General features: G+C 46.0%; 2 protein-coding genes, 1 long non-coding RNA gene and 1 pseudogene across 16 annotated transcripts; 1 reads left to right on the top strand and 3 right to left on the bottom strand.

Annotated features, from left to right (window-relative positions):
• Nucleotides 1-11,281: 11,281 nt before the first annotated feature.
• Nucleotides 11,282-81,514, bottom strand: TBCEL (tubulin folding cofactor E like). 8 transcript variants are annotated; one of them, XM_088843026.1, is made up of 9 exons: nt 81,322-81,514; nt 79,597-79,650; nt 58,584-58,733; nt 56,778-56,917; nt 50,965-51,146; nt 49,410-49,666; nt 46,598-46,724; nt 44,901-45,017; nt 11,282-12,607 (listed from the first exon to the last, which is right to left on the bottom strand). In XM_088843026.1, exons 3-9 carry the CDS (start codon nt 58,714-58,716, stop codon nt 12,289-12,291), a joined length of 1,275 nt encoding a protein of 424 aa, XP_088699152.1. In that variant the 5' UTR covers nt 58,717-58,733; nt 79,597-79,650; nt 81,322-81,514; the 3' UTR covers nt 11,282-12,288. The 8 variants fall into 8 exon arrangements, 7 of the variants coding, with proteins under 7 accessions (XP_088699152.1, XP_088699150.1, XP_088699151.1 ...); XR_016038987.1 differs by adding an exon at nt 37,832-37,993 and having other exon boundaries at nt 12,478-12,607; nt 79,597-81,514; XM_088843024.1 differs by having other exon boundaries at nt 79,597-81,514.
• A 21,913-nt stretch (nt 81,515-103,427) lies between these two features.
• Nucleotides 103,428-103,727, bottom strand: LOC148775568 (ubiquitin-like protein ATG12 pseudogene; annotated as a pseudogene).
• Nucleotides 103,728-124,065: 20,338 nt separating this feature from the next.
• On the bottom strand, nt 124,066-517,040 carry GRIK4 (glutamate ionotropic receptor kainate type subunit 4). 7 transcript variants are annotated; one of them, XM_088843015.1, is made up of 21 exons: nt 516,948-517,040; nt 463,314-463,445; nt 312,860-313,024; nt 295,448-295,545; nt 293,821-293,847; nt 290,721-290,886; nt 280,025-280,203; nt 275,330-275,383; nt 242,694-242,855; nt 237,314-237,466; nt 236,303-236,407; nt 211,545-211,652; nt 206,213-206,416; nt 171,904-172,017; nt 157,586-157,695; nt 153,470-153,643; nt 149,660-149,825; nt 147,933-148,158; nt 143,168-143,296; nt 128,553-128,671; nt 124,066-124,559 (listed from the first exon to the last, which is right to left on the bottom strand). In XM_088843015.1, exons 2-21 carry the CDS (start codon nt 463,393-463,395, stop codon nt 124,200-124,202), a joined length of 2,901 nt encoding a protein of 966 aa, XP_088699141.1. In that variant the 5' UTR covers nt 463,396-463,445; nt 516,948-517,040; the 3' UTR covers nt 124,066-124,199. The 7 variants fall into 7 exon arrangements, with proteins under 7 accessions (XP_088699141.1, XP_088699144.1, XP_088699142.1 ...); XM_088843018.1 differs by lacking the exon at nt 275,330-275,383; XM_088843016.1 differs by lacking the exon at nt 293,821-293,847.
• On the top strand, nt 291,376-294,652 carry LOC129554446 (uncharacterized). The gene is made up of 3 exons (XR_008685600.2): nt 291,376-291,483; nt 293,008-293,136; nt 294,590-294,652. It is a non-coding gene; the product is annotated as an uncharacterized LOC129554446 (long non-coding RNA).
• Nucleotides 517,041-570,174: the final 53,134 nt, after the last annotated feature.

Below are 570,174 nucleotides of genomic sequence, written 5' to 3'. Positions count from 1 at the left end.
ATATTTTTCCCCCCAAATCCTGTGGTAATTCAGTGGGGTTTTTGCCCTACCCTCCATATATATTTACTTTCAGATGTGTCAAATAACTATCTATCTTCCTCCAAAAGGCACATATTTATATAACAGAAAGTCTGACTTTGGGGGTGTCTGTTCCAAATAAAATTAAACTCAAATCCAAGACTCACCTTGAAAAGCATTTTCCTTGCCCAGCCTTTATTAAGGTGTTAGTCCTGTAGTCAACCTAAATGCCATGAAGCAAAATAGTTGGCTCTACTTTAACAACTCCTAGTGCCATAATAACTGTTTTGGTCTTTCTTCGGACACTCACGGACATTTGTATTCAGCCTTTTGATCCATATTAAATGCTTCGTCCTTCTTGAGGCAGAACTGCTTCTGGGTTTAACCAGATACACAAGATGGCAGCATACATGGCTCAGAATGGCTGGTTCTGGGTGTGAGCAAGTGCCGGGTGCCTGAGAACAGACGGGGCTGATATATCACTGGTTGGGCTGGGGAGCCAGTCAGTGAGTGTGTATTTCAAGTGTACACTCAGTGGTCACAGAAAGGAAAAAAAATGACAAAAATCTCTTTTTATGCCATGTCGGCAGGAGGACTTATTTTGTTGAAGGGGTGAAGTGAGCCAAGATTCGACAAGATTTAGACCTAAGGTGGTGTGGGCGTGGCTTGGAGCCAGTAACCGAAGACACTGTTTTTTACAAAGAAGGCATAGATGGATGCTGCTTTTTAGGCAGGAGGAAAGACAGTTCAAACAAAACACAAAACAAAACGTCTAATTCCCTACAAACAGAGTCAGCCTTATACGCTGTTTTTGTTTTCTTAAATTTCTTATACCTTTTGTGAAAGAAATAGATTTGAGCTAGTTTGAAATGATGCAGTGAGAAGTGTGGTAGGCTGAAAGCCTCAAGCTGTGAGCTCCTTCAGCCTCAGCCTCACTGCTGGAGCCAAGGGAGATCCTGCCAGTGACTGGACCACGTGGTAGTGCAATGGCCTCGTCACTTTCCACCCAAAGCAGGACTCCTCTAATGGGCAATTTTGGCTCAAGAGAACCTAGTTGAGGTGACAAAGACAATATCAAGTCTTCAACTGCAGCAGCTCTATTATGCCAAAATCAGGGTCTAATTGGGAAAACCTTGTACTTGTGTATATAATTTTATGTATTAGGATTTTATATATAAATAACTGGGCTTCCCTGGTGGCTCAGATGGTAAAGAATCTGCCTGCAGTGTGGGAGACCCAGGTTCAATCCCTGGGTCAGGAAGATCCTCTCTAGAAGGGAATGGCTACCCACTCCAGCATTTTTGCCTGGAAAATTCCATGGACAGAGGAGACTGGTGGTCTAGTGTCCATGAGATCCCAAAGAGTCAGACATGACTGAGCAACAAGAATTCATATACATAAATATATATTTAATACATATATATACATATATGTATATATACACATATACATATATATACATACATATATATATATATATATATATAGAGAGAGAGAGAGAGGTTTAAATGCCCAAATTACTAGGACAGAGGGCAGAAGAAGAAATTAAAAGTCTCAGAAGAATGAACGTGTTGGGATGTCCACAGGCATAGAATTCCAGGTAAAATAGCATCTGACTAGAGAACCTACTTTATAAGAAAAGGGATGTGACAGTGTGTGCCCAAAATTATAGTAGGAGCCACAGGTTGGAGCAGCATCCCCAAGAGGAGGAATCCACGGGTCCAGGTACCAAGGTGTGGAAGCAGGAGTAGCCCCACTTGTGATCACTCCCAAGGATTATTGAGAGACTTTGGCTCCCCAACCCCTCATCTCTAGGTTGCGCAGAGTTTGACATCCTGGTTCCCAAGAGGGCATACTCTCACCAGAGGTCATGACAAGAGACTAGCAGGAAAGACGAGCCACCATCCCATCAGGAACCCCTGACCCTGATGAGCAGGAGCGGGTGGGGCTGCCGTTGCATGACAGGTTCAAGGGGTAAGGTGCGTGGAACTCAGGTGGCACCTGATGGCAGCTCTTGATACTCCAGCTAAGCTGGTTGTGACTGTGATGGACAAGCACAGCAACCTAAGCCCGAGCAGCATATGGTTACCAGGGATTCAGACTCCTCAGGAATTAGAGTTTGGGAGAAACCACAGGGTAAACCACTGAGACCTGCAGAGGTGACAGAATGGAGGGCGGAAGAGGGAGATGTTGGGTTCCGGTCACGGGCCTGAAACCAACTGCAGGGGCCACGGTTCACTCCTCTAATCTGCCCTTTCTGAGGTTCCCCTCCACCAGAGCCCTGGAAGAGCTGGCCCTGGTCATGGATGGAGAACTGCATCTGCACAGGGCATGGGGTAGACAGTGGTCTGTCCGTGCATCACTCAGATCCACCTTACAGAAAGGGATGCTCTGAAGCCACAGAGAATGGTTAGCTGACAGCTTCCAATGGCTGGCTCCTCTGGTGCCTGCATCCGTGTTCAAGCTGAGGTTATGTTCTTGTGTTCCTCCATCCATGACTGAGAAAAGCTTTGGTACAAAGGACCTGAGTGAGACTCAGAGGCAATCTTTGCTCCAGAGCATCATATTGGGCTTGCAGACCTTGTCAGGTCTATGGCACAGAGTGATGCCCTCTGCTGCCCCATCCTTCTTTCCCCCTTTTCCTTCACAGATGTAATTCCCCAAGAAGCCTTTTGCACTCTTCCATCGCCTTAGCTTCTGCTTCCCAGACAGCTGAATCTGTGACACTGATGTCTTGAATAAACATACCAGCCCTCTGCAACTGATCATTCTGCTTCATTGTGTAATCTGCCATGGAGATTCTACATATTTCTGTAGTGCACTTGTTTCTACCACTGATCCATCGATTGATTAATGTTCAGCCTCCTAGATCTAGCTTGACAAAGTGATTATATCTAAGGCTATTCATTTATTTGGCTGGGTCGGGTCTTAGTTTTGGTAGGTTGGCTTAGTTGCTCCTTGGCATGTGGGAATCTTAGTTCCCTGACCAGGGATTGAACCTGCATCCCCCGCATTACAAGGCGGATTCTTAACCACTGGACCAGCAGGGAAGTCTCTTCATCTAATGTTATGCTGAACGTTCTCCCCGAAAATGGTGGTTAGTCACAGCAGAGTCCTTGAAACGGATGAGCTGATGTAGAAGATGCAGTTATGCTCGTGATGACCTCCTAAATAGTAAAGATGCTCACAATGGCAAGTTCTCAAGAGTGCTGCATCTCGAAGTTTGTTTCTCTTACTGTCTTGGAATCTTTGTTCTTATACACCTGGGTTAACTTTCATAAAATTGGTTCTCATGCAGTCTGTTAGTTTTTCCATCTTAAGAGCAAAATGTTTAAAAACCTGATGTCATATTTCTAAAATTTTTCATATTTAGTAGTATCATGGTAATCATTTTGTAACAGTAAGCTGGAAGCATCAGAAGTTTAAATTGTAGCACAGATGCTCTAGAACCTGTCTTTTTAAATAATTAATATTATTTAATTCCAAGTAATTTTCTTTTTTTGGTGGGGAGGTTTCTCTGGTGGCTCAGCAGTAAAGAATCCATCTGCCAAGCAGGAGATTCGTATTCGATCCCTGGATCAGGAAGATCCCCGGGAGAAGGAAATGCAACTCACTCCAGTATTCTTGCCTGGGAAATCCCATGGACAGAGAAGCCTGGTGGGCTACAGTCTATGGGGTTGCAAAACAGTCGAACACCACTTAGTGACTAAACAATAACATTTTTCTTTTTGTGCTGATCTTAGTCTAGACACTCAACTCTTAATTATGAGAAAAAAGGTATTGACTCTTGGAAGATCACATGGAATAACATTAATGTTTATTAGCTAACTAGCAAGACTTTCTAGATCTCAGATCTCAATAGTAAATGTTCAGCTCTGAAACTTAAACAAGGACTCAGATATTTTCTGAAAATAACTCTAGAATTTATCTCTAGGCAAGGGGTTTGTAATAGTTAATTCTAAGTAGGCCAACATAACCAAAAAAAAAAAAAAAAACCCCACAACCAGTCTTATTCTAACATCCTTGCTAGCACATTAGCAATAAAGTTGAAAAGGGGTTGGGGGAAGACACTTTGTATTCCCTATTCACCAAGTAGTTCTTCTTAGAAGAATTTCACTGGTTGGAAAGAAGCAGTTCTGATTAAAGCTTACTGCAGACAATAAACAGAGGGTTTTAGGGCTATTTGTCTATCACTTTTCAAGGGCACTCAGCTGAAACAAATGCTGGATGAATAGTACATATACCTTCTCCAGTAGAAGTGAAATCTCACTCACCAGTGATTTAACAAGTGCAGATTCCAAGGAAAGATAGCTCCTAAGACCGACAATTTGTATGGCTCATGCAAATCCTTTGTGCGTTGAATTCAAGTGGCTAGATCTGCATGCCTAATTGGGAAGAATTCCATCTAGATTGCGCTAACCAGGAATTACTATCAAGCCCAAGATCAGTAACATCTTTGACTTTGCAGGGATGCGACAAGTAATAAAATCAGAAAAAAAGTTCTTTCACGTAACTCCAGTGGAGAACAGTTTGGCGACATCCACTAAAATTACTCTGAGGGTTTCCCTCGTAGCTCAGTCATTAAAGAGTCTGGCTGCAATGCAGGAGACCTGGGTTTGATCCCTGGGTCAGGAAGATCCCCTGGAGAAGGAAATGGCAACCCACTCCAGTATTCTTGCTTGGAGAATCACACCACAGAGGTGCCTGGTGGGCTGCAATCTATGGGTCGAAAGAGTCAGACATGACTGAGCCACTAAACACACACACACCAAAATTACAAACACTCTGACTTTGGTTGGGAAGATCACCTGGAGAAGGGAAAGGCTACCCACTCCAGTATCCTGGCCTGGAGAATTCCATGGACTCTATAGTCCACAGGGTCGCAAAGAGTCAGACACGACTGAGCGACTAAACACACACACCAAAATTACAAACACTCTGACTTTGGTTGGGAAGATCACCTGGAGAAGGGAAAGGCTACCCACTCCAGTATCCTGACCTGGAGAATTCCATGGACTCTATAGTCCACAGGGTCGCAAAGAGTCAGAAACGACTGAGCGACTTTCACTTTCTCACTTTCTGACCTTTGATTTAGCAGTCCCACTTCTGGGAATGTATCCTACAGCTTTATTTCGAACATGTAAAACAATGTATGCTTTTTACTGCAGCAAGCTGAAACAAGTAGAAAAGAGAGAGGGAGGGAGAGTAAAGAAAGACTGAAATGTCTACCAACAAGGTATTGATCAGGCACTTCCTTAGTGGTCCCGTGGTTAAAACTTAGTGCTTCCAGAGCAGGGGTTGAGGGTTCCATCCCTGGTTGGGGAACTGAGGTCCCGCATGCTATATGGCACACCCCAAAATTGTAATAATAAGGTGCGGTCAAATAAATTATAAATCACATCTAAAATAGAATCCTATATGCGTTCTATGCTCAGTCACTCTGTCCTGTCCGACTCTCCGACTCCATGGACTGTAGCCCACCAGGCTCCTCTGTCCATGGGATTTTTCAGGCAAGAAAACTAGAGTGGGTTGATGATACACTATAAACAAAGCATAACATCATTTTGTATACGGTGTTACAGAGGGATTTCCAAGATAGAGTTTAAGTGAAAAAAAGCAAGGTGCATGATGGTATATGCTAACTTTGCAGGATAAAAAGGGACCAATAAGAATATGCATTCTCATTTGCCATTATTTGTGTTAACTCTGCAAAGACACACAAGAAACTAATAAAAGATGGAGAACAGGGATTAGAGTGTAATTTTCCAACGTATGCTTTCTTTGTATTGTTTGACTTCTGAATCATGTGAATATTTTCTATTTAAAAATGAAATATAAATGACTTTTAACAGATGTATTTTTGTAAACATTGAAATATACACCAAACAGAATTTTAACACAAGCAAAGCTATTCATGATGTCCTAGTAGGATTCTCTAATAGTGGAATAAAGCTTACATCTACTCTCAAATGTATCAGGTAGTTCAGAAAAATTTTTTTCCTCTTTAGCCTATATTCTTTAATGTCTGCCTCCTCTGATTCCCATTCTTATTTATTTAACACCTTAATTGTGTTACTTATAGTGACAAGAAGCATTCCAGGATGAAGAGTCTGTGAAAGACTCAGTAAACTGAAATTGCATTGCAATTTTTGGGCAGATCTAGATCTCACAGATCATAATAAACTGCCTCCTCTATTTTGTAATAAATATTTATATTCCTCACAAGGCCCTGTCTTTAATTTTAGAGAGGAACAATAGTAGTGACAGCCTCTTCCTTTCCCGTAACAAAACATTTGATACAAACTCCATTAGATTACTGCTTCTCCCCCTCCACCCGCACCCATAAACATCAAGTTTAAGTTCCTTTGAACACAGATGCCTCCTTAATAAAAGTCGAAGTCAAAACTGAGTGACTCATTTCACCTTGGATTGTTCACCGAAACAAAGTTTTAAGGCTCTAGAATGTCCTCAGTTTAAAAAGCAAATGATCAGTGTCCAGCATCATACTGTGGGTTCATTTATCCTTGTCAATAGCACCCATGACAAGTGTTCACTGTGGCTCCTCCCAGAAGAGCAAAGAGGCCACTAAGAACATACCAATCAAAGTGTCACAATTCTGGAAGAGGCGTGAGGACAAGTTTCAACTTGGATTTAGAGCCACCAGCCACATCAGGGATTTTTGATATAGAGCAACTCAATTTAGTAAATGAATATTGAGGGACATCTCATTTTAGCGTTTTAGTGAAACATAAAGACTAACAATAATGGTGTGTGTGTGTGTGTGTGTGTGGAGGGTTATGAAGGAGAACTTCAGTGCCAAGTACTGTAGTACAGCTGTCAGCTGCAGCCACATTTCTGGGGTTTGAATCCTGGCTCTGGTGTCATTCATCAACGGTGTGACTTCTGGCAAGTTACTCAGCCTCTCTGTGCCTCATGAGTAAGAAGATGGAGGTAATTAACACCCTGAACCATAGGGGTGTCATGAACACCAAAAGGGTCGAGTATAGGCAGAGCATCTAGGTTGGGCCCTTGTTGATAATAAACGCTGTCAGTGTTTAGAGGAAATATGAGGATGGAAATTATAAGCCTGGATCCCTGGCACTGATTAACACAACCAGGAACTCTCCCTACTTTTGTCTCATCTTCCTCTTGGATTTGGAGAAGGCAATGGCAACGCACTCCAGTACTCTTGCCTGGAAAATCCCATGGACGGAGGAGCCTGGTGGGCTGCAGTCCATGGGGTCGCAAAGAGTCGGACACGACTGAAGCGACTTAGCAGCAGCAGCAGCCCCTTGGATTATGAGTTTGTTACTCCTCTCTTGATATGCGTGCCTTAAAATAGAATGCAAATTGCTCAGGGGCCTAAACTACACTGAAGAAAAGCATAAGATGTTCACGTATATTATAGTTATAGGTCTAGGCAAAAAAACCCCAAACATTTTTAGGGTTATTCTCAAATTTTTGAAGGATACAGAAATTCATTATATTTTAAGGAGATATAATATGGTATGTTATCCCCTTCATGTATTAACTCAATTCCTAAATCTCAAGTTACACTAAAAACTTAACATTAGATGAAATGACTTAATATTTATCATGACCTATGTTTTTAAAGGTTATCTGGCTAAATTTGAATCCTGAAATTCTAAGTTGGAGAACACAGATAACTTCTTTTCCAGAGAAGAGCTGGAAAGACAAACAGGGCTTCAAAGGTTAACCTTCTTGCTTTACATTTATTCTAACAACTGTTAGAAGTTACAGTGCTGTTCAGTCCAGTGGGGTAATGGGTTTCTTGACAAATTTCTCCCGTGTAAGCTTGGAGAAGCTCATAATAAACAGAACTTAGCATAGAGGTTAAAACTACAATTTTTTGAAATTTGAATAAGAGGTAGAAATAATCTTAAACAGATCATGATACTTCTGCATTTCTGAAGAACTGAGAAAAAATTTAATAGATACTGTCTTCTAAATACAGTAACAAAGTATACATAGTACTTGGACTTCAATGCTTGGTACAAGGTTCATTCATAACAGATCACTGAGAAATTATTGATAAGCAGATATGGTTCAGTGCCCCAAACTCTAGTTGCTACACAAAATTATTTTCAAAGGAAAGAAATGTCCCTTGGAACACTGTCACAAAAACTTAATTCATCTAAATGAGATTCTTACTCAAAAAAGGGGATGCCAAATATCTCAAAGGTGGGTTTTTATTTTTAAAAGAGCATGTTAGAAGTATAAAACTTTGCTAACAAAAAAGTAATATTTCCTATGAATCTTTGCTTTGCAGCTTCAATCTCTAACTTTGACAACATGCCAACTAAATTTCTTAAGCTGATCAGATTCTTACCAACTTAGGCCCAGTTCCCCAGAGGACTCAACCAGAGCACTATCGTCGACTTTTTGCTATATAAAAATAAACATGTACTTTGACGACACAACTCCAGAAAAAAAAATCAGAACACAAAGAGAAAGTGGACTTGGATTTTTAATTTTTTTAAAGATTATCTCTCTATATATATATTAATAAAAAGTGCAAAGAATAGACCTTCATGTTTAAATTATATTCTAAAATAAAATATATATATTTCCATTAACTGCAGGAGACAACTGGCAAGTAAAGAGCCTGAGAGAGTCCAGTCCCTCTCCATCACTACAATGGACACATATTCGAAGGAAGCACCTATGAAAAATAGAGTGTTCACAACACACCTGGTAACACAGAGAACGTCTGGGTGTTCTTGGAAGCAGTTGGTTTGCGTTTGCAATCAAATGAAGGGAAAAGTCAAATCCATCGATGGAAAGGACATTGCTTAGAACAATCTATTATTCTGTATTCTGTTTTATTTGCCCTGGAGCCTAGCACCTCCCATGGAGCAAGCCATCCTCAACACATGGGCTCCTAAAAGCTGTCACCTGTGGCCTCAAACAGTTGACAAGTTACTGGTGTAACAAGTCTTCCCTGCTCATAACACTGCTGATTTAGCAACATAGCTGAAACATTTGGTTAGAACCAAACTTTCCTTTCTAAGGAAACAAACTTTTAAAACATATAGCATCATAACATTTGGCTCTGTTACATACAGCTCAAGTTTTGGGCTTATTTTCACCAAAAGGTCTTAAAGGAACAAGGGTTACATAATATCTGCTTTCTTAGGTATTTACAGTCACGGTGGCAATAGGTTACAGAAACAATAGAAACTTCCAATAAGAAAAAAAGATACATGACTCTGAACTTTTTTTTTTTTTAACGCAATGTGGGATATTTCAACAATTCAAATTCAAAAATTAAGTTCCACTGTGGTTTCAGCAGCTCCATGCCCACATGAAAAGGATGCCTCAGTTTTGACTTGGTTTTCTTTTATTACTCCTTTCCTTTTTCGTAACTGAAAAGAATTTCTATTTTAGAAAAGATATGTTCTATACACTGTGCCTGTAGCAACATTATCTGTAATACTGGCTATGACAGAATTTTGCTTCATAAATGTCAATGATATGCTCTCACTGAATCTGGATGAAGTTAACATTAAAACACAGATAAGCTACAATCAATTATGCATAACTTGTTGACTCAAAAATCCATGGTCTCTCTTCTCCTTCTTTTTGGCCTATTATAAAAATAATTTTGGTTACAAGTGTCTACACAGCACCAATTTTATTTCAAGAGCAGCATCTTTACTCGGCCACCCAAATAAGTCTACATGTATATATGCTCAAATAGCTTTTCTCATTTACTTCTGTTCTGTAACTCTAAAAGACTGATAATTGCATTAGATCTTGTCTCAATCAAAAATCATTTAGCAATTATTAGGACCATCAATTACAATGTCCCCCAAATACCCACGGCCATTGAATTAAATGAGAAGTTCCCTTGACATGCAACTGTGTAATTGGAGAATTACGCCTGCAGCTGATGGGCACTGTGTTCTGTAATAGCAGAAGGAACAAGTCTCTAATAGTAAAAAAGCATTTTCATAAAACTTTGTCATATATAAAATATCTTATTAATTGTTACTATTTCACTGATGATTAAAGCGTAACACAGGTGTTCGCTCTGCTTTTTGCTGTGAGACAGTCTTGGGTCATACAACCTTAAAAAATAAGAGCTCGTCTGTTTCCCAAGCTGACAAAAGTGACGGGGTGAATTGCATTGTTTCTCTCTCATACTCATTTGCACTCACACGCACATACACAAAGCACCCACAGTTTTCATCATCATGACACTGTTGCCACACTTTTTCCCACCTCCAAAAATCTGTCAGGAAAATGTGATTGCAAAATAATTATTCTTGTCTATACCCCACCTAGATCTCCATTGTTCATTTTTATGATTTTGAAAGATAAAGTCTGCAACAGAAGGAGAGCTGGCCTCATTCATCTTCCTAAACCCTTTGGTTTCCACCTTCAATGTTACAGTGAATGTAGATTTGACTCAGCAAGCCTGGGTCAAAGGCTTTACAGATACTGAACCTGAAGTGCATTAAGAGAATAAACATCTGCTATTGTGGCCTAGGATGACTGAAAAAGTAGCAATAATAAACACAACTTGGTGTCTGAGAAGGGTTTACAAGAGTCATCTAAAAATTTCATAAGAAATTAAGAGTTTGTAGAAGTGATGGATGGAGAAGGAAATGGCAACCCACTCCAGTGTTCTTGCCTGGAGAATCCCAGGGATGGGGGAGCCTGGTGGGCTTCCGTCTATGGGGTCACACAGAGTCGGACACGACTGAAGTGACTTAGCAGCAGCAGCAGCAGAAGTGATGGAATCATGTAACAAAGGTCAAAAGGTCAAATGCAATCAGATAACAATTACATTCTTTGAAAAATACTTCATGTGCACATTTTCTGCCCCAGTGGCACTAAGTCAATCTCAAGTCTTCCATCGGTAAACACAGTGGATCCAGAAAAACATATATCAAAGAAAGAGACTACAATGATTAACAAAGGAACAGAAGAGCAAACCAAAAGATGTCAGAGCAGGTAAGGACTACCTTTTAAAGGAAAGTGCTTTAAATATGATTGTGCAAAAAACATAACTTGGAGGCAAATCTGAAGTTTTGACACTTATACTTTACTTAGAGATTAGTCAGAGCTGTTCTCCTGTAGGGGCAACTAAGTTGAAACATAAAACGAAAAGAATTAATTATGACATCACAAAATCCCAGGGAAGAACTGAGAATCAAAGATCCCTTTGATGAAAATTTCCCACTTCTAAAGATGCAAAGTGCGACAGCAAAGACTTCAAATGATGCCAGGCAGGAAAGTCACGATACACTTTCTCCCATATCCCCTCTACGTGACTCCCTCATACATACTACCAGGAGTTTATTAGGTAACTCTTAGCTCTCCTGGCATGTGTATCCATTGCACTATTGGATTCTTCATAAAGTCAGGCCTCCATTCCCAACAAAGTAATGAAAAAGACAGATATGAAAAAAATACATTCAAAAAGCAAAAAGCAAAGAACTCTGGGATTTGACCTATTTCATGTCAGTAATGGGTGCTCTACTGGGGGAGGAACAGTAAGACTGGGACAATCACACACACAGAGCTCAGACTGCTCGTGCCTGCGCTTCCAGCAGCTGGTGGTGTTCCTTCACGGACTCTTCTTCCAGACCCTAACAGAAAACTAAAGGTTCCAACTGAGTACCTGAGATCAGAATCAGGCTGAGAAACTCTTGAAACATGAAATTATTTCAAAAATGAGAAATGAAGAAAAAAACTTACCCAAGTTGAGAAATGAGAAGTTAGGTATGGACAGAATAAAACTATTGGGCAAACGTGCAGACACAAGTCAAAAGGAAAAACTGAACTCAAGAAGGAAAGGAGAGAGGGAGGGGGAAATGGAGGAAAAGAGAGAGACATGCCGGCCCTTCCTGGAAAGATTCCTTGTCTCCTGATTTAAGTGCAAGATGCCCTTCTGGGGGGACGCACTGTTCACACCAGCGTCACAAGTGTACTTAAGTGGTCATGACAACCAAGCGGCAGACAGATTCCAGTGAACATAGTTAGAAGTCGGTGCTGCCCAGTCATCTCTCATGAGGGTGGGCACAGGGACTGAGGATGTGGCCAATTCTGGTGGCAGAGCCAAAGGAATTGGCGGTAGAAAATACCAAAAGCAGCCCCCTAACCCATTTTAGAGGGAAATATAGAAAACCCCCAAAACCTAAACAAAACAAAACTAAACAACCTTCTCCCTCCTGAAGAAAACCTCATGGAACAAATGCCCTGCAAGTCCTAATGTGTGTGTTCTCACAAGGCTGGCGGAGGTTATTTTGTCTTGGATTCCACAAAAATTTTGTCTCCATCTCTAATGCCAAAAGAATGCAAGGCTCGAGAGCTGTACTTCATTTCCTCTGGGCCAAAGGGAGCTTCATGGTCAAAATAGTAGAGAAGCATGTTGCTCGTGGGTAACTGAACTAGAGTTTTTAATTGTTTCTTTAGTTCTGCAACTGTTTGGTCCAGACGAATGCTCATCTCTTCCACCTGGTCGTTAAAGTGGACTTCTACTTTTGCACTGCTCTGGGGTCTCAGGTCCACTTCTGCCAAAGGCTCCAGCTTCCCATATTTTGTGATTAGTTCATGATACCTAGAAGGGAAAAAAAAAAAAGCAAAACAGTGATAGCCTAAGCCACCAGAGCAAGAACTACTGACTTTTTCAGAACTACAGGTAAACTACTGTTAGTAGTTTACCTCAACATCTTTCTAATATCCTGCTCTAATATTATATCTGCTTACCTACCTATCTATCTACTGTGACTATGTGGAATCTGTGATCTGATATGGTTGTCTCCTTGAAATCTCAGTAAAACCCCATCCTTGCAGACAGGGGGTTTCTTCTAAAGACAGCTATCACACCTGCTGCTAATAATTACGGAAGAATAGGCTTAGAGAGGAGAGGAGAGGAGAACCTAATAATTATGAAAGAATAGGCATAGAGAGGAGAGGAGAACCTAAAAAGGTAGACACTACAAAGGTTACAGATAGAAGTCCAGTCACTCTGTAGAACCCACTTGCTTGGGCGTCATCATCAAGGCGTGTAGATATCTAAGCCCATGTTTTTTGGTAATAGCTGGAAAGATGGACACAGACCAGCAGTTTCTGACCCCAGAGAAGCCATAACTTACAAACAAAAACACTGTTGTAAAATATAGTTGTATATTAGCTATTAACTCTGATTTTTCAGTGATGCTTTGTTTGAATGGTCCTGCCTAGCCTAGTTGACTGTAATATAAGGAGTTCGTGGAAGAATCAAGAATATGTAAAAGAGTGGTAAATGAGGGATACAAGTTCCCTGATCAAGGCAAGAATTAAAGAGCCAAAGATACTAGGATAAAAGTGAATTATGCAGGTGGGACCAGGGCCTAGAGGACAAGTTTCCCATGTGGAAAATCTTGTCTCGTCTGCCAGCTTTGGAGAATGTAGGTTTGATCTCCCTGCGGAAGCTGAGCAATTTCCTACAAACCAGAGAGGGGAAAAGTGCTGAAAAAGATCTGATATTAGCTTTACTATAACCAAGCTATACTGAGGTTAATTCTGGATCAGAACACAGTGGTCATAAGCTTGCTACTCCCCCACGTTCTCCCCCTACTTTGGCTTTAACTCAGTTAAATCAGTATTGTAACTAGGTTGGTAGAACACTGAAGCTGCAATAAGACCTCTGTGGTCAGGGATGGAGGCAATCATTGCCATGAAGCGGGGGACCAGGTGAAATAGCACCGGTCTTGGAGTCAGAAGATCTGATGTCAGAGTCTTGACTTGTAATTAGTTGTGTGGCTTAGCAACTCACTCAATCCTTTCATATCTCAGATTCCTCACTAGTAAAACTGGGATAATGTTCTTCCTACCTTATAAGACAGTTGTGAGGATCATACAAAATAACAGATGAGTAAGAACTCGTAAATTCTAAGTCCATATACAAATAAGTATTAAGACTCCATTCCTGCTGTCTGGGACTTGTATTATTAAAACACACATACCCTTTAAAAAATATATGACTGAAATCTACTTAGGAAGGACTTCTTGGAAAAGATGGTGGTATGATGAAACACATTACAGAAATTTCTCCCAGGTCTTGTACCCTAAATAATATTTTTTAAGGGTAAAATATTACCAGCAGCAACTAATACAGAAAAAGAGGGAACAGTCTTATTGAAATAGCCTTTTAAAAGGAACCAAAAGCTTTGTGTATGTGATTTTGTTAATAAGCAAGGATCCTAATTCAACCCCTAGAAGACGTTATGGAAAAAGAAGGTAAGGAAACAAAATCCTTACCAAGGTCAGTACCTTTAGTGTACTGACCAATACGTTTTAATTTAGAACAAATGGGGCTGAAGGAGAATGGAGTCAGCTGGGAGGAAGACTAAGGACATCCCTCAGGGATCAGAAGGCGCTACACCCCACTGACAGGATGTCAGGATCTTAGCAAGGGGAAAAAAACAAAACAAAACAGTCCACACAAACAAAAAACAAAACTACCATGACTTGAAATTTTCCAAGGCTCCAAACTAAAAAAGCAAAATGACTCAAAGACCAAGCGTATCTTTCTGTAGCCCAGTCTCCTAGCATATGACTTCAAGTAAGTGAAACTAGGTTATGATAATTTAACAAAATCTTGGGAAAGATAGCAGAACCTAGGGGTCAAATAAAAGCTGAATCCAGTTCTACAGATGTTTTCCCTCCAGACTACAGGAAAGTAGATAGAATTGTAACACCCCAGACTCTCAGACTCTGTCCAGGAGGAACAAAAGAAACAGTGGTGAGGGGGTCAAGGAGTTTACTTATACCAAGTTTCAGTAAAGACACGGGCTAGAGAGAGGGACTCACTCTTAGGCATAAGCAAGAAGATAAGACAAAGAGGCAACTAAGCACATACCACACAGCAAAAGGAATAAAAGAGAGAAACACAAAAATAAAAGGCAGAGGAGAACTCGATCTCAAAGAAAACATCTCAATGAAATGAAAATGCCCCACAGACACTCTAAGGTGCAGAAATTAATAAGTGCATTAATATAATAAAACAGGAGCTCAAAGATAAAGGATAAGCAGCAGAATGAGATGAAAAGCGAGATTTCAGCACCAGTGAAAGAGACTGAGCAAAATAACACATTTCCTACCAAATAAATAAATTAGAAAGCATGACCCAGGAATATTATACCTCACCAAGTTTTGTGTTTTTTTTTCCAGAAATAAACTTAACAAGCAAACTTAGGGAATACAGCACCCTCGAGTCTTTTTGAAAAAGAAAAACACTAGTCAACAATGAGATTAAAGAATTAGTGGTAAGCCCTGAATCTATTTAAATATAAAACTAAAACTTAATATTATAGCTGTATAATGCTATACTTGTTTATACCTGACATTATAGTCAACTGAATTTATCTCAAGCATAAACATATTTGTACACAAAATTATGGCCCATGTGCAGAAATTAGCCTATTTGTTACAACCGGTCAAGTCTATCTACAAATTAAATGACCTATAAATTAGGACACTCTAAGGTCTTAAATAGTTTTCTCAAACTCAACATGTCCAAAGATAATTCATTGTTGCTCTCCAACCTTCTTCTCTTCTAGTCTTTCTTATCTCGGTAAATGGCACCAGAAACTATCTAATCATCCCAGCCAGAAACTGAACAGTCGTCCGGATTCCTTCCTATCTCTCTTCTCCACTTCTCCCACTCATCAACTGCTGTGTCATACTAATTCTATTCCTAAATATTTCATGAGTCTATCTGCATCTCTTTGCCCACTTGTCTTGTAAATTCAAACCACTATCATTAATAACATGGATTGCCACAGCTTTCTTTGGATGCATAAGCTGGATGAGTCTCCTCAGTATTTGTTCCAACGTCATCCTAGAATGCCTTTCTATACGCAAAGATGAAAACTACACTTACCACCCTTCTTTTCAGGTGAGATTTAACTTTCATCAATCTCATTCAACAGCCCGGGGAGAGAGAGAGAGACAGGCTCTAGCAGACATGGGTGGGAACAGCTTGGTTAGAGGCTTCCTAATGATCAGATGGTGGTTCACATAGTGTGTTCCTGCAGTCAACTCCCCTGGCAGCAGCTTGCTGGTCTCCAGGTCATAGCTAAGGCGGTGTGATCCACCTTCAGGGACAGCAGCTTCCTGAGTCTCCCCTTATCGGGTGCCAGTGGAGGAAGCAGCGCCGTTGGTGGCCTAGTTCTGCAATACCACTCTAGAGATAATCCTAGGGAGGCAGCCCTTCCTCAGATTTTATAACATCTTATTCCTTGTATCAAATCCCTTTCTTCTTAAAATAGCTACTATGGCTTCTCTTACCTGAATCTCAAATGATATTCCTTTCAATGGTTTCCCAAGACCTTACAGTGGCTCCGCAATTACTCTTGCCTATATTATAGCCAAAGTCATTGTTACAAAACACAAAGTTGACCACAACATTCTTCTCTTAAAAATCACATAAGACACAGAGAATAAAGTCCTAAGTCTTTAATATGAATAAGATGGGCAGAATTTTGTCCCTCCCCAGTTATCTCCTTCCCTGGTGCTATTCTCAAGATTACATCATGCTATGGGGCATAGCTGATCCTAAAATAGGGTGATTAACTGGATGTCTATGTGCATGCTCAGTCGCTTCAGTCGTGTCTGACTCTTCGCAACCTTATGTACCATAGCCCACCATGCTCCTCTGTCCAAGGGATTCCCCAGGCAAGAATACTGGAGTGGGTTGCCATGCCTTCCTCCAGGGAAATCTTCCCAACCCATGGACTAAACCCATGTCTCTTATGTCTCATACACAGGCAGGCGGATTCTTTACTACTAGTGCCACCTGGGAAGCCCATTAACTGGGTGGGGCCTAATCTAATCATATGAGCCCCTAAAAGCAGAGAAACTTCTCCAGCTAACAATAGAAGAGGAAGTCGGGGAGATTCCAAGCATGAGAAGGACCTGACATGACACTGCTGGCTTGAAGATGAAGGGAGGCACATGGAAAGCATAAGAAGAAACAGAATTAAGCTGCCTGAAAGGTGACGCTTCTCCAGAACCTCCAATAAGGAACACAGCCCTGTTGACTCGATTTTGGCCTTGTGAGACCCTAAGCAGAGAACCCAGTTAAACCATCCTGTGCTCACACTTTTGACCCATAAAAACTGTAACATAATAAGCAGACATTGTTTTAAGCCACTTTATAGCAATTAGTTATAGCAGCAATAGAAAACTAACACTTTGATTATAAAAGTGCCTTCATAATTTCATTCCCATGTAACTTTCCACATTTATTTTGTGTCATCAATATAACCACATCCTATACCTGTTTTCCACTTATTTAACCTTAAGGTTTATTATTGATTTTGAGGTAACATCAGCAGAGTTTTGTATATGGATGAAAGCCTGGATATGGACTATAACAAATACTGACTCTTTATGCTATAAAAATGAAGAAAAAATATTAGAGTCGTGACTCACAATAACTCACTACGTACACTGAATATGAACCCCTAAAAGTTACATAAGTGAAAATCATGATTTTTAAGATACTATGTTTACCCCAAATATCCTTATTTTGGATTATTGTTAAGTAGGGCAAATCAGTAGATACAAAAAAATCATGATTTTACAAAATAACCAGTAAATTTTAGAAACCAATTTCTTAGTCCACCAGCTTAGATATTTTATTCATTGTTCAAAAGTTCATCTAAACAATGTCTGAACTATACCTGCATATTCTGTATTATCTGAGCTTTTCTTATCATCATCAGTCCCAAAGCCATAAAAGGTAAATTGGCTTTTTTCTTCTCAAAGTTGTATGATTTCTGATGATTAAGTAGTCTTCAAAATGAATGATCTCAATTTATAGTCTACCAATCAGTACTTCTACCTGGCTATTAAAAAGTATTTAATATTTGTGAGTCTCACTTCTGAAGTGGGCAAAATGCTATAGGCCTACCTTGGAAGATATTACTGACAAGGATATACTGTAATAAGCAAATGCTAAAATGTAATATATACTGTGTTTGTGTTCAGTAGTTCTGAATACCATTCCCCCATGACCTTCCAACAGAAAATGACCAATCACAAGAGAAACGAAATTTACTACACACAGCATAAAGGCCAGCATGACCACGTGGGCAACTGAAAATGATAAATGGAAACCAAATGCTAGCTGCAACCTTGTGAAGAACACTACCCACAGACAAACTGGCATGGTGCTTTTTTCCTCTTTCTTATTAAATAAAAACACCCACAGAGAGAAAACCTTCTTTCAACTTTAAGAGTCTCTGAATGGTGAGGAATTAGAAATTAGTTACTTGTGAAGTGGGGTTGCGGGTGGCACTAACAAAGGGGGGACTGGAGAATGAAGCCACGCTTAGTGGAGCTGGGTTAGGCACTCCACTCCCAGTGCACATAAACAAGCCTTTACACAAGAGGGGCTGCTGGTCCATGGCACACCTGCCTGATGGGACAGACACAAGAGCGTATTTTAGTAGCATGATGGTCAGGTTGGGAGAGGTATGTCCCTTTCTCCTTACTGCCCATTTTCACTCTTGATTCCTAAGAGAGCTAGGAGCATTTCCTCAATTAAAATTCAGTCACTGGTCTATGAAGCTAGATAAAAGACCTGGCACACTACTTGAAAAAGACTGTAGGTTTCTACCATAAATCTTAGTCTGAGGGTGAATTTATGAAAAAACCTAATCCCCAAAGATGAACAGAGACAAAGGTTACCTTGCAGTCTTATAAACTATCCTAAGGAATATGAACATAATATTTTATATAGTTTTTAGGAACACGGAAGACTAAAAGGAGGCCTAGAAGCAAAGGTTTTAAGCTGGCAGAAAGCGCCCACATTTGGACCTCATGTCTCCAAATCCATAAAAGCAGCAGCTCACAATCTCAAGGAGCATCCTAGATAAAAATGATGAGTCTTAAACATAAAATGCAAGTGCATTACCACAATGGCATTATGGGTATCCCAGAAGTGTTCCATCTCTCCCTTAAAACTATCTGGAGGTGTGCTCACAGGGGCCTATACAGTAGTGTTAAGCTAACAATTCTACTTCTCTACTGAGTCTCAAAAGCAGACTCATATTGAATCAACTGGAGTACTTATTCTAAGTAAAGCTATTTTACTTAAAAATAAGGTCTTCCCTTGTGGCTCAGCTGGTAAAGAATCCACCTGCAATGCAGGAGACCTGGGTTTGATCCCTGAGTTGGGAAGATCCCCTGGAGAAGGGAAAGCCTACGCACTCCAGTATTCTAGCCTAGAGAATTCCATAGACTGCATAGTCCGTGGGATTGCAAAGAGTTGGACACGACTGAGTGACTTTCACTTTCACTTCAAAATAAACCCCTTAGACTGTAAGGAGATCAAACCAGTCCACCCTAAAGGAAATCAGTCCTGAATATTCATTGGAAGGACTGATGCAGAAACTCCAATATTTTGGCCACCTGATGCGAAGAACCAAAGACCCTGATGCTGGGAAAGATTGAAGGCAGGAGGAGAAGGGGAAAACGGAGGATGAGATGGTAGGATGGCATCACCGACTCAATGGACATGAGTTTGAACAAGCTCCGGGAGTTGGTGATGGACAGGGAAGTCTTGCATGCTGCAGTCCATGGGGTTACAAAGATTCGGACTTGACTGAACGACTGAACTGAACTGAAATCCCTAACACAGACATCTCTTTAAAGAATGCAACAAATAAAACATGAAAAATCCCTTATGCTTCTTTCTCTTGGTTGAACAAAATCATTAAGTGTAACTAGAAGAAAACTCGGAGAAGGCAATGGCAAGCCACTCCAGTACTCTTGCCTAGAAAATCCCATGGATGGGGGAGCCTGGTAGGCTGCAGTCCGTGGGGTCGCTAAGGGTCGGACACGACTGAGCGACTTCACTTTCACTTTCCACTTTCACACAATGGAGAAGGAAATGGCAACCCGCTCCGGTGTTCTTGCCTGGAGAATCCCAGGGAAGGGGGAGCCTGGTGGGCTTCCGTCTGTGGGGTCACACAGAGTCGGACATGACTGAAGTGACTTAGCAGCAGCAACAGCAGCAGCAGCAGCAGCAGAAGAAAACTATTCACATAGTTTACTTTGTTTCCCAAGGTATTACAAAGGATTCAAAATACATTTCAAACATCTGATTGCTGTTATTTAATCTCTCTTGTATGGTATGCTTTCTCTGTTTTTTGACATGGTATCATACCATGGCATGGAAGAGGAATGGCAACCCACTCTGGTATTCTTGCTAGAAAAATGCCATGGACAGAGGAGCCTGACAGGCTACAGTCCATGGGGTCACAAAGAATCAGACATGACCAAGCATGCACATACGCACACATATCATGGCATATCAAAGAAGTTACCATAGTAGTCTATAGCTGGGATTTTGCACTCTACTTAAACAGTTTCCTCAAAGTCACCAACATCTTTTAAAACACATAAAACATCACATTTCAGAAGCAGAAAAGATTACAGAGATCATCTACTACATACTTTACAGATAACTAATTGAATTGAGGGCCAGTTTGCTATGCAAGAATGAAAGGTAGAAAGTAGAATTCAGGTCTTGTTCTCAGATCATCGTTCTTTCTCAGTTATCACCATCTTAATGGTTTGCTGCAATAATGAATACTGTTCTATAAATTTTCTTCTCCGTTTACATTACAATCTCTTTTTACAGGTTCTACACTTGGGTAGTACTCAAAATTCACTCCCAGAGTCTCATCCCTTTTCTCTCTGTGATCTTCCATCATGGAGCTCATTCTCTCACTTAAATGAAGCCATAGATGCTTCCCACTTGTCTTCCTCAAGCTTCTGTATTTCACCTACATCCAGAATTACTTATTCTCATCATTCACACAGATCAAAGTGTCTGGAACTGAACTTGGTATTTTTCATATGGTTTTCCATAAAGACTTGGAATTTTGTTTCAATTAACTATTCCTTAAATTCAAGTACTGTCAAAGTTGCCTAGTAAATGGACAAACATCTAGTCATAGAATACTATATTGCAGATAAGTAATACGGCAGAAAGTGAAGAGGAACTCAAAAGCCTCTTGATGAAAGTAAAAGAGGAGAGTGAAAAGGTTGGCTTGAAACTCAACATTCAGAAAACAAAGATCATGGCATCTGGTCCCATCACTTCATGGGAAATAGATGGAAAAACAGTGGAAACAGTGTCAGACTTTATTTTTTTGGGCCCCAAAATCACTGCAGATGCTGATTGCAACCAGGAAATTAAAAGACGCTTACTCCTTGGAAGGAAAGTTATGATCAACCTTGATAATATATTAAAAAGCAGAGACATTACTTTGCCAACAAAGGTCAATCTAGTCAAGGCTATGGTTTTTCCCGTGGTCACGTATGGATGTGAGAGTTGGACTGTGAAGAAAGCTGATCGCCGAAGAATCGATGCTTTTGAACTGTGGTGTTGGAGAAGACTCTTGAGAGTCCCTTGTACCGCAAGGAGATCCAACCAGTCCATTCTAAGGGAGATCGATCCTGGGTGTTCATTGGAAGGACTGATGCTAAAGCTGAAACTGCAATATTTTGGCCACCTCATGCGATGAGTTGACTCACTGGAAAAGACTCTGATGCTGAGAAGGATTGGAGGCGGGAGGAGAAGGGGACGACCGAGAATGAGATGGCTGGATGGCATCACCAACTCTGTGGACATGAGTTTGAGTGAACTCCGGGATTTGGTGATGGACAGGGAGGCCTGGCGTGCGGTGATTCATGGGGTCGCGGAGAGTTGGACACGACTGAGCGACTGAACTGAACTGAACTGAACTGAACTGAATTATTTGATATACATTTATCAATATGATTAAAACCCTGAATAAAATGGTTCCATAAATTCACATTTTAATGCATTTCTGCTCTAAAAGAAGAATAAAATGTATAAAATATGAAAGGGTTGAATTGCAAGAACACATGGCCCAGGCTCAAAAATGAGACATTTCCATGGACCAGAAACTGAATAGAAATACAAAGCATACAACTCAAACCACAGGACCACTGAACTCCAAGTTCAAACCAGGTAGTAGCAGTCAGAAGTTAAGTTCCTGTTAGGCAAAGGTGGTTAAAAGTACCCCACAGGAGGTATAGGAACTTAAGTCAGGATCACTGCCTGAAGTATTAGTAGAGTTAGGGTAATGTGAGGCTGGGCATGAAATAAGGAGGCAGAGAACTGCTGCAGATCAACTTTCTCAGGCTACCTCTTTTGACCAATGGGTCTAGGTAAAGGAAGTAAAAAGATAACTCTTCCAAAAGGAATTGAATCAAATCACCTACTGCTTGGGGTTTCCCAGGTGGCACAGTGGTAAAGAATCTGCCCCCCAATGCAAGAGACGTAAAAGATGTGGGTTTGATCCCTGGGTCAGGAAGTCCCCTGGAGTAGGAAATGGCAACCTAACTCCAGTATTCTTGCCTGGAAAATTCCAGACGGAGGAGCCTGGCGGAGAATGGAGTTAAAAAGAGATGGACATGACTGAGCGACTGAGAACATACACACACACCTGCTGCTTTGGTGACTAGATTTACACTAACTCAGTAATAGTGGGATAGGGTCTCCAAAATCCACTGTGAGAGTTGGTTCTAGATCAAGAGTCTAGGGAGCTGGTTAGAGACAACCGCAAAAACCATTAGAAAGGGAGAGGCAAGCTCGAAAGACAAATGTAAATAACAATACATATATAAGTAGCAATCCTCCGTGTGTATATATCTAGCAAGAGAGCTTCAAGATAATGAAGCAAAAACTGGTAGAACTGGAAGCTGAAATAGACAAATCCACAGTTACAGTTGGAGACTTTAGCAGTCCTTTCTCAGTAATTAACAGAATAAAAATAGAGAAAATTGTAAGCAATATAAAGACCTGGCCAACACTACAAACTTGACCTGACATTTTTAATACACATTTTCTAGCAACATCAGAAAACACATTTTTTTCCTAGTGCATATGGAACTGTCCAAAACAGACCATATTCTAGGCTCAAAATATACCTTTACTAAGTTTAAAATAATTGAAATAATACAAGATAAGTTATCTGACTATAATAAAATTAAATTATAAATCATTAACAGAAATATAACTGGAAAATCCCCAAGAATTTGGAAAATACACAACACATGTGTAAATAACTCATGGGTCAAAGAGAAAGTCACAAGAAAAATTAGAAAATTTTCTAAATTCAATAAAAATACAATATATAAAAAATTATAGAATGTAGCTAAAGCAGTGTTTAAAGAGAAATGTATAAAATTAAATGTTTACAAAGAAAAAAGGTCTCAAATCAATAATCTAAGCTTCCACCTTAAGAAACTAGAAAAAGATGAGCAAACTAAACTCAAACCAAGAAGAAGGAAGAAACTAATAAAGATATGAGCAGAAATAAGTGAAATAGAAAGCAGAAAACCAAGAGAAAAGACATAAAACATAAAAGCTGGTCCTTAAGGTTAGTGAATTTGATAAGCTTCTAGCCAGACTGATCAAGAAAAGAAGACATTAATATCAGGATTAAAAGAGGAGATATCACTACAGACTCTAAAACATCAAAGGCTTGTAATAAATGAATATTATGAACAACTTTATGCTCACAAATTCAATACCTAAGATAAAATGGATAATTCCTTCAAAGACACAAACTATCAAAGCTCATTCAAGAAGGAACAACTTGAATCAAGCTATATCTATTAAATAAATTTAATCATAGTTAAAACCTACAGTAAATATCAGGCACAGATGGCCTCACTGACAAATTCTACAAAATATTTAAGAAAGAAATAATATTCTACACAAACTCTTTCAGAAAACGGAAGAAGAAAGAACACTCACAAACTCATTTTATGAGGCCAGGACTATCCTAAAATTCTAGTATTAAAACAAGACAAAGACATTAAGAAAAAGAAAATGACAGATACATAAAAAAAATCCTCATTAATATAGACACGAAAATTCTCAACAAAATATTAGCAAGATAAATATTCCAATATATCAAAAGATTAAAATTATGGTATAGCCAAGTAAGATTTATTCTGGGAATTTAAGGCTGGTTAAACTTAGAAGCACAAGCTGCAATCAAGATTGCCGGGAGAAATATCGATAACCTCAGATATGCAGATGACACCACACTTATGGCAGAAAGTGAAGAGCAACTCAAAAGCCTCTTGATGAAAGTGAAAGAGGAGAGTGAAAAGGTTGGCTTGAAGCTCAACATTCAGAAAACTAAAATCATGGCATCTGGCCCCATCACTTCATGGGAAATAGATGGAGAAACAGTGGAAACAGTGTCAGATTTTATTTTTGGGGGCTCCAAAATCACTGCAGATGGTGACTGCAGCCACGAAATTAAAAGATGCTTACTCTTTGGAAGGAAAGTTATGACCAACCTAGATAGCATATTAAAAAGCAGAGATATTACTTTGCCAACAAAGGTCCATCTAGTCAAGGCTATGGTTTTTCCTGTGGTCAGGTATGGATGTGAGAGTTGGACTGTGAAGAAAGCTGAGCACCAAAGAATTGATGCTTTTGAACTGTGGTGCTGGAGAAGACTCTTGCAAGTCCCTTGGCCTGCAAGGAGATTCAGCCAGTCCATCCTAAATGAGACCAGTCCTGGGTGTTCACTGGAAGGACTGATGCTGAGGCTGAAACTCCAATACTTTGGCCACCTCATGAGAAGAGTTTACTCATTAGAAAAGACCCTGATGCTGGGAGGGATTGGGGGCAGGAGGAATAGGGGACAACAGAGGATGAGATGGCTGGATGGCATCACCAACTCGATGCACATGAGTTTGGGTGAACTCCAGGGGTTGATGATGGACAGGGAGGCCTGGCGTGCTGCAATTCATGAGGTCACAAAGAGTCGGACACGACTGAATGACTGAACTGAATCATTAAAAAAAAAAACAGTTAATATAATTCACTGTAATGGCACTCTAAATTTAAAAAACTACATAAGTTTCTTAAGAGATGCAGAAAAAGAGGGGGAAAAAAAGAAAAAAGAGAAGTATAAGTTATACAGATTGGAAAAGAAGATATACACTGTGCCTTGTCATATACAACATGACTACCTACAATGAATTTACCAAAGAACTACTAGAGGCAATAAATCTAGCAAGGTTGCAAGATACAAGGTCAATATACAAAAACTAATTGTATTTATATCCCAGCAATGAACAGTTGAAAACTGAAATTAAAAATAGTACTATTTATAATAGGGTTTAGATACATGAAATCCTTAAGTAAAAATGTAATAAAATATGGGCAGGATTTATGTGGCAAAATACGAAACACCAATTACTTAAAGAAATCATAGAAAACTTAAATAAATGGAGAGATATATTGGTTCATGGACAGGAAGACTCAATATTATTAAGATGCCAATTCTACCTATATTGTTCTACAGATTCAACAAGATCTCAAGCAAAATCCCAACAGGAATGTTTTTTCTAAAATTCAATAACTTATCCTACTATTTATATGTAAAGGCAAAGGAATTAGAACAGCCAAAATAACTTTGAAAAGAAAATCAAAGTTAAAATCTATATTATCTGGATCTCAAGACTTATTTTAAAGCTACAGTAATCAAAACAGCATAATACTGGCAAAAGGACAGACACATAGACCAATGGAAAACAAGAAAGAATCTAGACATAGAGTCTACCTACACAGTTTTAATTGTTTTTTCAGCAAAGGTATAAACTTAATAGAAAAAAGACAGTCTTATCAATGAATACAACTAAACAATGACATTCATATTTTCAAATTAAAACAAAACAAAAAATTAATCTATATCCTAAATCATATATAAAAATTAACTCAAATGAATCAATGTGTTTAAATGTAAAACCTAACACTATAAAATGTCTAGAAAAACATAAGAAATCTCTGTGATCTATAAGTTGATCTAAGATTTATTTGATATAACACCAAAAGCATAATCCATAAAAGAAAAAAAATCAGTGAGTTGAATGCCATCAAAATTTAAAATGTCTGCTATTTGAAAGAAACTGATAAAAAATAAAAAAACAAGCCAGACTGAGAGAAAATATTTACCAAACAATTGTCTGATAAGGGATATATAGATAGATAGATAGATACATGGAATATATAAATAACTCTCAGAACTCAATAATAAGAAAAGAACCCAGTACAAAAATGGGCAAAAGATTTTAACAGATATTTCACCGAAGAAGGCATCTGGGTAGCAAATAAGCACATCAGAAGATGCTCTATACTGTTAGTCACTAGGTAAATACAAATTAAAACCACTATGTATATATTAGAATGGCTAAAATTAAAGACAGAAACAAGCAAACTGAAAATACCACGGTGGTGAGGATTTGGAGCAACAGAACTCTCATATGTTGCTGATGGGAAAGCAAAATGGTACAGTTACTCTGGAAAACAGCTTGACAGGTTAAACATATACTTCCCATGACTCAGTAATTCCAATTCTCTGTATTTACTGAAGAGAAATAAGAATTTCTGTTCACACACAAACCTGTGAGTGGTTATAATAGCTTTCTTAATAAATTGCCCAAAAGGGTAAACAACCAGAATGTACTTCAGCTGATAAATGTCTAAATAAACAATGTCCTACTGAACAGTAAAAAGAATCTAACCAGTGATACACATAAGATGAATCTCAAATGCATTATGCTAAGTAAAAGAAACCAGATTAAAAAAGCTACCTATATCTCCTTTTAGAAACGGATAGAGTTACTAGATAGAAAATCAGCAAGAAGAGAGATCTGAAGAAAACAATCCATCAACAGTATCTAATCGACATACAAAGAACACTCCACTTTATAAGAGCAGAATACACAATTTTCAAGCACCCATGGAATAATCACCAAGGTGGGCATAAAATACACTTTAGCAAATTTAAAAGAACTGATATCATACAAGTATGTTTTATGACCATAATGTAACAAAAGTAGAAATCAATATCGGAAAGATAAGAGGAAAATTCCTAAACACTTGGAAATTAAACTTCTAAATAAACTTAATCAAACAGGAAGACTCAAATAAAATAATAATTTTTAAAAACAAAACTGAATGGAAATTAAAATATAACACATTAAAACACATAGGATGCCAGCAGTGCAGACAGCGAAATTTATAGCACTTAAATGTTTTATTAGAAAAGTCCTCAAATTAAGAATCTATATTCCTATGTCAAAAACTAGGAAAAGAGCAAATCAAGCAAAAAGTAGGAAATAATCAGAAATCAATTTTTTTTTTAAAAAAAGGAAAACACTGAAAACTACAAAACACTGTTGAAAGAAATTAATGAGGACATAAATAAGTAGAAAGATAATCCATGTTCATGGATTGAAATACTTCATATTATTAAAATGTCTATACTACCAAAAGCAATCTACAGATTCAACACAATTCCTATCAATATCTCAATAACATTTTTTTGCATATACAGGAAAAATAATCCTCAAATTTATATGGAATCTCAAAAGCTCCTGATTAGCGAAAACAATTTTGGAAGGGAAGAATAAAATTAGAGGACTCACATTTTCCTTACTTCAAAACATATTACTAAGCTACAGTAATCAAAATAGCACGGCACTGGCATAAAGGCAGACATATAGGCCAATGGAATAGAACAGAGAGGGCAGCAATAAAACTCACATATATGGGCAAATGACCCATAAAGGTTTGAAGACCATCCAACAGTGAAAAGACAGTTTCTTCAACAAATGGTGCTGGGAAAACTGGATATACACACGCAAAAAAGAAAAGAAAGTGGACCCTTACCTTCATCATATACCTAAATGAACTCAAAATGTATTAAAGACCTAAATGTAACATCTAAAACTATAAAATTCATAGAAGAAAATATAGGGGGAAGCTTTATGACACTGGATTTGGCAATGATTTCTTTGATACTACACCAACACCAGAGACAACAAAAGCAAAAACAGACTTATGAGACTATATCAGACCTAAAAAGCTTTTGTACATCAAAGGATACAATTAACAGAGCTAAAAGGCAAATTATCAAATGGGAGAAAATACCTGCAAATCACATATCAGATAAAAGGTTAATATCCAAAATGTATAAAGATATCCTACAACTCAACAATGAGAGTTGGACGGTGAAGAAAGCTGATCGCCGAATTGATGTTTTTGAACTGTGGTGTTGGAGAAGACTCTTGAGAGTCCCTTGGACTGCAAGGAGATCCAACCAGTCCATTCTAAGGGAGATCAGTCCTGGGTGTTCACTGGAAGGACTGATGCTAAAGCTGAAACTCCAATACTTTGGCCATCTCATGAGAAGAGTTGACTCACTAGAAAAGACTCTGATGCTGGGAGGGATTGGGGGCACGAGGAGAAGGGGACGACAGAGAATGAGATGGCTGGATGGCATCACTGACTTGATGGACATGAGTCTGAGTGAACTCCGGGAGTTGGTGATGGACAGGGAGGCCTGGCGTGCTGTGATTCACGGGGTCACAAAGAGTCGGACAAGACTGAGCAACTGAACTGAACTGAACAACTCAACAACAAAAAATATAAAAACAGATTTTAAAATGGGTAAAGCACTCAAACAGACATTTCTCCAAAGATGACATACAAATGACAAAAAGCATACAAAAATATGCTTAACATCACTAATCATCAAAGAAATACAAATCAAAATCATTATGAGATACCACCTCACACCCATTAGGATGGATATCATCTAAAGAACACGAGATAACAAGTGTTGGTTGGTGGAGAAAATGGTGCACTGTTGTTGTAATTGTAAAATGACACAGCCACTATGAAAAACAGTATGGTGATTCTTCAAGACTTAAAAAGAGAATTACCACATGATTCCAATCCACTTCTGGGATTCAAAAGAACTGAAAGCTGGGTCTTGGAGAGATATCTGCACATCCTTGTTCACAGCAGCACTATTCACAGTAGCCAAGAGATGGGAGCAAACCAAATGTCTACTGATAGATGTGGCATATACATACAATGGAGTATTATTCAGCCTTAAAAAGGAAGGAAATTCTGTCACATGCTACAGCATGGATGAAACATGAAGATATTATGCTAAGTGAAATAAGTCAGTCACAAAAAGACTATACGATTCTTTTTATATAAAGTATCTAGAGTAGTCAAATTTATAGAGACAGGAAGTAGAATGACAGTTGTCAGGTGGTTGTAAGGAGCTGGAGGGAGGAGCTGAGGAGCACTTGATATTTTATAAATATAGTTTCAGTTTTACAGGAGTAAAAAATGTTCTAGAGATTTGTTGCACAACAATGTAAATGTACTTAACACAACTGAACTGTATACTTAAAAATGGTTAAGAAGATAAACGTTATATATTTTACCACAATTTAAAAAAATGGTTAAGATGGTAAATTTTGTCATAGGTATTTTAATAAAATTTAAGTTTTAAATTGCATTACATGATAAAAAAAGGAAAATTAAGACCTTTACACAATCTTATCTAGAAAACAAAAGGGGAGGAAAAACTTACCAACTCATTTTATAAAGCCAGTGTTACTCTGATATGAAAAGCACATAAATACAGCTTTTCGAAAAAGAATGCTGCATTTTGATATATCTCATGATCCCAGACACAAAAATCCTCAACAAAATACTAGAAAACTAAATGCAACAATGTAAAGAAAGATATACATATACACTGTGACCAAATGGAATTTATTCTAGGCGTGCAAAGCCTTCCAGTGACTTCCAATGGAAGGACTGATGTTGAAGCTGAAACTCCAATACTTTGGCCAGCTGATGCGAAGAACTGACTCATTTGAAAAGACCCTGATGCTGGGAAAGATTGAAAGTGGGAGGAGAACCGAATAGAGGATGAGATGGCTGGATGGCATCACCAACTCGATGGACATGAGTTTGGGTAAACTCCAGGAGTTGGTGATGGACAGGGAGGCCTGGCGTGCTGTAGTCCATGGGTTTGCAAAGAGTCGGACATGACTGAGCGACCGAACTGAACTGATGAAAAGCCTGGTTCAACATTTGAAAATCAATCAGTATAGCTCCCATATTAACTTGAGACAGAAGAAAAACCATTTAACATTTATTGATACAGAAAAAGCATTTGAAAAAAATCTTTTTGATAAAGACTCAGCATGTTAGAAACAGAGGGGAACTACCTGATACAGACTATCTACAAAAAGCCTATAGCTAACATTATACTTAGTGGTAAAAGACTGAATGCTTTTCCTAAGATTGGGAGCAAAGCACTCTTATGCAACATAGGTACTAGATGCTATAGCCACTGCAATAAAGTAAGAAAAAGAAACAATCTTGTACACTGGAAAGTCAGAAATAAAATTTTTCATATTTACAAATGACATGAAATAGGTGTAAATCTAAAAAAAGACTGAAAAGGTATGTTAAAAATTATAAAATGTTTATCGAAGAAATCAAAGAATGTCTAAGTAAATGGAGAGAAACACTGTGTTCATGCACTGGAAGATCCAGTATAGTAAATATGTGAATCTTCCCCACCTGATATAAGTTTAATAAAATTTCTTTCAAAATCCCAGAAAGATTATTTGTAAACAGAAACAAGTTTAGTCTAAGATTTATATATTAGAAAAGCAAAGGCCCAAGAATAGCTAAAATAATCTTGAACAAAGAGAAGAATCATTCTGTGTGATAGTAAAACTTATTGTATGGCTTCATTACTTGGTAGGACAATAAGACACATAGATCATTGAAACAAATTAGAAAACTCCACAGTATATCCAAACAAAATAGGCTCTTTCAATTTTTTAAAAGTTACAAAAGCAATGCAATAAAGAAAGACAATCTTCTCAACAAATGGTGCTGGAGCAATTGCACAACCATAGGCCAAAAAAAAAAAAAAAATGAACCTCAACCTAAACCTCTCACATTGTACCAAAATTAACCCAAAATAGATTATGGATTTAAATGTACAATTTAAAACTATAAAACCTTTGGGGGGAAAAAGCAAAATACTTCACAATGAAACTTTGGAAGTACTCTTTAAAGTGAGGAACAAGATCAAGGAAAATGCCCTCTTTTATTGTTCATTTAAAATATTATACTGGAGGAGGTCCTATCTAAGAAACAGAAAAAAGAAATATAAAAATATTTGCAGATATGATTGCCTACCTAGAAATCCAAAAGAAAGCAAATAGTAGCTATTCTATACATTAGTAAAACTGATGGACAGATGATCAACATATAAAATTAAATAGTATTCCTAAACACAAATTAGAAAGCAGTGACAGAAAAAAAAATATTTCATTTTAATAGCAATAGAATGTATAAGATGTCCAGAAATAAATTTAACAAAGCTGTGCAAGTACATTGTGAGAGAATTAGAAACACTGCTGAAGTACATAAAGATTCTTTGAATTACATGGAAAGACATCTTATGTTCACAGATAAGATGTAACAGCATCAAGATGTCAATTCTCCCAAATTAGTCAATGAATTCAATGTAATTGGAATCCAAATTATAGCAGGATTTTTACTTGATAAGCTAATCCTAAAATTATAGGGAAAAGGATCCAAAATATCTAATCAGAATTAGATTCAGTTAACCTGAATCTAAAAAAAGAACAATTAGGTAAGGAAACATATTCTTACTGGTAATTCAGACTTACTATAATTTAACAATGTAATAGAGCAATTTTGTAATGGTACAGGAATGGACTATACATCAATGGAATAGAACAGGACTCTGACAAAGAATCATGAATGTACATAAAAAACTAGATATAAAACTGAACTGGTATTACAGATCAATGGTGAATACCAATTATCATTGTGTAGGAAAAAAACAAAGTCGTAGATTGCTATTAGAGACTAAACACAAAAATAGATTCCAGACAGATCAAAGCCATAAATGTGAAAGCACTCTTAGAAAAAGGCCCGCAAGATTATGTTCAGTGATCTTTGGAAAGGAAATGATTTCTTGACCAAGATGGAGTAAGAATAAACCACAGAGGGACTCCTCTAGCAGTCCAATGGTTTAAGACTCCATGCTTCCACTGCATGGGGTATGGGTTTTGATCCCTGGTCGGGGAACTAAGATCCCATGCACTGTACAGTGTGGCCAAAAATTTTAAAAAAAAAGTATACCGTAGAACAAAGGACTGATACATGTTATAGTAAATTTTTCAACAAAATACAAACTGAAAATATCAGATTGAAAAGATACACAAGAAACTTCAATGTATATTAACAAAATAGAAGATCCTATTTTATACTTTAATAGCTATATAAAATATAATAAGTAGACATCAACTATATACATCAAACTTTGTCAGTGGTTGGTTACTTCTTGGAGTAAGAAATAGGACTAAGACGGAGACAAAAAGGTACACTCCAGTTTTATCTGTAATATTATCTATTTCAATGAAAAACTAAACGAGTAAAATACTAAAAATCATCAGTTCTGAACCTTGTGAACATAAGTATTTATATATTATTCTCAGTATTTTAATTCTAAAAAAGCAAACAAAAACAATAAAAGATAAAACTGGCAACATACCCTGGCCAAAACAAAAAGTTTAGACAACAAAGAAAATTTCCCCTAAGACCATGATTTGGGAGGGCTGGTTCTCATTCTTTCTTTCCTTTGCAGCTACGTTCAAATTCTCATATATAACTCTAATCAAGATTAGGAAGGCAGCCTATCTTCTGCTGGGCTGGGAAAGTGGAAAGAAGTCACAATCAAGTCCAAGGTAATTGGAATGACAAAAGCGGTAAGCAACAGGGAGAGCTAACATTTCAGAGGCTCTCCATGGTGCGCCAAGCAGAAAGCCCCTTTTGTTTCTCATCAAGACTTGCAGCTGAATGTGAGGAGTGCTGTGTCACGGCCCTTGTCAGAGGATGATGGAGCCTGGCAGTATGGAGAAGCCCAGGAGACTCTGTCCAACGGAGGAATGTTCCCTCACAACAGCAGGTCCTCTGTCTGGAAGGGATATGAGGGAACGACACGGCACACTAGGATTTCTCCAGCACCCAGGGCAAAATAAGCCTTCATTGAGGTGGGGTCCAAATACAGCCTGCTGCCCTGTTCTCACAGTAACATGAAGATACAATCAACTCCATTTAGAAAAGCCATTAGTCTTAGGCAGGAAAAAACATGCTCTCCATATTTTAAAAAGCTGGTTACCACTAATGACAATCCAATAAACATTTGTGGAATTGCTACTATAATCCCTGACATCATAAATAAGAATTTCCCAGGGCACAGGTTAGGGACTCCTTGGGACAAACATAAAGTGAGATACTAAAGAAGGATAAAAGCAAAAAGAAAAGCCTTTAAGAAAACTTTATTTCTGGCTCTGCCACTCTGTCTCTGACAACAGCATTTCTTCCTATCAAATAATTGCTCACTGGAGCTATGCCTCTCATAACTTCCTTTTATGAAAAACAAAATTCCAAAGTCTACAAAAAGACACCCCAAATCAATGCATTTACTTTCCCTGTCTTTAAAAATAAACAGAAACCATTGGACCCCCCCAAAAGATACATGATATGTTGATTTCTAAAAGAAAAGTTAAGATGGTTTTTCTTTTTCTATTTCTCTTTAAAACTAAACACAGGGGAGCTGTGTATTAGTTAAGTAGGAAATAAGTAACTTAAATCAATCTCAGGAAATTAAGAGATAAAGAAAACATAAAATAAAGGAAAAACTGATAAATACAGGCAATGTAGAGAGATGTCTGATAAACAGCAAGGCAAAATATAATAAATAGGTACATTTTAACATGTACTAGATTCATAAATGTGGAGTTTTTCTCTCTAAATGGTACTTTTATACCCCGAGAGAAATCAGACCTATAAACGTCAGAAAACACACAGAATTTCACAATGTATTTTCTAAAAATGGCTTCAAATTCTACAGTGATACTCGGTCCTAACGTGTACCTCTGTAAAGGCAAATAAAGGACCACTGATACACATATCCTCCTTTACTCAAGTCTCAGTTATTAACTAGGTCCCTGGGTCTCTGTCAGCTTCTCCTTCTAAACACAAACCTAAATCTGCCCACATAACTTTCTCACTTGAAGCCTTTCAATGATTTCCCACGGCCCACATGAAAAAGTCCTAGTCCACTGGCATGGCATACCAAGGTCTTAAATGGCCTGCCCTGGTTTCTACCTTCCTCCCCAGTGTTATCTGCCACGATTTCCCATTTAATTGCTCATCATTAAGTCATACTGGAACTAAAGACTTATTTCATACCTCTGTGCCTTAACTTCCCACAAACTCCCTTCTGTTTGGAATATTCTCCCCCTCATCTTCACCAGATTAACTCAGTCACAAGAAATGTAAGTTAGGTGTTGATAAATACAAATAATGGTAGGTTAAGAGAATGACAGGAGACAGAGGTGTGCTGTTTTAGCTAGCTTGGTCAGGAAGGGAGTCTCTGATGCGGTATCAGAGAGAGAGCCCAGCAGTTGATGTGGTACATTCTGAACAGGGGAAACAATGCAAAGGCCTGAGGCGGAGTGTGCTTGGTGTGTTTGATGAATGGAAAGGATTTTTTTCCCCATGTATTTGAGTTCTTATAAACTGGCTGCCATGTGGAGACTTGGGCTTCCCTAGTGGCTCAGATGGCAAAGAATCTGCCTGCAATGTGGGAGACCTGGGTTCGAACCCAGAGCTGGGAAGATCCCCTGGAGGAGGGCATGGCAACCCACTCCAGTATTCTTGCCTGGAGAATCCTCATGAACAAAGGAGTCTGGCAGGCTACAGTTCATGGGGTCGCAAAGAGTCAGACACAAATCTCCAAGAATGGAGAGATGGAGAGACTAAGCACAGCATGTGGAGAATATGGGGCAAGGGTGGATATAGGGAGGCCAACTGTAATAGGAAAGAACAAATCTGACTCCATATTAGATCTGTTATATTTTACTTAACCTTTGTCTTCTATTGTTTTGCTTCAAGTTAAAAACGTTGGCTATAGTATGAAATATAATACAAGTTAGTCCATTCTCATCACTCTGACCTTTAAAAGTGCAACACTTTTCATTGGATAAAAGAAGAGATAAAAAAGCTGCAGGACAGAGAATAGCACTTCTCTCCTTGGAGGTTTACAAGGACATCAGTGACTCAACCTACTCAGACAACTGCAAGAACAAAGGATTACCACAGCAAGAAGTTTACAAAAACAAACCAAATTCCCTCCCCTTTTAATATAAAAGAAGCCTGAATTCTAACTCAAGTAAGATGATTCTTTGGGATGCTAATCCACCATCTTCTCAGGCTACTGGCCCTCAAAATAAAGTCACTCTTCCTTGTCCTAACAACTTGTCTCTTGACTTATTGGCCTGCTGTGCAGTAAATAGTGCAAGCTTAGAGTTGGTAACACACTGGAAGGCAACTATAATAATACAGGTAAGAGATGAGGAAGGCTTGAACTAAAACGATGCTATGAAGCATTAAGATTCTGTATATTTTTGAAAGCAGAATTGAAAAAAACAAAATGGACTAATTGTGGGGTATGGGAGAAAGAAATCAGGGATGATGCCCAACTCTTAATCTTGAGCAACTGGAAGAATGAAGAGATGGAGGGAAATGTGCACAGCAGCAGACAAAGCAGGGAAGGCGAGGGGTCAAAGAAAGGCAAAGAAGGCACCAAAAGTTTGATTGTGGACACATTAGGGTTAAACATCCAGACAGAGATGTCAGGTAGATATCTGGAAATGTTAGTTTGGAATTTAGGGGCAAATCAGAGCTGAATAAATGTGGCAATTATTTGAAATCAAAAGGTGTGGAAAGCTACAGGACTAGATAAAAGTACCTATGGGATGAGTACAGAAGAGAAGAGATGCAAAGATGAAATCCTGAGATAACTAGATTTTTAGAAGTTGGGAACATGAGGAGCCTCCAGCAGAGGAGATATATATCTCTAGCTTAGCCCAGATGGCAACCTTCTTAAGAACAGATACTACTATTTTGTCTTATCTGCAGCTTCTGGCTCAATGCCTCTTAGTTCATAGTAGATATTCAGTAAATAAATTGAACTGCCCTTTGAAACCCATCTAGAATCTAGTTATTTCCTAGAAGGTCTCCTGGTAAAATATGAGCGTCCAATGACTGAAATATGCCCAACCCAGTGAGGACAGCTTTTCAACCACTGGCAGCACCCACTGAACTGATTCTGAAATAGCACACCACTGCCATACAAGCCATGAAGAGACTAGGCAGAGATGAAGACTCTAAAAGAAAATTGATTGATTGGAAAAGCAAACACTATGATGTTTAAAGACCAAGAATCATGAAACAGAAATTTTTCGTCTTCTACTGTTTTACAAAATAAATAAATATGAAACATATGGGCAACTCCTCTGCTTTTTGTGTGTCAGTCCATAATTACCATAAACAGACACAGTAGAGAGGCTAAGCTTCCAGCTCCACCCACCAGTAGAAGGGGAGCACCTGTAAGGAACTATTACACTCTTAATAAGTATGTCTCCCTTCAGTCCTCTAAACATTTTATTCTGTTCATCATAAAAAACTGAAGTGGTACAGGTAACTGGAGCTTATATTTTATTCTGAGATAGAAGAATATGTAAATTTCTGGATCATCTTTAAAGTCTTCTGTTGCCAAAATGACTAATCATATGGAAACAGATGTGTGTGAATAATCCGACTGACTCACAAAATAACTTTGCTACCATAAAGGACACTGAACAGATCATAATGGCCTTTTATTCAAGTTCTCAAAAGACATTTTGGCTAACTTATTTGGTGATTAATGACATAAGACAGGAAAACGAGAGGAGAAGACTGGGGAGCCTAAAAACTGGGGAAGGATGCTGGAAAAGTCAGACTTTATACGGAAATCAAGATTTTAAAAATCCATGGTCAAGTGAAAAGGAATGCTTTCTTCAAAATAAACAGATACCTCAATCCCACCAGGAAACTAAAGCTCAAATGTGATTCTGTATGAAACATTAAATTATCCAGGAAGTCAAATTTTTACCTTTTACTAACTATGAACTGTGCTATTCACTATTCATTGGCGTTTTGGGGAGAAATTATTCATATAACTTGGAAGACAATTAAAGAGATGGTAAGTACAGTACTAATGCCCTGTTTATACATCACTCTTAATTCATAATGAATGCATTTAATATAAATTCCTCTCTGTTATTCACCATTTCATCTTGCATCAGCATGAATGCTATTATATTCTTTAAAAAATGGCTAACACAGCTCCTGGCATATTATAGTGGCTCAAAAATCAGTCCACCAGGAGACTTAGAAGAAAACTACTCGGGAATGTGTACTACAGTGGATATAAGTCAACTTTGGCATCAGAATGTCCTTCTGATTTGAGGGAAACCCAAGACAGATGAGAGGCAGAAACCACGTCCCACTACAGAAGCTGAAGAGTAGGTATTCTCTTTCTCCCCTGGAAGCTAGAACCTGGGAAGGTGACATAAACCTGTCTAACTATAGCTGGAATTTTAAATCCTAAGATGTAATGCAAGGACATGAGGTCTGACAGAGATTACTCACAGCAGATAAGGAAGAATCAAACATTCAAAAGCATGGCGGCAAAATGTCTGAAGACAGTGAAGTCTAGCAACATACTGATGACTGTCCAGTGACCAGTGTAAGAAGGACACTGTTTGTACAGTGAGATCTACAGAAATCTTGGCTGTGCCCACCTTCCCCTCAACCCTGCCCAAGCCTAATTCTCTAATCTTATCAATTCTGAACCCTACATAGTATTTATTATTCTTTTACTAAATTCCTGTTCTACTTAAGTTGGCCAGAGTTGATTTCTGTTCTGTGCCCTAAGGGCCTGCTACTAGGGAGTAGATTCCCCAGCAATAGTACCTCAGGTAATTAAAGGTGATTTGGGATTTGTTTCTGAGGCGGTGGCTGCGCGGGCACAGGAGGGCCAAGAGGAGCTACTCCACGTTCAAGGTCAGGAGGGTAGCCTTGAGGAGATACCCCTCGTCCAAGGTAAGGTACAGCGGCTGCACTTTGCTGGAGCAGCTGTGAAGAGATATTCCACGACCAAGGTAAGAGAAACCCAAATAAGACGGTAAGTATTGGAAGGGGACATCAGAGGGCAGACACACTGAAATCATAATCACAAAAAACCAGTTGATCTGATCATATGGACCACAGCCCTGTCTAACTCAATGAAACTAAGCCATGCTGTGTGGGGCCACCCAAGATGGACGGGTCATGGTGGAGAGGTCTGACAGCATGTGGTCCACTGGAGAAGGGAATGGCAAACCACTTCAGTATACTTGCCTTGAGAACCCCATGAACAGTATCAAAAGGCAAAATGATAGGATACTGAATGAGGAATTCCCCAGGTCGGTAGGTGCCCAGTATGCTACTGGAGATCAGTGGAGGAATAACTCCAGAAAGAATGAAGGGATGGAGCCAAAGCGAAACAAATACCCAGTTGTGGATGTGACTGGTGATAGAAGCAAGGTCCGATGCTCTAAAGAGCAATATTGCATAGGAACCTGGAATGCTAGGTCCATGAATCAAGGCAAATTGGAAGTGGTCAAACAGGAGATGGCAAGAGTGAACATAGACATTCTAGGAATCAGTGAACTAAAATGGACTGGAATGGGTGAATTTAACTCAGATGACCATTATATCTACTACCGTGGGCAGGAATCCCTTAGAAGAAATGGAGTAGCCATCATGGTCAACAAAAGAGTCCGAAATGCAGTACTTGGATGCAATCTTAAAAACGACAGAATGATTTCTGTTCGTTTCCAAGGCAAACCATTCAATATTACAGTAATCCAAGTCTATGCCCCAACCAGAAATGCTGAAGAAGCCAAAGTTGAATGGTTCTATGAAGACCTACAAGACCTTTTAGAACTAACACCCAAAAAAGATGTCCTTTTCATTATAGGGGACTGGAATGCAAAAGTAGGAAGTCAAGAAACACCTGGAGTAACAGGCAAATTTGGCCTTGGAGCACGGAATGAAGCAGGGCAAAGGCTAACAGAGTTTTGCCAAGAGAACGCACTGGTCATAGCAAACACCCTCCTCCAACAACACAAGAGAAGAGTCTACACATGGACATCACCAGATGGTCAACACCGAAATCAGACTGATTATATTCTTTGCAGCCAAAGATGGAGAAGCTCTATACAGTTAGAAAAAACAAGACCAGGAGCTGACTGTGGCTCAGATCATGAACTCCTTATTGCCAAATTTAGACTGAAATTGAAGAAACTAGGGAAAACTACTAGACCATTCAGATATGACCTAAATCAAATCCCTTATGATTATACAGTGGAAGTAAGAAATAGATTTAAGGGACTAGATCTGATAGATAGAGTGCCTGATGAACTCTGGACGGAGGTTCGTGACACTGTACAGGAGACAGGGACCAAGACCATCCCCATGGAAAAGAAATGCAAAAAAGCAAAATGGCTGTCTGAGGAGGCCTTACAAATAGCTGGGAAAAGAAGAGAAGTGAAAAGCAAGAGAGAAAAGTAAAGATATAAGCATCTGAATGCAGAGTTCCAAAGAATAGCTAGGAGATAAGAAAGCCTTCCTCAGCGATCAATGCAAAGAAATAGAGGAAAACAACAGAATAGGAAAAACAAGAGATCTTTTCAAGAAAATTAGAGATACCAAGGGAACATTTCATGCAAAGATGGGCTCGATAAAGGACAGAAATGGTATGGACCTAACAGAAGCAGAAGATATTAAGAAGAGGTGGCAAGAATACACAGAAGAACTGTACAAAAAAGATCTTCACGATGAAGATAATCACGATGGCGTGATCACTCACCTGGAACCAGACATCTTGGAATGTGAAGTTAAGTGGGCTTTAGAGAGCATCACTACGAACAAAGCTAGTGGAGGTGATGGAATTCCAATTAAACTATTTCAAATCCTGAAAGATGATGCAGTGAAAGTGCTGCACTCAATATGCCAGCAAATTTGGAAAACTCAGCAGTGGCCACAGGACTGGAAAAGGTCAGTCTTCATTCCAATCCCAAAGAAAGGCAATGCCAAAGAAAGCTCAAACTACCGCACAATTGCACTCATCTCACACGCTAGTAAAGTCATGCTCAAAATTCTCCAAGCCAGGCTTCAGCAGTATGTGAACCGTGAACTCCCAGATGTTGAAGCAGGTGTTCGAAAAGGCAGAGGCACCAGAGATCAAATTGCCAACATCCGCTGGATCATGGAGAAAGCAAGAGAGTTCCAGAGAAACATCTATTTCTGCTTCATTGACTATGCCAAAGCCTTTGACTGTGTGGATCACAATAAACTGTGGAACATTCTGAAAGAGATGGGAATACCAGACCACCTGACCTGCCTCTGGAGAAACCTGTATGCAGGTCAGGAAGCAACAGTTGGAACTGGACCTGGAACAACAGACTGGTTCCAAATAGGAAAAGGAGTACGTCAAGGTTGTATATTGTCACCCTGCTTATTTAATTTATATGCAGAGTACATCATGAGGAACGCTGGGCTGGAAGAAGCACAAGATGGAATCAAGATTGCTGGGAGAAATATCAGTAACCTCAGTTATGCATATGGCAGAAAGTGAAGAGGAACTCAATGGCCTCTTGATGAAAGTGAAAGAGGAGAGTGAAAAGGTTGGCTTGAAGCTCAATATTCAGAAAACGAAGATCATGGCATCTGGTCCCATCACTTCATGGGAAATAGATGGCGAAACAGTGGAAACAGTGTCAGACTTTATTTTTTTGGGCTCCAAAATCACTGTGGATGCTGATTGCAGCCAGGAAATTAAAGGACGCTTACTCTTTGGAAGGAAAGTTATGACCAACCTAGATAGCATATTAAAAAGCAGAGACATTACTTTGCCAACAAAGGTCAATCTAGTCAAGGCTATGGTTTTTCCCATGGTCACGTATGGATGTGAAAGTTGGACTGTGAAGAAAGCTGATCGCCGAAGAATTGATGCTTTTGAAGTGTGGTGCTGGAGAAGACTCTTGAGAGTCCCTTGGACTGCAAGGAGATCCAACCAGTCCATTCTAAAGGAGATCAATCCTGGGTGTTCTAAAGCTGAAACTCCAATACTCTGGCCACCTCATGCGATGAGTTGACTCACTGGAAAAGAGTCTGATGCTAGAGGGATTGGGGGTGGGAGGAGATGGGGACAACAGAGAATGAGATGGCTGGATGGCGTCACCGACTCGATGGACATGAGTTTGAGTGAATTCTGGGAGTTGGTGATGGACAGGGAGGCCTGGCGTGCTGTGATTCATGGGGTTGCAAAGAGTCGGACACGACTGAGCGACTGAACTGAACTGAACTGAGAGGCCAGTGGATATCACAATATTCATGGGAGGGATTCTGCAAGTCCTTGCCATGGAGTGGTGAAATAACTAATTATCACTTGAGTTCACAAGGAGACTGAGAGAGTGCTACCAAGAATAAAACACATGAAGGGAATGAACAATTCAAGACTATGAGCACCTGCTATTCTAAACGTACAAAGTAGAGAATATTACATAAAGAGAATGTTAGTGTCAAATTCCTATAAAGGATCTTTGCTCTCTTACAATAGAGCTGAAGTAGCCATAAAAACAAATATACAGGATTTTATGCTCTAGGTTGCTGAATTATAGGTCATTTTGCATCCATATTGGAACTATCCTATGAAAGTTGGAGCACTGATGGGAGAGACACAGAGCATATGTTGAAATGGAAGTACATATAAGGAAGGACTCTGAGGACTTGGGAATATCCTGAAACCCTAAATCCTCACTGGGTCCAATAAGACTGTTCCTCTGTGGCTTGAAAAGGCAGTAAAATCCCCTTGCCTGAGGGAATTACCTTGCAAGTGTAACCTAATTCCCCATTTGCCGCCTCCTTCCACATACACACTCTACTGCACCACCATCAATCAAATCACAGTGTTGTCTGTGGGATCAATTACAAAAACATCAAAACATTTACAAGTCTTTTGTCATTTATATGGACAAACATATGGGAAATGAATATAGAGAATATAAGAAATAAATTGTGTTAACCAAGGTGAAAAAAAGCAATTCTAGATCTGGCTGATTTTGTGTAGGTATATTACCAAAGGTTCTGAATTTTAAAAAACCTAGTGGCTAGCTTCAATGATTTAGAATCATTTAGAGTGGTTCTAAGCTGGCTGACTGGAAATTGGACTCAATGGTGGTGGTCTCTGCTAAAACAAGTTGAAATGTCACAAATTCTTTGAGCTAATGTGGAAGGGGGAATTCAGAAACTTCAAGACACAGGAATGAAGGAAATTACTGTCATCCTGCTACCACTTCACCCATTCTCCACCCATGGACCCTACAAAGACCCAGAGATACTTCCTTCCCCAAGGCCTTGCAGAATACATTAATGAGCAGAGCACACACATCCTTGGAAAACATTTTATAGGCCAGGGATGCTGGTGGGAGACACTGAAATCTGGTTGCCTGTTTCAATATTTCAATATCAGGAAGGAAGGAAGAGACCAGGCAGTAGCATCGAGCCACTACTACTAACTGTAACTACTTACTACTAGTGAGTGAGAAAAGATGCATAATTACAAAAAAAGGCATCAAGGCCAGAGCGGTAACTAAAATAGCTTCACTGCATAAATCTTTGGTAGTAGGTAATTGATCACAGTCTAGGTAGGATTGGAATAGGTTATCTCATTACAAGGAGAAAGAAATGAGTTTTCATTTGTATAACAAATTTATTAGGGTAGGTAAGAAAAGAAATGTTTAATACATAACTTTGGAGAAAAGGTATGTATCTAGATGTTAATCAAAGTAATCTCTTGTCAGACTATAGTAAATGTTCTTTTCGTTGAATTGCTCCTACATGGGAAGAAGTCCCAAGATAAGAGGAAGCAAGATTATTACTTCTCACTGCAGCAGCCAAAAAGGAACAGATAAACCCACTTCTTATCTCTGGGGAGACAGAGTATGGGCACATGCCTTAAACACAGCCAATCAATTGGTCAGATGCATAGGTCTGAACTTAGGCAATGAAGCAAGGGTCAGTAACAAATTATTTTCACTGCTAATAGGGAAACCAAAAGTCCATGGCACTGCTGCAAGTGTTCAGTGGTAAAGTCCAGCACAGTGTGCCAACAGAAATTTATAAAGAAGACTGTAAGAGGAAACCTTGGCTATCCTTGTCTTCCTTCATGTCTTAACTGGGTTCTCTAGACCATCTAGTAATTCTTTTAGTTTCTCAATATCCTTCCAATAAAGTCCTCCCCTGGATAAAGATGATTTCTATGACATGCATTCAAGATACTGATTACTACAGAGGCATAAAAGCACTTTAGGAAAACTACGCCATCCGGGACAGAAACAATTTACTGCCATATATATACTACTTCCTGTAGCAGACTGGAAGTTAAGTAACCTGTCATGACAAACTTACGCTTAAAGCCAGAATATTTACTTCTAATAATACATTAGATTGAATCAAATGAAACTATAGATATCAGACTATAGTTTTCTTAACCTAAAAATTTTTTTTACATGGTTTAACTTAATATTTCTGGGTTGGGCTAAAGGTATAGCCGTATTTCTTCCTAACTAGCTGTTCTTAGCTAGTTTTAAAAGTTTACCTTCAAAATCTTTACTTGTCTAACATTTTAATCATTTAAGCATTAAAAGTCTACTGCTAATACCACAAATCTCTTACACAGCCCTGGTTGAGCCTTACAGTATGGAAACTCTCTTAAAGTCTGTAAATAACAGAGAACTCTGGGGAAAAAAAATGTTCAGTAGGAATGATTTAGGACTTCCTTGTAGCTCAAATGGTAAAGAATCTGCCTGCAATGCAGGAGACCTGGGTTCAATCTCTGGGTCGGAATGATTCTCTGGAGAAGGGAATGGCAACCTACTCAGATTTCTTGCCTGGAGAATCCCATGGACAGAGAAGCCTGGCGGGCTACAGTCCAGGTGGTCGCAAAGAGTCGGACACAACTGAGCGTTATGTGCCAGATGCCAGGAATGAATTAGAATCACAGAAATCTGTAAACAGAATGTGCTTTGACTCACGTTCAGTCTTAACTTGCATCTTGTTTTCTGAAACTCCTCCTATTGAATGTTATTCTTAAACTCTTTAAGAAAAGAATAACTTTTGGGGTAACTGATTCTAGTTTCCAATACACTGAAACCTGTTTAGGGAGTCTTTTCCCCTTTATGTTTACCTATATAATATCTGCTACATTTCCTTTACATTTATAGCATATTAGTTTCTCACCAAACAATATGTATTAAACCTTCTTATTCAGGCCTCAGCATTTCTCTTCCAACTCAACATCCTCATTTCTTTAATATTTCCTATTTAAGGAGTCTATTTTCTAGTCCCTTTCTCATAATCACTAAACCTCATGTACATGTGCCAAGCCTTCCAAGCTGCAGAACATAGTAGAGCTTAAAAGCAGATGCAATGTGAAAAAAGAGACCAGTTTTGGGGATGGGTGAAAATGTGCTCCTGGAGGAAAGGAACAAAAAGGAATCGATGATATGGAAGATGGAGTGGGAACTATTGGAAGCAGTCAAATACTTATCCAAACATTCCTAATACAAGTGCAAGGCTAGAAGAAATACACTATGGAGAATAACATAAAACAGGTTTGCTTTTTGTTTCTTCCTTTATTTTTTAAACCTATCACCAAAGTCTTCTAAGAGGGTCCAATAACAAGTTAGTAGATTTTGCTCTAAAGCAATAGTTCTTAAGTTGCCATGGACTGGAGCCTACCAGGCTCCTCCGACCATGGGATTCTCCAGGCAAGAATACTGGACTGGGTTGCCATTTCCTTCTCCAGGGGATCTTCCCAACCCAGGGATCGAACCCGGGTCTCCGGCATTGGAGGCAGACGCTCTGAGCCACCAGGGGAGCCTTAAGTTGCCTCAATGCTTGCTAAAGTGTTGCTAAGCTGATGAGCGGTTTTTACCTGAATGGCACTTCTTCCTGTGGGACATCCACATAGTAACGGATAAAAAATCTCTCAGAGTCTTCTCGCTCACCATCAGTAACAACACTGCCATTAAGTTTGGAGACCGATGGCAATCTATAAATAAAAAGCAAAAGATACAATAAAATGATTGGCTTGAGCCCAGTCTTATTCTCTTACATAAACTAACGTGATAGAAAATACACAAATGAAAAATATCTCTAAAGTTGCATTTTTGGAAGTAACACTGACCTTTTATAATCACACCTCACCTTTCAAAACAAGATTCTATACAGCACTGTCCAAATTTAAATATGATAAAACCCACAGATGTAATTTAAATTCTCTAGAATCCACATTTTAAAAAGTAAACAATGAGATTAATTTTAATACTACATTATATTTAATATATCTAGGATATATTTCAACCTAAATTCGACACTAAAAAGTAACTAAGATGCTTCACGTTCTTTTTGTTCATATTAAGTGTTTGAAATCCAGTATGTGTTTTTTCATTTATAGTACATTTCAATTCAGACTAGCCATAATTTCAAGTGGTCCAAAGTCACACATGGCTTGATGGGACCATACTGAACAGCACAGGTCTACAGAGCAGTCAGTACAATTTGGTCACATAGTTCAGGAATTCATTTACTGTATTTACAAAAGAATTGTGTAAAGAAAGCACAAGGTATGTAAGACTTACTCTTCTTATAAGAAAAGTATGCTGAAATTTATTTCCTCAGTAGGATATTAACATGTACGTTAACAATTGGAAAGCAGTAAAGACCTGCTTGGTATTAGCTGGTCAGAAAGATCAAAGCAGTTTACAGAATCACTCTTCTTTAGGGAATCTTCAAGATTACTGTTCCTCTGTTAACCTACTATGTATTTTATGTACATCTACTATGTACATACTATGTATGTACAAGAGGACAGAGAAAAGCTCCACAGCCCTTTACATCTTAGCCAAACCTTAATGCTATTAAAGACACATACATACAAAAATAAACCCTCATGGGACATTTCAGTAGTCTGAGGGAGGCAGAGGCTGAGACATGAAAGGCAGGACAGTTGGAGGAAGAAAGTAACAACGTGGTGGTCAAGTTTTCTGCTGCTGCTAAGTCGCTTCAGTCGTGTCCGACTCTGTACGACCCCATAGACAGCAGCCCACCAGGCTCCCCCATCCCTGGGATTCTCCAGGCAAGAACACTGGAGTGGGTTGCCATTTCCTTCTCCAGGTGGTCAAATTTAGGTCAATCTAAATGGAAGAAAAAACCACAGATACTGCTCTCTTTGAGTTTTACACTAATAAACAGCCCAATTTCCAGGGATTGACACTGTAAATGACTTCTGTGTTAACAGAGAAAACAAGGAATTGATTCCCAATTATACTTACTTTTCCCTCATGACCCAAAACAAGATTTCAAACATTGTAAATATCAAAAAGTACAAAAATCGAACAGACTTGTGAGGAAATTTTTCAGTGGTCTTGGCAGATGAATTATATTTCATATTTTTCATATCATATTACGTTCCTTTTCTTCTAGAATTTGGAGCTGCAGAAGCTCTAAGCACAGTCTGTTCTAGAGATGGACAAACACAGTGTTCTTCCTCCCACCTTCCAATAGTGCATAATCCCTTAATGAAACAACAAAGCACCGAGGAAAGAGAGCAGAATAATCAGGACAACAGACCTGGCTATTACCAACTTCCTTCGCTCCTCAGTGGTGTATGGCTGCAGAAGAGGAATTCCTAACAATCTCACTTCTTCAAGTTTAGGGAATGAGTTTAGTTTGTCAATGTCTTCCCAGGACTGCAAACCTAATTTGAGAAATATATTAAGTAAATCCAGAAGAGCATACAAATGAGAAGATAAACGTCACCAAACAAATCATTTCGATTAATAAGTTCTGAAATGCTAAAATGATCACAAAAGCTAGTTCTAGATCCTGAAATTTTTCTTTATCCAAGGAAAGAATGGAATAAAACATCATAAAACTTCCCTACAGCCTTTCCTTTCTCTGTGACCCCATGTTCAAGGGATCCCCTTTACTCTCCAACATTCACTCATCTACTGATTCTCTATCCAAAAGGCTGACAAAGGGGACCACCAGTAGTTTAATAAGCAGGATGGATGCCATGATTACAAAATTTTAAAAGTGAGGTGATCAACTCTTTCATCAAATACAGACTTAGAGTATCTAAGAGTGGATACTGCTAGACTAAATTTTTACTTAACGAGTACTAAAATGGGCAAGGTCCACAGAACCAGAAACTAAATATTATCTTTCAACTATCTCCATCTTGGGGATAAGGAAAACAGATTCAAAATTTAAAACAAACAAACTGAGACACAAAAAACTTGAACCCCTTGGGCAGGAAAATAGGCAACAAATTAACACTGGTCAGTCCTAAAAGTTAACTCTTCCTATGGTTGTGAACAAATGTAGCATCCAAGTCTGTACTTGGCACTGGTAAAAAAAATACTCCTGGTCAGTTTTATAATACATTAATTAAATCCATTGCAGAGAACAGCATGGTCCCTTTCTTCCCTTCCTATTTCTATCAGCCTTCAGCAAGGGTAAAGGCAGAGGAGCAATAAACTGGTGCATAACCAACCCTGGTCACTGCTATCCTCTTCAGAACAGCATTCTGTCTAGGAGGAAGAATGGAGTTAGCTCAAGCGGTGTCAGCTGTGAAATAAACAGTTTCCTTATGCAAATCACTTGTTTTTAAAAAAATTTTAATTGGAGGATAATTGCTTTATAATCACTTGTTTTTGAGACTTAATTCCCACCCTTAAAATCTCCGTGGTGAAATAAATTGTGTGGTTTTTCAGTTACAGGTCAGAATTATTTTTCCTTATATAGTTGGTTTCTTAAAAAAAAAAAAAAACACGGCAGAAATACAATGCCAAGAGAATGAGAAGAAAATCTACAGACTGGGAGAATATATTTGCTAAAGGGATATGGATAAAGGATTGTTATGCAAAATACACAAAGAACTCCTAAAACTCAACAATAGGAAAAATAACAATCTGATTGAAAAATGGGCAGAAAACCTGGACGACAACTCAGCAAAGAAATACAGACAGCAAGTAAGCATATGAGAATATGTTCCACACCATATGCCATCAGAAAAATGCAAATTAAAACAATGAGATACCACTATACACCTGTTAGAATCGCCAAAAGCCAAAACACTCACAGAACCAAATGCTGACAAAGGATGTGGAGCAACAGGAACTCTCATTCATTACTGGTGCAATGCAAATGGTTCAGCCACTTTAGAACAGAGTTTTGCAACTTCTTACAAAGCTACACATACTCTTACTATATGATCTAGCAACTATGCTTTGTTATTCACTGAAATGAACTAAAAACATGTCCACACAAAAACCTACACATGGAGGTTTTCAGCTTTATTAATTAAGCCAAAACGTGGAAGAAACCAAGATATTCTATTTATGAGTAGATAAATAAACTGTGGTACATCCAGATAATGGAATATTATTTACCACTAAAAATGAAATGAGCTATCAAGTCATGAAAACACATGAGGGAATTTAAACTAAGAGAAAGAAGTGAATTACTCAGTTAAAGAAGCCAATCTGAAAAGGCTGCACACTGTATGATTCCAACTATATGACATTCTGGAAGAGGCAAAACTATGGAGACAGCAAAAACATCAGTGGTTGCCAGGGATTAGGGAGGCAGAAGGGATGAAAAGGCAGAGAACAGAGGATAGTCAGGGCAGTAAACTATGATGTACAGTACTACAATGGTAGATGTGTGTCACTTACACATTTGTCCAAACCCACACAATGAACAATACCAAGAGTGTAAACTCTGGACTTTGGATGATGTCAATGTAGGTAAACTGAATGTATCACTTTGGTGCTGGGATGCTGATAGAAGGGGAGGTTTTGCACGAGTAGGGGCAGGGAGTATATGGGAACTCTATGTATTCTCTGTTCAATTTTGCTGTGAATATTAAGACTCCAAATAATAAAGTTTACTCATTTTTAAAATTAGGCTAAAATATTCATTCCTGTTATATGCAGAATCAAATGGCAACAAACTGATAATCAATTATGCAAATACTAGAAAAGATAAGTGAGAATTTGAAAGGACTGGGATTCCTTAACCTAAATCCAGACAAAACCATCTTGTTTGTAACTTTTTGTACTCTTTTACCCTTCCTTTTACTACCCAATTCATCAATTTCATTTCACTTCTTTCATAGCATGGCCCCTCTAATATATAAAATATTAATAACTAACATAACACTATGCCAAGTGAATATTTGATAAATATTGATATTTACCAGAGTATTTATGAAAATGAATGCCTTAAATTTAGCTAATCAATAGGCATCTACATGTCACTCTGTAAAATCATCCTATAAGATGGCAGAGCTATGATGGAAAGAAATACACTTTCACTGTATTTCATGCATAAGTGCAGATCAATTTGCATGTAGAATGAGAACAAGCATGTCCCTCACCTGACTTGTGGAGGCTGATGGATCGCAGATTAGGAAACAATCTGGCCAATGAATCATCAGGCTCCTCGATAGCGTTCAAATGGTTGTTGGCCAGGACAAGGGTATCCAGTGAGGGAAACATAACTCCTAACTTGCGTATTTCAGTCCAATCTTGGAGGTTATTGTCTGTTATATGTAGTAGCTTAAGAGAATGACAGCAAATAGAAGGACAAGACACTGTTTCATAGTCATTAAGGCACAGGAAGAGTTCTTCCAAACTGCAGAGAAAAAATGAAATATTTCATTGTTTAAAGCAGTCAAGTTTCTACTTTGCACCTATTTTTAGTCACTCAGTAAATAAGCATCTACTACGTATGAGACTCTGCTAGGTATAGTAGAACAAACATAAAGATGTCTTCCTGAAGTTTAAAATACAGTTGGGAAGACAAACCTAAAATACATGAAAGAGCAGAGAATGATATAACCCAGTACTAAAGTAATTTTATGCTTAAATAAATAAATGCTAAATGAAGCAGCACTGTAAATGCAATACCACTTCATACAGGAATGGAATGGAAATTGTAGTTGGAACAGTCAGGAAAGGATGCATGGCCTTGAAGAAGGGGCAGAGTTGGGTAAATTGAGAGGAGATAGAAGAAAATTCTAGAAACAACATGAACAGTGTTTAGAAATAGAAATAATAGCTATCATTTATTGAATTCCTACCCTGTATCAGGCCCTGTGAAGGTGCTTTATATACCATACTTCCACTTCTGAAATTTTAATTATGCCCACTTTATAGACAAGAGATTAATAAGCTTATCAAAGGTCATATGGTTAGGAAGTAGAACTGTGATTTAAAGCTCATTCCATGCTATGCTAAATGTTGCATGCAGTGAGAAAACCAATCTCATTAGAGGGAGAGTGAGAAACTAAGATGGAATAAGTGAGTTGAGACCAGATTCTGAAAGGCTTTAATAATTTCCGTATTTAGACAATCAAGGAGACTACAGCTTCATATATTTCTTTAAACTATTTCCTTTGAATATTTATGTGCATATACAAAGATAGATATAAACAAAACATAAAAAAATTTCTAAACCAACAAACAGAAGTATAATTTCCTGCTTAATTATTGAAAAGAATATGAGGTCCATTTTCCCATCATGCCAGCTAGGCATCTACTTAATCATCTGAGTGTTAATATATTTTAGAGACACTATGATTCTTTCCTCCCAAAGAAAAGGGCCAAGGCAGAATTCTGGAACCAGGTAATCAGAAGATTAAAATGGAGAAAGGCTGGGTTGATCATGAAATGATAAATGCTTCTCAGGGATATTTTCTAGCCAAAGGATGACATATCCTATGTCGTGGTGCTACTCAACACTGTACAAGTATTCCGATGAAAATGCTACTAGATTACCCTCACACCCTCATTTAATTACTTCATTTTTCTAACCTCATTCTCCATTCAATCTGCAGTTCTAGTATTTCTGAGGTGGGAGGCCAGCAGTAATTCTAGGTACTAACACAGACGGCAACATAGTTCCCTCTCCATCATGCCCTTTGGGCTTACTCTGGTAACTCCTGCAGTATCGTGTGGACTGTCTCCCAAGAAGCTTTGCTGTTGTTCAGGACAAGTTTTCGAACCCCAGAGAAGGACCCAGCACATGTTCTTTCTAAAACTGATAAATTCAGAGGGTTGGAACTCAGGTTTAGAAACTCCAACTGGGGAACATTTGACACAATTTTACTGACCTATGGAGAAAAAAAAAAAGAAAAGCACATTAGGCAATAATTTAAACAGCAATCATAGTCAAGAAAACCTAAGTGAGTAGGTCTCCAGGCAAAATGCCACTTTTATTGTGGAGTCCTATTTAGAGATGGTATGCACAGAGAAGCATAAATAATTTCAACAAATCATGGCAAGTGATTTAATTCCTTTCTATAGCAACACTGAAAAGTAATGGTATAAAAGAAAAATTTTCTATGTTGCCTTTGGCAAAGTTTTCGATTCTGCTCTGTACAATATTCTCTTTGATATCGCTATATGATATTTTGGAGAAAATATCGTTTAGATGACATTTTCTAAAGAGCTGAGATTGGGTCATGTACAAGTAATTCTCTGTGAACATCTCTTTCTTCCATCCTCAGTACAATATTAAGGCTAATTAAAGGTTTATTGAAGACCACATAGTAACAATTCAGGAATTCAAAATTAATTACATAATCATTTAGAAAACACTTTCAGCTTGGTCCAAAGATATACCAAACTTTAAAATATATTTACTCAAAAATAAAAAGCATCTGTGACTATATCACAAAAGAGAAAACATGATCATCAACTTAATGATTTAGCGAGTAACTTGGTACACAAGATAAAAAAAAAAAAGGAAATGAGCTTCATTGATTACTGACCTTAATTATTCACTATGCACTGTACTAGGTTTTTTAGGGCTTCCTGGGTAGCTCAGGTGGTAGAGAATCCACTGCAATGCAGGAGACCCTGGGTTCAATTCCTGGGTTGGGAAGTTCCCCTGGAGAAGGACTGGCTACCCACTCCAGTATTCTTGCCTGGAGAATCCCATGGACACAGGAGCCTGGCAGGCTGCAGTCCATGGGTTTACAAAGTCGGACACGACTGAGTGACCAAGCACAGCACACTAGGCTTCAGTTTAAAATGCAAGAGATTCATACCAGTTGGCATATATTCTCCTGTTTGATCTCTTTTGTGATCAAATGGTACCAAGCATTTGGGTGATATTTGCCTAAGATTTGGAGTTTAGTGTGTGGCCACAACACAGCTGAATATTCCACACATGGACCGATCCTTTAATGCATTCTACCACCTGGATACCAATGATACAAAGGCCTTTCACACAGAAGATGATGACTAGCTATGCTTTAAGGACAAAAAAAAAGATGAAAAGGAACTGGCTCCAACTATAGCATGAAGGATAAGTTCTAATTTTAGTACAACCCCAGTTAAATAAACAAAACATACACCCTGTGCTAATCACCACCCTTCATATTTTATTTTTATAATAAAGAAGAAAACTTCCCCAAAATGGATACTCTCAGAGTTTTTGAAGCAATTTCTGAAAGAATTTCCAAAGCTAGCAGATACCTGATGTGATCTTCTTCATAGTTTGCATCTACACTACTATCTAACGAGAATAAAGATTACATCACCCATTGGCTATCTATTTTACATATGGTAATGTATATGTTTCAGTGCTATTCTCTCAAATCATCCACACTTTCCTTCTCCCACTGTGTCCAAAAGTCTGTTCTTTATGTCTGTCTCCTTTGCTCTGTGAAAACCAGGAGGGATGGGGTGGGGAGGGATGGGGGAGGAGGGTTCAGAAGGGAGGGGACACATGTAAGCCTATGGCCAACTCACGTTGTTATATGGCAAAGGCCATTCAGTTCAGTTCAGTTCAGTTGCTCAGTTGTGTCTGACTCTTTGTGACCCCATGAATCACAGCACACCAGGCCTCCCTGTCCATCACCAACTCCCAGAGTTCACTCAAACTCATGTCCTTACAGTACTGTAATTATCCTCCAATTAATTAATTAATAAAAAAAAAATGACTCAGCCCTAGAATATCCTAAAAAACGTAATGTTGGACTACAAATGAATAATCCAAATGTTATTTGTAAAATAATACATGTTAGAAATAAATATCTTCTTTAAAAGATTAAAATTTAAAAGGATTTTGGGTCACCTTAGATTAACAATATTCTGGAAAATATTATAGTGATTACACAGGTAGGTTTATTCATGGCAGAAAAATGTCTTAATAGTAAAGGCTGATATTCAGTGAGTATCTCAGGCTTCTCTTTTTTAAATTCTAAACTAGAAAACAAGACCCATCGATCTGAAATGAGTTCAGGATACTCATATGCAGAACATGGAGATGGACTCAGACCACCTCTTTGGTCTCCACAGCTCTATGACTTAACAGGGGACCCTCTACTTTTGAAAAGGAAGAAACTAAGGTTTTAAGAAAAATGGGCAAGGGTTGTAAGATAACAATCTGTAATTTATACCAAAGCTATTCTCTACTTCACCCGAGTGGGGGATTCCTCCCTCCTAAATTGCTTAATTTCCTTTATAAAATGGTTTTCATAAGGAGAGGAGGATAAAAGAGATACTTTGGGAAAGGTCAGACAAAAATCTACTTAGCCAAATATTCAAATCAAAAGCTAAAAAAATGCATCTCTTTTTTTTATACATACAGATGCCCAGTTTTAGAAGGGCTGGAGACAAATATTTGCCTCTCCCCCAAGTATTACACTTCTCACTCCTATTTATATTAGCCTCTGAATAGACAGCAGCCAGTTGTTTCAAGTATAAAAGAAGCTACTTGTAACATTAATGACCATTCAAAAACACTGAAAGGACAAACTAGATTATTCTATTCCGTACTGCTATATCAAATACTGGCTGAAATAAACTTAGTTAATGGCCAGGGACAAATGATCTTTTTGGTAATCAAATACATGTGTTGCAATGGGCTGGAATGTAATATCCTAAAACTGTGACCTATGAGGCCTTCTGTAGCTTGGTACAGAGTTTAATCAATTCTAAAAAAAAATCAATATTCTTCCACTGTCAGTATTTCTCCCACATCTCTGTGTTCTGATATATATTCTAGAAAACTGGGATGAACTACAGTTAAGGGGAAGTACAAAATATAAAGGAAAGATGAAAACAAAAATAAATTGGAAAATGGAAACTTGAAGGGTAGCAGCAAATATTCATTTGAAAACTGCCTGAGATCAGCCTATAGGGCACTTATAGGAATATACAAACTGAGCATCAATATAGTGCAAATAAACATGTGGTGTGAGTGTCGTCTCAGCGGTGAGCTCAGTCCTGTCCAACTCTTTGAGGCTCCATGGACTGTAGTCCACCAGGCTCCTCTCTCCATGGAATTTTCCAGGCAAGTATACTGCAGTGGGGTGCTATATCCTACTCCAGGGATCTTCCCAACTCAGGGATCGAACCCACGTCTCCTGCATTGGCAGGTGGATCACCAGTGCCGCCTGGAAAGCCCAAACATGTGACCCTCTGGCTCTATCTGTCAGTGTGGGTTGGAAAAATGTTCAGTGTAGATCTCTGTCTAAGCAGAGAAAAGGCTGAATTACCTAGTATAAATTCTGTGTTCTGATCCATGTTGACACAAATCATCCTCCTGAGGTAGCAGTTATATCTCTATTAAACTGTTCCCATCAGTTAGCAAAAGCTTATGTATGTGGTCAAAGCACAAAGTACAACACCTCTGTGAAATTTATACTGCCAAAGACATAAATTTAGGGGAATCAGCTTGTGAACATAGGAGCTGCAATGATTCAGGGTAAGAGTTGGTCTGACTTGTCATCCACACAGGTCAAAAGTCTCACCAGAGATTCAGCAGGAGGACTGCTGTGGGAATCCTGGAAGAAGGAAGATTAACAGGTAGTTCTTTTTGCATCTGTACAATGTGGACAGAGCATACATGTCAATTAAGCATCTCAAAGGACCCAGTAGGCACACATTGTAACTTGTTGAACAGTGAACTGTAAGAGTTGTTTGTATAAGTGAACCAATCAATAAATACATGGATAAGTAGAGATTGTTTCTTGGAAACAGCCAGGTAAATCTGTATATATTAACATATGATTTAGAAATCAAGTGGCGTACATCTCAAAGAATTTTGGCAAACATATTAATAAAAGTAGGAAATATAATGGGGAGCACAGATAACAGATTAAATAAGACTATGAAATGGATGAATATAAGAAACACTAAAGAAAAATAAGTTATAGATAGATTTTTCTTTAACAAGAAAGCAGTCTTAGAATTTGTATCACATTTAGTATCTACCAGGTGTCTTGATAATTAATTTTATCTGTAGCCTTGTCTTATAGATGATAAAGAATAAGTGAATTTCTTAAGATTACAGGAAAAGTTAGAGCAACTGGGCCTGATCAAACCTCAAGATACAATCATTTATTCTTTAATGAACTCAGCAAACATATGAATGCCTAGAATGTTGCTGTTTGCTGTTTAGTCACTAAGTCATGTCCTATACTTTGTGACCCCATGAACTGCAGCCTGCCAGGCTTGTCTGTCCATGGGATTTACAGGTAAGAATACTGGAGTATGTTGCTATTTTCTTTTCCAGCCTAGAATGCTACTGCTGATGATAAAAAAGAAAGCCCTGAAAAAGCTCATGGTCCAGCAGAAAACTGTCAAGTAAGCCAGTGACTGCACTACACTGTGATGAATTCTTTCACAGCAGCATGATATATGACTTAGGATAATCTAATTCTGCCTGAGTGACAGTCAGGGAAAGTTTCAGAGAGAAACAACAACTTGGGCCAAATCTTGAAAGATACACAGGAAGCAGCTGGGTAGACAGAAGAGAAAGAGAACAGTAGGTTCAGAAGGAATAAAAGCAGGGAAGTTTTCCTTGTCAAGATTTATCATGAACTGCAGAAAAGCACATGGCTAAAGGTGGAGAAAAGACTCCGGAAATAGCAAAGGGTCACATGATGGAGGGTCACACTTAGAGAGTTCAAACCATTGTTTGTAGGCAGTGAATCAGCGAAGAGACTTGAGGCAAGAGTTTCATAATCACGTTTCATTATTTAAAGGAGTCTGGTAGCATTGCAGAAGGTAGCTTAGAGGAAGCAGAGTACAACCAGAAGCAGAAAACCCATTAAGACACTTTTCCAGTAGTCCAAACAAGAAGAACCTAAATTAAGGCAAAAAATCAAGCAGGAAGAACTATTTTTCTCTTAAAGATACCTTCTATCAGGTCATGTTATAATCAGGTAGTAATGTTATATATAGTAACAAAAGAGAATGTCATAATACTTTTATTTGTGCAACTTAAGAGTTATTCTGAGGTCAAAGGCATCAGTTATGTCAAATCACCAATAAGACTTAATAAAATAAGGAAAAGTTCTAAAATATTTGGAATAAATTTCAGTATCAAGAAAAAAATATTTTTATAACCTTAGTTTTGAGCTCCAGCAATTTTTATGTCAATTTATGGTAATAAATATTGAAGTAGTAGCAGAGAATGAACACAGGATATGTAAACTAGTGAAACAGTATAGAATTTAATACACTGTTAGCAGTCTAAACCTCTGTGGTCTTATTAACCTCTTGATGCCTTATTCGAATAAAGTTTCTCAGTATTTTTCACATTAATGAAAAACAAACAAGCAATAATCACTATAGAAACAGTTGAGACAGTCAGTTATTTCTCTTGAGACATTCAGACAAGAATCCCAAGTGAGAACCAGAATTCAGCAACATACATAGCAACACAGACAATAATACAGCAAGTCACTGCTGCCCTTCACCAAAATTCAGCAATATAAAAGCTTTACCTCATGCCAGTCTTCAAGTTTGTTGTCAGAAAGATCTAGTTCTGACACGTGAGCACAGAAGGCAGCAATTTCTTTTTCATCTCCTGCACAGGTTATTCCACAGCTGTTCAACACCAGTACGCTTGGGAGGTTGAGGCGATCTGAATCATAAGGGAAATGAAACATGTTCTATGTCAGCCTAATTCTTGCCTACATACATTGAACCACCAGGAATCAAAATCAAATTATGTGAAATTACACAAGGCCCTGAAAATACAGGATGTGATGGAATCCAAGGGTATTGAATTTCAAGGGGGAGATAGCAAAATATGACTGAGGAGGAGACTAGAAGTACTAGACTGAAAAGTCCTGGAGGCTTTACTTCCTGGCAGGATTGTTTAATTCAACTACCAACAACAGAACCATCATCCATACTGTCACCTTATCATCTGACAACAGATCCATGTGATTCACGTCAGGGCTACCACTGTCTTCTTATTGGCCTCAATTCCTTCTTTTTAAAATTTAGTTCAAAAGTATCATTCTGGTTAGCTCTTTTCTCAGACAGACTGATTTGTATTTTCACCTCTTGTTGCCTTTGAAAACTATCTCAGACCATTAGATAGGTATATCGGCTAAATCAATTCTGTTCTTCAAGTTCATATCAACTCAAGGAATCTTCCTCACTTACATGAATCCATTTAAAAATCTACATCTTTCTCCCATACTTGTCCATCAGTCAACCCCCTTTCATATTCACGTAGAATTTGTCCCTTACAAAAATGAGACTTTCAAAAATATTTAATTATCAGAGAACATGGTTCAGAGTCTTAAACCATTCAATGAATTCAGTCAAACTACTGCTTGTTCAAAAATATGCCAATAAAAATCACTCTTCCTATCTCTAATAAAAAGGATCAATATGATAATTCAGCCACTTTCCCTATTTGGTATAAACCAAAGACTCACAAAAGTATATTTTATGAATGGAGGCCTCAAATAATATGACTTTTCAATTTAGTGCTTTTCACAAAATCAATTTTCTTAGGATAGAAGTGGATCCTAAAAAATGATCAAGTAAGAAGTTCACTTCTTTCTGCTGTTCCAGTTTATATGGAGAGGTAAGATAGTGGTATTGAGAAATAACAAACATTTAGTAACCTTTGGACACAGGAACTTTAAAACACTGTTTAATATTAACCTCCCATAATGACAAAGCACTGTTTCCAAGAATAGTTAATTACAACATTAAGTTAAAATGCAAATCAAACACACACACTGCCTGTTTCCAGTTGTCGATGACTGCTCACATCAGCCCCCTCCTAGAATGTCTTTATCCCTTCTCTAACCAAAGTTTACTTTCTTGCAGGATTAGTTCAAATTTCACAATTTTGAAATCTTTCCTGCTCATATTAACTCACTCCCTAAATTTCTTTCCCAATCAGTGTGCCATTCATTTGATTCAATATAAACTACCTTGTGTCATTATATATTTTTATAAATGTGAGTATCTTGTAACCCAATAGGCTGTGAGGTCATTGAGGGCACAGGCCAGGCTTGTACTATCTTCTACCTTCCAAGTTCTTTGAAACACTCTCATTCAAATATTGCTCTTGCCCTATGAGTGCAACTAAAATGCCTTTTGGCCAATCTGGAGGAAGATAAATCCTTTCAGGTTTTCCAAGAAACTGAAATCATAGAAAGGGAGAAAGGCTATTCAATTCATAATTCGAAATAAAGGGAATCATTTGCAAATAAGGCAATAGTCTGGTTTAATGTCCTAAGTAAGTTCCAGTAAATAAATGTTTTATTTCTCATCTTTCTTACCTTTCATAGGAGAGCCCTGAGGTGTGGCTGGGACATGGACTCCCATCCCAGGACCACGGCGATAAGGAAAGTTTTCAGGACTGTATTTTTCACATAATACTTGCATAAAACTCCTCCCGCTAGGTTGATCCATCTTCCTTTCCTAAAATTCTATAAGAAAGCAAAAATCATCACCATTTGTCTATTGATTCACACAGGAAACATTTATTGAGAATCAGTTATCCACACGGTGCGAAGTGAGGCCCTGCCAACACAGGAGACGGCCACTGGCCCCAGGAACTTGCGCTGTGGCGAGAGCTCGTGACTCAGGGAGGCCACACAGGCAGACAAATGGCAGAAGCACAGTGCAGCATATGGTGACTGCAATTCAGATGAGAAGAGAGACAAGGTTGAGAAGAGAGGGCCGTCGACCAAGTGTAACAGGAAGACATCTGGCTGGTGCACAGGTTCTGTGGCAGCAGGAAAGGGGGCCAAACAGGAAGGCGCAGATTCAACACCAGACTAAAGAACTGGGAGGAATACTGTGACACTGAACTGACATTTGTCACTTAAAATCCTCTCTTCTTCCACAGCTACTTCTACTGAGCAATGAGTATATAGGTTCTAGTTGATGGGATAAAAATAAAGAATTCTGTGGAGGCTTCTGGGAATAAGCCTTAAAAGAGAGCCAGTGTGCCCTTTGTCCTCCTTCCCTGTCAACTTCTCAGTTCTACTGCTTGGAAACAGATCCCTGCTCCATGAGACCAAGAGACATCCTACGGAAGGTGAAACAAACAGCTCAAACGGACCTACGTCCCTGAGGATGTCATGGAACTGAGGTGCCAGAATGCTGCTGAGTGCATTATCTCTGGAAATTTCAGTGAAAGAGGAATAACCTTGTTTCATTTCAGCCATTGTCCTCAATTTTTCAGTTACTTAAAAATGAGCCTAATCCTAACCAAGTCAAAGTATCATTAGCACTACTGTATTAGTATTAGTATTGCCAAGGTCAAGTCTAAGCTCAGCTAAGGGGACAAACATACTCTAACGCCAGCCTACTCCCAGTACTCACGCATAGGTTAAAAAGGTAACATCAAACAGCGTGGGCCTGCTTACCATTATCTGGAGGAACTGGCTTTTGATCTGTATTAAACATAAATCAAAATATAGGCCACTAATTGTCTTCTGTAGTTCTGCCTATTAGATACTGAGCTTTTTACTAAAATAATCAGAAAAAAAAAAAAAGGAAGAAGGATAAAGAGTACTCTTCGAGTACTTAGAGCAGAGAGAGTGCACAATGGTTTAAAGGAGTAACCAGAAGAGACACAACAACAGAGAGCATCAGGATCACCTAAACAGGGATCTCAGACTGAGGAGACCCTGTTTGGGAGAGGATTCAGATGCTGCAAAGTACGGGGGTGACATGACGAGAGCCCAGTGATACAGTGTAGACACATAGATTCAACATCTACTTAGAAAGCAAGCTTTCAGGAGTTTCAGCGGCCGAGGGGAAGATGGAGTCAAGGTTGACTCCCAGGTTTCTAGTCCAGGTGACTAGGTCACTGGTGATAACACTAAGTAAAAAGAGAATGCAGAAAGACCTAGTTTTAAGGAGGAAAATGATGAATTCTATTTTACACATGTTCAATCCGAGGCAACTGATTCAGGGAAACAGTCTGAAGTTGGGTGAGAAAAGTGAGCTGGAGGTGAGAACTTGGACCGCATCAGGAAATATCATAAATAAGGACAATCAGGCGACAGAACTCTTCAAGACACTGATATTTAAGATCCAGGTAAAGGAAGCAACATCATGAAGGAAAACAAAAAGGGACGAGAGTGGAGTGTACAGCTAACACTTTGAGTAGTTCTGATGAGACGGTGAGGAAGAAAACGAGCTGATAAGGAAGGGAGGAATAGGACAGAGTAGGGGTCAGGTAAGCAAGTGCCCAAGATTTTTCCTCTTAAAATAGGAGAGACCTGACACAGTTTAGATTATGGAGAAGCAGCAAGTAGAACTGGAGAGTATGAAAATGACTACTGGTACCTGGTCCTAGGAAAAACCAGAAGGAATGAGCATTAAAAACTTCTAGAAAGCTGTTTGGTACTAGCTAGGTAACACTCCAAACTGTTTACTATTGGCAGTGATATACTTACTTCACTGTGCTGCACCGAGTTTGCCTTTGCTTTCACAGTCTAATTATACTGATGTTAGGTATTTTCCTCATGTGACTGTCCTGGCTCCACCATGGCATTATAAAGGTGAGAAATGCTATGCAATTCTGCTTCTTCAGTACTGATTCACAGCATCTGGCACAGTACTCTACACACAGTCAAGGCTCAGTAAATGTCACCGAGTACTATTAATAAAATAACTAGCTTTTGGTATGCCGAGCAGAAAGAGCAGAAGATTCAGGATCAGGAGTAGATATAAGTCCCACCCAGTTCTACCACTTAATACTTTTGTGCCACTGGGCAAGACATTGTATTTCTCTGGGCTTAAATGTCCTTTCTGTAAAAGACAATATTAATATCTATACTACTTGTAGTTCAGGGTTACCATAGAGCTCTGAAATGTACAAATGTGTTATTTAGATTATAGTGCTCTTATAAATCTCTAAAATACAGAACTGTTACTAACTATAAAAGGAATTTGTAATGTGGTAAAAAGCACACAAACACAGAACACTTCGACTGTGTCAATTGCTAGCTGGGAAAAACATCAACTAGTTTATCTAACCTCTTTCTACTTCAAATTTCCCCACTGTGGATGAGCTAAAATTTTCCTCTTGTATTTGCAGTAGGAATGTAAAAACGACATGAATATAAAAGTGGTCTTTAAACCTGGCCCATTTTCTAGATTACTACCAGGACCACGTCTTCGGTACTTTACGAAACCAATTCACGAACGAGAGCAGAGTAGACACTCATTGACCACATGTCCAAAAGCTTTATCTGTGCAATTTATTGAAGTTTACACAGTGGAAATGCATTTCATAACAAGTATGCTACAAGTAAACTTGAAAATATAGGGCTGCCCTCTGTCACGGTTGTCATTTGGGAGCTTAAGAACAGGGTCTGTTTTAGTACAAGAGAGCTTGTTCTTTCTATCCACATGGAGTGTTAAGTACATGCTGTTGTCCTCTGTCCCAGCACTGTGTCAAAACCGAACTCTTCGTTTTCATCGATGACTCCAGAAACCTCCAGGTGGAAAGGTTCTTTCTCAACGTAAACTCATCACCGACAGCAGACAACACAGAGCAGGTGCTATGCCACTAGTGACAGGTACCACAGTTCTGATCAAAGACCTGTCTCAAGCAGAATGCCAAGAGAATTTTCAGAAATGTTTAACAAAAAGTCAAAGAAGTTACATTGCTATCTTCCATTCAACTGGCAGTTCAAAAGAATAAAAACTGTGGGAGGGTGCTGAACTGTCAGTGTCAAAATAATAGTCACCAAGATTAAACAGCATCTTTTAACTGGAAGCTTCACATTCACTTAATCCTAAACCTCTTCATTCAAGGACAATAATCTTAATCACAGTTAAAATATAGACAAGCTGAGTGTGGAATTAAAGAAACCTTGGCTAAAAGTGGAGTCTGGACAGGGCTATAGGCAGAGCTTTCATCCCTGCCATGAGACATTAATTACTCCAAACAGGAAGAGATGCAAGCCTTCATCTATGACAGGAAGATGTTGCCTACTTTACTAGCCAGCAGGAAGAAAAAAATGCTCTGCCCAGTGACAACCCAGCCAGAGACTGAAAACAGCCCAACCAACCTCCATACTTTGGACTCCCAGCTTCCTCAATATATAACGCCAGCCTCTTCAGCTCCCCTCATTTTCCCTATAAAAGCAAGTTCCCCTTCCTTGAATCTGCCTATGGTCTGCCATAGTTTGCATATCTCACATTGTAAATCCTCTGGCTATTCCCGAATAAACTGGATTTTGCTGGTTAAGTAACTGGCTATTATACTACTAAAACTGATATGAGGAAGGTAAGGTTAGAAACATGTACAAGTTAAAGTTAGTGCTGGTAAGCAAGCAATCGTGGGAACTTAAAAGTTATTCCTCAAAGCCCCATGCTTTAAGTTTTTCTAAGTAGTCTGCTTTTTTTTTCTCTAAAGACTAAAAAGCAATGTCAGGCACCTTCATTGGTTATTTTCCAGGATACTCTATTGGAACAGCTTTCCATGAATGCAGATAGTGTACGCATTGATACACAGGTTTTGAATCAGAACACTAAGACTGCAAAATGGATCAGTAACATAAATCTACCCAAAATCTGTTGGGGCACTTGGAGGAAGAACAGCAGGTGGGAAAGGAAAACTGAAAACCAAATAGACTGAAAAATGAGGAAATACAGGATGGAAAAAGACCTTTAACTGGAGCCTTTTAAAAGGTTTTTTTGGAGGTGAAACGATAATCTAGGATTATGGAAAAAATCTGATTACCTTCTACAGTTGCAGAGCTCTAATAAATTCATAGAAGTGTTTTGAATTGGTGCTTCAAGCCAGGGAACCAGGAATCTGGGGGTGATGTTGTTTGGTTCCCTTACCAAGTCATGGAGTGTGCCTGTGAAAATCTTAACCCCTTTGTGCCTCAAATTCTGACTATGCTCTATGCTGTTTTTATAAGCCCCTGGTCAAAGTGCAAAGCTCAGTACACTTTTGCCAAATAGATTAATATCAGAACAGGACACCCAGTTACCTAAGTAACCTTAATTGCTATCAATTTGACTCAAGATCAGGTCACAATTAGTATGAAACTCAACACAACTGGAAACAGAGAACAGGCCATATCTGACCACTAACAGAGGAAGATATACAAGATATAGCCTTTTGCGGGTATGCAAGACCAATATTTACTTCACCAAAAAATTTTAAGGTAGAATACTACATTTTATATAAAGTATAAACACTATTAATACCAGCCTCATTCACAACTTCCAAAACTATCCCAGAGTCCCAAAACAAACATTTTAAATCTTATTCAAAAATAGGTTAATCTGTCTAATATGTATAGACTATCTCCAGAAGGTAGACTATCCAGAAGGATAAAACAGAAATTAGTAAAATTCATGCTGTGGTTGACTCCAAAGAGCAGAAATGAGGAACAAAGTGAGAAGGAGATTGGTTTTTCACCGTGCACCTATCTGAACCACCTGAACTCACAGATGCATACATCACCCTTTCTTTTCCCATATATTCTTTTCAAAATACAAAACATTTTTAAGTGATAATATCTGGGACTGACCTGATCTGTCAAAGTGTTTTTTAAGTTCTCATTATTGTCAACTGTCTTTGAAAAAAATACGCCAAACTTGACTATGTGGAATATAAAATTTTAAAAGAAATAATAATAAGTTTTAAAGGAATTGGGAATTGAGAAAGAAAAGAAATAAAATGGTAGCTAAATGGGAATATTTTTGTAAAGGGTATTGATACAGAGAAAGGGCTTCCCTGGTGGCTCAGAGGTAAAGAATCTGCCTGCAAGGCAGGAGAAGCAGGTCCAATCCCTGGGTCAAGTAGATTTCCTGAAGGAAATGGCAACCCATTCCAATATTCTTGCCTGGGAAAACCCATAGACAGAGGAGCCTGGAGGGCCACAGTCCATGTGGTTGCAAGAGCTGGACACAGACTGAGCAACTAAACAACAAAAAGGAAAGCAGAACAAAACACATCTGAGCCTCAGAACTAAACTACCATCAAAATGAGAGGCTGGGTTGAGATGAAGCGGGAGAATGACTATGATGTGTACAGAGTGGTGGGAAGAACACCCTCCGGTCTCCAGTGTCATTTCTCTTGCTAACCAAGTTAAATGTGTTAATAAGTTACCCAAATATTTCATCCAAATTACCCAAATGGTATCCAAACCACTGACTTAAGGAACCACAAAAGATCCAGGAATCAGAGGTTACAAAGCCATGGCCTAAGGATGCTTTGGAGCTTCAGGCCTCCCAGTTGCCTCCTGCTGTGGAGACTAACTAAAGACTGGGGCTTCCTACAAGATGCAAATTACTGGAATAATAAATAATGGCGAACTGACTTACAGTTCTCAATAATAAATCGCAATAATTCAAAATATGCATTAATGTAGGATGAAGCTAAACATTCAGGAAGTTTTCACAGTATAAAAATAATAAAGAAGAGGGAAGCACTCCCAAGTAGCTTAAAATTATTTTCAGCCATCTGACACAGACCCATGTAGATACAATATACAACTAACCAATCTTATCTAACCATCAGAGAAGGGCAGGAGAAAAACACACTTTAGAGCTACCTGCTAATACTTTGCTACCAAATATGTGAAAATAAAATTTAGGTTAAACATTTTGGCCAAAGTCTCCACAATTTCACCTTTGGAACGGTTCTGTTGGTCAGATGACATTTCATTTCAGGCATTTTTCTCTTCTCGGGTACCTACTTCCTTTACAAGACAATCTGAGAATAAGAATTTCTTCACCACTTGTTTAATAAAAATGGAGACAACAAACAAATATATCCAGTTTTCACTATCTCTTTTTTGCATGTTATCAAGGGGTCCCAATTAGGCTTATTTACGCGTTCATTTATTTATGAAATGTGTGCCCTCACAAAGTTTATAGTCTCATATAGTTCCATTCAACAAAAGTGAACCAGACACCGAATCTGTGCCAAGCAAAAAGAAAGCGAGAAAATAAAATACAAACTCTGTCCCTACGGCATCCACAACCTAGAGGGAAATTCAGGGAGATAATACATACCTCAAACAGGGCACCCAGAAATAGTGAATTCAAATACAAGAAGTGATGAACTTTTGTAAGTATAATCAAGGAAGTAGGAGGTGAATCCTCAGCCATTTTGAAAAATGACAAAGATTAGGTCAATGGGATAAAGAGCATTTCAGGCACAGGAAACAACTGAAGATAAACCTCACAAGACACATTAAGTGGTTTCGTTACAACATAAAATTTGCATGGGGAGCAGACCAAAAAGTGGATGGTAGTCAGATCATGCCTGACCTGGCTCAGTTTGACTTTATCCTATAGAAATAAAAGAGAAGTTTTGACAGATTGCTGTCAATATTGCAAGGTTGGGGTTACCGATCTTCATGTAGACTATCAAGAGGTCAAAAATGATCATTTTTAAAACCCTGAAAGGACTGGGCAAGTAGGAGCTTGCTTGTTCACCTTGGAGGAAGCATCTTCAGTACAGACAAGGGGATAAAAACCATAGTTTAGAGAGTTAAGGAAATAAATAAGTGAAGACAGTTAAGTATAGACCATGCCTTTGAGATGCTTAGATGAAAACAGAAGAGATGGGACAGTTGATGAAGAAAAGTGAAGTGTTCAGAGATAGAAAGCTGTTATATCTTGAAACAGGAATTTATAGGATGAGTTTTGGGGTGTGGGTGGTAATGGCATGGAGGAGGTAAAAAAAAAAAACTAACAAAACAAAGCTAAGGAGGAAAAACTGAGTAGTGTCAAAGAATCTCTTAGGACTACTGCTGCTGCTGCTGCTAAGTCACTTCAGTCGTGTCCGACTCTGTGTGACCCCAGAGACAGAAGCCCACCAGGCTCCCCCTTCCCTGGGATTCTCCAATCAAGAACACTGGAGTGGGTTGCCATTTCCTTCTCCAATGTGTGAAAGTGAAAAGTGAAAGTGAAGTCGCTCAGTCGTGTCCGACCCTTAGCGACCCCACGGACTGCAGCCTACCAGGCTCCTCCATCCATGGGATTTTCTAGGCAAGAGTACTGGAGTGGTACCAGCTTTCTTAATTTTTGGAAGCTTTTTCAAAGCCCGTTTAGCTTTTTCTTTGGGATTCCTAACCTCATCCCCAGAAAGCTTCCTGTTTTGAAAGATCCCCATTATATCCGAACTCTGAAAGATTCCTGGACATTTTAGGTAGCTGGGACTTCAGCTTGTTGTTTTGTTTCCTAAGTCTTTCTGATCCTCAGCAAGAGTGTACCCCAGTAAAACATAATTACTCTGGGAAAGCATATTTTATTTTACATATTTCTACCTCCAGGAAAGATTAAGAGAACAACAAAGCAAAGAATAAAGAAGATGTGATGCATACATACAATGGAATACTATTTAGCCAAAACAAAGGACAGAATAATGCCGCCTGCAGCAACATGGGTGCAATCAGAGATTAGCATACTAAGTGAAGCTGGTCAGAAAGAGAAAGACAAATACCACACAATATCACTTACATGTGAAATCTAAAATACCACACGAATGAACCTATTTACAAAACACAAACAGACTCTCAGACATAGAGAACTGACTTGTGGTTGCCGAGTGGAGGTGGGATTGACTAGGAATTTGGGGTTAGCAGATGCAAACTATTACATTTAGAATGGATAAATAACAAGGTTCTACTGTATAGCACTGGAGAAGGCAATGGCAAGCCACTCCAGTACTATTGCCTAGAAAATCCCATGGATGGAGGAGCCTGGTAGGCTGCGGTCCGTGGGGTCGCTAAGGGTCGGACACGACTGAGCAACTTCACTTTCACTTTTCACTTTCCACTTTCACACATTGGAGAAGGAAATGGCAACCCACTCCAGTGTTCTTGACTGGAGAATCCCAGGGACGGGGGAGCCTGGTGGGCTTCCGTCTATGGGGTCACACAGAGTCGGACACGACTGAAGTGACTTAGCAGCAGCAGCAGCAGCAGCAGCAGCACTGTATAGCACAGGGAACTATCTCTAATCTCCTGGGATAAACCATAATGGAAAAAAGGACACTCAAGGTTAGTTTCTAAGGCTTATCTCAGTAACCAATCTTCAGATAAAGGTCAGATGCTCCATAATGTACAACCAGGAGATTAACACCAGACTATAATCATTTAATGAATGAAGTCAGGTGACTTGGGGTGTACCAGGCTTTATCTAATGAAAGTTCTTGACTTATAATTCTTATTTTACTAATAACTGCTAGCTATGGCTGTATTATTTTCTATGTCACTTGTTGCACTGAGCCTGTGATATAATGCTGAACTGACAGCTCCATGTGAGATCAATAATTGTAATAATGTGACTCTGGGTATGGAAAAAAGCAACAAGAGGAAATATTTTCCTGGACCAGGAGGCCAGTAAGACAGTGGTCCAGAGACTTTTGCTACTTGCAAGGCCTGGTCCAATTTTAGCACACTGAGTGGCCCATCACTTCCCTAGACCTGGGAATGAGCCTTCCCAACACCGCGGGACACCATGGCCATGAAATGGTGTCACATGGTCAGATATGTGGCTATGAAGGGACCCTGCTGACTGGAAGCTGGCACTTGCCAGCTGCCTCTACAAAGATTACATCATGACCATTGCAAGCTGCTGACCTTCAACACCCCCTGAAAGAAGTTCAGGGTGAAAATCAAGAATGACGCACTCTGTGCTCTGGAAAAAAAAAACTGGCAGAACAGGCCTTCAGATAGTTAGATCTTTTCAGAAAAAGGTTTTATGAGTTCCAATTCTTGCATCTTCTCATACCTAGAAAAACACTGACGTCATTAATGGTGAACTCTGCTTTGGCTATTAAAAAAAAATTTTTTTTTTACAATTAAAAGTCAAAATAGCGTAGCTATGGTTCAGACATCCTGGGAAATAACTATTTCCCAGATATCCTGAAAAATTATATTACGGGTGTGATTTCAGATTAGATGCTGTGACCTAATGTATAACTTAATGCTCCTGTAATGCATTTTTGCTTCTGTACTTTGCTTGCTGCTCGTAAAACCAAAGTTACTCCATTTTAAGATAAGGTTGTTTTTAAGTAAAAAAATACATAAATAAATAAATGTCTATTGACAGAGGAAAGGAAAAAAAAAACCATAATGGAAAAGGATATTACAGAAGAATATATGGCAGAAATTAGTACAATGTTGTGAATCAACTATACTTCAATTAAAAATTATATTAAAAAATAAAGAGAAAAGGATCTACTGATAAGCTTTTTTCTAAAAAAAATTGCTTAAAAATACTAGTGATATACATTCTGAATTTTTAAAAATTACCTATTGAAAATAAGCCAAAAAACTGTTACGTCATGTGGATGGAGTTCCACTTTTCACTAGCTAAGCATGTAAATGTGTGTTATCAAAAAGCTTTTCTTATCTGAAGCATATTTACAGCCACAGCCATACCAGGAAGCTTTGGTTGACAGATTTAGAAAGTAGATTAAAAGCCTGAGGATGCACCTTATGGTGTGTATTTTTTTCAGACCATTTTTTCCATGCTATGTAGATACATGCTTTTTCACATAAAGATTACTTTTAGATATATAGCTCTGTAACCTGCCTTTTCACTAAATAGCTCATGAAAAACTTTCTATATCCATAAATAAATACCTATATAATCATTTTTAAGGTCTGTAGAACATTCCATTAAAAAGTTTTTGCTGCTGAACTCATGAATGACAGTGATCTCTCCCATAGAAACACATTAAAGATATCGTCCAAGTCACATACTTAGGCTTGCCAGTCTCCTTCTGTATGGCACTTCTGCTTTTCCTTATCATAAAGTACATATACAGGCAACTCTACCTCAGTTACCTCCTTGAACATTATGTAATATACCTAAGCAGATGCCTTCTTGGGATGAAAAGTAAGGAAAATAAACTAATTCTAATAACCTTTCAAAGCTCTTCTCAAGAATTATGGCTTACCAATTCACCAATTGACTCTGAGCATGCCAAGTGCAAAACCTGAGTACAGCTGATAAGTCCATTATCACACACACCATGATCTCACACCCTACTATGAATCACCCTATTTCTCAAAGTCTCCTTCTCAGCTGTATACTGAGCTACACCCAAGTATAACAATGTGGCACATCAACTTTTCTTGGTAGATTTTTTCAAAAAACCCAACACTGCCGAATGAAATGTGAATTTAGTCTCCTGGTCAGTCTCTGAATTGGACTATTAGTAGGGCACTGCTATCCATTTCACTCATCACAGCACGGTTCATTCTCCTTCAAAGGACCACAGATACAAAAATATCTAACCCAAATTCTTTATGTAATTATATTAGTGGCACCAGAGATATATTAAAACTGTGACTCTATGTTATCAGTGAGTATGGCCTCAGAGCTATCCGTATTTTTTTTTACTAAACAACCATACTGCATACAAGGCACATTTGATACTGGACAAAAGACAAACTTCCTCTTCTACAGCTGCATATTAGTAACCAGGATTGACTCTCATGCTGGTAGTCTGTTCTGTGCAGCACTCGAAATTTCTGATCCAAATGAACTAGCCCAAGAACACTATTATTTTAATGAGAAAGTACTTGAGAGGAAAAAGATTAAGAAAATATTGCTACTTAGATGTAAGCATCTCTTTATATGAAACTATTTCTAAGAACTTCTTTCTTGATTCCCACAGCTTCTGTTGAGAAATGTTGGGTTACACCAATTATCTACATCCCTACTAAATCAGGCATTTTAGAATACAGAAAAGCACTTTCCATCAACTTTCAGCAATAACAAAAAGTTTAACGTTCACCTCACCTGTTATTTCAATCAATTCCAAGAATTCCACCCTTATCCCCCACTTTCCAACTCCTTTACAAACAAATCTCCAACAACCCCTACCTTTCCACATGGACCAGAAAAAAATCTTGAGGCTTTTATGTTGCACTTACTCAAAATTCATGAGTAGAAACATTTACTCTTGAATCGATGCTCCCTGAAAGCTGAGTGTCCCCGCACTGAGATTAACAATCATTTTAAGGCCTAGTAATTTTCCACAGGCACCTCAAACAGACAGACTGACACTTATCTGTATTTACACAGGACATGAAACTGAGGTGACCTGCTCAGGTTTCTGTGGCCCAACCAGGATGCTAAGTCATGCTTTCTGTATTCCTAATCTATTGAGCCATGCTGTGTTTACTACCAAAAAAAAAAAAAAATGCATGTCAATAGTATATGGCATCATGCATAAATCATAGAAATCCAACTTATTAAAATATATGAAAATCATCACACCCAAAATACCTCTTGTAACTACATCAAAGTAACTGAACCACAAAACTAAGCAGCTATACTGATTGGTCTAGTCACCAAAGGGGGGAAAATATTCTTAACTTCCCCTTCCTCCCAAAAAGCACTAAATATTAGTTTGTTGAATGTATCGGTTTTCACTAGAAGAAAATTATATATGCACACTGTCTTTCAGCTGTGAATACACAAGCTTAAGGTCACTATTCAGCTGTTTACAGACTACCCCACCATCTCTACTTGTGTGTGCTTACCTATCAAGTTTAAAGCAAGGTCTCATTAGGAATGGACTACTAGCTCATCACTCCACAGCCTTCTAGAGTTTACAAAGCATTCTTGTAAACAGCCACACAGAGAAGTTGCAAAAGTTTACAGGTTATTAAAAAAAATTTGCTAGCCCTTGCCACTTTGTGCTATAGTAGTATTATTGCCCTACGGTGGTATTGCCTGGTGGTAGTAAGGGCAACCAAACTGCCTGGATGTAAATCATGACTGAATCCACCAGTCTGTATTTTAGCAAGTTACTTTGGTTTCTATTAATAAGTCTCCTCATTCATAAAAGGGGTAAAAGATAGCCCCTAACTCCTAGTTAACAGGGCTGCTGAATGAATGGAGGTAATATGGGTAAAACATGTTTAGCACATTGCCTTGCACAGGAAGAGCACTTAAATACTGGCTTACTATTACTCCTCCTGCTACTCCGATTATTCCTCTCATTACCATTCATGGACACATTAATGTAGGGCTGGTGGACTTATTTACAATTACTGTTAAATAGTTTGGATTTAACATTTTTTGGTCCCAGGTCAATGCTAATTAATACCAATTAATGAATGTCTGACATTTACGTCATTTCTCCTTAACTAGGTCTTCCCTTCTCCACCTGTCTTCAGTTTTACTCATTCTTCAAAGCCCTACTCAGAATACTTGGAGATGAAGACTTTTCAGTTATCTCCCGACATAATGCTTCTTTTGAGCTGAGCTCAGCCTATCCATTACCTAAGACATTCAGTGGGTGATTAATTATATATGGGCATGGATTCTTTTCACTTTTCTCCCATTATTAACTAATGCATAGTGTTGTGATTTTCATGTGTTTATGTTTTAAATCCTTAGTATAGTTCTTGAGGCTAAGAATCATATCACAATGCTTCTTTCTACCATGGACTGGAACTTTGTGCATAATCCATACTCAATAAATATGGTAATAGATGAGTTTTTTAATCACTTCTGATTTTTCATATCAAATGTATTTTTTTAAATATGAAAGGCAGGGATACAACAAACAGATTAGTTATGAAAATGCTTCTTAGCTACCACTGAAATGCTAATTATGTCTACCTCTCCATGGGGATTCCAAAAATAAGACAACACATGATAGAGCAATGAATCAGTAGCAGAAAAATTCTCGCTTCCAAGCACAAGCTGAATTCTTCCACAAAATCTAGTAGTCATCACTCTGCCACAGTAGATTTAATATTGAATATATGATTTTGGTATCCATACTACACTATACTATACTGTACATCTCATATGTAAGATTTAATAATTTATGCCATTCTTCAGATTAACAGGCACAGTATAGTAACTAAAAATGAATATATGTGCATTGCTAGTGAGAATGTAAAATGGTGTACTTGCTACAGAAAACAGTACGGTAGTTTCTCAAAAAATTCAACATGGAATTACATATGATCCAGCAATCCCATTTGTGGGTACATATCAAAAGAATTGAAAGCAGGGACTTGAACAGGTATTTGTACACAAATATTCATAGCAGCATTATTCACAAAAGTCAAGGATGGAAATTACCTAAACCTTCACGGGCAGATAAATGGATAAGGAAAACGTAGAATGTATACATAGTGGAGAATCATTCAGCTTTGAAAAGGAAGGCAATTCTGACACATGCTTCAATAGGAACAAACCTTGAAGACATAAACCTAAGTGAAACAAACTAAACACAGAACTAGTACTACATAATTCCACTTATACAAAGTGTCTTAAGTAGTCACATTCACAGAGATAGGAAGTGTAATAGAATGATGGTTGCCAGGGGCTGGGGAGAGTGGGGAATGGGGAGTTTCAGTCTGAGGACATGAAAAAGCTCTCGAGAGGGATGGTGGGGATGGTTATACAACAATGTGAACGTACTTACTGGCACTGATACATACACTTAAAAACAGTTAAAATGGTACATGTTATATATATTTTACCACAATAAAATTTCAAAAATCAAGGAATAAAATATACTTTAAAAAAAAGATGAATACAGGTCAAGTCTAAAGTGTCTGGTTCTTCCTCTCTCAGCATACTTACCAAATTGATGCCAACAATTCACTTAAGGATCTTCAATAGTGAGTGAGGGATAAATTAGCCAAGTCTCAATAAACGCATTTGTAACAGATACGATTTATAATGTACACAATCGTATCTTTTTTTGGACTCCTTTACTGATGTTCACATGGGAAAATGTCACTAATGGATGAGGGATTAATAGAGATAACATTTAAATTACAATCTCCAAAGGGACTTGCCTTTATAAAATGTTTGCCTTAAGTTACTAATAGTACCTATGAGAAAATATCATCCTCATGCAAGACATAATAACATGGTTTAATAATCTAGACTTGTTTTCAGCATTTTAAAGGTCACAATTCTTTCCTAAAATTCTCTATTCATTTACCTATGAACTAAATAACAATGTAATAATAATAAAAATATTCTCAAAAATGAACTATCTTCATTGAGATAATGCTGTGCTTACTCGCTCAGTCGTGTCTGATTCTTTGCGACCCCATGGACTGTAGCCCGCCAGGTTCCTCTCTTCATGGGGATTCTCCAGGCAAGAATATCAGAGTAGGTTGCCATGCCCTCCTCCAGGGGATCTTCCCAACCCAGGAATTGAACCCAGGTCTCCCACATTGCATTTCTTTACCGTCTGAGCCACTCGGGAAGCCCACTGAGCTAATGGCATCCGTCAACTACAACTCAGTATATGACAGAATCATTGCATTATATCATTCTTTTAAAATAAAATATTATAAATGTATGCGTAAGCATAAGAGGAAAGGGAAGGTGCTAAAGTTGCTGAAAAACTGTCTACCCAGATTTCATAATACAGTAGAGCCTCATCATTAGCAAATTCTTTATTTGCAAATTCACCAACTCAAACTAATTTGTAACTCCTAAATCAATACTTGCAGCATTTTCATGGTCATTTGCAGATACTCTCAGCAAGAAAAAATGAGTCACCTGACAGTATGTTTTCAGCTGAGATAGAAAAAAGGCGTCACTCTGCCTTTTTGTTTCAGCTCTCATACTGTAAACAAGCGTCCTTTTCAGGATCTATTTAGTGCCAGGTTTTTTATATTTTTGTGCTTTTCTGTTGATCTTACTATAGGAAAAGGCCCCTCAGCACATTGCTGTGTGCCTAAACACAAGAAGATTTTGATGTACCTTATGGAAAAAAACAGGTGTTAGATAAGATTTATTCAGGCATGAACTATTGAGCTAATCACTATGAATCCAAAGTTAATGAATCAACAATATATACTGAATACAGTGTCTTTAAACAGAAATACATATTAAATAAGGTTAGGTATTAATCACTTGATGAAAATGTGAGCAAAGACTGGCAGGACCCTAACCCTACATTTCCCCTGGGAACAATGGTTACAAATTTACTAATTTGGTGTTTATGGCAACTTTACATAAGTACCATGAATAACAAGAATCAACTGTACTTTGCAAAGAAACCTCAGGAGGGAAAAAAAAAAAAATGGATCAATGGACTTGAATGGATAGTCCAGAAACAGGTCTATGTAAACCTGGCTGCAGGCAGCATAGAGATTAGCAGGAAAAAGTTAAACTACACAAGAACTGCCCCAGGACAAGAGAATACAGATCTGGGAAAAGTGAAAGGGGAATTCCTCATCTCACAACACAGAAAGGTTCAACCCAGCTAGAATGTTGAAAGTAAACTTTACCCCAATGAAAAAAAAATAGGTATTTTTTAAAAATAGGAAAACAGCTCTAAGATCTTGATTTAAGAACTATTTCATAAGCAAAACACAAAAAGAACCCATAAAGGAAAAGTAAAATGAAAAACTTTTGATCATCAAAAGATATTAAACACAGAAAAAGATAAGCTAGAAACTGGAAAAAGATACTTGCAACACATGTAATTAATATAGAGAACTAAAACCAGTAAGAAAAAGGCAAATGATGCAATAGAAAAACGGACAAAAGACATGAACAAGTATTTAACAGAAGATAAATTTCAAAAGACAAATAAATGTAAAAGATGTTCAATAATATTCAAAGACAGAAATTAAAATCTCAATGAACTATCATTTTACAAAAACTAGCAAAACCTGAAAACTCTGACAATACCAAGTGCTGGAGAAAATGTGGAAGAATATGAACTCTTCCACTGCTAGTAGGAATACAAATACCTTGGAAAACCATTTATCTTCATCTAGTGAAGCTGAATATGCACATTTCCTGTGACACAGCAATTCTCAGTGTAACTTTACAGGAAATTGTAATGTGTACCAGGAGAAAAGTACAAGTGTCCACAACAACAGTATTGTTTGAAATTACAAAAACCCTGGTGAAAAAAATGCCCTTACATCCAAGAATACACAGCTGGATAAATTTCGTTATATTCGTTACATAAAATGTTTACATAGCAATGGAATTAATAACTGGTCATTTGTTATGACTGTTTCCTTATCAATTCAAAAGACTTTTAAAAACACTGTTAAATGGATAAAACAACCTATCACAAGAATATATACAGTATGCTGCTAAGTCGCTTCCAGTCGTGTCCGACTCTGTGCCACCCCATAGACGACAGCCCACCAGGCTCCTTTGTCCCTGGGATTCTCCAGGCAAGAATACTGGAGTGGGTTGCCATTTCCTTCTCCAATGCATGCAGGCATGCTGAGTCGCTTCAGTCATGTCTGACTCTGTGCGACCCCATGGATAGCAGCCCACCAGGCTCCTCTGTCCAAGGGATTCTCTATAATGCCACTTAAAATTCAAAACATAGGAAATTAATCATTGCATTGTTCAGGGTTACATGCATAGGTGGTAACTGTAAAGAAAAGTTACGAGAATAATAAAAAATTCAGAATTGTGGCATCCTTGGACAGTGGGGGTGAATAACCAAGGAGAGGCACATAGGAAACAAAATCAGAATTCTTAATTTCCTCAAATTTGCTCCTCTTCCACTAGTTCCCAAGTTATATTTTTCTCTTCCTCTCACACCTCCTGTAATTAATCAACCTCTGTGTGTTAGTTACTCAGTCATGTCCGACTCTGTGATCCCATGGACTGTAGCCCACCAGGTTCCTCTGTTCATGGGATTCTCCAGGCAAGAATACTGGAGTGGGTTGCAATTTCCTCCTCCAGGGGATCTTCCCTTCCCAGGGATCGAACCCGGGTCTTCTGCACTGCGGGCAGATTCTTTACCTTCTGAGCCACTAACACCCCAATTCTACCCAATTTTTTCCATTTCCTCTACTTTACTCTGGGTTAAGCCTTCATTAATCTCTCACTAGGACTGTGGCAATAGGTTCCTCTTAAGTCTCTCATGACTGTATAATTCATTCTCCAAGATCATCCAAGTGATCTTTTCAAAATGTAAGTCATGTCCTTTAAACTCTCCAAAGGCTTCTCTCCACAATCAATAAAATTCAGTCTTTACCACAGCCTTCAGAGCTTCATTTTACCTGTTCTGTGCTTACCTCCTCCCACCCTTTTCCTAGCCCACTAAGTTTCAGCTGGCTTGGCTTTCTACTTCTCAAACCTGCCAAGTTGATTCCCCCTCTTAAGGCTTTTACAGGAATGCCCTTTTCCTGGCTCTTGGCTTAGCTGGCTTCATCTCAGCATTTAAATCTCAAGTAAATTTAAGCACAAATGCTACCTTCTCAACCAAGTTGCCTCTGACCACCTCATTAAATATGGCAACACTGCCGCCAGCAAGCACTTATCACTTCACTCTGTTTCACTCTTTACAGCACTTATCACTATCTGTTAAGTTAGCATTAAATTCCACCAGAACCCAACCCCCACAAAAGCAGGGATCTGTCAGTTCAGCTCAGTGTAGTACAAAGCAGTGTCAGGCAAGTGGCAACAAATATTTGTTGGGTGAATAAAACAGTGAACTTTACTTTGAGTAAACATGAAGTAGTGCTTTCTGACAGTGATATAAAAATCAAGAAATGAGAAGTATTACAGATGCAAAGGAATTTTGAAAACTATGTGTCTGTGAAAGTGTTAGTCCCTCAGTCAGGTCACGATTCTTTGCAATCCCATGGACTATGTAGCCAACCAAACTCCCCTCTCCATAGAATTCTCCAGGCAAGAATACTGGAGTGGGTTGCCATTCCCTTTTCCAGGGGATCTTCCTGACCCCAGGGGTGTGTCTGTGTGTGTGTGTATATATATATACACACACACACAGAAATTTGCACTCTCCTTCAGGGAGATGGGGGGGGGCAGAATCTAACATGCTAATTTGGCATCAATTGTTCTAAAGAAGGAAAAATCACATTTTTATGACTTTATACGCCATACAGATCCATCAACTGTCAGTCTACAATGGAAAATGAATCTTAAACTTGAATTCTTAAAAACAGGAGTAATTTGTGTATTCACAATGACTGACATAAAGTCTATTCTCATTTCATTACTTTGATGACCCCTATTATGATCAACATGACAACAGTACATAATACCTATTGAGTTCACTATGTGCTTGGTACTATGTTGTTTTACAGATGTTATTATTCAGTTCTCATGACACCTTTATCAGAGGTAGTGTTACTAACCTTGTTTTACACATCAGAAAACTAAAGCAAAGAGAGGCTAGTCAGATGGCTAACGAGTGAAAGACTCAAATCTAGGCTGTCCGACTTCAAAGCCCTAAAAGTAAACCATCTACTGAACTGATACTGCTCAATTCACTTAAATTATTTGCTAAAAAACTGTATGTGTATCTACTGAAATTTCATGCATCATGCTAGGTCAGCAATTCTTAAACATTACTGTACATTAGATTCACCTCGGCAGATTCCTAGATTCTGATTCAGTAAGTCTAGGGTGGAATTTCCAGAGATCCACAATTTTAACTGTCTTGATCCATGAACTGTACTCAACTCTGTGCAGGGTGTTCTACAGGTTTGAGAATATATGAGCCTCCTGTCTCAATCAGTTTACAATCTAAAAGGGACAGAAATCAGACACACAATTGGTAAATATACAGCGATACAGGAGATGTAGTATCAACAAAGCAGCAAGAAAGACTTCAAGGAAGAGGGATCAGCTGTAACGAAATGAAGATGAGCAGGATTTCATGAAGGAAGTCCTGCAGACTTTCAGGAATAATGCTACATGCAAAGGAAGGATCGAAAAGCAGACAGCTTGGCAGGAACAGAGGCTCTGCATTTAGGGATGGAAAAATAATGTCAGTAAAAATGCTTTCAATGTCAACCTAAACACTATGGGTTTTATTCAGTGCTGGCTCTGGGAAACTGCTAATGGTTTTTGAGGCGGGAAATGACAAATCACAGCAATATTCTTTGGAAGAGTACTCTGATGAAGTTATGCAAGATCAAGTATATCGAGAACAACAATGGGAATAGTTAGGCTGGCAGTGTTCCAATCTCAAAAAAAACAAAATCTAGAACATGGTACTGGAAAACATGAAAAAGGGAAGAATGGTACCTCTTAACAATGAACTGCATGTGGGGAAAAGGCAACAATCACAGCTATTAACAAATGATTTCTTCACCCCTTAAGTCCAAGTTGTATTCCGACCAGTTTCATGTTACTTTTTACAACTTTTTCTTACACAACCAACTAAGCTCCCAAATAGAGTTCACTTATTCAAAACACAGCCCATGACTAAGAAGTCAGCAAACAGGCCTGCAAAATACATGTCAAATAGTTCATACACTAAAAAAAACAAAGTACATGTATATATATTATACCTAATATATAATATATATAAATGAAAGAACATTAAGAGCCATATAAAATCATTTTACTCAAAGTTCTAACAAAGGTAAGCATGTAATTTCCAAACCCACAGCAGTTCAGAAGCAAAAATTAGAAGGGTAAAAGAGGTTGCTATAGACAGGTGGAAGAAGCTGAAGAACAGAAATGAAAACCATAAAAAAAAAAAAAAAAAAGCACACAGAATCACTCAGGGTAAATTCTCCACAACTGTTTATTGAAGATACACGATTCCCAGAAAAATGGAATTAATGAGAATCTTCCTTAATGTCCCAAACATCAACCACACAAAGAAAACTTTTAAACATTTTAAAACAAATTTTTACCTGAGTAAAACATAACTTTTAAAGGATGGCTGATACATGCAGGCAGAACAACCAAGAGATAGTCAAAAAAATAAAGGGAAGAAAGATGTATTTTATAATACACTAAGTTTGAAGATAATAAGAAGGCTTTCATAAAACATCGACTCAAGAATGTGGCCCCAGTGGTAAACTTTACTTCAGGCAATATTTTCCTGATGTCTGTGCTTTTGAATTCCAGGTTTCATATAATATGAGGGCATCTTCAACAAAAATTAAAATGACTGAACTGGTCTTAAATATAACCCATAAATATGTACCTACTGAAATCAGGCAGCATCATTTGACACTCAATGTCCTGTAACAACAGGTCATGTGACACTTTTAAAAGGACATTAAACATCACAACACATGAAGGCTTCTCACTTTGGTCACCAATACTCATTAACATTTATTATAATACTACTCACACAAGGACCTTATCTGTTTCAAAAACAGATGAAAATGTCATTTTCATGGGGAGAATTAAGATGTTAATTGACTGAAAGATATCTTAAGTTTATGATTAAGTCACTAAAGCCAGGAACCTACACCTTAAATCATGCAGAAAAAGCATACTATACATTAATTATTGGAGTAGGAAGAGTATGGGTTTCAGTTTGAGATTTTTTACACCACAGAAAGGCAAATTAATGCATAACATTGTAACGTTAAATAAAATTACCTTAAAGATGTTGTAGGAATGAATCAACTGTATGGAACTAGGCCTCTCATATTTCTCAGATCCAGCAAAAAAAAGAAAATTAAAAGCACATATTTATTTCAAAATTTCATCAACTGATCAGGCAAATTAAGACTTCAAAGATTATGGTACAATTTGCTACACCTTCTCATAGGTAAACAAAGGTAGTCAATTGCACCAGGGGGGTTCCACTCTCCCTCCCTACCCATCTCCTTATTATCATCTTTGTTCTCTAGAATCTTACAGGAAGACACTAATTGAAGCCAAAAAAATGTGCCCTGGAGACAGTTTGTCACACTGCAATTTATGACCCGTGTATCAATTTAGTGCATTTAGTTAGCATTTCTTAAAGAAAAAGAACTAAATATAATAGCAATTATCAGTATGCATCATTAGTAATGAGTGAGTACTGCTTTGTGAAACTTCTTGTTCCTCTGTGGGTATGTACTAGATGATAATGAAAAACGTTATTCTTACTGTAATTTTTTTAAAAAGTTTGAAAGCTCCTAACCTAGAGATTTAGGTCAAATGTCTCTGGACCCAAAGGCATTCATCAGCCCTCAGCATCTACACAATCTCTTAGCTCAAGATGGGTTACTGCTGCTGCTGCTGCTAAGTCACTTCAGTCGTGTCCGACTCTGTGTGACCCCATAGACGGAAGCCCACCAGACTCCCCCGTCCCTGGGATTCTCCAGGCAAGAACACTGGAGTGGGTTGCCATTTCCTTCTCAACAAGATGGGCTGGTGGAAACCAATTCAAGAGCTCCGGGCAGCCAAAAAAGAATGAGGACACGCCTTAACTAAGCCCGAATTTGGACCTGAAAGAACTAACTTCCCCAAACACCAGCCCTAGGCGGTGCCTACAAGCTTCTGGTAACTTGGCAACCTTCAGAGAGCTCCTCCTCCCTCCACTGACTAGAAATAGTTCTACTCTTCCAACCAACTTTCCGGAACTACAGCTTCTAGAATCACTGTGCCCCACGGCAGTATCACCTCTCCTTCTCGCTTCACCAATTCCCAGTATGTCTTCCTAGAAAAGGACCTCGAACTCAGCAGAGAATGAAGCTCCTCACTGATCCTGACCCTTCTCCTCTCCCAGATCTCCGGACAGCGTACCCTCCTCCCAGGTCCCATCTTACTCCAACCGCCTCACTGTCAGTTAGTTGTCCTGGAGGCAAAACGATTCACTCAAAAGCCCTCTTTAAACTGCCGCTTGCTTGCTTCTACAGCCCCCGGAAGGATCAGGCCTGGTGTCCCAGGAGGTCCTAACCCAACCGAACCTCCCTGGGGACACGTACTCTTTTCTTTTTTTGGATTCAGTAGTTCAGAGGCAAGTTTCCCATTTCCCCAGCAGCCCCAGACATCTCCAATCTCCATCTCCTACCAGCCATGGGGCATCTCCTCGTCCCCCAGGCCCCGGGGCACAGCGGGAAGCCCTGATTCTCCCAGGAACTCAGACACCCCCAGACGGCCTCCTCCAACTCAGGCACCTCTCCCAGCCCAGGGCCTCCCCGCGCCGCCGCAGCGGAGGACCGGCCCCATCCTCCCTCCGGCCCCAGCAGGTGTCCCATCCTCCCCTTCGCCCAGGCAGGCCTCGTCCCGCTCCGACTTCTTCCTACTATTTCCTCGCACGGCACCCCAGCTCCAGAGCGGAGCCCCTCGGGCCTCGACAACCCGGCGGAGCCGGCAGGCCCGGGCTCCACTCACCCCTCAGCCCGGGAGGCAGGGGAGCTGCTGCGGCTGCTCCTCAGCCTGCGCCTCTCCTCCCCCCTCCCGGCCGCCGCCGTGGCCGCCGCTCAGCCTCGGGCCTGCTCCCGGCCGGCCCCGGACCGGCTCCGCTTCACCTCGTCCCCGACTCCGGCCGCCGGAGCCCTGTGTCCTGCCTTGACCCGGAAGCAGCTTTCCCGGCCCAACAACAACACGTGACCCCGCCGCACGTGTCACGTCCGCTGCGTGAATGGGAGGGGGCGCCGGAGGAGCTGGTCCTCCCGGACCAAGCTGAGGTTGCCGTGGCGACGGGGATGTCGCGGCCGGCCGGGTAGTCGCTAGAAACACACTTCATCATCTGCTTTTTCTCTTAGCCGTCATGGGGGGACACCCTGGGTGCAAAGGAGGAGTACAAATTGTCGCATTAGAGTGGAATAGGGGCAAGTCAGAGCCGAGCCCGGGACTCTGAGAAGCTGCTGTCTTACAGAAAGGAGCAGCAAGCCGAAAGTTTCCAGACTCAGCTAAAAATTTGTCCTGATTCTGTCACTAGTTTACTGGTGACCCTGATCAGTTCCCCTCCTTTCTATGTCTTCAGTGTCCTTACTCGCGAGCTCTAGGCTGTAATCGAATACTATCCCAAGATGCTTTTGTATAAGGATGTGGTAGCACTCTGACCTTTATTTCGTGTCCTTGTCACTAGGTCTGCTGCATCCTGAGATTTCAGCGCTCCAACACCAATGTAGTGATTGCATCTTTCACTTATTGAGCCCCTTCTAGGTACCAGGCACTGTATATAAGCTACTTCCGATTTTGTATGACCTTCCCAAAGTAGGTGTTTTACAGAATTGAAAACTGAAATTCACAAAGGTTAAGTGATCTACCCAAGACAATTAGTAAAAGTGACCAAACTGAGGTCGGAATTCAGGTCAGTCAGGCACCAAAGTCAAGTGCCCGCGCTTCACATTATGCTATACTGCTGCTCCAGCTCTATACACATTATATCTGACTGTTGGGCTGTGATGGTTTATGTACTTCTTTGACCATTGCTTTTGCAAGAATAGAGATGGTACTGACTGAAAGCACCATCCCTAAAAGACTGAATTCTCTTCAGTCTTTTTAGTTGAAGAGCCAGGAGTTGACAAGATCTTCATGTATAAGGTGTGTGTGTTTTCATGTAGTGTGTGCTAGGAAGCCGGTAAGGGGTTATGATGTGCATACAAGGGTATTTATTGGTTCATAGAGTGGAGAAGACAAAATTCTTTGCAAGGGACTTGGTGGCAATTCCTGGGGACTTAATTCTCTTATTTTGTTTTGTTTTGACTTATCCCATAGGTAAGCCTTAGGGGAGTTAAGAGAGGGGCAGGAAAAGAGTTGATTAAAGAAAATGTTCTGAAGATCAAGGAGAGGGTGAGCCAAGAAACTGTGGGGGGGGGGCAGTTTCCTCCTTCTGCAGAGCACAGAGGGTCTTTCTGGGGTGAATGGCTTTGGAAGTATTAGGGTCACTGACATGACCAACATCTAGTAGTTTCAGTGACAAGGACCATGAGAAGAACTGAGTGAAATATGCACAGAGGAGAAAGAGCAAGGTGGATGCTACATGGATGCTTTACTGATAGACATACTTGTGAGCTCAGGTACCCTTGGGAACACCCAGAGATATTTAAGAAGGTAGATGTCCTATGAGCAACTAGGGGAAAAGGCAAGAAATGTGGGGTCATTATTGCTCACAAATACTGCATACAGTGTGTATAAATATATATGAATACTGTGTAAGATTGGGTGTGATTAGTTACAGTCAGCCCTTTGTATCCCAGGGATTCCATATCCACAGATTCAACCAATTGCAGATAGAAAATATTCAGAAAAAAAGAAAATTCCAAAAAGTAAAACTTGAATTTGTTGTGTGTAGACAACTATCTGGGCTTTCCTGGTGGCTCAGATGGTAAAGTATCTGCGTACAATGCATGAGATCTGGGTTAGACCGCCTTGGAGAAAACAACTATTTACATAACATTTACATGTATATAGTATTCAACCATTTACATAGCAGCTACATTGTACTAGGTATTATAAGCAATCTAGAAATGATTTAATGTATATGGGAGGATATGTATAGGTTATATGCAGGTACTACACCATTTCTATGAGAGACTTGAGCATCTGTGAATTTTGATATCTAGGAAGAGCCTAGAACAATCCCCCGCGGATAAGGAGAGATGACTATATATAGTTTTCTTCTTTGAGATGTCCTTGACTCACTTTTCTTTCATTCCCTTCTCTCCCCTTGTAGAGCATACTCCTAAAGACAAGATCAACGTCTCTACCCATCCCTTGTCTATCTCCACAAGATAGACAAAATTATCTTTCTAAAATTCATGTGTAGGGACTTCCCTGGTGGTCCGGTAGTTAAGAACCAGCTTTCCAATGTGAGTTCAGTCCCTGGTGGGAGAACTAAGATCCCACATGCCTCAGGGCAACTAAGCCCATACACCACAACTGGAGAGCCTACACGGGACATATTATATTAATTTTTAAAAAAAACCTCATGCGTGATCATGTTGTTCCCTGTGTATTCTTATTCTGTCCATGCCCTGTTCAATCTGATAGGCACTAGCCACATGTGGTTATTTAAATTAATTAAAATTGCATTTCCTAAGTCACATGACACTAGCTGCATTTCAAGAACTCAGTGGCTGTGTGTGACTGGGGTTATCATATTGGCCAGATCCCACAGAGGACATTTTCATGATCACAGAATGTCTGTTAGTGCTTCTACCCCTTTCTCAATCCCTCCTGTTTATGTTCTATGAGAATTTGCTCTGCTAAGCCCTTTGCTTCAACATTCTTCTTCTACCTTCTTGAGACTGAAAATGGTATTTGACTGCTTATTTTCTTGTCTCCTTGACAAGCACTTAAACCTCCATGAAGGTAGGAGATAGCTCCATTCTGTTCATCCTGGATTCCCCATTATCTCTAAAGGACTCTTATACACAAAGAGATGGTGGACAGGGAAGTTAAATGAGAGGATGTAACAGAAAGATGGTCATTTTATTAGAAATTGTTGGTAATTTGATTGTTTTGACCTACAAACGGCAATTTCATATGGTTCAAGCTAATAATAAGAAAGAACTTTTGAAGAATTGGATTGCTTTAGTCCATTCCAATGAGTTCCCTGTTACTTGGATAGGTTAGGCAAAGAAGAATTCTGTTAGAATGGTATATAATTCCTGTATCAGGACTTCCCTGGCAGTCCAGTGGTTAAGACTTCGCACTTCCAATGCAAGGGACATGGGTTCAGTCCCTGGTTGGGGAACTGAGATTCCACATGCCATGCAGTGCAGCCAAGAAAAAGTAAAAATAGTAGTAATAATAATAATTCCTAGATCAGTTGGGCTGGTTAACCAGTCAAATTCTAAGATTCTAAGTCTATGGTCCTCCAACCAGTTATTTATTTCAAGACAGTGTGCTATAACAATAATCATAGCTACTTCCTGAGCTTTTATTATGTGCCAAACATGCTCAAGCTATTTCACATAGATTATTTCCTTTAATCCTCACAGTGATTCTTATGAAGTACATTTGGTGCCAGCAGATTTGCCAGTTAAGACTCTAGAGAGATAAGATACCAAATAACATACAGCTAGTAATGACAGAGGCTGAATACATTTTTAGGTCAGTCTGACACCAGAATCTGAGTTCACAGTAACACTGCATTGATGAGATGTAATTCAACAGGAAGTTTCAGTCAGATTTTTGCATGCTTTTCTAATTCAACAACTGGTTATTTTGTCATGGATATATGTCTTGCACCTAGCTAGGTGGTATGGGGAAAACAAAGATCGATAAGGCATTGTTCCTAAAATGTAGTTGGAAGATAATGCTTATACCCAAATAGCAGTGATACAGGACAGTTAAATATCTTATTTTCAAAGGAGGGTGGGTTAGCGAGTCATCATCTTAGCTAAAAACCTCTCCCAAGTAGGCAAAGGATAAGGACAAAATTATATGAGAATTCAATGTGAACAACATCAGTACACAGATGGGAACAGAGGGGAAGAGAAAAGCTACTGCTTCCCTTGCGAGAATAACAGCTCCGGGAGTTGGTGATGGACAGGGAGGCCTGGCGTGCTGTGATTCATGGAGTCACAAAGAGTTGGACACGACTGAGCGACTGAACTGAACTGAACTGAAGAAATTGAAAGTTTGCAATACTAGTCCTGGTTTTTGCACTAACCAGCCTTGTCACTTGATCTATTTCTACTTTAGAGCTTTATCTATCAGATAACCTGAATTGAATAAGCTGCCATGGTGAATATATAGAATATTTTACATGTATGTATTTTCAAGAGGAAGTGCCACAGTTTCCATAAGATTCCCAAAGAAATCACTACTCAAAAAACGTATAGGCTACATGATAGCTTTAAATTCTGCAATTCTGAGATTCTGTATTTTATTTTTGTCAACATTATTGATGTCTCTGTCAGGAAATGAACTGTTGTGCCAAGCTCAGTGACCAAGCAAAGAGCAGGGATACTTTTATTTTAGACTGGAGACTCATATCTAGAACTATTTAGAAAATATCAGGATTTTCTTACTGGGCAGAATATAGTCTTAAAAAAAATTAGTTTGCTTTTCTGAGATGTACATAAATGGATCAGTTGTAAGAAGCTTAATTAATCAAGGAGGCTTTACCTTTATTAAGATTGCTTGCTTCAAATTGCTGGAAACTTCACTAAACCCTCTTAGTTTTTATATTTTTGTATGTATAATTTATACACAGAAAACTGCACATACACAGTGTACGTATATGAACAGTTCAATGAATTATCACAAAGCAAAAGCCCATGTAACTACCAGCCTGTCAAGTCATAGTACAAGGCCAGTTTCCCAGTCTTCCCCAGTCACTACATCCACCATTCTCCCTAAAGTTACTATCCTTCTAATATTGTAGCTTATTTTTTCCTGTTTTTACACTTTGTATGTGTGTGCTAAGTGGCTTTAGTTGTGCCCAACTCTTTGTGACCCTGTGGACTCTAGCCCACCAGGGTCCTCTATCCAAGGGATTCTCCAGGCAAGAATACTGGAGTGGGTTTCCATGCCCTCCTCCAGGGGATCTTCCTGACCCAGGGATTGAATCCATGTCTCTTGCATCTCCTGCATTGGCAGGCAGGTTCTTTACCACTGGCACCAACTGGGAAGACCAAACTTTATATAAATGAAATCAAATGAGGTGACTTCCTTCATTTAACATTGTGAATCTTCTACATTTTTTTCAAATAGCTGAATAATATCTTTGTTGCTAAATGGTATTTCATATTATAATCCACTATAATTTATCCATTCACTATTGAAGGATGTTTGGGTTGTTTCAAATTTTTTATTATTATTCATAATGCTGCTGTGAAGATTCTTGTACTTGATTTTTAGTGCACATATATACACATTTCTTTGGGAATATGAAGTGAAGTAAAGTGAATTCGCTCAGTCGTGTCCAACTCTTTGCGACCCCATGGACTGTAGCCCACCAGGCTCCTCCCTCCATGGGATTCTCCAAGCGAGAGTACAGGAGTAGGTTGCCATTTCCTTCTCCAGGAGATCTTCCCAACCCAGGGATCGAACCCGGGTCTCCTGCATTCTAGTCAGACGCTTTAACCTCTGAGCCACCAGGGAAGCCCTTTGGGAATATACTCAGGAATAAAATTGAAGGGTCACAGCTTTAGATCAGCACTGTCTAATAGAAATATAGTGCAAGTCAAGTCACATCTGTAATTTAAAATTTTCTAGTAGCCACATTAAAAAGTTTAAAAAATGAATATTAATCAGGCACTTTTTTGTTTTAATATGTCCAAACTATTATCATTTTAACTTGTCATCAATATAACAATTGTTAATTAGATAATTTACATTATTTTCACATTTTGAATTGCCAAAATTCAATGTGTATTTTACATGTATTGCAGTATGGACTAGCCATAGCTCAAGTGTTCAGTAAACAAATGTGGTACTATTACTACTACAATGTTGGACAGTGCTGCTTTAGAAAACACTACCAAACACTTTTCCAAAGTGGTTGTGCCAGTTTACAATTCTGACAGCAGTGTATGAGAATTACATTTGTTCCACCTCTTCATCAATACTTGGTACTGCGCATCTTTTTAATTTTAGCCATTTTGATGATCATATAGTAGTATCTTATTTTGGCTTAATTTGCATTTCCTTAATGATAAAGATGGGAAATAGATGGAAAAACAGTGGAAACAGTGTCAGATTTTATTTTTTTGGGCTCCAAAATCACTGCAGATGCTGATTGCAGCCATGAAATTAAAAGACGCTTACTCCTTGAAAGGAAAGTTATGACCAACCTTGATAATATATTAAAAAGCAGAGACATTACTTTGCCAACAAAGGTCCGTCTAGTCAAGGCTATGGTTTTTCCCGTGGTCATGTATGGATGTGAGAGTTGGACTGTGAAGAAAGCTGGTCGCCGAAGAACTGATGCTTTTGAACTGTGGTGTTGGAGAAGACTCTTGAGAGTCCCTTGTACTGCAAGGAGATCCAACCAGTCCATTCTAAGGGAGATCGATCCTGGGTGTTCATTGGAAGGACTGATGCTAAAGCTGAAACTGCAATACTTTGGCCACCTCATGCGAGGAGTTGACTCACTGGAAAAGACTCTGATGCTGGGAAAGGTTGGGGGCGGGAGGAGAAGGGGACGACCGAGAATGAGATGGTTGGATGGCATCACCGACTCTGTGGGCATGAGTTTGAGTGAACTCCTGGAGTTGGTGATGGACAGGGAGGCCTGGCGTGCTGTGATTCATGGGGTTGCAGAGAGTCGGACACGACTGAGCGACTGAACTGAACTGAACTGAATGATAAAGAGGGCTTCCCTGATGGCTCAACAGTAAAGAATCCACCTGCAGTGCAGGAGACACAGAAGACGCAGGTTTGATCCCTGGGTCGGGAAGATCCCTTGGAGGAGTGCATGGCAACTCACTCCAGTATTTTTGCTGGGAAAATCCCATGGAGAGAGGAGCTTGGCAGGGTACAGTCCATGGAGTCTCAAAGAGGTGGACACAACTGAAGCGACTGATCACACAGTAATAAGGAGGTTGAGTACCTTTTCCTATGTTTACTTGCCAATTGATATTCTCCTTCACGAACAGTACAGGCCCTTTTTTGTCTGCTGAGTTTGTCTGTTTTTTTCTCATTGGTCTGATAAAGTTAGTTGAAAAGTACTCTCTTTTTCTATTCCCTGCAAAAATGTGTGTAATATTGACATTATTTATTTCTTAGATAATTGTTTGAATTCTCTGATGAAGTCATTTTGACCTAGAGTATTTTATATAAAAAGTTTTAAATTACAGATTCAGTTTATTTCATAGTTAGGCATTATTCAACTTTTGCTACTCTCCTTGCATCAGTTTTGGTAAGTTATAGAAGAAGATTTAATTATTGTAGCTTTGAAATATAGTTTGAAATCAGGACTTATGATGCCTCCAGCTTTGTTCTTTTTGAAATTGCTTTGGCTATTCTGTCTTTTGTGATTCCATACAAATATTAAGACTTTTTTTCCCTTTCCATGAAAAATGACACTGGAATTTCAATAGTGATTGAATTGAATCTATAGATGGCTTTGAGTAATATGGACATTTAGCAATATTAACTCTTTTGATTCTTGAACGCAGGATATCTTTGCATTTTTTGTGTATCTTCTTCAGTTTCTTTTGTCACATCTTATAGATTTCTTTGCCACAAAGCAAGTCTTAGCACATTTGAGATAGAATTCATGCCAAGGCTAATTGCAATTATATGAAACTAGAAATCAACAAGGGGAAAACTGGAAATTTTACAGACATGTGTAAACTAAAGAACACAGCCTAAACAACTAATGGGTCAAAGAAAAAATTAAAAAATAAAATTTAAAATATCTTAAATGAAAATTAAAAGACAGCACACTAACACCTGTGGCAATTCTTACAAGCAAGTTTATAGTGATAAACATATATTTAAGAAAACAGAAAGATCTCAAGTAAATAACCTAACTTTACACCTCAAGGAATTATCAAAAGAATAACAAACTAAGCCCAAATTTAGCAGAAAGAAAGAAATAACAAAGATCAGAGAAGAAATAAGTGAACTAGACACCATAAAAATAATAGGTCAAGGAAACTAAAATCTGATTTTTTTGAAAAGATGGACAAAATGGGCAAAGCTTCAGCTGGTTTGAGCAAGAAAAAAATGAATGAAGACACAGATAACTAAAATCATAAATGAAAGAGGAGATATTGCAACAGATACAACAAAAATACACAGGATCATAAAAGACTACTATGAACAACTATGTGCCAACAAATTTGATAAATTTATCCCCCCTAAAGTGGATAAATTCCTAGATATATACAACCTACCAAGACTGAATCATGAATAAACAGAGAATCTGAACAGACGAATAAGGAGGTTGAATTAGTAAGCAAAAATTCCCAACACAAAAAGCCCAGGACCACATATTTTCATTGTTCAATGCTATCAAATATTTAAAAAAGAATTAATGACAATCTTTCTCAAAAATTCGAAGAGGAGGGAACACTCCCAGACTTATTTTACAAGGCCAGAATTGCCTTGGTACCTAAGTCAGTTAAGGATACTTCCTACAAGGAAAGAAAACTATAGACCGATATCCGTGCCAAATATAGATGCAAAAATTCTCAACAATATATTAACCAACTGAATTCAACAGCACATTAAAAGCATCATACACCAAGTTGCAGTGGGATTTATTCCTGAGATGCAAGGGTGGTTCAACATATGCAAATCAATAAATGCGATAGATCACATTAATAGAATGAAAGATAAAATTCATATGATCATCTCAATAGAGCAAAAAGACAGCATTTGATAAAGTATGTCTTTGATTATGAAAACCCTCAACAAATTGGGAATGTAAGGAACATATCTCAATATAATAAATAAATATAATTAAACAATAGTATGACACACCTACAGCTAATATTGTATCAACAATGAAAGGTTGGGTGTCCATTCTCTTATTCAACACAAGATTAGAAGTCCTGGCGAGAGACGCCCGGCTCCGGCGGCGCAGACGCGAGATACGCCCAGCTCCAGCGCAACCGACCACATGCAGAGTCGTGGCTGAGAGGAGCTACCCCGCGCCCAGGGTTAGGACGGTGGCCGAGAGGAGCTGTGCCACGTCCAGGAGGCGGTGGCTGATTGGGCACCAGAGGGCCGAGAGGAGCCACATTCGGAGCAGGAGGGGCGGCCTTGAGGAGATACCCCTCGTCCAAGGTAAGGTACAGCGGCTGCACCTTTCTGGAGCAGCTGGGAAGAGGTACTCCACGACCAAGTGGAATATAAGAATCCAGTGTTCTGGGGAGGAAGGAACAAGATGGTGGAGGGATAAGACAGCGAGACCACTTTCTCCCCCACAAATTCATCAAAAGAACATTTGAACGCGGAGTAAAGTCCACAAAACAACTTCTGAATACTGGCAGAGGACATCAGGCTCCCAGAAAAGCAGCCCATTGTCTTCTAAAGGAGAGAGAAGAAATCCAGCTCCACCCACCAGAACACCGACACATGCTTCCCTAACCAGGGAACCCGGACAAGTCACCCGTCCAACCCCACACACAGCGAAGAAACTACATAATAAAGAGAACTCCACAAACTGCAAGAAGAGGGAAAGGCCACCCCAAGCAAAGCAATATAAGCAAGATGAAGAGGCAGAGAAATTCCCAGAAAGTAAAGGAACAAGATAATTGCCCACCAACACAAACAAAAGAAGAAGATATAGGGAATTTACCTGATCAAGAATTTCAAATTTTGATGGTGAAAATGATTCAAAATCTTGAAAGCAAAATGGAGTTACAGATAAATAACCTGGAGAAAAGGATTGAGAAGATGGAAGAAAGATTTAATAAGGACTTAGAAGAAATAAAAAAGAGTCAATATACAATGAATAATGCAATAGATGAGATCAGAAACACTCTGGAGGGAACAAACAGTAGAATAACAGAGGCAGAAGACAGGATAAGCGAACTAGAAGATAGAATTGTAGAAATAAATGAAACAGAGAGGAAAAAAGAAAAACGAATTAAAAGAAATGAGGACAATATTAGAGACCTCTGGGACAATGTTAAACGCTCCAACATTCGAATCACAGGAGTCCCAGAAGAAGAAGACAGAAAGAAAGACCATGAGAGAATACTTGAGGAGATAATAGTTGAAAACTTCCCTAAAATAGGGAAAGAAATAATCACCCAAGTCCAAGAAACCCAGAGAGTCCCCAACAGGATAAACCCAAGGCGAAATACTCCAAGACACATATTAATCAAATTAACAAAGATCAAACACAAAGAACAAATATTAAAAGCAGCAAGGGAAAAGCAGCAAATAACACATAAGGGGATTCCCATAAGGATAACAGCTGATCTTTCAACAGAAACTCTTCAGACCAGAAGGGAGTGGCAAGACATACTTAAAGTGATGAAAGAAAATACCCTACAGCCCAGATTACTATACCCAGCAAGGATCTCATTCAAATATGAAGGAGAAATCAAAAGCTTTACAGACAAGCAAAAGCTGAGGGAATTCAGCATCACCAAACCAGCTCTCCAACAAATGCTAAAGGATCTTCTATAGACAGGAAACACAGAAAGAGTGTATAAACTTGAACCCAAAGCAATAAAGAAAATGGCTACGGGATCGTACTTATCAATAATTACCTTAAACGTAAATGGGTTGAAATTTTCAAAAAGGCTAGGAAACAATTCTCATAGCCATCAATAGTTCAGTGTTGAGTTCATGAATAGTTTTTAAAGTTTGGGACAAACTGTAGTATTTGCTATTTGAAGTACTATTTGTAATTGGCATATTACGATGTAACATTGGTCTTCATTTCCAACTTAAAATGCCTAAAAATGCCTAACAGGTTTTTAGATTTGTGAATTTTAGTTGAAATGTATTTTACGATGTTACTAAACCTGCAGAAATATTGAAATATTTCAGAGAACTTATTCACTGTACATTTAATTTATTTTATTTATAAAAGTTATGAACTGTAGAAAGTTTTACTTGTTGGGTCAAATGCTTGTTGCTTCAAATGCTTGCTGCATTTGAAGTGCTAGTTACAAGAAAATCAAATACCTTCAATGTATAAATGCTATTAAGTTTTTAAAGGACTCTGGAGTATAAGTAAGTTTGTTTAAAGAAATTTAGTCTGTTCAACTTGAATCAGCTCTGTCAAACATTAATTAAAAGCCTCATTTAAAAATAAAAAAAAAAAAAAGATTAGAAGTCCTAGCTAAAACAATCATTCAAAATAAAGGCAATGAAATATGAAAGGAAGAAGTAAAATTGTCATTATTTGCGAATAATATAATCTTATACATAGAAAATTAAAAGCCTTGATATTAAAAGTTGCTTCCTCCTTGGAAGAAAAGCTGTGACTAACCTAGACAGCATATTAAAAAGCAGAGACATTACTCTGCTGACAAAGGTCCGTCTAGTCAAAGCTATGGTTTTTCCAGTAGTCGCGTGCGGATGTGAGAGTTGGACCATAAAGAAAAGCTGAGCACCAAAGAATTGATGCTTTTGAACTGTGGTGTTGGAGAAGACTCTTGAGAGTCCCTTGGACTGCAAGGAGATCAAACCAGTCCATCCTAAAGGAAATCAGTCCTGCATATTCATTGGAAGGACTGACGCTGAGGCTGAAACTCCAGTACTTTGGCCACCTAATGCGAAGAATTGACTCATTGGAAAAGACCCTGATGCTGGGGAAGACTGAAGGCAGGAGAAGGGGATGAGAAGATGAGATGGTTGGATGGCATCACCGGCTCAATGGACGTGAGTTTCAGCAAGCTCTGGGAGTTCGTGATGGAAAGGGAGGCCTAGCTTGCTGTAGTCCATGGCGTTGCAAAGAGTCGGAGATGACTGAGCGAATGAACTGAACTGAACTGATACACAGAAAATCTTCAGACTCAACCAAAAAATCTGTTAGAACTAATCAACAAATGTAATAATGTTGCAGGATATAAAATCACACAGAAATCAGTTGTGTTTCTATACACTAGCAATGAAATATCTGGGAAAAAAAAGTATCCCATTCACAATAGCACCAAAAATAATAAAACACTTAGAAGTAAATTTTGCATTCCAGTCCCCTATAATGAAGAGGACATCTTTTTATTTCTACAAGATCTTTTAGAACTAACACCCAAAAAAGATGTCCTTTTCACTATAGGGGACTGGAATGCAAAAGTAGGAAGTCAAGAAACACCTGGAATAACAGGCAAATTTGGCCTTGGAGTACAGAATGAAGCAGGGCAAAGGCTAATAGAGTTCTGCCAAGAGAACGCACTGGTCAAAGCAAACACCCTCTTCCAACAACACAAGAGAAGACTCTACACATGGACATCACCAGATGGTCAACACCAAAATCAGACTGGTTATATTCTTTCCAGCCAAAGATGGAGAAGCTCTATACAGTCAGCGAAGACAAGACCGAGAGCTGACTGTGGCTCAGATCATGAACTCCTTATTGCCAAATTCAGACTGAAATTGAAGAAAGTAGGGAAAACCACTAGACCATTCAGGTATGACCTAAATCAAATCCCTTATGACTATACAATGGAAGTGAGAAATAGATTTAAGGGACTAGATCTGATAGATAGAGTGCCTGATGAACTCTGGATGGAGGTTCGTGACATTGTACAGGAGATAGGGATCAAGACCATCCCCAAAGAAAAGAAATGCAAACAAGCAAAATGGCTGTCTGAGGAGGCCTTACAAATAGCTGTGAAAAGAAGAGAAGCGAAAAACAAAGGAGAAAAGGAAAGATATTCCCATCTGAATGCAGAGTTCCAAAGAATAGCAAGGAGAGATTAAAAAAAAAAAAAGCCTTCCTCAGCGATCAATGCAAAGAAATAGAGGAAAACAACAGAATGGGACTAGAGTTCTCTTCAAGAAAATTAGAGATATCAAGGGAACATTTCATGCAAAGATGGGCTCGATAAAGGACAGAAATGGTATGGACCTAACAGAAGCAGAAGATATTAAGAAGAGGTGGCAAGAATACACAGAAGAACTGTACAAAAAGATCTTCATGACCCAGATAATCACGATGGTGTGATCACTGACCTAGAGCCAGACATCTTGGAATGTGAAGTCAAGTGGGCCTTAGAAAGAATCACTACGAACAAAGCTAGTGGAGGTGATAGAATTCCAGATGAGCTATTTCAAATCCTAAAAGATGATGCTGTGAAAGTGCTGCACTCAATATGCCAGCAAATTTGGAAAACTCAGCAGTGGCCACAGGACTGGAAAAGGTCAGTTTTCATTCCAATCCCAAAGAAAGGCAATGCCAAAGAATGCTCAAACTACTGCACAATTGCACTCATTACATGCTAGCAAAGTAATGCTCAAAATTCTCCAAGCCAGGCTTCAGCAGTATGTGAACCATGAACTTCCAGATGTTCAAGTTGGTTTTAGAAAAGGCAGAGGCACCAGAGATCAAATTGCCAACATCCACTGGATCATTGAAAAAGTAAGAGAGTTCCAGAAAAAGATCTATTTCTGCTTTATTGACTATGCCAAAGCCTTTGACTGTGTGGATCACAATAAACTGTGGAACATTCTGAAAGAGATGGGAATACCAGACCATCTGACTGTCTCTTGAGAAACTTGTATGCAGGTCAGGAAGCAACAGTTAGAACTGGACATGGAACAACAGACTGGTTCCAAATAGGAAAAGGAGTATGTCAAGGCTGTATATTGTCACCCTGCTTATTTAACTTATATGCAGAGTACATCATGAGGAACGCTGGGTTGGATGAAGCACAGGCTGGAATCAAGATTGTCGGGAGAAATATCAATAACCTCAGATATGCAGATGACACCACTCTTATGGCAGAAAGTGAAGAGGAACTCAAAAGCCTCTTGATGAAAGTGAAGGAGGAGAGTAAAAAAGTTGTCTTAAAGCTCAACATTCAGAAAACTAAGATCATGGCAACTGGTCCCATCACTTCATGGGAAGCAGATGGGAAAACAGTGGAAACAGCATCAGACTTTATTTTTTTGTGTTCCAAAATCACTGCAGATGGTGACTGCAGCCATGAAATTAAAAGACGCTTGCTCCTTGGAAGGAAAGTTATGGCCAACCTAGATAGCATATTAAAAAGCAGAGACATAACTTTGCCACAAAGGTCTGTCTAGTCAAGGCTATGGTTTTTCCAGTGGTCATGTATGGATGTAAGAGTTGGATGGTGAAGAAAGCTGAGCGGCGAAGAATTGATGCTTTTGAACTGTGGTGTTGGAGAAGACTCTTGAGAGTCCCTTGGACTGCAAGGAGATCCAACCAGTCCATCCTAAAGGAGTTCAGTCCTGGGTGTTCTTTGGAAGGACTGATGCTGAGGCTGAAACTCCAATACTTTGGCCACCTAATGCGAAGAACTGACTCATTGGAAAAGACCCTAATGCTGGGAAAGATTGGGGGCAGGAGGAGAAGGGGACGATAGAGATGGCTGGATGGCATCACCAACTTGATGGTCATGGGTTTGGGTAGACTCCAGGAAGAGGTGATGGACAGGGAGGCCTGGCATGCTGCAATTCATGGGGTCGTAAAGAGTTGGACATGACTGACTGACTGAACTGAACTGAACTGAGAAGTAAATTTAACCAAGGACATGAAAGTTCCATAAATGGAAACTACATTAATTGATTTTTAAATGTTAGACCAGCCTTACATACCTGGAGTAGACCAGGTGTATAATATAATTCTTTTTGTATATTGTGAGATTTGATTTGCTAATATTTTGTTGAGTATTTGCACCTATGTTCATGAGAGATCTTGGAAGTTTTATTAATCTCTGACTTCATGCAAGAAATAAGAGTGTGAATAGATATGGGAACTTGAGAGAATTTTAGTGAGCTTAATAATGGTAGCTAAACTTGCAATGAGGTCTTGCTAAGAGCCATATATTATTCTTAGCTTTTCATGCACTTACTCATTTAGCTTCTAGAGATAAATTTTATGCATGTTCAAGTCATTTTTCTCCAGTAAGGATTAATCATTTAAAAGGGGAATCTCTTTAAAATTGACACACTTCTTCTAGATCTATAGTATGCTGATAACACTCAGTAACTAGCTCAAGAGTCGGCTGTGATCGTTCGTCAACAAAATTGATGGAATAAATGAATTAATTAATAATATTATAACATAATTCCACTACTAATTGTATTATTGAGTTATACTCCAAAGAACCACTTGGAGACTCAATTGAGGGTGCATAAAAACATTTAATCAAGTTTTCTGAGGCATGTTTTAAATGTTCCGGGGCATGTTTATTTTGGGCTCACAATAAAGCAGCTACTTGGCTGCCCTGCTATTCTCTATTCTCTGTAAATGTTTAGCTCAGCAAAGTTGTATCACAGTAAGCATTGCTTCCAAGCCAGGGTCTTGTCATAGGGTAAACTTGGCTTTCCATTAAGATTAAATATTGCTCATAGGCATCCATCTGTTTTGGAAGGTTTAGTTGCTCACCTACCTCTAGAGGCTCCAGTGAACTCTGTGAATATGTCATTTTTAAAAATGACACCAATTTTAAAATAAGACTGAGTGCAATTAAATCGTACATAAGTTTAATTCAAAAAATTCAGCCAACTATTAAGGCACTAGAAAGGTAATTCTCTTGAATACAAACATTTCTTGTTATTTATTTGTTAGAAGTTTAGAGCTAGTTATGTCTAAAAATCTTCAATGGGTCTTCCCTGGTTGTCCAGTGGTTAAGATTCCTAACTTCCCCTGCAGGGGTAAATAAATAAACCAGTATTACTCATTATTTAAAAAATAAATAAAAATTTAAAAAATAAAAATCTTCGAGGTACTTTCATATGACTCATTTAAACTTGACTTTTCTCCTGCAAAATTTTAAACAAAGGACGTAAGATAGACTACAGAAATGGAAAACTAAATGAGCGAAAGAAAGATTCAGGGAGAACTCTGGAAGAACAGGTAGTGTAATTCCATACATTTTACATGTAAAATTGTATTGCAATGGACATCACCTTAGTTCTAGTAGACTGGCATTCCTTATTTAATAACCTGATTCACTGATGCTTTGGTAGTTTTAAAACAGGCTACAGGGACTTCATGGCAAATAGATGCAGAAAAAGTGGAAACAGTGACAGATTTTATTTTTTTGGGCTCCAAAATCACTGCGGATGGTGATGCAGCCACAAAATTAAGACACTTACTCCTTGGAAGAAAAGCTATGACATACCTAGACAGCATATTAAAAAACAGAGACATCACTTTGCTGCCAAATGTCTGTATAATCAAAGGAATGGTTTTTCCAGTAATCAGGTACAAATGTGAGAGTTGGACCATAAAGAAGGCTGAATGCCAAAGAATTGATACTTTTGAATTGTGCTGAAAAAGACTCTTAAGAGTCCCTTGGAGAGCAAGGAGATCAAATCAGTCAATCTGAAAGGAAAACAAGCCTGAATAATCATTAGAAGGACTGATGCTGAAGCGGAAGCTCCAATACTTTGGCCACCTGATGTGAAGAGCCGACTCATTGGAAAAGACCCTGATGCTGGGAAAGATTGAAGGCAAAAGGAGAAGAGGGCAGCAGAGAATGATATGGTTGGATAACATCACCAACTCAATGGACGTGAATTTGAGCAAACTCCAGGAGATAGTGAAGGTCAGGGAAGCCTTGCATGATGCAGTCCATAGGGTTCCCAACTAGATAGCAACAACAACAAAAGTGAGTTTCTATTGAATGCTGCTGCTGCTGCTAAGTCACTTCAGTCGTGTCCGATCTATTGAATAGTCAAAGCTTAAATGAAACCTTTTGACTTTTAAGTTTGAGCTCATGTGTCAATTTCTCTGTGAAGACATCCCCGTCCATCAAACAAAATCAAATAACTCCTTCTATTATGCTTCCAAGTATTAATAGTTTTCACATTATTTTATTATAGCTCTTAACAAGCAACTTATGATATACATGACCCTTATTAGACCTCAAATCCCTCAAGGAAACCATTTAAGCAAAGGCCTCACAGAAGGAAAAAAATGTCCTTTATTTGTCTCTTGTGTGAGTGTATGTGTGTATATATATGTATATGTATGTGTGTGTGTGTGTCTCCTGCATATAAACCTTCAAGTTACAAACGTTTAAACTTGTGAACATGCATTCTCATGTCCAGTCACATAAGTAGGTTCACGTGTCTGGTGTACCTTATTAGGCACATGGATCGTCTACAAGTGGCTGTCCTTTTGTGTACTTTGCTGTACAGAACTGTGTAGAGGGTAGTAGTTCAGTGTCTTTATTTCAAGGCCAGAATGTCCAGAAGCAATCAGTAAAACAATGATGATGTGGCTGGTGTTATTGTATTTTTCACAGTGCTGTTCTGTAAGATTAAAGATGTTTTATTTTTTGTGTTTGTTTTCATGTATTATTTATGTGAAAAGCATTATAAACCTATTATAGTACAGTACTAGCCAATTGTGTTAGTTGGGTACCTAGGCTTACTTTGTTGGACTCAACAAATGCGCTCTTGAAATGGAACTTAATTGTATGTAGGGGACTTGCTGTATACATATGTAAGAATATGTGTTTGTATATGCATTTGGTATATAACTACATCAAATACCATAATGGGGAAAAGAAAGTGAACAATTCATTAGATGGCTATGACTGGATAAGGCTCAAGAATTTACAGAACCTCAGTTTCTGTGGAGATATTGTTCTCCATTCACAAACTTAAACTTTGTAAATTCGTTCAGTTCAGTTCAGTTCAGTTGCTCAGTCGTGTCCAACTCTTTGCGACCCCATGAATCACAGCACGCCAGGCCTCCCTGTCCATCACCAACTCCGGGAGTTCACTCAAACTCATGTCCACAGAGTCGGTGATGCCATCCAGCCATCTCACTCTCTGTCCTCCCCTTCTCCTCCCGCCCCCAACCTTTCCCAGCATCAGAGTCTTTTCCAGTGAGTCAACTCCTCGCATGAGGTGGCCAAAGTATTGCAGTTTCAGCTTTAGCATCAGTCCTTCCAATGAACACCCAGGATCGATCTCCCTTAGAATGGACTGGTTGGATCTCCTTGCAGTACAAGGGACTCTCAAGAGTCTTCTCCAACACCACAGTTCAAAAGCATCAATTCTTCGGCGACCAGCTTTCTTCACAGTCCAACTCTCACATCCATACATGACCACGGGAAAAACCATAGCCTTGACTAGACGGACCTTTGTTGGCAAAGTAATGTCTCTGCTTTTTAATGTAAATTCGTTAAGGAAACATAAATGAACTGTGGAAGTCCTGTCAGGAGAGATGTATGCTTTCTATTTGTTCATTATTGTCCATTGTGTATCAGCCATTGTGGTGGATGCTGTACAATTTAGATTCCATGGTCCACTGTTACATGCACTCCCTTGCAAATATCCCTAACTTCAGTGTCTCTCTTTTTCCTCTGTCCTTGTCTGGCAAACTCAAGGATGAATTTAACCATGCCAATTCTACAGAAGGTGAGTACTGCTAGAGAAATTCACATACCTGAGCTGACTTTACTTCTGACTTTTAACAGGCACTCAGTATTGCTCACTCACCTTGGTGATTTTTTCTGATTTCCCACTCCTTAAGATTCCTTTCTCTCTGTTGTCTTCCCTCCTGCTGAGCAGATGACTTCACTTCAAACTTTATTAAGAAAAGTAAACATCATTGGTGTGAACTCACTTGTCTTCCTATACATTTCCCTAAAAGTCAACCCACACCTGTCCCCATTTCTTCTGCTAAAATGGAGACCCTGCCCCTCCACCTACCAAAGGCCAACCCTCCCTTTGTGTTCTGGGTTTCTTCTGCCCTCATCCATTCAAGGTCTCCCACCCTTTGGTTTCCTCCTTTTTTATATGCTTCACAAATCTCTTGTCTACTGGGTCATCCCCATCACAACAGGAACATACTCTAGTATTTCCCATCTTCTTGACTTTACATTCTATGCCCCTCCTCCTACTGCTCTATTTCTCTGTCCCTGTCTCAGCAAAACATCTTTAAAATAATTGTTATACATGCTGTCTCTGTCTCTCTCAATATTCACTCTTCGGTTTACTCCGATCTTGGTTCTTTTTCCACCACTCTCCACTGAAACCATTCTTGTGAGGGTCACCAATGAGTACTTCTAGTACTTCTGTTTTCATTTGAAATTCATAATAGCATTTGGTTCACTTAACCTCTCCCTCCTTTTTGGCCTCTGGGGCATCCTTTAGTTTTCCTCTTTCACACCTACTGTTCCTTCTTAGTCTACTTGACTAGTTTATCCTCCTCTATCTTACCTCCAAATGTTAGACCTTCTTAGGGTTTATCCAAGGCCTCTTCTTCCCTTTCTGTCTCTAGTTTTTCCCTATGTCATGTCATCAATTGCACTTGTTTAAATAACATCTTCACACTGATGAATTCTTTATTTTAAAAAAATTTTTTGAAGATTTTTTTAATGCCTTAATTTTTGAAGTCTTGAATTTGTTACAATATTGGTTCTGTTTTACGTTTTTTGGCCACAAGTCATGTGGGATTTTAGCTCCCTGACCAGGGATCAAATCTGTACCCCTTACATTGGAAGGCAAAATCCTAACCTCTGGACCACCAGGGAAGTCCCCAAGCTGATGAATTCTATATTACCAGCCCAGATTTCTCTGAGCCCCTAGGCTTTCAAATTCAACTGCCTTTTTAATTTAATTGCCTGTATAACAAACAATAGAGAAAAGGTGTCTATTTGCCCAGTCAGGAAATTCTGGGACTGGTTGCTGGGAGTTTTACAGAATGAGAAGTTGGTGTTCTTGTAGGGTAAGAAGACACTGGAATGATAGCAAGCTAGAAAGAAGAGGGAAAAAGATCTCCCCGGCTTCTGGCATAGAAAGGAAACTTGGCCTGGGGGGGTAGATAAGAGTCAAGGTGCTGAGATCATTCTGAGTCAGTGTATTGTGGTGTGGGGGAAGGATGCTCTCACAGGATAGCTATCAAATCCCTAGAGTTCACACCTTGGGAACTTCCCTCAGCTTTTTTCATAGAAGGCTTTGTAAACTCAGAGAGCTAGGAAATGCCTTGGGGAGCCTATTTAAAGGACTGAAGCATCTTAAGAAGAAAAGCAGCACTGAGGTATGTAGCATGGAGGTTAGGGGTAATACTGAAGCCCCAGAGAAATTTTATAAGCCAGAGAGCACATATAAGATGAGGACCCTGCCAGTGAAAGACAGTCTTGCAAAGGTGAGTTTCCAGGCCCTCATGTGCCCAAGTTGCTGCAGGTGCTTTCACACACACACACACACACACACAGAGCTTTTTGTTAAAAATTATCTGGGGAAAACAGCATTTTCTATTACCCACTTGGAGAACCACCATACCTATTCACCTTAAATGGTCCAAAAATTTCTGCAGTACATAAAAGAGTTTAACTATTTCATGAAGCATGTTCCAAACATATTTGGTCTCAGAGCCCTTTGTCATGAAATACCTTATAATGTGTCACTGAACCCAATTGTTCCCCAAAACAGAGGACCACAGGGAGACAATGTTTCCTTGGGCACAGACTCAGACTCCGTGGGTCCCAGGGAGTTATTTAAGAGGGGTCTGCAAATCCCTGTATACCCCAAACACTCACTGAATAAACAACAGTTCTCAAATATACACATACTACTTTTTAAAAATGTGTAAATATGTGAAATTTTAAAAATACTGAAGAAGGAATTCATAGGGCCTGGACTCCATCTTAGGCCTGTTCATGCTGATGATGCTCAGCCACCTTTCCAATGGACTCTGAACTCTGTGTTTAGTGCCTATGAAACCGACAACAGAAGGATAAGATCCCCTCCAGACAGGGGAACCTTGAAAATCGTATCTAGGTTACTCATTGCCTAAGAGGAAACATACACTAATCACCCCTTCCTCCAGACAGGCCGTAAATTTTTCTGTATCTATCAGAGTGTAACCTCAGGCTTATTGATTATTGGCTAATTGTTTGACAGTTTGAGCACTTGAGCACACAGTACATGAATGATGGGGTTACTGGGGTTGTATTTTCCTTGGTTTATGAAAGTCTCAAGGAATTTGGAGTGGTGGGGTATAAAAGATTTTCACACATGTTGGTCAGGGTCCTTGGCTAAGAGGAGACGCTGCCTTGGGCCCGTCGGTGTAATAAACTGCACTTCACTATCTGAATTGTCCTTCTGAGTGAGTTTGTTTCCCAGGACGTGTGGCTACAACAATACTAACTCTGTATAAAATATATAGCTAGCGGGAAGTTGTTGTATAGCACAGGGATCTCAGCTCGGTGCTCTGTGATGACCTCGAGAAGTGGGATGGATGGGGGTCAGGGAGGTTCAGGAGAGAGGGGACATATATATACTTACAGTTGATTCATGTTGTGTGACAGAAACTAACACAGCATTGTAAAGCAATTATCTTCCAATTTAAAAAATTAAAGATAATTAAAAAATAAAAATACTAATTCTTAATTATCCCATGATCCTATTATGTGGGAGCATGAAGAATATTTTCTTTAAAAAAAAAAAGTTCCAAAAAGCAAAATTTTAATTTGTTGGGTACTGGCAACTGGGTGTTCACTGGAAGGACTGATGCTAAAGCTGAAACGCCAATACTTTGGCCACCTCGTGCGATGAGTTGACTCACTGGAAAAGACTCTGATGCTTGGAAGGATTGGGGGCGGGAGGAGAAGGGGACGACAGAGAGTGAGATGGCTGGATGGCATCACCAACTCGATGGACATGAGTTTGAGTGAACTCCGGGAGTTGGTGATGGACAGGGAGGCCTGGCATGCTGTGATTCATGGGGTCGCAAAGAGTCGGACACGACTGAGCGACTGAACTGAACTGAACTGAACTGAAGGTATCATAAGGGATCTAAAAGTGATTTAAAGTATGGGAGAATATGCACAGATTATATGCAAATATGCCATTTTATATAAGGAACCTGAGAATCTACAGAAGATGGTCCTGGAATCAATCTCCTCCCCCACCTTGGGTACCGAGAAACAAATGCTCTGTGAATTTCTGTAGGGAAATGACCACCATTGGTTTCATACCAACTGTTCTGAAGCCACAAGTTTCAGGAACCTTTTGATGAAGTCAATGAGTCCTTGGATGGTTCGGGTTCGCTCTACAGCCCACTTCTTTGTTTTCTTTATAGGAGTGTCTCCCACAGCCTTTAGCATGATGTCGATTTTTTTCTTGGTGTCACTGACAGGTTCCTCTGTTCCCAGAGAGACTGCTGCTGAAGAAGGGGGCTCTGGGGTGGCTGTTTCTGGGGAGACTTCCTTATGTCCTTCAGCTTCAGGAGCAGTTGAGGGAGGGAGCTGCAGCACAAACTCCTCAGCCATCTTGCTTGGAGGGTGAAGAGTATTTTCTTATTTAAAAGAAAAAAATGGAATTTCATAAGTAAAAGTTTGTGAATTAACCAACCTTAAAATGATTTTGATCGTATACATAATAACGGCTGATATCTTTTGGTGCTTAATATTCAGTTTCTGTGCTCAATGCTTCATAAAGATTGTCTCACTTAATCCTACAGCAATTCTACGAGGTAGGTACTCATTATTATTCATATCGTATAGTTGAGAAAAATGAGGCTTAGTGAAAATAAGTGAAGGCACTTGTTGAACATCACACAATAAAAAGTGGTCAAGTTGGGATTTCAATCCAGAGTCTGACTCCAAAGCCTACACCTTAACCGTTAGGCTGTCACCCCTTATCAGGACACTGTGTCCTGGGGGAAATAAAGACAAGCCATAGTTTCAGCTTTGTCAGGGAAGAATGGAGATTTCTGTGTTTACGGCAGCTGATTCTGTTCCTGCGAAACTTGTCCACGGACCTCTCCTTCACCAGACCACACTCTGTCCTTCTCTTCATTCATTCTTCAATTTAAAAAGGAAAAAAAAACCCAAAAAACCAAATTCAACATTTTGAGGAAAATGAAGGCATGAGAAGAGACCTTTCCTCAACTTTTTTCTCTTTTTAAAAAACCATTTATTTTTACGTGTTTATGTATTTGGCTGCCCCAGGTCTTAGTTGCTGTATGCAGAATCGCTGTGTGCAGCACATGGGCTGTCGATCCCTGACCAGGAATTAATCCAGCACCCCTGCATTGGGAGTGCCAAGTCTTAGCCACTGGACCACCAGGGAAGACCCTCCTCAATTTTCTCTCAGGTAAAAAAATTACTGCATTTCCCTCATGAAATTACACCCATCTCCACAGCACCTCACCGGGATTTGACCCAGAAAAAAATTGAAAAAAGCACATTTCAACAGAATTACCAAGAAGCAAAACAGTCCTGGGGGAGGGAAGCCTCAATGTGCTTTTCCTAAAAGAGGGGCCTCAGCATGGTTCATTTGAGTTCCATCACCTCACTTTTGGTAATAATGCTGAATTATCAGCACTCTTCTCAGTCAGAGACAAGACTTGTGATTTGAGTGAGTTAAGGTGTACCTTTGAACCTATGGCAAGGCTTAATATATATAATTTTTTAAAAGACTGACACACCAGAGAGCAAAAGGAAGGTGGAAAATGTGATAGTGGTCCTTCATGCATAAAGATGACGGTGATTGCCACGTGCGGGTCCTTGACTCTCCGCCTCATAAATGTCTGCTGAGTGCCATTGCCCGGCATCGCGGATTGGCACTGCTTTTGTCTTCCTCTCAACATATGGAACAGATTTTTGCTTACACATAAACACTACCATCCCATCCCAGATAGTATCCCAGCAGGAAAATGGAACATCAAATTGCTTTCCTGAACTGGTTTTCTTTTAGCAAGTTATTTTCCAGAGTTTTCCCAGCATGTCTCAAAAAGCACTTTAATACCTCATCTCCTGAGGGGCAACAATATATTATAAATGATGTATTGGGAAAAACACTCATTTAAGATCTAGATGGGAGTTAATAATTTAACTGCCTTTTAGAGAGCTGCATTTCAACCAGTGTAGATGATGTTTCTGTGGGAAAAACAAAACGTTAAAATAGTCTGCTTAATACAATCAACCCTTGGACCAACCAGAGTAACGACGTTTGGCATAATTTCCTTTATAGATTAGTACGGAGCACTGTATTGCATAGATGTAAGTATTTATATATATAGGTATATATAAGTATTTAAATATAGATAGACAGATAGATGTACCTATATATTAGGGCTTCCCTGGTAGCTCAGCTGATAAAGAATCTGCCTAAGTTATGTAAACCCGGGGTGAATTCATGTCAATATATGGCAAAACCAACCAATATAATATTGTAAAATAATTTGCCTCCAATAAAAAATAAATTACTTAAAAAAAAAAAGAAAAGAATCTGCCTAAAAAAAAAAGAAAAGAATCTGCCTGCAATGCAGGAGACCTGGGTTTGATCCTTGGATTGGGAAGATCCCCTGGAGGAGGACATAGCAACCCACTCCAGTATTCTTGCCTGGAGAGTCCCATGAACAGAGGAGCCTGGTGGGCTACAGTCCATGGGGTCACAAAGAGTCAGACGTGACTGAGCAACTAAGCACAGCACAGTACATCTATGTATGAGTGTTCTTCCAGGTAAAAGCAGGGTGAAGGACTTCCCTGGCAATTCAGTCACTAAGACTCTGTGTTCCCAGTGCAAGGGACCCAGGGTTGATCCCTTGTCAGGGAACTAGATCCTACTAAGAGTTTGCATGCTGCAACCAAAAAAATAAATAATAAATAAAAACAGGGTGAAAAGAGAAGAAAAAAGCAAGGGCAAGAACAAAGATGACTCCAAGGTGAAGCTTAAATAACGTACACAGTGATGACGTACAGTTACTGTTGGGTCTCAAACTGAGTCTCCCAGATTTCATTCAAAAAAGAAAATGAACTTTCTCTGTTCACAGCATCAAAAGGATAAAATCAAGTACCCAAGGGATTTTTTAAGCTGTGTTTGGCACCAAGATCAGTCAGGGCTCTTTCCCTAGAGGTCTGGTAAAATGGACACTGTGTGATACAGTGAGCATCAGACTCACAAATATTCTTTACAATAGAGTTGGTGACATTCACTGGGCTGTTTCTTATAAAGACCCTTCATCACAGCTAATAGCATCTTGCTAAAGGGTAATTCTTTAAGAATAATTCTTTATGGGCCCAGTATAGACTGTATAATCAGTTCTCTGCTGATCAACAAAGGGCAACCAGAAATTGAAACGAGAAAAACCTTTTATTAATAAAATAGACTGGATAGTTATCGCCTAAGTCCAAGAAGTTAGATTTTGCCAGTAAATGCTTTACAGAGTTAAATTTTATTCAGCTTGAAGTCTCCTATGCTTTCCCACCAGCATAGAAATACCTGAATGAGGCTGTAGTTGACGGCAGTGCACAGTAGCGGCTTGGGAAAGTGCCATATCATCATCGCAAGCTCTTCCATTTCTTGGGCCTTTATCACTTACTAAGTTCTATATATATATGGGCTTCCCTGTGGCTCAGCTGGTGAAGAATCTGCCTGCAGTGTGAGACCTGGGTTTGATCCCTGGGCTGGGAAGATCTCCTGGAGGAGGTCATGGCAACCTACTCCTGTATTCTTGCCTGGAGAACCCACATGGACAGAGGAGCCTGGTGGGCTATAGTCCATGGTGTCTCAAAGAGTCAGACATGACTAAGCAACTAAGCACAACACACACATATACATATATTTATATATATACTTTGGGGCTTCCCAGGTGACACAGTGGTAAAGAATCTGCCTACCAATGCAGGAGATGCAGGAGATGTTTGATCTCTAGGTCGGGAAGATCCTCTGGAGTAGGAAATGGCAACCCACTGTCCTGGGAAATCCCATGGACAAAGGAGTCTGGCAGGCTACAGTCCATGGGGTCACAGAGAGTCAGACACGACTGAGCAACTGAACACACACACATATATATGTTCTTCACTTGTATTATCTCTGTAATCCTCCCAGCAATACTGCAAGACATTTTATCAAAAAGACATTGAAGTTAGGGAGTTTGGGATGGACGGGTACACGCTGCTATATTAAAAATGGATAGCCAACACAGATCTACTGTACAGCACAGGGGACTCTGCTCAATGTTATGTGGCAGCCTTGATGGAAGGGGGTTTTAGGAGAGAATGGATTCGTACATATGTATGGCTGAGTCTCTTCACTGTTCACCTAAAATTATCACAACATAGTTGATTATACCCCAACACAAAATTAAAAAGTTAAAAAAAAGAGACTTTGGCGATTATAATCATTAAATAAATTGCCTGAAGCACCAGCAGCTCATAAGTGTTACAGCCAGAATCTGACTCCAGTTCTGACTTTCCATCTCCCCATACAACCTCTATATTTCTATGATTAATTAGGGCACCACCCTCCCCACAACCAACACCACCGATTTCTTGTTAAACCCTTTCTATGTTGTGTGCCTTCTTTCCAATGGCACATAGGGCTAAAACTTATTTGAAAACAGAAACCATTCTGTTGATCTTTTGAATAGGCTTAATACTCCAGAAGAGAAAGAGAGAGAAGCGCTTCTGAATCCTTTACTTTGTTGGGAGTAATAGTGCATCCTGTGTTGTTCTTGGACAGTCTCGATTTCTACTAACACATTCTCATTAAAAACCACTTATCTGCCTTTCTTTAACAAAGTTACCCTTCCTTTCATGCATTTGTAGTAGGGAGTTGTTTTCCGGTTTTGCTTTCCTGCTTGCCTCTGTTTTGTTTCATCAGTACACACCAAGATTACGCCAGCACCACCGCTACAAGAAGCCCTCCATCTATGTCACAGATGCACTCAAACCATGAGATCTTAGAAAAAGTATCCTTGTTGGCCTTAGATCAATAGTTCAATCTCCCATAATATCTAACAGAGGCTGAATCCATATAATTAAGAATATTACTTTAAAGAATGCATGAGTGGTTTTTGTGGTCAATGGTTAAACTTGAGAGATGGCATCTGAAGGAAAACCCCCTGAGATATGGGGATTTTCACTCAATATTATACGGTAAAGACTTATTCATTTATAGAGGCACCTTTACTGTTCCGTTGTACCAATTAAATCATAACTTTAAAAGTCCATCCATTTATTGGTGGACTTTTAAATTTTGTCCAGGTTTTTTATTTTTAAGCCATCTATGTGTTTTGCTGTTATAAACTGCTGCAGTGAATATTCTTGTTCATGTCTGCTTGTGAACATCTGCAAGAATTTTTCTAGAGTATATACCAAGATCTGCAATTGATTCATAGAATATTCCTCATCTTTACCTTTATTGGATGTTGCTAATTTTTCTTTCCAGTTTACACTCCAACCAGCAGCTGAGAATTCTCTTGAGCAAACATCCTCACCAGCTCGTAACATTATCAAATTTTTATTTGTTTATTTAGCCTCCTTGGTAGGTGTGAAATATTATTTTAGTGTTGTTTTGAAGATCTTCTGGTGTTTGAAAAGTAGCTGATTTTGTAGCTCTGTGAAAACATAGCCTTGTTCTAGATGTAGTGAATGATGTGTGAAAAGAATTTATTCATTGTATTCGATAACTGTGGTTAAGGAGAGTGCTGCCAATGCTTTGAGCAGTTGTATTTAAAATAAAAATGTCACTGGTGTTCATATGTTGACAAATGGTAAAAATTTCTTCTCCATTTCCTATGATACTTGCCTTTTTACCTTTTCCTGTTCAGATTGGGTTAAGAATTTGAAGCTACTGATAAATAAGTCAGGGCGGGTGCTCATCTACATGGGGCAAGTAGTTTCTTTGAAATTTGAAGCTTAACTTTAGACTGTGGCCTGCTGCTACTGCTGCTGCTAAGTCACTTCAGTCGTGTCCGACTCTGTGTGACCCCATAGATGGAAGCCCACCAGGCTCCCCCGTCCCTGGGATTCTCCAAGCAAGAACACTGGAGTGGGTTGCCATTTCCTTCTCCAATGTGTGAAAGTGAAAAGTGAAAGTGAAGTCGTTCAGTCGTGTCCGACCCTTAGCGACCCCACGGACTGCAGCCTACCAGGCTGCTCCATCCATGGGATTTTCTAGGCAACAGTACTGGAGTGGCTTGCCATTGCTTCCTTAAAAGTGCTTTAAGATGTCCCAGAGACTTTCCTGCAGGTTCAGTGGCTAAAACTCGGCACTCCCAATGCAGGGGGCCTGGGTTCAGTCCCTGGTAAGGGAACTAGACCCCACATGCTGCAACAAAGATCAAAGATCCCTCTTGCTGCAACTAGACCTGGTGCAGCCAAATAAATAAGTAATAAATAAAATGAATATTAAAATAAATAAGGTTTTTTAAGAAAGACATTCCAGATGCTTGGGGTGGGAAAGGGTGGGGTGGAGGATTTGGCCTCTGCCACCTGAACTCAGGCTGGAAGCTGAGTAGGACGGTGACTGCAAAGTCACCTATGAGTATGGACCATGCTCTGGAAAGCAGCCACAGCCCCTGAGTCTGATTAATTGCTGTCTCTAATCCATGTTTATTTTCCTTTACTTATCTCTGAGCCTTTGGTTGTCCTATGTCATCATTTTAGCCTCCTGCAGCTCTGCCACAGCAAACTAAGTGTCCTAAGTACACTTGAGTCCTTTTGTGAAAGATCAGATTGGCCCCAGAGACAAAGGTGGCAGCAAGAATGATTTGTGATAAAACTCCAAGGTGAAGGTGAATCTTGAGAAGGCAGAGATCTCGTCCAGTCAGTCTAGTCTCCCATTCTCAAGTAGAGATTTTTCCCTCCATTTCAAGTTAAAAGACTCTTGCTGCTTGGAAGAAAAGCTTTGGGAAACCTAGACAGTGTCTTTGGAGAAGGGCATGGCAACCCTCTCCAGTATTCTTGCCTGGACAACCCCATGTACAACAGGAACCTAGAGGGCTACAGCCCATAGGGTCTCACAGAGTCGGACATGATTGAAGCAACTTAGCATGCACACATGCAGACAGTGTATTAAATATTAAAAAGCAGAGTTATCACTTTGACAACAAAGGTCAGTATAGTCAAAGCTGTGGTTTTTCCAGTAGTCATGTACAGATGAGAGTTGGACCGTAAAGAAGGCTGGGCACTGAAGAACTAAAGATTTCAAACTGTGGTGCTGGAGAAGACTCTTGAGAGTCCCTTGATCTGCAAAGAGATCAAACTAGTCAGTCCTAAAAGGAGATTAATCCCGCGTATTCATTGGAAGAACTGATGCTAAAGTTAAAGCTCCAGTACTTTTGCCACTTAATGCAAAGAGCTGACTCTTTTCATTAGAAAAGACCCTGATACTGGGAAAGATTAAAGGCGAAAGGAGAAGGAGTTGACAGAGGATGAGATGGTTGGATAGCATCACCAACTCAATGGACATGAATTTGAGCAAACTCTGGGAGATAGTGGTGGACAGATGGGCCTGGCAAGCTGCAGCCCATGGGGTCGCAAAGAGTCAGACACCACTTAGCGTCTGAACAACAATACATTTTTATTAAAGGAGACTGGGTGTTTTTCCCACTTAGAATTTCCCACATAGGCTTCTGGGACAGGTGACTCCTGGCTGACCCAGTTGTGCAATAAGCTTCCTAGTGCTTAACTTCCAGGGACTTGGCATGATGTCACAGAGAAAGCAGGGTCTTTGAGGCTGGCCAGCTCTTTTTTTTCACATCTGTACTGGGAGAGGTTGGTGAACTTTTGCAAATTACTTCAATTCCCTGAGCCTCCAACTCTTTAGCTCTAAAATGAGCGTGAAAAAGATTACCTGAGAGGGTTGCTGGGAGGATTAAATATAATTTATGTGAAAGCACCTAGTGTCATACCTGCGACACAATTAAAACGAAAGAAACATTAGTTTCCTTGCTCCCCTGCCCCACCCCACCCCCATCCCTCCATCTCTGGGACCAGCTTTCCCATAGACCCAGCACCCCCAGAAATCCCAGAATCCGTGGAGGCAGGAACCTTTATAACCTTCATAAAAGTTGACCTCTCCCAGACCTTGCTTCTGCTACGGTGTCATTGACTTATAATGATTAACTCAATGTCATACCTGTTGAACCCAAAGAAGCCACTCTACTGACTATGTCAGGTATCAGAACAGGTTTATGGGGGACACACAGTCTGAGGGGATAGTTGGAATCTCATAGTAATCAACACTAACGTCCAGGTCATACCACTTACCTTCCAGAAAAGCCTTGGTGTTCAGTTTTGAAGTGAATGGATTTTTCTCTCAAAGTCCCTGGGGAACAGTCACTGCCCTTACTGCCCTTACAGTAACTGAATCTCCTCACTGCTGAAAAAGGTTTAGGATCAATAGATGGGATTATGATTATCTGTGACGCTCTTTGGTATTAAATTAAAATGCTTTCAGTAGTTGATGGCCTGCTTAGGTGGCCGCCTATGGAACCTTTCGTGTCTGTCATCACCTTTCAAGGTTGCCCCTGCTATGGCATTCTCAAGGAAGAAGGCAGCCTCCGATAAGGAATTCAAGTGGGGTCTCAGCCCTGTGCTTACCCATGGGACACTCAGCTGACTGGAAACATCCTTCTTTCTGGCACAACAGCTCCTTACTGGCAGTCTCAGTGGAGAAACTGAAGATCAAACAAGTTTAATCTCTGACCTTCATACCGGCCACCGAGCAGGGTTCTGTCTTCAGGGCAAGAGGGATCTGAAATAATTCATGTTGCTCTCATCACAGCGTTCTGCCTCTGCAGGAGACTGTCAGCTGCTTGGGGCCATCAATATGACATACCTTTCTAGTTTTACACGGGACTAAAATACCATTTAAATCTTATTCCAACATTTCTCAAATCAGATGGGTATTTCCAAGCATGAAGTCATCATCTAAAAAACTCAATTTAAAAAGGTTAGTTCTTTGGGAAAAAATAAGAAAGAACATTTCCTCCTGTTTACTCTGAGATTTCCTTTTTTTTTTCAATAGGCTGGTTATTGTGCCTGTCTTAATCTTTGGAGATTAAGCTTCAATTTTTCACCTTGACTCCAATTTGCTCATAAATCTCTTCATTTTGCTTAATTTAAATGTTTTTGCCAACTTCATGGTTTAATAATGAGAAATAAAATTGGAACCTTAATGACTACTAAGGAGGGTATTTTCATTTCATCTGGAATTAACAGAACTGTGGAAGGGGCAGGCAGCCTGTCAGACCAGCTGCCACAACCTGAGCTGAAGTACACCAAATGCGGCTTGATGTTACACATCTCTTTATACCCAGGGTAATTCTCCAAACCAATTACGTGAAAATCCTTCAAATCCAGCTCTACTTACATCCACCTGATTGCTATGCCCCTATTGATTAGCTGCGAACTGTTCATTGAATTCAGGCCATCTGAGAAACCCCCATGTCCCCAAAGTGTCCCTCCCACATGCTGCCCATTGTAGCCAAGGCACTCAGCTCCAATACACTTCAGCACAAGTTGTATAACGGGAGCTCCGGGACCACAATCATCAGATAACTAGGCAGGAGAGAGTATGGTTTCAGCACTTCCCCCTGAGCAGTCTTTCACTTGAAGGAGAGAAAGAACTCTAAAAAAGAGTTTTAAAACCCCTTCCTCATACGTTTACCACTGGAGAAAGCTATCCATCACGAGGCTGTGTAGCCTAGAATTCCCTCCTTATCCCAGAACTGAGAGGAAACACTAGCTAGGTACTTTCCCTTGTGCAGGGAGAGGGGCTCTGGTTTCTTTTGCTTGTATAGAATATAGCAGGTCCTCTGAGACTGTCACTGGAGAGGCCACTTGGCACCGAGTAGAATAATGGGAACCGGCTAGAGACAGAAAAACCCATGTCTATAGGGAGCCTATTGGATGGTCAAAAAAAATTAAGCTCAGCTTCTTCCACCCTAGTTATAACCCCACAGGTATGTCCCAGGCCATCTTTCCTCACCATGAATCATTTCTTTCTAAAAAATATCCTGCTGCTGCTGCTGCTGCTAAGTCACTTCAGTCGTGTCTGACTCTGTGCGACCCCAGAGACGGCAGCCCACCAGGCTCCCCCGTCCCTGGGATTCTCCAGGCAAGAACACTGGAGTGGGTTGCCATTTCCTTCTCCAATGTGCGAAAGTGAAAAGTGAAAGTGAAGTCGCTCAGTCGTGTCCGACTCTTAGCGACCCCATGAACTGCAGCCTACCAGGCTCCTCCGTCCATGGGATTTTCCAGGCAAGAGTACTGGAGTGGGGTGCCATTGCCTTCTCCGAAAAAGTATCTTGCAATGACTCATTTAGTATTTAGCCATATGTTGGCTTTGCAGGGGCGCTAGCGGTAAAGAACCTGCCTGCAATGCAGTATACATAAGAGATGTAGGTTCGATCCCTGGGTCAGGAAGATCCCCTGGAGGAGGGTGCAACCACCCACTCTGTATTCAAGTATTCTTGCCTGGATAAGCTCATGGACAGAGGATCCTGGAAAGGTAAGGCCCATACGGTCCCTAAGTCAGACACAACTGAGGTAACTTAGAAGGCATGCATGCAAGTCTTAGGGTAAAATGTTTTGTGCAATTAGAACTTTAATATGGACTGTCAATTCCTCAAAGGTGGAGAACTTTGTTTTATATTTTGTGTTCATTCATTGATTGATTGATAATCAACCAATTCATGATTCTAGCACTTACTATGCTGACAGAACAGTGCAAACTTACTTGTATGTAGTTCAAGGACTCCAGGAAAGTGTGGTATGTAATTCCTGCCTTCTGCTAGTTCAGAATCTTGTTGGATAAGCTCATGTATATGGAGAGAAAGTTAGGTAATAATGTAGTAGCATACATTAAAATCATAATGATTCAAAGATAAATAAAAATGACTAGAAGACAAAATTTTAAAAATGAAGACCTTTAGTTATTGACATTTGGGGTAGTTTTTTCCTATACTTTTTGGATTTTCCAAATTTTCTGTAATGCATGTGTACTACTTTGTTAATCACAAAACTCTGAACCTTAAAAGTATAAATTCGGTTGAAAAACAGTAACAGAAATGTCCCCAAATCAAATTAAGATTCAGAGTCAAATGAGCAGCCCAGAAAATGAGTTCCTTCAGTTTTAAATGCCTTGTTCTTGTATCCTTCAGTATCTAGACAGAAATGTGCACGCAAGAGTGTCAACTTTTTGGACATATAATAATAAATTCTTGCTAAATATAAGGCTTGTTGATGAAATAATTCCTTATTATGTCTTTTGTAATCCCATTTTTCATCCTTAAATAAATCTCTCCTATTAGTTTGTAACTGTTTCGTATTTCTTCAAAAAGATCATACTATTTTGTGTTCTGTATTATCCCCCCTTGCATTATGCTGTATATATTTGTTTCCTCTTTTAAGTGACACTTTGAAGGCAGACCCCATGCCTGACAATCATAGGATCTCAAAGTTGAAATGAAAAAGACTTCGCTAAAATTCCAGTGGTCATGTATGGATGTGAGAGTTGGACTGTGAAGAAAGCTGATCGTCGAAGAATTGATGCTTTTGAACTGTGGTGTTGGAGAAGACTCTTGAGAGTCCCTTGGACTGCAAGGGGATCCAGCCAGTCCATTCTGGGGGAGATCAATCCTGGGTGTTCATTGGAAGGACTGATGCTAAAGCTGAAACTCCAATACTTTGGCCACCTCATGAGATGAGTTGACTCACTGGAAAAGACTCTGATGCTTGGAAGGATTGGGGGCAGAAGGAGTAGGGGACGACAGAGAATGAGATGGCTGGATGGCATCACTGACTCTGTGGACATGAGTTTGAGTGAACGCCGGGAGTTGGTGATGGACAGGGAGGCCTGGCGTGCTGTGATTCATGGGGTCGTGGAGAGTCGGACACGACTGAGCGACTGAACTGAGCTGAACTGATCTACAAAACACAGAGCATATTATCTGGCGATTATTAAGTACTCAATAAAAGATAGAATATTACTATTATGATCATCTCCCTCTCCTATAAGGGATCATTATAGTACATCATCTAGTCTGACATCACAAAATATAACCGTGTTGTTAATCCATGAGATATTTCTGATATCATCAACTTTGCATACTCACAATGACGGGGAACTCAGCATGTGTTTACAAGTTCTTCTTTCATTGATCTGTATCCTGTATCTCAGCAACATACACAATTAGTTCTAGGGGTTACAAAGGATAAAAAGTCCACACGATCTCATTCATCTTCACATCCCTCAACAGCACCCACAAACCTCCCACCCTTCCCATCAGGGCAAATATAACACTTATTAAGGTTTTATTGGTTTGAGTGGTCAGAGTCACCTCTTTGGTCACAGAGGCTTGGGTATCATTTTAATTGTAGGGTAAGAACTAAAATGGAGTACATGACTACTGAATAAGAGTCCTTCCAGATTTACAAGTCCAGGGGGCAAACTTCTAGATCCACAGGGCTTTATGCATAATTTTCCTCTACAATGTTATCTCTGATCACTGAACAGGACTCTCTCTGTAATCAAAAACAGAGCAGCTGGATGTTTGCATCAGCTAAATGACCATTCTGGTTCATTGATGCATGCCGTATTAAAGCCATCAAACTTCATTGTTGTTAATAATAAGAAATATCACCAGACAACCTAATAAAAACTCTCCTCCTACTGAAATTCCATCTCTAAAGTAATATATTGAGCATCTCTGATGATTTCTCAGTATTGAAGTGGGTTGTTTCAAAACGAATGCAAAATATTAGTAGTGAAGAAAGTTGTAGATTTAGAGTGATATGTCTGCTTCAACAACAAAAAAGCAAGAATCCTAGCTAATAAAAAGCAAGCATATGCAGAACCCTGTCTGTAAGTTCTATTCTTCCTGGAGGAAAACCCCCCAGATGGGATCAGGTGATAGGGTGTAATGGGAGATACACTGGTAAAGTACACAGACAACTGGATTTGAATATTTGCCTTTCACTAAGAGCTTTGTGTTTTACCAGCTGTGGAATTTTGGGTATGTTATTTAATTTCAAAAGCCCTACATTTTTCTCTCCTGAAAATAGTAATATTTAATTCAGAAGAGCTGTCACGAGGATTAAATAAACAAATGTTTGTAGTGTATTTGGTATGTAGCAGATACTGGAGAAAAGCTGGTTCTTTCTTTCTGCTCCCTTTCTACTTCTTTGATCTAAACACTAACTTCTTTGATCTAGAACAATTTTAGGAAAATAATAGCATTTTTCTCAGCTCATCAAAACTGGCCAGACTTCCCAGAATGGTAATCCACATGCTAGAGCTCTACTTTGTTAACTTTTAAACCATTATGATGTTTTCACATTTAAAAAGCAAATCACCAAGAGGAATTTATTTCAGCTTTCCTGGTAGTTAGGAGGAAACTGAATTTGGTTTTGATTATTTTGGTAAAGATGACTGCATTTCTCCTGAGCAAGTACTACCTTGATGGGCTTATACTGAAATGGAGAGCCCATGACCCACGTTTTGATAATTTTATTTTGGAGCAGAAATCACTTTTTGAAAATAATGAGAGAAGGGAGAAGGATGATTGATTTTTTTCCAAAGCTGGTGTGGGAGTCAAGAGGCTGAATTCTTATCACCTGTTTAGAAGGCATGTAAACAACTGGAAGAAAACATCCCCTTGTACCTCTCAATTGGAACCAACTCTCCACCAGCTAACGAACATTATCAACCTGCTGTCCGCATCAGGTTCACATCCAGTTAAATAAACGAAGTAATACTTTTGCCTGGTGTAAAATTTTAAGTTGTTCTGTGCACAGTTGCTTTAAATCAGGAATGCACTAGCGTATTTCTGCTACTTGGTTTCAAACTTGCAGCGTTTTTATGTACATTTGCTCTCAGCTGAATTTGCCTCATTCATTCATGGGAACCAAATATGTGCAAAGAATCCTATGCACTGTGAACGAATTAAAGATGGAAAAGGCATTTTCTCTGTACATTAAGGGCCTTACTTACTCTGGGAGATGGGAGTAAGCATATATGATTCAATGTAGGAAGTGATTGGGCTTCCCTGGTGGCTCAGACAATAAAGAATATGCCTGCAGTGCATATTCCTTTCCATTTTCTAGGCTAGAATACTGAAGTGGGTTGCTATTCCTTTCTCCAGGGGATCTTCCGGATACAGGGATCAAACCCGGATCTCCTGCTTTGCAGGCAGATTCTTTACCATCTGAGTCACTGGTGACTCATACATACAGGGAGACTTTGACAGTGGAGAGTTGAAAGAGAAGGCCGGAGCTGGGAACTGCCAAAGTAAAGGCAGAGAAGAAAAGCATGGCATGGAGAGGACATACATAGAGTAGAAAGCAGCGTGGTTTGACTGCAGGGTGGGAAGGAGAGAAGGTGAGAAAAGTGTCAGGAGAAGGTTGAAAGATCATCAGGGGCTGAATCAACAAGGAACTTACATCCTCTAGAAATAATGGCAGCCTCAGCAAATTTGTTGTTTTATTTGTGACAGAAAATAACTAAATGAAAACGTTGCTTCAGATTTCTATAGCTCACCAGTCAACTTAACCACTTACATTTTAACAATTTCATTGTGTGACCTTTCTGAAAATTGTTTCCTGCCTACAGTGGACAAAGTGATTGACAAGTGTCAAGCAGAGGAATGTCAACGTGCGCTGCTCTTGTTCTCACGAACTGAGTTTCATTACATTATCACCAGAACGCTTTGCCTGGTCAGTTATTCATGCTGGAGGAGTTCTGTTTTGCATCTGATGGGAGTGGAGGGCGAAGAGGTTTTAAGAAGTTAGCTCAGGTATCTTATCCCTCAACTGGGAATGGGGAAAAAGCACCTTTTACTTCATGTATCTACATATATGTTGGTTTAGAAATAAATTACATCCAAGACCGCTCAGGGAGAACTAAGCCACTAAAAGCCAGAAGATTAAACCCAGGAATATTATCTAGAAGCACTGACAAACCCTGAAGTGGTTGTGGAAACTGTCTTCGCTCTTTCAAAATAGACATAAGAGCCCTGATGGGAATCTCCCAGTCTGTGCTAAACTCACACACACACACACACACCAGCTTAGCTTGAAGAAATGGGGCAAAAGAAGCACAGAGAAATAAATTTAAGTCTTTCTGTGCAGAAGTATTTTCCATTGGATTCTCTTTAAGCTACTTTTTAAGTACTGTCGCCACACTTGAGTGTGTAGGTATGAACATCTCCAGTAATGCTGTCCTGTGTGTGCGCGTGCGCGTGTGCGAGCGTGTGTGAGTTATGCTGCTTGCGACTGTCACATGTCACCTGGTTTTGGTGATTTAGCATGTTTCTCTATGCCCACTTGGAGTATAGGATTACAGATGATGTAGAATTGGAAGCTACATTCTGTTATTTTTCATGGAGAAGCTACTAAGAATCTAATCAGAACAATCCAAGTAGAATAATTTTCCATGCAGACTCCATGGGCTTCGGTTACCTGGATGGTTCAATGGACCATCATTCTGAATGTTCCTGTACATCAGAAATTTGGCCATTTGGTTCTGTATTAGTTTTTCACATTGGTTCCACACTTTCAGTTCTGTATTTCACCCTCCTTCCCCCCAATTTAAAAAGTATTTAATCTTTTTTAAAAAGAGCTCATAATCCACTTCAGATCATCTCATTGCTTGTTTCACAGTTAGCCTTTCTGTATTCTGTAGGTCGAGGCTGTTTGTCTCTATAACTAATCCCACTAATACAACATGAAGGAGCCCATGAACGAGCTAGTGGTGAAAATTTCTAAACAATACTGGCAGCAAATAGGAAGAAGCGTAATAGGTGAGCTGGAATCCTGGGAAAAAGAACGCTGTGGGTGAAACAAAACAACTGCCTCAACAAGCTATCTCTTATCAGAACGGTGCTGAATCCATCAAAATGAATTAACCATATTTCATTCCCAGAAAAAGCGAACTCTTGTTTTCCTAGATGTCTAAAATTAATTAATTAATTAGTTAACAACCCCAAGTTGCAAACAGTCCTGCTTCCTCCACTAAGCCCATCTCAATTACCTGGAATCTTCAGTCTCTCGGAATGTCTACATGCTTTGATTCCAAATCGCACACTCCACCACTTGACTATGCTGTGCTTTATCTTTGCTGTTTCTTGCAGGTAACTGTTGTCTTCTCGGACAGAAGACAGACACAGACTCTAATGTGGGGCTGTAGACTGAAGAAACACCCTCTCAAGGTCACTCACAAATCTAAGAAAAATTCCCAACAGGATGAGAGGCCTCTTAATCCCTGTTCCCCTCTGACTTTTCTGCCATAGTCAAGAGAGAACACTGGATTGGGTACAAGGGATTCTGAAGGGTGAGCAGGATTCTTTAGCTAATTTTCTGGCAGGAGGATCATTGCGCTTATGTGTCTGACCTCCATCCTCTATAATACAGACTCTACATATTTGCAGTAAGACTCTATACAATTTACCTTTGTAAATAAGTTCAATTCCCCAGATACAGCTCAGTTATAATGCACTGGTTCTCTGACTCCTTTTCTTCAATCCTGACCACTAAAATATTTACATGCATGGTCTCACTTAATATAAGAGCAGATTATATGCTCAACTCCTTTTTTTAAAAAGTCATTATTGAATTTGCTGCAATATTGCTTCTCTTTTATGCTTTTTGGCTGCACATTACATGGGCTCTTAACTCCCTGACCAGCGGTCGAACCCTCACCCCCTGCACTGGAAGGCAGTCTTAACCACTGGACTGCCAGGGAAGTCCCTACACTCAACCTCTTTATGTCTCTCCTTAGGCCATCGACTTTTCTGCCATTTCTGATCAGAGAGTTTGTTTTCCATTCTACTCCCTTCACAAACGTTTTTCTTTCTTGATCTTCGTGCTAGTTCTTATGGTAACATTAATGTTCTTTTCATTCAAATTTGGAAATTAGTACGAAATTAATAGAATTTGAAGGATAACATTCTGTTGATAGTGACAGAATTGCTCTTTCCAGGTTGCCCTTTAATTTCAGTGGGGTTGTTGACTTCCTCAGTTTTAAAACTTAGAGACATTTTTCTCTGCAATCAACACCTGTTGTGAGAGACAGATAGATAGAGTGGGTCTATATTATTTCTAGCTTCCCTGGTGGCTCAGACGGTAAAGAATCTGCCTTTCAATGCAGGAGACTTGGGTCAAGCCCTGGGTCGGGAAGATCACTTGGAGAAGGAAATGGCTACCCACTCCAGTGTTCTTGCCTGGAGAATTTCATGGACAGAGGAGCCTGGTGGGCTACAGTCCATGGGGTCGCAAAAGAGTTGGACAAGACTCAGCGACTAAACAGCAACAACAAATATTTTTTCTATGAGAGGAGTTCTCTAAAGGCACGTCATCACCAATCTTTGAGGCATGTGGTAGGATCCCCAGGTTGTCAGCCCCTGAGGACACTCCGTTTGGCTATTGTTGGAGGATTTGCCTTTGGGGCTGCGGGGAGAAGCCACCTTTCACAGAAAGACAAGCGAACAACTCAAAGCAACTAAAGGCTTAATTTTTCTCTTTGAGAGCCCCCATAGGAAGCACTAGCTTTAAGTGAAATCTTTATGAAAGGATTCCTTCTCTGAATTTTCCCAACAGGCCTCTTTGTTATTACCTAAAGAGAGTCGCCTACCCATCAGGGAACCAAATCCCCCTTATCGTGTCCAGACTGCTTTACCGCTGTGCACACACCACTGGAGGGAGGGTTACAAATGGTTCTCTCAAGCTTCACTCAAACCACCAACCTGCCGAGTCTGAAATGCCCCAGCCCTTTCTGGCCTTCTACACCATGGGAAGTCCCCCTTGGATTCCGAAAGAAAATTAAACTCCTTGGAATTCCAAACTAATAAACTTTCACAGAGCAGCCCTAGGCGGATTGGTTATCATGATATTTCGGTCTCACCTAACCAATAAGAGGGCCGGTTGGCAAGTTCCCAGGATGAATATTCTCATATGAGCATTGGATTAGAGGAAGCCAAAAGATTTTTGGCCATCTATGTACTCAACTTACACCCCACCTGGGTTCTGAGGTAGAGATCTTGTGACCGTTGGGGCCCTGCAAGGCAATTAAAAGAAATAAAGCAAAGTATTATATTTTAATTGATGTAATCTTCAAGCTCCCAGTGGAATCTGGGGTGATATCTGACTAGAGTTACCCTAGGTATCAATAGATGACTATTCTGTGAAAGTGCATTTAGGAAGACAAAGCCCTATGAATCCTGAACTTCATTAACATGTGTATCCGTTTGGGGGTGGGAGGTGGGGATTGCCTCTGTCTCCGGGACTACAAACTGAAAGAAGCCACCGAGATTTTTCTGGGGTCTGAACAAAGAGCCGAAGTGGGTGGGAACTGGAGAGAGGGCAAGAGAGAAGGGCAGGAGGAGGGGAAGACAAAATGTGGGTTTATATTTTTATTTGCTTTCAGAATACCTGGATTTTAGACACACCAAACCACTCTTTCGAAACCCAGACCGCTTTCACCCATCACTAACATTTCAGGGTTTCTTTCTGTTTTATTGTAAATATTCCAGTCGAAGAAAGATAAACAGACAAGAAAAAACAGCTTTATACAGTATACAGAGGCAGATAGAAAATACAGAATGGAAAAGAAAGCCAACAACCAACAGATAAAAAGTGGAGATGAACCAAGGAAGAGAACTAGCTGGTTGCAAATTCACTCAGCAGCTTGAGCGAGGTGCGACAATGGTTTCTGCAGCTGATAGAAACTGCCTTGCGCTGTCAGTCTTATCTTTATTCCATGAAAGAAACAGACTTTATAAATGATTCATGGGGACATTTACTTCACTAATCCATTCAAAAAAGTTTGTTATTGATCAAGACGTCTTGCTCATAAAAATGAGTTTTGTCTTTTTTTAAAAAAAGCAAACAAACAAACAAAACCTTCCTGCTCCACATGTGATCTGACAGTAGGGACCACATTGTCAGGAGCAAGGGATGGAGTTGAGGGCAGCATGGCACCATTTTGGTCTGCAGTCTGTCGGGCTCCAGGTGCCCTTCCCACCAAATCTGCTTCTTCAGGTGGTTCAAGCAAGCAGGGTTTAAAAAAAAAAAAGACTAGTGTCTGCAGAGCTTGCTGACATTTGATGAGTTAAGAGGAAAAAGGAAAAGGACTCAAATTCATGTGAGAGAAGAGGTCAGCCTAGGACAAAACCGGTATCCTTTATTTGACTCCTCAGGGTACCCCCAAGACGGCTGCTCTGACCAACTGTCCTGGCACAAAGAAGATGTCAACCTAATGTTGAAGGCAAAAACATGGAATTAAGCTCATCGTCTTCCAAAGGTGTCTTTATGTTTGTACATTCAGAACAGAAACAACATGAGGACAATTTCGATTCAAGGTGTTGACGGTGGGGGAGGCAATCGTCGTAGCTATTTAGCTCTCTCTCCCTCTGGATTTTCTAAGCTGACAAACAGAAATTGCATAGAATTTGTTTTCCATCAGAAAATGAAAACTCTGTGTGTGAAACTCCCAATTGGAGAAGCCAAGCAAAGGTAAAGTGGCTGCTGGGAAGGCTGCCCCTCTAGCCAGAAGATGCCATGGACCCTGCAAGCATCTCACAATTAGAGAAGCACTTCGCAGGCATCTGACAGCCTGGAAAGTATCAGTAACTCTGTGCAAATGGAAGAGAAGTGAGATGCTTCACGTGAAGTCATACAAGGGGGCTACTGCCCACGTGTCGGTAAGAACTCAAGAGTTCCTAGTTCCCGGGCCTGTGCACTGGCCACAAGACTCTACCTCTCTCCCAGGAACCTGGCAAATTCTTGATTATTTATGGTCTTTCTATATAATAAACACACACACACACACATACATACATGAGTGCTTGTACCCAGGTCTCCCATCTAGTAGCAAGAAGTCACTCAATCCAGGATAGCTCTGGCTTCATAGGCATCTACTGAGTTTTGTTAAAAAGAGGTGCAGGTGACAAAGGATGCACCAGACCAGTAGGCTGGCCCCATCCTCTCCTCACCCCCCACCCCGTGAACACCGAGCCAAGGCCACTGTCCAGGAAGTTTGCATTCACCCTCTCTGCTCCTTAAACCAGCCCTGGGATAGTCAGTGTCTTGTGCGCTCCTCTCTCTCCTCTCCTCTTCAGAGATCACTTTCACCAAAGACCACACCAAACCCAATCACAGTGAAAGTCAAAAAGAGAAACAGAAAGAAGGGACATATTAACCTATCAGGCATTTCAAGTTCTCTCAGTCAACTTGGAGTTCATTGGTTTGGGACGTTTTAAAAATTACTTTAATGGACGTTTATTGGAGACTCTCCGCCTAATTCGTCCCAAGAGCCTTCTCCTCCACGCCCCTGTGTCCCTGGTCACCACACAGAAAGGAGAATTCAGCACCTGGAGTTTGATGCACTGGCTGCTCCATATCCTAAAATTTAGGGAAATGGTAACAGAGATTATGGTGACTTCCAATCCCTAACCCGCCTCCCCAAGAAAGCAAAACAAAGGAAGAGAATTGGGACAACAAAGGAGGGAAGGGCAGCAAAAGAGACAACAAAAGAGCATTAACAAAAATATACAAATCCAGAAAAGAAAAACTTCCCTGTTGAGTTTAATATTTTTTTTTCCAGTAAGAACTAGACCCAGGGTACAATGGCCCCTTCCTAGGGGGAAATTCCACTGACGATGCCACCAATTCATCTGACAGTCTGGACAGGGTCCCCCACCCGAACTCTGTAGTTTTGGCGGGATGGGAAGGCCCACTGGGGGGAGTGGGGGCTTGTGGCTGGGAGGCTGAGAGTCCCTTGCCACTCGGGCGCATCGTCTCTGGGGTGGCCCCAGCTCCCCGGACCAGGGCGCCTTCTCCGGCTTGGGGCGTCAGGCTCTTTGATCTTTTTGTAAAGTTACTGGATCCAAAATCCGGAGAGAAGGGTGGACGCTGTACAAGTCCGAGGGCCCGGCGGGCAGCAGGCGCCGGCCCGGCGCATCCCGCCCCCGCAGCGGGCCGGGGAGCCGAGCACCTTCGGCGGCGGCGGGGCTACTCGGGCTCGCTGCTGTTGGTGGTCTTCTCCCACTCCAGGCTCTCCTCGCTGCGCGCCGGGGACGGCCGCGCCCGCAGGCCCTGGAAGCGGCGGCACTCGGGGCACACGCGGATGTGCGTGCAGCCGCGGGCCACCAGGGCGGCCTCCTGGGCCAGTCTCTGCGCCAGCTGGTCGGGCTCCCCGGCCCCACACAGCTTGCCGTTGCTGAGCGTCACGGTGCCCCGGGGCCGGCGCTGCTCCTCCGGGATGGGGGGCCGGGGCGGCGGCAGCCCAGAGCGCCGCCGGCGCGGGTGGACAGTGTCCTGACATAGGATGATGTTACGCAGCTCGCTCACCATCTCCTGGCAGACGGACACCTGCAGGACATGAGGAGGTCACAGCCCCATCTCTCAAGAACAGCCCTATAGGGTCCCCTGTGTGGTAGGTCGGGCAAGCGATCAGGGCGCAGAGTTTCAGAATTTTATCATCTTAAATGATCGAGGGCCTTTCAACTCATCCTCTCACTTCCACCCGCTATTTAATATTCAGACATCCTCCATACCATCGTGTGCAACAGCCCTACCAGCTGGTTGTTTCAACTTTGAACACCTTCAAAGACAATGATCTTACCACGGTGGGAAAGCGCCCCTACCAGTTTTGCATATTTCCCTTAAACGCTGCTTCCTTCTACTGACTTAAATCCTCCCCCTGAAATTGTCATCCATTGATCCCAGTTAAATTTGGACCTTGAAGCTGACTAAATAAGTAATCCCTCTACCAGATGTCAGTCTTTCAAGTAGTTGAAAAAGCAGCCGTGTCTTCACGAACATTCTGTTCTCAGGCTAAAAAGTCTCATTTCTTTTAATCAGCTGGTTATGGCTGGAGAGGCTGCTATTCTTACAAGAACTGTACAACAGCCATCTACTCCTGCAGCTCTCCTGATAAGAAACTCTTGGGTCCAGCTGTGTTTTAGAATATTTTGGATTTGGACAAGGTAATACAGTGAACATAAAATATATTATATATCTCTTCCAGTGGGCTCTGGGGAAGACCCTACATTCAAACACATTAAAATTTCTGTAGCAAAAGGTATATATGCTGACACCCAGTGAGAGAAAGACCATAAATATCAGCCTCATACAAGTCCAAGTCTAGGTCTGTCACCACATACGCTGGCATCAAACATAAAAAACCTGTAACTTTCTGAACTGGGCTTTTTAGGTTTCAGAATTGTGAATGAAGAATCTTGAACCTGTACCATGACAACCATGTGCTGTGCTTAGTCGCTCAGTCATGTCCGACTTTTTGCCATCGGTGGATTGTTCCCTTAATTGTTCTATTAGGGGAGTCTACTTCTCTGTAGCTGCTTTAGGTAGAGGGTCTGTGTAAGCTGGGTTATTTTCCCAAGAACTTGCCCGTGGTCTGGATGTACCTTGAAAAATTCAGTGAGGAGTTCAAGCTCTCCCAGGTTCCTCTGTCCATGGGATTCTCCAGGCAAGAATACTGGAGTGGGTTGCCACGCCCTCCTCCAGCGGAATCTTCCCCAACCCAGAAATTGAACCCAGGTTTCCTCCACTGCAGGTGAATTCTTTACCATCTGAGCCACTAGGGAAGCCCATGACTATCATGGTTATACCCATTTCATAGATGTGGAAATGGAGGCTCAAATAATTTATATACCTTACTGCTGCTGCTGCTAAGTCGCTTCAGTCGTGTCCGACTGTGTGACCCCATAGACGGCAGCCCACCAGGCTCCCGCATCCCTGGGATTCTCCAGGCAAGAACACTGGAAAGGGTTGCCATTTCCTTCTCCAATGCATGAAAGGAAAAGTGAAAGTGAAGTCGCTCAGTCATGTCCAACTCTTCGCGACCCCATGGACTGCAGCCTACCAGGCTCCTCCAACCATGGGATTTTCCAGGCAAGAGTACTGGAGTGGGGTGCCATTGCCTTCTCCGATATACCTTACTAGACTTATTCAACTAACAAATAGCTGAGCTAGAAGTTGAATCTAAACCTACCTACCTACTTCAAAGTGAGCACACGCTCTGCTGTGTTCTCTACTCTGTGCTGGAAAGGACACTTTCTCCCCAGGATGGGAGAAGGAACTTTCTGTTCTTTCATGTTTTCTCTTCCAGTCTTCCCATTCTATCAGCAGAAATGGGAAGTTGCTTTGCCATAGTCAAATAGTTCATGTAGCCTTTACTCTTCTTTCTAGAGGTTGGGAGTGCTTGAACTCCTCACCGAATTTTTCAAGGTACATTCAGACCATGGGCGAGTTCTTGGGAAAATAACCCAGCTTACACAGACCCTCTACCTGAAGCAGCTACAGAGAAGTAGATGCCCCTGATGGAACATGGCCTGAGTCAGGACTAGACTCAAGATTGTCAATAAATAGCAGAGACTCTATGCAAGTCTTGACTTCTCTCTGCTTCTAATAATAATGATAACAAAAGCATCATCTCCTGCCTAATCTATTATATGTGACAGAATGTAACAATTTATATGTATTCACTGTCAACTAAGTATCAAATACTGTGCTTTGTAGTGGGAATACTGACACAAAAGACTGAGTCCTTACTTTTGGGTAGCAAAATGTCTAGTAACCAGGCTGATATGAAAATAATTGGCACACAGTGAGTAAATGCTGTATGCTCTGGTTACAGGGGTGGTGGAAGGGAGGAGGAATGAGTAGCTTTCTAATTTGGGGGAGAAGGCAGGAGACATGGGGAAGGTTTCACAGGGAAAGGAACACCTGAATGAGGTCTTGGGGAGAGGTAAGAGCATCATTGTTTAAGGAGTAGATGGGGGAAGAGAGCCAGTAATGCTAAAGAGAGAAGGAGGTGGGGAACCAAGAGAGTCTGGAGCAGGCAAGGCAAGGGAGGAAAGAGTTCTAGAAGGAAATGTCCACTTCATCAAGGGCCACCCTGAGGTCCAATAAGGCCCAGTGGGTTATCTTTTGGTTTTGTTCATTGGGAGGGGCCAGGCCTCTTAGCCATGACCTTTCAGGGCAGAGGTGGGGAGAAGCCAGCTGTCCTGGAGTGAGGCCAGAATGGGAGGTGGGAACACGGAGGTGGAAGCAGTTGGATCACCTGGGTTTGCAAGAGGAGAGAGGGAGGGCAAGAGCGACAGTAACATGGCTGTTATTTGCGACTATGGGATAAACGTTAGAGTAGTTGTGGGCTTGGGGGAGAGAACAGGGAGAAAAAATAAAGGAGAGAAAAAGGATAATCCTAGAGGAGCTGAGGAAAGATGGGAATGAGGCGGAGGGGTGACCAGAACATGCAAGGCAGCCCCAGGGGTGGCTCCAGCTGTGGAAGGATTTTTTAGGCGGTGATCTTCAGGGGGGGTTGGTCACTCCTGATCCCTTGGTGAGACAGGAGAGAACATTAGTCATGAAGGAGCAAAGGGTTATGAGGAGTGGGTGATGGCTTGGAAGTCCTAGGGGATATGAGAAAGAGGAAGAGATTGGTGAGCTGTGTTAAATCGAGGCCCTATGTGAGGCTGGACCGCAGAGGTTTATAGGAGCCCTGGACTCTTAGTTATTGTTAGGAGCTGTTTCTCCAGTGTCAATTAGGGAGAGAGATCTTAGGACAATCAGGAGTTGGGAGATTGAGATAGATGCCAGCACACTTTAAAAACCAAATAATGGTAGTTCTATTTTTAGTTTTTTGAGGAACCTCCATACTGCTCTCTATACCATGGGTAACATAGATAGCTAATGGGAAACTGCTGTATAGCACAGGGAACTCAGCTCAGTGCTCTGTGATGACCTAGAGGTAGGGACGGGGGAGGGCAGGGGAGAGGGAGGTTCAAGAGGGAGGGGACATGTGTACACACATAGCTGATTGACTTCGCTGTATGGCAGAAACTAACACAACACTGTTAAGCAATTATTCCCCAGTTACAACAAACCAGTAATGCAGGAAGCATGTAAGGAGGCAGAATGGGGGAACAATTGGATAGTCTTTTTCCTCCTTCTCAGACTCTTCCATCTGTGTGAAGCTTAATTAACCCAGGTTCTAAGTCACAGGTCTGAGAATTAAACTTCTTGCAAGTCTCTGAGAAGGAAGATGCCATTTTGAGCTCTCACGAATTAGGATAATAGCTCTAGACAGCTTTTAACTGCAAGGCGAAAACATACTTAAGATGGAAGAGCCAAAGCCACTGTTTCCATTGTAACCTGGTTACTTTCGCTTGTTTTTCCTTTTAATACTATACCTTAAATCACAGTTGGGCTAAATCCGTGGGCCCCCTACCCTCCTGTGGGATTTCACAGGTTCTGTCTGAAATGACCTTTGTCCCTGCATGAGCCTCTGAACTTTGCCCTGCCTGCCAACACTATATAGGTCATACCCATTAAAGGGTTTACCTCAGTCGCTTCTGAGTGTCGGAGAGTCCATAAAAACTCCAGCATAGCCATAAAAATGGCCACGATTAAGCCACAAATAAGAACCACAAAGATTCCACCAATATTCTCCATTCCTAGTCCTGTAAGAAAGTGAGAACAAACAAAAAATAGAGTAAAAGAGCTGGGAGACATAATTATTCTATGAAAAATGCTGAATGTTATTTGAATTACCAGCACTTGAGACTTGTAGATGCTTTATACACGTTCCCTGAGATATAATTATTCTTTTGAAACAAAAGCAGAGCAGAGCTGGAGGAGAAGAGGGGAAGGGGATGTAGATGCAAATGGAGGAGATTGGTGAGAAGCTTCTTGGGGCGGGAGTGGCGGTCATTTTATGAAAACGGGCTCAGGCAAAATTGGATTTAGCCTATAGATACCAAAGGGCTTCCCAGGTGGCTCAGTGGTAAAAAAAATCTGCCTGCAATGCAGGAGATGCAAGTTCGATCCCTGGATAAAGAAGATCCCCTGGAGAAGGAAATAGCTACCCACTCCAGTATTCTTGCCTGGGAAATCCCATGAACAGAGAAGCCTGGTGGGCTATAGTCCATGGGGGTGGAAAAGAGTCGGACACAACTTAGCAACTATACAACAACAATAACAATCATATCAAAATACCTGCAAATTCTAGCTGTTTCACAAAAATGTCATCAATCTTCCTAACACTGTGTTTGCTTGATATAAAGCCATCTATATCTATGGATATAAAAAAATTGTAACCAAACTGTGGATAGAAAAAAGTTTCTTTTACTTATCTGTGTCAACATGTTACTAAAATACTTACTTGGAAAATAAAACTTTTTATTCCACCAGACCAGTGGTTCCCAAACCTGAAGGCCATCAGAACCATCTGGGAAGCTCATTAAAAACATAGATCCCTAGTCCTTACCCTCGACCTACGGAATCCCTACCTCTGGAAATGATACCTAGGAATCTGTGTTTTTAAATGCATTTCACAGGTGATTCTTTTCCAGCCAGGCCTAAAATTTGTTTGCAAATTGGTATTTGGGAAAGCATCGTACATAGCTAAGTTTCTTCAAGTCAGGAACAATATCTGGTTATAGCCTCACTTCCTAGTATGATAACTGTCCAAATAACATATACTTAACAAATATTTCTAGAATTATAGGGTTGTTTCACTTCTGCAATGTCAAATACCACATTAACTATGTAACTGGATGCTTTTTGTGGGGGAGTGTCGGAAACACATGAAACTCTGATTCAACAGGGGCCACAATCATAAATCTAAAAGCAGCTTTCATCTAGGAAAGGGCCAAGAGCGTGGCTTCCCTCCTGTGCTGTTCCTGAATGCTTGCACGTTTTGAGTGTCTGTTCAATCAGCAGTGCCCTCATGGGACACGGAGCTATGTCGTGTCAAGGAGAGCCAGCGTCCTGCAACGCTGAGATGAACCAGGGTTTAGGAGCAGAAATCTGACGCTGCTTCCTGTACTTGGGAAAGCTGGAAAAATATCCCTGCCTAGCCATTTCAAGATGTCTTGGGTTTCCTCTCACAAAGCCTCAAGTGAGAATGCCTTGTTTTTGGGTTTTGGTTTTGTTTTTAAAATAACACAGCGTGGCACAGCACCTGCCTATACTAATAATCTGCTACTCCAAGGGCTCACATTGTGAATGCACCCAGTGGGTTATACACTTTGGTCTGCAGGTCCACCAAGCCAACTCTTGAGGACCTGCATGAATACAACATCCTCTATTTTGAATAATCAAAACCAAGAGACAACTTAAAAACTCAGTTCTCAGGGAACGCATATAGAGTTTGGAGTAGATTTCTTCCTTTCAGCAGGAAGGTGCTTGGACTCCTTTGATGACCTGTCCCTCTAACCTGGAACCATTTAGGCAGAAGGTTTTGACCACAGGAACATCAGAGAGACAAAAGAGACACTTAAGGGGGAATGCCCCAAGAATCTAGCTGGGGTGTGCAGCCATAGCTTTAGGGGTGGTGAGAACTGGGTTCTAGAACGTGCACCTGAACATCATGGATAACTAGTTTCTCCAGCCGGCCCCTGTGAAGAAAGGGCTCCCCAGTGAAGGGGAAGTGATAACTTGACACCAAGGATGCCCACCTGTTTAGGTAAACAGAGCCCCAAGTGACCGTTGAGGTACCATGGACTTTCCTATCACCTTCAGATAGTTCTGCCTGATACAGAAAAAACACTGTTGTTCAGTCACTAAGTTGTGTCCAACTCTTTGGGACCCCATGGACTGCAGCATGCCAGACTCCTCTGTCCTCCACTATCTCCCGGAATTTGCTCAAATTCATGTCCATTGAGCTGGTGATGGTATCTAACCATCTCATCCTCTGTCACCGCCTTCTCCTTTTGCCTTCAATCTTTCCCAGCATCAGGGTCTTTTCCAGTGAGTTGGCTCCTTTCATCAGGTGGCCAAAGTATTGAAACTTCAGCTCCAGAAAAAAGATTAGGATCTCCTTTTAGGAACTCAACCTCCCCTTGTGTTTCTGCAGAGGAGGTGTTCTACCCTCAAGTCCAGTTCTGCCATCTAGGCTCTAGTGGTTCCCTGTCGCCCTTTGTCACCATCCTGGCCCTCCCCAATCTTGACTTCCCCACTGGTTTTTTCCCTCAGCATGAAAACACACTCAAGTCTTTCCCTTCCTATCAACACACTACTATATTTAAAATGGATAACCAACAAGGTCCTCCTGTATAGCACAGGGAACTCTGCTAAATGTTATGTGGCAGCCTGGATGGGAGGGGAGTTTGGGGGCGAATGGATACATGTATACACATGACTGAGTCCCCTTGCTCCACCTGAAACTATCACAACATTGTTACTTGGCTATACTCCAATATAAAATATTAATTAAAAATTAAGGAAGAAAAATAAAAAATCCTCCCCCCCAGCTCTGTCTAGTGAATACCCTTCTTTTTTCCTTTCTTCCATGGACAAGCTTTTTGAAACAGTTTGTCTACATCAGAACTATTTTAAGACAGCTCTTAAAACGCTTACAGTTGGAGGCCCCATCCCACGTGAAACAAAAAGAAAATGTACCCACATTGTATGTTAAATGCATTTTTAAAATTCTGCTTCTGATGTGATGGAGTGGCAAGCAACAGTTAATGTATAATTGGCTGTGATTTCTTAGCAGTTGTTGTGCATATAAGAGAATGTTTGCAAAAGGAGAAAAATCAAGCTGAAAAAAAATTGTTTCTAAATGTAATGAAGTTTTTATGAATGTTAAATTTAAAGTTAATGAAGTTGAAACAATGTTACATCTTGGAGATATTTAATTACACGTCAACTTAATTTAGCGGTTTTCTTTTTGCATTTTGAAGCTAATAATTTTTTTCAGACCTCAAACATAGTTTTGGACACTCAAGAAAAGCTTTTAGGTGCTAGGTGATCTGTCTATGGTATCTAAAGGAGAAAATGATTGTACTCTGAATTCAGTTTTATCCTCCTGAATATTTACTTGTCATCCCACAAAATTTTGTTTTGTACCGCTAAAACCAAGTTCATCAGGGTTACCAATGAACATTTTATTTCTAATCTATGAGAAAATTTCCAGTCCTGAACCTAAATAACTTCTTGTAACACTTGACATTGTCAACCAACCCCTTTTTTACATTTTTTTCTTTTTTTTTTGTCTATACTGTGAGGTTGTTGGGATCTCACTTCCCCCACCAGGGACTGAACCTGGGCCACAGCAGTAAAAGTGCCAAATCCTAACCATCGAACCATCAGGGAACTTCCTCTTCCTCCTTTTATTCATGAAGCCATTGCTCTCTGTTCTCCCCTAGGCTTCTCAATTGTTTTTGCCTGCTCTGAGGCATATTCTCCTATTTCCCTGCATGGGGTTTCTTGCCTCTCCTCCATGTACTGTCCTGCTGATTTAACCTCCTAAATGCTTTTCAGTTTCATACCCTTTTCTCTGTCTCTCCTACCACTTCCCTAGCTCAGGCCCCCACCATCTCTTGCCTGGACTTTGGCTGAAGATTCCAAAATGATTTCTCTGCACACCGCCTGTCCTTCTCAACTTTATCATCCATGTTGCCCGAGTGATCTTTCTGGTCAGAAGATTTCTAATACATCGTGTATCACTCTAAAACTGCATAGAATAATCATTAATGTAGATACCTTGATTTCCCACTAGACTGTGATTCCCTTGAGAGGAGGATCCATGTCTTGTTCAGCTCTGTAAAACCACAATCATGGCCCATCATAAGAGTCAATAAATGCTTGTTGAAAAAATGAGCTGACAGAAAGAGGATAAGGACATCACAGGTGTAGAAGCCTGCATTACCCAAAACTTTGGATTCATTTTGTGATATGTATGCACTCCTAATCAAATGCTTTTAAATTAATAATAAGGTGGGCCAGCCCTCATCTATTATTCCCAGGTGGCACTAGGGGTAAAGAATCCGCCTGCCAGTGCAGGAGATGTAAGAGACTAATGTGGGTTTGTCCCCTGGGTCGGGAAGATCCCCTGGAGAAGGAAATGGCAGCCCACTCCAGTATTCTTGCCTGAGAAATCCCACGGACAGAGGAGCGTGGGGGCTACAGTCCGTGGAGTCGCAGAGTCAGACATGGCTGAGAGTCTGAGCACTAGCCCTCATCCAATCCTCCTAGCCTGGTGACACAGGCAGATGGCCCAGACTGTACTGAATGGCTGGCCAAAGTGGGACTGAACATGACGCGGATGATTCACAATGTGGACTTGACCGTACGTGATCCTGAGCAGGTCTGGGGGGTGGGGCTGGGGGAGAGTTATAAACAAACAGGTGATCTGTGCTGGGATAATCTTGATCAGGTGAGGGAAAGTTTCTTGGAGGAGCTTAGGTTTAAACAGGGTTCTGGTAGAAACCATGAGTCAGTGAAACACCCCACAGCCTCTCTTTCCCAGCTTCTCGTGTTTCAAGACCAGCATGTTAATCAGGGCTCTCGGCTGAGTGGCCCCATCCCTGTAGGAGCCGGGCTTATATACTGCTGGTGCCTTTAGGAACTCACTGGAAAGGGGAGGCAAGAATAGATTGCTGGCAGAGTTGCAGTTGAGAAACAGATGGAGTTGGGAGCGAGCGGGAAGCAGAGTTAGGAGGGAGCAGCGGTTCTGTTAACATCGTCATTAGTCATTCTCCGAGAAGTCAGACGCCTTCCCCGGCTCACAGCCATCACTCAGAGGAGCCTGTCATGTGGACTCCCTCCAGACTGACCCCAAGGCCCACGATGCACCCATAGATGCCTCCACACCTGTATTGGAGTCATCTTATCACCCCACCACCACCCTCCCTTCTTCAGACAAGACCACACAGAAGCCATCCAGACAGATGGCTTTCAAACTGAGATTTTCCTGACACTTGAGTTTCTGAGGCTCAGTTGGGTCCCATAAGTAAGACTATTAAACTAAAATGGAATCAAACTCTCCCCATAAACTCTCGGTGGATTAAAGACTAACTTTGGTGTCATTCACAGATTGCCCACAAACACAAATGATAGTTGACAAATGCAAATGAAGAATGATGTCTCCAGAACTACAGAGGAGAATGGGCCACCTGCAAGGGAGTATTTCTGAATAGATCTGAATCTCCACCCAGCCACCTGCTCTGCCTTTGGTTCTGACCAGCAAATAGTCACCTCTTGGATTCAGGTGTACATATATCCCAGACCTTAAAACCCGTGCATATCTCCAGATGGTCCTGTGGAAATCTGCAAATGCAAGGCAGGACAATTCCTTTTGAATGGGAGCCTGGGAAGTAAAGAGGCAGAGGCAAGAGGAGTCACGTGGCAGGGGCAGAGAGAGGAGCGACTGGTACCACAGTCCCTTTAGGAAGCAGTGTATTTTGTCTTTGACATCAGTCAACACATCCTTCTTGAGAAGCTCCCATGAGCTGAGCACTATGCTAGGTGCTGAAGCTTGGTGCAATCTTCCAGATTGACAACATTTGATAAGAACGTGGATTCTTTGACCAATATGATTTTCAAGCACTTACTAATTCAGAGTCTAGAAGTTCCCTGGCAGCTCAGTGGTAAAGAATATGCCTGCCAATGCAGGAGACCAGGGTTTGATCCTTGGGTCAGGAAGATCTTCTGGAGAAGGAAATGGCAACCCACTCCAGTATTCTTGCCTGGAAAATCCCATGGAAAGATGATCCTGGAGGGCTACAGTCCATGGGGTCGCAAAGAGTCAGGCATGACTTAGCAATTAAACAAAAAAACAATTCAGAGCCACATTCACCTACATTCATGCAAATATATTAAACAGTCCCATCTCTATAGACTTATTTGTTGTAAATAGCAACTTTACTTGCCCATATATGAGCTGACCTGCATAATCTTTTCAGAAAATACAAAGTGAATACAAAAGCTGACCTTTATGAATGTCTACTATGAGCCAGTTTACCAGGCTAAATGTTTTAATCCAATCCTAACAGTTGCCCTGTGAAATTGGCACTACCCTTGCCTCTATGTTCCAGATAAGGAAACCAAGGTATTGGAGTCAGGTAACTTGCCCAGGACCCCACAGCTGGCAAGCGGAAGTGTCTGACTCAAATGGAAGCCAGAGTCTAAGCCTGTATCCCTACCCTACACCACCTCTCCTGGGAACTGGGGGCCCCCACTGTTCCTCATGCTGCAGAAGCATGATTACAGAACTCAACCTGGCTCCCCATGACTGAAGTCATTCCTAGGACCACTGCCCCAATCCTGTCCCAAGTGACTGGGGAGGGAGGCTGTGCTGTTGTTTAGTCACTCAGTCATGACCAACTCTTTTGCGACCCCATGGATTTGCAGCCCGCAAGGCTCCTCTATCCATGGGATTTCACAGGCAAGAATACTAGAATGCGTTGTCATTTCCTTTTCCAGGGGTTCTTCCTGACCCGGGAATCCAACTCGTGTCTCCGTATTGCAGGTGGATTCTTTACCACTGAGCCAAGGGAAGCCCATGTATGGGCTATGAGTTCCACTTATAAAAACCCCTTCTCTCCTTGGGAACATTACATCAAATGTTTGCAGCAAAGATCCATTGACTTAATCTTGCCTCACTTTGCAGACACAGTGTGGCTGTGGTCTTTATGCTTGCTGACCTCCTTTGATGCAGACACACTGGGCCATGGTTCGCCTCTGTTCCTGACCACACTTTCCACCTCCCCCCACCCCCAATCCCAGAGTTTCCCTGTCTCTGAGCAGTCAATCCAATTTGTTTAGGAAGAGGCTTTCTCTGCAAGCATCACTTTGAGACACTATCTAAACTCCCACATTCAGGTTTCCAGTCTTGGCTCTCTCCAGAGAAACTAGAGAACCAGCATAATAGAGCTGGGCCCCCAGGGAAGAATGAGAAGGGAAAATGTCCCCACAATTCCCCCCACCCCTCTCATCGCTCATCCCCACTCTTGCTAAGATGTCTCACACTTTCATTCCCGCCATGCCAGACAGCAAACTTCCTGCTCTCTAAGGATTTTGTGAGTCAATGCCACTGGCCTCTATTCCATCCTTGAAAGGGGATCCTGATTTTCACAGCCTGGTGTTGTATTTATGTTCCTTTGAAGCCTGATTGTGAGCTTGTGTTTTTCAAGATAAAAGTATTTAATTTCCTTGGAATTCACCGACTACCTTTTTGTCTGGCGATTGCTCTGCAAAGCCTTCGGTAATCCAATCCCCTTGAATGGGGATGTCGGCCCCTGTGAGTGGCTAACGATATTTCTTTTTATAGGAGCTGAGTGAGAAAATAAATAAAATGAGTGTTTTTGAAAAGACAAGGCAGAAGAAAATGAAACAGCTTGGAATGAAGCCTGCGTCTTTTTGTAATGCTCCTGTCCTCCACATGATCTGTGTTTTTCAGCTGTGTATACAGGTCACTGAGTTATAGGCAGGGCAAGAAATGGGGATAGATGAAGCCAAGGGGTAATGTTGTGGTTCTCATCAGAGCCAAGGGAAGACCTGGCAAAAAAACCCAACTCAGATTGGTGGCATCAGCCCAATGTTAGGATTCTTCTCTGGAATTTGGCAGCGATGCTGGAGCTATAATATTGGATTAGAAGTGGAGCAGCATCAGATCCTTTTCTTTAAAATGTATCACATTTTAATAGGATAACACAGTAGAAAAGGATTATACCAGGCACTGTGCATTGTCTGAAACATCCTAATTGATGTCACTCTCAGCTTCAGAGGTCTGTGAGATAAGGACCCCCTTCATAGTTCCCTCCACCTCCATCCCTCTTGGTCTGCTCCATCTTCTCCTCCTGTCTTTAGGTCCATGTGGAAGCCAAGGGATTCCAATCAATAAAAGAAAGATTCCCTAGGAGCTGCTTTGGAAAGTAAATGAAAAGGACTGCCCTTTGCTCAGTTTGAGACTCAAGAAAAAACATGGTCCTGCAGCTCCATTCCTTCAAGGAGGAGAGCTTTGAGGCCATGCTGGTTCCTGTTCTTCTGCCACAGGAGAGGGGAGGTCTGTCAAGCAGTGAGTTATATTCTGGAAGTCTGATGGCTAATTTGTCACACACAAACCACGCAGTGGCTCCGGTCCTTCCAGGTTAGTGCTTCTGGCCTGGCTTGGCAGAGGTCACGTGGACTTTTGCTCAGCCAGAAAGCCTTTCAGCCTCTCTGAGTAATGTCTGCTTGGGTTTCAGCCATGGCAGAAATGGGGCCACTGCATTAAACTGCCACCAGCCGCTGTGGCTGGGCTGGGAACCGAAGTCCCGGCTCTCATGCTGATTTGCACACCATCTCCCACACAGCCCCCTCTTGGACAAAGCACTGATTAATACGGCTCCCCTTCTTGTACCCAAGGACGAGCTCAAGGAGGCAAGTTAGCATCAGCTGGTTGAGAGAACCCGAGCATCTTCTGAAGTACATGAGGCCTGGGCAAGGATGATTTCCACTGTTTATCTTCCCTCTTCATCTGCTCAGTTTTCCTTTCCGTGCCAAGGAACATTCAGTCCCCAATTGCAGAGTGGGGAGAAGCCTCCTGCTCATTTCTTTCCATCATCCCTGGGAGCCTGCTTTCCCTGTCTCTCTCCTCCATCCATTCTGAGTTCTGCTGTCAGACAGTCTTCTTAAAAGCTCTGTGGAATGGGAAAGAATATCCCAAGCCAACCGCGCTGCGAAAACGACAACTTAATTTTCCTATAAAAGTACCAAATGTCTACCTCAGGCTCCTATTTTCACCTGATTGCCAAAAACACAGAAATTTCTTTATGTTTAAATTTCAGGTTTACATTCAGTTAAATACAGTGTTTTCTCTGTTCCCCTTTCATTCCTTGATATATTTTAGGTCTGAGGTTGGCAAGGAGATTATGTCACGGGGGTGGAGTTAGGTGTCCTGTCCTAACGCTGGATTTGACTTAGATTTCCTTGTCTGGGACCCTAGAAAATTCAGGCCTGACCCTGCGACCTCTCTGCCCCTGGTCCCCACGTGCCATCTCTCATGCCCCCACTCCATGCAGCATGACCATATTTCTGGGGTCTGCAAACTCTGGAAGCAACCAAAAATCTCTTTGCTTCTAGGGATTCCCAACAAATCCAGAGTTCTCTCTGGCACTCTCCACCTCTCAACCGGGCATCAGGCTCCTTCTCAGGGACCCTCCAAATTCTAACACATCCTTTCTTGCTCAGAAACTCCCTGTCTCAGGAGGGCATCTTTTTATCTGGTTTGCAGACTGGGTGGCCTGGGTCTTTGAAGTTCCAGTGTCAGCTTTACACCAAGCTTCTTTTCAGGTACTGGCCTTCTGTATTCCAAAATACTTTTTAGCAAATCAAACACCTTGACTTCTAAGAACACTGTATCTGCTGAGTTGGAACAACTTCTTTTAGAACTTAAAGGCAATATCTCCTCTCTGTTCCTCCCAAGGCAATGACTGTCCCCTGGGACCATGAATGCCACTGACAGCTCAGAACTCCATCCACAACACCTGCTTTCTTGATGCCACATCTCATGCCAGAACCTTTGAGGTCTGCCACCAATGTCACCAAGTCAGGCCAGTGTGCTCATGGTATGCCAAGGTGTATGCAGAGCTCTGGGGTGTTCCTAGGACATCTTCCTAGGACACGATTTTACCCAGGGTTTAGGCCAGAAAAGGGTTTTTCCATTACATAAACATGTCCATATTTGGTTGTCAGATGCAAAATTCACATGAGTTTTTAGAACAAAACAGAAGACTTTAAGGATATGCCAAACATGTTGGGCTGTTTGAGATGTTTGTGGCTGTGTCCCCAGACCCCCTAAAAGTACACACTCAGTCTCCTCTGCTGTTCATTTCTTCCATGGGAAAGTTTGGGACACACTGGTTTGCTGTCCACGTGCCTTCACCCAGTTTTCAATGTCCTCTTAACTCCAATCTCACCCTGCTTTTTGAAAGCAATTTCTGAGTGTGACAGCTGTGCTCCATAATCTTACTAAAGCTGTGACTTCCTGGGGCTTCCCTGGTGGCTCAGTGGTAAAGAATCTGCCTACGAATGCAGGTAAGTCAGGTTCAATCCCTATTGAGCCTGTGCTCTAGAGCCCAGGGGCCGCAACTACTGAAGCCCACATGCCCCAGAGCCTGTGCTCTGCAACAAGAGAAGCCACTGCAATGAGAAGCCCACACACAAAACGAGAGAAAAGCCTGTGCAGCAGTGAAGACCCAGCAGAGCCAAAATAAATAAATAAAATAAAAATAAATAAACAAAGCTGTAACTCCTAATGGATGTTTCACAGTCCAGGCCCCATGTCTCTGTAAACCTCCCCTGAATATTGCTCAGAAGTATTGCCCTGGGGTTTCATAACACCTTCTGTCCAGCTCTATGAAAGCATCCCTACGTTGTGACTGTTACAGTGATGATCTGCGCCTCTCTCTAGGTGCTAAGCCTCTTGAGGGCAGGGCCACATTTCACTGCTTTGCATACTTTCAGAGCCCAGCACAGTGCCTGATACACAGTGGTGTCCACTGTTTGTGGGAGGCAGTGGGGGCTCTGTAAACGCTTTCCATCCACTGCCTGAATGTCAGGGCTGTCTGGAGGAAAACAGACCTAGGAAATAGGACCAGGCTGTAGGTCCTTGAGATGATGGCCAATTCATTCATTCCTTTCCATTCCTTGCATCAAGTACTGACGAAATGTCAGATGATATGCTGGTCACTGGGATAGAAAAATACATACGACACAGACCCTGTCCTTAAGATTTTCGTAGTCCATCAGTTCAGTTCAGTTCAGTCGCTCAGTCGTGTCCGACTCTCCGCGACCCCATGAATCACAGCACGCCAGGCCTCCCTGTCCATGCCAACTCCTCGTAGTCCATAGGGAACAACTATTAACAGAAAACTCGTGTCCTATGTGTTGACCTTAGAAGAGCTATGTAGCCTGGAGGAATACAGGGTGGACAGATGCACTTGTGGACACTATTCAGACCTCAACTGCTTATTTAGATAAAAAATTTAGACTAAAATCACTTCTCATTTCCGTTGAACCAGGTGCCCTGCTAAGCATTTACCATAATTTATCTCATTCGATCTCTGCAATAGCCCAAGGAGGGTCATTATTATTTTTAGCTCTGTTTTCCAGAGAAGGAAACTAAGGCTTAAAGACCTTTCACAGTGTAAACAAGGCCATCTATGGAGCAGAGTCCACTTGACCAACTATCCATGATTCTGAACCCTGTGCACACTGCCTCAGGGGAGAGAACCATAGTGGCTGTCGGCAGAACAAACAGGTGTGCAGGGGGGGAAAATGTTTGATAAGCTTCATTCTTGGGCAGTGGGGGGATTCCACTGGACTTTGGGTGAAATCGTGAATGGGACAGAGATGATCTAAACTGAGGTCCCTGAGTGAAAACCATAAGGTCCCAGCTCCTGAGTCATCATTGTGTCCTTGCCACTCTGCTGCCCTCCAAATGTTCCTCTATAGATCACCGGTGACAATAAACACAAGCAAATACCAAGTGCACCAAGGGCAGGGCCGGGGGCTGGGTTTAGTGGCCAGGGGGGAAAGGGGAAACTGGAGAGCTGGGATAACTCAGTAGTGAGTCTCGAGGGGAACCAGGCTCCAAAAGATCAAACAGGATCAGCTTTACAAAGGGAAGGAAAGAGGCAAACCTCACCACCAGCAAGAAGGAAAAGAGGAGGAGGCTTGGAGCAGCCAGAGCTGGTGGGGAGCCCGTGGGAGTTCCTGCACTTCTCTGAGCCCTTGCTCTTGGCCACTCCTGTTTTGATCAACCTCACTCATCTACAGCCTCCCTGCATCCCCGCATATGTCCAGTCAGCTGTCAGAGTCAGGAACAACTCTATGGAGTGGAGAGCTCTGGGCATGAAGGCTACCCAGGAAACCATCACAGCAGTGTCATTCAGCACCTTAGCGTGGCCCAGGGGGCCCGTAAGCGGTGTATTCTGACTGCTATCAGTCAGTGGCTTTAATCACACATCCCACAAACTTTCCCTGAGTGCCTATTATGTGTCAGTCTCTGCAGGGGAGGCCAGGGACACAGAGCAGAGGAGATAGATCCACTCTGCCATTGACCAGGCAGAGGACACCAAGAGTTGCAAAGCAGCATGTTGAGTGCTCAGTCCAAGGTCACAGAAGGCACCCAACCCACCGTGGGAGGGAGAGGGCTGCAGGAGGATCGAGGGCTTTTAGGGTGACAGAAACCTGGACACTTCTCCTGTTTCACTCTGGGTCCCGGGCCCACCTCTCTGTTTCTATTTTAAATTACTCCAGATCAGGACTTCCTCAGTGGTCCAGTGGTTACGATTCCATGTTTCCACTGCAGGGGGCACAGCTTTGATCCCCGGTCAGGGAACATAGATCCTGCATGCTGCAAGGTGCGACCAAAAAAAAAAAAAAAGACGATATTCTAAATGACTAAGGGCTGGGTTGCCCCTGTATTCCTGAGCCCTCTCCTCGCAGGATCAAGATGCACACGGAGACACTTAGGAACACAAAGTCACTCCCTCACTGTCTCATCCTGGATAATCACTCACGCTGAGCCAAGAGGGAAGCACAAGGATCATCCATTTTGCTCCTTTGCTGCCTCCCCGGGGGACAGCGTGTATAGGTAAACTCGCTGCATATTTTAGCAAGGCTGCAGTAGATCACTGGGGTGACCAGATGATTTATTGCTCAAAGCAGGACATTTGGAGAATGAAAGGGCATTCTAAAAATAACTAACAGGCATTAACTGATCTGCAGCAGGTATGTACTCCGAGATTGTCCTGGGTAAGTCGGGGTGTATATTCCCCCGACAGAAAATGCTACATGTTCAGGACCCTCATGCATGAGTGCTAAGTGGTTTCGGTCATGTCTAACTATTTGCGACCCTATGGACTGTAGCCTGCCAGGCTCCTCTGTCCAAGGGATTCTCCAGGCAAGAACACTGGAGTGGGCTGCCATCCTCCAGGGGATCTTCCTGACCGAGGGTTTGAACTCGTGTCTCCTGTGACACCTGCATTGCAGGCAGATTCTTGACCGCTGAGCCACAGAGGAAGGCCCTCCTGAACTTCACGGCAGTCAACGACTGCTCTCTATCTAGCTGGATTTAACAATCATTCAATGCAGTATCCAGGCCCAGTGGACAGCCCTGTGAGGAAGACAAACTCTGCCCTCATGGAACTTATGTTCTAGAAGAGGCAGAAAGTAAACGGACTAATAGAAAATAATAATATCAGGTAGCGATAAAGTCTGAAAAGAGAAACAAAGCAGTTAAGAGGACAGGGAGAGGTGTGCAGGGTGGGGACTTGATGGCCCCTCTGAGGGAGCTTCTAAAGGAGCAGACTTGGGGAATAAGAAGAAAATGGGGGAAGAGATCAGGTAGGTCGGGAGTCATAGAAAGCTTGAGTTTTATTCTGAGTGAGATGGCAACCATCGGAAAGTTTGTCCAGGCCAAAGCTGCAATCTCTTTTCTTCAATGCTGTACCTCACAGCATGAGGAACTTCCTTGACCAGGGATCGAACACACACTCCCTGCAGTGAAGGGGCAGAGTCTTAAGCATTGAATCGCCAGTGAAGCCCCCAAGGCTGCAATCTTATGTGCGTCTTAAAAAGAATTAGCTTTTTAAGGCTCCTGGTGGAGAGAACACTGAGTGTGCGAGTGCGCCAAGTCACCCAGTTGTGTCCGACTCTGTGACACTGTGGACTGCAGCCCCCCAATCTCCTCTGTCCACGGGAGTCTCCAGGCAAGAATACTGGAGTGGGTTGCCATGGCCTCCTCCAGGGGATCTTCCCAACCCAAGGATTGAACCTGAGTCTCTTACATCTAACCTGCACTGGCAGGTGGGTTCTTTACCACTAGCGCCACTCGGAAGCCCCGGAGAGAACGCTGAAGAGGGGCAAAATGGGAAAAAGAAGCAGGCTGTTGTAATCATGCGGTTGTGGAGTGCCAGGGACACAGGCCACAGTGGAAGAGGAGGTGCTGGCACAGAAGTGACTGGACGCGAGAGACAGGGTTAGCATCTCCAGGACTTGGGAGCAGGCGGGAGTGGATACCCTACAGGGAGCCGAGGCCTGGGGACAGGGCTGACCCGAGCCAGTCCCAGCCTGGCCCTGGGCTCCTTTCGAGGCTTGTTTTCAGCCTGTAATGACCTGGGATTCGGAAGCCAGAGACAAGCAGCTCTGGTCTCCCAGGCAGGAGGGGGCCCGGCCGCCCTTACCTTTGGCTCTGTGATCCTCCTCCTTGGGGCACTTGCCCCCTTCCCACCACTTGCGCTTCAGGATTTCCAGGCGGTTGTTCTCCTGTAGCTGGAGAATGGCCAGATCAAACTCATCCCGAAAGACGGAGCCTGGGGGTCACAGGAGAGCCCGAAACACAGGACGTGAGAGCCCCGTCTGCATCTCTCTGCTCCCCGGCCAGGTCTCAACCTCCCTGCCACCCCCCACCACCCGCCCATGCAGCACAGGGGCTGGGGTCCCCGCAGGAGCACGTCTTTCCACTGTGCTCAGGCTGGGACTCTCCGTGGAGAGGACTGCATTCTGGCTTCAAGTAGGGCACCAGGTATTTCTACTTCCCTTCTTTCCATGCTGACTGGCACGCCCAGCCCATGGCCAAGACCCCACTGTGGGTCAAGTGACAGCAGCTGCGCCTCCCACCTCCCCATCCAGGCGCCACTGCATTCTACCTGGGTGAACCCACCTGCCCACTGGCATGCAGTGAACTGGTTGCAGAAGCTCCCCATCCACCTGCCTCCGGGAGGCCAAGGAGGGACATCTTCTGAGACACAAACCTCGCTGTACATCAGCTGCCTACTTTACACTTTATTTAAATTAGTTTCGCTGCCATTTGTAACTCTCACAACATTACACCCAACAACTGTTTACCAGGGGCAGCCACCAATAAGAGAAGAGCCACCCAGAGAGAGGGGTGGCTCTATCTGCATGGAGAACCCATCTGGGGCATCCCCAACCCTCACAGCTGCCTGCTGGGTGCCCCAGAACCCTGATCTTGTCCACCCCCCTGTTTACATTGCTCCCCCCACCTCCTCAAATCAAAGGCTTGCTGCTGCTGCTGCTGCTAAGTCACTTCAGTCGTGTCCGACTCTGTGTGACCCCATAGACGGAAGCCCACCAGGCCCCCCTGTCCCGGGGATTCTCCAGGCAAGAACACTGGAGTGGGTTGCCATTTCCTTCTCCAATGTGTGAAAGTGAAAAGTGAAAGTGAAGTCGCTCAGTCGTGTCCAACCCTTAGCGACCCCACGGACTGCAGCCCACCAGGCTGCTCCATCCATGGAATTTTCTAGGCAAGAGTACTGGAGTGGCTTGCCATTGCCTACTCCAAATCAAAGGCTTAGTTGAGTGCAATTCTTTTTTAAATTTTCAAATGGAATACCGTCAAGGAGCTCTGGTCCCGGAATTTAGATTTAATCACAGAAACAGGCTTAAATGAAACCATGGAAAGCTCGATGCCCCAGCACAGGCTGAGGTCTGAAATCAGTAAGAAAAAGCTGCCAAGAGGCTGGAAAGCAACTAAGCTACCCAGGTTCTTGTCTAAGCTCTGTGAAGGCCTGCTGTGGACAGATGGTCTGGGGGAAAGGGCTCTGGTGAAGGATACAGGCAGGAGTTGGAACAAATAGATGCCTGCGCTCAAACTTTCATGCACATTGGAATCCCCTGGGGATTTTGTCGACCCTGCAGATTCCGATTCAGTGGGTCTGGGGTGACAGCTGAGAGTACATTGCCAACAAGGTCCAAGGTGGTGCCCTGCTACTGGGCCACGAATTGCCCGTTGACAGATAAGGAATCAGATCAGTTCCCAGATCTCTTAGGACTCTAACAGCCATGACTCCATAGATAGAAACTTCCCTGCTATAGATACAACTATGCTTGGGCATTCAAACCCCAAGCCTGCAGCATTAAACGCAAACTGGGTGAATGTCAACAGCACCTCACATATAGCAGGTACTTAACACACATCTGAAGTGAACGGCTACTTGAACTAGCAGATGGTGTTAGATGGTGAGACTAATGAACACTCCAGGTTTAGAAACAAGTATCCACCCGACAAGGTATTTCGAGCAGTTTTCAAGGCATCTTCAGCCCAATCTCTAGGGCACACCAAGGGCCCCAGCAGAGGATTGTTCTGCTTCCTCCGTGTTTGCCTACTTTGCTCCTAAACTGCCTACCCATCTCGTTCCTTGTTCTGTTTCCCTTAATTTTTCTGGGTCCAATCACATTGCTTATTTGTTTACCCCCTTACCTCTCACTTAAGAAGGACACACGTGCTTGTCTTTAGACCTAAATTCTGTCTTATCAATCGACTCTGCAGTGCTCTTCCCAGCCTGAGAAGCTGGGCTATCTCATAGTTCACCCTCCCCATCTATCCTGTCCTGTCCAGCTGGCTACCCTTTTGTCAACACGGTCTGGGAGGCTAAATGCTGGATTTGAGACGGGCACCCTAGGCTCAAGCCCAGTTTTTCTCTCCACCTATTCTGTGACCTTGGACAAGTAACTTACCAACCCTGAATCTCAGTTCTGTCATCTAGGATGGGAAGGACCACATCTACTTTGCAGGTGGAATAAGATTAAAGTAACACAAGCAGAAACAGCATCACTTCAGACACAAAACCAATGCATTTCCCTCCCCTTTTCATTGGTTATCAATGAGAATTTCTAGTCAGTCAGCTTCATGTCAACTCTCTATAGGTTTTTCTCTATGAAAACTTTTGAAACACTCGACATTTCAGTTAAATATGTTAAACTGCTACAGTATTATCAAGGTGCACCTTAGGCTCATTTTGTGGTTCACTCCACCATCTTGAAACAAAATGTCAACCAGTAAATTTCTCAAAGGGGCCCACGATCTGTAATATTAATGGAATCAATGAAATATGATGCTAAGTAGAGAGTATGCAGGTGCCCTGAGTGAGGCTTCTGGTTTATGGAACTACTAGTGTCAGAAATTACAGAGTTCAAGAGTTGAATCGTGTTACTGCCTATGGTCCCGGGCTTGGTTTCTGAGCAGTCTTTAAGAAGTCATCTGCTTTGATCAAGTAACAGAGGGGATGATAGAAAAGATGAGGAGGGTCTAATGTCCCCCCAAACAGGCTAAGTGTGATGATATACCATGGTGAGACCGGATGATTAGGTGTAACCTTCAAGATAACCCTTTGAGAGAGGTATTAGAAACCTGGTTTTAAAATGAGAGGGGCTTCCCTGGTGGCTCAGATGATAAAGAATCCGCCTGCAATGCTGGAGACCTGGGTTCAATCCCCAGGTCAGGAATATCCCTCAGAGAAGAGAATGGCAACCCACTCCAGTATTTTTGCCTGGAGAATTCCATGGACAGAGAAGCCTGGCAGGTTACAGCTTCCATGGGGTGGCAAAGAGTCAGACACGACTGAGTGACTTTCCCCTTAAAATAAGATAATCGAGACTCTGAAACGTTAAATCACTTGTCCAAGGTCCTGCAGTCAGGAAGCAGGGTGCATTTCCAGATCTGCCTGCCTCAAAGCCATGCTCTTTACAAGACACTGGTATAAGTGAGCCCCGTAATTTATAGAGTTTTGAGTTATGTAATGATCCAGAGAAGGGGTGTAACACCACTATATATAAAATAGATAACCAGCAAGGACCTACTGGAGAGCATGTGGAATGCTACTCAATATTTGTTAATAACCTATAAAGGGAGAGAGTCTGAAAAATATATATATATGTCTATCTGAATCACTCTGCTGTCACCTGAAACTAACACACCACTGTAAATCAATTACACTTAAAAGAAGAGAGAAGAATTGTGCAAGATCACAGCAAAGATGCATGTACTGTATATCAATTTTCCCACATGATCTGATTTTCTCCATTCCTGCTTCTTTCCCTGCTGCCTCGCACAGGACAACCTTGTCTGAAGTCAGTCCTGTACCACTTGACCCTCCATGGTGTTGGGGAAAGGGTATGTGTCTGAAACACTTGGGAGACATTTCCAGACCTCTGTCACAACCATGGTGAGCAGTTAACATGCTCCCCCTCATCTTCTGGTGAAGGAGCCATCAGCGAGGGAAGGCCTAAAGCAGGCATTGCCTTTAGAAGGCATAGCTGGGATACCTTTCTGGAAGCCAAGCTTCTCTAGCCTCATCAGAGCTACACCAGAGCTCTCCTGCTCACTCTCGGCTATCTACACTGACTCAGAGTAGACGGATCCATGAGAGCCACAGACGATTTGAAAGCCATCTCCTCCAATCACATCAGTCCCCTTTCATATTCACCTTTCACCACGGACACTAAAAGCAAAATTAATTCACTTGAGTCCTACCATCTCCCTTTCACCACTCGTAGAGAGGTCAGCTAGCAGAGAAATGGCCAAAGAGCAGGAAGCAGAAGCGGGGAGAACAACAGGTCTAAAGAATCCACCAGGGGCATCCGAGTGCTCTTTCATAATCATCCAATTAATAACTAACAAGGGCTTCCCTGGTGGCTCAGTGGCAAAGAATCCATCTGCCAATGTAGGAGACACAGGTTCTGTCCCTGATCTGGGAAGATCCCAATTGTTGCAACTACTGGAGCCTGTGTGCCCTAGAGCTTGTGCTCCATGACAAGAGAAGCCACCACAATGAGAAGCCCACGCACCGTAGTTAGAGAGTAGCAGCTCCTGCTTGCCGCAACTACAGAAAAGCCTGAGCAACACTGAAGACCCAGCACAGCCAAAAATAAATAAACAAAATTATAAAAAAATCTAATCAATTAACCCTTCAGTAACTAAGGACTGAGAACTGATCCCTGATGACGCGAAGTACGAGGATTTGCTTTTTTAAAAAACTAAACAAAAAAACCTTGAGAATGCCTGCCTCAAGTCACTGAGAAATTGGTTCTAGAAACAGGGGCTGTTCTGGGAGGGGCTGTTGACGTGAAGGCTGCCTTCAGTGGTCTGAGCTGCCCTGAGCCTGCCTGGGTGGAGCTACCCGAAGAGGCTGATCCTCTCCTGCATACCGACTGGCATGCCAATCCCATAGCCCTTGGTGTCCAGCAGGCCCCCAATCTGAGTGAGGTTGCAGTTTCGCTGCCGATAGTACTCATTCATGGTGGACTCCAGAAGGAAGGCGTAGTTGGAATTCAACACCCTGGCGATCCCCTCCTCCGTGCTCTTCACGAACACACTCGGCTGCTTGGAATACATGTAATTCCACATGCGCTGGTAGGTCTGATAGCGGGAATTCTGGGGAAAAGAGCACAAGGAAGCAGGTTGAGGGTAGCGAAAGGAGACAGTGGTCTGGAAAGGGAGAGCATCCAAGTGGTCCCCAAAATCCTGGTCCTTCCGCTACTCAGTCCTCTCCTTGCATTCAAGAACCTGCCTTTTCATCTCTCAGCTGCCACTGCTCAATGGCAGGAGGAGAGGGTTGTGATTCTGACATCTTTTGCAGAAAGACAACCCCCGGAGAAGGGAATGGCAGCCCACTCCAGTATTCTTGCCTGAAGAATCCCATAGACAGAGGAGCCGGTCAGGCTACAGTCCATGAGGTCACAAACAGTCGGACACGACTAAGCGACTAAACAGGCACATGCACACAGAAAGACAGAGAAGGAATAGGATCTGAAGGTGCAGCAAACTCCGCCTACTGATTTGATCATTGCTTCTGCCTCATCCACCCTCAAGGGGTCTTCCATTGCCAACCTCCACACGCTGACCAAACTGAGTATGGGTATTCTGGCTGTATCCTCCACTGTCCTTCTGGGAGGCAGCGAGTTCAGATTCATTCTGGACTTCTAAGAGACATCATTCAAAGGAAGACCGCCAGCCCTTTTCTATCAACTCTGAACCAGTCCATCAGTCACATTATCCAATGCTGGCTTCTCAGGTACAAATAAGAAGGAGACAGAGATTTCTGGGGGATTATCCAAACCCTATGTTTGCATGAAGCCTTCATGGTCCCTGTGCCAGCAGCGCTGAGACACGTACGGAAAACAGAAAACCGAAGGCCTTGGACTTGTTTCATGTGAAAATGAACTTCTTGGGTCATAGGCTGCTTAGACAATCACAGACTCCAGGGAAATCTGCTTCCCTAGAGATCCTGAAGCCAACACAAACTGTTTCTGTGCCTAGCCCAGTTCTGGTTGGCCGGCTAACATGCATTGTGGCAGGATCCGCTCCTGAGCCTTGCAAGGGAAACTCAGAGAAGTGAAAACGGTCCCCATCTGAGATCTATATAGTCTAGGATCAGTGAATCCAGTTCAACTTAATCTAAAGTTCCTTACACTTCATTCATTAGTGTATTACTCCAATCTTGCTTTGTCTAAGTACTACTAATAAAATTTAGCTTACAAAAAATTTTTTAAAATATGCATTCACCACATCTTATGCAGTAATATAAGTAAAAGTATAGGTTAGTTTCACCACATATCTTTTCTAGTGCTTATTAAAATAAATATGAAACTATTGCAATTAAAAAACATTTCAATCATTAAAATCATCTTAAGCAGCACTAATCATTCATGATCAACACTCAGGGACAAGGGTGACATTAACCCAATGCTCTGAGGACCTGGTTCCAGGGATATTTTGGGGAGCAGGGGGGGAAAATGAGCCCCATGAGGACCTCCAACCTAGGTGTTCAAAAGGGGGTATGAGATGAGGAGAGATGTTTTTATCTCCAGCAGACAAACATCTCAACTTTATCCTGCCCAACTCCCGACTCTGGTGAGCAACCGTATGGGTTTACTTGGAAGAAGGTCATGCTGGAGCCTCCGTGAATCGTGCCATACTCAATGGCAGTCTGGTCAGCCAGGTCATCCACTGACTCAATGGGCACGTCCATGCGCTGCACAGTCAGGAAGGCTGCCAGGTTGGCCGTGTAGGATGAGATGATGATCAGCGTGAATGCCCACCTACGCAGGAAAAGACCAGGAAGTCATTGCCCGGGTGCCCCCAGGAGTCTTAGCCCCCATCCCTAGTCCTGCTGTGACATGGGAGAAGGCAGGTGGCCCTCTTCTTCTGAAAGAGCCCTCAGCTGAGTGGGGGAAGAGAAAGGAGGCGGGACATATGATGTCAGCAGAAATGAACGGTGCTTGGGAGAGTTGCCTCGAAGAAGACCAGGGCTCTCTCTCTTATTTCCTAAGGGAGGTGATTATTGGGTTGCTACTCAGAAGAGTTCTGTGAACATGAAACATCTTGGGAGACAGTGAGCCACGAGCTAGTGAATGAGCTAAGGGTGTCAGCTCTGGGGGCTCTCTTCAGAGCTACAGCCGGGACACCTCCCCCACGCCCTGTCCCCTCACGATGCAGCTGGCCTTCCGAGGAGCATCACCATGTACTGAGCATCCACGGAGAGCCACACCCTCCAGCTCCTGTACTCCCTACAACTCAGGGAGGTGAAATTCTTATTCTGTAAACCGAGGCTCAGAGAAGCAAAGTCACATGGCCAAGTAACACATGGAGAAATTCGTCTTCTAAAACCAGTTCTACAAATCGTCAGAGCAGGAGCTCTTCTAGACAAACTGATGACAAGCACCTTTGAGCCGCTAAGAAGCCGGAATTAGAAAACACTCTTACAAAGGTCATGCTATTTCAAAATGGAAGGTTGTTTCATTGGGTAGATCGAACTCATTTAAAATTAGAATAGCTCTGCAACTCAGGCAGCACACACACTAAAGTCATTAAAACCAGTTTGTTCACTTAAGTAGGTTAAACAGGACTTCTACCATCTGGTCAGCAGTATGGATCTGCTTTCTAATCCATTTGTTTATAGGGGTTCAAAGATATATGTAAGCATAACTGAGGCTGGCGAATCGCCAAATTCTGAATCAGTGGAGTCTGAATTAATGAGGCTTCAATTCATTACGAAGACATTGCCAACGAAGGAACAGTGTTTGCCATGGGCTGCGGCAGGGCCGCTTGCAGGTGGGTTTGCAAGAGCAGAAAGTCCCATCACCCCCTTGGCCTGAGGGCTTTCTTCCAGGAATGAAAGGACAGGTGCACCCATCAACTTGATGGGCACATCCACATGCCAGCCCACCAGATCCGTGCCTCAGACCACCAGTAAGAGATCTGGTTTTAGTTCTGGTTTTGTCTAATTCCACCTATGAGACCTTGGGGGAAAGCTACACAACTCCTCTGAGGTCATTTGCTTGTCTAATAAATGGGGGATAATAATGCCTGCTTTGTGTTACAAAGCAGTGGTAAAGAATCCACCTGCCAGTGCAGGAGATACAAGACACTGAGGTTTGATCCCTGGGTCAGGAAGATCCCCTGGAGGAGGAAATGGCAACCCACTCCAGTATTCTTGCCTGGCAGGCCACGGTCCATGGGGTCGCAGAGAGTTGGACATGACTTAGCGACTGAACACCCTAATAATGCCTGGTTGGATCAGATCAGATAACATGTCATTAGTGACTGATTATCTGTGAAGGATGAGATGAGCATGAGATACAGAGACAAGTAGAGACAGTCCCATTTCATCAAAAATGGGATGAAGGTCACTTGTCTACCTTCCCTACTGGTGACCTGTAAGGGCCAGGAGTCCCTCCATCCTCAAATTGGCTTTCCTGCTCCTGCCAGAGTTCTTACACCCTCCTGGAAGTTGCTTCTCATGAGCCTCCCCCAGAGGAGGCTGGGGGTGAGTGGTCCCCAGGTGGAGGTGAGCATTCGGAAGTTGCTCTGATCCACTGTTGTGGGTTAATGAGCCCTGGGTGTGGACATGACCTCAGAGCTGGCTGGGGAGGTTCCCTCAACCACACAGCTACACTCTGGCATCTGTTTCACCCTGGACAGCTATGTGGCTGTTTTTGCCAATGGTCACAGGGGACAGTTCCAAGAGCCTAAGTAGCTCATTGCAAACCCATCGCCTCTGCTGAGAAAGCTCCCTCCAGAGGGGTCACCAGAACCTTGCTCCTGTGCCAAAGGGGCATTTTATTGTGAAGCTGGCATTCTTGTTAGAGACATGGCATTTTCTGTCACTTGCTCTGGATGAGGATGCCATGGTACGCCACGAAGGCCAGGTCCTCTGACCTCCCACTGTCCAGGAAGCCAACAAACTGAGGCTGTGATTTCATAACCAAGAGCTCCCAGAGGAAGACGGGCACACCAACACCCCTGGGTCAGGCTGGGAGGGCCGAGCCTCCCTCCCACACCCTACTCTGCAGCAGGGTAATCGAGTCACCTGGGGCCAGCTATTTAAAGCCCTCCTGAGCCAGTGGGCTGAGTCAACAACCTGCAGGACAGGTGGTCCTCTCGGCACCAGGGCAGATGTCCTCTAGAGGAGGGAATTCCTGGAGGTGTGAGCTGATAGGTTAAGGGAGCAGGCAATGGAGCCCCACTTGTGGCACATGGTAACATGCCCCTTTGGAAGGAAAGCCCAGGTAGAAAGCGATCAAAATCTGCAGTTGATGTCTCATCTCCGGGTTTCAGCACAGATTTCCTGGATTTTTGAGAGAGTTCTGCGACTGTGCCTGCCAAAGTCTCCTTTCTGCCGGGGAACGTGAGGCCCGGCTCCCCAGGTGATATGCTCAGTGACTCCTGGGCTGGATGTGATAGTGGGTGAGCATCCTGCCCCAGTGATTTAAATCCTACTGTATTTGTCACTTATCAGTCCCAGTTGTGTTTCCACCTGCTAGGATCAGCCCCAGTCCAGTGACTCCCAGGTAACTGTCTAGACGCTCTACCATCCCCAGCATCCTCATCCCTTCCCCTTTCCTCCAGCTTACACAGGCTGAGAAGGAGGGGAGAGAATGAAGGCTTTAAGTCCTAAAAGCTGTGACACCAAACCCGATTGGTGAGTTTTAAAGTGAGGACGGAGAACTTGCCTCTTAAGGAGACATCGATATTTAATTTCCCCCCAAAATGAATGGTCTAATAGCAATGATCAGTTCAAACATTTATGTGGCACTTCCAAATTTTCAGGGAACTTTCCCACACCTTGAATCATTTCACCCTCTTCCTTTCGCCCTGCCTGATCCAAGAGGAGGAGGAGCTGGCCAACAGCCCTGTGGACCCTGCTATCAACTTAGAACCTGAGGTCCCATCCAACTCTGAGCCACTAAGAGCTTGCATTTTTCCACACCTGCTGAGGTGGACATGCCTGGCAGGCCCAGCGGCAGGAGCAGAGGGACAGAGCTCCAGAAAACTGCTGGAGGAGAAGTGATGTGACTTGGGGTTGGTGGGGGGAGGGCAGGGACTTCCTGCTACACACTGTGCACATTTGCACAAATTTGCACATGACTTCTTAGGCCCTGCATCTCAAATGCCAGTCATTCTCAGGTCAGGAAGTTATAACTGCCTTGCTGTGGGCTTTCAAGGCATTTTCTCACTGGGTCTCCTTTTGTGCCTTGGCTCCTCTCCCATCTCCAAGGTGGGGGTGGGGAGGGGGGTGGGACAGGGAAGGAGAGAAGATGGCACAAAGCGCACCCCCCACTGCACCTCCCCCCACCCCACCCCACCAGCCCTCTGAGCTGGCAGAGGCTGTCCAAGGGCGGAGCTGAGGTTCCTGCCTGCAGGAAGCCGGATCAGGGCTCACCTGAGGGCCCCAGGATCTTACCAGACGCCACTGACACAGCGGGTGGATAAGGCGCGTGGGGCGATGGTAGAGCCCTGCTGCATGAAGCCCCCGACCGGAAACCAGAGGCTGTTGCCCAGGGAGTACTGATTCACAAGGAGGTTGCACCGGCCCTGGGCACACGGGTGGGGGCTGTACCACTCGTAGGGGGTCAGTCTGTGGGAGAAAGGAACACACATCAGTGCCATGGAGGGTGGGCATGAAGAAGAGGTGCTGGGGGGGGTGGGGGTGCTTTTCTTCCTGGCCTGACCCCTGGACCTTGGTAGCTGCCTGTGGCCTTGGGCAAGCCAGCTCCCTTCTGTTGGATTATGTTGGCAGTTTCGGAACTTTCTTTAATCAAAGAAACATCTTAATTTTTTCAAAATAAATCAAGTCACAGGGGTGGATGGCGGGGAAACGCTTGTTCTGTCTTTTTTGGTCCCCCAAAGTGACCACAGAGAGAACCGTAGGGCCCCACAGAGCTGTGGATTGAAAACTCTCAACCCAGAGTGGATATTCTCAAAATGTAACTGACATCAGAATCACCAAGAAGGCTTGTGAAAACAGGGATCGTTGGGCCACAGCCCTGAAGTGTCAGATTCGCTAAGTCTGGGTGAGGCCTACGAATCTGCAGGTTCCTGGGGGAAGGGGATGCCACTGGTCCAGGGACCACACTTTGCAAACCACTGGCCCCAGTGGTTCCCTCCGGCCCTGGTTCTCAACCCTGTGTTTCAGACTCACCCAGGAGGTTTTTTAAAAATGCCAACACCTGGATTCCATGCCCAGAGGTTCTGATTTCATTTGTCCAGATATGGCCTGGGCCTCAGCATGTCTTAGGCTCCCTGGATGAGTGTGATGGGCACAGAGGGTTGACAAGGCACACAGGTTCCTTCGACTGTCCCTCGCAGCCTCACGCTGGCCTCTCTCCCAGCAGTACCTCTGATGTCTCTGATGCCCTATCTTCCTGCCCACCAGACACATGCCCTCCCTCCTCTTCCCCAGCCTGCCTCCCACACAAAGCCTTCCAGCTCTGATGTGGGAGACACATCTGGACGTATGCCAAGAAGGGCAGGTCTGTGTGTTCACACGATGTCATCATCTTCCCCGGCCTTCCTGTCCCTTCACTCAGCCTAGTCTGCAGGTGCCATGCTGCAGGGCTGGTTCACATTTCCTTCACTGCTACTTGTTCCTGATTACAAGGCCAGTGTGCCATCTCTGGCCCCTGCCCCCATATGTCCTCCGTCCTTCCAGGGTCTGTGGTGTTGGATCGTACCCGTGGAGCTTCACCCCAGTGGCTCCCAAGCCCACAGGTGGTTGGATGTGAGCTTCAGAACTACAGATTCCCAGGGCCTCATCCCTAGAGATTCTGAGATGATCTGACTTAGACATTCAAGTTTTTTAAAGCTCCCTGTATGACTCTGATATCAGCTGGCTTGGGAACGGCTGCCATAGAGCAGTGGTTTTCAAACATCTTTTTCCCTCTAAAATCTTACCCAGAAGTACAATATATGAGAGAGAAAAGCGGAGCTGGTCTGAATGAAGACGAGCTGAGGCCGCAGAGCTCTGTGTGCCTAGCTTCTTCACTGCCCCTCCACGTGTCCGTGCCTACCAGGAGCCTCCAAGTCCCAGGGAACCCAGTTTGAAAGACAGTGCCTTGGGCCAGATTACCCTACCCTCAGATATTACTTATATAGGATATTATATGTTTTTTGCTGTTGTTGCTCAGTCGCTAAGTCCATGTTGGGCTGCAGCACGCCAGGCTCCTCTGTCCTTCACTGTCTCCTGGAGTTTGCTCAAATTCATGTCCATTGAGTCAGTGATGTCATCCAACCAACTCATCCTCTGTTGCCCCCTTCTCCTCCAGCCTTCAATCTTGCCCAGCATCAGGGTCTTTTCCAAGGAACTAGCTCTTCATATCAAGTGGCCTGTGTGTCTGTGTGTGTGTATATATATATATATATACATATTGTATGATATATATGATGTATGATCAGACCTCTAGTATAGTTTTTTGGTTCATCTTTTTGTTAATTCTGGATCCTGGGGGGGCAGTGTGTATGTGTGAATGCGGATGGCAGGAGAGAGGGGCTCTTTAAGCCCCCAGGGCTGCTTGAAAAGCTTCAGGCTGTGGCAGGCAGGGTGAAGCAGTCTTGTGTGTGTGTGTTTATGTATGTATCTGATAGCTACGCCCTAATAACACTTCCAGGCCCTAGAGGCCACCTGAGAACCAAGACTTTCTACACACAGGGGCTCAATCAAAGGGGATAAGAGCGAATTCCAGGGCAGCAGAGCCAAGACTCAGGCAGACATCTTCCTGTGAGCTGCCGCAGACAGCCCAGTGAAGTGCAGAGGGGACGTGTCGATGGTGTGCCAGCTCCTGCGCCTCGCCAGTCGACACTGACAACAGATACTTGACAGTGGCCATGGCTACAGGCCCAAGGAGGGTAGGTGGCACCCAAGTGGCAAATGCAGCACCCTGTGATGATGACCAGGTTGTAAGCAAGGCCTTTCCCCCTTTGGCTGGATCTCAGGGGTCGGGAATGACTTCCTGAATGTGGCTTTGATCTCCACTGGAAGAGGCATGGAGTAGGTGATGCCGTGCCTCTTGGGCAGGCTGGGAATTGCCCCAGGGGTTCATACTCCGAAGATCCTTGGGATCCATTTTCATTTTTTAAAATTTATTTTTAATTGGGGGGAAATTGCTTCACAATGTTGTGTTGGTTCCTGGTGCGGGTGTGTGTGTGTGTGTGTGTGTGTGTATGCGTTAGTTGTTTGGTTGTGTCCAACTCTTTGAGAGCCCATAGCCATAGCCCACCAAGCTTCTCTATCCATGGGATTCTCCAGGCAAGAATACTGGAGTTGGTAGCTATTTCCTTTTCCAGGGGATCTTCCCGACCCAGGGATCGAACCTGGGTCTCCTGCATTGCAAGCGGAGGATTCTTTACCATCTGAGCCACCAGGGAAGCCTGGTCTCCTCTGTACAACGATGCAAATCACCCATAATTATACACACATCACCTCCTTCCTGGGAGTTCCATCTTCTAGCTGGAGGGAGCACAGGCTCCCCTTTGAACAATGAATTGATGTGCTTCTGGGGAAGACCCCACCCCATAGAGGTGGAGCGTTCACTATAGAATAGGCCAGCACTGCCCCTGTAGCCCCGAGGCAGAGGAGAGCAGACAGCTGAACCAGAGCCACTGTCAGCCCCCTAGACTCTCACTCTGAGTGGGTCTTGGCTCCTCTGAGGTGATCAGCTGAGCTCTGAGCAGGAAGCAGGGATCTGCATGAATGACCCTGAACCACAGGAGCTGGATCTTCCTCTGGATAGTAAGTGGGCTCTCCTGAAGCCCAACTTAGCCTCAGAGAGAAACAACCCTCTCTGCACATCCTCCTGAGATGCTCCTTGGCTTCTTCCTGGGCTTAGGGACACTCTCTCGTGTCCAGGGAGATGGGGGTGGGGATTTCTTGTCCTTCTCGACTCCCAATCTGGACCATGTGTCTCAACTCAGTGCTCCTTGCCAGTGCTGCTCTCCATCCTGCCCTGCTGCTGCCAGCCGCCCTGCACGGTCGCCATTCAACAAGGCAGCTGTGTTTTCACAGACAGACCCAGGCTGGGGAAGGGCCAGGCCCTCTGCAGAGGAGGCCGTCTCCCTCGCCTGTGTCACCGAGGCTGCCAGTTCCCCACTCCGGATTTGCAGGCTCTGTTTCCTGTCACTCAGCACTTTGTGGCAGGTCCTGGCGAGGACAGATGCCAGGGCAGCCAAAGGCAGGGCACTTAATCAGAGTAATCTTCCCACCACCTTCCTCCCCTCTCTCCCCCAAGGCAAGGAGCTGGAGACTGGGGAACGAGACGGGTAAGAGGCAAGGGGCACAAATTCAGACAAGCTCGCCTGTCTGTGTTGTGCATATCAGGGGACGGGCACGTAGATGGATGGACGGGCAGTGCCCAGCTGACAGCCTGGCCGAGTGGCTCAGGTCCTGAGTCCGTCTCCCATTCCTCTAGTTTGGCACCAAGTTCTTCTCCACCCGCCGCCTCCTGCTCCCCACCCCCGCCGGTGCAGTTCCCAGAGGTGGACACGAGGTGGCGGTGTGAGGACAGGGAAGGGGAGAAGCCAGTACCGAGCCACAAGGAAGAGGACGCAGCTGACGGCCAGATAGGCTAGAAGCATGAAGAGCCAGACGCCCGGAGAAAATGGGTCCAGGAAGGAGAAATAGCCAGGTCTGCGTCCCTGGAAATGGAGACAGAAACGAGATTCATGTATGCATTCAGTCAGCACAGCCCTTGGGCAGGGGAGGGCAGAGGGGTTGGTGAGCTGAGAATGGGCCCAGATTGCACTGCCTTGGGTTATGGGTGACTGGTTTAAATGACACAGGGGCTGAAGGTATAGAGAGGTCTGCTCTGAAACATCTACGCAGCCCTTAACTCAGTAGATGAAACTAAAGAACAGTCCAGGGCCTCATCACTTCCTAGGATGAAGGGGGCTCTGTGCTGGGCAATAGAACAGCCCTCAGTGTCCCTAATATGTGTCCCCATGTCCTCCAGGGGCAGCGTGGATGGACTCTGAAGCACCTTTGAGCTGTTGATGTCCAAGGACATGTAGCCCCGTCTCTGCCACTCACGTCTTTCTTACAAGGATGCTAATTCGACAGGCATCCTTGGTTTTTGGTTTGCAGGATGATCTCACATACAGTGAGACCTTCTCATGTAAACCTCAAACTGGGTTCTGTGAAGCACCCAGATTCTTATTTTCATTGTATTCAGAAAGAAATCAAAGCCCTAGGGCATTCAAGAGATGTGTCCAAGGTTAGACAGCTCATCAGTGGAAGAACTGCGACTCAAATGCGTGCTTGCTGAGACAAAGCCCAGGGCATCTGATGCAGCCCATGATACTGCGAAAAAAACATGGTTGTTCCCAGGCCAGGCAGAGTCATGGGAGCCAAAGGATGGAGCCAAGAACCAGCCAGAAAGCTGGGGACCACACTCTGGCGGGGGGGCATTTTCTGCAGGAAAGTGAGATGGAATGAGAAGGAAGGAATTTCAGAATCTGCTCCTGGTCTTCAGCAGTGTGGTCTCAGGCAAGTGCACACGCCTCTCCAGACTCCACTGGAGCTGATCTAGATCAAAGGTAATACCCTGATGACCTGCAGCCCACAGACCACTTGTTTGTGGACTTGTAGTGTTTATTCATTTGGATAAGCTGTCAACATTAAGTGACTAGGACGTTTCATAGAAAAATCCAGATTTCTGGCTTTAAAAATGGATAATCTGGCCACATTGGGTCTAATTCTCAACTAGCTGGAGCTGAGTGGTGGCTGTTCACTCAAGACAGGCTCCCACTCTATAGCTCCCACTGCTTCCCTGGTCTTGAACCAGGCTTGCTTCTCCCACTTACTATGAAACCACTGGAACAGCTGCTCCCTAAAGACCATTCTAAATAGAAAATGATATGACTTTATGATTCCAGGAATCTAGGAGGTCCATGGATAGGGTAGAAAACCAGTATTAAGCTCAGGGGTGCTATGAACAGGTAAACTTTCAAGTTCAAGGACATATCAGGCATGGCACAACCTGCTGTCAGTATCAAGGTATGTCATTTTGCACTGGGGTTCCCAGAGACAACAAGGGGAGCTATCTATGCCAATACTGAGCTGATCTCAATCAGCTTTCTGGGCTTTTGTTATCCAAGGACAGCCAGACCATGAGATCATGCTGAGAAACTGCAGGCAACAACAGCTGCTCTCAAGACAGCATCTAAGGAGCAGGGGAGACAATGCTGCAAGGTCCCGTTGTATTTGCACAAACCCCCATTGTGGGTGATTTTCAACTGCTCTTCTGGTGAGTTCTCCATCCCTTCCAGTAAGCCAATAGACAAATTCCCAAAACACTTGGGAGTATAATTTTATTCTCCCACAGAGGACACAGTCCAGAGGGTACAGAGTGAAGAAGTCAAAGCTTACCCTCTTCCAGTGGGGCACTGGTTCTTGGATCCTGAAGCCCTTCATCAGTGTGACAGTGACCCCTGGGGTGGTCTGTCTGAAACTGTATTTCTCTCTCAGTGTGGCTTAGACCAGGGAACTGCCCTCTGATACCAATTGCAATTTTTCTGCTCCACGTGTGTTCATGTTGAGCTGCAGAGAACCCTCAGGTGACTGGGAAAATAAAACAGCTTGAGGGACAAAGCCCAGTGACCAGGGGAACAGGAGAGAAATAGGGAGAAGACCATTTGAGTATGTATAGGCCTATCACTAGGTAAATTGTCTAACAGGAAGAAGGATGCAAGAGAGCAGAATTGGAGTCCCGTTAGTCATTCCCGTGTCCATCATGGACTAACCATGCCTTCATCATCATCCTTAGAGCTGGTGCAAATGCAGGAAGATTCAGACTGAGTCCAGAAGGGAATGAAGATGCTCATTACGTCTACACACCTGCTGCAGAAAATCACTAGCTTGGGCCACTCCTTCTATCCCCTGGAGCTTCTCTGGGCAAGTGTACATGAATTCTACACCTGTCACTCATGACTACTTCACTCTGTGTCTCCCAACTGAGAGATATCCAGGAGAAAAAAATTCTTTCATTGTTGCTCTCTGAATCTGAAACCCCATTAGATGCTCAATGTCAGAAATCTATACCTGATTATATCACAACGAATGAAATTGAGGAAAATGACAGCACTATTTAAAGCTGCCATATTTGGTTATGGGTGATAAGAAATGATGCACAGCCATGGGAAAAATTCCTGGAGACTTAAGTTATAAAACATAGCGCATCACAGAAACAAGGATCAAGACATAAACAGAGCTCCCCTGGAAACATATCAGTCACGTTGGCAAGGCAACATCTGATTCCATGTGTGATTGACTGACGCCAACCAGAAGAGCAAGGAATGGGCAGTCATTTGAGATGTGGGTCTGGGCTTGCACAGACTAGGCTTGGACTGAGCCCAAGCTGTTTTTATGATGCCAAAGAGAAGTATGTTACTTGCAAGGCTCTGAACGCCTCCCGTTTTTTTCTATGTGGATGCTTTCGATTGCTTCCTTCCCAACAGACCTCTGAGTTATTGGTGCTGGGGGGTAGATCAGGTGTCACATGCCACTGGCATTTCTTCCTAATAACAGGTTTTCCTTAACCCATTGGATATATGGATATATGATGGTGACACTTTTCTTCAGAAGAACTCAAAATGCTTCACTATGTTCTTTGGATTTCAGTACTCAGTTCTCCATATTGACAAATGGAAGAAATGGGACCCAGGGAGGTTAAGTGCCGTGCTCACATCACTGGTGATGGTTTCAATTTCTCTGGTGCTCGTTTGTCAAGCTGTGCCATAGGGATACCGTGCTCTCCTTCTTTCAAACAGCAGCTGTACCGCATCTTCCTCTCCGTTTTATCTTTACAATTTGCTTCAATAAACTCCCTAATTAATCCCATGCCTTCTCCCCAATGCCAACAGAATCCCAGCCTACTCGATCTCGCCCCCTTAAAGTACTCTAAACATTATTTATTTATACCCATCATCATTGAAGACTCTTGAGAGTCCCTTGGACAGCAAGGAGATCAACCCAGTCAATCCTAAAGGAAATCAACCCTGAATATTCATTGGAAGGACTGATTCTGAAGCAGAAACTCCAGTACTTTGGCTACCTGATGCGAAGAACTGACTCATTGGGAAAGACCCTGATGTTGAGAAAGATTGAAGGTAGGAGAAGGGGGCAACAGAGGATGAGATGGCTGGATAGCATCACCAATTATTGAATTGGTGACACTGGGACATTAGTTTGAGCAAGTTCTGGGAGTTGGTGATGGACAGGGAAGCCTGGTGTGCTGCAGTCCATGGGGTCGAAAAGAATCAGACATGACTGAGCGAGTCAACAACAGCAAACCATCCTCTATTGGGACTCTGTTATTGATTTACACATGTCTCTGTTGACTACACTTTGGGCCTGTTCCTCCTGGTGAAGACAACCACTTTGAAGGTAGATAATTGGTGATACAGAGTCTATGCCCCAAATGTCTAGGACAGGCCAAGCCCTGTAAATGGGGCTGCAAATTAGATGGCACCAAAACGGGAACTGGTTCCTTGATTTTTGCACGGTGCTTCAGACTGACCACATCAGAGCCAGCATCACGGATGCTGTTGGATTGTGAGCGAGATGGGGCCGGTCACCAAACGACTACATCCCTGAGTGGCGAGGCCCTTTGAATGTCAGCAGTGGAGCTGTTCATGGAGTTACAGAGTGGAACTAATCTCCTCTTGCCTGGTGAAAATTCCTCTTATCCTTAAAAAAATCCATAAACTCACTGATACTTCATTCCACATTTACTGGAAGAAATGACATTATAGTAGGAAAGTAATTGCTTGCCCAGAGTCTGGAGCCAAATACATAAGGACATTAAGGCCAGGCAGTACAGGACAGGTAATGAACTAACACACAGACGCTGGAGTCAGCCTGCCCAGGAGTGAATCCCGGCTGCATCATATACAGTTATGGGATCCTAGGCACGTTACGTAAGCTCTCGAGGTCTCCACGTGAATCCCGGCTGCACCATATACAGTTATGGGATCCTAGGCACGTTACGTAAGCTCTCGAGGTCTCCACATCTTCTTCTGTAACATGGGGGTAATCATAAAACCTACCCTATGCACTGTTTTAACACACAGTAAGTGCTAATACTTTGGGGCTTCCCTGGTGGCTCAGAGGTTAAAGCGTCTGCCTCCAATGCAGGAGACCCGGGTTCGATCCCTGGGTCGGGAAGATCCCCTGGCGAAGGAAATGGTAACCCACTCCAGTATTCTTGCCTGGAGAATCCCATGGACGGAGAAGCCTGGTAGGCTACAGCCCACGGGGTCGCAAAGAGTCGGACACGACTGAGCGACGGAACGGAACGAAGTGCTATATAAGTGTTGGCTCCCCCCTCCAAGTCTAATGGGCTTCCCTGGTGGTTCAGAGGTAAAGAATCCACCTGCCAACGCGGGAGACGCAGGTTCGAGCCCTGGGTGGGAAAGATCCCTTGGAGGAGGGCATGGCAACCCACTCCAGTACTCTAGACTGGGAAATCCCGTGGACAGAGGAGCCTGGTAGGCTACAGTCCATGGGGTCGCAAAGAATCGGACACGACTGAGCGACTGAACAATAACTGTCTAATGGTAGGCATGCGTGAGAGAGGTGGGGGAGATGGTGTCTGGCGAAAGAGGGAGCCTCCTTTTATGGCCCTCCCTCATGGACAAGAAATCCAGTTTTCTGTCCTGTAGTAGCACATGCTAAAGATGCTTGGAGGGAGAATTCCATCTGGCCACATTCCCTTTCTATAACTCCTAGAGTTTTTGTGGGTTATAATACATGAATCATGAGGGTTTCCCCAGGGCTCCCCCAGGAAGTGATTAGGGTAATACCAAGTTCTCTTCTGGAAGGCTGGCTCTTAGAAGCCGGTAATTGCAAGCTTTGAAACTCAGTTCCACCTCAGCCTTCTCAAAGAAGTCAAGACACAGTGGCTCAGATGTACAGCGGACTCTCCTGCGTCTGTGTGAGGGCTGGGCACCCTTGTCACCATCTCCTGACACACAGACTTGTGACATCAATGCTCTTCCTTCTCTTTCTCCAGCAGAATTCTTCCCTCTCCAGCAGAACCAGTGACAAAAGCTCATCCTGTCCTCCGTGTGGTCTTGCCACTCTGTAGGACTAAATGGCCATTCATATAGAGGTTTCTTTCCACTACCAATTGTCATCAGTGGTCAGGAAAACACTCTTTAGGGCTAAAGAAACAGATAAGACAGACACAGTCTCCATGAATCCTTCTGGAAGAAGCAGAAGGAGGTGACTCTTGGTCCACCCCAGGAACCCATGGGTAACTCCCTCAGTGTGTCTGCAGTGGACTGTCTTGATATTTTGGTTTAGCGTGCACTTCCCACCTCTGACTCCAAGAGGAAAAAAGAAGTAAGCAATTAATTCCTCTTCACTTAAAACACCCAGATAGGGTTGTTGCCTTTATAATCCAGATGCTGGTATATCTATTTTCACTTTGCTGATTGGGAATCTGGCACAAGAAAACTTAAGTTCTAAACCTGGTCCTGACCTTGACTCTCTGAGTGATCTTAGGTGAACCACTCTGCTTCTCTGGGTGCTGTTTTCTCCTTCTAGAAAGTGGAACACCACAATCAACAAAAGTGGGGATGTGAGAGTTACCATAGTAACATTGATAAAATCCCTGAGCTTCTTGAGAGAGGAGCACTCTATAAGTTACCAATATTAACGTGATTATACATCCAGAGAACCATACTTCCATTATATGGGCTATCAGGTTACTTAGTTTTAAGGAATAGAACTTTATTCATTTTCTATTTTATTATAACAGAGTATTAAGCAGTATTAGAAATGATTCATTGGTTTACTAAGCATTATTCTCCATTTTCCTAGACAGCCTTTCTGAGATGAAACAGACCTTCTTGAAAAACGACTAATACATCCAGAAAAAATGCCAGGTGTTAATTTAATGTTGACATTTATTTCTTGCTCATTTTTTAATTTAATCACTGTTTGCTTTTTTTTTTTTTTACTTTTCTTTAGAGAGATGATTCTTGCCAAGGGTTAAGAAGAGAAAAAGAACAAAGTGTCAGACTTTCACATTTGTCAAAGAGGGAGCAGGACATGGCAGGGGAAAATAATTAACTCATATTTTCTGAAAACTTATTCACTTATTTACCTATTTTTGATGGTCCTGGCTGTGGCACACGGGCACTTGGTTGGGGCATGTGGGATTTCTTTAGTTGTGGCGAGTTGGGGATACTTTCCAGCTGTGGCCTGCAAGCTCAGTAGTTGTGGCTCATGGGCTTAGCTTCCGTGAGCCATGTGGGATCTCAGTTTCCAGACCAGGGATCGAACCCGTGTCTCCTGCATGGGCAGGCAGATTCTTAACTACTGGACCACCAGGGAAATCTCACTGACTCACATTTTCATGGGAGCCTTAGATGCTCTGGCTGGTTCAGGATACTATATGGGATCATAGATAGTATCATCAGATTAGAAAGGGTCTTGAAAGATCACCTAACACATGTCCTTGACACAAAGAAATATAAGTCCTATACCATAAAGATAGATCACTGAAGTATATGGACCTGGAGACTGAAAACCTGGGTTCTGTGCCACTCCCACCATTGCACCATCTTTCTTCTTTCCCCTGCACCACCAGCCATCACTGACCTCACAATCCTTCTGTGTGAAACGAGAATTCTACTGTCTGCCTTGGGGGGTTGCTGTAGTAAACCAGAAATTGTTATGTGAAAGTGCTTCATGAATAAGGAGGCATCAGATGATGTTAGTCAACATGCAAATGTCCTGGACATGCACCCAACCTCCTTGAATATATTGATGCTGAATTTTTTAAACTTGATTATCCATTTGGGGCCTCTATGTGCCAAATGTCAAACCCCAGGTTGGCTTCTGGCATGTTCTGGTGAGGCCTTGCTCCAACAGTAAGTGTGTGCTTGAGGCATACAAACTTTACTTTAATATTAATCTGAGCAAAACATCATTAGGCAAATTGCTGCTGTAGAAAAATAAGAGAGAGAAAACTACATGACATACTCTAACATCAAATGTGAATGTTTTTGATTTTCTGTGCTCTTCTCCCTTTCATTCACAGATATTTGGGAGCTTATAGTATGCATCAGTTCTATAAAACTCTGCACTACAAAATGAACAATTCTATGAACCCCCCTGGACTACAAAATGCTCTTGGGGTTATACTGCTATGCTACATACTGAACTTCTCAATAAGGAATGAGCTAATATGCCAAGGAAATAAAGAGAGTCCTGAACTTCTGATGTCCCCAGTCATTGGACTCCCATCTGTGGAGTACAAGGGGACACTCCAGATTCTAAAGGCTGGGCCCTCTATGTTTGACCTGGAAGCTCATCTGGCTTGTGTCAGGGGTTCTGAGACCTTCTCAGGAGGGTGCTTTGCTGTCTGTGGGATGCGCAGGCATCAGGGCGGGAGGGAGTAAGGGGTTCAGGTGGCAGCTATGTCAGGCCTGACCCGTTGATGGATCTGAGCCGCCCCAACATCTGCTTTCACTCGCTTTTTGTTCTCAAGACCAACAGGGTAAAGGTCAGAAAGAAAAAGAAGAAATCACTTCAGGGCTCTCATCCTGCTGCCTAGAATACTGGACCTCCTGACAGAAGCCAGGCTCCTGGGAGTCAGTGACACAAAGGGAAGTGGTGCTCATTGCTCACAGAATTACAAGATCCCTCATACTTCTCCCCCCTTTCCTTTCTTCCTTCTATACTTTTCAAGTAAATGCTTCATGTTTAGGATGATGATATTTTCCATACCAAAAATCATCCCATAAAAATGTATAGTCTAACACCATATGATATTGGGGCTTCCCAGGTGGCTTAGCAAAGATTCTGCCTGCCAATGCAGGAGACACGGGCTCAATGATCCCTGCTCCAGAAAGATTCCATGTGCCTCGGGGCAAATAAGCCCATGCAACACAATTACTGAGCCTGTGTGCTGCAACTACTGAAGACTGAGTGCCCTAGAGCCTGTATTCCGCAAGAGAAGCCACTGCAACGGGAAGCCTGCACACCGCAGCTAGAGAGTAGCCCCCACTAACTGCAGCTAGAGAAAGCCCACAAGCAGCAACAAAGACCTAGCCCAGCCAAAAATAAAAATAAAGAAAGTACTTTTTGAAAGCCTAAGAAATGAAAAGAAACACCTGCCTTCAAGGAGCATACAGTCTACTGGAATGTAGCAGTTGATGTTAGAGATGAGGAGAGCCTGAACCAAGGCAGAGTGAGCACGAATAGATAGTATATATGAGGATTGTTTAGGATGTGACTGGACCAAATGGACATTCGAGGAAACACAGTGCAGGGCAGCTCAGGTGGCTGGATGGAGATGTTGTGACCTGAGATGGGGCAGGGAGGAGAAGGGAGGAATATACCAAATGCAGTTTGGTTGTGTCACTGTCTTTGAGGTGCCTATGAGATATCCATGTGGAGATGTCTCGCGTGTGCTCAGCTGCTCAGTCATGTCTGACTCTTCATGACTCCGTGGACCATAGCCTGTCAGGCTCCTCTGTCCATGGCATTATTCTAGCAATGATACTGGAGTGTTGTCATTTCCTCCTCTGGGGATCTTCCTGACTCAGGGAGCGAACCTGCATCTTCCGTGGCTCCCACATTGGCAGGTGGATTCTTTATCACTGAGCCACCGGGGAAGTCTGGAGATGACTTAGTAATATATTTAAAATATGCTTCCGGAACTCAGGAGAGCACTTAGGGTTAGATTTATAGATTTGGGAGCAGGTGAGATTATCCAGGCAGAGAATTGGGAGAGTGAGAATAGAAAAGGACCACAGACATTTAAGTGGCAAACAGAGAGAGAAGAATCAACAGAAATGTTAAAGAAGGCAATAATCAGAGAGACAGGGAGCACAGCAGGAGAAAATGGTGATGTGGATGCTAGGAACTGAGAGGGGGTTTTAATAAGCAGGAGAGATTGACAATAACAAATGCCAAAGCCAGCCTCTGAGTGGCAGGGAGTAGAGATCAAAGAGCAAGACAGTCTTCTGATTCTGATCCTAGATATGCCTGGCAGAAATAGATTATACCCCAAGGTTGAGAGAAAGGAAAATATCCCACAATCAACTCGTGATGATCCATGTTCGAGAAAGAACCTAGATAATCTGAGATTGCTGGAAGGGCACAAATTACTTCTGATTATCTTTAGACTTGAGATATACCTGCCACTGCCTGTTATTTTGAAAGGTTCTGAAGAATTTCTAACTAGGCATTTATACCTTATGTTAATTATTTTCACTTTTGCACACTTTTTTGATTTTTGCCAGACGCTCACTTTTTTGGTAACTATCACTCACGACTCAGGTGACCTTGGATATAGAGCTAAGAGACTGGGATCATTATAGATTATAAATTACATTAAATGAATCCTATTTTTGCTCACAGAGAACTATCAGTTAGAGAAAATTTACAAAATAATAAACACCCAGTATTCAACTTTAATTTTATCAGCTTAACACTTATTATGTCAGAGAGAGCTTCTCTATGTATAAAAATTTTAGACTGTGGCACTCATGGTGAACTCTGCTGGGCTCCCCTTCGGTATTAGCTGTTTCTGGCAACCTCTTTTGTTTTAGACTCTGCACAGTTCCTCTCAGACTTGTTCTAACCAGGTCTCCCCCAGTTTAGTTGATTCAGGATTGTCTTCTCCCCAGCTCACTTTCTGATGCTTTCTAAGCATTCTGCTGCACACATGGAATGCAAGTAAATATTTGTTGAATAAATGCATAAACCGTCAGTTCTGCTTAGTGTGAGCTGTTCACACCAGCACTCAATTTTTACTCAGCTTGGCCCCCTGTTAGAAATTAGATCTGAGCAGCTGTGTGACACACTAGTGCCTCAGTAAAACGGCAGGGAGAGGGAAGGCACGTTGATCGGACAGGGGAACTGTGTGGGTAAGGCTCTCCAGAGACAGAGAGAACCAGGAGGGTGTGTGTGTATGTGTGTGTGAGACAGAGAGAACCAGGAGGATGTGTGTGTGTGTGTGTGTGTGTGTGTGTGTGCGCGCGCGCGCGCTCAGTCATGTCTGACTCTTTGTGACCCTGTGGACTATAGCCCACCAGGCTCCTCTCTGTCCATGGGATTTCCCAGGCAAGAATACTGGAATGGGTTGCTATTTCCTACTCTAGGGGATCTTTCTGACTCAGGGATCAAACTTGTATTTCTTGCTTCGCTTGCATTGGTAAGTGGATTCTTTACCAGTAGCACTGAGTTATTTCAAGGAATTGGCTCCTGTGATTGTAGGAGCTGGTAGGTCCCAAATCTGTAGGGCAGGCTGGAAACTCAGGATTTCTACGTGATAGGCTCGATACAGAATTCCCTTTGCTTTGGGAAACCTGCTTTTGCTCTCAAGGCCTTTCACTGATTGGATGAGACCCACCCACATTATCAAGGGTCATCTCCTTTACTTGACGTCAACTGATCATAGATGTTCATCACATCTACAAAAGACCCTTATAGCATCGTCTAGACTAGGGGTTGACAGAACATCTGGGTGCTAGAATCTCTACAAGCTGACACATAAAATTTCATGTCCCAGAACGAATGCACGCGAGCTCATACAGTCCAAGGCATGCAGGTGGTGGAAAACATTTGGCCAATGATCCAGTTAAGGATGTCCAGAGTCGATATTCAGGACAGTGGTGTCCTGGTGGTGGAGGTGGCCTAGTACTCATGGTTCCTCTCAGCCCATCTGATCATGGATGGTGCTCTAGTGCCTTTGGCTTTAATCAAGAAATCAAGGCCAGAGCCTAGTCATGTGACCTGGCCATAGAAATACCATCTGGAGGAAGACTGTGTCTCTGTCTTTTTTGGATCCTCCCTCGGAGCTCAGCTATGGGAGGAGAGTAGGTAGGGGTGGGGGTGGGGGGCTCAAGAAATGGTGCTGGATGGAAAGCTGTCTCCAGGTACCAAGAGATGTGATGATGACAAGAACATTACCCTGTGAATCAGGAGACCTGGATTCCAGACCCAGCTCCAGGTGTGACCTTGGTCTCCTCATCTGTAAGGTGGGAATGATAACACCTCCCTTCTTTCCTCAAAGAACAGTCGTGAGGACCAGTTGAGAACAGGGAGAGAGCCCCACTTACGGGACAACTTCTGAGCAGGTCACACGATGTAGGTGACAGCCTCATGTCACGGTGAAACAGAGCAGGACTTAACAGTCCTTGTCTCTCCCTACCATGCCCTCTGCCTGCCCTGTGTGCGTGGAAAACTTTAGCCAAAGGATAAGTTTAATCAGAGAAGGGAGAAATGCAGAAACAAAACAGTCAAAGCAGACTAAATAGTAATAATGTAGTCATTAAGCAGAGTCAAGAACCTTTAGTTTTTTTCTCAAGGGCTATAGATAATATTCAGAGCCAAACCCTGTGCACTGTCTTACAGATACCAAAACACCAGGTGGAGAAATTAACTACAGGATGACCAGACTGTACCCAGACTCGAGCTGCCACAATTCCGAGAACTGGCCTCAAAGAAATGGAAACAAACCAACCTTGAAACGAAAGATTGGACCTAAACAATCAAGATGCTGCTTCTCAGACCACTGATGACCAATTTAAAGGTGACTGTCAGAGCTGACTGTGCTATTTCTGTGTGCAGCCCCCTGCTGCTGCCGCCGCCGCCAAGTCATTTCAGTCGTGTTCGACTCTGTGCGACCCCGTAGACGGCAGCCCACCAGGCTCCTCCATCCATGGGATTCTCCCGGCAAGAACACGAGTGGGTTGCCATTTCCTTCTCCAATGCAGGAAAGTGAAAAGTGAAAGTGGAGTCACTCAGTCGTGTCCGACTCTTAGCGACCCCATGGACTGCAGCCCACCAGGCTCCTCCGTCCATGGGATTTTCCAGGCAAGAGTACTGGAGTGGGGTGCCATTGCCTTCTCCGGTGTAGCCCCCTACTTCTGTCTATAAAAGCTCTTGCCCCACCTTTCGGACAGACGTCCGCCACCATTCCCCCACCCCAGTTGCCGGCATCTGAAATAAAGCAAATCTTCCTTTCCACCAACCTGGTCTGCTTACTGGCTTTTGAGTGGCAAGCAGCCGGACCCCACCTACACTCTTTTCAGTAACAACAGAGAGAACACAGGCTTGTACCACACCGTTCCTGGGTTTGAACTCTGCTCTTTCAATGAGAGGTGTGTGGGCTTGGCCACGTTTGTAGAAATGCTTGCCACTGTTTCCTCATTTCTAAAATAAGAACAGGATGACTGTACTCATTTACTAGGGCTGCTGTAAGAAGGTGCCACAGACTGGGGGGGAGGGGGCTTAACGCAACAGAAGTGTATCGTCTCACAGTTCTGGAGGCTGAAAGTTCAGAATTAAGGGCAAGTTCTTTCCTTGTCCCTTCTAGCTTCTGGGGTTGCTGGCCATCCTTGGTGCTTCTTGGCTTGTAGATGCATCCCTCCAGTCTGCCTCCAAATTCACAGGATCTTGTCTTCCCTGGGTGTCTGTGTCCAGATTTCCCACTTCTTTAGAGAGACACTGGTCATTGGGTTAGCTCCGCCTCCCCCATTCCAGCATGACCTCATCTTAACGTGACTCTATCTGCGAAGATCCTATTTCCAAATAAGGTCACCCAATTCACAAGTCCTTTTGATGGGGCAGCAATCGATCCGTAACAACAGCCCACATCACAGGGGCCTGAAGAGTGTCTGGCACACAAGAGGTGCTCAGTGAATGGGAGCTATCATTATCATGGAAAAGTTAGGAGGAAGAATCAAAATCCCCCTTCATTCACAAGACAGACACATCCATCACTGCAGGGATTATGACCAGATCCTCACATTTCTTTCTGGCTTAGCCTGGAGAGCTTGGGATTTTGATGCTGTCTCATCTTCCAGATGATGTAGCCTCTGTGTCCAAGCTGGGCAGCAGTAATGATGCACTGAGGCCCAGCCCACGACAATGGTCTTCTGAGCGGCCTGAGTGGACTCTGAGACGAGAAGTCCTTCCTCCTGGAGAAATGGGCCACAGATCCTGATGCCCTGGCTGGGGCTGCAAATATAGAAAACTCCTTTCTCCCAGGGTTGAGACTTGGGGCCTGGGAGGGGCTCAGAAGGGTGGAAGGTCTTCAGCAGGTACATGGGGTGAGCTCTGGGTTCCTTGCTGTTGAGCAGCTTTGTGGTGTCGGGTGCTAGAATACATCATGTTGCATGAACTTGGATGCCTAAAGTGACTAGATCGTTGGGGAAATCCATGTAATAGATGTGTGCTTAGAGCCAGATTGGATAAGGGTTACTATTCCCTCTCCAGATGCTCCCCCCACCAGCCAGTAACTTTGACGTCGCATCCAGCCCCTGCTGCCCATGGGTGAGCTTTTGCAAATTCATTTTTACATTCAGTCCAGTCCTTCCTTTTGAAAGGGAGGCAGAAGAAGCTATAAGTGATATTACATTACCTGCTTTTTGTCCTCCAGTACAGATAATCAAAAGAGGGAGTCTGCATTGCCTCAGTAGGTGCAATGCTCAGAATGAAGAGAAGCAGATCTGAAGGTTGCCAAAGGCTTTGAGAAATCTGGGGTAACTCATCTGGGCTGGGGACCCACCATCTTGGAGGAACCTGAGAAACCCACAGGTCCAGTTGCCAACACTCTACAAACCAAGGGTTGAATGATCGTTCTTGGCCATCCCTATGCAGGGAGGCAGAAGCATTATTTTTACTGGAAAGCCCCCAAGCGTGACTTTTCCATTCCTCCTGTTTGCAAGTCCTCACAGCTGATGGGGGAGAAAATAGCCTGGCACATTCGCATTTAAGTCTTGAAATCTAAATATTTCTGTGAGTCATTCATTATTACCATATAACTCAGTGTTTGCATGCAAATAACTCTAATGCCATAAATGCTTATAAAATAAATCTCTTACCATATGAACTCGGTAAAGAATGCTAATTCCCAGAGTCATGAATGGCTTCGAGAAATCAATCACTTTCTCCCGTTCCGCAGTAATGGTGAGGCCCGCCACGGCCAGATCCGCTTTCTGAAAGGAACAGAGGGAGGTCATCAAAGGGGTGGCCCCATGAGATGGGGGCACAGGGACCTGTGACCAGAGGCCCCAGTGATGGAGAGGTGCCACTCTGGTCTGGCTTGGGGAGTGACTCTAAGTGGCCAGAGGTCTGAACAATTACTCATGAGAGGACATGGATGCTGAAGCTGTAACTCATGTCCATCTCAAGCACGTGTGTGTGCTCAGTCGCTTCAGTCCTGTCCGACCCTTTGCGACCCTATAGCCTGTAGCTCACCAGGCTCCTCAGTCCAGGGATTCTCCAGGCAAGAATACTGGAGTGGGTTGCCATGCCCCTTTCCAGAGGATCTTCCTGACCCAGGGATCAAATCAGTGTCTCCTGCATTACAGGCAGATTCTTTACCACTGAGCCACCGGGGAAGCCCTCATCTGAGGTTGCTGCTGCTGCTAAGTCGCTTCAGTCGTGTGTGACCCCATAGAAGGCAGCCCACAAGGCTCCCCTGTCCCTGGGATTCTCCAGACAAGAATACTGGAGTGGGTTGTCATTTCCTTCTCCAATGCATGAAAGTGAAAAGTGAAAGTGAAGTTACTCAGTCGTGTCCGACTCTTAGTGACCCCATGGACTGCAGCCTACCAGGCTCCTCCGTCCATGGGATTTTCCAGGCGAGAGTACTGGAGTGGGGTGCCATTGCCTTCTCTGCATCTGAGGTTAGACCCCTTTAAATATGTAAATTAGTATAAAAAGGGAGGCTCACTGTGGACCGTTCAGACAGAGACTAAAAACGCCCTAGGCAAGGGAGAATTGGCAGACAGAACTTCTGGATACTCAATAATGAGTAGGTTTTTATTCAACTGATGAACTTGCTCAGCCAACAAACAAGTCCCAGTGTTGTGTGAGCTTTGGTGAGGGAGTTACAGTGGAAAATAAAAATGATGGCTCCTTGGAAATTACAGGCAATCTAATGCAATAGCATTTATCTCCCAGGGAGAAAATGAAGGCCAAGAATTGAGCAAGTGGCCCAACATCACAAAGCTTGTCTTTGTCAGAGGTAGGACTACACCTCAGGCTTCCTGGACCACTGGCCTTATGTTGCTGTCAAGGTCAAAATCCAGGTGCCACAGCAGAACTCTAAGAAGGGTCTCTGATCCCTTTTATGCGAAGTCACCAGATGTTTCTGCACCTCAAGTGCCCACACATGATGAGAATCTTTCTTGAATTAAGATCCCCTGAGAAAGGAAATGCTGTCAGCTCCTCCATATACCTCTCTGTCAGGAAGTTCTTCCTTGTGTCTAACTTCAATCCACCCTGCTGCAAAGCAAGCTCACTTCCTATTGGCCTGCTCCCCTATACATAGAGTGGTGGGAAAGGCCCAGAGTGCTCTTCACTTCTGGCCATGCTCTGCCCTAACTAGCTAACCAACCTAAACTAGTCACTTCACTTCTCTTGGCTTCCTTAATTTCATCTGCAAACCACAGGTGTGGTGTTGAGACAATGCCAGGATCCTTCCAAGCAATTCTCCGACAGTGATTTTCATAGTGTAGTCTAGGATCACCCACATTAGAATCACCTTATTCTTATCAAAGACTAAGAATGTTAAAGAGTAAAGGGCTTATTAAAATGTGAATTCCTGAGTCTCATCCCAAACCTCTCGGATCAGAATCTGGTCATGGGGCCTGGGAATCTGTATTTGTGACAAGTTGCCCAGGTGATTCTGACTTATACCAATATTTAAGAATTATGTTTTATAACCTAGGCATGTATCTCAGACTGGCCTCCATCAAGGTTTACATTTCAGCTTCTTTTACCACTAATTCTGGTGGATCTATTGACACACAAGGTGGAGAAAGAAAGGAGGAAAAGTGAGGTGTTTAACAATTTACAAACAGGCCAGTGGGTTCTGAATGAGAACACACACACACACACATGCTACACATGTGTGCGATTTTTCCTAAATCACTGCAAAGGAAGTGAGGACAGACATGTCACTCCTCACTTTATACACAAAGGGATTTATGATTTGTACACACAGGATACATCCATTGACAGAAGTCAATTTCTTCTCCATCTCAGCTCTGCTCCTCAACCCCCAACTCATGCTAAAGCAGCCACACGATCCAGCACCAGTTAACAAGGTAGAGCCTTATAAAGTGAAAGTGAAAGTATTAGTCTCTCAGTCATGTCCGACTCTTTGTATCCCCATGGACTGTACCCACCAGGATCCTCTGTCCTTGGAATTCTCCAGGCAAGAATCCTAGAGTGGGTAGCCGTTCCCTTCTCCGATTCATGGATTGAACTAAGGTCTGCTGCATTGCAGGCAGATTCTTTACCATCTGAGCCACCAGAGAAGCCCTTACAAAGTGAGGCCAGGCTTTAAAGTGACTAGAGAGCAGATGTAAGAGATTTTTAATAAAAACGAAAAACCTAAATGCCTTTTTGAGTTCATTCTATATTTCTCCAAGAGAGTGTTGATGACTGCTGTCAAGTCAATCAACCCTTGAGAAGGGAGTGAAGTTTGATTAGAAGATTGTTAGTGCCTTCATTCGGAGAAGGCAATGGCAAGCCACTCCAGTACTCTTGCCTAGAAAATCCCATGGATGGAGGAGCCTGGTAGGCTGCAGTCCGTGGGGTCACTAAGGGTCGGACACGACTGTGCGACTTCACTTTCACTTTTCACTTTCACACATTGGAGAAGGAAATGGCAACCCACTCCAGTGTTCTTGCCTGGAGAATCCCAGGGAAGGGGGAGCCTGTTGGGCTTCCGTCTATGGGGTCACACAGAGTTGGACCCTTCAGAGGGTTGTTTGGACCTTTCAGATCTTCAGTCCCTCGATGACAGTGGCTCTAACTTGAGTTCCACTCAAGAGCACATTTGTAAAGCGACAGAAATCAACCACAAAGATGCAGCGGGTGCAATCCTGGTCCTGTGCAGGGTTACGGCAAAACAGCAGTCAAGCCCTGCAAAGACCTTGGGCGGAGGAGATAGGAGTTTGATAGGTTGGAATGAAAGAACTGAAGAAAAGAATAGGAAAACGAAAACTGATACAATGGCCAAGAGGTAACCACCACATCCTGTCATTTTTATGGTTATTAAAAAAAAAAAAGATACATCCAAACCAACAACTCGATCCTCAAGTTTCTTTCCCCTCCACCACCACCAACACAGCCTTCCTCCCAAAAGGGTGAACTTCAGATTGCAATTTAGAAATCATTTCACAAGTTTATAAAGTCGGCCAGCAACAACATTATGGTAAAACAATTCCATATGGAGAGGAAACTAGAAATGGACAGCAGCCCAGGAGGGCGCTTTCCTGGATAGAAGCAGAAAGACCTCACACCCCGGGAGAATGTCTGTCCCAGCCTCAGACAGGGCACTTCTGTCTATTCTCAAATAGGCGCGTCCCCAAGCTAGACCAAACAGAAAACTGCCTCCTGGAGGCGCTGCTGCCTCTTCAGCCCAGCCCTTCTCTCTCTCCTTTGTCTCCACTTGAGAGTAAGCTGGGTGCAGGGGAGGCAGGGAGGGAAGAGTGAGATGCTAGAAGCAGCTATGGAGGTTACATAGTGGATTTTTTTTCCCGTTGACTCAGTAGTGAGCAGCAATCACGCACCAGGGCTTCCGTGCAGCCCGGATGACCAGCAACAACCTCATGGGATCTGCTATTCCAAAAGGCGGGCATGTCTTTTATTTTCACCTTGGTTAAAAAGACATTATCCTGTAAAGCAGGCTTTGATGAGGAGGTCATGTGCCACTAAACCAAATTAACAACCACAGGGGCTGGGGCTGCAGACTAGCAATTGTGGGCACAGGAAATCAAGGGAAGTATAGGCATCACGACGGCTCAGCCCAGCCCTTCTTCATCTCCGGCCACTCTTCGGGGAGAGCCGTGCTCTCCAGTGAAAGAACCACAGACTGGATATCAGAAGACCTGGCTCTCATCACAGCTGGGCCATAAACTCACTGTGATCTGGGGTAAGTGATTCTACTGTCCGGGCCTGAGTTTCTCCTACTGTGAAATGAAAGGACTCAACCAGATGCTCTGAAGCTCTTGCATGTGTGTGTGCTAAGTCGCTTCAGTCATGTCTGACTCTTTGCGACACTATGGACTGTAGCCCGCCAGCCTCCTCTATCCATGGGATTCTCCAGGAAGGAATCTTCCCAACCCACGGACTGAAACTGTCCGTGTCTCTTATGTCTAACCCTGCACTGGCAGGTGGATTCTTTATCACTAGCACTGCCTGGGAAGCCCTCTGAAGCTCTTCCCCAGGTCTAAGAGCCCAGGCTTTCATTTTGCTGGACTAGGAAGGGAGGAACTTCCATCAACTGGTCCCTGTTTGCTCCAGAAGATGATGGTGGTCCCTAGAAACGATGTTTCAGAGATGTCAGGGAGGAGACTGTTTATCACCTTAGTCAGCAGGGAGCAGAGCCCAAGGCAGGAAAGCCAGAAAGGCCAGAAAGATACAATGCCATGTGGAGAGGGCAGATCTGGAGGTGTACCCTGGGTGGGGGGCGGGAACCCAGAAAAGGGTAGGACGCCTGGAGCTAGAGAAAGAAGAGAGGGAGGAATGGGCACGTGAAACAGGCAGAGCATTCTGTAAGCATCACGATGCTCCTGGTTACTGTGTGTGTGTGTGTGTGTGTGTGCACGCGCGCGTGCACAGGGGTGTATAAATACATTCCCTCTGAGAGAAAGACCTCTCTTCTCTTCCCATTTTTGATTGAAAGTGCTCTTTGAAGAGCTTCATGTTCTGCCTCTGAGAGATCCCCTCTTTTATCTCCTGGATGTTTGTGGAATTTACAAGGGGAGGGCAGACTGCAGGCAGCCTGGAGGTGACTTCCAAAACATACTACCCTGTGCCTCCTGGGTTGAATAGGGGGGTCACACAAGACTGCCACCATCATTGCTATCAGAGCCTGAAGGCTCGGGCTGGCCGCGGCTCTTCTCCTGGGATGAGAGGCCTGGCTGGAAGACAGCAAATTCACAGCAGAGCTCTGGGCTGTGCCTGCCCCAGTCCGCAGACCCCACCCCGTGCTTCCCTGAGAACATCTCCAGGGAGGCCTCTGCCCGCAGCACCAGATCCTGAAAGAGCTGAAGGATCAAAGCTTTCCTCTGTCTCCTTTTCCTTCTCTTTTAGGCACGTGCTGCCCCGTTTTGGGCAAAGTTCTATCCCTTGCCCTCAGCAGTGCCCAGGCACCCTGGGCAGACCTCCACTGCCTCAGCTCCCTGCCTCCTTTATCTAAGAGTTCCTCTTTCACATGGAGTCTAGGTAAAGAGAGGACGGGGTGGGTCAAAAGACCTGGCTCTGCCTTTTGCTGACCAAATGCTCATAATGACTCACTTAGCCTCTCTGGGACTCAGCCTACCAGGTTATACAATGGGGTGATGCCTGCCTATCAGTATGTGAGAGTCAAGAGAGATGATGGGTGTGGAAGAGCCCTATGAACTCTGCACACTGTAGAGTCCCCTCCACACCTGCCTGGGGCAATGGAGGCAGTAGACAGGGTGGCTGAGACTCAGCCTTCAGTGTGGGCCAGACCCATCTGGGCTCTGTTATTCCTTACTTGCTGTGTGACCTTGGACAAAAGTTATGTAACCTCTCTGAGCCTCAGTTCTTATCTGAAAGTGGGGATGATAATAGCCCCCACTTCCCAGAATTGCTAAGAAAGTGAATGAGACGATGCTTATAAATGCTGAGTAAGTAACTGATTAATGTTTGACTTTAGATGATACTGATAGTGGTAATGATGATGAACTTGACAATGATGAGAATCTCAAGAGGGCCTCTGGAGACAACATCTCCACGATGAGTTGTAGGAACATCTGAGGGGGCAGCCAGGCCTGTTCCATCTCCAGGTGGGCAGAGGTCTCTGGACATTTGGCCCCTAGTGGCCTTTCCTAGGTGACCTGGGACACACACACAGCTGAACCAAGGACCCTCTTAGGCCTCACACTGTACCACTGCTCAGAAATCTCAAGGAAAAACCTGATACCCAGCTTGGAAACCAAACCCAGTCACTCTCCACAGCCTCTTCCTTGTTACACGATTCTCCTCTGGGGACAACAGATTCAACGACCTCCCCAGTTCCCTTTGAAATCTTGGATCCATCATGCTATCTCTGGTCAGCTTCCAGGTCTTTGTTCTCTGGCCTTTTTTTAACTCGGCCCCCACTGTCCCCCAGTCCCCCAGGGCTCCTAGCCCCTGGGGAGGCCGGCTAGCCTCCTTCACCCACCCTGCCACCAGCTTTCTACTCCTTCGCTGGTCACATCTGCACAGATCTTGTTTCACCTGCTACTCGGGCCCCATGGCGCCTCACATCCTTTGCTGGCATTTATTTAACTCTGTAATTGTGTTATTTAACACTGGAAAGCTTTGGGAGGATACAGTTAGAATGAGAAAATGCTACACAGAATAAGGCTGTATCGAGCATTCCTGGAAGCCTTCATTCCAGGGTAATTGTCTCTGGAGATCCTCTGTATATTGAAAAGGCTTACAGAATCCCAAGCAAGGCCAGGCCTGAGGTGGTGAGCGCGGCGAGGGCATTATCTGTAAAGACCCAGATAGGAAGGAGCCCCAAGTTCACCAAGCCTGGCTTCCCAGGGAGGGATAAAGGATTCTGGGCTCTGGTTGAGTATCTGGGCCCAGGGTGACATGGGACCACGGAGCTCACTGGATCCCCAGTGAGCTCTGCGTCCTGGGATCTGCCCTGGAGTGTGGAATATCAGGGATGGCAGAACCCACTGCCCCCTCCCCAGAAATCCTTCCCTCTGTAATGGCATCCTCTTATCGACCCTCCCAGGCAGGGAGCAAAGTGCTGGGATACAGGGGTAAGCAAACACAGGCAAGGTCCCTGACGGCAGCAGAGGCAGTTGCCAGACTGTTGAAGAAGAAATCTGTAAAATGACAGTGTTTAGTCATCTGTGGCCCCATAGAAGGGAGAACAGGGGTTGACTGAGTCTTCATGGGAGCTTTCTCAAGATAAGACTCAGTTATCTGAACAAGAGCTACCAGTGAGAAGGCCTGGGATGAGCACTCCCACTCAGGGTGGGGGGGGTTGCTGCATGTGCAAAGGCCCTGAAGCAGGAGGGAGCTTGGGGCATTCCAGAGACTAGAAGAGGGCCAGAGTGTCTGAAGCACACAGGGCTGGAATGGTGCTGTAAGATGAAGCTGGAGGGACAGGCAGAAGATGCAATGGCTTGAAGAGCAGCTGTAAGGCCCTGAAGTACTTTAAGCAGAATCAGGTCTGTAATCCTAACATGCTTAATACCTGTAGCCCTGCCTGTTGCTTAATTAGTAAACTGACACACAGGCAGAGCTGCAGGTGTAGCCTGGGAGTCAGGCCTTCATGGTCTTCCCAGCTCTCCAAGTTCAGCCGTATTTCCCTTCAGCACACCTCCTGAAGCCCCTGGGAGTCAAACACACCTCCTATAGCTCTTTCACTTGGAATGTCCAACAGTAACTCCCCTCTTCAGGGTCCATTCAAAGTTTATCTCCTCTGTACAAATTTCCCTATCAGTTTCTCAGGAATAAGCCTTCCCTCCTCTCAATCAAAAAGGGAGCTAAGGGACATTCCTGGTGGTCCAGTGGTTGAGAACCTGCCTTCCGATTCAAGGGACGTGGGTTCAATCCCTGATTGGGGAACTAAGATCCTACATGCCACAGGGCAACTAAGCCTGCACACCGCAACTCCTGAGCCCAAGCGCACTGGAACCCATGTGCCACAAACAGGGAGCCTGGGTGCCACACAAGAGAAGATCCCACCCACCTGCTGCAACTAAGACATGATGCAGTCAAAGATAAATAAACAGAAACAATAATAAAGTGAATATATATGGGGGGAAATGGAGCTAAAACACTGCTTATACCACTTAGGTAGCATTTGCCATAAATTGCCTTATATTAGAACAGGGACCTGGGCTCACACACCAACCTTACCCTTACTGGCTGTGTGACCTTGAGAAAGGACTTACCTTCTCTGTGCCTCAATTTCTTCAGTGAGAGAGTGGACCTAACAACAGTTCCCACCCTCATGGAGCCTCTACAGGAATTAATTGAACACCCCATATAAAGTCTATGCCTGGCACAGAATAATTCTCATTGAATGAGAGCTCTTACTATTATTATTGTGTGAACATTATTATTGTTGTTGTGAACCTTCATGGACATAAATTAGCTCCCCCATTAGATTACAAGAAGCAAGGACCAGATCGTCAAAAAAATTAACTTATGTAGTTGCCATCGGCTCCATTTTCCAAAGAAACTGAGACCCAGAGAGGTTACTAATTTGCTCAAGTACACATAGCCTGGAAACAGAGAAATATGTCTTCAGATGCACAGATTCTCAGGACTGCTTTCTTATGGCTGCTCTGTTCATAGCGACATTCCCAAAGTGGACACACAGTAAGTCTCTAAAACCAGTGCAGCCAGCAGGGCAGGGTACAGGAGGCCAACTTCTCAGACACGGCCTACCCTCCAGCCCCTTCTTGCCGACAGCAGAATCAGGTTGATTTCTGACACATACCTGATGTGCCTGTACCAGGAGGGACTTATTAGGAAGCTGGGTCATTATAACCAAATTCAGGTCATGCTCCGGATGCAAACAGATACACTTCTTCATCCTCCAGCCTAAAGAGGACTGACTCGAAGCTCCACATCCCCACTAGAGGGCTCCCTTCTCCCCCTACCCTCTCCCCAGCCCCAGCTCCCTGTAACTCCACGGCAGTGCTATACAGGCAACCCAAGCGAAAGGCGAATGGGCCTCCACACTCTGTGATTAAGGCAGCCATCAGTGGAGAGGTGTTAATTACCCTCTGGGAAGAAGCGGATGCTGAGGAGGGCCCGGGCTGAGCCAGGCGGGCCAGAAGAGAAAGGACCAGCTTCTAGAATCTCGCCCGCCCTCAGGCCCGTGCTGCGCAGTGGAGCAGATTAACATCTGCAGCTCAGCCCATTTCAAATTAGATTATGTGCTCACTTTCTGTCTTTTGATCCATCTACCTGTTGGGCACCTTGTTCTCCTCTCCTGCCCCCCACCTAGGGAGCTGCTCAGGGAACCTGCTGGGATGCACCAGGGTCCCTGTGCTGAGCAGCAACGGGATCTGAAGGTGCTGGGGAGCTCACTCCCACTCCTGGGTCCCCTGTTATCCACAGGAGCCATCACTTAGACGCCCTAATAATAGGTTTCAGCAATGCACACAGCTGCTCTTCTGTTGCGTGAGGCAGGCGGCTTCCCACTCTACCCGCCGTGGGCTGGGGCTGAGGGTAAATTAATAGGGCCCCATGGCACCTGCACAATGATGGGTGCCCTGTTCACTGAGGAGACTGGGGGTCAACCCCATCCCTTCCTCTCCCTTCTTTTAGGCCAGGATATGGGAACATGGAGGAGGACCAGCTAGTCACCTGTCTCTCTCTCACACACACTCAAATCAGCCTGCTTCCCATTCTGGGGAAGGTCCTGATCAGAGAACCTTTTTGAGTTCATGTGTGTGTGCGTACTCAGTCACTCAATCGTGTCCGACTCTTTGCAACCCCATGGACTGTAGCCCACCAGGCTCCTCTGTCCAAGGGATTTCCCAGGCAAGAATCCTGCAGTGGGTTGTCATGCCCTCCTCCACAGGATCTTCCTGACCCAGGGATCGAACCCACATCTTCTGCAGATTCTTCACCCACTGAGCCACCTGGGAAGCCCTTTTTGAGCACATCTGAGCCCAAATCTGAGAGATTTACTCATGCACCCTGGGCTGAGCCTACAAGGCTCAGAGCCAAACCCAGAGAAGCATTAGCATTCCAGGGAAAGTAGCAATGTCACTGGCGGGTCCAAGGGCTCCCTGGTGCTATTTCTTGAGGTGACAGCCTACTCTCAGGGTTGGATGAATTTCTTTAGAGTTAAATTAAAATCCCCATGAAATATTTAGTTGGCTCAGCTCACAGCTGTGTAATTGGCCTATGTGGGCCGATTTGAGGAAAGAACCAGGCTTAAGTAAAGAAGGGTTGGCAATTCTTTCACGGGTGAAGTTGTGTAGTACAGGGGTCCAAGCTGGGTCAGGAGGCCAAGCAGATATTGTTGACCTTTGACCTCTTGTCACATGCTCCCATCTCTGGCCGTGGACCCTCTCTGCCCTTTCGGGTCAGAGAGATGTATGTCAATCCCAATTCTACAATCCTCAGTGAGCAAATTCAACTTCCTCACCTCTAAAATGGACACAATCATGCCTGTTTATTGTGATCGTTGCAAGGATTAAATCCAGTAACCTCTGTGGACTGAGCTCAGGGGTTGTTCTGCCCTTATAACCCTCTTCCAACTGTAGCCAGGGCAGTGTTTGAGGCTAAAGCAGATCATGTTGTTCTCTGTATTGCCTTCTTAATTTTCTATGCCATGGACCTTCCTCAGCGGTCTGGTGAGGTCTGTCTACCCATTCTTTAAAAATGTTTTAAAATGTTTATTACATTTGCCATTTCATGTGATGTATTACATAATACATAATTACAAGGGACTTCCCTGGCAGTCCAGTGGTTAAGACTCTTTGCTTCCAGTGCAAGAGGTGCAGCTTGGATCCCTGGTGGGGAAACTAAGATCCCATATGCCACATGGTACAGCTAATAAATGAATAAAAAATAAAAGCAAAAAATACATAACCGCATAATTGTGATACATTGACCATGAGAGCCAGAGGTAGGTCTAGCAACACTCTAATGGCATCATTGTTGACAAAGTCACAGTATGCTTAATACCAATAAGGTTTGTTGCCCACATTTATAGATAAAGCAAATATCATATTTCAGTTTGAATTTAGAAAAAAACATAGATATAAAATTTTCCCTTTTAAGTTTATGATCTCTCTTGATGCCCTCCTCAGACCCCTGGGTGGGCATGGACCCCAGGAAAAGAACCCAGAGAGACTTTCCAGTTACTGACCCTGATTCCTCACCAGGCCCACCAGGCATGGTGTGATGGGGCAGTGCTCTGGTTCTCAAATGTGACCGGTTCATTTGCACTGTGGAGTTCTGGCATTTACTCTTTCCTCTCCCTGCTCTTGGGCTTCCCAAGTAGTCAGAGGTAAAGAATCCCCCTGCCAATGCAAGGGATCCAGGCTCAATCCCTGGGTCAGGAAAGTCCCCTGGGAGAGGAAATGGCAACCCACTCCAGTATTCTTGCCTGGGAAATCCCATGGACAGAGGAGCCTGGTGGGCTACAATCCATGGGGTCACCAAAGAGTCGGACATGACTGAGTGGCTAAACACCAATTCCCAGCTCTGCCCTGGCCTCGGTGAGGCTGCTTCTGCACATGGTTCGGCTCTCAGCGTGGTCTTTCCAGATGCTCATTCAAAGGGGCCCTCTCCCTGACACTCTCTGTGTAATTATCCCGAGTGTCTCCCTTCACAGCAAAAATCACAATCTAAAATTGTCTTGTTCATTCCTTCATCTTCCTGTTTATTGTCTGTTTAGAAAGAAGGTTCCAGTAGGCAGGAACCTGTCGTTGCTGTGGCCACACAGCTCTCCAGAGACTAGAACGATGCCTGGCAAGGGATGGGTATCAAACAGATATTTGATGAAGAAAGGCACAGCTGATGCATGAATAGATGAATCAGAGAAAGCAACCAGGAGCTCCTTCATGTGATTTTCTCACCTTGACTCTGAGCTAGGGGAGCAATTATGCACAATTCCAGCTAAGAGTGCACATGCTCCAGCCACCCGTGGCACGCACCAGCCACCATAATCTTAGGCAAGTGACCTAACCTCTCTGTACCTCAGTTTCCTCATCTGGAAAGTGGGACAGTAACAATACATACCTCACAAGGATGTTGTGAAGACTAAACGAAATGATATATGAAAAGCACTCACATCAGAGCCTGGAGCAGAAAATGCTACAGACGTGTAAGCTATATTTTTGTTGTTGCAAGTTAAAAGATCAACTTCAATGTTATTTAAAACAGTGATTATTTCAAAAGATCAATATAGGTTTTGAAGAGAGAACAAAGAAATCCCATGATTGGAAAACCAATGCGTATGATAGATGTTACGCTGTGTTTATGTAGTTGGGATGTGAAAAAGAACTAGCCCTGAGAGTCTGGGGATGCAGGGATTCCCCGGCGAAGCCTGAACTCTGCTTCCTCACACTGTGGCACCATTACCATCGCCTTCATCATCCCCAACCCCCGATTTTCTGAAGATCGACCAGTGATTGACACATCAAAGAAAACGATAGAATCCCCAATTTTCAAGATGACAGGCTCGTTCATAATCCAAATGTTCCTTATTCCCCAATCAAACTGATAAAAATCTCCAGCCCACATGACAATGTGGCCGTCAGTAGGACCTGTGATGAGAGGCAGAGGATTGCTACTGGTGAGTTCACACACTGCTGCCAGGGTCCCACATACCCTGCTGGCTGCCAGAAAAGCCAAAGGTATGGGACGCAGCGTGGGCTCTGACATTGAGCAAGGCTAGCTGGCCCACATGGGGATCAAGCTTGCAGCCCTGACCTTTCAGGCAGAAAACGAGCACTGACCAAGCCAGTTCCACAGCTGCTGGGGCCTCTTCTTTTATTTCCCTTCCCACTTGTCAGCACCATGTTTAGGAACAGCATGATTCACAGGCTGCTATTAGGACTGTTTTTGTTGGGTGAGATAAAGGACCACCAGTTCCTGGGAGCATGGCTGACAGCCACAGAGAACTTCCAGAGGTGACCCCCTTTGCCCCTTCTGAACTCCAGGTCAACAAGCCTCCTCCAGTGATTCCCCCATCTCTGACTGTCTTGCTGGACAGAAGAAACATCTGAACTGGTCTCAGATTGACCCCTGAGCTGTGCCACAGGGTGCCAGGAAGGATGAGCAAAGATCTGACTCATCATATCCATGAACTGGTTAACAGCTAGCCTTCTTCTCATTTCTTATCAGCATATGCACAAGTCAAAGCCATCGCCAAGGGCAGAGAGCATTTTCTCAGGGATCCCTGCTGTTTTTCCCAAGAAGACAGATAGAGGTGCTGTCATAAGCCTCTGGCCCCTCCTCCTTGGTGATGAAGTGCGTTTGGTCTACTTTAGAGAGGTAGGTGCTGACAGGGTTCGCATGTCCCCTTATGATAAACACCCCCAAAATTCTTTTCACAAACTGCATATGAGCTCTACAGCAACCTCAAAGCCAGCAGTAGCCAATGTAGAGATAGGAGAATAAGACAGAGCAAAGATGGTATTCAACTCAGGATGATGGTTACCTTTTGGGAGGGGGGCAGGGTGTAGAGTGAAGGGAGGCATTTTGGCAGGCAGGGGCAAGGGTCTGCAGTGTGCTGGTGTTGGAGTATGTCTTGATCGGAATTGTAATGACATGGGTATGTCCCCTCTGTGATAAGTCAAGTCGATGCTTATGATCTGTGTGTATAGAATATATATATTTCAATTACAATGCTTTTTAAAAAGTTAAGTGATTTGCCCAAATAGAAGAGAGAGTGGTTACCATCAAGCCTGACACTCGGCATCTTGCTGACTCTTTTTTTTTTTTAATTATTTTGTATTAAGGTAGAGCCAAGTGGAGAAGGCAATGGCACCCCACTCCAGGACTCTTGCCTAGAAAATCCCATGGACGGAGGAGCCTGGTAGGCTGCAGTCCGTGGGGTCGCTAAGAGTCGGAAACGACTGAGTGACTTCACTTTCACTTTTCACTTTCACACATTGGAGAAGGAAATGGCAACCCACTCCAGTGTTCTTGCCTGGAGAATCCCAGGGACGGGGGAGCCTGGTGGGCTTCCATCTGTGGGGTCACACAGAGTCGGACACGACTGAAGTGACTTAGCAGCAGTAGCAGCAGAGCCAAGTAAAAATGTGATAATTACAGATGGACAGCAAAGAGACTCAGCCATATATATAATGTATCCATTCTCCCCCAAACTCCCCTCCCATCCAGGCTGCCACATAAAACATTGCCTGCTGACTCTTTGGAATAAAAAAGCCTGGAAGATACATACAGGGCTGCAGTGACTACATTATTTGTGCCAGGGGCTGGTATGTTCAGACATGACAAATCTCTAGCCTATCTCTGTTTAAACATCTGGGTGGCTTCTAATTCAAGATGAGCTAAAAGGAACATTTGGCTGTTTTAACTGGATTTGTACTTTGCATCTGGATGGAAAAAAGTCCAGATCCCTTGTCTGGTGCAAACAACTGGATAGACTGTAAAGCTCTCAGGAGCCAATTCTCTCTTTGCCGTGAACACTGGGCAAAGCCCAGTGACTGGGGGCGGGGGAACCTGGCGCCTAGCTGAGAGCCAAAAACAGCCTCCAACACTTGCCAGTCTCCACTCTAGATGGGTCTTAAAACCCAGAAGGAGACAGCACTCCATCCCATGTTGGATAGCGATGTTTCCACAGTGTTTTGTGGGTCCTGGGTTTAAGTATGTGTCCTGCTAGCTATGTGATCATGGGCAAGTTACTTAACCTTTCAGAACTTGTTTTCTCATGAGTAAAGTATGAATGGCAACAGCTTCTACTTTACAGAGTTGCTGTGAAGATCACATGAGTTAATATCCAAGGTCTGACACAAAGAAAATGTTCACCACTCAACCATGTTTGCTGCTATTATTATTATTATTATGCTCTTTCTGATTCTGGCATCCCATCTCCATCTGCTTGACACTCCCAAGACCTGGCCTTTGCTTTGGGCTGCACCGTCCTGCCTGGTGGGTTTTTTAAAAGTAAATTTTATTAAATTTTAATAATTCTATTTAGCTAGTTGCTTTTCTGTGGTTGCGTGCAGGTTTTCTCTAGCTGCAGCGAGCGGGGGTTATACTCTAGCTGTGGTGCACAGGCTTCTCATTGCAGTGGCTTCTCTTGTTGCAGAGCACAGGCTCTAGAGTACAGGCTCAGTAGTTGTGGTATGGCTTCAGCAGTTACTGCACAAGGGCTTAGTTGTCCCACAGCAATGGGATCATCCTTGTGTGCGTGCTTAGTCGTTCAGTCGTGTCTGACTTTTTGTGACCTCATGGACTGTAGCCTGTCAGACTCAGACATCTCTGTCCATGGAATTTTCCAGGCAAGAATACTGGAATGGGTTGCCATTTCCTCCAGGGGATCTTCTCTACCCAGGGATTGAACCTGCATCTCCTGAGTCTCCTGTATTGGCTGGCAGTTTCTTTAGCGCTGAGCCACCAGGGAAGACCCTGGACCAGGGATTGAACCAGTGTCTCCTGCATTGCAAGGCAGATTCTTAACCACTGGACCATCTGGCGGGGTTTTTGAAGGTTGAACTCTCCTACCTGATTGGCTCCTACTGACTCCCCTTCACTTTTGGTCAGACTGACACCAGCTGACATAATTGCTGATCTGCTGTACTTACTGACCACATCCACCCTCTGCTTTGATCTCCTGCTTGTATTCCACCATTCACCAACACCCGGCAGCCAGCTGGGTCCCCAGCCTGCTGCCATCCAAGACCAGGCAGGTGTGCTCAGGGCGTGTCCTGGATGTGGATAAAGGATCCATTCAGCAAAGGTTGACAGTCTTTCTGGGCTGTTCAAATTCACTGAATGGACCACCTGCTGCCATTTTTAAAGATCTAGGCCTTCACCCTGTTGCCTAAATTGCAAATGTAGACACAGCAGGAGCTGAAGTTTGTCATCGAGCAAGGGAGCTCACCTGAGGACTGTAGAAGGAATAATGCCATAGGTTCTGGAAAGGGCGAGGCAGAACGGGGCTCTCAGACAGCCATCTCCAGAGCTGCCAACACTGCCGTTGGCACCACTGAGCCATTTCTGGTTCTCACGCTGACAAATGGTGAGATGTCAGACTCCTGACAAGCTATAGGATGGCCAGAAGAATAATCTGTGAATAAGCCCCCTAAAGCATATAAGGCTTCTGGCCAAGAACTGAGATGGTGAGGCCAAGCCATGACAACAAGCAAGTTGAAAACACAAGACCTTCTGGTGTGATTTCATTTCTGTGAGTGAGGGATGAATGGTGGAATGACAGAAGCAACTGTCACATATGGCTGCTCTGGTGCAGAGCTATTTATTCCTGGGAAGGCAAGGGGCTTCCCAGGTGGCCCCAGTGGTAAAGATCCTGCCTGCCAATGCAGGAAACTCAGGAGATGTGGGTTTGATTCTTGGGACAGGAAGATCCCTTGGAGGAGGGCACAGCAACGGACTCCAATATTCTTGCTTAGAGAATCCCATGGGCAGAGGAGCCTGGGGGACTACAGTCCAGTGATTGAGTGTGCATGCACAGGGCAAGGGATGAGCAGTGCCCGCCTGCTGGGGTTGGGGGCTGGAGCGGGCAGGGAGTCACTGCAGCAGGACCTGACGACCCAGTGATGGCCGGACGAGCAAACATGGCAGGTGTTCAAGGCGGCTCCCCGCAGGACTCAAGAGGGCACGCTGCAAACCCATTTGAATTTGGAGTCTGATTCTGGCACTTCTCAGCCCCACGATTCTGGACAAATGAATCTCAGAGCCTGTTTGCTGATTTATAAAACAGGGATCAGAATACTTTAATTTGTCAGGTTCTTTGAAGATTCAGTTCAGTTCAGTCACTCAGTTGTATCCAACTCTTTGTGATCCCATGGACTGCAGCACACCAGTCTTCCCTGTCCACCACTATCTCCAGGAGCTTGCTCAAACTCATGTCCATTGAATCGGCGATGCCATCCAACCATCTCATCCTGTTGCCTTGCCTTCTCCCCCTCCCTTCAATCTTTCCCAGCATCAGGGTCTTTTTCAGTAAGTTGGCTCTTCGCAGCAGGTGGCCAAAGAACTGGAGCGTCAGCTTTAGCATCAGTCCTTCCAATTAATATTCAGGGTTGATTTCTTTTAGGAATGACTGGTTTGATCTCCTTGCTGTCCAAAGGACTCTCAAGAGTCTTCTCCAACACCACATTTCAAAAGCATCAGTTCTTTGGTACTCAGCTTTCTTGATCGTCCAACTCTCACATCCATACATGACCACTGGAAAAACCATAGCTTTGACTAGACGGACCTTGGTCAGCAAAGTAATGTCTCTGCTTTTTAATACGCTGTCCAGATTGGTCATAGCTTTTCTTCCAAGGAGCAAGTGTCTTTTAATTTCACGGCTGCAGTCACCATCTGCAGTGATTTTGAAGCCCCCCAACATAAAGTCTCTTACTGTTTCCCCATCTATTTGCCATGAAGAGATGGAACCAGATGCCATGATCTTGGTTTTTGAATGTTGAGTTTTAAGTCAGCCTTTTCACTCTCTTCTTTCACTTTCATCAAGAGGCTCTTTAGTTCCTCTTCACTTTCTGGCATAAGAGTGGTGTCATCTGCATATCTGAGGTTACTGACATTTCTCCTGGAAGTCTTGATTCCAGCTTGTGCTTCATTAAATGAGATAATATTTGTCGAGCAACTATTAGCACTGCACCTGGCATCTAGTAAGTGCTCAAGAAACAGCACCCATGACTATCTTTGGTGCAATATCACCCAAGGAACACGTGAAAGGTCAGCCTAGGGAGTCACAGGGGTTGAGCTCAGAATACAGGAGTCTCAGGGGAGATGACTCAGATGTCCATGAAGCACCTGCTTCATGGAGTACATGGTGTCACTCTCTCTACCAACACCTATACTCGAGGAAATAAAACTGGCAAGCACAAGCAGAGGTTGATTGCAAAGGCAGTTGGAGGGGACATCCTTGGTGGTTCAGTGGCTAAGACTCTGTGCTCCTAATGTAGGGGGCCCAGGTTCGATTCTTGGTCAGGGAACTAGATCCCACATGCCATAACTAAGAGTTTGCATGTCACAACTAAAGATTCCATGAACTGTAACTGAGACTCAGCACAATCAAAACAAACAAAGATAAATAAATAAATATGTAAAGCAAAGGCAGTTGGAAGACAAATGTGTGTGTGATGAGAGTTGAGCAGACAACCATTTAGGCCAACTAAAGCTTAAAGACTGAAGACAGAAGGCTGTGACTCAGAGAGCAAACTAGGAGATGGGGTCAATTTCAGAGTCAGACAACTCACCCCAGACATTCCCACCCCATGAGGAGAGGAAAGAGGGGGAGGGGGCTTAAGCTCCTCTTTCTCAAGACAATACTGGTGTAGGATGCAGGGCAGGGTTGCACATACACCGGGGTGAGCTGAGGGCCCAGCTTTGGGCACCAGGGGAAGGTGGAGCCGGGAAGGGAGGCAGGGATTTGTATGGGAAGTGTATGGGTGCCCATGGCATCTCTGCTGCCCTGTGCTGAATGTGCCAGCACTTCTGGGCCACTGTGGGTTTTTCCTGTTACCAGTCAAAGGGATCATCTGAAAATCGACCACTGGTTCTTGGCATTGGAACGTTCTGTCAAGGCTCTGGGGTCTTTGGGGTCAAGGGCTATAATAGTTCATTCTTTTATACATGTCTTCACAGCATCCCATTCATCTACTCATCCATCCATCCATTTACCTGCCACCCATTCAACCATCCATCTATCGACGCATTTATCTACCATCCATCCAGCCATCCAGCCAAACTTTTATCTAGCATCCATCCATCTGAGTGTGTGAGTGCTAAGTCACTTCAGTCGTGTCTGATTCTGTGCAGCTCAGGCAGACCACAGCCTGCCAGGCTCTTCTGCCATGGGATTCTCCAGGAAAGAATACTAGAGTGGGTTGCTCTGACCTCTTTCAGGGGATCTTCCTCATCCGAGCATCAAGGTTCTTTACCACTAGCACCATCTGGGAAGTCCATCCATCCATCTCCCATGTATTTATTTACCATCCATGAATCCACCCACCCATCCATCTACCCGTTCATCCACCCTAAGTATGCTGGGGGCTGTTCCAGGTGCCATCAGTATACAGATGAACAAGACAGATGTAATTCCTGATCTCAGAGAACTTGCATTCTAGTCTCACAGTAAGCAAGGTGATTTCATTTGGCAACAGTCTCTTTGAAGATCATACAACAAGGTACTGTGGAAGAGAGGGGTTCAGAGACAGGATGGCGGTCTCTTAGGTGGCAGAGAAAGAATAATTCCTGAAGGAGGCAACATCTGGATTAGACCTAGATAACTAGGTAGAAACAGTAGATTGGAGACTTTGAAGGAAAAGGTTTCTGCTAGAAGGAAGAGCACAAACCATATGCTGGAACTGGGCATGCCGCGAACAAGCAGTCAAGAGAAAGACAGAGAGAGGGGAGCCAGAGATGGGAGATGCAGGGTCTTGTGAGCTCTTAATTACTCCTTTAGATGGTAGGGACGTTGGTGAAATTGTGACTGATGAAGGTAGTTGTTATTCAGTTGCTAAATCATGTCCTACTCTTTTCGACCCCATGGCTTGTAGCACACCAGGCTTCCCTGTCCACTATCTCCCGGAGTCTGCTCAAACTCATGTCCATTGAGTTGGTGATACTATTGAACCATCTCATCCTCTTTCACCCCCTTCTCCTCCCACCCTCAATTTTTCCCAGCATTTTCCAATGAGTCAGCTCTGCATCAGGTGGTCAAAGTATTGGAGCTTCAGCTTCAGCATCAGTCCTTCCAATGAATACTCAGGATTGATTTCCTTTAGGATTGACCGGTTTGATTTCCTTGCAGTCCAAGGGGCTCTCCAGATTTTTCTCCAGCACCACAATTTGAAAGCATCAATTTTTCAGTGCTCAGCCTTCTTTATGATCCCACTCTCACAACCGTACATGATGAGTGGAAAAACCACAGCTTTGACTATACAGATCTTTTGTCAGCAAAGTGATATCTCTGCTTTTTAATATACTGTCTAGGTTTGTCATAGCTTTACTTCCAAGGAGCAAGTGCCATTTAATTTCATGGCTGCAGTCACCGTCCACAGTGATTTTGGAGCCCAAGAAGATAAAATCTGTCACTGTTTTCACTCCCCCCCTCCCCATTTGCTATGAAGTGATGGGACCGGATGCCAGGATCTTAGCTTTTTGAATGCTGAGTTTTAAGTCAGCTTTTTCTCTCTCCTCTTTCACCCTCATCAAGAGGTTCTTTAGTCACTCCTCGCTTGATGAAGGTAGAACGTGGAGGAAATGTTTTTGCTCACTGAACAAGGGAGGAAATGTTGGCCCAGGGAGATGTGGCACCAGCTAAAAGCTCAGGGACACCCCTAGACTTCCAACTCAAGGTTTTTTTTTTTTTCCTAAGATCAAGAGGACATGTGAACTTGCCACCAATGCCACCACCTTGTCACCTAACAGAGGCTATGTCTCTCGCAAGAGATGACCCAGAGACCATTCCTCTGGAGGGAATTTCTGTTCCTTGTGTCTGTTTTCCCCAGACAAGAGGGCACGGAGAGGAGGTCAGAACCGTGGCAGGTTCCCACTGATGCAGGTAACCTTTAGAAGGCAGCCAGAGCTCAGGCCACAGGAGCACGACCAGACACGTGGTACTTCAGTTTTGTCTTGATCAGTTAAGACTTTTGTGGTCTCCAGAGAGGTGTGGCAAGGAGAAATTAACCCAATTACCCCAGGCCAGCCTGGGACAGGGAAGGACCCAGCCCTGGAAGCGCACATCTCGCAGAAAGGCAGGCCTATGGACCCATGTGTTTGGGGATGGAAGGAGGAGGGACCGAGGCTTTAGGTCCGGAGAGGAAGTGCAAGCAGAGTCTCATGGGAGAGGCGGGTAACAGACGGCAGGGAAGGAGAGCAGAGATCTGACCTAGTCTGAGAGCCCCAGCATGCCAGGGATACTGAGGACAGTATAGTTCATTGATTTCTCATAATAACCCTGGGGTGGACGCTACTATCTCCATTTTGAGGACGAAGATGCGGAGTGGGGTGGATCAGAAACACTGGCTGGCTTGTCCAAGCACCAGGGGTGGGTGCTGCGGCACGGGGAGAGGGGTAGAGGACAGCTGAGCATGCTCAGCTCCCCCGACTTCACTACCTCCTGCCTCTGACGGCCCTCAAACAGACTCGGGCCCAGCTCTGCCCTCTCGCCGGCCTCCCTCACCCATCTTTCCGCCACACTACATTTCTCCACCTCCAAGTTTGGCCTGTACTTCAGACCCATGTCATTTACTCCTCAACTCTGCCATCTAAAGCAGCTTGTTTTTTCCAGAGACTGTTTCTTAGTTGATGACTTCACCAGGCACTTGTAATCTAAAACCGAGACGAGGAGTCAGCCGGAGTCTCCCCGTCCTACCTCCCTGCTGTCTCTCCATTCAATAACCAAGCCCCATCCATCCTACCTCTGAAACGCCCATGTAGTCCATCACTGCCACTCGGATCTGACTGCTGCTGTCATCACTCACATCTTTACTGGAATTGTTCAGTAGTTTATGCACTGGTCTCATTGCTCCTAGTTCTTCCCCACTCTATCTGTCCAGCTGAGTGGATGCCAAGGGCACTTGGGCTCCTCAAACTTGACCGTGCATTACAACCGCCTGGAGGGCCTGTGAAAATGCACGTTGCTGGGCCCTACTCCTGGACTGTCTGATCCAGCAGGTCTGGATGGGACCCCAGAATTTGGGTTTCTGACAAGTCCTAGGTAATGCTGCTGCTGCTGCTCCAAGGACCACACTTTGAGAACCACTGCTCTAGAATCTATTTCCAGACAAAAGATCTAATCACATCACTGCCCCCCTTAAAGAAACTCCAGCAACTCCTTGTGTGTGTGTGCGTGTGTAGGCACTCAATCGTTAAGTTGTGTATGACTCTTAGTGACCTCATGGACTGTAGCTGGCCAGGCTCCTCTGTCCATGGGATTTCCCAGGCAAGAATACTGGTGTGGGTTGTCATGTCCTTCTCCAGGGGATCTTTCAGACCCAGAGATTGAAGCGGTGTCTCCTGCTTGGCAAGAGGATTCTTTACCACTGAGCCACCTGGAAACCCACAGCAACTACCTACTAGCTTTCAAATATGGTCCAAACCTCCTACAGTGATATTCACAATCTGTCCCACACTTTCTCTCCAGCGTCACCTCAAGCCCTGATCTCTCTTTAACCTACGATGCGGCCACGTTGCTCTATTTGTGTTCCTTAAACCTGTCACATATTTCAAACTCCATGTCTTTGCCCACACAGTTCCCTCTGCCTGTAACTCTTTCCTCTTTAGCTCCTGTCAAATTCCTACTTATCCATTAAGGTCCAACTTGACTATTACTTCCCTCAGAGGCATCACAGAGTGTTAGAATTACCATGGACTTTGATGTCAGGTTTGGCTTTGAATTCTAGAATCAATCAACTTGTTAGCTAGGTTAGTCTCTCTGTTCAGCTGGAGCTAACCTCAGCATCCTCACTATAAACTGTGAATAATAACATTTATCTGTAAGATGGTTGTGGGAGAGGAAATGATGCATAAAAAATGCCTGGCAGGTAGTAGCTCCTCAATAAACAATAGCTATTATTATTGTTATTGCTGCTCTAAAGTCTTGCCTGGCTTCCTGGAGCGGAATAACTTCTTTTTTTCCTGTATTCCTATGAAATTTTGTATATGATCCCACTTTGCATATATCTCATGCTGTGGTCTCATTATTTTTATGCACTGGGCCTCATTCCTATTATAGTTGGGGGCTACTGTACAAATTATAAAAATTGATCCTCCTAGCAAATTTAGTGGGCACATGACTTGGCAAACGAAAGATGTCTTTGCAGAAAGAAAATTTACAGGTGGATAGCAGCTCACACCAGAGCACACGCTTGGTGAGCTGCGTGAGGCTGGGTTTCAGTCCCCACCCACCCCTTTACAATATACAACTTGCACAACCGTCCTTGGAGGCCCCGTAAAGGCAGAGTGTGAACCTAGCGAAAGTAAAAACTGGGTCTTATTCAACCTGAAGTCACAACCAGTGTTCAATCAATGCCTGTAGGGACAGGTAATAGTGCCTGAGGATGGGAAGCACTTAAGTAGGGTGAGTAGGGCCCTGTCCCCAGGTTCAGGAAAAGCATCCTTAACTCCTAGAGGGAAGGGAGGTATAAGACCCAGGGTTAGTAACATCAGAGACTCAGGCTTTGGAGAAAAATCAGCAGCTGAATTACCAGATACTTTGGGGAACAAGGGGCTTCTCTTGTGGCTCAGCTGGTAAAGAATCCGCCTGCAATGCGGGAGACCTAGGTTCGATCCCTGGGTTGGGAAGATCCCCTGGAGAAGGGAGAGGCTACCCAATCCAGTATTCTGGCCTGGAGAATTCCATGGACTGTATAGTCCATGGGGTCTCAAAGAGTTGGACATGACTGAGTGACTCTCCTTTCACTTTGGGGAACAAGACAGAAGATAAGTGTCCTCATGCCCAACCGGACCTCTTCAAAGCACCTCTGACCTCAGACTACAGCCCATAGGTGACACCTCACCTCTGCCATGTGAGGCAGGCAATCAGGACTACAGGACTCTTAGGAGATATTAAGATCCCACTTTTTGCAGTTTCCACCCCCACTCCTGCCCCAAATCAGTTCCCTACTGCCTGGCTCTTCTGTGTCACAGCAAGCCGATCTCTCAGAAGGCTTTCAGATGCCTTAATTAACCCACTTTCACTTACTCTGCAGACCCTCACTCTCCCAAACAGCTGGTACTCGGCTGGGAAGGCAGAAATAATTTCCAAGAAGGGAGACTTCTGACAAATTTCCCAGGCCATTTTCTAGATACCCATGGGGTTTGGAGGCATTCCCAGTCTGGAGCTGCTGGGGTAGCTGTGAACATAACTGAACTGCAAAACCCCTGGGATTCCCATCCATAGCAGCTTCTTCAGTAGAAAGAACCCTCCCGGAATCTCAGGACAGCCAGACAAAGCTCTGCTCTCTTTTCCTGAATCTGTGGCTGATTCTCTGGGCCTCATGTTCCGCGATCCCAGAGAGGGAACCATCTTGACACTGCTTCCTGGGAGATGAGCATGTAAGCTGTGCGCCCTCACAGCTGATGTACACTGTCACTCCCTGGTCCTGCCCTGCTCTGGGCTCCCTTAGCAACCTACTCACCTCTCTCCTGCCCACCCTGGAGCACACGGTTTCTTTTAAGTGTCTGTATTCTGCCTACCTCCGTATCACCTCGCCTGTAAACTCTCAAAGACAGAACCAAATCTCATCTATCCTTTCCCCCCAAACCTCCCTCCAGCACAGTGACTGGCTCACTGTGTTAAATTACTATCTGCTGATTGATTAATCAATCCATGGCCCAGTTTTCCAAGCCTCAGGTTAACAACTGGGTTGATAGAAACCTGCTAAGGAATGAACTCCCTAAGTTTATTCAGGGAACACTTATCACCTGGTCTTGCTCTGCATGACCTAAAGGAACGGTCTGATACACTTCCCTGTGTCCCAGGCACTGTGTCAGGCGCATGTGGATAGCAAGAGGAATGAGATACTGTGCTTGCCCGCAAGGTGCTGCCAGTCTCACTGCCGCTAAGAATCCAGCCCAGCGGTCCCCAACAAGGAGTCATTTCTGCCTCCTGCTTTGTCAGTTGAAAACGATGTAGTTTATATCTATAACAGAGCTTTATTCCATACAACTTGGTGTTAAAATAACTTCTGCCATCTGTCTGCCTTTCCAGTGGGGGAGCCCCTGGAGGAAAGAGACCTGGTTTCAAATCCTAGTGCTTCTAGGTGCTGGCCTCTCTGGGGCTGTGTTCTTAGTCTGCAAAAAGGAAGCAGTTATAACACCCACTTCCCAGATAATGCATTTGAGGATGTAAATATCATCCATGTGTCCCTCTCAATCTGGCCATGCAGCACCTCCTCTTTTTTTGCCATTCTTCTGGTCCAGCCTATTCCTTCCTCTCCATTCTCCTAGCAAGAAGATGCAGAGGACAGGAAGGTTATAACAAAATCACGCTCCATTCCAGCCACCAGTTCTCATGCATCCCTGGTGGTGCAGTAAGACGCACTCAAGACAGGGGTCTGAATAGCGTATGAATCTGGGCTCTGGCTGCTTGCTGTGAGTCTGCGCTTGGGTTCATTGCTGACTCTCTGAGCCTCCATTTCATCTGTAAAATGGAGTAATAATCCCTCTCAGACCATGCACGGATTAAATGAAATAGCATCTGCCGAGCTCCTACATAGTGGCTGCCTTTGTCAGTGGCTGTCATCGTCCTCCTCTCCCTCCTGGGGGCTCAGCTTTGAATAAGGACACGGTGCCTTCATCAGATGACCACTCTCCCCATTCTAATTCTCTACAGAGCCATGGAGAGTAAGAGGAAAAAGTCTGAAGGCCCACGACAGAGCCCTCAGCTGAAAGCCGGTGATGGCCAGGTAGGATATTGCCTGGGGCTCATGTTCATTGCAGGCTGAGGGGCCAGAGGCCCAGCCACAGTCTTCTGGGGGGAGTGCACCCCCGCCCCAAATGTGCAGAGAGGACAGCGCTCACAGAGACAGCAGCACCCAGCTGCACGGGCGGTAGCCGAGACAGACATCTCAAAGAAAGGCACAGCGGCTGCAGTTTCAAAACTGCTTTTATTGGCTTTTCATCGGGTGGGTGAAAGGACTCGAGTCACAGAAAGGAACCTTTGAGGACTCCAGATGAGACAGACAGTTGTAAGGGAGGGTCTGACGAGAGATGGAGAGCGAAGGCGGTTGTGGTCCAGGAAGCAGCCCAGGGCTCTGCCCCTTTTATTCTCAAGGACAACAGCCTGTGGATAATGAACCAGACAAGATGGATTTCCTCCCTTCCCGCGTCTCGGGGGTTGTATGCAGGGACCACTGCTTGACACACATGCCGCAAGAAGCCATTCCAGGAAGGACCTTGCCCAGAGTCAGACAGCCTTCCCTCTTCTGAGAGGCACGACGACCTGCTTAAAAGTCCCCATGAAAGGGGAGCTCCCCGACTCCATAGGTCCTAGAATGAAATGCTGAGACCCCACACTGTTGCCGTTTTCTCCTGGTCATCTTCACTGACGCTGCTTTCATTCGGGCCCCATCCTGCCCCCTGCATCACTGGACCACTCTCTGATAAGCATAACTGAATCCGGTCTTCCCACATCCAGTTCATCCCCATCTCGCCTCCCGGACTAACTTTCCGGGACCAAAGCCAATTACAGCACTCCTCCCCTCCTGGAATAAAACAAACCAACCACCTCTCTCTCTTCAAAAGCTCCCCATTAGCCCTCTGGACATAGTTTAAATATACAAACACATACATCCTGTCACCACTGGCCCCTGCCTAGAGCTCTACCCGCCTCCACTCCCTGCCAGACTCAATGCCAGCCGCACAGAACCGTTTGCACTGCCTGGTATAATTTCAGTATTTTCTGCACCTAGAATATTCTTTTCTATTGAGATGATGCTCCTCCATCCTCAACACTCTGTTCCATGGCCCCTTCCTGGGTGAGTCCTTCCCTGCTCATTCCTGCATATACCTTGTTCGTGCTTCCACCAGCCCTACCAGTGTCGCTCGCTGCCCCTGTGACCACGTTATCTGCTTCGTGACTCAGTTTCCTCACCTGGAACATCTGGTTGTCTTGAAGCAGACAAGTCAAGTGTGTAAAACAGTGCCTGGCCCACAGGAAACAATAAATATCGGTCCTTGTTACCTTCATCATTGGTGTTGTTCAGTCACTAAGCTGTGCTAACTCTTTGCGACCCCACAGACTGCAGCACGCCAGGCTTCCCTGTCCTTCACTGTCTCCTGGAGTTTGCTCAAACTCACATCCACTGAGTCGATGATGCCATCCAACCATCTTGTCCTCTGTTGCCCCCTTCTCCTCCTGCCTTTAATCTTTCCCAGCATCGGGGTCTTTTCCAAAGAGTTGGCTCTTCGCATCAGGTGGCCAAAGTATTGGAGCTTCCGTTTCAGCATCAGTCCTTCCAATGAATATACAGGGTTGATTTCCTTTAGGATTGACTGATTTAATCTCCTTGCTGTCCAAGGGACTCTTCAGCATCTTTTCCAGCAACACAATTCAAAAGTATCAATTCTTCAGCACTCAGGCTTCCTTATGGTCCAACTCTCACATCCACACATGACCACTGGAAAAACCGTAGCTTTGATTATATGGACCTTTGTCAGCACTGTTAGTATTATTAATAGAGCATGTATCACCAGCACTGGAATTCGTGGTTCACTTGTCTCTTTGAGTAGGTCCTGAGCTCCTTACCAGCAATCCCTCCCATCCAAATGGTGCTTGTCAGGGAGTGGGCACTTTGATGAATGAGTGAATGAGTGCATTGCTGAGTTATCACTGGAGCCCACCTCCTCCTATCTGAGTAAACCCAGGGACCAGGCTTTAAGAGGAAGAGGAAGTCCCCGCCTTGAACCTGGCCGTCACATGGGAAAAGAGTTGAGCATTCAGTTTTAGCCCCTGGATCAGTATCTTGAATTCAAAGAATAGAATTCCATGACCTATTTTCAGTTAAAATAGTCTCTGGCTTCAAGGTGAAAAGGAATCCCAGGGGACTAGTTGCTCTTTTTTTTTTTTAGTTCAGCAAAATGTCTCTCAACAACTTTCCCAGTGGATCGAGGCCACAGACAGCCCACCTCACCAGGTCTCGGCAAACCCTCTCCACAATCTTTTCTCCTAGGGGCCCAGGAGGGGAAATGGAATGAGGCATTTCAGCTTCATCTACACTTAATTCATCAAAATGTCATTGGTAAGAGCTATTTGATGTCCAAAGCTTATGAGCCTTGCATCTAAGCCTTCTAAAGCCCCTTTTTCTTTGAACCTAAATGGGCTGTTCTGCCAACCTGGCATTGACTGCCAACAGGGGACTTGGTTCTGAGCTTTGAAGCTTGAGGGGGGCTCTCTCTCTCTTCCCGAATGTGCTTTACTCTTTCCCAAGCTGGGCCCCTAGGATGTGAAATGCAATCTCTCCCCTTCCAGGACACCAGCGCTCAGGGCTGAACCCACAAGAAAGCTTCACACACAATTGGGGGAGAGGAGAAGGGGTCAGAGAGGTCATCCACTCACCTTACAAATAAAGGGCAGCCCCTTTATGGGCCAGAGTCAGACGTGGGCACCAAGTTCTGGGCATCCTCCACAGGCTCTGCCTGGAAAGACCCCTCGGAAGAGAGCACGTTTCATGGCTGGAGGGAGATGAGGGTGTAAGTCCATCAAGAGAGGCCGTGAGGACTCAGGTGCCCATCTGCTGGCTGTGGGACCGGGGGTGAGTCATTTGTATTTCTAAGCCGCAGGGTGTTCACCCATAGATCCACTTCACAGAGCCATTATGGAGGATAAAGGGTCAGTGCTGTGAAAGCAGTTTCAAACATGAAATCAACGCATATGTGTGTTGGGGTAGGGTAGGGGGGTGACTAGGACAACAGCCAGGACAGACATACCCCCGACTGCACTGCTTCCGAGTGACCCATTCATGTTTGGCGAGGACCCCAAGCCCCTTCACGAATGCGCCGTTCCCCCACCCTCTGTCCTGCCCACTGTGATCCCCACCAGGATTCCACTTCAGCCATGTGACCATTCCTGCCTCTCCCCAGTGCCTAAGAGACTCACACACTCTCAACTCCCAGCAGCTGCTTCCACAAGCGATTTCATTGTAAACAACAGCCAGCCTTTCAGCTCCACAGCTCCTTCTAGCTACAGCCCTTTATCTTGCTTTCCCACAAGAGCGAAGCTTCTGTAAAGAGTATTCCACAATGATTCAACCACTGCAGTGTGATTTCAATCCAGCCACCCACCGAAACCACTCTTGTCCATGGCTTCTGCATTCTAAATCTGATGGAAGGCTCTTTTGTGCTTTCTTTCAAGAGGTGGGAAGCTTCTTTACCTGCCTCTCTCAGCAGCCTTCATAGTCTCTCCTCCCTCACCTCCCCCTTGAATGTATGATTTTCTCCTGGAGGGTTCCATCCCTCCTCACAGCTTCAAACCACCTACAGCTCACCAACCACGCCAGCACCTACACCTGGAGCCGCAGAGCCCACTCTAACCAACTCACTGCTGAGCATCTCTGCCTACGTGTCCAAAAGCTTTTCACAGTTACCATTTCCAAAGCAGAAATCATCCCCCTCTTTCCTCCCAGACCTGTTTTTCTCCTGGGTTTTCCGCCTCAAAGACTGGCACCACCATCCACCCAGATGTCCACATCAGCGTCCACATGAGAAACCTGGGTGTCAACCATTCTATTCTTGTCCCCCTCCCACGGGCCAAGTCCATTCAGTCCTTGAGTCCTGACAATGCATCTGTTAAATAGCTTCCTTACCAAATGGAATTTTACTATGATCTCATTTAAGAAAAAAACTTGTAAGTACCTACTCGTTAAGAAATCAGAAGGGATCATATTGAAATGTTAACCATGGGTTTTACTGACTGGTAGAATTACAAGTAATTTTTTTGTTTGTTTTTTAAAACACATATATTTTATTTTATTATTATTAAAAAAAATTTTTTAAACACATATTTTATAAAGATTGTATTTATTGTTTCATCGCTAAGTCTGTCTGACTCTTTTACGACCCCATGGACTGTAGCCCTCCAGGTTCCTCTGTCCATGGGATTCTCCAGGAAGGAATACTGGTGTGGGTTGCCATTTCCTTTTCCAGGGGATCTTCCCAAGTGAGGGATGGAACTCCTGTCTCCTGCATTGGCAGGAGGATTCTTTACCACTGAGCCATTCTATATTACAGAAAAATGGTTACCTTTGAAGACAGCTTTTGAAGGCTTCTTCTGACTCCTAAGTTACTTTTGGTCCTCATCACCTCTTGCAACAGTTCAATCTTCTCCCTGGTCCCCTGCCTCCAGGCCTTTCCCATCCCTCCACCCACCCATGTTCCACACTGTAGAAGGCCATATAGACCACTGCCCACTTCCTAGGCTCACTTCCCACCACGCTCTGTTCCTGGTGTAGTATCCTAAAATGGAAACTACCATGCCCTTTCCTGTCTCCAGGCCTTGGACTCTGCCTGGTTCCCTCCCTCCTAGCTTGGTCTTCTCTCTCCACATCCCTGCTCTCCCTGGCCAACTCCTCCTGGAGTTGTCAAGCATCATCTCCTGCAGGTGTCCTTCCTACACATCAAAGGCAGAGTCAGGAGGCCCTCCTCCAGTCCTCTCACCAGCCCCTCTACCATCCCAGCCTTTCTCACTCTGCTTTTATGCAACTGGTCCTCCATCAAAGAGTGACCTAGTGTCATCTCATTCATCTCTATATCTGAATACCTCCAACAATTTCAATGAAAAATTCACTTTAAATAAATATACTGGGGTGACACAGGAGGATGCTGAGACTGTTCCAAGGGCATCTTCTTCTTCAAGCTTTAGTCCATCTCCTCCTCTCTGCCAAGTACACCTCCACCAAAACACACCATCACTGCTGTGGACTCAGCTTGTGAAGGGTTTGACTGGGGGCAAAATGAATCCAGACCCAAGAGGCTCCCAAACAGACACACTGCACTTTTCCCCTACCCAGACACGGCCCTGGGGGTGAGAGGCCAGTCACCTGCCCAGTTGATGTGAAGCCACTTGTTTTCACTCCAACCACACTCCTACTTTTAACAGGATTTACACCAAAAGACACACTCTGATGATTTTCAAAAGTAAGCAAAAAATATGTTTGAATGCCCTTTCATAACTAACACGCCATGAGTGCAAGCCCCACAGTCTTAGGTAAGCAGGTGACTATGGATATGAAAGACTGAGGCTCTAGAATACCCAGTGGAGATGACCTAGGAGATGACCCTTTACTCTGCACCACTCTGTATCCAGGAGGCTACTGCATTCCTCAAATGATCTAAATAAAGAGATTCCTGTGTGTCAAACTTTCTGTGGGTGTGGGCATGCTCATGTGTGTGTTATTTTAAATCCTTACAAAAATTCTTTCTGGATAAACACTGAAACCCTGGGGGATGGGGTGGGAAGGATAAAAAAAAAGTTGCCCAAGAACACACAGCTAGTAAGTAAGTGAATTGAAATTAGGTTTAACATCAAGATTCCTACTCTCAGACCATGAGCATTGAAGTCAGCTCACTCAATTGTGTCCGATTCTTTGGGACCCCATCGACTGTACCCCGCCAGGCTTCTCTGTCCATGGGGATTCTGCAGCCAAGAATAGTGAAGCGGGTTGTCATGCTCTCCTCCAGGAGATCTTCCTGACCCAGGGATCGAATCCGGGTCTCCTGTATTGCAGGCAGACTCTTTACTGCCTGAGCCACCAGGGAAGCCCCAAGTCAGCTGGACCAGGGCTTAAATGCTGACTCTAAACTTACCAGCTGTGTGATCTTTAGTAGGTTATTTAACCTCCCTGAGCCTGCAATTCCTCATCTGTATGTAACTGACAGATTTAGGTGAGATGACCTCTGAGGTCTCTTCTGTGTGGGACACTGACTAGCCAGCCAGCCCCAAGGCTTTGCTGTTATAACCTCTGATCTGTGCAACTTGGGGAAGGGGTCACACAGTGGGGCTGTGGGCCTTAGGACTGTTGTGATCCTAGGGGACATCAGGGCAGACATATCAAGCACTGAACTTAGATCAGGGCCAGCATATGTATTGAAAGAATGGGTTAATTCCTTAATTAATTAATACTACCCAGCCACGTCTTGATGAGACCAAAGAAGCAGTGTTTTGACTTGAAAGCAGATCTGGGGTGAATTTTAAGATCCCAGTCTGATTGCCCAAATCATTCAGTATGAAGCTGCATGTCCTTGAGTCCCGGATCCTTTCCTCTTCCTGCCAGTCCACGTCACAGCTCATTAAGGGGCTGATAAGGGGATGGCTGTGCACCGACTCCGACATCCCTGAAGTCACCCCACAAGTCACAAGGCAGCCCGAGGGAGCTGAAGACACGACTCAAGGCCGCTGAGTGCATGAGTAAGACAGGAGGAGGATGGGCGGTTCAGCTTTCTGAGGTTTAGCCACTAGAGGGCGCTTTCGACCGGGGGTTCTAAACAATAGGACCGCCTTGGGAGGGATTCTGGAACTTAAGAGTAAGAGCCAAACACCCTTTTTTGCTGAAGCGTGGACATCGTCGGCTAGGAGTTTGAGCCTCAAAGATGGCAGAAGGCTTCACCCCCAGCCTGTCCCTGTGAGAGGCTCTCAGGGCCCCCTGGGCCTTCCATGGTCTTCCATTGATTGCCTGCAAGCCTCACTCTGCCAGCAAGGCCTCCCTCCTGGACTCTAGGAACCGGACAATTCATGGTCTCACTGAACAAGTCTTGCTACTGGCCCTGCTGAGTCACTGCAAATGTTATCAGGAAAACTCCTAACCACCATCCCACCTCAGCCCTTAAATACCTTCCACACGCTTTTGTCTGTATAGAACTTTCCATCATGCATTGCCAAGGACGGCTTATTCAATACCCCTACTAACATCTTTATCCTTGAAGACTGGGATTTAAAAAATGTATCTCTTATCCCAAGTTCGGTACATATAAAAGGTGGCGTGCGTGCCCAGTCACTCATTCATGTCTGACTCTTTGCGACCCCATGGACTATAGCCCGCCAGGCTCCTCTGTCCATGGGATTTCCCAGGCAAGGATCCTGGAGTGGGTTGCCATTCCCTTCTTCAGGAGATCTTCCCAATCCAGGGATCGAACTCTTGTCTCCTGAATTGGCAGGCGATTATTTACCAGTGAGCCACCTGGAAAGTCCATATACAAAGGATCACAATCATGTTAATTTAATAGATAAAGAGATGAGAGGAAAGAAGGAAAGAAAAAAGCAAGCAAAGGTGAAAGGGGAGGAGAATACAAAAGAAGGGACTGGGCTTATGCGGAACTCCTTTGGTAACATCTCCGTCCAGCTGAGGTCGTGTGCTATGGTGGGATTCTGGAGTTAGATGCATCTGGGTTCAAATCCCAACTCTGTCTCACCCTGACAGTGTGCCTTCAGACAAATCATTCAAGCTCTCTGTTTAGGTGGCACATTTGTAAAATGAGGATAACAATGGACTATTAATAAAAGGTACGTTCCGAGAGGATTAGAGATAATGTATGTAAGGTCCCCTACACGTTGGCACTGGCTGGGAGCCTGCAGGGGCTCCTTCTGCACTTGGAAAGCACAGAGAGGGACGGGTCAGTTCAAGGTCACTCTAAGAACCTAGGTCTGTGATCTCTGCATTGGGTGCCGATCACCTACCCTGACGAGAAACACGCAATTGTGGAAATACAGACAGTGAATTAATAACAACTTAATTTTTATAGATGTTAGTAGTTTGTGACAAGAAAACAAGCACTCTGGCCCTGAAAGAACTTTCTAATCTTGCTCTAACCGAAAGATGATTGGCATTCTAGGATGCTCACCTACCTTTTGATCAAGTCTTCACACTCACCCTGAAAATTTATAGCCTTCCCAAGTGCACCTTGGCCCTGGTCTCTAAGGGCACATTAAGGATTTCAGACAATAATACAAGAAGTAAAAAAATAGCCGTAACTGTGATCAATGCTTCCGACAGTTGGTCCCTTTTTCCTTGTTATTTAACCGTGTCTCTTTGACAGCCCTTCTCAAGCATCAAAGCCAGCTGATGTAGGTGTGTTCTACACTCCCAGGATCTGTCCAAGCTCTGCCAGGGGTACTGATTATCAAAAAAGTCATCAAAACTGAAACTCCCCTGGTGGTCCAGTGGTTGAGAGTCTGCCTGCCAATGCAGGGGACACGGGTTTGATCCTTGTTCCAGGAACTAGATCCTGCTTGTGTGTGTGCTAAGTCGCTTCAGTCGTGTCTGACTCTTTGTGACCCCATGGACTGTAGCCCACCAGGTTCTTCTGTCCATGGGATTCTCCAGGCAAGAATACTGGAGTGCGTTGCCACACACTCCTCCAGGGGATCTTCCTGACCCAGGGATCAAACCTGCGGTTCTTATTTCTCCTGCATTGGCAGGTGGAATCTTTACCACTAGCGCCACCTGGGAAGCCCTAGATCCCACATGCCACAGGGCAACTAAGCCTGTGTGCCACAGCCATTGAGCCTGTGCATCCGGGAGCTTCTGCTCCACAACAAGAGAAGGCACCACAGTGAGGAGCCTGTGCGTGGCAGTCAGAGAGTCGCCCGGTCTGCTGCAACTAGAGGAAAGCCCTTGTGCAGCAAAGAAGACCCAGCAAAGCCAAAAAATAAATAATTAAAAAAAATCGGAACAAACAAAAAGCACCTGAATTATCCAAGAAGTGAACCCAATCTCTAAGTCGCGTTTATTGGTCAAAGCCTCTATTCCTTAGACAGGTGATAGACTGGGACCAGAAGAGCCACAGGGCAAGGATCATGGTGGTCTTATTCACCAATGACCAATACCAATGTAGATATACCACCAGTGCCTGGCTCAGGGAAGATTCATGCAATGAATGGACAAATAAATGAAAACAGCATGACTGATTGAATAAACAGAGGGCTCACGAGCATAAAGCACAACCTTCTGTCCTTCCATCACCCTCCACAGCCCACCCTCAGATCCAAAGCACCTGTTCTTTCCTTACCCGAGCGATCAGCTCCCCGACCATGCCGGTCCAGGTGCCATTGGCCTCGGGCACGCCGTACACGCCGTCCCCGACCAGACGGATCTTGTAGTTGAACCGGAGGATCTCTGCCAGCTCCTTGAGCATGTCCACACAGAAGCCCTCGTAGCGGTCGTTGCCTTCCATTTCCTGGTGGTTCCCCTTCAGCATTAAATACGGGTTTTCCTGCAGCAAAACTGGGCAGCTGTCATTCTCATCTTAGCACTGGCGACTCAGCCACATGTGATGAGGGGACTGGGGACACAGGAGGGTGGGGAGACGGGGTGGAGGAGGGAAGTGGCTTGGGTAATGCGACACTTTGGAGGCAGCAGTTAGCTTCCTTTCCTGACTTCAAGGCATTTCTCTTACCAGGAACACGCAAGGGTCTCACTGCACGGAGGGTCCAGTGGAAGTCCCTCTACCTTGTTTAAGGTCATCGTCTGACCCCATCTCCCATTTCATTCCATCCTTCCCCCCACCTTTCCTTTTGTTTATTCCACACAGACTGATCTCAGGGCATTATGAGATGCAAGGATGCTGATGACAGAACAGATGAGGTTCTTAAATGCATCGTATGACCGCAACCCAAGGCAGAATGGGTCCAGCCATGGGTACTGGGAGAAGGGCTGGGTCTCTCAGGTGAAATGTCCAGGAAAGGTTCCATGGAGGAGGTGGGATGCAAGCTGGGCTCCAGAGGATGACAGAACACTGACAGACAGAAGTGGCGTGGACAGAGGGCTGCATGGGCAGGGGAAAGGCAGGATCAAGGACATAATCCCCAGTGAGATGGAACTCATCCCATTCAGCAGATGATGGAGGCGCCCTTGAGTGGGAGCCTGGCTTGTGGGTGGGGGTGGGATGGGAGATAAATTTAAAAAGATGAATTAGGGTCAGCACGGGCTTGGATGCCAGGGCGAGGTACATCACACATATATAGTAGGGAAGCACTCAGAGCTTTAAAGACTCAAGGATGTGAGTGAAGAATATGACAAAGCAAGAGAGGGAGAAGGTCTGGAAGTGAGGACAGACCCTCTCCTGGTAGGAGATGCTGAGCTGCTTTGGCTCAGCTGGGTTTCAGAGCTGGACAAGTCACAGAGAGGGTCAGGTGGATGCCAGGATGGGTGTGGGGCACAGAGGGAGGATCCTCAGACCCTTGGAGCCTGAGCAGGGGACTCAGGATGCTGTCATCATGGCTGTGGATGGTTTGAAAAGGAAGAGGTTTTGGAACATGTTGAATCTGAGGTGCCGGTAGGCGATTCAGGAGCAAATACGCGACTGAATGTTGGAATACGGAGTGAGGGCAGGATCGGGGGCACAGATGGGGCGGTCTCTGGATAGAGGTGGTGGCTGAAGCTGCAGGATATGGGAGACTATGGAGGGGGAAGGACAGCGGAGGGATAAGACCTGATCCGGGGGCGGGGGTGAATGAAGGGCAGCCACAGAGCAGGGCAAAGCAGAAGCAGCCAGAAAAGCCCCAAGTCAGGAAAATGTGGTCATGAAGGTCAAGGAGGTGGGGGTTTTGAGAAGAAGAAGCCAGGCATTCCCACCCAGAGAGGAAGCAGGGCTGTGAAAGGGCAACTGGGTTGTGTCACTGGAGATGTTCAAAGGCAGATTGGGGGCATTGGAGGGAGGTGATGGCAGAACCCTGCAGGGATGGGCGTGGGTGAGAGGTGCACCGGGGAGGGCCCGGCTTGCTGGGCGGTTAGGAGATGAGGCCCAGCCGGCAGAGCACTTCTCCACCCAACCGCTCCCAGCCTCATCTTCTCTTCAAACCTCAGTTCCCCTCAACCAGCAACGGCGACCACCGGCCCCTTGATGGAGGGTCCCCTAACCTGGAGGGTAGTCCAAGGGCAGCAGGGTGTAGGTGAGGTGGTCTTAGGATGGGAGGGGCCAGAGTATACGTGCAGGTGGAAAGGGAGGCATCCCTAGAAAAGGCAAGACAGAGAAGGAAGAAAGAGAAGGGCGAGTGAGGGCAGCAAGGTCCCAGGAGGGCCAGGGTCGAGGCGAGCTTGAGTCCGGGAACTGGGCCTGGGGGTGGAGAGCACAGATGCAGGATCAGAGGGGAGGGTGGAGGGCAGAGGTAAGAGCTGCGCCAGAGTTGTGCTGGGGGCAGGAGGGAAGGCTTGGTTCCTCTGGAGAGGTTTGCTCAGGGGATCCGATGGGGGTGACAGAGAGGAGCCTGGGGTTGCCCAGGTCCAGCTGAGTCAGGAGGCTGAATGCAGAGGGGCAGCTGGGAGCAGGACTTAGAAGGAGAGGTGGACTCGGAGACGGGCAGGAGGTGAGATGGCTGAGCATCACGGTGGAGACAGTTCTAGAAGCCAAGAGAGGAAAGTGCTGAAGTGCTGGTTTGCTGAGCTCAGGCTGAAAGGGGCCTCTGGGCTGGGGAAGATGGAGAACCAGGCAGACCAGAGGTCATGAGCAGAGGAAGCGCGAGAGCAGTTCTTGTGGGTGTGAAGCAGAAGAGGGGAAGGTAGGAGGTTCCGTGCCAGGGGGAGGGACCTCTGAGTTGAAGGTGATGTGATTCTGGTTCATGATCAAGTGCACTGTCCTGTCAATGAGACGCAGCCAGGCTCCCCACCTTCCACACACGCCATCTTTGGCTCAAGGGCTCTTCTCCGTCCTTCTGTTTAACCTAATGCAACACTGTCCTTGGGGTCCCATTTCCTCCTCTGTCGCCCACCCACATTTCAGGATTCCTTCTGTGTTCCCAGCTAGGGTCCCCCCACACACCCTCCATTTTCTAACACCTGCTGCCTCCCAGGCAGGCTGTACGTGGGCCTGGGACGTGGGCCTCCCCACCTGGCTCCAGTGTTCAGCACCTGCGGACTGTGCGGGTAAAATGTGCTGAAATGGCCTCAATGACAGAGCATCGCTGGGGAATTTGCATGTCTGGGTTGGAAGGCAACCTCCTAGGGTATCTTTAATGACCCCAAGAAGTTTCACAAAATTCTTCTCCCTGAGCACTCTTAAGTTAATTTAAAATTCACTGGCATATTTAGAGTGAATAAACAAACACAAGGCCAATGTTAGAGGGAGGAGTCACAGGCATTTTGGAAAGTGCCTGGGGGCTGAGTGCTGGCCTGGGACCCCGTCCTGGCAGGGGTGTTGGGAGAATGGAAGAAAGTGATGCAGGCAAAAAGCTTAACCCGGGTTCTGACACAAGGTAGGGTATTTGCTGCAGCTACTTCGGTGTATTCCTCTGGAGGAAGGCATGGCAACCCTCTCCAGTATTCTTGCCTGGAGAATCCCCATGTACAGAGGAGCCTGGCAGGCCATAGTCCATGGGATCACAAAGAGTTGGATATGACTCAGCGACTAAACAACAACAACAATTCTGTGTATTAGCTGGTGCTAACCAATAAATCACAAGTCCCAACTGCACCCTGTCAGGAGCAGGACACAACAGGACTATGTGCTGAGTTTTAAGGGATAAACCATTCAGGATGACCATTTGCCAAGGATCTCTTCCAAATGGTCACCAGGAACTGGGACACGTGCTTAAGGATGGGCAGCAGGGCACAGACCCAGGAAGTCCTTCGCGGAGAAGGTCCCAGCAATCTTGCTGCGTGCTGTGACCCTCAGCCAGGACTGTCGCTTAGTGTGGCGCCAGCTCAGCCAGGCATGCCCAGATCTCTAGGTGACACCATCACCCCCTCATCCTGCTGACGTTTTCACACTGCTTTGGATGAACTAAGGTTGAGCTGAGACGGGGTGGCAAAAACTCTGTGAGCTGGACTTGCCGCGCCATCCATTGCTGTGACTATTCCCTCTCACCCCCATCAGGTCTCTGCTCAGATCTGCCCTTCTCAGTGAGGCCAGCACCCCTTCCCCAGCTCTGTCTATACCCTAGCACCCAGAACTGAGCCAAGAACACAGGCGTGCCCCCCAAATACTCAGTGAATGAATGGAAGTAGTCAGTGACCCCTGTCTCGTACCACGTGAAGGGAAAACCCATGAGTTGCATTCAAGTCCCTAAGCATTGTGGACCCAACCTACTTTTCCAGCCTCAGGCCTTCCTTCTCTACCTATGCCCATGTCCTAGCAAGCTGCCCTTTCCTGCATTTCCTGAGAGACTGACAAGGCTCTCCTTCGTCCACTTCTACCTCCTTATTTCTCACTGTCTTTTGAGGCCCATTCTCAAGGTCCCTCTTCTTGGAAGGCTTTGCTGACCTCCCCAGTGGGATGGGACCTCTCCTTCCTTAAAACCCCGCAGGGCTATGCATGAGCCTATTTCCTGGCTTTTTTCCTGCTCTGCTCACAGTAGATCAGTTATTCCAGTCCAGGGCTCCTGGGCCCCTGGCGTTTATGAACATAGTGATGGAGGTCCCTGAACTCTTTTTCATTATCTTGAAAGTCTAATCTTTCAAAAGAAAGTCCTTTCCTTAACGGACACATTTCCAGACTTTGCACAGTTAGCAACGATAAGGCAGAACAGACTCACTAATAGTTGGGTCTGTTTGGAGCTGGAATTACATCAATGCAGCCACACTGGTTATCTCTTGCTGATAAGACGCTGGGCCAGACAGGGAAGTAGGCTTTTGATTAGTTAAAAGGAGGTGAAAGAAGGGGGAAAACTCATTATTACTTAAAATATGCAGTTGGTTTAATTGACAAATCTTTAAAAACATGATGTCGTTGGAGGTGGGGGGAGGGGAGAAATAAACGACTTTGGCCATGAATGCACTTGACTCGTGCCATCTCCTAAATTACAGCCTCTTTGAGGACAGAAACTGAGTCTTACTCATCTTCGTGTCCCCAGGAATGAACACAGTGCCTGACACACAGCGGGAAGGGCTGGGTAATCATCGAAGAGAATTGAATCAAATAAAAAAGGCAGATGGTCCCTTTCTCTGTAGATTGAGAACTTTCCTTTGATCGTTTAGAAATGAAGAAATCTCAGGCCATAAAAACCCACTGAGTTCAGGTGTCCACTGGCAGGGGTGCGATTTCTACACGCAGGCACCAAGCAAAGCAGGCTGCCGTGAAAGAGTTGGGGCCACCCTGGTGGACTTCTCCCACCTGTGTCTTAAGGTGTCCTGCCCTTGGCCGTGCACAGCTGCCCTGGTTGTTGGGGTGCCCCCGTTAGAGACATCCACAAACTGCCGTCTCGCCATCCCATCCCGCTTCCCCAGCTGCCTTGGAACTCATCAGATATCATTTCCATATGAAGCAGCAACTTGAGTTTAATTACACTGTCATAAATTGGCCTCGGCGCTGTGATTAGAGCTCCCATCTTCTGTTCCTGGGGAGGCTGCAAGAAGGAGGAGGCACCCCGGGGAGCAGCAGCTGGAAAGCCCTGGGGGCACCCGCTTACCAGGATGGTGGTGACGACCAGGGTGGTATTGAAGAGGCTGTCAGAGATGTTGGAGGCGTACAGGCGGCTGTCCATGCTGAGGCCGTCTGCCACGTGCCACTGGCCAATCTGAGGAGACCAAGGAGAGAGGCTGGGAAGGGTGGGGGGGAGGTGGAGGCTGGGGAGCTGGGGTGCTGAGGTCCCACGAGACTCCAGGGCTGGGGGAGTTGAGAGGCCAGTCCCCTGCCTCTGGCGGGGCTATGGTTAAGTCACAGAAGGAGACAGCCATGCAGAGCATGGAGCAGAGGGGCTCAACTGGGACAGGGTTACTAGGGTTGGGGGGTCAGGGGAGGGGAGGGAGACTGTGAAGGAAAGCAAGACTTAAGAGAGAGGTGGAGAAGAAAATGGGACAAGAAATCAGGAATGGAGGTGACCTAAATGGGAAGGAAATCCAAAAAAGAGGAGATATAGGCCCACACAGATACATACGGCTGGTTCACTTTGCTGTACAGCAGAAATGAACTCAATATTGTAAAGCAACTATACTCCTATAAAAACTAAAATCAGACACAAGAAATCAGGAATGGAATGCGGTTCAGGGACGTTCTCTCACCCAGAAGTGTGGGGAGCCGGGGGAATTGCATTAACTGGGGGCAGGACTGAGCGGCACAGCTCTTTCGCTCTACCCTGCCTTCAGGAAGCCTCATCATCTAAATAAGAACCAGCAAGGCTACCACGTGGCATTTACTCAAGCTCTTCAATAAATGCATGCTGAATGGTTCAATGGATGCATGAGCCATAAGAAGGAAGATCCAGGCTCTAGTTTTGGTGAAGTCACTTGCTGACTGTGAGAGCCTTGGCAGGTTACCTGAATCCCTCCCAGTCTCTATTTCCCCAGTGAACTGAAACAGGGGTGGCAATGTTTGCCCTGCCTTCCCAGAACAAATGGAAATCACGCATATGCCAGTTCGATATTACATTATTAAGCCAGACCCAGGACCTCAGATCTCAACTGCATCACCTCAGAACTGACTGAACTTCTCTGAACACATTTCCTCATCTGTAAAATGGGAATAATACAAACTTCATGAGGTCATTGTGAGAACAGATTTAAGATGAAACTCAATACCTGCTAGTTCCCTTCCTCTTCACTGTCTTGACTAGAGAGGGGGAAAAAAATCCATGACTTAGTTCCACCAGTTCCACTTAGTTCCACTTTCTAAGAAAGTCACCTAAATCGAAATTCAACATCATTGGGTTTTTAGAGAATTTGTTTGTTTTCCCAGTGGAACCCTTTTTATAACTACACATACGTGTGTGTGCTACCAGTATCTTTCTACTAGCTGGATCCCCTGGCAAACCATTTCTGTTGCTGGGTGTTGGAGGTGGGCAGCCAGGAGAGTCAGCTGGCAGCTGGCTAGAAACCCGATGAAATGCACACATCCGCCTTTGCCAGGCATCTCCAGGCACCGGCAGCAGCTTCCCTGGAAAATTCTCACAGGTTCCATGGATGCCACATGGCTCCACCCGCCAGAGCTGGGCTCTGGATTCCTCTTGTGGGAGCTCCTACCACAGTAAAGACTTGTCTCACCTTTGGCTCTGGACCCACCCCGAGAAGGCTGACAGTCACGGGGAGCAGGAACCATCTCTCTGACATCACGGTCTGGAGCTTAAAGAGGGGGAGGGCCAGGCTGGAAACCTCCAGTTCCAGCAAGAGCTCTGATACTCTCTACAAGTGTGCTTTTCATCTGTCAAAGGAGAGATGGGGGCATCCCTGGTGGTCCAGTGGTTAAGAATCTGCCTTGCAATATGGGGGACACCAGTTCGATCCCTGGTCCTAGAAGATCCCACATGTTGTGGGGCAACTAAGCCCTTGTGACATAACTACTGAGTCTACTATTGAGCCTGCAAGCTGTGACTACTGAGCCCATGTGCAGCAACTACTGAAGCCCCCGCACCAAGAGCCTGTCCTCTGCAGCAAGAGAAGCCCCACATTGGGAAGCCCACATGCCGTCATGAACAGTAGCCCCCGATCGCTGCAACTAGAGAAATTCCATTCGGAGCAACAAAGACCCAGCACAACCAGAAATAAATATACAAATAAACAAAAGAGAAAAAAATTTTTTTTTTTTTTAAAAAAAAGGAGCGATGACCAAAAACCCCTCTGCAAGCTTCAGCAAGGATGCCACTGGTGTCTCCACCTCTACAAAGGCAGATAGGTACCGCGCGAGCTCCTGATCATTTTAGTTTACAAGCAGTGTCTCCTGCATATCCACATGGGAAGCCTCGTCTAGATAAAGAAACTGAGGCCAAGATAAAAAAGCCCACCCGACAACTTTCCTGAGGTAACCTCACCATCAGCTGAGACACCCCTGTGCTCTTAGCCCCAGATCGCCTTGCCAAGGATGCCTTCGTGGCCTCCCGCCTGGTTCTTCCAGCGTCCTACTGCATGTTCTGTTACATGTCCGTCTCCCCCGCTAGTCTGTGGGGGAGGGGCTGACTGGTTCAGGCTCATACCCCAGTTTCCTGCTCAGGAACTGGTACTTAGAAGCAGAGGAAACCATCATCTCACACAGGCTGGGTGTTCCTGTTGGTGAGGCAAGAGCAGGAGACAGGTGAGCCTCCTCTGGCTCCCTGAAGTGCCCCCTGGAGGGATCAGCCGGGTCAGGGCACAGCCTGAGCCACCTGGACCCCGCCCCTCTCTCTGCTGGGGAGAGAGTTGGGGAAGATGAAGGATGAACCACAAGATTTTCAAGTGAAGGGGGAAAGGGAACAAGAGTTACCAGACACCTCTTGCGCTGAATGAGCTCTATCAGCTGTTTTAATTTTCCCAGCAACCTCGTGGAGTAGTGACAGTGTGTTCATTTTATTTACAAGGAAACTAGAGCGCAGAGGTTTAATGACCTGCCTAAGGTGGAGGCTCAGTGGTTAAGAACTTGCCAGCCAATGTAGGAGATGGGGGTTCGATCCCTGGGTCAGATGATCCCCTGAAGAAGGAAATGGCAAGGCACTCCAGTATTCTTGCCTGGAGAATCCCATGGACAGAGGAGCCTGGTGGGCTATAGTCCATGGGGTTTCAAAGAGTCAGACACAAGTTAGCGACTAAACAACAACAAAGTCACTTAGTTAGCAGGTGATGCATGATCTTGAACCCAGAGCTGTCTGACTCCTGAATCCAAGACCTTTCTCGTGTCCGCTGCTGTCTCTGGGGTGGGGATGCTAATGCCTCCTTTATGTAAGCAGCCTGGCCAACCTCAGCCATACAGCAAGAACCGGGGACACAGCTTTTTTCTCTCCTGGGTTTTTATATCCACAAAAGCAAGTGAAATGAGTCTGCTTCCCTATCTTCAAGATGGCTAGAACTGGCTCCTGGTGACCTCCTAGGATCAGAAGGGCCAGATTTGAACAGAAAGACCTAGAAAACAATTAGTCTGGATGTCAGCATCTGAATGTTTGGGACAGGACTGAACTTCTCAGAGTCCTGTCCCCTAAGGATACACTTCACACAGACAGGACCAGCAAGGCCTCACCCCTCCCCGACTAGTTTCGTACCCTCATTGTTCTCAGGAGACCCAGTTCTCACTAACCACCTGATATAGCCCCGGACTCCCTGTCTGACCCAAGCCACGAGATAGGTTCGCACAAAACCTAGGGATATAAATGACTTACCCAGAGCCAGATCTGACAGCCTGAGCCATGTCCCCTGCTACCCCCCAACTCTGGGGACATGGCAAGGAAATGTACTACCCCCAAGCTCCAGTCAGGAAATGAATCTCCCCCCCAACCCTCTCATTAGCCCCCAAGAAATTAATAAACTCATCAGATCCAACAAAGCAGCTTGGCAGCTACTACGCCGAACAATCTAATTGCAGAAAGGCAGTGGGAGGGAGCGCGAGAGGCAGAGGATACAGGCTAATTGCCCCACCCACTGGGCACCGTCCATGCCACACACATGCCAGGGGTGGGCAGGAGCTACAGCTCTCATCACTGACAATCTGCGGCTCTGCCTCCAGCCAAACTCCCTTGCTTCACCCTGCTGACACCTGCCCCAAACCTCCTGCAGGAACAGCTGCTTTGTAAGCCTCTTCCACATGTCCACATGTGCCAGCTTGATTATGCTGCAAATAATGTCTTTCTGGGGCTCTCTCTCTGCACTTTCTCTCTCCCACTTGCTCTGCTTTCCCACTAGCGACCCCAGGAGCTGCAAGGAAGGGAGGAGAGGGTATGGACTTGGATACCACCACTGCAAACCTATACAGCACCTTCAGGCAGGTAGGAAAATGACATCCCCCTGGGCCGATGTAGTCCAGGAGGCGCACAGCTGGGCATTCTGATTCAGCCTCCACTCACCACTGAGCATCCCACAGTCTGCACTATGCATGCAACAGCCCCAGTGTTAGAGGACCTGAGTTGAACTTGACTTCTCTGCTTCTGAGCTGTGTGACCCTGGGTGAGTTACTTAGTCCCTCTGAGCCTGTTTTCCTCATCTATAAAATGGGTGTTAAAATAGTAGTGATCACCTCCTAAGGGTTTGTAAGGAGATTAAAGGAGATAATACACTTGCAGAGTGCTAGGGAAGCATTCATTTAATTTGTAATGTCATCGTTTGAGACAGAAGGTGGGATCTCTTCTGTGCCCCACACTTTGCACAGTAGACTTTGGGTTACGAGATTAGACCAGGGTCTCCCTGGTGGCTCAGATGGTAAAGAATCTGCTTGCAATACAGGAGACCTGGGTTTGAGCCCTGGGTCAGGAATATCCCCTGGAGAAGGGCATGGCAGCTCACTCCAGTATTCAGAGGAGCCTGGAGAATACCATGCACAGAGGAGCCTGGCGGGCTGCAGGGGGCCTGGGTTCGATCCCTGGTCAGGAAACTAGATCCTGCATACTTCATAAATAAATAAAGGTCTTATTTGGCCATTTCATTGATGCAAACACTCCCACTGAGGCTGATTTCAAGCTACCAACATGTAATCATGGGACACTGAGTTGGGAAGAAAAGTGTATAACTGGGGAGAGGGGAGCTCTGGCTAGCTGGGCGGGCTGGTTCTAGGACATCACTGGTGGCACCAGACTCAGGTCCTGGGATGGGCGCCCATTTGTGTCTACGAATCTCACTGCCACTCTACTTATGAGTAAGGAAAGTGACCTCTGCATAAGGTAATAATTTATCTGAATCCCAAAGCTGAGACGTGGGAAAAAAACCAGGACTCAAAACAAGGCCAATGTGCTGCTTTATTGAGCTCATGATATTAAAAAAAAAAAAAAGTATATCCCTTCTCGCTACTGATTCTATGCTCTTTGAAGGAACTAGAAGTACTTCATCAAATATGAAAATTGATATCATATGGGATATCATGGGATATTATGGGATGTCCCAAAATATGATATGGGATGTGTCTGCAAGTGCACAGAAAGTATCATTTACCCAATTTCCCCAAAGGACAAAGAATCCATATAAATTAATACCAATCTTGCTCCTTTAAGCACTAAAATTTGGGGGGGTTAATTATTTATCTGAAAGTATTACCCAAAATTCTTTCCAAGGGAATTATATTAAGACTTTCTGCTGTCCTCTTAAACAGGGTGCATGTCTTACCTTAATGCAGTGTCATCCTTGTGAAGGCAATTATTACCCTGCTCTGTGATACAGCGCTGCTTATTGGTTTCTGAAATGTGGTGGCCTCTCACCCTCATTTTCTGTATTTTCAAAAGTTAATTTGTCTGCTTTTCATAGTATCTCTTTTCTCATGGTGAACTGTCATTTCTGACTGCTATCAGGATAGCTGTCTCGAAGAGGCTCTGTCCTTCCAGCAGCTGTGTTTAAGATCCCTGGCTGAGCAACCAAGGGACCAAGCTTGAAAGAACTGCTGTATGAAAAGCAGAGATAAGGTCTGATGGGGCCTAGGGCCTTTAGTGAACAGACTCTGTGACACTGATAAGGGCAACCCACAGCCCCTCAGAGAGGCGACTGCCATACACTTGAATGAGTGTCAGAGACCTGCTTTTGGTCTGCTGCATGACCCCGGGTCAGCATAAGCAAGCTGGTCACTCCCTCAGCTAGGCATCATGGGAAATGCTTGTCCAGGATCCCTGACCCCAGGTGTCCCCTGATGCTTTCTGAAAGCGCTGGAGGTGGTGGAGTCTGGAGATCAGCATTAGCATCCAGCACCGTGACCACAGGGCAAGTCACTTAATTTCTCCAAGTCTCATACTTCCCACCTTCCATCCTCATCCAAGCTCCCAATGAACTTGGCTGGGACTGGGAACCTCCAAGGCCTCTGTTTGTTCTGTTAGACACTTTTCAGCAGCCAGTCATCTCTACAAAGCCTCAACTATGGTCACACTGGCCTCTGCTGAGACCCTTCAACTCTTAAGGATAAAGAGCAGGGTCCTTAATACTAAGCCCTCCACACCCACCGGGCCCTACAAGGCCTGGCCTCTGCCCACCCTCCACGTTTGTCTCATATCCTCTTTTCCGGCCTTATCTGTGCTCCAGGCAAACCTTCCAGTTCAAGTGCAATAAGCTTCTCCCTGTCAGGGTTTCTGTGCCTGCCATTCCCTCTCTGGGACTCTCCATGCTGCCCGACCCCCTGCCCGCAGCCCCATTTCGGCTAGTTCAGGGGTTGGCAGACCACAGACTGTGAGCCGAATTCGGCTCACTGCCTGTTTCAGAAAATAACGTTTTATTGGAACACAGTCACACCCGTTCATTGATGTACCGTCTGTGACGACATTCATCTACAACAGTAAAGCTGTAAAGTCTAAATTTTTACCCTCTGGGGCTGTTTCCAAGAGAAGTTTTTCAAACTTTGATCTAGTTTATCTGTTAACCCCTCAGGCCTCAATTTAGAAATCACTACCTCTAGGAAGGCTTTCTTTTAACTCCCAAAGTCAAACTTCTCCCAGAACCACATTCTTTTCCTTTAGAGCATCTGTCTCAGGCTGTCATTATACATTCACTAATGAGCCCATCATTCACTGCCTGTCTTTCTCTCTGGTCCGCTCTAAGTCCTGCCCAGAGAAGCCATACGCCTCCAGCTCCCAAGCCCTCCTGCTCCCTCCCAACTTGAATCACTAGAGGCTGTCATTTTGCTGCTTTGTTCTCTCCCCAATAGGTAAAAAGGGATTCATTTTTAAAGCCCTGCAGGGTTTCCTCACAACTGTGCCTGCCTCCATGAGTATGCACACGGCTCTGTAACATTTAATATTTCGTGTGCGTTTAGAAGATTGTTCTTTGCACTCAGGATCCAGTTTCTAGACAGGCTGACACAGCTCCAAGGCCGGGCAAGTTCTTCTGCTCCACAGTCAAGAGTTTGCAAACACTTACTGATCACCTTTGCACACCGGGCACTCAGCCACGTGATTTAATTACACAGATTCCCTTGATCCTGCATAACAACTCTGTTAGCATTCCCATCTGAGAAATGTAAGCACTTCAGACAAGTGTTTGTTGAAAGAATGAATGCATGAAATAAATGAATTCATCTGGCTGAATGAATGAATGAAAGTGAGACTCAGAGACATCAAACTTGCTGAGGATCACAGTTAACATGGGATGAAACTGGAATTAAAACTTGGGTTCTATTTACTGCTCCACCATCTGGTTGGGTTAGGACAGAGGCAGGCTACCCTGACCTTAAGTCCTGGGCCTTCTCACACACCTCTTTCATCACCGTGAACTCATTCTTCAGAGATTACAGCCCTGAAGGGATTCTGTGCAAGAATCCACAAGAGTGATCTTGACCAAGGTACAGGGTAGTTTCTTCAGGACTGAGCATAGGTGGTCACAAGGGGAGGGCACCAGAAGACCCGCATTTTTTTAACTCCTCTGCCATGCATAAGCTGTGTGACCGTGAGCAAGTCACTTAACCTCTCTGAATCTTCCTTAGCTGCAAAATGGAAATAAATGAATTGGCCTACCCATAGTACAGCAATACTGTTCCCAGTCAACTGAGCTGTGTGTGTCATGGCTTTTGTGTATGCTCAGTCAGTCAAGTTCGATTCTTTGCAACCCCATGGACTGTAGCCTACCAGACTCCTCTGTACATGGAATTTTCCAAGCAAGGATACCGGAGTGGGTTGCCATTTCTTACTGCAGGGGATTCTCTGGATCCAAGGATCAAACCCTCGTCTTTCTCCTGCATTGGCAGATGGATTCTTTGCCACTGCGCCATCTGGAAAGCCATGATGGCTTTTGATGAGTGATAATAAGCCATGGGAACTTAATAGCACTACAGTCTATCTGGAAGAAATGCAGCTGACCAGAAGTCAAGTTCTGCCCTGTCATGTGCTATGTGGCCCTGGGAAGTCAATTTTGCTACCTATAAGATAAGGCCCTTCTCCTCTTACTGGGATGATATAAGGCAATCACAAAAGTTTAAAGCCCTATCCAAACATAAGCTCTTTCTTCCAGATCCTTGTTTTCTAGGGCCATCCAAGGTTGGATGTCATAACACATGATTCACTTTTTTAGCCTCAGCTTCAGGGTTCAAAGTTGAAGCTTTCACTAGGAAGAATATATACAATAATGTATTAGTGTCTCCTTGAGTACAGAGAACTAATTTCAACATACAGGCAGGAAAAGTGACGGTCTGATGTGAACCACCAGGGGAGGAATTGAGACTAAGTTATAGTTTGGAGTGTCTATAGTGTAGGTCTGGGCCTTGATACGTGACCAGTTAAAAGATTTGTAATGGAAGCCTCCATGGTGAACCCCTGGCATGAAGAAGTAAAATCTTTACCGAATTTAAATCCAGTATCTCCAGTCATAAAACTTCAGTTCACATAGGAGACTGGATCAGAGGTCCCTTGCCTGAGCAGGGTGATCTGGGGAACAAAGGAAGTTATTGATGTTGGCTGACGATCTCGTTCTCCCAGCCAAAATATTCTTCTAGCACAAAATATGTGCTTACATGCAAAATACTGTAAAAACCCAGGATCAAAGGACAACAGTGGCAAATAGCAAAGGTAAGAGATCAAAAACAATCCTGAGGAAAGATGGAAAGACTTCACATCAGATGAGCTCTTTCTGGGCTGATGAAGCCTTCAGCTGAGTTGGTCTAAGGCAGTGTTTTGTTCCACTGTGGCTGCTACCCATTAGTAGGTTAGGAAATCAATTTAGTGGGTCAAGACCTGCATTTTAAAAATGAAATATATATCTAGAACAGAGCAGAGTGCATCCCACACAGCATGGGCAACTACTGTTTCATAAGATTTAGCTTCAATTATGTGGGGGTGGGTGTTAATGTATGTCCTGGATTTACAACCAAAATGCAAATGATGCTCAAAAAGGACAAGAGGGCCCGGCACAGGGGGTTCAGACACTTTGCCTGTTCACTGCTCTATAGTCAGCCCCTAGCAGAGTACCTGGAACACAACTGATACTCAACAAAACACATTTCTGGCAATAATGAACTCCCATCTCAGTCACTTTCAGCTGCAGGACTATGACAAGTATGCAAGCTGATCCTTTTGAGCATGTTGTTGTTTAGTCACTAAGTCGTGTCCGCCTCTTTTGCAACCCCATGGACTGCAGCCAGGATCCTCTGTCCATGAGATTTCCTAGGCAAGACTACTGGAGTGGGTTGCCATTTCCTTCTCCAAGGGATCTTCCCAACCCAGGGGTTGAACCTGCATCTCCTGCTTTGGCAGGTGTGTTCTTTGCCACTGAGTCATCAGGGAAGCCCTTGGAGCACGTGCTGAATGCCACATATGGGACTAAATGCTTTACATTTGTTATTTAATCTTCCCAACTACACTATGACGAAGGTACTACTATCATCCCATTTTACAGATTAGAAAACAGAAATTCAAAGAGGTTAGATTTCTTGTCCAAAGTTCCATAGTTCATGCAGATTTAAACCCAGGCAGGTCCACTCTGCTGCACTGCCCCCAAGATATTAATTTTCCTGGGCTGTGGATGTGTAGTTAAACATTTGGAAAACCTTTTCCTTGCTATTCCTTATTGATTGGTATTTGTTGTAAAGTTTTCCTGGCTGAGAGTCCACATTCCTGGAGTCAGCCTTTGCTTTTCCTTGCCTTTGGTTCTGACTTACATATTTATGAGAGGATATTTAAATAAAGCTTGAGGAAGGGGACAGACGGGTTCATGGAAAAAGTATAGCATCAGGAGTTCTGGCTTCCTGACATGGCTCTGCCATCAACTGGCTCTGATCTCTGAATCCCACATGTGACCACTAGTTCTGGGAGCCCTTGTTTGGGCTCACCAGAGCCCCCTTCCTCTGTGGATGCCCAGCCATCCATAGCCTTCTGCCTGAATGTCACCCCCTTGGGCAGGGCCTTCCCAACCTCTCATTCACCATCACAGACACTCAGGTATGAAGCTCTGAACTTCTCCTTTAGAGCACTCATTGTATAATTATTTAGATAATTATTTATTTTGTATAATTATTTAGGTAATTATTTGTTTCAAGTCTATTTCTTGCACTACAAAAGCCATTCTATGACTAATGGGACTCTATTTTATTCCTCACATATCCCCAATGCCCAGCGTGGAATCAGCACTTAGTAAATATTTGACAATTGCATTAATAAATTCCTCTTTGGAGCTCCAGCTCCCAGAACAGCGCCTGGGTGCTCAATAAATGTGTGTCAAATTGAATTATGAACTTTCTTTCAGCAAGTCCCTTCTTTTTAGTCTTTAGTCATCTTACTTATAAAAGAAGGCTCTAGTCTAGCTCCTTCCAGCTCAAACATGAATTCCTGAAAGTTCCAGGTAGGTGTATAATGCAGCATAATTTTTCAAAGGGCTTTGGGGGAATGCCAGGAAGAGACAGTCCTGAGAGGTACAACACAAAGAGGCCTGGAAAGGTGATTGTAGAAGAGAACTGGAACCCTGGCTGTCCAGGTATGAAAATAAAGCAGGTGGTCACCTATGAGGAGGATGTCAGGAAGGCTGCTCTCCCACCTGCCAGGAATCGGCTCTCTCTGAGCCCTGCGGCTCATGCCTGGCATCCTTTCATTAGAGAGCATGGTCTGAGAGCTGGTCAACATGGAAATAAGTATCAAAATGTTAACACACTATTATTCAATTCAACAGCTATTTATTGAGCCAGTCAGCTGCACACACTACTTACTTACACCTCAAATATTGCATATTGTTCCCGACACCACCCTTTTAGTGGAGCATAGACTAATCCCAGGGACGGCGGAGCCTGGTCGGCTGCTGTCTATGGGGTCGCACAGAGTCGGACATGACTGAAGCGACTTAGCAGCAGCAGCAGCAGCAGACTAACTGGAGTGTGTTCCAAGCACACATCTTCCCTCTTGGCCGAACTTATTACAGTTGGTTCTCATTATTCATGGTAGTTTTGTTCTAACGTTGCCACAAACACTGAATTAGGGAGACTGAACCATTTCTCCTAAGGAAAAAACAGGGTTATGTTCCTATGAGTTTCCAGTCACATTTTGATCAACCAATTAACACATAACCTCGATTTATGTGTGTTTCTGCTGATAGGTATTTTATTTAATACATACTGTTGATTCATTAACATTGACTGAAATCACATTCTAGAAGGAACAAGTAAAGGCAGTCATGGGAAGGATGGATGAGATGTGTGGACCCAAGAAATGGAATTAAGGACAAAAGGGAGAGGCTTCAGAAAAAAAAAAAGATTTCTACCCAAAAGATGGAGAAACTTTCTAATGGTGACACCTTTCTAAGATGGAATATGCTGTCTCTATGGGTAGTGAGTTCCTTGAATGCACTGGAGGATTCAAGCACAGACTCTGTTTTATGAGAACACATTTGCAAGAATCCAAGCATTTGACTAGCACACTGGTCTAGAGGGTCTTATTAATCCTTTTGGCCTCAAGAGTGTGGGATCTCGATCCCATTTCTACATCAGGGGAGTCAGGAGCAAGGACGGGGTATCAGGGGACAGATGAGGTCCTTGGATGTTGGGGGAAAATAGGAGAACGGGAGTATCGGGTAATGAACGCAGAAAGACAGAGTCACTGTAGGAAAACTTCAGCCATTCACGAGCTTGCTCCTTTCTGGTCTTCTCTCCTGGCTGAACTCATGTTCGGTTCTCATAATTCATGGTATTTGTGTTCTATAACATTACCACAAACACTGAATTAGGGATACAGAACCATTTCTCCTAAGGGAAAAACAGGGCTAGGGTCCTATGAGCCTCTGGTCACAAGATTTCCAACAACCAATTAACACATAATCTCGATGTATGTGTGTTTCTGCTGGTAGACACCTTACTTAATACATACTGCTGATTCATTAACATTGAACAACAGCACTAAATGTCATGCCTGAACAATGTTGTTCTAATGCCTGTATTTTCTCTGTAAGGTGCATTGCAGCTTTCTTGCACTTAGGAACACTAGACAGCACTTTGGCAGTAAGTGCAGGGGTCATTTTAAATAGCAAAATCACCAAGAAAAAGCACAAAAAGGTGAAAGATGTGACACAGTAGAGACTATGAAAAAAAAAAATCCTTGTTTATAGTATGAGCCCAAAGAAGAAGGCAGAGCATTGCCGTGTTGGACCCCTGCTGGGAATATGCCAGGTGACCCACTCAAATTTCTCCCTGCCACACACACATCTGTGAAAGCACCATGAGCACTACATTGGGGTTGTTGCTTTTGTCCGACTCTTTGCGACCCATGGACTGTAGCCTGCCAGGCTCCACTGTCCATGGGATTTCCCAGGCAAGAATACTGGAGTAGGATGCCATTTCCTTTTCCAGGGGATCTTCCTGACCCAGAGATCAAACCCTCATCTCCTGCATTGGCAGGCAGATTCTTTACCACTGAGCCACCTGGGAAAGATTGCATTGGGGTTACAAATATATTTTAGTGAATAGACAGATTTGCAAATATGGAATCTGCAAAAAATGAGGATCAACTGTATTCATCTGCACTCGAATGTTTGGCTCTTGGAAAGATGTGACCGAACTTCCATCCCGAATCCCCAATCTCTGGAAAATGAAGTAGAATTGGGCCTAGCCCTCAACACTCATCCTGCCAAAGAGAACAAATCGACAGTGGCTCTTTCCAGGGACTCTGGTGACCAATAAGTACTCACTAGGGCAAGAATAGAGATGGGTTCATCCCACTTGGCTCTGGCTAAGGTCCTCTCCTCAGCAATGCTCTTAAGGAATCTAAAAGACTCTTCAACTAGCTTAGGGTTTCAGAAGATAAATTTCCCTGAGTAGGGCAGTGAGAATGCTCATATTATTTTTCTCTTTGGACGGAAATACTAATTTTGATGACTTCTTTTACCTACATCTCAACTCCCTCTTTTTCTTTATATGGTCAAAAATCTCACAGACATTCTTCTAAACATTTTGGAAGCTCATCAAACTAGCATGTCAGTATACATTCAGTCATGTCTGACTCTTTGAGACCCCATGGACTGTAGCCCCTCAGGCTCCTCTGTCCACGGGATTTCCCAGGCAAGAATACTGGAATGGATTGCCATTTTCTTCTCCAGGGGATCCTCCTGACCTAGGGAGTGTACCCGAGTCTCCTGCGTCTCTTGCTTTGCAGATGGATTCTTTACTGCTTGAGCCATCAGGGAAGCCCAATCAAACCAGCATGGGGTGAGTGCAAGACAGCGATGGTAAACATGAAGACAGCTTCACAGCCCTCTTTCGCCTCCCAAAGATGGAAGGTATTTCAAATTAGCTGCTGAGGAGAGAATTTATCAGAGAGCTCAGGCATGCTTTAGATTTTTCATTTTACAAGAAAATTACTGCCCACGAACACAACACAGTCAGGGCATGGAGAGTGCCTGGCTTCATCTGTTAACTCACCGGGTAGAGAGGTTTCTCAGGGAAGCTGTTGTACTAATAACACACAGCTTTGAGCTCTGAGCGGCAGATGCCAATTGAACTAATGGTTCTAATGAAGCATCTGGGCTGAAGGAAGCTGATCATGTCCCATCCTCCAGGAGTCAGGGGAATGCTGAGAAGGCAAGAGGGCAGAGGAAGCTTTCAAGGATGGACCGAGGACGGTCCGTTGCTGCTCCTAGGCAGACGCAGACTGTGGGTGGGAGATGGCGTGCAGCTGGGCTTCACAGAGCTCCAGGAAGACGGGGAGCTTTCAGGTGGGGGAGGGCAGTGCTGTCAGCAGCTCTTGTCTGGACAGGCTCCAGGCATCCTGGGGATTCTCCCAGGAGTAGAGCCGTGACATCCGGTTTTCGTTTTCACACCCACTCGAAAACTGCAGAGTGGAACTGCTCATACCATCGCGTGAGGGAGCAGACGAAGGACAGAGGTTGGGGGTGGAAGAAGGAGAGGGAAAGGTGGGAGAAGGCTGTGGGGAACCCATCCTGGAGGGGGTGGGCAGCTGGCAGAATTCATTTCCACTAAGCCTGGCTGGCACAGGCTGGCCCTTGCAGCCCTCTTGCAGGACCCTGGAGTTGCTGCTGGAGTCATATGAGCATATGGCTTGGCCCTGCTTCGTCTCGCTCCACCCTGAAGCAGGTGAGAAGTGAGATTCCAGGAATACTGCATGCATAGAGAGAGAAATATAGGAATAGACATCTCCACAAGACACCCGAACTAAATTGTGCCAATAGAGGAGAATCCTCAACTCACATCTATGAAAAATAGTCCATTCTGTTCTCACCATAATTTGATGACTCACATAAAGCAGATACTATGATGACCATCATTCCTGTTTTACTGAGGAACGCTGGGAGCTACAAGAGCTCGGGCTCGGGCTGAGCCCTTCCACAATCCCACAGCGCCCGCCCTGCACACAGCTCCTTCTCACCTCCCTGAAGTTTCCATCCCCCTTCGCCCACCTGCCTGCACTCCCCACACCTCTGGCCTGGAGCCTGCCCTGTGTCTCATCAGAGTTGAGGGATGCGGGCTGCTTCCTGAGACTAAATTAGCAGCTCTCCCTGGCGCGAGTTGGCTGAAGAGGCGCGGGAAGCTGTCACTCAGAACTGGCAAACTTCCCCAGGCTGAGTTCAGGCAGGATGCGTGATCGGGCATATTACAAGAAACAGATTTAAAACACAGCCCTTTAAAATCCCATTCCTCTACCCCAAAGCAGCCCCCTGTTTGAAATTTCAAGTAGCTCTAATTTGTCTGCTGGCTCATGTGTGAATAAGCATCGGCAGTCAGTGACTTTTCCATCAAAGCTGATAAGCAGGAAGACCCTGTGCTTTGGGAGGAAGAGCCAGAAGTCCGTGGGCCAGGGAGGCGGGAGGAGAGGAGGCCCTCAGGTGACACCCTCCCGAAGCCAGCTCATCTGCCCCTTGGCTGTCAGTCACTGTGAGGGTGGCCAGGAGCGCCAGATGCCCTCATAGGAGGGGGTGCTTAATATTAATAGACTTCTAATGAACCAGAGGACTACTGCTGTTAAGAGAACAGAAGCAAATGGAAAGGGAGAAACGTATCAACGATTGGAGGGACTTCCACTCCAGTTTTCAAATTCCAGCTGCCCATGGAGAGGCTTGTCATGTGAAATCTCTCTTGAACAAATGAGGAACACTGGACAAAATCCTAGGTCCCCAGGCTCCCTGCACACTTCCCAGGTCCCAGCCCTGGGCTCCCCACACCCTAGTCCCTTGTTCACGGATGCGTCCTTTTTCCCAGCCCTTGCTGAGTCTCAGTCCCAGCTGGGTGGTCCTCAGCTGTAGTCATGGAGTCCCCAAGGAGGCCTGTCCCTACCCAAACCTGGAGTGACAGCCGTCCAAGCGTGCTACGGAAGAGGCAGCCACAGGGAGCGGGTGAAGGGAGTGCCTGGAGTCTCCCCGAGGGCTTCCCCGGCGCTCCAGTGGTTAAGAATCCACCTGCCAACGCAGGGACATGAGATCGATCCCTGGTCTGGGAAGATCCGACATGCTTTGGGGCAACTAAGACAGTGCACCACAGCTACCGAAGCCAGCACACTGAGTCTGTGCCCCGCAACAAATGAAGCCACCGCAGCAGAAGTCCGAGCACCGCAACTACAGAGGAGCCCCTACCTGCCGCAACTAGAGAACGCCTGTGGGCAGCAATAAGACTCAGTGCAGCCCAAACTAAATACATTAATTGATAGATTAATTAATTAATTTAAGAAGACTCTCTGAGAAGGGGCTCTGTGATCTGAGCTCTGGTGTCGGCAGGAGTAGCCGAGTGAGAAATGGGATTGAGGGCGCATGCGCGGGAGACAGCCGGGTCTGTTGTGCAGTCACTAGGGCGAGGCGTCAGAGCGGTGGGTGGGGGTTGTGCAGGAGGAGGCTCCCAGCAGGCAGGGCCCAGTGCGTGACAGGCTTGCTGTGAAGCTGCCATTTACCCTGAAAGCAAACGGGGGCCACCGTGGGGTTTTCAGCCCAGGACTGATGTTTCCTAAGCCTCCTCTAGTGGGAAAGTTGGACTTGATAACCCTTCACTTCTCCTCCAACCCTAAGAATTTATAAAGTGCTAGGAGATGTTGACAACTGTTTTAAACCTCTCGCCAATTCCCCTTCTCCCAGCCCCTTCATTAAAAGGGAAAAGTGACTTCTCCGGAACCTTCAAAGCAGCCCCCAAACCACCGATCTCTATCTCCTCTCTGTCCTCTGGAGAACCTGCTGCCTCAGAATTTCCTCATCAAAGGCCAAGTCGCGGGGAATGGCCTGCCAAGCAGCCACCCATCCAGCCTTCTTGTCAGGTCCATCCTTGCAGCAAGCAAGGCAGCTGATTTCTAGCCATCAATCCCCACTCCTGTGTGGCTGAGCCGGGACCCACTGAGGCAGCTTCAAAGGATCTGCATATTTATGATAAACTCCCTCCTTGGATGGAAAACGCATTCAACAGTAGCAATCACTGCGCTCTCTGAGCGACTTCCCTGACCAGCAACCTGTCTGAGCCTTAAAGGGTGTTCTCATTAGCGCAGGTGGGACCTGAGCTGTGCCAAAGGCTCATGCAAAGGGGAATGGGGGACAGAACACAGATATGGGGGTGGGGGGCCCTGTCCATGGACCTGTTCATGACTCCCCCCTCACTGTTCCTCCAAGGCTGCGTGCAGGCAATGGCAACACAGACCATCATCTGACAGCATGTTTTGGGGATTTACTATTGTTCTTTGCTTTGGAAGTGGGAGAAGTGATCTGGAGGGGGAGCAGATCCCAGCAGGTCTGCTAAAGTTGCATCAAAGCAATAGACACTTCCTGGTCTTCTGGCTACGAGCGCCAAGATAACAAGTGTAGCTGCCTTTACACTACTCAGTGATGCAGCCGAAGCACGTTCTAGAGTCACAAACACTGGACCACCCCAGCCAGACCACCATGGAAGATGGCAGATGTGCCTGCTGTGGGGTGGGGTAGGGGGCTTCTGCAGGCAAGGGGGCAGCACAGGAGATCAAAGAGAGACATCATATACTCCCAGCAACTGGTGAGACCTGCAGGAACTTCGAGAAGTTGGAGACTGGAGTCCCTGAACCTTCTAGAAGACACTGCATCCCTAATTCTCAGTTTGTAAGAGTGACTCACAAAAGTCATCCTGTCCATCCTCCTGCCTCTGGTTAGCACTATACTCAAGTCATTCCAGGAAATCAGGTCCTTGGAAAGCTGGGTTTGTATCAGCTTTGGAAAACAAAATATGGCTGCCGACTCACAGTGTTTTTATTTTCCTACTCCTGGTCATCTCTGCCAATCTCCATCTCCATACACACAGAGTTAAATGGATCCATGGTCCATGAAAAGGTGGCTCAGGACTGGTTTCTATGAAAAAATCACGTGAAAATAACACTGTATATTTTGGAAGTGGTGACTAGGGGAAAGAGGAGTAATTAATTAATTCCAAGGGCTGCAGTTCAGAAAGAACCAAAATTTGAAGACTAATTCCAGGAAGCAAGTTAACGTGGTGAATAGAAATGGAACGTTTTGAGTGAGGGAGGTCAAAGTCCCATGGTGTTCTCAATTATGTGCCACTTAGCTTCATCTGGAGCCTGGTCCCCACTTTAAAGTCTTTACTGAATTTGCTACAATATTCCTTCTGTTGTTTCATGCTCTGGTTTTTCAGCCATGAGGCACGTGGGACCTTAGCCTCCCAATCAGGGATTGAACCCAAACCCCCTGCATTGGAAGACAAAGTCTTAACTACTGCACCACTGGGGAAGTCCCCGGTCTCATGTTTTAACAGAGCCCCAGACAACTAAAAGGCTTTTATGGTGAGAAATTTGTCAACTGTGTCACACTGGGAATGGCTAGGGGCCACGGTTTGGGGAAGGAAAAAGTCAGAGGGGATGGACAACTCAAGCACTGGACAGTGACTGTTGACTGTAATTTTTACCTTTCCCAAAAGATGAGGAGCTCTGGAAGGAATCATGACTCATTTATCTCACATTCCCAGCCTTTAACACAAAGTGTCAGATTTTATTTTTTTGGGCTCCAAAATCACTGCAGATGCTGACTGCAGCCATGAAATTAAAAGACGCTTACTCCTTGGAAGGAAAGTTATGACCAACCTTGATAGTATATTAAAAAAGCAGAGACATTACTTTGCCAACAAACGTCCGTCTAGTCAAGGCTATGGTTTTTCCCGTGGTCATATATGGATGTGAGAGTTGGACTGTGAAGAAAGCTGATCGCCGAAGAATTGATGCTTTTGAACTGTGGAGAAGACTCTTGAGAGTCCCTTGGACTGCAAGGAGATCCAACCAGTCCATTCTAAAGGAGATCAATCCTGGATGTTCATTGGAAGGACTGATGCTAAAGCTGAAACTGCAATACTTTGGCCACCTCATGCCACAAGTTGAGTCACTGGAAAAGACTCTGATGCTAGGAAAGGTTGGGGGCAGGAGGAGAAGGGGACGACAGAGAATGAGATGGCTGGATGGCATCACTGACTCTGTGGACATGAGTTTGAGTGAACTCCGGGAGCTGGTGATGGACAGGGAGGCCTGGCGTGATGTGATTCATGGGGTCGCGGAGAGTTGGACAAGACTGAGCGACTGAACTGAAGTGGTCAAAAAAAATTTTATGCTAAGTTTCAGAAAAGAATGAATGAAATGGAATCAAATTATCTTTAAATATTTGAAGAGCTGGTAAAAAAAAAAAAGGGAAAGAGAGAAAGAAAGCTGATTGTTTTGGGTTGCTTAATAGGGCAGGATTAGGAGGCAGGTTTTGACTCGGTGCCTGGAAGCTTCTGGAATGTGTCCCTGGGGAGGCACGGAACTCTCTAGCCAAGGATGTGCTCAAGGAGAGGCTGTATGGCGGCTTCCCTCAGGGATGCTGTAGAGAACATTCTTGCATTGGGTTGGAAGATCACACCAGACACCTCAAGGGTCTCCTCCAGCTTGTTCTGGGCCATTCTGCAGAGTGGAAGGACCAGTGACTGTGAAAACAGCTACACCTGGATTCAGCTCTTAAGTTTGGAACTAACTAGCTGAATGGATGGGGACTTCCCAGGTGACTCAGAGTAGTAAAGAATCTGCCTGCCAATGCAGGAGACACAGGAGGTGAGGGTTTGATCCCTGGTCCAGGACAATCCCATGGAGAAAGGAAGGACAACCCATTTCAATATTCTTGCCTGGGAAATCCCATGGACAGAGGAGCCAGGCAGGCTACAGTCCATGGTGTTGCAAAGAGTTGGATGTGACTGAACAACTAAGCAGAACAGCTGAATGGATGAGGATCATGATTTTCTCTCAGTTTCTTTACTTGCAAGATGGAGAGACTAGTTTTATGCATGGTTGAGAAAGGATGAGAAATTTTAAGTACACAAAACACCCAGCACAGCTCACCATGTAGCAGACACCCAGTAAAGGGTATCCATTCTCATTATGTCAGCAGAGTCAGCTTTCTATCTAACCACAGGCGAGCAGAACAGACTGCTATGCAAATCGAGTTTCAGTAATCTTTGAGCTTAGCCAGGCCAGACGTTGAGGGGTTACCATCTTCATCGCAGAGAGGGAGAAAGTTGAGGTACCCTGTTGTGATACACAGTGAGCCAATCGAAAAGTGTTGATCCCACCTCCCTGGCCTCATCCCTCCCTCTCCCAAAGGCTTAATTAGAGCCTGTTAAGCCATTTCCGATCCTCAGATGAAAGGTGTACTCATCTTATTACAGCCCTAACAAAGTCGCTTGGGGCCTGCTCAGAATCTCTGATCTTTAAACCAAGTTAAAATGAAGGAAATTAAGGGCCTGCTGATGCTGTGCTTCATTTTCCCCCTTGCCTCTTTCAAATATGATTTCTCACAAATTAGGCAGGGAGATTATACTATTCTGATACCACCCAGGACATATTTTGGAAGATGGGGAGGGAGAATTTGGGATAGAGATAGGAGATCTCATACAGGCAAAAACTGGGGGCTGAAGCTAGCAAACCTTGTCCAGGTTTGGAAATGTTCCTTCCAGGACACCATAGGGAACATTTTCCCCTAAACAGCCTCCAATGGAAGATCCACAGATGAAAAACTCTCTCCAAACAGAATCAAAACAGTAATTTTTTTAAATGGTAAAAAAAAAAAAAAAACCCTGAAATTCAAAAAGACTATTTTTAAAATGGTAATAATCCCTTAATCAGCCACTGGCAGGGACTATGGTATTTGGTTCAGACATTTTACCAATTACAACCCACTGGGTCCCTGCGTGGTGCTTTCTAAATAATCAAACCCAGCTCTTAACAGTCACTCGCCCAGACAGGAAGAGAAAGAACAAAACCAAATCCAAATGAGAAGATGCCATTACTAAAGAAAGCCCAGCCCAGCAGGTGCCCAGGAGCCAGGCGCCGTCCTGGTTTGGAGCAGGTGACAGCAAGTTAAGGTGTTTTGATCTGGGGGCTTAGGGATTCCAGGAAAGTGAGAAAAGTCAGGAGTGGGAGACCCATGAGCATGGACTTGGGAGTCAGACAAGCCTGAGGATGAACTCCAGCTCTGCGCCCAGAGTCCTTGCTATTTGTGGACTTGGGCCAAGTTCCTTATCAACTCTGAGCTTCGGTTTCCTCACTTGTCAAGCGGGAGTTTTATCTACCTTGAAGGGCTGCCCCCAGATCAGAAGCAGCCTGTGCAAAGCGCTCATGTGTTGTCTGTGGCGCCAAACAGGTCCTCAAGAGGTGTTGCTTCCCTGCTCCATGTCACTCTCCCCTCCCCCGCCAGCATCACCGAGGATGGAATTGGGAGTATAGTACAGCAGTTATCCTGACATACCCCTGACATTCCTCCTACCCTGGAAGAGAAGCCCAACTAATTATCAGTCCCTAAACCATCTATTCATCCTGTAATAAGCAGGGGAAGGACACCTGTCAAGAGGCGAAGGCTGGGTCGGTGATTGGGATGGGACCTGGGGACCAGAGCTGCAGAGCTACATCTGTGCTCATGATACATCCTGCAGGGTTCTCACTGCTGCTCACGGAACACGAGCCAGACAGGCGAGCTGCAAGACAGTCACCAGATTTGTTGAAGGGAAATGGGTAACAGAAGAGGATTACTGTGATGTATTTTATAAGTCCAATCAAGGATGTGTGTCCCTTGGGGTAGCTGAAGGTAAAAAAAACACCATCCTATTTAATGGTCACTTCTGCAGCAGGTTCCATTCAATATTAGCTCAAAAAAGATGAGGGTGGGATACAGGGGGGTCAAGCCTGTTCTTAGAGGCTGCAGTGTGTATTTGTCAAAGGTGAGCCTGTGGACCGGGGCTTCCCTGATGGCTCAGTGGATAAAGAAAGTGGCACAGTGGTAAAGAATCTGCCTGCCAATGCAGGAGACGGGGTTCAATCCCCGGGTCAGGAAGATCCCCTCCAGGAGGAAATGGAACCCTCTCTGTTATTCTTGCTTGGAAAATTCCACGGTGGGCTATACTCCATGGGGTCGCAAAGAATCAGACGCGACTGAGCACACTGAGCACAGCCCATAGACCACCAGCGTGATAATCATCTATCTGGCTGCTAGTTAAGAAGATGCAGGTTCCTGGGAAGCACCCAGCTTTACTAACTCCACGTATAACTTTAGGGCTTAGGAACATACATTTGAAGGCAAGCACCATGGGTCATTCTTGCATACACCTGGGTTTGAGAAGCCCTACCCTCCACCAATAATTAGTGCTGTGGAAGATGGGGCAGCAGCCGTCTCTGAGCAAAACCCCTTGCTGGGTTGGGCTGGGGTTGAGGGGTGGGTGCCGGTGGCTGGAGATTATGTCTCCTAATGACTCAGGCAGTTCTGCAGCCTAGCAGCTGGGAAAAGCAGCCTGAGCGGTGGCTGGTGGAGAAGCAGAGGTAAGGTGAAGAGGTACTTCGAGGCTAATGAGCTGTTCTTCAAGTGGAGGGTGGGATCAGGGCCAACAGTCAACTCCGCCATGGCAGGTGTCGCCTGGTAGAAGTGGGCTCTTTCTGGGGAGCATTAGAAAGCAGGGCTGAAGGCCAAGGGAAGTTTTTCAAAGCCTGAGCCTGGGCTTTCTGTGGAGTGAGCCTGGGTTTGGCATCCTCGTTGTTCTCCTAACTTCTGTTTTTCTTATCCCCTCTTTTTCCTGACCCTGTTTTACTTTTCCTGTAGCCCTTACCTCTACTGATGTATTATATAGTATTTGTTCACCTCCTGTCTGTCCCCTACTGGAATACAAGCTCCATGGAAGCAGACACTAAGCCCGTTTTTAACCTTTGTCTAGAAGCCAGCCTGGCACAATGCAGGAACTCAATATATATATGTGTGTATGCGATGATGATTTAGTAGCTAAGTCGTGTCTGACCCTTGCGACTCCATGGACTGTAGCCCACCGGGCTCCTCTGTCCATGGAACTCTCCAGGCAAGAATAGTGGAGTGGGTTGCCATTTCTTTCTCTAGGGATCTTCCTGATCCAGGAATCAAACCTGGGTTTCCTGCACTGCAGGCAGGTTCCTTACTGACTGAGCTATGAGGGAAGCCCATATGTACATATTGCAAAAAATGAATAAACGTTCCTTACTTCACATCCCCCACTGGGACTCAGGAAGTCAGCCTGACAATTTTCCTACAGATGGGCGACTTCATTTGTTCGGGAATTATGAGCCCAAGGGCACGATTTGAGTTTAATAACCTGAAATTGCACTTATTTTTGCCATGTCAGTCTCTTGCCAGACTGTAGGCTCTCTCAGTGCAGGAACTGTGTCTTTTCCATTTTGTTTCCTCCATGCCCAGCCCAGTGCCTGACACACAGGACAGGCTCACAATCTATGACCATTCTGTGATCCTCCATCCCATAGTTTCCAACTGCCTACCTCACTCCCTCCCTATTTGGGAAGTTATGAAAAACAGTCGCTGATGTCATTGCTTCAAGATCACGGAGCTCCGGCCCTGAGCTGAGAGCAGTCGTTAACATAGCTCTTCTCTCAGTCTGGGACTCTTGCCTTTCACTTTATTGTCTTCCCAGAAGGGTGAGCTGCCCTTGCAGTCGAGCATAATTGCTTTCCTCCTAGAAGGAACTCCATTGGCCCTGGTGAGACAGGCTGAAGCAGAATCTCTCAGACACAGGGACCAAGTAGAAGGATGCAGGTATGATGGCCCTTCCAGCACAGCCCAGGGTGTCACCCAGATCACCTCTGGGGTCTGTTCCCGGGTCTCCGCTAGGTCTACCCAATCAGACTCTTGTGGGGTGCAGTCTAAAAAATCTGCATTTTCCACAAATTGCCAAGGTGATTCTGATGCATAATTTGTCATAATGGTTAAGAACTTGGGCTTTAGAGTCAGAAATGCTTGCATTCAAAACCAGCTGCCATGACTACATTGTTCAAGATCAAGTCAGTCAGTCTCCTGGAGCCTCAGTTTCCTCACTTGCAAAATGGGGATTAATAAGAAGTAACTACTTTGTGGGATTAAAAGGGAAAATATGAATGACATACTTCATGTGGCAAATGGCTCATGGTTAGAGTTTAATGAATGAAAACCCCTATGATAATGATGATGGTGGTAGGAGTGAAAATGATAGAGATGGTGGTGGTGGTGAAGGTGATGGTGATGGTGGTGGTAAAGATGATGGCAGTGGTGTTGGTGAAGAAGAAGATGATGATGATTCTTCTTAATCTCCTGGAAAGGTGATTCTGCAACCTCTTCAGTGGTATGTTTCCTTAGCCACTCTGATAGTCAGGAAGCTCTTCAGTATGTCTGCTTCATGATATAATTAGTGTATCATTTTCTCCTTATAATGTTTTCCTAAGGTTGGAGAAAGGCTACACTAAGAATAAAGAATTTACTATTAGAGTGATGGAGAGGTTGGGAGACCTTCAGAGAGGCACTTGGAGTGACTGCCAGAATCCCTGTTTCCTCTGATGTAAGAGAATCGGAGGAAAGGAGAGTGAGAAGGTTAATGCAGGAGGGTGAGAAAGGCGGGGCGAGTTGAAAGGAGCTCCAGAGGACGGAGCAGCCCTGAGTTGGTCAGGGAGCAGCCAGGAGAGGAGGAGTGTGATTGGCATGGCAGGGGGGCGGAGGTGGGTTGGTCAGAAAAGAGCTGACAGGAGAGAACTGAACACTGAAGGGATTCCTCAGATCCCATGGGATCTGATCTATAGGTGACCAGCAAGCAACCTGGAAACTAACACTGGTCCAAGGATTAGGGTGAGATTAAGGAAGTGGAATAATCCACATGGTAGAACTTCCTCCTTATACAATGCCCCCCTCTCTGCCCTCTCCCGCTATGAAGAACAGTTGCCTCCCTCTTGGTGTTCTGCTGGGGCTGTGACCCCTGATCCACACTGGCTGATCCTGGTGTGGGAAGAGGAGAAGCCTTGCACTGGACACTGCCTGCTGCTCTGGGGAGGACAGCAGGAGGTCATCCTGAGCACTAAGGAGAAATGGGCTGGGGACAGAGACAGGAGCAAGGAGGAGGGATCTGACAGCAGGCTAGGCTTACCTGCCGGAAACCGTTCCTTGTGAATTGCAAGATTTTCAAGGCATAGTTGGACCTCTGGCCTTTGCTGTTGAATTCAATGTGGCCGGTGAGACCTTCCAATTCTACCTGTCCAAGAGAGAGTGAGTTACAGCACCAAATAGGCCCAGCATTCCATGTGGCCTGGAGCAAGCATTCCACCATACTAGTGAAGGATGCACAAGAGAGAGGAAGCCGTCAAGACCCATTCTCCTGTCCAACTCTTGGCCACAGGATCTTGAGACTATGAAAGTGATGTCTCTGGAACCAGTTCAGACTTGGCCGGGGCTGGAGGAGGAAAGGATGCCCCACACCCAGTGACCTCACAGCTGCTGCATAAACCAACTCGGTACTGAGATGCTAGTTTGAGCTCAGATCCCCGGGAGCTCTTCCTCCACGCCCTTGTCTGTGAATAGCATCTATCCTCCTTGGGAAGCTGCTTGCCCATCTCTAAGCTGCAGGAAGTCAGGATGAACTGACTCTAGCTGCAAAGTCCCAGCAGCTCTGCACCAGGTTTCTCTGATGGGAGATGGCTTTTTCCTGGGCTAGAATCAATGTCCATCCCACCAGTGGTGGCTTAGCTGGGAGAACTCTGGGGTAACTTAGCATCAGGCCAGAAGTGCTGAGCCTGCAACTCCCTGAGGGGCCAACATCCATGGCAGCCTTATTCATCCCCATGTGTGCAGAGCTTTGCAGGGACCAGGTCTGAGCCAAAGGGGTCCCAGTTCCAAGCCTAGAATCCAGGGGCTGCCTAACAGTCTAAGGTTCAAGAGCCATTGCCCTGCAAACAAACTTGCCATGGATTCTCAGTGGTTTTTAGGGACTAGGGAACAACTGGGGCTGATGGTCCCCTGAATGGGATCACCACAGATCATTGTTTTACCCATGGCTGTGATATACTGGGGAGGCCTGCAGCTGGGGTGCCTTGAACAGTGTCCCCCCGTCTCTGCCCCTTGCAGGCTGGGCGTGGTCTGCAGGGTCCCCACCGCCCCTCACCATGCGCAGGTAGTTCATGAGGCTGGTGCCGTGCTGCCAGATCTGGGCCGAGCCGCAGGACAGGGGCTTCACACCGATCTCCTGGCTGCGGTTCAGCTCCTGCACCGCGGTCACCACGGCATAGACGGCGTCAAACAGCAGGGCCGAGGACAGCTGGGGCGGAGAGATAAAGCGGTGAGTGTAAAGGAGGGAAAGGAAAAGGAGGAAGAAAGGAGGAGGGGGAGGAGGAGAAAGCAAAACAAAGAAGTGAGGGAGTGTCTCTGCTGCCCTGGGTCCACCTCTCCCTGGAGACTTGCAGACACAGCTCGCCACGCCATTTCTCGCATCCTCCCACCAGGCACCAGGCTCTTTCCTGCCACATGGTTGCCACTTCCCATGTCGTCTGGGATGCGGTTGTCTTGGCTGATGCTCCCTCATTAGCAAACGCTCCAGATGCCGAGAGATCGGCATGTGCCTATCTGCAATATCCGCTGGCATTTGGCCTTCGAGATTCTTCAGGTGCTTCTAAGTAATTACAGCTCCAACAAGGGCTGCTGGGGGTGAGGAGGAGGAAGAGGATGGAAGGACCATCCTCAAGGTCCCTGTCTCCACTCCATCTGTATCTTGTCTTCAGAGAGGTGACCCAGGCAATGCATCTATCCCCAGTGTGCTCTGGGCTTCATGAGTCCTTTCTGCAGTCCAGCTTGGGCTGCCTTGAGCTCCTGAAACCTCCTAAGCCCGGAACATCTTCTTTTCCCAGCTTAGTCTCCAAGGGTCCTCCGTCTATCACCAGACAGCTCTTCTCTCCCAGGCTCCTGGCAATCAGTCCAGGTCTCTCACTGGGATCCTCCAGCAGCTTCTCTGAAACCTTGTGTTCCATCCACACTCCTCCAGCTTATTCCTCCTACCCCATCACCAATTTCACCTCCAAAGGTGTGAGAGCCTGTTATCTAACTTCTGGCTCATCAGCTTTTCCATCCCACTGCAGGTCTTCATTCCGAAGCATCTTTTGGATCTCCCAGTTGCTTTCTCCCTCTACTATTATTTACTAATTTAGCTCTGGAAAGCATTTGGCACTGCAGCTGGGGAAAGTCCTGGTACCCAACTAGTGCTCCATCCATGTTTCCGCTCCTGGGTCTGCAAAGGCCACCATCCCTGCTCCTTCCCGTCTTCCATCCTGTCTCCCTTTGGGAGCCGTCGCTGTCTTTCTGTGGCTTCTGTTCCCCATCCGTGTGGGCATGCCTCTAGGTCGTCTCTGCTTCTCCTGTCCTTGTCTCTTCTAAATATTAAATACCCCCAAACGACTCAATTCTCATTTAAAATCCTCTCCTCTTTCTTGGCTCAAAATGTTCCTTGGCAAACACCCGCGATTCTCTTGTTTTTATATTTTCATTTGTTTCTTCATTGCTATCTTCTTTGAAGCTGTTTGTAAATTGTTTAGGGGAATGAAAGACTGTATAAATTAAGATGAATCAATCTGACTCAAGGAATAGCAGCTGAATCTCTCCCCCATCCATTGGAATAAAAATAAGAGTATCTTTTAAACACACCACTGTAACCCTTATATTCCCCAACACCCTCAGATCACTGGATTCCCAGAGTCCTCTTGGGTGTCCGTTTGTCTCTGAACTTCTGTTGCTTAAACTCTGATCCCCAGCATAATTCCAGGACAGGAACCATTAAAATTTCATGGAATAGTTCTTACAATCTGGGTTTTATTCAATGAAATAAACACTTAATTACAAACAGCTGTTTTAGCCCAAATTCTAATTACTTAATCTAGCCATCTGTAATTTTAATGATTTTCTACGATTTTTGTTCTTTGCTGCGTGATAAATGGGAGTGGCATATGAAATTAGCAGGGACGTGTCTTCCTTCAAGACTGTCTTCTGCTCAGGCAGGCTGCCAGGCAGGCACGGCCTGGTGGGGGCAGCACTGAGCGCTTTTTTTTGGTGGTCACCCTTCTGTACAGCCACTCCCTCTCTGGGCCCTTGGAACTGGGCCCCCATTCCAACAAGCTCCACCTGGAACATCATGGGCCCAATAGGGAAGATGAGGAAGAGAGGGAGACACACTCCCGTTGGGAGAAAAAGAAGTAAGACAGAAGAAAATGCAAAGAAAATGTGGAGTGTGGGAGAGAAGAACAGAAAGAGCAAGAAGGGAAGGAGGTTATAGTGACAGAGGAAAGTGGGAAGGGCAGAGTGAGCGGGGAGGAGACGAGAAGGAAAAAGAGAACAGAACTGAAGGAGGAGGAGAGGATCGCGGAGGAAAGAGAGAGGAGAGTGGTCCCTCCCAGCTGGAGCCTCCCTGTAGGAAGCTGAGTGGTGAGACAAACCGGGCTGTGTGTTCCTGGAACTGATACTTTCTCGCCTTCCAGCTCCCGGCAGATGAAGGAGCTAGGCTGTTTGTGCTGGGAATTTCCGCCCCCAAAGAGCCTTGAGAAAGATGAGCTTCACGTTCGTCAAGGGGAAGAGTCCCTACATCACCTTCCCTTCAGACACTGTGGCTGGAAGGTTCTATAAGCTAGAGTCCAGGCTTCGCTGTGGCACCGTCCTCCGGAGGTCCCCCGCAAGGCCCCCTGGCACTCCTGCACCTCAGTTTTCTCATCTGTTCAACAAGGGGAGCATGACTGAGCTTGTCTGTTATTAGGGTGCCACGAAGAGGAAGACGTCCAGGTGGGACTGCTTCAAGCACCAGTGGTTCAGCATTCTATCTGTCCTCACTCCTTGACTCTCAGTCTGAGTGCGGCTTTCTTTGGCCAACAAAATGAGGTGGAAGTCACAGTGGGCCCATCCTGGGAGCCTAGGACTCAGAGGTCTTGTGCATTTCCACTTGTTCTGCCACCCTCCTGCCACCACCATGAGAGGACATGCCAGGCCAGCCTGCTGGGCTAGAAGGGTAAGAGCTACCTGGAGCCCCAGCCTGGATCAGCCGATTCCTAGGCATTGAATGAGCTCAGCCAGATCAACAGAGCTGCGCAGCTGAGCCAGCTTACATGAGCTGATCCCTGGTTGACCCTCAGATGCACGAGCTCCATAAATGTTCATTGTTGTAAGCTGGTGAGATTTGGGGGCTGGCTGTTACAAAGCTGATGTTGCAAAAGCTACCTGATATACTTACTAATGCTTCTTGAAATATCTGCCAGATAAAATGTTAAATAAGTTCATTCAATGCATGTAGTGGAAGAAGTGGTGAAGTGTTAGTCACTCAATCGTGTCCTACTCTTTGCGACCCCCACAGACTGTATCCTGCCAGGCTTCTCTGTCCGTGGAATTCTCCAGGCAAGAATACTGGAGTGGGTAGTCATTCACTTCTGTGGGTAGATCCTCCCAGGGGATCTTCCCAACCCAGGGATTGAACCTGGGTCTCCTGCATGGCAGGCAGATTCTTTACCATTTGAGCCACCAGGGAATGGTTCTCAAAGTATCCAGCAGATGGAATGTTAAATAAATTAATTCAATGCATAGTTGTACTCTTTACATTATGCAGTAAAATTGAGGATGGAATCATATCGCATTTTATCTTCACAAGAATCCTCTAAGATGGTCAAACCTAATTCCTCAAAATGACAGAAAAAGAATCTGAGGCCCAGGAGGGTTACATAGCTACTTCAGATCACACAGCAAGAGAACAACAGAGCCAGGATTTGAATCCAGGTCCTGTGCCTCCAAAGCCAGTGCTCTTGTCAGCGTATGTGAGCACAGCCAAAGCCGGTCCCACAGCTCTGGGAGTGGCACCGCCTGGCCTGGGTGTCGGGTGGTCATGAACCAGGTGCCCAGGACGGCCCATCTGCCTGTCTGTGGTCAACGTGCATACAAATGGAAGGGCTGAAACCCGCAGAGGGACACTGGCAATGTGGCACCAGGACTTTTGGTGTCACTGGGCCAGGTGCCAAATGTGGACTGGTTTGGCTTGGAGAGGAGGGGGCAGGTTTTGCCTCCTCTTAGCTCAGCTGGTAAACAATCCGCCTGCAATGCAGGAGGCCCCCGTTCAATTCCTGGGTCGGGAAGATCCAATGGAGAAGGGATAGGCTGCCCACTCTAGTATTCTTGGACTTCCCTGGTGGCTCAGCTGGTAAAGAATCCACCTGCAATCTGGGAGGCCTGGGCTTGATCCCTGGGTTGGGAAGATCCCCTGGAGAAGGGAATGGCAACCCACTCCAGTATTCTTGCCTGGGAAATCCCATGGACACAGGAGGCTGGTGGGCTACAGTCCATGGGGTCGCAAAGAGTCAGACACGACTAAATGACTTTCACTTCACTTCACTTCACTTCCTGATACTGTGCGCTGAGCCTCTGAAGTGTGTCAGCACCTCATTACAACACTAGTGTGATGAGTGCAAGACCCACAGACAAGACCAAGGGCACAGGGCTGTGCTCCTCCCAGGAGGGGTGAGCAGGGTCCCACCCACGACCCTGTGCCTGAGGACTCGTCACTGCCTCTTAAGCAACTGGGGGTGCTTCCTTCCTCCAGGTGTTTCGCCCCAGCAAGTCCTTCCTGTGGCATCTTCCCTCTTTCAGGTCTAAAACACCCTGCTAGAATGTGCCTGGTAACCCTGAGAACCTTCTAGCTCAAGTTTTCATGCCTCATTCTCTTGGCTGGTTCCCTGATCAAAGCTTCCTGAGCTTTGCAAGAGTTCTGACCTTTGGAAAGTTATGTGGGCATCACATGAACAGCCTCATGGGGCTTCAGGAGGCTTAAATCTAACCCGGCTAGGACAGCTCTAGAAAGCCATGCAAGCCCACTTCCAGAGAATGTGCCTTGTAATAAATGAACGTGAGCAGGCATCCCTGACAGGCCCCACAGAGTAAGGACATTGGACCCAGCGGAGACCAGCCAGGGAAATCTCTGCCTCCATCACACACACAGAGGGGAATGGCGTGCAGGGAGGAAAAACACAGGTAAAGGCACAAAGGAAGCCTCTCTGGATGAGCTGCACTGGGGGCAGTGGTCCACGGTACAGGGCCAGGAGTATCAGAATCTAGTTTCACTTGCAAACAGCTTGGGGTTTGCCCTTGAACAAGATCCCCACATCCTCTTCTCTCATCTCCATGCCTGGGCTTCAGTCTATCTGAGAGATGAAGGAACAGGTCAGCTAAAGCCCTTCCAATGTAAGATTCTTGGATCCTAAACTCAGTGGGCCTTAGCAACAGCATCATCAGGAGTCTGGCCACAGACAGCACTAAATGACAGTCCGGGGCCTCCACACACTCCCTCCCTGCTGACTCCTCCCCCAAAGAGTCCCTTGTAAGCACTTTCCAGCACTAGTACGATCTAGTTTTGAGCTGGGCCTGGACAAGGCTGGAGTCCTGGATGGGCTATACTTGGGGAGGGGCTGGCTCACAGAGGGGGTGCATGTGGCTGCAAAGGGGCGGCAGGGAAGGGCCTGGTGGGCACTTACTGCGGGCCCCGTGAAGGGCACGTGGTCACAGTTCTCCTGCCAGGACTGGTTGAGGCTCTGTGCAAACTCTTGGAAGAAAGCGTGGGACTGGTTGAAGATGGAAAAGCCCAGAATGTTGACACGATCGTCCATGAGGCTGTCCATCCTCTGGAGCGAGAACTCCTGAAAGACGCAGCAGGCAGAGCAGAGCAGGGTTAGGAAGGGCAGGGCAGGGTGGGCTCTGCAGGGGTCACAGCTGGGGAGTGCATCCTAGCCAAACGGACACCATTTCCAGGTGCTCTGCTGGGTGTCAGGCCCCAGGGAAGACAGAGAGTCCTTCCTCAAATAGCTCACAGTGGAGGGGTGCAGGGAGGGAGAATAGAGAAGTAAGCAGAATTATCTCTAAGAAGGCATGTGTACAATGCTCTGGCTGGAGAAGGAAAGAAAAACACGAATGAGCTGGTGGAGGCAGGATCGTGTGTGCATAAGGTGTGACCCATGAGCTGTTTTGAAGGATGCTTAGGCATTTTCTGGGTGGAAAATGTGAGTGGACCAAGGCTATTCCAGACAGAAGTCACCATGGATACAAAGACCAGGCGGTGACACAGTGTGGGGGCTCCTGCGGTATACTTTCACAGAAGCATCGCTCTTCAAAATGTGTCCACAGAACACCTGCCGTCAAACTCACCTGGGTATCTTGTTTTAAAAAAGTTATGCTGCCTGCATCCCACCTAATACCAACTGAATCCATATCTCAGAAGCTGAGGCCCAGGACCCGGTATTTTTAGCAGGGTCCAAGGTCATATGCACATCAAAGTTTGAGAGTCACTGGGTCAGAACCTGGATACGTGAGTGTGGGGTGACTGTGTGAGATGGAGCAGGAGACGTCAGCAGGGGCCAGAGCACAGGGCTTGGTTCCTGGGTCAGGGAGCTTGCACTTTATCCTAATCGTGATGGGACCTGAAGGCTCAGTCAGCCGAGGAGTGAGAAGATCAAGTTGTATTTCTAAGAATCTCCACCTGAACATCTGCAGGTAGGGCTGTGCCTTCATTTTTTTATTATTATTTTTTATTCATTTCACAAATATTGAAGTGCTAATTACGTGCCAGACATGGGCACAGAGGATGTTCTAGACACGGAATATATATGAACAAGAAACACATTTCGTGATGTCCAGGAACTTGCAGGTCAGGGGACGAGACAGGCTGTAAGCAAACAAATAAGCACATACACTGTCAGATAGGGCTTCCCCAGCGGCTCAGCAGTAAAGAATTTGCCTGCAATGCAAGAGCCACAGGGAGACACAGTTTCGATCCCTGGGTCAGAAAGATCCCCTGGAGAAGGGTATGGCAACCCACTTCAGTATTCTCGCCTGGAGAATTCCAAGAACAGAGGAGCCTGGTGGGCTACAATCCATGAGGTCACAGAGTCGGACGCAACTGAGGCAACTTAGCACACAGGCACTGTCAGATATCTGTGGGGGCTTAGGGTGGGGGTTGCTCCCCGAGATGAGGCAGTTAGGGAAACCCCACGAGGGGCAGTGGCATTTAGACACTCAAGGGAATTCTCCCAGGATGTGTGGTCCTCACCCAGTCACCTGGCTGGAGCCATGGTTTCACTCAACGAAAAGCTGCAGGCATCAGTCTCATGGAGGCCAGTTAGTGTCACAGGGAGAAGCACCCTTATCTCAGGCAGGGCTGAGGTCAGAGTCCTGGACCCCCAAAGTCCCCCTGGTTCCATACAGGGAAACCAGGCAAGAGAATGTGGGCTATTCAGCTCGCCAATCCCCGCTCCTGAAATAATGCCTTCACATGCAGGTCAGGTCATCCTTGTGCACTGAATTCACATTCGTCACGCATTTATTCCACATGCCTCGCACACAGCTCTGCACCCTCTGGCCACATGGTCGTTAGAGCCCAGGACTAACCCATCAGCCACTCCGTCTGACATGACAGATGGCAGGTGCCGTGGGCTAGCTTTGTAGCTGAGCAGAAACACGGCTCTTCTTCAGGCGGCCTCCTTGTCTTAAGGCTTAGTTCCTCCAGGCCCCTGTCACGTCCCTGGCAAACTCACTCACTCACATCCACGGCCACAGCCAAGCCCTCGGGCCATGGGCCTGCGCTCTACCCGGAGTCCAGCCTCATTAGCTGCAGCTTGCAGAGTAAAGTTACAAAGATGCCTTTGGAGTCACCAAAGGCTGACAGCGTGGAGTGGGATGAGGATTAAGTGTCTTTTGGATCCTGCCACAGCCCCGTCAGGGGAACCCGGACGTGTCAGAGAATGTATTGATTCGTAAGCTGATATGTCTCCGTCTCTAACAGGGCAGCTGCCCATGTGCTGTGGGCTATCAGCAGACACGAGGGGGCAGATGGCTAATGAGGAGAGAACATCTGGCAAGGAGGGGGTGGCGGGGTGCAGAGCCAGGCTGCTGTCAGGTGACCGAGGGGCCGCCCCGGCTGTGGTTGCTGTGGGGGGAGCTGGAGATGTCCCCTCTCCCTTGGCTTCTGTGTCAATGTGGGCAGCTCGTCCCCACCACCAACCCCTGCCCCATCCTCACACGCACAGCAGGGTGGAAGCAGGCCCATTTCAAACAATCCCTGATAGCTCAGTTGGTAAACAATCCGCCTGCAACGTAGGAGACCCCGGTTCGATTCCTGGGTCTGCAAGATCCCCTGGAGAAGGGATAGGCTACCCACTTCAGTATTCTTGGGCTTCCCTTGTGGCTCAGCTGGTAAAGAATACGCCTGCAATGCAGGAGACCTGGGTTCGATCCCTGGGTTGGGAAGATCCCCTGGAGAAGGAACAACTACCCACTCCAGTATTCTGGCCTGGAGAATTCCATGGACTGTATAGTCCATGGGGTCGCAAAGAGTCAGACATGACTGAGTGACTTTCACCTCACTTCACTTCCTGATACTGTGTGCTGAGCCTCTGAAGTGTGTCAGCACCTCACTACAACACTGGAGTGATGAGTTCAAGACCCACGGACAAGACCGGGGGCACAGGGCTGTACTCCTCCCAGGAGGGGTGAGCAGGGTCCCACCCACGACCCTGTGCCTGAGGACTCGTCACTGCCCCTTAAGCAACTGGGGGTGAGGACTTCCTTCCTCCAGGTGTTTCCCCCAGCAAGTCCTTCCTATGGCATCTTTCCTCTTTCAGGTCTAAAACACCCAGTTAGAATGCGCTTGGTAACCCTGAGAACCTTCTAGCTCAAGTTCTCATGCCTCCTTCTCTCAGCTGGTTCCCTGACCAAAGCTTCCTGAGCTTTGCAAGAGTTCTGACCTTTGGAAAGTTATGTGAGCATCACATGAACAACATCATGGGGCTTTGGGAGACTTAAATCTAACCTGGACAGATTTAGAAAGCCATACAAGCCCACTTCCAGAGAACTTTTGACATCTTGATATCTAGACTCACAGTGGCAGTAGGAGGGACACAAGTGCTTTGGGTTCAAATCCAGGCACTATACTGCCATGTATGATCTGGCTTCAGATCTTCGTTTAAAGTGGCAACAACAATGACAGCAACCTCAGAGGTCATTCAAGGAACAAGTAACAGGCATGCACCCGGCGTATCATCTCTGGCACATAAGACACGTTCAACATGTGACAGCTTCGAACATGCTACCACAAGACTGTGGGCAGCTGCTAGCTTCCTACTTCTTTGGTTCCACTTGTCTTGGAAACCTGAGTTCAGAAGGTGTTTCCTTGAAATGCATGACCCAAGCTGAGTAAGAATGAATGAATTAATTACAGACAGTTAGAGACAGCCCATCCCAAAGCCAGACAACCTGTCTTCCTGCCTTTTAATAACTACCTTCTCATCCTCCAATTATATCCTATTTTCAAAGGCCCCCTTAAGATAAAAAGATCCAGCAGCTTCCTTGATAATCCATCCTATTTATAATGACTCATGGGAGAGCTTGTGAAAGGACAAGAAAGGGGTGGAGTGTTCTTTTATTGTAATTTCCCAGGACACTTCAGGCTTCTATTCTCTAAGCATCTTCACTGTTAGGAAATGCTTCTTTCTGTCTAAATGTACACTCTCCTGCTGCTGCTGAAGCCTGGTATCTAAGTGAAAGTGGGAAACAGCTGCCCACTGCCAGTTTGTACCCAAAGAAAATCTTCTAAGTTCTAGTATTTCCCAAAGTGTGTTTCTTAGGACAGTAGCTTTTCCAGAAAGTATTTACAGAAGTTTCAAGAAAACAAGGTTCCATGTTCAAATAAGGGGAGCAAACATGGTGTATTCTAACCACATTTTCAAGATTTACAATGCACACTAGCACATTAAAGGGTTAAAGAAGTCCTACTGTAAAGCAGCTTGATTTTGTTTAACCTGAGACTTTCTAGACTCTATGAAACACTTTCCCCACCAAAGCTATGGATGTCTCACAGGAGTGTTCTATACACTGGCCAGGTGGAAATGATGTTTTAAACATGCTACACAGTCATGTACAGATGTGAGAGTTGGACCATCAAGAAGACTGAGTGCTGAAGAATGGATGCTTTTGAACTGTGGTGCTGGAGAAGACTCTTGAGAACCCCTTGGACAGCCAGGAGATCAAACCAGTCAATCCTAAAGGGAACTAACCCTGACTATTCATTGGAAGAACTGATGCTGAAGCTTTAATACTTTGGCCACCTGATGTGAAGAGCTGACTCACTGGAAAAGATCCCGATGCTGGGAAAGATTAAGGGCAGGAGGAGAAAAGGGTGACAGAGGATGAGATGGTTGGATAGCATCACTGATTCAATGGACGTGAGTTTGAGCATTTGATAGTGAAGGACAGGGAAGCTTGGCAAGCTACCGACCATGGGGTAGCAAAGAGTCGGACATGACTTAGCGACAACTGAACAACAACAATTCTGAACATGTTTAGGGAAACATGTATCATAACCCCCAAATCAAGTGATAGGGACATTTGGCTGAGAGGGTATTATATAAAATCAACCAGTTTCAGGGTGAGAGGGGAGAATAGGCCCTCTGGCTCCTGCTTTCCACTGGGAGCTCAAGCCAAGAAGGCACCCTGGCCTCATCCAGGTGTCCTGTGCTCCCCGGGTGTGTTCCCTGGCTGCCTGTGACCTTAACTGAAATGACAAAGTGTTAGGAACCCTGGAGTAGATCAAGTTCTCATGGGGACCTTGATTCTCTTCTTATAAACGTCCTGGGGAGGAAAATCCTAATGTCTCCGCTCCCAATGTGAGTGGATTCCACCACAGTCACGAGACCAGGGAAATCAGGGTGAAGAACAGAGGCTATGGCCACCTGGTGAGGCTGAGTGGTGGCACAGAGGCCAAGACCAAGTCTTCAGTTACTACAAGAGCACGTGGCTTTGTTACAGCACTTGCAATGCCAATATATTCATGTCCTTGGCCTCTTCCTCCCAAGGCCTGTGTGTTCCTAAAAGCAGGGATGTACCTGACCCGTTTATTATTTATTTATTTTTGGCTGTGCTGAGTCTTCACTGCTGATGGACTTTTCTCTAGTTGTGGCGAGTGGGGGCTACTCTCTAGTTGCAACGTGCAGGCTTCTCATTGCAATGGCCTCTCGTTGCGGAGCCCGGGCTCTAGGGCATGTGGGCTTCAGTAGTTGTGGCACTCGGGCTTAGTAGTTACTGCTTGCAGGCTGGGGCTCAAGAATTTGGGCTCAATAGTTGTGGCACACAGGCTTAGTTGCTTTGCAGCATGTGGGATCTTCCCCGGCCAGGGACTGAACTCATGCCCCCTTCATTGGCAGGCAGATTCTTATCCACTGCACCACCAGGGAAGTCCCCCATTAAAAAAAAAAAATTCTGGCTTCGCTCAAGGGTTGCGGGATCTTAGTTCCCTGACCAAGGATCAAACCTGTGCCCCCTTCATTGGGAGTGCAGGGCCTTAATCACTGGACCGCCAAGGAAGTTCCCTGCCTCATTTCTGAAACCTCCATTGCACCCAGCATGGTGCTTAATACCTGGAAGCTGTTTGCTGAATGTTGCTTGAGGCTGTGGATGGAAGATGCTTCAAAGCCCCGGGGTCTTCACGATGCCTGATTCTGCTCAGTCTTATTCCTACAGAAGGTGTAAGAACGTGAGCAGGATGGGGACCATACCTCGATTGTCCTCTGCAAGTTACATTATTATATTTTGAAAAGCAAATTCCTGACAGCTTGTTTTCTTATCACTGGGCTTTCTCATTTAAAAGTTATAGATGCGCACACATTTGTGTATGTGTGAGCATATGGGATTGTGTGTGCATGTGTATCCTTCTGTATACAGTGGTTTTCAGGGGACTGAATAGCTGCAATTGAAGCTATTCAGGTCACGCCCGCAAGTGAATACTGGAGAGTGTTACCTGAGATTGAAGGGCGTTTAGAAGAGGCCTGGGAGGAGCGCCTCATGCATGAAGGATGGAGAGCCGCATGGGTGCAGTGGATCGGCTGCATGGCCCCCTTTGTCCAGCAGCTGTGACACTTCCAGTGTCCTGGTTTGCCCACGGCCTTCCACTCTAGTCAGTTGCAAGGACCACTCCATGGCCCTACAGCCTGCTCATCCACCAGGCCAGGAGCTAGGGCAAGCTGAGTGTGGGCAGCGGGGTGGAGGGGTGAGGGACAAGGTCAGCTGACTAGAGATTAAAAGCACAAGGGTTTTTCATGATCTGGACTCAGCCTCTGTACTTGACTTTAAGGAGAAAAACAGGAAATCAAAACACAGGTCCAGACCATGTCCTGGGGTCAAGTCCATCTCCTAACCCTTCACTGCCTGGGCCTGGATGCAGGTGAAATGGGGGAGTGGGGGAAGGGCATTTCAACTCTCTGCCCAGGAGCCCCTTCTCCTTGGTTTCGTCTCCCAATTTCTGAGCCCCCAAGGGCCTGACCATTGCCAGGGCCACCTAAGCTAGACATTTCAAAGGCAGCCTCCACCCCCTCTTCCATCAACTCTATATCTAGTCAATCCTTTCACATCTGTCTCCTAAATGTGTCCTGTATCTCTATCCCTTCCTTTCCGATCCCGCCAGGTTAGGCCTTCCTCATTTTTCCTTTGTCTATTAAGTAAACTACCCCTTGGATCTTGGGAGACTCAGCCACGACACAGCACAAGTCCCAGCTGCCGTTCACGTGGATGGCAACGTGAATGGCGCCCCCTGGAGTCGTGCCATGTGGCGATCCTATCAGGGGACCGCAGGATATAATGAAAAGAGGTTTTGAAATAAGATAGTCTGTGTTAGAATCCTGTTTTGCCACATACTGTTTGGGTGATCCTGGGCAGGTGAGCAGCCTCGCTGAATTTTGTTCTGCTCAACTGTAAATGCAGATCAGAGCATCCACCTTGCAGGGACAATCCATGGCTTGTGCAGTCCATCCTCCTCGCTGTCCCTTCTCCTTCCTTCTCCTGGTCCCCACACTCCACTTAGGTCCGGACAAAGTGAACTATCTGGCCTGGGGGTTTCTCCTCCCTTCTTCCCTCCCCGCCTCACCCTTCAAGAAGCTATCCTTAGCTACTTGTCAAATAAGAAAAGTTTTGCCAAGTCAGTCACCATAAGGTGTTAATTGCTCGGTATGGCTCTTTGTGTGGAGACAGAAGGCTTGAGTTGCTGTTCCAGACCTTCCAACCATAAATAGTCCTAACAAAGCAATAATTATAATAATAATAACTGTGACAATTTATTGACCACCAACTGTGTGCCTGGCAGAACTACGCTGCATGTGCAGGATCTCAACCCATTCTTACAGCAGCCCTACCCCAGGGGAGTTATCAGGGTCAATTTATAGCTGAAGGAGCAGAGACCCAGAGGAGTGAGTGGTTTTCCAAGGCCACACAGCTGTAAACAGACCCAGACCCAGCGGTTTCTCTTTGTACCCCTGATTCATCCCCGTCAGCGGGGCATCGAAGGTCAAGGGTACTATGAGTTCATGCTGACTGTGCTGTAAAAGAGCTGGCAAAATTGAATTAAAATTCATTTCAGAATACACAACTCGACTTTAAGAGCAATGACTTCTGGTCTAAGATTTGCAGCTACAAAATGAACACTGGTGGTCCAAGAGAGTAAAGAGATTATCCAACATCAAGTAAATCTCTGCCTGAGAAGCATTTTAATTACAAAGGGTCCTGGGGATTGGTGCGGGCTCCTGACTGAGCAACTAAAACTGATCTTGAGAACATGGGAGAGCTGAGGTTTGCCCCAAGCCGTGTCTGTTCAGCACAAAGAATCCCAGGAAGGAATACGAGACACCACCAGGTGTCAGGTGGGGAGGAATTAGAAATAAATGCAGTATGATCGGATAACCAACAAGGACCTACGGTCTAGCACAGGGAACTCTGCTCAACGTTATGCGGCAGCCTGGATGGGAGTGGAGTTTGGGGGAGAAGTGGATACATGTATATGTATGCCTGAGTCCCTTCTCTGTTCACCTGAAACTATCACAACATTGTTAATCGGCTATACCCCAATACAAACTAAAAAGATTTTATAAAAGAAAGAAAAGCATTGCGACTGAAGACATGAACGGCTAACATGCATAGAGAAGTTACAGTCAGCTTCATGAACTTGGCTGACTTCAGTCAGGACAGGTTTAGGAGCCTTGGTCATCCCTGATCACCATCATCTGAGCCACAGAAGCTTTCCTGCTGGCCTGTGGGTGGTCTTGCTCACTGCTGTATCTCTAGCCCAGTGAAACTTGGTGCAACCAGAAGCTGGTTCTTTGGTGTCATTAAATGATGAGGACAGTAACTGTGCTGGAGGGAGTGGGCATGGATGCGGAGTCACAACATGTTAAATCAGGCATGTCTGCTGCTATTTTGTCCTAGATTTTCTTGACTGGAGCCCCAAATTCCAAAAACCAATCTCTGCTTTTTAATTGTTCAATCTTTTTATTTTAGTCTCTTTTCATTAGACAGGATTCTGTTACAAAATAGGGAAAGTCGCACTTCACAGTGTTGGCTGTGAGACTTAAAAGAGATAAGTGATATCTAGGAAAGCGCTATTCAGATAGGAAATATGACAGGAACTCCTTGAAATTATCAGTATTGCTAGTGTAACAGTACACTAGCTCGAGGAAGGCATTTTGGGCGCACTTTCAGGCATCATTAACAGGCAATGAGGAAGACAGGGTGGGGAGGGAGCCTTCTGTCTTCCCTACAGATTTGCCATGGAGGAAGATCTCTCTGATCTTGCATGGAGGCCTGAGAATTCAACATCTCCCTTCCTGCCAGGGCCACAGGCAACTTTTAAAAGTGCCACCCTGATGACGCCTCTACAGCCTCTGCAGTCTCGTTGGATTCCACCACCCAGACCCAGCTGAGCTTGACCGTCCTTCTCTGCAGACTCTTTGCTCCAGACTGGTTCATATTCACACAGTGGTGTATCCTTGTTCCTCTGTTGCTTTCACCCAAGACTCAACCTTTGATCTCTGCACCATGCTCAGGCCTGGCCCCTAACTTCCTGGGAAAGGAGACCAGCAACCTCCTATCACCCAAATCAGAAGCCATTTATTAAACATTATTTTATCATTGAGGATCATAACATTAACTGCTTCCATTGGCACAGCTCTACAAAACTTGTAAGGCGCTTTCGTGCACCTTTCGCTGGTCCTCACCAGCACCCTTGGTGTGGAGAGAGTGGGTTTTAGTCACATACCCATCTGATGGAAGGAGACACTGAAGTGCCTAGGAGTTAAGTATCTTGCTCAAAAGACACACTGGGATTAATGTCCAGGTACCTGGCATTCACGATCAGCACTTACACCTCCATTCCTCCCTACTGGGGCTCAGCAGTAGGCTAAGTCAATAGTAGCAGCAGTGTTAGTCCCTCAGTCGGGTCTGACTCTTCGCGACCCCATGGACTGTAGCTCACCAGGCTCCTCTGTTCAAAGAATTCTCAGGCAAGAATACTGGGGTGGGTTGCCATTCCCTTCTCCAGGGGATCTTCCTGACCCAGGGTCTCCCACACTGCAGGCAGATCCTTCAACATCTGAGCCACCAGTGAGGGATACAGCAAAAACTCAGATGCACAAGCCCTCCACTGAGGCTGTTCATGACTGACAACTTTTAATGTTCTGACCCCAGGAGTACTGAGAACACCAAAAGCTTCCAAATTCTTAAGCCATTATTACGAAGCTGGAATAATGGAAGATATCCTTGACAGTATCACTCCTAAACTTCTACTTCTCATTGTTCCACCCCAATCTAATCCCGTCCCTTGTCTGCCTAGCTGTGAATGCCACCATCACCCACCCATCATTCAGGCTCAGATTCGGAGCTCATTCTCCACTTCTCCCCATCTCATCCATGTTTGCATGCATTGGTTGTGGTCCCTGGAAACGCTGTGCCTCTTTAACACCTCTTGAATCTGTCCCCTGCTCTCCATCTACCGCTTCTGCCTCAATTCAGATCTTCACAAGCTTGTTCTCGGACTTTGAATGAATTGGTTTCCCCTCCTCCAGTTTTGCCTTTCTCCAGCTTCTTCCTTCATGCTATTGCTCAAGAGCTCTTTCTCAACAATTCAATTGATCATGAATCCCTCCCCACCTCCCAACTCCTTACTGCACTCAGGACAAAAACAAACTCCTTAGCTGGACATATGTGTCTTTTTACGCTATGATTCCTGCCTACCCCTCTGTTCATTCATCACCTTGACTTCCTCCACCATCCAGGAACTGGCCACTGTCCTCCCAGGTATACTCATCATCACTTAGAGCTTTTTATCCCATCACTGCTCAGCCACTCATTCATTCATTCAGACTCTAGCCCGCCAGGCTCCTCTGTCCATGGGATTCTCCAGGCAAGAATACTGGGGTGGGTTGCCATGCCCTCCTCCAGGGGAACTTCCCGACCCAGGGATCAAACTCGCGTCTCTTGCATCTCCTGCATTGCAGGCAGATTCTTTACCTCTAGTGCCATCTGGGAAGCTGTCATGAGTTTGTTCAAAGCAACTTCCCAAGGATTGGGTGCTATTGGAAATAATGTATTTACAGTAGCAGCATCTACCCAGGAGGAAAGCATATAGAAAGAAGTCAAGGTTATTGACTGAGTGAATTTAGGAAGGGAGCACCTGTCAGGCTGTTCTTATCTTAATGGATGGACAGCTTGGTCCTTTAACTTTCAAGGCTCTTTCCTTAAGACTAGAGCCATTCATTTTCCCTTGGGGCCCAAAGTATGGGGGAGGCCAGGACCCAAGCCTTTGTCTTTTAAGTGGCCTCTTAGGGACTTCCCTCCTTGTCCAGTGACTAACACTCTGCTCCCACTGTAGGGAACCCAGTTTCGAACCCTGGCCAGGGAACTAGATCCCACATGCCACAACTAAGGGTTTGCATGCTGCGACGAGAATTGAAGATCCCACATGCTGCAACTATAACCTGGTTCAGCCAAATAAATAAATAAAAATTGAAAAGAAAAAAAACAGTGGCCCCTTAGCCTTTCTTGAGAAAGCACTGAAGCCACCAGGAGTCCAGAATCTCCCGGGTCCCTTCACATCCTCTCCCTCCCTCCAGTTACCTGTCTATCTATCTGCATCACAGCCTGTGCTCTCTGCATTCTAGGTGATTGCTTTTTGTGTAACAGGTCTTTGAAGAAAGTAGCAGCTGGGAGGCTAATTCACGCCTGTCAGTGAATTCCATTTAATGGGAGATTTGGTTCTAAACCTCCCTGCTCCCGGCTTTCCTGGATCCTTCTCCCTGCATGTCTCCTCTTCATGTATCCCCATGACCTGAGCACGCACAGCCCTTCCTCCCAGGAACCTTGTCCCTTCTCTGCTTTTCTTCCCCAGCATGAGTCTACAAACAGGACTTCAAAAGCAGACTGTATTCTGTCTTGTCCAGAGCTCTGCTCCCTGCACCTTACTCTGTGCCTGTGCTCAAACATTCATTATACGAATTCATGACCACCTGCAAACATCATCAAGGCAGAAACACCTTTACAAAGACTTCAGTCATTTGCTCCCAGGAAGAAGGAAGGCAGAGGCCAGGGGGTGTGGGGGAACCCTCCCACCTCCACCCCAGCAGCTCTGTCTTCATCTTAGCTTTAGAAATGTTCTGTGCCTCTGGGAACTAAGTAAGTGGTTACTAACTGTGATGCCGAGACCTCAATGGATCAAACTGACAAAATGGTGGAGGCTTCGTGTTCTCCCCTTGGGCTGGGGGGCGCCATTGCTTTTCTGCAGGCCTGCTTCCTCTATCAGGCACTGATGCATCACCTCTGAAGTCCCCTGCACTCAGGGTCCACTGATTGGGCCTTCTGTCTGCACCGTGCTCTCCTTCCCTCCCAACTCATTAGCCTCAGGCTTGCAGAGACACAAGGCCCTCCCTCCCTCATCTTAGCAGGCATACTAGGAGTTGTTGGGGAAGATGAGTGACACTGTCAATCAGCAGCCTCAGCCTCCTCCCCCACCTCTGCAGCAGGACCAATGAGGGGCTCCCACAGGGGTGGGGCATCTTACTGTCTATGACACACTTGAGATCACTCAGCAAGTATATGACTAAGGCTAGACCAGGATCCAAGCTACTGGACACTCAGGAGGGAAATGGACATAACAGGTGATTTTTCAGATCTTGGCCATTTTGACTCACAGGCTATGATTTTTCCAGTGGTCATGTATAGATGTAAGAGTTGGACTGTGAAGAAAGCTGAGCACTGAAGAATTGATGCTTTTGAACTGTGGTGTTGGAGAAGACTCTTGAGAGTCCCTTGGACTGCAAGGAGATCCAACCAGTCTATCCTAAAGGAGATCAGCCCTGGGTGTTCATTGGAAGGACTGATGCTGAAGCTGAAACTCCAATACTTTGGCCACCTCATGCGAGGAATTGACTCATTGGAAAAGACCCTGATGCTGGGAGGGGTTGGGGGCAGGAGGAGAAGGGGATGGCAGAGGATGAGATGGCATCACCAACTCAATGGACATGAGTTTGCGTAAACTCTGGGAGTTGGTGATGGACAGGGAGGCCTGGTGTGCTGCGATTCATGGGGTCGCAAAGAGTCGGACATGACTGAGCGACTGAACTGAACTGAAACAAAACAAAACAACCCAGGAGCCTCTTCTCTAGGACACCCATCATTTTGGGCATCAGGAACATACCAGTGTGCAAACCTATCTCTGTCAAAGTACTTATCCTTAGTGACAAGTGGAGGCAAATCCCAAACAGTGCTGAGTTCAAGTGCCAGGGGCACAGAGAGGGGCAACATGGCCATAAAAATGACTGTTGATTTTCCCAAGCTGAGAGCTCATTGCAAGCTTAGGCCTGAAAGGCGAGCAGGAGTCAGCAGGCAAGGAGGTGCAGAAGGAGCTTCTAAGACAGAGAAGTGGTGGGATGCACAGAGCTGTGGAGGAGCAAGGCACTGGCTCAATGCAGGGCATTGCAAGCCACCCCATCTGGCTGGGGTGCTGGGCAGTAGGGAAAGGCACAGCTAGAGTCAGAAGTCCATTCCAAAGAGACTGCTTTGGGGACTTCCCTGGTGGTGCAGGAGTTGAGAATCCGCCTTCCAATGTAGAGGACACAGGTTCAATCCCTGGTTGGGGAACTAGGATCCCACATGCCGTGGAACAACTAAGCCCACATGACACAATTATAGAAAGTCCATGTGCAGCAATAAAGACCCAGGGCAGCCAAGATTTTAAAAATAAATTTAAAAAAAAGGAAGAAGATGCTTCGGACTTTATCCTGGGGGTAACAGACAGGGAGCTCCTGCAGGGTTTTAAGCAAAAGAGAGCTATCATCAAGAGGGGTGTTAGGAAGATCTTAACTCTTGGCCAAGATAAAAATCCAGCTTTGAAACTCACAGGAGAGGCGTCCACCACACAGGTGATGGCTGGAGGCTTCAGCTGGACAGGCAGGTGTCACACTTACCACCGGGCTGTGAATGGGAGCTGTCAGCACTGCAAACACAGGGCCGGGGGTGGGGAAAGCCTCAGATGGTGATTAATTGAGTGGCTGATGCCTTTGATATTGAGGGAAGCCTGATGCTGGGGAGAGAGGAGCTAGGCTGTTTAATAATAACAGCATTTGCTCCTCCTAATGGTGCTTGTAATACAACTGCACTTATAATGTAATAATAATAATAATATGATTTGCCGTAATGTATTTTCTTCTCAGTCTCTTTATGCTTTCCAAACATTCATTACATCTCAAGCACTCTTCTCAGTGGGGCCCAAATTCCCCAGGGCCAGGAGCCTATGAGGCAACTTCAGCTGTCCCAGAGGCCTCAGTTTCCCCTTTGCTCTGGTTCTGTCTTCTCTCAGGGGCTAGCTTACAGAGCATCATCGGGAGTCACTGTGTATGCCCCCCACAGAGCCACACAGTGGGTCAGCGGAGGGAACCTGGGTCCGCCATCTATCAGGGGATGTACCATTTCTGTCCCAAGCTCTCCAGAGGCTTTTTTCTGGTTTCCTGACAACGTCTCTCTGTGTCTATCCTTTCACCAGGCAGTGGGGGATTGAGATGGGGAGGGAGCAAATGAAATAAACTAATTTGCACAATTAGTGCACGGGGTAGGCAGGATTCTAAAGATACCACGCCTCACATATACACAATCCCTAGGAATGTGAGTGACTGATGAATTTTACTTCCGTGGTTAGGCTATGCAATATCGCAAGTGCATGCTCAGTCGCATCTGACTCTTTGAGATCCCCCGCCAGGCTCCTCTGTCCGTGGGATTTCCCAGACAAGAATATTGGAGTGGGTTGCCATTTCCTCCTCCAGGAGATCTTCCTGACCGAGCTTCTCCTGCAGCTCCTGCATTGGCAGGCTGATTCTTTACCACTGACTGAGCCGCCTGGGCTTCCCTGGTGGCTCAGAGGTTAAAGCGTCTGCCTCCAATGCGGGAGACCTGGGTTCGATCCCTGGGTCGGGGAGATCCCCTGGCGAAGGAAACGGTAACCCACTCCAGTGTTCTTGCCTGGAGAATCCCATGGACGAAGAAGCCTGGTAGGCTACAGTCCACGGGGTCGCAAAGAGTCGGACACGTCTGAGCGACGGAACGGAATGAAACGAGCCGCCTGGGAGGCCCTGGTATATGGTACAGTTGACTTTAAAAGAGGGTGATTATCCAGGCACACTACCTTTTTAAAAACAGTTTTCTCTGGCTCGTTGCAGAAGAGGAAGTCAAAGAGATTCAAAGTTATGAGAAGGCCTGGACTAGAGGCAGACTGTCCGTGGATGAGATGGAGACATCACAGAGCGGGTCATGGACAAGAAGAAGATGAGCTGGAGGGGAAGGAGGGGTCCTGGGCAAGGACTAGTTTCATTTGCTCCCTTCTGCCTCCCCATCACTTGATAAAAGGACAGACAATGAGAGGCGCTGCCAGAGAACCAGGAGCACGGCACTGGACAGTGACCTTTGGATGCTGAGAGCAGTCCCTAGCCAAGAGCTCAGAAGAAAGCAGAGATTCCAGTCCTGTATTCAACCACAAGGATGTAAATTCTGCTGACAACAGGATGAGCCTGGAAGTGGTCCCTGAGTTCTGGATGAGAACATGTCCAGCCAACACCTAAATTTCAACCTGAGTGGAGAGCTCAGCTGTGCGGTGTGGACCTACAGAGCTGTGAGCCAGTCACTGTGAGGTTTAAGCTGCTGGCTTTCTAGTAATCGGTTTCACAGCAACAGAAAACTCATACAGCACGGAAAAGCAATAAAGAGCCGTTTGTTAAAGACATGAGGTGGGCAGGGAGGTCAAGGGCAAATTCTCAGCTGGACCACTTGTGGAGTGAATGACCTCAGTTAAAGCTTACAAACATCTCTGAGCCTCGCTTCCCTGCTTGGTGGAACCGGAGCCCCTACATCGTAGTGGCATTTTGAGGATTTAAGATCGTGAGCATAAAGTACTTAGGATGGTGTCTGGTACTTCGCTGGTACCGTGGGAGCAATGATTGTTACAATACCAGCTAGTGAAAATGGGTAGGTGTTTATGGTCAAACTTGATAGTGGATTATTGGGAATTGCTGGATCAGTGGACAGAGGGAAGGCTGAGGCATCTCTCATTGAATTAATGGGACTATTGGTGACTCAGGTCAAGGTAGGTCTCCCCTCTCCCAAAGCTCTATTAAGCAGAAGGCCTGGGCAGTCAGGGGGGGACATTTCCATTTTACTTCTAGAGATATGGAGCCAGCGTAGTCCCCAGAGTCTAGTTCTTATTTCAATTTGATTTATTTCACAAGCACAGTCTGGTGCACCCCGCCAGCAACACACACAGGCATGGATGTGGGAGTATGTGTGTGTGTCAAGGAAGATGCAAGGAATGAGCTTCAATTCTATTAAATGGATGATACGCAAATATCTCCAACTTGGTGCCAGGAGCCCCGTGGGACCAATGTTCACTGTCACACTATTTGTCAAATATGAGCAAAGGGGCTGAGTGATAATTGGTTCCTCTGACACCAGGCAGGGTTTCTTTGCCTCCACCAGGGTTTCCACACCCCCGCTGAATGCTCCCTCGGTTTTGATTGATTTTCCTGGCAATCCTCATTTTGCTCTCACACCCCCCGCCCCACGCCATTAGGAATCAAGTGTATCTGGAAATTCTAGGCTCACCTGTAATACCCAGATCTCATTGTGAGGCCCCGATGCTGGGCTCCTGGCCGCCAGTCCAGTCCCTAGCTGGGGTTCTCCCTTTAGGCCTGCAGTGCCCATCACCTTGAAGGGGAGAATAGTTGACAGCCACCCAAGTGAATGTGCAGCGTCTCAGGCATTTATGACCAGCTAGCACCACAATAAAGGTGTTAACTCAGGTTCACTTGGGCTTCCCAAGTGGCACTAGTGGTAAAGAAAGTGAAAGTGAAAGTCACTCATTCGTGTCCGACTCTGCGACCCCATGGACTATACAGTACAGTCCATGGAATACTCCAGGCCAGAATACTGGAATGGGTAGCCTTTCCCTTCTCCAGGGGATCTTCCCAACTCGGGATCCCACGTTGCAGGAGGATTCTTTACCAGCTGAGCACAAGGGAAGCCCAAGAATACTGGATAGAATACTATCCCTTCTCCAGGGGATTCCCAACCCAGGAATTGAACTGGGGTCTCCTGCACTGCAGACAGACCCTTTACCAACTGGGCTACTAGGGAAGCCCATTGGTAAAGATCCCACCTGCCAATGCAGGAGACATAAGAGATGAGAGTTTGATCCCTGGGTCTGGAAGATCCCCTGGAGGAGGACACGGCAACCCACTTCAGTATTCTTGCCTGGAAAATCCCAGACAGAGGAGCTTGGCGGGCTATAGTCCATAGGGTCGCAAAGAGTCGGACACGACTGAAGTGACTTAGCACGCATGCAGATTCACTTGTGACTCCCACCTTTCTTCTTTATCTGCCTTTCATAGGACATGGAAGGTGGCATTTGGCTGCCTGTGTGGAGGGAGGTTAGGGCTCTGAAAGTTCCTCCCCACCCCAAAATACCTTCCTCACCAAATCCACAATTTCCCATAGGATCCACTTCCTTGGTAGAGACTTTGGTTAAAATGGAAATGTCTAAGGCATTAAACTGTGTGTTTAGAACATCCATCCCCCTGTCCTCCTCCACCTGACTAAGTAGTGCTTCTTTAGGGCCCACTGGGTGTGGCCTCCTCCGGAAGTTTCCACGAGATTGCCAGGCTCTGGGGATAGCTTCATTATTTTAACCCACTGGTGTTCAGTCCTCTGTTTGGGTTTGCCTCCCACTCCACCCTGACCATCTCAGAGAACAGACTGTATTCCATGGTTGCATTCCTTACAGGCTCAATTAACGCTGACCAGCCAATGCATGGTCAGGAGACTTCTGCCCGCCACTCCTGACTCACTGTGAGAGCTGAGCAAGTCAGGGTCCCACTCCAGCTATTTCCCCTCAACTGTAAAATGATGAGATTCAGTGAGATGCTCTCAAAGGTCCCCCTCAATTTTGTGCTGTCATCAGCCCTTCACATATCGGCATGAACTGGATTTCGAGGCCCTTCGCCCATCAGGGCTCTGAGGAGGTGGCCTGGATGTGGGACGCAGGATAGCACCTTCTGGGCAAGAGAGGGTGAGAGGACCAGACACTCAGGAGCCAGGGGTGCTGCCCTCAGTGGGGGTGGGGGGAACTAGGAGAGCAGAAGACAGTGACGGACAAGCAATCCAGACCAGGGCACCAGAAGCCATGAAGAGGAAAGTCAGAAGCTTCACATGCCCAGAGAATCCATTCATTTACTATAAATTCACCCCCATGAAGTCAACAGAATTTAAGAGCTGAAAGGTCTTTAGAGATCCTTCAGTTTATCCCCAGGGTAGAGAGGACTTCTCCAAGATCACACACGGTCAGTTAGTGGGAGAGCCAAGACTAGCCCTTGGAACTACCAGGCCAAATTCTTTTTAAAAATTTATTTATTTATTTGATTGCACTGGGTCTTTAGTTGTGGCGCTGTGGCATATAACTCTCTAGTTGTGGCATGTGGGGTCTATTAATAGTTTCCTGGCCAGGGATCAAATCTGGGCCCCCTGCATTGGGAGTGTGGGGTCTTAGCCACTGGACCACCACGGACGTCCCTATGCCAACTTCTAATACTAAAAAGTCCAGCAACTTTGCAGGGCAGACGGAATGTCATCTGACAGGAACTTTCCTCTGCCAACTCTGGTTCCCCTCTCTGCATCACAGGTCCTTGCTCCGGCTACAGCAGGCACCCTGCTTTTTCTTTGTCAGACCTACCATGCTTACCTCTGACCACATGCCATCATCCCATTCACCTTTCTAGTGATAGTGTCAGTCATGTCCAACTCTTTGCCCATAGACTATAGCCCTCCAAGTCCCTCTGTCCGTGGAATTCTCCAGGCAAGGATACTGGAGTGAGTAGCCATTCCTTTCTCTAGGGGATCTTCCCTATCCGGGAATTGAACCCGGGTCTCCTGCATCGCAGGCAGATTCTTTACCATCTGAATCACCAGGGAATCCCCTTCCTTTGTAACCTTCCCTCAATAAATGATTCAAAGCAAGCCAAATCTGTAAACCTCTCTCAAAGGTCCCAAAAAAGCACTCAACACTCTTCCTCTGGGCTTCCACTTCTTGCCTCTTTAAGCCACATCCTACCACTGCTTGCATTCCCTGCACACAGCAGACATGTAATAAATGTTTGCTGAATAAGTGGAGTTGACTTCAGCATTTTCCATAGGTAAGTTGCTTAATCATGACTAGCTAATCATTTTATAATGCCATAACTTGGACCAAGGGACTTCCAGCTGTCAGCTCGTTTCCCCAGATGCAAATGTAGAGAATAATTTTCAGTCGTGGCCTCCTGAATCTTTTTCCAATTCTCCCTGCCATTTCCCCTGAACACACCCCCTCTAGCTGTGGCCCAGTTCAGAGAATAGACACAGGAGGGTTAGCAACCAGAGAGCACAATTCTGGAATAATAGCAGCAGCAGCAGCAGCAGCTTCTCTTTAAGATGCTGTTGGACCCGTGTACGCCCAGGGGACACTTGTCACTGCCAGATCTGCCCCCTCTCTGAGTCTGCATTTGGTGGGGGCGGTACCTTGAAAGCTCAGTCAGACACATGGGGAACTTTCATTCCATTACTCTTTTCCTAGTTTCACTAAAAACATATTTATTCACCAAAGTATACTGTATTATGCAGAGTGGTTCTCCTAAAAGGCTCAATAAAGGTGAAATATGTGGATAGTCTTAATAATTTTACAATAAACTACACTTTAGAATCAATTGCTCTGGCACTGGAAAGTTGTCCAACTGATGGATTGTAGTTGTTGGCTAGCTCTCTGTGTGTGTGTGTGTGTGTGTATGTGTGTACACGTGTGGTGTGTGCTTTCAATAAAAGACTGTAAGACATGGAAGAGGCTCACGCACCCTGGGAACTGTAGTTGTAACTTCAATTCGATGAGAGACCAATTCTGAAATGTTTCTGATAGCAGCTTTGGAGTTTTCAAAAGTTAAGACACAGTAAACCAGGACACTGAGGTCTAAGCATGGAAATACTCAACAGGGAAGTGGGAAAGAGGGAAGGAAAGGAAATAATGTTTACCAGCAGCCTAGTAAATAATATTGACAGGATTAGAAATGTTCCATGGTCCTCACAAAATGATGGTATATGAATTTTCATCCCCATTTTACAGAAGGGAAAACTGAGATTCCAGTAGGTTAAGTAACAGGCCATGCGTACAAATCATGCATGGCAGGACCCAGGTTCCAGCTCAGGTCCTCTCTGATCTGAGTCCCCAGCTGCCTCCATTAAGCCATGTTTCCACCCTCTGTGTCATGACACAGTCATAAGGATCACCAACCTTGAGTGCCGAGTCATGGGGATGGTGGACGGGACTAGATAATTTCATAATGACCTTGGAAACCCGAAGCAGAGGTTTTGTTTCAGAGACCCTTGGGTTCTGGCTCAGGAGTGCCAGGAGCTGACTAGAAGAGGCCGCTTGACCAAGGCTGACCCAGGCAAGGTGTGGCCAGCAGAGGAAGCAGCCCCAGGTGACAGGTCACTCAGCACAGTCAGCCAGACTGTCCTTGCACTCTTTTGCCCCTTCTCACTTCTGTGGTCACTACTGGTGTCAACCAAGGGCCACAGGTTTCAACACCACCCTCACTTATCAGAAGGGGCTTCCCTGGTGGCTCAGAGGATAAAGTGTCTGCCTGCAATGCAGGAGGCCGGGGTTCGATCCCTGGGTTGGGAAGATCCCCTGGAGAAGGAAATGGCAACCCACTCCAGCACTCTTGCCTGGAGAATACCATGTACAGAGGAGCCTGGCGGGCTACAGTCCACAGGGTCTCAAACAGTCGGACATGACTGAGCAACTTCACTTTCACTTATCAGAACCCCCTGATAGGGGATTTCCCTGGCAGTCCAGTGGTTAAAGCTTCACCCTTCTACTAAAGGGGTGTGGGTTTGATCCCTAGTTGAGGAATTAAGATTTTTCATGCTGCAATATGTGGCCAAAAAAAAAAAAAAAGAACCTCCTGAAACTCCATGCTTTGGATCCTGAACAAAACCATCCTTGCTGAACTTGCACACCCTTAATTTCAAGTCTGTCCAGCCCAGAATGGAGGAAGAGTGTTCCAGACCAAGTGGTTACCGTGTGGGCTACAAAAATGCAGGCATCCTCAAAAAGAGGGGCACTGAGCCCTGCTCCTCCTGGCTGAGCTGGGGACCTCTGCACTCATTGGGCTTACTTGGGATGAGCTGAATTCCTGTTGGATGAAGGAGATGAGCCTTAATCCTGGCCAGTCATCCCAGTCCAAGAACTCTATAAGGTTGTGAACTTCTCCACTCATTAACTCAGTATTTATTGAGCACCTACTATATGCCAGTAGGCTACTGGGGTATAGTGATGGACAAGACAGACTTGGCCTTGTGTGTGTGTGTGTCTGTGTGTGTGTGTGTGTGCACTTAGTCATTTCATTTGTGTCCAACTCTGCAACCCTATGGACTGTAGCCTACCAGGCTCTTCTGTCCATGGGACTCTCCAGGCAAGACTACTGGAGTGGGTTGCCATTGCCTCTTCCAGGGGATCTTCCCAACCCAGGGTCTCCCACATTGCAGGCGGATTCTTTACTGCTGAGCTACCAGGAAAGCCCAGACTTGGTCTTTCTTTTATGAAATTCAAGATCTGGTGGAAAGGTCAGATGTAGAAGAAGGAATTCCTGCTTGAGATGGATGCTACAAAATACAGAGGACAGGGCGCTGTGAGAGTGTGTAACAGAACTCAGCACAGGCGACGTCAGCGGAAAGTGCCTCGAGGACCTGGCATTTAAGGAAGACCTCAATGATGAATGGTGTTGGCCCATCAGAGAAAGGAGCAGGAGAGCAGGACAGTCAGCATTTGCGTCCTTTGGAATCATTTGTTTCTTCCCTCCCTGACTGCCCTGGCTCCCCTTTCTGTAATAATTTTAGCAATTTCAATTACTTATGGCTAATCTCTCTGACAAACCTCTAGAAAAATAAACACAGGCTCAGTATGCTTGACAGTAACATGGACCCAGAGGAGAAAAATTGGCTGCATATATCCATTCTGCCCAAAAAAGATAGAGACTGGGGCACAAAGGAGTTATTTCTGCAGGACCTGGCTACTCTTTGGGAATCCAGGGAGCTGTTAGCTGAACAGCCATGGGCCCTCGATCTAATGGGTCATCCTATCCTCTTCTCCAGGAAATATTCCCAACCACAGAGTGCTGTGAATTGAAATCCCCTCAACGGTGTGTAGGATGAAATAAGTCCAGGACTATAAAGAACCTCAAAGATCACCTACTATTAATACAACTTCATAGTTTTCAGATGAAAAGACTAAAGCACAGGGAGGAGAAATGGCTTGTCTAGGTAAATTCAGTAGAGTGAGGCGGCTAAAAGCTAACTGCTTGGGTTACTACCTTGAGCAACGTATCAAAATTTTATGAGCCTCAGCTTGCTCATCTCTAAAATAGGGATAAAAGAGGGCTCTCCTAGAGCTGTTGGGTGAGGTTTAAATGAGAAAATAACTGAAAAGCACTTGTTACAGAGTCTAGCATGCAGAGGGTAGGTAATAAATATCAACTTTGACTAATACTGTGTTGACCACTAGTTAGTAGCGGGGCTATAACTATATATGATGAGGCCTCCTGTTCGTATAACCCTTACAATGCAAGTGTAACCCTACAGGTGCTAATATAACCATTCAGGTGCTGGTGCAACCCTGCCTCATGCCTTCCAATACCCAGCCAGCACCAGGTCCTTTCTCTTTAGATTCCCCAAGGGAACAACTCTGAGTTGTTAACTGCCTCTATATACATGGCACAAATGGCATTGTGCCCTCCAGCACAGTGCTGGTGGCAAGAGCCGAACACTCTAGCCCTAACTGGGGCAGGAAAATGAAAAGATGATCACAGCATCCAGCAAGCCATGCTGCCTGCAATGCTGGGAGCAGCCCAGGTGGCCCACAGACCATATAGTTCCCACTTCCAGGGCCCATTTCCTACTTTTTCAGACATTTCACGATTCTGACCCTTACCCTAAATCTCTACACTTCTCCTGCCAAGGCGGTGGCTCCCTGCTTTGGCACCAGGCCCATCTGTGCTCACTGACAATAGATTAGGGTGATTTTATCTTTTCTATTAGGCAGTGATTGCGAATCTCCCTGGGTTCATTAGTAGCTGGATAATCCTCCCAGATTTATTAGCTCAAACTGCACTTCCTCCTTCACCTCCTCTCTTCAGATGGCATCTCTGCTCTCTCAGCGGCCGACTGGGCTTTGCCCAAAGGCCCTTAATTCTTCACATCCTTTATCCAAACTCCCATCAGTCTTCCGGAACAACGGTTCCCACAGCCAAACCTGGAGGCCAACTGGAGGACAGAGTCTGCTTCTAGACTAAAGAGCAGGACGAGCACAGTGAATCCATATCTGTCCAGTGCACGCCCACCTAGAAGCACCAGACAGGACCATCAGGCCAGCAGCCCACCTGGGCAAGAGCACGCAAGATGCAGACCCTTTTAGTTATAAGAGAGCTGACAATTTTGCTTCCCTTGTGGCTCAGCTGGTAAAGAATCGCCTGCAATGTGGGAGACCTGGGTTTGATCCCTGGGTTAGGAAGATCCCCTGGAGAAGGGAAAGGCTATCCACTCCAGTATTCTAGCCTGGAGAATTCCATGGACTGTATAGTCCATGTGGTTGCAAAGAGTTAGACATGACTGAGCAACTTCCACTCACTCACTGACACCTTTATTACAAAGTGTTGGTCTCAGCTAGCCTCTAAACAGACATGCCAGGGCTTAGGTTGCTAATTGCTCTTTTAGAATACAGGGAAGAGACCTGGGATGATCATTAATCATTTGATAATGCAACAGATATGGCTAGCCAGTCAGCATTCCCATATCCTCTTCTCCCTGGGCACACAGGACATGATGTTTCCCCATCTCCCTTGCGGCAGGTGTGAGCATGTGGCCAAGTTTCAGCCAATGGATTAAAAGGAGAGATACTATGGGCCACTTCCAGGCCTGGCCCCCTCAAAACCCTCTTGTGTCTGACCCACTGTGTTTTGTCCCTTTCCTGGCCTGCCAGTGAACACATTAGAAGCTGGAAGAAATCTGGCCTTCCAGATGACCTTCTAGAAGGCTGCCCGATGATCAGAAACACACCTGGGGGACTTTTGAGTGAGAAATAACACGTCTACTGTGTGAATCCATGGAACTGCAGTTGGCATTGCCTACCAGATACAAAGTGTTATCCATTGCTGATTTTTCATTTTACCAAGATTTCCTGAGATGGATATTATGATTCACATTTTACGTATGGGGAAACTGAGGCCTGCCAAGAGCATCAGGGTGCACAGTTAGGAAGCTCCCAAACTGAGGGTTTTCACCAGCTCTGACAGGTTTTATATATATTTACCACTATAAAAAAAAAGAGTTCTGAAAAAAGCAATCAAGTTCTGATACTGCTATAATGTGGATGAATCTAGAAAACGTTATGCTGAGTGAAATAAGCCATACACAAATATTACATGATCCCACACAACAATAATATTGTGACTATACAATAACTGATAAATATAATAAATAAAAACTGGATTTTTACAGCTTCTTTCTCTCATTAGAAAGCTTTCTAATCCGGATTCTCCACTTCAGCCATTCACTCTCTCTTCTTTCAATGGGAAAACTCCAAATAGAAATAAGAAACACATCTGAACACTTCATACCATTAAGATGGCTATTATCACAAAAACAAAAAATAACAGGCATTGGGAGGATGTGGGGGAACTCAAACCCTCATTCATTACTGATGGGAATGAAAATGGTATGGCTAGAAAAGACTGTGGTGTTCCTCAAAAATCAAACACAGAATTACCATATGATCCAGCAATTTCACTACCAGATATATACCCAAGAGGATGGAAAGCAGGGAATTGAACAGGTATTTGCATACCTGTGTTCACTGAGACACTATTCATAATGGCCAAAAGAAAGAAGCAACATTAATGTCCATATTGATGGATGAAGAGATAATGTGTGGTATATATGTAAAGTGGATTGCTGCTGTTGTTCTTTCAGTCACTAAGTCATGTCCAACTCTGTGACCCCATGGACTGTAGCACACCAGGCTTCCCTGCCCTTCACCATCTCCCAGAGTTTGCTCAAACTCATGTCCATTGAGTCAGTGATGCCATCCAGCCACCTCATCCTCTGACACCCTCTTCTCCTTCTGCCATCAGTCTTTCCCAGCATCGGGGACTTATCCAATGAGTCAGCTGTCCTCATTAGATGAGGAAAATACTGGAGTTTCAACCTCAGCATCAGTCCTTACAATGAGTATTCAGTATGATTTCCCTTAAGATTGACTGGCTTGATCTCCTTGCTGTCCAGGGGACTCCCAGGAATCTTCTTCAGCACCACAGTTCGAAGGCATCAATTCTTTGACATTACACCTTCTTTCCCATCCAGCTCTCACACCGGCACATGACCACTGGAAGACCATAGCCTTGACTCTACAGACCTTTGTTGGCAGAGTAATGTCTCTGCTTTCCAGCACACCGTCTAGGTTTCTCATAGCTTTCCTGACAAGAAGCAATCATCTTCTGATTTCATGGCTGCTGTTACTATCTGCAGTGATTTTAGAGCCCAAGAAGAGGAAATCTGTCACTACTTTCACCTTTTCTCCCTCTATCTGCTGTGAAGTAATGGGGCCAGGTGCCATGATCTTAGTTTTTTAATGTATTACTCAGCCTTAAAAAGGAAGGGAATTCTGACGCCTAGATGACCCCTGAAGACATTATGTTAGGTGAAATAAGTCAGACACCAAAGGACAAACATTAGAATTCCATTTATATGAAGCATATAGAAGAGGCAAATTCATAGAGGCAGAAAGCAAAATGGTGGCTGCCAGGGGCTGGGAGGGGGAGAGGGTGGGGAGTTGCTGTTTAATGGGTTTAAGGTTTCAGTTTGAGGATGAATAAAGTTCTGAATGTGGATCGTGATGATGGTTACCCAACGATGTAAATATACTCACTGTACTGAATGATATCCCTAAAATGGTAAATTTTATGTGTATTTTCCACTATAAAAAAGAGTTTAAAAAAAGGAATGAAGTTCTGATACTTGCTATAATAAGGATGAATGTAGAAAATGTTATTATGAATAAAATAAGCCAGACACAAAAGACAAATATTACGTGATTTCACACAATGATAATATTGTGACTGCACAGTAACTGAACTACCTTGTTCTACTTATTATCTGGAAATTAATAAAATGGTATTTCAGGAGTCACTTTTATAGGCCGTTAGAGGCTGGACAGCAAAATAAGTATCTCCTGTTCTTTTTGGTACCTGGGAAACACAAACAGAACTTCCTTTTCTATAATTTCATTTATTTATTTATGGCTGTGCTGGGTCTTCATTGCTGTATGGGCTACTGTCTAGTTTCTGTATTTGGGCTTTTCATTGCAACGGCTTCTCTTGCTGTGAAGCACGGGCTCATGGGCATTAGTAGTTGTGGCACGTGGGCTCAGTGGTTGCAGCTCCCAGGCTCTAGAGCAGGGCTCTTCTGGCGCATGGGCTTAATTGTTCCACCACATGTGGGATCCTCCTGGACCAGGGATTGAACCTGTGTCTCCTTCATTGGCAGGAAGATTCTTAACCACTAAGCCACCAGGGAAGCCCAGGACTTCTTAAAATAATACCTTCCCTTTACTAGACTTGTGTTGTGAGTCAGTTTCTGCGTGGCTATTATCTGCCAGGGTAGGTATTATTAGTGTCCACCCGCAGATGAGGTCACCCAGGCTCAGAGAGACTAAGCAACCCGCACTGGATCACACAGCTGATAGCGAGTCAACCTGGGGTCTTTAGTCTTGTCTACTAATGCAAAGGCCTGCACCTTTGTGCTAACTCTCAAATGCAAATCTGAGTGCCTGCTGCATCACTGTGGCCGAATTTAGAGAGATGGGACATGATGGACATCCTTGAGGAATCAGAAAATAAATAAATAAGAATTAAAGTCCCGGTGGCATCTATATTTGGGGGGAAGGGCTAGAACAGAGGTTCCCAGCCTCCAGGATCTACTGCCTGATGATCTGAGGTGCAGCTGATGCAATGCACACAGTAAGTGTCATGTGCTTGAATCATCCAGAAACCATCCTCCCGCCTCCGGTCCATGGAAAAATTGTCTTCCACAAAATCGGTCCCTGGTGCCACAAAGTTAGGGACCACTGGACTTCTAGAGAAGCACAGACCCTCTAGATAAGGCCCCTCCTGCTCTGGCTCAAGACTCCAACAGCAACTGAGAAGAAAAAAATGGACTTAAAAATAGTTTCTTTACTCCTAATAAAGGTCTGTCCTTCCTGAGAGCCAATGCACTAATGAGAAGTATCCAGAATATTCCCTCACTGACTGATTTTTGAAATGGCTTTGCTTCTATTTTCTTGGCTATTACTCAGACATCATCATCCACACAGTTACTTTTCTAATTTCCTGTTGCAAACTTACAAACTGTGTGAATCCTGTCAATTTCAGATTCAAAGAACTCTCTGAGGAAGGTACCCTCCCAAAGCTCATCTCATTCTGTGTTCACCCAAGAAGGACAAAAGCCCTTTGAAAGCTGAAAGTATTGGAGTGTGACCAAAATACACACTGTCCTGAAAACATATCATATTTGGCAATTCATAACACAGTTTTCTTTATCCTCACATCAACCCTGTAAGATTTCATTATCCCCACTTTCCAAATGAGAGACCTGGGGCTCAGAGAGTCAGTGTGACTCCCCCAAAGTCACACAGCAATTACAAGGCAGAGTGGGGACTTGACCCAGGTCTCCTGCCTTCATGGGTCAGTGCTTTCTCCACAAGATTCATCATCAAAGTCTTTATTAACATTTCGAAGAAGAGGGAGTGGTGGGACATAGCAGTGGTGATGCTTTCTTTTTTACTTTTTTTGATGTGGATCATTTTTTAAAGTCTTGATTGAATTTGTCACAAAAAGTGGAAACAGTGACAGGTTTTATTTTCTTGGGCTCCAAAATCACTGTAGAGGGTGACTGCAGCCATAAAATTAAAAGACCCTTGCTCCTTGGAAGAAAAGTTATGACAAATCCAGACAACGTATTAAAAAGCTGAAGACGTCACTTTGCCGACAAAGGTCCCTATAGTCAAAGCTATGGTTTTTCCAGTAGTCATGTACAGATGTGAGAGCTGGACCATCAAGAAGGCTGAGTGCTGAAGAACTGATGCTTTTGAACTGTGATTCTGGGAAGACTCTTGAGGGTCCTTTGGACTGCACAGAGATCTAACCAGTCCTAAAGGAAATCAACCCTGAATATTCATTGGAAGGACTGATGCCAAAGCTGAAGCTCCAATATTTTGGCTGCCTGATGGGAAGGGCTGACTTATTGGAAAAGACCCTAATGCTGAGAAAGATTGAGGGCAAGAGGAGAAGGGGGTTGCAGAGGCTGAGATGGTCAGATAGCATCACTGACTCAATGGATATGAATTTGAGCAAACTCTAGGAGACAGTGTAGGACAGGGAAGCCTGGCACGCTGCAGTCCATGGGGTCGCAAAGAGTTGACGTGACTTAGTGACTAAATGACAACAATATTGCTTCTGTTTTACAAGGGGTGTTTTTGGCCACAAAGCATGTGAGATCTTACTTCCCTGAGTAGGGATTGAACCTACACCACTGCCTTGGAAGGTGAAATCTTGACCATTGGATGCCAGGGAAGTCCTGTGATGCCTTCTTTTTTGTATATAATTTTATTTATTTATATTTGGCTCTGGTGGGTCTTCATCACTGTGTGTGGACTTTTCTCTAATTGTAGTGAACGGGGGCTACTGCTTATTTGCAATGCGAGGGCTTCTCATTGCGATGGCTTCTCTTCTTGCAGGGCATGGGCTTTAGGCACTTGAGCTTCAGCAGTTGTGGTTCCTGGGCTCTAGAGCACAGGCTCAATAGGCTTAGGCTTAGTTGCTCCATGGCATGTGGGATCTTTCTGGATCAGGAGTGGAACCCATGTCTCCTGCATTGGCAGGCAGATTCTTGATCACTGAGTCACCGGGGAAGCCTCCGTGATGCTTTCTTAAACATCTCCAGGCCAAGCAACCTTGCCTTAGTCTCATTATCATCCTGGGAATTCATCTTTCAAACGACTAGCCTCCTTGCATCTGCAGAAACACTTCTGTGAGTCCTAGCTGCCCCACTCCCTCCTCTTCGGCTACCCTGTCGGCCTAACATGGGGGCATGCTGGCCCAAGGCAGGTGGCCCCTGGCCTGCCTTCTCCCCCTCCTCCCCTCTGCTTCCCAGGCTCCCCAAATGGAACACAGATGGAGTTTAATCTGTCCTTATTCTTCTGCCAACTTGCTGGGCTCCCCCAAATGCCTCCTTACTTCAGGCAAATGCTTTCGCATCACTCTGGGAATAGTCTAATCCTTTTCTTCCCTTTTCCATGTTAATGCCCTGATTTATAGCAGCATTGTGAGATAGAAAAAATAGACACACCAACAAAGCAGTTCCTTCTCCTTTATATTCTGAGGGGCAGTGACTGGGAGGGGGCATGAGGAGGACTTCTGGGGGGTGCTGGCAACATTCTATTTCTGGATCTGGGTGTTGCTTACTCAGGTGTGCTCACTTGCAGAGCGTTCGTTCAGCTGCTCACATATGATCTTTGTGGCCTTCTATCTGTAGGTTAGACCTCAGTTAAAAATTCCAACAATGGAACAGGCAGGTCTGTGGTGGGGGCGTACTAGGCAACAGACAGCTGAATGACTTTTTGGCAAGCCCGCTGTGGAGGGAGTCCCTACACCAGAAGAGAAGCTATACAGGATTCTTCAAGGGGGCTTTCAACTCTGACAGCAAAGACCTATAGGGTGCTTCAGGGTGAACAATGCCACAGAAGCCCCAAGAAAGGGCTGTTCACAAAAGTACTGCTAGAGATGAACAGGGACAGCAGGATCCCGGCTTGTCTCTTTGGGCAGCCCTCTCCTCACCTTTGCAGGACATTTCAGGAGACCTGGCCCTGGCCCCTAAATCCTAGAAGGGACACTTCATGACCCCTAGTTTACCCTACCACCTGTGTTGGCCAAGAAAGTCTTAACTCCCAGGTAACCTTTTCCATTTTCAGATTCAAGAGTCAACTCTGTGAGGCTGAATTCTGCTTCCTAAACACATCAAGGCTCTTGTGGTTCACGGACACCTGCGTGTGTGCTAAGTCGCTTCAGTCATGTCTGACTCTTGGCGGCCCTATGGACTGTAGCCCCCCAGGTTCCTCTGTCCGTGGGATTCTCCAGGTAAGGGAGTGGGTTGCTGTGTCCTCCTCCAGGGGATCTTCCAGATCCAAGGATTGAACCCATATCTCTTATGTCTCCTGCACTGCCATTAAGAATAAGGAACAGCATATTCACATACCTGGAGATTTGAGTCCCTTCTAACATATGGACTGCTCCAGCAATGGGTAAGCCAGTTCATTATTATTCATTTGATGTTACCTGCCTTATATCTTTTAAGAAGGTTACTTTCACAAACGGCTATAAATAGACAAATGAGTAATAATAAACTGGCACTCCAGGTATGTGGGCATGCTGTTCCTTATTCCCAAATGTTATTCTCTTTGTTTGTCTAGGAAAAAGTCTACTTGTCTTTCAGGATGTAGCTTAAAGACCCTTTCTTCTGTGAAGCATTTCCTACCTGCCCCGGGTAGAGCAAGTGGCCCCTGCTCTAGGGTCTAAGCATTTTGTGTCCACATCTCGTGGAATTTGCAACTTTGCAATATGACAGTTTGCAATAGGTTTTCGCTGGGCCAGCTTGGATTCTTATTTCCATTTTAATTTCTAATGCCTGACTCAGTGTCTGTTACATCAGAAGTATGTCTGGCTAGGGACTTCCCAGAATTTGCTGCCAATTCAGGGGACATGGGTTAGATCCCTGGTCCAGGAAAATTCCACAACTAAGCCCGTGTGCCACAACTACTGAAGCTCGAGTGCCCAAGAGCCCATCTCCTCACCACCAACTAGAGAAAGTCCCTGCAGGAACGAAGACCGAGCACACTTTAAAAAAACATTTTAAAAAGTATATCTGGATAAAGGGGCTACTTAAATGATTTGGATATCTTATGCATTTATAAAATAAATAAATAATAATTAAACCTCTTCTCTGAATGACTGTTTATAACAGCTCTACCTGTAATAGCCCCAAACTGGAAACAACTAAAATGTCTCTCCATAGGTGGATGATTAAGCAAACAGGTACATCCACAGCAAGAAATATGACTCAGCAAAAATAAAGGGTAAACTATTGATTCATGCAACAACTTCGATGGATCCTGAGGGAAATACACTGAGTGAAAAAAATTTAACCTCAAAGGTCATCTACTCACGATTCCATTTACATAAAAGTAGAAAAGTTAGGCAAAGCCACGGTTTTTCCAGTAGTCATGAACGGATGTGAGAGCTGGACCCTAAAGAAGGCAGAACACTGAAGAACTAATGCTTTCAAAATGTGGTTCTGGAGAAGACTCTGGAGAGTCCCTGGACCGCAAGGAGATCAAACCTGTCAAGTCTTAAAGGAAATCAACTCTGATTGTAGGCAAAAGGAAAAGGGGGCGGCAGAGGATGAGATGGTTAGACAGCATCACTGACTCAATGGACACGGGTTTGAGCCAACTCTGGGAGATAGTGACGGACAAGGGAAACTGGTGTGCTGTAGTCCATGGGGTCGCAAAGATCCAGACACAATTTAGCAACTGAACAACAACAACACAAAGGTTAGAAATAGAGAACAGATTAGCAGTTATTAGAGATTAGGACTGGCGGGAAGAAGGAACGTGGGTGTGACTATAAAGCAGTAGTGAGATCTTTGTGGTAATGAAATGGTTTTTTCCTAACTGTAATAGGAGTTACACACATCTACATATGTCTTAACTGACTTGATATTTTGATATCCTGGTTTTGATATTGTACTGTAATAACATAAGATATAGCCATTGCAGAAAACTGGGTTAAAGTCACATGGCACCCCTCTGCCATTATCTCTGTGACTTTCTGTGAATCTATAATTATCTCAAAATAAAAGGTTATAATGTTTTTAAACCTGTTCTCTGAGGTTCTTTCTACTGTCTAATTGACAGTGTGTATATTTCACAATGTTTCACATGTCTTAATGCTTTATGATTTCAAAATATACACAGATTAAATTACGTCATTTCAAAATGATAGCAATTCCATAATGTAGCTGTCCTTACACCCATTTTACAGACAAGGAAACCAAAGCTCAGTGCTTGTTTAAGGGGCACACAGCTGGTATGGGGCAAAACTAGAACTCCAACTTGACTCAATAAAATTTCTATAGGTCTGTCTTCTAGGCTGCAAAAGAAGGGAATTTGAAAAAAATGGCCTCTGAAAGTGTATCAGTTGTAACACCTTTTACCTAGGACAGGCGTAATTTTTGAGCTCTAGTGTTCCTAATTCTAAGACAGCCTGCATTAGGGTCTGGCAATGTAGGGACTGGACTGCCAGCCTGTAACTGAAACTATAGAGGAGATGCAACCATCAGAGGGGTCAGCTGGTGGCATCTGAGCAGAGGTATTAGATTCTTCTAAGCTAAGAACTATTAGGATAAGAGTCCCAGGGCTCCTGGGTTTCCATGTGTCTCAAATGCCCTGCTTCTCTGGCTGGCGTCTGCTCCGCTGTTCCTTTTCCCCTACTGCCCATCTCCAGGGCTTCATTCTGTCACACCCCACTGACCCTAATTAATGATACTCTCTATGCCAAAGAGGTGAGCTGTGAAAATGTCTTACCAGATTAGTGAAGATGTATGTGTAATAGGCTGACACCATCCCTAGTTCCGCTGCCTGCAAAGCGAAGAGAAGGAGATTAGAGTGGAAAATAAAAAACCCACTGGAAGTGCATGACTAGGGAGGGCTCCAAGTGTCTGCCCCTGGTCTGGCTCCCCACCGGCAGAGTAGAACATCTTGACTGATTGGTTCTTACACCACCCTCAACCTTGGAGGATGGAGCACGGAAACCCTGGCTTCTAGAGTAGGGTCTCTCTCCCTCCAGCCCACAGCCCCACCCCTGCAGTGACACTCATGGTAGCTGATATTCTCATGTGTACACATTCCCATGGATATAACTGGGGATTATGGAAACCAAAGTGACTTTCCGGGAAATGAAACAAATAACAAAGACTGTAAGAATTATGTCCACAACCATTAACAATACCAATGGCTAACACTTACTCACTGTTTAGTCCGCACCAAGCACCGGACAGCATCTGGCTTGGGTTCACCTGATGAGAAGCACTATTACTCGTCCACCAGCCCCCCTTTGACTGCTGAGGAAACTGAAGCACCAAAGGCTGTGTAGCTTGTCCAGAAGACCACGCATCTCATACATGGACAAGATGAAATTAAAGCCAGGCAGCCTAACACTCCCCTTGGAGAACTATGATATTGACGGAATTACTGACACACTTTTCTTAGGGGCCAAGGCATGGACAGGAAAGTGGTGGCTTGTAGGCAATTCCCAAATTAACTCCACCCTCGTCAGGGTGGGAGTGAGCATGCCTCATAGGCATATCCTTCAGTCTGCGGTAATGCTGGAAAGAGGTGACTCATTTGCAAGCTGCAGTCTCGTTAGTAGTGAGGAGCAAGTTGCTTGTGACGTGCCCTTGGCGACGGTGCACCAGGGAGTCTCAGGCCACGGTCGGGAGCTGATAGTTCAGATGGGCCTCCTTTTGTCTGATCTTTGCAGCATCATACTGCTCCTACTGCTAAGTCACAACAGTTGTGTCCGACTCTGTGCGACCCCATAGACGCCAGTCCACCAGGCTCCCCCGTCCCCGGAATTCTCCAGGCAAGAACATTGGAGTGGGTTGCCATTTCCTTCTCCAGTGCATGAAAGTGAAAAGTGAAAGTGAAGTCGCTCAGTCGTGTCCGACTCTTTGCGACCCCATGGACTCTAGCCTACCAGGCTCCTCCATCCATGGGATTTTCCAGGCAAGAGTACTGGAGTGGGTTGCCATTGCCATAAATACCTCTATCAGCAACCTTCCGTGCAGTGTGCCTGGCTTGGAGTGTGACAGGTGCTATAGAAGCTGACAAGGAGATCATGAAAATAATGAGCCCAGCTCTCCCCAGGGCCCGCATCCCTCCTGACAGTCAGTTAGATCTTCGTCATGTAGCCCGCAGCCCTGGGCCACTAGGAAACCACTTTTGTCATGACTGTTGAGGTGCATGGGGGTTGGGGGGTGGTAAACAAAGCCAGGGATGATTGCCTTCTCCCTTTATATCGTGTTTATCTCCCCAGGGATTCCAAAACTGTGTGAGCATTCTCACAGGGTCCTTGAAGGACAGGTTGGGGTAATTATTAGGTTGGTTGGCCGAAAAGTTCGTTCAGGTTTTCCAAGTTACAGAAAAACCCAGACAAACTTTTTGGCCAGCCCAATATATCACCACCATCCTTATAAGAAATTGAAGCAACTGGGGCAAGATTACAAGGGGTCATGATGGAGCTCAAGGCCTCTCCTTCCTCTCGGAAAGCTACAGTGACGCCTCCACTTTTGGGGAGGGGGGCATGGTGCTCACCTCCACCGCTTCACCCGCCCCTCAAATTATCCAGATAATAATGCCCTTGCCTTTCACCACTGCCTAGGCTGACAGGAGCCCCCTGGTTCTGGGGATGGGTTGGGGGCAGGGGGCTGAGAAAGGGCACCGGTGGATGGTTAAAACCCACTTTGTGAAATCTGCTGTCCTAAAGATAAAACACAAGAGATCCTTGGTTTTTAAGACCTGAATTCTGGGTAAACATGGAATTCGTTGCTGGAACAGCCGCTCAATAAAGTAGGGGATTACTCTGAAAATCCTCCTGAAATCAAGAGACGTGGAGTGCTGCCAAGCTCCGAGGCCAGGCTCATGAGTGCACAGCGAGACTCCCAGAAGCTCCGGGCGCCCTCTGATTGCACTACTTCCCACGCTGAGTCTATCTTCCCTCAAGGCCGGGTTGTAACCTCATGAAGGAGGAACCTGGAGCTTCAGGGAAGCATGCGGATTGAGTCCAGGATGGATACAATGTCAGCCTGCTGGGGCTTCTAGGAATTCAAATTGGGATGAGCTTTCTCAAAACCTCACTGCTCATTGATGAGTTTGGTTCCAAGGTTACATGGGCTGGGGCTGGTCGATGACCTCAGGAAAGCCTGCCGCTGGCCACCCAGCAGAATCATTTGCTAATAGTAGTCTTTACAAGGGAATTTCCTTCAAATGCACAGCCATAAAAAAGAAATTAAAAGCGTTTTTAATGAAAATACTCAGTACTGGCAAGGGTGCTATAAGACACCAATACGCCACTGGTGGGAGTGTAAATCCTTACAGACTTTCTAAAAAGGCAAGCTGGCAAATCATATCAAAATTCTTAAAAGCATGCATACCTTTAACTCAGTAATTCCACTCCTAGAAATTTATGCTCTGAAAATATTCATGAATGTGCATAAAGATTTATGTACAAAGACGTGCATTCCAGCATTATTTATTACAGCAAAGATTGAAAACAACCTGTATCTCCAACAATAAAGAGATGGTTAAATAAATTATAGTACATCCATATGATAAGAAATGATGCAGCCCTTAAAATATTTGTAGAAAAATATGTCATGATGTGAGAAAAAAATGCATGGCATATAATTAAGTGGAAAAAAAAAACAGTTCCAGAAGAGTATGTGCAAGGTGTAATAATTTTGGAAAAGGAAAAAAAAAATGTGTCTCTAAGGGCAGAAAGACTAGATATCAAAATTTCATAGTGGTTCTCTCTCGGTGATGGAATTGTGAATGATTTTTATTTTTTTCCTATGGGCTTTTCTGTACTTTCCGAGATTTCAACAATGAACTAGACATATTTTTTTAAAAGGGAGGGAGGCAACCACATATGCTGGGAGCCAGGAAATATTCCTGGGCAAGGGCTGACCCCAAAAGGCTTCCACCTGGGGGCTGTCCAGGCAGGAATCAGCTACTGCAGGGGAAACATACACTCTGATCTGCCCTTGGCAGGGGGACTGAGGGACATCTATCTTTCTCCCTATTCCTCAGTCCTCCCCACCCTCCTGAGAACTCCTCAGCCTGCATCACTCATACCATGAAACTTAAAGGAGCTCTTCCATCCTTGATGACTTCATTGATCACAGCTCCGGGCACAAGAGAAGGAAGAGAAAGAGGAAAATTGTGTGTTGGAGTGTGTGTCTGTGAGTTGGGTATACCCACACAGACAGACGTGGGTTTGGAGCTGCGGAAAATTACTATAGCAACAGGCTGAAGGGACGGCCCTCAGTACTCAGAGAAATTTCATTCAAATCTCTTATTAATTCTGAGACAAAACTAGCTGGGGTGGGGAGGTGAGGAGACAGCGAGGGAGGACGAGAGAATCATCCTGTGTCTACTGGGCTCCTTGCGGCCCTGCCGAGGTTAATGAGGAACCTCACTCCCCTAGTGGAAGATGGCAGGCTGCACTTAAATGTGCAATTAAAATGGCACTAGGGGAGGCCATGAGCCCAGAGAGGCTGGGGGAGCTGCCGGAGCCAGGCAGGGTCCACTCTGTCTGGGGTTGCTTGCTTAGCCCAGACACCAGCCCAGGACACAGTCCCAGTGGTCCCAAGGATGCCCAGATGATCAAAGCTGTTTGTCCAGCGTGGACCCCCAGGCCCTGACGTTTCTCCCTCTGTCTCCATGTGTGTCTGCACCTCTGTCTCTCTCTCTTGTATCGGCCTCACTCATAGAGCTCCAGTTTCCATGTGTACACATTGACTCAGGGGCTGGTCTCTGTGTCCCCGGGAAGGGGTGGGAGCAGTGGAGAAACGGACTGATTTCCTGTGAAGAGAACTGAGGCAGGCTCTGCGCTGCTCCTCACAGGGCTGGCCTTGGACAAAGCTGCTCATCTCTCAGACTCTCAGTTTCTTCCGCTGCCGGGGGATGCTATCATGTCCACCTCGTGTGGTCACGGAAAGGATTACATTGAAAAATGACACGGCAGCACTCGGTAAACGATAGAACACGTGTAAAGATTACACACAGGGCTGGTATTCAGTAATACACACGGATGAGACAGCCCTGGCTGTCAGAATATGGAGATGCCTCTACTCGGTTTGGCAAATAGCCTCAGCCCCCGAGTAGCCCACCCCACCACCCTTGCTCCTCCTAGGAACCCCTGGACCACAGAGCCCCTGGCAGATCTAGGTGTGGCCAGCGTCTCAGATGGTGGCTGCCCTGTTGCACCCAGAGTTAAACGTCTCTGTGATGTTGCATCATCCTACTTTTTCCTCTTAGCTTTCAGGAGCCGTTCACTGGAACTGAAGCACACTATTAGGGTCAGAGGTCCAAACAGGGCTCCTTCAACCTCGGCCCAGGGGGAACACCCAAGGCAAGAAGGGAGAGGAGTGTCAGCTCAGAGGCAGCGGGAGGGAGGGGGATGCTCAGCGCCCACCAGCACCCGCCCGGCCCAGCGCCCACCTTCAGGAGGATGGTGTGGGACATGGAGGCATTGGCGTGTATGATGATGGTGGCGGTCTTGTCGTCCCGGATCTCCTTGAGGAGCGGGGTGGGGTCCCTGGCGTCATCCAGCATCCGGACCGAAAGTGTGTCCTTGGAGATAAGGAACTGCCGGAGGAGCTTCTCTAGGTTTAAAAGGCCTGGAAGGGAAGAGAGGACAAAGCCCCTGAAGGTCCACGGTGCTGCCTCGGGAGACATGGGAGCCAAAGCCAGAAAACTCAGAAGGGAGGCAGGGTCCTGGGTCTGGCATCAAGTAGTTACGCTGGAGCATTGCACATGGTGAACCCTCATAAATGTTATATCCAGCTTTTATTTCCATGGTGGAGGTCAGGGAGCAGTTCCCTCCAGGTCACAAAGCCCAGAAAACAGATCTAGCAAAACGCTTTGAACTCCTCAGGGCACAGGGGCTGCTCTGAGACAAGGTATTGCTATGATTATGAAAGAACAGGTTTTGAACTGCACCCCAGCAGGCAATCGGGTGGGCCCAGAACAACTGCGGATCCTCAGCTAAGGACTCTGCCAGGCTCTTGCTATTTGCTGCCAAGCACGTGAGAGAAGGGATTCCAGATGGATGTCAGCAAGACACATGGGTCTTAAATGACATCTCTGAAAAGGCAGGCCAGGAGGAGGGTGTGTTCATGGGTGGGGGTCTCCTGGGAAGACAGGGGTCCCAATTCCAATGGAAAGAGATCTACAGGCATTTGCTCCCCAAAGCCAATCAATGACAAGAGTTAACATTCATTGAATTCTTATTGCGTTCCAGGTAATGGGCTAAACATTTTAACGGCTCATCTCGTTTAAGTCCTCCCAACATCATACAAAGCATTCCAATCCCATAGCACAGAGGCGAGCACGAGGCAGAAGAGGAAGAACTCTCCCAGACACTGTCACCACACGTGGTGGATGGTCTGGGGAGGGATGCTCTCTAACCAAAGAGCCCGATGCTCTGGTGTCTGCACTGGTTAAAGGAACAGTAAATGCAAGGAGGTCATGAATATGACCCCAGAGAAGCCTCTTTCCTGTGCAGGTCAAACCCCCTCCTGATCCTTGAGGACCAAAAGGTAAGATGAGGGGACATCTGAAGAGCACTGTAAGGACTTCCTTGGTGGTCCAGTGACTAGGATTCCACACTCCCAATGCAGGGGGCCCTGGTTCCCTCCCTGGTTGGAGAACTAGATCTTACTTGCTGCAGAAAAGGATTTGCAAGCTGCAACAAAAGGTCCTGCATGCTGCGACAAAGATCAGAGATCCCTAGTGCCATAGCGAAGACCCAGTACAGCCAAGTAAATCAATGTTAAAAAAAGAGAGAGAGAGAGAGAGCATCGTACCACCTTCCTCATTTTGTAGAGAAATGACAGGATGTGCCAAGGAAAAGAGCTGGGACCAGAATTCCCATTTCCTCGTCTTCATCCCATCCTCTTCCCAAGTCCAGACTTCCTCTTAGGATAAAACACACCAGGAGGAGCAGGCACAGAACCCAGGGAGACTTGGGTTCACGGGTCTCAGGACTCAGGGGCGAAAGCCTTGGTGTGCGTTGTGAACAAGGGAGAGGGAGCAGGGTGGAGGGAACTAGGGAGCAGGGTGGGCCTGGGGTGATGGAGACCGGAGCCCTGGAAGGTGGGGCCAATCCCTAACTCCCACCCCCACGCTGGGTCCTGAAATGGTGGTCCAAGGAACTAGGGGCTGCGGTAGAGCTGGAGAAGCCCCTGGAGGGCATGTCCTTCACAAAGAGGATTCAGAAATGCAGGCTGTGGAAAGCCCAGAGTCGAGTTGGTTTTTCCTTCCTTTCCAAACAGGCCTCAGCGGAGGCTCGTTAGACCCCCCTGCTGCTGTCTGTGTCCCTCATGGCTTCACAGCACCACCCTCCATCCAGGAGGGCACCGAAGCTGCCAGGGCTCTTCCTGCCAACTTTGATGCAGATCTGGATGCAAGTTCAGGGTCAACTGTCATTAGCTGTGTGACCTTGAGAACCATCTAACCTCTTCAAGCCTAAATCTTCATCTGTAAAATGGGCATAACAGGTGAGAACTCACTGAGATCCTACATTAAAGCAGGCTGGGAGCTGGCATGCACGGAATCAACATTGCTTCTCTTGTATCTCCTCGTTCCCATAAGAACACAAAGGTCAGGAATGGCAGCTTAGTGAGGCAGAAGAGGGAGGAAGGTACTTGTCTGTTCATCCAACACTCACTGTCCTAGTGCCAGGCACTGGGCTGACAAGACACCAGCAGAGAAGATGGGTCAGGTACAGACCCTGCCCTCCAGGGTCTCAGAGGCCAGGCACCTGTAGCCAAGTGTGTGCGTGCATGTTCAGTCGCTTAGTTGTGTCCAGCTCTTTGCAGTTCAACTCTACCCTATGGACCATGGCCCGCCAGGTTCCTCTGTCCATGGGATTCTCTAGGCAACAACACTGGAGTGGGTGGGCATGCCCTTCTTCAGGGGATCTTCCCGACCCAGGGATCGAACCCACATCTTTTATGTCTCCTGCATTGGCAGGTGGGTTCTTTATCACTAATGCCATCTTGGGAAGCCCAGCTAAGTGTATTCCGTTCGTTCCGTTCCGTTCCGTCGCTCAGTCGTGTCCGACTCTTTGCGACCCCGTGGACTGTAGCCTACCAGGCTTCTCCGTCCATGGGATTCTCCAGGCAAGAATACTGGAGTGGGTTACCGTTTCCTTCTCCAGGGGATCTTCCCAACCCAGGGATCGAACCCGGGTCTCCCGCATTGGAGGCAGATGCTTTAACCTCTGAGCCACCAGGGAAGCCCCAGCTAAGTGTATAGCAAAGTTAAAATCATATCCCCAGTATTGTGTATAAAATAGATAACAAGGACCTACAGTACAGCACAGGGAACTCTACTCAATACTCTATGATGACCTATATGGGAAAAGAATCTACAAAAAGAGTGAATATATGTATATGTATATCTGATCCACTTTGCTGTACCCATGAAACTAACACAACTTTGGAAATCAACTATATTCCAATATAAATTTTTTAAAAGCCCCAAATCGTATCCCTATTTTGCTTGGTGGAATAAAAATCTGGTTTTCTATGGGGCAGCTGCATTGCATCCTACACGTAAAATTCAGAGAATAGTCACATCTTCACAGAGATGTTGTGAAAAGCAAAATCACACTTGGACAAAGGTCTGAGCCCCTGATCAAAAGGACAAGGAGATCAGGGAGGCCACAGGACTGGAGCTGCTGGAGTCTTGGCCAGCTCCTTGGCTCAAGGAAAGATTTGTCCTCAGGACACGCTCTAGGGGAGCAGCTGGAGGTATGAGCAAGGGAGGGGTGGTGGGGGTGAACTCCCCACTGGGCCTAGAATGCAGCAGGGAGAACCTTTGGAGTTCGACTGGGAGAGAGGCCAAACTCCCTGGGATCCTTCAGATGGGCAATGAAACTCAGTGGGACGAGACGGAAGCCTGGGGAGTGACAGTACAATTACACTCAGCGTGGAGCAGCCTGGAAAAGGCAGCCCAGGGACCCTGCCTCCCTTGAAAGCTGGCAGGTGCACTGAGCTCCCAGGGAAAAGGTCCCCTAGGTGTCAGGAAATCGGGACCCTGCTCCCATCAATGCCCATGTGCCCCACCCCCGCTGCCCCTTGGGGGTGCTCTGCTGCCCTTTAAACAAGAAGCAGCATCTTATCCAACCCTGTTTGCCAGGAGGCAGGGGAGAAGGGTCCCTGGGGGGTCTGCCACCTCCCCCAGGATCTCCTAGGAGTCCCTCCCCTGCCCAGGCTGCACCGAGCTTGAAGTTGCAAGAAGAGCACAAGGTCAGCTGCCGTGAATCCCAGCTCCCGCACCACCAGGTTAGCTGGTGGGGGCCATTCCCTCTGCCCCCTGCCCCTCTGTGTACTCATCCATGAGATACAGGCAATGACTACCTTACAGGGGGAGTCAAATGAGCAGATCAGTGACTGTCACCTAGAAGGTGCCTCACCAAGCTGGTTTTCATCCACCCCTCCCCCACCCCTTCACATCCTAACTGTCCTTCACCCCGTCCCCTCCCCCTCAAAACCCTCTCTCCCATCTCCATCCCCCACCCTCCCCTTCTCTCTTCTTCCAACTCATTCAGGATTTATTATCCAATTCGCAGGATACAGCCCTTGGTTATAAACCATAAGAAACATTTGATAGCATATGCTTACGCATATATGCATATATTACAACTGATAACATGTAGTCTAATTATTTCACAGCATTGGGTAGGGATCCTATTTCAAACTCTGCAGCTCAGCCCCAGTGTGAGGCAGGGTGCACGGTGCTTGCTGATGGACTGAGCAGAGACCGTGAGAGGAGAGAGAGACTCCCTCCTAAGAAGTCAAGGGAGAAGCAGTGCCAGGTGGGAGCAGACACCACGCCACCTGAGGAGCCGCTGAAGGAAGGGGTGCCTGGCCCGAGGAAGAGGGCAGGGGCTGTCACAAGACAGACTTGCTCTGGACTTATAGTCAAGGACCACCCCCAGGAACAGTGAATGGATGGAAGTCGCAGGGGGCCACACTTAGTTCAATGTAAGGAAGAAGCTCTGCTGGAGCTCTCTAAAGAGGCAGTGGCCTACATCATGAGGGAGTGAGTTCCCCATGGCTGGAGGTAATCAAGACTGAAGCCCCATATGAAGATGGTTGTAGAGGGAATTAAATCAGTGGTTGGAAAGCTGAACTACAAAGATGGTGTCTTTCTAGCCCAGAGATTCTTTATGAATTAGAAAAATATCCTTTTTTTTTTTTATTCTAGGAAGTAGAAAACATCTGCAGAAGAGGAAGGGTGGTTTAGTTACATTAAGCATGTCAGGAGTTTTTCAGTGCAGTCTGGCATTTTCCAATTGTTGTTTACCTTACCTCTACATGTTTAATGGAACCAAGTGTGTTAGTCACTCAGTCATGTCTGACTCTTTGCAATTGCATAGACTGTAGCCTGCCAGGCTCCTCTGTCCATGGGATTCTCCAGGCAAGAATACTGGAGTGGGTAGCCATGCCCTCCTCCAGGAGATCTTCCCGACCCAGGGATGGAACCCGGGTCTCCTGCACTGCAAGCAGATTCTTTACCATCTGTGCCACTAGGAATTCCTTAACGGAACTAAGGTATTTGTCAAAAGCAGCTGCCACCAGAGGGGTTCAAAGCTGCTCTCTCCCCAGCTTCCCCTCCACCTCCACCCTGACCCCCTATCCTGCAGGAACCTTAGCCCACCAGCGGGTCTAGCTGCCAAGTCCAAGGCTGAGAGTGGGCCTGGGGAACCTATTAGTATCGCTCAGGATGTGATGGGATGGATCAATGTGAAAGCCAGCAGGCTGGCTATTCCAGGAAGAAGGAAGGAGGCTAGCTTCTGAGACTGGGAGGTGGGGCAGGCGGATGGACAGGTTGAGAAAGGCACAGCTGGGGTTGGACGGGGCTGCAGGACAAGGACACAAAGACCTAAGTGATGAGTCTGCTGGGGACACAGAGGATCCTTGTATCCAAAAATAGGAATAAGTAATCATTTCCCTCTCCACTGGCTGATTCCCTGGGCTTCAGGCTTTGATCCTGGAAAATGGTAACATTCCCAGCAGGTGAAAGTGTTAGTCTCTCAGTCGTGTCTGACTCTTTGTGACCCCATGAACTGTAGCCCATGTCCATCCTTGCTGTCAGAGAAGGGGGCATCTTCTCTGTCCATAGGATTCTCCAGCAAGAATACTGGAGTCAGTAGCCATTCCCTTCTGGTGAGTCCAGAGGATCTTCCCGACCCAGGGATCAAACCTGGGTCTCCTGCATTGCAGGCAGATTCTTTACAAGTTGAGCCACCAGGGAAGCCCATTCACACTTTGACTTGAAACTCTTGCGGCCGGCAGCCGATGTAACACCGGCTAGAGGATGGTGGTGAGGATGCAGTGAGATGATGAACTCCGCCCGGGGCACCTAAACCTGGTACTTGTCCATTCCCCTCCCCCTGACAGGGGCAGGTGCCTCAGCTGTGTTGTCTTCATGTCCTATTTTTCCAGAGCAGATTCTGATGGAGTAAGAGGGATGAGGGTCTGAGGCGTCCCGAGAGGAGCAGGGGCATGGAACAAGTACAAATGCTTGAGCAGTGGGCTTATTTTACCCACTTTTCAGTTCTGTCCCATCCCACGCCTAGACGTGGTCCGAAGAAAAGACAGAAAGGGCCAGACCACGGGGGTCAGAGGAGGAGACAGAGAGGGGATAGAGGGGCATATGGAGGCTTCTCACTCCCAGGAGGACCGTCTGCTGCCCTGCTTGGCCATCCAGGCTGCCCCCTTCTCTGACAGCAAGGATGGACATGGGAAAAACCTCACCCGGGGACTCCCCTCGGTTTCTCCAGGGTGTTGGTTTGATTGGGCTAGTTCATTGTTGTTTTGTTGCTATTGTTGTTGTTTTTTAATTGCCTTGGCTGCACTGCCCAGCATGTGGGATCTTAGTTCTCCGGTCAAGGATTGAACCCTGAGCCTCCTGCAGAGGATGGAAACGCAGAGTCTTAACCACTGGACCCTCAGGGAAATCCCTGTTTGTTTATTAATTGCTGGGACCCAGCAGGCATCTCTGAGCTGAGACCTGCTTTGGTTGTTTGCTAAGTTTCTTCACATACTGCAGATTTATCCCCACAATGGCCCAGGAAGCAGGTATCATCATTATTCCTGGGTAAAGACCAAACAGGTCAGCCCAGGTGGCTCAGCGGTAAAGAATCCACCTGCAATGCAGGAGCCGCAGGAGACAAGAGTTCGATCCCTGGGTCGGGAAGATCCTCTGGAGCGGGAAATGGCAACCCACTCCTGGAGCAGGAAATGGCAACCCACTCCAGTATTCTTGCCTGGAGAATCCCACGGACAGAGGAGCCTTGTGGGCTACAGTCCAGGGGGTCGCAAAGAGTCAGATACAACTGAACACGAATGCACTGCACACAGAGACTAAACACTGGAACAGGAGAGACGCAGGGCAGAGCTCAGAGCCCACAGGCCGAGCAGGGTCCAAACCCAGGTTTCTGATTGCAAGCTACAGAGGTGGTACATAAGTTGCAGAGGGTGTAGGGGCACAGAACTTGCAGCCACACAAAAAAAGGACATTAAAATTCTTAGAAACACCAAAGCAAGCATGAAAAACAAACAAAAAGATGATTTGAACTATGCATAGCAACACGAGGAAAATACATAGCATATTATGCTTGTGACCCTGATGAGTCAACCCAGAACATTCACTGGAAGGACTGATGCTGAAGCTGAAGCTCCAATACTTTGGCCACCTGATACAAAGGGCCAATTCATTGGAAAAGACCCTAACTCTGGGAAAGACTGAGGGCAGGAGGAGAGGAGGGCGACAGAGGATGAAATGATTGGATGGCATCACCGACTCACCAGACATGAGTTTGAGCAAATTCCGGGAGACAGTGAAGGACAGGGAAACCTGGTGTGTTACAGTCTATGGGATCTCAAAGAGTCGGACATGACTTAGCAACTGAACTGAACTGAATGAAGAGTTTCTGGGTCCAGCCTGAGAGTCTCAAAAGGTAACTCTGTGGCAGGGCTGGGTGATCTCACCAAAGGGGCCTCGGGGACCATGGTGGGGAACACCAACTTTCGTTGAAAGTCTCCTAACAGTAAACTCCCCCAGCCCTGTGGGGGTGACTGGGACAGCCACCCCCGGGTTCCTCACCTCGCCTCCCCGAAGCTCACTAGCACTAGGTACTTGCAGATGTTCTGATTTTTTTTCCCCATTAAAGAAAAATAATGCAATCCACAATATAACTGTACTTGGTCCAAAACCTGCTTATTAAAAATCTACTTTGGGGAAGAAGGAGCGTAAGCAGCGTGATTCCCCAGGGAATGATCTCTGTTATGCCCAATTTTGACGCTAGGAAAATAGAATTAGATTCCTGTTCCTAATTTGACTTGCAGTGTCTCTCGGCCCTGCATTAATAAGGGAGATGGAAGAGTGTCTCCTCCCAAGCTCTGAGTTGCGTTTCCCTTCAGTCCCTCATTTCTTCACTCTTTGATTAGATTTTTAATCCTCTTTGCCCTTGAACTTCTGCTCTGCCCCACTTTCCTTCTGCCTCTGGTAGGCGGGGCCAGTCACTCAGCAGCCTCCAGAGAGGAGTTCTTCTCCTCGGAGCAGAGGCGGCACTGTGTGGTTGATGAGTCCCGCCTGGGCTGAGGGCCGGCCTTGCCAGCACCTGAGCAGACTCATCCTCTCCAGGATTACTGTCTGTGCTCAGCCATCTCGCACCCACTCAAGGGAGGAAGGGGCTGCACTGTTCCAGGGAGATCTCTGCCCTGCCAAGGACACTGTGCCTGCCCTGCAGAGCCCACCCTGAGCCCTCCTGAGCCTGGTGCAGCCCAGGAGGGTGGGAGGGGCCAGAGAGGAAGAAGCCCCAGCTCAGATTTGTCATGTACCAGCTGTGTGACCTTAAGTCAAATCACTTAGCAGCTCCCAGACTCTTTGCTCAGTTCGAAATGACTGAGAAAGAGGGAGGTAAAGTGGGGAAACATAAGTGAAAGTGCTTTGCAATCTGCAAGGAACTGTTTGAATGTCAGAGAATGTCAATTCCAATGGAAAGAGCCCTGGGCTAGGAGGCAACCATATCTAGCATAGTGCTCGGCACACGGCAGGTGCTTAACCAACATCTGAGCAACTCACATCCCAAAACCCGGTAAGAGTTGAAGCAGAGGAAACAGGGCTCAGCTTTAAAGCAAGAGGGACTGTGGCTAGACACAAGAAAGAACTTCCTGTCAGGTTGCTGAGACACTGTAACCCAGGACGGACAAAGGCTGCAGAGCAACCTTTGCCTGGCCATATTTACAGCCTATCCTGTCCTTCAGCATCCCCACTGGATGCATGGGGTGAGCCAGTCCAGTCCTGCCTGAGTGGGCTGGTGGCAGAAATTCCCTGGGGAGAATCTCTGATTCTATCAAACCTTTCAGTGGTGTAAACATGCCACATGAGGAAGGCCACCTGGTGGAACGCAATGTACCCCAACTGCGTTCCATCAAATGCTAGCATCCTGTGTGGGCTTTCAGATCAGCATCCTTTTGGGGGCATATGATCAAACCTATTTGGAAGATGCTGAGGTAAATAGTTGTTTTGGCCACAGGACAACTCAGAGTGCCCATGGTAATGTGTGCTGAAATTCTCCATGAGGGAGAGATAGAATGAAGTGTTATCTAAACATTTCTCTCTCTTTTGGGGGCTACAAAATGCTTCATCCACAAAACCTTATCATCTAAAGCAATGCTGTCCAATAGAACTTTTTCTGAGGATGGAAATGTTCTCTAACTGCACTGTTCACACATGGTTTTTGAGCACTTGAAGTGTGACTAGAGAGACTAAGAAACTGGACTTTAAATTGTATTGAATTTTAAAGTGGGACATTCCAACATTTCCAAAACCACCGGGTTGTTGAATAATTAAAGCATAAAAAAAAAAACATGCATAGGGACTTCCCTGGTGGTCTAGTGGCTAAGAACTCACCTTCCAATGCAGGGGATGCAAGTTTGATCCCTAGCTGGGAAACTAAGATCTTACAAGCTGTGGGGCAACTAAGCCAGTGCTGCAACTACTGAGCCTGCCCACCACAACTACAGAGAAGCCCATGAACCGCAACTAGATAGCCTCCATGCCACAACTGAGACCTGCCACCGCCAAATAAAACCAAGAATATATATTTGAAAAGCATGCATAGTTGGGACTCAGTTACTTTGTTCCTTGGGTAGCACTGAGCAAGTACTCATTTTGTATTAAATAACGAATGTACAAGCGGAGGTAGTGAGGCGCAAAGGTCCCTTGAGAAATGGGTCTGGTCTTTGGCAGGGGCGGGCTTCTGTTCTCAGATGCTGTGGCATTCCAGGTTGGAGGAGGGACTTACCACACTGAGCAGATCTGAGAAACTGTAGAGGGCCGAACAGAGATGGTGCACCGTTGCCCGTGAAGCCCACCCAGACCCGCACAGTAAAACCTGCACAGGACACAGATGCTGGGGGCTTGCACTCTGGGCCCCGGTGGGAGCCAGTGGCCAGCACCTGCCTGACTGCATGTGGGTGCACAGCTGTCACGGGGAGCACACAGATGCACAGATTTGCTGGAATGTGCTGGCTTAAATTAGCTAAATCTCCTAAACACTAAATTTATGTCGCAAATTGAGAGTCAGAGAAAACACATTTCTAAAACCTGCATTTGTAAGAGAAAAAAAAAAAACCTTTACCAGGAATTGACCTTGAACCTTGTTCCATCAGCCAAACCCGATCTCCAAGGAAAGAAGCTCTTCAACCCATCAAATACAAATGCATCCAATTTTATATTTTCCCCCTCTCTCTCTCTTTTTGTAGCTCCTTAACAATGAGGCTGAAAATGTGGGAATTGCATTTGCAGATGCAGAAAGTCTTGGCGGTTGGCCAGTCTCCCTGTAAACGAGCTCGCCGCTGTTCGACCCACGCCCGGGGAGTTTCTGACAAAGGGGGCCCCTGGACTGCTCTCTCACATACACACACACGGACAAACAGCCAAGGACACCTGGGAAGGCCCGGATCCTCTGGTTATTGTCTCTAAGATCAGAAAGAGCCCTCCCCTGCGCGGTGTGGTCTCCAGCCAGGGAGGGGCAAACCAGTCGGGTTGGCACAGACAGGGCCTGACCGACAGGACCTGACTGTCCGGGCGCAGCCAGCCTGGGGAAACTTACATTCTGCTTTGGCACAGATGAGGCAGGCGGTGGTGCAGTTGAAGAAGTTCAGGACCCCAGCCACAGCCACGCTGATGTCGGTGTTGCTGGGGTGGAGGTTCAGGGTTGTGAATCTCTGGAACTGGAACTTGATAAACTCCTCTGGGGCCACTTTGAAATGAGGGACCTGGGAGGAGGAGCAAAAAAAAAAAAACGGGTGGCGGGGAAGATTGGAGAACGAGTGAGAGCAAGAGAAAAGAGGGACAGGTGCGGTAAGGCTGCAGAGGGCGGATTATCCCATGAGCGACCTTTGCCCGGTCGGACATGGGGCTTGTGGGGGTCAGGGCACCCACGCCATAGGGGGAAGATGAGATGGCATCTCTGACAAAGCTTGGGACCCAGGATGGGAAACCGTGCAGCCAGAGACCTGGATAAAAGGACTGTGGACTGTGGAACAGAGTTCTGTGGCCCCGAGAAGGCAAAACAATAGGTCTTTATTTTCAGCTGCCCACTGCCAGGCAGAGAGACAAAGGGCTCTTGAAGGCATAATCCTTATATTATTTGTAGTTAATGAATCAGAGCAGAGATGGCAAAAACAGAAAAATATTGCCCTAGGGACTAACCAAGGGGCCCCCTCAACCTAGCCTGGCCAACAGATGTATAAACCAGCTCCAGACAAAATTTCTAGGTGAAAGCCTGGGATGTGTTCCTCGGAAGACACACGTGACGATGGGAACCGCTGCACGGCTGGGAAACCAACTAGAGAGCCTCTGAATGGAGCCAGGTAAATAAATACCTGCTTTGGCTTCATTAGGACAGTGTCAGGTTCCCTCTGCATCTATTACTGACATTTCCGGGAGGCACTGCCCCTGCCTTCTGCCTCTGTTCTCCCAGAAATAGATATTAACAGGCTGTGATGGCTGCTTTATTGGCGGCTTAGGCTATTGGGTAGGTAATAGGAAAGTTAAAATGTAATAAGCTGCCATCCTCCTTGATTGCATTCTGTCACCCTGGTACCCAGGGCCAGAAGAGCTAAAGGCTGTCTGTGTTTCTACCAGAGATGGGGCTGAAACTTCATCCCTCATGCTCACTTAGGGTGCCCAATGTAAGGGCCAGGTTACTATGAGTGCACATTCAAACTAACGTGAAAGTGAGCAAGATTGGGGGTAGACAGCAAGAAGAACTCCCCGATAGTGAACTGGTTGGTTCCTAGACTGGGTTATTCAGGCACGATTGCAGAAATAGTCTCTGCCTGGGCTAGCCCAGAGTCTAGGATGATGTTGACACGGTCTCTGGAAAATTCTGCTAACATATCCTTTTAAGCTTCTGGAAGAAGTCAGCCAGAGACCAGAGTTCCCCTGAGACTGGGATGAGGGGAGGGTAAAGACTTAGCAGAAACTAGGGAGAAAATTCCTGAATTCAACTAGAATTAGCCCTTTAACCATAGAGAGAAGGCAACCAATATTTTCCAGCAGAGATTGAAAAGCATAGCACTGGGGAGAGAGCCTGATGAGTAATGACAGAAGATGTTGAGAAGTGACATTGACCTGGGGTGTGTCATTAGGGGTCTTTCTTCCCACCGATATTTTGCAACCCTTACAATCTGTCTTAAATGAATCATAAATGAACTGTGAATGGAAAAAAGTTCACAGAGGGGTAAGCTGGAGGCCCAGGGCTGGGCAGGGTAGCCAGGCTGGCTGGCTCACACACTTGAGGATCTCTGCCCAAGGCCCTCCCTGTGTGGCCATCCAGCCTACTGGGTTCCATCAGCAGTTAACTTACCCCCCATAGAAAGCACCTTTAGAGATTCCCATGGATCTACGGATCCCAGAAATGGAGTAGGAAAAGACTCAGGAAAGTGAAGGCTCAGAAGAAAGAGTTTTCGAGTTTGGGTTTGCATCCAGGTTCTGCTGTGTGATTTGGGACAAACTGCTTAGCCTCTCTAGGTTTCATTCATATGGAGAAACAACAGTTATTTCTTGAGCTTTGGGAGGATAAAATGAGACCCTGTGTGTGAAGCATGTACTAGCTGAGTGCCTAACATGTGGGACAAAGGCAATGTCTTTTCTCCTTCCCTTTTCCCTTTCTTCCCAAATCTTGGGGCTGCATGTACAGGGGGTGAGGGTTGAGGGGTGTCCCTAGGAAGGGGCTGGTGGGAAGTCTCCCATAGTCCAGCATCTTAAATGCTGCTGTTGAAGCAGCCAGACACTCTGATGGGTCCAGGTGGGGATGGCCAGGCCAGACCTGCTGACTCTCTCTTGGACAAAAATCAATCGGTAATTGATCTGCAATTACAAATGCATCCCAGGACATCACCATGGAGGTGTGGATCACGGGAAGAGGTGAGCAGCCTGGAGGAGAAGGGCAGTGAGGCAGAAAGCCACCAGCCACAGGACCTGCAGAGATGTTAGCAGCATTTAAAGGGATGAACTCCTCGGTGAGGACTCCATTTCTTTTTCCTGAAGCTGAGGGGAATCAGTGTAAGGCAGTTCAGTCTCATAAAATATTAAAAGAAATGCATAATCTGAATGGAAAGGAAAGGTTGCTCTGAAAGGAACATGACCAGACAGATGAGGGCTAACTGTCTGGTGGTTCCCTGGGCAGCACAGCCTATCTGGCTGGTCAATGACATGGGGTCCCTGGCAGCGGGATGGGAAGATGGGTGCAACTCGGGGTCTCCGCCTCTGGCCTGAAATGCCAGGCGGGGTTAAAGGATGTGATTGCTGAGACAAAATAACCACTGAACCTCAAGAGGAGGCCATTCTGGAGTGGAAACTGGGGGGAATGACTGCAGGGGACAGAGATGAAAGTGCTGGGGAGGAGGGAGAGGGGAGAAAATAAAAAAGAGAAGACAAGAGACAATGGGTAGCTTGGCAGCCTCACTTGGTGAAGATCACAGTGAGCTGGAAGTAACAGCCTGCCATAGATGTGAGCTGTTACTTGGAGCCAGCGAGAAAGATTTAAATTAAACATCAGGTCCAGCTCACGGGGGCTGAGGGCTGTGAGATGCTGGAAGGGACTGCGGTGGGACAGAAGCTCTTTTTTTGGCCTGGGCTGGCGCAGGAGTCATCTTTGAGGATGGCTGGGAGTAGGGATGGGGAGTAGCCAGCACAAACCTTACCTCCGGCATGAAGCTCAGGGGCTCCACCTATAGGGAGGGGTAAGAAAGACCCATTGCAGGACCGGGGCTGGGACCACAGGGCATTCTACTGTGCTGGTACCAATTCTTAGAGTGGGCTCATAACACAGAGAAGATTCAATGTTCTTCTCAAAGCCTTGGGGACTCACCAAGCCCTCTGATCGTAAGAGAAGTGCAGGCATCAAGGAAGTGGCTTCCAGAGAGCCTCCTGGGGTGGGCAGAGGTCAATATGCTGCTCCACTGCCTCCGTGAGGGCAACTCACAAAGCACGTGACCCGTCCTGCTGTAAGAAATGGACCCTCCCAAAGCTAAAGCTTCTGGAAGTCTCAGCCTCCAGGCTCCTATGACAGGTGCAAGACTGACCATTCCATTCCCCAGTCCCTCTGCTCTGCCCCCTCCCCAGCTCCTGACCATCAAGCTCCATCTGTTCCCAAAAGACCTGTCTAGAAGTCCACTGGGAGGCCACGGTGTCACTTTGCCACCATCTCCCAGGAATATATCTGAAGGGGAAGGACTGATTGATTACAAGAAGGACTAGGAAAGCTTCCAGCAGTAGAATCTCTGAAGGTTCCAGTTTCTTTTCTCCTTTGGGAAAAGGAGGGAGAGAGTTGTTGGAAAAGGGAGCAAACCTTCTCTCAGAAACTCATGCCCAAGCATCTTCTTTTTCTCTCTTTTACATTATTTTACCCATTAAGATTTTAATATAGGTGTAAATAATTCTCGTTTTAAAAGTTTCCATTTTCTTTTTTAGAATAAAGATTTAGTGTGCAAATATAGTCCAAAGCTTCGCCCTGTCATTTCCCTAAGAATCGAGCATTTTTATCTCCTGGAGAACAAGAACTAGAGGGAATGGACACAACACTTTAGAGAAATAAACATTGGAACTGGTGAATGAAGAAGAAAGCAAAATGAAATCTCTTTTCTAGAGAACTTATGAAATAGAAGTAAGTTTTCAAACTTCATTTCAGCACTAAAATGTAGCAAGTGGAACTGTTAGTCACTCCATCGTGTCTGACTCTTTGTGACTCATGGACTATAGACTGCCAGGCTCCTCTGTCCATGGGATTCTCCAGGCAAGAATACTGGAGTGGGTTGCCAAGCCCTTCTCCAGGGGATCTTCGCGAGCCAGGGATCAAACCTGGATCTCCTACATCATTGGCAACTTCTTTACCATCTGAACCACCAGGGAAGCCCCCAAATGTAGCAAGGCCTGGCCCCAAAGGCATTCCTCCCCAGAATCCCAATATCTAAACAGATATTCTGGAACATTCTTGTGGGACTCAGACTTTAGCCCTCTCAGCCTCCCCTGGACCACCCTCCCCAGCCTCTCCCTCTACTCTCATCCACCAAGGGACCCCCTCTGCCCTGCCCGCCACAGGGCCCCAAGACTCGGAAGAGCTCAGCTTGAATGCCTTGTTATGAAACTTTTCCTCTGAGTCCCCTCCATCCAAACAAACTGAAAAAAGTAAGTGCCTACCAAGGCCCACTTCTTTTATTTGTATGGTTGTTATTAGTGACACCACCATCCTTAAGAGTCCATGATTTCTCTGGGCTCAAGGCACAGGCTGCCAGCCCACAGAGAGTGCCCCCAGCCCACCCCAGCACTCACCTCCTTCTCCCCACAGATGTTGCTGATGATGGAGCTGGAGGCTGGGCTGGAGGATGGTCCCAGGACAGCGACCACGCCCTTGGGGAGAATCTGACACACTGCAGCCAGCAGCAGGACAGAGCGTGGGGAGCAGGAAAGGAAACAAGGTGCTCATCAGGTAGGGCGTGGACTTCAGCCTCAAGTCCTCTGATCTTCCCCTGATGGCCCCTCACCTCCCACCCACCCGCATCCTGGTCCCCTCTTCCATCCTTCCAAACCCAGCGCCTCTCGTCCCCTGGACCACTGGGCTCCAGGACATTTTTATTAGAGTTTATGGATGGCATTAAATGAGGAAGTGACCTAGGTTATTTCAACATATGGCCTCCGCCAACAGGATGTATAAATTGTCTGGGCTGTCACAGAAGGACGGAAGTGCACGGTGAAAACCTGCACATCGCTCCCCCGCCCTCCCCTGGCCTGGCCTGTGGGATGGGTGCTGGGAGCCCGGACACGGCTGCTGCAGGGGCCGAGGACTCAGTTCACAGAAGAGCCAGCCGGCGTACAATCTATTACTCCCCACCTCCCTGAAAGAGAGAGTCTAGAGAGCAGGAAAGGCAGACAAGCAGAGAGATGAAAGACAGTGAGGATGCTGCAGGCAGACAGAAGAAAGCGGCTCAGTGAAGGTTAAGGGGAGCAGGAGAGAGAGCAGGAGAAAACGAGAGAGTGCAGAGAGAAGCCCCATCTTTCAATGCCACTCACCTTTCGCCCGGCCTGGAACCTGACCCAACCTACCCCCCACCTTCCCTGAACCCAGCAGGTGCTTTCCTGACCAACCAGCACACTCTATGACCTTGTACCTCTCCGGGGGGAGACAGCCGTCACCCATCTCCCCTGGATGCTCGCTCACTCACATGTCAAGGAGCATCTCAAATGCCACCTCCTCCTTACCCTTGCCTACCTCCTCTAAGTGGAATTCATCCTCCCCGGGGCTCCGAGGCCCATGGATTGTCCCCTGGTTCTAAGACACTTGTAAATGGGTCAGTTTCAGTTTGCCGTTTAGACATGTTACTCTTCTCACTAGATTTCAAACCCCTTTAAGGCAGAGCTGAGCCATATTTATCTCTAAATCCCCATTTGACGTTTCCCTGTCTCCAGCACGATGTTTCTTCCAGGGGCCCAGTTCAAGTTTGTTGAATGAATGACTGGGTGGATGAGGCACGTGGTCGGAAGAGGAGAGAATGTAAGATTTTAAAATGCTACAGGTTGAGAAAGGAAGTGAGGGAAAAAGGAGAAAACAGATGCAGAGAGAACGTGGGACGAGTCTCAAGACACCCGCGGTGATACGAGAACCAAAGAGCCGCCCCTCAGATTATGCTCCGTGATTCCCAGCTGTACTGTAAGACGTCCTGCCCTACAAAACTCAAAGCCTGGCTCTGGACACATTTTCCTCCTACTCAACATCAAGAGTCAGGGCAGGGACTTCCCTGGTGGTCCAGTGAAGAAGAATCTGCCTGCCAGTGCAGGGGACACGGGTTCGATCCCTGGTCCAGGAAGATTCCAGATTCCTTGGGTCAACTAGGCCCATGAGTCACAACAGCGGAGCCCGCGCCACAAGAGAAGCCACAGGAGTGAGAAGCTCGCACACCATAACCGGAGATTGGCCCTCGCTCGCCGCGACTAGAGAAAGCCTGTGCGCAGCGACGAAAACTCAGGGCCGCCAAAAACAAATAAACAAAAATTTAAAAAGCGCCGAAGCACACTGAGGTTAAGGAATCAGCCCAAGGATCCTAGTGGAGTCAACTGCAAAGCCACACCTGCAACCTGGATGCTCTCTCTCCTAAAGCAGAGTCCTAACCACTGGCCTGAACAGCCGAGGCCTGGCTCTCATGGGGCACGGGCGGTGGGCAGAGCACCAGGGTTCAAATCCTGGTGCCGTGGTTTATCACACAAACAATAGATCTGTGGGGGTCTTCTTTCGGCCCGAGGCACAGGCAGGGGTCCAATCAATACAGTGTCACAGATCTCAGCTGATGGACATGCTGTGGGCGGTGGGTGCCTGGGGGGGGCTCATCAGTACTGTCAGAACCATCCCCAGAGACGGAGTAGCTGTGGGCCTGCTTTACGATTGTTTTTTTAAGTATTTAATCTTATTCAAGTGCACCGGGTCTTAGGTGCAGCACGTGGGATCTTCGCTGTTCATTGCAGCATGCAGGATCTTTATTTGTGGCATGTGGCATTCCTGGTTCCCTGATGAGGGGTGGAACCCAGACCCCCTGCATTAGCAGCATGGAGTCTCAGCCACCGGACCACCAGGGAAGTCCAGGGCAAGATTTACCTTTGGAGAACGCTCATCAAAGTTCACTTCCACGGAAGTTAGAGCACGTGATCTCAGCCAATTCAACTCTTACAGCCAGCGAGGGGCTCTGAGTTCACTGGCCATCAAATTCCAGCAGACCCAGGGCTGAAGCTCAGTTCCTGACTTTACCAATAAGGAAACAGCATCTGAGGGATGTTAAGCGACACCCATGAAGTCACACACCTGATAAAGGTCAGAGTCAGTGTTGGAATTCAAGTCTGCTGTGATTGCCCCGCTGCTCGCAGCCACCTTCCGTGTCTGCCCTCCTCCTTGCAGCCACTTCGTCCACCTCTGTTCAACTCCTTACAGACCAGGTCCCCACCCCTTGTCATTCTGCTGTACCTGCTTCCCCACGGTCACCAAGGACCTCTTGGCAGTTCTTATCTCTCTTTTGCAGCATTTGACGCTACCGATTACATTCATTCGTTTGAATTTCATGATACCTTCTGGTCCTGATTCTCATCTGCTTTTCTGAAAGGGGTTTCTCACTTCCTTGGCCACTGCCTCTTCCCTCTGCTCCCCACTAAATTTAGATGTTGTCCATGCCTCACCCTCCCTGGGCAATCTCATCCTTAGCTGTGGCCTCCACTCATCTCTGCCCAGGCGACCCTACACTCTGACAGATGTCCTGGGTTTAAAACAAGTTCCAACCACCTGCTGGGTGCTGCCCTAGGGACTTGCCTCTGGTGTCCTGCAGTAAGCATATCAGTACCACTCTAAGTGTGTGTGTGTGCTCAGTCATGTCTGACTCTTTGCGACCCCACGGACTGTAGTCCACTGTAGTCCAATCAAAAGGACTCTTAAGATTATTCCCAATACATCATGTCTGTTATATACTTTTAATATATAATCTGACTTGATCACCATGCTTTCAGGAAGATTCATTAGTACCCCCACTTTACAGATGGGGAAACTGAGGCTTAGAAAAATTAAGTAGCTTGATCAAAGTCACACAGGTCATATATGATAGTGTCAGGCTTGAATTTAAAGCTCCATCTGGGTTTCCCCGGTGCCTCAGATGGTAAAGAATTTTCTTGAAATGCGGGAGGCCCAGGTTCAATCCCTGGGTCAGGAAGATTCCCCTGGAGAAGAAAATGGCAACCCACTCCAGCATTCTTACCCGGAGAATTCCATGGACAGAGGAGCCTGGCAGGCTATAGTCTATGGAGTCGCAAAGAGTCGGACATGATTGAATGAGCAACACTTTCACTTTGGGCGTCAAAGCCCAAACTCCTAACCACTTCATTTTACCATCCCCTCGCCTCCCCCACCTTAGCTCCTGAAGTTCAAACCGTGTTCTCTTTGACTCTTCCTTGCCTTCTCTCACTGAATCTATTCACGAGCTACAGCAGCCCGCAGCCAGGTTCTGACCATTTGACCTGCTCACCCCCCACCATCCTCTCCTTCTCACTCCCATCACCAGTTCCATCAGCCCTCTTACTACCTGCCTCCTAAAGGCTTTCTCTGGATTCTTCATATCCAATCCGTTCTCCAAACCAAGGCCAATTATAATCCTAAACATATGTCTGTGTGCTCCTACAGACCAGAAAGCTTGTCTTATTTATCTCTGTGCCCTCCACACCGAGCAGGGTGGGACTCAAGAATTATGTGCTCAATAAATAGCCACTGAACCACACTGGAACCCACTCAACTCTTACCACAGAAAATTGGAAATAAACTAAATGTCCCATCATAAGGAAATAGTTATCTAAACTGTGGGTCATATACCCAAGTGGAATATTACTTAGGCATTTAAAATGCTTATGAACAGTTTATAATAGTATTAAAAATATTTATGAAATAATATTAAGAGAAAGAAGCAGGATATAAAATTATATGTGTATTTATATGAAGGTTACAAGTAAGCAAACACAGAAAATAGTTAGGCACTGAGGAGTGATTGGAAGAAGAGGTTATTAAAACCCATATTTATTAAGTGCTAATTATGGCCCATTCTAAGCACTTCATGTGAACTGACTTAATTCTGGAAACAACCTGATGAGAGAGCTACTATCATCTCACCTTCATTTTACAGATAAGAAAACAGAAAAGTTAAAGGGCAGAGTCAGGATTCAAACCCCCAACCCCTAACTCCAGGGTCAGTTCCTTAACCACCGTACCACACCACCTCCCTCGGCCACGAGTGATTAACCGAGATTGCAGTAGAGATTGCCTCGACCAGTGGAACACTAAATGATGCTCTTTTTTCCTTCTCTCTACTTTCTAATATAAATGGGCGTGTATTCCTTTCATAACACATCATTATAAAAAATAAAATTTCATTATCAAAAAATGTCTTCTGATGAACAAGTAAACTCCAGACGGGTCTGATCTCAAGATATGACCCTTCTGGCCCTTTCTCCCATCACGTCGCCTCTCATTTCACACAAGCTCACCTGGTTCACACTCCGCAATTTCTTACCTGAGCCTGTTCCAAGCTGCTCTCTATGACCAGCAGTCTTAACCCTGCTGCCTGAGATCTATGGGCAGAAGTCAGTGGTCTGTGAACGTTTGGGGGAAGAAAAATGGCATTATTTTCTCTAACCCCTAACTGAAATTTAGCATCCCCTTCAATTTGGAATAGAGGCCATAAACCACAGTATATTAACAGTAACTGTGACTCTGTCATTGATAGACATCACAAGTGTTTTCAGATCATATTATAGTATTGCACAGATCTTGAAATACCATTCATATTCATAATTACTTTGAAATTACACTAGTAGTTAGACCTGATCCTAGGTCTGGCTATTGAGTACATTAATAAAGAAATACATATATTTATATATCACTATCAAAATATTTTAACTGCATGTCTGTCACAGGAAAGAGAGTGGAGCTCAAAAGCATGGGTCACATTCCAGGTCATGTCAGAGACCCTGGGACGGCTGCCAAGTGTGGGTTCCTGGATTCACACCAGAGAGAATTCAAAAGCGAGTCACAGCAAAGTGAAAGAAGCTTTAGTCACAGAGTAAACACACTCTACAGGCAGAGTGCACGCCACCTCGGAAGACAAGAGAGGCTCCAGGGTAAGGGGTGGTCAGTTTTTAACGGGGTGGGTAACTTCACAGGCTAAATCCCTTATGATTATACAGTGGAAGTGAGAAATAGATTTAAGGGGCTAGATCTGATAGATAGAGTGCCTGATGAACTCTGGACGGAGGTTCGTGACATTGTACAGGAGACAGGGACCAAGACCATCCCCATGGAAAAGAAATGCAAAAAAGCAAAATGGCTGTCTGAGGAGGCCTTACAAATAGCTGTGAAAAGAAGAGAAGCGAAAAGCAAAGGAGAAAAGGAAAGATATGAGCATCTGAATGCAGAGTTCCAAAGAATAGCAAAGAAAGATAAGAAAGGCTTCCTCAGCAATCAATGCAAAGAACTAGAGGAAAACAACAGAATAGGAAAAACAAGAGATCTTTTCAAGAAAATTAGAGATACCAAGGGAACATTTCATGCAAAGATGGGCTCGGTAAAGGACAGAAATGGTGTGGACCTAAAAGAAGCAGAAGATATTAAAAAGAGGTGGCAGGAATACACAGAACTGTTCAAAAAAGATCTTTATGACCCAGATAATCACGATGGCGTGATCACTCACCTAGAGCCAGACATCTTTGAATGTGAAGTCAAGTGGGCCTTAGGAAGCATCACTACGAACAAAGCTAGTGAAGCTGATGGCATTCCAGTTGAGCTATTTCAAATCCTGAAAGATGATGCTGTGAAAGTGCTGCACTCAATATGCCAGCAAATTTGGAAAACTCAGCTGTGGCCACAGGACTGGAAAAGGTCAGTTTTCATTCCAATCCCAAAGAAAGGCAATGCCAAAGAATGCTCAAGCTACCACACAATTGCACTCATCTCACACGCTAGTAAAGTCATGCTCAAAATTCTCCAAGCCAGGCTTCAGCAATATGTGAACCGTGAACTTCCAGAGGTTCAAGCAAGTTTTAGAAAAGGCAGAGGCACCAGAGATCAAATTGCCAACATCTGCTTGGTCATGGAGAAAGCAAGAGAGTTCCAGAAAAACATCTATTTCTGCTTCATTGACTATGCCAAAGCCTTTGACTGTGTGGATCACAATAAACTGTGGAACATTCTGAAAGAGATGGGAATCCCAGACCACCTGACCTGCCTCTTGAGAAACCTGTATGCAGGTCAGGAAGCAACAGTTAGAACTGGACATGGAACAACAGACTGGTTCCAAATAGGAAAAGGAGTACGTCAAGGTTGTATATTGTCATCCTGCTTATTTAACTTCTATGCAGAGTACATCATGAGGAACGCTGGGCTGGAAGAAGCACAAGCTGGAATCAAGATTTCTGGGAGAAATATCAATAACCTCAGATATGCAGATAACACCAGCCTAATGGCAGAAAGTGAAGAGGAACTCAAAAGCCTCTTGATGAAAGTGAAAGAGGAGAGTGAAAAAGTTGGCTTGAAGCTCAACATTCAGAAAACAAAGATCATGGCATCTGGTCCCATCACTTCATGGGAAAAAATGGAGAAACAGTGGAAACAGTGTCAGACTTTATTTTTTTGGGCTCCAAAATCACTGTGGATGCTGATTGCAGCCATGAAATTAAAAGACACTTACTCCTTGGAAGGAAAGTTATGACCAACCTATATAGCATATTAAAAAGCAGAGACATTACTTTGCCAACCAAGATCCATCTAGTCAAGGCTATGGTTTTTCCAGTGGTCATGTATGGATGTGAGAGTTGGACTGTGAAGAAAGCTGATGGCCGAAGAATTGATGCTTTTGAACTGTGGTGCTGGAGAAGACTCTTGAGAGTCCCTTGGACTGCAAGGAGATCCAACCAGTCCATTCTAGAGGAGATCAATCCTGGGTGTTCATTGGAAGGACTGATGCTAAAGCTGAAACTCCAATACCTTGGCCACCTCATGGAACGAGTTGACTCACTGGAAAAGATTCTGATGCTGGGAGGGATTGGGGGCAGGAGGAGAAGGGGACGACAGAGAATGAGATGGCTGGGTGGCATCACCGACTCGATAGACATGAGTTTGAGTGAACTCCGGGAGTTGGTGATGGACAGGGAGGCCTGGCGTGCTGTGATTCCTGGGGTTGCAAAGAGTAGGACACGACTGAGTGACTGAACTGAATGAGTGGGAGGAGTATTCCAGCTATTTGGGGGATGCATGGGTGATCAGTTGCATCCGACTCTGCAGCCCTATTGACTGTAGCCACCAGGCTCCTTTGTCCATGGGATTTTCCCGACAAACATACTGGAGTTGGTTGCCATTTCCTTTTCCAGGGTTGCTTCCTGACCCCAGGGATGGAATTTACACCTCCTGCATAGCCATTGAGGAAGACCAACTTGGGGGAAGGAATGGGATTAGGGAAGGGGTGGGGATTTTCGGAAATTGGACCACTGCCCACTTTTTGACCTTTTGTGGTTGTCCTTGGAAACATCATGGTGCCTGGGGTGTGTAAATTAGCTTGCGATGTGTTACAATCAGCATATACTGAGGCTCGAGGTCAAGTGGAAGGGGCTTTTCTGTCATCTTGGATCTAGTTCATTCTAATCAGTTTATGTAGTGTCCTTGGGCTATGTCATTCGTTTAAAGGTGCCCTGCCCCTTTCCTGTCTCATTTCCATATAATTGGTTTCCCTCCTCATCCTATCTATGCAATTCTATTCGTTTAAAAACTCTTTTCTGAGAAGGAGTACTTTAGCACCCACAGACTACCACGGTTTATGTCTCCTCTTGCCCTTCTGTCTGGAAAACTCCTATTGATCCTCCAGTGCCCAGCTCAGTTCTTGCCAATTGGCAAGAAAGCACCGCTCCCTCTCGATATTCACATCCCACTGTGGTTCTAAGTCAGTTCTATGCTGGAAAGATCAATTTCCCTGTTCTCTGAATTCCTGGCCTGCTTCTGCCCAAGTTAGGTCTTTTTGCCAGTTCTCAATACGGAGAAAAGTGAAAGCGAAGTTGCTCAGTCGTGTCTGACTCTTTGTGACCCCATGAACTATAGCCCACCAGGCTCCTCCATCCATGGAATTTTCCAGGCAAGAGTACTGGAGTGGGTTGCCATTTCCTTCTCCAGGGGACCTTCTTGACTCAGGGATCAAACCCAGGTCTCCCGCATTGCAGGCAAACGCTTTTACCGTCTGAGTCACCAGGTAAACCCCAATACGAAGAACCTTCTCCTAAAAAAAATTCTTAGAGAAAGTCACAATCCTTTATTCTCGATTTCAAAATCCCAAAAGCTCTGACAGTGGATGGTTTCATCAAACTCATTTAGTGGCAAAATCTGATCTAAATAGAGAGATGTGAAGATATTTATAATATGTGACTATCTGAATGTAAAGTGAAAGTGAAGTCACTCAGTCGTGTCCGACTCTTTGTGACCCTGTGGACTGTAGCCCACCAGGCTCCTCTGTCCATGAGATTCTCCAGGCAAGAATACTGGAGTGGGTTGCATAATGTAAGTATGCATTTGATTTTGAGTGTGGGGTTCAGGCCCAAGCCCCATCTGAAAAGTTATTTAATGTATAGTATAAGCAGGACATGACCTTTCTAGTATCTGAAAAGTTCTGAAATCTAAACACATCCGGTCTCAAGGGTTTGGGGACCGGTGCCTTTGTGAGTATCCATCTCCCATTTCCCACTGCATCTGAAACTCCTTGAAGGTAGGGGTCACAGCTATTCAGTCATGGCAAAAAGGAATTACTCAATAGATGTTTGCTCAACAGAATTGAAATGATCCAAAATGAGTGCAATGAAAGTGAATTATCATCTTCCCAGCAGCTGGGGCCTGGGGAATTCCTGGGTCCTGGGAATTGTTCTTTCATTCCCTATGAAGGATACCTGCTTGGTAGAAATGAAAATCGCTTATAAAGGACCTCAGCTCTAAGACTTCCTGAACCCCAATGCTGCAGGCCCCGGTCATCCCATGAGGATCTCTGAGCAGTCTGAGGGATGGAGGGGAGGGAGGGGCACTCTCCTTCTGCCTCCTGGGGAGCACTGGAGATGTGAGTGATGTTGCCATGGCAACCAAGTTTCCCAGCCAGCAGAGGAGTTGGAAGGCAACTGACAGAGCAGCTGCAGGAATAAGACACCACGATGGGGTGCTGTAAGAAGGGGAAACTTCTTCCCATGCAGACGCCAGCTCAGGCCTGGATGCGAAGTCTCCTTAGACACCTGGGCTGGACCGCAGGAGCTTATGGGAACTTAACCGTCTCTGTGTCTTCACAGGGAGGGGAAGGGTCTGGCTATGATGCAGATGGTCCAGAGTGGTTACTCATAGGCTCGCTAACTTCAAGCCCTCCAGGGAAGGGGTAGCCTCCTGGGTGGGGACGAGAAAACTGGGGCCTCTTCATTTACAGTACGGTACTCTCTGAGCTCCTGTGATAAACTCTCAGGGCAACGGGGAGCTGAGAGCAATGTGGAGCAGAGGCCGGGAGAGCTCAGAGTCCTGCATATAAAAACGCTTAGGGCTCTGAAGTCCGAGTGGAACGCTAGTGCAAGGTGTCTGTGTGCCTGGTCATGCTGTGCGCTGAGCCCAGAGCAGAGCCCTGACCGTCCGAGCGAGGCAAACAACCGCCTCCACCAGCACCAAGGTCCGTCTGTCTCGTCCTTGTGCCAGAGCCTCCAGAGCATGGTCCACTCTCAGCTCTATGAGTGCACCAGGACCTGAAAGGATGGCTTTGCTGACTTCCAAGCCGAGAGGGGAAATGGGAGGGTGGAGTGCCAGGTCTCTGCACCTTCATGCCCCAGGATGGATACTTCCCTGGTCAGAGTGACCCAGAGTATCTGAGATCTCAAAACTGCCACTGGCTGTCACAGGGATGAAATGAACAACATGGGGAATATAGTCAATAATAAGGCAACATCTTTGTATGGTGACAGATGGTAACTAGACTTATCATGGCGATCATTTTGTAATACATAGAAATATCAAATCACTGTGATACACAGCAGCAAACAATAGTGTTGCAGGTCAATTATCTTTCAAACACAAACAAACCAGCTCATAGAAAAGAAATTAGATTTGTGCTCACCAGAGGTGGGGAGTGCTCCGAGGGGGAATTAGATGAAGATTGTCAAAAGGTACAAACTTTCAGTTACAAAAAAACTAGGCAGGTAAAGTACATGATTAGTATAATTAACAGTGCTATATGTTCTATATGAAAGTCAAGAAAGTAAATTCTAAGAGTTCTCGTCACAAGGAAAAATTTGTTCCTGTTTCTTCAATTTTGTATCTATGTGAGATATGGCTATTCAGTAACTTTACTGTGATAACCATTTCATGATGTACGTAAGTCAAATCATTATGCTGTATGTCTTGAACTTATACAGTGTGGTATGTCAGTTATATCTCAATAAAACTGGAAGGAAAAGAAACACCTTTCTTTGGCTCCTGACACCAATGACGTATCCCTGAAAGCCTCAGCCCTAGATCACCGCAGAAGCAGCAATACCTTTTATAGGGACTTTACACATGCAGGCACCAGGGACCCCAAAGTCTTACAGGCATCCCATGAAGGAGGGGTTACAGTAATAATTCTATTACTGATAATACTACTAATAGGTGAAATTTATCAAGAGTTCGCCTGACTCCTGGCACTGCTCTGTTTTCTAAGAGCATCATCTCAGTCCCTGCAGCAACCTCATGACGTAAGAACTCATAGTCTTCCCATTTTACAAATGGGGAGTCTGAGGCTCAGGTGATAATCCCATGATGCTGGTAAACCCAAGATTAGGGTCTTGGCCACTATTCCATACTGCTCTCCAGTCCTGGCCATCACCATAGCCCCCATAAACACTCTCTGTTTTAGCCATGCCCAGCTGTCATTGTGCCCCAAATTACCCCATTTTTTCCTTCCTCAAGCATACTATTAAGCCTTCTGTGTGGATGTCCTCTGCCCTTTGCCTCATCTGTCAATCATTCCAAGGGTTGGCCCAGAGGCCTTACCTGACCACCCAGTTATACCCATGACTGATTTCTAATCTCCCTCTGCTCCTCTCTGAGCCACTCCGTGGCAAGCCCACAACAGAGTTACTGAGATTTATGTCACTTTTCAGATGTGTGGTTTCAGCTGTCCTCTGGGAAAGACTGTGAGCCTCAGTTTTCCCCTTCTTAAAAGGAGGCAGTTGGGCCAGGTGGTTTCTTCAGTTCAGTCGCTCAGTCGTGTCTGACTCTTTGAGACCCCATGGACCTCAGCACGCCAGGCTTCCCTGTCCATCACCAACTCCTGGAGCTTGCTCAAACTCATGTCCATCGAGTCGGTGATGCCATCCAACCATCTCCTCCTCTGTTGTCCCCTTCTCCTCCTCCGTTGTCCCCTTCTCCTCCTGATTTCTTAGCACTATAATTCGATGTGTCTCTGAGTCCCTATTATGTGCACGTGATGTGGGCAGTTGAAGAAAGGGGAGCAGGGAACACTTGTCAAATGACACATCGCTATTTGGATGCCTTCTGTTCTGGCTTCTCACCTTCTCCCTTATGCTGACTTGGAGTCTTTCTAGTGAGCTGATGGAGGAACGTCATCCCTGTTGCCAAAATCTTGACTCTCTGTGCACCAATGCCAAACAGAAACACGGAGGCAGAGTTATAGAGGAGAAGGAAAGAGTGGCTTTATTTCTTTGCCAGGCAAAGAGGGAGCACCATAGGCTAATGCCTCAAGAACTATGGCCCCCTCTCTGGGTAATAGGGAGAGGTTACCCAGTCAGGCAGGAGTATCCGATCAGGATCAAGGCAGTAACAGTCTTGCATTCTTCTTTCCTCTTCAAAGTTTCAAGAGTGGGGTTGCTGACAAGATTAGGGTATGTGCAGGATCTTAGGTGGTCCAGTCTACTCATTGGAAAAGACCCTGATGCTCGGAAAGATTGAGAGCAAAAGGAGAAGGGCGTAGCAGAGGATGAATTGGTTGGAGAGCATCACTCAAGGTACATGCATCTTTGCAAACTCTGGAGTGTTGCTGTCGAGTTCAGTTCCATTCAGCTCAGTCGTTAGGTCATGCCTGACTCTTTGCAACCCCATGGACTGCTGCACACCAGACTTCCCTGTCCTTCACCGTCTCCCAGAGTTTGCTCAAACTCATGTCCATTGAATCAGTGATGCCATCCAACCATCTCATCCTCTATCATCCCCTCTCCTGCTGCCTTCAATCTTTCCCAGCATCAGGGTCTTTTCCAATGGGTCAGACACGACACAGCAACTGAACAACGACAGGTGGTTTCCTGCCTGCTCCTCTCCTGATGAGCAACTGTTGTGCCCTTTGGAACTCAGAGGTCATGGAGGCTGGAGCCTTGCCTACAAGAAATGAGGGGTAGAAAGGCCTCCATGCCCAGGAACCTCACAGGGCCCTGCTCAGCATCAGCCCTCACTTACTAGAAACAGCTCTGATCGCTAGAGGTCGTGCCCGTGGCACCTTTGAGAAGCTCAGAAGCCTGTGCAGAAGGGGCATCCAGGCAGCTGGAACCTCACGCTCTGTGCCCATCACTGGGGCCTCGTGGGGCCTGAGAACCACACACCTCTGGGTTTCCAGGGGAGATGGTGTGGACAGCGGATAGCATGCTTGGCCTCACAGGGACAAACCCAGTCAGAGGTGAGGGGCTGACAGGAAGGCTCCTGCTTTCAGCTCTGCAGTAAATTAAACCTCAAACTGGCTCTGACAGTAGCAAGCACGGTGCCTCCGGGTGTCTGGGTGATAAGGGGGTGGCGCTTAGTTAAGCTCTAATATGTTTGCCACAGGAGACATAGGGATCTATAGGAACAGAGGACGGTGAGGCCTGTGGGAGCTGCCTGCACAAGAAAGGCCGAGATGGAGATAAGATACGGGAGGAAGGAGGGAAGGGACAGGCGGGCCAGGAGGTGACCTGATAGGTCTTGTCCATCCCTCTTACTTCAGATCTGTGGGCTGCGCAGAGGGAGCCGGGAAATCAAACATCAAGAAGCCCGAGGCGATGATGGTGGCCAGGCAGAGAGGTGGAGGGGATCAGACGTGGGTCTGAGGGAGCTTTATAGGTGACCTTCACTTTAGATAAACTCACTGTATGAAAATCTATGTGAACCAGATAGAAGCGAGGTAGTTTGCTACTTGTATCTTTCCAGTGTCCAAGTGACTGAAAGTGTTGGTCACTCGGTCATGTCCGACTCTGCGATCCCATGGACTGTAGCCCACCAGGCTCTTCTGTCCATGGAATTCTCCAGGCAAGAATACTGAAGTTAGCATCCATTCCCTTCTTCAGGGGACCCAGGTTGCTATTGATTAACATCCCATATGATACTTTCCGTCTCCCAGTCTCCCTTTCAACCATCAAACAAGGAGGCTGAACTCCAGACCCCAGCATCTTTAGTTTTACACTTCATCATCTTTGATTCTGAAATTGCCATTGCTTCTCTTGAATGTCACAGCTGCCCCAAGTGTGACTCATTATTTGTGCAGTTTTTGAAACTTGCCTGTTGCCAAGAGCAGGCACAAAGGTACCCTGTAGGATTGCTACCATCTTCACTTAACCCAGAGCCTCTGCTTTCTACAACCACGAATGTCATCACTAGGATCTCTTTCATCTCCTTGAAGTAGAGTCCCCAGGCACAAGGTGACAGATGTGAGGTTGGGGTGTTGGTCAGGGCCCCAGAGCCACTCAAATGGACTTAAATTAACAATGCAAATCAGCCATCAGCCCAGGGAAGACACCACCACCCCAAGACTGAGCAGTAGCTGGCTCTGGGCAGCATATCATGACTTCCAAAGGCTCAGAACTGTCGGATGCATCAACCCAGTAAAAGGGAGAGTGGAATATTCAATTATGATCGAGGCCCCAGGGGGCAACAGACATTAAGACAGGCCATGTGAGAGGAGGCTGGGAGGTAGACTGTGCTGCCTGGGAGGGATGGCTGAACTCTGAGACAGAGGAGAGAGATGATGGTAAGAGGGAGAGGAAGCCAGATCCAAGGGGGCAGGGGAATAAGGGACGTGTGGAGAGAATAGTGAAAGTGTTGGTTGCTCAGCTGTGTTCAATTTGGTGACTCTCCTGGACTGTAGCTTGCCAGGCTCCTCTGTCCATGGGATTCTCCAGGCAAGAATACTGGAGTGGGTAGTCATTTCCTTCTCCAGGGGATCTTCCCAACTGAGGGATCAAACCCGGGTTTCACGCATTGTGGGCAGATTCTTTACTGTCTGAGCCACCAGAGAAGCCCGTGGAGAGAATAACCCAACAACAATATCCATAGCTGCCACTTCCTAACTACTTGGTATGTGTAGGCGCTAATGAACTCACCTGCACTGTCTCCTGTTGTGTTCCTAATGACCCTAGGAAGTGTTATCACCGAGGCACCAAATGGTTAAACAGCCTGTCCACAGTCACACAGCTCATAGGTAACAGAGCCATGTCAGTCTGATGCTCCTACTCTGTCCCACAGTCTCTCCAAGTAGGGACAGCAGAGCTGTTATTCCGCCTTCATCCTGGAATCCTGCTGCCTTCCAAACTCCTTCCCCCACCCCACCACTGACCACCAGTCCCGCCCCACCATGCTTCAGCTAAAAGTGCTAACCCACCACCGCTCTCTCCGCCTTACTGAGGGAGGGGAAAGTGGGGCTGGACGCTTTCTATGAACTATCTGGGTGGTATTTAATCCATTGTGGGGGAGCAGCTTTGGCTTTAGATGAAAAGTCTTTGGGGTAGAAAGATCCAAAAACCCTCTTTTCTAACAAATGCTAATCATGCCTCAAACACAGTGAGATGTAAAAGCTGAACCAAGGGCCACTTGTTAGTAAAATACTTGGTGCCTAAAAGAAGGGCCTTAGAAAGATGCTCCAAAGCTCTGTATCATGGATTAAAGATATGCTTCCTTTATTCCCCTGATTCCTCTGGTTTAATATTTTAGATGTATTGACCCTGCTATGCCTGGGTCATTGGGAGAAGAAATTTACATCTGCTAACGACCCCCATCCTCATAGGGCAATCCACGCTTTCTGTTCCCCAGGGGAAAGTGTGAAGAACCAAAGAAGAAGGGGGAGCTGTTTTTTCCAAAGAACAGACTATGAGAACTATCTAGAAATCTGGATTCTTGTCTGAGACATGCCCTCCTGGACAAAAAACACACCAAAGTATATTCAGGACAAGGAGCCTCACAGGAAGTCATTGCTCGTATTCCCGCTTTCCTTTGGAAGATCCTGAGAAATCTGAATCTTCCTTTCACTGTACTAGAGATTAACCTCTGTGATCACTGGGATGTCTGTCTCTGCCTTACCCCCACTGTCTAGGATAGAGTACAGCAGGCACCCTCTAAATACTTATTGACTGACCGAGTGAATAAATGAATGGCGATTCCAAGTACCTGTTCCCCCAAGCTTCCTTCTGCAGGAATCTGTGTCCACAGATCCCGCTGGCCTCAACAACTGCTTCATATGATAGGAATCCACCCTCAGTTTTTAGGAGTGGACTCTCTCCCCAGAAGTAGTTCTCAGGTCAGCTGGCCAATGTCTGTGGCTTGTGAGACCAGCCAAGAGAAACTGGACCAGTCGGATCCTCTGCCTTGGAACTCCAAACCAAGAGGCACTGGGTGGGGGTGGGGTGGGGGAGGCTGCACACGGAAGACAGGCTGTCAGCCACCCGAGGGCGGGGACCCTAGCTATCTTGTTTTCTGCATTGCTCCCAACACATGGTATCCTGAGTTAGGCCCGAAATAGAGCTAACGCTCAGTAAAAGTTTCCCAAATGGATAAACAAACTGTAAACTGGATGGCCATCATGGGACATGATGAATGAGCCAGGGAAATGAAAGTGGCAGAAGGAGCAGAGCATGGATCTGATACAACAAGAGCATTAAAGAAGCTATGATACAGAGGGCCACTGCCTTCCTCCCTTCCTGCTCTCTTTGGATCCACAAAGTATCCTACCGATTGTACGTAAGCTAATATAAAGACGTTTCTTCTCTTGCAATATTAATAGTCCAGATTAGAGCATCACTGGGCCCAAATGCAGAAGACCACATGTCTGACATACCCACGTAAGCAAGTTGTTCTTTGGTTTGGTTTGGTTTTGCCATTGACTCTCACTAAAGGTTGATATGGATGGGAAAGGAAGAGATGGGACTTCAGAGTCTTAGGGAACAAAGGTCATCATTTCTTTGGGCTGAGGGGCTCCCCTCCTTCCTTCTGAACTGGCGCGGTTCATCTACAGCTAAGTTACAAGCCATCGCCCCACTAACCTGGAAGCTCACCTTGTTAAGCTGTCTAGATAATCCCAGAAACACACTCGAGAAGCGCAGGGGAGGTGGAACAGGTAAGGCACTGGACTGGCAAGGTTATGATGCAAGTTCAGGGTCCAGGACTTGCATCTGACTAGCTCTGTCCCTGAGCAAGTTATCCGAAGTCTTTGAGCCTCAGTTTCTTAGTAAAGTTGGAATAACAACACTTAACTTTCTGGTTGCTGGAAGAATTAAAAGCAGTGCCCAGCACATAGGAAGGGCTCCATAAGTGTGACTGGAGTGAGCCACTGTGTATGTCTGTAAAGCACTGCAATTCACAGAGACCTTTCCTATTTTGTAAGTCATTGAAATCTCACAATGACTTGCAAAGTAGAGCCTAGCATTCCCATTTTACAGATGAAGAAATTGAGGTTTAAAAGAATCACTGACTTGTCCAAGGTTATCCTCAAGAGCGAGTGGCCGAACTCCAGCCCAAGTATCAGCTTCTTCCTACAACACTGCCTTTGGCACAAGAAATCAAGATAGGAAACAGATGTGTCACGACTCTGCTTCCCTGGGGCTGGCCAGATCTCTCCTTTCTTAATACCACACAAGGTTTCATTTAGGGATTTGTGCACAAAATATCCAGGAGATGAATGATTCAATACATGAAGGAATGAATGAGTGGGTAAAATGAAGAAATGAGTAAATTTCCTCTCTCAGCTCTACCCTACATATGATTTACAACAAAGCCTGGGATCTTATTCAGACTGAGCCCTACAGGGCCTCCTGGTGCACGTTTCTCTTCCTCTCTCGGGAATCCCTGCATCATAGGTCTGTGGATGGGTGCGGCTCACACCACCAGCCCCTCCTCTGCCAGCAGGGGAAGCAGAGGGCAGCCCTGCCCGTTCTACGTACTGGTTTCTGCAGTCTCGTACTCGCTGTCTCTGAGAAGCTCAAAGATGTCCACTTCGACCTTGGCCTTGCCCAGCCTCTCGGGAGCGCGGTTGATGCGGTTCTTGGCCAGGGTGATGGACAGCCGCTCCCCTCTGCTGCATTCCATGGGGTCATCCAAGATAGCGGCTGTGGGCAGGCAACCACATGGACACAGTTGGTACCCTCTACCGTTATCCTCCTCTGCTCCAGTCTCCCCCACCCACTGCCACCTTCCACCTCCACCCTGCCATCCTCAAAACTGTCCAGAAGCAAGTCCTCTACCTGCTAAGGGTCTAGGCTTGTAGTCTGGTGTAGCGAGAACTCTGATGGGACTAACCACTTCAAGAACCCTGCAATATCACGGTAGGCCACCAGGGGTCCTACCTGCACGAGGACCCTAGGTTCGGGAGTAGCGATGCCCTTGGATATAGGTTTACCGGCGCACACAGGCACACCCGTGCAAAAGAAGGCAGACGGTGGCTCTGCTTTGAAAACAGTACTTCTGGGCATATGAGAAACTGTCCTCGAGGTGATACAGGGTTGAAGGAGGCCCGGTGTGAGAGGGAGAGCTGTAGTATCAAAGAGCAGCTGGAGGTCCTGCTGATCTCTGGCTCTCCATGCTTGGACACCGATGAGACATGTCACCCAGGGAGTAGTTTCTGTGAACTTTCCTCACTGGGCAGGGATAGTATCAATAAGACAACCTCGCAGGGTCAGTGTGAGAATTCGGTAAGACAATGTATATAAGTGGCACACCACTGAAATGCAATCATCGTGACTTAATCAGGGTGAGTGATTGGAGTGGCGTGGCACCAACAGCTGCCCAACTTCTGGAAGCAGTGTATGTGTATTAAGAATATGTGTCAGCCTGAGTTCAAATCCCAGCCCTGCCTGTGTTAGTTATGGGGCCTCAGTTTCCTCACTTGTAAAATGGGGAGAGAGCCTATTCCTTGGGCTACAATGAAGATGACAAGGATACTATGTGTGAAGTGCTCAGTGCAGAGTTTGGTGCACGAAAAACAATATATCTAGCCATTGATATCATTCATTCGCTCAGTAGAGGAAGCTACACAACTGAAAATCTCTACATCGAAACTTGTACACAGAAGGGTGGCTGGAGGGATATACTCAGGCATTGGGATTGACATACAGACACTGCTATGTAAAACAGGTAAACAACAAGGGCCTACTGTGCAGCCCAGGGAGCTAAACTCAGTAGCTTGCAGTACTGAGGGAAAAGAATCTGAAAATGACTCACTCTATATGTGTGTAACTGAATTGCTGTGCTTCAACACCTGAAACTAACACGGTATTATAAATCAACCGTACTTCAATGTTTAAAAATTACAATAAATCATAAAAGTAGTTACCCTGTCTAAACATAAAGAAACGTGTATGCAAATGTTCCAAGCAGCATTATTCATAATAGCCAAAAAGTGGGGACACTCATCCATCAGCTGATGAGTAGACGAAGGGAAATGCAGTGTCTCGTTACAATGGAGCATTATTACAAAATAAAAAAGAATAAAGCGCTGATGTGTGCCACACCACGGATGGACCCTGAAAACATGACCAGTGAAAGAAACCAGACACAAAAGACCGCATGTTCAAAGACACCCTCTATATGACACGTCCAGAACGGGTGAACCCACAGAGACAGAACGTAGATTAGTTGTTGCCCAGTTGTGGTGGTGTGGTGGGGAGGTTAGGGGGAAGGAGAGTGACTGCTAATGCATACAGTGTTTTTTTTCTGGGGTAGGGGGGAGGGTGTGACAAAAAATGTCCTAAAATCGATCACGGAGATGGCTGCACAGCTCTGTGAATATACTAAAAGCCGCTGAACTGTATACTTTAAATGGGTGAGTTATGAGTTATATCTCATAACTATGTGTCCTATATGAATTATATATATCTCAATATAAAGCTGTTACAAGAATAAAAAAAGAAAGATCGAGCTTATCTCGCCGAGGTTGAAGCCTCAGAAGAGCAACACGGAGAATCAAGCCAAATAGATTTCGCTGAAGTGAGGCCCCGGAATCCCTGTGGCCAGTGTGAGCAGAGACCCAGGTTCTGTGCTGTCTTTTCTGTATAAAATTCCCCTGTTTCCCTCTTGTGACCCATTTTCCAAACCAAAACCAGGACACAGAATATGACAAAGCAATTTTTTTTCCTGATTTGTGGGTTTATTTATAGGCATAGCCTTATTGAGTAATACAGATTAGACTTCGTTTACAATGGTTGGTAATACATGGGGCTACAGAGGAGCACCCCTAGAACTAGGCAATGAACTTCCGTGAGTCAAGTGGCAAAATCCATGCACACCTGAGAGAGGGGCCCAAGGACCTTAAATGTATGACTGATGAGCCCAGGGACACCTAAAATTCCTAGCCAGGTTACCTTAGGGAAGCAAGACCAGAATGAGATTATTATTCATGAAGAGGAAACCTGGACACTTACACTGTGCTGTCCCTGAAGAAGACTTTGGGAGTAGAAGGGAAGTGGGGCAGCCCAGAGCAGTGGTTCTCAAATGGTGTTCTTTGGAGGGCCCCTGTATTCCTTCAAGAAGGGGTTCATGGAGGTCTCTAGCTTCACATCAGCTGCAATTAATACAACCTCCACATATGTCAGTTTTAGATACTGGAGTTCCACAAAAAATGTGATGTGGGAAAAAAAAAGGTTTCACTGTTAAAAATATCATAGAAACCATTAGCCCAGACCTAGTGCATAGAAAAGAGACACCTAAAAACTGTCAGGAATTGACAATGCCGTTTCCTGGGAAAGAGGCATGGGTCCATGGCTTGAATCTAATGTTAATAGGGACACATTTATCCAGTGACCACTTTAGGGTAAGTCCTAGTGGACACAGTCTCACTTACTGCCTCTGAGAATTCCATGAGAGTGTGTTTTCTGTGTTGTTCCCATTTGGAGATGAAAAAAAACCAAAACAGATCACAGAAGGCAAGCAACCTTCCCTCACTCACAGGGCTGGTGAGTATAGAGAAGGGAGGGGATCACAGGTGGGTCTCATATGGACCCTGTGCCCTTAACCATAGGGCACGTTCCTTCTAATGAAACTTGTCTTCCCAGGGATTTGCTGCTAGGCAGGTGTGTCTTAGCTCACACAGCTATAAGAAAACACCATCGAGTGGGTGGTATTTATTTCTCATTTTTTTCTGGAGGCTGGGGAGGAGACCAGTGTACCAGCATGATGGTCTGGAGTGGGGGCCGGCTTCCTGCTTTGCTGAGGGCTGTCTTCTCCTGATGTCCTCACACGGCAGAGAGAGGGAGATCAGCTCTCTGGTCACTCTGAATAGGGCACTGATCCCATCATGGGGGCCCCACCTTCATGACCTCACTGAAACCTAATCACCTCCCAAAGCAGGGAGGGGTAAATCAGAAGTTTGGGATTAACAGATACAAATGACTATCTGTAAAATAGATAAATAAAGGGCTTCCCAGGTGGTGCTACTGGTAAAGAACCTGCCTGACAATGCAGGAGATATAAGACAGGTGGGTTCAATCCTTGGATTGGGAAGATCCCCTGGAGGAGGACATGGCACCCCATTCCAGTATTCTTGCCTGCAGAATTCCATGGACAGAGGAGCCTGGAGGGCTACAGTCCATAGAGACCCAAAGAATCAGACACTACTGAAGTGACTTAGCACACACCTAACAAGGAACTATAGTCAATATCTTATAATAAACTGTAATGGAAAAGAATCTGAAAATGAATACATGTGTGTGTGCGTGTGTGTGTGTTTTGGCCAAAAGTTCATTTGGGCTTTCCATAAGATGTTATGAAAAAGCCAGAATGAATCTTTTGGACCAACCCAATATATATAACTGAATCACTTTGCTGTACACTAGAAATTAATACAATAGTGTAAATCAACTATACTTCAATTTTAAAAAAAGATGTGTCCTATGGACTGAAATATGGTCCTCTCCCCAATTCACTTCTTAAAGCCTTAATCCTCAATGTGACTGCGTTTAGAGATACGATCTTTAAAAGGTAATTAAACTTAAAAGAGGTTATAGGGTTGGGGTATGATGAATACCCTTAGAGAAGGCTCCTTCTCCCACCCCCAAGCCAGGAAGCAGGCTGTCATGAGGAACTGACCCTGCTGGAATCTGGACCTCAGACTTGCAGCCTCTAGAACTTGAGAAATAAACGCCTGTTGTTGAAGCCACCCAGTCTATAGTGTTTTATTATGGCAGCCCAACCTGACATAGACAATGTGTTAATATAAACCCTGATGTGCAGGACACCAGCCCGCCATGTGACACAACACAGTGAACTCACCCAGGGTCATAGGACACACTTTGAGACAGAAGGATCACGGCCGGGGAGGGGAAAAGGCAGTGTGGAAACTGGACACTGAGGGGCACACGAGAGCCCCTTGGCAGGAGGCACTCAGGACCCGTCCTCAGAGGAAACTGGCAGGTTCTCACCAGCCCTCTCTTCCCAATTCCCATGCCTTCTTGGGCACCAGTTTTCATTAGGTTTTAAGTTTTAGACAGTGATGAATTTCTGACTGGGAACCACCTCAACTGGGTGGTTGGCTGTCATCAAGTGTTATCGGGAGTGGAAGAATTAGGATGAAAACAAGAACCAGATTCCCAGGTTGTGGGCAACAAGACAAGGTAAATGCTCAGGCCTTCTTGGGACATCAGAGGAACACGTCTGCAGCAGGCATTACCGAACGGCACACTTGCGTCCACCTGTCGCCTACAGGGTCTGGGGGCGAAGGAGAGCAGCTGGTTTGTGACTGCACTGGTAGCGGCTGCCCCTGATCGTCATCCCCAGGCCTGGATGTGCAGCTGGGCCAGGAGGCTGAGTCCCCAGCCGCCACCCAGGGAGGAGTCTCATCATCTGGTACATCCTCCATCCCTGGGGACTGCTCTGCAGCCACGGTGAGATTGGGGGTGGAGGGGGGTCTGGCTCTGCAGCAAAGGCCAAGCTGATTGGGGAGACACAATCAGGGATCAGGGTCTGCCCCCTTTTCAGCTGTGTTGTTGTTTAGTCACCAACTCGTGTCTGACTCTGCAACCTCACAGACTGTAGCCCGCCAGGCTCGTCTGTCCATGGGATTTCCCAGGCAAGTATACTGGAATAGGTTGCCATTTTTTCTCCAAGGGATCTTCCTGACTCAGGAATCGAACCCATGTTTCCTGCATTGGCAGGCAGACTCCTTACCACCGAGCCATCAGGGAAGCCCTTTCCAGCCATGGGGACTGCGTAATGACTCTTCAAACCCACATGGACTCAACATGACTCCTTCCTGCCCAGGGAGCCATGACCCGTCACATTTCCACTGGCCTGTCTCCCCACAACCAAGAGCTTTAACGTCTGCTAGCATCTCTGAGTTCTAAGGCAAGGGTGGCCTCCTGGCCCTGACCACCTGCACCCAAGTGCCCTGCCATGTTCTGGGCCCACACCTACATCCACTCTGGAGAGGATGCCTCCCCCAGGGGGCTGGCAGGCTGGGGCTGCCCCTTGCAGTGCTTTCCTACTCACCCCCAGTGGGTGTGGCCATGCCCACCGAGGGGAGGGCGCATGATCACTGACCCCCTCCAAACCCTTAAACCTCCCCATTGTCTGAAGGGTTGGTCCCAATCCAGTCTCTAGGATGGCATCGAATCCTGCACACCTTTCCACCTGCAGCACCCGCCCCCCCACGGTGACCGTGCCTCTGTGACCTGGGCTGGCCTGTTACAATCCTTCCTCCAAGCCTCTGCTGACATGGGCCCTACCCCTTATTCTCCCCTCTCTACTAGACCCACCTGAGACCACCTCTTTCAAGAAGTCTCCCCTGGGGACTTCCCAGGTGGTCCAGTGGTTAAGACTCCTCACTTCCAATGCAGTGGGCATGGGTCTGATCCCTGGTTATGGAACCAAAGGCCCACATGCCATGCAGCGTAGCCAAGAAATAAATAACAGGGCTCCCCTGGTGGCTTGGTAGTAAAGAATCTGCCTGCCAGTGCAGGAGACCCGGGTTCGATTTTTGGTCCGGGAGGATCCCATTTGCCGAGGAGCAACTAAGCCTGTGTGCCACAACTACTGAGTCTGTGCTCTAGAGCCGGTGCTTTGCAGCAAGAGAAGCCACCGCGATGAGAAGCCCGTGCACTCCACTAGAGAGAAGCCCGCACAGCAAAGAAGACTCAGCACAGCCAAAATAAACGAACAAATCAAAAAGTATTTTTTAAAAAGAAACAAATAATTAATTTTTTTAAGAGAAAAATGAGTCTCCCTGACTCCCCAGCCCGCTGCTCTCCTTGGGTTTCCATGCACTACCTTGGAGGGCATTTATCTTTCCATTTCTATCTGTGAGCTTCCTCATCAAGCTTGTGCCTTAAAAGCCCAGAACTAAAAACAGAAAAGCCCAGAGCTATCCTTTCTTCTTTTGAAACTCCCCAGATTCCCCATCCCACATCAATCCCCTCTCCTTCGAACTCCCACAGAAACTTCTCTGTACCTTTCCTCAGAGAGTAACCACTTCTGACTTTCTATTATTTAGCATACCTATTTGTCCATCTTTTCTCCTCCAGACGGTTGGCTCCCTGAGGGTGAAGGCCATGCTTGATTCATCTCTGCAACTGTGCAGTTCCAGACTCACACACGCGTGGAGTCCTTAATGAATGGTGCTGAGTGAATAAATAATGCAAGGCCACTGCTTCTTCATGCCCTACAGCCAGGAGCAGACCTTGGGCCGGGAGCAGCAGGCATTAGACGAGGTGTGGCGGACCCGTGCAGAGCCCTCCTCCCCGGGACTAGGGCTCTCCTGCTCTCCGCTCACCTGCGTCCATCAGAACGGGGCTTGCCCTCCCTCCACAACTTCTCAGCAGCCCACAAGTGACCCCTCAGGTTGAAAAATCTGACTCCTTCCTTAATCCCTTGGTTCTTCCAGACCGTCTGGTGAAGAATTCAAAAAGCTTTGATACTCTTACCTCTTTGAGATTGAAATAAAGAGGTTTTACTAGAGAGTCTTTATAGGCAGTATCTATAACACGGCTACAGCAGTTAGAGCCGCATACTAGCAAGAGGAGGAGGCCTTGTGAGCCTCCAGGGAACCAGCTGACTTTGCTCCAGAGCCAAGCCCCGGGCTGCTTGTCCCCCAGGGGCCCCAGCCCACCTCCACCATCACTCATCGGGTATGCCTCACTCCCCGTGCCCTCCCAGCACCCTTCGTCTCAGTCACCCCTCTGGCTGGTGGCAACTGCACCACGGTGCAGGCTGCTCCCACCACAAACTCACACCCCGCCCCTCACCTGGGGGACAACGCGGCACCATCGCCCTTGTCCTCTCACACTACAGAGTATCTGTTTCTTGGATAGTGCCACAGATGGGGCAGAAACAATAGAACTTGATTTTTCTCCCAGTTCTGGAAGCTAGAAGTTCAAGATCAAGGTGTCGGCAGGTTTGGTTTCATTTTGAGGCCTCTCTCCTTGGCTTGCGGACGGTCGTCTTCTCCTCACGTATTCACTTGGTCTTTTCACTAAGGCTGTGTCTTAATCTCCACTTAGAAGGGCATCAGTCATGTCGGCTTGGGCCCCACCCATAGGACCTCACTTTAGAAGATTTCCTGGAGAAGGGAATGGCAATCCACTCTAATATTCTTGCCCGGATAACCCCTTGGACAGAGGAGCCTCTTGGGCTACAGTCCATGGGGTCACAAAGAGATGTACAGGACTGAGAAACTAACACCTCTTTAAGGACCCTATGTCCAAATACAGTCGCACCCTGAAGTACTGAGTGTTGGGGTGTTAACATAAGAATTGGAGGGGGTATGCAATTCAGGCCATAACATGGACCTTCCTGTATAGCCGCTGCCTATTCTCAACTCCTCACTCTCAGCCCGTTGGCTCGCTAAGCTGAGGCCTCTCCTGGTGACCCCCTCAATCCTGTGCCCCCACCTCCTTCCTTAGGGCTCAGATGGGGGGAGTCTTGTGCTAGAAGACCTCCCACCTGCCCACCTCTCTGTCTCACCATGCTTCCCTGCTCTTCTTTGCCTTTCAGTGTTTTTCCCAGATTCCCTCATTCCTCTCCACTATAACCTGGCCAGGGGACTTGCCTGGTGGTCCGGTGGTTAAGACTCTGTGCTCCCAAGGAAGGGGGCATGGATTCAATCTCTGGCCAGGAAACTAGATCCCACATGCCACAACTAAAGGTCCTCTGTGCCAAAACTAAGACCCGTTGCGGCCAAATAAATAAATAAATTTACTAATCAATTAATTAAATAAACAAAACATAGTCAGAGTCCTCACTTCCCATCCAGACCCCCCTGACTACACTGACCTAGAGGGTCACCCCACACTCCTTTTATTCCACCTTCAACTTCAGCCAGGCTTCTCCAGTGATTACTCAAAGTTTGCTACTCATTCCACATTTTTCTTGACCCCTGATACTCTCCCTTCTGTCCCCACCGCCCCACTCAAACTGTACCCACAAAGTAAATAACCCTCAATAGCCATTTCAGCAAAACTGGTGGGCACAGTTGATTCCCGGTCTAATTAAGTCCTGAGTGGCGTGACTATTTCTATCTGCCACGTGCTGTTCAAACGGCACTGTGTGTAAAGAGCATCACGTGTATCACCTCACTTAATCCTCAAACAACTCTACAACTTACTGTCCCATTTTATAGGTGAGCACGCTGAGAAAGGGGATGTTGAGCAACTTGCCTAAGATTGTGCATGCACGCGTGCTAAGCCACTTCAGTCGTGTCTGACTCTTTGCGACCCTATGGACTGTAGCCCACTAGGCTCCTCTGTCCATGGGAATCTCCAGGCAAGAATACTCCAGTGGGTTGCCATTTCCTCCTCCTCACCCAGCTCCTTACGACAGACTTAGTACAGTCCATGGGCTGCTAGACTGCATCATCATGCTACCTCCAGTATTCTCTGCATCTGAGGGTCCTGAGGGTTCCTTTTTGCCTGAGCCCCTCAGCTTCCATGGCTTCCAGAATCGACATTTCCTCCCACTTCCCTGCCCATTCTCTCAAGGTACACATCTCTTGCCTGCCCTTAAAATACCAGGGAACCCCAGGGATCTGCAGAGCCCTCTTCTCGCCTCACTCCCATGGGCTTCCTCAATGATTCCACTTAGAGTCTCCTCCACAAGGATGCTTGACTTATGTCCACTTGCCCAGTGATCCCAGATGTCTGATATCTCAGACTTGGTAAGAGCCACACTAAAAGCCCCTCCACCCTCGGCATTCTTGCTGCTACATTCCTGAGCTCAGTTAACGGTGGCACCAGCTACCCAGGCATCATGTCTTCACCCCAGTCCCTCAACTCCCAGTTGCTTTTGAATGTCCCTCCTCAATATCTCTCGAATCACTGCTTTTCTCTCTGGTCTCAGCTCTGCTGTTCTAGTTCAGTTCTTTCACTTCAACGATATCACTGCAACCTTTTAACTCTCACTTTTTATTTTTAATGTTTTAATTTTATTTTTTTATTGAAGTATAGTTGTTTTACAATGTTGTGCCTCCAGAGTTTTAACCACCACCCAGCACTCCTCAATCACTTCCACACACAGCTGTCAGTGATTCTTTTGAGGTGCAAATCCCAGCTTTTAGCTTCCAATCTCCAAACAAATGAATTACTTGATATGGCAGACAAGAGCAGGCTCTAGCTCTCTAGTCTTATACTTTGCTTCTCTGTTCATCCATGTCTACCTTTTAGAAACATTGAACCATCTAACCCTCACAGCACCATCTGGTAAACACACACAAACACAGGTGTACACACATGCACACACATATGCACACACACAGGCACACACACACATGCACACACAGGTGCACACAGGCACACACAGGCACACACAGGCACACACAGGCACACATGCACACAGAGGCACACAGGCACACACACATGCACACACAGGCACACACACAGTGCTGCTCCATGTCCCCATACTTTTGCTCAGTCTCCTCCGCCTCCAGCCTCCTCACCTATGATCGCTCACCACTCTTAGGCAGAATGAACCCTCAGCTCAGACCTCTCCTCTTTCTGGAAACCTTCTCTGAACACAAAGGTTGATTAAGTGTTCCAACTATGTACATTTACAGAATCCCATGGATCTTATACTCTAATTAACAGTTTAGTCTTTAACTTTCACTTCATTCATTTTTTCTGTAGCCAGTGCCTGGCATCTTGCCTGATAACACTTTTAAAGGTTTGAGTAAAATTTGTTTTGGCTTTTGAGGAACCAGAGTCGCAAAAGAGTCAGGTACGACTTAGCGACTAAACAACAACAACAACAACGCCTACTTCTATGCTTTCATCAAAATTACTATTCTGAAAAATATCTATGTGGACAACATATTTTAACAAAGATGCAGTGAAAAAATGGTCTTTTCAACAAATGGGGCTGGACCAAATGGATATCCATGAGTTTACAAAAAACAAATTCAAACCACATCTTGTATATGGAATAAACCCCCTCTCATACTATATACAAAAATTAACGCAAAAATAGTGAAAACTATATAGTCAAAGCTATGATTTTTCCAGTAGTCATGTATGAATGTAGAGTTGCACCATAAAGAAGGCTGAGTGCCAAAGAATTGATGCTTTCAAACTGTGGTGTTGGAGAAGACTCTTGAGAGTAACTTGGACTGCAAGGAAATCAAACCAGTCAATCCTAAAGGGAATCAACCCTGAATATTCATTGGAAGGACTGATGCTGAAGCTGAAGCTCCAATACTTTGGCCACCTGATGCAAAGAGTCAAGTCATTGGAAAAGACCCTGATCCTGGGAAAGACTGAAGGCAGGGGAAGGTGGTTGGATGGCATCACCAACTCAATAATCGTGAGTTTGAGCAAGCTCAGGGAGATGGTGAAGGACAGGGAAGCCTGGCATGCTGCAGTCCGTGGGGTCACAAAGAGTCGGACATGACTGAGTTACTCAACAACAACAAAACAGAAAAATAAATCATGGACTTAAAATTATAAAACTTCTAGAAGAAAATCTTTGTAACCTTGAGTTAGAAAAACATTTTTTAGATGTGACACTAGAAGCAAAACCAATAAATTAAAAATGGAAAACTGAACTTTATGAAAATTTAAAATGTCTGCTCCTCAAAAGACACTGTTAGTAGAACAAAAAGATAAGCCAGACTGAGAGAAAATATTATATGCAAAGCATATACCTGATAAAAGACTGGTATCTAGAATATACAAAGAACTCTCAAAACTCAGTAAGAAACCAAACAACCCAATTTTTAAAGATGAGCAAAAGATCCCTTTTCAACAGACACTCCAACAAAGAGGTTATATAGGTGGCAAATAACCTGTGAAACATACACACATCACTAATCACTGGGGAAATACAAAGTTCAACCGTAATAAGATATTGCTGGAAACCCATTGCTGCTGCTGCTGCTGCTGCTAAGTCGCTTCAGTCGTGTCCAACTCTGTGCGACCCCATAGACGGCAGCCCACCAGACTCCCCCGTCCCTGGGATTCTCCAGGCAAGAACACTGGAGTGGGTTGCCATTTCCTTCTCCAATGCATGAAAGTGAAAAATGAAAGTGAAGTCGCTCAGTCGTGTCAGACTCCTAGCGACCCCATGGACTGCGCCCATCAGGCTTGTCTGTCCATGGGATTTTCCAGGCAGCAGTACTGGAGTGGGTTGCCATTGCCTTCTCCAGAAACCCACTAGCATAGCTAAAACTTAGAATTTCAACTGAAGCAACTTGGTTCAAGAAATTGAACCTCGCGTATGCTACTGATGAGGCTAGAAACGGGGTATGAAAGTGAAAGTGTTAGTTGCTGAGTCATGTCTGACTCTGCAACTCCCTGGACAATAGCTTGCCAGGCTCCTCTGTCCATGGAATTCTCCAGGCAAGAATACTGGAGTGTGTAGCCATTCCCTTCTACAGGGGATCATCCTGACTCAGGGATTGAACCAAGATCTCCTGCCATTGCAGGTGGATAATTTACTCTCTGAGCCAACAGGGAAGCCCATCAGTTCAATTCAGTTCAGTTCAGTCGCTCAGTCGTGTCTGACTCTTTGCGACCCCATGAATCACAGCACGCCAGGCCTCCCTCTCCATCAGCAACTCCCGGAGTTCACTCAAACTCATGTCCATCGAGTTGGTGATGCCATCCAGCCATCTCATCCTCTGTCGTCCCCTTCTCCTCCCGCCCCCAACCTTTCCCAGCATCAGACTCTTTTCCAGTGAGTCAACTCGTCGCATGAGGTGGCCAAAGTATTGCAGGTTCAGCTTTAGCATCAGTCCTTCCAATGAACACCCAGGATTGATCTCCTTTAGAATGGACTGGTTGGATCTCCTTGCAGTCCAAGGGACTCTCAAGAGTCTTTTCCAGCACCACAGTTCAAAAGCATCAATTCTTCGGCCATCAGCTTTCTTCACAGTCCAACTCTCACATCCATACATGACCATGGGAAAAACCATAGCCTTGACTAGACGGACCTTTGTTTCATAGCCACCCAGAAAATTGTCTGTCAGTTTCTTAAGAAGTTAAAGATACACCTACTGCATGATTCGGCCATTCCGCTCCTAGGTGTGTACCCAAAAGAAAAGAAAGCATGCTTTTACACAAACATATGTACACAAATGTTCATAGTTACTTGATCCAGAATAGTCAAAGACTGGAAACAGCCATAATCAGGTGAATGAATAAACCAACTGTGGTCTAGCCATACAATGAAATACTGCTTAGCAATAAAATGGAATGTTAAAGAAGCCAGGTCAAAAAAGATGGCACACTGTATGTTTCCATGTTTATGTATTTCTAGAGAACACACACAAATCTGTAGTGCAGAGAGCAGATCAGTGGTTGCCTGGGGATGGGGTTGGGGCTGGGGTAGGAAGGAGCATTGCGAGGAATAATAATGTGTTACCAGGAAACTTTCTTGGGAGTGTTGAAGAAATTTATTATCCTGATTGTCTTTATTATCTTGCAATTCAACCATAAAGAGGAACAACAAAATATCACTTGCAGCAACACAGGTGGACCTGGAGATTGTCAAACTGGGTGAAGTCAGTCGGACAAATTTCATATGATATTGATTATATGTGGAAGCTCAGAGAGGGTTCAGATGAACTCATCTATAAACCAGAAATAGTTACAGATGTAGACAACAAATTTACAGTTATCAGGGGATAAGGGGAAGGGGAGGGATACATTGGGAGACTGGGATTGACGTATATGCACTGCTGCTGCTGCTGCTGCTGAGTCACTTCAGTAGTGTCCGACTCTGTGTGACCCTATAGACGGAAGCCCACCAGGCTCCCCCGTCCCTGGGATTCCCCAGGCAAGAATATTGCAGTGAGTTGTTATCGTATACGCACTACTACATCTAAAATGGTTGTTTTTGTTTAGTCACTATGTTGTATCTGATTTTCTTGTGACCCCATGGACTGTAGTCCACCAGGCTCCTCTGTCCATGGGATTTCTCAGGCAAGAATATTGCAGTGAGTTGTTATTTCCTTATCCAGGGGATCTTCCCAGCTCAGGGATTGAACCTGTGTCTTCTGCATTGGCAGGCCGATTCTTAAACACTGAGCCACCAGGGAAGCTCATATATAAAACAGATAACTAATAAGGACCTACTGTATAGCAGAGGGAACCCTACTCAATACTCTGTAATGGTCTAAATGCGAAAATAACCTAAAAACAAGTAGCTGTATATGTGTATGCATGTATATGTGTAACTGATTTACTTTGCTGTACACATGAAACTAATACGGTATTATAAATCAACTTACTCCAATAAAGTTAAATATATACATGCAGGTTATTGTCTATAAATTATGCCTCAATTTTTAAAACATGCTTTTATGAGGAAAATACTACTATTCCTCCAGTTCCTCTCTGACTTCTCCTTCCCCGCCTCTCCACCTCAGCAAATGAAACATCTTACACTCTGTGGTCCACACCTACTGCCTCCAACTTCTCTGCATCTTCTTCATCCTGAGCTTCCACCATCTCTAGAGTCACCCTCAGAAATCATCAAGGTTCTCCTTCCTTGGTGTTCAGAGTTTTGTAGCTCTCTGAGGTACCTGTGACTTGACCCTTTTCCCTGGCATCATCTTTCAACATCTGTGATATGACACCATTTTGATTTACATTCTGATCTCCCTCCTGCATGCTCAGTCACGTCCAGCTCTTTGTGATCCCATGGACTGTGAGACGGCAGGTTTCTCTGTCCATGGGATTCTCCAGGAAAGAATACTGGAATGAGTTGCCATGCCCTTCTCTAGGGGATCTTCCTGACCCAGGGGTCAAACCCACATCCCTAATGTCTACTGCATTGGCAGGTGGGTTCTTTACCACTAGCATCACCTGGGAAGCCTAAAAGCAAATGACCACCACACAATATGGTATCTGACTGACAAGATCATATTACACTCCAGCCGTAAAGCACCCGCAGGGGCTCACTGTGCTGGAGACTCACAGACAACTCAGACCAGGGGTCCTTGGCTCTCAAACATTTGGCCTCTCTTGGGGACTGGTGGAAGTACAGAGAGAAACAGACCTTCACTATATAATAAAGTCAGTGGTCCCATAGAGAGAACCACAGATTTCCAAGGAAGTACAGACAAAGGAAAACTAAACACTTCTAGGTGATGGAGGGAAGTTTTAGGGAAAGCCTCCTACATTTATGGAACACACATATGGTGAGACCTACTACCTACAAGGCCCTGTACCAGGTTCACAGAAGAGGTAAATCTGAAGGAGGACATTAGTGTCCCTGGAGAGGCCAGGTAATGAAGGGTGTTCCAGAGTGGGGAGCCCCCAAAGGCACGAGGAAGCCTGGGGTGACTGGCTCAGCTGGTGTGAGGGGCCCAAGCCCCTGAGGGGGGAGGCTGGACAAAATGACAGGAGTCTGAGCATGAAAGACCTTGTGTGTCAACGGCAGGGAACTGAGACAAAACAACAGGAGGACTTTCCATAGACAATGATGTCATGATATTAGCATTTTAGAGTGATCACTCTCACAGCACAGTAGATACACCAGACAGAGAGCTGAAATGGGAGCTGAGAAGATCAACTTGAGGGTGACTTCAGTAGCTCAGGAAAGAGAAATGAGGCAGGTACTGAGGGGCAAGATGATGAGCATCAGAGATGGGGCAGGACTTAAGTGGTTAAGACTCTCTGATTCCAATGCAGGAGGCATGGGTTCCACTCCTGGTAGGGGAACTAAGATCCCACATGCCACACAGTGCAGCCAAAAATGAGAGAGAGAGAGAGATGGGGCAGATTCAAGTGAGATTCAGGAGGTGGAATCAAGAGGGGTGGCCGAGAGGAGGGCTGGGAGGAGATGAAAAGGTCTCTGGCTTCATCTGTCATTTCAGTGGCAACATCACTGAATTGGATGAAGAATAGAGGAGAGGGCGATTTTTGTTTGTTTGTTTCTGGAGAAGGTATAGAGAGTGCAGGGTCGTATTCATTAAGTTTGGGGAACAATGTTGAGTAGCAAAGTTGCTGGCCTGGGGTTCCAGAGAACCATCCAGGCTGGAGACCCAGACCTGAAAGACCTCAGGGTTAGGATGGTGATGACAATTTGGATCTGGAATAGGGTGGAGAGTAAGGAGAGGGGAGGGACAGGCTAAGACCCTAAGGACTCAATATCCGGGGAGAGCATGAGCTGATGCAAGAGATGGAGCCAGAGTGGTTAGAGTGGATAGAGGTCAAGTAGAATAAGCACTGAGAATTTTCCATGAGATCTGGCAATCAGGAGGTTGCTGGGGACATTTGCAAGAGCCGTTCCTATGGAGGGGGGGATAGTGTTCAGGCGGCCACAGGTAGAGGAATAGTTGAGACGTGCCTGGAGTCAAGCAGCTTGTCTTCCAGAAATGGAGGGCGATCCAGGCAAGAGGTGGAGTGATTCACACTGCCCAAGGGAGGGTCTTTAATTCATTTACAGGAAAGGGGTTCAGATGAAGGGGCCTACGGGGAAGGAGAAACTGACAATGTCAGAAGAAAGGGGCCGTCTCCAGGCCAAGACAGGAGCACACGGCACCATCTTGATGCTCAAATATGGTCATAAACCACAGAGATTCACAGTTATCACAACCACACGGTCCAGAAAGGAGGCATGGAAGACACAGGCAGCAGCCAGTCTGTCCTCTAGCACCAAAGCTACAGGCACAACCAGAAACGCTGGCTGAAGAAAGTAAACAAACAGTGCAAGCTGTCCAAACTACATAGTTCAAACTCGACTGCAGACTGGCTTTCAAAATGCACAGGCCTGCCTGCCCATTGCGTTTTCTCTCTCTTACTGATATTCTGTCAGTTCACCTATGTTATTACACACGTACATATGCCCTTCCTTCAAGAGTCACTAATAAAGATCAGCTCTCCTGTTTCCAGTGCTCCAAAAGGAAACCAGTTACACAAGGTACTGGGTGCATCAGATGGTCTGGTAAGAATGCAGCGCACGGATGGACCTAGACACTGTTGTACTGAGTGAAGTACGTCAGACAGAGAGACAAACAGATAATATTACTTATGTGTGGAATCTAAGATGAACTTATTTACAAAACAGAAGTAGAGTCACAGATGTAGAAAACATACATGGTTTCAAGGGGGTGTTGACATATACACACTACTACATATAAAATAGGGAGCTAATAAGCACCTAGTGTATAGCACAGGGAACTCTCCTCAATACTTTCTACAACTCAGTACTGAATACGGGAAAAGAATCTAAAATGAATGAATATACGTGTGTGTGTGTATATATATATATATATACATATATAACTGAATCACTTTGTTGTAACCTGAAACTAACATGACATAGTCAACTATACTTCTGCAATATTTTAAAAAAATAAATTAAAAAAAAAGAAGAAGAAAGAGGCCACTTTCTGAATTAAGTCCTGCAAAAAGGCTGGTAGGCAAGAGCCTGGGGCACAGGTTACAGGCTCACCTAGGCTGGGAGCGGGACAGCAAGCTGCATTTTCAGGCCCCCTTGTTGTTGCAGCCCAACCTGCTTTCTAACTCAGGGACACCCAACAGAAATATAATGCAAGCCACATGTGCAACTTCAGATTTTCTAGTAACCACATTGAAAAACTAAACAGAAATAGGTGAAAACAGGACATTAATTTTAACTATATATTGCATTTAATCAAAATTTCCAAATACTACTGTTTCAACATACCATAAACATAAAAATCACTGAGATATTTGGACTCTTGATTTCATACTTAAGTTTCAATATCTGGGGTGTAATTTTTAATATTTATTTATTTGGCAGTGCCGGGTCTTAGTCGCAGAATGCAAACTGTTAGTTTGGCATGTGGAATCTAATTACCCTGATGAGGGATTGAACCTGGGACCCCTGCATTGGGAGCATAGAGTCTTAGCCACTGGGCTACCAGGGAAGTCCCCAGAATGTACTTTTTTAAAGTACTTAAATTACATTATATTTTGAATTTTGGATATAACTGTATTTTCCATTTGCCAATAGTGATACTTTAAAGTGAAAAACCTCAAAACACAAAAAATAATAATGTTTTCTTTTTTAATTTTGGAAAGTTTCCTTGTATTTTAACATGTGATACTCCCTTCATTTCACTAACACAAAGAAGTTCCCCCCATCCAGTGTATATTTAATACTTACAGCAGATCTCAATTTAAGCTAGCCACAATGCAAGTGCTCCACGGCAAGGGCCACCATACTGGACAGCGCCAGTCTACCTAATATAGATTTAGGGGGCAGGGCAGTGAGAGAGACTGAGCTTGAGCTTCTAGTTCCTCTGAAAAGAGGCAAGACCATCGCTTTCTGAGCAAGACTGACAAAGATAGGGTGGGTAGCTTCAGGTGAAGGCGTGGAGTAGGTGCTCTGAGATATAAATATATTTCTGTTTGGGACTAGTTAGAATGAAGAGTGTTGGTGTATCTCTGCAAGTGACCTCAGGGTGGGGAGATGTCAGAACTACCAAAGTAGGAGTAATTAGGTGAGGGGTGGGATGAGGGGCAAACAGTGAAGGGTCTACAGGAGTGCTGATGAGGGTGACGGGCCATGGTCCTCCCACTTGGTGGGAAAGCCAGTGAAGCCCAGCAAAATTGTCCAAACGGTTGGGCCCAGAAGGACTGAAGAATACTTAGGGTACATGGGTGTGTGAACATAGGGAAGAGGGTTGGCAGTGGGAGCAAGATGGTAAGAGCTAGGGGCAAAGATGCTGTTTTCAGATTGTGAGATTTTGAAATGGAAGGTTTTAGAGGCAGAAGAGGACTAGGAGTTGTCACAACCCAGAGTGCAGTCTAGACAGTGACATGGAGGAGGAGCATGTCACGGAAAGGAGGACATTCAGAGTCCCCAGAGTAGTGCAATGGCTCCCCAGTGGCTCCGCAGTCAGGAATCCACCTGCCAATGACTCCTGTATCATTTATCTGGCCTTTGACACAAAGCAGGTGCTCAAAAAAATTTTATGCTAAGTTTCAGGAAAGAATGAATCAAGTGAAATCAAATTATTTTTAAAAATTTGAAGAGTTGGGGAAAAAGAGAGAGAGAGAGAGAAAGCGGATTGTTCTGGGCTGCTTAATGGGGGAGGATTAGGAGGCAGGTTTTGACTTGGTGCCTGGAAGCTTCTGGAATGTGTCCCTGGGGAGGCAGTGAATTCCCCAGCCCTGGATGTGCTCAAACAAACTGTGGAAAATTCTTAAAGAGATGGGAATATCAGACCACCTGACCTGCCTCCTGGGAAATTGTATGCAGGTCAAGAAGCAACAGTTAGAACCAGGCATGGAACAACAGACTGGTTCCAAATCTGGAAAGGAGTATGTCAAGGCTGTATATTGTCACCTGCTTATTGAACTTATATGCAGAGTACATCATGCGAACTGCTAAGCTGGATGAAGCACAAGCTGGAATCAAGATTGCCAGGAGAAATATCAATAACCTCAGATACACAGATGACACCACCCTTATGGCAGAAAGCGAAGAGGAACTAAAGAACCTCTTGATGAAAGTGAAAGAGGAGAGTGAAAAAGCTGGCTTAAAACTCAACATTCAAAAAACTAAAATCATGCTATCCGGTCCCATCATTTCATGGCAGATAGATGGGGAAACAATGGAAACAGTGACAGACTTTGTTTTCTTGGGCTCCAAAATCACTGCAGATGGTGACTGCAGCCATGAAGTGAAAAGACACTTGCTCCTTGGAAGAAAAGCTATGACCAAACTACACAGCATATTAAAAAGCAGAGACATTACTTTGTCAATAAAGGTCTGTCTAGTCAAAGCTATGGTTTTTCCAGTAGTCACGTAGGGATGTGAGAGTTGGAACATAAAGAAAACTGAGCGCTGAATAACTGATGCTTTTAAACTGTGGTGTTGTAGAAGACTCTTGAGAGTCCCTTGGACTGCAAGGTGATCAAACCAGTACATTCATAAAGGAAATCAGTCCTGGGTGTTTACTGGAAGGACTTATGCTGAAGCTGAAGCTCCAATACTTTGGTCAGCTGATGAGAAGAGCCGACTCATTGGAAAAGACACTTATGCTGGGAAAAATTGAGGGCAGGAGGAGAAGGGGATGACAGAGGATGAGATGGTTGAATGGCATCACTGACTCGATGGACATGAGTTTGAGCAAGCTCCAGGAGTTGGTAATGGACAGGGAAGCCTGGTGTGCTGTAGTCCATGGGGTTGCAAAGAGTCAGAAACAACTGAGTGACTGAACTGAACTGAGAGGCTGTATAGTTATTTTCCTCAGGGGTGCTGTGAAGAACAAAGATTAGACCAGATGCTTCAAGGGTCTTCTCCAGCTTGTTCTGGGCCATTCTGCAGAGCGGAAGGACCAGGGACCATGAAAACAGTTAGACCAGGACTCAGGTCTTAAGTCTGGAACTAATTAGCTGAATGGATGGGGGCTTCCCAGGTGGCTCAGTGATAAAGAATCTGCCTGCCAATGCAGGAGACACAGGAGATGTGGGTTCGATGCCTGGTCCAAGAAGATTCCCTGGAGAAGGAAATGGCAACTCACTCCAGTATTCTTGCCTGGGGAATACCACGGATGGAGGAGTCTGGACGGCTACAGTCCATGGGGTCACAAAAGAGTCAGACATAACTTAGTCACTAACAACAACAAAGGCAATGGCACTAGACAGCAGGATCCATGGGCCCTGAGGATGACCAGGGTGGGAGCCAAGGGTTGGAGGAGAGAAAGGCTGTGAGCCCGGAGGAAAGCCACAGATGAGACAGGCAGGTACGAGGTGAGTGGAGGCTTGTCTTGGTGAACAAAGGTGGAGGGTGTTTGTGGGTTGCACTGGGGAGCAGGGATTACAGCCACCTCTCTTCTGAGATGGCTGGAAGGGAAGTGCTGCACCTGACAGATTTAGGTTCTGGCAAGTGGAGGGGGCTGTGTGATGGACTAGACGTTTCCGCAGAAGTGTGGCTCCATGTCAAGCTGACCAGGGTGTGGAGGGAGTTCAGGAGTGGGAGTCTGAGCAGGGGTGGGGAGATCGCACAGAGCAGCGAGAGGACCCATCCCCCCTTGGATGGGTTTGGGGGTCTGTGCACGGGGCTGCAGAGGATGCGTCCTGGTGCCATGGAACTGCTCTCGGAGCTGGACATCCTGTCCCATCTTTCGTGGTCTCCTCCATACCACTCAGAACAGATTCAGGCAAACATTAGGCATGTGCCTTCCAAACTTGTTAAAAGACTCACTCCTAATATATGTTGCTGCTGCTGCTACTGCTGCTGCTGCTAAGTCACTTCAGTCGTGTCCGACTCTGTGTGACCCCATAGATGGAAGCCCACCAGGCTCCCCCGTCCCTGGGATTCTCCAAGCAAGAACACTGGAGTGGGTTGCCATTTCCTTCTCCAATATATGTTAGTTGCAGCATTTTCCAAGCTTCACCTTCTGGTCCCTCTCTTAATCCTTCACACTCCCACAGTCAACAAAAGGAGATGACCTCTAGGGAAAAAATGACTGAATACAGTCCACAGCATAACCAGAAATTACATCCACATTGTGCTGTGTGCTTAGTCGCTCAGTTGTGTCTGACTCAGAAGTAACCTTCCAGGCTCCTCCATCCATGGGGTTCTCCAGGCAAGAATACTAGAGTGGATTGCCATGCCCTTCTCCAGGGGATGTTCCCAACCTGGGGATTGAACCCAAGTCTCCCACACTGCAGGTGGATTCTTTACCATCTGAGCTAGCAGGGAAACCCAAGAATACTGGAGTCGGTAGTCTATCCCTTCTTCAGGAGATCTTCCCGACCCAGGAATTGAACTGGGGTCTCCTGCATTGCAGGTGGATTCTCTACCAGGTTTACTACCAGGGAAGTCCACCTTGTTAATACGGCCTCTGTAAGGCCTCCACCACCCCAAGTATATTCCCAGTTATCCCCATGCTCTTCCTTTCTCTCCCTGGATCTTGCTACCTCCCTCTAGGCTTCCTTTGGGAAGGACAGTCCCCTGTGTTCTCCTCATCACAGGTCTATGGCGGTCCCCTGGCAGTTCTGGCTGGACCAGACACACGATGGTGGTAGGGCAGTGTCCCGCACAGCCACACTCAAGGTTCTCTGCGCACACAGTCAGGTAGGGAGAGAGAAAGAATGGACTGGAGTTGCCCATTTGTCTTTTGCAACAGCTGCCAGTGACAGTCTCCTGGCCGAGTTATGAGATGGAGTGGAATGGAGGCAGAGGGATGGGGAGTGATGGGGGATGCTGGGAATCTTAACAACCCGAGCACGCACCAAGATGCCAGGCGAGGTCTGCTTTAACTCCAGAGGAGAGGTTGAGGCCAGGCCAGCCTCCCGGTGGGGGGCATTCAACCCTTATTGAATCCTTGTCTTGAAGCTAGCGCAGTGGGGTAGATGCATTTGAGAACCCAAGACCCGGAGGCACGAGGCAACCTTGAACCCTGCTCTCAGAGACTCACTGATTAGCTGGGGAGACGGTGGTGAGGGTCAGGAAGGAGGATGGAGAGCACAGCGATGGGCCGGGCCGACTGCAAGGTGGACTCAGCTGGGCAGCTGGTGGGTGCCACCCTGAGTCTCCACTGCTCCATGCCTTCTGTGTCCTCCTGCCAGGCTCCATCATATGATGTCACCACTGCTCCATGCTCCTTCCTTAACGCTAGGGAGGGAGACCTTAAGCCATAATCCCACTGAGGGGTTCTTATCTCCACATTTTACCCAAAGCTGTGATAAATGAGGGTCGCGCCCACCCAAGTCCACAATGCAGGACCTTGTCACCTCCAATCAGAAATGGCAATTACGATGGGAGCTACAAGTCTGACACATTTGGTTGCTGCTAATCTCTTTTCCACCCAAGAAACAGGGTAGAAGAGATAAGGTGAGAGATAAGGACAGATTAGAACTGCTTTGAGTTCTTTGCAAGAAAGTGGCTAGAAAAATCCAAACGGTCATTACTTTGATTGTTTCTACCTTGGAGTTATCGGTACTTTTTCTCAGGAGACCAAAGCACAAGTAATAGATCTGCTTGTCCATCATCATCACCCGGGAAAGAGCCAGAACAGGACAGAGAAGTTTATCCAGGAGGACACGGGGTCAGAGCATCTAAGCGAGGGCCCCACATGGGAGAGGTGTTCTGTTGAATATTTGTTCACCAATTTAACTGAAAAACATTCAGATAATCTCTATTGTGCTCTTTTCCTAAGGTGAAAGGAGGAAATTCACACCAACAAAATGTGTCAAAATTCCAGCTCACGTTGTAATGACTGTTTCTGATTGGCGAGGACAGTCACTGCACGGGGGAGGCCGAGTTCTAGAGTCTACATCCAGCACGTAGGTGAGAACTCTGCTTTGCTGTCTCCTCAGCCTCTCTGAGGCCAGCATGTCCCTGTCACCCCGCCCCCCTCATAATCTGCTCAAGTCTCAACATTCTTTATGGCGTTTCACCAAGACAAATACCTCTCGGGTCTCTCCTTCCTCAAAAACCCATATCAGGCCCCATATTTCTCCTGGAGACCAACTCACTTGTTAGCTGGTGTCCCTTGGAAATCATGTGTGCTGGGCTTTGCGAAGGGACAGTGAGGACTTGATCCCCTGGAGGAGGGCATGGCAACCCAGTCCAGTATTCTCGCCTGGAGAATCCCCATGGACAGAGCAGCCTGGCGGGCTACAATCCATGGGGTCGCAAAGAGCTGGACATGCCCGAGCTCTTTGATAGGGTACATAGCACATAGTGAGGAGTTGGGGTGGCCCCTTTGGGGGAAGATAAATGACTCTGGCCACCTGGAGCCCAGAAGAGCTATCCAGGACAGGGAGGGGAGCTCTCCAGGGTAAGGGGCATCTGCCCAAGTTCTACACCAGAATCCAGTAGACCAGGTCTAGCTCTTCCTGGTAACCGGACACTGACTAGCTGAGTTCCCTAATGAGCCGTTGTTGGCTGAAAGAGATGCTTTAGTGGCTGCTGTCAGAATATTGAAAATGCGTAGAGGGACAAGGGAAAAGACACAGCGCTAACCTGCAGGAGATAAAAAGCAGTCCCATCCTGATGCCATATGCCACAGAAGTAAAAAGCTAGTAAATTTAATTTAGTATAGACCAAGCAATTACCCACTTTAAAAATTAAGGACTGAGACCGTAAACCCAGTAAACTCCAATCTTTATAATGAATGAGCAGTTTAATGAGAGAGAGCAGGAGAAAGGAAGGAGGAAGAGGCAAGAAGAAAGAGGAAGGAGGAAGCAGAGAAGAAAGGGGAGGAAGGGAAGGAAGGGGGAGGAAAAGGAGACGCAGGAGACAGTGAGCAGCAGGAGGAAAGAGGAGCGGAGGCGTGCTCTCCTCCAGATATTCCCCCTTCTCGTGGTCTATTGCCAGAAAGATTTAAAGTCACAATTGTGCACACAGACGGGAACAAAAGCTTACCCTGTGGAACAGAAAATATTCACTCCTGTTTTTTCCTCTCCATTCCCACAACCGCCACCTTAGTTTCCAATAGGGCTTCTCAACCTCAGCACTGCTGACATTCGAGATGGACAATTCTTCGTTGGAAGGGGCGAGCCTGGGCATTGTACAAAGTTTAGCAGCATCTCCGGCCTCGAGCCACTAAATGCCAGGAACCCTCTGCTCTAGTTGTGACAACCCAACATACCTCCAGATATTGCCAAGTGTCCCGTGGTGGGAAAGAGGGAAACTGCTCCCCCCAGGTGAGAATCACCAGTTTAGAGCGTCGTCACATCACAAGTCCACTCTGGTCTCTGACAATTCTCTCTTCTTTCTGAGTTTTGCTGCTCCACCACCATCTACTTAAAGCCAAGAGACAAAATCTCCCAGAGCCCCACTTTGAGGGGATCACTCCACTGTTCAGAAGCACTTAAAAGCATCCCAGTGTCTACCGAATGCAAAAATAAAACCGGACACCTACCATGAGTCAGGTTTTGTTCTGAGCACTGGAAATAGACTGGTAAACAAGACAGAGACCCAGACTCGAGGATCTTATGTTCTGCTGGGGGAAGGCAGACAAAGATTGTGTAAAGAAAGAAATATAGGGTAATTTCAGATAGCAACAAGTGCTGTGAAAAATGGGATCTCAGGAGAGTATAATGAGGGGAAATGGTCAGGGAAAGTGAATCTGTAAAGAGGCATCATCTGAGCAGACACCGAAATGATGAGGAGGAAGAAGCCATTGGGGAGAGAGAAAAAGATTCAAAGTTGAAGGAACAACAAATAGCTTGGCAGGAATTGGAGCGCGGTGGTTGGGGTATAGTGAATGCAGGAAGCAGGGAGGATAAAGAGGGGACAGAGGTGGCTTATTGCCTCCTGGGTCATTTATTCCAGTTGCAATGGGAAGCCACCAGACAGTTATAAACAGCCCAGTTCCCTAACTTAACTCTAAGGCTTCATAATCCAACCTGTAACCCACTCTACCCTCCTTAAACTGCTTCTACTCCTTATATAAAGCAAAGAGTGTACCCATCTCCCCTAAAGCATGTTACAACACTCTGCCTGGTCCCGTTCCCAGAGTTTCTGACTCAGTACAGGTCTAGGGGGCGGGGGGGCGGTAGGCTTCCCAGGCGGCACTAGTGGTAAAGAACCCACCTGCCAATGCAGGAGACACAAGAGATGTGGGTTCAATCCCTGGATCGGGAAGATCCTCTGGAAGACACCATGGCAACCCACTCTAGTATTCTTGCCTGGAGAATCCCCTAGACAGAGGAGCCTGGTGGGCTATATTCCATGGGGCTGCAAAGAGTTGGACAAGACTGAAGTGACTTAGCATGAACGCACAGGTCTGGGGAGATGCCCAAGAATTTTCGCTTCTGACAAATTACCAGGAGCTGCTAACACTGCTAATCCAGGGACCACACTTTGAGGAGCATTTTCTGAACATAGCTGACTGCTTCTAAGATGTCCTCAACCATGTTATTTTCATGCAGACATAACCTCACTTTATCCTTCCTCTGCAACTACTGGGTATCGAAATCTCAGCCATTCTTCAAGGTCTGACTCAAAAACAGAGTCTCACACACACTCCAAGGATCACCCCAGGCAAATGGAACACTCTGTCTGTGCAACCATCATTCGGACACCATCTGTAAGTGATCCACAGTACACACACTGGTGTGAGAGCCTCAATTTCCCTCTAAACCATGACTTCTTCCAGAGCAATAGCCTCATCTTAATAAACCGATTTAGAATCCCGCTCTCTTTTCTGTTTTGAATGAGGTGAGCTATAATTAAATCAATTACTTATAAAATCACTAACACTGTGTCTTCTTTTTTTACCTCACATTCATTTGGATGACAATTATGAAAAACAAAAACAAACTCTCCCAAAAATCAAAAACAAAAAATAACAAATAACAGGTGTTGGCAAGAATGTAGAGAAACTGAAACCCTTGTGTACTGCTGGAGGGAACGTAAAATGGTGCAGCTGCGATGGAAAACAGTATGGTGGCTCCTCAAAACGTTAAAAATAGAGTGACCATATGATCCAGCAATTCCACACCTGGGTATGTATCCAGGAGAATTGAAAGCAGGGTCTCAAGGAGGTATGTGTATATCCATGTCATAGCAGTGTTATTCACAATTGCTAAAACATGGCAGCAACCCAAGCATCCATCAACAGATGAATGGATAGACAAAAAGTGATATATTAGTATAGACAATATTCCTTTGTATATACAAATATTGTCCCCCCTTAAAAAGGAATGAAATTCTAAGAGATGTTACAACATGGATGAACCATAAGGAAATTATGCTAAGTGAGAGAAGCCAGAAACAAAAAGATAAGTACTGTATGACTCCACTTATATGAGATATCTAAAGTATCCAAATTTATAAAGACAGAAAGTATAAAGGTATCTGTCAGAGGCTGGGTGCTGCCAGAATGGGCAGTTAATATTCAGTGCGTATAGAGTTCCAGTTCTGCAACATGAGAAAAGTTCTGGCGATAGATGGTGGTAACAGTTGCAAAACACTGTGAATGTACTTCATATCACACACTCTACACTTACAAATGATTAATATGGTAAATTTTATGTTATAGGCATCTCACCACTATTAAAAATAATTTTTAATGCAAAAATTGTGTTTTCTACCATTTGCCACTCACTTTACATGGACCATAGCCCTCTAGGCTCCTCGGTCCAAGAGATTCTCCAGGCAAGAATACAGGAAAGGATTGCCATGTCCTCCTCCAGGGAATCTTCCTGAGCCAGGGATTGAACCTGCATCTCTTATGTCTCCTGCACTGGCAGGCAGGTTCTCTACCACTAGTGCCACCTGGGAAGCCCTTATAGTTTCCAAAGCACTTTCACACATCTGACCTCATTCGCACTTTTTAATAATCTAGGATGCTTTTGAACCATGCTATTGGAGAAGACTCTTGAGAGTCTTGGACTGTAAGGAGATCAAACCAGTCAATCCTAAAGAAAATCAATCATGAATATACGTTGTAAGGACTGATGTTGAAGTTGCTATGCTTTGGCCACCTGATGTGAAGAGACGAATCATCAGAAAAGACCTGATGCTGGAAAAGATTGAAGGCAGGAGGAGAAGGGGATGACAGAGGATGAGATGATTGGATGGCATCACTGACTCAACGGACATGAGTTTGAGCAAACTCCGGGAGATGGTGAAGGACAGGGAACCCTGGCATGCTGCAGTCCATAGGGTTGCAAAGAGTCAGCCATGACTGAGCAACTGAACAACAACAAAAGGGAATAATAGTAGAATATTAGCATTCCCGTTTAGATGAGTATTCAGAAGCCCAGAAAGATTAAACCAACTCAAGGACACACAGTTGAATGTGTTGAGGGAATAAAACTAAAAATGAGATCCTTTACTACCAATATTCTGTTCAGTATATTCCAATGGTTTTCCTAGAATGTTCTGCATAATAAATCACCCCTTTATGTGGGGGGGGGGTGCAGTGCTGCATTGGAGAAGGAAATGGCAACCCACTCCAGTGTTCTTGCCTGGAGAATCCCAGGGACGGGGGAGCCTGGTGGGCTGCCATCTATGGGGTCGCACAGAGTCGGACACGACTGGAGCGATTCAGCAGCAGCGGCAGCAGTGCTGTATGGCTTTTGGGACCTTAACAAGGAGTCCTAACCACTGGACCACCAGAACATTTCATAAATCACCTCTTAAGTGCTAAGTGATGAATACATACTAGCTGTTTGGTTGGGAGAAACGAAAGAAAGCACAGAGGGGGAAGGGAGAGAAGGAGTTATTTTATTTGAGGGAGATACCTCTCTCATGACTTAGGGAAAGAGGGGAAGCCAGTAATTGCTGGATGCGTCCATGTCCCTGGCAGCTTGTATTTTTTTTTTTTGCATATATATGTTATATATATATGTATATGTATATATATTTTTTCTCTTGACTTTTACACACCACAATCCGATATGTGGGTAATATTTTTATTATTTTTCAAAATGATTATCATTATTAATTTTAATTTACAGATGATGATAAATCAAAGTGCTTAAACCACCTGACCACTTTCACTTCTACTCTGAATCCAGGCCCCAACTCCCACTACTGCAAACACAGCCACCTCCAGTTCTAGAATGATCTGGTTAACAGCACATTCTTGCACTTGACTAATAGTCAACGGATTACTTACCCAACTTACTCTCTTCTTCCTCCACCACCCTAACCAGGGCATTTGCATTTAAAAAGACACTTCCTTGAAATGCTTCCTCTCCATGGGCCCACTGCATAGCCCACTCTGCTTGGGTTCTCAGGGTGAGGAGAGACCAGGCCTGTGGACTTTCTTTTTCACTCTCCCTTCCTTCTGGCTCACACAGGACTGAGTACCATCTCCTGCAAGAGAGGCTGGTTCCTCCTCCCTATCACAGGTCTCACACCCTCCAAGGGTCTTTGCAGAGGACAGGGGAGAGTCATGGTCACCCACTCCTCTGTCCCAGCCCTTTCCCTGCCTCATGAAGGAACACACAACAGAGGTCATGGAGCAAACCACCACCTTCTATTCCTGGGCCTGACGGACAAGCAGGAGAGATGCGACCCACCAAGGGCAGGACTGCAGGCCAGGGTTTCCAGGAGCCCACTCTCTCAACTCATCAAGGCATTGCACTTTGGCTGCCCAAGTCAAAGGCAACATCAGCCTGCCCTGTTATAAGAACCTGGAAGGCTCCAAGTCCCCACTGATTTGAAGCAAGGGCTCATTGACCCCTGTATAATGGACTTGCAAATGTTGTCCAGCTCCTGATTTTCCATCAGACTCTATCCTTTAGTAAGCTTTCATTCCTCAGTATTCAGAACTGATTAGTCTACCAGATATTAACCCACTCCATGAATCTGATGGTAATGAGGTCAACTTTTGCTTTATTTATAATTAACGCTGGCAGACCCAAAGGGTAATTTAGTATTTGAAAAGGCTGATTTTCAAACTTTATGTTGGGGGACATGTTGCCAAATACAGCCTGATAACTGCATCATTAAACAAGGACTCGAGTCTTTATTTAAATTCACGTTCCTCTCATCCCTGTCTCTAAAACATAAGGATGTGTAAGGAGTCAGTCTCTAACTTTCAAAAAAATTTATCCTTCTTGTTTTTCTTCCCCAATCAGTCATCCTGGTGTCTGTGTGTTTGCTGGGGGTCCAATCCTGTCTCTCTCAGACATTTTAAAACTCCTGCCCACCAAAAGGACGTTCATCATTCAGCAAGGCTCCACCTCTTGCCAACAGTGCAAGCAGTGAGAATGCAAGATGGGCATATTCATGGTCCCTGCCCTCAAGGAGGGGGCTTCCCAGGTGATGCTAGTGGTAAAGAAGCCACCTGCCAACGCAGGAGGAGTAAGAAATGTGCGTTCGACCCCTGGACTAGGAAGATCCCCTGGAGGAGGGCATGGCAACCCACTGCAGTATTCTTGCCTGGAGCATCCCATGGACAGAGGAGCTTGGTGGGTACAGTCCACAGGGTCGCACAGCTGGACAGACTAACACTTTCACCCTCTCTCTCTCTCACAGACAAACCCCTGTTGCTCTGGGAAAGTGCTGTGTTGTGAGCAATCCTATGGAGAGAACCGCACGACCAGGTGCTGAAGTGTCCAGCCAACAGTCAGCAAGGAATCAAGGTGTGACCACAACCACGAATGAGCTTACAGACGACTGCAGCCATGGTCAACACCTTGACTGCAGCCCCGTGACAGGCTCTGAGCCAAATCCATCCACCTAGGCAGCCCCTGGCTGCCTGACCCTCAGAAACCGCGTGAGATGATAAACACTGCTTCACGCCACTAAGTTTGGGGTAATCTGGTATGCAGGGGTAGATCGTTTGTATTGCCTAATTGCCCTCCAAGGGCGTCCAGCAACCTCCCAGCTTTGAGACGGAGACTGGAGTCCTGAAGGAGGCTGTCCCTCCCATAAAAGACACCAATGAGAGGCTCCAGACGAGCTCAGGAAACAAGGAAGGGGAACTCCAGCCTTCCAGGAGGTCAGCTTCCTGTCGAGGTGGGACGGACATCGGATAGCACCCTCTCCAGCTCTTGCAGCTCCTGCAAACTGGCGCTCTGACCCACATGGGTCCCAGAGGCGCAGCAGAGCTGTGAGCACACAGCCTGTTGCCTGTTTTACTGCTTCCTCCACCACTTACTTCATGAGCTCAGAGGGTACTGTGAGCACAGCAACAAGAGAACGGAGGATTCAGGGAAGGCTCGGCTCCTGCTGGAACAATACTCAGAGGCTGGCCTTTCGCTGTCACGTTTATGAAGTGTTATTAACGCTTTTAAGCCTCGGTGCTCAGGTTCACAGTCAAACCCAGGCACCTCCTCAGGGAAGTCCCCCTGGCTCCCCATCACACCATGCAGCCTGCCCAGGGGGCCCGAGTGCCAGCAGTGGTGAAAGAAGCCGAGCCTGACCCTAACAACACTGTTCAATTAATTATTGGCATATAATTGACATATTACATTGTGTAAGTTTAAGGCACACAAGGTGTTGGTTTCATATGTTGATATCTGAAAGTGTGACCACCACTGTAGCTAACACCTTGATCATATCACAAAATCATCATTCTTTTCCATGGTGAGCACACGAAGATCCAGTCTCTCAACAAATTTAAAGTTTACAGGATATATGGTTGACTGGTGGCTCAGAAGTTAAAGTGTCTTCCTGCAATGCGGGAGACCTGTGTTCGATCCCTGGGTCGGGAGGATCCCCTGGAGAAGGAAATGGCAACCCACTCCAGTATTCTTACCTGGAGAATCCCATGGATGGAGAAGCCTAGTGGGCTACAGTCCATGGGGTCGCAAAGAGTCAGACACGACTGAGCGACTTCACTTTCACTCACAATCATTATACTGTGCATTAAATCTTCAGGTCCCAAGGACAATAATAAAATCAGCTCACAAACACCCCAAGAGGGTACAGCGTGGGAGTGGGGAGACCCCAGGCCCAGGAGTCAAGCACCCCCAAATTTAAGTTTCGGCTCCACCGTTGAACTTTTACCCTCAGGCAAGTGACCCACCTGTTCTCACTGGGGTTGTCATGGGCTTAAATGAGCAGCTGCATAGCAAGTGCCCACTGCAGGGTCTAGAATACAGCAGATGCTTGCTGAAGGCCTTCCCCATCCCAGGATGATATGTGAAATCCTTCTCCTACCCCCTCCCACTCCAGCCAGTGCACTGGAAATTCCCCTTTCTGCGCTCCAGGCATATATTGAGTATCCTTAAATGGTATATGTTGTGGTTGTTATGTCTTACACTGTGCAAAGCACCTCTGCATTGTGAACTTGTTAGGCCTTAGATGGCCTGGAGAGGTCTGTGGGCAGATACTGTGAGCCCCAGTTTTGCCCAAGTCACACAGGTGGTAAGGGCAGAGCCAGGCCAGAACTTGGCCGTAATTTCTAGTTCTCCTGCCACCCAACCCCAGCGGCCTCTCTGGGCACTTGTCCCTCCTTACCCTCATCATATGTTTCTTCCCCTGAAGGGTCTTCTTGTATGGCTTGTCTGCAGTTTCACCTGTAAGACTCCAGATTATTCAATCTACAGCAGGTTCTAGAAAGCTGGAGCCCTGAGCTTGTCGGCAGATCAGGTGCAAAAGAAATAGAGGCTCGGGGATGTTCCAGAATATCAGAAAAGGAGGGGCCATGCAACAAGGTCCTCCTCTAATACCAGTGAAATGAAATTAGAGTACTGAAATCATGAACCGCCCCGGGTGCGCAGGGCAGAGAAGGGGCAGGGGGAGGCTGCTGGGTGTTCTCATCCTCCTGGCCCACCCACTCCCCTGTCTGTACCTATTCTCATCTCTATCTCCTCTCCTGCCGCGGAGGCAGAGGTGGCTCCCATCATAGCGTCAGCGAGTCCCTCTGCTCTCAATGAGACATCCATTCATCCATTTATTCATGTATTCATGCCCTCTCCCGTGCTCAGCTGGTTCCTCACAAGGCTCAGCAACCCTCTGCCATGGTATTACCACTGTGTCTCTGACTCCCACAGTCCTCAGCTTCCCGGGCACCCTCATCGCCTGACTCTCGGCAGATGACCCTGCCTCCCAATTCACAGGGAGAACACAGACTCTCAGGTTGCATTTTGCAATGGTCAATTCTCTGTGTCAACTTGGTAATGCTGCCCAGATATTTGGTCAAATACCAGTCCAGATGTTGCTGTGAAAGCGCTTTTAGGTATGATTAACATTTAAATCAGCAGACTTTTGGTAAAGCAGATTATGGAGAGTATACCGAATTACTCTCATCCGAAAAATTGAAGGCTTTGAGAGAAAAAGACTGAGGTCCCCAAGAAGAAGAAATCTTGCCCTCAGACCTGCCTTCAGACTCAAGCTACAACATCAATCTTTCCTGGATTACCAGCCTTCTGGCCCGCCCTGCAGCCCCCACAACCACGTGAGCCAGTTCCTTAAAAGAGTATATCTCCATATATATATGCACATGTATACACACACACGCACCCTATTGGTTCTGTTTGTCTGAAGAACCCTAATGCCACTCCCCAGAAATCCCTTTAGCAAGCTCCTACCAACCCATGCTCATGTGTGACCAGGCGGAGGCCTGCCCGGCAGGCAGACCTTGGTATCTTAGACCCTGAGCGCCCTGCAGTGTGAACATGACTGTGGATTCTTGAGCAGCACTTCCTTTTCTCCCCAGTTTTAATTAAATTATTATTTTTTTCTGTGTAGATGCTACTACACTATAGACACTTAGGTTCCTCCCATATATTTTGGCTATTGTGAATAATGCCACAATAAACACAGAAGCGCAGGTATCTCTTAAAGATTCTGTTTTCATTTCCTTTGAAATGAACTGCTGGATCACCTCGTGGTTCTATTTTTAATTTTCTGAGAAAACCTCCATACTGTTTTCCAAAGTTGCTGCACCACTTTACATTCTCATCAACAGTGCATAAGGATACCTTTTCTCTACACTCTCATCAACATTCTAAGATGTGTGAGGCGATATTTTTTAATTTTGACGACGTTGTAGTTTTGATTTGCATTTCCCTGATGATTAATGACGATTGTTGTTTAGTCACTAAGTCGTGTTTCACTCTTTTGCGACCTCATGGACTGTAGCCCACCAGGCTCCTCTGTCCATGGGATTTCCCAGGCAAAAATATTGGGAGTGAGTTGCCACTTCCTTCTCCAAGAGATCTTCTCAACCCAGGGATAGAACAAGCGTCTTGTGTGCCTTCTGCATTAGCAGGCGGATTCTTTACCGCTGAGCCATCAGGGAAGCCCCTTAATGATCAGAATCACTTAATGTTCCTGTTGGCCATTTGTGTGTCTTCACTGGAAAAGTATCTATTCAGTTCCTTCATTTCTTAAATAGGTTGTTGCTGCTGCTGCTAAGTCGCTTCAGTCGTGTCTGACTCTGTGCGACCCCACAGATGGAAGCCCACCAGGCTTCCCCGTCCCTGGGATTCTCCAGGCCAGAACACTGAAGTGGGTTGCCATTTCCTTCTCCAATGCATGAAAGTGAAAAGTGAAAGTGAAGGTGCTCAGTCGTGTCCGACTCTTCATGACACCATGGACTGCAGCCTACCAGGCTCCTCCGTCCATGGGATTTTCCAGGCAAGAGTACTGGAGTGGGGTTCCATTGCCTTCTCCAAATAGGTTGTTATGTGTTCTCTTTTTTTACTATTGAATTGTGACTTCTGTACATGTTTTGGTATTAACCTCTTATTAGATATATGATTTGCAAATATTTTTCCCCTTCCAGAGGTTGTCTTTCCATTTTATTGATGATTTCTTTTGCTGTACAGAAGCTTGTTAGTTTGATATAGTCCCATTTGCTTATTTTCCCTTTTGTTGCCTTTGTTTTGGTGTCAAACCCCAAAATTATTGCTACAATGGAATATCAAGGTGCTTACCCTCTATGTTTTTTTCTAGGAACTTTATAGTTTCATGTCTTAAATTTAATTCTTTAATCCATTTTGAATTGATTTTTGTGGAGGTATAAGATAGGAGTCCAGCTTCATTATTTAACATATGGCTGTAGCTTTCTCAACACAATTTATTGAAGAGATTGTCTTTTCCCTATAATATGTACTTGGCTCCTTTATCATAAACTGACCATATAAGTGTGGCTTTATTTCTGGGCTCTCTGTTATGTTCCACTTATCTATGTGTCTGTTTTTATGCCAATATTATACTAATTTGATAACCATAGCTTTGCAATAGTTGAAAACTAGGAAGTGTGGTATCTCCAGATTTGTTCTTCTTTCTTGAGTCTGATTTGGTTATTTGGGGTCTTTCATATAAATTTTAGGGTTTTTTTTTTCTATTTGTGCAAAATGTCATAAAATTTGGATAAGGATTACATTGAATCTATAGATTGTTTGAGTAGTATGGATATTTTAACAAGATTAAGTCTTTCAACACAGGAGCACTGAGTATGCTTTCATTTAATTATATTATTCAATTTCCTTCATCAAAGTCTTACAGTTTTTCATGTACAGATCTTTCACCTCCTTTGTTAAGTTTATTCCTAAGTATTTTATTATTTTTGGAGCTATTGTAAATGGGATCATTATCTTAATTACTCCTCTGAAAGCTCATTGTTAGCATATAGAAATGTAACAGATTTCTATATATGAATTTTATACCCTGAAACTTTACTGAATTCATTAGTTATAATAGTTTTTTGGTGGTATCTTCAGGATCTTCTAAATATCATATCATGTCATTGGCAAACAGAGTGAGTTTTACTTCTTCCTTTCCAATTTGGATGCCTTTTCTTCTTGTCTGATTTCTGTGGCTCAGACTTCTAATATTATATTGAATAAAAGTGGCAAGAGTTGGTGTGGACCCCTTTGGGTTTGGTTGTTTGGGATTCTCTTTGCTTTCTGTACCTGGAGTCTGCTTTCTTTTCCAGGTTAAGTAAATTTTCAGGTATTTTTTCTTCGAGTAATTCTCTGCCCCTTTCTCTCTCTCTCTTTTCCTTCTGGATGCCAATATTAGTACACAGTATGTTGTTCTAGGAGTCTCTTAAACTAGCCTCATTGTTTAAAATTCCTTTTTCTCTTTTCTGCTCAGCTTGGGTGATTTCCATTACTCTGTCTTCCAGTTCACAGGCCCATTCTCTATCATCTAATCTACTGTTGATTCTTTCTAGTATACTTTGTTTAAGTCACTGTATTCTTCAGCTTGGCTTGGTTCTCCTTTATATTTTCTTACGCTTTGTTAAAATTATCACTGTGTTCATCAATTCTCCCAAGTTCAGTGAGCATCATTTTTTTTGTACAATACATCCTTGAGCCTGTTTTACATTCAATAGTTTATATCTTCCATTTCTTCACCCCTATATTGCCCTCCCCACCCACTGGTAACCATTAGTTTATTCTCTAGATCTGTGAGTACACCTTTTCAGTTATATTCACTAGCTTGTTGTATTTTTTAGATTTCACATATAAGTGATATCATACACTATTTGTCTTTCTCTGTCTGACTTATTTCACTTAGCACAATGCCCTCCAAGTCCATCCACATTGTTGCAAATGGCAAAATTTTGTCCATTTTTATGGCTGAGTAGTATTCCATTGTGAGTGTATATCTTTATCCATTCATCTGTTGATGGGTATTTAGGTTGCTTCCATATCACGGATATTGTAAATAATGATGCTATGAACTTTGGGGTACATGTGTCTTTTTGAATTAGTGGTTGGTTTTTTTTTTTTTTTGGATACAAACCCAGAAGTGGAATGGTAGTTCTGTTTTTAGTTTTTCATTGAGCATCTTTATGATAATTTAATTAACTTGAGTTATTTATCACTTATCTTAATTTCATTTAGTTCATTTCCTCAGGTTTGGCCTTATTCATCTATTTGGAACATATTACTCTATTCCCTTATTTTGTCCAATTCTCTGTGTTTATTTCTATGTATTAGGTAGGTTGGTTACATTTTCCAGTCTTGGAAAAGTGGCCTTATGTGGGAGATATCTCATGGGGTCCAGTAACTACCCTCTGGTCACCACAGTTATATGCTCTGGGGTACCGCCTTATGTGGGTTGTGTGGGCCCCTCTGTTGTGGCAGGGCTGAATACTGTGGGCATGCTGGCAAGTGGGGCTGGTCCCCAGCCTGGTTGGAGGCTGCTGGCTCCCAGCCTGGTTGGAGGCTGCTGGCCCATTGGTGGGCAGGGCCAGGTCCTGGCACAGATGGCTGCATTCCCTGAGGGGGCCTGGGGCTGATGCCTGACTACTAGTGGGAGGGTACAGGTCCCAGGGCAGCTAGCTAAATGCCCCAAAGGGGCCTGGGGCTTATTTTGGTCCACTAAGGGGTTGTAAGTCCCCAGCTAGAAGGAGGATTAAAAAACGGTGCTTGTCAGCACCAGTGTGATAGAACAAGTTCCGAAAAACCGCTGCTGCCAGCACCTGTGTTCCCAGGGAGAATCCCAGTTGCCTCATGCCTTGCTAGGAGGATCTCAAGACAAGGATATGCAAGTGGTTCTGACCTAGGCTCCTTTCAAATTACTGTCTCTGCGCTGATACTCAGTGTGTGGGATTTTGCATGTGCCCTTCAAGGGCAGAGTCTCTTTCCTATAGCCCTCCAGCTCTCCCATCACAAGTCCTACTGGCCTTTAAAGCCAGACATTCTGAGAGCTTGTCTTCCTGATGTAAAACCCACAGGCTTGTGAGCCTGTTATGAGGCTTTGACCCCTAAAGCCTTTCTTTTTCCTCAATGTTAGGTGTTTGATACTACAGACTTTCCTCTTAGAACTGCTTCTGTTGCACCCCATAGGTTTTGATATATTGTATTTCCATTTTCATTGGTCCCAAGATTTTTTTTTATTTCTCTTTTGATTTCTTCTTTGACCCATTGGTTTTTCAGTAGTATGTTGTTTAATCTCCCTGTGTTTGTGAATTTTCCTGTTGTTTCCTAGAGCTGATTTCTAATTCATACCATCATGGTGAGAAGTTTGCTTGATATGATTTTAATCTTTTAAAATTTATTAAGATATGATCTCTCTTGGAGAGAGCACTTGTGAAGACTGTGTATTCTGCTGCTGTTGAATGGCAAGTTCTCTAATATATCATTTAAGCCCATCAAGTCTAACATGTGGGGCTTCCCTGGTGGCTCAGCGATAAAGTCTCTGCCTGCCAATGCAGGATACATGGGTTTGATTCCTGGTCTGGGAAGATCCCGTGGAGAAGGAAATGGCAACCCAGTCCAGCCTTGCCTGGAGAACCCTATGGATAGAGGGGCCTGGTGGGCTACAGTCCATGGAGTTGCAGAGTCAGACACGACTTAGCAATTGAACAATAACAACAACAGTCCAACAGGTAGTTTAAATCCAATGTTTCAAAGCTGCACCTCCCGAGGGTCTCATCCTGATGTCAGTTGTGTCTGCTGACTGTCATTCATGAGGTTTTATCCATGGGAATCCTTTGGAGTCATGGTTGAAGATTCATCCATGTGAGAGGTTTTATGTTTGCTTCTGTGAGAAACTCCAGGAGCATCACCAACTTGTTGCTACTTTTTATTACAGATGCTTCCACTTGGTAATTCTTGAAAGAGCAAGGAGGATAAACTCAAACCTCAGACCCATTAAGGGTCCCTCATGGTTATAAAATCTCAGGGACTATTTTTTCTTACTCAAGAGTCCAAATTATCACCCTGTTCCCATGAGTGGGCTATTTTATAGGTCCCCATTTCACTGAAGACATCATTTTTATGTGGAGTTCTCAATTCTAACCCTCCACATTGCAACTCCAGGGTCTTGACTCCTATCTCTTCATGGTCAATGAAATCCAAACTTCCCGAATCCAAGACTAGCACTGCACTTCTCCACTTACCCACCCAAAGCTGCCATGGCATCACTTCACAAGCTCACCCCTTTAGTTTTCAGCTTCTCTTCATTTTTCGTCCCTGGTGGCTTTCCTTCCTTTCATTCCTGCTCAGTTAGAGTTGGAAAGGGTTTGCTATTATATTTAATCCAGAATTTCTTGGTATTTTCTCAGGGAGGAGTTTTCAATTTATTAGTCAACCATACCGTCAAAATAGAAACCTGCTGAATTTTAATTGTTTATCTGTACATCTATCTACACCAATGGGCTCACAAGTTTCTTGAGACAGGACTCTCAATGGCTATAAGCACCTGCTTCAGAGCACAGGCTGACTGGGTTCAAAGCTTGTCTCTGCCACTTATCAGCTTTGGAACATTGGTTACCTAATCTCTGTGTCTCTAGTTTACCCATCTAGAAATAATGATAACATTGGCACCTGCTGTTATGAAGATTAAATGAAATAATACATGCAAAACTCTTCAAACAAAACAAGCACAAGATAAACACTCAATATATATTGCTATTAGTGTTAGGAAAGCACACAGCAGATAGGAACTCAGCAAATATGTACTGAATTCATTATTTTCAACTTTATATCCTCATCAACAGTAATGCTGGCACATCACAGCACTCGATACATATTTAATGAGCTAATATGACTAGATGAGTGAATGCATCAATATTTATACCCACTTTCCCTCCTGTCCCAGATGAACAGACCCCTCACCTGAGCAAGGCCAATCCTTCTAGCAATATGCTAGATCCCACCCTTTCCTGCTCTTCCCATGCCTTCTCTCCACCTTGTCCCCCAGTCCTCCCCAGAATATAACATGTCCTCATTTTCCCATAAAACACACACACACACACACACACACAGACACACACACACACTCCTTTGACTGTATATCTCCTAATTGCATACCCTGGCCTATAGACCAAGTCCTGCGCATCTGGACCAACTCTTTTCTTGACCTCCTGAGCCTGCGTTAGACACCCTTTCTCATGAGCCACTGTTCCCTGCCCTGAAGTTCATCCTGATCCTTAAGTATCGTGTGGTAATTGGCCATTTACTAGAGGAAGGAGGGGAGAAGGAAATGGCAACCCACTGCAGTGTTCTTGCCTGGAGAATCCCAGGGACAGAGGAGCCTGGTGGGCTGCTGTCCATGGGGTCGCACAGAGTCGGACACGGCTGAAGCGACTTAGCTGCAGCAGCAGCAACAGAGGAAGGAGAGTACAGTTCTTCTCTCGGGATTCCCTGTAGCTAAGCACAGAGCCTAGCATCTGGTAGGTACTGAACAAATGCTGATAAAATAAACGAATGAACAGAAGCCAGTGACAGCACGATATTCACAATACTCATCATCCCTACCCCCAAGAGCTAAAAGGAAGAAAGAAAGAAGCTTCAATCAGCCTTAGCATCATCAAGGTGAGTCAGTTTGTTGTCAGGGTTCCTAATGAGATTTATCTTCATGCTGCCCTGATGAACAGGCCCAGAGAGAACGGAGGATGGCCAGGGACTGGTGGGACAGGGGGAAGCATAGCTCAATGAAAAGAACACACATTTTGACACAGTCTGAACTTCTAGATTCAACTCTCTGTCCCACAAATACTAGCTATGGAGCCACTCTGGGTCAGTTAGTCTCTCTAAGCCTCAGTTTCTTTGCCTATAAAATGGGTTTAATAGTGATGGCACCGGCTTAGCTTTACTGTCTCACAGAGTCTGTGAGAAATGGTGTGTGTGGCTGCACGTGCACACGCTCTATGAATGGTAAAGTGAAACACAAATACTGTTTATTTATTTTTAATTAATCTTTATTGGCATACAGTTGCTTTGCAATGTTGTGTTAGTTTTGACTGTACAACAAAGTGAATTAGCTATATGTGTGTGTGTGTGTATATATATATGTATATCTCCTCTCTTTTTTGGATTTTCTTCCCATTTAGGTCACCACAGAGCCCTGAGTAGAGTTTCCTGAGCCATACAGTAGGTTCTCATTAGTTACCTGTTTTATACATAGTGTCAATAGAGTATACACGTCAATCCCAATCTGCCAATTCATCCTATCCACCCCGCCCTTGATGCCCATATGCCAAACATTGTTTAATATCGCTGTGATTTCTGCCTCTTTCACTCCTTGTGCCAAACCAATCTCAACCACATGCCTGCTTGGCCTGAAATGATCAGAGATACACTGCATAAAATACAAAATTAAGCAAAAATGCATACACAGCTTGAGAAAAAGAAGACCTGAAATTCACTCAAAAGAAAGTACACCCTGTCAGCCAGTCTCCAGCAGGACTGGTCAACAGCAGATCCTTGTTGATTATAAAGGACGGGGCAAGGTCAGAGAGGAGACACGACCTGGTACAGAAATGGGACTAGAATCGAGTTTGCCAAAGAGGGAGCCCATCTTCAGAAAGAATGGCTGGAACCAGAAGCTGAACTCTGGTTGACTTCCCAGCTTAGCTGAGGGTCAGCCCTCATTAACTTTCACTGTGTGGCATAAACAGATGCTGGGAGTTGAGGTCATTTCATCATGCCACGATCACCCAGGCGGCTCTGCACCACAGAACATGGAAAGATTTGTGTGTGTTTGTTTTGGACACCATGCCTTTGCTATAAAGGAAAATCATTCAACTCCTCCTGCTTCCTCTACTGCACCCATGGGGGCTGCAAACCTGGTGAGCATCTCAATGACTGCTTGCTGACTGACTGCAGGCACTCCATTGGGTATAGGCACAAAAGTGGGGGCTCTGTCTTCAGGAAGACCCTGCTAACACGCACAGGGTTTGGTGCTACTTGGAAGTGAGAGGGAGATTCCTCAGACCATTGCCACACTTTTCCAGGATTAGGGTTTTAGCTGGTGTATTGGTGAAGTTGGTAGGACATCAGGGTAGTACCCAGGCAGGGAGAAGGGCAGAGCTGCTGAGAGGTTGATGGAGCCTTTGTGTGCCATGAAGCCTCACAAGAGTTGTGATGCTCACTGTCTATAATGCAGTCACATGACCGCCTACAGACCTTTGAAAGGACCAGGCTCTCAGGGAAGGACACTGAGGTAGTCTCCCCATCCATTCCACCCCTCCCTCACTATGTGATAGCCACGTGGCTTAGGACTGACCCCTGCTCCAGGAATGAGTTCTGATCAGTCTAAACCAGAGGTCAGCATATTATGGCCCATGGGCCAAATCTTATGTACCACCTATTTTTCATGTGGCGGGGATGGGGCGAGGGTTTGGTATGGTCCACAAGTTAACAATGGTTTTGACATTTTTAAATTGCTGGAAAAAATCAAAAGAAGAATATTTCGTGATGTGAGAATTACATGAAATTAAAATATTAACATCCATAAATAAAGTTTCTTGGAACACAGCCAAGCTCATTTACTTATTTCTTGTCCATGGCTATTTTTGTGCTATAAAAGAAGTTGTAACAGAGACAGTAGGGTTCACATTGCCTAAAATATTTACTGTCTGGCCCTTTATGGAACATGTTTGGTCTAAGTCAATCATAGTAATCCCATTTCCCTTACAAGTGCTTTCTCATTATTTTGGTAAAAACCCGGACTAAGCTGGGCAGAGCCAGGCATTTCCCTATGACAATAATTGGTTCTGGATGGTTATATTCTCCAAACCAGCCCAGTAAGACTCGTAGAGAGACTATGCTGTTTCTCACCCTTATACAAGACTTGAAAAAAACTTGCTACTAATTGCCCATGACATAAGGGGGAGCTAATCCCAGAATAAAGCTGAAGGCATGGGCACTGGAGTCAACAAAGCAAAGAGCCCACATCCCTGCTGCCGTCATTGAGACACTAGAATCGACCACAATGATGCCCATGCTACCTCCAGACTTCCTGTTGTGGAATTCAATTCATTTTCTTACCATTAAGCTGCTTGAGTTTGGTTTTCTGTTACTTGCAGCCAAAAGCATCTCTCAACTCTGGCCATTAGCACATACTATTCCCTCTGCCCAGAAAACTCTCCTCTCCCCATCCCATGCCTGACTACCTTCTACTCATCTTTCAAGATCAGCAACTAACAATGTCCTCGGAAGACCCCCTGTGACCTCCTAGACTAGGTGATGCCCCCATGTTGCACACCATCCCATCCACATGCCCTGGACTCATCTTTCTGAAACACACATCATCACATACACAGTGTGTTTATCTCACCCTCCTGGCTAGTCTTGCTGCTGCATTATAGCCAAGAAAACCATGTTGATTTTACTCTCCACTATATCCTAACACAGTGCCTGGCAGCTAGGTGCTAACTAAATTGCATGAAGACCAGCATTTCTTAGCTTCTGTTTTGTGGAATACCAGTGTCCCACTGGTTATTAGGGAAGACACCAAGGCATTCCCATTTATTTACATCCATTGGAGACTAATTAACATTCGGTGATTATTTTAGCTGTCCTCCTTTTCTCTGCAATGGTTCATCCCAGGGTCCTGTATGGGTTATATCATAGATGGAAACCCAACTATTCCAACTAGTGTTCCAGATCTGATATTTAAAAATTCTGACACACAGAACTAAGCAGCTGTCTTTCCTACAAGATTTCTCAGAGAGCTGGCTGCAGTGTTGGGTAAATCTGAGGCCCTGATTCTGTGCTGCTAGGAGGGAAGTGTAACATGCAGCCTTTCCCAAACTCATTTGGTGAAGGTTCCTTTTCTTCTAAACCAGTAATAACTTACTGTACTCTACAGCTTGTGTGTATGTGTGTTTTAAGTTGAAATGCTGGCTGAGAGCTTTTAAGAAAAGACAAATGCAGAGGGATAGCATGAAGAGGTCCTCAGAGTACTCCAGCACAAAGCAACTAGTTTGCTAAAGCACTGCAGAAACACAGGTATCAGGCACAGGGGACCTAGGTCCTCAAGGTGGGGATGCAAGGCAGCAGCCAAAGGTGGGAGTGGGGTGAAGGGGAGGTCAGTGGGCGCCAGGGGAGGTCTCGTGGCCACTGTCTGTTCTCTGGGACCCATCAACGTGCCACTCCTGCCCCTGGTGTGGTGGGAAGGGCACAGACCACATTGACTGAGCCTTAAGGAATGGAGAGTGAATGGGTCCTGATGGGACCCCTGGATGCCAAGTGCAGTCCCCAGCTGGCATCTTACCCAACCTTTACCCCTGGGCTAGGGGCTAAAAGTACTCCCAAAGTTTGAGTTGCGGTCTATGGCGGGAACTCCTCTGGTGAGGTGGGGGCCACAATTCTGCACGGGCCCCCTCTGCTGGCTGTGATGTCAGTCTCCGTGCTGTCAACTGCATACATCATAAGCAATCGACAAAGTCTTTCATTAAGGTCCTGCCAAGGAGAGCTCCCAGAGAGGCACCTGGGGCTGCAGGTTCCCTTCATGCTCTCTTACTGCATCAAGCATGGGGCGGGAGTAGAAGAATCCCATCTTCAGAAGTCCAGACAGAAGGAATCCCACGGATTCCATATTTCCCCCATTCAGACTCCTCCACCTACCTCTGTATGTAAGGCTGAGTCCCTTCACTGTCCACCTGAAACTATCCCAATATTGTTAGTCACCTATACCCCAATACAAAAGTTTAAACAAACTCTCTTCCACAGAAAAAATGGGACTTGGTAACAGCCCTCTGACGACTGCAGAGAGAGGAAGACTGGGTGCTTTGGGCCCGACAGAGAAAATCAGTGTTTAAATGTAGGTTTCCTCCTTTCTGGAGCCCACACCGTATGTTCAGTTCAGTTCAGTTCAGTCGCTCAGTCGTGTCCGACTCTCCGCGACCCCATGAATCACAGCACGCCAGGCCTCCCTGTCCATCACCAACTCCCGGAGCTCACTCAAACTCATGTCCACAGAGTCGGTGATGCCATCCAGCCATCTCATTCTCTGTCGTCCCCTTCTCCTCCCACCCTCAATCCCTCCCAGCATCAGAGTCTTATGTTAGAACTCCCAAAATAAAACAGAGCGGGCTAGATACAAGGTTTCGCTGCCTTGCCCTGACCCCGGGACCTCTTCTCCCTTTCATAGCTGTGCAGATTGACAGATTCTCCAAAAAGAGAGATGAACAGTTTCCAAAGTCTCCTTGGGCCTTGCCTCATCCTTGGTGCTTTCCAAATGTTAAGTAGTTTTGCCTCTCATACAGTGATACAGGTTAAGTCCTATTACTCAGGTAATTTCACAGGTAAGATACCTGAGGCTCAGAGAAGTCAGAGGACATGTCCAAAGTCACAGCCAGAAAGAAATAAAACTGGGATTTGGCAAAAAGTCCATGCTGTTTCCAATAGGCTAGCGGTCCCCAACCTTTTTGGCACCAGGGACCAGTTTCATGGAAGACAGTTTATCCACAGACCGGGGGCAGGGCATGGTTTCAGGGATGTTTTAAGTGCATTACATTTATTGTGCACTTTCTTTCTATTATTATTATATCGGCTCCCCTTGGACCACCAGAGTTAGATCCCAGAGGGTGGGGACCCCTGCAGTAGGTTGTACCACCATCTGGAAAGCCCCAAGGCAGGTATCATGAGCAGGAGATAAAATTCGCCCTGCCCTGCCTGGTGGTCTTCTCTATTCTGCCCCCCTAGAGACTGGTCTCGGGGGTCTGCTGGTATCCCTGTGAGCCTGGTGGCTCCTGATGGCCAAGGACATGCCTCCCAAGGCCTCTGGGGTCCCCCCGGGAGTCCCTCCCCTGCTAGGAGAGGAGGCAGCCCCACCTGAGGCTACTGCTGTGCCCCTGATGAGACTAGACTCTCACGGGCCGTTGAGCTGATGAGGTCTGTTTGGTTCACTCAAGGATGGAATCCTGCACCTCCTTCAAGAGCAGAAAAGCCAGCTCCGCTGAACTGTGTTCTCTGGCAGAAATGAGCTGAGCTCTAGCTGGGATGTCTGGCTGCAAGGGTCTGATGCAGCAGGAGGCAAAGGTGGGAAAGGAGCTCAGTTTTCTGAGCTGCATGAAGCGTGCGTGCGGGGAGGCTGCTGGGAGCCTGGGTCCCAGCCTTAGTGGATGGGGCCTTGGCTGCTTCATGAAACTTGCTTCCTGACTCTGGGGGAGGAGTTCTGGGGTCAGAATCTGAGCCGTGCACCCATTGCAGACCACGTGATGGGACCCCAGGGGCCCACCTGCATGAGGGACTGAAGAAGAGAGGCAATGTGCCCCGAGAGAAAAGCAAATATGGGTAAATTTGGCTTAAGAATGTAAGAAGAGAGACGTCCCAGGTGGTCCAGAGGATAGGGCCACCAGGGTATGCCTGCCAATGCAGGGGACACAGGTTCAATCCTTGGTCTGGGAAGATCCCACATGCCTGGGAGCAACTAAGCCTGAGTACCACAGCTGCCAAGACTGCCCTGTGCAGCAACTACTGAAGCCCGCGCACCTCGAGCCTGTGCTCAACAAGAGAAGCCACTGCAGTGAGAAGCCCATAAACAACAATGAAGAGCAGACCTCACTCGCCGCAACTAGAGAAAGCAGAAACAGCACCAAAGACGCAGCACAGCCGCCCCCCCAGCCCCGGCCCCAAAAAGAATTTACGAAGAACTGGCAGGAAGAGAAATGCGTGAGTCCAGCGTGGCTCATGAACCTAGCCTGCCCTTTGAGCCAAATACTAGAGACTGTGAAACAAAGAACCAGCACGAACAGGACAGAAGCTTTCTCTAGGATACTGAATACTGAGCTTAGAAGGCAGCCCTGTTTCCTTCCCTGGGCAGCAGAGGGCACTCAGAGAGGATCGGGAAGATTATATCCACATCAGGACACCAAGGAGGACAGGGGGTCAGGAGTGAGAGCTAGACCTGGAGCCACTGGAACCCATGGAAGTTCTGGGGTCAGGCTGGGGTGGGGAGTTTCGCCAGCCATTTTGCTGGAGGTGGGGTCCTAAAATAGAGAGTAGGCATAAACAACAGATGTTTGATGGATGAAGATATACCTTCCAACTATTAATCCTCAGAGAGCCCATAGTTTGGTCACGGGTAGAGTAGGTTACAAGTGCTTTGCCATCTGGGTCTTGAGCGTCATCCTTGTCCTAGGGAGGGCACCCAGCGGATAATGCTGGGATTGAGGGGACTGGGATCCAATACATAGAACAGAGCTCAGCAATGCTCGAGGGAGCTCTTGAAGTTCAGTCACTCAGTCATGTCTGACTCTTTTTGACCCCATGGATAGCAGCACACCAGGCTTCCCTGTCCTTTAGTATCTCCCAGAGTTTGCTCAAACTCATGTCCATTGAGTTCATGCTGCCATCCTACCATCCCATCCTCTGTTGCCCTCTTCCCCTGCCCTCACAATCTTTCTTGGCATCAGGGTCTTTTCCAATGTATTGGTTCTTTGCATCAGGTGGCTAAAGTATTCCCAATCCCAACAATTAACAGTTGTCACCATGGGCAAGGCACTGAATCTTCCCAAGTGACAGTGATGATAACAGTTCACCCACCAGTTTATCATAAGGATTAAACTTGATGAAATGTCCTGGGCCCAACAGGGAGGAGCAGAAGGATCCAAGCCAGGCATGCTCCCAGGGTGAGAGGGCAAGGCCCCACATCTCCTGTTAGCATAGAAATGGAAGCCATCAGGGCCCTGAGAAGGTTTCAGAAGCAGTTTATTTCCTAAATAGTTTTCACTGCTCATTTGCTTAGTAAACCCCTTTCTTTAACAGCAGGGTTAGCTCTTCCTTCCCCAGGGTTCTGCCATCAGGGCTCAGCCCATTGGCTGGATGATGTGTTTGTTTGCTCCTCACTGCAGACTGCGGAGAAGGAAATGGCACCCCTCTCCAGTACTCTTGCCTGGAAAATCCCATGGACAGAGGAGCCTGGTGGGCTGCAGTCCACGGGTTCGCGAAGAGTCGGACACAACTGAGCGACTTCACTTTCACTTTTCACTTTCATGCATTGGAGAAAGAAAGGGCAACCCACTCCAGTGTTCTTGCCTGGAGAATCCCAGGGACGGGGGAGCCTGGTGGGCTGCCGTCTATAGGGTTGCACAGAGTCGGACACGACTGAAGCGACTTAGCAGCAGCAGCAGTAGCAGCAGACTGAGGGCCACAAAGGCAGGCTTTGCTCCACTCATCCCTTTATTTCCAGGGCCTTGGCACATTTCCTGACCACAGATAGTCTCAATAACTGTGTGTTGAATGGATGGACTTTGAACCTCTACTCTGACCAATTCCAATTTCAAACTATCAGAGTCCAAATTAATGGGGTTTCAGGGTAATTAACACTGACATTTTTTTGCAGTTCAGATTCAGTTATCTTGCTTCAAAGGATACCATCAAGAAAATGAAAAGACAACCCACACAATAAGAGAAAATATTTGCAAATCATAAGGGACTGGCATCTAGGATATATAAAGAATTCTTACGACTTAATAATAAAGACAAATAACCCAATTAAAAATGGGCCAAAGATCTGAATAGATATTTCTCCAAAGAAGATCTACAAATGGCCAATCAGCACATGAAAAGATGCTCAACATCATTAGCCATGAGGGAAATACAAATCAAAAACCACATGAGAGGATGTGGAAAATACACTGCCAGTGGGAATTTAAAACGGTACGTGGTGGTGGTGGTGTAGTGGCTAAGGTGTGTCTGACTCTTGAGATCCCACAGACTGTAGCCCACCAGGCTCCTCTGTTCATGAGATTTCCCAGGCTAGAATACTGGAGTGGGTTGCCATTTTCTCTTCCAGGGGTGGGGGTCTTTGCAATACGGGGATCTACCCACATCTCCTGCTTGGCAGCCTAATTCTTTACTGCTGAGCCATCGGGGGAGCCATAAAATGATACAATCCCCTCAAAAAAGTTTGGCAATCCCTCAAAAAGTTAGGCATAGAATTACCACGTAACCTATAAATTCTACTCCTAGTTATATACCCAAGAGAAATGAAAAGAAATGTCCACACACAAACTTGTACACTAATATTCAGAGCAGTATTATTCGTAATAGTCAAAAAGTGGAAAAAACTCAAATGCCCATTAACAGATGAATGGATAAACAAAATGTGGTATATCCACATAAAGGAATATTATTTAGTCATAAAAGGAATGAGGTACTGATACATGGCCTTGAAAACATTGTGTTACATGAAAACAACCAGGCACTAAAGGCCACATACTGTATAATGCCATTCGTATGAGATCTCCAGAGTAGGTAAATCTACAGAACGGAAACCAGATCAGTGGTTGCCAAGGGCTGGGAAGGATGATGAGACTGAGGAGCTAACAGGTACAGGGTTTCTTTTCTGAAATGATGAAAATGGTCTAACAGTGATGGTAGTGATAGTGTTACAACTCTGAATATACTAAAAGGCATTGAGCCGTATACTCTAAAGGGGTGAATTGTCTGGTATGTGAATTATATCTCAGCAAAGCTGTTTAAGATAACAAGATAAGGGAATTCCCTGGTGGTCCAGTGGTTAGGACTCTGACCTTTCACTGACAAGGGCACAGGTTCAATCCTTGGTTGAGGAACTAAACCCCACAAGCTGCTGGGTGTGGGAAACAAGGAAACAAGACTAAACAACAAACCTAAAAAAAAATTCAGATGACTTTGTTTTTCTTGAATTTAACTTTCAAGATTCTAACTTTGGAAAACAGGGATCTGAGTGGGATCTTAGCTATCCAATCTTCCATAGACCCTAAAACAGGGATGGAGGTAGAATATCTACTCAAAAAAAATTGTGGAATTGAAACGACTATGTAGTTGAAAAGGAGAATAAGGTATGTAGCCTCTCATTCAAATTCAAAACCATCAGGGTAATCACTCCCTGACATCTGGGACTGGCTAACCTATTTCAGTTTTGTTTAACCACCACTGGTTAGGATGCGTATGGTCCCAATTTTACAGAAGAGGGAACTGAGTGTCAATGAAATTAAATGGCTTGTCTGAGGTTGCACTGAGCAGATAATGGTGCAAGCGGTTGGACTCTGGTATTCACAACCTGTCTACTTCTCCCTTTCCTAAGCAAAGCCACCCCAGCTGACTTCCCCTCCCCCACACCTCCCACACTGTTGTCTGATCGCTCACCTGCCGCCTAGGCTTTGGCAACTGCCTCTGCTCCCCAGCCTCAAGTCAGAAGCTGCGGCGATCCCTCAGATTCACCTAAATGGCTGAATGCAGAGCAGGGCTCAGGTAAATCACTTCTGCTCTGGAGAGAGCTGGGCCAAGCTCCAGAGCTTTCCTGTCTTTCCCAAATCACCTACCCTGCTCCTCACCTCTCTTCTGCCAAGGATGTGGTGGGAGGAGCAGGGACAGCTTCCCCCAGCGGAGCACCCCGAACTCTCAGGCCATCTTCCCCGGAGGCTGCCAGATGCAGAGGGCGAGGAGTGGGCAGGACTGAAGAGGTGGCACCTGGAGGGCATCTTCCAGTCCAGGCTCCCAGCTCTCCTGCCTTCAACCCAGGATTGGGCAGGACCTCCTCTGACCTCTCCCTGGAGAGGAGGCTCAGAAGCCTGCTGTATGTCACAGTCACTGCCACACTTTGTGCGTTGGCTGTGCAGACAGGCTTTTCCTCCCCCTTTAAAGGACCAGAGAGCAGAACAAAGGAGAAGCAAGACAGGAAAAGTGAGCTCTGGACTGGCAGAAGTGGAGGGGTGGGGTGAGTAGAGGTGGGTAAGTAAGTAGGAGGCTGAGCCCCAGTCCCGGCCCCTCAGCAAGGCTATGTGCCCTTGGCCCTCTGACTGCACAGAGAGGGTTAGAAGTCATCATCAACCAACAAAAATGGGAGAACTTTAAGAGGAAAAAGCAAATTTAAAACTGACGACCTTTTCAAGCATCACTCAAAGGCTGACTTTGCTGAACTATCTATCATTATGAGAAGACCCACTGGGCCCAAGAAAGGAGCAGATCTCCCCACTTCTCACCCAAGCTCAGATTACTTCTGCCTTTGCAACAACTCTCAGGTTGTGGGCCAGCCCCACCCCGGCGGGCTGTGTGACTCTGGATATGGCTGGCCCTTTGAAAAAGATGGGGAGAGGCAAGGCACAACCTCTAAAGGAATGGATAGCCACAGCCCATGACATAAATGGTTGGAAGCAACTAGGTCCAAGATGGTAGACAAGGCTTTTGCTAGACATTGTGTCTCAGTATACACTTATTATAACACATCAGCATCTAAATGACACATCCACAGGTGCCATGACAGTTCCAAGGTGGATCATAAGGTCGAAAGTGGGCATGGCCCAATTCCTGGGGGCCAAGGAATTGGGCCCAAATCCCCACTGCCCTCCCCCAAATAGCTGCAATATTCCTCCTACCCATTAGCCTATGAAATTACTCACTCCTATAAGGACAACCCCATACCTTGGGGCCATTTTCACCTTCTGAGATGGCCCATACTCTATGGAGTATGTTCTAAGTAAATCCACTTCTTAACTATCACTTTGTCTCTCACTGAATTCTTCCTGCATGAGCTAAGACATCAAGAACCTGAGTTTTATTAAATCCTGAGACCAGGTGTGTGATCTCAGTCAGAAGGCCATGGGTTCAAGTCCCAGTGTGAGTTGCATGGTTTCATCTCTGCCTCTGACCAAGTATCAGACCACATGGGAGGGGGCTACTGTGAGGATGATTCCTCTTGGAAAGTTACACTCTCTGCTCCCCACTAAATACCACTGAACTCCACCAGAAAAGATGTTGCATCATTTTCAAGGACCTCACTCACTACACTCACTAAATTTTAAATCAAAACTTACTAAATTTTAAATCAAACTGTCCTGCTTCCTAGTTGAGTGACCCTGGGCAGATCTTGGCCCATCTGAGGATCTTTTCCTCCTTTGTCACAGGAAGTTGGTCATCACTTCTTCACGGTTTGTGGGGAGACCTCAGGGTGAGGGCATGCAGGTGCCCTAGGGAGAGGATGCTGTCACCCTGCAGGGAACACCTGGCATCTTATCAGCGCCTACCCCATCACTCTGGAGCTGGGGTCCTCAAAGTGTGACTCCCGATTCCCCAGCTGCATGCTGGAGGTCAGATTCCTGGGCCCCCATCCCGACAAACCACATCAGTCTCTGAGATGGACTGGGGACCTTCTTTGTGACAGGCTTCCCAAGGATTAAACATGGAGAATTGCTGTTCAGAAAGCACAGAGCCCAGGGCCAAAGTCTGGTGGGGCTGCGGGAGGAGAGGGGAGAGACCCTGCTAGAAAAGCTGAGAGAAACCTGCAGAACTGGGTTCTGAGGGAACACAGGGGCTGCTTTTATCGAGTCTAGGTAGCTGCCCTACTGTGTCCCTGACCTGCCTGCTTCCTCTGGAGCTGTACCCTGATGCCTGCCCCTCCCCCAACCCACCGAGAGCCTTGCAGGGAGGGCTCCTGGGGACCCTAAGAAGAACTCAACAAAGCAATAACTTCCTCTTCGGAGCACAGGCTTTGGGAGTCCGCTTGGCAGTTTCACCAGCTCATTCATTTTATTTATTTTATTTCATAAAGCTACAGATAGGGCTTCCTATGCAAATGACTCCCAGATGAGATGCAAATTGGGATTCAGAGCCAAGAACCACCACGGATTTTTTTTTTCTTTCTTTCTTTTTCTTTTTTAATTGCAATAGCACTGCGGCACCTCCTACCTGGTCTTCTGCCCTCTGCTCAGTGGCCTTTTATATATGCTTTCCATGGGCAGCTGCTGGCAAGGCACTGCTCCCTCCTGCCAGGCATCGGTTCTGAGTTTGCCACGGAGAGCTGGTTAACTGCACTCCAGTAGGGGGCCTGGGTGGTGAGCAAGCCTGGGGGCCCTGCCAAGGTGAAAAGGCACCACCCCCTCTCCACTGAAATTCTCTACCTTTCCTCGTCTGCACATTAGGCAAATCCAATACAGGTTATATTACAAGGATGCCTCTGTGCTAAACGTATATACTACAAAAGCCTTGACTGCCCAGTATTTCTTTGAACCCTAGAGATCCATGATCAAATCATGGCACAACCACTCACCAGCTGTGTGACTCTGAACAAACCACTTAATTTGTCCGAACTTCTATTTCCTCATCCGTGATGAGGGTAACAATGCCTGCTTCTTGCCTTGGTAAAGATCACATGGAATAATTTATCTAAAGCACTCAGTACAAAACGGCTGATCAATAGGTTATTATATTATTTTAATAAAAGTATATGAAGTACTTCACTTTGAGGAGCTTGTGCTCTAGACAGCATGATAACAATTGCGCCCAAGAATAAAATACCGAGGAATAAATTTAACCAAGAGGTGAAAGACCCGTACACTGAAAACTTTAAAAGTTTGAAAGAAACATTGAAAGAAACTGAAGAAGACATGAAGAAATGGAAAGACATGGTTATGTCCACAGTACCTAAAGCAATCTACAGTCAATGGCAATTCCTATCAAAATCCCAATGACATTTTTCACAGAAATAGAACCAAAAAATCCTAAAACTTGTTTGGAATCACAAAAGACCCCAAATAGCCAAAACAATCCCAAGAAAAAAGAAACAAAACTGGAGGTATCACACGCCCTGGTTTCAAATTATACTACAAAGCTCTAATAGTCAAAACAGAATGATATTGGCAGAAAAAAAAGGCGCAGAGATCAATGCAACAGAATAAAGAACTCAGAAATAAACGTAGATATAATTTACAACAAAGAAGCCAAGAATATACAATAGAGAAAGGAAAGACTCTTCAGTAAATGGTACTGGGAAAACTGGACAGCCACATGCAGAAGAATGAAACCAGACCACTATCTCATAGCATACACAAAAATTAACTCAAAATGGATTGAAGAATATGAAACCTGAAACCACAAAACTCCTAGAAGAAAACATAGATGGCACATTCTTTGACATTGGTGTTAGCAATATCTTTTCACATCTGTTTCATCTGGAAGGGAAACAAAAGCAAAAATAAACAAATGGCACTACATCAAACTAGAGAGTTCCTATTCAGCAAAGGAAACCAGCAACAACACACACACAAACTAGCCTACCAAACAAGAGAAGGCATTTGCAAATCATATACCTGATAAACGGTAAAAGTGCCCAGAAGAGAGAAGCATGTTGGTCTAGGAGAGTCCTAAGACTTGAATTCTACTGGGTCTGCTGCTAGGCAAACTTGGAAAGGTGATTCTAGGGGGTCAGTTTCTCTTTAATGAAATGAGAGTCTGGGGCCAATTTCTAATGGTAATCATGGAGGGCGTGACAGAGGAATCAGGTTTGGGGTCCTACTGGGAATGATGAGTAGGAATGAGGGGAAGGGGAGGGAATTCAAAAGGAGGAGAGAGCCAGATGCAAACACAGGGCCAGGAAAAGATGAGGCACGTTTCATTCATTCATCTGTCATTCTCTTCACCAACTGTTCATCATTCTCCTGTGTGCAGATGCTCTCCAGACACGGGGTTCCCAGCCACGAGGTCCCCAGTGCATGAGGGGAGAAGAGGGGGCATGGAACCTGTGGGTTCTGGTGCCACCATGTATCTGTCTGCCCAGGACACGTATACCCCTCTCCCTTCTCCCCACAGACGCTGGGGCCGGCTTCTATCAAGGACAGGCTTAAAGGAGATAAATAAAAGCAAGGAGAAAATGAGGTGCAAGAAGAAGACAGAATCAATTATTCCAAGCAAATTAAAAGTGCTCGGCAGGGGGTGGCAGGAGACAGAAGGAAGAAGGTGGAGGCTGGGGTGGTTTCCAGGAGACTCGACAGCCATGCACTTGAGGAGACCCAGGAGGGAGGAGGCACAACCCGTCAGCCGCTTCGCTTCCCTGAGACCACCTCCGGAGACACACACACACCCCAACCAGGCTTTGGAGGTGAGTGGAGAGGCGCCTAGTCCTCAGAACAGCTTCACACTCCCCGATGGTGCTTCTTGGAGAGGATATTGAATTAGCTACAATAATCCAGAAAGGTGCCTTGCTCGGAGTAGCAGTGATAAGCTTGATTAAACTATTTAGTTACTGGATCAGGAGCTTGGGTTACCAACAGCCAAGTTCACGCATCACGTTAAGGATTCAAGCTCACATGGCCCTCACCCTGGGACTTATGTGAAAAGCATACGTGGAGGGGGAGGGGTTTGAGAACTGGTGTGTGTGTGTGTGTGTGCATCTGTGTGTGTGTGTCTGTGTAGAATGATTTTGTACCAGGCTTTGTGCCCACTTCTGGAAATGGTGATAAAATTTTGATTAAATTATCTGATAATAATGTTTGCAATATTAACCACAATACTAAAAATATTAACAGGAATGCTGGGCTGTGCTCAAAATAAATCACTAAACCAAAGTATCACAAACAGGAACTGTGTACAGCATTGGGAGTCCTGGCAGCCTAATTTCTAGCCCCTGTCACGCCTCCCCCGTCTGCCCCAGATTGTTCTGAATACTTCTAAAGCAATTTCTAAAGCTTTGCTATTTGTTTGAGTCTCTCACAAGCCTCAAACCACCTTATCACTCTTGACTCTACATCTAGGTAATCTGTTTATGGGCTTTGGGACTTTTTCCATCATTTCCTGGCCTCCTTCCAGGCATCTTCACTACCTCGAACACCAACTCTGTTTGTTACAAACCCTCAAGGGGGAGGAACCCATGGCGAGTCCAGACAGGCCGGGGATGCTTGGGGATCACTCAGAATGGAGGCTGCCCGGGGCCTGTTAGGACATGCAGTTCATCAGCTTTCAACTACTGTGAACCAACGACCAGCAGATTAATAGGATGTGCTGAGAAAGAGCCGCCCGCTCACCCACTAATTGCTTGTTTATGTAACTGATGAGCATGGCACTCATTAGGGGTTGTTAGCACATCAAGGCAGTGTCTGCTGATACTGGGAAAGGCCTGAGGTTTGTGGATCTTGGTTGTCAGCAGGCACAGTAGCTACTTCTGGGGTGCTCTACCCCCACAGAACTGCCACGGATGGAGAGTTTACTGTTTCAGGCATATGACCTCACGTAATTTCATAGCAAGCCTGTGAGGAAGGGACTATCATCCCTGTTTTAGAACTGAGGAAACCCTGGGTCAGAGACACTAAACGATTTACATAAGGTCACACAGCTCATCCATGGTAAGCTCCACAGCGTTAACCACTCTGCTGAACAGTCCCCACCTCCAACACCTGCCTTCATACACAGTGATGTCATGAATGCAAGTGCTGTCTGCATCTTCCATGCAATTTATTGAACACTCTATGCTGTGTGCTAAGTCACTTCAGTAGTGTCCGACTCTTTGTGACACCATGGACAGTAGCCCGCCAGGCTCCTCTGTCCATGGGATTCTCCAGGCAAGAAAACTGAAGTGAGTTGCCATGCCCTCCTCCAGGGGATGTTGTCTGCATTTGAACTTGCAGAGTGAAGGGCTAAGAGGTGAGAAAATCCATGTTTTGCTGCCTCTCTTCTGAGGAATCTGGGATCCCGGATGATGGCAGAGACCTTTCTGTCTGATGCTTTCCATTCCTAACTATTTCTTGATTTCTCTAGAGTGAGACTAAATAAAAATGGACACTTTAATCCACCTGTTGGGTAAGTGAAGGCTGCCCCTCCCCCTGCCCCATCTGCTATCTAGGACAGTTCTTTGGCTCCTAAGGTATTTTTATGCCAGCACCCCGTGTTCTCTGACCCTGGTCTCTGAGAGCACAAAGCCCTCCCCTCCTGGCCAAGACAGGGGTTTTGAAGAAGGAGCAGTTTGCTCTTCTCGTCTTGCTCCCACGACTTATGTAGTAAGTATGTATCTACCCACCTACCTACTGGACCTACTGGCCTACCTACCTCTCTAAATGCCATACCTGTCTTACCTCCCTGTTTCACCTACCCCTGCTTAATTACCTGTCATACCTATTTATCTTTCTTACATTCTGTTGAGAAATCAGCAGATCACCTCTGCTTAGGTGTACCAAATCAGATGGCTGCTCTCTGGCAAAAGATTCTATTGATCACAAATTTGAGCCCCTTACACAATTGTGTTTCCTTCAAATTTCCAGAAGGAGAACCTCTGACTTAGCGAGGTTTCATGACTTCCCAAGATCAAATGGCAAAGCTGAGAAAACACATACCTATTCTTTCAGTCCTAGGACTGTGAGCACTGTGGTGGAGGCTAGGGGAGGTGGGGGAACACTTTGACCATTTTAAATAAACCTCAGGTTCATTATTAATAAAGACACTAATATTTAAGTACTGCTTTCTACTTTACAAAGCACTATTACAAGAATTATATTTAGTCCTTATTAAAACTGTGTGGTGTGTGTGATGGTCCCCATTTCACCCAGGATGGGGTTAAAAATTGCACCCAAGTCTTAAGTTCAGCAGCAGCAGAACTGAGGTCCCAGTGCTGGCCTTAGACAGCAAGTCCCCAAGTGCCTTATGCATCCTCAGTGCTCCGTGGAGCCTGTTTTCATCACCAAAGGGGGTTATCATTACCCCGGAAACCCTCCCAGGCCACACCTCTGACATCGTTAGTGGGGACAGGGCTTAATGTCCCATGTTCATAACCTGTTCCATCTCCTTCTTGATCTTTGTCATCACCCTTAAATAAGCAAACATACCGATTCCAGAAAGATCATTCATAATGTTGCCCACCTGTTTGACATCATAATAATCCATTTGATCTCCGAGGCACAGGTTGTCAGATCTCATTTTTCAAGGTCAATAATGTTCGGTTGATTCTAATTTAAAATGTTCACACCCTCTGATCCAAATCTTTCGCTTCGAGGTATTACTCTCCAGAAACATCCTACAAGTGTGCCAAGACTCTGGCACAAGGATGGTAACAACCCACATGCCCATCAAAAGGGGCACACTGACTTAATGACGGATATTCACATAAGGGATAAGACTTCCACTTTTAAAGAGCAGGCAGATTTATATAAGCTGACATGGAAAGCTGTTCACAATATAGCGAAAAGGGCCAATTCCAATAGAGTACATATAGAATGATCCCCTGTTTTCTTTTTAAAGAAAAAATATATAGATTTTGATAGAAAAAACTCCAAAGGAATGGTCATCCGTGGTGGTTAACTTGGCAGGTGGAACAGAGGGAAATTACAGGAGTAGCGAGTAAACTTCCCGCAAGATGCCTAGTGGATTCTGGCAGGAACTGTTTCTCTGTCTCCACTGTTTTGTCTCCAGCTGCGACCAAGGAAGGAAGCTTGAGGTTTCCCCCGCCCCACAGTCATATTTGGGCATCAATAAAGATGCAGTGGGGAAGGTCACTCCCATTTACATCCCGACTCAATTCCCTTTAATCACCAAGTCCCATCAGATTCAGAATGAAATCAAATCATAAAACTGAAACACAAATTTATTTACCACCGTGCTAGAGTTGGGCCATTTTTTTCTATCAATTTCCTAGCCCAGAAATTACCTTTTAAACGGATAATGATGATTCCGAAGGTCCAGTTATTGCCTTGAAACCTCACATTTTGATATATCCAATGCTGTTCTCTTATATAAATAACAGTTATTATTGCAAAGTGATTTTTTTTCCCCTGCACTTCCAAAGTGTTCCTTCAGGAGATGGCAAGAAAATGGATTCCATTAATATTCCACTTAGAATGGTTGCCTTTTCCAGCACTAACTTCCACATAAATCTCTTTTGAGTCTTTTATACAAACGCCATCCCTTCGCCCCCGCACCGCCCCACACCCTTCACCCATTTCTCCTCCACCTCTCTCATCTCCTCGTCCCCAGAAAGAGACCCTCCATCCTCTGATTGGTTAGTCAGTGCCTGTGACGATGCCACCACCTGCTTTGCCCAGGTCCTGGCACAGGGTAAACGTGGCTGACATTATTCTTGTCACTGTTTACAATCCGCTCTCCCTCCATGAGCCAGGGAACGAGCCTTTTGCATTCCTTTCCTGACATGAGTTTGAGTGAACTCCGGGAGTTGGTGATGGACAGGGAGGCCTGGCATGCTGTGATTCATGGGGTCGCGGAGAGTCGGACTGAGCGACTGAAATGAACTGAACTGAACTGAAAATCCCCAAGTAAAAGGCATCAGCAACAAAAAGCCTGGCAAACTGACATGAGCTGGGCCGGTGGTGTCCTGGATACAGGTATGCTGAGCAGCCAGGCTTGGTGGGGGTGGGGGGGTGCAGAAAGGAGGAGGCCTGCGCCCCACAGCTTCCTGCGTATTCCCGGTCTCTGTGGGCAGCAGACACCCAACAGCCTCATTAATGCTCCCATCAACCCCACTCCACTGCAAACTGTGTAGGTTGTTGTTATTAGGAAGTATTTATAAAAGACTCCGTCACGGCAAAGTGCTTGACAGTCATTTCACGGGAGAGACCAGGGTACGGGAGAATCAGACTCCGTGCTGTCACAGTCACTAATCTCGTGAGTCCAGTTGAGCACCTTCAGGGTCCAATCCTGTCATTCTGTCCAGTAGCCGGAGATCCGGGCTGCCCTCTGCACACCCACTATGCCAGACTTGCTGGACCAAGTCATTATAGTGAAGACACAAGTTCACATCTAAAACGCGTTCATCCACAGCAAACTGTTTCATCCTACTGCAAGCTTGAAAGGCAGTCAGGGCAGATCTGATTGCTCCCATTTTGTAAATGGGACAATTGAGGCTCAAGGAGGTTGGCTGCCTCGTTCAAGGTTGCAGAGCTTGTTGGTCAGATAAACATTTATTGGTTCTGCCCCTCAGGACAGGAGTGTCCTCTAACACATCATCTTTGCAACAGGAAATGGCAGAGCTAGCCCAAGCCTTTCTTTTTTCAAAATTTTTTAAATTGGAGGGTAATTGCTTTACAATGTTAGGCTGGTTTCTGCCATACGACAGTGGGAATCAGTTGTAATTATATATGTCTCTCCTCCCTCCTGAGCCTCCCCCACAGCCACAGTCCCACCCCTCTAGGTCATCACAGAGCCCAGGCTGAGCTGCCTGTTACCGCAGCTTCCCCCTAGCTCTGATTTACACATGAGAGAGTACATATGTCAATGCTACTTTCTCAGTTCATCCCACCCTCTCCTTCCTCCCCTGTGTCCACAAGTCCGTTCTCTGCATGTGCCTTATGCAGATTCAAAGATTCTAGTACATCCATTGTTTTCTCAGTTCCTGAAATGAGATCCGTCTACAGGTTCCCAAATCAGAAGATCCTCTGTGTGCCCAGGTAGTTCACACACGCTTATCCTGCTGCACCTGCCCTGGGGCGTTGCACATTTACAGAACGAGTCTCCTCTGAGCCCAAGAACTCCCCCAGAGCAAGGGCTGCTTCTGACTCCTCTCTCAAGTCCCAGCATCCACCACGATGCTCGGTGGAGTTCAGGGGGTTCTGGCTGTTTGAATGAACAAACGAATGGAGAGCAAGTCAGTGACTGCCTGTTGACATGAGTACATGTGTATGTGTGAGCACATGCATGTATGCTGATGGCCATAGGGAAGAGGAGTCTTCTGTCTGATCTGAAAGGCGAAGTTCCCCTCTGTGGGCTTCACCTGAACAGAAAGTCCCCCTAGAAAGAAAATCTGCATGTTTATTCTTTGCAGAAAGGCAGGATGGCACCATGGTTAAGAATACACAGCTGTTCTACCACCTTTTAGCTGTGAAACCTGGGGCCAGTTTCCCATCTTCTCTAAATCTCCCAATTCCTCAAATTGTAAATAGGGGTGCTGTGACTGGTAGATGATGTAATGCATGCAGATGCTTTGAAGCAGGGGCCCCCAACCTCTAGGCTGTGGACTGGTACCTCCTGTTAGATTAGTGGCGGCATTAGATTAGAAATAAAGTGCACAATAAATGTACTGAGCTTGACTCATCCCGAAACCATTCCCTGCCCCCCAGTCTCATGGGAAAATCATCTTCCATGAAACCAGTCACTGGTGCCAAAAATACTGGGGACCGCTGCTCTGAAGGACCCCCAGGATCTGGTAAAGTCTCAACGGTGGGAACTGTACCGAGGGGAGTGCAGCAAGGGGCTCTGGAGCACTTACCAGAGACTTGCCCCAGGGCATGTACCTGGGTCTGTGCCCCACACACCAGCTGTGGTCTCTAAGGCCCCACCTCCCTCAGAAGCTTAGGTCCCTGGCCCAGCTGGCAGACCCAGAAACACAGGTGGAACAGTATCAGGATCCTCAGGGCAATCCCAGCCCTAGAGTTCATATAAAACCAAAGGAAGATGGCATGTCCATGGAAAGGTGAGGGTGACATGAGACAGTCCATAATCAAAATATTTTGCAGAGCACAGGACCAGGAAGAGAGAGAGGAGGGCCCGGTAGTTTACAGATGCACTGAGGTTTTCACAGTGAAGGGCTGGCAGATGGGTAGGAGGGACGCTCACAGTGCTCCCATCCATCACCAGTCGCTCAGCTCCATGGGGACACAGTGGCTGAGATGATCTCCTCTGGGCCTTCCCAGGGAGGCCAGGATCCCAGGCAGATCCCCAAGATGGCTATGGTGATCCCAGGTCACCAGGGAATGTTGGATCACTTCCCTGGAAGGTCACTTGCCCTCTCCCTGTGTGGGTGTAGTGCATGGTGGGCCATGATGATCTCTCCCTGGCTGAGGCAGGGCCAATCCATGGGGCAGCTATAGATTATGTGGGGTCAGCAGGATCCTATGGGGATGGCCCAGTCCCAACCCTTACTCTAGCTGGAGTCTCAGTCACTCCTGTGTGTTGGAGGGGAGGCAGGAGCTCAGAGCTACTGCTATGATGACAGGCAAGCTATGATTGTCCCCGGTCCCCTTGAACTTCCAATTAAAAACTGGAAGCACCTACATGGACAGCATATGACTTTGCCAGTGGTCTAACTACAACCCACCACTATGAAAGTCTGAAAGCCTGTTGCCAAATTGTATCCAACTCTTTGCAACCCCATGGACTGCAATATGCTAGGCTCTTCTGTCCATGGGATTCTCCAGGCAAGAATACTGGAGTGGGGTGCCATTTCTTCCTCTGGGGGATCTTTCTGACCCAAGACTCAAACCCAAGTCTCCTACTTAGCAGGTGGATTCCTTAGCACTGAGCCACCAGGAAGTCTAACTGCAACCCACTATTATACTCAGTTATAAGAGGCTGCAGATTCTAAAGTCCAGCCAGGCTCAGGCATTTTATTAAAATAAAGGGGAAGAAAGAACAAGCTACACCTCCATGATGCCAGATATTGGGTTGGATCTGCACAAGCTCAGCTAATTGTCCATGTAGTCCAGATCTCAAGCTGTTCAATGTCATGCAAACCAGCCATCTGCATTTACCAACTGCAGACTTTGGCCACCAGATGGGCTGTCCTGGTGGACAAGGCTGGAGCACATGTGAGGTCAGTTGGCTGGAGCGTAGTCCTACAACACGGGTCCTGGGTCTGGGCTATGTGCGATCCTGTTAGTGTGATTCTGTTTACAGCCACAAAAGTCACCTTTAGTTTAGGCCAGGACCCTAGATATTAGACAGGCATGTGATTGGGCCAGTTCAGGGTAAATGGATCACAGATGCTAGAAAACAATCGCATATGTGTAACTGATGCTAAGCGCTGTTGCCTGAGGACAGAGGGATATTAACAGAGAGAGGGAAAAAAAAGAGGAAAAGAGTTTCATTATCTGTTTCATCCTCCAAAATAACCCACAAAGCAATGTAGAATTTTAGCTCTAACACATATGTATGAGATGATTGAACACTTTGTCTCAGAGAAAAGTATAATAGGAGAAAAAAAAAAAAAACCTCCAGAAGCAGTAGAAAAGGATTTTTTTCCTATGGGTTCATCTACACGACCATCTCTGGGGTCCCTTGCATCTCACGGCTTCCTGGGCAGTGCACATTTGCAGGTTATGGAGCAAGGCTAGGAGGAGGCCGGGCTTCATCTCGCAGTCTTAAACTCCCCAACAGAGAAGGTAAGACCAATAGGAAACTTAAGAGACCAGATCAGCTAAAATTGGCCCCTGCATGGCAAGCCTAGTTGTCAGCACTTTGAAAACACTAACCCATCGCACTCTGCAGCATCTCTATGAGGTGGGCATGAGGAAACTCAAGTCTGCCTCCTCCTCGCTCTGCTGTCCTGCTGGGATGCCTCTGCTCCTGGGCAAGGTGGGTGTCTCCAGGATGGGGGGTCTGTAGCCTCAGTAAACAAACTAGAGTGGGTTGGGGAGACAGACAGATGTAGATCAGGACTCCAAAGCTCCCTTCAAATTGCCAGACAGCTCCGAAGAGGGCACCCAGCCTGCTCTAAAGCTTCTCTGCTCCAACTTTTAGGCTTTGATCCTTGAATGAAAGAAGGGATCTCTTGCTCCTGTCAGCATATCTGAGCCAGCTTCCACTGGCTGTGTCTCCAGCAGTCCCAGCCTGCACGGTGTCTGGACCCTCCTGCCTCACCAAGATGAGAAAGGACCAGTTGTGGCCAAGCTTTGAAGGGAAGGCATGAACAAGACATGGGGAGAATTAATTCTTTCGGCTTTGCCAAAGCAGAGGGAGACAGAGATCAGTAGAACTGGCTGATGGTGCTTTGATCTGACTGGCATCCTCTCAACAGTTGGCTTTTGTTGTCCATAAGCCCAGTGCCCCCTGCCCTTCAGGCCCTGCTCACCCTGCATGTGAAACACCAGCTGGCCACTAGCTGCCCGGTCGCCTCAGCAAACAGGGCTGATCAGAGCAGGGCAGAGGCCAGGGTAATGGATTTCAGCAGAACAGACTGTGTGGCTCATCTTCGGAGCAGAGTGCCCATGCCATGGGGCCAGGGAGGTTGCCCTTCCTGCCTGGCACTAAGACAGCTCAAGGGCTTTCTTGATCCATGCCTCAGCCCCACCCTCCTTTTTTTTTTTCAAGTTGCTAAGTTGTGTTGGACTCTGCCACCCCATGGACTGCCACATGCCAGGCTCCCCTGTCCTTTACTATCTCCCAGAGTTTGCTCAAATTCATGTCCATTGAGTCGGTGATGGTATCTAACCATCTCATCCTCTGTCCCCACCCTCTCCCTGTGCCTTCAATCTGTCCCAGCATCAGGGTCTTTCCCAGTGAGTCCGCTCTTTGAATCAGGTGGCTTTATAGCTCTTTACACCACTCCATATCCCCAGAAACCACTGTCTTCACTGAGTCTCCATCCCGCTGACCATGCTCACTTTAACCCACCCCATTGGGTTGGGTTTCATCCTCACCACTCCAGCACAGCTTCTCCTAAAGTCCTCAGTCATCTACATCGCACCGAGGACCATGAAGCATCTTCTGTCCTCCCTGCACTTAGTCTCTCAGAACCATCAACCAGTGAAATCATTTACTCCACCTTGAAATACTTCCTTCTCAAAGGCCCCATCCTATCTCACTCATCTGTTTATTCACAGCTGTGATTTGTCTTCCTGTCTCAATGGCTCCTTCTCAAACATCAAGGTGCCCCTCGAAGATTCAATCCTGAGATATCTTCCCATCTATGTGCCTGCATGCTAAGTTGCTTCAGTCATGTCCATTTCTTTGTGACCCAATGGACTGTGTACTCCACCAGGCTCCACTGTCCATGGGATTCTCCAGGCAAGAATACCGGAGTGGGATGTCATTTCCTTCTCCAGGGGATCTTCCCGACCCAGGGATGAAACCCACATCTCTTGTATCTCCTGCATTGGCAGGCAGGTTCTTTACCACTAATGCCACCTGGGAAGCCCCTTCCCATCTACACTCTCTTTCGAGTGACTTCATCTTTCCCATGGCTTTAACTTCCAGCTTTAAGATATTTTGTTACCCATTGATTGTAAAATAAAACATAGATGCTGAAAAACTACACAAAATAAATAACTTGGTGGGTGAACAACCTCACAATGACTACAGCTATACAACTTTGCAGCCACCCAGAAGGCCTACTAGTTCCCATCCCAACTGCAGTCCCATCCTCCCCTCCAAAAGTAACCACTTTCTTGACTTTCATAGGAATCACTTCTTGCATAATTTTTCTCCATTTAGGGTTTTATCACCCAAGTGCATTCCCAGATACTGTAGTTTAGTCTTGCCCATTTTGAGGAACTTTGTCTTAATTTTTTAATTTACAAATTTCTCCTTCATCTCTTTCTTTTCCTTAAAATACACCTGTTCCTTTACCCTGTGGGGTTCCCCCACAGTCTGGATTCTGTTGCCTGCACACTCTTGGTACAGTTCAATACACTTTTCTGTCTCTTCATCCTTATAAATTGGCTGCTGGATCCAGAGACTTGGTCAAGCTCAGATTCAGACCTTCAGCTGAACCTCTAATTGATGCTATATTCTTTCATCAGAAGGCACATGATGTCTGCTTTTTATTCTTTTTACAGTATTACCAACTATTGGTGCTCAGTGTCTAACATCTAGATCCTAGGTCCATTCATTCATTTAAGTTTTCACATATCAACCTGAATAATTTTATACAGAGATGCTGCCCCTTATCTATTATTTTGTCACCCCGGGGCACATTTCATATAGGAATGACAGGATAAATGCTAATTTCCTTTTATTTACATGGTTTTCAAGATAATTAATTAGCTCCCTGTCATCCTCCAATGATGAGCAATTAGTTAATATTTCACATGCCGTTATGAACTCATGGATATAAACATATTAAACCCATGTTTAAATGTAGGTTTCAATCCATTGCAGTTATTATCCTTATTAAAGCTCAAATTGTCATCTTTGACCAGTGAAAGACTCTTTAAGTTAGTGCCTAAGTCCTTTGGACGTGACTGCTCCGGTGGTCTTTTTGTACATTTTTCTGCCTAAGCCTGGGATCAGCCGTGTCTCCAAGAAGCCCTGGTTTCTCTCAGTGAGAAATGGAATAGCACGACCATAATCTGGTGCGTCTCTTGATCATAGTCTCTAGGCCTTTTTTCAGTGGACAGAGATAGGGGGCAAAATGAAAAATCTATTTATAGACAGAAACAACAAATATTATATATAGAATAAAATATACAACTTATAAGTATCAAAGTTTATAAGATAAAAATTTCAAGTTCAAGTCTACATGATTTTTACTCTGCCTTTTCTATGACTATATTTATATTTCTACTCTTTCGCACGAAGAATCCGGATTCTCAAGGACACAGGAAAGACAGAATCAGAATGGCCATAATGATTCATTTGTGTTATTCCACATTATACATACAACAGTCTCAGAATAGCAGTAGCAATACTAACAGCACTCCCAGCTATTATGATTATTAAAAAGATTAAAAATGTTTTTGCATATGCCATCTCTTTTCCTCTATTCTTAATAACATATCTGCATTGTCAGATGATATAGCCATTGCATCTTATAATGTAGCCCTGGGAAACTTCACTTAGTTTGGTTGCTATAAATAACAGCTTAATGCTCACCACTGGTCTAACATCCATATCTCTCTGGCCATAGGGTTGTTCAAACTCAATTCTCTAGTAGATTCCTTATGAAGGACTCATGGGAACAATATTCTCTGAGTAGAAAAGTTACAACAAACCTAGACAGCAGATTAAAAAGCAGAGACGTCATTTTGCCGACAAAGGTCAGTATAGTCAAAGCTAAGATCATGGCATCTGGTTCCATCACTTCATAGCAAATAGATGGGGAAACAATGGAAACAAATGACAGACTTTCTTTTCTTGGGCTCCAAAATCACTGCAGATGGTGACTGCAGCCATGAAATTTAAAGACGCTTGCTCCTTAGAAAGAAAAGCTATGACCAATCTAGACAGCATATTAAAAAGCAGAGACATTACTTTGCCAATAAAGGTCCGTCTAGTCAAAGCTATGGTTTTTCCAGTAGTCATGTATGCATGTGAGATTTGGACTATAAATTGATGCTTTTGAACTGTGGTATTGGAGAAGACTCTTGAGAGTCCCTTGGACTGCAGGAGATCAAACCAATCAATCCTAAAGGAAATTAGTCCTAAATATTCATTGGAAGGACTGATGCTGAAGCTGAAACTCCAATATTTTGGCCACCTGATGTGAAGAACTGACTCATTGGAAAAGACCCCGATGCTGGAAAAGATTGAAGGCGGGAGAAGGGGACAACAGAGGATGAGATGGTTGGATGGCATCACCGACTCGATGGACATGAGTTTGAGCAAGCTTCGGGAGTTGGTGATGGAGAGGGAAACCTGCTGTGCTGCAGTCCATGGGGTCACAAAGGGTCGGACACAAGTGAGTGACTGAACTGAAGGTTTTTCCAGTAGTCATGTATGGATGTGAGAGTTGGACCATAAAGAAGGCTGAGCACCGAAGAATTGATGCGTTCAATTTGTGGTGTTGGAGAAGACTCTTGAGAGTCCCTTGGACAGCAAGGAGATCAAACCAGTCGATCCTAAAGGGAATCAGTCCTGACTATTCACTGGAAGGACTGAAGCTGAAGCATAACCTCTAATACTTTGGCCACCTGATGAGAAGAGCTGACTCATTGGAAAAGACCCTCTTGCTAGGAAAGATTGAGGGCAGGAGGAGAAGGGGGCAGCAGAGGATGAGATGGTTGGATGGCATCATCGACTTAACAGACTTGAGTTTGAGCAAACTCTAGGAGATAGTCAAGGGACAGGGAAACCTGGTGTGCTTGCAGTCCATGGGGTCGCAAAGAGTCAGACATGACTGAGCGGCTGAACAGCAAATTTTAATTATATTTGTGCTGTTTGTACTTGAATGTCGGTTTGGGTGAGTATACAATCTTTGGCTCATGTTCCCATTTTCTTTTTTGAGTACCTTTAACATGTTAGTCTGGAGAAGGCAATGGCAACCCACTCCAGTACTCTTGCCTGGAAAATCCCATGGATGGAGGAGGCTGCAGTCCATGGGGTTGCACAGAGTCGGACAGGATTGAGTGACTTCACTTTCACTTTTCACTTTCATGCATTGGAGAAGGAAATGGCAACCCAATCCAGTGTTCTTGCCTGGACAATCCCAGGGACGCGGGAGCCTGGTGGGCTGCCGTCTATGGGGTCGCACAGAGTCGGACATGACTGAAGTGACTTAGCAGCAGCAGCAACATGTTACTCCATTTTTTTCTGTTATAACATATGGCTGTAGAAAAGTCTGAGGACAGTATCATTTTCTTTCTTATGTAAATCACTTACTCCTCTGCTTAGATGCCCAAAGGATTCTTTTCTTTTTCTTTAAGACCTAGTAATGTGGAGGTTCGTGACATTGTACAGGAGACAGGGACCAAGACCATCCCCATGGAAAAGAAATGCAAAAAAGCAAAATGGCTGTCTGAGGAGGCCTTACAAATAGCTGTGAAAAGAAGAGAAGCGAAAAGTAAAGGAGGAAAGGAAAGATATAAGCATCTGAATGCAGAGTTCCAAAGAATAGCAGGGAGAGATAAGAAAGCCTTCCTCAGCAATCAATGCAAAGAAATAGAGGAAAACAACAGAATAGGAAAAACAAGAATCTTTTCAAGAAAATCAGAGTTATCAAGGGAACATTTCATGCAAAGATGGGCTCGATAAAGGACAAAAATGGTATGGACCTAACAGAAGCAGAAGATATTAAGAAGAGGTGGCAAGAATACACAGAAGAACTGTACAAAAAAGATCTTCACGATGAAGATAATCATGATGGCGTGATCACTCACCTGGAACCAGACATCTTGGAATGTGAAGTCAAGTGGGCCTTAGAGAGCATCACGACGAACAAAGCTAGTGGAGGTGATGGAATTCCAATTGAGCTATTTCAAATCCTGAAAGATGATGCTGTGAAAGTGCTGCACTCAATATGCCAGCAAATTTGGAAAACTCAGCATTGGCCACAGGACTGGAAGAGGTCAGTCTTCATTCCAATCCCAAAGAAAGGGAATGCCAAAGAATGCTCAAACTACCGCACAATTGCACTCATCTCACACGCTAGTAAAGTCATGCTCAAAATTCTCCAAGCCAGGCTTCAGCAATATGTGAATCGTGAACTTCCAGATGTTCAAGCAGGTTTTAGAAAAGGCAGAGGCACCAGAGATCAAATTGCCAACATCCACTGGATTATGGAGAAAGCAAGAGAGTTCCAGAAAAACATCTCTTTCTGCTTCATTGACTATGCCAAAGCCTTTGACTGTGTGGATCACAAGAAACTGTGGAACATTCTGAAAGAGATGGGAATCCCAGACCACCTGACCTGCCTCTTGAGAAACCTGTATGCAGGTCAGGAAGCAACAGTTAGAACTGGACATGGAACAACAGACTGGTTCCAAATAGGAAAAGGAGTACGTCAAGGTTGTATATTGTCACCCTGTTTATTTAACTTCTATGCAGAGTACATCATGAGGAATGCTGGGCTGGAAGAAGCACAAGCTGGAATCAAGATTGCCGGGAGAAATATTAATAACCTCAGATATGCAGATGACACCACCCTTATGGCAGAAAGTGAAGAGGAACTCAAAGGCCTCTTGATGAAAGTGAAAGAGGAGAGTGAAAAGGTTGGCTTGAAGCTCAACATTCAGAAAACGAAGATCATGGCATCTGGTCCCATCACTTCATGGGAAATAGATGGGGAAACAGTGGAAACCGTGTCAGACTTTATTTTTTTGGGCTCCAAAATCACTGCGGATGCTGATTGCAGCCATGAAATTAAAAGACGCTTACTCCTTGGAAGGAAAGTTATGACCAGCCTAGATAGTATATTAAAAAGCAGAGACATTACTTTGCCACCCAAGGTCCATCTAGTCAAGGCTATGGTTTTTCCCGTGGTCATGTATGGATGTGAGAGTTGGACTGTGAAGAAAGCTGAGCGCCGAAGAACTGATGCTTTTGAACTGGGGTGCTGGAGAAGACTCTTGAGAGTCCCTTGGACTGCAAGGAGATCCAACCAGTCCATTCTAAAGGAGATCAATCCTGGGTGTTCATTGGAAGGACTGATGCTAAAGCTGAAACTGCAATAATTTAGCCACCTCATGCGACGAGTTGACTCACTGGAAAAGACTCTGATGCTGGGAGCGATTGGGGGTAGGAGGAGGCGGGGACGACAGAGAATGAGGTGGCTGGATTGCATCACCGATTCGGTGGACATGAGTTTGAGTGAACTCCGGGAGTTAGTGATGGACAGGGAGGCCTGGCGTGCTGTGGTTCATGGGGTCGCTAAGAGTTGGACACGACTGAGCGACTGAACTGAACTGAACTGAATGTTATTAGAACAAGTTTTTGTCCTTCCAGATCAATATTCTCAGATACACAGGGTGTTCTTTGAATATGCAGCTTTAAATTTTCTTTTAATTTCAGGAAGATTTTTGAATATAACTTTTATGATTTGCTATTTGCTTTAGTTTTCTTTTTTCCTTTCAAGGATACCTGTTATCTATGTGTTGGATCTGCTGTCTTCCTTCAATATGTCACTTTCTCTCAAACCATGCTTATTTCCTAATTTCTTCTTGGTCTTAAAATTTTCTTTCCTTTATGCCTATTTCTCATAAGGCACTATTTGTAGTGTTTATTTGCTCTCGTGTTCTTTATAGTTTACTCCTTCATTAGAAAATGTTTTCCTTTTGTTCCTCATTCTTTCTTGAATTCAAGAAAGAATGAGACATATAGATATTTCATGTTGTACTATTTTTTAAAAATGTTTGGCTTATTGTGAAATAGCATGTTATAGGTTTTGTTTTTTTTTTTCTGCTGTTTGTTTGTTTTTGCTGCTGTTTTTTGTTTTGGTGTGCTTCCATTGTCTACAGGGATATTATTCTCATTCTGTCTTCCTTACAGTAACTTCTATGGAGCTTAGACACAATCATTTCATTTTTAAGTGAAAAGAGTTTTCCTGAACTTTTAGAAAAAGACTTCACTTAGGTGTCTTTTCTAACTCCACATAGCATCCTCTTCCATTATTTTGTTGTCATTTAGTCACTAAGTCATGTCTGACTCTTTTGCAACCCACAGGGTGTAGCCTGCCCAGGCTCATCTGTCCATGGAATTTCTCAGGCAAGAATACTGGACTAGGTCGCCATTTCCTTTTCCAGGGGATCTTCCCAAGCCAAGGATCGAACCCTTGTCTGCTGCATTGGCAGGCAGATTCTTTACCACTGAGCCACCAGGGCAGCCCCCCTCCATTGCTTTATGTAGTGTTAAAAATACAGTAGCTTCTTTTCTGAAATGTCTTGGTTCTGTTCCCCTCCCCATATCTTTTTCTGGACTTTTTCTTCTTTTCCTTTCCTTTTTATTATCCTAACCTTCCACAATTTGGATTTCACTCCCTACTATCCAGTGGGGACCCCAGCAAGAAGAAGCCCTGGCAGATCAGCTTTGAGAAAACGTGGCAACTGCTCTGGTCTGGCCCCTTCAGTCCACCTGGTGGGCTCCCTGCAGTCACCTGCTACTGTAGTGAGCAGAACCACTGGAACCCCTGCCCCAGTTTCAGCTGTTACTCTCCAAGCACCCCACCATGTATTCTACTGCGTATATCTCTGTGTTGCTACTTGGAGGTTCTTCTGTTCTCGGGTCCACTGCCCCTCTGTTTTCTCTCTGCTTTTCACGTATGGACACAAAGACAAATCTTGTATGTTTAATGATTTCTGCCCATCTTACTGTAATTTAGAGGATATCTTATCACCTAGTTTTACTGTAAATGTTGCCTATGGGGTTTTGGTTTTGTCATCTCGCTGTTCTGTTGTTTTATGTGGGGATTTGGGGAAAGATCCTAAACTATTCAAATACTATGCCACCACTATCTTTCCAAAATCTCTGTGGCTGATAACATTAAAATTTTATCTCCACACTGCATTTCTCACCTGACTTTATATACCCAACTATTAAGTGTTATCTTCATGTGGATGTCCATTTTTCTTCTGGCTGTACCACACAGCTTATGGGATCTTTAGTTCCCCAAGCAGGGATCAAACCCAGACCCAGAGCAGTGAAAGCACAGAGTCCTAACCATTGGACTGCTGGGGAATTCCCTCCACGTGGAGGTCTAATAGGTGAGTCCTAACCATTGGACTGTTGGGGAAGTCCCTCCGCGTGGAGGTCTAACAGGTGAATCCTAACCATTGGACTGCTGGGGAAGTCCCTCCACGTGGAGGTCTAATAGGTGAATCCTAACCATTGGACTGTTAGGGAAGTCCCTCCGCGTGGAGGTCTAACAGGTGAATCCTAACCATTGGATTGCTGGGGAATTCCCTCCACGTGGAGGTCTAATAGGTGAATCCTAACCATTGGACTGTTGGGGAAGTCCCTCCGCATGGAGGTCTAATAGGTGAGTCCTAACCATTGGACTCCTGGGGAAGTCTCTCCGCGTGGAGGTCTAATAGGTGTCTCACACTTAACTTGGCTGAAAGAAGTCAACTATCCTCCTCAAGTCTATCACCTCTCTTAATCTTCCCCATCTCAATAAATGGCACCACTTCCCTCCCAATTGCTCAGGTCAAAAACTGAGGAGTCAGTCTTTTTGCATCAAGACTCCAAAATTAAAACTATCCATAGGCTCTGGCCGTTTTTCCTATACAAAACACATTTCTAGTTCAATTACTAACCGCCATCTCCATGATTTTCCCTGATCCAGGTCTCTACCACCTCTCTCCTGGATCTCTACACTATGCTCCAGGTCTCTCTACCTCCACTCTCCCTTGAGGGCAGCTAGAGTGGTCTTTAAAAAAAAAAAAAACATAAGTCAGATTATACCATTCCCATGTTTAACACAACCCCAAGGCTTCCCACTGCTGAAGTGAAATCCCAACAAGTAACTATAGCCTGTAGGACCTGCATCATTTGGAGGACTCTGGCTTCTTTGATGCTCTCTCCCTCCAGCTTCCTTATATTTTCTAGGTTCCAGATACCTGGCCTTCTTTTTGTCTCCAAAAATCCTATATGATCCCCATCTCAACGCCTTTACCCCCACTAGTTCCTGTGTTTGGAATGCTTTTTCCCTGAATCTTTTCAATACTTCATCTTCTCATTTTCATGTACAAACTCAGAGAAGACTTATTTAATCCCCGAGGTAAAGCTGTTATCTATTTTACTTTCTTCTTAGCACTTATCAGTGCCAGCAATTATCTTTTGCATTTATGTGTATGTATAAATACATACAAATATGGGAATATATACATCTTCCCACCCCCGCCACCATTAGAATTCTCCTTGTGGATGGTGATACCACCTGGCACATAATAGGTGCTCAATAAATATTTATCAGCTGATTATTTTTCCAAATGCCTCTGGATATAGCCAAGGGAACTGAGCCCTGCTACAGCAAACTCCAGAACATGAATATTCTCCTAAAATTGCCAGCTGCCAATCTAAACCTTTCTCTCAGGACATGGTTCTGTCTATACTGCTGGACAAATTATATTGATTACACAACTCTTGGGAAGAGGAGTGGTCTTCAATTCTATTGCAATCAACATTCCTTCTCTATAACCAATATTTTATAATAAAGCTTTTTTATTCCAAAATACAAATTCATTTATAACTGCAAACCTAATTGTTTTTTAATCCACCTTATTCCCCTAATTATAATACAAAGGAGTAATTTAAAAAGTAATTTATGCAAAATAATAAGTATTTCATTATGCAAATGCTTGAGTATGACTAAACTGGAAGACAGAAGGAGGGAGTCAGATTTTTGCACCTTTATGTAGCATCACCATGAACAAAGCAACTATAAATTCAAACTAATACAAAAAGTGTTGTGTTGGCAGCTCAAACACCACAAGCTCCGTTGGCAACAGTGATAAAGGGTGATATGATTTTCCAAAATGTTGACCAACTTTTGGTAAAATGCAGAACAAAACAAGGTACAGTATTCTCAACGTGCTCAGTGAATTTTCAGGGAAAATTCAATGTATACTTCATTTTTACAAAAATATTTTACAAAAATATTTTACATAAAATGTATTTGTAAATGCAGAATATATAAGTTTATACTTTACATAAATTCACAGTAGAAGAGCTAAAAGCCTTGCTATGTCTTCACTGTGCTGGATTCTCCAGAACCTTGAAGAGCACTTGTCCAGTGAATGCCAGCAAAGTCCATTCTTCAATCACTGGAAAATCAGAATTGACCAAATAAATTTACAAAATGCTCCCTGTGTTTATATTATTACAAAATAGCAGCCTTGTTTGTGGTCTTCCAAAACTGAAAAGTCCAAGAATAGACACACTGTGTCCGTCCATACAACAAAATGCCACTCAGTAATAAAAAGGAATAAACTTTTGATATTGGAACAACCTGGATGACTCTTAAATGTACTATGCTAAGTGTAAAAGGCCAGACTGGAAGGGCTATATACTGTGTGTCTTAGAATATTACAGGTTGCTGCTGCCGCTGCTGCTGCCGCGTCACTTCAGTCGTGTCCGACTCTGTGTGACCCCATAGACGGAAGCCCACCAGGCTCCCCCGTCCCTGGGATTCTCCAGGCAAGAACACTGGAGTGGGTTGCCATTTCCTTCTCCAATGTGTGAAAGTGGAAAGTGAAAAGTGAAAGTGAAGTCGCTCAGTCGTGTCCGACCCTTAGCGACCCCACGGACTGCAGCCTACCAGGCTCCTCCATCCATGGGATTTTCTAGGCAATAGTACTGGAGTGGCTTGCCATTGCCTTCTCCGGTATTACAGGTTAGGCAACCTATAAACAACAGAAATTTATTTGTTACAGTGCTGGAGGCTGAAAAGTCCAAGATCAAGGAACCAGCAGATTCAGTGTCTTGGTGAGGGTGTGCTTCCTCTTTCATAGACAGCTGTCTTCTTGCTGTGTCCTCACATGCTGCGAGGGACAGGAGAGTTCCCTGGGCCCTCTTCTATGAGCGCACTAATCCCATTCATGAGGGCTCCATCCTCCCGACCTAATCACCTCCCAAAGTCCTTACTTCCCAAGATCATCACATGGAAGATTAGATTCCAACAAAGAATTCTGGAGGGAACACATTCAAGCTACAGCACTATATCACTCCACTTATAGGATCTTCCCAAAAAAGCAAAAGTAGACCAGAAAACAGATCAGTGTTTGCCAGGAGCTGGGGGTCAGGAGAGGGATTAACAACAAAGAGACACAAGGGAATATTCGGGGGATGATGCAATCATTCTATCCCTTGATTGAATTGGTGGTTACATGCTTGCATGCGTTTGTCAAAACTCATAGAATTGTACACTGCAAAAAATGAATTTTACTGTATGTTATTATGCCTCAAATTTTAGAAGTATTTTAAAAAATAGGTACCTCCCTACTGAAAACTGAGAACTGAGGAGTAACATGGAGCTTCACAGGGTATAAAGTATTTTCAGATGTCCTGGCCACTTCAGTAAGGCTGGGAAGGCTTACTGACTCAGTTTTAGAAATAAGTACTACGGTATGTGGCAAGATTTATATGTGACTTTCTGTGGGAAAACTGACACTTAGGTTGAAGGTCTAGTTCCAAAGCCTGAAATTTATCAGTTGGGTACATTTTGGTATTCAAGTAACTGCTCTCCTCTGAACCTCAGCTTCCAAATTGTTGATCCTTTCTTTGATTTTAACTTTTGAAACTGTTTAACATTTTTATTTGTTTATTTAGGTTGCCGTGGGTCCACCGTTGGATTCTGGCTTTCGCTAGTTGTGGTGAGTGAAGATTACTCTCTGGCACACAGGCTTAGTTGCTCTGAGGCATGTGGGATCTTCCCAGACAAGGGGTCAAACTCATGTCCCCTGCATCGGCATGCAGATTCCTAACCACTGGACCACCAGGGCAGTCTGACCCAGACCTTCTTTGATTCAGCAATTTGCTTGTGGCCAGGGAGCAAGGGAATAGCTGGTTAATGGTAGGCTTCTAGGTCCTGGCTGTTACTCCTTACCCTTGCTGTGCTGATAACTGGCATACTTCTCAGAGGGAAACCCATCAGCTTTTCCCTCCAGCCCAGGGTCAGTGCAAAGGACAGGGGCTGGGAACAAAGCCCAGAGAGCAGGAGGTGGGAGTCACTAAGAACAGGCACTGGAGTCCAGAGCCCACTGCAGGTGGGTCAGAAATTCAGAAGGTGGCGAGTCCAGGAAAGACAACTCTGTGACAGATCGGAAATCAAAGCCATCTGGCTGCAAACTGTCCTGACCTTGACCAGATCCTGTTCCTAATGACCAGCAGCACAGGGGTCCCCAAGGGCTCATTTTCCCTTCTTATTCTACTGCTCCATTTACAGTACACCTAAGGCTCAGTCATTCCTGCAGGCTCCCTGTCTAATCATCTATAAGGGGTAAAGGAAGAAACTTTGCCCCACAGGCTTCCAGAGGGTCTTCCCAGGCTGGGAGCTGAGTCCTGGCATCCTTAAGAAACCCCCGTGGTACCTTTAAGAACAGTTAATACTAACTGAAGCCTGTTATACACACTGGAACCTGAGTCACCCAAACAGAGCTAAAAGACCAGTTATCAGAAGTCAAGACACAAACCCCAAACCTCAATACTTCCCCTCTCCCTCTCCAGCTCATGCAGCCTTTGGAATGTGGACCCATCAAAATCTTTTGTTTATGATTCTGTTGTTGAAGCTCCATTTACTGATGAGAAATGGCTGGTGTCTGAATAAAGCCCTGGTAGTTACCGCCTCCTTGAAACTTCGTTAAGGAAAACATAATTACCAAGCAAATCTCATTTGAATTCCCTGAATGCTCCAAAGGCTTCGGCACAGACTGTTCTTTGCCCCTTCTTTATAGAAAGAACAGTACAGGGGCTTGAAGAGATTCCTTGAAATCTAGAGATGCTTTGTGCGAATGCAAATAAAGAGAGCAATGTTTCTCGGGGAAGCCTGCTCGGCTGCCCAGAGAGGGGAACGCCGGTGCCTTTCAGAACAACCACAGCTGGGAGTCTGACTCCCCGGCGGAATCAAGATGTCTCTTTGGAAAAGCCTCAAAATCTTTCTGATCTGCAGTTAATTCTCCTGTAAAATGCCATTACCTCCATCACGGTGCAAGCCAAGCAGTAGGATCTAATGGAGAGTTTTGGAAAGAAATATGCCACGTAGAACTGCATGAACTTCTCAACTTGCATTAAAATGATCACTGTGGAATGAGGATTCTATAGCCTCTGTTGTGTCTTGCTTGGCAGCTGCTAAGAAGGAACAGTGACTAGGACTACCAGCCCAGTACTCCAGGCCCAGTACTGGCTGTGTGACCTGGCTCAAACTCCTTAACTTCTCTGAGCTTTACTTTCCACGTCTGTAAACGAGTAGTACTTAATTCCTAAAGACGCTGTGAGAGTGGAGATAAAACATGTAAATGACTAAGATGAGTACCTGACATAAGATACTGTCCAACAGACGTTATGTATGATGATTCCCTGAACTGCCTGTGTTAACCATGTATCTGGATGCTTTACATCTGGGGTTTTGCTGACCCTGGAGGAACTGCCCCTCTCAGGCTTACCCAATTCCAAGATATACTAAACAGCTAGCCCATAGGAGCACTTTTCCAAAACAGCCAACAAACCCAGAGCCCACACCATAGCCTCCTCCTTTATTGAATGTTCTCAGGGCAGATATACTCCACACACGGTACACTAGCTTTCTGCCCTCATCACTCTCAGGAGTAGGTACCAGGCAACTGGAGAAAGGCCCTGTGCCCCGGAACCCACTGAGATTATTCAGACTAACCAATCCGAAGCCCATGCATGCTGCCTCACCTGTTCCTCCTTGCAGAAACCACAACAAAGGCTCTTGACCACACTGCCCCCAGCTCCCACGCCCTCCTGACCCATACCGGTGGTTCCCTGTGTGGTCCCTGGTGAGGCAAGGCATGCCCCCGCCTCCTGGGAGCATTGAGCAACAAACTACGTTTTCAATGGCGGTCATCTCCTATTCAAATCATTAAGACACTAGATTCAAACACATTAGCTTTGCCACAGCTTTAATCCTCCCCCAACTGCCCTCTCCCAGGTCGTCAACCATGTCTCATTGCCAACCAGACGAGCTCATCCATGTCTGCTTTTTCTTCTGCACCTCACGATAACATCTGGCTTTGCTGACTAGCTCATGACTTAGAGGTCGCTTGTTCCACTGTTTTCCAAAAAGTGTTCCTCCAAGCCCCCAGCCAGTGCCCCTCTTTTGTGTCCCCATGGCTATTGTAATTGCCTATTTTTGTGACTATAAAGCCTCCATCAGAAAGTCAACTCAGCAGACTTCCCTGGCGGTCCATTGGCTAAGACTCCATGCTCCCAGTGCAGGGGGCCCAGGTTCAATCCCTGGTCAGGGAACTAGATCCCGCATGCTGAAATGAAGATCGAAGATTCCATGTGCCACAACTAAGACCTGGCATAGCCGAAGAAATAAATAAAAATAATTTAAAAAAAAAAGTGAAGTCAGAAACCCTTGAGCCACGATTTCTCTCCCAGTGCTGCTCAATAGCTACTACTGGAAAGAATGAACGAGTAACTGTATGAACAAGAAAACTCATCCAATGCTTGTAACTGAGACTCATGCTTAACTGTGTGTGTCTCTCTCTGTCCCATTTCCCTCTCTTCCTTTCTATCAACACCCACAACTTCTCTATCCTTTCTGTCACACACTGAAAGAGAGCAACACCTTGTTAATCCATCTTCCCAATTCCAGCATCCTCCTCCCCAACCCAGACTGCACGCTGCCACATCAAACTTCTTAAAACATAAATCTTCAGTAGACCTTTCCCGCCCGCCTCTGACCAACCTACACCCTCATAGACTAAACATGAGGCCCAAATTGCTTCTCCTGGTGTCAGCACCTCCTCCCCCTCTGCAACCTCCTCGGCCTCTTCTCCATCTGCCTGTGACTAGACATCACTGTCGCCCACCTGATTATTTCCTTTCCAGTCCTGAGCTGTCCTGACCAAAGCAGGATGATACCCTCAGCTCCCAACTCCCACCCTGCCCAGGCTGGGGGTCCGGGGGCCCAGCACCGTCCCAGAGAGCTTCTTAGCCCTCATAGGTATAGGACTGCAGGGGACACAGCCTTGAGACCTGTAATGTGGTAGGAAAAATCTATAATCATTTGCTAACAGCCAGAGACACATCAGAGGATGTCTGGAGAAAACAGTCTACAATAACCCAGAGTCAGACACAAAATGCAGCGTTGATTGATTTCATGACCAATCCTGCCCCGGCAGACTTCAATGTGCTGTGAGTGTGACCGGCAGAAGTAGTTTTAATGGCCGTGCCAACAGGGGCCCCCGTTTCTCAATTTCACCCTTTCTTTCCCTCCCCTCCTTCCTTCCTTTCTCTTTCTCTCCCTACACACACACACAAACACACACACACTCAACGTGCTCTGCATTCCAAGTACAAGGTAGTGCAGTGCTCCACAATTCAGGTGTACTTTGCCTTTGTGTAGAAGATGTTTCCTGAAACAATATGAATGTTTATATATCACATCCCAGTTTCCCCAAATCTGACTTTTCTGATCCATCTTACCCTTTTCTCTAATTGATCTTTAAGAAACAAAGGTTCCCAATAGTTCCTACTGTTTAAGCCTTTTGCTTTCAGCCTTGCATCTCAGCTTCTCTGTCAAATAGACAATCGCATCTAATGTGGACCAAAATGCTCTCTTAGCAGAAGAACCCTAGAAAACATCATTATGCAAAAGAAGGATTCTTCTGTAATAAGTCTAGCCATTGTCCCTTAATTTTCTTTTTTGTAAATTCCAATTTTGAATATTAGATGGGAGACAAGCTTATCTAACTCAATTCAGATAAATCTGAATATGAAATGAAATACTTTTTAGTGTGAGAAACAGTGTCTACAAATAACTCAGGACTCCTGAAGCCTAAAGGAAATGACGAAGAGCTTCCCATCTCTAGAGAAGTGAGGAAGTGCTAATTGCTCAGTCATGTCTGACTCTCTGCGACCCTATGGACTGCAGCCAACTAGGTTTCTCTATCCGTGGAATTCTCCAGGCAAGAATACTGGAGTGGATTAGCCATTCCCTTCTCCAGGGGGTCTTCCTGACCCAGGGATCAAACCCGGGTCTTCTGCATTGCAGGCGGATTCTGTACCATCTGAGCCACCAGGGAAGCCCAGGAAGACTGGCTTCATATGCTGCATCTCAAGTTCATGTTCACAGTTACAAGGTAGGTGCTATCATTAGCCTGACTTTACCAAGAGAGATGACACTCTAGATGCAAGGAGCCAGGTAGCTGGGCCAGGGATCACACAGGCAGTGAGGGTCAGAGCTGGGGTTTGGATCTAGATCTGACCCTAAAACCTTCATCTTCTTCAAGTTATCTCTGGGAGAAGGCCATCTGGTCGATTCCACCCCCATTTCTACTTAAGCCAGGCAAATTGATAGGAAATTCTGCTTTACGTGCGTGCAGAGAAGTTGCTCTAATCTTCCTATATTGTAAAAACCCATTGTTTCACTTCTCTAAGCACCACGTTAATCTATAAAGGATTCTAAGTAAATCATCCCCATGATTAACAACTCTTATTAAAACTGGGGCTCAGCCCGTCATGAAACTGCTGGGATGAGAGTCAGCAGGGAATGAAAACCTAGCAGAGAGATGGGGAAGGGACTAGAGAAAAAAGGACCACACAGCTGGCTTGGGAAACAGGCAGGAAACAGGGTAAGGAGGGTCCTGCAACAGCCTGAGGTAGGGGACAGGCCACAGAGGCAAAGTCACAGCAGGACCAATGTGGGCGCTGGCCGCTCCTGGGCTGGGAGAGAAGCAACAGCAGCCAGATTGACCTTCCCAAGGCAGCATCCCCGGATACCCATCTGTCCAGCGAGGTGAGGACGAAAGCTCCTGGCTCAGCTGCAGCTTCAGCTTCAGCATAAGGACAGTGTTCAGAATGCGAGCCTCTCCCTCCTTCCTTCCATCCTTCTAATCCCATGCTGGGGCCAGGTTGTACTTACAGCTGGAGGTTAAGAGTCCCCAGCTTAGAATGCTGGAGAGGAGTGGGAGCACGGGGCCCAGCAAATCACTCATTTCAACGGCGTCGTATTCTTTCTTAACCCGAGCCTAAATCCGGCTTGCTGTTGTCTATGCCTATTTCTCCTCGGTCTGTCCTCGGGGAAAACGGAAACTGGTGCGCATCCTCTCCTGAATATGGATGCTTTAGCATCTCAGAGACTTGGTCACATCACTCCTCAGTCTGCGGGAAGCCTGAGTTTTTCTGGAGTGCCTGGGTGAAGACTAGGCATTGCAGATTGACTTACAGATGTGGGAGAGGGGAACATGTGCACATCTGGCGTATGCCAACTTCCTTGGGACTCCAGTGACAGTCACAGGACTGCCCAGTCTTCAATCCTGGTGAGGAGGTGGAGGAAGGAGGGAGTGAGGAGAGGGGAGATGGCAGAAGGGAGACGCACGGCTTCACAGCACCCGGAGCAGCGAGCAAGGGGCATGACCTTCCTTTCCAGGAATCAGGTGTGTGTCTAGACAGACAGACAGTGGGTGTTAGTGTTCGTCGTCCAGTCACGTCCAACTCTTTGCGATCCCGTGGACTGTAGCCCGCCAGGTTCCTCTGTCCATGGGATTCTCCTGGCAGGAATACTGGAGTGGGTTGCCATTCCTTTCTCTAGGGGATCTTGGTGCCTCAGGGATTGAACCCTGGTCTCCTGCGTTGCAGGCAGAGACTTAAGGGGGAAAAAGAGCCAAACTGACTTAATTCTATTTGGAATTTCCTTAGCTCTCTTTCAAAGGGCGACTGCTTCGGTTCGCAGGGCAGAGTGGGGGCCAGGGAGGCGGCCTTGGTGACTTTCTGCCCAGCTCTGTGTGGATGACCCGGCTGCTAGGTGCCCCTGGGGTGGCGACTGGAGCCTGTTCCTGCCCACAAACCGGTCTAAACAAGGCACCTGGGCTTCCCTGGTTCGACCCCCACACACAGATGGTGTTCCCTGTTGATGCACTTTTTTACTACCTCACTCAGCCTCCTCGCATCATCTGTGAGACAGGATGCCAGAGGAGCCTGATTTCTCTTCTTAAAAAGGAAGAACATGGGGACCAAGGAGGTCAGCTGATACAGCCATGTCATGAACCATGGCTAGAACCCAGTTTTGTGGCTTTGGGGGTGCAAATGTCCTGGCCCTACACATTCCTTCTATATAGGCTAGCAGGAGAGGGGGCAGCTGCAAAAGAGAGGAGTGGACCCTGTCTCTCTCCACCATCTCAGCATCACAGGTATGCCTGCATACCTGCAAGTAGGCTCAGCAGACAGAAGGAAGGAACCCAGAGGACAGCCTGTCTCTACCCTGGTAACCACGCAAACATTTCCAGTGGGGGCCTTTCTGGAAGCATCTGTTCCTGCAGCGTTGCCCACCACCTGTCACTTCCTATTTTGCAGTCACTTCCTATTATTTTTCATTCTTCAGCTACATTTGCATTAGCCCAGCCAGGTGACCCCAGCCCCTGGCTCGCATTAAAGCAATGGATGCATTAATGCAATGGACGCAAGGCATGAAAAAAAATTTATTATTGGAGTATAATTGTTTTGCTCCTTAGACAAGGAGATCAAACCGGTCAATCCTAAAGGAAATCAACCCTGAATATTCACTGGAAGGACTGATGCTGAAGTTTCAATACTTTGGCCACCTGATGTGAAGAGCTGACTCACTGGGAAAGACCCTGATGCTGGGAAACACTGAGGGCAGGAGGAGAAGGGGGCGGCAGAGGATGAGATGGCTGGATGGCTTCACCGACTCAATGGACATGAGTCTGAGCAAACTCTGGGAGATGGCGAAGAACAGGGAAGCCTGGCGTGCTTCAGTTCATGGGGTCGCAAAGAGCCAGATACAACTTAGCGACTGAACAACAATGACAGTAATTGTTTTACAATATTGTGCCAGTTTCTGCTATACAACAAAGCGAATCAGCTCTATGTATACATATATCCCCTCCCTCTTGGGCCCCCGTTCCCCCACCCCTCTAGGTCATCACAGAGCACCAAGCTGAGCTCCCTGTGCTATACAGCAGCTTCCCGCTAGGCTATTTATTTTACACATGGTAGCGTATATATATCGGAGAAGGCAATGGCAAGCCACTCCAGTACTCTTGCCTAGAAAATCCCATGGATGGAGGAGCCTGGTGGGCTGCAGTCCGTGGGGTCGCTAATGGTCGGACACGACTGAGCGACTTCACTTTCACTTTTCACTTTCACACACTGGAGAAGGAAATGGCAACCCACTCCAGTGTTCTTGCCTGGAGAATCCCAGGGACGGGGAAGCCTGGTGGGCTTCCGTCTATGGGGTCACACAGAGTCGGACACGACTGAAGTGACTTAGCAGCAGCAGCAGCAGCGTATATATACGGGGACTTCCCAGGAGGCTCAGTGGTAAAGAATCCATCTGCCAAGTTGGAGATGGGGATTTGATCCCCAATTTGGGAAGATTCCTGGACGAGCAAATGGCAGCCCACTTGAGTATTCTCACCTGGGAAATCCCATGGACAGAGGAGCCTGGCAGGCTATGGTCCATGTGGCCACAAACAATCTGACATTTCTTAGCAGCTAAACAGCAACAGTAACAACAGCATATATATGCCAATGCTACTTTCTCAACTAGTCCCACCTTCCCTTTTCCCCAACTGTGTACACAGATACATGGCATTTGACCACCTTAAAGGTCATTCGGTCATTAGGGGGAAATCTCTTGGCTGGACCCAAACTGCCCCTCTGAGTGCTGGAGAGCTGCTTCCTCCATGTTGTCCCTCCTCTTGGGGATAAAGAGGCCCCACAGCAAATATTTAGAGGATTTAGATCTTAAACCCTGCTGTGTCCTCTCTAACCCTCCAAGCTGAAAGCTCAGTCCAGGGCTGTGCAAATGGGGTTTTGTCTAGGGCCCTGAGCCTCTAAATGAGGTTCAGGGGATGACCAAGTCCCAGAACCCCCCTCCTATGAGCCCATCATTAGCTGCTCTGATCAGAGCATCAGCTGCTTGGGAAGGCTTTCTCCTCCAGCAGCCTCTGGGAGAGATTTCCTTTCCCTCCCCTCACTGTTGGAAGGGTTCCTGCACAGCGCAGGCGAGTGGCTGGGGGGGGGGGGTGCCAAGGGCCTTGCTTCCTCCCACCTACTTATCACACCGCCTTTCTGTTTCCCCAGTCAGGCTGCCAACTCTCTGAAGGTAGGGACTGCATCTTATCTTTGCATCTCTTGGTTCAAGTTCTGAGCCTGCAAATAGCAGGCACTCGATTCATGTTGAGTAAATTAATGAGTTCTATAATTGTACAAATCCACGTTTGGGCTTCTGCACATCAGGCTCTGGTTCCTCTGCTTCAGCTCTGATATGTTCTTTCCCATCTCAGAAATGCTGCCAGCCCCCCACGACCTACAGAATTGTCCTAACTCATCCTCATTGCTTTTAGGACCACCACCGTCAGGCTCCAGACAGCCCTGCAGCCTCATCCACTCCCACCCCACCCCCACCCCACCCCCACAATGGGGACATCCCATGTGCCCAGTTCTTGAGCGACCCTGAAGCCCTTTTCCTTCTCAGAACAGTCCTGCCCCTGTGCCTTTGCTTGGGTTATTTCCCCCACCTGGAATCCACACAAAGAAGGGGAACAGGGAGAGTATGTTTAATTCATTTGAAATAAATGAAAGTGGAAACCCAGAGGACGCCGTGTCCTATTTTCTGCTTCAGTCTCCCCGGCTCTATCTCAAGGTGGGACAATCTGCCTGAGTCTATCGGCCCCACCAAAGGGAACCGGCGAGGTGCCCATGGAGCCTGGTGAGAGGTGATGCTGTAAAAGTGTGATGTTTCCGTTCTGGTGGTTTGGAGACACCAGGACTTGAGAATCCCTGCCTGAGCCCTTGGCAAATGTCATTCTCCATACCTGACCGGGAAGTCACTGGGAGAGAAAACGAATGTCTAGAAAAGGAAACAGGAAGGGGGAGGAGGAGACAGAGAGAGGGCAGGATCAGACGATTAGGGAGAGAAAGGGTTGGAGATGTGCTCTCCCTCCAGGGAGGTGTGAGAGAGCAGGGGTCCTTCATCAGAGGTCACCGATTAGCTTCTGAGGAGTTCATAAGGGTCCCATCTCTTTGGTTTATTTTGCTTTGTTTTGGAAAGAAGACCCACAGCTTTTGTTGGATTCCACTGAGACCTTAAAAGGTGGCTTCCATTCTTGAATTATCTGCTTGCCCTCAGAGGTCAGTGCTCGGGGCTCTGTCCTAGGCCCCCTGCCCTTCCCGGCTGTGGCACCCATAACCATGGCTTTGATAAGCTGACTCCCGGTACCTCAGGACTAGCATTAGTGCCTAGTGCTAGCAGAGACATGGTGAATTCCTGTTTCCAGCCTGCACCCCTCTTCTGAGCTCTGGACCCACACATCAAGTTTCCTACAGGACACACCATTCCACTGCCAAGCCCAGAGGCACTTTGGAATCAGCAGGACCCAAACTGCACACCTTCAATTCGTTCTTCTCACTTTGGCTAGAGGAATCTCTCTAAAATAGAAACCTGCTCATGTTCCTCCCTGCTCAGAACTCTGTAGACGTTTCTCCTCGTACTAGGCTGAAGTCCAGGTCTCCTCAACAGGACTCCTTTATGATCTGGCCCCTGACTATCTCTCCAGGCTCATCCCTTTCCATTTCCCTGTTTCCCTACATTTCACAAAAACATCATGTCCTCTATTGCCCCGTCTTTGAACACGCCTCTTCCTCTAACTACACCACGCTTCCATGGTCTCATTACCAGGACTAACTCTTACCTTTTACTGAAACTTCAGGTCTCAGTTTAAGTCATGATTTCCTCTAGCAGTGTGTGTGTCTGTGTGTTAGTTGCTTAGTAGTGTCCGACTCTTTGCGATCCCATGGACTGTAGCCCGCCAGGCTCCTCTGTCCATGGGATTTTCCCGGCAAGAATACTGGAGAGGGTTGCCAAATGCTTCTCCAGGTTCCTCTAGGAAAGCTTCCCTGACACACAGATCAAGTCCCAGGTCTTGTTCAGTGACCTACTGTACCCCAACACCTCCCCTATGAGGATGCATTTGATACTTTCAAGGAAGTTTTAGTCCTTGGTCTCCTCACTAGATTATAAGACTTACTAAGAGGTTAGATTCTAAGAGGTTAGAACCTGCACCTGCCTGTTCACCAGTGGATCATGGTACCTGGAGCAGTGCCTGACACAAAATAGATGCTCAATAAATACTTGCTGATAGGAAAAATAAACGGGAGGGTGAATGAATGGAAGAAGGGAGGAGGAGAGGACAGAGGAAGGGAGGGAGGGGAGCAGGGAGGATTGGTCTTTTCTGAGAGTCCCTTGCCTTTACTGTAGGTTGAAACAGACAGAGGCATTAGTACTTTCCTTACTCCAACCCTCCCGAGTTGTGGATGATACGTCAAGATAAGCCTCCCGGCTAAGTGAATTCCTAACATTATTGAACATAGCTCCTACTGAAAAGCTGGGATAGCGGATCCCATGCTTTGCATCCCACTAGATGCCCAGCGAGGTATCCCACCCACAGCAAGTCCCATCTTAACAACAGAAACCGTGGACGGCCCCCTCCAGGCTCCTCTCCACACCATGCTGCCATGCACATCGCCTCACATGTAAGAGCCAAGCAGAGATGGGCCCTGTGAATGCCGCCGGAGGAGCAGTGTGTGGGGAGTGGGAAGATGAGAGCCCGAAACCCGGAGTTCAGCCCGGTTCTAATCCTGACTTTTGGCAGGACTTTGGATCGGCTGCAAATCCACTCTCGACTCAGTCTCGGCCTCTGTAAAATGGAGAATCCAGCCCTCCTTTCCCTATCTGCCAAGGCTGCGGTGAAGAGATAAGGCCAGGACGGTGCCGTAAGCGCGGGGAACCGTGAATATTCATGCCTGACATCTCTCAGGGCCACCTTCACAGCTGCCACTCATCCAGTCACTGGTTGCCACTTTGCCCCACCACCTTGCAGAGTTCCTAGTTCCAGTTCCACTTGTATCTCCTCTTCCCTTAGAAATCCTCAGCAGCCAGACAGGATGAAAGAGACACATCTATTACCTCCTACAGCGACAGTCATAAATCCCACTGCAATTAAACCTAGCCTGGGAAAGGGCTCAAAACACAGAACACGCTGCTGTTTCACTTCTGCCAATTACAACATGACAGTGATTGAACAGCCCAGTGGCAGTGATGCACGGGTGCCCACTCGGCCTTCCTCCTGCTCCCGTATGGAGCAACCAGACAGGGTCTGGGGGCTTGCAGGTATCAGAGATGACAACACAGAGAGAATGCTGATCAAATCTGCAGGGGCCACAAAACTCAGAAGGCGAGCTCTTAGCACGTCAGGTGACAGAATCCAAATGCAAAATGACTGGCAGAACAGAAGACTGAGGGAAACCAAGGGAATGAAATCTTGGATGGAAAATACAAAGTCTTACATTTGAATTTGAGAAATCAATAGCCGATCTATAAACAGGGGGCACCTGGCTTGGAACATTTATTAAAAAAAAAAAGATACAGTTTTGTTTGTTCACTTGTTTTTGAACTCCAAGTTTGACATGAGCCAACCGTGATAAACTGCTACTTGGAAAAAGAAAAGTACAAACCTGGGTTATATTAATGACAACAGAGTATCTGGGACAAAGGAGGGGATCTTCCGCTCTGATCCCCACTCCAGTCAGGCTAATGCCAAGCACTGGGGCCAAACTGGTCACCATTTTCACAAGGACAATGGGAAACTAGGGAAGGAGAGGGTCCAGGCTAATGACACAAAGGGAAATTAAATCATAGGGGAGGTGTTTGAAGGGGCAGGACGTCTTCATCCAGGGGAAGAGATCTGGGAGGGACATGATTGCAGACTTCAAGTGTTTAAAGGGCCATCAAGAAGAATTAGGGACCTTCTCTGGTGGTCCAGTGGTAAAGAATCTGCCTGCCAATGCAAGGGACACAGTTTCTATCTCTGGTCCAAGAAGATTCCACATGCTGTGGGGCAACTAAGCTTTGATGCTATAACCACTGAGCCGGCACAACCTAGAGCCCATATTTCACAACAAGAGAAGCGACCGCAATGAGAAGCCCTTGAACTGCAACTGGAGAATAGCTCCAGTCGTGGCAACTAGAGAAAGCCGTCGAGCAGCAATGAAGGCCCAGTGCAGCCAAAAATAAATAAATAAAATAATTAATTAATTGTTTTTAAAACGAAGTAGATGCACCTTCCGAGGCCCATGAAAGCCCAACCAGGGCTGCAGAAGGAAGTGAGGAGGCATCAGAAAAAAACTGACTACCAACAAGAGCTGCCACCTCAGAGGCAGAGCATGACCTGTCCTTGCAGAATCCAGGCAAAGGTTGAACTTAGGAGAAAACAAATACAGCAGAGTCCACGACCCTGGATGCACGGGTCTCCACAGAACACACAAATGTCTGAGCTAGAGGATATTTTCCTCAATTGAGCTGGAGATTGTCCCAGATTGCTTTGCCTGAGCAGCTTCAAGGGACCCACATGCCTGCTTCCTTGTCCTCTGTCACTTCCTGGGCTCATTTTTCTGCCATTTTTGCCCCTCCCTGGACTAGATCTGATAGATAGAGTGCCTGATGAACTCTGGACGGAGGTTCGTGACATTGTACAGGAGACAGGGACCAAGACCATCCCCATGGAAAAGAAATGCAAAAAAGCAAAATGGCTGTCTGAGGAGGACTTACAAATAGCTGTGAAAAGAAGAGAAGCAAAAAGCAAAGGAGAAAAGGAAAGATATAAGCATCTGAATGCAGAGTTCCAAAGAATAGCTAGGAGAGATAAGAAAGCCTTCCTCAGCAATCAATGCAAAGAAATAGAGGAAAACAACAGAATAGGAAAAACAAGAGATCTTTTCAAGAAAATTAGAGATACCAAGGGAACATTTCATGCAAAGATGGGCTCGATAAAGGACAGAAATGGTATGGACCTAACAGAAGCAGAAGATATTAAGAAGAGGTGGCAAGAATACACAGAAGAACTGTACAAAAAAGGTCTTCACGATGAAGATAATCACGATGGCGTGATCACTCACCTGGAACCAGACATCTTGGAATGTGAAGTCAAGTGGGCCTTAGAGAGCATCACGACGAACAAAGCTAGTGGAGGTGATGGAATTCCAATTGAGCTATTTCAAATCCTGAAAGATGATGCTGTGAAAGTGCTGCACTCAATATGCCAGCAAATTTGGAAAACTCAGCTGTGGCCACAGGACTGGAAAAGGTCAGTCTTCATTCCAATCCCAAAGAAAGGCAATGCCAAAGAATGCTCAAACTACCGCACAATTGCACTCATCTCACACGCTAGTAAAGTCATGCTCAAAATTCTCCAAGCCAGGCTTCAGCAATATGTGAACCATGAACTTCCAGATGTTCAAACAAGTTTTAGAAAAGGCAGAGGAACCAGAGATCAAATTGCCAACATCCGCTGGATCATGGAGAAAGCAAGAGAGTTCCAGAAAAACATCTATTTCTGCTTCATTGACTATGCCAAAGCCTTTGACTGTGTGGATCACAATAAACTGTGGAACATTCTGAAAGAGATGGGAATCCCAGACCACCTGACCTGCCTCTTGAGAAACCTGTATGCAGGTCAGGAAGCAACAGTTAGAACTGGACATGGAACAACAGACTGGTTCCAAATAGGACAAGGAGTACGTCAAGGTTGTACATTGTCACCCTGTTTATTTAACTTCTATGCAGAGTACATCATGAGGAACGCTGGGCTGGAAGAAGCACAAGCTGGAATCAAGATTGCCGGGAGAAATATCAATAACCTCAGATATGCAGATGATACCACCCTTATGGCAGAAAGTGAAGAGGAACTCAAAGGCCTCTTGAGGAAAGCGAAAGAGGAAAGTGAAAAGGTTGGCTTGAAGCTCAACATTCAGAAAACGAAGATCATGGCACCTGGTCCCATCACTTCATGGGAAATAGATGGGGAAACAGTGGAAACAGTGTCAGACTTTATTTTGGGGGGCTCCAAAATCACTGAGGATGCTGACTGCAGCCATGAAATTAAAAGACGCTTACTCCTTGGAAGGAAAGTTATGACCAACCTAGATAGCATATTAAAAAGCAGAGACATTACTTTGCTAACCAAGGTCCGTCTAGTCAAGGCTATGGTTTTTCCCGTGGTCATGTATGGATGTGAGAGTTGGACTGTGAAGAAAGCTAAGCGCCGAAGAATTGATGCTTTTGAACTGTGGTGCTGGAGAAGACTCTTGAGAGTCCCTTGGACTGCAAGGAGATCCAACCAGTCCATTCTAAAGGAGATCAATCCTGGGTGTTCATTGGAAGGACTGATGCTAAAGCTGAAACTCCAATACTTTGGCCACCTCATGCGACGAGTTGACTCACTGGAAAAGATTCTGATGCTGGGAGGGATTGGGGGTGGGAGGAGACGGGGACGACAGAGAATGAGATGGCTGGATGGCATCACTGACTCGATGGACATGAGTTTGAGTGAACTCTGGGAGTTGGTGATAGTCAGGGAGGCCTGGCGTGCTGTGGTTCATGGGGTGGCAAAGAGTCGGACACGACTGAGCGACTGAACTGATATGAACTGAACTGCCCACCCCACCACATGGCTGAACACCAGGATTCACTTCTCCATCATCTCTGCTGAGAAGCCTTCTCTCGGCCCTCAGAAGCAGGTTAGGTGCCCCTGCACCCCAGCTCCCTTATTGCCCTGTGCTTTGGGCATCAGAGTACTCCCCACGCCACAAGAGTACTGCTTATTTCTAAAATTTATTTAGCTCTGGCTGCGCTGGGCCTCTGTTGCTGCACATGGACTTCCCCTGGTTACTGTGAGCGGGGGCTGCTCTCTAGTTGCATTGCACCCAATGGCTTCTCTCGTTGCAGTGCACAGGCTCTAGGGCATGTGGACTTCAGTACTTGTGTCCCACAGGCTTTGTGGCCCTGTAGCAGGTATTTCCCATACCAGGGGTCGAACTTGTGTACCTTGCATTGGCAGATGGATTCTTAACCACTGGACCACCAGGAAAGTCCGAGTTATTGCTTATTTACTTGTCTAATTTCCCAGCTGCATGTAGGCTGGGGGAAGGCAGAGACCATGTCCAGTTTGCTCATTATTATACCTAGAGCACCCGACACAGCATGCGGCACACTGCGGTACGAAATTAACATCTCTGAGTACCTGAATGTATGAATGAACTGGATTCTAAGTGAAGTTCCCAGACTATAGAAAGGGGAGATTCCATTGCTAGGACGTCCAGGCTTCCTATCCTTAGAGAACCCACCACCTTCTGTCTCCATTGGGCTGTATATCAGCTTTGAGGCTTCTCTGCCCCCACAGGTGCAGGGGAAGACAACCTTTCCCCCTCCAACTGCAACAGGATTCCCACAGCTCCTGGGTGTCTGAGCTACATCTTCCTATCCCAACAACAGACATTTGGGGAAGCTCTTGCCTGAAAAACAGGAAGTATCAATCTGTTTGATAGGGTTTTGCCAGATGGTCAGAGATTGGAGAAGATGGTCTCTGAGGCCCCTTTCTGCCCTGGGAATCTCTGCTCTGGGATTTTGGAAGGGCCTGTCCTCCTGCACTTGGGCTATCCTGAGAGGCCCCTTGAATAGAAATATGCCCCATTCCAGGGTGTGACTCCCAGCCAGGAGATGAATCCTCAGCCAGGATAAGCTTGCTCTTTCTCCCTCCTCACCTCGGGCTATGCAGGTGAGGAGCCCCAGGGCATCTCCAACTTGGGACAGCAGATAAAGGGCAGAATATTCACTCTCACTTGGTCAGCCCATTGAGAAAGGGAAGACCCAAGGAGTTCAATGCCTTTGCCCTGCTTTAGAAATGCTCATTCTGCGCTCAAGAGTTAACAGGGTTGCTCTTAATATGAACATTTTCTCAGTTTTGTTTACCCTCTGCCTCTACGGCTGCTATTGCTGCCATTAATATTTAATGTCTCTTGAGGAAGGCGTGCTTCCGTGACATGACAGCCCCGGTGCAGTATTCATCAGAGACACTGACGGGGAGCTCCCCGCCTCCTGCGGGTCAGCGGGGCCCACGGGGGCCAGAATCCAGAACAGGGCCATGGCTGGCCCGTCCTCCCCACCTCCCGGGGGCATCCTGGCTATGGCTGGGAGGCGGGAGGCTCAGGCTCTGTGCAGCCCTCCAGGGAACAGCAGTCCCTGGAATCTGCTAAAGGCTCCCAGTTTATTTATCCACTTCTTAGTCACTGGGCCTCTAGCAAAGAGGTTTCCAGGCACACAGATTGGAAAATAATACAAATTATTAACATTTAAGATGATAAAGTGATGATGGTTCATCCTGCTCTGTGAGGTGACAAAACAGCTCTGAGAGAGGACACTCTGCAGGGCTCGTCTTTACCCATTAGACAATCTGGGGCAAGTATGGAGGTGGGCTGGTGTCCCACCCGAAAGGGCAGCTGCTCCTGGTTCCCCTTTGACCTCTGTGCTTAGAAACCACCCACACATTCCAATCTGGGAAGAAAGATTATTGTGAATTACAATGCTCAGGAGCAAGGAACCCAAGCAGCTGGAATTGGGGACCAGTTTGCACACACATGATCTTCCCTGGTGGTTCAACGGTAAAGAATCTGCCTGCAATGCAAGAGACACAGGAGACAGGAGTTCGATCCCAGGGTCAGTAAGATTCCCTGGAGGAGGAAATGGGAACCCACTCCAGTATTCTTGCTTGGGAAATCCCATGGACAGAGGAGTCTGGCAGGCTATATAGTCCGTGGGATCACAAAGAGTTGGACATGACTGAACATGCATGCATACATGCATGCACTTGCCCATACAAGGGCCAGACTCAACACCAGTATCTGCTCAGTCCTTGTGGAGCCAGAGTGAGACAATGCCATTTATCAGGAGGGGGTGGGGTGGGGGGCAGAGGCCCCAGTTACATCTTGACTCTTGTCATTAATAAGCCCGTGGTCTTAGCCAGACCTCTTAACCTCCGCTCAGCTCAGTTCAACCCAGTTTTCTCATCTGACAAATAACAGAATTATTTCATTTTAGACCTGGAAGAGGCCCCAGAAAATATCGAGTCCAATCTCCTCTCTGTACAGATAACATCTGTCCTCTCCCCTTCTCAGCATGGCTGTAAGGATTAATTAGAATACAGGGCATCTTCTGTGTTTGTGGGTTTGGGATTTAAGACTCGACATGGGGTCAATCCTTTCATTTTGTTTCTGCCTTGCCTCTTGCTGACCACGATTCAGCAGGGACCTGTAGATAACTCAGAAACCAAGGCACAGAGTTCTCGTTACTCATCGTAATGCTTTGCAGGCGTGTGGTTGCTGCTCAGTTTTCAAAGCATCTCGCTTGCTTTATCTCTTCCATCCCTATGAGGTGGGCGGGGAGGTATCAACATGGCAGACAGGGAAATGCAGATTCTACATCTCATGGGTCATAAGTGGCCAAGAGGGAACTTGATTCCTTAGTCATCTCATTCTCTGCCCAAGCATTTATTTTTTCAGTCGCTGAAAACAAACTCTCTTTGACATCATCAGAAAATCTTAGAAAAAGGTAAAGAAAAGGCTTCAGAAAAGAAGGGGCTTTGGGAAATGGGTGAAAAGCTGTCCAAAGCATTGTGTGTAGGGAACAAATACTTCCAAGACTTGTCTCTTTGCAGGGATAATCAGAGGTGCCATATACAAGTAAACTACAGTTATTATTGAGATCCCACACTGCCAACCCAGATGGCATCAACTCCGCAGAACTCCTATCAAACTGACCTTTTATTTCCTATAAGCTAGTCAGCATTTGTAGAGACTCCCCTTAGGAAGTAATTCTAAAACCCCAGCAGAAGGTAAGGAGAGGTGTCAGGGAAGTGAATCCACATTTTCAGATGATAACACTTAGTCTGAGAATTTCTGGAAACAATTATCCCCTTTCTATCAGATCCCATGTCTTATGTATCCTCATATCTCCGGCACCTAACCACCCATGGCACAGACAGAGGTGAGTGAACTGTTATGTTTGACAGTCTAGAGTGGGGGAAGGGATTACAAGTGGGTCTCAGCCTTCAGAGTTTCTGTAAATCCCTAGGTGCTGTTTAAAAAGCAGATGCCAGATTCAGAGACTCCACTGGAGATTTCAGTAGAACTGAAACCTACTTTCTTTTTCTTGTTGTTTTGAAATCTACATTCTTAATAAATTCTCTAAGTAAGAGTCTAATAGGTGATCCTTGGCTCTTTCTTTGAAAATTATGGCTCAGAAAGGATTCTGCATTCCCAAGCTGGCAGGTCCTCCTGAGGGCTATTTATATACGTCACGTCCACACAGTCTGCCTGAAGGTGCTCAGGTTTTATAAATATCCCCAGGCCAAGCAGGTAAAGGTTACTGCCCTGACTTTGCTTAGGCTCTGGGCCATTAGCAAAAAAGACCCTGATGCTGTGAAAGAGGAGAAGGGGGCAACACAGGATGAGATGGTTGGATGGCATCATCAACTCAATGGACATGAGTATGAGCAATCTCAGGGAGGTGGTGAAGGACAGGGAAGCCTGGCGTGCTGCAGTTCATGGGGTCAGAGACAGGCAGACACAACTTGGCTACTGAACAGCAACAACATCTGGCTTGCTGGAATCCTACAAACAACCAATCTTCCAGGGATTGGGAGGTGACAGACAGCAGGGGACTCTGCATAGCAGCCCCAGGCCACAAAGCTTTGGACCTACTCGAAGGAGAAACTTGAGCCTGAGCGGCAGAAGGACAGGTCTCAGCAACTGCTTTCTGATCTAACACAGCTGAGGGCAATTAACCTTCAGAGGGGTAGCTTCGTTTCAGCATCCAGCAGCTGCCACCGTCTTCTGGAGCCTGTTCGTGTTCCCACAAGGAGCACCAAGCTGGGGGCATCTCCCTGGATGTGGCTCTGTTCCAGAACCCAGAGATTCAAAAGAAAAAAAAATCATAGGAGTCAATCTGCCAGCTGCAGGGGCCTCACCACTGAGCCCCACGCTCATCCTCACCTCTGCCTGCCTGTTAAGTAGGAAGATATTTCTGGTCTTCATCAGGGATTTCTGTTGAGCTGAGCTAGAGGTGGGAGGGGATGGGGAGACTAAACACACAAATCCCATTCGTGTCTTTTCACAAAGGGTCTCTCACTTACATCAAAGAAGCAGATCAGGGGCTTCCCTGGTGGCTCAGTGGTAAAGAATCTGCCTGCCAATGCAGGAGATATGGGTTTGATCCCTGGGCCAGCAAGATCCCACATGCCATGGAGCAACGAAGCCCATGCACCACAACTACTGATTTTATACTGTAGAGCATGAGCCCACACGCCACAGCTACTGAGCCCACATGCCCTAGAGTCCAGGTTCCACAACAAGAGAAGCCATCACAATGAGAAGCCTACTGCAGCCAAGAGTAGCCTCCACTCACCACAACTGGAGAAAGAGCCTGAACAGCAACAAAGACCCTGCACAGTGAAGAATAAATAAGCAGATCTAAAGCTCTGTGCTTCCCCCACCCACACCCCCTACCCTCCAGAGCAGAAACAAGGTCCCTCGTGCCAGTGGCAGGACCCACTTCCTCAGCACCTTGCCTTTCATCCATTACTGCTTCATTGAGCCCCTTAGGGTTCTAAGGATGTGGTAATGTCCAAAACATTGCTATTCCTTCTCCATGGCTCATAAGGAGATGGTATTTTTCAGAAATGGTCACAACAACATCTCCCATCCCACATGCTCTTCCAGTGATGTGACTCCGGACACTTATCCTTGAAGGTGGGGGTGCTTGTGACTACAGTGGAAGTGATACTATGGGACTTCCACTGGGTCAGAAAGGGCAATACAGTTTCCCCCCAGTTCTTCTGGGTTGCTGGGTCTTAGTACATGGCCGCCATGCTGCATGGAAGCTCAAGCAGCCTGCAGAGGAGCCCACATGGTGAGGTCAATTTAGAGAGGAAGAGAGGCCCCCTGTAAGTGCCAACCTGCCGGCCATGTAATTTTATGCACTCGCTCCCAGCTGCCCCAGTGGATGCTACGTGGAGCAGAGATGAGTCCTTCTCAATCTTCCCCGTCAAGCGTTGTTGCCCCAGTTGAAGACTGCGAGCTAAATAAATGATAGGCGATATGTAAAGGCACTACGGTTGCCCAGCCTCCCACTTACTTCCCTTCACCTTTGTCAGTCTGTCACCAAAATGGGACTCTGAGATTACAGAGTTATGGGAGTTTATGTAGCAAGACCCATGTGTGGGATCTGCAGGGGGTAGAGTTCAGAGTTTAGGATGGATTCAGCCCTGACTGACAGGTCCCTCCTCAGGCTTTACCTCTACGATTCACCCAGAGCAGAGTGGCTGTGCCTGTCAGGCTGGCAGCCAAGACTGTGGGTCTCAGCCAGCGAAGTGATGCATGGGGAGCTTGCCGGCTCCAGTTCCCGGGGCGCACGGTTCTGATGCATGTACTCAGCCACTTCCATTGCTCCCTAGGGGTGTTGTCTCCAGGTGTCTGTAAATAAGCATCACCCTGCAGTGTCATCCTGAGATGTTCTCATCTGGTAGGCTCATCCAAGCCTGGGTGTTCAACGTTGATGAAGATAAAAAAGCTCTGCTTGCCTGCACCAGGAACTCTGAGGTGCTCCAGGACCTTTGCCAGAGTTGGAGGAGATCCGTGGCTGTTTATTCCTTTCAAGGTGCCAGACAGAGTGTCAGGCTGTGGTTGCAGTATAGCTATTAACACCTGGCAGAGAATGAGATGGTTGGATGGCATCACCGACTCAATGGACGTGAGTTTGAGCAAACTCTGGGAGACAGTGAAGGACAGGGGAGCCTGGTGTGTTGCAGTTCATGGGCTCGCAAAGAGTCAGACATGACTTAGCAACTGAACGACAACAATGATAATATGGTGACTGTAACAAACAGGAGCAGTGCTTGCAGGAGACAAGGCTGCCAAGTAGGAGGCACCTTTTGACCAAAGGGCAGCCACAGAGGGGGTGGGTGTAGCTGCTTTTGATGCAGCCACAGTTTCCCAGGGTCTTGGTCATAAGTTCCTCTTTCTTAACCTCCCATGTTGTCTTGATATTGCATGGAACTGACTCCCTGTATGTCTTATGTGATAAAGATCCCTGCAGGTTGAGTCCTTTCTAGGCTAGAAATCAACCCTGGACCTTTCGGGGATCCCCTGTGCTCTTAAAACCTGAGCATACCACACACAGCGTATGGGCCTCGCAGTCCAGCCACCCATCCCATTCCCTGTTGTAGGTCTATCCATGGTCTCCAAGCTTTGGTGTCCTGTGGAGGAGAGGGACCAAGGGCAGACCTGAGCAGAGGTTCACATAGAGACATACGAGCATCCCCACTCCTTCAGACCCCCAGCAAGCCAGCACAGTCACTATGAGAGAGGTGGGGGAGCTGGGGAAGAAGAACTGCGAACCAAACAACTGGGGCTGAATCAGCCAGGAGACCAGGAGAAGCTGGATCTGAATGATGACAAGATATCCGACAAGGAGTGGAGCTGGAGGGGAGGGCGGGACAAATTGAGAACCTGGGTTTGACATATGTGTACTACCATGAGTAAAATACATAGCTGGAGGGAAGCAGCTGTATAGCGCAAGGAGCTCTGCTCAGGGCTCTGTGCTGACCTAGAGAAGTGGGATGCAGAGGGGTGGGAGGCAGGCACAAGAGAGAGCGGATATATGCATACATAAAGCTGCTTCACTTCATTGTCCAGTAGAAACACACAAAACATGGTGAAGCAACTATACTCCAATAGAAGATAGAAATTACAGGCAGAGATCAGGGGCAGCTCTAGGACCCTCAGTCCCTTCCCAGGACTTCAGGCTGGATCATCAAGCTCTTGGAAGCAGGCAGGAAGAGGTTCCTGTGTCTCCCCTAAGTGAATACCAAATGGCATTGGTCATGGTGCCCACCTAGTGTCCAAAGACTTCTGGAAAGCTCAGACCCCACTGGATGCTGGGGAAGCAGTTCTCTGGTGTTTAGGCTCCACTGCTGGGAGTGGGATGTCCTGGAGGCCTCACTGCAGCTACAAGAGGATGTTAGACAGTAGCCAGAGACATTGGGTCACTGGGGAAGATGAGCAGAAAATGAGGATTGGCTTTGGGCTTTGGCACTGGACTTGACCCCAAAAAGAGGTCACAGAACTATGGAAAAAATGGCTTTGAAGTTTTTTTAACTGTGATATTGTGATTTATATATTTGGTCTTCATCCCCACTTCCGGCACAGAGCTCTTAAAACCCAGGGAATTTCCTAAGTGATAAGAGCACTGGGAGCATGTTTGGTTCTATTATTTGGTCTTTTAGGTAACAGGGTTCCTGAAACCCTTGTGGTTGCCTGGGAGATAGAAGCATCTTTTGTTCTAATGAGGTGACTCTGGGCTTCCAGAAGCCTCCTGGATGGGGCCTGGTCACCAGAAAGACCCAGCCACGATCAGAAACTTGGAATTTTCAGCACTGTTCCCCATTCACTTGAGAAGGAAGAAGGGCTGGAATGGAATTAATAATTGATCATGCCTGTGTGCGGAAGCCTCCATAAAATTCCTAAAATACAGGGTTCAGAGAGCTTCCAGATTGGTAAACACATTTACATCTGGAGGATAACACACAACTCCTCAGGGACAGAGGTTCCTGCGTTCAGGACCTTTCCAGATCTCACCCTGTGTATTTCTTCATCTAGTGGTTCACCTGCATCCTTTAAAGTGTAAATGTTTCGAGTTCTGTGAGCCGCTCTAGCAAATTAATCAAATCTGAGGAGGAGGTCAAGTTTTTCTCATCCATTAACCATGGCCAGTAAAAAGAAATATACATCACATCATTAACCGGGACCTAAACGTATATATAAAACTGAAACAAACATTTCATGAAACAGTAACTTCTTACTGCCTATGACACTCTGGTAAGTTCTTTTCCATTCTTTCTCATTTTTGCTAAAACTGCTGGTTGTGAACCACTAAATTGATCTCCCAACTTACTAACGAGTCTCGACCCACAGTTTGAGAAACAGTGCTCTCAAGCAAAGGTCGGCAAACTGTGGCCCACAGGCCAAATCCTGCCCCCTGTTTGGTTTTTAACTGAGGTGAAATTCATACAGTTTATATAATTTCATACCTATATTTTATATTATACAATTTAATGATATTTAGTGAATGCATTCAAAATGTTGTACAACAGTCAGCTTTCCTCAGTTGCAAAAATGCTTCATCACCCCAGAACAATACCATATTCTCTTTAAGTAGTAACACACACACCCCATTCTCTCCTACGCTCAGCCCCTGTGTCTCTGGATTTGCCTCCTCTGGGCATTTCACTTAAAGGAATCATAAAATAAGTTTACTTTTGTAGCTGGCTTCTTTCCCTTAGCATGATGTTTCAAGGTTCAAATTATAGCACATATCATTACTTCATTCCTTTTGATGGCTGAATAATATTCCATTGTATATATGTGACTATTTATACATTCAGCTGTTGATGGATAATTGGCTTGTCTCCATCTTTTAATGATACTATAAACATTCATGTGCAAGTTTTTATGTGGATATACATTTTATTTCTTTGGGGTTATGTACTTAGAGTGGGATTGGTCGGCCATATTATAATTCTGTGTTCAACTTTTTGAAGAACTGCCAAACTGTTTTCCACAGCGGCTGCACCATTTTCCACTCTCACCAGCAACATACAAAGGTTCCGATTTCTCCACACCCGTGCCAATACTAGCTATCTTCTAGTATTTTTTGTTTTATATTAAAAGCCATCCGAGTGGATGTAAAGTACTATTTCACTGTTGTTTTGATTTTCATTTCCTTAAAAACCAAAGAAGTTTTACATCTTTTCTCACATTTGTTGAACATTTGGACTTTGGAGAAATGACTATTCAAGTCCATTGCCAGTTTTTTAATTGGGTTGTTTGTCTTTTTGCTGTTGAGTTATAAGAGTTCTTATTATTTACTATCCTTTATCAAATTTATGAATTGCAAATATTTTCTCCCATTCCATAGGTTGTCTTTTCATTTTTTGATAATATCCTTTGATTCACAAAAGTTTAATTTTGATAAGCTCAATTTAACTTTTCTTGCTCATGTTTTTGATGTCACATCCAAGGTCATGAAGATTTACTGCTATGTTTTCTTCTAATAGTTTTATAGGGCTTCTCTGATGCCTCAGATGTTAAAGAATCTGTTTACAATATAGGAGACCCATGTTTGATCTCTGAGTCAGGAAAATTCCCTTGAGAAGGTAATGGCTACTCACTCCAGTATTCTTGCCTGGAGAATTCCATGGACAGAGGAGCCTGGCAGCCCAAAGTCTATGGGTCTCAGAAAGTTGGACAAGACTGAGTGACTAACTTTATAGTTTTAGTTATTATATTTAGGCTTTTGATCCATTTTGGATTAATTTTTACTCAAGGATTGAGGTAGAGGCCCAACTTCATTCCTTGCAGATGACATTTATCTATATATAGAAAATCTCAAATAATCCACCAAAAAAAAAAAAAAAAACCTAACAGAGCTAAGAAACAAATTCAGCAAAATTACCAGGTACAAGATCAAAATACAAAAACTAGTTTTGTTTCAAGATGCTAGCAATGAACAATTCAAAATGAAAACCGAGAAAACATTTCCATTTACAATAGCATTAAAAGCATAAAGTACTCAGGAATAAATTAAACTCAGGAGATGAAAGACTTACGCACTGAGAACTATAAAACCTTGCTGGAAGAATTGAAAGAAGACATAATTAAGGAGAAAGACAGCCCAGGTTCATGGGTTGAAAGACTTAATATTGTTAAGAAGGCAAAGTTGTTGATAGGTTCAGTGCAATCCCTATCAAAATTCCAATGGTGTTTTTTACGGAAATGGAAAAGCTGATCCTCAAATTCATAGAGAACTGCAAGGACTCTGAATAGCCAAGATAATATTGAAAAAGAAAAAGCTGGAAGACTTATACTTTCTGATTCCAAAGTTGCTGTAATCAAAATAGTGGTGCTGGCATAAACACAGATATACAGACCAGTGGAATAGAACTGAGGGTTCAGAATAAATCCAAACATCTATGACTAGTTGATTTTTGACGAGGGTGCAAAGACTCTTCCATGAGGAAAGAACAGGCAAGAAAGACCACTGAGACAGCTGGAAAACCACATGCTACCGGCTTATGTAAATTAAATGTTATCAGAACACACCCTGCTCATTTGTCTGCGGCTGCTTTTGTGCAACCTGGCAGAGCTGAGCAATCACAACAGAGTAGAGTCCCAAAGTCTAAAATATCTATTATTTGGTCCTTTACAAAAAAAAAAAAAAAGTGAAGACCCTTGGATAATAGAGTATTTCTCATGCCCACCTGTGGACATCGCTTCATTTAACAAACACTTGTTCAGCACCTACCACATACTAGGCATTGCTCTAGACAAACAGTGAACAAAAAGACAAAAACATCTGTCCTCCTGGAGCTTACACTCTAGTAGGGGAACTACCCAGGACAGCTCTGCAACTTAAAGAAATCCAATGAACCCTCGGGGAGGAGAAGCAGTGGCTAAAAGTTACAAGTAGACAAGCTGAGATAGAGGCCATGAACCCTCCAGGCATTGACTCATCCACAAGCTCTCTGTTGGTTCTGGTTACATCTCATTTAACTGCATCTTCTGAGCTGGGGCCAGAACTTCCCAGCAAGCAATAAATCCTATGGCTCTTTCAGAGGATCTAATATGTTTAGAGGATTGTGCAGAGGACACTGGTGAGTAAAATACAGTCCCTACATTGCAGAAGACCACAGTCTAGTGAAAAATAAACTAAAGACACAGCATCATAAGAAAAATCAAGAAATGCTATTACTTAAGGGGTAAGGATAAATGAGGACTATGAGTTTAATAGATGGATACCACTATACATAAAATAGAAAAGCAATAAGGATTTACTATATAGCTTAGAGAATTATAGAGGGCTTCCCAAGTATTGCAGTTATAGAATCTACCTGCCAATGCAAGAGACTCAAGAGACGTGGGCTCAATTCCTGTGTCGAGAAGATTCCCTGGAGTAGGAAATGGCAACCTACTCCAGTATTTTTCACCTGGGAAATCCTATGGACACAGGAGCCTGGTGGACTACACCCCACGGGGTCACAAAGAGTTGGACATGACTGAACATGCACACAGGTCATGTAATACAGGTCACAGAGAATTACTTTCAATACCTTATAATAACTTCAAATAGAAAAGTCTGAAAAAGAATATATACACATACATAAAACACTGAATCATTTTGCTGTACACCTGAAAACACAATATTGTAAATCAACTATAGTTCAATAAAAAGAAACACTGTCACTCACAAGCACTGTGCAAAAACTTCTATAGTTTGCATCTCATTTGATGTTCAAGAGAACACACAAAAGATTTGTATCACACTTGAAAGACGAATAAACTGAATTTCAAGGAGCTCAGTATTTTGCCTTTGACCACAAACATAGTGGGTGGACACTTAGGAATCTGAACCAGGACTACAGTGAATCTAAGTTTTGCCATTAAATTATGAAATAGACATTTATGGAACTCCCACTACTTTCGAAGCACGATTCCAGGCTCTACTGATACAAAGATGATCAGACTTGGTGTTCTCTACACTCTGTGCCCACCGTGAACAGGAGACGGGACACAGATAATTCACTTGCCTGTGCTGGTTTATAGATCATTCAGACGGCAGGACACAAACATGAGTGAGATGGTGACAATAATAGCAGGGACATTCTAAGCATCCAAAAAGAGGCTTAAATAATAATGTTTCAAAGCAATTCTCGGATGGGACGGATAGGGTAAACTTCACAGAGGAGAGGGAATAGACAGATGGTAGGATTTAAAAATGGGCACGTACTAGGTACGCTTCCCTGGTGGCTCAGTGGTAAAGAATCCACCTACATTGCAGGAGACATAAGAGACGCCGGTTAAATCCCTGGGTCAGGAAGATCCCCTGGAGAAGGAAATGGCAACCCACTCCAGTATTCTTGCCTGGCGATCCTATGGACAGAGGAGCCTGGCGGGTTACAGTCCATGGGGTCTTTTTTTAATTGAAGGATAATTGCTTTACAGAATTTTGTTGTTTTCTGTCAAACATCAACAAGAATCAGCCATAGGGATACATATGTCCCCTCCCTCTTGAAACTCCCTTCCATCTCCCTCCCTATCCCAACCCTCTAGGTTGTCACAGAGCCCCTGTTTGAGTTTCCTGAATCATACAGCAAATTCACACTGGCTGTCTATTTTACATATGGTAGTGTAAGTTTCCACATCACTCTCTCCGCACATCCCACCCTCTCCTTCTCCCCACCCTCCAGATCCACAAGTCTGTCCTCTCTGTCTGTTTCTCCATTGCTGCCCTGCTAATTAATTCATAAGTACCATCTTTCTAGGAGATCAATCCTGGATGTTCATTGGAGGGACTGATGCTAAAGCTGAAACTGCAATACTTTGGCCACCTCATGCGACGAGTTGACTCACTGGAAAAGACTCTGATGCTGGGAAAGGTTGGGGGCAGGAGGAGAAGGGGACGACGGAGAATGAGATGGCTGGATGGCATCACCGACTCTGTGGACATGAGTTTGAGTGTACTCCGGGAGTTGGTGATGGACAGGGAGGCCTGGCGTGCTGTAATTCATGGGGTCGCGGAGAGTCGGACACGACTGAGCGACTGAACTGAACTGAACTGAACCATCTTTCTAGATTCCATGTAAATGCATCAGTGTATGATATTTATATTTCTCTTTCTGACTTACTTCACTCTGTGTAATAGGCTCCAGGTTCGTCCACCTCATTAGAACGGATTCAAATGAGTTCCTTTTCAGAGTCCATGGAGTCTTAGAAGCGTCAGACACAACTTAGCGACTAAACCACCACCACTCGGTACGCTCTGCCCTCGGGTGCACCCAGCCCACAGAGCCAAGGCTGGGCTGAGCGGCAGAAGATAATGACTATAGGATACCTTGGAGGACCTGTCAACTGGCTAATAAACCTGAGAACTTTGGAGGAGCCCCTAGGTCATATACATTATCTCCTTCTCCAACTCTGCTCTCCCCCAAACACACCAGCTCAGGCCAGCCCATTCTTCTTTGGAGCATTCTACCACCTTCTTGAGGAGCAGAGGATAGTTTGGGAATATTCAAGGCTTTGAGTCAGAAGAAAAACTGAAAGTTGCTCAGTCATGTCCAACTCTGTGACCGCATGGACTGTATGGAGCCCGCCAGACTCCTCTGTCCATGGAATTCTCCAGGCAAGAATATTGGAGTGGGCTGCCATTTCCTTCTCCAGGGTATCTTCCCAACTCGGGGATTGAATCCAGGTCTCTCACACCACAGGCAGATTCTTTACTGTCTGAGCCACCATGGAAGTCCTTTTGAGTCAGAAGACTAGGGTTTAAATCCAGGTTCATTCACTAAGAACTGTACTGCCCATGAATGGAACCACTAGCCACTGGTGGATCTTAAAATCTAAATTAATTTATGTAAAATACAATTAAAGAGTCAGCTCAGTTGTACTAGCCACATTTCAAGTGCTCAGCAGCCAGATGTAGCTCAAAGAGCCAACACAGTAAGTCCGCTACATACAAACCTAGTTTCATGCTTTCAAAGACGCAAAAATGCATTCCCATGTCCGGTCACACATGCTGGTTCACATGTCTGGCAGACACTGTCACGTGTGTACATCCTCTACAAATGGCAGGGGGATTTTCTTGATTTGAGGGGGCACTGTTACTTTTTGAGGCCAGGACCCAAACACAGAAGAGTACATGAAGGATGCAGCAGCCGCTCAGAATGCAAATCAGTGCTGCCACGTCATCCATGATAAAAAAAGAGCTACTACCCAGATACCACTGGATCGTTTTTTCAAGAAGGTAGATAGAACTGAATCCAGCAAGGAACCAGAACCTGTGCCATCAGCGTCAGGTGTGAATGAAATTGCGGCTCGCCCTCCGTCTCCTGTTGCTGACAAAGGCTCAGCTCCACCGTCTCCCCCCTCCTCCCCCTCCCCCGTCAGTAACTCTTCTCGCCTGTTCACTCGATGCCAGCCCCGGCATGCCAGCTGTTATACGGCGCTACCAAACTTTTCAAGGTTCTGTACTATAAATTTAAAATGCTTTATATTTTGTGTTCATTTGCTCTCATGCATTATTTGTGTGAAAAGTATTATAAACCTATTACGGTACAGTACTATCTAACTGACTGTGTTAGTTGGGTACCTAGGCTAACTTTGTAGGACTTACAAACAAATTGGACTTATAAACACACACTGCTGGAATGGAGCTCCTTCACATGTAGGGGACTTCTTGTACTGGGCAAAGTAGATAAAGAATATTTCCATCAGTGCAGAAAGTTCTCTTGGCCAACACTGATTTCAAAGCTCTGGTGGTCCAGTGGTTAAGGATTTGCCTACCAATGCAGAGCCCGCAGGTTCAATCCCTGGTCTGGGAAGATTCCATATTCCACGGAACAACTAAGTCCATGCACCACCACTCCTGAGCCCACGCTATAAGGGCCCTCAAACTGCAACTATTGAAGCCTGCGCACCCTTGAGCCTGTGCTCGTCAACAAGAGAAACCATTGCAAGGAGAAGCCTGCACACCACAACTAAAGAGTAGCCCCGACCCGCTACAACTAGAGAAAGCCTGAGCACAGCAAGAAGAACCAGCGCAGCCAAAGAAATAAGTTAATTTAATTTCATTAAGCAAGTTTTTCAAAAGCCCATGACCTAAAGTTAGCTATGCTTTCTCTTTGCACCTCATTTTCTTTATCTAAAAGTAACCCTACAAATCTTCCACTACCAGGAACTGTAGGTAAAATGAGATAAACTCGAAAGTGTGCTGGTATCTTCCACTTTCCTTTTCAATAAAATAAATATTCCCTCCAGCTTTCTGTAAGCCTGGGGTCCCCAGCTCCACTCAGACAGAAATGCCCCCACCATGGGCACAGTCACCCTTCCCCAGACAATGACCCACAGAACAACAAAAAACATAGAGCATTAAAAAGTAAAGTGAAACAGAAGTCCTTCAGGAGTGGGCCCACCTCTCGGTCCTCATGTTCCTGCATCTCTCAGGAGCACCTGTTAAAGCTCATCACTCTTTCCTGGACTTCCAGGAGACCCTGCTCACCTGGCTTTCCTCCAAAGACTGGTGGCATCTTCTCATCAATTCAATCTCTTAATTTGGAAGTAACCCAGAGCTTTGTCCTTGGACCTCTTCAATACCTCCACAAATCCAGTCTCAGAACTTTAAGTATCTATATGCTGATGGGGGGCCTCCCCTGGTAGCCCAGCTGGTAAAGAATCTGTCTGCAATGCAGGAGACCCTGATTCAATTCCTGGGTTGGGAAGATCCCCTGGAGAAGGAATAGGTTACCCACTCCAGTATTCTTGGGTTTCCCTAGTGGCTCAGACAGTGAAGAATCTGCCTGCAATGCAGGAGACCTGGGTTCGATCCCTGGGTAGGGAAGATCCCCTGGAGGAGGGCATGGCAACCCACTCCAGTATTCTTGCCTGGAGAATCCCATGGATTCTCAGAGGAGAATGGACAGAGGAGCCTGGTGGGCTATAGTACATGAAGTCTCAAAGAGTCAGATAGAACTGAAGCAACTTAGCACTCGTGCATGCCTACACTGATGACTTTCAAGTCTGTATTTCTAGCAGAAGCCAGTCGCGTGAACTCCAGGCTCACACTCCTAAATGTCACCAGATAGTCCTAACAGGTATCTCAGAATTATTAGCCCAAGACTGGACTCAGAGAGCTTCTATTCCCCAGTCAGTCCAGTCTCCCTTTCTATCGCAGCAAATTCCAATTCCATCCTTCTATAGCTAAACCAAAAACTTTGGAGTCACTCTTGATGCCTCTCTTGCTCTCACATCTCATATCTAAACCATCAGGAAATTCCGTTGGCTTTACCCTCAAAATCTATCCAGATTCCACCACTTCTTACTACTGGGCTGCTGCACCTGGTGTGAGTCAACATCATCTTTCCCCTGGATTCCTACAAGTCTCCTAATTTGGTCTCCCTGCATTTTCCCCTGCAACCATAGTGATCCCTTCAAAACTGAAGTCAGCTCATGACCTTGTTTGATGCAAAACCTTCTGCTTCCTACAGTTCAATATAAAACAAAACAACTCATGGGCAGAAGATCTAAGTAGACATTTCTCCAAAGAAGATATCCAGATGGCCGAAAGGCACATGAAAAGATGCTCAACACTGTTCATTATTAGAGAAATGCAAATCAAAACTATAATGAGGTATCTATCACCTCTCACATCAGTCAGAATGGCCATCATCAAAAAGTGATACAAAAAATAAATGCTTGAGAGGCTGTGGAGAAAAGGGAACCCTCCTACACTATTGAGAAGAATGTAAGTTGGGGCATCCAGTACAGGAAAACAGCATGGAGTTTCCTTAAAAAACTAAAATTTGAGCTGCCATATGATCCTACAATTCCACTCCTGAGCATATATGAAAAGTCTAAATCAAAAATATATATGCATCCCAATGTTCACAGCAGAACTATTCCCATAGCCAAGGCATGGAAGCAACATAAGTGTCCATCAACAGATGAATGGATAATGAAGATGTGGCACACACATACAATGGAATATTACTCAGCTATACAAAGAATGAAATCATGCCATTTGCAGCAACATGGATGGGCCTAGAGCCTCTTGGTGAAAGTGAAAGAGGAGAGTAAAAACATTGGCTTAAAGTTCAACATTCAAGATCATGGCATCCGGTCCCATCACTTCTGGCTAATAAATGCGGAAACAGTGGCTGACTTCATTTTTCTGGGCTCCAAAATCACCATGGATGGTGATTGCAGCCATGAAATTAAAAGACGCTTGCTCCTTGAAAGGAAAGTTATGACCAACTTAGATAGCATATTAAAAAGCAGAGACATTACTTTGCCAACAAAGGTCCGTCTACTCAAGGCTATGGTTTTTCCCGTAGTCATGTATGGATGTGAGATTTGGACTATAAAGAAAGCTGAGTGCCAAAGAACTGATACTTTTTAACTGTGGTGTTGGATAAGACTCTTGAGAGGCCCTTGGACTGCAAGGAGATCCAACCAGTCCATCCTAAAGGAGATCAGTCCTGGGTGTTCATTGGAAGGACTGATGATGAAGCTGAAACTCCAATACTTTGGCCACCTGATGCGGAGAGCTGACTCATTTGAGAAGACCCTGATGCTGGGAAAGATTGAGGGCAGGAGGAGAAGGGGATGACAGAGAATGAGATGGTTGGATGGCATCACCAACACAATGGACATGGGTTTGAGTGAACTCCAGGAGTTGGTGATGGACAGGGAGGCCTGGCGTGCTGTGGTTCATGGGGTCGCAAAGAGTCGGACACAACTGAGCGACTGAACTGAACTGAAATATTATCACACTAAGTGAAGTAAATCAGACAGGAACAAATATCACAATTACCCCTTACATGTGGAATCTAAAAAATAATGCAAATTAATTTATTTACAAAGCAGACTCACAAAGAAAACAAACTTCTCGTTACCAAAGGAGAGGAATAAATTATGTTCTTGGGATTAACAGATACATACTACTATATATAAAATAGATAAACAAGGACCTACTGTATAGCACAGGAGATCATATTCAATATTTCAAAAAACCTATGATAGAAAAGAATCTGAAAAAGAGCATATATATATGTGTAACTGAATCACTTCACTGTACACCTGAATCTAACATAACATTGTAAATTAACTATACTTCAATTTTTTTAAAAAAACTTCTGTTTCGCATTTTACTCTAAAGAACCACATGGTCTGACCTTCATAGCCACATCTCTGACCTTGTCTCCTATTGTTCTGCCAGGTCAGCCCCCTGGTTGTGTCTTGGAATGTCAGGGCCCCTCCTGCCTCTGGTCTCCGCATGTTTGCATGAGCTGTTCCCTCTCTGACATGCTCTTCTCCTGGCTCCTCTCTCGCTTTCTTTAAGTCTTTACTCAAACATTACTTTTTCAGTGGGGCTTTCCCCAGCCACCCCCCATCTAACATTTTGACACCCTTTCCCTTGGACCTTTCCTGTCCTTTCCTTGCTTCCTTTTTTCTCCTTAATTCTTATCCTTGAAAGACCACACACACAGTTTATTTTTATATTCTTCATGAGTCAGGGTTCTTGCTTGTTTTAATTCACCACATTATGCTCAGTGCCTGGAACAGTGCCTGACCCCTAGTAGGCACTAAATAAATATTTGCCCAATGAAGGAATGAACCAAGAGCTGGAGGCTGCAGGGAGACTGGTGGCCACCAGCCCCCAACATCCATGGGCAGGACCCCTGGAGGAGCCATCCTGATCTCCCCTCCAAGCACCTTGACCCAGGCTTTGGAGGAATGACCAGGGAGTGTGGGCCACTGAGATAGGGTCAGGGCATTAGGGCAGTGCCTTGCCACTGGGCTTCAAGGCTCACAGGCAGCTGTGTGGATGGAAGCAGTGGCTTCCAATGGCAACAGGAACTATGAAGTGAGAGAGGCAATATGTGCTCAGGGCTGCCAATGAAACAAACAGATGTGAGCAGGAAACCTTCCCAGAGCCAGGTAGGATTTCTCCCTATTGTGTATGGCAGGGAGGGTGATAAAGTATTTATTAAGGGCTCATACCTGGAGGGAGGCCTTGCTGAGACAGGTGAAACCAACAACCCACATCTCGTGATGATCACGTGCATGCATGCTTGCTAACTCACTTTATCATGTCCGACTCTGTGCAACCCCATGGACTATAGCCCACCAGACTGCTATGTCCATGGGATTCTCCAGGCAAGAATACTGGAGTGGGCTGCCACCTCCTCCAGAGGATCTTCCCATTCCAGGGATTGAACCCGTGTCTCCTGCATCGCATGCAGATTCTTTACCACTGAGCCACCAGGGAAGCCTGTGATGACTACAATGCACTGATAATACAGAAAAATGCATGCGCTCATGGTGGGGGTAAATGGGCTCCTGAGAGCTCCACTTTCCCCCTCCCCCCAACCAGGATGGTGCCTATGTAGGAATGAAGGGATATACTGTGATGCTGGAAATCTTCATTTCCAGCACTGTGGTGCAGACAAGCCTAAGGACCTTCAGAGGCTCAGGGGGTCACAGAGGGTGGGGGTTGGAGGGTACTGGGGGAGCAGGGGCCAGGCTACTGGGCTGGCTATATGGGAGCCGCAGAGGTGGGGAAGGGGGAACAGCAGGAGGCGGTCATGGCACAACAGAAGCAAAACTGCTTTCAAAGGTGAAGTACGGAACAAAGGTGAGTTGGAAGGATTTTATGAATATTACCAGGAGATGAGTATCTGGAGCAAAAGACGAGAGAGGGGAAAAGTCAGCCCTGGGTAAAAGGCTTTAAAGTACCGCATCTCATTAATGCCTCTAGTCCACACAGCGGGCAGCCACGGTTCCCTGCGATTTACCAATGAGGGGCCAGGAGCTCAAAGAGGCTAATTCACTTGCCCAAGGTCACACAGCTCTTGGTGGTTGGATACAGAATTTGATCCGAGTTTCTCTAACTCCAAAGCCAGTGTTTCTTCACAGGAGCCCTGTGAGGCTTTCTGAAAATTTGGGGGAATATTTTTTCCTCTAAATGTAGTAGTGTCCAAGCATTTATATACAGGGAGACCTCAGAAATACTGCAGGCTCCACTGTAGACCACCACAATAAACTGAATATCACAATAAACTGAGTCACATGGATTTTTTGGTTTCCCAGTGCATATAAAAGTTATGTTTACACTAGACTGTGGGCTTTTCTGATAACTTAGAGGGTAAAGTATCGCCTGCAATGCAGGAGACTCAGGAGATGCAGGCTCAGTCCCTGAATTGGGAAGATCCCCTGGAGGAGAAAATGGCAACCCACCCCAGTATCCTTTCCTGAAAAATCCCATGGACAGAGGAGCCTGGCGGGCTACAGTCTAAAGGGTCAGACACCTTTAGTAACTAAACACACACACACTATTCTGTGGTCTATTAGCTGTATGATAGTATTATGTCTAAAAGCACAATGTCCATACGTCAATTTAAAAATACTTCATTGCTACAAAATGCATACCATCATCTGAGTCTTCAGAGAGTCATAATTATTTTAACTGGTGGAGGGTCTTGCCTCAATGTTGATGGCTACCCACCACCTTTTGGGGCACCTTAAAATAAGACAAGAATGAATTTTGCAAATCAACGGACTCTTCCTTTTATGAACACTTTCTCTGCAGTGTGCAATGCTGTTTGATAGCATTTTACCCACAGCAGAACTTCTTTCAAAGTTGGAGTCAGTCCTCTCAAAGGCTGCTGCTGCTTTATCAACTCAGTTTATATAATAGTCTCTTTTTTAAGAAGATAGTCACATTCCCTTTGGCTCACATTTTCTTTTTTTTAAATAATTTTTATTTATTTTTGGTTGTGCTGGGTCTTCGTTGCTGTGTGGGCTTTTCTCTAGTTGTGGAGAGTTGGGGCTACTTTCTAGTTGCAGTGCTCAGCCACTCTCATTGTGGTGGCTTCTCTTGTTGCAGAGCATGGGCTCTAGGGTATGTGGGCCTTAATAGTTGTGGCATGCGGGCTCAGTGTTTGTGGCTCATGGGCTTAGCTGCTCCAAGGAATGTGGGATCTTCCCAGACCAGGGATAGAACCTGTGTCTTCTGCACTGGCAGGCGGATTCTTTATCACTGAACCACCAGAGAAGCCCTATGTAATGTTTTTAAGTTCTTTATTGTCATTTCAATAATCTTCATAGCACCTTCCCCCAGGAGTAGCTTCCATCTCAAAAAACCACTTTCCTTGCTCATCCATAAGGAGCAACTCCCCATTTGTGAAAGCTTTATCATGAGTGAGTGAATGAGTGAAGTTGCTCAGTGGTGTCTGACTCTTTGCGACCCCATGGACGATACAGTCCATGAAATTCTCTAGGCCAGAATACTGGAGTGGGTAGCCTTTCCCTTCTCCAAGGGATCTTCCCAACCCAGGGATCGAACCCAGGTCTCCCACATTGCAGGCGGATTCTTTACAAGCCGAGCCACATAGGAAGACCACTTTATCATAAGATGACAGTCATTCAGTTAACATCTTCAGGCTCCACTTCTGATTCTAGTTTTCTTACTATTTCTACCACATCTGCAGTTAATTCCTCCACTGGAGTCTTGAGCCCTAAGGCATCCATGAGAGTTGGAATCAACTGCCTCCAAACTTCTGTTAAGGTTGCTATTTTGACCTCTGTCCATGAATCACAAATGTTCTTCATGGCATCCAGAATGGTGATTTTTTTCCTTCCCAGATTTTTGACTGACTTTTCCAAGACTCATCAGAGGAATCAATGTCTATGGTAGCTATAGTCTTCTAAAATGTATTTCTTAAATAATAAGACTTGAAAGTTGAAATGACTCCTTGATTCATGGGCTGCAGAATGGATGCTGTGTTAGCAGGCATGAAAACAACATTAATCTCATTGTACATCTCCATCAGAGTTTTGGGTAACCAGGTGCATTGTCAGGGAGCAGTAAGATTTCAAAAGGAAACTTTTTTTTCTGAGCAGTAGATCTCAACAGGGGACTTAAAATATTCAGTAAACCATGTTGTAAGCAGATGTGCTGTCATCCAGGCTTTATTGCTTCATTTAGAGAACACAGGCAGAGTAGATTTAGCATAATTCTTAAAGGCCTGAGGATATTCAGAATGATAAAGGAGCATTGGCTCAAACATAAAGTCAACAGCTGCAGAAGCTCTGAACAAGAGAGCCAGCCTGCTCTTTGAAGCTTTGAAGCCAGGCACTGACTTCTCCTCTCTAGCTATGAAAGTCCTAGATGGTATCTTCTTCCAGGAGAAGAGTGTTTGGTCAACATTGAAAATCTGTTGCTTGGTTGTGCTGTGTGTGCTGTACTAAGTCACTTCACTAGTGTCTGACTCTTTGTGACACCATGGACTGCAGCCCATGAGGCTCCTCTGTCCATGGGATTCTCCAGGCAAGAGTATTGGAATGGGCTGCCACGCCTTCTCTGGGGGATCTTCCCAACCCAGGGATCAAACCCATGTCTCTTAAGTTTCCTGCATTGGCAGGTGGGTTCTTTTCCACTAGCGCCACCTGGGAAGGCCTTGCTGTTCGGTTGTAGCCACCTTCGTGAATTATCCCAGCTAGACCTTCTGGATAACTTCCTGTAGCTTCTACAATAGCACTTAGCTGCTTCACTTTGGACTTTGATGTTATGGAAGTGGCTGCTTTCCTTAAACCTCATGAACTAACCTCTGGTAGCTTCAGACTTTCCTTTGGCAGCTGCCTTACCTTTCTCAGCCTTCCCAGAATTGAAGAGAGTTAGGGACCTACTCTGGATTAGCCTTGGTTTAAGAGACTGTTGGCTGGTTCGATCTTCTATCCAGACCACTCAAACTTTCTCCATTTCAGAAATAAGGCTGTTCCACTTTCTTATCATTTGTGTGTTCACTGGAGCAGCACTTTCATTTTCCTTCAATAACTTTTCCTTTGCATTCACAACTTGGCTAAGTGTTTTTGGCTTAGGATTAGTCACCTCAGCTTTTGACGTGCTTCCCTCACTAAAAATCATTTCTATTTCTCTCTATATATATAATTTAATTTTGGCTGAGCTGGGTCTTCATTGCTAAGTGTGGGCTTTCTCTAGTTCTGGCAAGTGGGGGATACTCTCTAATTGTGGTGCCCGGGCTCCTCACGGCGGTGGCTTTTCTCCTGTTGTGGCGTGTGGGCTCTAGAACACAGGTTTAGTAGTTGTGGCACACGGGCTTAGTGGCTCTGCGGCATGTGGGACCTTCCAGGACCAGGGACTGAACCCGTGTTCCCAACACTGGCAGGAGGATTCCTATCCACTGGACCCCCAGGGAAGTCCTATTGCTAGTTTGTGTTTTTTTTAATTTAAAGTAAGAGATGAGCTACTCTTCCTTTCACTTGAACAGTTGGCCATGGCAGGGTTATTAATTGGCTTAATGTCAACATTGTTGTGTCTCAGGGAACAGGGAGGCCCGAGGAGAGGGAAAGAATGGGAGAATAGCCAGTACGTAGGGCAGTCAGCCTACCAGGCTCCTCCATCCATGGGATTTGCCTGGTGGGCTTCCGTCTATGGGGTCACACAGAGTTGGACACGACTGAAGTGACTTAGCAGCAGCAGGGCAGTCAGAACACACACAACATTTACTAGTTAAATTTGCTGTCAGTATTATTTGTGGTGCCTCAAAACCACTGTATCAGTAACATTGAAGATCACTGATGACAGATCACCGTAACAATTACGATAATAATGAAAAAGTTTGAAATACTGTGAGAATTACCAAAATCTGACACACAGACACAACGTAAGCAAACGCTGTTGGAAAAATGGCTCCAGTAGATCTGCTCCACGCAGGGCTACCACAAACCTTCAGTCTGTGAAAAAGAACACAAATATCTGCGAAACGCCATAAAACAAAGCACAATAAAATGAGGTGTGCCTGTACAGAAATATATTTTATTATGTTACTTTCCTTTAATTTATCCTTTTGTATACTTAGCAGCAGCAGCAGCAGCATACTTAGGATACTATACATTTTTAAATCATACATGCAGAAGGGTTAAAGTATTGGTGAATTCCATTTTAGGATGGTAAAGCACACTTTTTCAAATACGAATAAAATAGATTGGATCAAACTGAGAAACATCACACCCTTCAAGGTCAGAAAGGAAGAGTGATGTCACCTCAGCTCTGGCCAAGGCACCCACTCCTAACTCCAGGACCTAGAAGGAGAGAGGGCGGCCAGAGCAGGAGAAGGAAGAGGAAGGGTGTAGCTGTAGCCTGATGCAAGAAGCAGGCAGGGCAGGGGTAGGAGTGAGACTCTCCGTGGACAGCACTGGGCTCGCATTCACCACTACACTGCCAGCCCTTCCCAGAGGGACTGGCTCCAACCCAACTGCCCCAGCCCCACGTGCCTACCGGACGTGTTACACCATGAGGGTTGGCGGTGGTTGGCACACCTGATGATGCCGCTGACAGCCCCGCCAAAGGCTTTCTGTTGAAGTAAATGCACCTTTGTGTGCTCTGTGGCTCATTCCTAGCTCATTTGTAACCTCAGGGCTACCCTGCCCTGCCCTCTGGCTGTTGATGTATGCCAAAGGAACACACATTCTTAAAGGTCAGACTTAGTGAAACCAGCTGGAGCACACCGTGCCATCAGGCATTTAGGATGTGGGTTAGCTGATGCTTCGGACTGTTCATCAGCACAGCCAACCAAAGGCTCTAAATGTCATGTCTTCAAGAACAGCACCAACTGCTGAATGCAGGCTGAACCATCCCGGCGTTAGGTGGGTCTGGAAGGATGTGGTCAGAGAAAGGAAAGGAAAGCAAAGGAAAACACCGGGAAGATGATGGGACTAAGGACAGGTGAGGAGGCAGAAGGCGGATTCTTTCACAAGGGGAGGCAGAGACTCCAGCGAAGGACAGAGGCGGGGACACTGCACCCGGCGCTGGACGCCAAGGTTACAGACGCGGGGATGCCCCTTCACAACATCCTCCCTGGGTCTCGGGTTTCTCTTCCGTAAATGACAGAGCTGGGCCAGGAGACTTCCAAAGGCCTCTTCCGGCTCTGCAGGCCTATGAGCTGGGGAGCTGGATCGAAGGAGGGTGCAGAGAGCAGAGCGCTGGCCCCACAGATGCTCTCTGTCGCCGCTAAAGGCACCAAGGTCTGAGAGTCACCTGGGGCCCCTCCCTCATTCCTGGCCATCCTGTTGCTGCTGCCTTGGCCCCACCCTCCTCATCTCTCCAGCCCCCACCATCTCCCCACCCCCAGCCCATCTGGCTGCCTCCAGTTTTCTTCCAAATGAGAAGCACGAGGGAGCCACCACCGATGCCAGCTCCGCACCGCTCCCAGGACAAGCCTCGACTCCACACTGGGGCACGGCTTCAACCCCCTTCTCCATCCTCAGCCCTCCCACTTTGGGACTCAGTCATTGGGACTTCCCAGGCTCCTCTGCCCCATATCCTCCCCTCACAGGTCTATCTATTAATAGAAACATCTTACTCAAAACTTAGTTCAGACTGCATCTCCCTGGGAAGCCTCTTTTGGGTCCCCGGGGCAGAGCTGAGTAGTCGCTACTCAGCTCAGCAGGTTCCTCCAGGCCTCTGCAGACCGGGTTATAATTATGATCTGTAGAAATCATCTCCCTCATGAGACTCTGAATCCTTAGGACAGAGGGGGGACCCTCACACGGCACCAGATGCAAGGTAGGAAAGACTGGCCTTTCTAAACTCCAAGTCCACTCAGCTCCACCACCAACCAGCTCTGTGGTCTTAGGGAAGTGCAACCTCCTCCCTCCCAGGATTCCTGTTTCCTAATCAGTGCATAGGATCTGAGTCCGAGCTCCGGAGCTGGGGTGAGCCCTGTCCCTCCCGGCCCACCGAGCGGGATTCCGGGGCTCCACGGGGGTGGTGTGAGGCTGGCTGTGTGGAAGCATCTCTTTTCCTGGTCACCACTGGGGCAGACACACTTCAGCACAGATGCACTCACACACAGACCCTGCAGTGATCCATCCTCTGCTCTGCGCTCCCAGGGTTAATTAGCCTGCAGCATCTATAGGGCGCTTTCTCCTTTAATAGCCAATTAGATCTTGTTAGCTCTATTGTCATTTATAGGACAAGTCACAGAGGCACTCCCGGAGCCCGGTGGCCCATCTTGCAGAAGCTGGCAGCCCAGATCCCTCTGCTGGCGAAGGGGAGAGAACCGGAGGCCTGGTCTGGGAAGGAGGGCTCAGGGAAGAGCACTGAGGCAGGTTCGCTCTGGAAAGGAGAGGCAGCTGAGAGCCTGGTGCTTGCTCCTGCCAGCTCACGAAGCAGGGCTCTCTGGGTGAGTGATGGGAGGTCCTTCAGGCTTGTTCCAGTCCTGTCACCTTTGTGTGCACTTGGGGTCTGCATACAGCTGGGTCCACGGTCAGTGGTCTGCATGGCAGCTCCAGCTGCAAATCCTCCAGGCCTCTGCAGGGTGAATCAATATCCAGCTAATGACACCGCATCTCAGCCTGGTCACACGGCTCAAGACGGGCCCGGGCTGCACTAACGAGGCCGGGACAGCTCTGCCCCACCCTGCCTCCCACCTGTGGCCACCTTCTAGGCCAGGGAGGTGGTGGGCTGGCCAGACCCTGCAGGCTGACCTCTCTTCCTCTTCTGCATAAATGAAACTTATGACAAACACAAGCCTCAAGCGCCCTGGCCACGCCAAAGCTGATGTCTTGATGTGGCTGAAGCAGCCTTTCTCTCTCGCTTTGCAGTGAGAACAGAGGGAGTCTTTCTCACAGGCACGTGGGTGAAATATGGCTTGGAGACAATCCCCTGGCGAGTCACGGAAGGCCCATCACGGCAGGACAGGGCAGCCATGCTGGCCGGAGGGAAGCCCTGGAGGCTGGAAGTGAGCGGACAGGATGGCTCCAGGGACAAGCTCAGCGCCAGGGAAGTTGAAGACCCCTGGTCTATTTACAGCGCCTTGGGGGCTGGACCACAGCTGCCTAATTTATAGCTCAACACACAGCTCAGCACCGCCTCTGTCTGCAGGCGCAGGTCAGCTTGTGTGAGAAAGAGCCCCCCGCTCCCCGCCCCGCCCCATACTCCTGGGCCTGCAAGAGCAGGGCTGGCGTGAGCGCTCTTAGCCAGGGGTCTCTGAGTCTCCTCCTTGGGGGCTGTGAATCATAATAGTAAAGGCCTTTGAAAGGGGTGAGAAGCAGATCTGGCTTCAGCTGAGGCTCAAAATCTTTTTTTCTTTTTTTACCTTCCTACACGTGCTGGAGGGGAAAAGGAAATAATAAAGTTCCTGTGATCAAGCCTGAGGATGATAAACTAGGAAGAACGGAACTGCAGGAAGAGATGGGAAAACATTACAGGAGGCTGCAGTGTTTTACGGCCTGTGCGGCTTTTCTTTCTCTCTCTTTTTTAAGGGAACAAATGAAAGGGCTTGGATTTTAATTAGGCTACTGAAAGACAAAAATTATCCTGGGTTTACACAGATGAGGGTGGGCTCCAGGCTGCCTCTTCCGCCTCCATCTCCCACTGACCCGATTGCAATCTCCAGGAGGCCTGAGGCACAGTCTCTCCCCTCCTGCACCCAAGCGAGTTATGAATCAGGCTCCAGGAAGCCAGTGCTGGAGGGAAGGGACCTCTGAAATCCCATAGATTTCTGATTCTCAAACTGTGCTCCCTAGAACACTCTCCTAAGCTACACCTCGGCATTGGGAGGTAGAGGGAGAAGGGACGCCAACCTCCAAGCCCCTGACATCCTGCTTCGATCCCAGTAGCTCAGTTTTTACCTATTGGGATTCTTTATGTAAATGAAAGATGTAACCACTAAAAATAAGTTTGTAGGCCACTGATCTGGTCTGATCATCTCATTTTACAGATTAGGGCCTCCGAGGAAGTCCAAGGAGGAAAGGCTAGTTTCAGGTCATGCTGCAAATGAACAGCCAACCTGAGGCCTGAGCCATGGCATCTTGTTTAGGCCACTGTTCCTTTCCTAGCACCATCCTGTTTGCAATTATTTTGTCTGCTATCACGGTATCCTTGCTGATAACGCCAAAGCTACACTCCCAGTCCAGACCCCAACGCTTGTGCCTAAGACCTGTATGTCCAGCTGTTTACCCGAGGTCTTGAGTACCTGCAGTCCATCACATCTCCCATGCACCCTCTGTCCCTGGTTGAAGTCAACCTCCCAGTCTCCCAGTGGCAGCTCCAGAATTTTTATAGGAGGGAATAAAAGGCAGTCAGGCTGGAAGGGGGAATGGTGCTAGCGAACTTGTCTACAGCTGAGTCTGCATGGCAAGTGAGCTGATTTCTTAGGTTAGATGTTTAATTGGGTGCTAAGGATGCTAATGGAGACCTCCTCCTGACTCAGCCACTGCAGTCATCCCGAGTGGAAATCCGGAGACGTTCTTGTCTCTGTCTTCATGTTTCCCGCCTGCCCCATCCAATCAGTAACCAAATCCTACTAAACTGACTTCTGAAATAATGTTTTACTTCATCTTCTGTCCTCTACCAGCTCTATGTGAAAGGTCCAGGCCTCCTGGCCTCTTCTATGTCAGCTTTGGAGGCCAGGGCTCTGTCTTTTGTGTCCACCTCTATATATCCACACTCATCAAGCACCCAACACATACTTGTCACTCAGTAAATATTCATGAAAAGGACAGATTGACAGATGAACAAATGGATGGACTACTGTAACAGTCTCTTAACTGGTCTCTTTTTTTTAAAGTTTTACCTTCTTTAAATATGCCTTCTATCTTCCTTCTGGGAAGATTCATCGAAGACATAAATTGCCAAGGCACTCTCCTTACTTCAAACCCGTCTGTGTTGGCTCCTTGTTCCTCCCTAAGTTGAAGCTTTCTGCTCCAGCACACAGGGTCTCCACGACTGGGTCCTGGATTCCTCTTCAGTCTCATCTCCCCGGCGCCCTGTCTGCCCTACTTACAACTCCCCTTTGGCGTATCCTTCTTTATCTGGCCCACTTTCACTCTTCTTTTAAACCCAGCTCAGGGGACATCGCCCTTAAAAACCACTCCTGCCACTACCACTCCTGTTCGAGGCTGGTGGGAGCCTTTCTTCCCATTCCACAGCGTAAATCTCCATTCCTGCCATCACTGCCCTGAGCTGAATGATCTGTTATGTGCCATCTACCCCATTAGACTGCTCAGTCCTTGAAAACTAGTCCCCTATCTTATTCATCTGTCTCCCCAACACCTAGTACAAAGACCAGCATGGAGACAATAGTTGTTTTTCTGTTGCTGTTTTTGGACATGCCACACGGCATGTGGGATCTCAATTTTCTGACCAGGAATCAATCCCTGGCCCCCTGCACTGGAGGACTAGAGTTCTAACCACTGGACTGCCAGGCAAGTCCCATAATTGGGTTCTGAAATGAGTAACTGTGCCCCCATGGGGCTGATTCAAAGAAGCAAAGCCTCAGAAGTCTTCCTTACAGCTGAGTGTGCTCCGAAGGAAGGGGTCGAACCAGTTTTTCTCTGTTGCCCCACCCAAGGTCATCGCAGGCACTGGCTATCTCCAGTATTACCTGGTTCTCTCAAGCCTTTCCAAGATACTTGCTGACGGGGCACTGTTCTCGCTTACTCTTACAAAGTGGGCGGGGAGGCAGGGGCAAGGGGGTCAACAGCACAGCGGTAGACCCTCTCCTGCCCTCCAGCCGAGTGGCAGGAAGGCAACCATCATCCCAGGTATCACTGAGACTTGATCAACTTGCCGTGTGGAGCTACCACATCCACCCCTTGCTGCCACCCACAGAGGGACCATGGTCAGCCCAATCCAATGCAGACGCATCACAGGAGGGTACCCTTACAGCCCTGCGATGGGAGCAGGAAAGGGCTGGGCACAGCATCGACCAGTGGGGAAAACTGCCAAGCTCCAGGCTGCAGAATGCTCTCTCTCCAACTCAGAAGTGAGGAGCACAAGTAACCCCAACATGCCCCTTCAGGCCAGTGGCAGGGCATCTGGGGACATAAGTGTCTCACTGCTCAAGAGGCAAGAAATAATCTGCACTCAGGATAAAGGCATTTTGGACCAGAATAAGTGAGGTGTTTTTTTTTTTTTCTTTCTTTCAGGACATGTCAGAGGAAGCGGCTGGTCCCCAGGATGTGGACACACTGAAGATAATGGAAACAGAGTCCTCCCCGTAACGCACCTCTGGGTTCCACTGCTCCCTCTGCAAAAGGATCTCTTCCTGCTTCTTCTAAAGGAGGCTGCAGAGAGTGGGAAGAAAAGACTTTTTGGGGTCATCTCACAGCCTGTGTTCAAATCCTAGATGCGCAGTTGATTAGCCACACGCTCGACGGAAAGTTATTGCACAATTTTGAGCCTCAGTCCCTAACTAGGAAAAGGGGAGTGGTGATATATATTTGAGCTGGTTTACGTGAGAGTTCATGGAGATAATATGGGTGAGGAGTCTTGTGTGGTGCCTGAACATCACAGGCACTCAGCACCTGCTGGCTCTCTCCTTTTACCCTAAATCTTCCTAGGATGTCTCGCCGCCACCTCAAGTCTGAGGATTGGGCCATGGTAAGAGTAAGCCTATTCCAGGGATTTCCCTGGTGGTCCAGTCACTAAGGCTTGGCCTTCCAATGCAGGGGGTACAGATTTGATCCCTGGTTGGGGAGCTGATATCCCACATGCCTTGTGGCCAAAAAACCAGAACATAAACAACAGAAGCAGTGTTGCTGTTGTTCAGTTGTGTCGAACTCTTTGTGACCCCATGGACTGCAGCACGCTAGGCTTCCCTGTCCATCACCATCTCCTGGAGTTTGCTCAAACTCATGTCCAGTGAGTCGATGATGCCATCCAACCATCTCATCCTCTCTCATCCCTTTCTCTTCCTGCTCTCGATCTTTCCCAGCATCAGGGTCTTTCCCAATGAGTCAGCTCTTCAAATCAGGTGGTCAAAGCATTGGAGCTTCAGCTTCAGCATCAGTCCTTCCAGTGAATATTCAGGGTTGATTTCCTTTAGGACTGACTGGTTTGATCTCCTTGCAGTCCAAGGGACTCTCAAGTGTCTTCTCCAGCACCATAGTTGAAAGGCATCAATTCTTTGGTGCTCAGCCTTCTCTATGGTCCAACTCTCGCATTCATACATGAGAAACCATAGTTTTGACTATTTAGGCAAAGTGATGTCTCCGCTTTTTAATACGCTGTAGCAGTATTATAGCAAATTCAATAAAGACTTTAAAAATGAGCCACATAAAAAAATCTTTAAAAAAAAAGATTTAAAAAAATGAATAAGCCCATTCCACAGGAAGGTGAAATTTAGGGTAGGTGATTTAGGAGCAATGAGGCCAAGATAAAAGAGAAACATCCAAGAGCTTCATGGGGGACACAAGCCATGAGTCCCGAAAACAGGGTCTTGACTGCCCCACCCCTGTTTAGGCCACTCTTGGAACACATTCTGAAGTTTGGGCCTTCTTGCTCTTAATGGAAGTAAAGGAGGGAGAGTGAATACCAAGAAAGGTAGTAAAAATGATTAAAGGAATCAGAATTCTTGACCTATAAAGGGAGGTTAAAGGAACATAATATGTGGGACCCAGAGAGCCAGGACCCATGAGGACATGATAACTTCCCATAAATATGCGAGACACAGCCACATAAAAGAAGGGCAAGAATTATTTCAGGAAGCTGGGGACACCATTAAAAGAAGAAATGGCCTGAAACTAAAATAAGAGAAAGTTAAATCTGGGCCTTGGGAACATTGGCTGATGGGGAGGGTGGGGGCCAAGATACCCAGCTTGTTGGTGCAAAGTCATCAAAAAACAAAAGCCACGTCCCAGGGTTACTGTCCCTGTTTGGGGAGAAATGGCCACTTTGGGACCCATCTGGGCCACTCGGGAAGTGTTCTGACTCTCCGAGCTGAACCGAGGTTTCTGGGCATCCAGTTCCTGACAGACAGGGCCCTGGTGCCGGCTGCTGGGCTGTCTGCTATCTGGGCCCAACCTCACTCTTGAAATACAGAGACAGGTGCAGCCAGTGCCTGCTGTGGGCTTGGCTCAGCTGACTGGAGCATGAGGCCAGGAAGCCAAGGTCACAAGTTTCAGTCTCATGTGGGCTTTGCCAAGGCTTGCTGTGACAGAATATGGCTGGACAAGTAAACAGCTATCTCCACTGGTGTGAATGTGCTCCAGAGCACAAGCCCCTCCCCAAAAGACCATTCCAGAACATGAGCCTCCAGAGTGCCCACTATGTGTAAACCAGCCGTAAATGTCCAAACACACTCTCAGGAGACAGCGTTTCTACCCAGGACTTCAACACCACACATTGAAGCTGCTCACCTGCCAGGAGGGCAGGTAGGTCAGGGGACATTGGGCTTGCGGGCATTGGGGCTTGGCTTTGGCCTTGGCTGAAGGCAGCTGTATTTCTGCTTTTAGGGTCTGGAGGAATGGAAGGAGCGGGCAGAGTCGACTGTGAACATTTCTCCCACCTGTTTGCACAGATCTCCTATCCGCCCATAAATCACTTTTACAGTCCTTCTCAAACTTCACGTAAAATTTATCTTGCTTTTTGCCTGAAATCGACTAAAAAAGAAAAAACGCTTTAATTACAAAAAGAGACACCAAGAGCAGAACACATGGAAAGCCCATTCAATACTCATTTATTCATTCAATCAATACATATTTATTGAGCACCAGGAATGCGTGAGGTGTGACGGAGGCCACGAGATGAATAAGGCATTCTCCCTACCTTCAAGGAGGTTTCCCTGGTGGGGGTGGGGGCAGTCACCGACAGACAGAGACACAAAAGTTATAAGATAGGCTGAAGGTGATTTATATGAACAGAGGGGTAGACTATTAAGTAACTCAGAGGAGAAATGAATCATTCTGACAGAGAGGATCAGGGAAGCTTTCAGAGAGGAGGTGACATGTGACCCGGGTCTGGAGTAAAGAGTGGAATTTTATCAGCAAAGATGGCAGGAAAGGGCATTTCAGGCATGGGGAAGACCATGGACAAAGTCATGGGGGCAGGAAAACACTGGTTGTCTATAGGGATAGTGGCCCAGTAAAGGCAGAGAAAGGGTTTCCCAGCCTGGCCCCCAAGTTTGGGCTCTCAACTACTGTCGTCTCTTCTTAGTGGTAAAGAACCTGCCTGGTAGTGCAGGAGACATGAGAAACTCGAGTTCGATTCCTGGATCTTAGGTTCTATCCCTGGGTTGGGAAGATCCCCTGGAGGATGGCATGGCAACCCACTCCAGTATTTTTGCCTGGAAAATCCCATGAACAAAGGAGCCTAGTGTGCTACAGTCCATGGGGTTGCAAATAGTCAGATACAACTGAAGCAACTTGCCACACATACAAAGCTAGGGAATAGGGCACCAGGGTAGGGTTGGGGAAGGTGTCGATGGTGACAAGGCAGTATATTACAGTCATATCGCTAAATGGCTTAATGCATCCCAAGGACTTTGTACTTTTATTTTATAAAAAAAGAGGAATCCTAAGAAGTTCTTGAGTGGTGAACAATAATAGCCAGGTATGCATGTTAGGGAAAAACATATATATATATATATATATATGTTGATATAGGATAGACTCAAGAAGTGAGAGACAGGACACAGGCAAAAAGCTCTCACCAAGCAAGATGTCATTAAAGATCTCACCAGGGGGACTTCCCTAGTGGTCCAGTGGCTAAGACTCTGAGCTCCCAATGCAGGGGTCCCCCGTTCGATCCCTGGTCAGGAAACTAGATCCCACATAATGCAACTAAGGATCCTGCGTGTCGCAATGAAGATCAAAAATCCTGGGTGTCATAACCAAAACCCGGCACAGACAAATCAATAACTAAATACTAAAAACAAATAGATCTTACCATGGAGTGGCAGAAGAAATGAAAACTCCACATTTCTGTAGGATCACATATAAGTTGGGGCTTCCCCGGTGGTGCGAGTGGTAAAGAACCCACCTGCCAATGCAGGAGACGTAAGAGATGCGGTTCAGTCCCTGGGTTGAAAAGATCCGCTGGAGGAGGGCATGGCAACCCGCTCCAGTATTCTTACCTGGAGAATCCCATGGACAAAGGAGCCTGGTGGGCTACAGTCCGTGGGGTCACAAAGAGTCGGACACAGCTGAAGAGATTTAGCATGCCCGTATGCACGGGCATGTTATCACAGCACTGTAGCAGCACATTTCCTCAACCGCTTCCTTCTGCCTAGAACGTCCTCCACCCCATCCAGCTGGTTCACTGCAGAGATCAATCAGCTCAAGCTTTCCCTTCACCCCTAACCCCTGTCCCTGCCCTGTACTCCCGGTGCAGCCCAGACATTCCTACACCCAGTACTACTAGAACTACTATTATTAATTGTTTGGCCACTTGTCAACCTCTGCCACCAGACTGGGAGGTCCTGAGGGTTTGAACTTTGGTTCTCTTTACCTCTGTAGTCACAGGACCTGGGTCAGACTAGGCATTCAGAAAGGGTTCGCTCCAGAAGAGATCATCCCTAGAGCACCCTGTGTGTACAACTGCATCTCCTCCTTTCGTATCCAGGTGCATAAGTTCATCCATTTTGAAACGCGTGTGGACCAGCGTTGTGTCCAGCACCGACCTCTCCAACACGTTCTCACTCTGAGCCCCATCACCTATTTTCAATGTTCGTTATCCCAACTAGCCTCTCTCAACTCCATTAAAATAGGATGAATTTTTTTCAGCTCTCATGCAGCACTCCATATTAGGTGATCTGGGCTGAAACACAATCTGTTTGCTGATATCAAAATGCTGCTGCTCACCCAGGGGATTAACACTCTGACAAAATCATTAGAAACCTGATGGAGTGGTGAGGCCTCCTGAGCTTGCCGAACACTCATTCCTCAGCCTAATGAATGCCTTCCTCCCAGGCCACAGAGTTACAACCCATCCATTTCCCTGTCTTCCGGGCCGCCTGGAGACACCTGTAAATGCCTTGGGGAAGGTTCGCCCCCAGCTGGCTAGGCCACCTCCCAAGACCTCCATCTAAGAACTGCCCGTGTAAGCTGTGGCTTTTTTGTGTGTAGAGAATAAACATTTGATTTCCACTTCCGAGTAGGAGGGGAGAGTCTGAGGCAGATCAATACTTCCTCTGGGAACAACCAGAAATGCTAGATGAAATGCAAAATGCATTTGTGTTAAAGTCTCGTAGGGGCTTCCCGGGTGGCTCAGTGGGTAAAGAATCCGCCTGCAGTGCAGGAGATGTAGAAGACACAGGTTTGATCGTGGGTCAGAAGATCCCCAGGAAGAGGGCATGCAACGCATCTCAGTATTCTTGCCTGAAGAATGTCATGGACAGAGGAGCCTGGCGGGCAACAGTCCATGGGGTTGCAAAGAGTTGGACATGACTGAAGTGACTGAGCACACACATACACATCCAAGGTCTCATAGACCTGCTGGAGCAAGGGGATTAGCGAGGATATAATCACCCAGGGGGAAAGTGAGGAGAGGCAAACTCATATTCTAGAGTTGTTTCTAACCTGGAAGATTTCACCATTTTTGAGTGTAGGACAAGAGGCTGAGAATATTTTACATAGGCACAGGGCTGCTGCTAGGAGAAAAAAAGCCATCAAAGCTTCCAGCAGCATTAGTACTAGAAAGAGAAAATTAGAGGCATGAGGGGCCTCAAATGCATGGCCAGCTTTCCCCTGGGGTCATTTATGGAATTCTGAAAGCTGAATGTAATAGAAGGAGAAAAAAAAAAAAACTAAGCAGAAAGCCTCTATGAAGCAGAGAGTTTTCCTGCAGTATTAAGTTACTGAAAAGACAAGACGAGAATCCAGGACCTATCAAAGGAAGGGATCCTGTGAACACACGAGGCTCTCAATTAGCACTAGCTGTAAAGGAGAGGGACAGATCAGACCAAACCTTATCCAAACACAATTCTGCATGGACTTGGTTTAGTCTTGAGTTGGATTAAGATCACTGGTTGCACTCTGTCTAGCAGAGTAAACTCTCTCTTGAAGATCAGAGCATCCTACAGCCTATACAGTATCTAGCATTCAATTAAAAAAAAAAAAAAAAGGTATATCCAGAGTTAGAACCATACAACCAAAGTCCAAGAAGGGGAAAAAAACAGACAATAGAAACAGACCCACAGGTGATCCAGATATCCAAGTTCAAAGAAATATGTGATACTTTTGTTGTTCAAAAAATAGAAAATTTATATCAGTAGAATAGATTAAAATAAAGAATTTCACCAGAAAACTGGAAACTATTAAAAAGAATCACCTGGCAATCTTCCAAGTGAATCATAATAAAAACTTTTTAAAGAATGACAGTTTTCTTAACAGAGGGAAAATACAAAAGCTGGATCTCTGACTCTGCCTAGATCTAACTAAGAGAACCTAGGGAAGTCACTGAACTTCTCTGAGCCATGGTTTCCACATATGTCAAATAGTAAAATGAGACCTACTCTATCTACTTCAGGGCATCAAGAATATAAAATTAAATAACATACATGAAAGCTCTTTATAAATCATTATATAAATGTAAGGCATCATTATTATAATAGGCTGGCATCAATTCAAAATACAGAGCTTCTGCTCCATCACCAGAGGTATTTTATATCAATGACAAATTATTAGCGTGCCCTTGACTAATTAACGACCATATTGTTATAAGGGGTTTGACCAGAGAAAGCTGAGAGGGATAATAATAAAATAGCCATCTCTCGGTTACATTGGGGTTGATTATTCACTTTGTGGATTATCTCTGGACAGCTGCAATTCTAAACTAGCTTCTCCTATTGCTCAATGCATTTTTGGATCACACCCTTCAGTTTCCCAGATGGTGCATGCTCATGGAATGCAGACTCATTTTGATGTGTGCCTGATGAAACATAATCAACAAGGTAAATCTGAAGCAGAAACATCACAATGCCTTCCAAAGCCAACAGCAATAATGTTGGGACAGTTGGTTATTTTGATTCTCCACATCACTGCTCTTCCATTAGCATATGTAATGGAGAGTAATGTCTTGGCTTTCACAGGCAAAGGTGATGCAGTCCATTCACGACCAGTGGGACATTTGAGCTTCCCTGGCATAAAAGACAGGCACTCTGCAGGCCTTTGGGGGAATAAAACTATTAGAAGGTCAGGAACCTGGTCCAAATGGAGCTTTTACTCTTGTAAGGAAGATGGTATATGCCTAACCAATTATAACACAAGGTATAAATGATTTGAGTATTATAAGAGTAACAGAAATACAGAAATTTGTGCAAAAGCTGATTTGGTGTTGAGTTGATCACAGACTTTGGTGCCAAGGTGGCAACAGAATTTGACCTTGAAAGGCAGCAAAACTGGAAATGATCCAAGCAGAGGGAAGATTATGAGCAAAGACACAGCTGAAAAAAAATGCAGCATGGGTACAGCAAATTCAGTTCGATGACGGTGTCTATCAAGAAGAATTATTTTTTTAAAGAATGACATTTATGAAGCATTTCTAATGTGTCATGCATTTTATATACATTTCCCAATTGGTCTCAAAAATGTTCCTCTGAAGTATTAATAGATATTGTTCATCTCACTCTAGAGGTAAACTGAAACTCAAAAGTAAATTAATTTATTCAAGATCCATCAGCTACCAAGTGGACAACAGGATTCAGGCTCAGGGTAGGTTAGTTCTAAAGCCCACATACTTGCTGCCTCTGAGAGCAGCATTACGGACCCTCAGCCTGAATGGTGCTGTCATCATGGGGGACCTCCCACACATAGCTGATGTGGACGGTGGTCGTATCGAGACGGTAATTACAGCCACAAAGTAGATAAGACAGTCCAGAAAGGGTGAAGGGAGAGTCAAGGGATCAGGGAAGAAGGAAAATCAGAAAAAAAAGATAAAGAAGTAGTTGCTGCTAAGTCACTTCAGTCGTGTCCGACTCTGTGTGATCCCATAGACGGAAGCCCACCAGGCTCCCCTTTCCCTGGGACTCTCCAGGCAAGAACACTGGAGTGGGTTGCCATTTCCTTCTCCAAAAGAAGTAGTTAGGAGTAGAAAAATAGGAAAGGCTAATGGAAACCAAGATCAAGAGAGAGCTTCAAAAAGGAAGAGGTCACCCAAACTGTAACTGCTGCATCGAGGTAAAAGAGGGTGCCAGGATGAAGACCAAGAAAACGCCCTTTGGCTGGCAGTCTTGCAAAGAATGATTTCAATGGAGAGAGAAGTGCATATGTCCAGGTTATGCATGCTGCATAGCTGACCTGACCCAGGGACAGGGACTGCAGCTGGAGCAGAGCTTTCAAAACTCTCCTGATGGCACGAAAGGCATCATCTGGGGGTACATGTTAAAAATATGAATTTCCAAGTGTCATCCTAGTCCCACTAATTGGAATCTCCAGGGAGGAGGGCCTGGAAAGGGGCCCAGAAGGTTCTTAAATCACCAGGACCAGATTAATGTTTCTTAAACTTTAACGAACATGAGAATCCCCTTGCGGAGGGCCTAACTTGTAGATACTGATTTTGTAGGTATAGGGTAGAGTTTGAGATTATGCATTTTAACATAATCCCAGATAATTTCACAAACAGATGTGAGAGTTGGACCGTAAATAAGGTTGAGCACTGAAGAACTGATGCTTTCAAACTGTGGTACTGGAGAAGACTCTTGAGAGTCCCTTGGACAGGAAGATCAAAGCAGTCAGTCCTAAATCAACCCTGAATATCCATTGGAAGGACTGATGTTGAAGCTGAAGCTCCAACACTTTGGCCACCTGATGTGAAGAGTCAACTCAGCAGAAAATACCCTGATGCTGGGAAAGACTGAGGGCAGAAGGAGAAGGGGGCAACGGAGGATGAGATGGTTGGATGGCATCATCGACTCAATGGACATGAATTTGAGCAAACTCCGGGAGATGGTGAAGGACAGCTAAGCCTGATGTGTTCTAGTCCCTGGGGTCACAAAGAGTTGGGTACAACTGAGCGACTAAACAGCAACGATAGGTAATTTCAACTGCAGGCCTGAGGACCATATTTTTAACGACAACGGACTGGACAAAAGCTTACTTATCCCAGAGAGGTAGGTGCCAATACCTGGTTCTTCTTGGCACCCTTTGGTTTTTACCAACTGCGGACCGTGCTCCTGGCTCCTTTCCACACTCACCAATAGATGGCAGCAGATCTAAATGTCATCTTCCACAGAAGTGCAAGCTCAGAGGTTCCATTTCATTCCATCTGACTTCCTGTACAACCTAAAAAGCATCCTTCATTCACTTCCTCAAGATAAACAATTGGATCAGATGAGGACAGAAAAGCTTTCCCCGCTGACTTGGGTACAGAGTGAGTGAGTTCTCCTTCTACTAGGCTCTGTACCACATATAGTCTGCACCATTCACTGGGCACTTAAATGTTTTGTCCTCTTATGGTTATTAAATTGTCCTACACTGTCATTCATTTTTTTCACCTGTGTTAGTACTGTCTCCACCAGCCCTTGGAGGTCAGGAATCAAATATAATCCTTTTTCTTCTTAACCTTGACTTATAGTTGTTTGTTCATAATATTGAGTATGAATGAGAGAATGGATCAGTCAGTCATTAATTAAATCAGATGTACATTCTATTTGTTCCACTTTTCTTTCTTCCAGAAAAAAGTGGGGGGGGGGGAATGCTTACCAGAAAGTGTTAATGGTCTAGAAAAGTTTTGCACTTATTTGCAAAATCTGTGTTCATGATTTATCCCTTGAGAATCCTCCAACACATCACCAGGGAAAACTTTTCCTAGCCTGGCACATGGACACTCAGGACTAGTGTTTATCAAGACCAGGGTGTGAGGTCACAGTGGCTTCATGTGGTGTCAGCTGGTCTACCAAGAGACATGCTGGCCTTTCAAAACCATTCTCCCATTTTCTATGGCTAGTGTACCATTGTTGGCCAATATGCCCCACAGATATAAAATTCAGTTTTCCAGGGACTTCCCTGGTGGTCCAGTGGCTAAGACTCTGAGTTCCTGATGCAGGGGACCTGGGTTCCATCCCTGGTCAGGGAACTAGCTCCCACATGTCGCAATTAAAGATCCTGCATGCTGCAACTAAGACCCACCACAGCCAAATATATATATATATATATATATATGTTTTAATATATGTTTAAATTTCAGTTTTCCATTCTTTCTTAACAGTTAAAATATTTCAGCTGGTTAAGTCTTGTAGGTACTTCAATCAAGTCATTTATTGTGGATTCACTAGACTATGCCTACTTTGCAAAATGGTATATTTCTTTTTTCAGTAAACATTTTAGGCTGCTCAGTCCTAAGGCTCTCCACACTGTTCTCTTCCTAGAAGATGGCCTGATCTCATGGGTGGGGATAACACTTACATGCCAATGATCCCCCTATTACCTGTCTGTCCAAGACCTCTCTTCTGAGATCTACTATCTTATAACCATTTGACTGCCGTGACACGCTGACTTGAATATCTTAACTATTCCTGATCTCCCCTACCCCACCAATCCCAAGGCTGCTCCTATTCCACTCTTCCCCTTCTTAATAAATAACACTTCTGGATACTGAGCTGGTCAAGCTGGAAACCCGGTCATTCCTAACCCTCCAATCAACCTCCACATCTACCTACTACCAAGATTGGTCAATTCAACTTCAAATAGATCCATTTACTTCTTACCATCCCCACAGTGACCACCTAATATAAGCCAACATCATCTCTGGCCTAGGTTATTAAAACCCAAATCACTTTTTGAGCTTTCAAAAGTTTTGAGCATTCATTTGTACCCTCAACAATTTACAGGGTACCCTCTCTGTGTTAGTCAATACTCTCAAAAGAGCACAGCAAGTTCAGGGGAGACTTCCTTTGTGGCTCAGACAGTAAAGAATCCATCTGCCAGTGCAAGAGACCCAGGTTCGAGCCCTGGGCAGGGAAGAGATCCCCTGGAGAAGGAAATGGCAACCCGGTCCAGTATTCTTGTCTGGAAAATTCCATGGACAGATAAGACTGGCGGGCTATTGTCCATGGGGTCGCAAAGAATCGAATACGACTAAGCATGCACAGATGATGGTAAGTCATAAGCAAACCTGTTACAATACAGATGTTGATAAGGCAAGATGACCTAGGAGAGAGTGAACAGTAAAAGCAGGGAGAGGCGGCGCCAGGGCACACTTCCTGGGGAACATGGCCTTTAAACTGGGTTTGAGAGAGTGAGTAGGGATTCATCAGCCAGACACATGGGCAAAATTCTCCTGAGTACGGTGACAGGTAAAGTGTGACATGTTTAGGGGACACTCGGCAGAACAGAGTTAAGAGGGTAGACTAGATCACATGGGATGCTGTTAACTGCCAAACTGGGTCCCCTAAAATCCATATGTTGAGACCTAATCCTCAGAACCTCAGATTGTAAATGTATTTCATGATGCAACTTTTAAAGAGACCACTGAGTTACAGCGAGGTCATGAGGGCAGGTCTTAATTCAATCTGACTAGTGTCCTGGCAAGAAAAGGAAATATGAACACACAGAGAGACCCCAGAAGGGCATGTGCAGAGAGGAAACAGCACGTGAGAAAAGGATGAGAAGGTGGTTATTTGCAAGTCAGGGAGAATGGCCTCAGGAGAAACCATGCCTGGCCAGCACCTTGACCTTGGACTTCCAGCCTCCAGAACAGTGAGAAAATAATCATCTGTTGTTTAAGCCACTCAGTATTTTGGTACAGAAGCCTGAGCAAATGAACATGCACTTGAGTTTGAACCTGGATGTAACAAGTGACTGGGGAAGGGTTTAAGCAGGGGAAAACACTCTTCATCCAGGGCTTCCCTGGTGGTCCAGTAGTTAAGAACCCATCTGCCAATGCAGGGGACGGGGGTTTGACCCCTGGTTTGGGAAGATCCCACATGCCGCAGGGCATCTAAACCCATATGCCACAGCAACTGAGCCCTGGCTCTAGAGCCAGTGTTTCATAGCAAGAGAAAGCACCTCAATGAGAAGGCTGCTCACTGCAACTAGAGAAAATCTGCCCGCAGCAACGGAAGCCCCAGCACAGCCAAAAATAATTTTTTTTTTAAAAGAAAAGGCTCTATTCATCCATCTCTCACTCCCCATAAGCAATGTGGACGCTGTGTGAGGAGCTGGTAGTACAGCTCAAAGAAGGCTCAATCTACAGAAATGACACTTTACATAGAGATGAAAGAAATGGAGAGGAGGTCAAATTATGGTCTAGACAAAGTATGCGTGAGGCTCTAAGACAGGAAGGCGGGGGCCACATTCAAGAAACTGACCTTAGGCCAGTGTGCGCAGAGTTGGGTGAGACAGGAGAAAAGCTCTAAGAGATGCAGATGAAGGGGTCAAGGCCAGATCATGCAGGGCTTCACAAGCCTCATAAGCAAGCATGTCTCTTCTCTGGAGAATTCTCCTGGGGGCCCAGGCTGACTCCCTGATGGGGATGGAAGCTGAGGCCGTGGCCATCTTCCCTTTCACTGAGCAGCTGGAGGAAGCCCTCCCCGCCGTCCGTCTGGCTGCCCATGGACTGCCAAGGTGACACCACCAAATGCATTTCTTCCCAGTCAGGGCTCAGAGAGACACAGGATTTGCATTTCAATTTGACTTCTTTCCGATGATTCCAGCCAAAGCTTGGAAATCACTCCCCCTTGTCATTCTCTCATCAGTTCTGTTTTCCTTTTTTCCTCCCTCCACCCCACGGAGGGCTCTTTTTTTCCCTTGACATCCTGCTCTTCGATGCAGAGAAAAGTCATCCTTAACAGCAGTTTTATTGCCCGGTGATACTAACACAATGAAGGAAATCACTGCTAATTTTTATGAATTATCTCATCATCTGCAACTAATTAACAGCTGCTAAAAAAGCAGGCATCCTGCCTCCCCTTGGAGGCTCTTTACCTCGAGCATGCTTCCCAACAGCCCTACCCTCGCTGTCAAGGAGGGTCCTCTGCTGGAGATGAGCACTTGCCCCCCAGCTCCATGCCCCACCCCCAGCCCCAACTCTGCACTTTCCAGCCTGCCCCAGCGAGGGGAGGCAGCAGTGGGGGGCTGACCAGTTACCCTCAGTCATCGCTGGGCCGCCTGTGATGCGATGATTTAGGCTAGCTGGAAACTTTATTACAATCCAATCTAAGTGGGCCGCCGCTGCCTGTTCTCATTACCCTCCTCCCCAAAATCAGGCCTTGGCCCCTGTGCCTCGCTGAATGTGTCTATAAAACTGAGTGAACAGGCAGCCAACAGCTAAATGGCACTTAATCAGGGAATAATCTAGACCCAGGTGGACAGTAAGTACTGAGCGGGGCAGAGGGAAGAGAGGGAGGGAAGAGAAAACCACGGAGGAGGTGGAGGCACACTCGCATATGCTGCAGCCTCCGGAGAGAGGAGCTGCCCAGAAACGCAGGACCCCGGGCGGGACAGGGCCGGGGGACCATGGCCAGAGACACGGGAGCCCAGAGCGGTGACATGACCCTGGAACATCCAACAGTGCGCACAGCCTGGGGCTCACTCTCCTCCCGGGCTTCCCGCCTGAGCCCCACTTCTCTGAGCACAGTCCTGCCCCGACCTGCAACTTCCCCATCCCTCTCTACTCTTCCTCCAACCTCATCCCTTCCTGAGCCTATCTAAGGAGCCTCTCTTCAAGCGCCCTGGCATCTGGCCAAACCCCAGGCAGCCGCTGGTGATGTCTGCAGAGATGAAGGGAAGGGCTCTGAGGGATGGGGTGAAAAGGCTGGAGGCCAGTCCATCCCACTGTGGGGCAGAGACTCCCTGGGTGGGAGTCGGGCATCAGAGTCACGCCGGGCAGGCGGCCCCTGTGATGCCAGTCCGAGCACACAGTCCTTCTTCTAAAGGTCAGATGCTCCAACGGTGTGCCTGTTAGAATTGAAAAGGCCAGAGACTGCACATCGAGTTATGGGGAGAGGAGGGGTGCAGGGAGGATGCTCCTGGTCTGAGTCTCTTTCTCCTCCTTTCTAAATTCTGAGACACTCGGCCGGTTAACACCTCCACTCCCACCAGAATGTTCCAGGCTCCTTGCTGTTCTGTTTCAGGATGCCTAACTTAGCTCATGTCGTCCCCATTTCCTGCCCCAGGGTCCCCATTTTCAAAGTCACAGGGTACACAGTCCCAAGGGGCACAAATACCTTCTTCATGGCAGCCAGGGTAAGAGCTGAGTCTTTCCTTCATTCCACCAATGTTTACTGAACCCCTGCTATGAGCAAGGCTGAGAGGGGCGGTCTTGGCCCCCAGAGAAACCAATGCCTGAACAACTCTCATCACTATATGCTATGATCCGAAGGCTGGGGTGGAGCTGGCTGCCCACAGCGCACTGTGGAGCAGGGAAGGGCAGACAGCCCTGTTATGGGCAAGGAAAGGACAGTCACGGAAATTTCCTTAGAAGAAGAGCGAGGTTTTGAAGAAAATTCTGCAGGGGGAGTTGAGGTGAGAAGATAAAGCAGATGGAGCAAAGGCCCAGGGGTGAGACACACACAGGTGCTCCAGGGCCCCAGTGTGTCTGGAGGGCAGGATGCCTGATGGCAAGTGTTCACGGGGCAGGGATGGAAATGGGGGCGTGATGATGAAGGCTGGGGCTGTCTGGATGGTCTGCAGCCTACCTGTGAAGCCCTCAGGGGCCCTGGAAAGGCGCTTCTTGAGTTTCCCCTTTAGAGCCCTCCTTAGATGTTGGGGTCGGGGGCATGGAGATGCTACGGCTTCCAATCCTTGGGCACCAGGGCCCAGAAGTGCCCAGGCCCCCACCACCTCCACTGTCAGACGCCCTGGCGGCCCCACCCTGAGGCTTGGGCAAGGAAGCCAAGGAAGCTTGACTCAACATCCTGAACCTCCCACTCCCTGCCCCAACACAGTGGTCCACTCCAGGTGGCCCCAGGTGGCCCTGGGCACAAGGTGTCCTGGAAACTGCTGGCAATTCATCCTAAGCACCCCAGGAGAGCACAGGGGAAGTCAAGAACTCCAGTCTCTGTACTCCTTCCAGGCCTCAGGGACACGATTTCCGTTCTCTTCCTGGACTGTTTACTCAAACAGTTAAGCTTAAGCAAAAGAGGGAACTCCCCCCATGGCTCAGCAGGTAAAGAATCCGCCTGCAATGCAGGAAACACAGGAGATGTGGATTTGATTCCTGGCTTGGGAAGATTCCCTGGAGGAGGAAATGGCAACCCACTCCAATATTCGTGCCTGAAAAACCCATGGACAGAGGAGCCTGGCATGATGTAGTCCAAAGGGTCGCAAAGGGTCGGACATGACTGAGGGACTGCGCACACATCCATGTAAAAGAGGAGAGGACAATGGTTCTGAAGCAAGGCAGGGAAGTAATAATGAGTATATGGTCTCCAGAGGCAGACAGGGTGTGGGTTTTAATGCTGGTTCCAGCCTCATACCAGCTGTGTGATCCTTGGTAACTTATTTACTCTCTGAGCCTCAGCTTTCTCATCTGTAAAATGGACACGATGGCAGAATTAAGTGATTTTGAACAGCATAGTCCCTGGTACATAACAAATACTTAATAATGTTATTATTATTATAAGGCTAGATAGTTCTGACTTCAAAAGTCCCAACTCTTACTCTTACTTTACACTCTTTTTTCCCTTTTAGAGTGTCCTCTCCAACTCCCATCTCCACTCCCTCTATTTCAAAGGATTTCCCCCCCTTTTTTTAAAAAAAAAAGTACTCCTGGGACTTCCTGGTAGTCCAATGGTGAAGACTCAGTGATTCCACTGCAGGGGGTGTGGGTTCGATCCCTGGTCAGGGACCCAAGATGCTGCATGCTACGCAGTGTGGACAATAATAATAATAATTTAAAAATACTCCTGGCAGAGCCTGTTGCCTGGTCACCAGTCAAGCCACCTTCACTCTCCTTCCCCTGGGGCATTGTGCTGATCTTACAAGGCAGGGACCCTCCAGGCCCCTCTCCTTGGTGCCTTCCTGGGAGAGAAGGACCGGATACATTTAACAGGGTAGGATAAATAGCAATAATAATATATGTTCAGCCATTAGCCGCATAAGTAATCAAAGATCACTGCCATATGATTCCTGGTTAAACATCATTTGGAATCTAATAAATAGGAGGCTATAAATAAAGACAACGAGCAGATTCGTCCCCTCTGAGCAGCGCAGCCTCTGCTCTTATTTTTAGCCTAAAGGTGCCTTCAGCGCTGCTCCTGTGGTTCAATTTTAAGTTAATTTCTCTCTCTCCAATGTCTGCAAAGGAAACCTGCAAGGGCAGGAGGGGGCAATGACGGGGGCTCAGGCTTGGCGTCTGCCTTCTGCTTCTCTAAAGAAATTAAGGAACTCCCAGCTGCCAATGCAGGGTAGACGGGTTCAATCCCTGGTCTGGGAAGAATTCACATGCCCTGGGGCAACTAAGCTCGTGTACCGCAACTACTGAGCCTAAGTGCTACAATCACTGAAGCCCTCGAGCCTATAGCCCGTGCTGCACAACACAAGAAGCCATTGCAGAAAGAGAGCACCCCCGCTTGCCGTAAATAAAGCAAGCCTGCACGCAGGAATGAAGACCCAGTGCAGCCAAAAAAAGAGAGAGAGAGAGAGAGAAATCAAAGTGTCCCAGGGCTCTTGGGTAGACCTCCTTCACGGTCACCTTCTCCCCACTTCTCCCGGGGGTTCCTCGCAGGGAGTATAGTGGGCACAAGAATGAGAGGCACCTGGTGTGACAGACAGAGCACAGGTTTGGGGCCAAAGAAATCCAGGTTCAAATCCAGGGCCTTCTATGTTCTGCACGGGCGACCTCAATCCCTCCAAGCCTTGGATTCTATACCTACCTACAGACCAGGCTTCATCCAACCCACCTCTGAAGACCATTGCAAAAATTAAGTTATATAACTTGTAGTCAGTGATGGGCACACATTAGCTGCTCAATACATACGAATGTCATTCCAGCCCCTGGATACAGTCCTTGAAAGTGATGGGCCCCCACCCTTTCATTAGATGGAAACAGGTGACATATCAAGAAGGCAAAAAGAAGCCCAAAGTGCTGACGACCATTGCTTAACTCTGGAACTAGCCCATTAGCACTCAAGGCGTTTCTGCTTTGTGCTACCCTGGAGTTCCTTCATGTCTGAGTCTTGCCTTTTCACATTAGAACCTTAACAACAAAGTATAATGTTCCCAGTATTTCCCACAGAGCCTCAGCCCACTGCAGGGCACTGTCACCGTTAAATAAGGGCCAAGAGAAACAAGCTGGATCAGCTTAAAGCTCAGGTTTCCTAACTCCTGATTCATGGCAGTATCTTCTAATATCACATGCTTTCCTAAAACACCAGAGAAGCTGTCCCTTTCTGGAAGGATGACAAGCAGAGTAAGAGACAGTCTGCTGAGACTCTGGGGGGACATAATTCTTTCCTGGCCCCATGGCAGGAAATAAACACATCACTCCAAGCCAAGCCCGGCAGAGCCCACGTGACGTGGCCTCAGATAACACTCCACTTGGAGGCTACTCCTTTGGAACCCTGACACATTAAATCAGCGTGATGAAGAGCTTCCCGCTGCCCAGTCCCTTTGTGACTCTGTCTCCTGTGGCACAGCCTCAGTCACAGCCATGTGGCTGTCCTGTCAGGTTCCTTCTGCCCATCGAGGAAACACATCCGCTTCAGGGCTCTGGGCTGTCTGGTTCTCATGCAGAGTGGTTAACCGTAACAGGAGTTAGGCAATCGGGTCAAGGGTTGGCCTGGGTCCAGTTTCCAAGCACAAGTGTGGTCCCCTGCACATAGCTCTGCTCATGAGAAGGCTTTCAAAAGGCTCAGGCTCCTGTCTTGGAAGCCATCCAAACAGAAGAACAGAATAATGGCCCCCAGAGATGTCCATGTCCTAATCCCCGGAGTCCGCCACCGTGTTCCTTTCCAGGGCAGAACGGACTCTGCAGATGTCATGAAGGTTCCAGACCTTGAGATGGGGAGATTACCCTGGATCATCTCAAGATAATCTGGTGAGTTCTTAAAATTGGAGAACATTTCCGTGGCTGAGGCCAGGGAGCTGTGATGTGAGAGTGAAGTGACCCAGAACTTTGAGAAGGGAAGAAGGGGGCCACGAGCCAAGGCATGCAGCACTTGGGGGGCTGAGAGCAGCCTCCGCTGACAGCCAGTAATAAAACAAGAACCTTGACTTGGTGACTGCAAGGAATTGAATTCTGCCAACAATCAAAATGAGCAGGAAATGAATTCTCCCCTAGAGCCTCCAAGAAGGATCACAGTCCTGCTGACATCTTAGTATTAGCTCAGCCTGACTTCTGACCACAAATTAATAAATTTGTCTGGATTAAGCTACAAATTGTGGTAATTTGTTACGGCAGCAGGAGAAAGCTATAGTAATAATAACTATGGTAGAACTACTTTTAATAACTACTATTTATTGAACTACTAATTATCAGGCACTGTGCTATCCATTTTGGATACATTATCGTGCATAAATCTCAGTATATAGGGTGTGTATAATTACCCCATTATCTAGTAGAAAACAGAGGCTAAATAATTTGCCCAAGGTCACATGCTAATTCATTTTCAAGTTTGTATGTCAATAAAGCCCAATTCCATTTAACAGCCCTGCAATGCCATCCAGAATTACGCCTGCCATAATGTTGGGCAAACTACTGGTTTTTTTTTAAAGAAACGAAAGGGAATTAATATTTACTAAATATTACTAGATGCTACAAACCATGGATGGTACATATGATATTACATATCTCTTTTCAATTAATATGATAACCTCCTCCTGTGGTAAAGCATTATCTCCAGCTTTCAGACGGGAAACTGAGCATGAAAAAGGTTGAATAATTTGTCTAAAGGAACATGGCTAGTAACAGAGAGTCACACCCATGGATTTTTAATTCGAGACTGCCTTGTCCATGATGCTGAGGATATGAAGGCGTGGATGTGAACCCCAAGCTCCCCCAGGTGAACATCCTTATGACTTCACGGTAAGACAGGCACTGAATCAAGGTCCCAAATGAAGCCCGCCAGGCTGCCATCACAAGCCGACAGCAGCAGCCCCCTGCCCAACCCCAGGAGTGGTCCTGCCCAGAGGCCAGTATTACTCTCTGGCAGATAATTCCTGGGCTTCCCTTGTGGCTCAGCTGGTAAGATAATTCCTGGGCAGACAGGAAGAAGTTGACTACGTATAGGGAGAGCTCCAACGGGGGTGAATCCACAGATACTTATATTCACTTACATGCTATTTCATCTCCACCAACTCCACTCATTTCCATTTTAAATTCCTTTAGCACTCAAGGTTTTCCCAACTGGCTCTAAAAGGGAAATTGACATTAAAGGTAAAGGTCCCTTTAGGTTCAGAAACCCCAAGGGCTCCAGGAAGAGCAGGGAATGTCCCCATGATGGGCTTCAGAAAGTACCCTGCTTCCCTGTCCACTGGCCTGGGGCTTCCTCATGGCTGCCCAGAGGTGCGAGGCCACCCACCGCCACTATGCTCCCCCACAGGCTGGGATTGGTGCCTTTCTGGGACAAGCCCTTAGCAGAGCTTCCTGTGGAGGCCCCCAGGGCTATCTGCCTCCCTTTCCTGTCATCTCAGGGAAAATCCCTGTTCTTTCATCTGTGAGCTGAAAGCTCAAAGTCTCATGTTGTTAGATCCCTGGCACTGGGGGAAATTTATGAGTGTTGCCAGCAAAGTGGCATTCCCTCCCCTGCCTGTGTCACTCCCTGCTTGAAAGACCATGTTCTATGAAGGATGGAAAAGCATATCTTGGAAGAAACCACAGGGGTGACACAACTTGGGGAACATCCCAGCATCTGCCTCCTTAACACAGATATCTTCAGACACAGGGGCAACCTGCCGCCGGCTTTCAAAGAGCATCGGTCTGAGGTCAAGAGCAAAGCCAGCCTGAGAGGAGCCAGGGCGGGGGAGGGGGCACGCCTTGCACAGACATAGGTGGAAACCTAGATGGGCTTTTATTTTTTTTAACTGAAACACTGGTCAGTCAGTGCTTGGGTCCGACCAGGGGCTCAGAACCTGGAGACCAGCCCCCATCAGGCTGGAGCATGTTTGGGTGGTGGACAGGGAGAAGATGAGGGAGTGCCTGTCTCTGATTTGGAGACCACATCCCACCTGGAAAGGAGAAAAGAGAAAACCCATATTCAGAGGGCAGTGACCAGGATGATGAGTAGAATCCAGATACGGAAACGGAAGCAACTGTCAGACGCACTCACGATGAATCTCTGAAAGAAAGGAGCTGCTGGGGGCTGTGAAATGACAGGGCTTCAGATCTGAGAGGCGCCGTTGGCGGGAAGAGCACTAGGCCTGCTCTGTCAGCTCCTGAGAGACAGGCAGAGCTCACAGAGCCAAACTGTGGCTCGACAGATAGGAAAACTGATCGTCTGAGCTCTTCAAAAGTGGAATGGGTTATCCTGGGGTTCCCTGGCCACCATCAAGATTTTGTGACTCTGAGGACAGGCAGACAGGCTGAGTCCAGTACTGGGAGAATCTGTGGCAGACAAAAGGCAGGTACCCTGGTCAAAACTGGCAGCTTCAGGAAAGAGCTAGGAGCCGGTGGCAGGGTCCTAGTTGGGAGGCTGGGTCCAGATTCAGGTCCCCAGACTCTAGGAAGACTGAGGCAAGCAAGGCCTGGCCAGACCCCCGGGGGAAGCTCAGACACAGTCAAAATATGAGAGTGAGGTTTCAGACTTGATGACGAGACAGAAACTTGAGCCCTGCAGCAGCCGCACAGCTGGGAGAGGATTCTTAGTCAACAGCTCCGTGTTTGGATCTGAGGGACAAAGTTGGACCAGCAGCCAAGACTGGTTTTGATGCTGAGTCATTAACCTGCTGGCTTGGACTTCCTCAGTGAGATGGAGATTGGCCCTGGAACCGAGGGTTTGCTGCAAGGGTCAGAGAACCTGGGGACAGGAAGCCAGCAGGGTCACTGCACTGTCCTCGTTTAGAGGAACACTTGTTTAGAAGTGCTTTGCGAGTGGGACCATCTGCCTTCCAACAGCTTTCAAATTTGAAGCTCCTCAGGGACCTCCCTCGGGTCTGCATTGCTCACTCATTCAGTAGACATTTAGTGAGCACCTTCTGTGTACCCTGGAGGAGGAAAAGGCAGTCCACTTCAGTACTCTTGCCTGGAAAATTCCACGGACAGAGAAGCCTGGCAGGCTATAATTCATGGGGTCGCAAAGAGTCAGACAAGACTGAGCATGAGCTAGGCAAGATTCTGTGTACCAGGTGCTGCCTTACATGCCAGGGAGACAGCAGAGAACAAAACAAAGGGCTTTGGTTGACAGGAAGATGCATAATAAACAAATAGGACCCAGTTTATCAGATGGTGACAAGTGCTATTAAAAATAAAAAAGCAAGGAAGAGAGAGAGAGAGAGATGGCGGGCATGACCTATAGGAAATGACAGCGTGAACCACACACACATCTCGGTGAAGACTGTCCCAGGCAGAGAGGATACCAAGGAAGCCAGGGGGCGGAGGCTGGTACGGAGTGGGCAAGAGACAGAGGGTAAGGAATGAGGAAAAAAGTAACAGAACAAGGGGGAAGACCGTGGAGGATCCCAAGGGAGGGACCCTAGAAGGACTCTTTCTTTTCCTCTGACTTGAGATGAGAAGGCACTGAAGGAGCTGAGCAGAGGGCTGACACAATCCAGCTCATATTTTAAAAGAATCATCCTTGCTGCCATCCTGAGAAACAAAAGTGACAGGGCAAGAGAAACAGAGAAAGCAGTAGGAAAGCTTTGCAGTGATCCAGGGAGAGAGACTGCTGTCTTGGAACAGGAAGGCCACAGCAGAGGTGGCCAGAAGGGGCTGGGTTCTGGAAGGTGCAGCAGACAGGATCTGCTGAAGGGGAGTATATAGGATATCAGAGAAAGATGGAATCAGGCATGACTCCAAGGGTTGGGACCTAAGTCCAAAGAGATAGGATGCCATCACCATATATGAAATGGAGGAGATGGTATGAGAAACAGGCTTGAAGGGGAACATCAACAGCTCAAGTTTGGACACATTGAGTTTGAGTTTCTCTTAGACCTCCAAGAGGGGATGTGGAGTAGGCATATAAGTCTGGAGTTATGGGGAGATATCAGAATTGGTGATGACATTGAAGAGTCGTAGCATCAAAAGCCACGAAGCTGGATGAGATCATTAGGCAGTGCGTGGAAAGAGAAGAGGTCTAAGGACAGAACCCTGGGGCACATACGTATTCAGAGGTTGGAGACAGGAGAAGGAAACAGCAAAGGAGCCTGGGAGCTACTGAGGGAGGTTAAGAACCAAGATGGAGTGTGACCCAGAAGCCAAGAGAAAGAAGCGTTTCCAGGAAGAGGAAGTGAAAGACTATGTCAAATGCTGCCGGTGAAATGAGTCCTGGAGACAGGTGATTGGATGAGGTCATGGAGGCACCATGGGTGGGAATGAAAATCTGAAAACCCATAGGGAGGGAGTCCTGTGGGTTAGGTAAGAGAGGAGAAGAAATGGAGACAGCTTTGCATGAGAATTCTTTCGCAGTTTCTCTGCAATGGGAAGGAGAGAAATAGAGTTTCGCTGAAGAAGGATATGGGGCTAAGGGAGGTTTTTAAGATGGGCGATCACTCAGATCCACTAGCCAGTAGTGGGGACCATTACCTCAGGGGAAAATGCCCACGACACTGGAAAGGTAAAGAAGATAGAGTCCAATCTCTCAGGATGCTCTTAAGTTTGTGGGACAGATGGAATTCAAATAAGGTTTTTAAAATGTTTGCAAAAACAGGCAGGATGGACCAGTGACATCAGTGCAAGGCATGCGTGATTCGGTCAGCATGCATATCTCCTGTGCTCTGAGAATTCTAGAAAAGCTTTCCAAACTGGGTGCGGATTCTCAGCTTTTAGAAATAATTGAATTTAAAGCAGGATTTAGGAAAGAGAGAAGATACAGCACTTGATGGAGGAGTGGAGAAGGATGCTCCAGGCAGGGGAAGGCTAAGAGATGGACACAGGGTGGCCCAACAGGGCCATTCCCAGTAACAGCTATCACTTTCCCAGCACTTAATACATGCCTGGCACTTTCCTAAGTGCTCTGTAGGTAGTGGTAGTAGTAGTTTAGTCACTAAGTCATGTCCAACTCTTGTGATCCCATGGAATGTAGTCTGCAGCCTGCCAGGCTCCTCTGTCCATGGGATTCCCCAGGCAACAATACTGGACCCTGTGTTATTAGACCCTGTGGTCCAATGCTGGACCACAACAAGACTGGAGTAGGTTGCCAATTCCTTCTCCAGGGGGTCTTCCTGCATCTCCTGAGTTGCAGGTGGGTTCTTTGCCAACTGAGCCACCAGAGAACTCACTGAATTCTCATAAACACATGAGGAAGCAACTACTGTCATCCGTGCCATACTTGAAGAAATTGAAGCACCAAGAAATTAAGTTCTCTCCCAAGGTCACACAACGAGTAAAGGGTGGTGCTCACATCCAAACCCAGGTTAGGGCCCAGGCTCCAGCATCCACCTCTACTCTACGCTGGAGGCTTCCCAGGGCAACCCCAGTGCCACCCGGAACACAGCAGGCTCTGCGGTGTCCAGTGAGCTTGGAATGGCCATGGAAGGCACCTGGTGAGGCAGGAGAGAGCGGGCTGAGGGGAGAGGGGAATATATAAGAGAGCCTCTCAAGGGCCGCACCAGGTGGTCAGCCACCCCCAGTTAGGTTGGCTTTCCTCCTGAATCTAATATGGTGGCGATGTCTCCTGACCAGGGGTTGGGCAAGGTCCCCCTTCATCATGCATCTGCTGAGGCCGTACTTGATGAGTAGGCGCCTCCCTCTGGACCACGCCCCTCATTGATGTGGGTTAAAAGGGTTCCAGAGCCGCCATGAGCTTATCGGCCCCTAACCCAGCTCGAAAGGAAGAAACACACACCAAAAAGATACACAAGGGCTGCTGGGTGACCCGACATGCCTGCAGAGCCGATATGGAACGCGTGCCCCCGCATCCAGACTAATGAGAGCTAAGTGTGACCGCTGTCTCGCCTGCAGCCAAGCTGCAAGGCTGTGAGTGGGATCCGTGCCTCCTGCCCACTCGGGCTCACACACACCCAGGCACTTGGTTGAGCACTGGCAGCGGCCACCGCCATCACCCGTGCATCTCTGACTCCTCAGCAGTGGCATGGGGAGAAAAGAAATGCCCAGGCAGGGATACACCAACCAAGCAAGCAGAACTAGTAGGGCTTCCCTTCTTAACCTGCTTAAGCAACTGCGGCCGAATGGGGTCATGGCTTAAATCAGGCAGATGGCCGCTTCCATTCTAAGCTCTGGTGAGTGGCTGTTAATGAGAACACAATGATAATGGGCTGTCTCCCTCATAGTATGAGAACAAACCAAAGGCTGCAGTATTCTAGTGCAGTATCCCAGCTTGGAAGGGGTCCTGAAGGTAAGAGGTCCAGTCCCCACAGCCCCCCCCCACCATGATGCTAAAGTCTGTACAGCCCAGCTGTGGCCATCTCCAGCTGTGAGGACCTCAGCATCAGAACCCATTCCATCTGTCGGATAAGCATTTCTCTACACCAAACCCAAATCTCTCTCCATGATTTCCACCTCCCCCTGAAACAACACATTCCCCCCACACCCTCCCGCCAAAATAGAGCTAATGACTCAGTCCCCATCCCAAGACTCTTGTAAACCACTTTGCAGGGCTGGAGACAGGTTTTTGAAATTCTGACAAAATATCACCATGCCAGTTCCCTCAAATCGTGTGTGTCTCTGCCAGGTAGGGCTTCCTCTGGCAGAGCAGCAGATAGTGTGGCTCATCGCATGAGTGGAGGGGCCGTATGAGACCCTGGGGAAACTGGGCCCTTCAAGCACCAGTGAACATAGGAAGTCATGCACCAAAACTATTTGGAAATTAGCTCTAGGATGTATGGCTTTGAGTTAGGAAAAAATAACCCCCTCCCTTGTCTCTGATACCACTGCTACTGGGACCTTTCCCAGTTTCCTTCCGGAGATTCACCATGATATGTTTAAGAAAACATAATGTTTCCTGCCATCACCTGCCTGTTTGCTTTAGCTCAGTCTGATTTCTTAAGGTCCGAGGCACTGGCACACTGGCCCTTGTGGCTTTCAGTCTTGCCCACAGAGAACGTACAGTCAGAGGGGAGGACGGGATAAATTGGGAGAGTAGCGCTGACATATATACACTACCATGCGTACAATAGATAGCAAGCGGGGAGTTTCTGTAGAGCACAGGTGCTCTGTGATGACCTGGAGAGGTGGGATGGAGTGGGGTGGGAGGGAGGCTCAAGGGGGAGGAGATATATGTACACATATAGCTGATTCACTTTGTTGTACACTAGAAACTAATAGAACATTGTAAAATAATTATACTCCAATTAAAAAAAAAAGAAGTACTGCGGGACTTTCCTGCTGGTTCAGTGGTTAGGACTCCGAGCTTCCACTGCAGGGGGCATAGGTTCAAGCCTTGGTCAGGGAACTAAGATCCTGCATGCCACTCAACCAAAAAAAGAGGAGAAGAGAGAGAACGCACCAACAGGTTATTCAGGACCCTGCCACCTAGGCTGCCCTCCAGCTTGACTCAAGAGGTCCCCTGTGTCCCCACCCAGACGTCCTCTCTTCTCTTTCCTTTTGAGGCCACCAGTCCGCTGCATGAGAGCTGGGCAAGCCACAAACTCCACAAGCCTCAGACTCCTCTTCTCCGAGATGTGTCTGCTTCTGTCTACCTGGCAGGTTGTTGGGGAAACTGAATTAACACACGTCGGCCACCTGATGTGAAATGCTGACTCATCGGAAAAGACCCTGATGCTGGGAAAGACTGAAGATAAAAGGAGAAGAAGGGGACAGAGGATAAGATGGTTGAATAGCATCACTGACTCTAGGACATGAACTTGGGCAAATCACAGGAGACAGCAAGGGACAGCGGGGCCTGGTGTGCTGTAGGCCATGGCTCACAGAGTCAGACACAACTTCGTGACTGAACAAAAACAACAAAGAACATGTTTTACTGCGTAAACCGTGGCATCGATGTCACCAGGCAGTTGGGAGTCCGGAGTCCTGGCACTGCCACAGTGGCCTTTGCCAACTTGCTTTGCGTTATGGGGACCCCAGTGTGTCTGATCTGTAAAATGGAGCGTCTAGGCCTAATTCATCCCTCTCTTCCTCAGTGGAAGAGCCTATGGCCAGAGGCTGCAGTCCACAAATGGGTTCTGGAAAGCTTGAGAGAGAGGATACACGTCCTGACAGTACCCAGTGCAATGCTCCTGGAGGAAGACCAAGCCACAAGCAAAGACAGATGACGCCGCACAGCACTCTGGCCTGGAATACCTTTCAAACCAAGCCTCCTTCATCCCTCTGAAGAGGTAGAGGCGGCAGGGGTGAGCAGGAAGGTGTGGAGAGACAGCCCTGAGCAAGCACACATGCAGGCAGACACTCTAAAGGACTGCTTTCAGCAAAATAGTTACTCTCCTAAATACCTATTTTGGACACTTAGGGTTAAATAAAATTGGTTGACATTTTTGAGCCCTGACCAACATCTGGGAGAAGAGAGATTTGAAAACTGACAGGTCAGTTTAAGATTCAAAACTCATTGTTAGATAATTCATCCAGCAGTTCCTGAGCATCTTTCATGGGCCAGGCACTGTGCTAGACTCAGGAACACAGACATAATAACAAAGATCCTGATCCCCTAAGGTGGTCAGTAGGGGAGGGATTTGTGTCCCAGAAAGCTTTGTCCATGGATTCTCTCTCTAGATGACAGATGAAGGAGAAAGGCATCAATTTCTATTTGTCCCTAATGTGAAAGACCAACTGATTGCTTATATGGGTGACTCAACTGGGAAAAGAGATGAAGAGTTACACGCTGATCAAAATTTCACAAATCAAATCACGTGATCACATTACACATTATGCAGGGAAGTTCACTACTCAACAAGCCCCTTGGTATGTCCTCTGCAAGGCACAGAATTCCACTGGTATATTTGGATCTTGGTGTGTCCGATATATTTAACACACAGCAGAACAGGGTAAGAAAACTGATTTGTTTTATTCCCCCCGCTTACCTTCCCCAATTCTCTTATTATCTTCATCTTCATAACATTTGAATGCTCTATGTTAAACATTCTCTCTGCAGGACTTGGAGTTCATTGAGGGAACCCAACTCAGTGAAAAATGGAAGTTGTAAAGTGCTTGGGGTCCTAGTAAGACAGAGTGTCGAATAAATATAAGCTCTTGCTGCTTTACCTTGCAGGGAAACCTTAAACAAGAGATTCAACTGCTACAATAACCTGCTGATGTCTAGCGCCACCCACACTGGGCAGAACTCTGTACCACCCTGATCGAGCCTCTCAGATCCCCAGGCCTCAGTTTCCTCATCTGTCTGATGGACTTTGTCTGGGCCCTTAGGAAATTATTTGGGAGTTAAAAACAAAAAAAAGAGTGAGAGCCTATAAAACCAATAATGATTCCATCTTTCAATCCCTTTACCAGACAGAACACAATATATTCCATGTGACTGCTGTGATAATGGAATATCCCAAATGTCTCCAGGGCTGTAGAGCTGCAGTAGAGCAAAGCGGAAAGAGAAGCTCTGGAGACAGACAGGTTTGAATTTCAGTCTCTGTGTGACCTTAGACAAGTTATTTAAGCTCCCTGAGCCTCTGTTTCTTCATCTATAACATCGGATCATTAATTCTGACGTGAAGATGGCCTGAAATATGTGAAACACCTAGCACAGTACCTGGAAGAAAGTGAGGTATTTTCAAGTGGGAATTATTCTGGGGATTATTATTATTTAGCACCAGATCCTCAGTCCTTGGCACACAGCAATCAATAAATACTTGTTGAGTGGATTCATGAATGAATAGGTGAATCCCTGTTTTTACCATTACAACTAACACTTGCCTTAGAACTCAGTCAGGATCTCCAGTCCATTCCTCTTCTCTCTTTTAAGTAAGACAGATAGATGGACATTTTCTCTTTCTTCTCTTTCTCCTTTTTCTTCTACTTCCTCCAATAAGTCTACCTCTTTAAGCACAGGGAAAAGCTGACTCATTGGAAAAGACCCTGATGCTGGGAAAGATCGAGGGCAAGAGGAGAAGGGGACGACAGAGGATGAGATGGTTGGATGGCAGCACTGATTCAATGGACATGCGTTTGAGCAGTCTCAGGGAGATAATGAAAGACAGGGAAGCCTGGCGTGCTGCAGTTCATGGGGTCGTGAAGAGCTGGACATGGCTGAGCGAATGAACAACAACAAAAGATTGGAAGAAATTTTAAAACAATGATACGGAGCATGTTTTGAGGGAACCACATCTTGCAGGGATCATAGACCCATCCACCCACCCCTTCACTGAGCCTGTGTCACACACTCGCATACATCAAGTTTGAGGGCCTGTGTCATGTGCTCCATCTCCCTCGGAAGCCAAACTCTGGTGGGAAAATGCCATAGTAATCAGAGCACAACCCAGTGAATGATGAAACAGGGGAATGGGAGAATGTTTGGGCAAAGATGATCTGACCCTAGGAGGGACAGGAAAATATTGGGAGAGAAGTCTGAGGAGGAAGGGCTATTTACACCAGTGACATTGGCAATGCAAAAGGGGGAGAAGGAGGAGGAGAGAGGAGAGGAGGAGCAGGAAAAGTTGTTTTTTTTCCAGGCAGAAAAAATAGAATGCAAGGAAGAGCTCTTCAGGCCCAGAAGAGGAATGAGAAAAGCCCAGGGTAAACCTCCCTAGTGTATGGCATATTCATTTGACAGTGAGCAGTCATGTGGCTAAAACAGTGACCAGGGAAGGAGTAGCAGACGGCTAGCTGGAAAGCCCCACATTCATTCAGCTGACAAATACTGAGCTCCTAATGAGTTGGGGGCAAGACTTGCTCATATCAGAAACGGGATGGGAGGAAACTGTAAGAGGCAACGACCTCCACCTACTGTTGACGGTGACTCTGCTTCCCCAGTGGCTTAGGGAGCCCACTGGGGCAAAGGAGGGAGCACTGCGAGAGGAGTCGAGGAGACCAGGCCCTAGGGCTTACTGCCACCAGCCCCGCCCCCACACGCCCTGCGACCTTGGCCAAACCACCACCCCTGTGGGTCTCCCTCCCCATCTGCGAGATGAGCAGGTTGGAAAATGGGATCTGCAGAATCCTTTGTGGCTTTAAGATATAATGATGATCCCTTTAAGTAATGGAGGGCTCTAGAGATGGGGAGGGGAGGTCTTCTCAGGGCATTTATTAACTTGTGGCTCTCAGAGTCATCACTCAGAGGACCCAGAGGGACAGAAGCAAAATCAAAAGACATTTCCAGAAGATAGATGACTGAAGCGGGCTGACAGATGTGTGAGAGTTTGGGGAATTTATGCGGGCAGCTTCACCATCATAAATAAAATCCCTTTCTCTTACCCAAAACCTCATTGGGTGGGGGGGTAAACACTGGACCCCGTAATAGACAATTTGGCTGTATCTCCCGCCCCGTGCCTCACTTGAATGAAAAACAGCAGTCCCAAGGCAGGGTAATGGGCTCGGCGCCTCTTTACAAGCATCCATATTGTCACCAGCCGTCAAGCGGGGCTGGAGATGGAGCAGGCGGGACCATTTATCTCCGAGATCCCTGTTCCCTTCATGCAGTCTGGCTCTCACAGCCAGCTACATTGAGGCTGGGGGTTTGGGAGGAACTCCAGAAGAATCAAATGTGGGGAGAAGTGATCCCTGGGAAAGGGAAGGAACAGCAGCCCCTCCCTTTTCCAAGAGGCTCTGGAGAACTTGGGGGACCCAGCGCCATCAACGCTGGTCCAGCCCATCAGTGTGGAAGGCTGCCTGCTGCTCAGCACAGCTACTTGTGTTTTCCTGACCTACTTCTCTCCTCATCCCTGCCCTACTCCAGATCCCCTCCGGAGTCTGAGTAATTAGCACCTTTTCATCCATAAAGCTCCTGGCTCCCAGGATAACCAAGGAGACAGCAAAACAAGCCCGGGCATTGCTGTTTTGGTTTTTCTTTACTTTTCTCTCTCTTTGTTGACTTCCTGGACTCTGCAGGAGATCAGGCTCGGTCTGACCTTGTCCACCAGCAGGGCCCCTGGCTGGAAGTCAGCTGGACGTGGCCTGGCATGAACCACAACCAGCACCAGCAGGGCGGACGGAACTGGACAAGCACCGTTCCAAGTGTGGGGATGGGAGCACAGGGGTCCCTTGGAAGCCCTCCCCTGTCGCGCAGCAGGCCAGCCAGGGATCTGTCAGCTCCACTTTCTGCTTTCCCTCCGAGGGAACAAGTGTCAGGAGAGCCGAGGCCGCGAGGCGCTACTGATTCCGGCTCAGTCTCTTTCCGCTTCCCATTAGTGACAAATGGAAATTGATGGGTTACCGCTTCATCCACTCATTTAGAGGAGAAGAAAACCTCACAGCAAATGCTGAATAACTGGAGGCATCTTATAAATTAAGCATCTTAAGGATATGAACCGTTTTGCATTGCTGCTAAGCTGAATTAAATTAGGTTTTGAAGTTTCAGTAGAACTGAATGGGGAAGAGGGAGGAAAGGGTTTGTTTCCAATTCCTTTTTTCAAGTATGCAGGGTGGTGAGCCAAGGGTGGGATGAGGGCAAGGACTGAGTCACTGGTCCTCATTTCTGATTCCAATTAGCTGTCTCTGGCACATCCATGGAGAAATATGTCTGTGTGCCCAAGACACAGCTCGGAGCAACTTGGGGGCCTCCAACTTAGGCTCTGACCTGTGATGCCTGGCCTGGCCAGGGCCTCCTGACCACCCATCACCACCATCATGCCCACCTCTGGGGCCTTAGAACCAGTCCTAACTGCAGTGGAGGAGTCCAGGACCTTTAGGCCAAGTCCCTGGGATTCTATATCATAGTCTTCATTCTCAAACAGCCTCTAACCCTTTCAGGTTCAAGTTTAGGATCTCAGATCCTACCTTGTGCATAGTATCCACTTTCGCCATCCCCACCCCAGTCTAGACAGAGAGGCCTCGGTGGGCACCTGCCTAGATAACCTACCTGGTGTTTAGGTGCTTTTAAGGCTGTTGCCTGGCCTTGCCCAGGGGTCCCGCTGTTGGACTGGTCTTCTTGTGACCAACACACCTGCCTGGATTCCTCACTGCTGTGCCCCAACTACCTGTCCACACTGACACCCTCCCCCATACACAAGTACACAACCCAGTCCCCAACACCCCACATCTGTCCCAGGCCATCAGCTGACCACACAGTGTCTGCTGGACTGGACTATCTGTCTCTGCAGCTGGAGCCGTGTTCCCAATACCCGGATCACCACTGCCCCACTGCTTAACAGCAATGCCTGAGTTAAGCAGCTTTGCTCAGTCTTGCAGGTGTGAGGGGTAGGGGAGGCAATTGATTTCTCAGGCATTTCTGAACCCTGGAAAGAGCCAAGCCTTCGGCCAGGCACAGGGGTGCTGATGGGCCAGCAATAGCAGTGCCTGCCTACAGCTAGAAGGAGTACCCCCATGGCAGCAAGGACAAGGGACAGAGCAGGTGGACATACAACCCTGAAGTGGCCCGTTCTTCCTTCCCAGAACCAGGCTAGAGCAAGCAGACACCAAGGCCCTGCCAAGCAGCCAGGTCAAGGGCACCAAGAACAATTCATCAGAACACAGCCTCCAGGAAGACTTCTGGGATTGATCAGAGGACAGAAGAGATGAGCTGTGTTCTGTTCTAGCCCTGGATTTGGAAGCCCCCAGTCATTCCCATCCTGAGTCCATCACAGGCTGTAAGAGACACTTATCAGAATCCTTAGTTTCATCACAAGAAGAGCAGGGCAGCTTGAGCAGATCATAGCTGTGGACCTGTCAGCTGCCCCACCACTGCCACCCCTGCCCCAGCCAAACTCAGGAGGGCAGTGTAGGGTCAGATGTGCCCGGAAGACACCTGGGTGTGGGAGGGCATCGCCCAGGGCTGGGCTGCCCCCAGGGTGCCACAGGGGCAGCGCTTACCGATCCTCAGGGAGTGTGGACTGCAGGCGACCATCACGAGCCACGCGGGAAGCAGCACCAAAGGCGCCCAGACGCGGGGCATCTTCTATAAATCCTCATGGAGCCCTCCACTGGTCTGGGCATGACATAACTCTGCGGGGGAGGGGGAGAAGTGCGTGAGTCCCCGTGCTGGGAGCCACCCCTCCAGCACAGCGGCCTCCCCGAGTGGACAGCCTCAGTGAAGAGGACTGACGCTCCCTCCCCGAACCCCTGTGCCTGTGGGGGAGCTCCAGGCCGGATCCAGGCCTTTGCCTTCCCACCTCTGCCTCAGGTTCTAAAGCCATCCTCCACCTTCACCCCCATCAAATCAGGGGCAGGCGGTGTGACTGTGGCCAAATGATTCATAGTGAAAAGTGAAGTCGCGCAGTCATGTCCGACTCTGTGCGACCCCATAGACAGCTGCCCACCAGCCTCCTCTGTCCATAGGATTCTCTAGGCAAAAATACTGGAGTGGGTTGCCATTTCCTTCTCCAATATAGGCAAAAGACTAGAACAAACATTTCACTAGCAACTATATCCAAAAGTTTTGGAGCACACTTGGAAAAGTACTAGGGAAAATACAATTATAAATCTCAATACGTTATCACTATACACTCACCAGGACTTCCCTGGTGGCTCGGTGGTAAAGAATTTGCCTGCAGTGCAAGAGAGGCAGGTTCAATCCCTGAGTTGAGAAGATCCCCTGGAGAACGAAATGACAACCCACTCCAGTATTCTCACTTGGGAAATCCTATGGACAGAGGAGCCTGGCAGGATTAGTCCATGGGGTCACAAAAAAAGTCGGACACTAAACAACAACATACACTCACCAGAATGCCTCAGAAAACTACAAAGTGTTGGCAAAGATGTGGAGCAACTAGAACTCTCCTACGGTGTCACTGGGAATGTAACTTGACGTAACTGTTGTGGAAAACTGGTCTATTAGAACTTTACACACATGTTAATATCCGGCAACTCCACCATAGGTATTTCTAGTAGAAATGTGTGATACACTCACCAGAGACATACTAGAATGCTCGCAGAGGCACTCTTTGGATTTCCCTAAACTGGAAACTACCCAGATGTCCAGCAGCAGGGTGGAGGAATGTAGTGTCCAATCACACAGGGGAATACAACTTGGAAATGAAGATGAACAGTCAACAGCTCCATGCACCTACATGATGAATCTCACAGACATAAGGCTGAGTAGAAGAAACCAGGCACAAAAGAGCATTTACCACATGATTCTACCTAAAAGCAGACAAAACCACCGTGTGCTATAAGAAGTCCAGTTAGTGATGAGCCCTGCAGGAGGGTGGTGACCAAAAGGGGCCACAGGGGTTCTTCTAAGGATGCTGGTGATGTCCTGTTTCTCATTCCAGATGCTAAGCAAAGTGTGCTCAGCTTGTGAAATCAGTTGAGCTGTATATATACTGATGATAATGCTCACTTTTCTGTATGTGTGTATGTGTGTTACACTTGGTAAAGGTTCTATTTTATGACATCCCCCCTTGAGCTGCAACAGCAGCTCATGTTGCAGCCTGACCCAGCACCTTGCATCTTCCTGCACACAACTCCGCCCCTCTGCCTGGAGTGCGCTCCCCCCACACCTTGCAGGTGCCAGAATCGGGTGCCTCTCTACCTGCTCCTAGCAGCCTCTAGTGGCTCTGATGGCAACATGTTTTCCTCTATTGCCCCTGTCTCTCTGTGTCTACACCTGGGCTCAGTGTGGGCTTCTCCAGGGCTGGACCACTCCCAGCTTACTGCTGTATCCCTCGAGGCTACTTATATCAATAGGTGCATGGGACATATTTGTTTAATGGATGGAAGGTCTCAAGCCACTGCCTGATGCAAGGAGACAGAGGGAAATAAAGGATAAAGATTGGAGCAAAGACAACTTTGGTGTTGGCAAATCAGGCTCAGAATCTTTGTTTTTTAATTCACTGGTGTTGGGACTTCCCTGGTGGTCCCTTGGCTAAGGTTCTGCGCTCATAATGCAGGGGGCCTGAGCTGGACCATAAAGAAGACTGAGTGCTGAAGAACTGTGGTGCTGGAGAAGACTCTTGTGAGTCCCCTTGGAAAGCAAGGAGACCAAACCAGTCCATCCTAAAGGAAGTCAGTCCTGAATATTCATTGGAAGGACTGATGCTGAAGCTGAAGCTCCAATACTTTGGCCACCTGATGAGAAGAGCTGACTCATTAGAAAAGACCCTGATGCTGGGGAAGATTGAAGGCAGGAGGAGAAGGGGATGACAGAAGATGAGATGTTTGGATGGCATCACCGACTCGATGGGCATGAGTTTGAGCAAGCTCAGGGAGATGTGAAGGACAAGGAAGCCCGGCGTGCTGCAGTCCACGGGGTCACAGAGAGTTGGACACGACTGAGCGACTGAACAACAAATGCAGGGGGCTCATGCTCAGTCCCTGGTTGGGGAACTAGATTCCACATGACACAGCTAAGACCAAATAATGATGCAGCCAAATAAATTAATCAAATATTAATTCATGGGTGTTAGTGCAGAAAGAGATGAAAGCAACCATGATCTCAAGGGAAGCTTGGCATTCTTATTCATTGTGGGTAAGGTTGACTGTTGAGTGACTGTTTCCCCACTAGAATTCAAGCTCAGTGGAGGTGGGGCTAGAACAGAAATCCTGTTTCTCTGTCATCTCAGGGCCCAGAGCTGTGCCTGGCATATATTACAGCCTCAATAAATTCGCATTGAGTGGAAAATGAATAGGCTGTCAAAGATGGAAGAACCGTAAAAATCTTGCTAGGCTATATAAAAGTAATACTAAATATAATCGTTTCTGTCAAATGCCTTCCATTTATGCCTGGTCAGCCCACTGCACAATAATTATTATGCAGACTGCTAAATAGGTGTCAGATTAGCCTGTGTAAATTTTACTTGATGACAGAACTACACTCAATCCATGAAGGCCTGACGCCATTATTCATGACCCCAAAGGCTGGCTGATCCTGGAAACCACATGTAAGGACAATGGCTCAGGTCCTCAGCTGCTCTTGGGCAAAGTGATGAGAAATAATCTCCCCCCAAACCTTACAGGAATAAAAAGCACCATCATGACACAAGTTGGTAAAGCACAAGGGTTTGCAAATTTTTTTCCATTATCTTTATCTTATTTAATCACAGAACAAGCTCTGTTACTGACAAGGAAGCTGAACTCAAGAAAGGTGCCCAGTTCAAGGTAACACAGCTGTTATTAGGGAATGCCAGGGCTAGCCAGGATTCAGACTCCACTGTGTAGTCTTCTGTCACGTACCTGTTCGCATATGAGAGCAGATTGTGAAGCTTCTGGATTCTTTATCCAAAAACACAAGGAAAGTTGAGGTTTTACTTTCAATTTATATGAATCTGGTCTTAGAACTTAATGGCATAGCCTTTACCAGCTGAAAATATTTTCATAATTTAAGGATAAAACTTTTTTCTAGCAATAGAGCATCCAGCCCCTCTTCCCACTAACATCATCCCTAGGGAATTCCACCTCCACCCACGAGTTATTACCACTGGCATGGTGTGGCTTCTAAATCAGCATCTCAAGTCCAGAACACCTGTCCTGAGATGGCTGCCTCCTGAAATCTCCACCTGGACGTCCCACAGCCCTCCAGACACACCTCATCCTAAAGAGGAGGGCTCCTCTCCACCGATCCCACCATCTGTTTCCCCTCCTACATTCTCCTTCTCAGGGGATGACACCGCAATCCACTAGTCACCCCAGTTAGACAGCAGAGGGTCACTGTAGCGTTCTGCTCCCCCACAGCCCACATCGACTCAGTCACCAAGTTCCAATAGCTCCATCACTTTCTCTCCATCACCATCAACCTGCTCCAGTCCAGACACCCACCAGCAACAGCCAGGACTCTGCAATAGCAGCCGTCTTGATCTCTCTCCCTCTGGTCCTTCCCTCTCTGTTGTGTCTCCAGTGAGTGGCCAGAAGTGAAAAAAAATTGTTATTTGCTCAGTCGTGTCCAACTCTTTGCGACCCCATGAACTACAGCCCACCAAGCTCCGTGGAATTTTCCAGGCAAGAATACTGGAGTGGGTTGGCATTCCCTTCTCCAGGGGATCTTCCTGACCCAGGGATCAAACCCAGGTCTCCTGTATTGCAAATGGATTCTTTACCATCTGAGCCACCTGAATGAGCAGCCGGGAGTTCTTACCACACTGTGAACTTGATAATGACACACCCCAGTCCCAAAGTCTACCACAGCTCTCCACTGCATCGAGAATCAAAGGCAAACTTAACTCCAACAGATAAACCCTTCAAGATCTGGTTCCTCTTTCTTTCTTTCTGTTTTACATTTTTGACTGTGCTGGGTCTTCACTGCTTTGCAGGCTTTCTCTAGCTGTGGTGAGCAGACGGTACTCTCTAGTTATGGTATGAGTTTCTCACTGCAGTGGCTTCCCCTGTTGCGGAGCACAGGCTCTAAGGAACATGGGCTTCAGCAGCTGGGGCTCCCAGGCTCTAGGGCACAAGCTCAATAGTTGTGGCACTCGGGTTTAGCTGCTCCATGGAATGTGGGATCTTCCCAGACCAGAGATCGAACCGGAGTCTCCTGATTGGCTGAAGGATTCTTTACCACTGATCCCAGGGAAGCCCTGGTTCCTGTCTTCTTGTCTCTACCCCCAACTCCACTGCCCCTGATCCTCAGCAGAGCTCCACCTCCGGCTTGCCGCAGCACCCACCCTCTGCCTGGCTGCAGTCTCACCCCGTGATGACCTGAGAACTGTGTCTTCCAGGCTCACTGCATTACTTCCCCTCTGAGGCTTTTTGTGATCCCTTTCCCATCTGCTGCTGCCACATCTGGAAAATTCCTCGTTAGGACACATACTCTGCTCATGATAATGCCTCCTGTCTCCCCACAGAACTGTCAACCGTGACGCCGGGACTGTGGCCAGCACCAACACACTATCTGGCACACAGTAGGTGCTCTATTAGTATTGGCTGAATGAAATCAATGAACAGATGGTGTCAAAAGGCATTTTCTGAGTTTATACCAAGATGAAACAAATTCTCAGTCTAACTGGTATGTTTCATGTTTTGTACATTCACTATAGTTAATACAAACAATCTAAGCAGACAGAACGCTCTAGATCCAGGCATAGGATCGTCATGTCAATATATGTTGAAAGGAGGAAAGTTAAAGTGAAAAGTTAGTCTCTCAGTCGTGTCTGACTCTTTGTGACCCCATGGACTGTAGCCCACCAGGCTCCTCTGTCCATGGGATTTCCCAGGCAAGAACACTGGAAAGGGGAGGGAAACATTTATTGTTTACTTCTGTGGTTGGGGCTTGGACTGACAGTCACAGTTCTTACACAGGATGAGACCCGCACTGCCATGTAGTGGCTGTACACCATGAGCAAGTGAGTTAACGTCTCTAAACCTCAACTTGTCCATTCACAACATGGGGATGATAGAAATATGTCTGTGTTCAGTCACTAAGTCATATTCAACTCTTTGCAACCTCATGGACTGGGGGTCTATGTTCATAGGATTTCCCAGGTGAGAATACTGGAGTGGGTTGTCATTTCCTTCTCCAGGGGATCTTTCCAAACCAGGGATCAAACCTGAATCTCCCACACTGGCAGGCGGATTATTTACCACTGAGCCACCAGGGAAGACCAATGATAAAAGTACCCTCACAGAATCATTAGGAGGAGTGATGCTAAGATGCTTATCCTGTACTGTTCAAAGTAATTAACTGTTCATGGCTATTATACTAACTCTATAAGATGATATTGCATACCCACTTCACGGATGTGGAAGCTGAGGCTCAAAGAGGATCAATCACTAACCCAAGGTCATGCAACTAAACCAGCCGGGCTGAAGTTCAAATTGAAGACCATCTAACCCCATGAGATCACAGACCCCAGGCTCTTCATTCAACTAGAGTTAAATACAAAGGCACTGGCAGAATTTAAGTCCAAAGCAGGCTTCTAATATGGCAGTCCAAATATGCCTTCTAATTTCTGAAGGATTCTGATAGATCTTTCCCAGGCAATTTGAGAACGCTGTTCTTGACACCCTAGAGCACTCATGCCAACCCTAACAAGTGTACAGTTAGGGCCCAGCATGGAAGGAGGCCAGGTCAGATCTGCTGTGGTCCTTAAGGAGGGAACCTCCTGAGCAGCTCCACCCCTTGGAGCCTGTTTCCTCATTGGTAACATGGGGATATGAATGCCTACCTCATCGGGTGACTGGCACCAGGAGAGCAGGGAACACGTAAGAATTTTCCACCTGCATCCCCAGTGCCTAGCACAGGCTGGCCCACAGTGTGAAAGTGTTAGACACTCACTGGTTTCCAACACTTTATGACCCCCATGGACTGTCCTGCCAGGCTCCTCTGTCCATAGAATTCTCCAGGCAAGAATATTGGAGTGAGTTGCCATTTCCTCCTCCAGGGGATCTTCCCAACCCAAGGATCGAACCTGGGTCTCCTGCATTACAGGCTGATTCCTTACCATCCGAGCCACCAGAGAAGCCTCAAAAATACCTGTTGAAATTATGAAACAATTCAATCAGGTTATAGACATGGAAAAAGCTCTGTGGGTGTGAATTATTTCCTAGTGAGTTACTTTCAGAGTCCTTGCCCAGACAGAAAACTTAGTGTTCAGGTGCAGCTCCTCCAGCGGGCACGCTCAGCTCTCCTGCTCCAGACCTCCAGCCCTCACCTGCACAGCACAGGGAGCATCACCCCATACACCGAGTGCACCCTGCCCCATGAGACGTGCTGTGGAATCAGACCGGCAGTTGAGGCTTCTGCGGTCTCATCTCTGCTTCAGCATTTACCTGCCCAGGATGCTTCCTGACCCAAACACCAGAAATTAGTCACATCCAACTCTCTGAGACCCCTGGACTACAGCACACCAGGCTTCCCTGTCCTTCACCATCTCCCAGAGTTTGCTCAAACTCATGTCCATTGAGTCTGTGATGCCATCCAGCCATCTCATTTTCTGCTCCCTCTCTTCTCCTCCTGCCCTCAATCTTTCCCAGCATCAGGGTCTTTTCCAGTGAGTCGGCTCTTCCCATCAGGTGGCCAAGTTACGGAGTTTCAGCTTCAGCACCAGCCCTTCCAATGCATATTCAGGATTGATTTCCTTTAGGACGGACTGGTTTGATCTCCTTGCTGTCCAAGGGACTCTCAAGAGTCTTTTCCAGCACCACAACTCAAAAGCATCAATTCTTCAGTGCTCAGCTTTCTTTATGGTCCAACTCTCACATCCATAAATGACTACTGGAAAAACCATAGTTTTGACTCTACAGACTTTTGTTGGCAAAGTGATGTCTCTGCTTTTTAATATGATGATAAGAGGTCCCCACTTTTTTTCAGAGGGGGTACCTAATTTCCACTGTTTCAGCATCTCAAGACTGCTCTGCTTCCTCAAGGTAGAAGATCCTCTCCTGTCTCTTTCAGACTTCAATGTCTCTGATCCTCTCTCTGGTGCTTGTATTTTGTTTTTTTAAGATTTTTAATATTTATTTTTACTTACTTATTTTGGCTGTGCTGGGTCTTAGTTGTGGCATGTGGGATCTAGTTCTCTGACCAGGGACAGAACCCAGGCCCCCTGCATTGGAAGCCAGAGTCTTAGCCACTAGGCCACTGGGAAGCCCTGGTGCTTGTATTTTTTAATGAAGCTCCATGAGAGCAGAGCCTTCTTCTTCACTGCTACACCTTCAGCACCTAGAACAGCACCCAGTGCAATGCCGCTACAAATAAACAGCAAGAAATGAGAGAATGAATGCATGGTTATTTAACTTGCACGTATTGATGCCCTCTCTCTGTTCCAGACTGTGCGTTCCTGGAAGGCAGGGGAGCATCAGCTCTCTGGCATGTATCTTCCTGATACATTTGTTATGATGCTCATTCTGAATAGAAGCTCCACGAATGTGTGCTGACTCTCAACCCACACTGGTTAACAAGCACAGACAGACACTGCCCACCCACAGCTCCTCATGTTCCACAGCAAACAGTGTCTAGACTCCCTGACCCAGGTGTGCTAAATGACCTCTCCTCTCCTGACTTGTCAGCGGTCCCTCCGCTGGTCTCTCTCGTCCCCATAGGACTATTACACCATCAATCCTGGTTTTCTGGGGTGGGTCTGAGAGGAGGCTGACAGGCACTAGAGAGTGCTTGGTGGTGGGAGGACAAAGGAAATCAGGGGGGCAGCCAGATTAATTACAGGTTTGCTCTAGACTCTGGGCAACAAGATCTTGATTACTCCTCACGATGCTCCAGCCTCCTCAAGACAAATGGACGTGTGCTTCTCTGCTCTTCTGACTCCTCCAACAGAGAGAAACTCCCAACAGCAGCTAGCAGCTTGGATGGGATGTGCAGGTAGTGGGGTGGCACCCCAAGCCATGTGGCCTCCTTGGGGAGTCATCCTATGTGACCTAATACAGTGGGCAACATGTGTAAGCATCCCGTCTCCCTGGCAACAAGTATGTGATGCTTGGATGCAGATCCTGTCCTGGGAGTCAGGGGCCTGGGTGTTCACTAGCTCTGAGCCTGTCTGAGCCTCAGTTTTCCATTTTGTAAAATAAGAGAATCAGACCAATGATCTCTAAGGTTCTATTAAACTCTGAGATTCTGCAGTTCTAGGAAATTTACTTTATGAGAACAGGTAACATTTACTGAATATTTGCTTTCTGGACTTCCCTGGTGGTCCAATGGTTAAGAATCGACCTGCCAACGCACGAGACACAGGTTTGAGCCTTGGTCTGTGAAGATCCCACAAGCTGTGGGGCAACTAAACTTGTGCACCTAGAACCCATGTTCCACAAGAGAAACCACCACAGTGAAAGCCCACGCACAACATTGAAGACCCAGGGTTCAGTTCAGTTCAGTTCAGTCGCTCAGTCGTGTCCGACTCTGCGACCCCATGAATCACAGCACGCCAGGCCTCCCTGTCCATCACCAACTCCCGGAGTTCACTCAAACTCATGTCCATCGAGTCGGTGATGCCATCCAGCCATCTCATTCTCTGTCGTCCCCTTCCCCTCCTGCCCCCAATCCTTCCCAGCATCAGAGTCTTTTCCAGTGAGTCAGCTCATCGCATGAGGTGGCCAAAGTATTGGAGTTTCAGCTTCAGCATCAGTCCTTCCAATGAACACCCAGGATCGATCTCCTTCAGAATGGACTGGTTGGATCTCCTTGCAGTCCAAGGTATCCAGGGTAGCCAAAAATAAATAAACATGCATATTTAAGTACATTTGCTTTCTATGTGCAAAGTACTATTTAAGATGTAATGCTCCTCAGAATTCTGTGAGGCAGACACTCATCCTCCCTCCAGTCCCCAGCAGACAAGGAACCCAAAGGTGGAGGGGTCGAATGGGACTTGCCAAGGTCACTCAGCTTATCAGTGGAAGAACCAGGCCATGGCCCCAGCACCCCGTTCTCATCCACTGCTCTCTACACCTGCCTCTTCTAGGTACCCCAGAATCTGGCACACAGTGGTACCTGAGGAAGTGCTAGAATGTGATGACAGCGACTATCACAGTGTTGAAGAAGACGAGGAACGCAAATAGATCTGGGTCCGTTTGCACACTTTGCCAAATCAGGGACGGGGGAGCCAGCACCACAGGAACGAGTCTAGGAGGGTCTTTTGGCAAAACGATCGGCCCAGATGTCCTCAGCCTTTAGGATTTACTATCAGGAGACGCTCTCAGGAGTCTGTGATGAGTTACAATATGGCACACCAGCCAGGGAGGCTTGGCATCAGCTGGACCAGGTCTGACGCATCAGGATAAACTGAAGTGGAAGGACTGGACCTGCCTGGGCCTGACTTTACGGGAGGACGTCCAGGGAGCAGGGCCACTGCAGGTATCTGCCAGCACTCAGGACACACGACTGTGGAAGCGGTTCCCAATTCTTGGGCACTAATGAGAGAGCCAGGGGGACCCCCAGTTTGCCTTCCCCTCCAAACCACTCTCCGTGTCTATTTCAGACCAAAGCACTCAATCCACGTCTAAACAAAGAGCTCACAACCCTGATTTCCAGTCTCAGCTGTCACTATGCTTCCTTAAGCTAGTTACTTAACCTCTAAAAGCTTCATTTCCACAACTATAAACCATGGGTGACACGAGGCCTCCCTTGAAAAGCTGTTGCGAGAGATCTTAGGTGTAATGCAATCAGTGAATGTGAATTTCCTGTCCCTCCCTTATCCCATCCAAGGCACCCTGGACCACAGCCACATCTTCTCCCAATGAGACGACCTCCCACGCCTCATGCTAAGATTAAACCGCAGCCCTCTCACCTCCAAAATGCTGCTCCAAGTCAGCCCCACCTAGAACCTTTCCCTGAAGAGTCAGCCCTCCTTCCTCACTCAGATTTAGCCTGGCACAGGAGAAAAAAAAGCAGACGCTGGAGGTGGAGAGCTGTGTGACCTCAGACCCATCTCTCAACCTCTCAGAGCCTCCATTTCTTCTTTGGTGAAATGGGGAAACTACACTCCCACCATCTGCCCTTCGGGGTTGCTAAGAGACTCAAAGGAGATAATAGCTGGAGAATTACGTTGTAGGTGAGGGAAGTGCTTTCTAAAAAGAACTGGTGTTTGTTTTTCCTTTACACTAGACTGGCCAAAGCATGCCTGCTGAGTCGTTTCAGTTGTGTCTGACTCTTTGCAACTCTATGCACTGTATCTGTCCCCTGTGTCCACGGGATTTCTCAGGCAAGAATACTGGAGTGGGTTACTGTGCCCTCCTCCAGCGGATATTCCTGATCCAGGGATTGAACCAGTGTCTTCTGTGTCTCCTGCGTTGGCAGGCAGGTTCTTTACCACTAGCGCCACCTAGGAAGCCCAAGCATAAACTAGACTTAATACCACTACATGATTTATACTTCATTCATTCAACAAATATTTCTATTGAGTGCCTACTGGGTGGCAGGCAGTGTCCAATCCCTGCCCTGATGGAGCTTACAGTCTGGGGAGGAGATATTAATCCATATCTAGGTAACTAGATGCCATAATGACAGATGGTGGGGGGAAAGTAGAGGCTACTACAGAGTGTTTGGTGGGGTCCTCACGTGGTCAGAGGGGAAGGCCTTGTTGAGTTAAAATGTTTGACTAGAGTTGGCCAGGTTCTTTGAAGGGGACAGGGGTGAGTAGGGAGGAGAGGAGCCAGACAGAGGAAACAGCACAGCGGAGGAGACCTAGAGGCACTGGTGGAACGCTGCACCACGAGCATCGGAAATGGCAGGGAGCCCACGAGGCTAGAAAGCTGGGAGCACCTTCTCTCTGAATCTGCTGTGTTTCTGTGAGTCCCTCTCATTAGGCATCCCCAGTCTCTCTCTGCTCCAAAGTCCAGGATAAGGCTCTGCATCCACAGTCAACTGCCCTCCTGAAACTCATACTGGACTGAGCATCCTTCACAGAAAAGGGAGGAGGCCACAGCATCCGAATCTCCTCTCTATGGCAAAGGAGGTGGTTAGAGGTGAGAAGAGGGAGAATTAATCACCCACCAGTTGAGGTGAGCCGTGAGAGATGGGAAGAGGATCCTTGGGTCAGGTATGGAGGTCAAGACTGGCTCTGGAATGTGAAAAATGTCCCTGGCATTTATCTGAAGCCACCAGGCTGGGCGCTGGGGAGCCAAGCTCCTAGCAGAGACCACGTGAGTTGAGGCTTTGAAAGAAAATAGCCCAGTGGTGGAGCCGTCTGGAACACATTTAAAGCAGAGAGACCTCGCAGGAGCCTCCACAGAGGAATACAGTGAGCGGGGAGAAAGATGGAGAGAGAAACTGCTGTAAAGGACAGCATCCTAATTACCTCCAGGCAAACACAGCCCTCCCTCCCTCGCTCAGGTTCTGTCTCGGTGTTTGGGAGGAGAGGGGCTGCCCTGCAGAAGCCTAGGAGCAAGGCTGTGCGCACTGCAGACTGCCATAAAGAGATGTGGGAAGAGCTGGGCTCTGTAGCCTGGAGAAGACAAGGATGGGGGTGGGAGATGCATTTGAGTTTAACCATCTGCAGCCAGAGATGGGTTATTACAGACTCACCTGTGATGGAAGACCATCTCCAGCTCCGCTGAGGTCAAAGCCAGAGGACAGCACTCTAGCTGTTATCGATAAGGAAGCTCATCCTGACCTGAGAGTGGCTGGGTCACAGAAGCGAGTTCCCTTCCCTTGGCCGGGTTCCATCTCACTCACGTGGTCAGCTCATGTACACATCGGTCTTTCCAGCGTCTCAGACACTGTTGGCAGGAAGTAAGGCCCTGTCTTCTTAAAGTCCCCTCCAGAGCAGGAAAGAAGGCAGCCATTCCAAGGTGCATGCATTCCTCCAGGAGGCCCAGAACTGGCCCCTCGCTCCCAGCACCCCAAGGCTGGCAGGTGTTGGGGGTGGTGGGAAGAAGTAAAGAAGATAGGAACGCGAGATATTGCACAATAAAGTCCACAGCAAAATAGGTGGCATGCCTGCGTGTTCAGTTCTGACCAACTCTTCACAAGCCCGTGGGCTGCAGCCCAGCCAGCTCCCCTGTCCATGGAATTTTCCAGGCAAGAATACTGGAGTGGGTTGCCATCTCCTACTCCAGGGGATCTTCCTGCCCCGAGGAATCCAACACACATCTCTAGTGCCTCCTGCACTGGCAGGCAGATTCTTTACCACTGCACCACCTGGGTGTCCCCTTCAAATTGCAAAGCGATTGACTTATTCTGCTGGCATCACCCAAGTTCACTGCAAGCTCTTGAAACGGCCTGGAAGTCCCCTCCAGCCCCTGCCCCACCCAGTGCCATCAGCACTGATGGCCATCCACCTGGGGAAGGCCTGGCACCAGGACAGAAACTGCCTCTGGACAACTGCCCCCTGCAGAGAAGGTCCTAGAACTGCAGGCAGGGCAGGTGGCAGACTCGCTTGTCATTCTGAAGTGTTCTTTACTGTTTGCATTTTAAGCTAAAGATTGGATGGCTTTTTCAATTAAGAAATCTAGTTAATAATTTAAAAAACAATAAAGAATTCCAGCTTTCTCCATGACTGGCTCTAAGACCTAGGCTTACTTTACCCCTGAGCCTGCGCCCCCTCCTCTGTAGAGTAAGGCTGACAACACCGATCCCTGGGTCAGGAAGATCCCCTGAAGGAGGGCATGGCAACTCACTCCAGGATTCTTGCCTGGAGAATCCCAATGACAGAGGAGCCCGGCAGGCTATGGTCCATGGGGTCCAGAGTCGGACATAACTGAGCGACTGAGCATGCATACACACCTCGGGGTCAGGTGCTCAGTGACCGCTGGGCCTGTTCAGTGCTCTCACAGTCTCGCTGGACCAACTGTCACCGGTCCAGGTGCTCTGGCTACCAGGAGAGCAGGAGTAGAGCCACTGTTCAGAGATGACCCCAGAGTGTGTTCCCAAACCATAGTCCCTGGCCAGACAACAGGCTAACTCCACCACCTCCTCTCCTGCTGCTTCCACAGTCCCAAGCCTACCTGCAGTTTCCATGCTTACCCAGCCCACGTCCAGCACCTCCAAGACACACAAATGCATTCACAGCTCTGGTTCTTAGCAGGAATCCAGGCCCAGATGAGAGGAGGGTCCTCCCTTGGAAGGAGAGATGGGGAGGGGAATGGGAGCCCCACTATGCCCTTATCTCTGAAGGGGTCAGGGATGCCGAAAACACTCTCTCCAGGAGCTGCCCCAGGATTCCGCGTTAGTCACAGGCAGCAGTAGCTCCCGGGCTTCCCAGGTGGTGCTAGTGGTAAATGTTTCGCCGGCCAGTGCAGGAGACATAAGAGACACGTTCTATCCCTGGATTGGGAAGACCCCCTGGAGAAGGAAAGGGCAACCCGCTCTAGTATTCTTGCCTGGAGAATCCCATGGACAGAGGAGCCTGGCGGGCTACCCAGTCCACTGGGTCACAAAGAGTTGGAAACGACTGAGGAGACTCAGCACGAACACATAGCAGTTCTCATCCAGTCTGTCAAAGCCTCATCGCTTCTCCTCGCCATGGCCTGGGATATCTTCAGGGGTTGAAGTCCAGAGGCTGAAGGCTTTTGAAGTTCCCCTGGGGAAATCCTTGATTTCCTCAGTTAAGCAAGGGGGCTGTTTCTGGACTTAACACTTCCCCCACCACAAGGGCCCAGATGAAGGGGGCACGTAACCATGAAAGCCCAGCTCCAGCGGCCAGAAGGAGACAGGAAGGCTGTAAGTACCACCTGGGGTGGGGGTGGGGTGGGGGGAGGGACCGCCCAGATCCTGGCAACCCTGCTCCATTGTGCCATTGTCCCTGGACCCTTGGGGCCCATCCAGCACTGTGCTGAGCACCAACAGGCTCTCAGAACTCTCAGGTGGGCTGCCTGCCTTCAAGGAACTTACTGGAAAAGTCGGATGTCCTTGTGGGAAAAGTAAATTAAGCAGCACCCTTCGTAAACTCACGGTGCAAGAGAGCAATGGAGCAGCTGTCACAAGACAGGGCAGCCTTCGTCAGCAAACACGAGGAAATGCTGGGAAGACAGAGGCAGAAAGGCCTCCCGGAGCCCGGAGAGCTGGAACCAGATTCTTGGAAGATGCAGGACGTGTGCTGAGCCCTGAGGTATGTGCTGTGCAGGAAGGGAAACCTTCCAGGCGCTCACTGCAGAAGGCAAGAGGAGCTGTCCCAGGGACAGGGAGTAGCCCACCTTGGCAGGAGCACATGGTGTCGGTGGGGTCCAGAGAGAGATAAGCCTTGGGGTCAGAGTCTAGAAGGCTTTTGATGCCAAGGTTAAGGAGCAGGGACTTTATCCTCCAGGTAATAAAGAGCCACTGAAAGTTTCTGGGCAAGGGAGGGCCAGGACCGGAGCTGTGCTTAAGGAAATTGATGAGAACAGGGTGTGCCAGGTGGCCTGGAGAGCAGCGAGGCCAGTTAATGGGCACTTAGCCACGTGTGCATGGATGTGAACGTGGGGAAGCCGACCCTGAAGGGAGTGGACCCCGTACAGCCTGAACATTAGGGCCCTGAATTTTCCTACAAATTTAGGGAAAAGAAAGTTTCTAAGCAGCCGGGCATTGGGTCTGCAAAGGAAGTAGAGCCTAGGCAGCTCCAGAATCAGCCTCAGTAGGATCGAGGGTATGTACCAAGCTTGGAGTAGGCCCAGCATATACGCTGGGCTCTAATGGGAGAGATTCTTGAAGAGTCTGGAGTTGGAGTCATAAGGCCTCTGCTCCAACCTGGCCTCTGTGCAACCACCATCAGATCCTAAAACCTCTGTGCCTTTTGCTGTTGTTGTTTAGTCCCTAAGTCGTATCTAACTCTTCTCCAACCCCATAGACTATATATAGCCTGCCAGACTCCTCTGTCCATGGAGTTCTCCAGACTAGAAAACTGCAGTGGGGTGCCATTTCCTTCTCCACAGGGCCTTCCCGACCCAGTGATTGAACCCACGTCTCCTGCTTGGCAGGTACATTCTTTACCACTAAACCACAAGGGAAGCCCCTCTGTGCCTTAATTTCCCGTAAAACTGGAAACATGCTACTTGCACTGTCTTCTCCACGGGGTTGTTCAAAGATCAAAGGAGACACTACATGTGATGCTTATTGCAGTAGATTTTGCCCACTGCCAATCATGTTTCAACAATCAGGAAGTAAGGTCCCTGCGGTTGTTTAATTCTTACCTCCTCCGCCCCCACCCCCAACATTTCATCCCTTGTCTTTCATTCTGCAATATATGTCTGACTCCCCATCTCTTAGATTTACTGAACGGATGAATGATTTATCTTTGTTTTCTGTAAAACACCCAGGACAATGTTTTCCACCTAGTTGGAGCTCAATAAATGTACGGTTGATTAATTAATAAAAGTAAACCTATGGAGGATGGTTTAATCATACTCCTCATTCCCTTACTCAGTAACTCATCTTAATATCAATGCTAGCAAAAAAAAAAAAAATTAGCATGGCAAGTTGGAGATCTTGACCTGACCCCACCTCTATTCACAAAACTCCACGTCATTCATCGCAGAGGAGGGCAGTGTAAGGTAGCCACTGGCAGCACGAGTTTTGTGCCTGCATCAGACCGAGATCCTCAACTCTGGGCTCTGCTCCTTATTAGCTATGCCCTTGGCCAAGTGACTAACCTCTCCAAACCTCAGTTTTCCCATCCACAATATCGAGAAAATGTTGGATCGTCCAAAGATTTCTCTCAAAGATTAGCTGTGATCTTAGCAGTATGCCTGCAAATAGCAAGTGCTCAATGATGGCACTGTTGCTTAGATTACTCAGAGCTGTTATTAGGATTATTGGTATTATGGTTCGGAGCCAAATCACCATGATTTGGGGCGACCAGTATTTGGGTACAGATCTCTCATTAGTGCAGATGGCAGTACCCTGTGATTGTCAATAGATGAAACCTCTCTCGCTTTCAACTGGAGAAAGCAGATCAGGAGGAGCTTTGAAATGCCTCAGCCCCCAAAGCCAATCTAACATCCTGCTATCAAGTGGCATCTGGGGCTGGGGGCGCTGAGCGCATCAGTCGCCCTTATGGTGCTAACCCAGCGTTAATGGTGCAAGTGAATTACAAACAAGGCCCACCTGCTGTGCTCAGCAACGAAACCCGGCAGGAGGGTAATTGCCCGGAACTTGAGCACAGGGGGACACAGCAGGCATGGAACACATTAATCCCGCAGAAGAGCAACTTCCTAACTGCATTCCTTCTCCATGCAGACCCAAGGAGAAGCTGGCAGGCCAGGGGACAGGAACACAGGCGCCAGATGAGAAAGGCTCCAGAAGAAAGGTTCTTCCAAGCCACCACAGCTGGCCACCCAGTCCAGCTGAGGGGACGGGGGAGCACCCAGGTCCGCTCTACGCAGCTTGGCGTGCCCACGGGAGCTTGGAGGCCAAGGACATCGAACATCTCCAGCTTGGTTCTGGGCACCCCACCCCACAGGAAGGTAGCCTCTGTTGTTAAGCCCCTACCCAGGAGTGACTGGGGTAGATAATAACCTCACCGAGGCTGGTGGTACGAAGACCAGTCTCTTGCTCACTCGTTTGTTTATCTCCATGCTGGTGGGACTAGCGGTAAAGAACCCACCTGCCAATGCAGGAGACTTAAGAGAAGATCCCCTGGGTGGGAAGATCCCCTGGAGAAGGAAATGACAATCACTCCAGTGTTCTTGCCTGGAGAAGCCCATGGAGGTGAGGAGCCCATGGAGGACAGAAGAGCCTGGCGGGCTGCAGTCCATGGGGTCACAAAGAGTCGTATACAACTGTGTGACTAAGCAGGAGCTTACAGGCTGAGTATGCACTCACTAGTCATGAGCTGCAAGTGGACAGAAAGCTACTAGGACACAAGACGTTCTTTCAAAGGAACATAGGCGCAGACATCAGTCATTAGGCACAGGCTGGGAAATGCAGTCACACAGCTAAGGTGTAAGGAAGTGCTGGCAGGACACCGAGGGTGCCCACTGCTGCCCAGGCATGGTCAGAAAGAGACCCTTACACTGGTCTTGAAGGATGGAGATACACACACACACCATACATACATATGTTATATATTGATATCATATGTGTTTATGGGCTTCCCAGGTGGCACAGGTGGTAAAGAACCTGCCTGCCAATACAGGAGACATAAGAGACATAGGTTCCATCCCTGGATTGGGAAGATCCCCTGAAGCAGGGCATGGTAACCCACTCCAGTATTCTTGCCTGGAGAATCCCATGGACAGAGGAGCCTGTTGGGCTACAGTCCATGGGTCTCAAAGAGCCTGACTCGACTGAAGTGACTAAGCATGTATGCACAAAGTGTATATTACTATACATACACATGTGTCCTCAGGTTTTAGGCACCTAAAAGGGAAATGTGTGGTCCAGGGCTCACATAGTGCCACCAAGCTCTTTTTTTTTTTTTTTTTTAAGCAGTTTTGATTTTTCAGTAGGTTTATTTTTAAATTATTTTTGGCCATGCCTCACAGCATACGGGATCTTAGTTCCCTGACCAGGGATCGAACCTGCGTCCCCTTTAATGGAAGTGCAAAGTCTTAACCACTGAACCACCAGAGAAGTCCCCTCCACCAAGTTCTTAACATGCTCTGAGACCAAATGGAAAAGGATAACTTTAGGCACATAGAAGAAAGCAATCCTTGTCTTTAAACATCTTCACTGTCTACTGCAGGCAAGAAATGCTAACTCCTTCATCTTCTCCCCATCCTACTGGGAAGGTTTGCCAGTAACCTGGGGAGTGACTTTATCGTCGGGACTTTCCACATGGCCTGGTTGAAAGAACAGCCTTCCTCCCCACCTCACTCCTACCTCCTCCTCCTCCCCGCCTCATGGGAGATCAGACCACGGAAAGGTGCAGTGACATTTCAGGAAGACAAAAGAGTAGCAGGAGAGTGCATTAGCTCCGGAAGGCTGGGTTCTAATTCCAGCTCCTTCATTTACGAGCTGTGATCAAGATGTTGACATCTGAGCCTCAGTTGCCTCAACTATAAAATCCTGATAATAACTGTACCTACCTTGCAGGGTTGTTGACCGTTTTAAATGAGAAATGCATGTAAAGTCCTTAATACAGTGCCTGGCACATATTTAAGTTCTCGATAAATATATTCTAAATATTCTTCATGATGGCATTCCATCATTGCTACCTGGAAGCAAACAGCTCTGCTGAATTTGGCCTATACATTTTATCCAGCAAAGATCACTTCACCAGCACGATTTCATTTATTCAATGAGGATCGACTGAACACCGAGTGGGAGGTTTGAGGTCTCATCTAAAAATACAGTGTCCTTGTCCCTGAAGCATCTATGAAGGATTAAAAAAAAAACACCTACTTGTGTCCTGTCAAACTGTACCTAGATGCAATCACACACATGTATACTCACACACATATGTACACACAGATGTACATAGAACCCCTGCCCCTGGGAATCTGTCTATTGGGTTGGCCAAAAAGTTTGTTCAGGTTAAGGACAAACTTGAACAAACTTTCAGCCAACTGAATACATTTAAAATACTATTCCTCCCATTGCTGGACATGACAGTTATTAAAGTCTAGACAGAAGACAGCACAGGATTGACTATCCTCCGTGTTTCGGAAGCAGAAACAGACTCAGAGAAGACAAACGTCTAGCCCAAAGACCAGGAGAAGGGCATGCCAGGGACTGATATTATTGGGCTGCACACACCACGCATGTGCCAATGAACTGGCCGGTCTATATACCTAATCCATCAAGTTCCACAACAACCCCATGAAGCCTGGGTCGTGACCCCCCTACAAGGGAGAAGAAACAGGAACTCAAAAAAGTAATTTGCCAAGGATCACAAAGCCAGCATTCAACGGGCCAGGTGGCAAACAGTTTGTCTGCTTCAAGCCCAGCAGCCTACGCTCCGATCACCAGCAAACGCTAGTGACCGGCCTGCCGAACACCGGGCATGGCGCTCTGCCACATCGTACCGGGTACATGCCCACACACCGCCCCCCGAATGCTTTGGGACCTGGAATGTTCTCCCCCCCAAAAATCGACACTCGCCCTCAACTTCTTCAGATCTTGACTCAAATCTCAGGGTCTCAGAGTCTTCATCTTCCCTGCTCCTGCTTCCCTTGCCTTCCACAGCACTCGCCGCCTCCTAACTTATTATATAATTTGCTTCCCCACTGTGCTGCTTATTTGTATGGGTTGCTCCTACACACACCTGTGAAAATGTAAGCTCCGGAGATCGGGGTTTCGTCTACTTTGTTCTTTATATGCCTGAGCACCGAGAGCAACGCCTGTCACGCAGTAAATGCTCGAGGGAGGTGCTCAATGAAACATGTGAACAGGAAGTGGGTCCTAAAGTTAAACACTGTGCTGACTCAGGCTGTGGCCTCCCGGAGTCTCCCGGGTCTGCTGGGGGAAGGCGGCCTTGCGAGCGTGTCGACTCGACGTCTCTCTATCGATCACAGGGACAGAGGCAGCTTGAGAAGCATCCTACTGACAATGTTCTGACAGCAAACAAGACGAGGTGAGAAGAAGGACATGGGGGAATTTCAAGGCATTCTTGTCCTGGATTCAAGGAGAAACCAAGGCCGCCACTGGCGAGTTCAGGCTCCTCACCTCACAGATACGAACATGAGGCTCAGAGTCAGAAAATGACTTCTTCAGCATCAAGAATTTGTGTCCAGCTAAAGGCAGGGAGCCAACCTGGAGGAGGAGTGGAGAGGGTGGGTTCTCACAATCTGGGAAGTAGAGACAGCCTTGGAAAGCAAATCCAGGACGCAGAAAATGGATCCAGAACCTAGAGCGGGCTCCTCACCTCACAAATACGAACATGAGGCTCAGTCAGAAAATGACTTCTTCAGCATCCCGAATCTGTGCCAGAGCAGGTTCTAAGACCTGAGTCTCAAATATGGTGCTCTGTGACAGCCTAGAGGGGGGTAGGATGGGGTAGAGGAGGTGAGAGGGAGATTTCAGAGGGAGGGGACATGTATATACCTATGGCTGATTCAAGCTGACACGCGGCAGAAACCAACACAATATTGTAAAGCAAGTATCCTCCACTTAAAAATAAATTAAAATTAAAAATAAATAAATAAAACTTGAGTCTCCTGGCTGCTGGATCAATACCCTTTTTCTGGTAGCACTTCCTCATTAAAGTGGCTTTTTTTTTTTAACTGTTTTCCACAAATCAGCTCTCTACTAGGACACAAGAAGCTATGGGGAAACACTAGGAAAAACATAAACACACAGGGAGCCATCAAATTCAAATACCAAGTACATGGTGTTATTGTGGAGGAAGTGTTGCCTGGTTGTCATGGGAACACTGGGAAGGGGTCCCAAAGGCCAGGCTTCGGTAGTCAGAGAGCACTCCTCAGAAGAAAGGACATCTAAGTAGGGATGTGAACAATACCTTGGGATTAGCCAGAGGGAGGCAGCGGGGGGGGGGGGGGGGGGTGCGGGAAGAGGAAACAGTACATACATGGCCTGAAGGATGAGGAAACAGAGATTAGGGATCTGAAAGCAATGAGAGCTGATGCCCTGAGGGAGGCAAGACCTGGGCACCCACGGCCTTGGAAGCCACTCCTACGAAGTGTGAAGTGTATTCTAAGAGCCACTGAACAGTTTCAAGTAAAGGGGTGATGTAACCTGCATCACAGAAAGAAAACAGAAAAATCACTCGGACTGTACCTCAAAAGTAGTTTTGGAAGGGTTGCCTCTAAAATGTGGAAGGTTGGTGGGCTGGGCGACACAGAAGTCCTGACGAGATAAAGTGACTTGAACAAAGGCAGAGGAGGAGAGGTGTGTCTGCAGGTGAGACTTTTACAGGAGGTGGCGTTGACAGGACCTGGTGATCTGATGTGGAGCATGAAAAAATAGGAAAACAAGATGACTTCCCTGGTGTCTCAGATGGTAAAGAGTCTGCCTGCAGTGCAAGAAACCTGGGTTCAGTCCCAAGTCAGGAAGATCCCCTAGAGAAGGGAATGGCAACCCACTCCAGTATTCTTGCCTGGATATGTCCATGGACAGAGGAGTCCGGCAAGATACACTCCTAAGGTCACAAAGAGTTGGACACGACTGAGTGACTAACACTTTCACTCTCACTTCTCCAGGCTTCCAGACTGGACAACTATGGGGACACCAGTGCCACCAGAGCGGAGACGGGTGGAGAACAGAGGAAGGAAAAACCAGAAGAAAAGGACGTAAGTCCAGAGACGCCAGGAACATCTATGGTGTGGATGTCTAACAAGATGAAGAGAAGTAACAGCAAGCTCTTGGAATTCTTCTATCCAGAGCTGACCTTGCTGGCCTGAGCCCCAAGCGCCCCTTTGTGCCTCTGTCCATGGTGCTGCTGATTCAGCCTGGCCTTTGGACAGGTGTACTTCACAGACTCTGACTTCTTCCCCAAGGGCTGACCCTCCGCTCTTCAAGGTCAAGGGGCAACCTCTGATTAGGAGGATGTGAAGAAAGGTACCAAATGTTGTTTCTAATTCCTGAAAAAAGGCAGGCTCTGCCTCTCACGCCACTTGAGAAAACATAATTGAGAGGCAGCAGAGTGTGTTACTTAACTTCTCTGCGCCTTGGTTCCCTTATCTGGAAAATGGCATTAAAAGTAAGTGCTTCAGACTTCCCTGGTGGTCCAGTGGCTAAGACTCTGCACTCCCAATGCAGGAGGGCCGGGTTTGATCCCTAGCCAGGGAACTAGATCCCATATGTTGCAACTAAGAATTCGAATGCTACAACTAAAAATCCCACACAAGCTGCAAAGATCGAAGATCTCATGTGCTGCAACTAACACCAGCACAGCCAAATAAATAAAAATAAATATTTAAAAAATAAGTGCCTCTTCATAGAGTTGTGAAGGCTAACTGAGTTAATATTTGTTAAAAAGCTTCAATTGGGTCATTTATTTTTCTGGAATTGAGCTGCAGGAGCTGCTTGTATATTTTGGAGATTAATCCTTTATCAGTTGCTTCATTTGCTATTATTTTCTCCCATTCTGAAGGCTGTCTTTTCACCTTACTTATAGTTTCCTTTGCTATGCAGAAGCTTTTGATTTTAATTAGGTCCCATTTGTTTATTTTTGCTTTTATTTCCAATATTCTGGGAGGTGGGTCTTGGAGGATCCTGCTGTGATTTATGTCGGAGAGTGTTTTGCCTACGTTCTCCTCTAGGAGTTTTATAGTTTCTGGTGTTACATTTAGCTCTCTAATCCATTTTGAGTTTATTTTTGTGTATGGTGTTAGGAAGTGTTCTAGTTTCATTCTTTTACAAGTGGCTGACCAGTTTTCCCAGCACCACTTGTTAAAGAGACTGTCTTTTCTCCATTTTATATTCTTGCCTCCTTTGTCAAAGATAAGGTGTCCATAGGTGCGTGGATTTATCTCTGGGCTTTCTATTTTGTTCCATTGATCTATATTTCTGTCTTTATGCCAGGACCATACTGTCTTGATGACTGTGGCTTTGTAGTAGAGCCTGAAGTCCGGCAGGTTAATTCCCCCAGTTCCATTTTTCTTCCTCAAGATTGCTTTGGCTATTCGAGGTTTTTTGTATTTCCATACAAATTGTGAGATTATTTGTTCTAGTTCTGTGAAAAATATCGTTGGTAGTTTGATAGGGATTGCATTGAATGTATAAATTACTTTGGGTAGTATACTCATTTTTACAATATTTATTCTTCCAATCCATGAACACGGTATATTTTTCCATCTATTAGTGTCCTCTTTGATTACTTTCAGTAGTGTTTTATAGTTGTCTATGTACAAGTCTTTTGTTTCCTTAGGTAGATATATTCCTAAGTATTTAATTCTTTTCGTTGCAACAGTGAATGGAATAGTTTCCTTAATTTCTCTTTGTATTTTCTCATTATTAGTGTATAGGAATGTAAGGGATTTCTGTGTGTTGATTTTATATCCTGCAACTTTACTGTAATCATTGATTAGCTCTAGTAGTTTTCTGGTAGAGTCTCTAGGGTTTTCTGTGTAGAGGATCATGTCATCAGCGAACAGTGAAAGAACTAAACAGACATTTCTCCAAAGAAGACATAAAGATGGCTAACAAACACATGAAAAAATGCTTAACATCCCTCATAATCAGAGAGATGCAAATCAAAACCACAATGAGATACCATTTCACACCAGTCAGAATGGCTGCTATCCAAAAGTCTACATGCAATAAATGCTGGAGAGGGTGTGGAGAGAAGGGAACCCTCTTACACTGTTGGTGGGAATGCAAACTAGTACAGCCACTACGGAGAACAGTGTGGAGATTCCTCAAAAAACTGGAAATAGAACTGCCATATGATCCAGCAATCGCACTCCTGGGCATACACACTGAGGAAACCAGAATTGAAAGAGACACATGTACTCCAATGTTCATTGCAGCACTGTTTATAATAGCCAGGACATGGAAGCAACCTAGATGTCCATCTGCAGACGAATGGATAAGAAAGCTTTGGTACATATACACAATGGAGTATTATTCAGCCATTAAAAAGAATATATTTGAATCAGTTCTAATGAGGTAGATGAAACTGGAGCCTATTATACAGAGTGAAGTAAGCCAGAAAGAAAAACACCAATACAGTATACTAACGCATATATATGGAATTTAGAAAGATGCAAATGATAACCCTGTATACGAGACAGCAAAAGAGACACAGGTGTATAGACAGTCTTTGGGACTCTGTGGGAGAGGGTGAGGGTGGGATGATTTGGGAGAATGGCATTGAAACATGTATGTTGTCATATGTGAAACAAATCACCAGTTCTGGGTCGATGCATGTTACAGGATGCTCAGGGCTGGTGTGCGGGGATGACCCAGAGGGAGGATAAAGGGAGGAGGGAGGTGGGAGGGGGGTTCAGGAGGGGGAACTCATGTACACCTGGGGCGAATTCATGTCAATGTATGCCAAAACCAACCAATATAATATTGTAAAATAATTTGCCTCCAATAAAAAATTAATCAATTAATTAAAAAAAAAAGAGCTTCGAAATGAGCCTGGCACGTAGTAAAGTGAAAAGTGAGTGTTAGTCGCTCAGTCGTATCTGACTCTTTGCGACCCCATGAACATAACCCTGCCAGGCTCCTCTGTGCATGGGATTCTCCAGGCAAGAATACTGGAGTGGGTAGCCGTTCCCTCTCCCAGGAGATCTTCCCAACCCAGGGCTTGAACCCAGGTCTCTCCCAAATTGTAGGCAGATTCTTGACTGTCTGAGCCACCAGGGAAGCCCAGAACACAGTAAGCGCTATGTAATTGGCAAAGTAGTAAAAATGAATGCATAAAATGAAAACTGAGATGCCACCACGAGGAGCAAGATAGACCGGGCTGGGAGAGGTGCGCTTCTGTAGGCAAAGGCAGCCCAGCGGAAGGAAGGAGCGTTCTGCAGTCTGGGATTTAAGCACTATGGCACACTTCACTAGGAGGAAACCTGGGCTGAGTCGAAAAGATTCAACCAGCTTTAGCCTCAGATGATGCCAAATAAATAATTTATTCTGGGTGTGGATCTTCTTGAAGAAGTAATGTTTACTTCAAAAACACAGCAATTGCACCCCAAATGGCTTTGATGTATGCGGAATTTGACCAGCCTCCATTATATTAGGGGAGGTAGTCCTGTTTTATGCATCAGGCTCTCTCTGAAGCACCGAAATTTACAGCACATTTGTTATGCAGCTCAGCAAAAGGTGTATGAATAAAGAATAACGTGCTCAATCAACGCTGCTCAGCCAGGGAGCACAGGAAGCGACTCAGTCTGCCTGTGAAAGGGATCTGCCAAGCACCAATGGGGGAAAAAAAAAAGCCTATCCCACCAGGGCACCCTGACATTACATTTCAACAGGCTCATGTTCCTGCTTCCACTTTGTCACTTGCTGGTGAAATCAACGCAGCCCAAACATGAGGTCACTCGCTTCCCCCGAGAGCTCAGGCTCCATGCCTGTCTGGTTCTCCCCTGTGCCTTGCTTCTGGAAAGGAGAAAGAAAAGATTTGCTTATGTGTCTGCTCCCCTTCTCGCCTCCTCTCTTTCTTACCCTCCCTTCCTGCATCTTCTCTTTATCTTCCATTCTTCATGATGCTTCCCTCCCAGCTGGCCACGAAACACCCATGTCCAGGGAGGCCTGTGTGGCCTGAGGGTCCTCAGAGATACAAAGGGGGCACAGGCTCATTTTGCCACAACTTGGTGTCTAGTCTCTGAAATGCCTGGAAAAGTTGGGATCCTGCCCAGCCAGACACCTCTGACTATGGGCCTGGACTCCAGTCCCATTCTCAATGACACCAGGGCTCAGGTGGAGCCCAGAGTCCAGAAAGTACCACTCTCTCTAGGGAGGAATCCTAGTTGGTCCCAAGGTCCCCCAACACAGCTTTCCTAAGCTGCTTTGCTTAGAGGTCAAGACCAGCCCCAGGCAAAACTGTGATATAAGCAAGATTTGTTCATTCATTCAACCAACACTTTTAAGCACCAACTCAATACCAGACACTGACCAAAAGCTGAAAATATCATAGTTCTACTTTTCCTGCCCTCATGAAATGCTACAGAATGCCACAGGGCAGAAAACAGAGGGGCACCTAACCTCCCATGGGGATGGAGGTCGGAGGAAGGTTCCCAGGAGAAAACCATCTAGCCGGAGACATAAAAGAGAAATAAGAAAGACATGTCCAAGAATATTCAAGGCATCACTGTCTATGAGAGTCAAAAACTAAACACCCAAATGCCCATCAACCATAGAATCAATAAGTGATGGTATATTCAGACAATGGAACACAGCAATGAAAAATCAACGAACTGTACCAATGTGGATGAAACCCACAAAGAGAACGCTGAACAAAAGAAAGCCAGGCACAAAAGATGCCCACAGCGTGGTTCCATGTTCATCCATTTCCGAAACAGGCACTGAGAGTCAGGACCACGGTCACAGCAGGGGTCACGGTGACAAGCTGGGGGCCTGAGTGGGACAACTGGCTGCTGTTTGTCAGTCCAGGTCCTGGATAGAAGGGTGTGTCCACTTCGCAAAAATTCAAAGCTGTGCACTTACAATTCCTTCTTTTTTTTTTTTTTTTGTATACTTGATAGACTTCTGTGAAAAAGTTTACATTAAAAAAATTAAAGCAAACAAGAGATAACCTGGCACAGCAGGGGTTCTGTTTGCCCTCAGTGCCCCTGGCCCCCCTTCTCTGCTCTCTCCCCATAATCACCCGACCTTATGCCCCTTCCACCCTGCGGTCACACGGGACACCATGACATTAATTAATTCACGCTACATTGTCCATGGCTAATAGCAGTTCAACAGTATTACCCCTCCCTGGGGGATTTCCTTTTTAATAAAGTAGAACTGTCTTAAAATAGTAACTACAACTAGGCAGCAGGAGCATGGGAGGTAAGTGATGGTGTGGCAGGCACAGCCCTAGCACCATTCAGCACACCCTGTGCCACTGCTTAACCTGAAGCCTGTGACATGCTGAGCCTCTTGCTTCTTCCTGGAAAGCGAACAGTAGGGGCATGGCAGCTGGCCTCCTGGGTTGCAACAGGGAGGCACGATTTGGGCCTCTAGATCATGAACTAGAACCCTCAGAGCAGGTCTTGGTGAGGCTGGGTCAGCCCCAAGGTCAGCACAGATGGAGCACTAGAAATGCAAAAATGCTCCGGGCAGACTAGAGCTGGCAGAAGACCTGGGTGTGGCCCTGTGAGACCCGTCAGGGCCATCTGCAGCTTCACAAACTGCCAAAGAACCACCCGGACTTTGACCTAGCCTCCCAATTTACAAAGCTGATTTACTGCACTTTGGGCAGCTCTGTCGTGTTTCCAAGAATTAGCCAAAGATTTCTCCCATTCTGAGCAGGTGGGGAATTGCCAGGTTTGTAACCTCACAGGCCAATTATCTCAGAGAAAAATTCACAGCAGGCACCAGACATTGGAGGGACCTGAGATTTCCGCAGGGACTCTTGGCCACACTGGCAGCCCCCTACTGCCCTCCCATAGTCTCAGGCCCAGAGTGGGGAGGGGGTTAGGAAACTAGTCCCTTAGCTCCTCAAGGTCTCCCTCCTGGTCTCACGGATCCATTTTCGGCTGAGCTTTGCCCCCAGCTGCCAAGACTGAGCTTAGCTGAGCACAGAGGGGAGCTCCCATCTCCCTCCCCCAGGCAGCCAGAGATGAGGGGCCATGCAGTCTGGCCACCTGCTCTACCTGCTTGGTGGCTCCCTGAGCTGGGCAAGGAGATTAGGGAGGAGGGAGAAATAAGCCCCGGCAGGCAGTCTCATAAGCGCTCCGGAGATGAACTTCTCACTGTCCCCACATTGCCCTCCCTTCTCTCTTTTCAGTTCCCAGCCCACTGTCGCCAGATCAGTGGGTTTTCCAGACATAGCAACAGGTCCCCCGTCTGACAGACTCAATCCTGAACAGTCCCCAGGGGAACAAGGTGCCCCTGGGGAAATGCAGGCTGGCAGCCCAGGAGAGTCTTATGTCTGGGAAGGCTCTTCCCAGAAAAGCCAGGGCACAGCCCTGCAGACAGGCTGCGCAGAAGGCTAACCAGGGCAGGACCCTTGGGAGGAGGAGACTCTATGTTAGAGGCGAGGCCTTTCCAGGCTGCCGCTGCTGCAAATGGCCAGAGGGAGGGGCCTCTGGTTTCAATCACAGCTCCATCCTCTCAATCTGGGGGGGTCTCCGCATGGCCCTGGCACATAGTAGGGTCTCAGGAAATGTTATTTGTCAGGTTTGGTGATTAATCCTCTAACCACCTTAAGCAACAAAAGGGTTGCTTACTGTCATTTTTCAGGTGGCTCACAATATCTCAGGCACTTTCCATACACCATCACTCTTAACCTTCACATAAACTGAAAGGTGGGTCTAAAGATGGGAATACCAGACCACCTGACCTGCCTCCTGAGAAACATGTATGCAGGTCAGGAAGCAACAGCTAGAACTGGATATGGAACAACAGATTGGTTCCAAATCGGGAAAGGAATAGGTCAAGGCTGTATATTGTCACCCTGCTTATTTAACGTATATGCAGAGTACATGAAAAATGCCGGACTGGATGAAGCACAAGCTGGAATTAAAATTGCCAGGAGAAATATCAATAACCTCACATATGCAGATGATACAACCGTTATGGCAGAAAGCAAAGAACTAAAGAACCTCTTGATGAAAGTGAAAGAGGAGAGTGAAAAAGTTGGCTTAAAGCTCAACATTCAGAAAACTAAGATCATGGCATCCAGTCCCTTCACTTCATGGCAAATAGATGGGGAAACAATGGAAACAGTGACAGACTTTCTTTCTTTGGGCTCCAAAATCACTGCAGATGGTGACTGCAGCCATGAAATTAAAAGACGCTTACTCCTTGGAAGCAAAGTTATGACCAACCTAGACAGCATATTCAAAAGCAGAGACATTACTTTGCTAACAAAGGTCCGTCTAGTAAAGGCTATGGTTTTTCCAGTAGTCATGTATGGATGTGAGAGTTGGACTATAAAGAAAGCTAAGTGCCAAAGCATTGATGCTTTTGAAATGTGGTGTTGGAGAAGACTCTTGAGAGTCCCTTGGATTGCAAGGAAATCCAATGAGTCCATCCTAAAGGAAATCAGTCCTTAATATTCATTGGAAGGACTGATGCTGAAACTCCAATACTTTGGCCACCTGATGTGAAGAACTGAATCACTGGAAAAGACCCTATTTCTGGGAAAGGTTGAAGGCGGGAGGAGAAGGGGACAACAGAGGATGAGATGGTTGGATAGCATCACCAACTCAATGGACATGAGTTTGAGTAAGCTCAGGGAATTGGTGATGGACAAGGAAGCCTGGCATGCTGCAGTCTATGGGCTCATAAAGAGTCAGACACAACTTAGTGACTGAACTGAACTGAACTTCCACACACCATCACTCTGAATCTTCACATAAACTGAAAAGCAGGTCTAAAGGGCCCCAGGCTTCCCTAGTAGCTCAAACAGCAAAGAATCCGCCTGCAGTGCAGGATATCTGGGTTCGATCCCTGGGTCAGGAAGATTCCCTGAAGGAGGGCCTGGCAACCCACTCCAGTATTACTGCCTGGAGAATTCCATAGACAGAGGAACCTGGTGGGCCACAAAGTCTGTGGGGTCGCAAAGAGTCAGACATGACTGAGAGACTAACACTTCCACTTTTTCAAACAGCCCCACTTTGGAGATGGGGTTCAGAAAGGAGCCGCTGCTGCTCTGATAGGACATAGCCTGCAAGTGGCAGCAGCAGGATCTGAACCTATGTTTGGCCGCCTCCAAGGGCTACTCTGAGAACCACTGCACCGTCCTGCCCCGACCTCCATGTGCTCAGACACACTCAGCTGCCAAGCAGAGGTTGGTGGTGGTCTTTCTGCACCTCCCACAAGTAGATGCTCTGTAAGTGAGGCTCTTCACTTAAACTCTCCAAGCCCAGCCATGTTCTCTGTCTGCCTCTGGCCGGGCAGGTACCCCCAGGAAACACCACGGTGCTGGCAGAGGGAAGTCAGAGGCGCACACAGCCTCCCCACCCCCAACTCCCAGGGGCTTTCTCATGCTGACACAACCTGTCCTCTCTCACCTAGGGAATGGATCATTTTCATTTCCCTCTTGAATAAAAGCTAAATCAGTACGGTTTTAATGCTTAGGATTTAACTTTATTAATAAACAATAAAAGTTAAAAGCATCTCCGGTCCCTAATTGAATGCCATCAGGGACAGGTGCAGCAGCCTATCTCCAGATCCAAGCAGGACGTGCTGAGACCTCCTAAGTCAAAGGGTGATAACACAGACACACGCAAGCACACACACACGTGCTCAAGTGTGCAGAGCCTGTTCCGGAGAGAGGGGCCCCTGCCTGCAGGGAGCCCCCTTTGTGCCAGGAAACAGTTCTTTCTGCTCCTAATACAGAAGGGCTATGATTCCTAGGAGGCCTGGCCCCGGTGTAACTGCCTCTCTGATTTAGAGAGCTGTAAAAGCTTGACTTGGACTCAAATATTTAAGTACTTTAAATACGCCAATAATGATAATTACCCTGCTGATGGCATTTCATCTTAAATGAAGCTCCAGGCCAAGAAGACTCTGAAATCACTGACACCCAGTACACAATGTTCTTGGTCCTCTCTAAACCTGCCACTGTGCTGATGGTGTGGTGTGGGCAGCCATCACCCAAGGAAAAAGGCCCTGAACTTAGAGCCAGATGACAGGGGTGATTATGTCGTTGGGTGAACAGGTGGCCGTAAGTCTCCTCACCTGTAAAGTGAAGATGGTACAGCCAGCCTGCCCCCCAGGTTTTTGGTGACAGTGAAGGAAACCTTGCATGACCTCCAAGTGGGTGACAGACAGAAGCACTTAACAAGGCCTCAGCATCAGCTCCCTGGCAAACCCAGCAGAGAGCCACACGGCAAAGGCCCTCATTCGTCTCACAGAATGAAGGTGCCCAGGTCCCGCGGACAGACTTGTCCACCGAGAACACGGAGGCCTCTAGGGGCAGCTGGTGGTAATGCAGGGGGCTGCAGGGGCCTGGCTGCAGGGGACACTGGGAATCCATCAGTTCAGTGGCTGGTTCTCTCCCCCACCCACCCCCAGGACTCACTGGGCAGGGCGACGGAAGTGCTATTCCCCAAAGAGCAAAGTTTTCAGCAAGATAAACAGGCGGCAGGCAGTAGGGGGAGGAGAGGACTAGGAAAAGAAGGGTGACTTTTGCTTTTTTTAATTTTTCGCCTACTCAGTACAGCAGGTGGGATCTTAGCTCCCCAACCAGGGATCGAACCTGCCCCTCCTGCATTGGAAGTTCAGAGTCCCAACCACTGGACCACCAGGAGAGTCCCAGGGGATGGGTTTTAGACCATTATTTCACAGCCCAGTGCTAGCCTGGAGATAGAACCGGTCAGTGGAGTAAAGCCTTGGGGATAAGACTGTAGTTCCAAGAGGACCCAGGATTGCAGGGGCGTGCTATAGCTTGAGAATATGAAAGACAATGAGGAGGAGAGAAAGGGAGCAACTGGGTATTGAAGGCCAACTCTGAGCTGGGCCCTTGACATTTGTTGCTGTGGTTCAGTTGCTAAGTCCTGTCCCATTCTTTGTGACCCCAATGGACTGCAGCCTGCCAGGCTCCTCAGTCCACAGTATTCCCCAGGCAAGAACACTGGAGTGGCTTGCCATTTCCTTCTCCAAGGTCTCCTCCCGACCCAGGGATTGAACCCAAGGCTCCTATGTCTCTTGCATTGGCAGGTGGATTCTTTACCACCGAGCCACCGGGGAAGTTTGGGCCCTTTGACATACTTTATCTCAATGAATTCTGATAAGTCTCTGAGGTGGGTCGCTGTTCCTATCTTTCCAGACGAGGCTTGTGGGGAGGATGGGGGGTGTTCAGAAGCTGCCCACACGCTGCAGGATAGTCCATGATTGTGCTGGACTAGGGCAGGGCCACCTCATTCCACAGCCTGTCCTCACCCTGCACCCCACCAAGCTCCACAGTCAGGGCTCCAGGCATACCGGTCCCGAGTGCATCCTACAAGCCCGGCTGGATCGTAGGAGCGCAGGGGTAGAGAGGACAGGAGACCAGATCCTTGTCTTCCAAGAGCTTTCAGCATAATTGGAGAGATAGGCCCAAGACTCGGGCAGCAATCATAACAATCAGCCCTAAATTATGAGAAAATGAGGAATTCGAGGAAAGAATCATCTTCAAACTCTCTTTCATGACGTCAGCCGGGAAGAACTCTGCTGACCTCACAGCCCACCGAGGCCTCTGCCCTCTCTTTTTCTCTCTCTCTAATGATGGGGCTGCTGAACTCACCAGGCTCCTCACATCCTTCTTGACCCTGAGAGGCTCCCACCCGAGGCGACCTGGAGGTCTGGCCCCAGATGCCACATCACCCACTCTGTGCACTGAGGCCCGGGGGTCATGGCCGCAGCCCGGCCACCCAGAGCACAGCCCACAGACAGCAGCAGCAGTGTCACCGGGGAGCTGGCGAGAAACGCGGAACCTCAGGCTGCACCTTCAGACACCTCCTGAGTTAGAATCCATTTTATAACAAGGTCTCTACATGACTCATGTGCAGTTTAAAGTCCGAGAGGCACTCTGGAGCCCCCAGCCAGCCCCATGGCCAACATGATCAGCACCAGAGGGGATGATCGAAATAATGACAGTGACCATGGCGGTGGAAGCAAGTATGGCAGCTGACATGTCCTGAGAGCTGCCAGTGAGCTGGACACTCGTGTTAGTGCTCTGCATGCATCTCTGTTAATTCTCACAAAAGCCCTGAGAGGCCGATGCTGTGACTATCCCCGTCCTGCACACAAGACAGCTGAGGCTGAGCGGTCACCTAGCCGGTAACAGGGGACAGACTTGAGACCCTGGCCCAGGACTGTCCAGTGCTTCGGTCCATACACATCTTACCCATGTGGTGAGAGCTCTTCTCCAAGAACCCACAGGTCTCCTGGAACACCTTCTCATTTTCCAAGCAGATGAAGCATAAAGGGGTCCAGCGAGAAAAGAGGGGTTACCAAGATCCCCACGGCTCTGCCCTCCCTCAGTCCCCAGCGCTCCGGCACAGAAGGAGCTGGAGTAATTTTAAAGTTGGCAAAGCTCGTCAGCATCAGCTCAATTTTGCTCAAAACGATATGGACTTGTGGACCCTAACAGAACTGCTCTCCCCAGTAGGTTTCTTCCTTACCTGACGTTCCTGAGACAGAGTCTCACCTACCCAGAGCCCAGCCCAACACCCTTGGGAGAGGAGGAAGGAGCCCGCTTCTCTTCAGGGGTCCCTTTTTTTCCCCTGGCAGCATGGGGAAGGCTGGCAATGGCTGCTGGCTCAGAACCACGGGCAGGAGTGTGGCTTCAAAGCCGAGACTGCCCCTTCTTCCCAGCGGGTTGCCAGGAGCACGTGCACCCTTAAGAGATGCTGGTTCGCTGTTCTTCAAGCACGTTTTGATTTGTTTCAGAAACACGCAAAATAACACCACAGAGTGATCAGGTGGCCTTTTGTCTGAGCTAAAGAATAGGCCACTGGAGGCCTAGCTTGTCTGCTCCCAAGCGGCTGCGCTCCGGTGCCGGGGCTGCCTCCTGTTGACCCCAGAGACTGAAAGGTGAGAGATGCCGAGGGCCTGAGGGCCTGAGGGCTTGTAAAAGGCAGTGACAAGGAATGGCTGCAACCTGCAGCCACGTGGAGAGAGAGGCAACCCTCCCAGACTGTTCACTCACATGATGAGCTCAGTGGGGCTCCTAGACCTCAGCTGGGAAGGATGTGCCCTGCTCTGGGCCCATGGTGGCCCTGCCACCAGCACAACTGCTGGGCACCTTTCATCTCTGGGCTGGGCACTCTGCTCTGAAGCTTTGCCACTCCAAGTGCAAGTTCAATGATATTGGATTAGCACTAGGACAGCCAGGACAAGCCCAATTAGCACAGAGGACTCTATCTTGGTGCAGACCAAATGTCAGGCTCCAGAGTGGGGCGGGCAGATGCAGCCTCTAAGGGCACAGTATCCCCTCTCTCGAAGCAAAAGGCCAGCTTTCCAGCCGCCCAGCATGTGGGACGCTGGGAGGAAAAGGTGGCTGGAGCTGTCAACACAAACAAGAGAGGCCTGGCAGGGAAACTTTCTGCCTCGGAGGACAGTTGGAGCGGAGCAGGAGGGAAGCTGGGTTTAATTCACACCTGCTTGAGGTGCTCCAGCCTTCTCTGCTTGGGGACAGGGGATTGGCCAGAGGCCTGAGTACATAACCAGGTGCACAGGTGGCCCAGAGGGGAGATGCAGGGATGCTGAGAGGGTGTGAGGAGGGCAGCAGAGAGGCAACTACGAGGCTGAGGGCAGAGTGTAGCAGCAGCAACAGTAGGGATAACAAGGGTACCAAGTTGGAAAGTATATGTATTCTGGAGCAACTAGCCCCACATAGCTTTTCTTTTATTTCATTTAATTCTCAAACCATCCTTCAGAGGTAGATACTGCTACTGTCCCCATTTTTCAAATGAAGAAACAAAGCTCAGATAGGAAGGTGACGTAGCCAGGCACATGGATATTCAGTGGTACAGACAGGATTCCAACTCAGATCATCAACTACTACGCTGCACCAGTTATTCTCTCATCACATGTTTCCCTTCATCTTCCCTACCTCTCCAGGCTTTCTGATCCTCCAAGGCCCTCCTCTGGGCTGCCTCCTCCATGCTGCCCTCCTTGACTGCACCAGGCTTTCCCCAAGCTCACCCAAGTCTGAATGGCTATGCTACTCCCCTCGGTGCCTGCATGCTTGCTTTGCTGTGTTTGATGGCTGTTTCATCTTCCTGACTAGTTTGTGAGCTCTAAGAGCCAGATGTGAGAGTTGGACCATAAAGAAGGCTGAATACCGAAGAACTGATGCTTTTGAACTGTGTTGGAGCAGATGTGTTGAGAGTCCCCTGGACTGTTGCTGCTGCTAAGTCGCTTCAGTCGTGTCCGACTCTGTGCGACCCCATAGACAGCAGCCCACCAGGCTCCCGCTCCAGGCAAGAACACTGGAGTGGGTTGCCATTTCCTTCTCCAATGCATGAAAGTGAAAAGTGAAAGTGAAGTCACTCAGTCATGTCCGACTCTTCGAGACCCCATGGACTGCAGCCTACCAGGCTCCTCCATCCATGTGAGTTTCCAGGCAAGAGTACTGGAGTGGGGTGCCATTGCCTTCTCCCCCCTGGACTGCAAGGAGACCAAACCAGTCAATCCTGAAGGAAATCAACCCTGAATATTCACTGGATGGACTGATGCTGAAGCTCCAATAGTTTGGCCACCTGATGCAAACAGCCGACTCATTGGAAAAGACCCTGATCCTGGGAAAGATTGAAGGCAGAAGGAGAAGGGAGTGACAGAGAATGAGATGGTTGGATGGCATCACCAACTCAATGGACATGAGTCTGAGCAAACTCCAGGAGACAGTGAAGGAGGGAAGTCTGGCGTGCTGCATCCATGGGGTTGCAAAGAGTTGGATACAAATAAAGAGGGCAGAAGACAGGTTCTTCATGCTCGGTATTCTAGCACAGTGTAAGGCTTACACAGCTTGTTTAATAAATATTTAAGAAAGAATGAAGAGATGCAGGGAAGGATAGCTCTTTCCCTGAAACCCTCTTTACTTCACATTTATTTTTCATCATCTAGAAAAAACAGAGAGAACTGATCCTGGGGTTTCTCACCCGCTCCGGAGAAGTCTTTCACCCAAGAGCTGATGAGACTGCTAAAGGCCTCAGCACCTACCCGGGTCCTCTTCCTCGGGCCTCCGCGAAGCTGATCACCCCTCTCCTCCTCCACCCATCCATCAGTGAGATGCACCAGAGCCCCAGAGAAATAGCTGATGACTTCCACCTTCACTTCCCCTCTCTGCACAGACCATATGCTGTCAGGAGGACCTCGGGAACACAGCTCCTGGATTCAGATCCCTTAGAGTCTCCTACAGTCCCCAAAGGGGCAGGTGGTGGTCAGAGAGGCCCCAGTGAACACCAAAGAGGTGGATTTCCAAGAGTCAGATTCCTTACATCCACCAGGGCAAGGGCAGGTAAGAAGTAGTGAGTGGTTTGGGGGGTGACTGGGTATGCCAGTACCATGGGCTGAAGATATATTTCCAAGCTAAAAATCAGAAATCACTGACTCCTCCAAGCAGAGAAAAGGTTGGCACCCAGAGATGTCAGATGAAGGGCCGAGTGATGGGGACAGAGCCTGCTGAACCTCCCTCTACCCACCAGCCTGCCACACCTCTGAGTCTCTCCCCACTTTTAAGCTATCCTAAAAAAAAAAAAAAACTTTCATTTTGTTTGTTGTTGCACAAATCACAGTGATAGAATTGTCCTTCTCTTTTATTTTGGTCACAGTGCGTGGCATGTGGGATCTTAGTTCCCCAGTCAGGGATCAAACCTGCACCTCTGGCAGGGGAGCACAGAGTCTTATCCACTAGACCACCAGGGACGTCCTCATCTTAGTCATCTCCACAGCACCCCTCCATGAAGCTTGCCCTCGCTCCTTGTGCTCCCTTAGCGCCCCTGTCACCGGCCCCAAGCCTGCACACTGATAATAACCCTTTGCACTTTTCAAAGGACTGTCACAAACTTTGCCTCTGACCACCTCCATCAGGAACATTCTCAGGCCCATTTAACAGATAAGAAGACTGAGGCCAAAGGGGTATTGAGGGGCAAAGCAAACTGTTGGCAGCACATGAGCTCCGGAGTTTTCTTTGGAGTGCGCCTCCACATTCCTTCCTCAGGGAACATGTGATAACCTGAAGAATGATTCCACACGGGAACTGTGCTGGGGGGAGGGGGGAGTGTGACCAGAGGGGACCGGCACTCGAGGGCCACTGTTTGGCCAGGCCCCGGTGCACAGATCCAACAGTGCCCCCACGCTACGAGCTCATGCTGCCCGGAGCTCGGTGACCACGGCGACAGCAGCCGTGCTGACAGCTTTGCTCCAGCAGTGCCCGCCCCCAGGGACAGGCGGCCTTTCTCTGCAGGAGGTGACTCGGCCTTTGGGAGCTTCCACGCAGCCCCAGGCTGTGTGTGGTGAATCATTAAAGGATGAACAAGGCCACGGTCACACAAGGAAGCACAGGGGGAGATGGGAGAGGGGCCGCTCCCGTGGCCAGTCCTGCAGGCCCCATTCCATCTCCCAGGCTGGCTCTGGAGGCTCCAGGAGGCACAGGATGGAGCAGGGAAGGAAAAGGGGAGATTAGGAAAGCCCAGAACTGGAAGAGACTAGCAGAGCACACCCATCCCACTGCAGAGAGGCCCATGGAGGCCTGGAGACAGGGCCTGTGTACATGGAGCCAGAGTCAGGAAGAGCTGGGATGAGAACCCAGGTTTATGGCTCCCACCCTGGGCTCTCCTTACACCAAACAGTGTCTCCTCCTTCAGGGAAGACCAGGAGAGTGAACAGTGAAAAAGTGAAAGTGTTAGTCGCTCAGTCATGTCCAACTCTTTGGGACCCCATGGTCTGTAGCCCACCAGGCTCCTCAGTCCATGGAATTCTCCAGGAGAGAATACTGGAGTGGGGTGCCATTACCTTCTCCAGGGAATCTTACTGACCCAGGGGCTGAACCTGGATCTCCTGCATTGCAGGCAGATTCTTTAAGGTCTGAGCCATCAGGTAAGGTGAGTGAAGGCTCCCATCCAAATCCAGTTTAGGGAGTCATGGCAAGTGTAATTTCTTATGACTAAAGGACCAGACCAACTTAGGCTCCCTAGTGTTCATTCACCAACCAACATTAATGAATATTAGTGAGATACCTACTGTGAGCTATCGCTGAGGATTCCACAGTAAATAAAGTGAACACTGAACCACACAAGCCTAGATGCAACCCCAATGCCGACCCAGGGGCTCCCAAGGCAAGATCAGCATGGACAGGACCAGGCTTAACCTCCACCTGGCCTGCTTCTCCCAGGGGCCACTGACCAGTGTGCCCTGGGCCATGGGCAAGACCCTTGAGACTCCAGGTGTCAACTGGCACATTGGGAACCCTCAGGGTCACCACTGCCAGGGCTGGCTCTCTCTCAATTATGTCAAGCAAATGTGTCTTAGCAGCAGACCAGAAGGCAAATGTTCTAGTTTATTCTGACCTACGAAGTTCTGTCTACGTGACTCTACCATCCTTCTGATGAGCCTTGGACAAGTAAGAATGGATGGGCAGTGCAGCAAGAGGGTTTTCAGACCATGGGGGTCCAGAGCATGAATGGGCAGCAGCTTTGGAGTCTGTGAGATTTAATCCAAATGGGGGTTCAGATAGAGGAGGGGACTGAGTGAACTCTCGGGGGTTGGTCTCTGGGAAAAGCCTGGATCAAGGTGAGCTTGAGAAGTACATGCACCTAGAAGTAGTGCTAGTCTGGCCAAGGGAAGATGGTCAGGCCCTCGGATACAGGGTCCTAAGAGTGCCAACCTGTGTGGCCTTGAAACAGCACACCCCAACTCACAAAAGAGACACCCTCTCTCTTTCAATGGCAAGGGAAACTCACTAGCTTCCTTCTAAGAAAGCGTCTACACCGGGTCAACGAGAGAAGGTTATTAGATGACCTCAAGTACTTGCCTGTGTCTCATCAGAGGACCTTAAACCCTTTCTCCATTCCCTGATCTCTGTTCCCCCAGTTGCAGCATTGCCTCATCAGCTCACAGGGGAGGCAACCTAAGTCCCCCTTTCGTGGGCTGCCAGTAGCCCTCTAAATTAGTAACAGCTTAACAACTCCAAGAGATACACATACATAATCTTTTTATGTGATTCCCCAAAGTGAATTCATTTTGAAAGCATCTTTTTGGGGGGGCACTTTGAAATAATTAAAGTCTTCCATCATATGATCCTAGAGATCCCTTTCTGTGAAAAGCCTTTAATTTCATCCTCCTTAATGTAATTCCATCCCAGCCGATGAATTTGGCTTTTATATTTCTTCAGATACTGTGTCAGGGCTCTTAATCAGATGTAGGATCTGAACAGAAGAGAGACTGGGCAGTCCCTGATCGCCGGAGCCCGAGGTGGGGTGGGCAGGCCACTGTCCACACCTCCCCACTGCCCCGCCGGCCGCTGACACCATCACTGACGAATCATTTCCACCTGGAAGTGCTGATTCACCCATCCATCCACCCACCTTCTCACCAAACACACTGTTTTCTTTCATATCCCTGGCTCTGTCTTTGGGATGAGACGATAAACACAAGCCAGAGCGTACTTCTGTCCATCGAAACCCAAGTCAAAATCTGGCCTCTTCTGAATAGACTGAACTGTGGTCTATTAACAGGGGAGACAGATAGACCTAGAGAGGAAGAGCAGCTGAAGAACTGATCAGTAAACATCGTCCATGTGAGTGATAAGAGGCAATGACGCTGAATTTCTAACCTAAAATGAGGCACAGAATCTGTTCATAATTTCCCCCCCTGCTTCTGCAGGTCAGGGCCATTTCTTGCTCAGCCTCCCCTGTCTCTTCTTCCTTCGCTGCCTTGGCTGACCACACTATGAAATTAAAATCTATTTTTAAATATTTGTTTAAAGAGCAGCTTCACGACTGCTAGTCTTTTATTTTAATACAGAGTGCGTCTCCTCTTTCCCAGGTCTCTCTTCCATCCCCACCACTGCCTGTCCCCCTGAATAACCAGAGATGAAGTGGTCTTCCTTTAGGTGTGGTTTTCTGAGCCTTCTCTCTGGGGCAGCAGGTGGGGAGAGGGGCTGGACAGGAGTGAGGGAGGTGGGAGCTGTTCCCAGTCCTGGAAGAAAGAAGTCAGGGTCTGCCCGATAGGTAAGGAGGAAGGAGAGAGCTGTGGGAGATTTCCAAGATACTCCCAAAAAGCAAATGTTCTGGGGAAGGTAAGAGACCAAGTGTCCGTCAGTCTTAGGTGATGTGAAAGATTTCATCCAATTTGCTTTCTCCCTCTGTGTCAGCTGGCTCTAAGAGGGTGCAAAGAAGCTGGGTGGCCGGCACTGTGGAGTGGGCGGGACGAGGCCTCCGGGAGCACCTGTCGACTATTTAGAGCACAGAGCCTGTGTGTGAGGATGGCGCTGGGGCAGCCACCAAAAGCAGAGTCTGCTAGAACCTAGCCTGGGGCCCAGCTTGGCACCTGGTTTACAGGTGAGGCGCTGCAGCGGATACAGCCACACTGCTAAAAGATTTCTGTCCATAGAGTCCCGGTTTGAAAGCCACAGAAAGGGACTGGACAGTCAGTTCTTGGAACCCCTGTTGCTGTTGCCTCCTGAGAACCACCAAGGGGGCCCCAGGAGCCCTTGATGAAAGGCTGAATCGGCACATTGAGGAGATGTTTGGGATTTCAGCATAATTATTGTGATAACAATTTAATCATTCAAAAACACTGTCTCGTGTTGCTCTGATGAAGACAGAGGCTCTTTTCCATATTGTTTGTGCCATCTGTGAACAATTTTCACATTAGCCTCTCAGAATGGCAATGCAGAAGAATGACAGTGATGTAGAAGGGCTGAGCTGGGAGTGGGGAGGAGAGCGATGAAGTCTAGCAGGAAGCTGGGCCTGAGGACAGGGTGGGGGCCAGAAGTGTGGAGGGCCACCCTCTGTAAGCAGACTAGTGCTGGGGCCACGGGAGAACCAGTGGACGGAGATCTGGCCCTGTTCTGTGGGTACTTCACACTTACATGGGAAGAAAGTTAAATTTGTGGGAAAGGTAAGCAAACGCAGAAGAACCAAGCACAAACTGCAGGTGGCAGTTTGACATCAATTAGATGGATTGCAATCAGTAAAATTTTTCAATGAAATAGAGTAGAATAGACAATATCAAAGAGAAATAGTATTCCATTCCCTACTGAAAGAAACTAGAGTGCCCAGAAGAAATTCCAGGTCAGGGACAAGGAATACACAAGGTGAGCCTGAGACATCTTGCATTAGAGAACAAGAAATTGCCCCAGACTAGCGGGGTCTAACCATCAAGAGGCTGCCTTGAAGGTTCTCCCACTTGGCCAATGATGGGACAACTGGACCTTCAGAGTGAATAGTGATGGTAACTGATCAAAATTTACAGAGAATGCAAAAAATTCACCAGTCCATAATTGTACTACAGCATGGTGGTCCCCCAAAACACAGGTTCCTGTCCCAATCTTAGGAATCTATGAATATTACCTTATATGGCAAATGATATGCTTAAGTTAAAGATCTTGAGAGGAAGGCCTGTCCTGGACTATGAGGTGGGCTCTGAATGTAACCACAGGTATCCCTACAAGACAGGCACAGAGAACAGAAGAGGCACAGAGGGCAACGTGACCATGGGGGCAGTGAAGTGAAGTGAAGGCCAAGCAGTCGTGTCCGACTCTTTGTGACTCCATGGACTACACTGTCCATCGAATTCTCCAGGCCAGAATACTGAAGGGAGCCTTTCCCTTCTCCAGGGGATCTTCCCAACCCAGGGATTAAACCCAGGTCTCCCACATTGCAGGCAGATTCTTTACCAGCTGAGCCACAAGGGAAGCCCGAGAATACTGGAGTGGGTAGCCTATTCCTTCTCCAGAGGATCTTCCCAGAACAGGAATTGAACCAGAGGCAGAGACTGGACTAATACAGCCAAAAGTCAAGGATGGACTGAAGTCATCAGAAGAAGCATGGAACAGATTCTCCCCTTGAGCCTTCGAGGGAACTCGACTCTGTCAACACCTCAGTTTCAACCTTCTGGCCTCCATTCAGACAATACTACAAAGCTACAGTAATCAAAACAGCATGGTATTGGAACAAAGACAGATATATGGATCAATGGAACTGAAGAAAGAGCCCAGAAATAAACCCACCTAATATTCAATTAATTTTTGACAAAGGATAGTAGAATATACAATGGAGAAAAGATAGTCTCTTTAACAAGTGGTGTTGGGAAAGCTGAACAGTTGCATGCAAATCAATAAAGTTAGAACACATCCTCACACCATACACAAAGATAAACTCAAAATGGCTTAAAGACTTAAATATAAAATATGACTCCATACAACTCTTAAAGAAAATATAGGCAAAACACTCTCTGACATAAATTGATGCAATGTTTTTTTTTTTATTTTTTTTTTTTTTGAACAGAGGAAAATTTATGCGTCAAACCTGGACTGGTCACTTATGATAATATACATGCTACAATTCCATTCTCCCCAATCATTCCACCTTCACCCTCTCCCACAGAGTCCCAAAGACTGTTCTAAATGCCTATGTCTCTTTTGCAGTCTCTTATACAGGGTTCAGGTTACCATTTTTCTAAATTCCATATATATGCGTTAATATACAGTATTGATGTTCTTCTTTCTGGCTTACTTCACTCTGTATAATTGGCTCCAATTTCATCCACCTCATTAAAACTGATTCAAATGCATTCTTTTTGATGGCTGAGAAATACTCCATTGTGTATATGTACCAAAGCTTTCTTATCCATTCATCTGCAGATGGACATCTAGGTTGCTTCCATGTCCTGGCTATTATAAACAGTGCTGCAATGAACATTGGAGTACATGTGTCTCTTTCAATTCTGGTTTCCTCGGTGTGTATGCCCAGGAGTGCGATCACTGGATCATATGGCAGTTCTATTTCCAGTTTTCTGAGGAATCTCCACACTGTTCTCCATAGTGGCTGTACTAGTTTGCATTCCCACCAACAGTGTAAGAGGGTTCCCTTCTCTCCACACCCTCTCCAGCATTTATTGCATGTAGACTTTTGGATAGCAGCCATTCTGACTGGTGTGAAATGGTATCTCATTGTGGTTTTGATTTGCATTTCTCTGATGATGAGGGATGTTGAGCATTTTTTCATGTGTTTGTTAGCCATCTTTATGTCTTCTTTGGAGAAATGTCTGTTTAGTTCTTTGGCCCATTTTTTGATTGGGTCACTTAGTTTTCTGGAATTAAGCTGCAGGAGCTGCTTGTATAATTTGGAGATTAATCCTTTATCAGTTGCTTCATTTGCTATTATTTTCTCCCATTCTGAAGGCTGTCTTTTCACCTTGCTTAGAGTTTCCTTTGCTGTGCAGAAGCTTTTGATTTTAATTAGGTCCCATTTGTTTAGTTTTGCTTTTATTTCCAATATTCTGGGAGGTGGGTCTTGGAGGATCCTGCTGTGATTTATGTCGGAGAGTGTTTTGCCTACGTTCTCCTCTAGGAGTTTTATAGTTTCTGGTCTTACATTTAGATCTTTAATCCATTTTGAGTTTATTTTGGTGTATGGTGTTAGGAAGTGTTCTAGTTTCATTCTTTTACAAGTGGCTGACCAGTTTTCCCAGCACCACTTGTTAAAGAGACTGTCTTTTCTCCATTTTATATTCTTGCCTCCTTTGTCGAAGATAAGGTGTCCATAGGAGCGTGGGTTTATCTCTGGGCTTTCTATTTTGTTCCATTGATCTATATTTCTGTCTTTATGCCAGTACCATACTGTCTTGATGATTGTGGCTTTGTAATAGAGCCTGAAGTCCGGCAGGTTAATTCCCCCAGTTCCATTCTTCTTCCTCAAAATTGCTTTGGCTATTCGAGGTTTTTTGTATTTCCATACAAATTGTGAGATTATTTGTTCTAGTTCTGTGAAAAATATTGTTGGTAGCTTGATAGGGATTGCATTGAATGTATAAATTACTTTGGGTAGTATACTCATTTTTACAATATTTATTCTTCCAATCCACGAACACGGTATATTTCTCCATCTATTCGTGTCCTCTTTGATTACTTTCACTAGTGTTTTATAGTTTTCTATGTACAAGTCTTTTGTTTCCTTAGGTAGATATATTCCTAAGTATTTAATTGTTTTCGTTGCAACAGTGAATGGAATAGTTTCCTTAATTTCTCTTTCTATTTTCTCATTATTAGTGTATAGGAATGCAAGGGATTTCTGTGTGTTGATTTTATATCCTGCAACTTTACTGTAATCATTGATTAGCTCTAGTAGTTTTCTGGTAGAGTCTTTAGGGTTTTCTGTGTAGAGGATCATGTCATCAGCGAACAGTGAAAGCTTTACTTATTCCTTTCCAATTTGTATTCCTTTTATGTCTTTTTCTGCTCTTATTGCTGTGGCCAAAACTTCCAGAACTATGTTGAACAGTAGTGGTGAGAGTGGGCACCCTTGTCTTGTTCCTGACTTTAGGGGAAATGCTTTCAGTTTTTCACCATTGAGGATAATGTTTGCTGTGGGTTTGTCATATATAGCTTTTATTATGTTGAGGTATGTCCCTTCAATTCCCACTTTCTGGAGGGTTTTTATCAAAAATGGATGTTGAATTTTGTCGAAGGCTTTCTCTGCATCTATTGAGATAATCATATGATTTTTATTTTTCAGTTTGTTAATGTGGTGTATTACGTTGATTGATTTGCGGATATTGAAGAATCCTTGCATTCCTGGGATAAAGCCCACTTGGTCATGATGTATGATCTTCTTAATGTGTTGTTGGATTCTGATTGCTAGAATTTTGTTAAGGATTTTTGCATCTATGTTCATCAGTGATATTGGCCTATAGTTTTCTTTTTTTGTGGGGTCTTTACCAGGTTTTGGGATTAGGGTGATGGTGGCCTCATAGAATGAGTTTGGAAGTTTCCCTTCCTCAGCTATTTTCTGGAAGAGTTTGAGTAGAATAGGTGTTAGCTCTTCTCTAAATTTTTGGTAGAATTCAGCTGTGAAGCCGTCTGGACCTGGGCTTTTGTTTGCTGGGAGATTTTTGATTACAGTTTCAATTTCCGTGCTTGTGATGGGTTTGTTCAGATTTTCTATTTCTTCCTGGTTCAGTTTTGGAAAGTTGTACTTTTCTAGGAATTTGTCCATTTCTTCCAGGTTATTCATTTTATTGCCATATAATTGCTGATAGTATTCTCTAATAATCCTTTGTATTTCTGTGTTGTCAGTTGTGACCTCTCCATTTTCATTTCTAATTTTATTGATTTGGTTCTTCTCCCTTTGTTTCTTGATAAGTCTGGCTAGTGGTTTGTCAATTTTATTCACCTTCTCAAAGAACCAGCTTTTGGCTTTGTTGATTTTTGCTATGGTCTCTTTTGTTTCTTTTGCATTTATCTCTGCCCTAATTTTTATGATTTCTTTCCTTCTACTGACCCTGGGGTTCTTCATTTCTTCCTTTTCTAGTTGCTTTAGATGTAGAGTTAGGTTATTTAGTTGACTTTTTTCTTGTTTCTTGAGGTGTGCCTGTATTGCTATGAACTTCCCCCTTAGCACTGCTTTTACAGTGTCCCAGAGATTTTGGGTTGTTGTGTTTTCATTTTCATTCATTTCTATGCATATTTTGATGTCTCTTTTGATTTCTTCTATGATTTGTTCATTATTCAGCAGCGTGTTGTTCAGTCTCCATATGTTGGCACTTTTAATAGTTATTCTCCTGTAATTGAGATCTAATCTTACTGCATTGTGGTCAGAAAAGATGCTTGGAATGATTTCAATTTTTTTGAATTTACCTATCTGCAATGTTTTTCTTATGGCAGTCTCCCAAAGCGATAGTAAAAGCAAAAATAAACAAATGGGACCAAATCAAACTTACAAGCTTTTGTACAGCAAAGAAATCAGAACAAAAGGAAAAGACAACTGACCAACTGGGAGAAAACAGTTATAAATGATGTACCCAACAAAGGCTTATACAAACAGCTCATGTAATCAACAGCAAAAAAATAAGCCAATCGAAAAGTGGGCAGAAGACCCAAATAGACAATTTTCCAAAGAAGACATAGATGGGCAACAAGCACATGAAAAGATGTTCAACACTGCTAATTATTAAAGAAATGAAAATCAAAACTGCAATGAGGTATCATCTCACACCAGTCAGAAGGTCATCATTAAAAATATCAACAAATGACAAATGCCGCAGAGGGTGTAGAGAAAAGGAAACCCTCCTACACTGTTAGTGAGAATGTAAATTATTGCAGCCACCACGGAAAACAGTATGGAGGTTCCTCAAAAAAACTAAAAATGGAGCTACCATATGATCCAGTAATTCCATTCCTGGGCATATGCATGGACAAAACTATAATTCAAAAAGATACATGCACATCTGTGTTCTTAGCAGCACTATTCCAAGGCACAGAAACAGCCTAAATGCCCATCAACAGAAGAATGGATAAAGAAGATGTGGTATATATGTACAACGGAATACTACTCAGCCATAAAAAGGATGCAATAAGGCAGCAACATGAGTGGACCTAGAGACTATCATACCAAGTGAAGTAAGTCAGAAAGAGAAAGACAAATAGCATATGATATCACTTACATGCAGAATCTAAAACCTGACACAATTGAATGTGTCTACAAAACAGAAACAGATTCACAGACATAGAAAAGAGACCTGTGGTTGCAGGGTGGGGTGATGGAGTGGGAGTTTGGGATTAGCAGATACAAACTATGATGTATAGACCCAGGAATCAGACCAGGAACCAACCCAGGAATCGAACCGGCGTCTCCTGCACTGCAGGCAGATTCTTTACCAGCTGAGCTATCAGGGAAGCCCATGATGTATATAAGTCTGGGATTAACAGATACAAACTATTCTGTATGGAATGAATAAACATGAAGGTCCTACTGTATAGCTCAGGGAACTATATTTGATATCCTGTGATAAATCCTAATGGAAAAGAATGTAAAAATAATGTATTAATATATAAATGAATCACTTTGCTATACATCAGAAATTAACACAACATTATAAATCAACTATACTTCAATAAAACAAATTAAAAAAAAAAACAACTTCTAGCCTCCAGAACTGAGACAGACCAAGCTTCTGCTGTTTTAAGCAACCCAGTTTGTGGTCCTTTGTTAGGGCAGCCACAGGAAACTAATACAATAAAGATGATCAAGAAAGAGATGAAAAGGAATGACAATGGGAACTGTCCATGCACAGAGCACACAGCATTTCAGTTTGTATACCTATATCTCTGGGTAATCTGGGTTGGACTCTGAAATGTGTTCCTGCTGTGGACCGTGGTCAAGAGAATGAAAAACTCTAGCCCAGTGCTTGAGGGCGCCAGCTTTGAAATCTAACAGCTCAGATAGGCAACTCATTTCTGCTCCCTACAGACTATGTGGTCTGGGGTAATTTACTCACCCTTTTGGAGCTTCAGGTCCTCATTGGTACAATGAAGTTGTTATGAGGGCTGGGTTGGGAAGACTTCCTGGAGGAGGGCATGGCAACCCACTCCATGGGGGTGGGTATTCCTGCCTGGAGAATCCCATGGACAGAGGAGCCTGTTGGGCTACAGTCCATAGGGTCACAAAGAGTCGGACACGACTGAAGCAACTTAGCACTTAGCACTTGAGGGATAAAAGAAATAATGTACTTACCATAGAGCCTAATATGTCCTGCATCCTCAAGGAATGTCAGCTGTTGCATGCTTGTTGCTGCTACTACCATACTACTAATAAAAGATACACATGAAGACAAGCACAAGCTCTACCCTGTGCCCATGCTGATTATTACAAAGGTTTTCTGTCCTGATGTTCCAGCTGAGGAGCCTCTAGAGACGGCAGAATCAGAGTGTCTGAACTGACCAAATCCATGCAATCAAGCCCCTCTACTTCAGAGAGGAGGAAATTGAGGTTCCAGAAAAACGACTTTGCCAAGTTTTCGCGTAAGTAAGTGACCGAGATGGGGCTAAAACGCAGTCTCTAAACTCCTGATCAGAGGCACAGGCACGCTCTCCCCCACTCCCCTTAACCTCTTATTGGCCCCTCGGACATCACAGCCACCACTCCTGCCAGCCCCACTCCAGCCCAGCACTTCATACCACCACCAGCGCCCCAGGGAAGACTCCTTTGTGGCCATCAACAGGAAATCTCTTAGATGCAACGTCCATCGATTATCTGGGAGAGTGTTTCTTTGCCATTTGAGCTTTCTTTGCGCTGAACAAGCTCACAATATCCTGTGATTACCTGTTGAAATGATTCCCATATTTCTCCCTGACAGCTCCAAGTGCCCAATGCCCTGATCCTGTCCTAGGAGGACGGCCTCCCAGCAGTCAGCTGATCAGAGACTAGAAAGCAGACAATGAGAAAGGTTCCACTGGGGAGAGGGCTCCCAGGAACCCTGGCCAACCCTCCAGGCTCCCCGTGCCCTGCGGCTTTCCTGCCCTCACCCAGGACTCAGAGTTCCTTTCCCAGTGGACAGGGACTTTGGGCTGGGCAGCCTGTGTTGGCTACTCTACCACATCTCTCAGCCAAAGAGAATTCAGCCAATCTGGAGAAACAGGAAAGAGGTGGAAGGACTCCTAGTTCTCAGCACTGAGCCACCCAGCCCTGAAATAGTGGCTGAGGATATAGGTTTTGGAACCAGGCAGACTCAGATTGGAATGAGAGCTTTGCCAGTGATTGCGTGATCTTTGGCAAGTGACTTAGCCGCTCTCTGAGCCTTGTCTTTAAAACGGGGGTAACGACGTCGACCTCATTGGACATTTGTAAGGATTAAATGAGGTTGTGTTTGTAAAGGGCTTAGCAGATGCTTGGCACATCATAAACAGGGGGCTGGGTGGAGCTGAAGACACAGCAGTGATGACAGCAGTACCAGTAACAGTACTGTACTTACTCCATGGCACACCACTGGAGCTAAACAAGTGTTTATTAAACACACTAAACAAGAGCTTTCCACAGGGCTGTGACCATCTGCCTCAAAAGCTTCCCCATCTACGAACCTTTATTCCTTTTAATCACCTAGAAAAAGTGTTCAGTTCAGTTCACTCGCTCAGTCATGTCCGACTCTTTGCAACCCCATGGACACCTAGTCATCTAATTATTTATCAAGCACTGTTATAAACTGAAGGTTTGTGTCCCTCCCAGAATTCATAGGCTGGAATTCAAAACCCCAATGTGATGGTATTAAACATTAGGAGGTGGGGCCTTTGGGAGATGATCAGATCATGAAGGTGGAACCTTTGAGCTGGGATTAGTTCCATTAACAAAAGAGGCCCCCAAAGAAAGGATCGTTAGGGAGTTTGGGAATGTCATGTACACACTGCTATATTTAAAATGGATAACCAACAAGGATATGTTGTATAGCACAGGGAACTCTGCTCAACGTTATGTGGCAGCCTGGATGGGTGGGGAGTTTGGGGGAGAGTGGATACATGTACATGTATAGCTGAGTCCCTTTGCTGTCCACCTAAAACTATCACAACATTGTTAATCGGCTATACCCCAATACAAAGAAAAAAGTTCAAAAAGAAAACAGGCCCCAAAAAGCTTCCTTGCCCCTTCTACAATGTGAGGTTACAGCCAAAAAAAAAACAAGAGATGGTTATACCAAATCTGCCAGTACCCTAATCTTAGACATCCCAGCCTCCAGAACTGACAGAAATGAATTTCTGTTGTTTGTAAGCCAGCCAATCTATGGTAATTTGTTAGAGAAGCCCAAATAGGCTAAGACAAGCCCTTAGCACTGGTAGTACCATGGAGGGCAAGGCAGACAGAGCCTGTCTGAACAGTTCTAACCTTAACTGTTTGGGAGGTAAAAGACTATTTTGAGAATCTGATTGTTTGCAGAGACATGGGTGGATCTAGAGCGTGTCAAACAGAGTGAAATAAGTCAGAAAGAGAAAAACAAATATCATATATTAATGTGTACATGCGAAATCTAAAAAAATGGTGCAGATAATCTTATGAGAAAGCAGAAACAGAGACACAGATATAGAGAACAAATACACGGACACCAAGGGGGAAAGCAGGGTGGGATGAACGGGGAGGCTGCGATTGACACATACACACTATTAACACTATGTATAAAATGGACAACAAATGAGAACGTACAGCATAGCAGAGGGAACTCAGCTCAGAGTTCTGCGGTGACCTAAATGCGAAGGAACACCCTGCTCCAGTGCTCTTGCCTGGAAAATCCCATGGACGGAGGAGCCTGGTAGGCTGCGGTCCATGGGGTCGCTAAGAGTTGGACACGACTGAGCGACTTCACTTCACTTTTCACTTTCATGCATTGGAGAAGGAAATGGCAACCCACTCCAGTGTTCTTGCCTGGAGAATCCCAGGGACGAGGGAGCCTGGTGGGCTGCCGTCTATGGGGTCGCACAGAATCAGACACGACTGAAGCGACTTAGCAACAGCAGCAAATGGGAAGGAAATCCAAAAGGGAGGGAATACACCTATATATATGTACAGTTGATTCATTTTGCTGTACAGTAGAAACTAATGCAACATTTTAAAACAACTATACTCCAACAAAAATTATTTTTAAAAAAAGGAAAAAATTTTTCCTAAAAAAGAACATTTCAGACTCTTTCCCAGAGAAACACACATGTCTACACATACGTAACATTTTGCCAACATCCACAGGGCTCAGAGAAGGTTCTCAGTGAGGATCTGAGTCCTAAGTGAACTTACTGCTCCAGCCACACTTAACCACTACCGCTCCTGGACCCACTCAGCCAGATCACGCAGAGGCCAAGGAACCCGGAGCAAAAGCCCAGTGAAACTGCCTGATGTAGAGGGGGTCCTGGTTTCACTTGGACAGGTAAGTATAGTGAGTCGCAGGCTTGTTCAATGCACGGAAAACACAGTGGTTCAAGGCCTGATGCAGACGGGAACCTTGTAAAAGCTGAGCACACCATTCATATGTCTGAAAACTGCCTTCTCAAGGTCTGACTTGGGTTCCCATGCTGGCCTTTGATTACCTGAGTGTCCTTGGGGGGCTTGGTGCCTTGTGCATGCCCATCTCCAATCACTCTGCTGCTCACTCAAGGCTCAGCCTCCCTTCCTGCATAGGGACCAGAGCTGCCCACCATTCCCAGGTGCTTGTTACGGATCCAGACTGAATCCCCCCAGCCCGAATCCCCCCAGCCCATCCATGCAGGGCAGGGACACAATCCTGCCACGATGCCTCTGCTTGTGAAGTTTCCCTGGAAAGAAATCCACCCACCCCCGCCCCCTCACTCTCAGTCTTCCCCAGTAAATCCTCTGGGGAATTTCCAACCATCTCCCATCTGTGGCACACCCTCTTCTTCTGCATTCATCTTCCACAGATGCCGGGAATGTCTGACAGTGGCCTGCCTCTGCCCCTAGGACCTAAGCCCCTGGAGGGAAGGGTCTCTGCCTGATCCATCTGTGAACACCCTGGAGTGGAGCACAGAGCCTGGCACAGAGCAGTGCTCGATGATGTTGCTTTCTTCTTTGGGAAGAGAGACTATGGACTGAGGCAGTGTGCGGCCGCCCTCCTAATTCATCCACTCTGTTGGCAGAAACAGGGCCAAATCCTCTGGACCAAAGCAGCTAGCTTCCATCTGGTGAGAGACGGAGCTAAGCAAGGCTCCTTGGGGGACAGCTCTGTCACAGCCAATTTGAAAGAACGATCCAGCAGGCTCTTCCTCAAGACCCCCTTATGGAAGCTCTGTTCTCCATTGCTGTCTTTACAACTGAATTCCAGCTTTGCCACTCCCAGGGATCCCTTAGTGCCAGGATTTATCGGCCCAGAAGCCCATCAGGAACAATCCATCATGGCCTGGCCCATTCCAGCAGCCCCTCTGCGCCTGGGGCTGGGCCAGACTCCAGCCGCTCAACTCTGGCTGTGTCCGTGGCTCCCTCCCCCACCCACCACGCACCATCTCCCTGTTCTTCCCTCTGCCCCTTGTTCCCACAGAGACCCAAGGCCAGCCATGCTTTCAAGCTCCTGGGGCAGGCAGAGTCCAAGGTCTCTGGGACTGTTCTCAGGGTCCTGGGTGCTTGAACTGTCAGCTGGCAGACAGCTGGGACCCTAGGGAGACCAGTGTCTGAAATCAGCTGTTAACCCTCTGCCCTCTCTGTAACCCAATGACCTCCTCCCTCTCTCTGACTCCTGGCACTTTGGGAATGGAAGGGACACTAGGTTCCATCCTCAGCACATGAGGAAACTAAGGCCCAGAAAAAAGAAGTACAAGAATGCACAATAATTGCTGCTGCTGCTAAGTCGCTTCAGTCGTGTCCGACTCTGTGAGACCCCGTAGACGGAAGCCCACCAGGCTCCCCCATCCCTGGGATTCTCCAGGCAAGAACACTGGAGTGGTTTGCCATTTCCTTCTCCAATGCATGAAAGTGAAAAGTGAAAATGAAGTCGCTCAGTCGTGTCCGACTCTTAGTGACCCCACGGATTGCAGCCTACCAGGCTCCTCCATCCATGGGATTTTCCAGGCAAGAGTACTGGAGTGGGGTGCCATTGCCTTCTCCGTTAGTGGAACTTAAATCAAGATCCCCTATTCCTACTCCAGGGCTCTTTGGCCACGTGATTAAAATGGAAGTGAGCGCCCAGCTAAACAGGTCCCTGGGGTTCCCTGCCCACAAGTGACGATCATGAAGCCCAACAGCAAAGTCATTGTTTCAGGCCCTGCGGGCAGGGAGAGTGCCAGCCAGGCCCAACAGGTTGAACGTGTTCCTAAAGGTCTCCAGGGGCTCCCTGGGACAAAGAAAGTGACAAGGAGGCACTGGCAGAGCTGGGCTTCCTGGTAATGAGGCGGGAGCTGGGCCACCAGCAGTTGCCAGGCCCTGCCAGGCAGAGACAAATTTATCAAAGGGCTAGAGGCTGGGATGTTCTTCAGAACCTGATTTAAAGGCAATTCCCGTCCCCCCAGACCCAGGTCCTTATCAATCCACAATTCAGGGGAGTTATTAACACACACTTAGAGTCGATCTCATTCGGGTATCCTTATACACAGGAGGCCCATGGGAGTAGCCCACCCACCCTGCCAGCACTTTGGGACATGCCAATTGGCATCAGAAGGCATTGCGGATCCTGAGATGAGGCAGAAGAGCTGGCACAGGGCAGAGTGAAGGCCCCTGGTCAGAGTTATAAACCTGCCTCCTACCAGCTGTGTGTGTGCGTGTGTGCTCAGTCGTGCCTGACGCTGACCCCATGAACTGGAGCCCACCAGGCTCCTCTGTCCATGGAATTTTCCAGGCAAGAAAACTAGAATGAATTGCCATTTCTTCCACCACCAACTGTGTGAACTCGAGTGAACCACTTACCACTCTTTGCCTCAGTTGCCCCAACTAGAAAACAATTTCCATTTCTATCTTATTTTTTTTAAAGGGACTTCCCTGGTGGTCCAAGTGGTTATGAATCCATCTTCCAATGCAGGGGACATGAGTTTGATCCCGGGGTCGGGGAGCTAAGGCCTCACATGCTACAGAGCACCTAAGCTGGCACACTGCAAATAGAGAAAGCCCCCGAGCCACAACAAAGAGCCTGCACAGCCAAAATTTCAAAAAGAAATTATCCTATTTCATGGGCTACAGAGAGAGAAGCAAAGTGAGGTGTGCAGGAAAAGCACAGTGCCTAGCATCCTGGAAACTCTCCATTTGTTTGTAGTTCTCATAAATCAGGTCACCCTCAGGCTCTTCAGGAAATAAAAAAATTGCAGAAATGCTCCTAACCCCGGAGGGCAGCTGGCATCTCCATGTGAGCGGGTTATGGCCCAAGGAGCTGCCTGTACCCAGCAGCTGAGTATGGGTCTGGTCTCCAGGGTGGTTTGGGGTAGCCAGGAGGAGCCATGGGGCCCTGTTCACCTCCGCTCATGCTCCCCAACTCTAGGGCTTCCAGCCTCAGGCACCTGCAGCTCACCTGAGAACTTTCTGGTCCCCAGAACCCATGCAGCCCAGGTACAAACGCAGGCCCCAAGTGTCACAATCTCCTGTCAGCAGCCAACAGGATACCTTGCTCTCGGATGCCCTGAACGCTCTCCCACCGTCCCTAGTGGGGCTAGGCGGTGGTTGCCCACAGTGATAACCTACAACCTGCTTTATTATCTTCTTCCCCTTGGTTGTCTTGCTTCTCAAGCAAATGATTGTTTCCTGGGATCACCCCATCCCACCCCCCGACCCCACCCTCTGCAAGTAACTCCAGGCACTTACATCTTCAACCCAGCTCGGCTTCTGGCTGGCCAAAAGCAGCGTGCCCTCACCACCAGCAGAGGAAAGGTGGAAGGAGAAAGAAGGAAGCTAGTGGGGATGGGGGCGGAGCCTCCTTCTGGGGAGGAGGAGGGAACAGAGGAGAGAATGCACTGACTGATAACTGAACACCGAAACCCAGCCCCTAGGAGAAAACAGACTGTCCACCACCAAGTCAGAGCAGGACAGAGTGCCCCTGGTTCACAGATCCCCCAATCCCAGGCTACAGCAGGACTGGCAACTTCGCCAGAAAGAATCATCAGGCCAATTTTCAAATGTTGTAAACATCCTGAGACATTGAGTGAGCAGGGCTGCATGCAGAGAGCTCACTCTGCACCAGGTTCTTCTTCAACACCTCCCCTGGGCCACACAGATGTGCATTCAGAACTTCCATGCTTCTCTTCCCCAGAACCCGGGGCCAGCTTCCAACCAAGGAGAGAATCCCAGAACTCCTGGGATGCAAAGACATGGAGGTCTCCTGTTGGTCCCATCTGATATTTTAATCCCTACCCATCACTCTGAGGCACCCTCAACGTGAGCAAAAACAATGCATGTGCATCCCCAGACACACACACAAACTTGTGTGCACACGCTCAGCACTCATTCACTCACTTTCTCTCTTTCTCTGTCTCTCTGTCTGGGCTGCCCTGCCCTCCTTGTCAATTCCCCCAACGCTGTTTGCCTTGTATATTCCATTCACACATCAGCCCTACACAGATTTAAGAGGATTACCACTTATCGAGAGCTTTGTATCTAAAAGCTCTTTCCAACACCAGCTAATTAAACATACACAGTCCCCGTTCCCTCCACTGTAGTGTGTACAAAGCACAGGCCATGAACTGATAAGACCTAGGTTCTAGTCCCAGGTGGAGAACATGTCACCTTGAGCAAAAGACAGAGGAGTCATTTATTATGATACCTCACGAAAGAGACAGAGAAGCAGAGGGTGTAAGTAACTTGCCAGAGGTCAGTCAGCTAGTAAGCGGCTGAGCTTGCCTATAAACTTGGGTTTCAGCAACTCCCTTAGAACCCAGGCTCCCTGAGTCACTCCTATATGCTGGTGTTAGTCATTCTCATCATTGTCATACTCCAAGATGACATGCAGAGACCAGCCCTTCAGGCCGCGAATGACTGTTTATCCTCGCACCCCTATCACTCACACACAGAGCTCTACTGATTAGGTTGGTAGCTGGTTTGAAATGTTTTTTTCTCCCACAAGCACTCAAGTTCACATCATGAGCTCATAACTCCTCTCCCCTCCCCAGACTGCAAGGTGTGGGCCGTCAATTCTCTTTCCCCTGAGTTCCCCCCACCACCCCCCTTCAGGGCTCCTAGCTCAGAACTCCACATGCAGGGTGGGGAAAGCTCAGAGCTAGCGTGGCCTCAGCCTGGCCCAGAATGAGCAGAGACCCTCTGCCATCCTTTTTCTTTCCCAATGATTCGATGTTTTTTAATTTTTTTAAGTTTATTTTATTTTTGCTGTGTTGAGACTTTTTACGCAGGGTTTCTCTAGTTGTGGTCAGCAGGGGCGACTCTTCATAGCAATGGACAAGTTTCTCATTGTGGTGGCTTCTCTTATTGGGGAGCACAGGCTTCATTAGCTTTGGTATGTGGCCTTAACAGTTGCGGCTTATGGGTTTAGTTGCCCCGCAGCGTGTGGGATCTTCCCAGATCAGGGATAGAACCTGTGTCCCTTGCACTGGTACACAGATTCTCAGCCACTGGGCCGTCAGGGACGTCCTGCCTTCTTTCCACAGATATCACTGGGAAAGCCCAAAGCCAGTGACCACCCAGCACAAGGCAACTCAATTAACTAAGGTTTTAATGAGGGCTACATTGACAACTTCTATTGTCCAAGTCTAATAATTCTCTTTAACTGGGATCTTTTGCTTTCATTAAAGTAATTAGTGCCTGTGAGGAAATGATTAGAAAAACTCTCAGGATTTCCACCCATCATGTGGAATCCCACATGCCATATGTTTCATCATTGGGACGCAAGCTTGGTCAATTCTTTCAGATATTGTCACTCCTTAACAAGGCTAATAAGGCTTTTTTATTTTTGCTTCAAAAGTCTTAATAGGATAGAAAATTTGAGGAAATCAATCAGTAATTAATTAGCCATTAAAACAGATGTATTCAGTACTATAAGAACACAGAAGTATTTAATAAGATCCTTGTGGAACTTCCCCGGCGGCCCAGTGGTTGACTCCAAGCCTTCAATGCAGGGGGCACAGCTTCAATCCCTGGTTGGGAAACTAAGATTCTATATGCCATGTGACACAGCAAATAAATTAATTAATTAACAACAAAAAAAAAAAGATCCTCAGTTTCTGGGAACTAAGAACTCTGGATAAGTAGAAAAACTGGCATACCACATAATGAGGCAACAGCTGACTAGGCTCCTACTCTAGAACTAGAGTAAGAAATCATGCATGCACTCATTCACTGATACACCATGCATACCCCACTAGAAGTAGAGTCTATACAAGTGGACACCCTGGTAGTTCACAGTGGCAACAGGTGTCCAATACAGACAGCCATGGGGAGAGCACAGGGTGATCATTGACATTTCAGGAATCAGTGAACTAACATGGACCAGAACGGGCGAATTTAATTCAGATGACGATTATATCTACCACTGTGGGCAGGAATCCCTTAGAAAGACTGGAATAGCCCTCATACTCAACAAAAGAGTCCAAAATGCAGTATTTGGGTGCAATCACAAAAATGACAGAATGATCTCCGTTTGTTTCCAAGGCAAACCATTCAATACCACAGTAATCCGAGTCTATGCCCCAACCACTAATGCCGAAGAAGCTGAAGTTGTACAATTCTATGAAGACCTACAAGACCTTCTAGAACTAACACCAAAAAAGGTATCCTTTTCATCATAGCGGACTGGAATGCAAAAGTAGGAAGTCAAGAGTGGTCACAGGACTGGAAAAGGTTAGTTTACATTCCAATCCCAAAGAAAGGCAATGCCAAAGAATGCTCAAACTACTGCACAATTGCACTCGTTTCACATGCTAGCAAAGTAATGCTCAAAATTCTCCAAGCTAGGCTTCAACAGTACGTGAACCGAGAACTTCCAGATGTACAAGCTGGTTTTAGAAAAGGCAGAGGAACCAGAGATAAATTGCCAACATCTGCTGGATCATAGAAAAAGGAGAGAATTCCAGAAAAACATCTACTTCTGCTTCATTGACTACACTAAAGTCTTTAACTGTGTGGATCACAGCAAACTATGGAAAATTCTTAAAGAGATGGGAATACCAGACCACCTTACCTGCCTCCTATGAAACCTGTATGCAGGTCAAGAAGCAACAGTTAGAACTGGACATGGAACAACAGACTGGCTCAAAATTGGGAAAGGAGTACATCAAGGCTGTATATTGTCACCTTGCTTATTTATCTCATATGCAGAGTACATCATGAGAAATGCCAGGCTGGATGAAGCACAAGCTGGAATCAAGATTGCCAGGAGAAATATCAATAACCTCAGATATGCAGATGACACCACCCTTATGGCAGGAAGTGAAGAGGAACTAAAGAACCTCTTGATGAAGGTGAAAAGGAGAGTATAAAACAAAACTGGCTTAAAACTCAACATTCAAAAAACTAAGATCATGGCATCTGGTCCTGCCACTTCACGGAAAATAGATGGGAAACAATAGAAACAATGAGAGATTTTCTTTCTTGGGCTCCAAAACCACTGCAGATGGTGACTGCAGCCATGAAAAGACGCTTGCTCCTTGGAAGAAGAGTTATGACAAATCTAGACAGCGTATTAAAAAAAGTAGAAACATTACCTTGCCTACAAGGTCCATATAGTCAAAGCTATGGTTTTTCCAGTAGTCATGTATGGATGTGAGATTTGGACCATAAAGAAGGCTGAGCACAGAAGTATTGATGCTTTTGAACTATGGTGCTGGAGAAGACTCTTGAGAGTCCCTTGGACTGCAAAGAGATCAAACCAGTCAATTCTAAAGGAAATCAACCCTGAATATTCACTAGAAGGACTGATGCTGAAGCTGAAGCTCCAATACTTTGGCCACCTGATGGGAAGAACTGACTCGTTGGAAAAGACCCTGATGCTGAGAAATACTGAAGGCAGGAGGAGAAGGGGATGACAGAGGACAAGACGGTTTGATGGCATCGCGAGTTTGAGCAAGCTCCAGGAGATGGTAAAGCACAGGGAAGCCTGGTGCTGCAGTTCATGGAGTGGCAAAGAGTTGGACACGACTGAGTGACTGAACAACAGCAATGGGCTGAATCCCCAGAGAGCTTGGTGGAAGCAGGTTATGGAAGCAAGTGACCACAGGACAAGGTAAAATGACAAGCACGTCGCAAGAAGAATGAACCAAGTATCCAGAAAAGATGGACTCGGCAGGACTTGAGTTGCAATTGGCCACGTAAGGAGATAAGCTGTGTCACAGGCTCTCCATCACTTGTAGGGGTGGGAGAAATGCTCTAAACCCCAAAGCGCAGTGTTATCTGCACAGCACGGAAGCATATATGATTAACCTTGGAAAATGAGCAGCTATGTTCACATCCACTGGCTTCATTCCATGCTGTGCTTTCCAGGCCTGGAGTCAGGTCATTCACTCATTCAATGAACAGTCACTAAAGGCTGGTGCTGAGGATCCAGGGAGAATGAGACACAATCCCTGCTCACTGAGCTTAGCGGCAGATGGAGGAGAAAGACATACAAATTCTACGGACAACAGAGATGGAGAAGAGCTCTTACCACACACTGGAGGGTGTGGTATCCAGACTGGGGTGGTGGGTGGTGAGGCAATATGCCCAGATGAGGTGACTAAGCTGAATCCTGAAGGACAAGCAGGAGGTGGGTGCACACACAGGATGCAGCCAGGAGAGCCAATGATGACAGTGACAGTAACGAAAATTACCACACATCACCATCTCCGGAGCACCTGTCTTGCTTTGTGCCAGAAGCTGTGGTTGGTATTTCTCGCTCATATATACATATATGTGTGTGCGCACACGCACACACACTGACTCAAATAATTTTTGAGAATGTGTGTTTAGTATATTCAGTATTATCACTTCTGTGTGATAAGCATGTTGACTGAGGCCCAGGGAGATGAAACAACTTTCTCATGGCCACACAGCCCACAAGTGCCAGGGCTGGGGTGTGAATCTGTCTGTCTTCTACTCATTGTTCCAGACTTCAGAACTACAGGGTTGAGTGTGTCACTGTCTTTGTCCTTGGCTTCTTGGACCACTGAACTACCCACAGGTCCACGTGGTCAAAGGAGTGAACTGCGGCTCTCAGTCCTAACACTTAGTCCCGAACCCCTGAGAAGCAACCATGGAGAGCCAGTCCCTCTGGTTCTGCCTTAAGCTGTGAGCCCAAAACAAAGTCTCTCCTTCTCACTTCCGATTGGAAATTATAACGTGTGGCCTAAAGATTCGTTCAAGACTCCCCACAGCCTCAGATTCTGGTTCTAAAAGGGCTGATGGGGCATCAGTGGGGAACAAGAGACAAGTAAGAGTTTCCCATCCACACGCTTCCCTTGGACCCGGCCTGTGACTTAGCAAGGATGCCCAGTCCGGCAGCGCAGACTTCCCCAGAGCAGGGGTGCTAATCCCTGAGCTCCTGAAGCCTGAGACGCTGCAGGGGGCTCCTCTCTCCCTCATCCATCTTGCACTTCACCTCCTCGAAGTGGGTGCCATTTGCAGAGAGCCACCCTCTCCTAAAGCTCTCTCAAAAACTTAAGAGTCAGCTCCCCAAGCCAAGAAGAACATGCCACCCTGTCTTCTGGGGGTGCTGCTCCCAAATGACGGTGCCCTCCATCCTGTCCCCTGCTGATCCCAAGTCCCCTGGCTGCCATGCTCCTGTCCTCTGCTCAGGTGACAAAGATCGTGGACCGGAACCTCAATGCCAGAAAGCGGTCCCTTCGCCAGCCCCACCGGCCACACACACAGCAACCCCACGTTTTCTGAGGCTTCAGGGGCCAGGAACCAGGAGTCTGAACACAAGAATAAACAATCTCATCTACAAGTGTATATTTTGTCTTCATTACGCCACCGCAAAGGTGTTAATATACAACTTACAACATATTAATCACCCCTCTAACTTCCAAATGCTAAATGCATCATTAACATTCATGTTTTCTTCAATTACTTGGCTGTTCTGGGGGAGGGGAGCAAGTCAGCTCCTCACTAAATCCATCTCCTCTGGACGGCTCAGGGATCATAAAAGGCAATTCAGGCCTCCAGCCTTATGGTGGAGAGGGGAAATTCCTGCTCCCTGCCTTCATCACCGCTGTCTGGCCCACATGCAGGCTGGCCATAAAAAAGTAATTGAAGCCGAGAAATGAAGGAGAGAAAACAAAAGAGAAGGCAGGTGGGAGGGGAGAGGGCAGGACTCAAGGAGGAATCACATTAGCACCAAAGGATCATCGAGACCAATTAGTCTATCCACCTCATCTTATAAATGAGAGATCTGTGGCTCAGAGAGGGAACGCGACTTGCCGAAGATCACACAGCACATGAGTAGAGAGAACAGAGGAAAGGGTGAGAGAAAAACTGGCCGCAGAGGAGGAAAGAATGGTAGCAGGCAAAGCTGACAAAACATTGATCAGGAAAGATTCAAGGAGGGTGAGAAAGAAGCAGCAGAGAGAGGGGGCACAGAGCGCATGCTAAAAAGGGAGGAAAATCTGAAACAGATGAAAGCCCAGAGTCATCTTCAACTTCACCCCCAACTGCTCAGCTTCCCCGATTCCTGAGGCAGGAGAGGGCTGGGCTCCGGGTGTAACATCTCTGATAGGGGTCCAGCAGGCCAGACGTAAGGCGGGGAGAGGGACCGGGGAGCACTGGTGTTGAGTCTCTGCCCCAGGCCTCCAACATTTAGCCAGACTAGATACACACACAATTAAAATGCCATTACCCCACAACGGTGCTATCCCAAGTTGACTTGGAATGTGTTACAGACACTGGCGGCTATAAAATCAATTTGCTATTATAATTCAGCAAAGCAGATTCAGTCACCTCCCTGAAGCCAGTGGGCTACAGACCAGTCCTGAATCGAAGAAGAGAAAGGGGAAAAAAGGCTCCTGCTGGCCGGTCACTTTTCTGTCCACAGGCTGCAATCCAGCCAGTCCTGTCCACCTTGAGGGGGAGCAGTCAAGGTCAGCGCACACTGGCGCTTCCGGAAGAGTGAGCTGGGGCCTCAAAGTCCAGCGAGCAGAGAAGCGAGGCCAGCTCCAGGGGGCACCGTCCCGGGCCCACCAAAGACACAAGCCCTGATGGTGGTTCTGAGCATAGTGAAAAACCCAGACAGGTCGGCACACCCTACGCAAGGCTCCGAGACCACCAGCTGTTGGAGCCTCACAACTCAGGACGCGGGCGTGGTGGCCATCACCTCTGCCTCTACACACAGAAAGAAGTCTCAGAAGGGTCAGGAGCGTGGCCAAGGTCACCCTCTCAGAAGGGAGATGGCAGAGACCACGTACATCAATTACGACAGCACCCAGCCCTGGAACACAGACACACTCTTGACACAGTTGACTCTGCAGACTCCTGGCGGAGTGTGACCGGAAGGCTGGCCCTGAGAGCCACTGCAGATGTGTCCCCAAGCCTAGCGATTCTGAGCTTTATCAAGCCTTTTTTGCAGGCTGCCGCAGCCCATCTGTCCCTTCCTTTCTATGCCCACTGCTATATCCCAGACCAGGACCCTCCCAGCAGCTCCTTCACAGTCTCTCCTCTCTCCAATCTTGCATACCAGTTCCAGAATACACTCCTAAATGCCACGTTGAGCCTGACTCTTTCTTGCACATAAACCTAATACAGCTGCCTCTGCTCTGTAGCTTCTGTTCCCACCACTCAACTGAAAACGCTCTTCAAATACCCACAACCTCCTCATTATCCACCCAACGCTGTTCCATCCTCACCTTCCTGAACCTCTTGGCACATCTGTCATCTCCAATGTCTTCCTCCCTGGGATTCTGTGGTCTCAATTGCTTTTGTCTGTTCTTCTACCTCTGGTTACTCCTCGCTTCACTTCTGAGCTTTCTTTCTTAATTTGCTCCATAAATTCATCTGTTCTTCTCAACCCTTATGTGTGTGTCTGTGTGTTAGTCACTCAGCCGTGTCTGACTCTTTGTGACCCCACGGACTGTAGCCTGCCAGGCTCCTCTTTCCATGGGATTTTCCAGGCAAGAATACGGGAGTGGGTTGCCATTCCCTTCTCCAGAGGATCTTCCCGACCCAGGGATAGAACCCAGGTCTCCTGCATTGCAGGCAGATTCTTTAACATCTGAGCCACTAGGGAAGTCCCTCTTAGCCCCAGCCTGCGTGACTTAATCTGAGCTGATGGCTTAGGCTCCATGTGCTCAGATTAATTGACTTCAAGTGACTTAATCTTAGTGTGTGACTTAGACTCCATCTCTACCCAAATGGAGCCAGATTCTGTGTCTGGAGCCCACTCCTCTCTCCTGAATTTTAGATCCCATCATTCAGTTGTCTGTTGGATGTTTCTCTGTGGCACCCCCAACTCAATATGTCCAAAGTAGAATTAGTCATCTCTCTTTCTCCCCCTGATGACCGCTCCTCCCACATTCTCTTTCTGAATGGCATCACCGCCTAACCAGTTGTCATCCTTGACTTTCCCCTCTCTTGTACCAACAGTATAGATGCTAACTGTGCCCTGCCTGAATCCCCTTGACAAGCATCATCCCTGTATGGCAGGCACCTATGACTTTGGGCTGATGGCTTTCTCCTGCAGACCAGTACTGGGTCATTAGGCATGGAGGCAACCCTTAGCCAATGACACATGACATTTGGATGATTATACCCCAACTCCCTGGCACATCAGGAGGGACGCCCTACTGTCTCTGCAAGCCCCCAGCAGGACTGAGCTCCACGTGTCCACAGCACTCACCTGTCCTTTAAGCTCCTTGCACCAGCTTCCTTTCCTTCCCGGTCTCACTTTGCCCCTGGTGTTTTCTATGATCATGCCCCAAACAAACCTCTTACAATATAAATACTGTTCTCAAAGCCTACATTGAGGGGAACCCAGCCTAAGCGCCCACTAACTCTGTATCAGTTACACCATTAAGTTCAGGTCCTAAATGCCTCCTGAGCTGTGTCCTCTTCCTCTCCACCTGGATCCAGCCCTCCTCATTCTTCCCTGGGTTACAGAACCAGCCGACTGATGGGCTTCCCTGACCCTCCTCTTGTCCTGCTCCAAACCATCCCCAATTACACATCTAGTCACGGCATCCCCTCCAATAAAACGCTTTAGTGGACCTGCACAGTCTCTGAGATACAACCAAATCCCTTTATCCTCATGGCTTCAAAGGGCCTCCATGGTCCAACCTCACCTCCTGTGTACATTCAAGCCTATCAAGCTCCTCCCCAAACTCTACGGTCCCAACCACACTGAGGAGCTCCCAGCTTCTCCAAGGAACATCCCAGGATGTCCTTGCCTGCCTTCTGCCTTCTGCACACTTACTCTTAGCCAAAAACTAAACACAAGGATCCCTCCTTCTACGAAGTCTTTCTTGCTGCCCATCCTCTCCCCACCCCCCAGGGGAGAACTGCATGCCTTCCTCTCCAGCTCACAGCTCCTCACATGCTTCTCCCTGGAAACCTGTCGCACTCAGGGCCCTGAACACCATCTATACCTTCCCCTCTGACGGTTAGGCAATAGTTTGCTATCTTTTTAATTTTTCACACCAAAAACATTTTGTATTGGGGTATATCCAATTAACTGGAGAAGGCAATGGTAACCCGCTCTTGCCTGGAAAATCACATGGACGGAGGAGCCTGGTAGGCTGCAGTCCGTGGGGTCACTAAGAGTCAGTCACAACTGAGAGACTTCACTTTCACTTTTTCCTTTCATGCATTGGAAAAGGAAATGGCAACCCACTCCATTGTTCTTGCCTGGAGAATCCCAGGGACGGGGGAGCCTGGTGGGCTGCCATCTATGGGGACACACAGTCGGACACTACTGAAGCAACTTAGCAGCAGCAGCATAGCCAATTAATAAAGTTGTGATAGTTTCAAGTGAAGAGTGAAGAGACTCAGCCATGGGTACACATGTATCCATTCTCTCCCAAACTTCCCTCCCATCCAGGCTGGCACATAACATTGAGCAGAGTTCCATGTGCTATACAATAGTTTTTTGTTGGCTACCCATTTTAAATATAGCAGTATGTACCTGACCTTCCCCAAATCCTTAGCTATCCCTTCCCCCTGGCAATCATGAGTTCATTTTCTAAGTCTGTGAGTCTCTTTCTATTGTGTAAGTAAGTTCATTTGTATTTCTTTTTAGATTCCACCTGTAAGGGATGTTATATGATATTTCTCCTTCTCTGTCTGACTGACCGTCTTAAAATACCCAGAGCCTAATTCAGTACCTGTCATTGAATAGGTGCTCATGAAATGTCAGATGAATGCATGGGAACGAGAACAGATGGAAAGAACGAACGTACTCACAGCCTCCCCTCAGGCTCTGCCACTGGCCTGGCTACTGTCCGACGAGGGATCTGGAGATGTCTGGCAGAGACCTTGCCCTTCCACAAATGTTTACAATGCTATGCAAATAACCCCTCGGGGATGATATATGCTGCCTTTCCGCCCCAGGCATGCCACAGTCAGGGCCAAGTGGGCTGTCAGTGGGGACGCTCAAGCAAGACCCGGAGAAACTCAGGTCTGTGTTGAGGGCTGGGGTGAGGGGATATAATAAAACACTGTACTCGGACAAATCTGGGCCCCATGCCATGAAAAATGTGAGTCTGTCCTTGACTTTGGTGGCAAATGAGGCATGAAAACATATCAAAATGTGATATTCAATATATGGATGTATTTAATATTTTATGAGACTAGAAACCAGTTACCGAAGGTTTGAATGATAAATCAAACATCAAGCAGATGAACTTTTTCAAGTGTCTGCACCTGGTACGTGCCATTCCAGGGAGGAAAAGATGGAGGAGAGAGAGACAGAGGGCAAGAATGAAGAGCCTAGAGACCTTGGAGGGCTTTGCCGGTGGCTCAGCAGTAAAGAATCTGCCTGCAATTCAGGAGACATGGGTTCGATCCCTGGGTGGGGAAGATCCCCTGGAGGAAGCAATGGTTATCCACTCCAGTATTCTTGCCTGGGGAATCCCATGGACAGAAGAGCCTGGCTGGCTACCATCCATGGGGTTGCAAGAGTCCAGACACAATTTAGCGACTACCAACAACAAAAGGAGACCTTGGAAAGCAAGGTCCAGAAACCCCACCCCCAGGCCCCTGCCACCAACACACCTCTGTCAAGCCTTCATATGCTTGCACATCCAGTCCTGGCTGCCTGCAAGCACCGTGCCCACCTAGAGAACTTTATCCATCCTGCAAAATCCAGTACTTCCTTTGGAATTCTCTCTAAGCAGCTTCCCTGGACCTTTTACCCTCTGGCCCCAGACCCACAGAAAGCAGGGCACCAAGTATCTATGCTTAGCCTGGGCTTGCATTCTAGATGTGAAGTGCTGGGGGTTTAACGCAGCTGTCTCCCAATCATACTGTAAGCTATCTGAGGATTGAAATGAGGTCCCCCTCACTCCAGCATCCTCCAAAGCCTGGGGACTTCCCTGGCAGTCTAGTAGTTAAGACTCCAAGCTTCCATTGTAGGGGGCGTGGGTTACATCCCGGCTGGGTGAACTTAAGATCCCACATATGAACTTAATATCCACAGTTTGGCCCCTCCCCACAAACAACAACAATATCCTCCAAAGCTGACTGTCCCTGACACAGTGTAGACCCTCAAGTCACATGGTGCTTGAACTGAAAGAGAAGTCCTGCATCAGGAATCGTGGTCAGCAGACAACTCTGGGAAAACTACCATGGCCCAGATGCTAAGCTAGGAACTTGGTTTCCACGTTGCTCTTTCACATAAACTTCACTGAGACCCTGTGCTCAAAGCAGTATTTGTCCCATTGAATTTATGAGGAAAGTGAGGCGTGAAGAGATTTTATCACCTCTTCTGTGCACTCCTAGAGGACAGGGGACCCCATCTGCCTCGATATAAGCCACAGAAGTGCCTGGCAGGCAGTAAGTTCTCAAAGGTTTGTTGCCTGAGTGTTGATTCTTGTCTCCCTCAAATATTTATTTTGATGTTGAGTAACACACTCATCTAACCCAGGTACCCCCCCTTGGTTGGTCATCAGTATCACTAGCCATCCCAATAAAGTCTAGGGGTAGGGGCTGGCTTCCCTGGTGTCTCAGTCAATAAAGAATCCACCTGTAATGCAGGAGACACAGGTTCATTCTCTGGGTCAGGAAGATCCCTTGGAGATGGAAATGGCAACCCACTCCAGTCTTCTTGCCTGGAGAATCCCATGGACAGAGGAGCCTGGTGGGCTACAGTCCATGGGACTACAAAGAGTCGAACACGACTTAACAACTAAACCACCACCAGGGATTGACCATAACTATTATTTTTTCTTATGAAAGCTCCCTGGCTGATTCTCACAATGAGGCAGAATTGGGGACCACAACGCGGCCCTCAGAACCGCTCATCTGCATCCTGACCGTGTTCTCTCCAGTTCAGATGTTAGGGTTCACAGGGTCTGGTGCCCCTTCCTTGGATGGGAGTTCTTTTTGCTTATTACCACCCCTCCCCACCCATTAGTTGTTTCCCTTTGAAATCCTCCTGCATCCTTACTTGTCTTCAGGTTACAGGTCTCTCTGCCTGGTGACAACAATGAGCCTCTCCTGTCAGATCTGGGTGTAAACCAGCTTGGGCTTAACCCAGTCCCACTCTGAAACCCACCTCAGGAGGACAGTCAGCTCTTCGTGAACTGTGCCCCCACTTTCTGACTCATGTTCAGTCACTCAGTTGTTTCTAACTCTTTGCAGGCCCAAGGACTGTAGCCCCACCAGACTCCTCTGTCCATGGGGATTCTCCAGGCAAGAATACTAGAGCGGGTTGCCATCTCCTACTTCAGGAGATCTTCCTGACCCAGGGATCGAACCTACGTTTTCGTCTCCTGCATTGGCAGGCAGGTTCTTTACAGCTGAGCCACCTGGGAAGCCGCAGAGCAAAAGCATCTCTGGATAAACAGAGCCTGTCTGCCAGCAAGATGCAGTCCGCCCATTTGTGACCTTAGCTCTGGTGATTTCCCATCGAAAGGCACTCCTCAGCCCTTGCCCCCCTTCTCCCTGCCTTCCGACCTCTGCCAAAAGAGCTGCCACTGAACACAGTGATCACCAAACAGGATACTAATATTTTATTTTACTGTTTTTAAAGATTTTTTTTGATGTGGACCCTTTTTAAAGTCTTTATTAAGTTTGTTACAATATTGCTTCTCTTTCATGTTTTGGTTTTTTTGGCCATCAGGCATGTGGAATCTCAGCTCCCAGGGATCAAACCTGTATGCCCTGCACTGGAAGCTTAAGTCTTAACCACTGGACCACCAAAGAAGCCCCCAGCTACTAATATTTTTTAGCATTAACAAGGTACTTGTGAAAACCAAGATAGAGCTCTTCACACCCAACTCGCTTCTCAATAGGGACAATGGACCTTGGGTTCAGATAGTTCTATGCTCAAGCCTACTTCTGCCAAAATGCAAGCATGAGCCTTCACATCTCTGGGCCTTCATTTTGTCATTCACAAAATGGGCTACCAACACCTGCCCCACCAAGGGCGGTGATGACGCCAGCCTGAGAGAAAGTCTAGAAGATGCCAAGCTAGCTCCCTGCTCCCTCTTTAGGCAGCTACCAGCAGGACCATCTATCCATTCCCTGGAAGGACAGAGCAGTTCTAGGACAGGACTGCGGGCCTGTGAGGAGCCTGCGGGATGGTAATCAATTCCTATTGGGTTCTATTTTATCCACTAAACGGAGACTGGCCCTAGGAACCAAAAATTCTCATCGTTTGAGAACAGCAAAAGAATGTTGTCAGCATTCTCATCATTTCAGAGAAAAGAGACATGGGAGGTCCAGGGCTTGTCAAAGGTAACAAAGGAACAGGAGGGGTCCATCCGAGTGCAGCTGGTCCCCAGGGGCTCCCGATCAATACCATAAGTGGAGCAAGCTGGAAATTTAAGGAGCCTTAGGATGAAAGGGAAGGATGAGAGCAGACAGAGGACGGCCCCAGGGTAGCTGACTGGTGACTGAGCTGGTGAGCAGACCCCGGCAAAATCAAAGGCCAGGATCAAGGGCCCAGAAGGCGAGAGTTCCCTTTCAGTCCTTCACGCCTGCCAGAGTTGGGGGACATGCCAAGCACAGCCCAGGCTCCTCACTTAAAGAGACTGGCAAGCCCTGAGCGCCATTGTTCCAGGAAAAACAAAACACAGAAATGCGCTCCGGCTGTTCATCATGTTCGCTGCTCTTTTTCCATCTCATTAACTTTGGTTTCAGAGTCGCTCCCATTCAGCTCTGCGTCTGTTTCACCCCAAACTCACAGTTGCTTTTTTACTTTCACTTCCCCCACATGTTGAGCCTGTTTATTCCTTATTTATTTTGCTCATCTCGGCCCCTTTACTTCTGGGAGTGATTCCAGCAGCTACGAAAAGAAAAAAAAAAAAAAAACAAACTAAAAAAAAAAATAAAAACCACCAAGAAATAAAAAACCCCACCACACACAATCAATTAAGATACAAGCTGCTTGCAAATCACAGGAAATGAAAAAAGGCCTCCCCTCCTCAATATTGGCTCCTTCCCCTTAAACATGAGGATTTGACCTTTGCACTAAAAGCCAGGGATTTCCCTGGCGGTCCAGTGGTTAAGAATCCGCCTTCCAATGCACGGGATGCGGGTTCGATCCCTGGTCTAGGAACTAAGATCCCACGTGTCCTGAGAGAATTAAGGCCACACACTGCAACGAAGAGCCCGCATGACAATACTAAGACCCACAGACAAAAATAAACAGATACTTAAAAAATAATAAAATAAACCAAAAGCCACTAATATGCTGTGTGACTTGAATCAAGTCCCTTGCCCTGTCTGGGCCCAAAGTTCTTCTTGTCCACAGTAAAGGAGCTACACTAGTTCTTCTGAGTCCTCAGTCTTTTGAGAGTCCCCGACTTCTTTGAGAAAGTGAGGAAAGCCGTAGTCTTTTGCCTCCCAGTTCACTTTCTATACATAGACTAAATGTGGCCTGTGATAGTGAGGGGTGGGGGGCTGCTGGAAACACTGACCACCCTCGTGGGAGGGGGTCCTTGGGCTCCCAAACGGGGTCTCCTGCAGCCTCGACAGGAGAAGCAGAATGAAGACTGACATCCCTCCCCAGCCCTCTCTTCAAGGAACAGACAGGGCCTCCCTGGGAGCCCCTGAGACTAGAAACCCAGCTTGCCTGGCTTAGCCTGAGGCACTGCTTCTGGAAGGCTGCCATTCAGGCAACCAAAGCTGATGTGACATTTGTTTAATTTGCAGGAAAAAAAAAAATTTTTTTTAAGACAGAAGACAAGCCACCCTCATAGAACCTTTAACTCTCTGGCTCTAATGGGACACACAAAGGCTGACAATGCACAAGGAACCAGCTGAGCTGAGAAGCACACTGGCCATGTGCGGAGGGCCCTGGGCACCCCCTTCTTTCAGAGGCAGACAAGGCCGTCTTCAGTGGTGTAGCTTTCAGACCCCACGCTGGGGTCTCACCTCCCCCTTCTCCCCTTCCCACCATGGCCACTGGAGCAACCAGCTCACTTCCACCTCAACCAGCGCCACCAGCACCACCCCTCTGGAACTTTGTGCCACAGGGCTTCAGTCACCGGCATGGTGGTCTGGGGGTGAGCTCCCTTCTGGAGCTTTCCTCCTGTGCCAGGCCCTGTGCTGGGTATTCAAGCCATTGCAGAAAAGAATGAGACCAAAATCAGCCAATAATTGTAACCAGTCCTGATTGCAAGAGGCACCAGAGACCTTTCACATTTGGGTCCCAGGCCTTGGGTCCCAGGTGTGCACATCATTCCCAGAGGGACTTATCCGAGAGGCTGAGCTGGGGGAAAGCCCGTGGTGTTTACACCTCCCCGTGTTCTTTCCCTGTTGGAAGGTTATAAGGAAACCTTGAATTGAGACCTAAGGGCCTAATAATACCTGAGGCAGGCTGCCTTGAAACTGGTTCCCACAAACCTCTGATTACAGCAGTTTCTGCCCAGAAAACAGGTCATCATGGCCTTGGAAGCACAGGAAAGAGGCTGGGGGGCTGGGAAAACAGAATCTGAGATAAAGCTGTCAGGGTACATAAGAGACTCAATCACAGAATGGATTCCTCTGAACCTCTCCCTCCTTCAAAGAGCCTAAAATCCTCTGGTCTGCATTTCCCAGATCATGGAGGGAAAACCATGGAAAGTTCAGATGGAGAAAGCAGAGCATGCTGAGAGCCCTAGAGAAGGGATGGGGCAGGGGCTCAGAGCTGCCGCCTCCTCCATCCTGCCGCTATGAGCCATAGAGGCGGGATGGCCCCTACCACCACGTCCAGATACGCGCTCCCAGGCAAGCTGAAGCATCTGGTCCAAAGACATAAAGATAACAAAAGATAATGGCCGGTTATGAGAACGTGGATAAATTACCAAAGGGAGGTTTTATTTTCTCATCCTCTGCATGTTAAAAACAACATAGCAACAAAAAATGAAACATCTGTCTGGAAACAGCCATGGTGACATCCTGTCCAGATGTAGGGGATCAATAAGTTCCCTCTCCAGCCCCTAAATGACTTGACCAGGAATCATGAAATGGCCTTTTGAAGAACATGACCCTTTGTGGGAGAGCAAAATGACTGCAAAAGCTTACCATCTCAGGACGAGGCCCACTCTAATGGGGCTTCCCAGCCCCTCCCATCAAAAGGCGGAGTCTATTCTTCACTCCTTGAATCTGGACTTGGACATGCGGCTTCCTTGTCCGACTGGACGCTAGAAGACATGAACTAACAGAGGTTCCAAAAGTGCTTGCAGCTTAGGGCTTCCCTCTTCTGCTGCCAGCAACTTTCCACTACCAAAGGAGCAAGTAAAGACAAACAAGGTTCAAACCGGCATAATTACTTTCAAAGATGAACCTACATCTATGTGTATGGTTACAGCTACATACGAAATACATGGAAGAAGAGGCCAGGCCAGGGCTAGTCTCCTGGAAAATAAGACCATCTGGGTCTCACCCCAGCTGATATTGACACAGGCCATTCCAGACCTTCTAGTCCCAGACCCTAGGAACCATTTAGCTAACATGGAGCCAAGAAAAACAAAAAAGTTTGTTAAGCCACTAAGTTGGGGGAAAGCTTGTTATGCAGCAGTAGTTGCCTGCTACACTCTCCCTGCCATTCACGCTCAAGGAAAAGAACTGGCCGGCTCCTCAGGGGTTGGGTTAACTGGACCCAACAGGAAAGCATCTCAGGCCAAGGGGGAAAGACCACTTCAGCACTAGGACCCTGAATTCAAACCAATGCTGTGCTCCCTGCTACCCGTGTAAGACCTCGGCAAGATGCCACCTAAGTCTTTGAGCCTCAGTTTCCGCGTCTGCACAAAGGAAACCATAGACGTGAGGTCATTGTGGGGAGGGAAATAAGAGACTGTCTGGGAAAACCATCACTCAAAAAGTACTTCTCTGGCTTTTACTCAGCCAGACTAGATGGTCCCAGAGGCTTCCACCTTGAGTTCAGAGGAGCGGACAGCACAGGAAGGGTCCCCAGAGGGACCTGCTCCTCCCGACTCCCCAGACTTGCTCAAACAGGGGCTCTCGAGGGCCGAGGGGAAAGCCTGGCGCTAAGACAGCGGCTCCGATCTGTCGCTGAGGCACTCGGTTTTTAATCTGAGAAAGAGACGCTTCATCCAACATTCACCGCATCAGCAGCTCTGTAAGTAAAATGTAAAAAACACAATGTCTTTATTCATTCCATCAAGCGGCAATTAGGGCTCGGAGCAGGAATCTTCCGTAGGCAGGCACTCTGGCTCCTAAAAAGCCAGGGAGGTTTCTAATTGGGCTGGAGGCTGACTTTGGGGGATCTCAGAGTCTGAAGAAGGCCTCATCTGGAGTCGCAATTTCCCTTTCCCGTCCAGAGCCTCGGAGAAAAAATTAGAAGGCTGAGCTGTATTAGGAAATTAGACAGAGTGGGAGCCGCACTAAACAGGCAAAACACACATAGCCCACAACCTGGAGGACCCCCGCAGATGCCTTAATGTAAACACGCTGGCAAGGCGCTCAGCTCAGGCAGCCAAGTAAGACGGAGAGGAAATTTTATTTTTGTTGTTTAAAAAGAAGCAGCTACAGAAACCGCCTTTATGGTACAGCGAGATTTCGCAGCCCGCTGCTGGGTTCAGCTGAAGAGCCTGGGCTCAGGCAGGGAGCAGGGGCAGGTCAACACCTGTTGGGAAGAGCAGCCAAAAAGCAGAAGAGGAAGGAAGGGAACAGGCAGGTCTCGAGCTCCTGGGGAGGCAGGACCTGGGAGAGGTGCTGTGCCTGCATATTCCCCCCGCCCCGAGTCCTCCTGAGAGCCAGACAAGGGAAGCCATCGTCAGCGCGGGCATTTTTTATCACTTACTGTGGGTATTAGGGATACAAGGATTTTAAAATGTGATAAAGAAGTCATTCTCTCAAGGAGCTCAGAGTCTAAGGGAGTCAGACATGTGGGGACCTACAGTACAGACTGGTCAGTGCTGTGGTGGGTGAACGGGGACCTAAGGGTACATGATCCAGGAAGAGGAGGTCCAGGAAGACACAGCAACATCCCAGCCAAGACCTAAGGAAGCATGGGAGGTGCCTGGGTGAAAAGAAAGTGCTCTTCCAGGCAGACGGAGCTGCACATGCAAAGGTCCAGAGGTCAGGGAGACTAAGCAGTGTTCAAGAAACTATAATACCGTAATAGGTATTATAGTTTATAATAATACCATTATAAACTATGTTACAGATATATAGTCTATATAATACCATTCATAGGTTAGAATGGCTGGAGTACAAAGTGTAGGTGTCACCCAGTAGAAGAGAATAAGGGAAGGAAGAGCATGATCAGACTGGTCCTCCGTTCATGCAATCAGTCCACAAACAGGAAGTGACCCCTTTCTCTCTGCGATGCATTGTATTCTGTGATGTGCAATCGGGCCACAGGAGTGAACAAGATATACAATCTCTGCCCTTATGGAGTTAACAGAAAGGAAGGAAAAAGTGAATGTAAGAAATTATTTCGAAAGGTGCTAAGGGCTATGAATGAAACTAATTAGAAGCAGACACAAAGAAATAATAGACGCAAGAAAACCTTTATGTGAGAGCCGTCTGAGTCTTAAGGATGTACATCGGCCATGTGAACAGCAGGTAGAGATGCTCCAAGCAGAGGGAACAGCATATGCAAACCTCCTGGGGCAGGAAAGAGCTTGGCACGTCCACAGGTTGAAAGGCCAGTGAGGGTGGAATGAGAGAAAGGATTTCGGTTAGGATGGGTTCGGTTGCCAGCAACAGAAAACCTTCTTCACAGGAGCTGGAACCATAAAGGTATGTATTATTCCCTGAAGGGGATGCTGTCAATTACAGGGTAGATTCAGCTGCTCAGCCACGTCTATCAGGACCCACTCTCCACCATCTACCATCCTCAGTGTGTGGCTTTGTCTGCCATCACGGCACCGCATCCTCATCCACCAACATTGGAAAAGTGGGAAGCGGGTATTGGAGTCATCTCCCCTTCATGTCTAATTCTCCCAGGAGGGCAGTGCATCTTTCCTAGAAGTCGCCAAGAGACATTCTTAAGTCCCATGTTGCAGAACCAATCACATACCCGCCCTTAAACCAATCACTGGACAAGGAGTCATGGCATTACCACGATTAGCTTGGATTAACCATGGTCACCTCCTGTGGAAGAGAGGATTCAACTTTCCCGAAAATGTCACCACCTTTTTAGTGAAAAATCCCTTTTCTAAACAAAAGTGGGGTTCTATCACAATGGAAGATGGGGGGAAACAGCTGTTAGGAGGGCAACTGGTCAAGGAGAGGAAGCAAGATGAAGCTGGGGAATTAGATGGCTGGGCTGGATCACACAGAGCCTTATAGCCTGACACAGCAAGGAGTCAGGATTTTATTCTAAGGATAATGAATAACCACTGCAGGGTCTAAGCAGGGGAATAACATGAAACAATTTATGTTTTGAAATGCTGTCCTGTGTGAAGAATAGGGATCAAGAATAGCAGTAAAAACACCAATTAGGAGGCTATGGCCCTAGGTCAGGAAGGACATGATGGTGGCGTGGATGAGAGGGTGGGCAGGGCAGACGGAGAGAAGAGTGTACATTGGAGATACATGCTGGAGGTAAACTGGAAGGATCTGGTGGGAAGTGAAATGCAGAGGGGAAGGGAAAGAACCAGGGAGGACTCCCATGTTTCTAGCCTTGCAAATTGGTGGACGGGGGTGCCATTTACTGAGATGGGGGAAGATTTAGAGAGAAACAGACATGAGAAGATAAATCAAGAGTTTGGTTTCTGGGGACTTCTCTGGTGGTTCAGTGGTAAAGAATGCAAGGAACACGGATTTGATCCCTGGTCTAGGAAGGTCCCACATGCCACGGGACAACTAAGCCCGTGGGCTACAAACATAGAGCCCGTACTCTCGAGCCCATGAGCTGTAAGTAACTGAGCCTGTGTGCCAAGAGCCCATGCTCTGCAACAAGAGAAGCGACCGCAAGGAGAAGCCCACACACAACAATGAAGACAGCCACAGATAAATGAAATAAAGAGAGTCTAGTTTCCTTTCACATGTTTGGGATATCTGTAGCACATGCAAATGAAAAATTCAAGGAGACAGAATCCCAAGACCACACCTCAAGAGAGGAATCTGGAAGTTATCACTACAGAGATGGCATTTAAGCTTAGTAACACCTAGCAAGGGTGTGTAGATGGAGATGCAAGCTGAGGACCAAGAGTCAGGACATTCGGTATTTAGACAAGAGAAAAGGAGAACAAACAGAAAGGGCGGGTACGGCCAGAGAAGCCCAGCGTCGGGAGCCCAGAAAAAGTGTCTTGAGAAGGAGAGGGTGTGGAATCCTGCTGAGAAGCCAAGAGGAAGACAGGAAAGCATCAGCAGGGCAGGAGGAGGCTATACAGAAGCTACCGGTAACCTCCCCGAGTTGTAAAGTGGCCTGGTGGGGACGGATGGCAGATTGAAGTGGGCAGAAGGGTGACGGGGAGTTGGAGAAGTGGAGGCGGTGTGCGCCGACAATCCTTCTGAGCTGTTTGGCAGTGAAAGAGAGCAGAGATGGAGCAGGAGCTGAAAGAGAAGGTACAATTGCAGGCGGCTTCTGGCTCTGTCAAAGATGACAGATAAGAGAGCAGGCCGGACACTGCTGGGAAAGATCCCAGGCGAGGTCCCTGAGAAGGTGAGTGGTTGAGAGCTGGAGCACGGGTGGAAGGATTGTGCCTCGGAGTTTCAGGAGGGATTAAGCCAAGCCTGGCTGCGATGGGTTCACAGACCTGGGGGCTGGACGGACAGGAGGCAGCTCCACACAGATGCCTCCATCCCTGTCTCCTCTGTCACTTCCGTGAAGTCTGAAGTGAGATACAGAGCTCGGAGTACGGTGTGGGAGGTGAGGTGGAGAACTGAAGTCACAGAAGGGAAGAAACGGGAGCCCTGGGGAGTGAAAAGGGAGTCTACCAGAGAAACATAAGACCATAAAAAACCTTAAAAGGCCATTGACTGGGACTCTGATTTTCAGTTAGGCAATCTCCACCCAGCCTAAGGAAACACGGGGCTGAGCAGAACAGGGATCAATCAGGAAAATGGCACAAAAATCGTAGTTCCTATGTCAGGGCTCATCACCATAGAAAAACAGGTACATTTCTATACAGGTCCCTGGCAAGCATCTCTGAAGGGTGTGTGCAGTCCTGTTTTTGATGAGTCAGCCTGCACTTCCCCACTGGCTTTACATACAATTTCTGGGATGCTTAATCTTCATTTCTGAGCCATCTGTAATTGGCACTGGTTCTTAAACTTGAACATAAAGTTTTCCCGTCCCTGAAGTCCCTCTGTCAAGTACTTAATGGCCTGTAAATGACTTAAATAAACCAAAGGAGCTCCAGTTTTAAGGGATCTAGCAGCAAATCCTTCTGTCAAGTGACTTTTGAAATGCAAATAGCCTGGACCTGGAGGTTTTCCTAAGGAGAGGCCCACCTGCGTTCTGCAGCTTTGTGGCCACAGCAAGCACAGGTGGTTTGCACTGACATCTTTTATTTCCTAGGACATTGACACACATCTGCTCAAATTAATTACTCTTCCAAGATCTCTCCCCTGACTCATTTGATGGAAACAAGAGCTCCAGGGCCGATGCGAATACAGAGGGGAGGTGGGAATGCTGACAGAACAGGCCTACAATAGTCTGCAACTTATCACAAGGGAAGCAACAGCAAGTGACTTACACTCGAAAGGTTTATGAGCATCCATCCAAGGCAAATGAATACCAGAGCCACCTGGAACAAAGAAAAGGAGAGAAGAAAGCTGTTGTGACGGTCCTGAGCAGCAGAGCCTCCGAGAAGGAGGAGGAGAAAAGAGGCCAGGAGAGGGGAGGAGGCAGAGGTTGATGGGGCACACATTGAGCACATCCACGGGGAACCCCACCAACACACTTCTAAGTTAAACTCCTGACATGATTAGCACTGTGGCTACAGTGGGCAGATAACAAGAGGTAGGGTGAGAGAAGGTGACCAAGTTATAAACAGAGAAAGTGACTGTGGATGGACGGTGCCTCCCAAAGCAGTAGCTCCCCTACTGACCAGTGGCACTGCCAGACTCAGGACCATCTGCCAGAGTCAAAGTTCAGCTGCAGGCTTGGGAGGAAGAGAGACAGATGAGGCCAATCTCCCAGCATGGTGTCTGGCCTCAGTTTCACCCCTCCAGTCAAGAAGGAAGCAGGTTAAGAAGGCAGATCTCCTGTGAGTTAACCACTGAACAACATCCATCACAACTGTGTCTCTTGGCCTTAAGTTGGGGTCAGCCTATAGAAATCCAGGGAAGGGAGGGAGCCGAGGATTAATTAGGTCACATCATCTTTAACGTCTCGACATCTTCATTTAACCTACCTTTAAAAGAGAGATAGTGGGACCGAACCCAGGGATTGCTGGGAGAACCAACGCCATGGGAAAATCACTCAGCACGCTGCTGGCTTCAGTAAGTACTCCACAAAGGCTATGCGGGGTCTGGGGTGAGGGGACCCTGTTGCAGAGGCTGCCACCAAAAGGCCATCAGATGCCACTGACACGGGTCACTGAGCCTCCCTTGCGTCAGCCTTGGGGTTCCTAAGAAGTGTGGCCCGATCCAGAACAGGAAGTGAGTAAACTGCATTCACGCATCCCCTGACTCAGTGTCCAGTCGAACTAAATGCCAATTGCACGCCAGGCACTGTATGCAGCCCAGAAATACAGCACGAGGGAGGCGGCAGGCCAGGAGAAAGGGACACCGAGACATCAGGGAGAAGGACTCATCACTAAAGATTCATCTGGAGCCGCCCATATCAGGCCACCAGGCTGATATGCGTGGCCAACGGCTTGCTCTGGGTGGCACAGTGGAAGTCTGCCGATTTCATTCGATTTCTTTGGGAAAGACAAAGCTAAGGCTATGAGGAAATTTGCTGCCCAGGCACGATGGAATCACCTGGGCAGGATGACAACACCCTGAGAAATCGGGGTACAGGGAGAGCCAGGCTGAAAGGAAGCAGAGGAAAGGGTAAATGGCAGTGCTGGGGAGGGACTAAAACACGGAGAAGGAAGAAAAAACCAATGGAAATGAATGCTTCATGGATAAAAATGCACCGAGACCTCCCAGACCCAGACCTTGACCTTCGAGACAGCTTATGTCCTTGAATGGGCAAGAGACATCAGCTAGAAACAGCAGAGTCCAGAGCTGACGCTGCCCCTCCTTTGCCGCAACCCTACAACCCTTACCTCCCTCTCAGGCCTCAGGGGTTTGGGCAGAATGTCCTTTGAGGCCCCTTCCTGCTCTGGTCTCTAGGAGTGATGGAGAGAGAAGCCTTTACATGTGGAAATGCCAACCACCAAGCAAGTTGTGTGCACCTCCCTCCGGCCTTTTTGGCCATCAATACCTTTTAAATATATATTAAAAGAAACAAACACTCTGCTCTGCTGAGAATGGTTGTTATTGTGGATGTGGGGCAGGGCTGGATGTGGGGGAGGCTAGTGAGAGGTCCTGAGGGAGCCTCTGCAGGGAAGGTCATGTTTTGTTTTCCTGGCTCACTGTGAGCCAGGGAGTGCAAACAGGGAGTGCTCCCAAAGCAAAGGGTATTAGGCTCAATGTCTTTGTGCATTTTTCAAACCTTCTGAGCCCTGTCCTTCTGCAGTGGCTGTATCTAATTCTAAAGCTTGACTGGCAGCATGAGACACAGGCAGCCAGTACCGAGGAAGTTTCTGGGGCAGAGCCAAGCGGAGTTCCTGAGACTCTACCCTGGGCCAAAAGCCAGTGTACTGAGTCCACCCTAGAAATGTGGACAACATCTTTACTATTTAGATGGTGGCCTAGGTAGGATTTTGACCTCTTCTAGGAAGAAGCCAGACACTACACACCCACATCCTGTCTGGGCAATGAGTTACAATTAGGGCAGTGTTTCTCATTCAAGAAATGCAAATTCTTAAGCCTCTACTGAATCAGAAACTCTGGGGAGTGGCACCCAGCAATCTGTTTTCACAAAACTCCTCCAGGTGATATGGGTGCCTGGTAAAGTTTGAGAACCACTGAGACAATATAACAGGTAGGGGTCATTCTTGGGCCCAACACAAGCTGTTTCAATAATTATTGTCTTCAATTTGGCCTACTTGGTGCCTTTATGTCACCAGCCAGCTGGGCTCCACACTGCATCCGACTTTTATGATCCTTGGTAGAGAAGACAGTTCCAATCCAAGCAAAAGTTCCTGATAACCAAGGGTCATTGACAGATGAATGGATAAATAAAATATGATCTATATATATGGGGCTTCCCAGTGGCTGAGTAGTAAAGAATCTGCCTGAAAAGGCAGGAGAAGCAGATTTAATCTCTGGATCAGGAGGATCCCTTGGAGGAGAAAATGGCAACCCACTCCAGTATGCTTGTATAGAAAATGCCATGAACAGAGGCGCCTGGAGGCTACAGTCCATGGGGGTCACAAAGAGTCAGAAATGACTTAGCAACTGAGTATGCGTGCACGCATGGACACAGACGCGTGCGCGCACACACACACACACACGCACACACTTACAGTGATGTATTATTTAGCTTTAAAAAGGAACAAATAACCCTAAAATTTATATGGGACCACAAAAGATCCAGAATTGCCAAAGCAATCTTTAAGAAAAACAAAGCTGAAGGCATAACCCTCCCAGACTTCAGACAATGCTAGAAGGCTATAGTAATCAAAACAGCCTGGTACTGGCACAAAAACAGATATGTGGATCAACAGAACAGAACACAAAGTCCAGAAATAAATCCACACAACTGTGGCCAATTAATCTTTCACAAAGGAGACAAGACTATACAATGGAGAAGAGACAGTCTCTTCAGCAAGTAGTGCTGGGAAAGCTGGACAGCCACGTGTAAATCAGTGAATTTAGGGCACACCCCCACACCATATAAAAACAAACTCAAAATGACTTAAAGATTTAACTATAAGATATGATTGCATAAAATTCCTGGAAGAGAACATAGACAAAACATTCTCTGACATAAATCATACCAATATTTTCTTAGGTCATTCTCCCAAGGCAATAGAAGTAAAAGCAAAAATAAGCAAATAGGATATTACTAACCTTACAAGCTTTTACACAGCAAAAGAAACATATAATGAAAAGACAACCTACAGAGTGGGAAAAATATTTGCAAATAATGCAACCAACAAGGGATTAATTTCCAAAATATACAAACAGTTCATACAGCTTAATAATAACAACAACAACAAAAAAACAAAAACAAATGACTATCAAAAAAAACAGCAGAAGACCTAAACAGAAAATTTTCCAAAGAAGACATCCAGCTGGCCAATAAGCACATGAAACGATGTTCAACATTGTTAATTATTAGATAAATGCAAATCAAAACTACAATGAGGCATCACTTCACACCAGTCAGAATGGCCATCATAAAGTCTACAAATAATAAATGCTGGAGAGGATGTAGAGAAAAGGGAACCCTTCTACACTGTTGATGGGAATATAAATTGGTACAGCTACTATGGAGAACAGTATGGAGGTTCCTCAAAATACTAAAATTGGAGTTACCATATGATTCAGCAATCCTACTCCTGGGGATACATCCAGAGAAAACAACAATTTGAAAAAATACATACACCCCAATGTTCACAGCAGCACCATTTACAATAGCCAAGACAAGAAAGCAACGTGACTGTCCTTCTACAGATGAATGGACAAAGAATATGTGCCACACACACACACACACGCACACACACACACACACAGAAGAATAAAACCATAAAGGAATGAAATAATGCCACTGGCAGCATTATGGATGGACCTAGAGATTATCACACAAGTGAAGTCAAAGACAAACATAGGATATCACTTGTATGTAGAACCTAAAAAACGATACAAATTAACTTATTTACAAAACAGAAACACTCTCAGACCCAGGAAACAAACTTATTTCTTACCAAAGGGGAAAGAGGATAAAGATAGATTAGGAGTTCAGTTTTCGCAGATACAAACTACTATATATAAAATAAACAAGAAGGACCTACTGTATAGCACACTGAACTATTAATATATTCAATCTGTTACAACAAACTATAATAGAAAAGAATCTGAAAAGAGTAAATTTATGTATCAGTTCAGTTCAGTCACTCAGTCGTGTCCAACTCTTTGCAACCCCATGAATCACAGCACGCCAGGCCTCCCTGTCCATCACCAACTCCCGGAGTTCACTCAAACTCATGTCCATCGAGTCGGTGATGCCATCCAGCCATCTCATTCTCTGTTGTCCCCTTCTCCTCCTGCCCCCAATCCCTCCCATCATTAGAGTCTTTTCCAATGGGTCAACTCTTCGCATAAGGTGGCCAAAGTACTGGAGTTTCAGCTTCAACATCAGTCCTTCCAATGAACACCCAGGACTGATCTCCTTTAGAATGGACTGGTTGGATCTCCCTGCAGTCCAAGGGACTCTCAAGAGTCTTCTCCAACACCACAACACCTTTTAGAACTAACACCCAAAAAAGATGTCCTTTTCATTATGCGGGACTGGAATGCAAAAGTAGGAAGTCAAGAAACATCTGGGGTAACAGGCAAATTTGGCCTTAGAATATGGAATGAAGCAGGGCAAAGGCTAAAAGAGTTTTGCCAAGAGAAAGCAATGGTCATAGCAAACACCTTCTTCCAACAACACAAGAGAAGACTCTACACATGGACATCACCAGATGGTCAACACTGAAATCAGATTGATTATATTCTTTGCAACCAACGATGGAAAAGCTCTATACAGTCAGCAAAAACAAGACCAGGAGCTGACTGTGGCTCAGATCATGAACTCCTTATTTCCAAATTCAGACTTAAATTGAAGAAAGTAGGGAAAACCACTCGGAGAAGGCAATGGCAAGCCACTCCAGTACTCTTGCCTAGAAAATCCCATGGATGGAGGAGCCTCGTAGGCTGCAGTCCGTGGGGTCGCTAAGGGTCAGACTCGACTGAGCGACTTCACTTTCTCTTTTCACACATTGGAGAAGGAAATGGCAACCCACTCCAGTGTTCTTGCCTGGAGAATCCCAGGGACGGGGGAGCCTGGTGGGCTTCCGTCTGTGGGGTCACACAGAGTTGGACACGACTGAAGTGACTCAGCAGCAGGGAAAACCACTAGACCATTCAGGTATGACCTAAATCAAATCCCTTATGATTATACAGTGGAAGTGAGAAATAGATTTAAGGGACTAGATCTGATAGATAGAGTGCCTGATGAACTCTGGATGGAGGTTCATGACATTGTACAGGAGACAGGGTACAAGACCATCCCCACGGAAAAGAAATGCAAAAAAGCAAAATGGCTGTCTGGGGAGGCCTTACAAATAACTGTAAAAAGAAGAGAAGCGAAAAGCAAAGGAGAAAAGGAACGATATAAGCTCTGAATGCAGAGTTCCAAAGAGAAGAGATAAGAGATAACAAGGAGAGATAAGCCTTCCTCAGCGATCAATGCAAAGAAATAAAGGAAAACAACAGAATAGGAAAAACAAGAGATCTCTTCAAGAAAATTAGAGATTCCAAGGGAACATTTCATGCAAAGATGGGCTCGATAAAGGACAGAAATGGTATGGACCTAACAGAAGCAGAAGATATTAAGAAGAGGTGGCAAGAATACACAGAAGAACTGTACAAAAAAGATCTTCACGACCTAGATAATCACTATGGTGTGATCACTCACCTAGAGCCAGACATCCTGGAATGTGAAGTCAAGTGGGCCTTAGAAAGCATCACCACGAACAAAGCTAGTGGAGGTGACGGAATTCCAGTTGCGCTATTTCAAATCCTGAAAGATGATGCTGTGAAAGTGCTGCACTCAATATGCCAGCAAATTTGGAAATCTCAGCAGTGGCCACAGGACTGGAAGAGGTCAGTTTTCATTCCAATCCCAAAGTAAGGCAATGCCAAAGAATGCTCAAACTACCGCACAATTGCACTCATCTCATACGCTAGTAAAGTCATGCTCAAAATTCTCCAAGCCAGGCTTCAGCAATACACGAACTGTGAACTTCCAGATGTTCAAGTTGGTTTTAGAAAAGGCAGAGGAACCAGAGATCAAATTTCCAACATCTGCTGGATCATGGAAAAAGCAAGAGAGTTCCAGAAAAACATCTATTTCTGCTTTATTGACTATGCCAAAGCCTTTGACTGTGTGGATCACAATAAACTGTGGAAGAATTTATGTATCAGTTCAGTTCAGTTCAGTTCAGTCGCTCAGTCGTGTCCGACTCTTTGCAACCCCATGAATCACAGCACGCCAGGCCTCCCTGTCCATCACCAACTCCCGGAGTTCACTCAAACTCATGTCCATCGGTGATGCCATCCAGCCATCTCATTCTCTGTCGTCCCCTTCTCCTCCCGCCCCCAATCCCTCCCAGCATCAGACTCTTTTCCAGTGAGTCAACTCGTCACATGAGGTGGCCAAAGTATTGCAGTTTCAGCTTCAGCATCAGTCCCTCCAATGAACACCCAGGATTGATCTCCTTTAGAATGGACTGGTTGGATCTCCTTGCAGTCCAAGGGACTCTCAAGAGTCTTCTCCAGCACCACAGTTCAAAAGCATCGATTCTTTGGCGATCAGCTTTCTTCACAGTCCAACTCTCACATCCATACATGACCACGGGAAAAACCATAGCCTTGACTAGACAGACCTTTGTTGGCAAAGTAATGTCTCTGCTTTTTAATTTATGTATAAATACATGCAATTATATATATAAGTGAATCACTTTGTTGTATACCAGAAACTAACATAACAATGCAAATTGACTATACTTAAATAAAAAATAAACGATATGGGGTGAATAAAAAATAAATAACATTTTAAAATAAAATTTAGTTTAAAATGAAGACAGAAGGAGCTTAAGACATTATGCTAAGTGAAGTAAGTTAGACACAAATAGACAAATACTGTATGATTACACTTACATGAGGTAGCTAGTGTAATCAAATTCACAGAGACAGAAAGTAGAAATAGCTTTACAGAAAGTAGAAGCAGCTTCCCAAATGGAAGCTTTGTATTCACGAAATAGTGATTCCCCATCCCCCCCTCCCCCAGCCCCCATCCAGAGATGGATGCTGGTGACAGCTGCATAGCCATGTGAATTTTCTTAGTGCTATTGAACAGCGTACTTAAAAATGGTTAAACTGGGAAATGCTACCTTTTATATTACGTATAGTTTACTGCAAAGCTCCTTGTGAGAGTTTGCTGATACCATAGCTTCTCTGAATCATGTTTATAGAAGGCTCCTCCTTATTACCAGAATGAAGTCTTAACTTTTTTTCATCTTGCAAAGCTGAAACTCTATGCTCCTTAAGGAATTCTCTTCTACCCCGCCTCTCCCCAGGCCCTGGCTACATCATTCTGCTTGCTGAATCTATGAACTTGACTGTATACCTCACATAATGGAATCATACAATGTTTACTCTTCGATAAACTTACAATGTTTATTTGTAAGTTTACAACTAAAACTTACTCTTCGATATTTCGCTTAACTTAATGTCCTCAAGGTTCATTCACGCTGTAACATATAACAACGTTTCCTTCTTCTCTAAGGTTGAATGGTACTCCATCGTATATACTATATACCATATTTTGTTTATCCAGTCATCCATCAAGAGGCATTTGGATTGCCTCCGCCTCTCGGCTATTGTGAACAATGCTGCTGTGAACATGGGTATGCAAATATCTCTTCAGACCCTGCTTTCAATTCTTTTTGGATATATACGCAGAAGTGGGATTTCCGGATCATCAGTTCAGTTCAGTTCAGTCGCTCAGTCGTGTCCGACTCTTTGTGACCCCATGAATCACAGCACGCCAGGCCTCCCTGTCCATCACCAACTCCCGGAGTTCACTCAAACTCATGTCCATCGAGTCGGTGATGCCATCCAGCCATCTCATTCTCTGTCATCCCCGTCTCCTCCCACCCCCAATCCTTCCTAGCATCAGACTCTTTTCCAGTGAGTCAACTCGTCACATGAGGTGGCCAAAGTATTGGAGTTTCAGCTTTAGCATTAGTCCTTCCAATGAACACCCAGGATTGATCTCCTTTAGAATGGACTTCCGGATCATATGGTGGTTCTATTTTTACTTTTTTGAATAACTGCCATAGTTTTCCACGGCGACTGTACCATTTTACATCTGCACCACCAGTGCACAAGGATTCCAACTTCATATCCCTGCCAACACTTGTTGCTTCTATTTTTGGACAGCAGCCATCCTAATGGGTGTGAGGTGGTATCTCACGGTGGCTTTAATTTGCATTTCTCTATGATTAATGACATCAAGCATCTTTTCATAGCTTATTGGCACTTTGTACATATTTGGAGGAATCTCTATTGCCCATTTCTTAGTCGGGTAATTTGATTTTTTGTTGTTGAGTTGTAGTCCCAATTTTCTTAACATGAAACCCACAGCCCTTCCAGACTTGGCCCAGCCAACCTTTCCACCATAATCTCTGGCCACCCCCTATGCCAGCCAGGGGTTCTCAGTGGGAGTGACTTTGCTTCCAGATGTTTGGTGAGTCTAGAGGCATGTTTGGTTGTCACAACTCAGGGACTGGAGGGGATGCTGCTGGTATCCAGTGGGTAGAGACCAGGGACACTGCTAAAGATCCTACAATGCCCGGACAGCCACCACAGCAAAGAAGAATCTGACCTGAAATGTTAAGAACCCTATCCTACACTTTCCGAACAAAGGTCCGTACAGCCAAAGCTATGGCCTTTCCTGTAGTCATGTACGAATGTGAGAGTTGGACCATAAAGAAGCCTGAGTGCTGAAGAACTGACGCTTTCGAACTGTGGTTCTGCAGAAGACTCTTGAGAGTCCCTTCAGTAGCAAGGAGATCAAACCAGTCCATCCTAAAGGAAATCAACCCTGAGTATTCATTGGAAGGACTGATGCTGAAGCTCCAATACATTGGCCACCTGATGCGGAGAACTGACTCATTGGAAAAGACTCTGATGCTGGGAAAGATTGAAGGCAAGAGAAGAAGGGGGTGACAGAAGATGAGATAGTTGGATGGCATCACTGAGTCAATGGACGTGAGTCTGAGCAAACTCAGGGAGATAGCGAAGGACAGGAAAGCCTGGGGTGCAGCAGTCCATGGGGTCGCAAAGAGTCAGACACGACTGAGCAACTGAACAACAACAGTCCTACACTGTTTCTTGACATCAAACTCTTCCACTCGTTATTCCAAACGCTTTGCCCTTAGCTTATATCACTTCACCTCCCAGAATGCCTCCTGGACTCCCACGCCCAACTGAATCCTCCTGCAAACCCCACTTCTGCTGTAAGGGTTTCTCAACCAGTCTCGTTCATAGTAGTTCTCCTTCCCTCTGAAAACCTAGATTAGTCAGTGAAGACTTTATATTATATCTGCCGCCTCCACTTCCGAGAAACCTATGCATGCACACAGTAAGTAGCAGATGAGTGCGTGTTCATTAGTTGCCAGGCAGTAAGAAAGGGAGTTGACTGGCAGGCTGATCACCTCACCCTAATACTCCAACACCAAGAACACTACACTCCAAGGAGCTTCTGCCCTAACTGACCCCAAATGCAGGAGCTGAGGAACCTGAGGACCAGAGCGATGCCCAGCACCCCCACCTTAGGCTATTTCACCTCCCTCCAGTCCCTGGCGTCCTCCAGAGCAGGCCAAGTCCAGCCACACACCAGCAGAGATGGGAGCTCTGGACTTCTGTGTGTGGCTCACCGCGGACTGCCCACCCTCCTGAGCCCACCACAGCTCACAATCCAGGCCCATATATTAAAAACACGGATACAGTTTGGCAAATCCCCTCAGAGACTGACAGAGGTTTTCACCTTGAGCCCTGCAAGGCTGGAACAATTACTCCGTATCAGTTTGGAATTAGAAAGATCTCAATAATGCAGCAAGTAGCTCTGAGAGGCAACCTTGTCCCACAAGGCTCAGTTCGTCCTCTTGATTCAAAAGGCAGCTCAGCAGGCTTCCGGCACCCTATTGCTGTTGTTCAGTCGCCCAGTCGTGTCTGACTCTTTGTGACCCCACAGATGCAACATGCCAGGCTTCCCTGTCCTTCACTATCTCCCGGAGTTTGTTCAAAATCATGCCCATTGAGTCAGTGATGCCATCCAACCATCTCACCCTCTGTCGTCCCCTTCTCCTCCTGCACTCAATCTTTCCCAGCATCTGGGTCTTTTCCAACGAGTCAGTTCTTCCCATCAGGTGGCCAAAGTATTGGCAGTTCAACTTCAGCATCAGTCCTTCCAATGAATGTTTAGGGTTGATTTTCTTTAGGATTGACTGGTTTGATCTTGCTGTTCAAGGGACTCTCAAGAGTCTTCTCCAGTACCACAGTTCGAAAGCATCAATTCTTTGGCACTCAGCCTTCTTTATGGTCCAGTTCTCACATCCATACATGACTACTGTACCTGCTCCCTCCCATGAAGACTTCCAGGTACCTGGCCAGGTAATCCAGCAGGCCTGAGACACTACAACACTAGGATACCTGCCCATCTGAGCCACAGAGCAGTCAGCCTCAGGAGAAGACATTTTCTTCTTCCCTCCTAGCTTTTATCTGGTTGGTCTAAGAATTAAACTGACTTGTGACAGAGTAATAGGAGAAAACCTAACAAAAGTTTAATAACATGCAAACATAGGAGGGACCCAGAAAAACTGAAAAACTCATCAAAATGGCTGAAATCCTCACTTTAAATACTGTCTCCAGCTAAAGACAAAAGAGGGGACTTCCCTGGTGGTCACGTAGCTAACTCTTCACACTCCCAGTGCAGGGGGCCCATGTTCGATCCCTGGTTGGGGAACTAGATCCCACATGTGCAGTCAAGCAAATAAATTAAATAAATAAATACCTTTTTAAAAATCTACTCTGTTAAATAAATAAGCAATAAATAGATAAAGATAAAATAGGATGTTGGGGGTAGTAGTTTGGGACTACAAAGGGGAGAAAAGTAATTCCCTGAGACTTGGAAGGGTCAATGTTTGGGAAATGTCTGGCAGAGACCATAGGACACAGAGAGGAATTGTAACCAAGAGACTGTACTGGGCTCCTGTCTGTCTACACTACAGCTCAGACTACAGTGAACTATGCTGACGGCTCCTGTCCTGGAAAAAGTCTTACACCTACATTCTTTTAGATCACAGGGTTTGCCTCAGGCTTTGGGGCCTTAGAAACATTCAGCCTAAATGAGTCCATGTGCCAAAGAGACAATCGGGGTGCCAAATCTTCTCCCTGACACTTGCAAACAGTGTCTGGGATGAATGGGTACGGCCTGAGAGTCAGTCCTGAAGAGCTCTTGACTTGCTCCCTTCACTAGTTCCCAGTCCAAGCTCCTTAGTACACCCATTCCTACCTAGAACACCCTTTTTAAAAAAAAATATTTCTTTGGCTATGCCAGGTCTAGTTACAGCATGCAGCATCTTTAGTTTTGGCATGCAAACTCTTAAGTTGCACCATGTGAACTTCTAAGTTGTGGCATGTGGGATCTAGTTCCCTGAACAGGGATCGAACCCAGGCTCCCTTCATTGGGAGCATAGAGTCTTAGCCACTGGACCACTTGAGGAGTCCATAGAACCTCCTGCTGGAACGATCAAGATAATAATAACTATGTATGTCTGATCCTGCCTTAGGCAATTCACATTTGCCTTCTCAGTAGACATCATTATCCCTTTTTTGGGTGTCAGAGACTTGAAGTAACTTCTCCCTCGTGATACAGGCAATAAATGGAAGAAAGCAAGGATTCAAACCTTGAGCCATGCAAAGCCCCGGCTCTTCTCCGTACACAATCAGAATTATAAGTGACATTCTAAGAATCCTTTTTCCATAGCAAAATGGCTGCACAGCTGGCTCCCTCCAGCCACCCCCGCCCGGCCCGCCACCTTCCCCAGGGGCCTCTCACCCCTGATTGCCAGTGTCGTTACATTAGGCTTCTTTTCAGTCCAATTTCCATTATATCATCTCAGCCTGGCATTATAAAGCAGCCCCATCATAAACATCAGCTTGATTACAAGCAGAGGCTGTTGCCTCCAATAAATAAGCATGCGTAATGTATACAGAGGGAGAAAGAGACACCTCTATATTTTCAGTTTTGTAAAGACAAATCGCTTCGATTGTTTAATCAATAAAAATGCCTCTCTAACTCCTGCCGTTATTACGGAGCTGTTTCAGACACAGTGAAAAAGGAGCATCGAATCTATATTCCTGTCAGGACAGACAGGGTCTGATTAGGCAGACGGATGAGGGCTCAGACCTGATGCCAGTCCCCTGAAGTGTCTGGACCCCACTCGCCTCCAAACCTGGGCAGATGTCTTGATACCAACTGCACGTCAGGTCTGGGGGAGGCTGAAGCACAAAGAGACTCACCCCAATTGTGGGGCTCGATCTAATCAAGGGATCCCTGGAGACAAGCACACTCTACAGGTCACAGGAAGGGCAGCCTCGCTGGTGGGGCCGAGGGAGGGGAGACCAGGAGTAGAGGGAGCTCATCCTGAAGGTCATACCATGACCCCTGACTCTCCATCCCTCCAGCCCTTGCCAAGTTCAGACACTCAGCATCTCACAGTAAACACGCGCCCCCTCACTGACCTTCCTGCTTCCTGTCTCATGGCCTCTAATTCACACTGTGGCCCTGGTCCTTTACCTCCCCTCACCCCACCACACACAGAAAGTTTGTGGTTCATTTCCCTGACATCTACACAAGAAAGGCCAAATTGCTCTCTCTATGTAAAGTTCTTTCCGGCACTGGCCTTCCCTTCTTCCAGACTCCCCACCTACATTCCTATCCAGGCACCTTCTCTCTGACTGCTTCAAACTCTGAATTTTCCTGAACACCCTCCACTTCATGTTCCAAAGCCTGTGCACAATCTGATCCTTCCCCTGAAATTCCACTCCCAAGATCCTCCTTCAGCAAACTCCTACTTATCTGTTAAGACCCCCTGACTTGAGCTCCTCTGGGGCCTTTCTCTGCGCCACCTTGTACCCCTGCCCCAGGGAACTGACACACTGTTCACACATTTCTACCTCTGCACTCAGCACACAGCACTCTAAGCATCAGCTTACCTGTCTGTTTCTAGGTACCAGTGACTTGTAAAATGTGTATCTCTAGCCCTCACCTCTGCCCTGAACTTTAGACACATATGTCTAGCTCTCTCCTTGCCAAATGATCTTAGAGGACTTCCAAAACATAACTTAAAAATCCCAAGTCCCAAAGTTGTTCTCTCTAAGGGTACCCCATCTAAGAAGGCAGCACCCTGATCCAACCAGTCACCTGAGCCAAAATTCAGTCACTCCTAATTCCTCCTTCTCCTCTAAGCTCCACGTCCAAAGACATGTCCTGTCAACCCTATCTCAAGAACATTTCTAACGCAATGAACTATGAGAAAGAGAAATGAAGAGAACAATTGTATCAAAAAGAATAAAATACCTAGAAATAAACCTACCTAAAGAGAGTTGGACTGTGAAGAAAGCTAATCGTCGAAGAATTGATGCTTTTGAACTGTGGTGCTGGAGAAGACTCTTGAGAGTCCCTTGGACTGCAAGGAGATCCAACCAGTCCATTCTAAAGGAGATCAATCCTGGGTGTTCATTGGAAGGACTGATGCTAAAGCTGAAACTGCAATACTTTGGCCACCTCATGCGACGAGTTGACTCACTGGAAAAGACTCTGATGCTGGGAAGGATTGGGGGCGGGAGGAGAAGGGGACGACAGAGAATGAGATGGCTGGATGGCATCACCGACTCGATGGACATGAGTTTGAGTGAACTCCGGGAGTTGGTGATGGACAGGGAGGCCTGGCGTGCTGTGATTCATGGGGTCGCAAAGAGTCGGGACACGACTGAGCGACTGAACTGAACTGAACTGAAAGAGGGTATAAGACCTGTACTCAGAAAAACTGATGAAGACACAAACAGAAGGAAAAATATAGCGTGTTCATGGATTGGAAAAATTAATATTGCTAAAATGACCATGCTACCCAAGGCAATCTACAGATTCAGTGCAATCCCTATCAACTAGAAGAAATAATTTTTAAATTTGTACATAAACACAAATCCAAATAGTCAAAACAATCTTGAGAAAGAAAAACAGAGTTGAAAGTATCAGCTTCCTAACTTCAGACTATACTACAAAGTTAAGTAATCAAAACAGTATTTGGTACTGGCACAAAAACACATAGATCAATGGAATAAAATAGAGAGCTCTGAAATAAACCCACATACTTATGGTCATGAATCTACAGGAAAGGAGGCGAGAATATACAACAGAGAAAAGACAGTCTCTCCAATAAATGGTGCTGAGAAAACTGGACAGGGACATATAAAATAATGAAATTAGAACGTTTTCTCACACTGTATAAAAAATTAATTCAAAATGGATTAAAGACCTAAATGTAAGACTAGAAACAGTAAAATTCCTAGAAGAAAGAACAGTCAGAACACTCTGATATAAATTGTAGCAATCTTGTTTTGGATCTGTCTCCTAAGGCAAAGGAAACAAAAATAAAAATAAACAAATAGGACCTAATTAAACTTAAAAGCTTTTGCACAGCAAAGGGATGTATCAACAAAATGAAAGCAATGTACCGAATGGGAGAAAATACCTGCAAATGAGATGACTGATAAGGAGTTGATATTCAAAATACACAAATAGCTCCTACAACTCAACATCAGAAAACCAAGCAACAAGAAACCAAAAAATAAAAATCAATAAATTTCTAAATCAAAGTTAAGACCTCCTGTCACTCAAAAAGCACTGTCAACAGAATGAAAAGAACCCAAAAGAACTATAAGCAGGGTCCCAAGGAAATAGTTTTAAACCCAATTTTACAGTTGCGTTATTTACAATAGACAAAAGGTGGGAGCAATGCACATGTCCAAGCACAGACACAAATGCGGTCTTTGCACACACATGGACTATTACTCAGCCTTGAAAAGGAAGGAAAGTCTGCTACATTCTATAAGACAGATGAAACGTGGGAGCCTTACGCTAAGTGAAATAAGCCAGTTACCAAAGGATAAATTCCACTTCATGAGCAGTCAAATTCATGAGAGGAAGTAGAATGGTGGTTGCCAGGCACTGGGGAGCTTTATTTAATGGACACAGAATTTCAGTTTTGAAAGATGGAAAGGGTTTTAGAGATTGGTTGTGCAATAATGTGAATGTACTTAATGCTACTGTACTGCACACTTCACAAAGACTAAGAAGGTAAAAATTATGTATTTTACTACAACTTAAAAAAAAGAAACTATGAAACTAGAGCATCAAGATAAGATTCCCAACAAATCTCAGGAAGAAGCAGTCTTCTGGAACCATTCTTTGAATGACAACAGATTGGTGGTATCTGATTTTTTAAATTATATATTTAGTCTTGGTTCTGTTTTCATAAATGTACTTAGCCTTGTGACTTAAAAGAGAAAGTGAGTGTGAGAGAAGGAGTGAGAAAAAATGGGGAGAATCGCAGACTGGGAGAAAATCCTTGCAAATTGCACATCTGAAAAAGGATGTATCCAGAATATACAAGAACTCTAAAAAAAAAATACCCCAACAAGAATACAGAAATGTACAAAATACTTTAAAAAGATACGTGAGCCAAAAAGATAAAGGGATTGCAAACAAGCAGATGAAAAGATACTTATGTCATTAATCATTAGACAAATGCAAATAAAAACCACAATGAGATACCACCATATACCTATCAGAGTGGAGGGAAAAAAATGTAAAGGACAATCTTAAATGCTGGTGAACATTCAGAGGAACTGGAACTCACATACACTGCCAATGAGAATGCAAGATGGTACAGCCATTCTGGAATACAGGTTGGCTGTTTCTTATAAAGTCAAAATTCACATACACATGTGCACGCCAATGAGCTTTATTAAAATTGAGCTTTATTTGAAATTGCCCCAAATTGAAAACAACCCAAATGTCCTTCAAGTGGTGAATGAATATTGAAACTGGTATTTCCATAGACTGGAAAACCCAGCAGGAAAAAGGAGTGGACTCCTAATATATGAAGCAACATGGAAGTTCTTGAACACACGACGCTAAGTGAAAGAGTGCATTATGCTGACTCCCTCTGCTATATACCATACGATTTCACTTATGTGACTCTGTAGAAATGGCAAGCCTATGGGACAAAAAGCAGATCAGAGGCAGCCAGGGATGGAAAACAGGGGAGAGGATGACCCAAGGGGCACGGGGGAGTCGGAGGGTAACCACAGTCCCCATATCTTGACTGTGGTGGTGGTCACACAAAGACATTCAGCTATCAAAACGCATAGAACTTTACACTAAACAGGGTGAATTGTATTGCATGTAAAGTGGACCTTCAGAAAAACAGCAGCACAGGTATCTGGAATCTGCCTAAAAGGCACCTGCTGTTGCCAGGGCCACTCTGTCCAAGCTTCTGTCCGCTCTTTCCCAGACCTCCTCTCTCTCCCCTAACTTCGTTCTTTATGTCTGTTTTCTGAGACTATTTCTGCTTTGTAAATAAGTTCATTTGTACCATTTTTTTTAGATTCCACATGTAAGTGGTATCATATGATATCTGTGTGATATCATATGATTTGTGTGTCTCCCACTTCCAACCAATGAACTTTCGTTTAGAACAGCACTTCCCATGCCCCCACTTTCCCTATAAAAGTAAGATGCCCTCCTTTATTATCTGGACATGCCTGTGGTTCCCCAAAGGTTGCATGTTCTGAACTGCAATTCTTTGCTGTTGCCAAATAAACCCATTTTGCTGGTACTAATAAAATAACTTGCTTTTTTTTTTTTTTGGCCACACGGCATGCAGGGTCTTAGTTTCCTGGCCAGGAATCAAACTCATGCCCTGCAGCGTAAGCTCAGAGTCTTAACACCACTGGACTGCCAGGGAATCCCCTGTTCTAATAATTTTAGATAAATAGAGTCCTTGTCTAGAGCTGGTTCCATCACATGCCTAGGGGCAACTCTACACCCATCCTCTCTCCAGCTTCTTGGGGAGCATCAATACAGCACGTTCTCAGTCTAAGAGTCAGGGAGCAGACAGAGCCCAGAGGATCCTGCTGCTGTTGTAACATCAGGCCTCCCCTTTGCTGCCCCTGGGCTGTGCCCACCTCTGTCCCCTCATGATCTCATTGCCCATCTCTGGTGGGTGTAGACTCACAGCTAAGGGGCCAAATGTCCCTGTCCTTGGGAAGGCAACTGTTGCCCTTCAGTCTCGCTGCCCCCAGCCCGTGGTTCCCCTTCTCCCGCCCTCACCTCCATCTCCCCCATCTCTCTCCCTTTGTCTCTCTGTCTCTGTATCTTTGCCCCATCCATGTGAACTCACATGTGCGTGCGCGCGCACACACACACACAAGCACACTTACATACTATCACCACCCCTTTTCCAACTCACTCCCTTATGTAACTGAATTCACTCTGCCTGGAGGATAGGACTATGACAGATTAAGGCGGTGGATAACCTGTTGCAAGGGATCCAAAGGATCAAAAGGATGTCCGGGCCACAGTTATGGTCCCCTGGGCTGCAGCTGAGATGTCTGTGCACTGCACAGGGGCTCATAGCTTCCTGGACCCTGCTCCAGCATCACTCCTCCTCACGAAGCTCTCAGCCTTGCTAGGTGCACGCCAGTCCACCAGTCGGCCATGGCTGCACACCGCATTGCCAGCGGGGAGGGGCTCTGGCTAGCAGGTGCTCTGGGCCAGCTCCACTGCAGCCCAGCGGTGTGGCTGGGAAGACTAGAGAGAGGAGGGCAGGGACTGGCATAATTTCATGTCTGGCCTTTCCTAGCCGACAGGCAAAATGACTCTGTGATCCCTTAGCTCTCTAAATTAGTTGTATTTTATGATCCCCCTGTCTGGCGGGAAACATCCCATTAAATCTTAATGATCTGCCTTCCAAGAAACTCCCCAGGTCTTCTGTCCCCTGGAGGACACCGAGCCCTGGAAAAACAGGGTGGGGTGCTGGCTGGGGAAAGGGGGAGATGAACACCCAAGAGATGGTGTCTGGTAAGGGTTCCCACCCAACATCTTTCGTTGGGCATCTGTCTTCAGAACCGGAACCAAGCAGGTCTTTCTAAACCAAGAGCTCTCTGTCTTCCCATTTTACGCTTCTCGGAACCCAGCCCTCCTCTCTGCTCAGACTGCAGCCCACACACCCATTCTGAAGCCCACTTGGCCCCCTCCAGCCCAGGAGACCACTTCCATCTCTAGGCTACAGAAACCAACGAGGCGCAGAATGTGGGACAGAGGTGTGCCCTGCCCCACTTTCCATGCACACAGCCCAGGCCAGGGTAGAAACCTCTCTTTGAGAGAAAATGCCACATGACCTTCAGGATTATTCAAATATTAACTACCTACATAAACAGTTTCTCCTATATTCTCATTATCACCTCTCTTGCTGAAGCTAAAGTGCAATATTTCTCTTTTATATCCAGAGCAAAGATGCTTCTGGTGGCTCCTGGGGAGACAGGAAGGATGACAAGAAAGAGAAGGGGTGGGCAAGAGTGGGGAGAGGGAGCAGGACCATTCCTGCTCCCCCCAACCCCCAACACGGGTCGTCTGGATGCCCAGCAGGAACTCGGGGGAGACCTTGAGCAGAAGGCTGAAGGTCACCCAGTCCAAACCACAGTCAGCCTCGTCCCTAACCCAGCACAGACTGGTGGTCCCAGGGGGGTCTTGGGAACACAGGCTCACCAGACTCTATCCACCCACCTCCAAGAGCTTCCTGCATGAACCTGACCTTGTCACCACTTGGGCCTGCCTCAGGAGGTACCACCCCTGGGCCCTGGCCAGAGGGGCTGTCCATGACCCTCAGAGCTATAAGCAAGGTTCCTTCTTGAACTAAACACTTCATGCTCTTGGCTGGACCCTTTCTTGTCTCTTGTTATTCTCTTGTCTAATGGAACCTTTGAACTTCCCTGGTGGCTCAGTGGTAAAGAATCTGCCAGCAATGCAGGAGACACTGGTTTGATCCCTGGGTCGGGAAGATCCCCTGAAGAAGGAAATGGCAACCCACTCCAGTATTCTTGCCTGGGAAATGCCCTGGACAGAGGAGCTTGGCAGGCTATAGTCTGTGGGGTTTGCAAAAGAGTCGGGTTCAACTTGGCAATGAAAGAACAACAATATAACCTTTGGTCTCCACCTGGCCAGGTCATGCGAGAGCTAAGGACAAGTGTGTGAGCCCTCCCTGCTCCCTTCACCAATCCAGCCACTCAAAACTCTCCCCAGGGCAGGAGCACCTGCTTCTCCACACTCCCACCTCTCCCTGGGAGGGGGGCAGAGAACGGAGACCTCCGTCCTCCTGAAGTCCAGCCTCTCCCAGCAGAGAAGACAAATCCATTACAAATTCCCATTATTGCAACCCATTTTAAAGTTATTATTGTGGATTCTTAAGATGTCAACAATGAGAAATCCTATTGTCCCACTAATTAATTCAGCAATCTCCCTGAAATAATAGGAGTTGTAATTGTAATTCCAAACTCACCCCTCGACCACTGGCATCAACTAATTAAACAACAATCAGCCAGCACCAGGCTTTCAAGGGGGAAGATGGACTATTCCTTTTTATAGCTGCAATTAGGAGACACATTCAATAATCAGAATGAAATACAAATTTACCCAGGAGCCCAGTAAATTATGGCCATTCATACTCTGTTTTCCTATGGTCGTCGCCCAGAAAATGAAAAAGGGGTTGCATCTTCCAGCTGCAGCAGGATGTTGTCTGGACTGCCTCTGAGCCGCTCCTCAGGGTCCCACTCGACAGCTTTCTGCTGCTCGGTTCAGAAGCGCCAGGAGAAGAGTGGAGGGAGCTGGATGCCCACGCCTGGATCTGCCAGCATCCTAGGGTGTCAGCGGGAGGTCAGAGTGGCTGGAGGTATCTGAAGGGAGAATCCTGGAGGCAAGAATAGGAGTCGTACACACTGTTGTGCCTGGGTGGGTGGGTGATACACAGGCCACAAACACATGCTCAGGCTCTCAAGAGCACAAGCCCTTCAGAAAATCCTTTGTATTTCCTGCAAAAATGCCCCGGAGAGGAGAAGAGCTTGGAAGATGGTGGAAAGACCCATAGGTCAGAGGGAAGAGGTGTAGAAGAGTTTCTCAAGGAGCCACTGAATAAGGCGTGAAAATTAAATCAGGCAAAAGGCAGGGAGAGGCAGGAGAACTGTGAGACAATACACGGAAAAGATGCCAGCACCCTCAGCCCACCACAGACTGAGCAGAAAACCTGTACTCTTCAGAATTGGCAAAAAAGCACATGTCCACAAATGGAGGGAATGATAGAGTCCAGCGTTAACATGCATAACTGAATCATCTCGGTTAGTCTATCTGAGGGATGCTGGGTGTGGCAGGGCTCTCTGAAATGGAAAAGGCTGCTGAGCAAGATACCTGTTTGCCCCTTCCCAGAACTCCTAGAGGGCAAAGCAGGAGCTACTGAGCGAAAACACAGGACCGCTTTAGGAGAAATTCAAATGAAGGGATTTCTTGGCAAGAGAAACTGGAAATTCCCTGTGGTCACGGGCCTCTTCCCTGCCACTTAATATAGACCTGGGCACATAATGGGTGCTCAATAAACACAACAGATGGGGAAAGTGGGAACGGTGGCAGATTTTATTTTCTTGGGCTACAAAATCACTGCAGATGGTGACTACAGTGATGAAATTAAAAGATGCTAGCTCCTTGGAGGGAAAGCTATGGTAAATCTAGATAGCATATTAAAAAGCAGAGACATCACTTTGCCAACAAAGGTCCATATAGTCAAAGCTATGGTTTCTCCAGTAGTCACGTATGGATGTGAGATTTGGACCATGAAGAAGGTTGAGCACCAAAGAATGTATACTTTCAAACTGTGGTGCTGGAGAAGACTCTTGAGAGTCCTTTGGACTGCAAGGAGATCAAACCAGTCAATCTTAAAATAAATCAACCCTGAATATTCATTGGAAGGACTGATGCTGAAGCTCCAATACTTCGGCCACCTGATGCAAACAGCCAACTCATTGGAAAAGACCCTAATGCTGGGAATGATTGAGGGCAAGAAGAGAAGAGGGTGACGGAGGACGAGATGGTTGGATGGCATCACTGACTCAATGGACATGAATCTGAGCAAACTCAGGGAGATAGTGAAGGACAGGGAAGCGTGGTGTGCTGAGTCTATGGGATCGCAAAGAGCTAGACGTGACTGGGCAACTGAACAACAACAACTGTTACTAGTACTATTTTTGCTGTTTTTTTAAAAAATGTTTATTTCTTTTGCATCTTCCTTTCTGTGTGTGGGCTTCCCATTGCAGTGGCTTCTCTTGCTGTGAAGCATGGACTCTAGGGGCGCTGCTCTGAAGCCCACTGTATGGGCTCACACAAGTGGAATCTTCCCAGACCAGGGATCAAACCAGTGTCCTCTGCCTTGGCAGAAGGATTCTCAACCACTGGACCACCAGGGAAGTCGCTACTACTACTATTATTATTATTAACACCCCTCCATCATTCCCTCTTTGGGAGAAGACCTCTGGTCACAGAGGTCTATCCTTCTGAGCAGCTTAGTCTTGGATGCTGTTCCCAACCCTGTCCCCTGCCCATTCAGGGACAGCCACACAGTGTGGCTACTGCTCAATTCATACAGCATTTATAGAGCCCCTGGGTACATGCTGGGGCGTGTTGTGGACTTGGGGAATATTCATGTTTGTTAAAAGCTTGTGATAAGCTGGAGAGAAGACACCTCACATTCCCCAGATGGTTCCAGAGGCACTGGTACTGGCCCTGGAGGTGACAGGATCTGTCAGGAGATGTTCTCAGGGCTGTAAGGCTCTCCCAGGGCAGCAGCTCCCAGTCCATGAGCCGACAGAGATGAGTCAGCAGGAGTCCCCAAGGCCTGGCCCTCAGCCACCTTCTGTCTGGGCCCCACCGAGGAGCCAGAGTGGGAGTCCAGCATTAGCCATCTCCAGATATAAGGCGCTGGGAGAGGGTCCTGAGCCCCAGGCCCCAGGCCTCGGTGGTTGCCTAGCTCACAGTTCAAGTCCATCCACACACTACGTGTGGGGGCAGGACCGGGGCCTATTGACCCCCATGCAGCCTCACCCCACTCCTATTGACCCCCATGCAGCCTCACCCCACTCCTATTGACCCCCATGCAGCCTCACCCCACTCCTATTGACCCCCATGCAGCCTCACCCCACTCCTATTGACCCCCATGCAGCCTCACCCCACTCCTATTGACCCCCATGCAGCCTCACCCCACTCCTCTTTCCTTTCCTGCTTTGTCCCCTTACATGCTTGCTCATGACCACTCTTTGAGTCCCACAGGCTCCGATTCCAACTTTCCATCCCCACGTGTACCTCCTCCTCCACCCGCAGAGATAAGATTTGAGCTGGGCACCAAAGACCCACAAGGCAGAGCTGAGGAGCACTTAGCTGGGGTCCTGGGTCCCCTGCAGCTTCGGGATGTTGTGGGTAGGACACTGCACTAACTCAGTGACTTCTTGTTTTCTGCTCAACTTCTCCTCAGCAATAAATTGCCAAGGCCTTTTTCATCAGGCCCAGCTCTTGGAAACCATAAAAAATCTGATTGAGCACCCTCAAAAGCACATTCAAGGGGAAATTCTCACACACATGAGTACAGATTTATTCCCTGATGACAATGGCAGTATTAGCTTTATTGATCAAGCACCAGTGTCATCAACAACAGACATTTATGCGGCTATGGCTCCCAGCAGCTGCCTGTCCTTCGGCCCAAAGCATGAACCCGGGGGACCCTATACGGAAACAGCAAAACCAATCAAAGATTCACAACCTCAGGGTAATTACAATCCACCAAGGGTCAGTTTGCTTTAAATACACTTTAAATACCTCAAATTGAAAGACACTGGGCTTTTATACGCCAGAGTCTCGAACTTCATTAGATGAATAAAAGACCACTGAGTAAATGAATGAATGAGTAAACAGTCACCTTCCATGGGCTATAAGCCTGATTATTTAATTATGGATGACTGAAGCCTCTTGCTTTTCCATCTTCTCACACAATATTTAACGGCCTTACTTGGGTCATTTCATTGCTAATTTGTACCTCATTCGGGAGCAGAAGGAGGGAGCAGAGGGGATAAAAAGAGGAAAGACACGGATCATTCAGTCTTGCTCCATGCAGCAGCTCTGGGAAAGGTTTGGTGGGTAAGGAAGATTGAAACTGATGGCTACAGCCAGGCTTCTTGGGAGTTATCTGTGGATTTTTATTTATGCAAGACTCCTGCCATGAACTGCCATCTTGCTTCCACATAGCCTGGGAAATATCCCAAGAAAGGCACTGCTATAGGCGGGAACTGAAAGAGGGACAGAAGGGACTGGGGAAGGAGGAAGCCGCTATCTTAAAGCAAGCCCGGTAAGTCCTCCCAGAGACAGCCTGCAAAGCAGACGGCTTTCCTGCCCTGTTCGCCATCTCAACATGCTCTTACCTACCGAGTTACAATGAACTTCAGAAGAGCCTGACTCTCCCCTATGATCTCTACTCCTTCACCTGTGGGATTCATGTCTGAATTCTTCCAGGTAAAGGCTAGTAGACATGTTGTAGTCCCTTCACTGACTTCCTGCCAATACAGAGGGGCACTAGCAAGGGGGAGGGATAAATTTGGAGTCTGGGATTAACAGATACACACCACTATATATAAAATAGGTAAACAAGGATTTACTGTATAGTACAAGGAACTAGATCCAGTATCTTGTAACAGCCTATAATGAAAAATCATCGGAAGCTGTATCCCTTGACAGTAATACATTTTAGATCAACTATAGCTAATTTTTTAAAAGGGGGATGGGGTATGAGCAGAGTGAGTGTGCAACAGGCAAAGCAAGGGGACAGTGATCCTTACAAACCATGTTCCCTGCCTCCAAGCAGCCTGGCCACCCAGAAAGGTATAAAATGTCCAGGTCACCACACAGACCCTGGGGTCCTCTAGGAGACCAGATCCTTGACAGAGTCTAAACAAAGGTGTTCTAGAGACAGATCAACAATGGGGCTGGCTAGGGAGAAAGAGGAGGAGAGGTGAGATCCTAAACTGAGGCCAGGGAGCACTGGTTCTGGCCACAGTAGGAGAAGTGAGGATCCACGCTCAGAGGGAGGAAGGGCACCGGATTTGAACCAGTAGATCTGGGTCCAAGTCACAGTTCTGCCACCTACTCGTGTGACATATACAAGGGCCCCACCACCAACCAGCCTTCCTAAACTCAAAATCCTCCAGCAAGATGAAGGAGGATTACAGAAAACAGGAGGAAGAGGGGACTGCCACGCACCAGGTGCAGAAAGCCCCGGTCCAAGGTGTACGGTGCCACCCAGCGGACTGTCATCACCACGCCCTTGAACACTGCACATTTCAAACCTGAGAAAGCTCCTGGAGAATGTGCTCCATCAAAACAATGGAGAAAAAAAAAAAACAAAAAACAATGGAGCAAACCAAAAAAGAAGAAGATGCAGGATCCCAGAAACAGAGAATGCAAATCACAGAAGGGCAAAGGGAATTCTCAGGACCAGAGCAGAGGGAGGTCCTGGGATAACACGGCTGCAGGCCTGGGAACAAGCTGTCCAGACAGAACAGAGGTGTCCAGGAGTAAAGTTTCTGAGAAACCTGCTGAAACTGATGCATTGCCTGATGAGAGTAATCTTGAGGAAAATTATTCTGAGAGGCTATTAGTAGATACAAAGAAAATTAGAGCCACAAAGTTAAGCAAACAAAGCAGTTACTAACTTCAGGGGAAAAAATGAAGCATAACCATAATAAAGCAGTCAGTTGTAAATATTATTCAAATAGCAGTAACAATGTATACTGATTTAACTAAATTAACTAAATCCAATACTGATTTAACTAAAACTTGAATACACTATATAAAGGGTAAGAATCAGAGGGGAAGGCAGTGTGAGAGAGCTAAATCCTCATTACCACAGTCAATCGATAATACAATCAATGCATTAAACTTTAACAATACATATATATTGTTTAGAACTATGAAGATACATAAATGTCAGAAGAAACAAGCAAAAAGTTGAAAGCCATTACTTCTCAGAAGGAAAGCTATGGGACAATGGAGATTAAGGGCAAAGAAGTATACCTATTATCATAAGCCTTTTAATATTATTTGACTTATGAACTATGAACAGTGATTACAATCAGTTATTTTTCATTTTTTTTATTATGGTAAAATACACAAAACAAACTTTACCATCTTAAGTGTTTTTAAGCATACAGTTCAGTAGTGTTACGTATACTCACATTGTCATGTACAATTAGTTTTTCAGATCCTCAAACCCTGACCCTCCAGTGCTGGCCACGCAGGGATGCTCTCCAGTGAGGCAGGGCAGCAGGCACCTTTTACCCTGACCCTTGTCACCCAAGCTTCATCTTGTCCTGGGGGGAAGGGCTGTCTCACTCATGATGCTGACACCAACAAGGTGGTCAAATAATGCTTTGCTGTAGACACAGGTCCTCTGCCCTCCTCTCAAGAAACACAACTAATGAGACTGGAATGATTAAATAAGACTTTTCTAACAGCCTGGAAATACAAAGGGGAAAGGAACAAGGAACCTGGCTTTTATGGGTATGGTCAACCCTCTCCAGGGTTCCCAGTTCACCCTTCCTACCTAGCCCCTGCCTGCCCACGGGTAGACAGCACCTTTCCCCACACCCAGACTCGTCCAAGTGCATACTCACAAGAGCAGGGCCTAGAGCTTCTCCCCTGGCACCCTGGGGTCCTCCCAGCCACTCCTGTTTCCTGGCTAATGACTCTTCTCTTCTCAGTGACTGACACTCGGGAGCACGACCCTTTAGGGCAGCTCACACCTCTTCCCCCAAATCAGAACGCAACACGAAATCCCTGACATTTACAAGGGGGCACCCTATTTGAAGAACAGGAGAACAAGAGACGGGGAGTCTCTTAATCTTGAACAAAGCAGTAAACATCCCAAAGCCTCAGTACCCTCATCTGTAAAATGGGGACTGCAGAGTCTGTTCCAATCCCAGGGCGCTTATCAGGATCGAGACAGAGATGAATAGAAGGCAGCGTTGCAAAAACTTAGAAATGTGAAGGATTACTATAAATCCTAATTTTTAAAAAATGTCTTTTCTTTTTTTATTGGCGTATAATTGCTTTACAATGCTGTGTTACTTTCTGCTGTACAGTGAAGTGAATCAGCTCCTGTGCTTAGTCGCTCAGTCGTGTCTGACTCTTTGCAACCCCACGGACTGTAGCCCGCCACTCCTCTGTCCATGGGGATTCTCCAGGCAAGAATACTGAAGTGGGTTACCATGCCCTCCTCCAGGGGAATCAGCTATATGTATCAAATATCCTCTTGCTCCTGAACTTCCTTCGCACCCACCCTACATATGATTTTTTTTAATTAGCAGACGATACAGAGATCTTTAAATATAGTGGCAGGAGATGAGTGCATGAAGTTAAAAGCCTCAACTTCAGGTAGCGTTTTCCCATGGTAACCATGGGGAGTTGCCTGGTAGGTCTCTCCTCCTCCCTGCAGTGGTGTGGGCTGTCCCGCCTGGAGCTGCCGACGCCCTGGGCACAGATCTCCATGCCTCAGGCAAATGGTTCCAAACACCTGTGCCATTTCCCCTCTGTAAAATAAAACCGCTCACGAATGCGCTTCTGTTCCTCTCATACAAATGGCAACAGCCGTTGTTCTTATTGGATTGTAGATGAATCACTCAGAAAATATTTTTGGGCACATTATAGAGGCAATAACATAAAAGTACCTGGAAAATGGTTCTGTTTTGTTTTCCACTTTGCAAACCCAAACTGGAGCCTAGGGTTGTATTACATATTTTTGTCTCCTGTTCTTGAACAGAAGTGCTCTGCTCATTTCCACTCCACGCTGAGGAGGCGGACATCACTCCTGAGTCGGGTGTGAACCCTTCCGAGGGTCCAGTCTGTCTTTGGTGGAAAGAACTTGAGTGAGAGGAGAGGTGAGCCTGAAACGCCAGACTTCACATCTAGGAAGGGTGATGGGGAAGATGGAGGTGTACATCTGTCTCTTCTGAGGACAGACGAGAAGGGCGAAGCAGCAGTGGGAAGTCAGGCTGGACCCCAGCAGGACCAGTCTCACTGCCGGGAAGTGAGCAACATTTGATCACATCTCCTGGAGAGTTTATGGGGCTAGACAACCATTTGTATGGCGTGTTTTGGGTTCATATCTGCCTTGTGGCAGATGGAGGGATAGATGACCCATGAAAAGCGCAACAGTGTGGCATGCTAGGAAACTCCTCCTGTTACATCAGGTAACTATCTGGTACGAGGCACGAGGGTCTCGGAAGAGAATGCGGGCTTCTCTCTCCGTCCTGGAGACCCTCACTTCATCAGTCTCTTCCTCTGCTCAAGAAGGGCCGGCCGGCCACTCCACAGCCTCTCAGGCAAGGCTTTCAATCATACACCCACGAGTCCGTTCCACACCCATAGTTCTGCTGACTTCCACAGAAATGCCCTCTCGAGCCCCTCTCCCATCCTGCTGAGAGCTTTGTGAGTCTTAATTCCAACATCAACACATCACAAACACTGAAGTGGGAAAGAAGAAGGACGAAGTCCTGACACATGCTCCCAGGATCCCCCTTCCAGCGGACACCAACCCAGTAACTACTCAACCAGTGATGAATCCACTTAACTCTACCATCTCCCATTCAGAAAACTGAACCTAAAAAAGCAGAAGTATGGAGATAATGAAAACTTTCTAGGGGTGGTGATGGGGGGAGAGATGATTAGGCAGAGCACAGAGGCTGTTCAGGGCAGTTAAAGTACTCTGCCTGATACTGTACTGATGGATATATGTCATTACGCATTTGTCCAAACCCATTCATGTACAGCACCAAGACGGAACCCTTAGGGAAACCGTGAATCTATGGGTAATTATAGTGTCAGTGTAGGTGCATCCTTGGTAACAAGTGCACCTTTCCAACGATGCTGATGGTAGGGATGCTGATAATGGGGGACACTATACATGTGTGGGAGCAGGGGGTATGTGGGAATCCTCCGTACCTCCCCTTCTATTTTATTGTAAAAAATAAATCTTAAAAAAAACCTGAACCTAAAGTCAAAAATAGTTTTCATGTCGTTGGAATAGTTTGTGACATACGCATGCATGCATGCTCAGTCATGTCTGACTCTTTGCAACCCCCTGGACAAAGGCCTGCCATGGTCCTCTGTCCATGGGATTTCTTAGGCAAGAATACTGGAATGGATTGCCATTTCCTACTTTAGGAGATCTTCCCAACCCAGGGATCAAACCCATGTCTTCTGCATTGGCAGGTGGATTCTTTACCACTGAGCCACCTGGGAAACCCACATACATTCCAAGTACCTTCTTTATTCCAACTCTAGAAGGTCTAAAACCACATCATATGTTGGCCTGACCAGTCCACAAATTAGTTTGTGATTATCCCAAGTAGACTCTGTTTTAAGACAGCATGGATTTATCTAACGTCCGAACATTAGTTGGAAGGGATGTGAGGTCTGGTGGTCTCTCTGTCACTTCCTGGCTGGATCACGCTGCTTAACATCTCTGGGCCCCAGTGACTTCCTCTGAAAAACAGAGGAGAAAATATCTCACCTTCATCAGAAAATCTCTCAAAACCCCTTAGAGCTCAAGGTCTACAATTCCTCACAAAATGGCCTCTACAAATGAAGAATATTTTTCGCTTTTCATTTGTCAACTAAAATCTAAGGCCTAGGGTAAAAGGCAAAGCACAGGCTTTGGAGGCGGAGAGATCAAAGTACAGATCCAGGCTGCCATTCAGGAGATCCAGGACTTATCCTCTCCAAGCCTGGCTCAGATCTCTATCATCAAAACAATGACAGCTACCTGCATCACAGCCAATGCAAGTAAACAGAAGATCACCCTCTTCCTGCTTGGGCACCAAAGAGCTCTCCAAACCCAGATCCACCATGTGGCTCAGTTCTTTCTCTTAGATTCCTGTCTCACCCTTTCCTCCCTTTAGGAAAACATGGCTTTGTCTGTTCCCTGCCAACTGTGCTATTAGTTAAGTTTTCTCTTGTGGCCAGATATTACCTCTGAATTATAAGTGAAAAGACAGGGACATAAGAAAAAAGGGGTGGGGGAAGTCATTCAGGAGACAAGGCCTTAGGCTGGACCCTATATTTCTGCTCATTAACCAGTGACTGCTGCCCTGGGCTGGAGACCCTCTTCCCCTACCTGTCCCTGGGCATTCGGTGTTCTCTGTTGTTCCTCTTACAATATTGGATCTGCTCAATGCTTTATATTCCGTTTGCCAACGCAGGGATGATTCAGAGCAAGATTGGGTTATTACAAATTCAGGAGGCACTACACACGCGGCTGTCATGTTTCAGTTACCCTTTCTCTCGGTTTAATAAAATTTGCCACACTAATACAAAGCCATCTTTTATCGTTTTTCCCTGCAGTTGTAACAACTTGTCCAGCTCCCTCCTGCTAATTAAAGGAGGAGGGGATGCAGCAGCTCATTGGAAAGTGAGTTTCCAGGGAGGCTGTCAATATCTTTGCAGCCACTTAGCTCTGGTTCTTATGGACCTTTAACGGCCCGCGCCTGCATGATCGCAGCCCTAATGAGGTCAGCAGCAGCCGGCCGACACGGCAGGCAAAGCCCTGCTTGGCGGCCGCCCGGGCACCTCCGCCCGCAGGCAGGAGAGGAGCCCAGCGCTCCTCCGGGGCTGGATGACGTGGGTTCCGCAGTCCGTCCTCCCACGCCGCCCCAGCGTCACTGCCTCTGATGTGTGTGTGACAGTCTCCCTGGCAAAGAGTGCCCACCAGAGTACCCGCGATTGGGAAGGGGGTCGGTTCGACAGGAACCATCCCCACCCCGCTCCTTCCCACCCCATCCCCGCCCCCGGGGTGGAGCAGACAACCGGAAAAGGGGAGGAGGTGGAAGAAAAGGAAACGGGGAGGGAAAGAGGAGCTGTAAACAAAGAGCCGCCCTTGTGTGAAGTCCTGAGATGGGTCCAAAGCCGCCCGCTTCCGGAAGGCCCACGCTTTGCTCGTTATCCCACTCCCGAGGCTTCGGGAGCGAGACAGGGAGAAGGGCGCCGGTCTTCACTGCGAACATCCACCTCCGCGCCGGTCCCCATCTGTCCGGCTAATTACCTGCTACGGCAGCCAGGCCGCTGCCCTTTACAAATGAGGCGCGGGCGAGCGGGCGCAGTATCATTCCGGGCGCGGGCCCTCCCCTGGCCGGCTGACTGTGGCTGCAGGAAGCCTCGGGACCCGGGCTAGGGCAACCTCAGGGCGGGGCGGGGACCGGCCGGTCCCTAAGCGGGACAGGGGTCCTTCCCCCAGGAGACACCTGTCTCCTCTCCGAACCCTAAGGCCCCTTCCATCCTTGCCCATCGAGCCCCCTCCTAGCGCCAAGTCGGGGAATCAAAGCAGGCCAGGCCAAGGTCAACGCTGGGGCGGGGGCGCTTGGGGCCAGGCGGCCGCGCCCGCCCCTCGGCGCAGCTCGCCCCGCTCATTAGCATGCGGCTGCCGTCCCCCGGCGCGGCGGCCCGGATTCCCCGGCCCTCTCCCCGCGCGCGCACACTAATAAGTTTACAAATGGAAGCCGGTGGCGCCGGTTGCAATAAAAGGCAGAA

Source organism: Moschus berezovskii, chromosome 14, assembly GCF_049115385.1.
Source record: "Moschus berezovskii isolate FMDL1 chromosome 14, NW_MosBer_1.0, whole genome shotgun sequence".
NCBI lineage: Eukaryota > Metazoa > Chordata > Mammalia > Artiodactyla > Moschidae > Moschus > Moschus berezovskii.
The sequence above is the reverse complement of the archived record's forward strand: the minus strand, read 5'-3'. Positions and strand labels throughout refer to the sequence as shown.

Excerpts from the sequence above, each read along its gene's own strand:
- TBCEL (XM_088843024.1), bottom strand. The coding sequence starts at position 58,716 with ATGGATCAACCTAGCGGGAGGAGTTTTATGCAAGTATTATGTGAAAAA. Across the intron at positions 56,918-58,583 it reads TCAGGGCTCTCCTATGAAAG|ATCGCCTCAACCTCCCAAGC; the intron begins GTAAGAAAGATG and ends CTTATGATTCAG. Across the intron at positions 49,667-50,964 it reads ATACTGCAGGAGTTACCAGA|TTTGGAAGAACTCTTCCTGT; the intron begins GTAAGCCCAAAG and ends TTTTCTCTGCAG.
- GRIK4 (XM_088843015.1), bottom strand. The coding sequence starts at position 463,395 with ATGCCCCGCGTCTGGGCGCCTTTGGTGCTGCTTCCCGCGTGGCTCGTG. Across the intron at positions 295,546-312,859 it reads GTACGAGACTGCAGAAACCA|TGTGTCAGATTCTCCCCAAG; the intron begins GTACGTAGAACG and ends TGCTGGCTGCAG. Across the intron at positions 148,159-149,659 it reads CCAGCATGACCTTCTTCCAA|AATTCCCGCTATCAGACCTA; the intron begins GTAAACCCATAC and ends TCTTTTCCCCAG.